General features: G+C 40.2%; 4 protein-coding genes and 2 pseudogenes across 17 annotated transcripts; 2 read left to right on the plus strand and 4 right to left on the minus strand.

Moving 5' to 3' along the window:
- Positions 1-11,566: 11,566 nt before the first annotated feature.
- COX7B (cytochrome c oxidase subunit 7B) lies at positions 11,567-17,225 on the minus strand. The gene is made up of 3 exons (XM_080652497.1): positions 17,084-17,225; positions 14,194-14,318; positions 11,567-11,768 (listed from the first exon to the last, which is right to left on the minus strand). The coding sequence occupies exons 1-3, from the start codon at positions 17,121-17,123 to the stop codon at positions 11,694-11,696; spliced, it is 240 nt and encodes a 79-aa protein (XP_080508623.1). The 5' UTR covers positions 17,124-17,225; the 3' UTR covers positions 11,567-11,693.
- Positions 17,226-30,922: 13,697 nt separating this feature from the next.
- Positions 30,923-91,248, plus strand: MAGT1 (magnesium transporter 1). The gene is made up of 10 exons (XM_080652820.1): positions 30,923-31,177; positions 62,460-62,629; positions 66,307-66,424; positions 73,494-73,634; positions 74,133-74,273; positions 74,782-74,871; positions 75,486-75,549; positions 80,665-80,739; positions 88,949-89,039; positions 90,690-91,248. The coding sequence occupies exons 1-10, from the start codon at positions 30,980-30,982 to the stop codon at positions 90,703-90,705; spliced, it is 1,104 nt and encodes a 367-aa protein (XP_080508946.1). The 5' UTR covers positions 30,923-30,979; the 3' UTR covers positions 90,706-91,248.
- A 37,688-nt stretch (positions 91,249-128,936) lies between these two features.
- On the plus strand, positions 128,937-478,802 carry ATRX (ATRX chromatin remodeler). Of its 12 annotated transcripts, none has more exons than XM_080653256.1 (36): positions 128,937-129,205; positions 192,394-192,506; positions 215,001-215,056; positions 217,019-217,071; positions 218,722-218,846; positions 221,793-221,906; positions 225,956-226,065; positions 231,951-232,018; positions 232,525-233,576; positions 233,667-235,598; positions 241,737-241,809; positions 278,494-278,627; positions 279,073-279,249; positions 294,128-294,221; positions 315,786-315,888; positions 317,238-317,450; positions 326,081-326,222; positions 327,165-327,274; positions 328,331-328,477; positions 328,632-328,809; positions 347,271-347,408; positions 349,736-349,911; positions 351,495-351,612; positions 376,573-376,703; positions 377,210-377,298; positions 377,423-377,595; positions 386,374-386,527; positions 390,114-390,220; positions 403,917-404,025; positions 433,491-433,668; positions 435,127-435,321; positions 473,753-473,902; positions 474,737-474,862; positions 475,562-475,657; positions 476,585-476,713; positions 477,648-478,802. In XM_080653256.1, exons 1-36 carry the CDS (start codon positions 129,186-129,188, stop codon positions 477,924-477,926), a joined length of 7,362 nt encoding a protein of 2,453 aa, XP_080509382.1. In that variant the 5' UTR covers positions 128,937-129,185; the 3' UTR covers positions 477,927-478,802. The 12 variants fall into 12 exon arrangements, with proteins under 12 accessions (XP_080509382.1, XP_080509377.1, XP_080509387.1 ...); XM_080653258.1 differs by adding an exon at positions 188,617-188,785 and having other exon boundaries at positions 128,969-129,205; positions 232,525-235,598; XM_080653257.1 differs by having other exon boundaries at positions 128,969-129,205; positions 225,959-226,065.
- On the minus strand, positions 182,193-183,253 carry LOC308239428 (Krueppel-like factor 17; annotated as a pseudogene). The gene has a single exon. The product of its transcript is annotated as a Krueppel-like factor 17 (transcript).
- LOC308240365 (pancreatic progenitor cell differentiation and proliferation factor-like) lies at positions 216,445-216,906 on the minus strand (annotated as a pseudogene). The gene has a single exon. The product of its transcript is annotated as a pancreatic progenitor cell differentiation and proliferation factor-like (transcript).
- A 26,156-nt stretch (positions 478,803-504,958) lies between the features above and the next one.
- FGF16 (fibroblast growth factor 16) lies at positions 504,959-513,888 on the minus strand. Its single transcript, XM_080653263.1, has 3 exons — positions 513,365-513,888; positions 507,391-507,494; positions 504,959-505,953 (listed from the first exon to the last, which is right to left on the minus strand). Exons 1-3 carry the CDS (start codon positions 513,636-513,638, stop codon positions 505,708-505,710), a joined length of 624 nt encoding a protein of 207 aa, XP_080509389.1. The 5' UTR covers positions 513,639-513,888; the 3' UTR covers positions 504,959-505,707.
- Positions 513,889-568,648: the final 54,760 nt, after the last annotated feature.

The following is a 568,648-nucleotide window of genomic DNA, read 5'->3' on the forward strand; positions in this document are numbered from 1 at the left end:
TTCCTTGTAGTGCACAAGCTTATTACAACTTTTTATGATTACAATATTAATTAAATGAGCTTTACAAACAGAAGGGAATGTTTTATGTTTTAAGGAAGTAATCAGGTTGTCTGGGGTGAACAGTTAGTAGGTACCCCCAAAATGCTTACAAAGTGGTAAAATAATCATGAGTGTGAAAATTCAACATCTATGCTTCTATAACTACCATAGTACCTAGTTCTAAATAATAATTTAAAGGAACAGAACACACCCCCTAAAATAATATTTTAGGGTGAAATTAAGAATGGGATTCATGGCGTTCACCCTAATTTAAAAAATACTTGATAGCCAAAACCGGTTTGGCTCGGTGGATGGAGCGTCAGCCTGCAGACTGAGGGGTCCCAGGTTCAATTCTGGTCAAGGGTACGTAACTTGGTTGCGGGCACATCCCCAGTGGGAGGTGTGCAGGAGGCAGCTGATCGATGTTTCTCTCTCATCGATGTTTCTGGCTCTCTATCCCTCTTCCTTCCTCTCTGTAAAAAATCAATAAAATATATTTTTAAAAAATACTTGATAGCTCTTCAATAACATTTAAAAATTGGCAATGCTTCTAGGCAGTTGTTGCTGGAGCCTGCCTGCCCTCTACACCCCATGGTGTATTATGTCCCTTCACCCCAATATATCTTACCACTACACTTTAAATTTTTTTAATAAATAAATAAAAATTGGCAATGATTCTAAAGTAAATCACCTAAATTCTTTAAACACACATATTTTGTGTTTTTTTGTTTGTTTTTCAAACAGTTAACATTCAATAATTTTCTTTTTTTAATATATTTTTATTAATTTCAGAGAGGAAGGGAGAGGGAGAGATCGAAACATCAACGATGAGAGAGAATCATTGATTGGCCACCTCCTGCACGCCCCCTACTGGGGACTAAGCCCACAACCCAGGCATGTGCCCTTGACCGGAATCGAACCCAGGACCCTTCAGTCCATAGGCTGACACTATATCTACTGAGCTAAACCAGCTAGGGCAATATTTTTCTATACCAACTTCAGATGTACAGCAAAGTGGTCAGAGAATTATGCACTTACAAAATGGTCCCCCACTACCCCAAGCACCCACCTAGTCCTATACCAGGGGTGGGCAAACTTTTTTTTTTTCAAATTTTTATTAAGGTATTATATGTGTGCATATCTTACCATTGCCCCCCCCCACCCCACTCCCATACCTGCCCTCACCCCCCAATGTTTTGCATCCGTTGGTTACTCTTATATGCATGCATACAAGTCCTTCAGTTGATCTCTTATTTCCCCCACCTCTCCCTAACCTTACCACTGTAATTAGACACTCTGTTTGATGCTTTACTGCATCTGTAACTATCTTTTGGTTCATCAGTTTATAATGTTTTTCATTATCCCTAAATGAGTGAGATCATGTGGTATTTTTCTTTCATTGACTGGCTTATTTCACTTAGCATAATGTTCTCTAATTCCATCCAGGTGTCTACAAATGGTAGTAATTCCTTCTTTTTTATGGCAGCATAGTATTCCATTGTGTAGATGTACCATAGTTTTCTGATCCAGTCATCTGCTGACGGGCACCTAGGCTGTTTCCAAATCTTAGCTATTGTAAATTGTGCTGCTATGAACATAGGGGTGCATATATCCTTTCTGATTGGTGTTTCTGGTTTCTTAGGATATATTCCTAGGAGTGGGATTACTGGGTCAAATGGGAGTTCCATTTTCAGTTTTTTGAGGAAACTCCATACTGTTCTCCACAGTGGCTGCACCAGTCTGCATTCCCACCAGCAGTGCACGAGGGTTCCTTTTTCTCTGCATCCTCGCCAACACTTGTCGTTTGTTGATTTGTTGATGATAGCCATTCTGACAGGTGTGAGATGGTATCGCATTGTCGTTTTGATTTGCATCTCTCGGATAATAAGTGACTTTGAGCATGTTTTCATGTGTCTCTTGGCCTTCCTTCTGTCTTCTTTCGAAAAGATTCTATTTAGGTCCGTTGCCCATTTTTTTATTGGATCATTTATCTTCCTTTTATTAAGTTGTATAAGCTGCCTGTAGATGTTGGAAATTAAACCTTTATCAGTGATACCATTTGCAAATATGTTCTCCCATACAGTGGGGTTTCTTGTTGTTTTGTTGATGGTTTCTTTTGCTGTGCAAAAGATTTTTATTTTGATGTAGTCCCATTTGTTTATTTTCTCTTTGGCTTCCATTGCCCTAGGGGCAGTATCACTGAAAAAGTTCTTTTGGCATATGTCTGAGATTTTGCTGCCTGTGGATTCCTCTAGTATTTTTATGGTTTCCCGTCTTATATTTAAGTCCTGTATCCATTTTGAGTTTATTTTTGTGTATGGTGTAAGTTGGTGATCTAGTTTCATTTTTTTGCATGTATCTGTCCAATTTTCCCAACACCATTTATTGAAGAGACTGTCTTGACTCCATTGTATGCTCATGCCTCCTTTGTCAAATATTAATTGCGCATGTTGGTTTGGGTCGATATCTGGATTCTCTATTCTATTCCATTGATCTATATGTCTGTTCTTGTGCCAGTACCAGGCTGTTTTGAGGACAGTGGCTTTGTAATACAGCTTGAAATCTGGTATTGAGATCCCTCCTACTTTATTCTTCTTTCTCAGGATTGCTGTGGCTATTCGGGGTCTTTTTTTATTCCAGATGAATTTTTGGAGAGTTCTTTCTAGGTCTGTGAAGTATGCCATTGGTATTTTAATGGGGAGTGCATTGAATCTATAGATTGCTTTGGGTAGTATGGACATTTTGATGATGTTGATTCTACCAATCCATGAACATGGTATGTTCTTCCATCTGTTTACATCTTCCTCTATCTCTTTTTTCAGTGTCCTGTAGTTTTCCGCATATAGGTCTTTTACCTTGGTTAGGTTTATTCCTAAGTATCTTAATTTTTTTGGTGCGATGGAAAATGGGATTGCTTTTTTAGTCTCTCTTTCTGTAAGTTCACTGTTGGTGTATAGAAATGCCATAGATTTCTTGGCGTTAATTTTGTAACCTGCTACCTTGCCGAATTCATTTATTAAGTCTGTTAGTTTTTTGATAGAGTCTTTCGGGTTTTTTATGTACAATATCATGTCATCTGCAAATAAGGACAGCTTTACTTCTTCTTTTCCAATTTGGATGCCTTTTATTTCTTCTTCTTGTCTAATTGCAATGGCTAATACTTCCAGTACTATGTCAAACAGGAGTGGTGAGAGTGGGCATCCCTGTCTTGTTCCTGTTCTTAGGGGAAATGGTTTTAGTTTTTGCCCATTGAGTATGATGTTAGCTGTGGGTTTATCATATATAGCTTTTATTATGTTGAGGTATGATCCTTCTATTCCCACCTTGTTCAGAGTTTTTATCAAGAAAGGGTGTTGGATTTTGTCAAATGCTTTTTCTGCATCAATTGATATGACTATGTGATTTTTATCTTTCAATTTGTTTATGTGATGTATCACATTTATTGATTTTCGGATATTGAACCATCCTTGCATTCCTGGGATAAACCCTACTTGGTCATGGTGTATGATCTTTCTGATGTACTGCTGGATCCGATTTGCTAGAATTTTGTTGAGGATTTTGGCATCTATGTTCATGAGGGATATTGGCCTGTAATTCTCTTTCATTGTGTTGTCTTTATCTGGTTTTGGTATTAGGGTGATGCTGGCTTCATAGAAGGAGCTTGGAAGTGTTCCTTCCTCTTGAATTTTTTGGAATAGTCTGAGGAGGATAGGTTTTAGTTCTTCCTTGAATGTTTGGTAAAACTCTCCTGTGAAGCCGTCTGGCCACGGGCTTTTGTATGCCGGAAGCTCTTTGATGACTGCTTCAATTTCTTCCATAGTTACTGGCATATTGAGCTGTTTAGATTCTTCCTGATTGAGTTTTGGAAGGTTATATTTTTCTAGGAATATGTCCATTTCCTCCAGGTTGTCCAGTTTGTTGGAATAGAGTTGTTTGTAGTATTTTTTAACAATCCTTTGTATTTCGGCGGGATCTATTGTTATTTCACCTCTTTCATTTCTGATTTTGTTTATTTGGGTCCTCTCTCTTTGCTTCTTGGTGAGCCTGGCTAGAGGTTCATCAATCTTGTTTATCCTTTCAAAGAACCAGCTCTTGGTTTTGTTGATCTTTTGTATTGTTTCTTTGGTCTCTATGTCGTTTATCTGTGCTCTGATCTTTATTATTTCCTTCCTTCTGCTTACACTGGGCTTTTCTTGTTGCTCTTTTTCTAACTCTTTGAGTTGTTGGGTTAGGTTATTTATTACCCCTGTTTCTTGTTTTTTGCAGTAGGCTTGTAGAGCTATGAACTTCCCTCTCAAGACTGCTTTCGCTGTGTCCCATAGATTTTGGATTGTAGTGTTTTCATTGTCATTTGTTGTCATGATGTTTTTTATTTCTTCTTTGATCTCTCTGGTAACCCAGTCATGGTTTAATAGCATGCTGTTTAGTCTCCATGTGTTTGATTTCTTTGGGTTGTTTTTATTGTAGTTGATTTCCAGTTTTATGCCACTGTGGTCTGAGAAGATGCTTGATATGATTTCTATCTTCTTGAATTTGAAGAGACTTTGCCTATGACCCAACATATGGTCTATCTTTGAAAATGACCCATGTGCACTTGAGAAGAATGTATATTCTGTGGCTTTGGGGTGAAATGTTCTGAAGATGTCAATTAATTCCATCTGGTCTAGTGAGTCATTTAGGATTGATGTTTCTTTGCTGATGTTTTGTTTAGAGGATTTGTCCAATGGTGATAGTGGGGTATTAAAGTCTCCTACTATGATTGTATTGCTGTCAATCTCTCCCTTGATATCCTCCAGGAGTTTTTTTATGTATTTGGGTGCTCCTGTATTGGGTGCATATATGTTTACCAGAGTTATTTCTTCTTGTTGGATTGCTCCCTTTAGTATTATGAAGTGGCCTTCCTTATCTCTTGTTATGTCCTTCAGTTTGAGATCTAATTTGTCAGATATAAGTATTGCTACTCCAGCTTTTTTTTCAGTTCCATTTGCCTGGAAAAACTTTTTCCATCCCTTCACCCTCAGTCTGTGTGCGTCTTTTTTTCTGAGGTGGGTTTCTTGTAGACAGCAGATATATGGGTCATGTTTTCTTATCCAATCCATTACCCTATGTCTTTTGATTGGGGCATTTAATCCGTTTACATTTAAAGTTATTATTGATAGGTACTTATTTGTCGCCATTCCTATTCTTTACACCTGTGTTCCTTCTTCGCTTACTATTTCTTTTTTTTTTTTTACAGCAGACCCTTTAGCATTTCTTGCATTGCTGGTTTGGTGGTAATAAATTCCCTTAGTCCTTTTTTGTCTGAGAAGCTCCTGATTTCACCTTCAATTTTGATTGAGAGCCTTGCTGGGTACAGTATTCTTGGATTCAGACCCTTCCTTTGCATGACTTTGTATATTTCATTCCATTCCCTTCTGGCCTGATGAGTTTCTGTTGAGAAATCAGTTGCTAGTCTGATGGGGGTTCCTTTGTATGTAACTTTCTGTCTCTCTCTGGCCGCTTTTAAGATTCTTACTTTGTCGTTGGTGTTTGCCAATTTAATTATAATGTGCCTTGGCGTCGGTCTTTTGGGGTTCATTTTGCTTGGGACTCTGTGAGCTTCTTGGATTTGTGTGGGTTTTTTCTTCTCTATATCAGGGAAATTTTCTGTCATTATTTCTTCAAATAGGTTTTCTATTCCTTGCTCAGCTTCCTTTCCTTCTGGAACCCCTATTATGCGGATGTTGTTTTGTTTCGTGTTGTCCCAAAGTTCCCTTAGGCTCTCCTCCTGCCTTTTAATTTTTTTTTCTAGAAGTTGCTCTACTTGGGTATTTTTTCCCATCTTGTCTTCTAGCTCACTGATGCGGTCCTCTGCTTCTTCTAGTCTACTCTTGATGCTTTCTATTGAGTTCTTTACAGCAGCGATGTCATTTTTCATTTCTTCTTGGTTCTTCTTCATTTCCTCTTGGTTCTTGCTCATATTGTCGAATTTGTCTTCCATTCTTTTCAGCCACCTTATGACCATTTCTCTGAATTCTTTTTCTGGAAGGTTGCTTGCTTCCATTTCGTTTACTTCCTTTTCTGGTGATGCCTGCTTTTCTTTCATATGCGGGCTGTGTCTTTGTCTCCCCATGCACTCTCTTCTCTGGGTGTCTGGTTATATAGTCCTCTCTCTCCTGCGTCGATTTAAAGGCACAAAATACAGCACTACCAGGTACAACACACAAGGCACTGAACAGAAATGTATTCACGATATTAATAACCTCCAATAAAGGTGACCACCAGAGAAAGGCAAATTAGGGGATAGTAGAGAAAGAAGAAGAGGAAAAAGAAAGAAAGAAGAAGAAGAAAAAAAAGGGGGTGTCAAAATGAAATTGGGAAAAGGGGAAAAAAAGTAAGAGAGACAAGAAAGAGACTAAGAGAGAAAGGGAAGCAGACTATATATATTGGGGATAAAACTCCAATAGAACAATCAGTAATCCCAGCAAATGCCAGCAACAAGTACCTGGGGATTAATACAAACTACAACACCAACTAATATTGAGTGAGGCAAGGGAAAACAGAAGCACTAAACAAACAAACAAATAAACAAAAGAAGAATAAGCAAAACAATCTCACAAAAAAGCATAAAAATTCGATATAATCTACATTCAAGCGAACAACAATAAAAGGGCAGAGAGAAAAACAATTTTTTGGATAGTTAAGACAGCGAAGAGAGAGGTGTGTATGGACTTGGAGCAGGGGATTGGAGATTAGATATATAAGTAGGGTGAAATTTTAAAAGGGGGTAAACAGAAAGAATAGGGAAAATCTAAAGCAGGAAAGGGGTAAGATAAACAGGACACTGAAAAGGGAAAAGTGAGGAAGAGAGTGATGGCATAAAGGTAGATTTGAGATAGAGTAAAATGATGCTAAAGGAAAGATAAAAATAGAATGTAGAACTTTAATCCCAAAACAAAATGAAGAGAAAATAAAATGACACTTAAAAAAAATAGCAGTAGTAATAATACGGATTGAAAATAAAAATGTAATAATTAAAAAGGTAAAATCAAGTGAGGAAAAAAATTAGTTTCTTGAGTAAAAGATGCAAAAAATGAAAATAAAAAAATAAAAAATAAAAATAAAATGTGGAGTAGTGAAGGTCATTCACTTCCTCTGTTGTTCTGTTTGGCACGCCTGTTTCTCAGTCCGGACAGTATTGCAGTTCCCTGCGTTCCACTGCTATTCAGTGATGTAAGCCAGTCCTGATTTTAAGCAGGCGGTGTGTCTTAATTCGTATTCCTTTATTTTTGATTACACAAGAGTCAATTTGTGATTCAGCCCCTGGGTGGCAGTGTTTCTGGATTGACTTCCGGGTTTATCTATGGCCTCTCTAGGGAGTGTTAGAGCCTTCTTTCCCTGTGGCACTCACTACCGGTTTGTGGGAGTGGGCTGCCTCAGAGCTGGCTCTCCGATGGTCACTCCCCGCTCCGATCCCCACGTTCCAGAAAAACAACTTTCCCCTGCAGTCTCCCAGGGTGTCCCCAACTGGGTGATCCTATGAATTGGGCTTAGTAATCAGAAGCAAGAATTTCAAGAGGAAAAAGCCCAAGTGTGCGCACTCCGTGGCTGCGCGTAAGTCTAGCACACCCCTGAAATTCTTAGGGTGTCCCTGCACTTCAGATCAAAATGGGTTGCTTTTTAGAGAGTCCTTCTGTTAGCAGCTCTGAGGACCCCCTTCCACATTCACAGATCACGCCAGCCCCAGCAGCCACCGATTTTTCTAGGCACAGACTTCCCTGGTCCTCCAGCTCCCGCAAAACGCGCGTTCCTCTCTCGCGCTGGGACCAGAGACCTCACCTTATCCTAGGCGAAATCTGACCTTTCCGTGGTGGAGTGTAGAGCTCCTCTGAACCCGTGTGTTTGCGCCAATTGGGGAGCGTTGTTCTGGGGCTCGCAGCTGTTCCGTGGGTGCCGCAGTTGTGGATTCTCTGGCTTCCGATAAGCTCCACTTTCCGGTTCCAGATGGCGGCGACTCCACGTCCAAGCCCGCAGCTCCGGGAGGGGACCCAGCCGCAGTGGGAGCTGCCAGGTCAGGGGAACCCCGTCTAGCAGTCTCCCACCTTCTTCTGGAGTTCAGCTGTCCCCCAACTTGCCAACAAACACTCCTAGTGCGACCCTCAGCTGTTCTTTCTTTCTGCTCCGGGACAAGGCTCGGAACACGTCTGTCTATTCCGCCGCCATTTTTCTCCCCCCTCGGTGGGCAAACTTTTTGACTCGAGGGCCACAATGGGTTCTTAAACTGGACCGGAGGGCCGGAACAAAAGCATGGATGGAGTGTTTGTGTGAACTAATATAAATTCAATGTAAAGGAGTGGAGGGGAGAGCAAGAGAACCGGATAGAACAGCCGGATCCGGCCTGCGGGCCATAGTTTGCCCAAGGCTGTCCTATACATAGGACATTAAGAGTAAAAACACTTTCAAAGTGCTTGACTAATTTCCCTTGTGATGAAGTATTTGCAACTTCAACGTCGCACACTCTTTTTTTTAATAAAATATATTTTTTATTGATTTCAGAGAGGAAGGGAGAGGGAGAGAGGATAGAAACATCAATGATGATAATCATTGATCGGCTGCCTCCTGCACGCCCCCTACTGGGGATCAAGCCCACAACTCCGGCATGTGCCCTTGACTGGAATAGAACCTGGGACCTTTCAGTCTGCAGGCTGACGCTCTATCCACCAAGCCAAACCAGCTAGGGCAGTGGTCGGCAGACTGTGGCTCACGAGCCACATGCGGCTCGCGAGCCGTGGTTTGCTGCTCTGTTGACTGAGTTAGCCGACCACTGGGATAGGGGCTTAATCACAAGGAACAACAGCCTGTAATTATTGGAATCGAGAGTCTAGGTCAGTGGTCGGCAAACTCATTAGTCAACAGAGCGGCAAACAGCAGCTCGCGAGCCGCATGTGGCTTGTGAGCCACAGTTTGCCGACCACTGAGCTAGGGCATCACACACTCTTTGAACTCGAGAGAAAGCAACATGTAACTGACCATGTTCGAAAATGGGTTCAGGTAGGAATATTCCTACTCTGTCTAGAGTTTGTCCTTGTGATTTATGACATGAATTTTAGCTCTTATTTTGCCAAATAAATCAAATTTACATATATCATTTAAAAGAGCATTCAGCCTAATATTAAAAATCCTGGCTAACAAGTCAGGTCTGTTTTCAACTTTTTGCTGGCTTCTTTCGGCTTCAGAGGTACGTTGTGCCAATAGTTGGTTTTCAGACATATTCTGTCCATGACACCGCTTTCTTTCAGCTTCAGAATGTCAACAGAAACAACCAAATTGACAATCGACAATGACAGATCAAAACACACACATGCAATTGGCACCAGCAAGGGCTCTATGTGTATTGCACATGCGCGAGTCAACGTTTATTTTTTTTAAATTGCCAGTGTGTGTCATATGTACCAGCCAGTCAGTCATATGGTCAGTCACTTAGCCTTTTACTTAGAGCCCCGGTGCGGAAATTTGTGCACTCGGCGGGGGTGGGGGGTGGGCACTCAGCCCAGCCTGTGCCCTCTCACAGTCTGGGAGCCCCACGATCAGTCGCCCCAAAGAGGTAAGCCCTGCCCACCCACCGGTTGGTGGCCTGGGCCTCCCTCTGCAGGGCAATCATGGGGCGATGGCCAGGCCCCTGACCAATTGCATAGCACCTGCCTTGGCTGACCTGGCACCAGTGGGTGTCATAGTGTGGTCATCCGGAAGGTAGTTCTGTTGTTCAGTTGATTTGCATATTACACTTTTATTATTATAGTATTTTTAAATTATTTTTTTAATTTTAGAGAGAAGGGAGAAAGAAACGTTGTTCCACTTATTTATGCATTCATTGGTTGGTTGTTGTATGTGACCTGATTGGGGATCAAACCCAATACCTTGGTGTATCAGGATGACACTCTAACCAACTGAGCTACCTCACCAAGGCCAGCAATAAAGATTTTTAAAATTAAGATATGTACAGCCCTAGCTGGTTTGGCTAACTGGATAGAGTACTGACCTGCAGACAGAAGGGTCCCAGGTTCCATTCTGGTCAAGGGCACATGCCCAGATTGCAGGCTCGATCCCTAATATGGGATATGCAGGAGGCAACCAATGATTCTCTCTCATCACTGATGTTTCTCTTCCTTTCCCTTCCTCTCTGAAATCAATAAAAATACACTTTTTTTTAAAAAGGTATGTACATTGGCCTGGCCAGCATGGCTCAGTGTTTAAGCATCAACCTATGTACCAGGAGGTCACAGTTTGATTCCTGTTCAGGGCACATGCCTGGGTTGCAGGCTCAATCCCCAAGTGTGGAGTGTGCAGGAAGCCAAACAATGATTCTCTCTCATCACTGATATTTCTGTCACTCTCTCCTTTCTTCTCTGAAATCAATAAACATATATTTAAAAAAAGATATGTACATTATTTTTTAGACATAATGCTATGGCACTTAATAGACTTCAGTACAGTGAAAACATGCCTTTTAAGTGCACTGGGAAACGAAAAAATTCATATTTTTCACTTTATTGTGGTAGCTTGGAACTGAACATGCAGCACCTCCAAGGTCTGCCTGTATTTCATATAAAAATATTTCAAATGTTTGGTTAAGTGTAAATCCTTATCTACATCAAGTAAATTTGGAGATTCCTAAAAGCCACTTATCTAATAATAGTATCAAATAAGTTAATTTTTTAAATCTCTAATTTAGCTAATATAATTTCAATTTTCTGAAATTCAATTTTCTACTTACTTGAGCTATATCAACAAACTACTTCCTGAGGCTTATTTTACAGCCTTTGATCAAGAAGCAATAAAGCACATGTTGTAAATACGTTTTCTTCAGTTAACAGGTTACATATAAAATCTAGTGTAATAATGAATTCAGGATCAAAACCCAAAAGTTGGTATAGTTACAGAAAGCCAACAGCAGAGGTCACTGATAGTAGATAAGTGAAAAACTGTACTTGACAGATCCTTTTTCAAATATCATAAACATCTCAGATAATTATGCTGAAAATCTAAAAATCTCATTAAGCAGGATAGAGGGGATCAATGGGAAAAAAGACAAATTTTAAAAAAGATCTAATTTAGGTAAATGTATCACAGGAACCAAGGAGTTAGCTAGTCTTCAGACCTCCTAGGAGTTCATTTGATAGACCATTCTTATCTTTGGTCCAGTGGCACCCTAAGTTCTCTTGGCAGAAGTGAAAAGGAATTAATAATGCAAATTCCAAATATAAATACAAATAGGAGGTAGAAAGTAGTAGGCATAACCAAGATGTGGACATCAAATTTTAGCTCAAAGATGACCTAAAATAATTCTGTGATCACTTATTCATCAACTATAATTTCGGCTTACTATAAAGTTGACTTCCAGGTGATAGCCAAGTTTTCCTTTTCACACTACCTCATATAAAAAAGCCATTTACGAAGTTGTATAGCATTTTTATTTTATTAACACAAAGGTTAAATAAATGAAAAGTGATCAAGCTTGCTTTCATTCACAAAAGAAACAAACCTACAATGAAGGTTTCAAATGTACTTTATTTCTCCAATCATGCCATATTTTAATGGGCACACAGTGCTTTCACTTGCCATCAATTATGAGTTGGTTTTGAAATAATTCATTATCACACCAACTGGGATGATTACTAATCTCTCCATTCCTTTGGGGTGACTCTGCCAACAGGGGACAGGTTCCATTCTATTCCAATTTGTGTTGCTGTCTGTAATTAAAAAAACGCTATCAGTTATACATGTTTAAACCAGAGCCTACTCTCCCTTAAGGACTATTTCTTAAAAGTGACAAAGGTATTCTGCTATGTAAGTGAAAAACAAATAGAAACTCATTGGGATATAGTGCCCTCCACGTAGTCACGTAGTGCCCTCCTCTAATTGCTGTACTAATTCTCTAGAGCAGTGGTCGGCAAACTGCGGCTCGCGAGCCACATCAGTTTGCTGCTCTGTTGACTAATGAGTTTGCCGACCACTGGGATAGGGGAACAACAACAGCCTGTAATTACTGGAATCGAGAGTGCTGTTCAATAGAACTTCCTGATATGAAGGAAATGTTCTGTATCAGCATCAGCCAATACAGTAACCACTAGCTGCATAGGACCACTTCTATAATATCCCTTCATAAAGGAGGACTTCACCTCCAAAGTGCCCCAATAACACATTTGTTCAACATCTGTTTCTTCTTCTAATTAAGTACACTCACATTTTAATAGTATATCCAATTTCGGGAAGATCAAAACAAGAATGAAAAAGGCCCCCATTAAAGTATCTTTGTTTATTAAGGCAAATAATTTTTATCAATCAATTTTTATTGATTTCAGAGAGGAAGGGAGAGGGAGAGAGAGATATAAACATCAATGATGAGAATCATTGATCGGCTGCCTCCTGCACGCCCCACACTGGGGATTGAGCCCTCAACCCGGGCATGTGCCCTTGACCAGAATCGGACCCAGGACCCTTCAGTCTACAGGCTGACACTCTATCCACTGAGCCAAATCAACTTATATAGCCAGGCTGGTGTGGCTGAGGTGGTTGAGTGTCATCCTATGCACCAAGAGGCCACCAGTTCCATTCCAGGTCAGAGCACATTGCCCAAGTTGTGGGCTCTATCCCCAGTAGGGGGTGTGCTGGAGGCAGCCAATCTCATCCATGTTGCTCTCTCTCTCTCTCTCTAAAAAAATCAATAAAAATATATTTTAAAAAAATAAAAGTAAGCCCTAGCCAGTTTGGCTCAGTGGATAAAGTGTCAGCCCACAGACTAAGGGCTCGTACCGGTTGCAGCTTGATCCCAGGTCCTGGTTGGGGCGTGTGCGGGAAGCAACCAGTCAATGTCTCTCTTTCACATCGTTTCTCTCCCTGTGTCTCTCCCCCTCCTTTCCACTCTAACAATCAATGGAAAAATATCCTCAGGTGAAGATTAACAAATAAAAAAGCAAAAAATAAAACAAACAATAAAATTAAATAAGATCAACTTATATATTAATTATAACTTCAAGACTCCTACTTTTAATCAGCAAGTTCAGTGACTAGTAAGTAGGTTGTTAAATGTATGATGTAAAAAAAATTAAAATATTGAAAGCAAGTAATTTTATATCTCATCCATCATAAATATTGTACTCAGTTCTGAGGGAAGAATTTTAGAAGAATAACTAATTCAGTAAAGGAAGGTGACCCAAGATGGTGAAAACCCTGGAAACCATATAACAAAAAAATAACAGAGAACTAAGGGTATTTAATCTGAAAGAGAAGATCCAGGACACATGATAGCAATTTTTCTAATATCTAATGGTTAATACATGGAAATAAGATCAGAATCCTTGTGTTGCAATGCAATGATTGGCAGAATATGCAGGAGGCAGATTTTAACTCAACATACAATCCTTTTAAAACAGCTATACAGTGCCTGGCTAGGGTGGCTCAATGGTTGAGCATCAATCTATGAAGAGATTATAGGTTCTATTCCCAGTCAGGGCACATGCCCAGGTTGCCAGCTCAATCCTCAGTAGGGAGTGTGCAGTAGGCAGGTAATTGATGTTTCTCTCTATCCCTCTCCCTTCCCCTTTCTTTAAAATCAATAAAAATATTTTAAAAAAATAAAACAGGTATACAACACAGAAAGGGCTGCCTTATGATCCAGTAAGCAACTTGTTACTGGAAATGTTAAGAACAGATGATGGCCTTGGCCTGTTTGGTTCAGTGGATAGAGTGTCAGCCCGTGGACTGAAGGGTCCCAGGTTTGATTCTGGCCAAGGGCACATATCTCGGTTGAAGGATCAATCTCTGGTCCTTGTCGGGGTTCCTGTGGGAGGCAACCGGTTGATGTGTCTTTCTCACATCAATGTTTCTCTCTCTCTGTCTCGTCCCCTCCTTTCCACTCTCTTTAAAAAAAATCAATGGGAAAAAAATCAATGGAAAAATATCTTCGGTTGAGAATTAACAAACATACAAAAAAGGAACAGGATGATGGGTGAATGCTAAATATTGAGAAATTCCTGTACTGGGTGGGTGTGATTACATTAGAAAATCTCTAAAGTCCCTCCTAACTAGAAATGTATTCTACTATATGAAAATATACATGAGCTAAATGTAAATGAAAAATATCTAAACCAGAAATTATCAATCAACAGTACTTACATATGTCCATGTAGCAACACAAAAAGTGGCTCCACTAGCTAAAATAGCATTGCCATATTTGTCATGGAAATCAGGTGTCCTTTTCTGGTGGATCTGCCTTGCCATTGTTTGCTGAATGCTTCGAACTTAAAGAAAAAATATACAGAAGCATATCTATGAATTATCAGGAAAAGAGAATGTATGTAATTGATACTGGCAAACAGGAAAGCCAAGGAAGTTAACTCTATAGTATTATGCAGTTCAATACAATGTTAAAACATATTGTAGCTAAAATTACCTTACTTTGAAAGGCATCAGAAATAAGATGAATTGACAGATGAATAGATAAATGACAAAACAAATATAGCAAAATGTTAATTGTAGAATCTATGTTGTGCATATGTGGATGTTTATCATACAATTGTTCCAACTTTTCTATATGTTTGAAAGTTTTCATAATAAAACGGGGGAGTGAAGGGAGGCAGGGTCTGGGCGGAGGTGGGCAAGGGAGGGGAAATGTAATAGTGTCAGTAATAAAAGCATAATAAAAAATTAAATTGATTGCTCAATTAAACAGTTGGGGAAAATACAAAGAACAGGTGATGTCAATAAGATTCTTTACACACTAGTATTTGTATCACAACTGAAACTTGGCTCATATTCATTAATTTGAATATTTATTACAAATTTTCACTCAAGTTTATTCCACAGTGCTCAACAATTTAACATCATAAAAGGGCAAATAAATTAAAAATGAGCTTCAAATTAAAGCACACTAAATGTTCATGACCTTAAAATTGCCCCCCAAAATTCCAAAAGCTAGTCTTGATTTTTGAAATAATTAGTAATGAATACATTACCATGCTAAAGGAAATGGGGTATATGAAAATGTGTAAGACACAGATCCTGTCCTCAGGTTTAAAGGAGGATATTAGGCATGTAGACACAAATCACTATAATACAAGGAAGTAGAATGTTAGTTAAGCACTATGAATAACAGGTAGGATTTAGTTATGTAGATGTGGGAAAGGGGAATCTGAAAAACAAGGCAGAGAGAAAAGCCCAGTGTACTAGAAAACTAGTTAATTTGGTTAAAGGACAAATGAGGTGCATAGACAAGCAATAGGGGGTAAAACTAAAAGGATTATGGAGGGTCACTGTTTGGGTTGAGGTAAAGGTTTTTGAGCAGAATTACCACATTAAAACTTCGCTTTTACTATTCTTTTAGTAGAACGAGTTTTCAAACAGCCTCTGAAGGCACTTTAGTAGGGCTTGGGAAAGAGCCAAGACTGGAAAATGCATATTCCCAGCTGTTGTTAAATTCCTCTCCAATCTAAGTGGTAGGTCCTTATTGTTTTAGAACCTCAAAAGGTACTTTTATGTACTAATGGAAAGCATATTAAAGAAATGGGAATCTCCCCTGACTGGTTTGGCTCAGTGGATAGAGCATCGGTCTGTGGACTGAAGGGTCCCAGGTTCGATTCCGGTCAAGGGCACGTACCTTGGTTGCGGGCACATCCCCAGTAGGAGGTGTGCAGGAGGCAGCTGATCGATGTCTCTCTCTCATCGATGTTTCTAACTTTCTATCCCCCTCTCTGTAAAAAATCAATAAAATATATTTTTTAAAAAAAAGAAAAGAAATGGGAATCTCGACCATTCACTAGCACTTTAGAATATAATTGTTTCTGTATGATACAATATGTTATTTCTGGATAGTTACTTGCCGATTTAATGGTTTCTTCTCTTAACTGCCTTAATGTCTTTTTCACCTTTAATCCGACTTGTATGAGCAAACTTACAAACATTTCATAATATATTCTGATCTAGAGTAAAAAGTGAGTTTGTGAATTCCACATTGGAAAAAACCGCAAAAAAGACATCCTTTTCCTGAGTTACAAGGCCCTACCAGCTCAAAGGGCAAAAAAATTAAATTATCAAACAATTCTGCAACACCTCAACATTCAAATCACCAAAGAGGATTTCTTTAAAGTTCTCCTCTGACAAGAAATGGTTTAGTTACCACCTATTAGTAATCTCATGTAATCCTCAAGAAATTTATGAGGTAGGTTTTGTTTACTAACCCCCTATTTTACAAAGAAGGAAAATAAGGTTCAGCTTTTTGCCCAAGGTGAAAGAGATCACAGGTGGGCATTTTAGATTACGAAAAAAGTCGGACAACTACTTTTTGGTTACTGTCAAAGCTGCTTGAGTGTGCAGGACACAGCCTAGTTATACCTCCAACAGCTCTATAAACGGAAAATAAAAACATGGCTAAAAAAAGCTAAATAATTGCTTAAGGTCACTTTCATTGTAAAAACAAAACAAAAAAACTACTCACTTTACACAAGGTCACCTTCAGTGCAAATCAATCATGGAAATGACTTTCCTCTCTCCAATCTAGTGCATTCTAAATACGTGATGCAGGTTTCAAATTTTCCCTGTACCCTCCTAACTTTTACATAAGAAATGATCTACAAATAACAAAAACCGCGGGGCTACCATTTAAATTGTCTCCCTGTGATGAAACCAGATGAAGACCTAGATTTACCGCTTCCTCCATTTTGGTTACAGGAACTGGAGAGGAGGCTCTTCTATTTGGGAGGAGGAGGGGTAAATGTGCCCCCAAAGCTAAAATTAACAAAATTACTTAAGGAACAAGAGGTGTCCACCAAACGTGTTCTTCCTTGAAATCATAAGTTACTACTGAATAATTAAAAAGCAGAGCTAGGCTTTAACCCCAGTAACAGAAACAATCGGTGATTAAGTTAATGCTAAGGATATCTTCCCAATTAGTTCGGAGACTAAGCACTTAGAAGGTCGGGAAGCAGGTGGAGGGAAAGGGCAGAAGCGACCACGAGGACAAATGGATAAAAGGCCCTTTGGAAATGATTTGATCACAATTTTTGCTCACCTGGGAAACGACTTAGCGCGTTTTTGGCCAACGGAAACATCGTGAAGCTGAAGACTACACTACAGCAACTGCAGCTGCGGGTTGTTGGAACTTTGAGTCAAGTACCCTTGCGAAGAAACCTGAAAAACAAAATGGCTTTCAGTAGGGCACGTTAATGAGATTTACTGAAATCTCGCGAGACCCGTGAAAACCTATAGAATTGTAACCTCTTCAAAACACGGAAAGATAAAGGCCTTTTGGGAAATGTAGTTTCACGCTTTATAAATGAATTATGTTACACCCCTCCCCCAACCTTGAAGCCAGGTTTAGGACCCTATAGAGGAATGCTAAAGCACTGATGTTACTGAGTCATCAAAGGCACCAGCTTCAGAGGCTTGAGCTTGTATCTTGCTCCACACTAGTTCTTTCAGTTCCCCCCAAACTTCCTTCACTTTGATTTTTTTGTCTCCTATTACTACATACTAAGTCATTTAACTTTTACTTTTGAAACAATTTCAAATTTAGAGAAAAGTTGCAAAAACGGTAAAAAGAATCCATAATTCGTGGATAAATATTTGATGAAGCAAACGTAACTTCATTGTAGAATCTTGGTGGGTGTTCAGCGTAAAATTCTTTCATTTTTTCTTCTTTGTTAATTCTCACCCGAGGATATTTTTTCCATTGCTTTTTAGAGAAAGTGGGAGGGAGGGAGGTAGATACATATTGGTTGCCTCCCGCATGCGTCCCAAACAGGACCCGTAATCCAACAAAAAACCCCTGGGTGCCCTGGCGGGTGCTCTAAACAATTAGCACACCGGCTAGAGCCACTTTTCCTTTATGTTTGGAAATTTTCATAGTAAAACATTGATGGGGAAGAATTCCTGTATACACATTACCAAGATACAAAACTTGTTAATATTTTGCCACGTGTTCTCTCTCGGCATTTTTATACATGAATACATATATATATACAGGGTGTCCCCAAAATGTATACTGTACACACTTGTATACTGTACACACTTTAACAGCTGATAGTTCAATTGATGTTTCTTTCTTTTCCGAATTAACCCATTTGAATTAATAATTATTCAAAGTGTGTATACATTTTGGGGGGCACCCTGTATAAATATATGTGTCTGTGTATATGTGTGTGTATTTGCTTTTTTTCTGAACAATTTGAGAATAACATGCATGCATGGCCTTTACCCTTTAATACATCAGGGTTCATTTTGTAAAAATAAGATATTCTCTTACATAACCACAGTATAGTTATCAAATTCAGAAACTGTCATAATTATACAATACTAGTATAGCTTGTATTCCAATTTTACCAGTTGTTCCAATATTTCCATCCAGAATTCAATCCAGGTCCTTGTATTGAATTTAGTTGTCATGTATCTTTAGTCTCCTTTTACTTTTTATTTTTTAAGCTTTATTTTTGGTTTTTATTTATTTAAATAATTTCTTTCAAGTACACCACAGTGATTAAATTGAACAGTTCCTCAGCCTTTCTTTGTCTTTCATGGCATTAATTTATTTCTCACTAAGTTTTATTCTTGCAGTTTTACATATGAAGTAAGTGTGGTAAAAAAAATCCTTCAATGACTTCTAAAAGACCAAGATCAGGTAATTCTAAGTGCAAGGATTGGTAACTGAACTTCTGATGCCTCACAGGTCTGTGCTCTGTCATATTTTTGAAGAGTACAAGACAGTTATTTTGTAAAAGTTCCCTCAAATTGTATGTCTTGATGTTTCCTCATAATTAGATTCAGTTTATGTATCTCTGGGAGGAATGCTACATAACAGATGTGTCTTCTTAGGGCATCTTAATAGGAAGCAAGTAATATTAGGTTGGTAATGCCAACTTTAATAATTTGGCTGAAGGAGTGGCCTTCAAGTTCCTACATTATAAAATTACTATTTTTTCCCATGTAATTAAAAGATAACATGAAGAATACATAGAAAATATGTAAATATCCTGTTCTTCATCAAACTTCCTTTTTTGTTTTTATTTAATTTTCTTTCTTTGTCAAACTTTCACCCACTAGTTTTTGTATCCATTGATGATTTTTGCCTAAATCGATTATTAGTTTGAAAATTGCATAAAAGGTTATTTTCTTTTTTTATATATGTTTTTATTTCAAAGAGGAAGGGAGAGAGAGATAGAAACATCAATGATGAGAATCATTGATTGGCTGCCTCCTGCACGCCCCCTACTGGGGATTGAGCCCTCAACCCGGGCATGTGCCCTTGACCGGAATCGAACCTGGAACCCTTGAGTCCAAAGGCCAACGCTCTATCCACTGAGACAAACTGGCTAAGGCAAAGGTTATTTTCTATTATTCTTTCTATATTTAATGGTGTATGTTCTACTGTAAAGATAAAATTTATCTTCTCTATTCATTATCAGATGGATTTATTAATCGAATAGGTTATAATCCATTCTGATTTATTTCAATGAACAATAATGCCAGATGTGATCAGTAGGATTCCCTTCCAGCTGGCTTGTATGTATGTCTTTTTCGATGTCTCCATAATTTTTTATTTTCTGACACAAGATGTTCGAGGCTCATCTTGTACTTTTCTTCCCTCAGCACTGGAATCAGCCATTTCTCTAAGGACCCTTAGTTTCTTTTAGGGATGGCATTTAGCAACCTAGATTTGGCACTAGGTGTGCTCATTGATATTAAAGTGTCATTAATTTCTAGTCCTTTTAGTGAATAGAGCTAGGAATATATCTTATGAATGATAAATTTATACTAATATGTACCTCCAATTTCAGTACAACCCCCAAAAGTTCTTTTTTACTTTTCCTCATTTCATATTTGTAGCTCCCTTCTTCCACAGTGAGAATCCTGGTTCTCAGCAACGTCAATGTTTTTACATACACTGAGTGGCCAGATTATTATGATCTCTGAATAGATAATAATCTGGCCACTCAATATATATATATATATATATATATATATATATATATATATACACACACACACACACACACACTAGAGGCCCAGTGCATGAATTTGTGCATGGGTGGGGGCCGGCCAGCCTGGCCAAGGGGAGGGGACATGGGCGGTTGGCCGGCCTGCCTGCTGGTCGAACTCCTGGTCGAGGGGACAATTTACATATTATCCTTTTATTATACAGGATATACACTGAGTGGCCAGATAATTATGTGTTCAGAGATCATGATAATCTGGCCACTCAGTGTATATTACACACAACATATTGTCAGAATAGCTCCACTCATGTCACTAAAAAATAAACCTACTTAGTAGAGTTCAAGATTTGCTTCTACTTTTTTTTTTCTTTAGAGTAATGAATGGTATATAATCAAAGTAGTGTGTTCATATTCAAATTAGTTTTTTTGTTTAATGTGGTTGTTTCTCATTTGAAATAATCAGGCTCCCCTTTTTTCTGTTTGTATTTGATTTAAGTTATTTTCCCATTCTTACTGATTAGATTTGTAAAATTTTAAATTTATTTATTTTTAAATGTTTTTATTGGTTGTTAGAAAGAGTAAGAGAGAGGGAAAAGGGGGAAGGAGGAGAGGGAGAGGGAGAAGGAGAGGGGGAGAGAGAGAGAGAGAGAGAGAGAGAGAGAGAGAGAGAGAGAGAGAGAGAGAGAAACACTGATGTGAGAGAAAAACATTAATTGGTTGCCCCCCCACCATAGGCACCCAAACCTTGGCATGTGCCCTAACCAGAATTGAACTGGTGTACCTTAGGTGCAGGGGATGACACTTAATCATCTGAGTTAGGGCTAAAACATTTTTTAATTGTACTAAAATATACATAACATTAAATTGACCACTTTAACCATTTTTAATTGTATAATCCAGTGGCATTAAGTATATTCACATTGTTGCAAACACCACCACCATCCATTTCCAGAACTTATTTTTATTACAAAACCAAATGATCTGGCTTTATATTTTGATTACTTAAAAATACTAACATTATTCCAAAAATCAAAACTATACAAACTGGTGTATTTTAAAGAAATGTCATTCCCTCTATTAAATATTCCAATTCACTTCCTCCACTTCCTATAGGTAACCAATATCATTAGTTTCTTGTTTAACCTTTCTTTGTTTCCTTTCTCATAAATGGGCAGATACATATGTATTTTCTTATTTCGTCTTGTATTTTAAACAAATGTAGCGTAATATGTATATTCCTTTGCACTTTGGGTTATTCATTTAACAATAGATCTTAAAAATCCATATCTACACAACTCTTCCTTATTCTTTTTTTTACAGCTTTGAAATATTTCATGGTATTTATGTACCAAGGTATACTCAATCAGTCTCCTATATTTGAACATTTAGGTAGTTTTCAGAATATTTTGGTAAATTGTGCTGCTATGAACATAGGGGTGCATATATCCTTTCTGATGGGTGTTTCTGGTTTCTTGGGATATATTCCTAGAAGTAAGATTACTGGGTCAAATAGGAGTTCCATTTTTAGTTTTTTGAGGAAACTTCTTACTGTTTAATCTCCAAAATTTACAGGGAATTCATACAACTTAACAAAAGGAAGATAAACAATCCAATCAAAAAATGGGCAAAGGACCTAAAGAGACACTTTTAAAATATATTTTTATTTATTTCAGAGAGGAAGGGAGAGAGAGATAGAAACTTCAGGATAAGAGAGAATCTTTGACTGGCTGCCTCCTGCATGCCCCCTACTGGGGATCAAGCCCACAACCTTGGCATGTGTCCTTGACTGGAATTGAACCTAGGACCATTCAGTTCGAAGGCCAATGCTCTATCCACTGAGCCAAACTGACTAGGGCTACAATACAGTATTAATAACTGTAGTCACGCTCTAACGTTTGGCTCAGTGGATAGAGCGTCGGCCTGTGGACTGAAGGGTCCCTGGTTTGATTCTGGTCAAGGGCATGTACCTTGGTTGCGGGCACATCCCTAGTAGGGGGTGTGCAGGAGGCAGCTGATCGGTGTTTCTCTCTCATCGATGTTTCTAACTCTCTATTCCTCTCCCTTCCTCTCTGTAAAAAATCAATAAAAAATATATTTAAAAAAATAAAATAAAATAAAATAAAATGACTGTAGTCACCATGTTGTTTATTAAAATCTCCAGAACTTATTCATCTGATAACTGAAACTTTATATCTTCTGACCAACATCGCCCCATTTCCCTCACCCTTCAGCCCCCCATAACCACCAAACTCTTGGTTTCTATAAACTTTAATTTTTAAGATTCCACATGTAAGTGACATCATGCAGTATTTGTCTTTCTGTACTTGGCTTACATCCCTTGGCATAATGTCTTCCAGGTCCATCCATTCTGTTGTAAATTATAGGATTTCCTCCTTTTAAAAGGCTGAGTAATATTTCATTGTATCTGACTATTTTAGTTAATTCTCTCTCTCTCTCTCTCTCTCTCTCTCTCTCTCTCTCTCTCTCTCTCTCTCTCTCTCTCTCTCTCTCTCTCCCTCTCTCTCCCTCTCTCTGGAATAGAGGGGAAAGAGCCTTTAAAACTTTAAGTTAGAATTTTCTGCCCTAACTGGTTTGGCTCAGTGGATAGAGCATTGGCCCTCAGACTGAAGGGTCCTGGGTTCGATTCTGATTAAGGGCATGTATCTTGATTGCAGGCTCATCTCTAGTGGGGGTCGTGCGGGAGGCAGCTGATCTATGTTTCTCATTGATATTTCTGACTCTCTATACCTCTCCCTTCATCTATGTAAAATCATTACAATATATTTTTTAAAAAAGAACTTCTTCTCTTCCCATTTCCTCTGTGTCCTTGTCCTCTTCTCTCTCCTGATCCTTTCCCTGGTTAAAGCACTGATCACGTGTCAGTCTGAGCCACTGGATCCTTCCATGCAGAGACAAGACACGCCTATTTGCTCTCTCATAGTCTGTAACGCACTCTGAACAGTTCCTTTATTCCAGGCAGTATGGGGTCCTCAACTTCTCTTGGTCTGTGCTCTGTCTGGTTTGTCCTTCCAGACACATTCCCATTTCTGAGAAGGGCACTTTTTAAAAATATATATTTTTTATTGATTTTAGAGAGGAAGGAAGAGGGAGGGAGCAATGAAAACATCCATGATGAAAGAGAAACAAGATTGGCTGCCTGTCCTAGCTGGTTTGGCTCAGTGGATAGAGCGTAGACCTGTGGACCGAAGGGTCCCAGGTTTGATTCCTGTCAAGGGCACATGCCGAGCCCTAACCTGTTTGGCTCAGTGGATAGAGTGTCGGCCTGTGGACTCAAGGGTCCCAGGTTCGATTCCGGTCAGGGGCATGTACCTTGGTTGCGGGCACATCCCCGGTGGGGGGTGTGCAGGAGGCAGCTGATCGATGTTTCTCTCTCATCGATGTTTCTAACTCTCTATCCCTCTCCCTTCCTCTCTGAGATCAATAAAAATATATTTTTTTAAAATATATTTCATTGATTTTTTTACAGATAGGAAGAGAGAGGGATAGAGAGCTAGAAACATCGATGAGAGAGAAACATCGATCAGCTGCCTCCTGCACACCCCCCACCGGGGATGTGCCCGCAACCAAGGTACATGCCCTTGACCAGACTCGAACCTGGGACCCTTCAGTCCGCAGGCTGACGCTCTATCCACCGAGCCAAACCGGTTTCGGCAATAAAATATATTTTTTAAAAAAAGGGCACATGCCAGGGTTGCGGGCTGGATCCCCAGTGGGGTGCATGCATGAGGCAGCCAATCAATGATTCTCTCTCATCATTAATGTTTCTATATTTCTCTCCCTCTCCCTTCCTCTCTGAAATCAATAAAAAATATATTAAGAACAAATGATTAGCTGCCTCCCGCATGCCCCACACTGGGGATTGAACCTGCAACCTGAGCATGTGCCCTGACTGGAAATCGAACCATAACCTCCTGGTTCATATGTTGACACTCAACCACTGAGCAACCCAGGCTGGGTGAGAAGGGCACTTTTTTGAAGGATAAGCCACAAGCTTCTTGAGGAAGTATCCAGCACATAATATACTGTGAGCAACTCAGTGCAGTGAGTTATTTGGTACTATAGCTGAGAGCTGTTCAAAGATGATTAAGAAGTAGTTTCTACCTTCAAGAAACTTGCAATCTGGTACTCAACCAAGTTATGGCATCCAATCACAGTCCTCCGTGCTAATGAATGCTCTTGGGACAATTCCAGCATCTCAGTATTCCAGGTGAGGATGAGAGTTCATATTTCCAGGTCAACAGGGTCATTGCCGTTACCTCTTCTTCACCTGATCAACTCTTACTCATGCTTTGAGTGAATGTCAACTTCTCAGAGAGGCTTTCCTTGACCCCTAGATCAGCATATTTCAAAGTCTGGCCTATGACCTACCTGTATTAGATTTACCTGGTTTATTGGTCAAAGTACAGATTTCTACTTGAACAGATCCTTGTGCACCCAGGTTCACAACACATAATAGACAAAAGGCAGAAGCAACCCAAGTGTCCATCAACAAATGAATGGAAAAACAAAAGTGCTATATGTATGCAATGGGATAGTGTTCAGCCTCATTGAGGAAGGGAATTATGGTACAGGCTACAACATGGGTAAACATCGTGCTTCTGGAGGGCGGATGGAGGAAATGGGAAATGATTACATGGAGTTTCAGATTGGGATGATGAAAAGTTCTGGAGATAGAGGGTACCAATTGTTGCACAACAACGTGACTGTATTAATGCCATTCAACCATACACTTTTAACATGTTAAATATTAAAGTAGTAAATATTTTTTATTATCTGTTAGAGGCCCAGTGCACGATATTCATGCACTTCGGGGGGGTGGGGTTCCCTCAGCCAGGCCTGCACCCTTTCTCAGTCCGGGAGCCCTCGGGGGATGTCTGACTCACGGCTTCAGTCAGACATCCTTAGTGCTGCCACAGAGGCCGGAGAGTGAACCCGGCTTCTGGCTGAGAGGTGCTCCTTCTGTGGGAGCCCACTGACCACCAGGGGGCAGCTCCTGCATTGAGCATCTGCCCCCTGGTGGTCAGGGCGCATCATAGCAACCGGTCATTCAGCCGTTCGGTTGATTTGCATATTACCCTTTTATTATATAGGATACTTTACCACAAAATAAAAACAAAACAAAAAGAATGGGGGCAGATTTCTGGCTTCCACTCTGGCCTATGAAATAAAAACTTTGAGAAGAAGAGACAGGGATGCAGTAGGAAACTGCAAGCTCTTCAGGCGACTCTGATATAAAAAATTAAGAATACTGATACAGACCACATGCAATACACCTTGTTTTATCCCTCTAGTCTACAGCAACCTACACTTTGCACTTTGTGATCAGCTTGTAATTTGGCCATAAGCTTCAGGAGGGCAGGAACTATGCTGTCTTGTTCAGTGCTGTGTGCCCAGCATCTAGTACAACACATGGCTTAGAGTGGCACTCAGTGTATATTGACTGAGTAATAAAGTAATTTGAACATGAGTCTTATATTCCTGGTTTGTAAACTTAGTATAATAATTATCTTGAGGGGTGACATGACGGTTTGAGATAACACTACCCGTAGAGAACCTCTTACCATGTCTGATGCATAGGAAGAGTTTGATCATCAGAAGCTGCATTATTATTATTATTATTATTATTATTATTGGTGTTGTTTTTAGGAAGAGGAATATTATAGTTATTCAGGATTTACATCAGTAGTTAAAGAAAAAAAAGAATATTTCAATTACAAATAGTGCTGAAATAAACAACTGTGCACATATATTTTTTTATTACTGGAGTAGATTCCTAGAAGTGTAATTGCTGGATCAAAAGGTAAATGTACCCCTGGTTGGTTTGGCTCAGTGGATAGAGCGTTGGCCCACGGGGACTGAAAGGTCTTGGGTTTAGTTAGGGTCAAGGGTGTGTGCCTCTGTTACAGGTTCAATTCCCGGCGCTGGTCTTTTGTCTCTTTCTCTCCCCCTCCCTTCCACTCTCTCTAAAAATCAATGAAAAAATATCCCCAGGTGAGGATTAAAAAAAAAAAGGTAAATGCAATTGCAATTTTTTTTAGATATTGCCAAATTACCTTTCATAGATGCAGCACTTTGCATTCCCACCAGCAATGTATGAGGGTGCCAGTTTCCCCACAGCCTTGATAAAAGCTTCTACTGAATTTTGCCAAGTGAGATAGTAAATGTCTTTGTATACTTTAAAAATTTACCTTACTTTTTATATGTTAAATTTACATGCAGTAAAACTTGCTCTGTTTTGGTGTACAGTTCTGCAAGTTTTGACAATGCATAGGAGTGTGTAACCACTCCAACGATTAAGTTTCAAATCACAAATATGTGTGGCCCCTCTTCCAACCTCCAGCACCTGATAACCACTGATCTGTTCTTTTCCTATGAGTTTGCTTTTTCCAGAACCTCATATAAATGGAATCATACTGATGTCTCATTGTATTTTTCTTATTTTGAACGTCTGTAAACATTTTTAATTTTTAAAATATCTCTCGATTACAACTCTTTTTAAAAATATATTTTTTTATTGATTTTGGAGAGGGAGAGATATAGAAACATCAATGATGAGAGAGAATCATTGATTGGCTGCTTCCTGCACGCCCCCTACTAGGGATCAAGCCCACAACCTGGGCATGTGCCCTTGACCAGAAACGAACCCGGGACCCTTCAGTCTGTAGGCTGATGTTCTACCCACTGAGCCAAACCAGCCAGGGCTTGATAGTATCTCTTCACTTCAGAACCAATGATTTTTTAAAAATATATTTTATTGATTTTTTACAGAGAGGAAGGGAGAGGGATAGAGAGTTAGAAACATCGATCAGCTGCCTCCTGCACACCCCCCACTGGGGACGTGCCCGCAACCAAGGTACATGCCCTTGACCGGAATCAAACCTGGGACCTTTCAGTCCGCAGGCTGACACTCTATCCACTGAGCCAAACCGGTTTCGGCAGAACCAGCGATTTTCTTTTCCATACTCACCTTCTTGACTCTTCAACATAATGACACTATTTTCCTCTGTATGCCTGAGTTTCCCAGCAGAACCTGAAAGAATAGTCTGATGATGTTCCACATTATCAAAATAAATCTAAATTACAGGCAGTTGATTTTATTGTGTTAGTGTTTTCCTCTTGAATATATTATTATTCCCTATTAAAATCATCCCAGTTTTACAACCCACTATGATAAACATACCTGGGCCAAATAAATGGAAACTTCTTCAGCTATGTAGGGTTTCTATTATGTTTTAGATAGGGGAGTTGGATGTTTAATGAAAGTTATGACACAAATAACTTTAAAAAGACAGAAGTGCTTCCTTACAACCTTAGTTTTGCACCCATCTGCCAAACAAAATAAATTTAAAAAGGCATTTTCTCTGTATAACCTAAAATTTAAGTCCCTATTGATGCCTCAAGTAATAAGTGAGATAAAAGAAAATTGAATTTATTTAAGGAAAGGGGATGGGAGATGGGATATCCAAAGGGAAGGACTGCACAGCACTGAGCCAAGGGGACATTGGGTAGATGATGGCAACACCCAGGAGCTGGAGTTTCTTCCTTATACACTGTTCCTGGTGGGAAACTTGCCTTCAGTGGGTCTGGAGGCTGAGCTGGTAGGCTTGGAATGTAGATGGAATGCAGATGTGCAATCAGGTGCCTTCAGGACAGTTTCTTTTTTTTAATTTCTTTATTGACTACGGTATTACATATGTGTCTTTATTCCCCCATTACCCCCCAGCCGCCCCCCCTCATGCCCTCACCCCCCTGTTGTCTGTGTCCATTGGTTAGGCTTCTATGCATGCATACAAGTCCTTTGGTTGATCTCTCCCCCTTACCCCCACCCTCCACTACCTTCCCTCTGAGGTTTAATGGTCTGATTGATGTTTCTCTGTCTCTGGATCTATTTTTGTTCATCACTTTATGTTGTTCATTATATTCCATAAATTAGTGAGATCATGTGATATTTATCTTTTTTTTAAATATATTTTATTGATTTTTCACAGAGAGGAAGGGAGAGGGACAGAGAGCCAGAAACATCGACGAGAGAGAAACATCGATCAGCTGCCTCCTGCACACCCCCCACCGGGGATGTGCCCGCAACCAAGGCACATGCCCCCGACCGGAATCGAATCCGGGACCCCCCAGTCCGCAGGCTGACGCTCCATCCACTGAGCCAAACCGGTCTCGGCGTGATATTTATCTTTCTCTGCCTGGTTTATTTCACTTAGCATAATGCTCTCCAGTTCCATCCATGCTATTGGAAATGGTAAGAACTCCTTCTTTTTTTACCACAGCATAGTATTCCATTGTGTAGATGTACCACAGTTTTTCAATCCACTCATCTGCTGATGGGCACTTAGGCTGTTTCCAAATCGTAGCTATTGTAAATTGTGCTGCTATGAACATAGGGGTGTATATGTCCTTTCTAATTGGTGTTTCTAGTTTATTGAGATATATTCCTAGAAGTGGGATCACTGGATCAAATGGGAGTTCCATTTTTAGTTTTTTGAGGAAACTCCATACTGTTCTCCACAGTGGCTGCACCAGTCTGCATTCCCACCAGCAGTGCACGAGGGTACCTTTTTCTCCGCATCCTCGCCAGCACTTGTCGTTTGTTGATTTGTTGATGATTGCCATTCTGACAGGTGTGAGGTGGTACCTCATTGTCGTTTTGATATGCATCTCTCGGATGATTAGTGACTTGGAGCAGGTTTTCATATGCCTCTTGGCCTTCCTTCTGTCTTCTTTCCAAAAGTATCTATTTAGGTTGTTGCCCATTTTTTGATTGGGTTGTTTATCTTCCTTTTGTTGAGTTGTATGAGTTCCCTGTAGGACAGTTTCTATTCCTTGTATGGTCTGGACTCTTGGTGTCCAGCGAGTTTTTCTTGGTCTTTTGTTCTCCTGTGGCAGGAAGCTTACAAATGGCCCTTTTCAATATTCAAAGTCATTTTAAATTTTTTTGTTTATTCATTACATTTTTAAAGTTAAAGTTCTTACTGTTAGGACTGTAGGGAAATACAATCCTTAAGGGCCATTTGTAAGCTTCCTGCCACAGGAGAACAAAAGACCAAGAAAAACTCGCTGGACACCAAGAGTCAGACCATACAAGGAATAGAAACAAGAAAATTTAATTGTACTGGACAAAAAGCTGTTCCTAAAGTAGTAACTAAAATTTGTATTGGTAGTTCATCTCATGGTAAAATTCCTGAGCATGCAAAGAACCTAAAGCAGTCATATTTTTTGTGCAAAAAAATTAAAATTTAAAGTTATCAAGACTGCATTATAAAATTTACAAAAGCCTCCATTAATCAAAAAAAGGGGGGGATAGTAGGGTAATATCATGTAAGGAAAAATATCCTATAAGTAAATTACATCTAGAAAATTTTTACTTTACAAAATTAATTTTCATTTGTAATGCTAACAGCAAGACACCCATGAAAAACACACATGGTGTCTAAATAAGACAAAGGAAAATCGTTTGGGCAAAAATAAAAAGGATCCCAAATCAATTATATAGAAAAGATTCCTTTATTAACTTTTAGTCGAGAATATGTTTTTATATTTTCAGAAAACAACTCCAAGACCATGTGGATTCCTGCAACAGAGAGGAATTGACAGGTCTGCTCCAACCACGAAGACAAGAGGAGAAACAGTCCGGAGATGGAAGACGCTGACGACGCCTTGCCACACTAGCAGTCAGCAGCTGTGTGTCTCAGCAGGTTGCCTAGGACCAAACCAGAGAGGGTCGGACCTGCATTGCCACCATGTGCCCACCATCCAGATATCGTTGCTGACATGTACACATAGGAACTGTATGACATTGAAACGGGGACTCAGAACTGTTGGACATTGAAATTGGGACTCAAACATTTTTTGTTATTATATGTTTATTTCTATTCTGCAGAGGCAAGATTTTTTAAAGGAAAGAAATGGGGGGGGGAATAGATACAGAGGCAAAGAAGCATTGAACAGACTGTCAAACTACAGCGGGAAGGCAGAGGAGGTTGGGGGGCTGTAAGAGATCAACCAAAGGACTTGTACGCATGCATATAAGCATAACCAACGGATAAAAGACACTGGAGGGGGGCAGGTAAAGGCATGTACTGGGGGGTAGGGGAGGCCGGGGGGAGGTCAATGGGAAAAAAAGGAGACATATGTACTACTATTTGTAATACTTTAAACAATAAAAAAAAATTTAAAAAAAGAACTAAAAAATAAATAAATAAATAAAATGACTTTGATGTCCGCTCTGTTCAGCACGTTCCTGGGACACAGAAGGTATTCAAAAAGCACTTACTTGTTTACTTTTAAAAATCTCCCTCAGTGATATTAAGTATATTTTTGCTTGCCTGCTTTTAATATATATATATGTATATATATGTATATGTATAATATATATATGTATTTAATATATATATATGTAAATTGATTTTAGAGAGGAAAGGAGAAAGAGATAGAAACATAAATGATGAGAATCATTGATCGACAGCCTCCTGAATGCCCTCCCCCCACTAGGTATCGAGTCCCAAACCTGGGTGTGTGCCCAGACCTGGAATAGAACCGTGACCTCTTGATTATAGCTTAACGCTGGGGCACTTTCCTTCTTTTTAAAATTATTATTCTGATTTGAAGTAATTTGGTGGTAGGATGAGGGACTAAGATCCTATCAATCATATGGCTAGGTCCAATTTTGCTACAATCTCATTTTATCAAGCTTAAGCCATCTTGGACTCTGAAAAGCCGCAAAGCCTCACAACTGCGCATGCGTGTTTGAAGAGCCGCGAAGTGCGTCTTTCCGTAAATGAAAGGGGCGAGGCTGCATCCTAGCGGGCCAATGAAAAACCTCCAGATTATCCTTTTTCTATTGGCTAACGGAAACCAATTAGAAGTGAACCGTCTTTAGCGGGCGTCTCACAGTAGAGCGCCGTGACGTAATGTGAGAGGTCGACAGCTAAGGCTGAGCTAGACCAATGAGGAGGGCCAAGGGGCTGGTTTGCTTGTTCTCACGCCCAACCAGCCGACCCAGCCAGAGGAAAGTTTCGCTTCTAGGAGGGAGAGGAGCAAACATGGCAGCGCGTTCGTGGCTTTGGTGTGTCTCTGCAACCATTGCAGTGGCGCTGCTGCTTGTATTTGGGGTTCCTTCAGCCTCTGCCCAAAGAAAGAAGGAGGTGAGGACGCTGTTTTCAGCAACACGGGTTTTTCCCAATGAGTGGGGCTTGAGAGGGTCTGTTCTCTCCTTCCTGACTCCTTTCCCCGCCGGTTCTGTCTTAGGTGCCTCCAATTCCGCGGTTTTGGGAGTTGGGGGGTTTGCGAGAGAAGAAACTAACTCCTTGTGTTCTGGGAATGTTGAGTCTGAGAGTGGGGTTGGGTATGTGATAGCCTGGCTTCTCTAGGCCTGTGCATGTACACAGTTACAAGTTTTCGGTACTTTTTTGAGTATGGGCCCTATCAGGTGGTGGGGGAAGTTCGACTTTAGGTCCAGCGGGTAGAATATCTGAGTCCTCTGCTGTCAGTAGATGTAAATCCCGTTATAGACGCTTAGGAGCATTTTATAGCATTTCCACTTCAGAAATGTAAGAAAAGGAAAAATAGGAATGTAAGACTTAAACTGAAGAGCAAAACTATGCCAGGTTTATCAAATTGTCCAAATAAATAATTCAAAGCAATTTACGGGAGTGAAAGCTGTTAAACCATTTTCTGTCATTTAACAAATATCAAGCGTGCCAGGCACTATTCTAGGAGCTTGGTATTCATAAGTGAACAAAACTAAGATCCCTCCTTGTGAGATTTACTGGTTTTAGAGAGTGGAGGAGATAACAATATTCTTTACTCACAATTAAGCAATCCAAACAGGAATTTTAATACTCTGTTGAAATACTAGAGACTTAGAGCCATGTGCTCTTAGAGCTTTACAATTACTAGCAATAGTTTATGTTCTCCAGTTTTACTTTTTATAGATGAGGAAAACCCGAGTCCTAAGCTTACGCAGTTAAATTGCAGAACAAGGCCTAAAATCCTAGATCTGGTCAGTCTTATGCTATTTCCTGTACATTTCTGTGCTTCCTCTAATGCACAATACCTGTGCATGCCCTTTTAAAATACCATTTAAACATCTCAGATGTTTGTCAACTTGAGCTGAATTTAAAAAGATCCTATCTTTGGTTTCTGAATATTTGAACTATTCCCTAAAAAAAGGGGGGGGGGGCAAGCTGGCAATTTAAAACGGTTGCTTATTAGCTTGGCAAAAAGTAAAGTAAAAAAATATACAATTTTTAAATGTATGGTGAAATGAGCAGGTTCATACACTGGAACTAGAAATTGATGTGTTTTTTTAGGAGGGATCCAAGCCATTTTTACATGTAAAACAAGATGTAGAGAGCAATACGTGCTTTTATATTCTGGATGACTTTTATGATAAAAATGCTATATATATATGTATAACGAAACTTTTGTAATACACATCCATCTGTTAATAGTGGTTCTTGTGGGATAGTTGGGATTGTTCATTAGGGAAACACACTTTTTACCTTATGTACTGTTACTGTCTGAATTTGTATAATGACCACTTTTTAAAAAATATATATTTTTAGCCCTGGCTGGTTTGGCTCAGTGGATGGAGCGTCGGCCTGCGGATTGAAGGGTCCCAGGTTCGATTCTGGTCAAGGGCATGTACTTTGGTTGTGGGCACATCCCCAGTGGGAGTGGTTGTGGGCACATCCCCAGTGGGAGGTGTGCGGGAGGCAGCTGGTCGATGTTTCTCTCTCATCGATGTTTCTAGCTCTCTATCCCTCTCTCTTCCTATCTGTAAAAAATAAATGAAATATATTTTAAAAATATATATTTTTATTGATCTCAGAGAGGAAGGGAGAGGGAGAGAGATAGAAACATCAATGATGAAAGAGAATCATTGATTGGCTGCCTTCTGCATGCTCCCCATGGGGATCGAGCCCACAACCCAGGCATGTGCCCTTGACTGGAATTGAACCCGGGACCTTTCAGTCTGCAGACCCACGCTCTATCCACTGAGCAAAACCAGCTAGGGCCACTTATTTTTTTTAAATCTGCAAATGAAGATTTTAAAAAGTTATTTAAAAATTAAAATAAAAACTAGTTAAGTTATATTTATTCATTTAATCTCTCACTGAACTAGAAGCAGAAGGGCCTAGTAGGAGATAAATTATTTTTAAAAGGAATAAACAATGAATTATATACTTTAAAATGGTTTAAATGGTGGATTTTATGTTATGTAAATTTTATCTCAAAATTTTTTTAAAAAGGAATCAGATTTTAACTCCCTTTCCATCATGCCCACTGTTCACACCCTTATTGATTACTCTCACAAATCTTGACTGGTCATTTTTGAATCTTTGAACCCATCCTTCATAGTGTTGCCAGAGATGCAAATGAAAATCTGAAAACCTTTTCACCTATTTTGCAAAGTATAAAAGGTTTTCTGTAGCCTGTACCTGGTCTGCTTCTTCCAGTCTCATCTCAGTCCCAGCTTCTCTTTGTGCTAGTCATACTGAATTACCTGCCTGCCTTGATCTTCTGTACTCTCTTGTGTCTATACTTGCTGGAATTCTGCTGGAGAATCTCCCTTCTCTCTCACCCCATCCCTGAGGTTTCCTACTCTTCAAGTCTTAGCTCAAACATTACTTTCTTCTTTAACTTTTTCCTGGTTCTTCCACATGAATTGAGAGCAATTCAGCATATTGTATTATAATTGTTTATATACCAGTCTTTCCCATTAGACTGTGAGCATCTTGAATACAGACACTTTTAAATTAGTATTCTTTCCCTAGCAGTGTCTTTCAGAAAGGTCCTCAGTAAACATCCAATTAATTCATTAACTGTGTGCATAGAATCACAAATCTGTTCTTTCACTTGCAGGTTTGTTTAGGTTTCAAATACTAAAGTTGGATTTTCTCATCAGTAAACAAGGGATTAATATAGGCTGGTAAATGTGTTTTAGTTTCTACCCCTTTTCTCTAACTGAGGATGTTTTAAGCTTTTAAAAAAGATTATGGTGATACTACTTAGAGACAGTTTAAAAATATAGATGTTCTGTAGTGGAACACTTAGGTTTTTTTTTGTCCATATTTGAAATTTTTATTAAAAAAAAAAATCCCAGGTCTATCTACCAGAGTAGATTTGGCTTTTAATAGAGGGTAATGTACGATCTTATAATCGAAATATTATTTTTTATTTTATTTTTATTTTGAGAGTAAATTTATTTATTCTTATTTTTTGTATGTTTTTATCGATTTGGGAGAGAGAGGAAGGGAGAGGGAGAGGGAGAGAGAAACACTGATCTGCTGACTCCTACACAACTCCTATTGGGAATTGAGCCTGAAACCCTGGCATGTGCCCCTACTGGGAATCAAACCTGCGCCCTCTCAGTGCATGGGACAACTCTAAACCAACTGAACCACACCGGCTAGGGTGAGGGTACATTTATTAAAGCTGGGGACAGTGAAATAAGGAAGGGCTTAGGATAAAAGAATTGACAGAAGAGAGACTAGGCAGGGCTGCTTTGGTTCTCTAGAGATGTTAGAGGAAAGAAATGATTAAGATGGGGCTGCTTTCGCTCGCTGGAAAGTCAGAGAAAAGGGGCCTTGGAGACAGGTTCAGGGGGTTAACCTGGGATGAGCTGCTACTGCCCATTGTTTCACTAGTAGAAAGTCTCATGGGGACCCTTTGAGTTTAGGAGATGCACACCTGAGAGGGAAGAAAGGTGTGGGCATGCTCCTGGGAGGGAGAGCTTGCCCAATTTTTCCTTTTTTAAAAGACGCCTCCCCTGTCAGTGTGGCTTTGTGGCATCAGCCCTTGAAGGAAGCATCAAGGGACGGTTCAGTGCCCCGCCCCTATCAGCGGCGAGGTTGGGAGTCAATCAGTAGATATGTCTCTCTCACATTGAGGTTTCCCTCTCCTTACCTTCCACTCTCTCTAAAAATCAATGGGAAAAAATATCCTCGGTGAGGATTAACAACAAAAAACAACAAAAAGAAGGCTCCCCTAAATGAATATAATTAAAAATCACTCAAGTTTCTCATGGTTGTGTGTTGTTAAATGTAATGCTACCCTACTTACCTGATTATTTACACCTGTAGCAATGTTTTCACTGGAATGTTGACTTATTTTGTACTAGGGGGCGGGTCCCTCAGCCTGGCCTGCACCCTCTCCAGTCTGGGACCCCTCGGGGGCAGTCGACTGCCGGTTTAGGCCCGATCCCTCTCACAATCTGGGACCGCTGGCTCCTAACCGCTCACCTGCCTGCCTGATCGCCCCCAACTGCCCCCCCCACCAGCCTGCTCGCCCCCAACTGCCCTCCCCTCCTGGCCTGATCGCCCCTAACCGCCTCTGCCCCGCTACCATGGCTTTGTTCGGAAGGACATCCCGAAGGTCTCCCGGTCTAATTAGCATATTACCCTTTTATTAGTATAGATTATTTATTCAATGCCTTCTACATGTCAGGCACTATGGTTTACATGCATTATCTATAAGCCTCACAATAACACTGCAGAGTATTAACCCTTTAAATTTATTTTTATTTTATTTATTTATTTATTAGTATGAACCCCTTTTGAAAGAAGAGGGAACTGATGCTGAGCAAAAGGAAGGTTTGGGGCTTGTTCAAAGAAGCACAGCTCTAGAGAATGAGCTGGGATTCATCCCTGGTCTGATTCCAAAGCCTTTGTTTTCCAGTGACTTGTTTTATTTTTATAGTGAATTATTCCCTGCCTGTGGTAGAAGGCAAGTTACTTGTCCTTGCATCTGGTGGTTTTTTTTTGGGGGGGGGGCAACATGATAACAAGGAAAAAGCATGGTATTTGATAAAATTGTCCATGTTTCTTGATATACTTCTGGGAATCTGTAATAAAGAAATAACATGAAATATGGAAAAGAGTTGAATGCACAAAGCATACTGAAGCATAATAAAAATGGTCATAGTGATGGTAGGGTATCAGATAGTTTGCCTCCCTTTTATCAGTTCTCCAAAAAATTTTGTAAAATTTTTTTTAATATATTTTATTGATATTTTACAGAGAGGAAGGGAGAGGGATAGAGAGCTAGAAACATCGATGAGAGAGAAACATCCATCAGCTGCCTCCTGCACACCTCCCACTGGGGACGTGCCCGCAACCAAGGCACACGCCCTTGACCTGAATCGAACCCGGGACCCTTCAGTCCGCAGGCCGACGCTCTATCCACTGAGCCAAACCGGTTTCGGCAAATTTTGTAAAATTTTAAAGAGCATGTGTGTTAATGCAACCGAAGTGATCTTAACAAGTTACTCTGTCTTATTTTCCTTATCAGTAGAATGGGAAAATGCCTATTTCTTTGAATATTGTGAAAATTAAATGAGATGAAGGCTATAAAGTGCCAAATGAAATACCTGGTATGTAGAAGACATTAGATGAATATTAGAAAATAAAATAAGAATGTGTTCCTCTGCTGTAGTAAAATGTTTTCTCAATTTATCTTTTTGTAGTGTTTTTATGAGGATTGTTCAGAAAATGGAATTACCTGCATATTTTGACAAGGCAGGCTTTATTGGAAAAAAACTTCTACTTTCTCTGACATCACCTTGAGAACTGACATGTGAACGTGTCACACGTGCAAAACTCCTGCAATTCTTTACAAAATACCTTATTACTAAGAACCAAATGCTCTCTAAGTGTTGCAAAACAAGTTGAGACACTTCCCCAATAGTAAAAAATCAATGAGGGGATAGTGGTATATTTTAGCCCTGTCCAGGAAATAAGTGAACTGATAATGGAGCAGATAGCATTTAAGGATTAAATCTGCACTCTTCTCTGCTTATTGTCTCCTTCAGTCATTACCTGCCAATTATTTTTCCAGATCTGTTCAGTCTCACTCATAAGGATCGAGTTGGAAAGTTATTGCTTAACCAGGAAATTTATTTTACTAGTGTCTAAAGACTAGTGGATGATTAGGAAAGCTAAAAATATGAAGAATTTTTAAACAAACCCTGATGGTCTAAAACACAAGTACAATCAAATCAGTTTGAGGGAAAAGGGTCGTACATTTCAGAAGAATTCAGACTGGTGGTGCTTAGCTTTATTACATCTGAAATTCCGAAGAAATCTTAATAGCAGGATTATATTTTAGCTTTAAATGATAATAGATTCCTATATGCTGTTTTTGATGAGTGATATTCAGTGACAAAAGGGGAATTTGTAGTTGTTAAGGCTTAATCTACCAATTTAGTTAAAATTATTATGCAAGCAGATAGAATAAAATTAAACATCTCACTGCCCTTTCTTAGCCCTCTTAATCTCTCTAGTCCTTAAAATTTCATCATACTTGATTATTACTAACAGGATTAGATATATTAATTGACTTCATGTTAATGGGATTGTTGTGTAGCCATACTAATTTAAATATTTCAAGAGAGCCCTGGCCGGTTTTCTCAGTGGTTAGAACCTTGGCCTTCAGATCGAAAAAGGGTCTCAGGTTCGATTCCCATCAAGGGCACATACCTCAGTTGCAGTTTGACCCCTGGCCCTGATTGGAGCACGTGTGGGAGGCAGCCAATCGATGTGTCTCTCACATCAATATCTCTCTCCCCCCCTCCTCCCTTCCAGTCCCTCTAAAAATCAATGGGGGGAAATATCCTACAGTGAGGATTAAAAAAATGTTTCAAGAGAAGAAAAAGACTAAGCTTACTTAACTTTGTTGGTATTATATTTTAATTATGAATATTATTGTTCTTTTTGTTTTATTTGAATAGTTGAAAATGTACTCCAAGTAATGTACTCCAAGAAGGGGGAAAATTGATTGTGAAAGTCTTTGCTAATAAATTTAATGTTTTCCTTTCTCAAGGTTACTTGAGCTTGTGTATTTCCCTAAATTTCTCTTTATCACTCATTATACTTCATATTATTTGTTCAAAGTCTGTGTTTTTTACTAAACTCTGTGATCCATAATGATATGGATTCCAAGGCCCAGCAAAATTCCTGGAATAGAGTATTTGGTTGATGAAGATTTAGGGAATAAACAAAGATATGAATAAATGAATGATTAGCTAATATATTATTGAGAAATTATAATTCATAGGAACTTCAAGTGCTGAGTGGAAAGAGAGACACCTATAAAGGGAATATAGAGTTCTGTTGCTGGTGGTGGATACTACTGTCACAACAGGCAAAAACTGAGTGTGAAATGTGTTTGCTTCAGACCCTCAGCTCATTCATCAATAAAAACAAAAACAAAAATGAGACCTAAAAAAAGAACTTGAGTTTAGCTAGAGGAGACCTGGTAGATGTTGGGGGTGATTAGTACAGAAAAAACTTTCCAAAGAACACCAAATGTAAAAGGACGGAAGCCACTAAAGAGAGGACCTAAGAGGAAGTTTGTTGATATGTAATATTAAGAAATATGGGGAAATGGTCAAGAAAAGGTCATAAAGTCATGCTGGGATCAGATCACATGAAGCCCCCACTCTACCACCTCTTACAACGTAGAATTGTAAGTTCCATGAAGAAAAGAGCCAGGCCTGTCTTGTTTGCTACTGTATTCCCATAACCTAGCATAGTCCCTGGAAAATTTCAAGAGCTCCATACACATCTGTCAAGAGAGAGAAATTGATTTTTTGTTGTTAATTCTCACCCGAGGATATTTTTCCATTGATTTTTAGAGTGGAGGGGAGGGGAGAAGGAGAGAGAGAGAGAGAGAGAGAGAGAGAGAGAAACATCTATATGAGAGAGACAGCGATTGGTTGCCTTCCACAGGAGCCTGCAACCGAGGTATGTGCCCTTTGACCGGAATCTCACTCGGGATGGGCCGACATTATATCTGCTGAGCCAAACCGGCTAGGGCGATAAATTGATTTTTAATGTTACTTAAACCAAACAACAAAACAACAATTTTCAGATTGAAATAATTAATTTGATATAGGTGTATTTATAGGCATAAACATATCTGCCCACAAAGACTGATACATTAATTTTTTGCTTTAATTTAATCTACTTCTTGTAAACATGCTTTTTATGTTGCTGTAATAACTCTTATATGGAATTAGTCTCATTTTTGGTAATATAAATATATTAAAAGTCTGATACATAAATATTCCTAGAGGCTATTTAAAGTATCCCTAGGCCCTCGCTGGTGTGGCTCAGTGGATAGACCGTCGGCCTGCGGACTCCAGGGTCCCGGGTTCGATTCTGGTCAAGGGCATGTACCTTGGTTTCAGGCACATCCCTAGTAGGGGGTGTGCAGGAGGCAGCTGATCGATGTTTCTCTCATCTATGTTTCTAGCTCTCTGTCCCTCTCCCTTCCTCTCTGTAAAAAAATCAATAAAATATATTTTAAAAAATAAAATAAAGTATCCCTAGATACATTTTCTTTATAAATTATTTAGTAAATGCTTTATTTCCAATCTCATCCAATTTCAAGGTGAAAATTTTTCTCCTGAATAATCCCCCTCTACATCACAAAGCTGTTAGTGTCATTTGATATTCCCTTTCATAAAACCAATGTATGTCCTCCCTCTTACTATTAAATTTGTTCATTTTGTATATAAATGTTTCATGCATATTTTTGAAACAATATATAGCATTATACTTATTTTCACAATGTTCTTATTTAAGGTTGTAGAAACATTTATACTATTATAGAATTATTATTATTTTTTTTCTTTTTTTTTTAATATATTTTATTGATTTTTCACAGAGAGGAAGGGAGAGGGATAGAGAGTTAGAAACATCGATCAGCTGCCTCCTGCACACCTCCCACTGGGGACGTGCCCGCAACCAAGGTACGTGCCCTTGACCGGAATCGAACCTGGGACCTTTCAGTCCGCAGGCCGACGCTCTATCCACTGAGCCAAACCGGTTTTGGCGATTATAGAATTATTAATAGCCTGTAGTAATTGCCAGAGTTTAAATGAATAGAAAAAATGTAAGCTCTTAACCTGTAAAAAAATTTAATGTTTTCCCATAGTAAGCCTATATTTTGTTTGAATAAATATATTCAATGCGAATTAAAACCTGGATGGATATATTTCCTTAAAGGTTTTTAAAACTTAGTGGAAGGAGTATTTGCAATAGGAGTTGTTTCCAAATCAATTCCTTTTTTTGAGTTACTAAGTAGTTCACTTGGTAAACCTCTTACTTTTCTGTACCATAGTCCTTGGAAAATGTGTTTCTTACTAATAACTTTTAAGTATTAAATAGTAAAAGAAGGAACTGAAGGGCATAGGTAACATTTTAGTCCTTTACTTTCGAAGGTTGTGATTTTGGAAGATAAAAGGAATATGTGGAGAGTGTATAATGGGACTTAGTGGAGAGGTTATAGGAAACAATTTTTCTTTTTTAATTAAATTTATTGGGGTAACTTTGGTTAATAACATATAATTTCCTGGTGTACAAGATTAAATGATCCAGTTATTCCTCTTCTGGGTATTTACCTGAAAAAATTTTTATTTCTGAGCCATAGCTTTTATTTACCAACAGTGGCCTCCTGACGATGGGTAAGAGGCATCATAAGGAACAGGGTTCTTCAGTACTAGAGATTTACTCCTATCAAGAAAGCTTTCAATATAAATGTGAAGAAAAGAGATGTTCCTTTATAAAACCATATATTAGAGAAGACAAAAGAGAACTAGTGAAAGAAGTGTCTAGGAAATATATAGGTGTTATATTTGAGTTATTTAGACTATATCACATTCTTCAACTGTTCCAGGAATATCAGGTAGTGATTTATTATTAAAAATGGTATATTTTTCCTGTTGTTCATTATTTGAATTGCTTAATATTTATTTAATTTCTCAGTGTTGCTCATAGAAATTTATGTAACATGTAGTCACTATTCATAAGAATTAAGAATGTAGAGCAGTAGCTCTCAAACTTCAGTGCATATAAAGACTTGGGGTACATGTTAAATTTCTGTATTATTGGAATCTACCCTAGACCCAATTAATCAAATTTATTGGAGGATGAAATCCAGAAGTCTGTACTTTTAACAGGCTACACTTTGAGAAACATGGGTGTAGAAAGTATATTATCCATTATGCTAAGGGCTTACTCAGAAGTTTTGGTTTACTTGATCATCAAATCTTTTGTAATGTGTTCCGAGCAGTACCGAAGAAAAGATTTTTTTGAATACATAAAACAATTAAAAACACTTAAATCGTACTGTGAAAGTTCTTTTCATTTTAGAACAGTTCTCAATAAGGGAGGGGGAAATTTTGCTCCCCAAGGATCATGTGGCAGTGTCTGGAGATATTTTTGGTGGTTGTAGCTGGGGGTAGGGGTACTACTGGCATCTAGTGGGTAGAGTTAGGGATGCTGCTCAACATCCTGCAATGTGCAGCACAGCTCCCCTCAACAAATAATTATCTGGCCTAAGATATTAGTAGTGCTGTTGTTGAGAATCCCTGGTTTAGAATGATTATGGACTGTTTGAATCCTAGCTCTGTGTCTTACTATAACTTTGGGCAATTTGGGCAAGTTACTTAACCTCTGTGATTCTGGTTACTCAAAAGTTAAATGACCATAAAAATAGTGTACTTCATAGTGTTGTTTTGAGGTTTGAATTAAATACTGTACTTTCTATAAGAAGAGGAGTTGCTGCCTGATACATACATACTAAGCATTGCAAATACAGCAAGTCCCTGGATAGCATCCTTTTGTTTCCTTATAATGTTGCTGCGATCCTTATTTATATCAATTAGCCTATGTTAAAATTGGTTTCTTCATACTTCATTTCACTTAAAGTCACAGTACCACTGGATGATGTTAAATAAGGACTTACTTTACTAGCTGCTATTTTCTCCAAAAAAATCAATTCAAGACAGACATTATTAATATATATTAAAATATTAATCATTGTGAATAAGGATTATTACTTAATTATTCTGTTCATGTGATTATGTGCTCATGTAATTTTTTAAAATATATTTTATTGATTTTTAACAGAGAGGAAGGTAGAGGGATAGAGAGTTAGAAACATCGATAAGAGAGAAACATCGATTCAGCTGCCTCCTGCACACTTCCTACTGGGGATGTGCCCGCAACCAAGGTACATGCCCTTGACAGGAATCGAACCTGGGACCTTTCAGTCCGCAGGCCAAAGCTCTATCCACTGAGCCAAACTGGCCAGGGCTGTGCTCATGTAATTTTGTGAAAGTTTAAAACTAGTTCTTCTTTTGTTGTGATCTATCTACAATTCATTTTAAAGTAAATGAATTCAGAAAGTAACCTAATGGTCCCTGTATTAAGCAGTCTTTTGAGGTGATAATCTCATTTTATAAGAGCTTTAAAGAGAATTTGTAATTCCTCTGAACTAATTTCTTTTATTGGATAAATTATTTGGAGATTGAATAGCCAGAAATCTGGTCTTTTCAGGCTGTTAATAAAGAGTTACAGGAATATTATAAATGATTTACATAGACCAAGTTGAAAAGTTTATTCAGGACTTTTGTTTAAGAAGACTCCACATATAAATATCTAATTCAAAGCACATATAGTTGTTTTGTTGTAATGATCATAAATCTATGTGATTGAATAGAGATAGACTATATAAAAAACTATTGTATTACTTGTTACTGCTTTTCACTTTTTGTCTAAAATAGCCACAAATAGAATCTGCAACCATGGTAAATAAAATAGGCAAATCATGTTTGAATTTGCTGGTATCTATCAAATTTAATTTGAAAATATAACAAAATTAATGACTGCTTTAAAAGCAGAGAATGCATATGATTTAATTTAATTTTGTTTATTTTTTCATGGATTTGTGAGTTATTCTTGCACAGGGGCCATGCTGATCTTCTCTGTATCGTGTCAATTTTAGAATATACGTGGCTGAAGTCAGAGTACAAAAATGCATATTTTAAAACTGTGAACCAGCAGTGAGACTCATTAAGGATGTATCAATTAATAAGAAATCATTTTGTTGGAAAAACTGAATACATTTAATCTATTCAGCTTTTATTTAAATAGAATATTCTCTACTCTTGACAATTATTGCTAACTGATTCTACTGTTAGCCCGGCCGGCATGGCTCAGTGGTTGAGTGTCAACCAGGGAAGCAGGAAGTCATGGTTTGATTCCTGGTCTGGGCACATGGCTGGGTTGCGGGCTGGATCCCCAGTGTGGGGTGTGCAGAAGGCAGCTGATCAGTGATTCTCTCTCATCATTGATACTTTTATCTCTCTCTCCCTCTCCCTTCCTCTCTGAAATCAATAAAAATATATTTTAAAAAGGGGGAAAGAAAGATGAACTAGCTTCTCCCCCTTAGCCCCCTACATTATCTACCTTCTATTCTAGTTCACTCTCTTCACTGCCATTAGCAATGACCTGTTTCCTTAGTATCATTCATTGTTCCATAAGTTTTGTTATTTGCCATACCAATCTTTTGAGAGTGTACGTATTTTTCTATGGGCTTAGAGTCCATATTCAGTTTTCCATGTGTGGCATATTCGTTTTCCGGCTCTTACTGGAAATATTTTACATCTGCTACAAAACTAATTTTTATGCCATCTATCTCTTTTCATTCATAAGGGTGCACTCAGGGTTTTGTTTTTTTTTCAGTATTGCCTGAATTTAGGCATGATTTAAAAGGATATCATGTGCCATGGCCTGTGTGGCTCACTTGTTTGGTCATCCTCCTATACACCGAAAGGTTGCTTATTCAATTTCTGGTCAGATCAGGGCACATGCCCAGATTGCAGCTCGATCACCAGTAGAGGGTGTGCTGGAGGCAGTCAATAGGTGTTTTGCTGTCACATCGATGTTTCTCTCTCTCTCTCTCTTTGTCTCTCTCTCTCTCTTCCTCCCTCTCTCTTTAAAAAATTAAATTGTGCATCTTTTACACATTTATTTTTTAAGTAATATTTAAGTATTATTTTATTTTAAATTAAAATAGTAAAAATGGTTGAAGACATACAAGAACATATAAAATTATTTAAGAAGATATACAAGGAGGTATAGAGCATATTAAGGTGAATATCCATGAATCTACCAGCCACTTTTCATAAGAGAGGAGCCTTCCGTATTTATCACACTAATTGCATCTTTCTTCCCTCAGCAGAGGTAGTATCTTGAATTCTGTGTTAATCTCTCTCTTGGATTTCTTCATAATTTACTATTGCTTTAACGACTCTTTTTTTTTTTAATAAATCTTTATTGTTCACATTATTATAGGTGTTCCTCTTTTTTTCCCCATAGCTCCCCTCCACCTGATTCCCCACCCCATCCCACCCCACGCCCTTATACCCTGCCACTGTCTTCATCCATAGTTGTAAGATTTTTGTCCAATCTCTTCCCGTATTCCTCACACCCCCTTCCCCCTGAGAATTGTCAGTCCACTCCCTTTCTATGTCCCTGATTCTATTATATTCACCAGTCCATTCTGTTCTTCAGATTTTTTATTCACTTGATTTTTAGATTCACTTGTTGGTAGGTATGTATTTGATGTCATTTTGTTGTTCATAATTTTTATCTTTACCTTTTTCTTCTTCTTCTTCTTCTTCTTCTTCTTCTTCTTCTTCTTCTTCTTCAAGAATACCCTTCAGCATTTCATGTAATCCTGGTTTGGTGGTGATGAACTCCTTTAGCTTTTTCTTGTCTGTGAAGCTCTTTATCTGACCTTCAACTCTGAATGATAGCTTTGCTGGGTAGAGTAATCTCGGTTGTAGGTTCTTGCTGTTCATCACTTTGAATATTTCTTGCCACTCCCTTCTGGCCTGCATAGTTTCTGCCGAGAAATCAGCTGACAGTCGTATGGGTACTCCCTTGTAGGTAACTAACCGTTTTTCTCTTGCTGCTTTCAAGATTCTCTCTTTGTCTTTTGCCCTTGGCATTTTAATTATGATGTGTCTTGGTGTGGTCCTCTTTGGATTCCTCTTGTATGGGGTTCTGTGCGCTTCCTGAACTTGTAAGTCTATTTCTTTCACCAGGTAGGGAAAGTTTTCTGTCATTATTTCTTCTAATAGGTTTTCAATATTTTGCTCTTTCTATTCTTCTGGCACCCCAAAAATTCGGATGTTGGTACGCTTAAAGTTGTCTCAGAGGCTCCTTACATTATCTTCATATTTTTGGATTCTTTTTTCTTTTTGTTTTTCTGGTTGGGTGTTTTTGTTTTCTCATATTTCAGATCTTTGGTTTGATTCTTGGGGTACGTTGATCTACAGTTGAGTTTCTGTATATTCTTTATTTTAGACAGTGTATGCTTAATTTCTGACTGGTCCTTTTCCATTTTTTTGGCATTCTCATTAAGGTCCTTGAAGGTCTCACTAAGCTCCTCAGAGGTCTCATCAAGTTTCTCAGAGGTTTTTAGAAGATTCTTGAGTAACCTTATAAATGTGGTTCTGAACTCTATGCCATCCAGTAGTTTGCTTTCCTCCATTTCTTTCTTTAGTGACATGTTTTTTTGTCTCTGCATTTTGCTGCTTCCCTGTGTTGATGGAGTGGCTTTGTGTGGTAGGTGACCTATAGGGGCCAGTAGCTCAGCCTCCCCAATCACCTGAGGTGGACGCTCTTGGTACACCCCTTTGTGGGCTGAGTGCAAAGTCTTGGTGTAGTTAAGCCTTGATTGCTGTTGGTACACTGGGAGGAATTGACCTCCAGGCCAATTGGCTGTGAGGACCCGCTGTGTCTATAATGGAAGAACTGCTGTGCTGGAGACACGCTTATGGTGCAGGACTTGTTTCAGTGGGGCTTTGGTGCTCACTGAGTCTGCCTCTTGAATGTGTCACTTATGGATGTGAGGAGTTGAAATCTGGTGTCTCACACTGACCACTAGGTACACTGGTTTCTGGATCTCCAATGGGGTGCAGGTCAGCTACTGTCTGAGGCCACCCAGCAGGCGCTACAGCAAGAACTACAGTTTTCTCCTCTTTGCTTGGGGTTTGGAGGTTTTGGAACTGTGTGATCCGGGCTGCAAGTTTGCTAGGTTAAGCTGCAATAAGGCAGGCCATTCATATGCTAAAGCGCTGCTTGGAGCTTGGGTGGGTTTGTAGATTGTGCGGGGCAGGGTCTCAGGGAGTCACTAGGCTAGGGTGTGGCAAACAGCGATGGCTGCCAGTTAGCCAGCTCTGGTTCTCCGACCGTGTCCCCGTGTACTGCGCCCCAGCACAGTAAACAATTATTTCTGCGCGCAGCCCTGCAAGCAAGCCACCCTCACTTTCCGACCCGATGGCAGACAGTCCAGCTTCTCCCCGCAGGAGTTTGGGTCCCCCGCATCTCCCCAGAAACTGGAGTTTGGAGTAATCGGGAGCCTGTCTCCCTTCGGGTTGAAAAAAGCAGCGCTCCCAGTCGCCCGTCGCCCGCCCGATTCGCGCGCCTACGTACCTCGGCTTTTCAGCGCTTGTGCACGTCTCAGTGCTCTTTTCTCTTTCCTTCTAGTTGTAGAACTTGCACTCAGCCAGCTTTCCCGTGGTTCTGGGTGATAGACGTTTTGTCTTTTAGTTGTAGTTTTAAAATTGTTGTGCGAGGCAGCAGTTTAGGTGTTTACCTATGCCGCCATCTTGGATCCTCTGTCGCTTTGACTACTCTTGAGCTATATAAATTGTATCAAACTGAAGGTATTCTGTAATTTACTTTAAAAAAATCTTTATTGTTGAAAGTATTACATATGTCCCCCTTTTTCTCTCATTGACCTCTTATACCCGCCCCCGTCCCCCACCCCAGGCTTCCACCACCCTATTGTCTGTGTCCATGGGTTATGCATGTATGTATACAAGTTTTTTGGTTGATCCCTTCAGCCCACCTCCACTTCCCTCTAAGAATCGTCAGTCTGTTGCATGCTTACATGTCTCTGGATCTATTTTGTTTGTCAGTTTATTTTGTTCATTAGATTACATATGTAAGTGAGATCATGATACTTGTCTTTCTTTGATTGGCTTATTTCGCTTAGCATAATATTTTCCAGGTCACTCCATGTTATCTCCAAGGATAAGGGATCCTTCTTTTTTACAGCTGCATATAGGATTCCACTCATCTACTTATGAGCACTTGGGCTGTTTCCAGATCTTAGCTATTGTAAATAATGCTGCTATGAACATACAAGTGTGTAGAGGGGGATCCCTTTTCCAGGTCCAGCACAGATAGAAGGCGATCCGGTTCCTGAGTAGGGGCGATGAGGGATTGAGAAAATGAAAGAAAGAGACAGACACAGATGTTATGCCCAGATTTCGTGATCCCCAAAGACCACCAGGGAGCCGAGTCCGATGCAAAAGCAAAGAGCCTTTAATCGAGCTAGCTCGAGCTCAGTCCCCCACACACACACCGGCGCAGTGGCGAGGTGGAGAGAGAGAGCCCCAGACACCAAACACGCTGATTTATAGGGGGCCTGGGAGAGGTAGGAGGGGTGAGGTAGTGTGACCTCTGCTGATTGGTCAGGGTCAGGTTGCACATGGGGGCAGGGCACGGCTTACTTTCCTCTTGCATTTCTATTGGCTAATTCAAAAGTGTGGGTTGGGCTCTTGGAGAGGTTCTAGGGCGGGAACCTGACTCCAGGAGGTGGAGGACATGGAACAAAAGGAACATGGAGTCGGTCTCTCCCCGCCCTTTCAACAGATACAGTAGGGAAAGCTGGGACTGGGTGGAACCACTGTCCTCTGATGGAGAGACAGGGACCCAGAGCCCATGCAGTATGTTTATTTTATACCCCCAAATACCAGGAAGTTTTACTAAAAGTCAAGACAAAGGAGATTATTTGCATTCTAGGGTGGGCCCAGGTCAATATTCATTCCTGGTGCTTGGCTGGATTTACATAATAAAACCCACTTCCAGGCACCTGGGCTGAAGGTCAGCTGACAACACCCTTGCCTTTTGGCAAATGGGTGTTTCCAGGATGCGGCTCTGCCAGACATCACTGGATTCAGCTGACAATTTAAAGAAATGCCCCTGTGCCTTCCCAGGCGCTCTCTACACAAGTGCATATATTCTTTCTGCTTGGTGTTATAGGCTTCTTAGGATATATTCCTAAAAGTGGAATCACTGGGTCAGATGGCAGTTATTTTATATATATATATATATGTATGTATATATATGTGTGTATATATATATACATATATATACACACAAACACACATATGTATGTGTATATATATATGTGGTTGTACATATATAAAAAATCAATATAAATTTTTTATTGATTTCACAGAGGAAGGGAGAGGGAGAGAAAGATAGAAACATCAATGATGAGAGAGAATCATTGATCAGCTGCCTCCTGCACACCCCACACTAGGGATCAAGCCCGCAACCTGGGTTTGTGCCCTGACCAGGAATCGAACCATGACCTTCTGGTTCATAGGTCGACTCTCAACATTTTTGAGGAAATGTACACTGTTTTTCATAGTGGCTGTACCAATCTGCATTCCCACCAGCAGTGCACTAGGGTTCCTTTTTCTCCACATCGTTGTTGTTTGTTGATTTATTGATGGTAGCCATTCTGGTAGGTATGAGGTTTTACCTCGTTTTAATTTGCATCTCTCTGATGATTAGTGACACTCAGCATTTCTTCATATGTCTCTTGGCCATTTGTATGTCCTCTTTGGAGAAATGTCTATTTAGGGCCTCTGCCCATTTCTTAATTGGATTGTTTGTCTTCCTTTTGTTGAGTTGTATGAGTCCTGTATATATTTTTAAAATTAGCCTCTTATCAGATATATCACTGGCAAATATGTTCTCTCATAGTATTGGTTCCCTTTTTTCCTTTTCTTTTCTTTTTTACGGCAGCTGCTCTGGGAGAGGCCTTGGGGGTTATACCACCAGGGACCATAGGAACCAGCAGTTTCGCTCCCATGTACTTACTTATCCTGGGAAATGAGAACATATGTCCATTCAAACATGTGCAGGGATGTTCATCATATCAAAATGTGGAAACTGCCCCTAAGCCCACCAGGGGTGGGTGGATAAACAAAGCCAGTGTGCCCACCCGGTAGGATATGTTTGGTAATAAAGAGGATGCCCCAGCATGGTGGGCTAAGAGAACATGCTGCCCCGTAAAAGAAGCCTGTCATCTCAACCACACATTGTACGAGTCCATTTAGTGAAATGTGCAGAGTAGGTAAATCCCGAGACACGGAGAGCAGACTTGTGGCTGCCTGGGCCTGGCAGGGAGGCATGGGGGGGGACAAACAGCGCCCACTGATGGTCACGAGGTCCACAGTTATGTCTGAAAAGCTGCACCACCAGACTAGACGTGATGTGGCACATGGGACCGAAAGTTCACAAGCCAGGGATGTGGCCTGGGTGGGTCCTCAGATGGGTCTTGACAGATCCTGCCACCTCTGGGATTTCACACCTGCTCACTCCTGCCCAGACGCACCCACGAGAACAGGGCAGCAGCACTTCCAGAGAATGGAAATAAACGTCCACAAAACAGCACTTTGTTTCTGTTCGCTTTCCTTTTACTAAATGCTGCCCGGGAGCTGATGCATTGTGTTCATGACCCTCCAGGGAACTAGAAGTCCCCATGTGAAAACTCTCACCTCCTCTTTTACCCCTTTGCCTTAAAATGTCTCTTTCTGTGCGCCTGCCCTTAACAAGGTCTCACTCATTTACATACTATTGAGATTTGAATCCAATTTTTACCTTCACGGGGAAGTTGAATTTTTAGCCTTAGATCTCCCCTTTTCATTTTGATATTGGTTTCTTTTGCTGTGCAGGAGCTTTTTATTTTGATGCAGTCCCATTCGTTTATTTTTTTCCTTGTTTCTCTTGCCCTAGGCATTGTATCAATGATAATTCTGTCACATAAGATGTCTGATATTTTGCTGCCTATGTTATCTTCTAGGATTGTTACTGTTTCATGACTTATATTTAAGTCTTTTCTCCGTTTTGAGTTTATTCTTGTGTATGGTGTAACTTGGTGGTCTGGTTTCATTTGTTTGCATGTACCTGTCCAATTATCCCAACACCATTTATTTATTTTTAAAAATATTTTTTATTGATTTCAGAAAGGAAGGGAGAGGGAGAGATATGTTAACATAAAAAGCATTCATACCTGTGAAGAATTTTGTGAGTTTATTTCAACCAAACTGTCCACATATTCCGGGAAGCGAAAACTCTCATCTGTATTTATACATTGCAATCAAAGGAAAGGGACGTAGGTGGGTTACACGAAATTCATTGGTGATCGATTAAGGAGGTGGGATAAAGCAAAGCGGCGGGGGAGGGGGGACGACTTCTGGGATAGGGTAAAAAGTGAAATGATGGACATGTGCTTCTTTTTAAAAATATATATTTTTTTATTGATTTTTTACAGAGAGGAAGGGAGAGGGATAGAGAGTTAGAAACATCAATGAGAGAGAAACATCGATCAGCTGCCTCCTGCACACCCCCTATTGGGGATGTGCCCACAACCAAGGTACATGCCCTTGACTGGAATTGAACCTGGGACCTTTTAGTCCGCAGGCCAAAGCTCTATCCACTGAGCCAAACCGGATAGGGCGACATGTGCTTCTTTTACATAATTCAGGCGTCCTCAAACTACGGCCCGCGGGCCACATGCGGCCCGCCGAGGACATTTATCCGGCCCGCCGGGTGCCGCTGCCTGTCCTGCTTAGCAGCCAACTCATCCCGGGCCCACAGTGCACATAGGAATTTGTTCATAGTTTGTTTTTTAAACTATAGTCCGGCCCTCCAACGGTCTGAGGGACAATGAACTGGCCCCCTGTTTAAAAAGTTTGAGGACCCCTGAATGGATACAGGACAGTTTAACATAATTAACAGTTGACAATTAACTTGATAACAGTAACAATGAGGGAATGTCCTGGTGCCATTTGTTGTGCCCTGAGGGGTGGTGGGGGGGAGGAAGTTATAAATTACCCAGACATCTCACAGGTATGTTATCTTAGAGGCAAAAAGGCAAATGGGCTCAGTAAAGATCTAAGTTGATCTTTGTCAGGGAAAATACCGGCCTAGGAAATGACTACCCACCATAACCTGATCGTAGTTAAATATTTAATTTTCAGACCATCTTTTGTGGTTATTATAGGTCTCTGAGTTTGCAAGACTGCCACGCAGGCCTCCCCTGCATGTGGGGAGAGGGAGAGAGAGATAGAAACATCAATAATGAGAGAGATTCATTGATCAGCTGCCTCCTGCATGCCCCCTGCTGGGGATTGAGCCCACAACCTGGGCATGTGCCCTTGACCAGAATCTACTGATGCTCTATGCACTGAACCAAACCAGCTAGGGCCCAACACCATTTATAGAAGAGACTGTCTTTACTCTATTGTATGCTTTTGTCTCCTTTGTCAAATATTAATTAAGCAGGAATGCCTTGGGTCGATTTCGGGGTTCTCTGTTCTGTTCCATTGATCATGGCTGTTCTTGTGCCAAGCAGTTTTGATTACAGTAGCTTTATTTACTTTTTTAAAATTATTTTTTATTGCTTTCAGAGAGAGGAAGAAAGAAGCAGAGAGAGACAGACAGACAGACATATCAGTGATGAGAGAATCATTGATTGGCTGCATTCTGCACACACAGCCCTATACTGGGGATTGAGCCCAAAACCCAGGCATGTGCCCTGAGTGGGAATTGAACCATTGTGACCTCCTGGTTCATGGGTTGACACTCAACCACTCAGCTACACCGGCTAGGCACAGTGCCTTTGCAGTATAACTTGATATCTGGTACTGTGATCCCTCCAATTTTGTTCTTCTTTCCCAAGATTGCTGCAGCTATTCAGGGTCTTTTTTTTTTTTTTAATATATTTTATTGATTTTTTACAGAGAGGAAGGAAGAGGGATAGATAGTCAGAAACATCGATGAGAGAGAAACATCGATCAGCTGCCTCTTGCACACCTCCTACTGGGGATGTGCCCGCAACCAAGTTACATGCCCCTGACCGGAATCGAACCCGGGACCTTTCAGTCCGCAGGCTGACGCTCTATCCACTGAGCCAAACCGGTTTTGGCATCAGGGTCTTTTTTGAAGTATTTGTTTTAGATCTGTGAAATAATGCTGTTGGTATTTTATTTTTTAAATATATTTTTATTGATTTTAGAGAGGAAGGGAGAGGGAGAGAGAGAGAAACATCAATGATGAGAGAGAATCATTGACCAGCTGCCTCCTGCCCCCCCCCCCGGGGGGGAGTGTCAAGCCCACAACCCAGGCATTTGCCCTGACCGGAAATCAAACCATGACTTCCTGGTTCATAGGTTGACGCTCAACCACTGAGCCACGCCAGCCAGGCCCATTGGTATTTTATAGGAATTGCATTGAATCTCTGTATTGCTCTGGGTAGTATGGCTATTTTAATGATGTTCATTCTACCAATCCATGAACACTGTATATTTTTCCACTTGTTTATATCTTCTACTAGAGGCCCGGTGCACAAAATTCGTGCACTGGGGGGCAAGGTCCCTCAGCCCAGCCTGCCCCCTCTCACAGACTGGGAGCCCTCAGGGGATGTCCTACTGACGGCTTAGGCCCGCTCCCGGTGGGGAACGAGTCTAAGCCACAGTCTGGCCTCCCTCTGCGGGAGGTGACCGGGCTGATCAAGGGAAGGCGCCAGCCCCATCACCCCGCTGCTGCTGCCACTGCCGCAGCCACCAAGGTGTTTTCATCAACACGGACTCCAGTTCCTTCACCACGAAAAAATGACAACTTTCTTTAGGCATTTTCAAGATGTGTGTTTCATGGGATATGACATTTCTTTCTTTATTTTTATCCTCACCTGAGAATATGTTTACATTGATTTTTAGAGAACTTGGAAGAGAGAGAGAAAAACAGAGAGAAACATCAATGTGAGAGGGACACTTCGATTGGTTGCCTTCTGCATGAGCCCTGGCCAGGGAGGAGCCTGCAACCTAGGTACATGCCTTTGATCAGAATTGAACCTGGACCTTGTGGTTGGCAGGCTCAGGCTCTATCCACTGAGCAAAACTGGCTAGGGCAGGATATAACATTCCTTAGCCCCTCCAGCAGCAGACCTTAGTTTTTTCCTCTAGGAGTGTAGTGGAAAAATCCTAGATCACCTTCTTGGATTCTTATTACCCAAGTTACCAAGAACACTGTGAGTGGCAGTGTACAGGGAGCTTAGCCAATGAGCGGTCAGAAAAGGTGTTTCCTCTGCAGCTCATGTGCAGAGGACCCCCTGCGTTGTGTCTGCTGGGCTGAGGGTGTTCTGTCTACTGGGCTTCTGGCCGCTGGGCTGGGGACAGGCCCGGAGCCACGCGGCAGTTGCTGGGGGCACACCCCCAGCCCAGCAGCCCCGTGTTCTGTCCACTGGGCTTCTGTCTGCTGGGCTGGGAGCATGCCCCGAGCCACACGGCGGCCGATGGGGGCACGCCCCCAGCCCAGCAGCCCCGCATTGTGTCCGCTGGGCTGGAGGCATGCCCCGAGCTGCACGGTGGCGATTTGGAGCAAACCCCCAGCCCAGCAGCCCCACGTTGTGTCCACTGGGCGGCGACGGCTTGGAGCATGCCCCCAGCCCAGCAGCCCCACATTATATCCTCGGCCAGGGCGCAGGGCACAGGAAGCTAAGGGCGCCACCATCTTTGTTGTGGAGTGACAGTTAAATTGCATATTATCCTTTTTCTCAAAATTCTGTAGTTTTCTTAGTACAGGTCTTTTACCTCCTTGGTTAAGTTTATTCCTAAGTATTTTAATTTAATTTAATTTTATTATTATTTTTTAATTTAATCTTTATTGTTCAGATTATTACAATTGTTCCTCTTTTTCCCCCCATAGCTCCCCTCCACCCAGTTCCCACCCCACCCTCAGCCCTTAGCCCCCCCCGCACTGTCCTCATCCATAGGTGTACGATTTTTGTCCAGTCTCTTCCCGCACCCCCCACACCCCTTTCCCCCCGAGAATTGTCAGTCTACTCCCTTTCTATGTCCCTGATTCTATTATATTCACCAGTTTATTCTGTTCATCAGATTTTTTTATTCACTTGATTTTTAGATTCACTTGTTGATAGATATATATTTGTTGTTCATAATCTTTATCTTTACCTTTTTCTTCTTCTTCCTCTTCTTAAAGAATACCTTTCAGCATTTCATATAATACTGGTTTGGCTGTGATGAACTCCTTTAGCTTTTTCTTGTCTGAAGCTCTTTATCTGACCTTCCATTCTGAATAATAGCTTTGCTGGGTAGAGTAATCTTGGTTGTAGGTTCTTGCTATTCATCACTTTGAATATTTCTTGCCACTCCTGTCTGGCCTGCATAGTTTCTGTTGAGAAATCAGCTGACAACAGTATGGGTGCTCCCTTGTAGGTAACGAACTGTTTTTCTCTTGATGCTTTTAATATTCTCTCTTTGTCTTTTGCTCTTGGCATTTTAATTATGATGTGTCTTGGTGTGGTGCTCTTTGGATTCCTTTTGTTTGGGGTTCTCTGCGCTTCCTGGACTTGTAAGTTTATTTCTTTCACCAGGTGGGGGAAGTTTTCTGTCATTATTTCTTCAAATAGGTTTTCAGTATCTTGCTCTCTCTCTTCTTCTGGCACCCCCATAATTCTGATGTTGGTACGCTTGAAGTTGTCCCAGAGGCTCCTTACACTATCTTCATATTTTTGGATTCTTTTTCCTTTTTGCTTTTCCGGTTGAATGTTTTTTGCTTCTTTGTAATTCAAATCTTTGACTTGATTCTTGCGATACTCTAGTCTGCTGTTGGATCTCTGTAAAATATTTTTTATTTCAGTCAGTGTATGCTTAATTTCTAGTTGGTCCTTTTTCATATCCTCGAGGGTCTCGCTAAATTTATCGGCCTTTTCTAGAAAATTCTTGAAAAGCCTTATAACCGTGGTTTTGAACTCTATTTCCAATCGTTTGCTTTCCTCTATTTCTTTCATATGTGATCTGTTTCTTTGTCTCCGCATTTTGGCTGCTTCCCTGAGTTGATAGAGTAGCTTTATGTGCTAGGTGTCCTATAGGGCCCAGTGGCTCAGCCTCCCCAGTTACCTGAGGTGGACACGCTTGTAATGCCCCCAGCCCAGCTGTGGCTCTGGGCTGTGTGCACAGTCTTGTTGTAGTTAAGCCTTGATTGTTGTTGGTATCACTGGGAGGACTGACCTCCAGGCCAATTGGCTCTGAGGATCAGCTGTGTCTATGCTGGAAGAACTTCTGTGCTGGAGACACCCTTATGAGATAAGACCTGCAAAAGCCTCTATGCTCAGCTTGGATGGGGCGGAGTCTCAGGGCGGAGCAGACAGCATTGGTTTTCCGTCAGCCCTGCCCTAATAGGCCTCTGTGTCTCAGTGTCCCGTGGTAATCGCTGCAAGCACCTCTGAGAGAAAGCTGCCCTCGAGTTCTGCCGGCTGCCAGACAGTCAAGTTTCTCCCCGAATGAGTCTGGGTCCCCAGAGTCTTGCCTGGAACTGGAGTTCAGTGCAGTCGGGAGCTTTCGACTCCCTCCCGTTTGAGAAAGCCAACCGCATACTCAGTTGCCCGCCCTCTCCGCGTGCGCACCTCGGTACCTCTGCCTTCCGCTGTTCCTCTGAGTCTCACTGTGCTTTTCTCTTTCCTGACAGTCCAGTTTCACCCTGTATGAGTCTGGGTCCCCAGAGTCTCGCCCAGAACTGGAGTTCTGCGCAGTTGGGAGCTTTTGTCTCCCTCCCGCTTGAGAAAGCCAGCCGTGCGCTCAGTTGCCAGTCCTCTCCGTGCGCGCGTCTCAGTACCTCTGCCTCCGGCAGCTCCTCTGAGTCTCAGTATGGTTTTCTCTTCTAGTTGTAGAATTTCTACTCAGCCAGCCTTCCTGTGGTTCTGGATGATGTCCGTTTTGTCTTTAGTTGTATTTTTGAAATTGTTCGAGGCAGCAGTTTAGGTGTTTATCTTGGTTTCTGTCTCTCAGTATTTTAATTTTTTGTTGCAGTGGTGAATGGGATTGTGTTTTGAGTTTTTCTTTCTGAGAGTTCATTGATGTATAAAAATTCCATCAATTTCTGGTGTTAATTTTGTATCCTGCTACATTGTGAAATTTATTTATTAAATCCAGTAGTTTTTTGGAGCCTTTAGGGTTTTGTATGTATAATATCATGTCATCTGTGAATAGTGACAGTTTTTCTTCCTCCTTTCCAATTTGGATGCCTTTTATGTTTTCTTCTTGTCTGATCACTATGGCTCGGATTTCCAGTACTATGCTGAATAAAAGTGGTGAAAGTGGACATCCCTGTCTTATTCCTGTTCCTAGAGGAAATGCTTTTAGTTTTTGCCCATTGAGTATGATGTTGTCTTTTGGTTTTTCATATATAGCCTTTATCATGTTGAGGTATGATCCCAGTATTCCCACTTTGCTGAGAGTTTTTATCAAAAAAAGATGTTGAATTTTGTTGAATGCTTTTCCTGCGTCTATTGATATGATCATGTGAGTTTTGTTTTTCAATTTGTTTATGTGATGTGTCACTTTATTGATTTGCGAATATTGTATCAGTATGGACAAAATAGACACATTGCTAGAAAATAAATACAATCTTCCAAAATTGAACCAGGAAGAATCAGAAAACCTGAATAGGCCAATAACAACTGATGGAATTGAAACAGTGATCAAAAATTGCCAGCAAACAAAAGCCCTGGCCTGGATGGCTTGGTGTAGTTTTACCAAATATTCAAAGAAGAACTAACATTTATCCCCCTCAAACTATTCTAAATTATGCATTTTTAGAATCCATATTACTATTCCCTTTCTGATATGAAAAATTTTCCATTTCTCTTGGTTGGTGTGACTCAGTGGTTGAGGGTCGCCCCATGAACCAGGAGGTCATGGATCGATACCCTGTCAGGGCACATGCCCAGGTTGTGGGCTCAATCCCCAGGGGGTGGCGTGGAAAAGCAGCCAGTCAATGATACTCTCTCATTATTGATGTTTCTATCTATCTCTCCCTCTCTCTTCCTCTCTGAAATCAATTAAAAAAACAGACTTAATTTTTTTTCAATTTCTGTGTTTGTGCACAATCATTTTTTCTTCCTTATATAGTAACGTAATACGCAAGTGAACCTATTCCCAGCTGCTTTCTGTCAAATAGAAATTCATTGCATACTTGTTGAGTGCCTACTATATGGCAAAGTACCATGTGTATCTGCTCTCTAGTAGCTAATAGTTTAGGGAAGGAAACAGATGTCAAATATGCCTTAGAATGGGAAGTACTAGAATACAGTTAAAAAGTGTTAAATGTCTAGCAGGTCTGGAGGGGTGGTGTGAATATGCTTGTGAACATAGTCCTTGGCCACTTAGGAAACCATTTAGGGTCACTCATGATCCACTAGACATGCTTTCTTTGAAAATTTTGTTGAGGTGGCTAAAACCACAGAAGCTATTCTTTTTTTTTTTTTTTAATATATTTTATTGATACTTTACAGAGAGGAAGGAAGAGGGATAGAGAGCTAGAAACATCGATGAGAGAGAAACATCGATCAGCTGCCTCCTGCACACCTCCCACTGGGGATGTGCCCGCAACTAAGGTACATGCCCTTGACCGGAATCGAACCCGGGACCCTTCAGTCCACAGGCCGACGCTCTATCCACTGAGCCAAACCGGTTTTGGCCACAGAAGCTATTCTTATTGGTTCTAGGGATTATTTTTCTTGGCCCAAGTCTGAGGCAACTCATTTGCATTATTGACAACTATCTTCCAAACAATGCTATTTTTCTAGTTGATTCATGATCCACTTCCAAAGTGAAAAGGCACATCCTAACAACTGTTCTCTGATGATTGAGGTTCATGGGAGGGGTCTGTTTTTAAAGTTTGAGTACCAGTGCCCTGGCCAAATTTCAATGTAAGTAATGGGAAATGTAACTGATCAAATGCTTCTGAATAATGAACTACTTCATGATGTACCAGCCCTTTATAAACATACTAGTGGCTCGGTGCACAAATTCATGCATATTGAAAGGAAATTAATTAGAAGAAATATTTTAATATTGCTATTCACCCTTTCTTTATAATAGAAGTGTCAACCAAATTCGCGATCGACAATGACAGATGGAAACACACACGTGTGATTTGTGCCAATGAGAGCTTTATATGTATTGTGCATGCGCGATTCAACTTAGCCTTTTATAGATATAGAACAAACTTGCTTAATTAGACCTGCTTTCTGATTTAGCTGAACTTTTTCCAGCCCAGTGAAGCACCCCAACTTCTCTTTCAGGTAATTGTCAGCAACACAGCAGTAAATATCAACACAAAGCAGATTATTATTGTAGATCTGCAGGGAGAACAAAGGGTACATTATTTAACTACAGCAGCGGTGTTTGACTATATTCTGTGCAGTGAGAAAACCTGAAGTGATTTTCAATGTCCACCACATATTCTTTTCAGTCGGGTCAAGTTTCTAAGCTTTCTAAATCTCCATGTTCCAGCGAATGAAAAGAAAATAGGATTCTGCCCTAACCAGTTTGGCTCAGTGGACAGAGCGTTGGCCTGCAGACTCAAGGGTCCCAGGTTCGATTCTGGTCAAGGGCATGTACCTTGGTTGCGGACACATCCCCAGTACGAGGTGTGCAGGAGGCAGCTGATTGATGTTTCTCTCTCATCAATGTTTCTAACTCTCTATCCCTCTCCCTTCCTCTCTGTAAAAAAAATAAATAAAATATATTTTTTTTAAAAAAGAAAGAAAATAGGATTCTACCGAGTCTCCTATATACCGACTCCAGGACTTCTGTGAGGATCAAATGAGATGAAGCATGGGAAAACGCCTCACAGACATTTGGTTGCAGTGTAAAATGTTTCCACCTGGCTATGAAGCAAGTCGTGTTCCTGGGCTGAAAAAACTGCAAGGACGCTAGTCTCTAGGGAGAGGAACCCAGGCATTGCTATGTGATGTCATTACCTGGATGGACACTTAGCATATTAGCCTTTTATATATATAGATCCCTTTCAAGAAGAACAAAACGATTAATTAGTATTAAGTCTGCATTGAGATACTTGTCATCTGTACTTTTTATTTTATCTTTTCCTGTCTTACTATTCTTGCAAAGTTTGCATATAAGGGTAGAGATGAGGGGAAGGATAAATATGATTGCAGGAATTCAACTGAAATTCTTGTTAACTAACTGTACTTGTCTTCCATTACCTCATGATGATTGGCTATTAAAAAGAAACAAAAAAAATGCAGCTCTTTTTGTGTGTGTAGACGTAAATTTTCATCTATCTGGGATAAATGTTCAGGAATGCTGGATTGTATAGTTAGTGCATGGTTAGTTGCTTAATTTTTTAAAAAGTATTTTTTATTGATTTCAGAGAGGAAGGGAGAGGGGAGAGAGATAAAGAAACATCAGTGATGAGAGAGAATCATTGATCAACTTCCTCCTGCAAGCCCCACATTGTGGATTGAGCCCACAACCCGGGCATGGGTTGCAACGAGGAATCGAGCCGTGACCTCCTGGTTCATAGGTCAAGGCTCAACCATTGAATCATGCTGGCTGGAGAGTTGCTTAATTTTTTAAAAATATATTTTTATTGACTTCAGAGAGGAAGGGAGAGAGAGAGAGATAGAAACATCAATGATGAGAGAAAATCATTGATTGGCTGCCTCCTGCACGCTCCACACTGGGGATGGACCCCACAACCCAGGCATGTTCCCTTGACTGGAATCAATCCCGGGACCCTTCAGTCCGCAAGCCAATGCTCTATCCACTGAGCCAAACCGGCTAAGGCCAGTTGCATATTTTTTTTAAAAAAAACTGCCAAACTGTTTTCCAGCGTGGCTGTGCCATAGTACATTCCCACCAGCAATGTATGAGATCCAGTTTCTCTACATCGTCGCCAGCCGTTAGTATTTATTTTCACTATACTTTTACTAGGTGTATCGGTTAATAATGGCGGATTTTGTAATCAAAGAAAACAAGATAATTTCAAGAGAAACATCAAAAGTGCTTTATTCAAAGTAATGTACATCGGTAGCTACCCATTCCCATCTTTCAGGTAATTTGTGGATACCGTCCCAATAGAACTTGTATTGTTTTGAGGCAAACCATTCAGAGACCCAATTTTCCACTTCTTCATATGTTTTGAAGTGCTGCTCAGAAAGTGCGTGTGCCATCTATTAGAACAAGTGGTCATCTGAAGGAGCAAGGTCTGGTGAATATGGTGAGTGGGTTAATACTTCCCAGGCAAGATCTTTTAACGTGTCTTTAACTGGTTTTGAAGTGTGTGATGGTGCATTATCATGAAGCAAAATTACTTTGCCGTGTCTTCTGGCACATTCTGGTCGTTTCACGATCAAAGCGTGGTTCAAATTGATTATTTGTTGTCGGTAGCAATCAGTATTAATGGTTTCACCTGGTCTTAGAAGCTCGTAATACACCACACCTTCCTGATCCCCCCAAATGCAGAGCATTGTCTTCTTTCCGAAGCGATTTGGCCTTGTAGTCGATGTTGATGGTTGACCTGGATTTTGTGCATTTGGGATTCTCAAAATAAATCCACTTTTTTTAAAAAAAAATATATTTTATTGATTTGTTACAGAGAGGAAGGGAGAGGGATAGAGAGTTAGAAACATCAATGAGAGAGAACATTGATCAGCTGCCTCCTGCACACCCCCCAGTAGGGATGTGCCCGCAACCAAGGTATATGCCCTTGACTGGAATCGAACCCGGGACCCTTGAGTCCGCAGACCGACGCTCCATCCACTGAGCCAAACCGGTCAGGGCATAAATCCACTTTTCATCGCATCACAATTCGATGCAAAAAAAGACTTTGAAGCTGCTGAAACAACATTTTACTGATGACTTTTCAGTTTTCCATTTGTCTTTCGTTCAGTTGATGTGGCACCCATTTTCCTTCCTTTATAGTCTTTCCCATTGCTTCTAAATGATCAGAAATTGTTTGCTGAACAACGTTTACTCTTTCTGCAAGTTGTTTTTGAGTTTGACATGCATCTTCATCCAATAATGCTTGTAATTGTTGGTCTTCAAACTTTTTCGGTTGACCTGGACGTTCTTTGTCTTTCACATTGAAATCATCACTTTTAAAGCGTTTAAACCAGCGTTCACAAGTATCTTGAGATGGAGCATGTTCACCATAAGCTTCCCAAAGTATACGATAACTTTTTCTTCATAATAAAGTATTGAATTAAAACTTCCCACAAATGCTCTTTTTTTTGGCACAAAATTTGACATTTTTAAGCATAAAAGTTTCTATGATGTTAACACCTTTAGCAAATTTGACATATGAAGTTTTGAAGCTTGCTGTCAATACAACAAAATAGCATACATATCAAATTGCATATATATCAACATATGTGTAACTCCACCTATTGAAAAAAATCTGCATTATTAACTGGTACACCTAGTAGTTACAGGTGTGTAGTACTATTTCATTGTGCTCTTAATTTGTATATCTGAAATGGTTAACAATGTTGGACATCTTGGCATGTGTTTATTTCCTGTCTGTGGATCATCTTCAAGGAAATGTCTTAGTTTTTGCTCGTTTTCTAATTGGATTGTGTGTTTTTCACTTTTGAATTTTGATAGTTTTAAAAAATATATTCTAGCTACTAATCTTTGTGACATATGGTATGAAAATATTTTCTTTCACTCTGTAGCTTGTCTTTTCACCCTCTTCACAGGGTCTTTCACAGAGCAAAAGTTTTTCTGTTAATGGTATCCAGTTTATCAATTTTTTTTTTCTTTTTATGAATTGTGTTTTGGTGTCAGCTCTAAGAATTTTGCTGAGCCCTTGATCCTAAGCATTTTCTCCTAAAATTTTTATAGTTTAAATTTTTACATTTAACTATGTGATCCATTTTGAATTAATTTTTGTGTAAGATATGAAGTTTATTTCAAGATTCATATTTTTGGCTATGGATGTCCAGTTGCTCCAGAACCATTTGTGAAAAGGCTCCTTCTTCCTCTACTGCAGGGGTGGGGAACCTTTTCTTCTGCCAAGGGCCATTTGGATACTTATAACATCATTCACTTAATATGATTCACTTAATATTAATTTATGTTACTATGAAGAAAGCTCCTAGATTTATTGAATTTCCAGACCCACCTGCAATTGCCTTGGCAGGGCCAGACCAAATGACTTAGTGTGCTGGACATTTCCCACCTCTGCTCTACTGAGTTGCTTTTGCACTTTTTTGAAAACTTAGTTGGCTACACTTGTGTAAGTCTATTTCTGGGTTCTGTTGCATTGATCTGTGTGTCTATCCTTTCATCACCGCCACCCGGCCTTACTTATTATAGCTATATAATTGGTTTAACTCCATATTCTTTGAAATCTTTGGCAGATGAAAGGGTTTATGATTTTACGTTATTTTATTTATTAGTAAGTAAGTCATATCAAAAGTATAGTATTTCATTAAATCTCATCATAAAATAATCTAATTTTAAGAATAATTATCATCGTTAGGCCCAACTCCTAAATTTTACTTTTATGTCTCTCAAATTTTCTATTGAACTCTACTTGTTAGTCTTAGGGTTAAGTTGCCTAGATAAAAGGAACTTTATATGACAAGTTTATTTTTTTAATCTTTTTTTTACATGACAAGTTTAGAACAGCATGCTCCCTTTGTCTTTTTTAGATGGTGTTATCTGAAAAGGTTAGTCAACTGATGGAATGGACCAATAAAAGACCTGTAATAAGAATGAATGGAGACAAGTTCCGTCGCCTTGTTAAAGCCCCACCAAGAAACTACTCCGTTATTGTCATGTTCACTGCTCTCCAACTTCATAGACAATGTGTCGTGTGCAAGTATGAACCTTCAACTACACTTTAAAATTAAATACCTTATAAGATTTTAACCATTTTTCAATTCCATAGAACTAAATTAGTTTAGTGGGTACATTATGTGTATATCTTATTTAAGATATTTATACTAACACACAATACTACTGCTCTTTTATAGTCACTTCTTGGTTGTCCATATTAGTAGAGGGAACAAAGAGTATGAATAAAGTATTGGAGCCATCAGGAATAAATCTAACAATTATCTTCTAAATTGGTGTCAACTTATATAAATGTATGCCAATAGCATTGATGTAGTGTTTTATTATTTGTGTTTTCAACTTCATACTCTTGTTTTATCACAGCAGCCCCAGAAGGTAGTAAAGCAAATATTTTCTCAGTTTGGGAGAAACAAGTTCTAAAATTTTAACTGGTCTGCCCAAAGCTAGAGAGATTTATTAATACAATAATAGTGGCTACATCCAAGTTTGGAATTACAAGAGAACTTTTTTAGAAAATAAAGATGCATGATTTATGGTAGAGATGTTTCTTTTTTTCTAGATTATTTTGTAGTGATTGTAGGTCAATTTCACTTAAACTTTCATCAAATAATGGTTTATTGATTTATTTTACTGTTTCTGAATGATCTTAGGAATAAAGATATTTCTTTAAACAGAAGTGCTACGAATAATGAAAAATAGTGGATTTTTAGCTTTTTGTGGTATTTTTTAACTTATATTTTAAAATCAGTATGTGTGATCTGGGAATTTACTTTAAATGAAATGACAAAGCAGCCCTGTGAAGAACTTATTTAGTAAAAACCTTGGAGGCTTTCCAAATTCTGACAGCCTGGGCTCATGTGAAGGAATAATCAGCCTCCTTTCACAATACTGTGTTATGCTACCCTAACCCTTGCTAACTCTTATTAAAGGATTTTTTTCCTTGGAGGTAGGAGATAGTCAAGGTACTTGGTACCAAAGTGCTTGTTTTATGGGGTATATGGTGAATATAAATTAAAAGTAAACAGAAGAAAGAAAAAGAGTAGTAGGTATTAATCATGAATAAATTTAAAATCTAGAGTTACCCTTCAGTCAATTCACTTACTGGCAATCAACAGTGTACAAAAATGTCAGGGAACAAACACAGACTCCTTCATAATTTTGTATTAAATGCAAATTAATGAAATTCTTATTAACCTAAGTTTTTATTTGTATCTTACTTTCTCTAAGACCAAATTTAAAATTAGCTCACATTTTCCTAATATCTTTCAAAAAATAAAATTAAGCAATAGCAGTATGTATTATACTATACTAGAGGCCCAATGCACAAAATTCCTGCAAGCTGCTCAGCCCTTGCAGCCCCGGCTTCACCTGGAAGATCGTCCAGAAGGTCGTTGGGCTGTCCAGTCTAATTAGCATATTATGCTTTTATTATTATAGACTAGGGGCCCAGTGTACAAATTCGTGCACCTTGAAAGGAACTGTGGGTCACAAGGCTGCGGTGGGCACACGGACGGGTCTCAGCCCATTCTCCGTACCCCTGCCCAGCCCCTCCCACCACAGCCCCCAGTCCCCTGTCTGCCAGCAGCGCCACTCCCACACGCTGACAGCGCCAGCCCCGCTTACACCTGCTGACAGTGCGGAGCAATCGGGACTTGCTATGGGAGCATTTGGGACTTGCTGTGGGTGTAAGTGGGGGCAGCGCCAGCAGCGGGTGCAAGCAGCGGCTCTGGTGTTGACAGTGGGTGCCAGCGGGGCTGGAGCTGGCAGCAGGTGCAAGCACCAGGCAGGACTGCGGTGCGTGGGAGCAAAGAATTTTCAGTAACCACCAGAGGCTCGCCCCAATGACAGCAACCGGTGCCCCACCTTGCTCTAGCGCCCCTGCTCACCTGCTCCACCATCCCTCCACGGCCAACACCCGCCATGTTCCGCGCGCGCCTCTGGTGGTCAGCGCACTTCATAGTGACTGGTTTTTTGGTTGTTCTGCTGTTCGGTCTATTTGCATATTAGGGTTTTATATATATAGATATTTGGTGCTATTAGGATGAGAAGTATAAGAGAGATACCCTACCCTCATCATCTGGTTAGGGCAGTGGTCGGCAAACTGCGGCTCACGAGGCACCCCGCGGTTTGCCGCTCTGTTGACTAATGAGTTTGCCGACCACTGGGTTAGGGAAATGAGTTCCACACATGAAAATTTTACTGGCAATATAAGAAAATTTAGGATAAGTACTCTATGAATTGTGTACATAGTAAGTACTGTAAAATTCAGGAAGGACATATAACAGGAGTAGTTAGGGCTGGCCTAATGGAGAAGATAGGACTTGTATTAGGGCTAGACAGATGGATCAGATTTAGATAGAGGTAGAAGCAATGCCATGTGCAAGGGTAAACAGATAAGAATAAATAAAAAGCTGCAGTTAAGATATCTTGTTTGAGATTGGTAGAAAGGCAACTTAAAAGCTAGATGCATTATTTGGACCTAGATGATTAAGAACATTGAATAACCAGTGAAAGAGCTTGGAGACTGTGTTCTGAAGGTAATAGAAAAGCAACAGTTTCCAAGGAATTTCTTGGAGGAGAAGAAACTAGATATTAAGGATTTGATGTTGATAATAGCAATGAAAATAAATGGGAAGGGGTTGAGAAAATCACAAATGAAGAATTGTCAGATCTCAGAAACTGAAAACATATGGGCAATAAGGGAAAAGTCAATCCTGGAGTCCACTAGTGTTAATAAATGGGGTCCCTCCCTTTCTCTAAAAAAAAAAAGAAAGAAAAAAAAATTCAAACATGAATTGAGTTTCAGTTAATCTCAATTCCCTAGTTTCTTCTTATTTTTCACCCTAATAGTTCATCTGACTATAGTTTTATTTACTAAGTAGCATTTTGTACTTTCGATTTTTAAAACGGATTAAGCCTATATAATAAAAGGCTAATATGCAAATTGTCCCCTTGACCTGGAATTCTACCAGGGGGCGGGGCTGGCTAGCCAACCTCCCACATCCCCTCCCCTTGGCTGGCCCAGCCCCATCAGCCCTAATTGGGGCGGGCCGTTCGGACCCCACCAGTGCACAAATTCGTGTACTGGGCCTCTAGTATTATCATATACTTTACCTAGGAAAATACTTCAGTCTTGTATTTGAACTCTTAGAAGTAAATTGTTGTAGTCCGGCCAGTGTGGCTCAGTGGTTGAGCGTCAACCCATGAACCAGGAGATCATGGTTCAATTCCTGGTCAGGGCACATGCCCAGGTTGTGGGCTCAATCCCCAGTAGGGGCCGTGCAGGAGGCAGCTGATCAATGATTCTCTCTCATCATTGATGTTTCTATCTCTTTCTCCCTCTCCCTTACTCTCTCTGAAATCAATAAAAACATTTTTTTAAAAATTGTGGTAGAGACAATTAGGTGGATTTTCCAGTGACTACTGAAGGGCTTTAAGATAAGAAATAGGCACAAAGTATGAAGTATAGACAGGTAATTACTACTTTCTATTGAAATCTCCAACAGTTGGGGTAAGACTTCTCTTATGCCAAAACAATGACAGACTTTGTCAGCGTTTGTCCTAACCCCATCAGCAGAAACTGACTTGCCCCCCACCATTGGAAAATTACTGTTGAGTCTTTGGATCTGTTTTACTTCTAATAAACTAGATTGCTTTTAAAAATGTTTTATGTTTTATCTTCACAAATCTGATTACATCCAGGCAAGCAGATGAAGAATTCCAGATCCTGGCAAACTCCTGGCGATACTCCAGTGCATTTACAAACAGGATATTTTTTGCTATGGTGGATTTTGATGAAGGCTCTGATGTATTTCAGATGGTAAGATCTTTGGTTTATTCTATTAAGTAGGAATAGGCGCCCTGACTGGTTTGGTTCAGTGGCTAGAGCGTCGGCCTGCGGACTGAGAGGTCCCAGGTTCGATTCCGGTCAAGGGCATGTACCTTGGTTGCAGGCATATCCCCAGTGAGGGGTGTGCAGGAGGCAGCTGGTCGGTGTTTCTCTCTCATCGATGTTTCTAACTCTCTATCCCTCTCCCTTCCTCTCTGCAAAAAATCAATAAAATATATATATTTTTTAAAAAAGTAGGAATAGGCAAACTATGGATAAAGTGAAATACATCTTTTTCAATGGCCACAAGAAGTTAAATATGACTTGTTTTATGTAAGATCTAGAGTACTTAGTAAAATAAAAACTGAACTTGAGCTAGCCATGAAATGTAATAGTCAGTGCTTAACCTAATAGAATATGGAAATTGGGTTGTAATTAAGTAATAGACACACACACACAATTGTGGTAAATATACATAATAAAAATTACCATTTTAAACATTTTTAGTTGACAATTTATCAAGTAACTTTTTATAATAGTACCTACCTTGTAGGTTCTTTTTTTTTTTTTTACATATTTTATTGATTTTTTATAGAGAGGAAGGGAGAAGGATAGAGAGCTAGAAACATCGATGAGAGAGAAACATCGATCAGCTGCCTCCTGCACACCTCCCACTGGGGATGTGCCCACAACCAAGGTACATGCCCTTGACTGGAATCGAACCCGGGACCCTTCAGTCCGCAGGCCGACGCTCTATCCACTGAGCCAAACCGGTTTCGGCTATCAAGTAACTTTTTAAATCAGCATTAATCCATCATTATACCATCATTGTAATGAAGTTTTTAGTAGAGTTAGGTACTGTACTTGTCTTTACGCCCTGCTTCTTTCTTGTCTTAGTGGAAAAGCTCCTTGTTCAAAGCTTCACCCCTTTCATGTGCCCTGGATCCCATATGTATGAGCTCTGTCAATCATGACCTCTCTCACCTATATTTTTTTAATTGATTTCAGAGAGGAAGGGTGACGGGGAGAGAGATAGAAACATCAGTGATGAGAGAGAATCATTGATCAGCTTCCTCCTGCAAGCCTCACACTGGGGATTGAGCCAGCAACCCGGGCACGGGCTACAACTAGGAATCGAACCGTGACCTCCTGGTTCATAGGTCGATGCTCAACCACTGATCTACACCATTCAGGCTCACCTGTATTTTTAAAAAAATGAAGTGTATTTACCCAGCTGGTGTGGCTTAGTGGTTGAGCAGAAAGCAGCTGATCAATGATTCTCTCTCATCATTGATGTTTCTATCTCGCCCTCTCCCTTCCTCTTTGAAATCAATAAACATTTTAAAAAATGAAGTTTATTTTTTAAAATATATTTTTATTGATTTCAGAGAGGAAGGAAGAGGGAGAGATAGAAACATCAATGTTGAGTGAATCATTGATCAGCTGCCTCCCGCAAGCCCCCCACTGGGGATCGAGCCCACAACCCGACATGTGCTTTTCACCAGAATCGAACCTGGGACTTTTCAGTTTGCAGGCCAATGCTCTATCCACTGAGCCAAACCAGCTAGGGCTGAAGTCTATTTTTTTAAGGAGCAACTTAAGGTTCACTACAGAATTGAGGGGTAAATACAGAGATTTCCTATATACCCCCTACCTCAAACATGGATAGCTTTCCCCACTATCAACATTCCCACCAGAGTAGTACATTTTTTACAGTTGATGAGCCTACATTGACACATCATAAACACCCAAAAGTACACAGTTTACAGTACGTTTAACTCTTGGTATTGTATAGTCTACTGGTTTGGACAAATGTATAATGACAGTTGTCCATCAATATGGTATCATAAAGAGTATTTTTATTGTCCTAAAAATCATCCATACCTTGCCAGTCCATCCCTCCCTTCTAACTGTTGGTAACCATTGATATTTTACTGTTGTTATAGTTTCGCCTTTTCCAGAATGCCATATAGTTAGAATCATACAGTATGTAGACTTTTCTGATTGCCTTCTTTCACTTAGTAATATGTATTTAAAGTACCTCCATGTCTTTTTATGGCTTGATAGCTCATTTCTTTTTTTTTAAATATATTTTATTGATTTTTTTACAGAGAGGAAGGGAGAGGGAGAGAGAGTTAGAAACATCAATGAGAGAGAAATATCGATCAGCTGCCTCCTGCACACCCCCTACTGGGGATGTGCCTGCAACCAAGGTACATGCCCTTGACCGGAATCGAACCTGGGACCCTTGAGTCCACAGGCCGACGCTCTATCCACTGAGCCAAACCGGTTAGGGCTAGCTCATTTCTTTTTATTGATGAATAATATTCCATTGTCCAGATATACCAGAGTTTGTTTATTCATTCACTCACTAAAGGTCATCTTGGTTGCTTCCAAGTTTTGGAAGACTGCCAAACTATCTTCAGTGTGGCTGTACCATTTTGCATTCCCAGCAGCAATGAATGAGAGTTCCCATTACTCCACATCCTCATCAACATTTGGTGGTGACATGTTCTGCATTTTGGCCATGCTAGTGGGTGTGTAGTGGTATCTCACTGTTTTAATTTGCATTTCTTTGGTGATATATTATGTGGGACATCTTTTCAAATGATTATTTGCCATTTGTATATTTTCTTTGGTGACATGTCCCTTAAGATCTTGGGCCCATTTTTTAAAAAAATTATCTTAATTGTTTAAAGTGTTACAGATATCCTCTCCTCGTCCAATTGACTCCCTCCCTCTGTACCCGGCCCCCCTCAGGCTATTACTGCTTTATTGTCTGTGTCTATTGGTTATGCGATTGGACCCATTTTTTAATTGGTTTGTTTTCTTATTGTAGTGTTTTAAGAGTTCTTTGTATATTTTATTTTATTATATAAATTTTTTAAATGTTTTTATTGATTTTTTTAGAGAGAGAGGAAGGAAGAGGGCTAGAGACATAGAAACATTGATGAGAGAGAGAATCATTGATCGGCTGTCTCCTACATGCCTCCTACTGAGAATCGAGCCCACAACCTGGGCATGTGCCCTGACTGGAAATTGAACTGTGACCTCCTGGTTCATGGGTTGATGCTCATCCAACTGAGCCACACTGGCTGGGCTGCTTTCAGTTCTTTAGATATATAACCAGAAGTGGAATTCCTAGATCAGATGGCATTTCTGTTCATAATTTTTAATTTTTATTATTTTTAAATATATATTTTTATTGATTTCAGAGAGGAAGGGAGAGAGAGAGAGAGAGAGAGAGAGAGAGAGAGAGAGAGAGAGAGAGAAAGAGAAACATCAATGATGAGAGAGAATCATTGCATACTATTTAACATAGTGGCTGCACCATTTTGTATTCCAGCAGTACACAGGGGTTCCAGATTGTCTATATCCTTACCAACACTTACTTTCTGGTTTTTATTTTTGTTTTTTGTAATAGTAGCCATCCTAATGGTGTGAGGTAATAGTCATTGTGGTTTTGATTTGTATTTCCCTAAGGATTAGTGAGATAGAGCATCTTTTCATGTACTTATTGGCCATTTGTATATCTTTTCTGGAGAAATGTCTATTCAGATCCTTTACCTAGTTTTTAGTCAGGTTGTTTTTTTGTTGAATTATAGGAGTTCTTTATATATATTGGATACTAACCCCTTATCAAATATATGATTTGCAGATATTTTCTACCATTTCATAGATTGCCCTTTCATTCTTTTTTTAAAATATATTTTTATTGATTTCAGAGAGGAAGGGAGAGGGAGAGAGAGACAAAAACATCAATGATGAGAATCACCAATTGGCTGCCTCCTGCATGCCCCCCACTGGGGATTGAGCCCACAACCCAGGCATGCGCCCTTGACCAGAATCAAACCTGGGACCCTTCAGTCCATAGGCCAACGCTCTATCCACTGAGCCAAACCAGCCAGGTTTGATTGTGTCTTCAGCCTACAGGATAGTTTTAAGGTGCTTATTTTAGTATAAAGATGTTACATTAGTAATCATGGAAATACAAGCTACAATAATAGTGATATACAATATTTACACATTAGATCAACTTTTGGCAAAAATGTGGGGAAACAGGTAATTTCCTACATTAATGGGTAGAAATATAAATTGGTACAGTTATTTTGGAAGGCAAATTGGCTCTATCCATTTTAACTTAAAATGTCCCTGCCCTTTGATCCAGCAGTTCCATTTCTATAGAAACACTGTCACAGGTATACCAAGTATACAGGGAGATAAATACATGGCTGTTCATTGCAACATTATTTTTTAATAGAAAAAAACTCTTAATGTCCAACAATAACACAATTAATAAAATATGAGTGAAGCTTATATATATATATATATATATATATATATATATATATATACTAGAAGCCTGGTGCACGAAATTCGTGCAGTGTGTGTGTGTGTGTGTGTGTGTGTGTGTGTGTGTGTGTGTGTGTGTGTGTCCCTCAGCCCAGCCTGGACCCTCTCCAATCCCAGGGGCAGTTGCACATCCTTAGCGCTGCTGCCACCCCAGCTGTGCTCGCCAGCTGTGAACCATGAGCCCGGCTCCTGTGTTGAGCATCTGCCCCCTTGTGGTCAGTGCGCATTGTAGCGATGGGTCGTTCCACCATTCTGTTGATTTGCATATTACCCTTTTATTTTATATATTTTATATATTTTATTTTATCATGGATAGATCTATCAAACACGGATAAGTAAAAAAAAGCAAATTGGCCCAGCCGGTGTGGCTCAGTAGCCCAGTGGTTGACTATTGACCTATGAACCAGGAGGTCATGGTTCAATTCCCAGCCAGGGCACATGCCTGGGTTGCAGGCTCGATCCCCAGTAGGGAGCGTGCAGGAGGCAGCCGATCAATGATTCTCACTCATTATTGATGTTTCTATCTTTCCTCCTTTCCTGTCTGAAATAAATAAAACTATATTAATAAAATAAAACAAACAAAGCAATATTACATGTTTTCTGTTGGTACTTACATATGTATATGGATAAATTCAGAAAAGTCTAGAAATGGTAATAGTGGTGCAGGAATGGACTGGGGTTGGTCCTTACAACCCTATGATTTTTTAAAACTCCTGGTTCATAGGTCGATGCTCAACCACTGAGCCACACCGCCTAGGCAAGTATGCAGTCTCCATTTTTTGTCCTTGGTTATTAGGGTTTTCCAGCTAGTCTTCAGTTGACTTTTCAGGATAGTTTTTCTGTATTTTAGTTGTATTTCCAATTTGGTCCTGGGAGAGTGTCAGTGTAGCTTCCACTTACTCTGTCACCATTTTTAATCCTTCTAGACATATTTTTAAAGAAATCCAAAGGTGGGCCCTAACTGGTTTGGCTCAGTGGATAGAGCGTCAGCCTGCGGACTGAAGGGTCCCAGGTTCGATTCTGGTCAAGGGCATGTACCTTGGTTTCGGGCACATCCCAAGTGGGGGGCGTGCAGGAGGCAGCTGATCGATGTTTCTCTCTCATCGATGTTTCTCACTCTCTATCCCTCTCCCTTCCTCTCTGTAAAAAATCAATAAAATATATATTTAAAAAAAGAAAAAAAAAAAAGAAATCCAAAGGTGGTATAGCTAAACAAATATTGAAGAGTTTGGCTTAAAATTTGGGCAGCAGTTTGGTGGAGTGAACACTGTCCTTAGCTTTGCAGGCTGAGAAATTGAATTTTAACAGTGTAGTCAGAATTTAGCTAACTCTGGAGACTTTGTGCACACTCACCAAATCATAAAAATCCATGCCAGGCCAGTGTGGTTCAGTGGTTGAGCGTCAACCCTTGAACCAAGAGGTCATGGTTCAATTCCTGGTTAGAGCACATTCCCCGGGGGGTGATGCAGGAGGCAGCCAATCAATGATTTTCATCATTGATGTTTCTATTCTTCTCTCACTTCCTCCCCCAGAAATCAATAAAAACATTTTTTTACAAGTCCATAGGCGTTGGTAGCCAAAAAGCTAATCTATTAATTCCCTGTCTTATACTGCCAGGGAGTCCAAAGTAATCATACCCACTAATTAGTATACCCTCTCCACTATGGATAAGTCTAAACAATTATGTTTAGAATGGTTTTATTGTAAGTATAGAATCAAAGCAAGGAAGTTGGGTTATTATATTGGCTGATATCTTTTAATTATAATTGTTTTATACTAGCTAATCTTCATTTTAGAGTTACCTGCTGAGTGAACCTGAATGTTTGCATCTGATGGTCCAGCATCTTTTCCCTGGACTTAGTCAGACTTTCTGTTTTTCACAAGTACAGTTAGGTCAGGAAAGATAGAATGCAGATAAGTCAGTCATGGTTTCTTTATTTTAGCAATTCCAGTGTTGTCTTCTTAAACATATCATGGTTTCATCATAGAGTATTGAGAACTGTGGTGCTTATCAGTAAACATTTATGAACCTTTTAGAATTAACTATTTCTGCTTATGGCTGCCATTTTGTATTGGTTTTCATTGCAATCTTAGAGCCCTATCTTACAGTTTCTTTCTAATTGAGAATGTACTCTATTTGGATCTTACCTCAGCTACATAAGACAGTTTTAGTTCTAATAAATGTATTCTTTTTTAAAATATATTTTATTGAATTTTTACAGAGAGGAAGGGAGAGGGATACAGAGTTAGAAACATCAATCAGGTGCCTCCTGCACACCCCCCCACCGGCGATGTGCCTGCAACCAAGGTACATGCCCTTGACCGGAATCGAACCTGGGACCTTTGAGTCTCCAGGCCGACGCTCTATGCACTGAGCCAAACCAGTTAGGACAAATGTATTCTTTTTTGCATAATCTCAGAACAGATTAAAATGTTGGCGGTATGGGCGATTTTCCATTCTGAAGGAGTAAAATGTAGGTTTCTTAGCTAGGAGTTTCTATTTGGTCAGCAGTGTGCTAATTATGGTTACAGGCAGCGTTTGATTTGAATCCTGGCTCCGCCATTTACCATTTTCCTCAGGCAAGTCACTTAACCTACTTAAACCTGGGCTTCCCCATCTTTATAAAATGCCTAATTTTCAAGATAATATTTGCTGTTACTTCTTTTCCTTGATAACTTATATTTTCATGGACTTCTTTTTATTTAGCTAAACATGAATTCAGCTCCAACTTTTATCAACTTTCCTGCAAAAGGGAAACCCAAAAGAGGTGATACGTATGAGTTGCAGGTGCGTGGTTTTTCAGCTGAGCAGATTGCCCGGTGGATTGCTGACAGAACTGATGTCACTGTAAGTTTCCCTACTTTGTAGAAAGTTACTTTGCCATTATCCACTTGGAATCTTACTGGGAATATCCTAATTGGTCTAGTCCCCATATCACTGAGGTGGTAATAAGTAGTTTGGCAGTCCCTTCATAAGTAGCATTTAACAGAATCATCATGATGAAAGAGTGAAATTAAAAAACATCCTTTGTTATTGAATTCAGAATGGAAACCACTCTTTTGACATTATTAAGTCCGTGGACTATCTAGTTGTACTTGGCAAATACTTATTAATGAAAAGTATTATGTTGTAGTTAAACAGACTATTGTACTTACTCCAGCCCATTTTAAGATACATTGTAGAGCCAAGCATGTAGACTCTCATGATTAGGATGAAAATAAAAAAATGTAATTTTCCCTGAAAGTAAACACACTGATTTGATTGCTTCCATTTCAAATTATGTTGACCTATGTAATTAGTGAATCAATTTCATAATTTAAAACGTTTTTCTCTCCTTTCCATTAGATTAGAGTAATAAGACCTCCAAATTATGCTGGTCCCCTTATGTTGGGATTGCTTTTAGCTGTTATTGGTGGACTTGTGTATCTCCGAAGAAGCAATATGGAATTTCTCTTTAATAAAACTGGATGGGCTTTTGCAGCTTTGGTGAGTGAATTTTAGAAGAAAATTGCATGAATAAAACTAATATTGTATTGGTAGGTAGCATTTTGTTTATTTCTTACTGTGGAAAGGATTTTATATATTTTTATTTTATTCCTTAAAATCAGTTTTTCTCCTCCATTATATCATTAGGATGGCCAGAGCTTGGAGAGTACCAATTTTTTTGTTCAACCTAAATGATAGACTGTCACCTCTAGAAAATCTGCAGTTTTTTTTAAAAAAATATTCTTTTAAAGGACTTTTCAATATTCAATTTTAAAACTTGTATCAGCTTATTTATAATTTTTAAATGGTGTTTTCCTTTTGAAGTAAATATTATTTATTCTTGTGATCCTTGTGAAATATAAGCCTTAATTAAGAAATAATTTATCTGAAAAAATGTGTTCTTCATGTATTACTTAAGCAGATGTGCTTTTCATATGCTTATCAATTTAATCAAGGTGGGAACAACTGCACCATGTTAAAAAGTATGTCATTATTTTTTGTTTCCTAGTGTTTTGTGCTTGCTATGACATCTGGTCAAATGTGGAATCATATAAGAGGACCACCATATGCTCATAAGAATCCCCACACAGGACATGTGGTAAGGAAAGTCCAGGATTTCTTTTTATTGTATACCAAAGTTAACCTTAATAATGATTAGCCTGTGAGACCAGTGTCAGCATATGAGAGAACTAGATTTAGTTCTGGATTTTCAATCTTTCTGTTTACGAGCTTCAGTTGCTAAAAAGAAGATGCAGTGCTCTTAAAAGTTCCTTATGCTATTTGGTGTGTCCTTTTGAATAATCTAGCTAAGAATGAAAGTCAACCTTCAGCTAAATACAATATTTGATCAAGTACTTGAGCCTCTACTGTTTCTAGGCACTGTGCTATATATTATTAGATATAGTGATAAACAAGAAAAATATGATCCCTATCATCATGGACCTTACATTATGTACCTCACGATTTTATATACGGAAATACTAGTTTTCTCGTGATTCTTTTGTTGAAAAGATAGTATAAGTACAATGAAAAGATAAAAATTTTAAATAACACAGAAATAGCTTTTATTTATGATGAATGCCACAGACCTAATGCTTACATACATAAGGTGAATCAATTTCATAGAGTTTGAAAATAGCCCATTTTAGGATTAGGATACCAATATTTAATGGATATTTAAAGACTTAATTTTGTCTCTTTTTTTCCTCCCAGAATTATATCCATGGAAGCAGTCAAGCCCAGTTTGTAGCTGAAACACATATTGTTCTTCTATTCAGTATCCTCTTTATAATAAGTCCTTGGTGCTGTGTTTTTGTCTTTTTTCTCACATTATAGTATTCTCTCTACAGTTTGGTTGAGGCTACTCTCTTATTAATGCAAGTCATAATATCTTTGTAGTCATATTACTATATCATCTATCTTTAGCCTAATCAACTGAAGACCACCAGGGACAAACATGCACTCTGATAAAGCCAGGTTTATTGGCCCTTGCTATAAGATAGATTGCATGTCAGGGGAACCAAGGGACATCTTACCTTAGGAAAGATAGGGTTCTAGGATTTGGGCAAGGGGTGGGGCTTAGGTGAAATGTAGATGAAACAATGTCTTGATAAGCTCAAAGCAATACCTGGCTAAGTGTAAAGGGGGTCAGCCTCAGGTTGGGACTGTGAAGTAGACAGGGTTCTGTTTCCTGGAAACTACTACTATCTCTCTCCCTTCCTCTCTGTAAAAAGTCAATAAAATATATTTTTAAAAAAAGAAAAAGAAAAAAGTCAAAACCCCTGGAAATACCACCTTTAATAAATGTTCATGTATAGGGGTGGGCAAAAGTAGGTTTATAGTTGTTCATAATAAATACAATAATTAATAAATAATAATATAAGAATAAACTGTGTTGCACATACAACTGTAAACCTACTTTTGCCTATCCCTTGTAAATCTTTCCCCATTTTATTATGTCAGTGTTTTTTTTTTAATATATTTTTATTGATTTCGGAGAGGAAGGAGAGGGAGAGAGAGAATCATTGATCGGCTGCCTCCTGCACACGCCCCACTGGGGATTGAACCCACAACCTGGGCATGTGCCCTTGGCTGGAATCAAACCCAGGACCCTTCAGTCCGTAGGCCAATGCTCAATCCACTGAGCCAAACTGGTTAGGGCTATGTCAGTGATTTAATAGAGATATTTTAAGGAAAACATTCTGGAAAAAAACATTTAAGTCTTTTTTTTTTTTTTTTTTTTTGAAGAACATTTGGGGAAATTATATTTTCTTAAAATAATATTATATAATATGGAAAATAAATTTACCTGCTTAAAATTCAGTCTGTAGTCAGAAGACTTCATCTATTCAGCCGTGGAATGGTGAGCTGAAAAGTATAATATGTAATAAGGCCCAATGATGAGAAAGAAGATTGAAAAAAATATATTGCCTTAACTTCATGTTTTTTTCTCCAATTCTAAAATTTATTTATTTTTATTCAATTTATTTAAACTGAAAAACAAACAACAAACAGTTTACCCATTTCTCCCACTTTCTACCCCTTGCCTTGGGCAACCACCAACCTGTTCTCTATATCCAAAAGCTTGGTTGGATATAGAGATAGAGATAGAGATATATATAGAGAGATTCCACAATCAGAGATCATATAGTATTTGTTTTTATCTTCTTTATTTTAAATTATTTCAAAATTTATGTTGAAAATGTTCATTTATGATTTGGTAGATTAACCAGTTATTATACCATGGAAAACTTTCAGTATCTGGAAATGGCCTTAAATAATTATATTTTAAAATTGAATAGTGGAGCAGAATGGCAGTTAAAATTGTAACATGTGTTAATTGATTTTCAGTTTGTTGGTTTTTTAGCTTTGTCCTAAAATATAAAATATAATCATGTAAGTTTAAGAAACTGAAATTTTCTTACTTTTCCCTTCTGCCTAAAGGTTAAACAGTTTAAGATCTCACATACATTTGAAACATATTGTAAGCCTGTTAGAATATAGAATTTCTCATAAATTTGGTTAATAGTATGCAAAATGAGGATTTTTTTTTTCAGGGTGAAATTTTTTTCTCTACTTTGTTTTTGCTTTGTTGGTAGTTATTGGGAAGATGCTATCTTCTGAGTGATTATTTGCTAAATGCTGTGAATGCATGATTTGTCTAAGGAGCTTGTAGTACTGGGACAAGTAGATGTACACCTTAAGTACTGTGTGCTAGGTATAATGGTGAGATAATTAATAAAGCTATTTAATTTTGTTAGATGTAGGGAACTTTGTATTATACTTACTCCCCCCCCTTTTTTAAAATATATTTTATTGATTTTTTACAGAGAGGAAGAGAGAGGGATAGAGAGTTAGAAACATCGATGAGAGAGAAACATCGATCAGCTGCCTCCTGCACACCTCCTACTGGGGATGTGCCCGCAACCAAGGTATATGCCCTTGACTGGAATCGAACCTGGGACCTTTTAATCCTCAGGCCGACGCTCTATCCACTGAACCAAACCGGTCAGGGCCCTCCTTTTTTTACTGTACACAAAGCCTAAAGGCTCAAAACTCAAAGTTTGATAAGAATTTTTTAAAATGTTGATAAGAATTAATATAATGAGACTATTCTAAGTAGTAATGATTTGGGAAAATATCCACCTACTCATCATCCTATCTAATAAAAGGGTAATATGCAAATTAACCATGACTTCATCACAAAGATGGTGGCGCCCATGGCCACAAGATGACGGCACCCAGTCTCCTCAGTCCTGCCGGAGTCTCCCAGTCCTCAGGGGGCGGCTGCTGAGAGCAGGCAGCGTGAGCAGCCTTGCAGAATGCTTGCTTTGTAACCGATCTGCCCCCGCCCCTGGGGAGGGCCTCTGGGCAGCAGGCGCAGAGCAGCCAGGGCCTCTGGGGAACAGGGTGGCCGGCTTGCATGGAGAGGAAACGGCGGGCCTGCCTCCCACTGAAGCAGTGCCGCTCCGGGCAGCGCGCTGCAGTTCCCGCCAGCTCCCGCAGAAGCAGCGGGTGGCCTACTGTGCGCGATATCGCACGATGGGCTACTAGTTTTTAATATTCTACAATTTGTTGCATGATTAATAAAGCAAATTGTATAATGATTTGCCTGCTCTACTGAGCAAGTTTTAAAATTATATTTTAAACTTTTAAATTTGAAGTATTGTATTCATGCAGAAAAGTTTACAATTCATAAGTGTACAGTTTCACAAATTTTCATGAAGTGAACACAATTGTGTAACCAGCACCCAGATGAAGAAATAAAATTTTACTCACATCCCAGAGTACCCTTCCATCTCATCACCCCTCCTGATCATTCCCTTTCTGCCCAAAGTTAACTACTATTCTGATTGTTAACACCATGAATTAGTTTTACCCAATTTTTTAACTTTACATAAATAGACTCATACATTGAATATATTTAAATTAAATAAAGTAGAAGCTGTACTAAGACATAAACAAGGTCTATAACTATAGGTTGTTCTGAACTCAGAAATGACTTTTTAAAATTGTCTTTATTGCTTATGATATTAATCATAATTATAGTTATACTTGAAAAAAACAATAAGGTAGCAATATGGAATTTTTTCACCTGTAATCTAAAACACTATTATTAAACTATGTATTTATTTTTTGCATATCTTCTTGCATTCTTTGCTCATATTCTTTGTATTTTTACAATGAGGGGTGGGAGGGAGGGGTTCTTTTTTTATAGTTAGAGACATACTTTAGCCCAGCCAGTGTTGCTCGGTGGTTGAGCATTGATTGACCCATGCAGCAAGAGGTCACTGGTTCTATTCCCGCTCTGGGTACATGCCCAGGTTTCAGGTTCAATCCCTGGTAGGAGGCATGCAGGAGGCAGCCAATCAATGTTCTCCTTCATAGATGTTCTCTCTCATTGATGATTCTGTCTACCCCTTCCCCTTCTCCTGCCTCTAAAAAAAATCTATGAAAACATTTTTTTTAAAAAAGACATACTTTAACTGTAGTTTGGTTTCTTAATGCATTATAAGCCTTTTCTATATCATTGTATGGCCTTCATAGTTACAAAAGTGCATGGGAATCACAGAGAAATAAGAAAATAAGGCAAGGCCCTAACCTTTTCAAATACAAAAGTGTCAACCATTAATTAAAGTACCCTGTAACCAAAGCCTATAGAAATGATCAATCTTTATACATACCAGGATGTAAAGAACCTCAAGAAGAAAAAAATAATCTCTGGAGAAGAAGACTTAGCCAAGCAACTAAAAATGTGATGAATTCATTCCTAACAAGAGGCTATGGAAGAGAAAGCGCAAGATGTAATGAGGGATGAATAGACAAATATGAGAGCCAGTTATTAATTTAGGCCTTATCTGAACACTTTTATTTCCCTTTCTGCTTTAAGTATACCCACATGCGGAGCATACAGTGTGCATGCATGTATGCATAATTAATTTGAGTATTTTTACTTGCTGTTTGTATTAACCAAACTGCAGGATGTATCTCTGTTTTCTATTAGAATACATTATATTAGTTTTAAATTCAATTTTGTTTATTTTAGCATTCAACCATGCCATATGTTACCTATTTGCTGGAAATGCCTATTTTGTATTTATGTAGCTTCTATTAAGCGGACTAAACGTGAAGCCATGGTATGTAGGATTTTCTTTTTTTATTAAAAGAGGACAAAATTAGTAATTTGTACTTTAAAGGCTAATTGTTGCAATTCTGGAGAATTTTTGAGAAGTTCTTTTTCAAATAAAAATTAGTTGCTATTCTCTAAATTGTGTGTATTTTAAATGTGTTCTTTGGAGGGTGGTTGAAATATTACTAAAATGTCTATTTGATATTTTATTTATTTTTAAATATTTTTATTGATTTCAGAAAGGAAGGGAAAGGGAGAGAGAGAGAAAAAAAACATCAATGTTGAGAGAGAATCATTGATCAGCTGCTTCCTGCACACCCCACACTGGGGATTGAGCCTGCAACCCAGGCATATGCCCTGACTGGAAATCAAACCATGACTTCCTGGTTCATAGGTTGATGCTCAGCCACTGAGCCATGCCAGCTGGGTAATATTTTAAAATGTGTATGAGGTTGAAGCAAAAGTTGGAAGACTGTCCAGGAATGTTATATCAAAGTAAAATTTCAGGAAAACTCACAGTTCATCTATGAGTTACAGTGTACATTTGTTTAAAATACCAATTTTTATTTTTAAGAATAAAGTAATAGTTCAACCTAAATGCTTTTATTATATCTTCATAGTAAATATTTATGCTGTGTAGACACAAGGTTAGTTATTTACAGTATTACATAATTAAATGTAGATTTATATATTTATTATAATTTACTTTAAAGTGGTATGCCTTTTGTGTCTATGTGAATTGCTCCTTAAACAGTTTTTAAGATGGTGGGGTTACCTTAGGGATGGTACTTTTATGTGAAGCTGCTACATCTGACATGGATATTGGAAAGCGAAAGAGTAAGTCATATCATATGCCAATCTGCCTTTAATCCAGGAAAAAAGCATGTCCTCTAATCACTTTCCCTCTTGTTTATAAGCATGTTATTTTACTTCTTTACTATTTTAAAAGTAATTATAGAAAATGTGGGGTGAAATCGGAGTATGAAACATTTAGGCGGAGAGTTATCCATTATTCCACCAATAAAAACAAGTAATTTTAATGTTGTAATATAGTTCTATACATTTGTAAAACATCTTTTAAATTGTAGAATCAAATTTTGAGTCTTGTGCTCCCTGTTTTTAACTGGAGTTAAATAATTCACTAGTAAATACTTTCCTCTACATAATTTTAAATTTATACTCTATACTGTAATTTACTTAACCATTCTGATTTTTTGCTTACATTTAGTTTTTTTCTTTCATTATTATAAAGTCTTCTTTAGTGGGTATCATGGTATATTAAGCTTTATCCTCATTTCATATTAATATCTTAAGGTAGGTGGAGAAAGGGGTTCTAATATATGTGACAAGAGAAGATTTAACTTTGGGTGGTGAGCACATAGTGCAATATACAGATCTTGTAACATAGAAACCCACACTTGAAACCTATATGTTCAAGTTGTCCAATTTCACCCCAAAATAAAAATTAAAAAAAACACCACAATAGCTTAAGGTAGATTCCTAGAAGTAGAATGACTGTGGTTCTGTGTATGAGTAGTTTCAGTTCGCTTGATGTTTTAAACTGATGATGCCAACTTCTTTTCCCAAATGTTACAATAATTTAGATTCCTACTAGTGGTATTTAGGAATGCTTCTTTCACTGCAACTTTATCAGCATTAGGTAACCTCCTTAACAAAGCATGTGTACATGTGTGTTTATTGTCTAATCCGATAAGGGGGAGGTGTTGTTATATTGTACTTCATTGGTTATTAGTGAAATTGAATATTTTCCTAAATGCTTATTAGCTATTTGTGCTTTTCTTTCTGTAAAACATCTTTTTGTGTTTTTTTGTTGTTGTTGTTGTTTTAAATATATTTTATTGATATTTTACAGAGAGGAAGGGAGAGGGATAGAGAGCCAGAAATATCGATGAGAGAGAAACATCGATCAGCCGCCTCCCGCACACCTCCCACCGGGGATGTGCCCGCAACCAAGGCACATGCCCCTGACCGGAATCGAACCCGGGACACTTCAGTCCGCAGGCCGACACTCCATCCACTGAGCCAAACCGGTTTCGGCTGGAAAACATCTTTTTGTCTTTTGCCATTTATCTATTAGAGTCTTAGTCCTTTTCCTGTTGGTTTGCATGGACTTTTTACATATTAAAATATTCACACATTGGTATTTGTTGCAAAGAAATGCTAACAATATAGTTTTATTTTACTTGCATGAAATCAGTTTAAGTGCGAGTTTTCCTTTTATGGTTAATAGTTAAATGTCATCAAAATTAACTTAGCTAAATTTACTTACTTTTTCTTCTAAAAAAATGATGACGACATTGGATTTCAAATTTGAAAGATACTTATTTTGCTACATTAAAGTGAATTTTTACATATTAGGAAAATATAACTAATGTATCAATTTTTTATTCAGTTAATATACATCTTAAATTGCTTGACTTTTTAAAAATTGCCTATTTCAGTATTCATTACTGGAAAAAAGTCATCTTGGTGCTACACTGCTGGCATTAATTTAAGTTGTAAAACATTTTGGAGACATTAAAATAATCACAATTTGATCTATTTCTAAGATTCTTTTTTTAAATTTCTTTATTGATTAAGATATTACATATGTGTCCTTATTTCCCCATTACCCCCCACCTCCCATTCATGACCCCACCCCCCTATTGTCTGTGTCCATTGATTAGGCTTATATGCATGCATATAAGTCCTTTGGTTGATCTCTCCCCCTTACCCCCACCCTCCCCTACCTTCCCTGAGGTTTGACATTCTGATTGATGTTTCTCTGTCTCTGGATCTATTTTTGTTCATCACTTTATGTTGTTCATTATATTCCACAAATGAGTGAGATCATGTGATATTTATCTTTCTCTGCCTGGCTTATTTCACTGAGCATAATGCTCTCCATCTCCATCCATGTTGTTGCAAATGGTAAGAACTCCTTTTTGACCGCAACATAGTATTCCATTGTGTAGATGTACCACAGTTCTTTAATCCACTCATCTGCTGGTGGGCACTTAGGTTGTTTCCAAATCTTAGCTATGGTGAATTGTGCTGCTATGAACATAGGGGTGCATATATCCTTTCTGATTCGTGTTTCTAGTTTCTTGGGATATATTCCTAGAAGTGGGGTCACTGGGTCAAATGGGAGTTCCATTTTTAGTTTTTTGAGGAAACTCCATACTGTTCTCCACAGTGGCTGCACCAGTCTGCATTCCCACCAGCAGTGCACGAGGGTTCCTTTTTCTCCACATCCTTGCCAGCACTTGTCATTTGTTGATTTGTTGATAATAGCCATTCTGACAGGTGTGAGATGGTACCACATTGTTGTTTTGATTTGCATCTCTCTAATGATTAGTGACTTTGGGCAGGTTTTCATATGTCCCTTGGCCTTCCTTCTGTCTTCTTTCAAAAAGTGTCTATTTAGATCAGTTGCCCATTTTTTGATTGGGTTGTTTATCTTCTTTTTGTTAAGCTGCATGAGTTCCCTGTAAATGTTGGAGATTAAACCCTTATTGTTGATATCATTGGCAAATATGTTCTCCCATGCAGTGGGCTTTCTTGTTGTTTATTGATGGTCTCCTTTGCTGTGCAAAAGCTTTTAATTTTGATGTATTCCCATTTGTTTATTATCTATTTAGTTTCCATTGCCCTAGGAGCAGTATCAGTGAAGAAATTGCTTCGGTATATGTCAGATTTTTCTGGCTGTGGATTCCTCTAGTATTTTTATGGTTTCTCATCGTATGTTTAAGTCCTTGATGCATTTTGAGTTTATTTTTGTGTATGGTGTAAGTTGGTGGTCTAGTTTCATTTTTTTGCATGTATCTGTCCAATTTTCCCAACACCATTTATTGAAGAGACTCTCTTGACTCCATTGTATGTTCATGCCTCCTTTGTCAAATATTAATTGAGCATAGTGATTTATTGAGCATACTGATTAATTGAGCATGGGTCAATTTCTGGGTTCTCTATTCTATTCCATTGATCTATATGTCTGTTCTTGTGCTAGTACCAGGCAGTTTTGAGAACAGTGGCTTTGTAATACAGCTTGAAATCTGGTACTGAGATACCTCCTACTTCATTCTTCTTTCTCAGGATTGCTGTGGCTATTCGGGGTCTTTTTTTTATTCCAGATGAATTTTTGAAAAGTTCTTTCTAGGTCTGTGAAATATGCCGTTGGTATTTTAATGGGGAGTGCATTGAATCTATAGATTGCTTTGGGTAGTATGGACATTTTAATGATGTTGATTCTCCCAATCCATGAACATGGTATATTCTTCCATCTGTTTACATCTTCCTCTATCTCTTTTGTCAGTGTCCTGTAGTTTTCCGTGTATAGGTCTTTTACCTCCTTAGTTAAGTTTATTCCTAGGTATCTTAATTTTTTTTGGTGCGATGGTAAATGGGATTGCTTTTTTTAGTCTCTCTTTCTGTAAGTTCACTATTGGTATATAGAAATGCCATAGATTTCTTGGCATTAATTTTGTATCATTCAACATTGCCGAATTCATTTATTAACTCTATTAGTTTATTGATGGAGTTTTTAGGGTTTTTTTATATACAATATCATGTCATCTGCAAATGAGGACAGCTTTACTTCTTCTTTTCCAATTTGGATGCTTTTTATTTCTTCTTCTTGTCTAATTGCAATGGCTAATATTTCCCAGTACTATGTTGAACAGGAGTGGTGAGAGTGTGCATCCCTGTCTTGTTCCTGTTCTTAGGGGAAATGGTTTTAGTTTTTGCCCATTGAGTATGATGTTAGCTGTGGGTTTATCATATATAGCTTTTATTATGTTGAGGTATGATCCCTCTATTCCCACCTTGTTGAGAGTTTTTATCAAGAAAGGGTGTTGGATTTTGTGAAATGCTTTTTCTGCATCAATTGATATGACTATGTGGTTTTTATCTCTCAATTTGTTTATGTGATGTATCACGTTTATTGATTTGCGGATATTGTACCATCCTTGCATTCCTGGGATAAATCCTACTTGGTCATGGTGTATGATCTTTCTGATATACTGCTGGATCCGATTTGCTAAAATTTTGTTGAGGATTTTGGCATCTGTGTTCATGAGGGATATTGGCCTGTAATTCTCTTTCATTGTGTTGTCTTTATCTGGTTTTGGTATTAGGGTGATGCTGGCTTCATAGAATGAGCTTGGTAGTGTTCTTTCCTCTTGAATTTTTTGGAATAGTCTGAGGAGGATAGGTTTTAGTTCTTCCTTGAATGTTTGCTAAAACTCCCCTGTGAAGCTGTCGGGCCACAGCCTTTTGTTTGCTGGAAACTTTTTGATGACTGCTTCAATTTCTTCCATAGTTATTGGCCTATTGAGATGTTTAGATTCTTCCTGATTGAGTTTTGGAAGGTTATATTTTTCTAGGAATATGTCCATTTCCTTCAGGTTGTCCAGTTTGTTGGAATAGAGTTGTTCATAGTATTTTTTAACAATCCTTTGTATTTCTGTGGGGTCTGTTGTTATTTCACCTCTTTCATTTCTGATTTTGTTTATTTGGGTCCTCTCTCTTTGCTTCTTGGTGAGCCTGGCTAGAGATTCATTAATCTTATTTATCCTTTCACAGAACCAGCTCTTGGTTTTGTTGATCTTTTGTATTGTTTTGTTGGTCTCTATGTCGTTTATCTCTGCTCTTATCTTTATTATTTCCTTCCTTCTGCTTACACTGGGCTTTTCTTATTGCTCTCTTTCTAACTCTTTGAGTTGTAGGTTTAGGTAATTTATTACCATTGTTTCTTGTTTTTTACAGTAGGCTTGAAGAGCTATGAACTTCCCTCTCAAGACTGCTTTCCCTGTGTCCCATAGATTTTGGATTGTTGTGTTTTCATTGTCATTTGTTGCCATGATGTTTTTTATTTCTTCCTTGATCTCTCGGGTAACCCAGTCATTGTTTAATAGCATGCTGTTTAGTCTCCATGTGTTTGAATTTTTTGGATTGTTTTTATTGTAGTTGATTTCCAGTTTTATGCCACTGTGATCTGAGAAGATGCTTGATATGATTTCTATCTTCTTGAATTTGAGGAGACTTTGCCTATGACCCAACATATGGTCTATCTTTGAAAATGACCCATGTGCACTTGAGAAGAATGTATATTCTGTAGCTTTGGGGTGAAATGTTCTGAAGATGTCAATTAATTCCATGTTGTCTAGTGAGTCATTTAAGATTGATGTTTCTTTGCTGATATTTTGTTTAGAGGATTTGTCCAGTGGTGATAGTGGGGTATTAAAATCTCCTCCTATGATTGTATTGCTGTCAGTCTCTCCTTTGATATCCTCCAGGAGTTTTTTTATGTATTTGGGTGCTCCTGTATTTGGTGCGTATATGTTTACTAGAGTTATTTCTTCTTGTTGGATTGCTCCCTTTGGTATAATGAAGTGGCCTTCCTTATCTCTTGTTATGTCCTTCACTTTGAGATCTAATTTGTCAGATATAAGTATTGCTACCCCAGCTTTTTTTTTCAGTTCCATTTGCCTGAAAAACCGTTTTCCATCCCTTCACCCTCAGTCTGTGTGCGTCTTTTTTTCTGAGGTGGGTTTCTTGTAGACAGCAGATATATGGGTCATGTTTTCTTATCCAATCCATTACCCTATGTCTTTTGATTGGGGCATTTAATCCATTTACATTTAAAGTTATTATTGATAGGTACTTATTTGTCACCATTTTTATTCTTTACCCCTGTGTTCCTTCTTTGCTTCCTATTTCTTTTTTTTTTTACAGCAGACCCTTTAGCATTTCTTGCATTGCTGGTTTGGTGGTAATAAATTCCCTTAGTCTTTTTTGTCTGTGAAGCTCCTGATTTCATCTTCAATTTTGATGGATAACCTTGCTGGGTACAGTATTCTTGGATTCAGACCCTTCCTTTGCATGACTTTGTATATTTCATTCCATTCCCTTCTGGCCTGATGAGTTTCTGTTGAGAAATCAGTCGCTAGTCTGATGGGGGTTCCTTTGTAGGTAACTTTCTGTCTCTCTCTGGCCGCTTTTAAGATTCTTACTTTGTCGTTGGTGTTTGCCAATTTAATTATAATGTGCCTTGGCGTCGGTCTTTTGGGATTCATTTTGCTTGGGACTCTGTGAGCTTCTTGGATTTGTGTGGGTTTTTTCTTCCCTATATCAGGGAAGTTTTCTGTCATTATTTCTTCAAACAAGTTTTCTATTCCTTGCTCAGTTTCCTCTCCTTCTGGCCACCCTATTATGTGGATGTTGTTTTTTTGTGTGTGTGTTGTCCCAAAGTTCCCTTAGGCTCTCCTCCTGCTTTTTAATTTTTTTTTCTAGAAGCTGCTCTACTTGGGTATTTTTTCTTACCTTGCCTTCTATCTCACTGATGCGGTCCTCTGCTTCTTCTAGTCTACTCTTGATGCTTTCTATTGAGTTCTTTACAGCAGCGATGTCATTTTTCATTTCTTCTTGGTTCTTCTTCATTTCCTCTTGGTTCTTACTCATTTTGTTAAATTTGTCTTCCATTCTTTTCGGCCACCTTATGACCATTTCTCTGAATTCTTTCTCTGACAGGTTGCTTGCCTCCATTTTGTTTACTTCCTTTTCTGGTGATGCCTGCTTTTCCTTCATATGTGGGCTGTTTCTTTGTCTCCCCATGCACTCTCTTCTCTGGGTGTCTGGTTATGTAGTTCTCTCTCTCCTTATCCCAGGTGAAATCTGACCCCTCTGTGGTGGAGTGTAGAGCTCCTCTGAATCTGCGTGTTTGTGCCAATTGGGGACCGGTGTTCTGGGGTTCGCAGCTTTTCGGTGGGTGCCGCAGTTGTAGATTTTCAGGCTTCCAATAACATCTACTTCCCCCTTCAAGATGGCGCGGTCTCTGCGTCCAAGCCTGTGGCTCCAGGAGGGAACCCAGCAGCAGTGGGGTCTGCCCAGTCAGGGGGGCCCTGTCCAGCAGTCCCCCACCTTCTCCTGGAGTATAGCTGTCCCTTAACTCACCAACAGACACTCCCCATGCAACCCTCAGCTGTTCTTTCTATCTCTTCCAGTACAAGGCTCAGGACACGTCTGTCTATTCCACCGCCATTTTTTTCTCTCCTACTTCTAAGATTCTCACCTAATGAAATAATCACAAATAATAATAAAAATTTCATTAGCACTTACTGTGTACCAGGAACGGCCCTACATACTTTTAGATATGTTCTGTGAAAAAAGTAGAATACAACGTATAGGGTGATACTATATATTTATAGGGTATCCCAAAAAATGTATACACACTTTGAAAATGTAATAGAATCAGCTGTTATATGTATTTTACATATGTTTAACTTTTACATTTAACCCCTAATCATATTGTGGAAATTAAAAAGGGAATAAGAATTGTTCTAATATAAGAAAACTAAAATTCGTTTTTAGTATGCTGTAGCACACATGCTTTCCCACATCCCTACCTTTATGCTTCGTAGCCCGTCTTAGTCCAGGGACTCAAAGAGTCTCAATCATACTTGAGCATTGTGGGATCAGTATCTGGAGTTAAAGTCATTAACTGCTATGCTAAATCAGAGCATATGAGATTAATGCAAAGAGCTATGAATTTAGGAATCAGGGTTTTCCCCCCTCATTTAAATGAGGCATCCATGTTGAATGAGTTCCTTATGCAGGCAGTGTAGTTACTTATGCATGGGTACTTTCAAGTGAGATTGTTACAATGTGATCAGATGTCTTTAAGTCAGTATTTATCAATAAACCCATATTTAAGGGTTTAAAAGGAGTTTAATAAGTAATTTTCTTATTAATAATAAAACTGTTTTTAACACTAAATTCTTGATTATCATGGCATTAAAGGTATTCATTAATTCATACAATTAAATTGCACAATTACGTAAATGAAGCTACTCTAGTATACTGTAATGGAACAAATTAAAGGGGAAGGCAGAATCCTGAAGAGAAAAGAATGGGGATGGAAAGTTGATTTTTACCAATAAGTTATAGCTCTTGTTTTTTCACTCTTGAAAGTGTAGACTAAAATGTATGCCCTGGTTCGTCATTACACTTAACATGCTCATTTTACTCTGCTTTTGTTTTTCTACAGTAATGTGTGTGGCTGGTATTGGACTCGTTGTATTATTCTTCAGTTGGTTGCTCTCTATTTTCAGATCTAAATATCATGGATATCCATATAGGTATGATTTATATAGTGATTACCTATATTTACAAACATCAGAGCTTATGTTGCTTTATAATACTTTTTTTTTTTTTGCTTCTAGCTTGTAAAGCAAAGAGATAGGCTTTAATTTAATTTAGGTATATATCACATAAAATTAGTTTAATTATATAATGGACAATGGTATTTGATTTCTCAGGAGCATCTTTCAGGGTTATTCTAACATCACCTAATTTAATCTAGAAATCTATAAAACAAAATAATTAGAACATTTTATACTATATCTGCCTACACAATTTCTTGTGTGCATGCAATACTACCTCTTGAGGGGGAAATTAATACTATTTTTTAAATCTTTACCCAAGGATATTTTTTAGAGAGAGTGGAAGGGTGGGAGGAGGAGGAGGAGGAGAGAGAGAAAGAGACACATCAATTGGTTGCCTCCCACATGCCAGGGCAAGGGGATAATTATTTTTAAATATTTTTGAAGACTTTTTACCTCTACTTTTCAAGGCTCTTTATGCCATAAACAGAACATTTGATGAAAATTCAGTTTGTAGACAGTGTACAAAAGAGTGTGTAAGGACATCTTGAAATGTTCATAGAGATCTCTCAGGCTCAGGAAGGAAATTACTTTCTTGGTTATAAGTTCTCAATTTTACTCTGTTAATAGCCAAGAGAAATGTACCTACATAATTGGGGTTGTTGTAATTTAGTTTAGTTTTATAACCTGAGTGCCAGTTACTATAATTCCTAGTCTTTTAATACAACATTTTCCTATTGTATAAATGATTATGAACACTAAAGGTAAAGTATATCCAATGATATTTTTAAACCTAAATTCAATCTTTATATTTTAACACAACTTTTTAGTATATAATTTTGAACAACTCCCTAGTTGATTCATTATATTGTGACATTCTTAGATGCCTTTTAATCAGTGAACAACATAAATTAATCTTGCATTTTTTCTTGCAAACTTATTTAAGATTAAAACCTACTAGGTCTTTGTCCCTGAGAAACCAGTCAAAGGCAAATAAAGTTATTGAGTGTGTGAGTGAAAAAAAAAATAAAAAAACCTACTAGGTCTTTGATTCTTGACTTATAACCTACCAACTTTATACTTTCATTGTTCTGTGTAAGTATATTTTAAAATAATTTCTCTTCTGTAGAATACTAACTGGGATACAAAGGTAATTTTGCTGGGACTTCTGTTACTTATTTGATCTTTATGATTAATTCAATAATTAATTGGTGTTTATCTTCAGGAGATATTTTAAAAAATATTTTTATTGATTTCAGAGAGGGAGAGAGAGATAGAAACATCAATGATGAGAGAGAATCACCAGTCGGCTGCCTTCTGCACACCCCACACTGGGGTTCACACGCCCCACACTGGAGATCGAGCTGTGACCTTCGGTTCATGGGTCAACGCTCAACCACTGAGCCACGCCAGCTGGGCTCTTCAGGAGATGTTTTAACTTGAAGTTATATCTATTACATTTTCTCCTAAGACTACCTCAGTATGTCAGGGTTTCTCACTTTTTGTTATCGATACTCAAAGTTTATTATACATACACCCAAACATTCTTTGCTATGTTAAAATCAAGCTATTTAAAGCCTACTTTTCTTTCAGAGACTAATAGATTGGTATATATTTTTGTTTCAGCTTTCTGATGAGCTAAAAAGGATCCCAGAGATATATAGACACTGGAGTAATGGAAATTGAAAAATGGAAAAGGTGTGTGTATGAAAAGAAGAATGCAATTTGTGTATTTTGTATTACCTCTTTTTTTTTGAAGTTATTTAGTTAATCATTTAACCAAAGAAGATGTGTAGTGCCTTAACAGCAATTTCCTATCATAATCATGAAGTATTTGGATACAATTTACCTCTTTAGCTTCCCTTCCCAGTGAACTTTATGGAACCTTTAATTTGGTAGTACTAAGAATTTCATGAAAATTTCAAAACTACGACTCCATCTTAATTTAGAATAAGGTTCAAAAATGCTTTAGTGCCGAAACCGGTTTGGCTCAGTGGATAGAGCGTCGGCCTGCGGACTGAGGGGTCCCGGGTTCGATTCCGGTCAAGGGCATGTACCTTGGTTGCGGGCACGTCCCCAGTGGGGGGTGTGCAGGAGGCAGCTGATCGATGTTTCTCTCTCGTCGATGTTTCTAGCTCTCTATCCCTCTCCCTTCCTCTCTGTAAAATATCAATAAAATATATTTAAAAAAAAAAAAAAAAAAAAAAAAAAATGCTTTAGTTAACTTTTGGCCAAATGATTTTATCTAATCCAAAGGTGGTAGTGGGGGGTTGGTTCTGACCAGGTGTTCCTGCATATGCCTGTTATAGATAACTGCATCAGGAACCCAGTGTTAGCTTTTCCATTTTTGCATGGATGTGTATACTTTTGCACATCTTTCCTTTCGGGCAGAAAAGTCATATGTGCTATGTGATCTTCTGAAAACTGAATACCATTCTTCAGAGTACATGACTAGCTTTTAGAAAAAAAAGTACTAGTCAGTCCTCCTCCATCTTTCCTATTGAAATACAGTGCTAACTGTCTTTGCTTCCTGGTGGCTGTAGATGTTAAAAAAGTATGTCTAAATACAGGATTATGATTTCTGCATAAGTATGGAAGTAACTACCTTGTATTTGGAAAGATTTCAGGTTCATTCTGTCTCCCTAGTTTTATTTAAGGTAGCCCACTCTATAATAAAAATGTAGCTTAGTGCTAAAAATCAATGTAACTTAAAAATGGTCTAAAATGTTTGCAAATTTGAGATTGTCACTTATTTCATATGTACCTAAGAGAAAAAAAAATAAACTTATCTGGTTAAATTGATTACTGTATTACAGTTACAAAATATTTTAACAATCCTTGTGTTTAGGAAAAGAACTCCCCTAGGTTAGGAAAAGAAGGTTATGAAATAATTGTTATTGCCTGTGAATAGAAAGTAAATGTTTTCTTGAAAGCTTTTTTTTTTTTTGCTATTATTGTAGCCTTTATTCTCCACTTTAAGTGGAGAAACAAAGTAAACATTTTTAAAAGGGTTTTTTTGAATTTTGTCTTTTTTTTGTCAGTGGAAATAACCATATGTGCTAAAGAAATTTCTGTGAAGAATGAAAGTTGATTGTTATCATTAGATCTAGCTATAATATTCCCATAGTTATGAACAGTATACTGAAATGACATTATGGAAATATGAGAATTATGATTGAGAAAACATTTTAAAGAAACTTGAGAAGTATTGAATCAAAATAATACTGTGACTGTCTTCTACTATTTACTATCTAATAAGCCTTTCATGTGATCTAGAAGTCTTATATAATAGAGGTTTGCAGAAAGAGATGGATATAATTGTCTAAGAAGAAATGTTTTATGTAGGGTCTTTTTGTGTTTTTTATTAGATTTGGTGGGTGAAGGGATATAGTCAACCTTTTACTCTTTAATGGAGCCACTTTTTGTTAGTTACTCCCCTATAAATTTTGTAATTCTGGATACCTTATCTGCTTTTCTTGTACTTGTCTCAGGCCAAATAAATTCATGCTGTGATTCCTATGAGACTTGTATTAAGATGCCCTGATTTGTATAGACCAGGAAAATACTACTGCCATGTAATCTGTATAGCTCCAGATACTTTGCCATGAGCATTGAAATAGTGACAGTTTTGTTGCATATGTTTTATCTCCCTTAAGAGCACATTCTTTTTCTGTAAGGAGAAAAGTTGCATTCTGGCTAAAATCTGTAGAAAGCAGGCTTACTACACTTAGAATAGTGTTAACTTTGTGAAAAATTTGAAATTAGCTTTCTTCTGAAGTGCCTTAGACTCTTTACTTTTCTAGTAATGGTTTAAATATTATTTGTTATACATTTTAAAAATACTATTCAAAATGACACATTGTAGTGGCAAAGATAACCAAATGTCTGGCTGTTTGCTTTTTGACCATATCAATAAACTTTTACAATCTAAATTCTGAGTTTTTTTATTAACATCGAAAGAGGGGTGAATTTAAAACTGTAAACTACTAGTATTGTAATATTATGATATTCCATTTTGAAAATATAATTAACTTTCTTATTGTCCTAATGACAGTGAATTTGATGGCTGAAGGAAATTCTAGGTTGAGTTGCATTCTTCCAGGATTCCATATGTTATCCTTCATTAGTGTTGTCATCCATTAGATTAGTCAAAACAGCCAAGATAAGTAGATGAATAGCTGTTTTCAATGGTTGATCTAGCTTTTGTCCCAGTCAGTGAACACTGTAACTAGTTAATTCCCTTTTAGTACTAAATAATTGATTTGAAACAGTTACCCAGACAGATTATCAAGTTATATGGTACTGGACAACAGTACATTTGCAAACATGGAGTAGAAACACTGGACAGGAAGTAAACAGACCTGGCTTTTAAATAACTTTTAGTCTTTACTCTGTTTCTGTCTAGCTATGTGACCATAGGCAAATCACTTGAACCTCCCTGGACCTATTTATTTTAATGTGAGTGCAGTGGACTAAATCACTCCAGTGTTCCTTCTAACACTGATGTTCTGTGATGCAAAATATTAAAGATGTATTTAAATTTTGAATAGATATCATTGGTGATTTTCAGGTTTGGTGTTAAATTAAATCAATTGAAATGTAGGATGTTTTATAGTCAGATTTATGAGGAAGCTGAAATGCTTGTTGAGGCCATTACTACTATAAATTGTTTAATAATATGCATTGAAATATGTTTTAGAAAGGATGCACTTGAAACCAATATATTAATACCACATCTTGATTTAAATTTGTTCTGACAAATTGTAAGCAAGGATAAAATTAAGAGGGAAAAAAGGGGGGAGAACATCTGTAATACTCTCAGTAATAAAGATAATTTTTTTAAATGATAAGTTCAAAAACTATAGTAGTATACTATTACTATTACATATTTTATTTTATTTTATTTTTATTGATTTTTTACAGAGAGGAAGAGAGAGGGATAGAGAGTTAGAAACATCGATGAGAGAGAAACATCGATCAGCTGCCTCCTGCACACCCCCTACTAGGGATGTGCCCGCAACCAAGGTACATGCCCTTAACCGGAATCGAACCCAGGACCCTTCAGTCCGCAGGCCGATGCTCCATCCACTGAGCCAAACCAGTTTCGGCTACTATTACATATTTTAATGTTATAGAAAGTTAAAACCAAAGGGACCTTCATACTATTTAATCAGCCCCTTCATTTTGACTGCTAAAGAAAACCTGCCCTAGAGAGGGGAAACAATTTACTGAAAGTTATTCCAAGGAATGCCTACAGGTTTCACATTTACTGCAAATTCCCTATGGATTAGGTTTCACTTAGAAATATAAATTATTCCCTAAAGACGTGGAAACCATAGTTAGTTTACCTTGATTGCTTCCTCACATCTAGTTTTCTGGGAGAAGGGTCCTAATGAGAGAAGCATTACCCAACAGGGACTGATGGAGGCTTCAGAAGGGAGGAGTTTCTAGTGTGACTCTCTTTAAACTGTGAAAGTGAAATTTAATTGGGGACACCAAAAGGCTTTTATTCAGAAGGGAGGTAGGAACAGTAGCCTAGAGATTACTCTTCAGAATTTTGTGTCTTGTACATCCCTTTCACTCTGTGTTCTCAACTTTTCCTGGGTGTAATTATGGGGGAAAATACCAATGACTGTCATAAGAGAAATGCAAATCAAATCCACAATGAGATACCACCTCACAACACTAGGATAACTACTATAAAAAACCCCACACACAACAGGAAATAAGTGTTGGCAAGGATGTAGAGAAATTGGTAACCTTGTATACAGTTGGGTAGTAGGAATCTGAAATGGTGCACCACTACAGAAAACAGTATGGAGGTTCCTCAAATTAAAAATAGAAGTACCATATGATACAGCAATTCCCACTTCTGGGTACATATCCAAAAGAATTAGAAGCAGAACCTCAAAGAGATACTTGAACACCTATATCTATAGCAGCATTATTCCCACTAGTCAAAAAATAGAAGCAATCAAGTGTTCATAGATGGGTGAATAGAAAAACAAAATGTGGTATATACATACAATAATACTATTCAGACTTGAAAAGGAAGGAAAGTCTGACACATAACACAGATAAACCTTTTTCGGACATTATGCTAAGTGAAATAAGGCAGTCATAAAAGACAAATACTGGCCTGGCCAGTGTCGCTCAGTGGTTGAGTGTCGACCTATGAACCAGGATGTCACGGTTCATTCCCCATCAGGACGCATGCCCAGGTTTCAGGCTCAATCCCTAGTAGGGAGCCTGTAGGAGGCAGCCAATTGATGATTCTCTCCCATCGTTGATGTTTCTATCTCTATCTCTCCCTTCTCTGAAATCAAGCCTATATAATAAAAGGGTAATATGCAAATTGACCCTAACGGTGGAACAACCAGTTGCTATGATGTGCACTGACCACCAGGGGGCAGACGCTCAATGCAGAAGCTGCCCCCTGCTGGTCAGTGCGCTCCCACAGGGGGAGCTCCGCTCAGCTACAAGCCGGGCTGACAGCTGCAAGTGTAGCAGTGCTGGCTCCCGGGCTGCCAGAGGGATGTCTGACTGCCAACTTAGGCCCAATCACCTGGGGAGCAGGCCTAAGCCATCAGTTGGACATCCCCCAAAGGGTCCCAGATTGCGAGAGGGTGCAGGCCAGGCTGAGGGGACCTACCCCACCCCCCACCCCTGAGTGCACAAATTTTCATGCACTGGGCCTCTAGAAAAAAAGAAAAAAAAGTTTGGATTAAAAAAAATAAATACGCCAAAACCGGTTTGGCTCAGTGGATGGAGCGTCGACCTGTGGACTGGGGGGTCCCGGGTTCGATTCCGGTCAAGGGCATGTGCCTTGGTTGCGGGCACATCCCCAGTGGGGGGTGTGCGGGGGACGGCTGATCGGTGTTTCTCTCTCATTGATGTTTCTGGCTCTCTATCCCTCTCCCTTCCTCTCTGTGAAATATCAATAAAATATATTTAAAAAATAAAATAAAATAAATAAATAAATACAAGGGAAAAGATGGAACTATAGAGAATCGGAGTTTTTATATACTATTGAAGTTAAGTTGGCATTATGTCACACTAGATTGTTATAAGATATTGTAGTTTTCAGGACAACTAAGAACATAATGTAAAAATATACAGAAAAGGAAATGAGAAGGGGAGAAAAATGATACTCCCAAAATCAAGTAAACGCAAAAATGAGCAGTAATGGAGGAAATGAAGAACAAAGTATGTGTGACATATAGAAAACAACAAAGTAGCAGTAGTCCTTCCTTGTCACTACTTAAATCTGAATGGATTGAACTATCTAATTAAAGGCATAGAAGCCCTAACCGGTTTGGCTCAGTGGATAGAGCGTCAGCCTGCGGACTCAAGGGTCCCAGGTTCAATTCCTGTCAAGGGCATGTACCTTGGTTGTGAGCACATACCCAGTAGGGAGTGTGCAGGAGGTGGCTGATTGATGTTTCTCTCTCATCGATGTTTCTAACTCTCTATCCCTTCCCTTCCTCTCTGTAAAAAATAAATAAAATATATTTTAAAAAAATAAAAATAAAAGGCATAGAATGGTAATATGGATTTTTTAAAAACCCCACAACCCAACTATAGGCTGTCTATGAGACTCACTTCAGATGCAAAGACACAAATAGGTAAAAAAATGAAAGGATAGAAAATGATGTTCCATGTAAATAGTAACCAAAGGGAGCTGGGGTAGCTATACTGATATCAGATAAAATAGACTTAAAGTCAAAAATTGTTATGAGACAAAAGAAATGACATTATGTATTGATAAAAGGGTCAGTCTATCAAGATAATATAATGATAGACAGACATGAACCTAACAATATTGCCCTAAATATATGAAGCAAATACTAATAGAATTGAAGGGAGAAATAGATACTTCTACATTAATAGATGGTGACTTCAATACTCCACTTACAATAATGGATAGAACAACCAGAAGAAGTTCATTAAGCAAATAGAGGGCTTGAACAACACTATAACTCAACTAGAGTGACAGGCTTACACAGAACAATCTGCCCAACAAGAGCAGAATTCACATTTTTTTTTGACATGGAATATTCTCCAGATTTGACCATATATTAGGCCATAAGACAAAATTTTTAAAAGATTGAAATAACATGAAGTATATTCTTTAACTTCAAAGGACCAAAACCAGAAATCAGTAACAGAAGGAAATTTGGAAAATTCATAAATATGTGGAAATTGGTGTATTTTTAAATTGATTTTAGAGAGAGGAAGGGAGAGAGAGAGACACCATCGGTTGCCTCACACATCACCCCAACCTGGGATCAAACCCAAAACCTGGGGATGTGCCCTGGCTGGGAATCGAACTCACCACATTTTGGTATACAGGACGACACTCCAACCAACTGAGCCACACTATACAGGCAAACAGTATATTTTCTTTTTTTTCCTCTTGAAATACAGAATATTATTTAGAAACTTTAAAGTAGAAAAACAGCCCTGCCAAGAAAGGCAAGGTAGAAAATGGGTTCCCAATAAAATTGAATTTTAGGGCAACAAAAATTTAAAAGGCCACAAAATAGAAATAGCACCACTGTTATTTGAACAATGCCTAGTTACTTGCATTTTTGGCATTGTTAATCAATGAATCTGTTTTTGTTTTTTTCTCTGAATTCCACACACACAGAGCATGCACAACATGACACTTTATCATAAAATACCTGCTTTCTACACACATTTTTAGATAAACTACCAGCAGAAAAAAATCAATACAATTGCATCAGGGGCTGATCAAGCTCAGTAGTGGGTGACATACATTTTACAGATTCTGCCAAACAAAGGAACTGAATAAGATGTGAACAAAGCAAATGAGGGGATTTTAAGGGGTGAAATATTTTAAATATTAATAATTAGTTCAGACATGGTACTGTATTTTCTCCAAAGGAAAATTAATATTTAGTATCACACTAATGAAATTTATCTCTAAAGAGATTAGTGCATTGGCAAAGTATTCTGATAACAGTGGAGGGCTGTGGATAGCAGGTAGCAAAAACACCTGGCCTTGCAAAACCCAAGATAGTGATGGCCTTCACTGATCACTCCCTTTGTTAGAGGCCCAAAAAGAACTTGCCATGATCACCTGCCTGTTGAACTTGCACTCTAAGCTGCAAACTTTAAGGAGCCAAAGAGAAGTCTTCCGTGGGCAAGGGAAACGGAGAAACATGTTAACTGTAAACTTCAAAGACAGTATATGGTACAAAACCCACATTCAAAACCCCAGAGAGGTGAGCAAATCCCCCAAAGTAATTGCTAGATTTAAAAACTGAACACACCTCGGAGATTAAAATGGTGGAGGAGTAAGTGGATGCTGCACAGACAAGCTCACAGGAACAAACTGATATCACAACTAAAATACAGGAAAACTTCCTGAATAATCAATAAGAGACTCGCTGGAGAGAAACCTGATGCCTGATACCCAAGGACCGAAAGTGGAGATTGCATAGAGACTGGTAGGAGGGATGGAGGCACAAAAGGGCTGGCTTGGCTCCCACAGACAGCAACTGAAGTTCTGAAGAGATACCTCAGCTGTGGGGGGGTGCCTCTGAGAACTCTGAGGTCTAATCCCCAAGCTGAGCCCCCTAGCAGAGAGCACAAGAATTGAGAAGGGTACCCACATAACATCTGGCTGTGAAAAGCAGCAGAGTTGCTGTCTGCCAGGGAGAGATGACTAGAAATTTAGGCACCCTTTTTAAAATATATATTTTATTGATTTTTACAGAGAGGAAGGGAAAGGGATAGAAACATCGAGAGAGAAACATGCATCAGCTGCCTCCTGCATGCCCCCTACTGGGGATCGAGCCTGAAACCAAGGTTCATGCCCTTGACCAGAATCGAACCCAGGACCCTTCAGTCCATAGGCCAACGCTCTATCCACTGAGCCAAACCAGTTAGGGCCAGGCACCCTTTAAAGGGCCAATGCACAAAATTCCCTGTGGAGCCACCACCTTGTGCTCTGACAGAGGGATGGCAGAGTGGACTGCAGCTGTGTGAGGAGAAGCCAGGATTCAGAGCTCTGGGGTTAGAGCTCAGAACGCAGACACCCCAGTTTCCTGTGCTGAGTCAGTCCCTCACACAGCGGAGGACATCTTTCCCACACAGACATTTACTATACAGACGGTCTTGCCTGGGGGGAAGACAGTTGACCCACCCTATTAGAAAACACCTTGCCCTATCATGTGGGATTCCAGAGGCCACTTAAGAGACTAAAAATAAAAATTAGCCTCCAGGCAGAAGCAACTGCCTTATCCTGTAGAAAAACAAAAAACAAAAAACTCTCCCCACACCTGAGGACACTTGCCTGAAGGCAATGCAAGTCCTAATCCTATCAGTCTGGAGGCTTTGAGTCTTTACCTGATCTAGTTAATCAGAAACAGCATTTAACACTGTCCTGCACTAAAGATTGAGAAGCATAGCATATATACCTAATACATAGTCACAAACCCAGACAGGCAGCCAATATAAGGAGAGAAAAAAAACCCAAATGAAAGAACCAGAGAATTCTCCAGAAGAAAAGATAAATGAAGCAGAGATAAGAAATTTATCTGAAACAGAGTTCAGAGTAATGATGGTAAAGATGATCAATAGCATGAAAAAGATATAGTAACTATGAAAAAAAGAACAGTCTGAGATAAAGAATGACATAACATAAATAAAAAACACATTGAAAGGAATATACAGCAGATTAGAGGAAGCTAAGGATCAAATGGTAAATTAGAAGACAGGGCTGAAAAAAATCAGAGAACCAAAAAGAAAAAAACAATTAAATAACAGGACAACAGCTTAAGGGAGCTGTGGGACAACATGAAACATAACAATATTAGAATAGCAGATGTGCCAGAAGAGGCAGAAAGGGAGAAAGTGATACAGAACATGTTTGAAGAAATAATGGCAGAAAACTTACCTAACCTGGTAAAGGAAAAAGTCACACAAGTTCAGGAGGCACAGAGAACCCCAAGCAAGGAGAACACAAATGGGCCCATGCCCAGACACATCATAATTAAAATGTCAAAAAGTAAAGACAAAGAGAGGAACTTAAAGGCAAAAAGGGAAAAGCAAACTATTACCTAAAAAGGAGCTTCCATAAGGCTTACACCTGATTTCTCAGTAGATCCTCTACAGGCCAGAAAGGTTTGGCATGAAATACTCAACATAATGGAAAGCAAGGATCTGAAACCAGTATTACTCTATCTAGCAAGGCTATCATTCAAAATAGACAGTCAAATAAAGAGATTCCCAGACCAAAAAAAAAAAAAAAAAAAGGCTAAAGGAATACATCACCACCAAGCCAGCATCACAAGAAATGCTAAAAGGACTGCTGTAATGACAAGAAGGAACAAAGAGAGATACCTAGGCATACAAAATTAAAACAGCAATAAATAAGTACCTATCAATAATAACCCTAAATATAAATGGATTCAATGCTCCAAATAAAAGGCACAGGGTAGCTGAATGGATACAAAAACATGACCCAACTGTATGCTGTTTATAAGAGACCCACTTCAGAACAAAAGACACACACAGGATGAGAGTGAAGGGATGGAAAAAATTTTTCCATGCAAATGGAAAAGAAAAAAAAAGCTGGAGTAGCAATACTCATATCCGATAAAATAGACTTCAAAATGAAAGCCATCACAAGAGACAACAAAGGTCACTACATAATACTAAAGGGATCAATACAACCAGAGGATATAACACTGGTAAACATATATGCACCCAATATAGGAGCACCTAAATATATAAAAAAACTTCTAGAGTATTTTAACAACAATACAGTAATAGTAGGGGACTTTAACACCTCTCTGACTTGACTTCACTATAGATCTTCCAGACAAAAACTTAACAAGGAAAGAGTGACTCTAAAGGACACACTGGATCAAATGGATTTAATTGACATTTATAGAATATCTCACCCCAAAGCAGTAGAATATACATTCTTCTCAAGTGCAGATGGATAATTCAGAACGAGAGACCACATGTTAGAACACAAAAGAAGTCTCTACAAGTTCAAGAAGATAGAAATCTATCAAGCATCTTCTCAGAACATAGTGGAATGAAATTAGAAATCAACTCAGTAAAATCACTAAAAAACTTTTAAGCATATGAAGGCTAAATAGCATGTTATTAAACAATGAATGGGTTACCAAAGAGATCAAGAAAGAAATCAAAAACTTCCTGGAAACAAATGAAAATGAACACACATCAAACCAAAATCTCTGGGACACAGCAGAAGCAGTCTTAAGAGGAAAGTTCATAGCACTACAGGCCTACCTTAAAAAACAAGAAAAGTCAACAATAAACTACTTAATGCTACAACTTAAATAACTAGAAAGAGAACAAGAAAAGCCCAGAGTAAGCAGAAGGAAGGAAATAATAAAGATTAGAGCAGAAATAGATAACAGAGGCTAAAAAAAAAAATACAAAAGAAACAAACCGAGAGCTGGTTCTTTGGAAGGATAAACAAGAATAATGAACCATTAGCCAGACTCATCAAGAAACAAAGAGAGAGGAGCCAAATAAATAAAATCAGAAATGAAAGCAGAGAAGTAACCATTGACACCACAGAAATACAAAGAATCATAAGGAAATACTATGGACAACTATATGCCAATAAGCTGGACAATGTGGATGAAATGGACAAATTCCTAGAAAAATACAATTTCTGAAAACTGAATCAAGAAGAATCAGAAAACCTGAATAGGCCAATAACAACTGATTAAATAGAAGCAGTAATCAAAAAACTCCCAGCAAACAAAAGCTCGGGTCCAGACAGCTTCACAGGGGAATTTTACTAAACATTCAAAGAAGAACTAACACCACCACTCCTCAAACTATTACAAAAAAATCCAAGAGGAAGGAACACTTCCAAGCTCTTTTTATGAGGCCAGCATTACTCTAATTCCAAAACCAGAAAAAGACAGTACAAAGAAAGAGAATTACAGGCCATTATCCCTAATGAACATAGATACTAAAATACCCAACATATATTAGCAAATCAGATTCAGCAATATGTTAAAAAGATCATACTCCATGACCAAGTGGGATTTATTCCAGGGATGCAAGGCTGGTAAAATATTTGCAAATCAATAAACGTGACACATCACATAAACAAATTGAAAGACAAAAATCACATGATCATATCAATAGATGCAGAAAAAGGATTTGAAAAAAACCAACACCCATTTTTAAAAGACATTTTTTTATTGATTTCAGAGAGGAAGGGAGAGGGGGAGGGAGATAGAAACATCAATAATGAGAGAGAATCATTGATTGGCTGCCTCCTGCACTCTCCCTATTGGGGATTGAGCACAGGAGCCGGATATGTGCCCTTGACCAGAATCAAACCTGGGACCCTTTAGTCTGCAGGCCTATGCTCTATCCACTGAGCCAAACCAGCCAGGGCCCAACACCCATTTTTTTTTAATAAAAACTCTCAGCAAAGTGGGAATAGAGGGAGCATATCTCAACATGATAAAGGCCATACATGACAAACCTACAGCCAACATCATACTCAATGGGCAATAACGAAAACCATTTCTCCTAAGAACAGGAATAAGAGGGATGTTTGCTTTCACCACTCTTATTCAACATACTACTGGAAGTCCTAGCCACAGCGATAAGACAAGAAGAAATAAAAGACATCCAACTTGGAAAGGAGGAAGTAAAACTTGCATTATTCACAGATGACATGATATTGTACATAGAAAACCCTAAAGACTCCACCAAAAACTACTGGCCTTACTAAATAAATTTGGCAATGTAGCAGGATATAAAATCAACACCCAAAAATCAATGGCTTTTTTATGCACCAATAATGAATTCTCAGAAAGAAACTAAACAAACAACCCCATTTACCATTGCAACAAAAAATTAAGATAAGTAGGAATAAACTTGACCAAGGAGGTAAAAGACCTGTACTCAGAAAACTGCAGGATGTTGAAAAAAGACACAGAAGAAGATATAAACAAGTGAGAGAATATTCTGTGATCATGGATTGGTAGAATCAACATCATTAAAATGTCCCTACTACCCAAGACAATCTATATATTCAATGCAATCCCTATTAAAATACCAACGGCATGTTTCACAGAGCTAGAACAAATACTCCAAAAATTTATATGGAACCAAAAAAGACCCCGAGCCCTAACCGGTTTGGCTCAGTGGGTAGAGTGTCGGCCTGCGGACTGAAGGGTCCAAGGTTCGATTCCGGTCAAGGGCATGTACCTTGGTTGCAGGCACATCCCCAGTAGGGGGTGTGCAGGAGGCAGCTCATTGATGTTTCTCTCTCATCAATGTTTCTAACTTTCTCTCCCTCTCCCTTCCTCTCTGTAAAATATCAATAAAATATATTAAAAAAAAAAAAGACCCCGAATAGCTGCACCAATCTTGAGAAAGAAAAACAAAGTTGGAGGAATCACAATACTAGATATCAAGTTACACTACAAAGCCACTGTAATCAAAACAGCCTGGTAAAGGATTGATATTCAAAATATGTAAGAAACTCATACAACTTAACAAAGAGAAGACAAACAATCCAATTAAAACTTGGGCAAAGGACCTAAATAGACACTTCTCAAAAGTGGACATATAGATGGCCAAGAGACATGAAAAAATTCTCAAAGTCACTGATCATCAGAGAGATTCAAATTAAAACGACAATGAGTTATCACTTCACACCTGTCAGAATAGCTACCATCAACAAATGACAAGTGCTGGTGATGATGTGGAGAAAAGGGGACCCTAGTATACTGCTGGTGGGAATGCAGACTGGTGCAGCCATTATGGAAAACAGTATGGAGTTTCCTTAAAAAATTAAAGATGGAACTGCCATTTGACCCAGTGACCCCTCTTTTAGGAATATATCCTAAGAAAACCGAAACACCAGTCAGAAAGAAAGCATGCACAATTTACAATGGCTCAGATTTGGAAACAACCCAAGTGCCCATCAATAGATGAGTGGGTAAAAAAGAAGCAGTAATAAAGAAGAATCTCTTACCCTTTAAGACAGTATGGTGGGACCCGGAGAGTACCATGCTAAGTGAAATATGTCAGTAAGAGTAAGACAAGTATCACATGATCTCACTCATATATGGAATCTAATAAACAAAATAAACTGATGAACAGAGTGAATCCAAAGACATGGAAGCATGGAACAGAGTGTGAAATCTTGGAGGAAAGTAGGGGAGGGTGGGTGGGTGGGAGGTAATAAACCAAAAACCTTGTATACATATCTGCATAATCCATGGTTGTAGACAGTGGAGTTGTGAAGGCCTGGGGCAGGGGGTGAGTGTGGGCTGGAGGGGGACAGTGTGGGGGGAAAGGACACCTGTAATACTTTCAACAATAAAGATTTTTTTTAAAAAAATATTTTGGCCCTGACCAGTTTGGCTCAGTGGATAGAGCGTCAGCCTGCGGACTGAAGGGTCCCGGGTTCAATTCCAGTCAGGGGCATGTACCTTGGTTGCAGGTATATCCCCAGTAGTGGGTGTGCAGGAGGCAGCTGATCAGTGTTTCTCTCTCATCGATGTTTCTAACTCTCTATCCCTCTCCCTTCCTCTCTGTAAAACATCAATAAAAATTTTTTTAAAAATTAAAAAAATATATTTTGGATTATGTTGAGATACACATAGTAGCATAACCTTAATTATTAATGAAGTAAAAAACCTCTTAGCTTATCTTTGCAGTAAAGACAGGGGAAAAAATAAAAAATAAAAAAAAATAAATAAGGGAGAAACCAAGATGGCGGCATAGGTAAACACCTGAACTGCTGCCTCGCACAACAATTTCAAAACTACAACTAAAAGACAGAACGGACATCATCCAGAACCACAGGAAGGCTGGCTGAGTGGAAATTCTACAACTAGAAGGAAAGAGAAAAGCACACTGAGACTCAAAGGAGGTGTGGAACTAAAGGCAGAGGTACGGGGGCATGCGCGCTGAGAGGGGTGGCAACGGAGTACGCGGCTAACTTTTTCAAGCTGGAGGGAGACAAAAGTTCCCAAATGCTCTGAACTCCAGCTCCAGGCGAGACTCTGGGGACCCAGACTCATACGGGGAGAAACAGGACTGTCTGGCATTGGGTGGAACTCGAGGGCAGCTTTCTCTCAGAGTTATTTGCAGCAATTACCAAGGGACACTGAGAACCTGGGCCTCTTAGGGCAGGGCTGACAGGAAGCCATTGCTGTTTGCTCCGCCCTGAGACCCAGGCCCACCCAAGTGTGCGCAGAGGCTTTTGCATATGAATGGCCTGGTCCTTTGAAAGCTAAACTTACCTAACAAACTGCAGCTAAGTCAGTGAGACCCAGAACATCCAAAAGAAGGCCGAAGGCCCCACAGCAGCTGGCATTGCTTCACAACTAGGACTCATCTGGGCACCTCCACAACCCAAACAAAGAAGAGGAATCTGCAGATCTTTCCATAGCTCCTGCTGGGTGGCTTCAGGCAGAGGCTAAATTAGCACCTCCTTGGAGATCCAAGAGCCAGTGTACCCAGGGGTCAGAGTGGGACCATCCAGATTACAACTCCTCAGATCCATAAGGAACACACTCAGGGGGCAGTCTCAGTGAGCACCAAAGACCCACTGAAGCAAGTCTTGTCTCATAAGGGTGTCTCCAGCACAGAAGTTCTCCCACAGTACACACAGCTGATCCTCACAGCCAATCGGCCTGGAGGTCAATTCCTCCCAGTGATACCAACAACAATCAAGGCTTAACTACAACAAGACTGTGCACACAGCCCACAAAGGGGTGCACAAAGAGTGTCCACCTCAGGTAACTGGGGAGGGTGAGCCACTGAGCCCTATAGGACACCTAACACACAAAGCCACTCTATCAACTCAGGGAAGCAGCCAAAATGTGGAGACAAACAGATCACAAATGAAAGAAATGGAGGAAAGCGAACGACTGGATATAGAGTTCAAAACCACAGTTATAAGGTTTTTCAAGAATTTTCTAGAAAAGGCCGATAAATTTAGCGAGACCCTCGAGGATATGAAAAAGGACCAACTAGAAATTAAGCACACACTGACTGAAATAAAGAATAATATACAGAGATCCAACAGCAGACTAGAGGATCGCAAGAATCAAGTCAAAGATTTGAAATACAAAGAAGCAAAAAACACCCAACTGGAAAAGCAAAAAGAAAAAAGAATCCAAAAATATGAAGATAGTGTAAGGAGCCTCTGGGACAACCTCAAGCGTACCAACATCCGAATTACGGGGGTGCTAGAAGTAGAGAGAGAGCAAGATACTGAAAACCTATTTGAAGAAATAATGACAGAAAACTTCCCCCACCTGGTGAAAGAAATAGATTTACAAGTCCAGGAAGTGCACAGAACCCCACACAAAAGAAATCCAAAGAGCACCAAACCAAGCCACATCATAATTAAAATGCCAAGTGCAAAAGACAAAGAGAATATTAAAAGCAGCAAGAGAAAAACAGTTAGTTACCTACAAGGGAGTACCCATATGACTGTCAGCTGATTTCTCAACAGAAACTATGCAGGCCAGACGGGAGTGGCAAGAAATATTCAAAGTGATGAATAGCAAGAACCTGCAACCAAGATTACTCTATCCAGCAAAGCTATCATTCAGAATTGAAGGTCAGATAAAGAGCTTCACAGACAAGAAAAAGCTAAAGGAGTTCATCACAGCCAAACCAGTATTATATGAAATGCTGAAAGGTATTCTTTAAGAAGAGGAAGAAGAAGAAAAAGGTAAAGATAAAAATTATGAACAACAAATACATGTCTATCATAAGTGAATCTAAAAATCAAGTGAATAAAAAATCTGATGAACAGAATAAACTGGTGAATATAATAGAATCATGGACATAGAAAGGGAGTGGACTGACAATTCTCAGGGGGGAAAGGGGTGTGGGGGTGCGGGAAGAGACTGGATAAAAATCTTACACCTATGGATGAGGACAGTGGCGGGGGTAAGGGCAGAGGGTGGGTGGAAACCAGGGGGACGGGAGCTATGGGGGGAAAAAAGAGGAACAATTGTAATAATCTGAACAATAAATATTTATTTAAATAAATAAATTAATAAAATAAACCACAGACCCAGTGCTCAGGGTCTACATTTGGTTTAAAAAAATATGCTCACTCAAAGATATGCTTTCATTGATATCAAGAGAGAGGGGAGCAGGAGAGAGAGAGAGAGAGAGAGAGAGAGAGAAACTTTGATATGAGAGAAAACATTGACTGGTTGCCTCTCCTACATTCCCTGTCCAAGAATTGAATCCAAAACATAGGTATGTTCCCCTACCAGGAATCAAAACTGCAACCTTTTGGTGAATGGGACCATGCTCCAACCAATTGAGTTACCCCACTAGGGATATATTCATTTTTTAAAATTCCTTTTTAATGGAGTTTGGGAAACAGTTTTAGGTTTACAGAAAAATTGAGCTTAGAGTACTGAGCATTCTCGTATGTCCGCTTACCTACTGCACCACCCCGAGTTCCTCATTTATTAATTACTTACATTAGTGTGGCACATTTGTGACAATTAATGCATCTACATTGACAAATGTATAAATGACATGTATCCACCATTATAGTACCAATCAGAATAGTTTCACTGCTATAAAGATCCTCTGTGCTCTGCCTATTCATCCCTCCCTCTCCCAACCCCCCGGCAACCACTGACCATTTACTGTCTTCATAGTTTGCCTTTTACCGAATAATATATAGTTTGGAATCAGACAGTGTGTAGCTTTTTTTCAGATTGACTTCATTCACTTGTTAATATGCATTTAAGTTTCCTCTGGTCTTTTCATGCCTTGATATCTAATTTCTTATTTTTTCTTTTTTTGTTTTGTTTATTTTTTAAAATAAATCTTTATTGTTCAGATTATTACAGGTGTTCCTCTTTTTTCCCCCCCATAGCTCCCCTCCACCTGATTCCCCACCCCACCCCATGCCCTTAGACCCCGCCACTGTCTTCATCCATAGGTGTAAGATTTTGTCCAATCTCTTCCTGCACCCCTCACACCCCTTTCCCTCTGAGAATTGTTAGTCCACTCCCTTTCTATGTCCCTGATTCTATTATATTCACCAGTCCATTCTGTTCTTCAGATTTTTTATTCACTTGATTTTTAGATTCACTTGTTGGTAGGTATGTATTTGATGTCATTTTGTTCATAATTTTTATCTTTACCTTTTTCTTCTTCTTCCTCTTCTTAAAGAATACCCTTCAGCATTTCATGTAATCCTGGTTTGGTGGTGATGAACTCCTTTAGCTTTTTCTTGTCTGTGAAGCTCTTTATCTGACCTTCAACTCTGAATGATAGCTTTGCTGGGTAGAGTAATCTTGGTTGTAGGTTCTTCCTGTTCATCACTTTGAATATTTCTTGCCACTCACTTCTGGCCTGCATAGTTTCGGCCGAGAAATCAGCTGACAGTCATATGGGTACTCCCTTGTAGGTAACTAACCGTTTTTCTCTCGCTTCTTTCAAGATTCTCTCCTTGTCTTTTGCCCTTGGCATTTTAATTATGACGTGTCTTGGTGTGGTCCTCTTTGGATTCATCTTGTATGGGGTTCTGTGCGCTTCCTGGACTTGTAAGTCTATTTCTTTCACCAGGTACGGAAAGTTTTCTGTCATTATTTCTTCTAATAGGTTGTCAATATTTTGCTCTCTCTCTTCTGGTACCCCAAAAATTCGGATGTTGGTATGCTTAAAGTTGTCCCAGAGGCTCCTTACACTATCTTCATATTTTTGCATTCTTTTTCCTTTTTGTTTTTCTGGTTGGGTGTTTTTTGTTTCCTCATATTTCAGATCTTTGGTTTGATTCTTGGGGTACATTGATCTACAGTTGAGTTTCTGTATATTCTTTATTTTCGATAGTGTATGCTTAATTTCTGACTGGTCCTTTTCCATTTTTTTGGCATTCTCATTAAGATCCTTAAAGGTCTCACTAAGTTCCTCAGAGGTTTTTAGAAGATTCTTGAGTAACCTTATAAATGTGGTTCTGAACTCTATGCCATCCAGTAGTTTGCTTTCCTCCATTTCTTTCTTTAGTGACATGTTTCTTTGTCTCGGCATTTTGGCTGCTTCCCTGTGTTGATGGAGTGGCTTTGTGTGGTAGGTGACCTATAGGGGCCAGTAGCTCAGCCTCCCCAATCACCTGAGGTGGACGCTCTTGGTACACCCCTTTGTGGGCTGAGTGAAAAGTCTTGGTGTAGTTAAGCCTTGATTGCTGTTGGTACACTGGGAGGAATTGACCTCCAGGCCAATTGGCTGTGAAGACCCACTGTGTCTATAATGGAAGAACTGCTGTGCTGGAGACACGCTTATGGTGCAGGACTTGTTTCAGTGGGGCTTTGGTGCTCACTGAGTCTGCCTCTTGAATGTGTCACTTATGGATGTGAGGAGTTGAAATCTGGTGTCTCACACTGACCACTAGGTACACTGGCTTCTGGATCTCCAATGGGGTGCAGGTCAGCTACTGTCTGAGGCCACCCAGCAGGAGCTACAGTGAGAACTACAGTTTTCTCCTCTTTGTTTGGGGTTTGGAGGTTTTGGAGGTGTGCAAGTTTGCTAGGTTAAGCTGTGACAGGGCAGGCCATTCATATGCTAAAGCCTCTGCTTGGAGCTTGGGTGGGTTTGTAGGTTGTGCGGGGCGGGGTCTCAGGGCGTCACTAGGCTAGGGCATGGCAAACAGAGATGGCTGCCAGTCTCCGACTGCGTCCCAGAGTCCTGCACCCTATCACAGTAAACTATTATTCCTGCGTGCACCTCTGCAAGCAAGCCACTCTCACTTTCCGACCCCATGGCAGACTGTCCAGCTTCTCACTGTAGGAGTTTGGGTCCCCCGCGTCTCCCCAGAAACTGGATTTCAGAGTAATCGGGGGCTTGTCTCCCTTGAGTTGAAAAAAGCAATGCCTGCCGCCAGCCTGGATCGCGCGCCTCCGTACCTCAGCTTTTCAGCACTTGTGCACGTCTCAATGCTCTTTACTCTTTCCTTCTAGTTGTAGAACTTCCACTCAGCCAGCTTTCCGGTGGTTCTGGGTGATAGACGTTTTGTCTTTTAGTTGTAGTTTTGAAATTGTTGTGTGAGGCAGCAGTTTAGGTGTTTACCTATGCCTCCATCTTGGATCCTCAAGCTCTAATTTCTTATAGGGCTTTATAACATTCCATTGTCTGTATGTACCACAGTTTATTTATCCATTCACCTACTAAAGGACATCCTAGTTATTTCCAGGTTTTGGCAATTATGAATAAAGTTGGAATAAACATCTGTGTGCAGGTTTTTGTGTGAATGTAAGTTTTCAATTCATTAATGCATTCACTCATTCATTCCTGCAATTGCAGGATCATATGGTAAAAATACGTTAGCTTTCTAAGAAACCTTGAAAAGTGGCTGTACAATTTTGTACTCACTCCTACCAGCAACGAATGCAAGTTCCTATTGCCTCATATACTCATCAGCATTTGGTGTTGGCAGTGTCTTGGATTTTAGACATTTTAATAGGTGTGCAGTGATATGTAATTGTTCTTTTAATTTGCATTTCTCAAATGGCCTATGATATTGAGCATTTTTCATAAGTTTATTGGCCATCAGTATATCTTCTTTGATGAGGAGTCTGTTCATTTTTTTTTTGCCCATTTTTAAATTGGGTTTTGTTTTCTTTTAATATATTTTATTTCTTTTTTACAGAGAGGAAGGGAGTGGGAGAGAGAGTTAGAAACATTGATGAGAGAGAAACATTGATCAGCTGCCTCCTGCACACCTCCCACTGGGGATGTGCCTGCAAACAAGGTACATGCCCTTGACCAGAATCGAACCTGTGACCCTTGAGTCCGCAGGCCGACGCTCTATCCACTGAGCCAAACCAGTTAGGGCGGGTTTTGTTTTCTTTGTTTGTTTTGTTTTTTTTTTAATAAATCTTTATTGTTCAGATTATTACAGGTGTTCCTATTTTTTGCCCCCATAGCTCCCCTCCACCTGATTCCCCACCCCACCCCATGCCCTTACCCCCCGCCACTGTCTTCATCCATAGGTGTAAGCTTTTTGTCCAATCTCTTCCCTCACCTCTCACACCCCCTCCCCACTGAGAATTGTCAGTCCACTCCCTTTCTATGTCCCTGATTCTATTATATTCACCAGTCCATTCTGTTCTTCAGATTTTTTATTCACTTGATTTTTAGATTCACTTGTTGATAGGTATGTATTTGATGTCATTTTGTTCATAATTTTTATCTTTACCTTTTTCTTCTTCTTCCTCTTCTTAAAGAATACCCTTCAGCATTTCATGTAATCCTGATTTGGTGGTGATGAACTCCTTTAGCTTTTTCTTGTCTGTGAAGCTCTTTATCTGACCTTCAACTCTGAATGATAGCTTTGCTGGGTAGAGTAATCTTGGTTGTAGGTTCTTGCTGTTCATCACTTTGAATATTTCTTGCCACTCCCTTCTGGCCTGCATAGTTTCTGCCGACAAATCAGCTGACAGTCATATGGGTACTCCCTTGTAGGTAACTAACCGTTTTTCTCTTGCTGCTTTCAAGATTCTCTCTTTGTCTTTTGCCCTTGGCATTTTAATTATGATGTGTCTTGGTGTGGTCCTCTTTGGATTCCTCTTGTATGGGGTTCTGTGTGCTTCCTGAACTTGTAAGTCTATTTCTTTCACCAGGTACGGAAAGTTTTCTGTCATTATTTCTTCTAATAGGTTTTCAAAATTTTGCTCTCTCTCTTCTTCTGGCACCCCAAAAATTCAGATGTTGGTACGCTTAAAGTTGTCCCAGAGGCTCCTTACACTATCTTCATATTTTTGGATTATTTTTTCTTTTTGTTTTTCTGGTTGGGCGTTTTTTGTTTCCTCATATTTCAGATCTTTGGTTTGATTCTTGGGGTACGTTGATCTACAGTTGAGTTTCTGTATATTTTTTATTTCAGACAGTGTATGCTTAATTTCTGACTGGTCCTTTTCCATTTTTTTGGCATTCTCATTAAGATCCTTAAAGGTCTCACTAAGTTCCTCAGAGGTTTTTAGAAGATTCTTGAGTAACCTTATAAATGTGGTTCTGAACTCTATGTCGTCCAGTAGTTTGCTTTCCTCCATTTCTTTCATTCGTGACATGTTTCTTTGTCTCCTCATTTTGTTGCTTCCTTGGGCTGATGGAGTGGCTTTGTGTGGTAGGTGACCTATAGGGCCAGTAGCTCAGTCTCCCCAATCACCTGAGGTGGACGCTCTTGGTACACCCCTTTGTGGGCTGAGTGCAAAGTCTTGGTGTGGTTAAGCCTTGATTGCTGTTGGTACACTGGGAGGAATTGACCTCCAGGCCAATTGGCTGTGAGGACCCGCTGTGTCTATAATGGAAGAACTGCTGCCCTGGAGACACGCTTATGGTGCAGGACTTGTTTCAGTGGGGCTTTGGTGGTCACTGAGTCAGCCTCTTGAATGTGTCACGGATGTGAGGAGTTGAAATCTGGTGTCTCACACTGACCACTAGGTACACTGGCTTCTGGATCTCCAATGGGGTGCAGGTCAGCTACTGTCTGAGGCTACCCAGCAGGCGCTACAGCGAGAACTACAGTTTTCTCCTCTTTGCTTGGGGTTTGGAGGTTTTGGAGCTGTCTAACCCGGGCTGCAAGATTGCTAGGTTAAGCTGTGATAAGGCAGGTCATTCATATGCTAAAGCCGCTGCTTGGAGCTTGGGTGGGTTCATAGATTGTGCAGGGCGGGGTCTCAGGGCGTGACTAGGCTAGGGCGTGGCAAACAGTGATGGCTGCCAGTAAGCCAGCTCTGTGTCTCTCCAACCGTGTCCCCGTGTCCCGCGCCCAGCGCCCCAGCACAATAAACAATTATTCCTGCGTGCAGCCCTGCAAGCAAGCCTCCCTCACTTTCCAACCCCACGGCAGACAGTCCAGCTTCTCCCCGTAGGAGTTTGGGTCCCCCACGTCTCCCCAGAAACTGGAGTTCGGAGTAATCGGGACCTTATCTCCCTTGGGTTGAAAACAGCAGCACTCCCAGTCACCCCTCGCCAGCCCGATTCGCGTGACTCCGTACCTCAGCTTTTCAGCACTTGTGCACCCCTCAATGCTGTTTGCTCTTTCCTTCTAGTTGTAGAACTTCCACTCAGCCAGCTTTCCCGTGGTTCTGGGTGATAGATGTTTTGTCTTTTAGTTGTAGTTTTGAAATTGTTGTGCGAGGCAGCAGTTTAGGTGTTTACCTACGCCGCCATCTTGGATCCTACATGGGTTTTGTTTTCTTATTGTTGAGCTGGAGGAGTTGTGTATATTGGATACCAGTCCTTTATCAGATATGTTTTGCAAAGACTTTCTCCCAGTCTATGGTTTATGTTTTCATTCTCTCAACAGTGTCTTTTGCAGAGTAGACATTTTAATTATAACATCCCAGTTATCAAGGTGTTTTTTTTTTTAATGGATCATGCTTTTTGTATTGTATCTAAGAAGTCATTGCCAAATATATGATCACTTAGATTTTTCTCCTTTTTTTTTATCTTATAGGAGTTTTTATAACATTGTGTTTTCAATTTAGATCTATGATCCATTTTGAGTTCATTTTTTAAAATATATTTTATTGATTTTTTACAGAGAGGAAAGGAGAAGGAGAGAGAGTTAGCAACATCGATGAGAGAGAAACATCAATCAGCTGCCTCCTGCACACCCCCTACTGGGGATGTGCCTTCAACCAAGGTACATGCCCTTGACCGGAATTGAACCTGGGACCCTTGAGTCCGAAGGCCAATGCTCTATCCACTGAGCCAAACCGATTAGGGCTTGAGTTAATTTTTATGAACGGTATTAAGGACTGTGTTTAGATTTATTTTCTTTGTATGTGAATATCTAGCTCTTCTAGCACCATTTATTAAAAAGAGTATCCTTTTCCCAGTGAATTGTCATTGATCTTTTGTCAGAGATCAGCTGACTCCATTTCTGAGTTTTCATTCAGTTCCATTGATCTATTTGTCTATTCTTTCACCAATATGACACTATTTTAATTTTAAAATTACATTCATTTTTTGAATAGGAAATACACCACATGGTACAAAATATAAAAGGTACAAAGACTATCATATATAATAAAACGGTAATATGCAAATTGACCAAACAGCAGAATCACCAGTCACTATGACATGCCCTGACCACCAGGGGACAGATGCTCAATGCAGGAGCTGGCCCCTGGTGGTCAGTGCACTCCCACAGGGGGAGTGCTGCTCAGCCTCAAGCCCGGGTGACAGCTGGTGAGTGCTGCAGTGGTGGCGGAAGCCTCTCCTGCCTCCATGGCAGTGCTAAGGATGTCGGACTGACGCTTAGCCAGGGGTGGGCAAACTTTTTGACTCGAGGGCCACAATGGGATCTTAAACTGGACCGGAGGGCCGGAACAAAAGCATGGATGGAGTGTTTGTGTGAACTAATATAAATTCAAAGTAAAGGAGCAGAGGGGAGAGCAAGAGAACCGGATAGAACAGCCGGATCCGGCCCACGGGCCGTAGTTTGCCCATGGCTGGCTTAGGCCCACTCCCTATGGGGTCCTGGACTACTAAAGGGTGCAGGCTGGGCTGAGGGACCCCCCACTCCCAAGTGCACGAATGTCCTGCACCGGGCCTCTAATTTGTTATATTGAAGTGTCCTCCTGCCTTGTTGTTCCAGCTAACAGTTTACTTCCTCTCCCTCCCCTTCCCCCTCCTCCTCCTCCTCATCTTCCTCCTCTCTCTCTCTTTCTCTCTCTCCCAGCACAAATAGTAAAATATTTTTCACAGTGTTGTACAAGTTGATTTTTCCCATTTAATAATACTAGGAAAATATCTCATATCTCTACATCTAGACCTGCCTTTAAAAAGGTTTTTACTGTAGCAAAACATATATTTACTGTTCAACAGTGTTGAGTATATTTACATTGTTGTGCAACAGATCTCTAGAATTGTTTAATCTTACAAAACTGAAACTCTATACCCATTAAACACTAATGCCCCTCTCCACTCACTCTCTTTCTATTCCTTGTCAACCACCTTCTTACTTTCTGTCTTTATGATTTTGACTACTTTAGATACTTCATATGAGTGGAATAATATAATACTTGCCCTTTTGTGACTGGCTTATTTTGCTTAATAGCCTCAAGGTTCATCTTTGTTGTAGCATATGAAAGTATTTCCTTCTTTTTAAAGACTGCATAATATTCCATTATATATGTAGATCATATTTTCTTTATTCATGTATCTGTTGATAGAATTGGGGTTGCTTCCATCTCTTGGCTATTGTAAATAATACTATAATGGACATCAGTGTAAAAATACATATTTGGCTGAAACCAGTTTGGCTCAGTGGATAGAGCGTCGGCCTGCGGACTGAAAGGTCCCAGGTTCGATTCCGGTCAAGGGCATGTACCTTGGTTGCGGGCACATGCCCTGTGGGAGGTGTGCAGGAGGCAGCTGGTCGATGTTTCTCTCTCATCGATGTTTCTAACTCTCTATCCCTCTCCCTTCCTCTCTGTAAAAAATCAATAAAATATATTAAAAAAATACATATTTGAGACCCTGCTTTTAATTGTTTTTGTTATATACCCAGAATTGGAATCATCGGATCATAAAGTAATTCTACTTTGAACTTTTTGAGGAACCGCCATATTATTTTCCATAAGAGCTGAATCATTTAGTATTCTCACCAATGGTGCACAAGAGTTCCCTTTACTCCACACCCTGGCCAACACTTTTTATCTCTTGTCTTTTTTTTATTTTTATTCACAGATAGTAATGTTTTATTGCCTATTACATTTTTTTCATAAATTAGAGTATAGAGATTGGGAGAAACCAAGATGGCAGCATAGGTAAACACATAAACTGCTGCCTTGCACAACAATATTAAAACTACAACTAAAAGATAAAACGGACACTATCCAGAACCACAGGAAAGGTGGCTGAGAGGAAATTCTACAACTAGAAGGAGAGAGGAAAGCAAATTGAGACTCAGAGGAGCTGCAAAAGGCTGAGGTACAGAGACGTGCGTGCACGGAGAGGATGGGCAGCTGAGTGCATGGGCGGCTGAGTGCGCAGCTGGCTTTCTAAAGCGGGAGGGAGACAGAAGCTCCCAAATGCACTGAACTCCAGTCCTGGGAGAGACTCTGAGAACCCACTCATTCAGGGGGAATCTGGACTCTCAGGAAAAGAGAAAGCACACTGAGACTCAGGGGAGCTACGGAAGGCAGAGGTCCGGAGGTCCGTGCGCGCAGAGAGGACTTACTGCTGAGTGCACGGGAGGCTGAGTGCACGGCTGGTTTTCTGAAGCGGGAGGGAGACGGAAGCTCCCGACTACGCTGAACTCCAGTTCCAGGCGAGTTTCTGGGAATCCAGACTCATTCGGGGAGAAACTGGACTGTCTGGCAGCGGGCGAAACTCGAGGGCGGCTTTCTCTCAGAGGTGCTTGCAGCAATTACCGAGGGACACTGAGACCCAGGGGCCTCATAGGGCAGGGCTGACGGGAAGCCAAGGCTGCCTGCTCCACCCTGAGACTCCACCCCATCCAAGCTGAGCACAAGGCTTTTGCAATTTTGCAAGTCTTGTCTCATAAGGGTGTCTCCAGCACAGTTCTCCCAGCATAGACACTGCTGATCCTCACAGCCAATTGGCCTGGAGGTCAATTCCTCCCAGTGATACCAACAACAATCAAGGCTTAACTACAACAAGACTGTGCACACAGCCCACAAAGGGGTGCACAAAGAGTGTCCACCTCAGGTAACTGGGGAGGGTGAGCCACTGGACCATATAGGACACCTACCACACAAAGCTACTCTACCAACTCAGGGAAGCAGCCAAAATGCGGAGACAAAGAAACAGATCACAAATGAAAGAAATGGAGGAAAGCAAACGACTGGATATAGAGTTCAAAACCATGGTTATAAGGTTTTTCAAGAATTTTCTAGAAAAGGCCAATAAATTTAGCAAGACCCTCGAGGACATGAAAAAGGACCAACTAGAAATTAAACATACACTGACTGAAATAAGAAATATTATACAGAGACCTAACAGCAGACTAGAGGACCGCAAGAATGAAGTCAAAGATTTGAAATACAATGAAACAAAAAACACTCAACTGGAAAAGCAAAAAGAAAAAAGAATCCAAAAATTTGAAGATAGAGTAAGGAGCCTCTGGGACAACCTCAAGTGTACCAACATCCGAATTATGGGGGCGCCAGAAGAAGAGAGAGAGCAAGATACTGAAAACCTATTTGAAGAAATAATGACAGAAAACTTCCCCCACCTGGTGAAAGAAATAGACTTAGAAGTCCAGGAAGTGCAGAGAACCCCAAACAAAAGGAATCCAAAGAGGACCACACCAAGACACATCATAATTAAAATGCCAAGAGCAAAAGACAAAGAGAGAATATTAAAAGCAGCAAGAGAAAAACAGTTAATTACCTACAAGGGAGCACCCATATGATTGGCAAGAAATATTCAAAGTGATGAATAGCAAGAACCTACAACCAAGATTACTCTACCCAGCAAAGCTATCATTCAGAATTGAAGGTCAGATAAAGAGCTTCACAGACAAGAAAAAGCTAAACCAGTATTATATGAAATGCTGAGAGGTATTTTTTAAGAAGAGGAAGAAGAAGAAAAAGGTAAAGGTAAAAATTATGAACAACAAATACATATCTATCAACAATTGAATCTAAAAATCAAATGAATAAAAAATCTGATGAACAGAATAAACTGGTGAATATAATAGAATCAGGGACATAGAACTGGAGTGGACTGACAATTCTCGGTGTGAAAGTAGTGGGGTGCGTGTGGGGAGAGACTGGACAAAAATCGTACACCTATGGATGAGGACAGTTGGGGGAGGTAAGGACAGTGGGTGTGGTGGGAACCTGGTGGAGGGGAGCTATGGGGGGAAAAAGAGGAACAATTGTAATAATCTGAACAATAAATTTTTATTAGAAAAAATTTTTTTTTCATAAATTAGAACAAGTTACTTTTGTGACCTGTATACAAGATATGAATATATTAAACTTTGTATAACTATCCATTAAAAATAATAAAATAAAATAAAATAAAATAAAATAGTGGTGTTCTTACAGTTATTTGTAATCCTAAATCTTTAAAATTTCAAAATATCTAACAATAGAGAAAAAGTTAATTAAAAAAATAGTACTTTGTAACAGAATATCATACTTATATTAAATTTTTAGTAACATGAAATAATTTGTTATGTGGGACAAGGAAAGCATGATTTAAAACTAATGTATGTACAATATAACCACAACTTTCAAAACAACGGAAACAAAGAGAAAAAACACATCAAAACTTCGCCAGTAGTCATACCCAACAAAAATTTGTTTAAAAATATTTTTTGAACAAATACATTCACCTAAAATGGTTTTTCAGTTAAGTATAAAGGACCACAAGAACATTAAAGGCACAATGATAAAAGGATCTAGTCAAGTCAACTAGACTTCATATTCTAATTTCAAGAAATCCTTACTTGTACCCTGCTAATGTTTTATTTTTAAAAAATTTATGTTTTTTTTTATTGATTTCAGAGAGGAAATGAAAGGAAGAGAGAGAAAGAAACATCAATGTTGAGAGAGAATCATTGATCAGCTGCTTCCTGCACACCCCACACTGGTGATTGAGCCCACAACCCAGGCATGTATCCTGACAGGGAATCAACCTCTTGGTTCATAGGTCAACGCTCAACCTATGAGCCACGCTGACCAGGCCTTTGCTAATGTTTTAGAAGTAGAGGGAATTTTGTTCCTGAATAATTCGTGACAGAGAGAATATTAATTAAACAATAAGTTATAAAAAACTGGCTGAGCCCTAACCGGTTTGGCTCAGTGGATAGAGCGTCGGCCTGCGGACTGAAAGGTCCCGGGTTCGATTCCGGTCAAGGGCATGTACCTGGGTTGCGGGCACGTCCCCAGTAGGGGGTGTGCAGGAGGCAGCTGATCGATGTTTCTCTCTCATCAATGTTTCTAGCTCTCTATCACTCTCCCTTCCTCTCTGTAAAAAATCAATAAAAAAACATATTTAAAAATAAATAAATAAAAAACTGGCTGAATCCTGGCTGGTTTGGCTCAGTGGATAGAGTGTCAGCCTATGAACTGAGGGTCCCGAGTTAGATTTTGGTCAAGGACACATGCCAGGGTTGTGGGCTCAATCCCCAGTGGGGGGCATGAAGGAGGCAGCTGATCAGTGATTCTCTCACATCATCCATGTTTCTATCTCTCTCGCCTTCTCCCTTCCTCTCTGAAATCAATTTTTTAAAACTGGCTGAAGTATAGCTCTTATATATTAGACAAAGAAATAGAAATTAGAAATAGAAGGAGATAGGTTGTAATAAAGTCTCACATAAGCCCCGCTGGTGTTGCTCAATGGTTAAGCATCCTATCCTGTTTCTATCCCTCTCTTCCTCTCCCTTCCTCTCTGAAATTAATTAAAAACATATTTTAAAAAGTCTCACATAAGAAATGTTGACAGTGATTGCACTTAAAGCATAGCTCACTTTGGGGAACAATGCTGTTCAATGAACCCACAGGGAGAAATGCCATCACCTCAAGTGATCATACGTGAACCATGAAACTAAGAAAAAGTACAGCTTTGTGCTAAAATCACAGCATAAAACCATTGTAAACAAGAGCCATAATAATTTTTTAAAATACGTTTTTATTGATTTCAGAGAGGAATGGAGACAGTGAGATAGAAACATCAGTGATGAAAGCGAATCATTGATTGGCTGCCTCCTGCACCCCCTCCTACTGGGGATTGAGCCTGCAACCAGGCATGTGCCCTTGACTTGAATCAAAACCGGGACCTTTCAGTCCACAGGCCCACACTCTATCCACTGAGCCAAACCAGCTAGGGCCATAATAATCTATATATATGAAAGCCTAAGCGACCATTATGACTGGTCAACCAAACAACCGGTTGACCGGTCGGTATGACGCACACTGACCACCATGGGGCAGATGCTCAACACAAGAGCTGCCCCCTGGTGGTCAGTGCGCTCCCACTGCCAACCTCCCATGGCCAGCCAACCTCCCATGGTTCCTCCCCACAGCCGGTCCCAAATGGCCTCGATCAGGACTGGGTGAGATGGCCCCACTTGCCGGCCAGGCCAAGAGATCCCACCCATGCACGAATTCATCCACCGGGCCTCTAGTTTTTTAATGATACGAGTTAATTATCATACCAGTTACTACATCTACTCATCATATACTTTGTATACCCAAAAATTTCAAACGGTAACCTGAGAGATTTCAGAAATGAAAATTGCAAAAATAACAATACAGGCAGTCCTCAGGTTACGTGGTTTCGTGGTTACGTCGCTATCTCCCATTTATTTATATATATAAAAAAAGTTCCATCTTTTTTTAAATTTAATTTTATTGTTTAAAGTATTACATATAGTAGTACAGATATCTCTCCTTTTTTTCCCATTGACCTTCCCCCAGCCTCCCCTACCCCCTGTCCCATGCCCTCATCCCACCCCCCCGCCAGTGTCTTGTGTCCATTGGTTGTGCTTATATGCATGCATACAAGTCCTTAGGTTGATCTCTTTCCCCCCCTCCCCAACACTCCCCAGCCTTCCCGCTGTAATTTGACAGTCTGTTCGATGCTTTACTGCCTCTGCATCTATCTTTTTGTTCATCAGGTCACTCATTTATGGAAAATAAGCAAAATTCCATCATTTTGATGTGTGTACACATGTACTTTATGTTTTTTATTATTTATTTACCACAGGTAAAGGTCAGAAAAGGTCAGAAATTTTTATCTTTCTTTTAATTTTTTTTTACTGTTTCACTTCATTACTGCTGTGTATGTGCTCCATGTGAGTGACATAGGTGCTTATGTAGGTGGGTTCCGATTTATGGTGAAAATCACGTTACATTGCGACATAGGAACAGATCTCCAATGAAACCCGAGGACCTATTGTACTCACAGCCCCCCAGAAGGATTTCTTTCATACAACACCCAGCAGTGCCTTTTATGCTTCTGATTAATCAGTATTTGCTGCTTGTGGAGGGATTATCTGGATATATGATTTGTGAGTAAAATCTATAGGCATTCTGTATCAGGCATGTACATGATTTCTGTTATACATGGTAAAGAATTAACTAATGGAAAGCGCAAAGCTAGGTCTCATAACTTTATTTCTAGCAGTGATGGAGTCTCAAAGAACTATGCAAGCAATGCATTTCAAATTCCCATGAAGGTATTTCAAAACATAGTGTATCTCTTGACTTTTTGATAATAGCCATTCTAATAGGCATGAGTTAACATATCATTGTGCTCTTGATTGGAATTTCTCTTATGATAAGTGGTGGTGAACATCTCATATGCTTGTTAGCCATTTGTATATGTTCTTTGGAGAACTGTCTATTCAAGTCCTATGCCCATTTTCAAATAAAGTTATTTGTTTTTTTGTTTGAGTTGTAGAAGTTCCTTATATATTCTGGATATAAACCCTTACCAGATATATGATTTGCAAATATCTTTCCCATTTTGTAGGTTGCGCTTTCACTGTTGATAGTTTCCTTTATGTGCAGAAGTTTTAAAGTTTGATATAGTCCCATTTGCCTATTTTACTTTTGTTGCCTGTGCTTTTGGTGTCACATCCAAGACACTATTGCCAAATCCAATGTCCTGAAGCTTCCCCCCTATGCTTTCTTCTAGAAATTTTATAGGTTTAGTTCTTTAATCCATTTTAAGATAACTTTTATATGTGGTATAAGTTAATGGTCCAAATTCACTCTTTTGCCTGTGGCTATCCAGTTTTCTCAGCACAATAATCGAAGAGACTGTCCTTTTCCCATTGTGTAGTCTTTGGCACCTTGCTGAAAATCATGTCAACTGAAGTTCATCATCATCAGTTAGATGCCAACAGGAATCCCTAATTTGGGGTGTGGTGAATGAGGAAATTTTATTCAGTGAAAGCAGCTCAATTGTGAAAAAGCTCTGTTCTGGAATAGCAAGGCTCTGAGACAACTCAGTTGTGAAACAGGAGAGCCAAAATGGAGTGGTTTGGGGTGAGGCGACTCAGGGGCAAAGCCCCTCCAGTGGTGCAGCTCCAGTCTTGTAGTTCTGGTGTCACAATTTCAGCCTATGTTGTAGATGCAGCTGGGGAAGCACATCTTCTATGGAAACAGAAGAAGACAGAGGTGAAGCTGGCTTATATAAAGACAAGTTCCTGCCCCCTAGACCCTGATTGGTCCATTCTCATGTAAATGAGGACTCCAAATCCTCACAGTCTGATAAAAAAAAAAAAAAAAAGCACTGTCCTAATTTATTGGAATAGAGCTGCTCTGATTGGTTGCTAAAGGTGCAAATGATGATATAGCTGTGAACCTCCAATTGGCTGTTGCAGCCCATTGGTTGGTTTATGAGCCTAAGACCTCCTTTATAAAAGTTGGAATCCCAGGCAGAAACACAGTATAGGAGGCAGGCAACTCGGTACAGTTTTTCAAGTGTAGCAAGCATATGGGGCCCCTGTTTAGCAATAGCTGCGACTCTGTTTAAAAAATTGAGCTCCATTATCAGAAGTTCTCAATAGGCACTTTCATTCTTCGATTTGACAGCTATATATGCAAGTGTTTATTTCTGGGCTTTCTTTTGCATTCTATTGATCTGCATACCACACTGTCTTGATTACTATTACTTTGTAGTATGTGTGTGTTTTTACTAGTTGTACTCTTTATTAGGGGGTGTAGTTGTTGGGTTTGATGGAGTGGTTGAGTTGATACCATTCCCCCAGGAACTAGCTTTTTAGGACATTTCACTATGGACATTCCCTTTGCTGAAGACCACTTTTCACTTGCAGTGACCACATTCCATTCTCTTCCCTCAGGGTATGCATAGAGAAGTCTCAGCCCAGAAAAATCCCACCAAAAGTCCTTTAAAAGCTGCTGACTGCCCTCACTGGGTGCTGGAGCCATCCAGGCTCAGCCACCTGGTGTGCAGATGATTGAATAGATTCTTCCTCCCCGCCCCCCGAATAGATTCTTAATCCCTCCCCACTTTGGCCTTGTGCGTTCCTCCTTTGGCGACCTAACAGTAGTATGTTTTGAAATCAGAAAATGTGTGTCTCCAACTTTAGTCTTCTTTTTCAATGTTGTGTTGGCTTGGAAATGGACAGGAACCATATGATTTTACTCATATGTGGAATATAAAACAAAAAGTAACAAAGGAGCTTTAAAAAAACCCAAACAGCCCTAGCCAGTTTGGCTCAGTGAATAGAGCATCGGCCTGTGGACTGAAGGGTCCTGGGTTCGATTCTGGGCAAGGCCACATGCCCAGGTTGCAGGCTCGGTCCCCAGTAGGGGGTGTGCAGGAGGCAGCCGATCAATGATTCTCATCATTGATGTTTCTATCTCTCTCTCCCTCTCCCTTCCTCTCTGAAATCAATAAAAACATATTTTAAAAAAAACAAAACAAAACACCAAACAAACTCATAGACACATATAACAGAGTGGTGGCTTCCAGAAAGGAAAAGAGGTAGGGGGACAGTGAAGTGGTCAAAAGGGGTCAAAATATGGTAATGAAAGGAGACTAGACTTTGTGGGTGACACAGATGTTGAATTACAATCTTGTACACACAAAAATTATATAATGTTATTAACCAATGTTACCCCTATAAATTTAATTTTAAAGAAGCAGAACCACCATTTCCCCCCCCCTCCAAAAAAAACCAAAAAACAGCAAAGATTATGTTGGCTATTCAGGATCCCTTGAGCTTCCATGTGAATTTTAAGATTTTCTATTTTTGCAAAGAATACCATTGGGATTTCATTGAATCTGGAGGTCCCTATGGATAGTATGACATTTTATTTATTTATAACTCTTTATTGTTGAAAGCATTACATATGTCCCCTTTTTTTCCCCATTTACCCCCTCCAGCCCGACCCCGACCTTCAGCCCCAGGCCTTCAGCACCCTATTGTCTGTGTCCTTGGATTCTACATACCGTATATGCATACAAGATCTTTGGTTGATTACCTCCCACCCACCCATGCTCCCCCACCTTCCCTCTGAGATTCCACACTGTTTCATGCTTCCTGTCTCTGGATCTACTGTTCATTAGTTTATTTTGTTACTTAGTTTCCACATATGAGTGCAACCATGTGATACTTGTCTTTCTCTGACTGACTTATTTCACTTAGCATGATACTCTCCAGGTCCTTCCAGGCTGTCTCAAAGGGTAAGAGATCCTTCTTTTTTACTGCTGCATAGTATTCCATGGTATAAATGTACCACACCTTTTTATCCACTTATCTACTGATGGGCACATGGGCTGTTTCCAGATCTTAGCTATTGTAAATTGTGCTGCTATGAACATAGGGGTGCATATATTCTGATTGGTGCTTTGGGTTTCTTAGGATATATTCCTAAAAGTGAGATCACTGGGTCAAATGGCAGTTCCATATTTAATTTTTTGTGAAAACTCCATACTATTTTCCATAATGATTGCACCAGTCTGAATTTCCAGCCGTTCCTCCCTGGTGGACAGGAACTCTGCTACTTTTCACAGCCAGATGTTATGTAGGTACCCTTCTCAGTTCTGGTGTTCTCTGCTGGGGGGTGCAGCTTGGGGATTAGACCCCAGAGTTATCAGTGGCTACCTCCCACAGCTGAGATATCTATCTCTCCAGAACTTCAGTTGCTGTCTGTGGGTGGCTGCCCAGCCCGTTCTCACCTCCGCCCCTCCTACACAGTCTGCATACCGTCTCCACTTTCAGTCCTTGGGTGTTAGGGTTCTCTCCAGCGATTCTTCCGTTGATTATTAAAGAAGTTTTTTTTTGGAATTTTAGTTGTAATTCCAGTTTGTTCCTGGGAGCGTGTCTGTGCAGCATCCACTTACTCTGCTGCCATTTTAAATCTTGGATAGTATGACATTTTAACAACATTAAATCTTCTATTCCATGAGAATGGAATATCTTTCCATTCATTTGCATTTTCTTTCATTTCTTTTAGCAATGTTTTATAGATTTCAGTGTGCAAGTCTTTCACCTTTTTGGTTAAGTTTATTCCCAAGTATTTCACCCTTTTTGATGCTACAGTAAAGGGGACTGTTTTATTTTTTATTTTATATCATCTACAAAGTAAAAGTTTTTTCCTTAACTTAAAAATTGAACCACTGTAGACAGTGATCACTTTAACAAACTTGATTTATATATAAAAGTCCATTAGTATGATGGTAAGAATTTATTGAACCTTTGTCAAATTTAGTAAAGGAGCTTAGGATTGTTTTCTTAATTTCCTTTTTGGACTGGTCATTGTTAGTGCATAGAAATGGGATTTTTAAAAATAATATATTTTTTATTGTTGATAGTATTACAGATATCTCCCATTTCCCATCTCTTCACCCCCTGCCCCTATCCACCCCCCAGGTCTTCACTACCCTATTGCCTGTGTCCATGGGCTATGCATGTAAGTTCTTTGGTTTATCTCTTCTCATCCCCCAACCCCATGTTCAGTTTTACCTAAATGAAAAATATACAAAACAAATATAGGAAAGTAAATCCTTAGTTGCTTTCCTCTTTTCTCTAAATCTATAAAATGCCCACAGAACACTTCTCATTTTAGTTGGAAATCTTTTAAATAAAAATAAAAATAATACTAATATAATTTTTTTTGGAGTCGATTTCAGCTAAGCATCTCTTCAACAGTTTAGCTGACTGGCTCCCTACCTGGTCTAACTTTCTGAATAAGACTAAAACTAAAACACTCAGTTCACTGGAGAATAACTTTACTAATAACTGGCTTAGGAAGAAATAGCTCTCACATTTTTCTTTTATCTGGGAAGATAATTCTAGAAAACCATCATTGTAGAAAATACATTACTAAATCTGTCAGAGGTTCTCTTATAAACACTGTAAAATCCTATATAATAAAAGGGTAATATGCAAATCAACCAAATGGCAGAACAACCAGTCACTATGACATGCACTGACCACCAGGGGGCAGATGCTCAATGCAGGAGCTGCCCCATGGTGGTCAGTGTGCTCCCACAGGGGGAGTGTCGCTCAGCCAGAAGCCGGGCTCATGGCTGGCCAGCGCAGTGGCGGTGGTGGGAGCCTCTACTGCCTCTGTGGCAGCACTAAGGAGCAGCGAGTTGAGCAGTAAAGAGCAGCGGGCAGGCGGGTGGTAAGGAGCAAGGGGTCCCAGACTGCAAGATGGATGTCCGACTTCTGGTCAGCCAAGCAGCGCTCCCACTGTGGTAGCACACTGACCATAGGGGCAGCTCCTGCGTTGAGCGTCTGCCCCCTGGTGGTCAGTGCACATCATAGCAACTGGTCAACTGGTTGTTCTGCAGATTGGTCACTGGGCTTTTATTATATAGGATGAAATGTCCAGAAGAAACAAATCCACAAAGACTAGTGGTTACCAGGGACTGGAGAGAGGGAAATGGAGAGTGATTGCTAATGTATTTGGTTTCTTTTTGGAGTGATGAAAATCACTGTAATCAGATAGTGGTGATGGTTGCACAATTTTGTGAACATACTAAAAACGACTGAATTGTACGCTTTGAAAGGATGAAATTTATGTGAATTATTTCTCAAAAATAAAATTTTAAAGAGGAAGAGGCTTAATGAGAGGTTTGGCATGAAAATAAATTGCTGTAAGGGCCTGATAAAGGCATGGAATTTATGTCAAGGCAAAGACAAAGAGAGGGGAAAAAAGCATAGAAAAAAAAAAAAGACCTAGGGGTCAATAGGGGGAAGAGAAGGGGACATCTATAATACTTTCAACAATAAAGATAAATTTAAAAAATACCCAATAATTACATCCTTAGAGTCTAACAAAAGGTTTTAATTATATTTCTTATATTGTAGGACAAATCATTTTTGCCCTTTAAATACTAAAAAAAAATTGCATGCAGCCATTCTTAGTTCTTAGTCTATGAACTGTGCCACAGTCTCACCTGCAATAGAAATGGGGAGTTTTGAAAAAAAATTATATAAAAAAAGCTATATGGTATTTTTTGTATGTATATAATAATTTATTTAACCAGTCCCCAGTTGAGGAACATCTATGTCACTTTGATGTGAAAATGCTTCAGTGAATAGTCTTTCGGACATCTTAGTTTTCACATGTAGAGGGTATCTGTTGGATAAATTCCTATTAATTAAATTTCTGGATTAAGAATTTATACATTTAAACATTTCATAGATGTTTCCATAGCATTGTGATTTGGACATAAAACAGAACTTGTGATGGTGTTTATTTAAAAATTATGAGAGGATCTAGTTTTCATCCAACTTGTTCTCTTAAAGGTAATTTACCTTCTCTTTCTTCCAAAGCAAGTAAGCAAATTCACAAATTACACACTTATGGTCAAGAATCCTATTAGGTTTGATAGAAAGAAAGGGTTCTAAGTTGATTTCTGTGTCAATTTGATAAAAATGGTGAAAGAGATGTGTAACATTGATTTTTTTCTAAAATATAGCTGAATGAAACTAATTGAGAAGCACCTATTGAAAGTGATAAAACTATATCAGTAAAACTTTGTTAGTCATCCTTTAAAAGCATAGAAATACTCTTTCTTATAATAAACAAATATAGTGAGTTATTGTGTATTTTTAAAATTATATGATTAAAATTTTGTTATTCTCTATTTGTGTGATGTCATTTAAAACTCTTTAGTGTTTCTTTGTCACGAAGATATATTTTAAAAGTTGTGTGCTGTCTGTAACGAAGTGGTTCTCCTTTCAAGTTAATTAGTTAATTGCATTTACTAGGGAGGAAAATAAAACTTCTGTAACTTGTATATTTAAGTGATGGTTAATGTATGGACCACAAGAAGAATATCAGTATACCGGATACAGAAAGCTGGTTTCTACAGTTGGCAATGGTACCTAAATATTTGAAAGATGACTTGAAATGTGTACAAGCTTCTTTTGATTAAAAAGTTGCCTGAGTCTATCAGATTATCAAAGTATTCCATTAAAAAAAGGCTCATCACTTGCTATTCCAATAGAAAGCAGCAACCCTGTAGCTTAAACACAACAGGAGTTCTTGCAGATTTAAAAGAACTACAAATAGAATTAACTAAAACATGTATTGCAGAATAATTTTGGATTAAAAAATTGAAACTATTAAATTTTAGAGAACTGATTTGTGACTTGCAGAGATTACCAATGGACCATTCAATTATAGAACATGAAAGCAGAGATCATCCGCCATACCTCTGTAATGAGGAAACAGATCTAAATTGCTTCATTTGTGAGCTACACATCACATCAGACTGGGTAAATGGTGTGTGTGTGTTTTCCAAGCAGCAGTGTAGAGTTTATTCAATATTGAAAGCATTATATGCAGATTTCAAGTTGGTCTTATGTCATATATACTGTATATGACATGCTGAATATTATACATAAAACATCCAGAAAAGGAAAGCACTTCATGATAACCTGGAATATTGGAAAGAACATTTAGCATCTAAGCATAGATTAGTGTTTAAGAGTGTGGTGTCTGGCCTGAATATCGGCTTCACTACTGTGGGATTTTGTGTCTTGGTTTCCTCATCTGGAAAATGTAGGTAATAATAGTGTGTACTAGTGTACCTCAAAGGGTATGAGGATTACATGCAATAGTCCTGATAAAGATTAGTATAGTGCTGGGCATACAGTAAACTCTCAATAAACATAAGTTGTTATTATTTTGCCAATATGTCAAGAAAAGAGGATGTATCAAAAAGCATTTTCGGAATAAAGTCAAAATAGTCACTAGCACTTTCAGGTCAATGGGACTAAATTGGTGCGAAACTCTACGAAAAGGTGGAGAGGATCAAATGACTAAGACCGCCTTAGCAACAGGCCCCCAAAAAATGTGAATTTCCGTAGCCAATCAGAATCGGAACTGCGGAGGAGGTAGCCAATGGAGGACGGAAAGAAGAAGAGGGAGGACCCGCCAATTCTCCTGCCTAAGCCTCGGCCCAACAAAATGGCGGCGGCGGCGGCGTCGCTTTGTTTCCGCGGATTCTGCAGTGGTGGCAGTAGTAGCGGCCTTTGAGCTGTGGGAAGGATCCAGCACCAGCTATAGTGACGATTGAGTCCAGTGCATTTCTGTCGTAGCCGGGCGCCAGGAAGCGCGGAGCGACGCCCTACGGTAGCAGAAGCCCACAAGGCTTTGAAGCGAAAACATGACTGCTGAGCCCATGAGGTAAAACACAATCCGGTCTCACGGGTCCTAACGATCTTGGCCTACGCGCATTCTGAGTCTGGGAAAGCTTTGGCTTGGTGGCTCAAACCTGTCTGTTGCTTAGCCGAAAGAGGCATCGTTTTCTCTTTAGGTGAGAAGGGTATCGGGGTTTGGCGGTAGGTTCCAGCTCCGGGTGGGGGTGGCGGTAGTGTTGGCGTGGTTGGGGGGGGAGGGGGGAGCGGCCTGGCATGTTGGGCGCATGCTTTAACGTTCCCTAACTGGTGAAGCTTCGTCGGCCTCCTCTTGTTTATTTGATGCCTATGCATTGAGACCGCTGAAGTCGGAGGCAGTTGTTGCTATCCCCGTCATTCTTTTTAATCTTTGGGCCTAGAAACTGCGTTGGGGAAGAAGTTGGTGGGAGGGTAGGAAGAGGGGGGTGGGAGGGTGGGAAGAAGGTGGGGTGAGAGGGTGGGAAGAGGGGGAGGGGCGTGCGTGCTTGAGGATGTGAGATCCTGGGACGACTTAGTGGCCTTAAGACTGCTGGAGACCGGAAGTAACAAGGCCTTGCAGATTTTTTTTTTTTTGCAGCCCTTGGGGACAAGTCCCTTTCTGGGGGTGAATGGATGGATCTTGCCAAGTATTTACATCCCTTTTCTACTTCAGATCCTGAAGGGTATCCTTGGACTTACCTCTAGGCAAGGGGAAGGTAACATGAGGTTTTGCTTCCAAAGGGCATACTTTTTTGTGGAGTCCAGCTTTTATGGTTGGTAAGGCAGATCTCAAATGTTTTCCCACTTTCTGAGCAAATTTCGAGCAAAAATAATTAGACCCTATTTTTGTTTCTTTATTTATTCCATGAGGGACGGGGAGCAGGTAAACATGGATTGATGGGAAGTAAGATTTATTGCAAGGGAAGCTATGCCTAGCAGGCTGCCTCTTACCAATCAAGCACGTTTATTAGATTGAGGCTTTTTTTCCCTTTGTGCTTCTGATTTGCCTCTTGATAGATAAAAATATGGGTTAATATGAAATGTATACCACTTTTACATAGGTGGCTGGCTTGCTTCTCAGGCAGTTTGACATTTGACATTTCATCCCTTGTGAATTAGTAATTCTTTTTACCCGAGAAGTATTTTTTTTAAACTCAACTTTCCCTTTTCTTAATATCTTTTTACTGATTTCAGAGAGGAAGGGAGAGGGAGAGGGAGAGAGATAGAAACATCAATAATGAGTGATCGAAGGCTGCCTCCTGCATGCCTACCACTGGGGATCTAGCCCACAACTCAGGCTTGTGCCCTGACCGGTGGGAATCCAACGGTGACCTCGTGATTCATAGGTCGATGCTCAACCACTGAGCCACACCGGCCAGCCAACTGAGATGTATTCTTGGCGCCTAGTGGCAAACTAAAGGAAATAACAGGGAGCATGGATCAGAATTGCATTCGTAGTTGGTGAAATGTGCTTTTGAGTAACCACTAGGATGTTATGTGTTTATAGGGCTCTTTAGTATGTAGATTTTGAGAATGAGCCTGTGATACTTATGCCTATTTTTCTGCATTAACCACCAGTAGATAGATGATTTCCTTCCCTTGAGAAAAAAAATACACTTTAGTTCTTAGATTATAGATCCCTAGTTGTGAAAATATTGTGGCTTTGGTTTCTGGATTTGTGCTTATTGGCTCAAGGATACTAAACCTTTATATATGGGGTATTGGACACATAGAGGTACATACCCAGTACAACTTGTTGGTTGGTTATTAACAGGTGCTCATGTTCATCACGAAGGGTGTACTTTACTGTATCTCACAAAGTTGGCATTTAAAACTGTAGGGTTTTCTGAATTTGGATTTCTCCTTTTCTTTAGAGTGAACAAATTAACCATGTATACACTTTCTGAATAGAATTACTCATTTTATGCCAGGGTTGATTCTCCTTACGGTTCTTGAATTTTTGTAGATCCTGGTGGTAAGAGTAAGAACTATACCTTTACCTGTATAATCTTTAATTTTTAATTTTATTTTGTTATTATTTTTTTTTGTTAATCCTCACCTGAGGATATTTTTTCCCATTGATTTTTAGAGAGTGTGGAAGGGAGGAGGAGAGACAAGAGAGAGAGAGAAACTTCATTTTTTTAATAGATTTTTTTCATTATTGATTAAGGTATTACATATGTGTCCTTATCCCCCATTGCCCCCCCACCCCCCTGCTCATGCCCTCACCCCCCTAGTGTCTTTGTTCATTGGTTATGCTTATATGCATGCATACAAGTCCTTTGGTTGATCTCTCCCCCTTACCTACCCTACCTTCCCTCTGAGGTTTGAGCATCTGATGGATGCTTCTCTGTCTCTGGATCTGTTTTTGTTCATCAGTTTATGTTGTTCATTATAATCCACAAATGAGTGAGATCATGTGATATATATCTTTCTCTGACTGGCTTATTTCGCTTAGCATAATGCTCTCCAACTCCATCCATGCTGTTGCAAATGGTAGGAGATCCTTCCTTTTTACAGCAGCTTAGTAACTTCAGTGTGAGAGAGAGACATTGATTGGTTGCCTCCCCATGTGCCCCAACTAGGGCAGGGATGGAGCCTGCAACTGAGGTACATGCCCTTGACTGGAATTGAGCCAGTGACCCTTCAGTCCTGGGCTGATGCTCTTACCACTGATCCAAACCAGCTAAGGCTACCTGTATAATCTTGATTAATTATTGAAACAATCCTATGGGGTAGGTACTTGGTATTTCTCATTTTGCAGATGAGGAGGAAACTGAGGCATAAGTTCTTTGAGATCAAAGAACTTGACCAAAGTTAATACAGCTTGTAATTGGTGATGCTGGAATTGAACCCAGGCTTGACTCCAGAGCTTATGTTCTTAACCATAAGGCATTAATGATTCTTTGAGCTGCCAGATCCAATATGATTATGACCACTTTAATTTAGCCCAAGTATTGGAAGAAATTTATGTTAGCTACTATTGTGGTCATTTGTTGCAACTTTGAGTTTTAGCTGTTAACAATATTTTGCCTCCAAGTCCAGATGAGATAGTGGGATAATGGAAACAATTCCAGGAGAGTCTTTAAGTTATGTGAAAAAGCCTTGTAAAGAACCACATATATACTAATAAATGTAGAGAATTACTTTCTCAGGCTGAAGTGTCATTCATCACAAGCCATAATCAGTTGAAGGATAATCTGACAGGTAATGCTTGAGTGAGTTGAACCCACAATACCAAATCACTCTTGATTCTCTTCTAATGTGAGACATAATATGAGCAATTAATGCATTACCATTAGTTTTGTTACACAGTAGTTCCAGATTTTTTCTTTGTCAGATCTTCTCTTGAGCACTTGATTAGGTCTCATTTTTACTTGTGTTTACATAAAAAAGAAATTTTCTAGGATAGTGTGGTGAAAAAATAGCGAGAAGGCAAGAGGGAAGAAAATAAATTGATGACCTGACAAAATCATACATTGAAAAGTCAGTTATTTAAAAGTGATCCTGTTTATATGAATATCAGTCATTCTTAAATTTTACTGCCTTTTTGGGGGGTAGGGAGAAGAGTAGTGATGAGAAGTTTCTTTATTCATTGCATGCATATCTTTTTTGCCTTAAAACTTATATGGTTAGGATACAAGTGTTTTGTTGCTAATATAATCCGTCATAATATCATGTACACATATTTGTTCAAACACTTATTGGTAAAGAAAAACATTTTCCTGGGAAGTTTGTTAATAATTATTGTGGCTCAGGACATACTCTATTTGGAAGAATACTATATCCAGTTGTATTAGATTTATGCTCTTTTATGATTGGAGATACTTCTGAAAATACCTATATTAATTCTAGCCAATTGTGATTTTTTCCCTGGGAAAAGATTCTGTGAATTTTGCCCTGTAGCCACTATTTCTTTTCTTTTTTTATGTGACGTTTTAAATTTAGGCCTTATGATAACCCTTTGAGGTAGTAATTCTTTTTTTATTGATTTATAGAGAGAGAGGGAGGGAGAGAGAGATAGAAACATCAATGAGAAACATCAATGAACTGCTTCCTGAACGCCCCCCACTGGGGATCAATTCCTGTAACCTGGGCATGTGCCCTGACCAAGAATCAAACCTGCAACTTCTTGGTGCATGGGACGATGCCCAACCTAATGAGCCACAGTGGCCTGGCTGAGGTAGTAATTCTTTTTTTTTTTTTTTTTTCAAAATTTTGCCATCCAATTTCTTTTTTTTTTTTAATATATTTTATTGATTTTTTTACAGAGAGGAAGGAAGAGGGATAGATAGTCAGAAACATCGATGAGAGAGAAACATCGATCAGCTGCCTCTTGCACACCTCCTACTGGGGATGTGCCCGCAACCAAGTTACATGCCCTTGACCGGAATCGAACCCGGGACCTTTCAGTCCGCAGGCCGACGCTCTATCCACTGAGCCAAACCGGTTTTGGCAAGGTAGTAATTCTTTATCTCTACGATACAGATGAGGAAACAGAGACTTAGGGAGGTTAAATAATACACTCCAGGGCTCCCAGTGAATGAGGAACAGACTGAGTTTGGACCCCATGTCTCTGTGACTCCAGGTTTCTGCTTGGCACTGATGGCTGTGTGGCTTCACTTGATTTCATAGCACCCTTTGTCCAGTTTGGGAGCTAATGATGTGCAGGTATTTGAGTTGACATTGGAGAGAACTTTTGCTGATGCGATTGGCCCAGAATCTGTTGGATGTGCACCATTATTTTCTGATACTATCTCTGAGACTTTGTCTCTCAGTTTTGGCTTGAAGTAGCCATTCTTGTTATCTGTAGTTCAGCTTTCATGTTAACTATTCCATTCAGTATTTGTTTAAATATTTGTATGGCAGTGGTGTGTGTGTGTGTGTATATATATATATATATTTTTTTTTTTCTATGCTCCATTTTTTGGGGAATGCTTTATTCGTTGATTAAATACATGAGTATCAACTAGGGGTCAGGCACTGTGCAAAGGTTGAGAAGGTGGAACCTTCTGTGAGTCTCCTGCCAGCCTCCTCTCAACCCCTCTCCCTCCACCACCTGCCTCAGTGCAATACTCCCATCCCTAATGTGGTCTGGGAAAGGAAGGGGGCCAATCAGAGTTAGGAGGGTTAATTATTTGCATTTAAAAAGGCACTTCCCTGGTGTGGAAGATTCACTTAGTTTTTTTTTCCACTAACTGCAGCTCAGCCCTAGCCAGCTACTAAAGAAGTTTATGTCCTGGAATAGTAGATGTTTTTTAAGATCACCGCCTTGCCTGCTTTTAGGTTGAGTGGTTTTTAAGCTGAGAGTTCCTTAAGGTAAATAATCATCAAAGGGAACTAAGGTGGATTTCGCTCTTCACAAAATTCATGCCTCCTTAATTAAGGCATTCTTCATTTAGCCAGGGAGTTAGTAAGTAAATAAGCAGACACAAAGCAGTGCTAAAATGGAGGTATATTGGTTGTGCTAGGGATCAGAAATGAAGGAAAGCCTAATTTGGAGGCTATCTAGGAAAAGTTTTGCAGAGGAGATGGTATCTGTATTGGGTCTTGAAGATGAGGTAGCAGTGAAGGGTTGGCTATGAAAAAGGGCAGTCCAGTCAGAGGGATTTAATATGGCTAATGATTAGTCTTATTTTCCACATAGCAGAGGAAATAAGCCATATACACAAATAGTTTTGCAGCAGGATATAAAATGATAAATGTTGCATTGGGTAAAAACTAAGTTGCTGTGGGAGTTCGGGGTAGAAAGACATTTCTGAAAGGGTCCATGGAAAGTTTTATATAGAGAGAGCGCATTTGAATCTGGCCCTTGGAGGGTGGGTATAGTTTTGACAGAGAAGACTGGACTGGGGGAGGATTCCATAGGTGAGGTATAGCACCTTGAGTAAAGGAATGTTGTATATATGAGTGTTTTCTATTTGGGAAAAGGCTAACTTAGAATTTTTAACTCAACTCGTGGACAAATATTGTATGACCATTGTGCAATTAGCATGGTTTTCTTTTATCTAGCTTTATTGAAATGTGATTGACATCTAATGTTGTGTAGTTTAAGGTGTACAATGTGATGATTTGATATATGTATATATTTAAAAATGACTACCACAATAAGATTAGTTAACACATAATTACCTTTTTTTGCTCCTATGGTGAGAATATTTTAAGATCTACTTTATAGCAACTTTCAAGGGTATTTTATGGTATTAACTATAGTCACCATGCTGTACATTAGATATCCAGAACTTATTTATGTTATATTGCAGTTTCTGGGTTAACTTTTTTTTTTTAATCCTCACCTGAGGATATTTTTTCCATTGCTTTTTTTTTTTTAGAGAGAGTGGAAGGGAGTCAGGAGGGGGGCAGAGAGAGAGAGAGAGAGAGAGAGAAACATCCATGTAAAAGAGCCACATCTATTGGTTGCTTCCTGCATGCTCTGACTGGGGCCAAGGATCGAGCTTGCAACCGAGGTATGTGCCCTCTACCGAGAATTGAACCCGCAACCCTGTGGTCCTCAGGCCGATGCTCTAACCACTAAGCAACTGGCCAGGGCTCTGGGCTAACTTTTGTGGCTTGATGATCTTGTAAAAGCCACATGTACCTTGTGAGTGAGCCTGATAATTCTAGTTCAGCACTGTCAAAAGTATTACCTACTTTTCTTAAAGATTGTATAGAATTTAATGCACAGATCTTAAATGACTATGATTGTTTTAAATCTATCCTTAGTTGTCTTTATTTTTGTCATCTGAAGTGGTCTGTTGACTTTTGTGTGACATTTGATGTATAAAATCCAAAGTCAAAACCAATTTATTTTCAAGTAATACTGGATTTGCTATTTTGCTTATTTGAGTTATGCTAGTTACTTTTTTATTTATTTGATAGCATTTCAAACTTAGTTCTGATATAATGCTTGTTTTGAAAATGTGAATTTGTTCCAACAAGGGAGCAATTTGAACATAAAATTTTCATTTGTTTATGAAATATTTTGTCTGCAAGGTTGGGGTCAGCAAACTATGGCCACCAACCAGTGGCCTATTTTTGTAAATAAAGTTCTATTGGAACACATCCAAGCCCATTTGTTTGCATTGTTTGTGACTGCTTTTGTACTACAATCTCAGAGTTGAATAGTTGCAACAGAGACGTAATGGCTCACAAAGCCTAAAATATTTATTATCTGACCATTTATAGAGTTTGCAGGAAACTGCACCAAGCTTAACTGAGCTGCATTAAAATATTTGCATATACATGCACACACCTCAGACATCTACCAGCTATCTCAGCTCATCCCTTATGTTACGGGTTTTACCCATCCACATCTGTTACAATTTTCCATCCGATTTCATATAGCCCTCCTTCCATCACTTCACAGTAATTCATAAGCTGCAACCCTTCAGATGCCTACTTCCACAAGCAAACTGAAGGTCTTTTTCAAGGTAAAGTGCCATGTTTATTGCTCTATTTGTGTATTTCTTAATCACTTAACCATTTGTACACCATAAGCATCTATAGACGCAAGTGGTGTACCTTTTTTAATTAAATTCAAAATATCGTGGCAGTTAACTGGTTAATATAGGTAAAGTGTGTAAAGTTATGCTACCATTTTTATTAGGTTTTTCTTTTTAAAAAGTACATCACAGATGATATATTTTTTTTCTTCTTTTTTTAAAAATATATTTTATTGATTTTCTTACAGAGAGGAAAGGAGAGGGATAGAGAGTTAGAAACATTGATGAGAGAGAAACAATCGATCAGCTGCCTCCTGCACACTCCCCACTGGGTATGTGCCCGCAACCAAGGTACATGCCCTTGACAGGAATCGAACCTGGGACCCTTGAAGTCCGCAGGCCGACGCTCTATCCACTGAGCCAAACCAGTTAGGGCTGATGATATTTTTTAAGAAAAAATTCTTTTTTAATCCTCACCTGAGGATATGTTTATTGATTTTAGAGAGAGGAAGGGAGGGGGAGGGAGGGAGGGAGGGGGAGAGAGACAGAGAGAGAGAGAGAGAGAGAGAGAGAGAGAAAGAGAAAGAGAAACATTGATTAGTTGCCTCTCATAGGTGCTCCAACCAGGACCAAACTTGTAACCTATGTATACGCACTGACTGGTGATTGAATCCGCAGCCTTTCAGGTAGGAGACGAGACGATGCTCTAAAACAACTGAACCGCAGCGGCCAGGGCTATGTTTTTTTTTATTTTTTATTCTTCACCCAAGGATATGTTTTTATTGATTTTTACAGAGAGAGGAAGTGGGGGAGAGACACCAGAGGGAGAGAGAGAGAAAGAGAAAGAGTGAAACATTGATGTGAGAGGGAAACATTAATCCGTTGCCTCCTGTACTTGCCCCCACTGGTAATCTAACCCGAAATTTTTTGGTGAAAGGGAGGGCACGCCAATCAGCTGAACCACCTGGCCAGGGCTGGGGGATTTTTGATTATCTACTAAAGAGGTTGAATTAGTTACAAACTTTAAAAAAAGTAGTTTTAGTTACTTTTACCATTGTTCTTTTTATTTTATAATATAGCTCCAAGTTACACTTGTAATATCCTTTCACTTCAGGCTGGTGGACTCCCTTTAGCATTTATTGTAGGGCAGGTATACTAGCAGCAAATTCCCTCAGCTTTTGTTTTTTTGGCACATTTCTTCCTTATCCAAGGATACATTTGCTACATGTAGAATTGTTGGTTAACAGTTTTTCCCCTCTAGCACTTTAAATATGTTATGTCTCTGGTCTCGAAGGTGTTCAGCTGTTAATTTAAGGAGGACCCTTTGTACTTGTTACTTCTTTTGGTTTCAAAATTTTCTTTGGCTTTTGACAGTGTTCAGCTGTTAATTTAAGGAGGGCCCTTTGTACTGGCTACTTCTGTTGGTTTCAAAAATTTCTTTGGCTTTTGACAGTTTACTTATATTTTGATTAAGTGTGGATCTCTATCCTACTGAGAGTTTGTTGAGTTTCTTAGATATGAAGAATTGTGTATTTTATGATATTTTGGAAGTTTTAGGTTACAGTTTCTTCAAATATTTTTTCTGTTTCTTTTTCTCTATCCTTTGCAACTGTCATTATGTGTGTGTGGGTATGCTTGATGCTGTCTATCCTGATGCTCTATTCATTTTTCTTCATTATTTTTTCTTTCTGCTTATACTGGTTAATCTCATTGGGCCTATCTTGAGTTCACTGATTATTTCTTCCTGTTCAGATTTTCTGTTGAACCTCTTTAGTGAATTTTAAATTTCTGTTATTGTACTTTCCTATTCCAAAATTTTATTTAATTTCTTTTTATAATTTCTTTACCTGGATAGTCTTACCTTGTTAAGACATCCTGGTTTCCTTTAATTCTTTGTCCATGATTTCCTTATCACTTTTAGTGTATTTAAGACAGTTGATTTAAAAGTCTTATCTCCTAATTCCAATGTCTGGGCTTTTTTGTGGACAGTTCTCTTAATTTCCTTTTTTTTCTAGTGAATGGGCCATACTCTGTTGTTTCTTTGCATGCGTGTAACTTTTTTTGAAATGGATATTTTAAATATAGTCATATGCTGCATAATGGCGTTTTGGATAGATGGACTGCATATATGATGGCAGTCCCATAAGACCAGCCCCCAAGGAAAGTGACAGTGAATGTTTAGCAGAAGCTTTTTTTTTTTTTTAAAAAAAATATATTTTATTGATTTTTTACAGAGAGGAAGGGAGAGGGATAGAGAGTTAGAAACATCGATGAGAGAGACATCGATCAGCTGCCTCCTGCACACCTCCCACTGGGGATGTGCCCGCAACCAAGGCACGTGCCCCTGACCGGAATCGAACCTGGGACCTTTCAGTCCGCAGGCCGACGCTCTATCCACTGAGCCAAACCGGTTTTGGCTAGCAGAAGCTTTTTAAATTTTTTTTTTTAAAATTGATTTCAGAGAGGAAGGGAGAGGGAGAGAGAGATGACAGAGAGAATCATTGATCAGCTGCCTCCTGCACGCCCCCTACTGGGGATTGAGCCTGCAACCCAAGCATGTGCCCTTGACTGGAATCGAACCTGGGATTCTTCAGTCCGCAGGCTGACGTTCTATCCACTGAGCCAAACCAGCTAGGGCTTAGCAGAAGCTTTTGCAGACCTCAGTAAGCTGCTTAAAAAGTTTGAAAACATGGACCCCCCCCAACAATGAAAGGTTTCCATTATAGTGAGGCATGTTCATAGTGCATTATCTGCTTATAAGCAAATCTTCGATGAAAAAAAGAAACAAACCAAGCAAAACTACCATGGACATATTTCTGAATAAAGTGATACCACCTTGGGAAGAGCCTCAGGCAGTTCCATCATTAAGTATTCCAGAAGAAGGCATTATTATCACAGGAGATATAGGAGATGATAGCTTCATGCATGTTATTCACTTTGAAGGCCTTCCAGTGGGACAAGATGTGGAGGTGAAACATGGTGATAGTCATCATATTCATCATCATGATCTTGTGTAGGTCTATACTAATTGTGTGTGTGTTTGTGTGTGTGTGTGTTTGTGTTTTCTTTTTGTTTGTTTTTTAATCTTCAACCCAGGATATTTTTTCCATTGATTGGAAGGGAAGGAAGTGAGGGAGATACAGAGAAACATCGATGTGTGTAGAGACACACCGATTGGTTGCCTCTCACACTTGCCCCAACCAGGGCCGGGGAACGAACCTACAACCCAGATATGTGCCCTTGACTGGGAATCGAACCCATGACCCTTTGGTGTGTGGGCCAACGTTCTAACCAAATAGCCACACTGGCCAGGCTTGTAGCTTGGTTTTTGACAAAAACTACATTGCAATAAAAAAGGAAGAACTTTTTACCATTTGCAACAGCATGGACCTGGAGAGTATTATGCTGAGTGAAATAAGCCAGTCAGAGAAAGATAAGTACCACATGATCTCACTCATATGTGGAATATAATGAACCAAATAAACTGATGATCAAAAATAGACCCAGAGACATAGAAGCATGAACAGACTGTTGAACCTCAGAGGGAAGGCAGGGCAGGGTGGGTGGGAAGAGATCGAGCAATGAACTTGTATGCATATATACATAACCTGTGAACACAGACAGTGAGGTGGTGAGGGCCTTTGGTGGTGGTGGGGGACATGGGAGTGGGCTGGAGGTGGTGGTTAATAGGGAGAAAAAGGAGGATTTATGTAATACTTTTCAACAATCAAGATAAAAAAAAAACAACAAAAAAGAAAAAATGTTTTTGTACAGCTCTAAAATTGGTTTGTGTTTTAAGCTAAGTGTTATTACAAAAGTCAAAAAGTTAAAAGTTCATAAAGTAAAAAAAATATAGTAAGTTACGGTTATCTTGTTGAAGGAAGAATTTATTTTTATAAATTGAGTGTAGCCTAAATGTACAATGTTTATAAAGGTTACAGTAGTGTGCAGTAATATCCTAGCCCTTCACATTTACTCACCACTTGCTCAATGACTAACTCAGAGCTACTTCCATTACTGCAAGCTCCATTCATGGTAGGTGCCCTATACAGGTAACCATTTTTAATCTTTTATACTATACTAGAGGCCCAGTGCACAAAATTTGTGCATGGGGGTGGGGGTGTCTCTCAGCCCGGCCTGCAACGACGCTGGCGTCCCGCACTGTGGCCTCTGGCCAGAGGCCCCTCCCTCCCTCCGCATGGCCAGGGTGCAGGACGCTGGGCTCGTGTCGCCCCCAGAGGCCCCTCCCTCCCTCTGCGTGGCTGGGATGCAGGACGCTGGGCTTGCGTCACTGGGGCAACGCCACCAGCATCCTGCCCCGGCGGCTATGGGCACCGCCAGCTTTGTGACGGAGTGATGGTTAATTTGCATATTACCTTTTTTTAAAAAAAATATTGCTTTTTTACAGAGAGGAAGGGAGAGGGAGAGAGAGTTAGAAACATCGATGAGAGAGAAACCTCGATCAGTTGCCTCCTGCACACCTCCTACTGGGGATGTGCCCACAACAAAGGTACATGCCCTTGACCGGAATCAAACCTGGGACCTTTCAGTCCACTGGCTGACGCTCTATCCACTGAGCAAAACCAGTTAGGCTGCATATTACCCTTTTATTCGATAGGATTTTACTGTACCTTTTCTATGTTTAGATGTGTTTAGATATACAAATTACCATTGTCTTACCATTGCCTATAGCAGTGGTCGGCAAACTCAGTCAACAGAGCCAAATATCAACAGTACAACGATTGAAATTTCTTTTGAGAGCCAAATTTTTAAAAAAATATATATTTTATTGATTTTTCAAAGAATGGAAGGGAGAGGGATAGAGAGTTAGAAACATTGATGAGAGAGAAACATTGATCAGCTGCCTCCTGCACACCCCCTACTGAGGATGTGCCCGCAACCGAAGTACATGCCCTTGACCAGAATTGAACCTGGGACCCTTTAGTCCGCAGGCCGACGCTCTATCCACTGAGCCAAACTGGTCAGGGCAAGAGAGCCAAATTTTTAAAACTTAAACTATATAGGTAGGTACATTGTTATTAACTTAATTAGGGTACTCCTTCAATCGCACTGTGCGTGCACACCCGCACGTGGTATTTTGTGGAAGAGCCATACTCAAGGGGCCAAAGAGCCACATGTGGCTTGCGAGCCGCAGTTTGCCGACCACTGGCCTATAGTATTCAGTACAGAAACATGCTGTATAGGTTTGTAGCCCTGGAGTAATAGGCTATACCAGTGGTCGGCAAATTGCGGCCGCGGTTTGCTGCTCTGTTGACTAATGAGTTTGCCGACCACTGTCATATACTACCCTTTACCTCTTTGCACACAATATGCCACAATTGCCTAATCCTCACAGCTTCCAACTACACGGTAACATTTAGTCTAGTCCAGTGGTCGGCAAACTCATTAGTCAACAGAGCGGCAAACCGCGGCTTGCGAGCTGGGTTGGCTCATGAGCCACGGTTTGCTGACCACTGGGCTATACCATATAGCCTAGGTGTGTAGTAGATTCTACCATCTAAGTTTGCTAAGTGTACTCTGACTTTTTGCACAATGACAAAATCACCTAATGATGTATTTCTCAGCACATATTCCAGTTGTTAAGTGAGGCATGACTGTATTTAATGTAGTAACCCTGGGAAATTTTATTCCTCCTCCCCAGGGTTTGTTGTTGCTGTTTGTTTTGGGTTGTAATTTTTGTTTAATGAACTTTCTAACCTATTTTCATAAAAACTATATTCTTTGTCATGTATAGACACTGAAGTGCTTGTTTGGTAGTTTATTGGTATGTTATGGTTTGACAGAACTTTCCTTAAATGCCTAGAAGCAATTGTAACAAAACAACACTCAATTTTTGCAGATTGTCTCAGTTTGGGGTACTTACCAGTGCTTAGCCAGGTCATTTACAACTCTTCCCTAGCCTTCACTTCCTGATTGAGTGGAGGGTAAAGGTCAGCCAGAGGTGAAAGCTTATGGCTTTCTCATGTCTTTTCTGAGCATGTGTCCAGCCCTGGGCATATGGGTGGCTTTCCCCGTGGTCGGCAAACTGCGGCTCGCGAGCCACATGCGGCTCTTTGGCCCCTTGAGTGTGGCTCTTCCACAAAATACCACGGCCTGGGTGAGTCTATTTTGAAGAAGTGGCGTTAGAAGAAGTTTAAGTTTAAAAAATTTGGCTCTCAAAAGAAATTTCAATCGTTGTACTGTTGATATTTGGCTCTGTTTACTAATGAGTTTGCCGACCACTGCGCTAGGCCATGCAGGAGCTTTTTAGAGACATTATTTCCTCATGATTTCTTTCTGCAGCTTCTTCCTGTGCTTTTACGTTTGTGTAGTGCCTGACCCACTTATTATCCCTTGTCCCAGATAGCTGTGGATAGTAATATTTGCTTTTTAATGTTTTTGACAAACCCTCCACTCATCTCAGGAACTTGCTCTTCCTGAGAAAGTTCTCAGTTGGGTGAAAGAAAGGAAGACCCCTGACAGAATTCATCAGATAATGATTGAACAGGTCAAAACACACAACGACAATTCTTTAAGAATAAGGTCCATAGCCTTAGCCTGTTTGGCTCTGTGGATAGGGCGTCGGCCTGCTGGGGAAAAAGGGTCCTGGGTTCAATTCTGGTCAAGGGCACGTACTTGGTTGCAAGCTCCCCCCTCCTTGTCTCGGGCCCTGGTCGGGGGGGCGTGCAGGAGGCAACCAGTCGATGTGTTTCTCTCACATCAATGTTTCTCTGTCTTTCCCTCTCTCTTCCACTCTCTCTAAAAAATCAATGGAAAAATATCCTCCGGAATGGATTAACAAAACAAAACAAAACAAAACGAATAAGGTCCATATTACTTCCTTTGGCATCTGCAAGTTGTGCCAGGAATGGGGGCCACTGTCTTCGTGGCTGCTACCTAAGCCAGGGAGTGGGGCATGGTAGGTGCATAAGTTTAAACATTACAGTGCTCTCATATCAAAGTTCAGCAGCTTTTTCTCTTAAGTGTTCCCCTGATAGTTGTAAGTTTTGATTAGATTTTAGAGTTTCAAAAAGTTGATTCTGACCATTTTTTATCAGCGTAATTGTTGCCTTAATGTAGGGACGCAGTTTTGGAGTTACCTGCTTCACCATTGTGTATGATGTCATTCCTGGTGTGTTTGTTTTAATCCCCATGCCAGTGCCACATTTTTCTAATAACTATATCTTTTTATGAAGTCTTCATATCTGCTAGGGCATGAATGCTCATGTTGTTCTTTGTACTGGCTTGGCTATTCTTTATCCTGTACTGTTCCATATTATATATTCCTTTTTATGTTCCTAAATTCTTTGATAAATGTTTTATTCTATTTTGATAAACCTTTAAAGGGCTAATGTGAGCCAAGCATTGATTTAGTTCAAAGTTTCTTAACTTTGCATTACATAGACATTTTGGTCCAGATAATTTTTTTGTTGTTGGAGGCTGTCTGTTTATGCATTGTATCACAGGCTTCTACACAATAGGTAGGTAGGTACCAGTAGCAACCTTCCCTCAGTTGTGACAACCAAAAATGTTTAAGTACATTATTAGATGGTCCCTGTGGGTGATGGGAGTGTGGGGGTGGTACAGTTCTTCCATTTGAGAACTATTAATCTATATTATAGGGATTCACATATTATTAATACTGAGGAAGTGGAGGAGTAAATGGCTGAAATGCCTTGTGGTGGGGTCAAGTACAGTTAGAGAGATACGAGCCAAGAAATATGGAAGAACAGCAAAAAATTGCCTTGGAGAACTGGTGGCAAGTATTCTCTAAAAGAGAGAGATGGTGCTTTTGAGTTGGGTCTTAACCAAGTGGGTAGAGTTGATTAGGAGGGGAATGTTCTAGATGGTGGAAAGGGGAAGTCTAGATACTTGGTAAAATGGGGCCCTTATGTGTTTTGAAAATACCAAGACATTAAGTGTGATTTGAGAGGATATGAGGAGTTGAAAAAAGGAAGATAGTTGAAGTCAGATTTGAAAAGGCTATTTATGATATGCTAAGATGTTTAATTTTTTTTGCCTTTTAATTATAGAAAACTAAGAAATATTTTAAAAGTCTTTAGAGTGATATGATCAACTTTTTCTAAAGAACAATAATGATATAGTAAAATGGTAAAAAAACACGAACATTCAATTCAAGAAGATAAATCTAGATTATAAAGTAGGAAAATAAAGAAGGGGGATGGAGATTTATAGGAAACTAAAACTAGATCTCAGAGATTACTCTGACATCATTCTGTAGACTTTTTTCATCTATATTTGTCAAAGTTCTTATATATTATCAACACTAATAATGATTCTTGATATTTCAAAGCAGGAGTGAAGTGGCAAATGTACAGTTTTTAATTTTTTTCAAGCTAAATTATCAAAGATATATTTTAAACTGGCATCTGCTTTCTTGGATTGGACATGTAGTCAGATTAACTGAAACTGGACTCAATAGTTCTGTGTCCTGAAAAAAAGGTATTTGAATAAGAGTTTAAATGCTACGGATTTTTTGTAATTTTAATTTTGATATTCATATTTATAGAAGAGTTACAGGACTTATAAAAAAAAAAACTACTCACGCCCTAGCCGATTTGGCTCAGTGGATAGAGCGTCGGCCTGCGGACTGAAAGGTCCCAGGTTCGATTCTGGTCAAGGGCATGTACCTTGGTTGTGGGCACATCCCCAGTGGGAGGTGTGCAGGAGGCAGCTGATTGATGTTTCTCTCTCATCGATGTTTCTAACTCTCTATCCCTCTCCCTTCCTCTCTGTAAAAAAACAATAAAATATATTTAAAAAAACAAAAAACTACTCACCTTTTATCCAGAGTCACCATTGTTAATATTTTGTCCCCAATACTTTATCATTTCCATTTTTTCTTGTTATACTCATTTTTGTTCCTGAACCATCTGAGAGTAAGTTGTAGACATCATGCTCCCTTTCCCATAAAAGCTCCATCTATTTTCAAAGGACAAAGTTATTCTTTTACACAATTACAGGGTAATTATCAAATAAAAATTTTAATATATACAATACTCTTATCTAATCCAAAATCCATATTCAAATTTTCCAATTGCCCTAATAATGCCCTTTGATTTGGAAGTTCTGTGTCTCATTGTCTTTCCTGACCTTGATATCTTTGAAGAGAGCCAGTCAATTATTTTTTGAATGTCCTTTGTGTGATGTCTCCTTATGATTAGATTAAGGTTATGGATTTTTGGCAGGAATAAAACAAGTGATGGTGCATTCTTTTTTTTTAATTAAAAGTTTATTGTTGAAAGTATTACATATGTCCCCTTAAACCCCTATTGACCCCTTTTAGCCTGTCCCCTTCCTCCACCCCAGGCCTTCACCACACTATTGTCTGTGTTCATGGGTTATGCATATATGCATACAGGTTCTTTGGTTGATGTCTTCCCACCAACCACCCTTTCTTTCCCAACTTCCTTCTGAAATTTCCACAGTTTGTTTCATGCTTCTATGTCTCTGCTTCTATTTTGTTAATTAGTTTATTTTGTTCATTAGATTCCACATATGAGTGAGATCATGTGATACTTGTCTTTCTCTGACTGGCTTATTTTGCTTAGCATAATAATTTACAGGTCCCTCCATGCAGTCTCAAAGGGTAAGAGATCCTTCTTTTTACTGCTGTATAGTATTCCATGGTGTAAATGTACCACAGCTGTTTTATCCACTCATCTATTGATGGGCACTTGGGCTGTTTCCATTCTTAGCTATTATAAATTGCACTGCTGTGAACATAGTGGTGCATACATACTTTCTGATTTGTGTTTCGGGTTTCTTAGGATATATTCCTAGAAGTGGGATCACTGGGTCAAATGGCAGTTCCATATTTAATTTTTTGAGGAAACCCCATACTGTTTTCCATAGTGGCTGCACCAGTCTGCATTCCCACCAGCAGTGTACGAGGGTTCCCTTTTATCCACATCCTCGCCAGCATTTGTCATTTGTATATATGTTGATTGTAGCCATTCTGACAGGTGTGAGGTGATACCTCCTTGCCAATTTAATTTGCATCTCTCTGATGATCCTTGAGCACTTATGTTTCATATGTCTCTTGGCCATCTATATGTCTGCTTTAGAAAAGTGTCTATTTAGGTCCTTTGCCCATTTGTTAATTGTGGTGTTTGTCTTCCTTTTGTTAAGTTGTATGAGTTCCTTATATATTTTGGATATTAACCGCTTAATTTATGTATCATTGGAAAATACTAGTATGTTCTCCCATACAGTGGGCACCCTTTTCAATTTGTTGATGGTTTCTTTTGCTGTGCAGAAGCTTTTTATTTTGATGTAGTCCCATTTGTTTATTTTCTCCTTAGTTTCCTTTACCTTAGGAGATGGATCCACAAACATATTGCTATGAGAGATGTCTGAAATTTTGCTGCCTACGGTTTCTTCTAGGATTTTTATGGTTTCACAACTCACATTTAGGTCTCTTATCCATTTTGAGTTTATTCTTGTGAATGGTCTAGTTTCATTTTTTTTTGCATGTATCTGTCCAATTTTCCCAATACCACTTATCGAAGTTACTGTCTTGACTCCACTGTACTTGCCTCCTTTGTCAGATATTAATTGAGCGTAATGGCTTGGGTCGATTTCTGGGGTCTGTGTTCTGCTCCATTGATCTATATCACTGTTCTTGTGCTAGTACCGGGCTGCTTTGATTATAATGGCTTTGTAGTAAAACTTGATATCTGGTATTGTGATCCCTCTAACTTTATTCTCTTTTTCAAGATTGCTGCAGCTATTTGGGGTCTAATTTGGTTCCATATACTTTTTTGGATTAATTGTTTTAGATCTGTGAAATATGCCATTGGTATTTTAATAGGGATTGTATTGATTCTGAAGATTTCTTTGGGTAGAATAGACATTTTAATGATGTTGATTCTACCAATCCATGAACATGATGTATTCTTCCACTTATTTTTTTTTAAGTATATTTTATTGATATTTCACAGAGAGGAAGGGAGAGGGATAGAGAGCTAGAAACATCGATGAGAGAGAAACATCGATCAGCTGCCTCCTGCACACCTCCCACTGGGGATGTGCCCGCAACCAAGGTACATGCCCTTGACCGGAATCGAACCCGGGACCTTTCAGTCCGCAGGCCGACGCTCTATCCACTGAGCCAAACTGGTTTCGGCTATTCTTCCACTTATTTATATCTTTCTCTATCTCTTTTTTCAACATCCTGTAGTTTTCCAAGTAGAAGTCTTTTACCTCCTTGGTTAAGTTTATTCCTAAGTTATCTTAATTTTTTTTGTTATAATGGTAAATGGGATTGTTTGTTCACTTTCTCTTTCTTAGAATTCATTATTGGTGTATAAAAATGCATTTGACTTCTGGGTGTTAATTTTATATTCTGCTAATTTGCCAAATTCCTTTATTAACTCTAGTAGTTTTTTTGGTGGAGTCTTTAGGGTTTTCTATGTACAATATGTCATCTGTGAATAATGAGTTTTACTTCCTCCTTTCCAATTTGGATGCCTTTTATTCTTTCTTTTTTATCTGATCGCTGTGGCTAGAACTTCCAGTACTATCCTATATAATAAGAGAGGAATATGCTAATTATCCGTTATGCCCTGAGGCGTAACAACCAACCCCGTAAGGACCACATCACGGATCTGTAGGAGAGTGGGGCCGAGAGCTACAGGAGGGGGCAGGGCAGCAAGAAGTGGGAGGCGGAGAGCTACAGGAGGGGGCAGGGCAGCAAGCTATGAGGGGGGGTGGGGGGAGCTACAGGAGGGCGGCAGCAATCTTCTGGCGCATGGATTTGTGCGCAGGGCTACTAGTCTTATATAATAAAGAGCTAATATACAAATGGTCATCATGCCCTCATGCTGTCATGCCCTAATACTGTCATGCCCTAATGGCTCAGACACTCAACACTGGGGAGAGAGGAATGGGGAACAGCCAGGCACAAATGAGCTTGCGAGAGAGAAATGGGTACCAGCCAGGCTGCGGCCCGGGAGAGGGACAAGCCGCCCGCCCCACGGTCCTAGGCGCCAGCAGCTGCGCCTGCGCTTGCAGCCTGAGAGAGGGACAGTCCGCGCCCCATGGTCCCCGTGGTCCCAGGCACCAGCCACTACATCAGTACCTGCAGCCCCAGGAGAGAGACAAGCCACCTGCCCTGCGGTCCCGGGGGCCTGCGACTGTGGCCTAGGTGAAGCCGCCCACCCACAGTCCCTTGTGGCTGTGGCCGGCCTGGGTCCTGGGTGCCTGTGGCTGGCCAGAGGGAGGGAAGCCTGGGTCCCGGGTGCCTGTGACTGGATGGACGAGGGAATCCTGGGTCCCAGGTGTGGGGCGAGGCAGAGGCAGTTAGGGACAATCAGGCAGGCAGGCAGAGGTGGTTAGGGGCCATCAGGCAGGCAGAGGTGGTTAGGGATGATCAGGCAGGCAGGCAGAGGGGTTAGGGGCGTTCAGGTAGGTAGGCTGGCGAGCGGTTAGGAGCCAGCGGTCCCAGATTGCGAGAGGCAGTCAGACATCCCCCGAGGGGTCCCAGATTGGAGAGGGTGCAGGCCGGGCTGAGGGACCCCCCCCTCACCTCTGTGAACGAATTTCGTGCACCAGGCCTCTAGTGTTGAATAAGAGTGGAGGAAGCAGACATCCCTATCTTGTACCTGTTCTTAGGGGGAAATGGTTTTAGTTTTTGCTCATTGAGTAAGATGTTGCCTGTAGGTTTGTCATATATGGCCTTTATTATGTTGAGGTATGATTCCTCTATTCCCACTTACTGTGAGTTTTTATCACAAATGGGTGTTGGATTTTGTTGAATGCCTTTCCTGCAGCTATTGATATAATCATGTGATTTTTGTCTTTCAATTTGCTTATGTGTTGTATCACATTTATTGATTTGCGAATATTGTATCAGCCTTGCATCCCTGGAATAAATCCCAGTTGGTCATGGTGTATGATCTTTTTAATATATTGCTGAATCTGATTTGCTAATATTTCGTTGAGGATTTTAGCATCTATGTTCATCAGGGATATTGGCCTATAGTTCTCTTTCTTTGTAGTTTCTTTATCTGGTTTTGGAATTAGGATAATGCTGGCCTTGTAAAAAGAGGTTGGAAGTGTTTCTTCCTCTTATATTTTTTGGAATAGTTTGAGGAGTATAGGTGTTAGATGTTCTTTGAATGTTTGGTAAAATTCCTCTGTGAAGCCGTCCAGACTAGGGCTTTTGTTTGCTGGGAATTTTTTTTTTTTTATATTTTATTGATATTTCACAGAGAGGAAGGGAGAGAGGGATAGAGAGCTAGAAACATCGATGAGAGAGAAACATCGATCAGCTGCCTCCTGCACACCTCCCACTGGGGATGTGCCCGCAACCAAGGTACATGCCCTTGACCGGAATCGAACCCGGGACCCTTCAGTCCGCAGGCCGACGCTCTATCCACTGAGCCAAACCAGTTTCGGCTGTTTGCTGGGAATTTTTTGATTACTACTTCTATTTCATCAGTTATTGACCTATTCAGGTTTTCTGATTCTTCCTGATCCAGTTTTGGAAGATTTTAATTTTTTAGGATTTTGTCCATTTTATCCACATCGTCCAGCTTGTTGGCATATAGTTGTTCATAGACTCCTTTGTATTTCTGTGGTGTCAATTGTTACCTCACCGCTTTCATTTCTTATTTTATTTTTTGGGGTCCTCTGTCTCTGTGTCTTGATGAATCTGGCTAAAGATTCATCAATCTTGTTTATTTTTTCAACGAACCTGCTTTTGGTTTCATTGATTCTTTTTTTGTACTTTTTTTTTTTAGCCTCTATGTTATTTATTTCTGTTCTAACCTTTATTATTTCCTTCCTTCTATGTACTTTGGGCTTTTCTTGTTTTTCTAATTCTTCTAAGGTGTAGGATTAAATAGTTTATTAACTTTTCTTGTGTGTGTGTGTGTGTGTGTGTGTGTGTGTGTGTGTGTTTGTGTTTTAAGTAGGCCTGTAGTGCTATGAACTTCCCTTTTTTGCTGTGTCCCAGAGATTTTGGGTTTTCGGGTGTTCACTTTCATTTTTTGCAGGTTTTTGTTTTTTTTCTTGATCTCATTGGTAACCCATTCATTGTTTAATAACATGCTATTTAGAGTCCATGTTTGTGAATTTTTTTGAGTGTGTTTACTGTAATTGATTTCTAATTTTGTTCCATTGTGATCTAGGGAGATGCTTTATATGATTTCAGTCTTCTTGCTCTTGTAGAGACTTGTTTTGTGTCCTAAAATGTGGTCTATTTTTGAGAATGACCCAGATGCACTCGAGAAGAATGTATATTCTGCAGCTTTGCAGTGAATTGTTCTATAAAGTAGAATTAAGTCCTTCTCAGTGGTCGGCAAAATGTGGCTCACGAGCCACATGCAGCTCGCGAGCCGCGGTTTGCTGCTCTGTTGACTAATGAGTTTGCCGACCACTGGTCCATCTGATTCAGTGTGTCATTCAGTGTGTCATTCCTTTTAAATTTTTTGTCTGAAAGATCTATCCAGTGATGTCAGTGGGGTGTTAAAGTCCCCTATTATGACTATATTGCTGTCTATCTCTCCCTTAAAGTCCTCTAGAAGTTTTTTTATATATTTAGTTGCTCCTATATTGGGTGCATAAATGTTTACCAGGGTTATATCCTCTTGTTGGCTTGATCCAGTTAGTACTGTGTTTCCCCGAAAATAAGACAGTGTCTTATATTAATTTTTGCCCCCAAAGACACGCTAGGTCTTATTTTCAGGGGATGTCTTATTTTTCCATGAAGAAGAATACGGTACACATTTATTGTTAAATGAAAATAAAGGAAATTTATTACCTGTATACAGTACGGTAGTACGGTAGTTGTCAACACAAACCAGACAAACTGTGAATCCTACAGTATCAAGAATTTACTCATTTATTCAATGACAATCATGTCATCATCTTCTGGAACATCATCATAACAATCCAATTCCTGAATTTCCTGGTGAATTTCTTGTGACTCCATTTCTTTCAGAATCAGTGGACCAAATCTCTCATGTTTAGCAATAGCACTGTCTTTAAATGAGTACTTCTTGTCAAGGTAGCCTGCTCGCAGTGCATTTGCAATGCAACTGTCAGTGATGTTCTCCCATGAATTCTTCACCCAAGTCACAACTTCTTGCAGTTTAGGTTTCACAAAGTTTCCACGCTGATTTCTCTCCATTCTATTTTCAATGTAGTCATTAATTTCCATGCGCAAATTGTCTTTGAATGGCTTTTTTATTGCAATATCAAGAGTCTGGAGATAGGCCGTCATTCCTGCGGGAATCATTATCTGATCAATTTTCTTTCGTGAAGAAATGTCTTCATGTCTTTAGCGTGGTGAGTGCTGGCTGCAGCCCAGACTAGCAGACCTCTTTGGCTCCCTCGCATAACAAGCGGCAGCATTAAATCAACCCACTTCCTTATAACTGCTTGTGTGGCCCAGGCTTTTTCAGTTTCAAGAATAAAAACGCCCAAAACACGTTCAATCTTTTCCTTCTTGCCCTTAGAAATGATTAAAGGTGGGATTTTAGTGCCATGCAGACGAATTGCCAAAATACAGGAAACACGTGCACTTTTGTAATCAGTGGAGGTAATGTACGCCAAGGAGGCACCCCGCTGTTCAATTGTTGTTTGAGATGATTGGCCCATAAACACTGCAGTTTCATCCATAGCAATCATGTTGGAAAGATTGTATTTAGAGAAGTCAGCATCATCAATAAAGGACTTGAATGCAAGTGCTTGCTTAATAACTTGAGTATCTTCCAACCTAAACAATGTTGTAGATCTTTTTAAAGACAGTTCACTTCGCTGAAGGAAATTATCCAGCCAGTGTTGTGATGCTTTGAAGTCTTCGGGGGCTATGTCAAACTGTGGTGCCATTGCAAGGGCAAATTCTTGAATCTGAGCCGTATTCACAACCAAAGCCTTTGCTCTCCTGTCAACAACCCATTCACAGATCAGGTCTTCCAGCTCGGAAAATGATGGTCGCCGACCTGATCCACACTTGTGCTTTTTAGCATTTCCCTTGTCCACTTGTTCAATGAGGTTACCATACTCTGCTCGCCATTTTCGGACCAATCGGATACTCAACATCTTCTCTTTGCAGAAAGCAGTAAGATTTTGGCCCCAAGAGTCTTCCACGATTCCTTTCTTGTACTCCACGGAGTAGCTTTTTCTTTTTGCGCTCATTTCTAGGGGTAAAAAAAAAGGAATTGGGGTATCAAGGTGGGGGGAGGGGGATTACTCAAAATGACACAGGGGGGATGAGAGGGGAGAATCAAAATGGCACAGGAGAATCAGAGGGGGGATTACCATTTTAGTAACCCCTTTTGATCCTCCTGTGTCAGTTTGATTGTCCCCTCTGATCCTCCTGTGTCATTTTGATTGTCCCCTCTGATCCTCCTGTGTCATTTTGATTGCCCCCTCTGATCCTCCTGTGTAATTTTAAGTGATCCCCCTCCCCCCACCCCTGTGCCACTGAACACCTTCACCAGACATCCCCCCTACCCCTTTATCAGACATTTACCCCCTGGGGCCTGCCTGGGGACTGTCACTGGGCTTGCTGGGGCCTGGATCTGGGCTGGAGCAGGGTCTGCCACTGACTGAGAACCTTCAGTCATCATGAAGGCGGCTGCGAGCATCAGGTAGTGTCACCAGAGACCGACCAGCACTCACCACCTTTGCCACGTCCTGTCCGCTCTAATCCTCCTGTTCTTCTACACGCATCTGCGAAAGTCTCCTCCTCTCTCCCGCCCCGCGCTCACCGCTCACTCCGACCTCTGCTCTGCCTCCACACAGCAGTGACGTCAGGACTCCGCGTAACGTCACTGGTTGCTAGACGCCAGTCAGGGCGGCACTAGCCATCAGTTTACGGTAAATTAATTTTCATTCTGAGACAGAGCCTGGGGCCTTATTTTCGGGGGATGCCTTATATTTCACTCAAGGAAACCTGTGAGTAGGTCTTATTTTCGGGGAAACATGGTATTATGTAGTGAACTTTGTTGTCTCTTGTGATAACTTCCATTTTGAAGTCTATTTTTTCAGATATGAGTATTGCTACCCCTGCTTTTTTTCATTTCCATTTGCATGGAAAATATTCCATCCCTTCACTCTTATCCTGTGTGAGTCTTTTGTTCTGAGATTGATCTCTTGTAGACAGTGTAGAATTAGGTCATGTTTTTTTATCCATTCAGTTACCGTGTGTCTTTTGATTGGAACATTTAAACCATTTACATTTAAGGTTATTATTGATAGGTACTTACTTATTGCTATTTTAATTCTTTATGCCTATGTTTCTCTATTTCTTCTTTACAGCAGTCCCTTTAGTATTTTTTACACTGCTTGTTTGTGGTGATAAACTCCTTTAGCCTTCTTTTTGTCTGGGAATCTTTTTTTTTTTCAAATATTTTATTGATTTTTTTACAGAGCGAAGGGAGAGGGATATAGAGTTAGAAACATTGATGAGAGAGAAACATCGATCAGCTGCCTTCTGCACACCCCCTACTGGGGATGTGCCTGCAATCAAGGTACATGCCCTTGACCAGAATCGAACCTGGGACCCTTCAGTCTGCAGGCTGAGGCTCTATCCACTGAGCCAAACCGGCTAGGGCTGGGAATCTTTTTTTTTTTTTTTCAGTCTGCATTCTTTTTTTTTTTAAATAAATCTTTATTCAGATTATTACAATTATTTCTCCTTTTTCTCCCCATATCTCCCCTCCACCCATTTCCCACCCCACCTTCTGCCCTTACCTCCCCCCCACTGTCCTCATCCATAGGTGTATGATTTTTGTCCATTCTCTTCATGAACCCCCCATACCCCTTTCCCCCTGAGAAGAATTATCAGACCATTCCCTTTCTATGCCCCTGATTATATTATATTCACCAGATTATTCTGTTCCTCAGGTTTTTAATTCACTTGATTTTTAGGTTCACTTGTTGATAGATATGTATTTGTTGTTCATAATTTTTATCTTTACTTTTTTCTTCTTCCTCTTCTTTAAGAATACCTTTCAGCATTTCATATAATACTGGTTTGGTGGTGATGAACTCCTTTAGCTTTTTCTTGTCTGTGAAACTCTTTATCTGCCCTTCAATTCTGAATGATAGCTTTGCTGGGTAGAGTAATCTTGGTTGTAGGTTCTTGCTATTCATCACATTGAAAATTTCTTGCCACTCCCGTCTGGCCTGCATAGTTTCTGTTGAAAAGTCAGCTGACAGTCGTATGGGTGCTCCCTTGTAGGTAACTAACTGTTTTTCTGTTGCTGCTTTTAATATTCTCTCTTTGTCTTTTGCTCTTTGCATTTTAATTATGATGTGTCTTGGTGTGGTCTTCTTTGGATTCCTTTTGTTTGGGGTTCTGTGGGCTTCCTGGACTTGTAAGTCTATTTCTTTCACCAGGTGGGGGAAGTTTTTTGTCATTATTTCTTCAAATAGGTTTTCAGTATCTTGCTCTCTCTCTTCTTCTGGCACTCCCATAATTCTGATTTTGGTACGCTTGAAGTTGTCCCAGAGTCTTCTTACATTATCTTCAACTTTTTGGATTTTTTTTTTTGCTTTTTGCTTTTTCGGTTGAGTGTTTTGTGCTTCTTTGTAATTCAATTCTTTGACTTGATTTTTGTGTTCCTCTTGTCTGTTTTTGGGTCTCTGTATAATATTTTTTATTTCAGTCAGTGTATGTTTAATTTCTAGTTGGTCCTTTTTCATATCTTCGAGGGTCTCGTTATATTTATCGGCCTTTTCAAGGATATTCTTAAAAAGCCTTATAACCGTGGTTTTGAATTCTATATCCAGTCGTTTGTTTTCCTCCATTTCTTTCGTTTGTGATCTGATTCTTTGACGCCGCATTTTCACTGCTTCCCTGAGTTGGTAAGGTAGATTTGTGTGCTAGGTTTCCAATATGGCCCAGTGGGTCGGCCTCCCCAGTTAACCTGAGGTGGACACTCTTGGTGCACCCCTTTGTGGACTGTGTGTACAGCCTTGTTGTAATTAAGTCTTGATTGTTGTTGGTATCACTGGGAAGAATTGACCTCCAGGCCAGTTGGCTGTGAGGATCAGCTGTGTCTATGCTGGGAGAAGTTCGGTGCTGGAGACAGCCTTATAGGATTAGACTTGCCAAATTGCAATAGCCTCTGTGCTCAGCTTGGATGGGGTGGAGCCTCAGTCTTGGCTTCCCGTCAGCCTTGCCCTTGCGCGCATGTGCGTGCCTTCAGACCTCTGCCTTCCCGGCTCCCGAGTCTCCGCCCGAGAGTCCAGACTCCCCCCACAAGAGCGTGGGTCCCCAGGGGCTCGCCTGGAACTGGGGTTTACTGCGGTCAGAACTGGGACTCAGTGCATTCAGGAGCCTCTGACTCCCTTCCACTAGGGAAAGCCTGTGGCAACCTCCGCAGCCTTTGTGCGCACTGGTGCGTGTGCACTTTCAGTCCTCCGCCTTCCCCGGCTCCCGAGTCTCCGCCCGAGAGTCCAGACTCCCCCCACAAGAGCATGGGTCCCCAGGGGTTCGCCTGGAACTGGGGTTCACTGCAGTCAGAACTGGGGCTCAGTGCATTCAGGAGCCTCTGACTCCCTTCCACTAGGGAAAGCCTGTGGCAACCTCCGCAGCCTTTGTGCGCACTGGCGCGCGTGCACTTTCAGTCCTCCGCCTTCCCCGGCTCCCAGTCTCTGCCCGAGAGTCCAGACTCCCCCCACAAGAGCGTGGGTCCCCAGGGGCTCGCCTGGAACTGGGGTTCACTGCAGTCAGAACTGGGGCTCAGTGCATTCAGGAGCCTTTGACTCCCTTCCACTAGGGAAAGCCTGTGGCAACCTCCGCAGCCTTTGTGCGCACTGGCGCGCGTGCACTTTCAGTCCTCCGCCTTCCCTGGCTCCCAGTCTCCGCCCGAGAGTCCAGACTTACCCTGTAAGAGCGTGGGTCCCCAGGGGCTCGCCTGGAACTGGGGTTCAGTGCAGTCAGAACTGGGGTTCAGTGCGTTCGGGGGCTTCCTTCCCCCTTCCGCCAGAGAAAGTCAGCCAGGCTCTCAGCCACCCTTCTTCTCTGCGCGCACAAAGACCCTTTGCCGTACCTCCAATTCTCTGTGAGCTTTTCCTTTCCTTCTAGTTGTAGAATTTTCGCTCAGCCAGCTTTCCTGTGGTTCTGGATGGTGTCCGTTCTGTCTTTTAGTTGTAGTTTTGAAATTGTTGTGCCAGGCAGCAGTTTAGGTGTTTACCTATGCCGCCATCTTGGTTTCTCCTCTGGGAATCTTTTTTTAAAAATAAATATATTTTTATTGATTTCGGAGAAGAAAGGAGAGGGAGAGAGGGAGAGAGATAGAAACATCAATGATGAGAGAGAATCATTGATCGGTTGCCTCCTGCACACCCTCTACTGGGGATCAAGCCTGCAACCTGGACATGTGCCCTTGACCGGAATTGAATCGGGACCCTTCAGTCCGCAGGCCGACGCTCTAGCCCAGGGGTGGGCAAACTTTTTGACTTGAGGGCCACGATGGGTTCTTAAATAGGACCGGAGGGCCGGAACAAAAGCATGGATGGAGAGTTTTTGTGAACTAATATAAATTCAAAGTAAAGGAGCGGAGGGGAGAGCAAGAGAACCCTCCACTCTTTCGGCTCCGCGGGCCGGATAGAACAGCCAAACGGGCCGGATCCGGCCCGCGGGCCGTAGTTTGCCCATGGCTGCTCTAGCCACTGAGCCAAACCACCTAGGTCTAGGAAACTATTTCATTATCTATTTTGAATGATAGCCTTGCTGGATATAGTAATCTTGGTTTCAGATCCTTGCTTATTATTCCCTTGAATATCTCCTTGCATTCCCTTCTGTCCTGTAGAGTTTCTGATGAGAAATCAGCTGACAGCCATATGGGAGCTCCTTTTTAGGTAAAAAATTGCTTTTCTCTTACTGCCTTTAAGATTGTCTCTCTGTCTTTAATTTGTGACATTTTAATTATGATGTGTCTGGGTGTGGGCCTGTTTGGGTTCTTCTTGCTTGGAACTCTGTGCCTTCTGAGGTTGTGTGACTTTTTCCTTGACCAGGTTAGGGAAGTTTTCTGCCATTATTACTTCAAACATTTTCTCTATTCCTTGCTTACTTTCTTCCCCTTCTGGGCCATTTGTTATGCGAATACTGTTACGTTTCATGTTTTCCCACAGCTCCCTTAATTGTTTTTTCTTTTTGGTTCTTTTTTTTTTAATCCTAACTCGAGGATATTTTTCTGTTGATTTGTAGAGAGAGTGCAAGAGAGCAGGTAAGACAGAGAGAAATATTGATGTGATTGAAACACATTGATTGGTTGCCTCCTATATGCACCCTGACCAGGGCCCAGGCCAGGGAGGACCCTCTAACTCAGGTACATGCTGTTGGCCGGAATCGAACCTGGGACACTTTGGTCCACAGGCAAACTCTATCCACTGAGACAAACTGGCTAGGGCTCTTTTTGGTTCTCTGAGTGATTTCTTTCTGCCTTGTCTTCTAATTCTTTGACCTGTTCCTCAGCTTCTCCTAATCTGCTGTGTATTCCTTCCACAGTGTTCTTTATTCGTGCTATGTCATTGTTCATAGTTACTATATCTTTTTTTCAATATGTATTTATTTATTATTTAAAATTTTATCTTAATAAATATTTACATGTATCTGTCTGCTGCATTCTTTCTCTGAGTAAGTAATACCACAAGTGAAGACATTGCTAAGAACTATTCTACTCAGAGCATAAACTGTTGCTAGGTTTACACTGAAGGGGATTTTAGTTTTACTTCCCTTTTTTTTCATTTCAATAAATCTTTATTGTTCAGATTATTACAATTGTTCCTCTTCTTTCCCCCCATAGCTCCCGTCGACCCGGTTCCCACCCCACCCTCTGCCCTTACCCCCCCACCCAACTGTCCTCATCCATAGGTGTACGATTTTTGTCCAGTCTCTTCTAGCATTCCCACAGCCCTTTCCCCCTGAGTATTGTCAGTCCACTTCCTTTCTTTGCCCCTGATTCTATTATATTCACCAGTTTATTCTGTTCATCAGATTTTTTATTCACTTGATTTTTAGATTCACTTGTTGATAGATATGTATTTGTTGTTCATAATTTTTACCCTTACATTTTTCTTCTTCTTCTTCTTCTTCTTCTTAAAGAATACCTTTTAGCATTTCATATAATACTGGTTTGGCCGTGATGAACTCCTTTAGCTTTTTCTTTTTTTTTTTTTTTTTTTAATAGGGGGCACCTGGATATGAACCAGAGACCTCTTTTTTTTTTAATTTTTTATTGATATTTCACAGAAAGGAAGGGAGAGGGATAGAGAGCTAGAAACATCGATGAGAGAGAAACATTGATTAGCTGCCTCCTGCACACCTCCCACTGAGGATGTGCCTGCAACCAAGGTACATGCCCTTGTCCGGAATCGAACCCGGGACCTTTCAGTCCGCAGGCCGACGCTCTATCCACTGAGCCAAACCGGTTTCGGCAGCTTTTTCTTATCTGTGAAGCTCTTTATCTGCCCTTCAATTCTAAATGATAGCTTTGCTGGGTAGAGTAATCTTGGTTGTAGGTTCTTGCTATTCATCACTTTGAATATTTCTTGCCACTCCCATCTAGCCTGCATAGTTTCTGTTGAGAAATCAGCTGACAGTCATATGGGTGCTCCCTTGTAGGTAACTAACTGTTTTTCTCTTGCTGCTTTTAATATTCTCTGTCTTTTGTTCTTGGCATTTTAATTATGATGTGTCTTGGTGTGGTCCTTTTTGGATTCCTTTTGTTTGGGGTTCTCTGCGCTTTCTGGACTTGTAAGTTTTTCTTTCACTACGTGGGGGAAGTTTTCTGTCATTATTTCTTCAAATAGATTTTCAGCATCTTGCTCTCTCTCTTCTTCCAGCACCCCCATAATTCGGATGTTGGTACACTTGAAGTTGTCCCAGAGGCTCCTTACCCTATCTTCATATTTTTGGATTCTTTTTTCTTTTTGCTTTTCTGGTTGGGTGTTTTTTGCTTCTTTGTATTTCAAATCTCTGACTTGATTCCTGTGATCCTCTAGTCTGCTGTTGGATCTCTGTATATTATTCTTTATTTCAGTCAGTGTGTGCTAATTTCTAGTTGGTCCTTTTTCATATCCTCGAGGCTCTCGCTAAATTTATTGGCCTTTTCTAGAAAATTCTTGAAAAACCTTATAACCGTGGTTTTGAACTCTATATCCAGTCATTTGCTTTCCTCCATTTCTTTCATTTGTGATCTTTCTTTGTCTCCACATTTTGGCTGCTTCCCTGAGTTGATAGAGTGGCTTTGTGTGCTAGGTGTCTTATAGGGCCCAGTGGCTCAGCCTCCCCAGTTACCTGAGGTGGACACTCTTTGTGCACCCCTTTGTGGGCTGTGTGCACAGTCTTGTTGTAGTTAAGCCTTGATTGTTGTTGGTATCACTGGGAGGAATTGATCTCCAGGCCAGTTTGCTGTGAGGATCAGCTGCGTTTATACTGGGAGAACTGTGCTGGAAACACCCTTATGAGACAAGACTTGCTTCAGTGTGTCTTTGGTGCTCACTGAGTTTGCCCCCTGAGTGTGTCCCTTATGGATCTGAGGAGTTGTAATCTGGATGGTCCTACTCTGACCCCAGGGTACACTGGCTCTTGGATCTCCAAGGAGGTGCTAATTTAGCCTCTGCCTGAGGCCACCCAGCAGGAGCTATGGAGAGATGTGCAGATTCCTCTTCTTTGTTTGGGTTGTGGAGGTGTCCAGATGAGTCCTAGATGTGAAGCAATGCCAGCTGCTGTGGGGCCTTCGGCCTTCTTTTGGATGTTCTGGGTCTCACTGACTTAGCTGCAGTTTGTTAGGTAAGTTTAGCTTTCAAAGGACCAGGCCATTTATATGCAAAAGCCTCTGCGCACACTTGGGTGGGCCTGGGTCTCAGGGCGGAGCAAACAGCAATGGCTTCCTGTCAGCCCTGCCCTAAGAGGCCCAGGTTCTCAGTGTCCCTTGGTAATTGCTGCAAATAACTCTGAGAGAAAGCTGCCCTCGAGTTCCACCCAATGCCAGACAGTCCTGTTTCTCCCCGTATGAGTCTGGGTCCCCAGAGTCTCGCCTGGAGCTGGAGTTCAGAGCATTTGGGAACTTTTGTCTCCCTCCAGCTTGAAAAAGTTAGCCGCGTACTCCGTTGCCACCCCTCTCAGCGCGCACACCCCCGTACCTCTGCCTTTAGTTCCACACCTCCTTTGAGTCTCAGTGTGCTTTTCTCTTTCCTTCTAGTTGTAGAATTTCCACTCAGCCAGCCTTCCTGTGGTTCTGGATGATGTCTGTTTTGTCTTTTAGTTGTAGTTTTGAAGTGGTTGTGTGAGGCAGCAGTTCTGGTGTTTACTTATGCTGCCATCTTGGTTTCTCTATAGTTACTATATGTTTTCTCATGCTTTTGAGCATCTTTGCCATCATTATTCTGAAGTCTATGTTTGATAAATTTCTTATCTCTATTTCATTTCGCTCTTCCTCTGGAGAATTCTTTTGTTCTTTCTTTTTTGGGCTAGTTTTTTTGTTTCCCCATTTTGGCTGCCTGTTTTTGTTTATGTCTGTGTACTAGTGCAGTACAGTGTCAGATCTTCTTTGTGACAGGCCCCGAGTACCATTTGGAGCTATCAGTAATCCACAGCTGTGGCTCCCTCTGCTGGGGCTGGGTGCCTTTGTAAAGGACCAAGATATGCACCAGGTCTGCTTTCCCTAGCCCAGGGCCCAGAAAGTGATCAGGCAAAGACTCAAAATCTCCAGAGATCCTCCTCTGCCTGAAATCTGATTGTTATCAGCCTTGATTAATCTCAGACTATCCACCACAGGGTGGTGGGAGAGGTGTTCTACAGGTAGACTGCCTGATTAGCAAACTCCTGAGGGAGAAAGATCTCCTGTACAGCCCTGTGAGGCAATGACTCAGCACAGGAACCAGGGTGCCTGCCCTCTGAGCTCCAGCCCCAAAGCCTCCAACCCTGGACTCTGCTCACACAGCTGCAGTCCACTCTTCCTTCCCTCTGTTGGAGCCCCAGGTGAGTGGCTGCATTGAAATTTTGTGTGTTGGCCCTTTAAAAGGGTGCCTGCATTTCCAGCCATCTGTCCCTGGCAGACAGTAACCCTGATGCTTTTCACAGCTACATGTTCAGTGGGCACCTTTTTCAGTTCTGGTGCTCTGGGCTGCGGGAGCCCAGCTTGGGTATTAGACCCCAGAGTTCTCAGTGGGACCCCTCTCCCCCATAGCTGAGATATCCCTCCTGGACTTCACCTTCTGTCTGTGGGAGCCTGGCCACCCCTATCATATCTCCACACTCCCTACCAGTCTCTTTGTGGTCTCCACTTTCCATCCTTGGTTATCAAGGTTCTCTCAAGCTAGTCCTCATTTGATTTTTCAGGGTGGTTCTTCTGTACTTTAGTTGTATTTCCAGTTTGGTCCTGGGAGAGTGTCAGTAAAACTTACACTTACTTTACCGCCACTCAGGAGATGTTTTTAAAATTGAGCTTTTGGCTCCTGGCTGGTCCCATCCTGCTCCCATCCTGCTCCCACCAACACTCACTCTTTTCCTGGTCTCTGGCTGAAATGCAGGACGGGCCAGATCCAGTGAAAAAGCACTGGGGAGGTGAGGGAGTGGGTGAAACCCCGCAGGGCCCCCCACTCCCAGCTATGAAGCCCCAGTGACTCTGGAGTCCACAGAAACACAAGGCTCGGTGTACGTGATGGTGCATTCTTTGCAGGAGACACATGATGTCAGTTGGTTCCATTACTAGCGATAATTTTGATTACTTGGTTAAAGTGGTATCCACCAGATTTTTCTAGGTGAGGTTAATTTTTCTGATTTTAACCAATAAATAGTTTGTGGGAAGATCCTTTGAGATCTTGTAAATAATCTTGTTCCTCAAACTTTCATTTACTGGGTTTAGCATTCATTTATTACTATGATTTTTTTTAAAAAAATTGGTGATTGTCTAATTTCATTTTTTTCAGCATTTATTAGTTGACATTTACTATGATGTGTTCAAAGAAAAAAATTTAAAAAAATTACATTATCTTGGAGAAATGATGTAAAAGAGTAATTGGTCTCAAATTTGAAAATTGCTATAATGAAACAAATGAGAGTGAGAAACTATCTATACTAATAAAAGAGCAATATGGTAATTAGACCGGGAGACCTTCTGGAGACCTTCTGGATGTCCTTCAGGACAAAGCCTGGGTCTTGGCCGGCCTGCAAACTGCCTCCAAATGGCCCTTAGCCCCTCGCCCAGGCTGGCCACTCCCCCCATTGGGGACCCCCACTCTGATGGGGGTGTGGCCATCCTGCAAACGGCCCTCATCCCCTTGCCCAGGCCCAACCCACCCCCAGCCGGGACCCTCACCCTGATGGAGGTGTGGCCAGCCTACAAATGGCCATCAGCCCCTCACCCATGCTGATGGTGGCGTGGCCGGCCTGCAAACCGCCCCAGGCCCCTCACCCCGGCTGGCCCCGCCCCCCAAAGGGACCCCCACCCTGATCCGGGACCCCCTTCAGGGCAGCCCAGCCAACCCCAACCCATGCACCAGGCCTCTATCTATACTAATAAAAGATTAATATGCTAATGAGACCGGGAGACCTTCCGGAGACCTTCTGGACAAAGCCACAGTGGCGGGGCCGAGGCAGAGGTGGTTAGGGGTGATCAGGCTGGCAGGGGAGGGCAGTTGCGTGCAAGCAGGCCGGCTGGGGGGCATTTGGGGTGAGCAGGCCGGCAGGGGAGGCAGTTGGGGGCAATAAGGCTGACGGGGGGGTAGTTGGGGGCAATCAGTCCGGCAGGGGTGGGCAGTTAGGGTTGATCAGGCCAGAAGGGGGGCAGTTGGGGTTGATCAGGTCGGCAGGCAGAGTGGTTAGGGGTGATCAGGCAGGCAGGCAGGTGAGTGGTTAGGAGCCACTGGTCCTGGATTGTGAGAGTGATGTCCGACTGCTGGCAGTCGGACATCCCCCGAGGGGTCCCACATTGGAGAGGGTACAGGCCGGTCTGAGAGACACCCTCCCCCACCGTGCACGAATTTCGTGCACCGGGCCACTAGTAAAATATAATAGAAAATAATAAACTATGGTTAGGCCTATGGAAATTGTGTTAAAGCCTGCCAATCCCAGATTTGTTGTGTTAGTTATAATCTAAGAACAGTTTGCAGAGCCCTGTTTGGGTTGCTCAGTTGTTTGGAGCATCATTTTGTACATTAGTAGATTGCTGGTTTGATTTCTGGTCAAGGCACATACCTAGTTTGTGGGTTTGATCCCCAGTTGGGACGTGTACGGGAGGCAACCGATCAATGTTTTTCTCTCACATTGATGTTTCTCTCTCAAATCAATAAAGACATCTTTCAGTGAGGATAAAAGAAAACAGAACAGTTTGCAGAAAAACATTCTATGTGTGACCATTTGCTGCTTTTCCCATTTTTTTCTCCTTTGGTTCCCCACCTATCTCTTTCTTTGGTGTAAAAATTATGCATTGTGATGGAGGTTTGTAGGGGCAAGAAAAATAGCCCCAAACTCTAACTCTTCAATGCATTTTTATTTACCATGCAGTCATTAAAAACGATGTAGATACATTAAAATAGAAAGGACTCTCCAGCCCTGGGAGGTTTGGCTCAGTGGTTGGAACATTGGCCCATGGACCAAAAGGTCGTGGATTTGATTCCGGGTCAATGGCATGTACTTAGGTTGCAGGTTCCATCCCTATCCCAGGTTGGGCCATGTATGGGAGGCAACAAATTGTTGAGTCTTTATCACATTGATGTTTCTCTCTCTGTCTCTCCTCCCTCCCTTCCACTCTCTCCAAAAAAATCTCTCAGGTGAGGATTACAAAAAACACACAAAAAACAACCCTCCAAACTTTAAGGCAGGATTTCTTAACAGGATCACTATTGACATTTTAGGTAAGATAATTGTTTGTTGTGGGTGTACTCTGGTGTGCATTGTAAGATGTGTAGCAATATCCTTCACCCTTTACCCATTAGATACCATTCGCAATTCTTACAACCAAAATTGTCTCCAGACATTGTCACGTACCCTGGGGGCAAAATTGTCCCCATTGAGAACTGCTACTTTACAGGAGTAGCTTCTCCTCCCCCATGGTTCTTTTCATTCCTTGGACATGTATGTATATAATATTCACATAGTTATTAGTAGTCTTGATTAAATTTGGGAATAATTTTTTTCACTTAAAATGTAGTTTTCATAGTTATTTTACCCTGGATATATTTATTATGGTAAAAAGTGTGTAGCATATATGTTACCATTTTAAGTATTTTTTTCAATTATAGTTTACTAGAGGCCCAGTGCACGAAATTCGTGCACGGCAGGGGGGTCCCCTCAGCCCAGCCTGCACCACCCTCTCCTGTCGGGGACCCTTCGGGGGATGTCCGACTGATGGCTTAGGCCTGACCATCAGACATCCCTCTCACAATCTGGACGGCTGGCTCCTAATCGCTCACTTGCCTGCCTGCCTGGTCGCCCCTAAGTGCCCCCACCGCTAGCCTGATTGCCCCTCACTGCCCCTGCTGCCGGCCTGGCCGCCCCTAACTGCCCCCCTCCCCCACCAGCCTGGTCCCCACAACTGCCCTCCTCTGCTGGCCTTGTTGGCCTAACTGCCCCCCCACTGACCTAGTCACCCCTCACTGCCCCCCTGCCAGCCTAATCGCCCCCAACTGCCCCCCTGCTGGCCTGGTCGCCCCCAACTGCACCTTCCTTACTGGCCTGGTTGCCCCTAACTGTTCCCCCCCTACCCGGCCGGCCTGGTTGCCTCTTACTGCCCCCCCTGCCTACCTGGTTGCCCCAACTGCCCCCCCCCCACCAGCCTGGTCACCCCCAACAGCCCCCCTGCTGGCCTGGTCGCCCCACACAGCCTGCTTGTTCTGTCGTTTGGTCGTTCCTCACTAACCCCCCTGCCGGCCTGGTTGCCCATGCAGCCTGCTTGTTCAGTCGTTTGGTCATCCCTCAGGCCGGCCCTGGGCGGCTGGGGGGCTGAGGGGACTGGGGGACTCTGGAGGCAGGTGCGCGGAGTGGCTGGACCCGCCTCGGTGTGGGCCCGGCTGTGCCGCGTGCCTGCTGCCCTGGTGGGGCTGAGTGGACTGGGTGCTGCCATCTTGTGGCTGTGGGCGCCGCCATCTTTGAGGCCGTGGCAGTCAATTAGCATATTCCCTCCTTATTGGCTGTGGGTGCTGCCATCTTTGAGGGTGGAGAAGTCAATTAGCATATTCCCTCTTTATTAAATAGGATAGGCAGTATTATTCTGTATTAGTTTCAGGTGTACAGCATAGTGGTTAGACAATCATATGCTGTACAAAGTGGTCTCCCTGATATTTCAAGTATGCACCTGGGGCTATACATAGTTATTAGTACAATATTATTTACTATATTGCCTATGTTGTAATTTACATCCCTGTGACTATTCTGTAACTACAAATTTGTACTCAATCTCTTCAAATTTTTCACCCAACCCCCTCTCCTCTCTGGAAACCATCAATCTACTCTCTGTATCTATGTATCTGTTTGTTCTTTAGATTCCACATATAAGTGAAATCATAAGTTATTTGCATAATACCCGTTAGGTCCATCCATGCTGTCACAAAAGGTAAGATTTCATTCTTTTTTTATGGCTGAGTAGTATTCCATTGTGTATATTGTATCACATATTTTTTATCAACTTGCTTATTGATAAGCAGTTGGGTTGCTTCCATATATTGACTATTGTAAATAATGCTGCAATGAACATGGGGGTACATATATCCTTTTTAAAAAATAAATTTTTATTGATTTTAGAGAGAGAGGAAGGGAGAGGGATATTGAGATAGAAACATGAATGAGAGAGAAACATCAGTCGGCTGCCTCCTGCATGCCCACCACTGGGGATCTAGTTCTGCATACCCTGACCAGGAATCGAACTGGCAACCTCTTGAGGTTCATGGGTTGATGTTCAACCACTGAGCAACACTGGCTGGGCATATTCTTTTCATTTAGTGTTTTGGGTTTCTTCAGGTATATACTCAGTAGTGGAATTGATGGGTTATAAGGCAATTCCATTTTTAATTTTTGAGGAACCTCCACACTTTTCCATGGTGGTTGCACCAACAGTGCTCGAGTTCCCTTTTTTCCACATCCTTGCCAACACTTGTATGTCAATTTATTTATTTACTAGAGGCCCGATGCACGAAATTTGTGCAAAGGCCTAGGCCCCCGCTGCCATGGCGGCTGCCTTGGGCCTCGCCGCTGCGGCGGCTACCTCTGCTTCGGCCCCTGCCCACTGCAGCGGCTGCAGGCCTCTGCCTTGGCCCCATCTGGAAGGTCGCCAGGAAGGACGTCCAGTCTAATTAGCATAGTATGCTTTTTTATTATTATAGATGAGAGGCATTCTGATATGTGTGAAGTGGTTCATTTGAATTATTTTAAAAAATCCTGACACAAGGATGATATTCTTTGCATTAATTTTTTTTTTAGAGAGAGTGAAAAGGGGGGAGGGGGAAGGGAGAGAAGGAGAGGGGAAGAGAGAGAGAGAGAGAGAGAGAGAGAGAGAGAGACATTAATGCAAGAGAGACACATCTACTGATTGCTTCCCGCATGTTCCGTGACCAGGGCCAGGGATCGAACCTGCAATGGAGGTACATGCCCTTGACAGGGAATCGAACCCAAGACCCTTTGGTCCGAGGGCTAAAGCTGTAACCAATGAGCAAAACCGGCTAGTGCCATTTTAACCATTTAAAAAAATATTTTTTTATTGATTTCAGAGAGGAAGGGAAAGGGAGAGAGAGATAGAAACATCAATGGTGAGAGAGAATCATTGATCGGCTGCCTCTTGCATGCCCCCTACTGGGGATTGAGCTGGTAACCTGGGCATGTGCCCTTGATTGGAGTCGAACCTGGGACCCTTCAGTCTGCAGGCCGACGCTCTATCCACTGAACCAAACCAGCTAGGGCTTAACCATTTTTTAAGTGTATAATTCAGTGGCATTAACGACATTCACAGTGTTGTATAACTATCATTACAATCTATTTGCAGAACTTTTTCATCATCCCAAAGAGAAACTGTATCCATTAAACAGGAATTCCCATTTCTTTCTTACCCCTTTCCCTTCTAACTTCTATTTTGTTTTGTTTCTTTCATAGTTATTTTTACTTCACTTAGATGTACTATAATTTCCTCAACTATTTTTTTTACTGATTAAAGTTCTGATTTTGTTTTTATAATGTGACACAACTTCATGCTTATGTTTTTTAAAATGTATTTTTTAAGTTTATATTCCTAAGAGAGTGATTAGTGAATTAAAGGTTATGAATGTTTATGGTTGTTCAATCATTTGTCAGTTACTTTATTTTTTTAATGTGCTTATTTTATTTTAGAGAAGTAGGAAGAGGAAGAGAGAGAGAGAGAGAGAGAGAGAGAGAGAGAACATCAGTGTGAGAAACATTGATTGGTTGCCTCCTGACCTGGGACCGAACCTGTAACCCGGGCATGTGTCCTGACCAGGAATTGAACTGGTGACCTTTCAGTGTACAGGACAATGCTCAACCACCAGTTGGGCTTACATAATATATGAGCATACCCATTTCACTGTTCATTTATTGGGGATTATTGCTATTCCAGGTGTTGTGTGTAAAATTGTAACTTGCTATAAAGAGGGTAACGGCAATTTTACACCTTTTACTAATTGCATATTTTATGAAAATTGTTTCTAATTTTTTGTCAAATTAGTATAAAGACAATATTTTTAATTGTGTTTGATATTTTAATAGTATACATATGTGAATTTTTCATCATATTTGCTGGAGGGTTTTTTCCAGATTTATTTTCCTTTTTATTTAAATTATTATGGTCTTGAAACTTCATTGTCACTTGATTTGCTTAGGATTTTCAACATAAAAGAAAGGTTATAGTGGGCAGAGATGGGGAATAGCATTCAATGGAAAACAGAACTAGTTTTTATCAGAAGTAAAAGGACCATAAATGTTCTTATAACATGTTCATAGACATGTGTAAGAATATAATGTTTATACTCTTGCTTTATCTTTAACAATTTTAATAGATTTTTCTAACTTTTTTATCGTTGATATTATATTTAAATTTGCTATTGCTTTCTCTAAAACCCAGCTCTGAAAGTTTTTATGTAATTATGCTTTCAGAAGTAAGAATTTCATGGTTTTGAGTATTATTAAATGGTATAAATATTATTTTACCTTTTAAGAAATTGCTGGGACCATATCTATATAGCTACATTTATTTTAATTCCTATTTCTTGTTTACTGTATTTCTGATTTCCAAGAAAATTGCCTGAGAATGGAGTATTTCCTGTATGTGGATACTATTCATATTTAATGATATCCTTTTAAGGAAACATGGGTATAGTTTATGTTCCTGAGTTTTGAGTAGTGTGACCTAGTTGTGATCCAATTTTAAGAGTGAGGACAAAACATGCTCTTCTCTTAATAAGTTTGCTTTATTAAAGTTATAAAAATTATTTGTGTAATGATAGTTAATAAATTTTATTTGTTGCATGCACTTTTCTAAAAATTAGGAAATGAGAGGGGGAAGAAGTTTGTCCTTACTCTTGGGCCAGATCTCTGAGGATTGTTGAGTCTCTCGCTTTTGACATATGAGAAATTAAAAAAAATAAAGAGTGGAATGATGGGCACAGAAGATTTATTATAGTATATACAGTAAACCCTCGATTTTGCAGACCTCGATTTAATGTACTTCAGATTTAATGGATAAAATTTCTAGTCTGTATGTCATATGTGAAAATTAACACCGTGTTAATTTTAAAATGCTTTTAACTAAGATTTACTTATAATTAAGTTAACATGTTAAAATTCACTGTTGTTTTTTAAAAATATATTTTTATTGTTTTCAGAGATGAAGGGAGAGGGACAGAGAGAGATAGAAACATTAATAATGCCCTAACTGGTTTGGCTCAGTGGATAGAGCGTAGGCCTGCGGACTGAAAGGTCCCAGGTTCGATTCTGGTCAAGGGCATGTACCTTGGTGGCAGGCACATCCCCAGTAGGAGGTGTGTAGGAGGCAGCTGATCGATGTTTCTCTCTCATCGATATTTCTAGCTCTCTTTCCCTCTCCCTTCCTTTCTGTAAAAGATCAAGAAACATCAATGATGAGAGAGATTCTTTGATCGGCTGCCTCCTGCATGCCCCATGCTGAGGTTTGAGCCTGCAACTCTGGCATGTGCCTCTCGATGCTCAACCACTGAGCCTTGCTGGTCGGACCCACTGTTATTTTTAACAAATTTTAGCAAAAGAGGCCATATGTTGGGGAAAAAAACACACTGTAGTAATTTCCCTGACATAAATATTACATATCTACTATAATCTATATATTATTTATTATTTTTAAAAAATATTTTTTTATTTATTTCAGAGAGGAAGGGAGAGGGAGAGAGAGAAAGAGAAACATCAATGATGAGAGAGAATCATTGTGCCCTTGACTGGAGTTGAACCCTGGACCCTTCAGTCCGCAGGTCAATGCTCTATCCACTGAGCCAAACCAGCTAGGGCTATAGTCCATATATTTAAATCCAAGAGGTGAATGATTAGCACGTCATCACATCAAATTGGCACAGTAATTGGTTCTTTTGTCACGTGGCTTGACTTTCTGCAGTTTATTTTTAAATAATAGTTTATTAAGTTTTGGAGAGAGAAAGAGTGGGAGAGAGGGAAGAGAGAGAGAGAAATATCAGTATTGATCAGCTGCCTCCTGCATGTCCCAACTGGGGATTGAGTGAGCCCATAACCCGGGATTGACCAGGAATTGAACCAGCAACCTTTCAGTGCCGGGGATGATGCCCAACCAACTGAGCCACACCAGTTAAGGCATCTGCAGCAGTTTTAAGGCATGCTGACTGATGTTCTGACATGCGCTAAGCCACGTCCTAGCTGTGTGCATTTGTTTGCTCTCAGTGACTGGTGAATGCATGTATTCACTAGACCTATTTAGTATAAATTTAAAATTACTGTGATACATATAGAAAACATTTCTGTGGAATTAAACTTTTCATACACACTTAATTTTAATTACACAAATGTGTCTACATAAGTAAAAACAGGTTAATGTTAATGTTTTAACATATGAATTTAGAAAACCTACTCTATTATATAATGAAAATGAGCTTTTGGCTTTAATGGACACCCCTTTCCTGAATTAGTTCGTTATATCGAGGTTTTACTGTATTTCCCATTCAGTGATGATTGCTTGCTTGGTCCACTTAACAGTTAAAATAGTTCGTGAGGGAATGAAAAAAACTTCGAAACTTTGGGCAATATAAAATAAGTCAAGTTATTTTCAGGTCATGGAACATAGAATGAAATATTGAAGAAGCACTGGACTAAGACCATGCTTTTGTAACTTTTAGTTCTGGGTCTTCTAATAATTGTGTGACCATAGGACTCATTTTTTCCTTTTTATCTAGTCCACTCCCACATTTTAATGCGCTTTTAGCTCTAAAATTCTATCCTTATGACCGGGTAGGTTATATAACAGTCTTGTGACATACTTAGATAAAAAGAGTAAGGCAATAGCATTTCAGAAATACAATTTGGGGTTGGATCTCCTTAAAGAGATAGACTCTTCCTTTAGTCCAAGTATGGTGTCAATTAAAATGGAGGAATGTTTGGACCTATACATTGCAGAGGTAAAGGGAACTGCTAATTGGGTATTATTTCTAGGAGTGGACATGCACCTGATTTACTCTTAAAATCAAATATTAGGTTGGATTGATCTCTTTCAGAAGCAAATTTAATAGCTGGAATGTATCTATAACAGTCACCTAATAAAGTTCTCTGATTTTACAAGTGAGAAAACTGAAGTTAAAATTTGCTTATGGCCAAAACCGGTTTGGCTCAGTGGAAAGAGCGTCGGCCTGCGGACTGAAGGGTCCCGGGTTTGATTCCGGTCAAGGGCATGTACCTTGGTTGCGGGCACATCTCCAGTTGCAGGTGTGCAGGAGGCAGCTGATTGATGTTTCTCTCTCATCGTTGTTTCTAGCTCTCTATCCCTCTCTCTTCCTCTCTGTAAAATATCAATAAAATATATTAAAAAAAATTTGCTTATGGTCAGAGATCTAATTAGTAATTAGAACTAGAACCAAGATTATTTTACTTCACCCTGTTTAGGGCTCTTGGTATAGTATTATGTTTTTTAATGGTCTTTTAGGATTTTTTCTATGTATTTCATAATTTAGTAACAAAGTATTTTTCTATATAGTGTGTCAGAACTCTTGTTTGAGAACATAAAGTACATTTGTTATGTCTTACAGTGATTTTTACATTTTTCTATCACTGCCACAGTCTCAAGGAAGTAGTTCTATTGTGACACTGGATTATTTAGAACCTTTTTATTTTTAAATACATATTTTTATTGATTTCAGAGAGGAAGGGAGGGGGAGAAAGATAGAAACATCAATGATGAGAGAGAATCATCGATTGGCTGCCTCCTGCACGCTCCCTACTGAGGATCGAACCCGCAACCTGGTCATGTGCCCTTGACCGGAATCGAACCTGGAACCCTTTAGTCCGCAGGCTGACACTCTATCCACTGAGCCAAACCAACTAGGGCTAGAATCTTATTTTTTTTAAAAATTTTATTGATTTCAGAAAGGACGGGAGAGGGAGAGAGATATAGAAACATCAATGATGAGATCATTGATAGGCTGTCTCCTTCACGCCCCACACTGGGGATTAAGCCTGTCACCTGGGCATGTGCTCTGACCAGGAATCAAACCATGACCTCCTGGTTCATAGGTCAATGCTCAACCACTGAACCATGCCAGCCGGGCTAGGGTCTTCTTGATACTTATATTCCTGTTCATTTGCTTAAGAGTTGTTTCCTTACTATTTAAATTAAGGTGAGGTAATTATTTACTGAAATCACTACAGTATAGCTCAGAGAGGCTAAGGGAGCTTTCCAAGAGTATATAATCAGTGAGATAGTTGTTTTTGATAAAAAAGGTGTGTTTTTTCCCTAATCTCAAAGTAGTTTGTATGTGCTCCCTGTTGCAATGTGCAATTTTTACTTTGGATTTGCATAGTCCATAATTTTGACCTGTTTTAAATTCAATAGCCAGTTTGACAATATGACCGTTAGATGTCAGATTGTGTAGATTACATTTGCTAGGAAGAGTAGTAGTCTTGATGCCTGCTATAGTAGGAGTGTGTCATATGTTTTTATATATTACTGCAACTTGGATCTCCATTTATCACCTATGATTTTATTATGGTGAGCAATGTGGAATAAGCGAAAAGTTGGTTACAGAACAGTTAACCTTCTCTCATATTCTTTGATTAGAGTGGGCAAAGCCCAGCAGCTTGGATCAGATTTATGGAACTCATGTCAAGTCCTGGTAACTCTTAATATTTTTCTAGATGCAGACTATAATAGTAGATCAAGGAACATGGAGGTACCCAGCAGATTTAGAACTGACTGTCCATAAACACAAGGATTAGTACCTTTCTAGGAGATTATGGTTTACGGATCAGCCAGGATTAGTTATATTTTTAATATAAAACATTTAAACAGTTTATTTTATTTGCAAAGTAGCAAACATCTAAGTATAGAAATAAGATACAGACTTTTAATCATTCAGCTTATTCAACAAATACTTATGAAATGGCTGTTCCACTAGTTACTGGGGGATAATACAGTGGTGAAGTAGATATTATTCTGTGTCCCTTGGGAACTGTTTCTTTATAGTGTCAAATATATTTGCGGAATTTAAAAAAATGTTTTTATTGATTTCAGAGAGAGGAAGGGAGAGGAAGAGAGAGAAATATTGATGAGAGAAGCATTGATTGGCTGCCTCCTGCACGCCGCCTACTGGAGATCGAGCCCACAACCCCAACATATGCCCTGACTGCAACCTCAACCTCTGAACCTCCGAGTGCATGGGGTAATTAATGCTAGCCAGGCTATTTGTGGAATTTTTTTGTAGTCAATTAGAATATGTTTAATTATAACCATGGTTGAATTGGTGTAAATTCAGGACATAGGACTCAATTGTTTAAAGATCCCATCTAGTCCTGGCTGGTTGTTCAGTGGTTAGAGCATCAGCCCGTGGACTGAAGGGTCATGGGTTCGATTCCTGGTCAAGGGCATGTATCTGGGTTGCAGGTTTGATCCCTGACCCTTTCAGGGCCCATTTGGGAAGCAACCAGTTGATGTTTCACATGGATGTTTCTCTCTCCTCCCCTCCTCTGTCCCTTCCACTCTCTCTCTAAAGATCAATGGGAAAAATATCCTTGGGTGAGGATTAAAAAAAAGAAGAAGAAGAAAGGCTCCACGCAGTTCAAATATTGCAAACGTATTTCCAGAATTCTTAAAAATATGTTTCTCTATTCTTTACTAACTATATTAAAAGCAAACCTTTACTTTTTAAGTACATTGTAATTAAGATCTGGCTAAGGTATGATTTGGGAGTTATCGGCTGGATTTATAGATCTTGGCTTTACAATTTATTTGCATTGTGACTTTGTGCAAGTTATCTAACCTGTATTGTACCTGAATTTGCACATCTGTAAAATGGGGATAATTATAGTACCTATGTTACAGGGTAGTTCTGAGGATTAAATGAGGTAATGCACATTAAGCACCTAGAACAGTGCTTGTCATATGTTAGATATTTAATAAATGTTAGATATGTTTTTTATTTTTATCAGTTTGTGTATATGTTGCTGGTGATTGAGTCTTCTGTAGGAAAACCCAATGAGGGCTAAGGGCAAGGGACACTTAAATGAGTGACTTGGATGTGTTTATGAAATGAATTCACAAATAAGCATTAATCCATGTTTAATTGAATTTAACCAGAAGGGTGTAAGTTTAAACTCTAGATTTTTTTTTTTACGTTAAGTGCTTATTTATAACACATTTGAGTGCTTACAGGTCATTATTCTAGGATATAGAACACTGAACTAGGTATTAAAATAATACTCTGTATATCTAACTTTTTTTATTCTGGAAAATTACAACATATTCAGAAAGAAGAAAATAGAACACTGCAAGTACATATCACCAAGCTTCAACAATTACCATCTTGTAATTAGTAGAATTTCATATATATTCACCCAAGTCTCCCTCACTGAATTATTTTAAAACAAATTACAGACATATTATCATATTGAAGATTTAAAAATAAAGTTAGCCCTAGCCAGTTTGGCTCAGTGGAGAGTGTTGGCCTGCGGACTGAAGGGTCCCGGGTTCCATTCTGGTCAAGGGCACATGCCCGGGTTGCAGGCTTGACCCGCAGTAGTAGGGGGCATGCAGGAGGCAGCCAATTGATGGTTATTTCTCATCATTGTTGTTTTTATCTCTCTCTCCCTCTCCCTTCCTGTCTGAAATCAATAAAAATATATTAAAATAAATAAATAAACTTACTATACTATGGGGAGTTGGCCTAAAATGAACTACACTATATTTGTAAAAATACAAGTTGTCTTATTTCCTTTGTTGCCAGTACAAAAAACAGGTTGCCCTCTTGATTTAATATATATATATACACACACACACACACACACACACACACACACACACACATATTTTTTTATTTATTTCAGAGAGGAAGGGAGAGGGAGAGATAGAAACATCAATGATGAGAGAGAATCATTGGCCGACTGCCTCCTGCATGCCCCACACTGGGGATTGAACCCATGACCCGGGCATGTACTCTGACTGGGAACTGAACCTGGGACCCTTCAATCCTCAGGTTGACGCTCTATCCACTGCGCCACGCTGGCTGGGCTTGATTTCTTTTAAGTGATAGTGTTTTTAGGGTATGGCGTTTATTATATTTTGTAGTTTAGAAGCTACTTAACACTCTATTCTGAAAATTTTCGAACTTACTACCAAAGTTGAAAGGATTTTACATATTCTCACCACCTATTCTACCTTTAACATTTTACTATGCCTATTTTATCACATATTTAGCCATCTGTCCAATTCTCCATCCGTGCAGCAATCCATCCTATTGTGTTTTTAAAAGAAATATATATTGATTTGATTTCAGAAAGAGAGGAAGGGGGAGAGAGAGAGATGAGAGAGAGAGAGAGAGAGAGAGAGAGAGAGAGAGAGAGAGAGAGAGAGAGAGAAAGAGAAAGAACATCAATCATTTGTTTTCTGTATATACCCCTACCAAGGATTGTACAACTGAGCCATTCCTGCTGGGCTAAATGAATATACTAGTAAAATAAGTGTTAACTTATTTGTTCTCAGTTAAACTTTTATAATAGTTAGTGCACATAGTAGCCTTTAGTTGCTGTACTTGTGGTCTGAATAAATAAAAATTCGTTTTAAAATGTAACAGTCATTCTAAGTATATCCTTTTAGTAGGCAGCTGCAATTCTTGCAACAAATGCATACAGGTTTTTAGGTGCTCTTAGCTTGAAAAAAAAGCTTATGTCATCTTTATCAGATGAATACTGTGCTGCCATTAAAATTTATGTTTTAGCTCTGACCAGTGAGGCTCAGTTGGTGAGTGTCATCCCATGTGCCAAAGATCACTGGTTTGATTCCTGGTCAGGGCATATGCCCAGGTTTGGGGTTCAGTCCCCAGTCAGGGTGCGTATGGGAGGCAACCAATTGATGTTTCTCTCTCACATCTAGTTTCTGTCTCCCTCTCCCTTCTGCTCTCTCTTAAAAAAGCAATAAAAACATTTAAAAATTGTTTTAGAAGAATATTTAATGGTGCAGGAAAATATTTACAGTATATTTTAATTAATGGAGGAAAAAGGTTACAAAGCAATAAAGTAACAGTTCAGTTTTGTTAAAACCAAACGCGTGTTAACATTTCCCCATGATTGCCTCTGGATGGTGGGATTTCAGGTTGACACTATTTTGTACTTCTCACTTGTCTTTATATTCCACTTTCTATAGTGTAGTTTTTTTTTTTGTTTTCTGTTTTTTAAAAAAATATATATTGTTTTTTTACAGAGAGGAAGGGAGAGGGATAGAGATCGATCAGCTGCCTCCTGCACACTCCCCACTGGGGATGTGCCCGCAACCAAGGTACATGCCCTTGACCGGAATCGAACCTGGGACCCTTCAGTCCGCAGGCCGACGCTCTATCCACTGAGCCAAACTGGTCAGGGCTAGTGGCGTTTCTTTAAAAATATATTTTTATTGTTTTCAGAGAGGAAGGGAGAGGGAGTGAGAGATAGAAACACCAATGAGGAGAGAATCATTGATCCGCTGCCTCCTAGGGCTTAGGAATTTATTTAAAAACTAGTGGCCTAATGCACGGATTTATGCACATCGAAAGGAAATTAATTAGAAGGTGGTTGGCGGGGTGGGACTGGGCGAGATGGGCTGGACACACCCTGGAGCCAACCTCCTGCGGTCCCTCCACTGCATCTGCGGAGTGAGCAGGGGTCCCTCCACCTGGCCTGCAGGGATTGGGCTGAAACCGGCTCTCCAAAATCCCCCAAGGGGTCCCGGAATACAAGAGGGCACTCGGCAAATTTGCTGTCGTACAGGGTGTGGAACACAAACGCAAGTGTGCAGTAAACCAGATTCCGGGCTGACAGTACCCCAGCAACAATATAACCCACAGCCGAAGGTGGAATCGCATGGCCTCGCGAGGAATCGGGCTCCCTCTTCTCTTGTTTTGGGGTGTGTCATCCGAGAACCACTGCTGCCACAGCTCGGCAGCTCCTGCGTTGACAGTCTGCCCCCTAGTGGTCAGTGCACATCATAATGACCAGTGCACATCATAACCACTAGGAGGGACACTTAGCATATTAGCCTTTTATATATATAGATGATTTGTTTTTCTTATTGTTGCTGCTGCATTCAATGTGAGAGAGACACATTGATTCGTTGCCTCCATCATGCCCGACTGGGACCGGGGTCAAGCCTGCAACTGAGGTATGTGCCCTTGACTGGAATCGAACCTAGGACCCCTCAGTACAAGGGCCGACACTTTATCCACTGAGTCAAACTGTCTAGGGCAATATTTAGTTGTTTTTGATGCTATTATAAATGGTATTGTTTTTTTTGTTGTTGTTAATCCTCACCCGAGGATATTTTTCCATTGATCTTTTAGAGAGTGGAATAGAGAGGGAAAGACAGAGAGAAACATCAGTGTGAGAGAAAATACATCGATTGATTGCCTCCTGCACGCGCCCCAACCAGGGCCCGGGCTGGGGAGGAGCCTGCAACCAAGGTATGTGCCCTTGACCTGAATTGAACCTGGGACCCTGTGGTCCGCAGACCAACGCTCTGTTCACTGAGCCAAACCGGCTAGGGCTGGAATTGTTTTCTTTATTTTTGGATTGTTCATTGTTAATATATAGAAATGCAGTTGATTTTTACATGTTGATGTTGTTTCCATCAACTTTATTGAATTTGTTTATTAACTAAAATTTTTTGTGTGATATTGTTAAGGTTTTTTATCTTTGTTCATTATAAAATGCCATTTTAAACAATCAGGAAATGAACAAAAATTTAAATTAATTACCATTGTTTTTTATAAAAACATTTTTGACAATATATTCATGATTATATAGCCATATTTCAGAGACTTGTGTGGTTCATTGTTATGTCATAAAGGTAGCAGCTCATCTATGGCAGCAGGTAGATGCATGCGTGAAAATGAGAAGTAGTTTTGTAAGATGTTACCATATGGAAAATGGGGTAACTGATATACAGGCTAATTCAACTGCGTGTGAATCTGCAATTATCTCAAGATGAAAAGTTTAATTTGAAAAAAGACTAGTTCCTCTGCGCATATAATTCTCCAAAATAATAGTGCAAAAAAGGTGTAACACTAATAATTTTTGGAACTCCATAGTTCCTCATGGAAAATATATAAATCAGTAAAACATTCAAGGGAGAGAACATGGCCCATAGTTAAAAACATTGACTTCAGGGCTCAAAACTTGTCTGAAATTTAGTCATTTATTATATGGTTAGCTTGCTTATGTTAAGAATTTAGATTTTGGGGGGTTCCATTTGTCAGATAGGCAGATCAGATCTCACATCTGCATCGAAACCATGTTTTAATTGTGTGGCTGTGAGCATGATCGCTGAATATGTTCTTCAATGGAGATTTTTAACCACTCTTTAAAGGGCCATTTTAAGGTCTTTTACCTAGCACCTATAGTTAAGTAATATGTAGTGCTGGTTGAGTCAGCTTCACATTTTGGTAGAGGGACGAAGAGAGTGACAACCATGTCTGGATTAAAAAGAATAACTTCTAACAGTTCACAGTTGTGAAACTCATCACTTAATATGTGCAGTTTTGCCTTAGGAAAAGATTCTTCAATTTACAAAACGATTAATAAGTTCTGCCTTTTATACAGTTGGTTTGGTGTGTTTAAAATACCATTTTCACAATAAGACAAACAATTCTAAGGACCATGTCTAATGTGTGAGTCTAGGAATGAGGTAGATTTAAAATACATATATATATATATATATATATATATATATATATATATATATATATATAGATTTCAGAGAGGAAGGGAGAGGGATAGAGAGATAGAAACATCAATGATGAGAGAGAATCATTGATCGGCTGCTTCCTGCATGCCTGCTACTGGGGATCAAGCCCGAGACCCAGGCATGTGCCTTTGCCAGAATTGAACCCGGAACCCTTCAGTCCGCAGGCTGATGCTCTATTCACTGAGCCAAACTGGCTAGGGCATGAGGTAGATTTTTACCTGAAATCAGAGCTTTTATATGAAATGAGTATTTCCAATCTAAGTAGTCATCTTGGGAGGCCACAGTGATAGCAATGATAATGTCATTCCTGAGGACATTTTTTTCTCCCCGCATTAAACTAATCACTATATTGTTTAAGAATAGGTACATATATGGTAAAAACGACAAATAAAAGCAAAGGTGAGATTAACCAATATTCAGGATAGATGTTACCTCTATGGAGGATGGGGGGATTTGATCGGAGGGGAGCTCAAAGGCTTCAGATGTATTAATTAGTATCTAGTTTTTCTCAAATGACATAAAAGGGTAGATAAGTTTTATTATTATTCTTTAAATTGCATACATGGGAAATAATACTTTTTGCATTGTATAACAAATCATAAAAGTAGAAAATAAATTAACAAAGTTCGTCCATTCTTCTGTGCTACTTATAACTCAAGCCAAAAACCTGGGAGTCATCCTTGATCATGTCCTCAACCAAATCCCATTAATTATCACTCCTAAATCTTTCTAATCTTCCACTTCCACTAGTCCAAGCCTCCTTCAACTGTCACCTGGAGCTCTGAAACCCTCTCCTCTCTTAAGGCAGTCAAAGAAACCATTTTTTAAATGTGATTATCATTTTAGTTTGAATCCAGTCTTGCCCACCTGCTAACAGAAGCAACAGATAAGTAAATTGCCCAAGACCACGCAGCCAGGAAATGGCAGGATTCAAAATCTACTAGTCTTACTCAAGAACCCGCTGTCTTTCCTACCCTTGTATTGAATAAGTTAATACTGGGAAAGGCTTAGCCAAACCTCGCATACATAGTGTAATCACTGGTTAAAGGATAGTTTGATTTCTTCTCCTATCACCCCCTCACCATTGAAGGGACTTAGTGCCCAGGTGGGAATAAAAGAGATTTTTGGTGCTGGAAAGCTGAGTCCTTGGGGCCAGTAATTGGGTATGAGCACCTCCTTGTCCCTATTTTAAAAGAAAATCATATCCACTCCCCTTGCTTGGAATTTGGATGGAGGACCTAGAGGCCTGGCTCAGGTACACTGGGGCCACTAGAACAGACCAAGGTGCATGCAGTACAGAGTTAGGGTCGGGGTGAGAGGGCAGGCATAGCTAAGGCTCTGGGACATCCCCAGCTGCTCAGAATAAGTTTGAACCTGCAGAGGTTCAGCTCTTCACCTTCGCAGCACTTTCAGAATTGTTGTCCATTATTTTTCTGCCCTATAGCAGGCACCATCATGTTCTGAATTCTTAGTGTCTAGCACCAAGCATGACCAAGGGTAAAAATCCAGGAAATGGGAAGTGTGGCTAAGCCCCATGAGCTCCTTGAGAATTCTTTTCTTCCCTGACACACTGTTTCCATGCCATCCACCATGAATCCCCACAGCTGTGATGCTTTCTGAATTATGGGATTCAAAGTATTTGCTGAGCCTGGCCAGTGTGGCTCAGTTGGCTGAGCATGGTCCTATGCACCGAAAAGCTGCTGGTTTGATTCCCAGTCAGGGCATGTACCCAAGGTTGTGGGATCAATCCTTTGTCAGGGTGCATATGCCTTTCTGACATTCCCGTTTAGGTGCTCCTCTTCTCCATGGTCACTGCACCTAGGTGGACCTCTGTCACTAGATCAAATGGTTCCTGGACTGCAGGAACCAGTCCTGATTCATCTCACTGTGGTATCACCTGGCAGTACTTGGCGTTAGACTAGGCACAGGCAGCATCTGTAGAAGGCATCATATTTTAGTGAAGAGATGTACCTCTGGAGTAGACAGATCCTGGTTGGGATCCCAACTCTGCCACTTGAAAGTTCACTGGAGAGCTTGGGTGTAAATTCCTTTCTATTAGTTTGCTGATCAAATGGCTGGCTGAGAAGCTCAGAAATGAGGTTTTGAACTACCTGTTTGAGTTGTCAGGATAGCCATTATGCCCTCAATTCAAGGGGAGAGGGAAGAACGGGCCTTTTAATACTTGGTATCTGGTACCTGAGTTCTGTAAGGAGGAGGCAAAGTTACAGTGGGGTTTTGTCCTTCTCCGCCCCAGTCTAATATCCTCCACCCCCAAAGTCACCTAGAAAACAGAGCTTAAAATAAGAACGAAGTACCAATATTTTATTTGGATGGTGTAAACTCAAGGCACTGAGAGTGAGAAAAGAAAAACAAGGCAGGGGAGAATGGAAGGTAATGCAGGGTGATAGCAGATGGGGCCCTGCTTCATGACAAGCCTTGAAGCACAGCAGGTGTGTTCACTGGCTACTTGGGAGATCTCCCCATTGGCTGTACTGTTTGGAGAAACAGTGCCTTGCAGCAATTCAGAGAAGGGAGGGAAGAACAGGGAATTTATCTGCCTGGGTCTCTCCGAACTCCCATTAGTTAAATGTTACCCAAGAGGATTAACTCCCCCAGGTTTCTGTGTTACTAGTGGCTACTTGAGATGCCAGATCCCAGGCCCTGTGGTGGGCCATTCCATCCAAGTCTGGGAGTGGTAGGAGGAGATAGAAACTCTGGGCATGTGGCTGGTGAATTCTGGGCAGAATCTGATTGAATACATAAGATGTGTCCCAAACAGTCTAATAGTGTTTTTCTCACTAGAAAACCTTTCCCAAGGTCACATGGCTAACAAGTGGTAAAATCAGGATTTGAACATAGCCTGGCTTTGGAAACTATGGAAGACCAAGATAAGGAACTTGGATTTTTTGTAGCAGGTAAAGGACAGTCACTGAAGGGTTTCAAGTTGGGAAGTGACATGAAAAGCTTTTTAATAAAGATCCCAATCTCTACGTTGCTTCATCTTTCCATGTAGCTAAACTCAGCAAAAGTAGGTGGACCCAAAGAGGTAAGGACATCCAAGATAGTTTTTGAAGAGTCCCTGACAAGGTCCAACTCGTATGGGCTTCATTCAACACTACCTCATAATCTTTTTCTGTCTGCATCTAAGTCTATAACTACTAAAGAGACTAGCTGGTCAGAGGCAGGCAGGATCTGGGTGGAGAAGCCAAAATGAGGTTATCCGTTCATTGTTGGCCTGTGGATTGGGGGATCCTGGCACCCGAAGATGAGTCCTTTTGTGTTGCCTGAGATGGTTAGATCTCATGAATTCTCGGCTGCACTGATCATATATATGTATCTGGTATCTGGTATTTATCCATATATCTCGTCCAAGCTCATCAGGATGGAAGAAAGACCACGTACAACCTTCCCACTCATATTTATAGGGCCTCTCACCTGTGTGTGTGCGTTGGTGACTCAGGAGGTGGGAGAGCTTAGTGTAAGCTTTTCCACAGTTCTCATACTGGCAGCAGTAAGGACTTTGAACTGGGGCTCTTCTCCTGGGAGCCCTTTCTAGGGCCCTACACTTCTGCTCTGCTCTTTGTGGAGCAGGTACGGGCCGCTCTGGTAGTAAGGTGTCTTTCTAGGATGCTAGCTGGCTAACAGAGTACTGGGATTCTAAAGTCAGCAATGATAGGGACTCATCTGGGGGCATTCCACAGTTGTGGGGATTTCTAAGGGACAACATCTGAGCCAAAGAAAGGAGTCATGCCTGGCACCCAGCAGAAGGCAGGGTTGGAGGCAATAATATTTTAGATGTTAAAGAGTCTATTAGAAGGTACTATAGGGTGGCCAGAATAATGCATTGTTGGTGTCCTCATGTGGGACACTATGACTGGTGGCCCATGGTGGGCATCTTTAGATTCCCATTGAAGGTCATGGCCACTACTGGAATATTGGGCTTTCCTAAGGACATCATCTGGGGCCCCTTGAAAATCATCATTACTGGTTGAGAGGGAGACATTCCCTTGACAATAAATCATTTGGGAAGGAGGGAGAGTCACTTGGGGCTAATAGTTCACACCAGGCTCAGGCAGCAACACACTGTGGCCCCATTTCATTTGCATTCTGCCCGGGCGCCTGAGCAGAAACCAAGGGGATCCTCTCCAGCTGTGGACACTGAAGGATATGTTCGATGCCTGATGAGCTATGGTTCCAAGAGGTGTGCACTCCTCTGCTTCCAGGAGATGGAGACATGTCCAAGATTTATATTGACTTCTCAGTATTCTCTGCTATCTGGTGCTGAGCTGCCTGCCACTGGTTCAGCACCTCATCCTCTTGCTCCATCTCAATCTGGGATCTGTTGCACCTTGGGACTGTGTGCCAGTCCAGACCACATCACAGCAGAGCTGAGTCCTGCTGCCTTGGCGTCTGGTGTCACGTACCTTCACGTCACAGTTGCACTGGGGGTGCAGGGCCAAGGGCTGCACCCCACTGCACCCACTGACCCATCTAGCAGCCGCTGCCGTACCCCACCCAGCCACCTGCGTAGACACTGAAGGGCCATGACCTCAGACCTTCACTGCTTCTGAGGACATTTTGAGAACTCTATTTTTGTAACCAATTTAGAAGTAATACAAGAAAATTTTCAGGAATACTTCAGATTTTGGCAAAAACTGATTTACCCTACTTAATAATCTTGCATTATTCACCATATTTGACTCTAAATGACATTTGGCTATTTTCAGAAATCACACCCATCCTCAGATTTCTCAAATGAATGAGCACAATTTTTTAAGTACTTATCAGAATTTTTTTCACCTTTGGACTCCTACCTAGACTCCTAATCCTATCTAATAAAAGAGTAATATGCAAATTGACCATCACTCCAACACACAAGATGACTGCCCCCATGTGGTCAAAGATGGCTACCCCCATGTGGACACAAATGGCCGCAACAAGATGGCCAGCAGGGGAGGGCAGTTGGGAGGGACCAGGCCTGCAAGGGAGGGCAGTTGGGGGCGATCAAACCTGCAGGGGAGGGCAGTTAGGGGTGACCAGGCCTGCAAGGGAGGGAAGTTGGGGGCGACCGGGCCTGCAGGGAAGGGCAGTTGGGGGTGACCAGGCCTGCAGGGGAGGGCAGTTACGGGCAATCAGGCTGGCAGGGGAGCAGTTAGGCAGCAATCAGTCTGGCAGGGGAGTGGTTAGGGCAGGGGTGGGCAAACTTTTTGACTCGAGGGCCACAATGGGTTCTTAAACTGGACCGGAGGGCCGGAACAAAAGCATGGATGGAGTGTTTGTGTGAACTAATATAAATTCAAAGTAAAGGAGCGGAGGGGAGAGCAAGAGAACCGGATAGAACAGCTGGATCCGGCCCGCGGGCCGTAGTTTGCCCACGGCTGGGTTAGGGGGTGATCAGGCTGGCAGGCAGAAGTGGTTAGGGGCAATCAGGAAGGCAGGAAGGCGAGCAGTTGGGAGGCAGCAGTCCTAGATTGTGAGAGCGATGTCTGACTGCCCATTTAGGCCTGATCCTACCAGGATTGGGCTCTAAATGGGCAGTCGGACATCCCTTGAGGGGTCCCAGATTGGAGAGGGTGCAGGCTGGGCTGAGGGACACCCCCTCCCCCTGTGCATGAATTTCATGCACTGGGCCTCTAGTATACACTAATAAAAGAGAAACATGCAAATTGACCATACCTCTGCTATGCCCACAAGCCACGACCACCAGCCAATCAGGAGCGAGTATGCAAATTAACCCAACCAAGATGGCTGCAGCCATGGAGCAAGCAGGAGGCTTGGGTTTCCCTGGCAATGGAGGAAGCCAAGCTTTCCTCCTGCTGTGGCCGGCCCTGGACTCCACTCAAGGCTACAAAGTTTCAATTATAGAAGATAAATAAATCCCAACAAAAATGGCTGTGGCCACAGAGTGAGCAGGAGGCTTGAGTTTCCCTGGCAATGGAAGAAGCCAAACTTCCTGGCCTGCCCTGGCCTCTACTCAAGGCTACAAAGTGTCAATTATAGAAGATAAACAAACCCCAGATCCCAGGGCCTCCGCTTGGGTCGCCAGGGGGCGTGGTCAGCCTGCAAACCACCACAGGCCCCTCACCCAGGCCACCCTACACCACAAGGGAACCCCCACCCTGATCCGGGAAACCCTTCAGGGCAAACCATCTGGCCCCCACCCGTGTACCAGGCCTCTAACCTATCTAATAAAAGAGTAATATGCAAATTGACCATCACTCCAACACACAAGATGGCTGCCCCCATGTGGACAAAGATCCTGCCCCCATGTGGACACAAGATGGCCACCACAAGATGGCCAGCAGGGGAGGGCAGTTGGGAGGGACCAGGCCTGCAAGGGAGGGCAGTTTGGGGTTACCAGGCCAGCAGAGAAGGGCGGTTAGTGGTGACCAGGCAGACAGAGGATGGAAGTTGGGGGTGACTGGGCCTGCGGGGAAGGGCAGTTGGGGCGGGGACCAGGCCTGTAGAGGAGGGCAGTTGGGGGGGACCAGGCCTGCAGGGGAGTGCAGTTAGGGGTGACCAGGCCTGCAGGGGAGGGCAGTTAGGGGCAATCAGGCTGGCAGGGGAGTGGATAGGGGGTGATCAGGGTGGCAGGCAGAAGCGGTTAGGGGCAATCAGGAAGGCAGGCAGGCGAGCAGTTGGGAGCCAGCAGTCCTGGATTGTGGGAGGGATCCCAGATTGGAGAGAGTGCAGGCTGGGCTGAGGGACACACACACCCCCGTGCAGGAATTTCATGCACCGGGCCTCTAGTTTATAATATAATACTGGGTACAAACATATTTATGCCTAAAAATGCTGTCCTTCAGTGAGGAAGGACATTCTACTGATTGTATTGTTTTTATTTTTGTGTGTGGTGGTACTAATAATGGCCTGCACTGATTTATTCATAGTCCTGACCTTGGCAAGCTACAGCATGAGTTAATGTGATAACTAAGCTGGTTTTGTGGTTGGATTGCTGTGAGTTCTAGGAATGAGTGGACAGTCATCATTTTGCTGATTTTTTTTTTTTTTTTTGTTAAACCTTACCCCAGGATATTTTTTTCCATTGATTTTTTTAGAGACAGTAGAAGGGAGGGGGAGAGACAGAGTGAAACATTCATTGGTTGCCTTTAGCACTGGCCGACCAGGGACAGGATTGAGCCTGCAACCAAGGTAGTGCCCTTGACCGGAATTGATCTCTAGACCTTTAAGTCTGGAGGCTGATGCTCTAACCATCGAGCCAAACCTGCTAGGGCTAATTTAGCTGATTTGCTATACTCTTTTCATTTCTATTGAACAACTTTTTGCTGTTTGGTAATTTTGATAGGACAAGATCTGGAATGACATTCATGCTTATTTTAGAATTTTGGTTATAAGGAATTCTGTGTTGTGGGTTGATATGTTACATCTGGTTTCATTTTCTAATTTAAGATTAAGGACACCAAGTGACTCGATAATTGTATTTGTTGTACATCTCTTTTCCAAAGGAAGATTATAGCAAAAAAGTAGAACTCCTGCCCTTTTGGCAACTTTATTCTAGAGGCAAATTTGTTTCAAAATTTTGTGGAACAACTCTCTTCACCAAAACAAAACTACCAAAATCCACACAGGGTCTCCAGTTGCAGTATGTCTGTTATCTCATTTCTTTTTCTTTCCTTAAATACCTTGTTTTTTTTTTTTTCTGACCGAAAACAGGAAAAGGGTGCAAACTAACCACTGGCCTTGGGGCCTAGCTCCCTGCTTAAATACAGGTGGTGCCTGGCCCTGGAAGGCCTGATAACTGTAACTTGATTCACAGTGTTTTAATATGCCATTCTGTTGATTAATGTGAGGTTGGAATGCTTTTTCTCCAGATTTTTGTTGTTGTTACCCAGTTGTATTCCCCTTTTAAAAAATCTTGTTTCCTTTTTTATCTACTAGGAATTTAGTATTTTTTAAAAATAAATTTTAAACTTTTATTATTTATTATTATTATTTTTTGTTTTGTTAATCCTCCACCTGAGGATATTTTTCCATTGATTTTTAGAGAACAGTGGAAGGGACAGGGAGAGACAGAGAGAGAAAACCTTAGATGTGAGAGAGTCATATCAATTGGTTGCCTCTTGCTTGTGCCCTGACCTGGTGCCAGGAATCGAGTCTGCAACCCAAGTACATGCCCTTCATTAGAATCAAACCTGGGACCTTTCAGTCTTCGGGCCGACACTCTATCCATTGAGCCAAACTGGCTAGGGGGAATTTAGTATTTTTTTCGTAAATATGTTTATCTCTATTTTCAAGTTAGTTTGCCTTTTTTTTAAAAAAAAAATATATTTTTAAATATATATTTTATTGATTTTTTTACAGAGAGGAAGGGAGAGGGAGAGAGAGTTAGAAACATTGATGAGAGAGAAACATCCATGAGCTGCCTCCTGTGCACCCCCTTCTGGGGATGTGCCCGCAACCAAGGTACATGCCCTTGACTGGGATTGAACCTGGGACCCCTCAGTCCGCAGGCCGACGCTCTATCCACTGAGCCAAACCGGTTAGGGCTTAAAATATATTTTTCTTGATTTCAGAGAGGAAGGGAGAGGGAGAGAGAGATAGAAACATCAATGATGAGAGAATCATTGATTGGCTGCCTCCTGCACACCCCCCATTGGGGATCGAGCCTGCAACTGGGACATGTGCCCTGACCAGGAATCGAACCATGACTTCCTAGTTCATAGGTCAACGCTCAACCACTGAGCCACACTGGCTGGGCTAGTTTGTCTTTAAGTTTTGGTTTTGTGTATATATATATATATATATATATATATATATATATATATATATATATATTGGTTATATTTTTTGAAGGTACTGCACATGTTTTATTGTTATAAAATAACAAAGCATGGTTCAAATTGATTACTTGTTGTCAGTAGCAATCAGTATTAACGGTTTCACCTGCTTTTAGAAGCTCATAATACACCACACCTTCCTGATCCCACCAAACGCAGAGCATTGTCTTCTTTCCAAAGCAATTTGGCCTTGCAGTCAAATATATGTAAGCGTAAATAGATACATATATTTTTGAATTTCTTTTTCTTTTTCTGCCTTTTTTATTGATTTTTGTAGAGACAGAAGAAGGGAGAGGGATAGAGAGAGACATCAATCAGCTGCCTCCTACTGGGGATCGAGCCAGTATTTTGGGCATGTGCCCTGATTGGGAATCGAACCGCTGACCTCTTGGTTCCTGGGTTGACGCTCAACCACTGAGCCACACAGACTGGGATTTTTTGCCCTTTTTATTGAGATAAAATTAACATAAAACCATTTTAGTGTACAATTTAGTGTTGTTTTTTTGTAAATTCACAATATTGTACAACTGCTACCACTTTCTAATTCTAGAACATTTTCATTGCCCCCAAAAGATAACCCATATTTCCCAATTTCCCTCTTTCTCCATACCTTGTCAGCCACTGATCTACTTTCTGTCTCTATGGATTTGCCTATTTTGGACATTTCATATATGTACTAGGTGTACCGGTTAATAATGGCAGATTTTGTAATCAAAGAAAACAATGATTTCAAGAGAAACATCAAAAGTGCTTTATTCAAAGTAATGTCCATCACTACTTACACATTTCCCCCATCTTTAGGTAATTTGTGGATACCGTCCCAATAGAACTTTTATTGTTTTGAGGCAAACCGTTCAGAGACCCAATTTTCCACTCCTTCTTACGTTTTGAAGTGCTGCTCAGAAAGTGCGTGTGCCATCGATTGGAACAAGTGGTATTCTGAAGGAGCAAGGTCTGGTGAATATGGCAGGTGGGTTAATACTTCCCAGGCAAGATCTTTTAACATGTCTTTAACTGGTTTTGAAGTGTGTAATGGTGCGTTATCATGAAGCAAAATTACTTTGCCGTGTCTTCTGGCACATTCTGGTCGTTTCACAATCAAAGCATGCTTCAAATTGATTATTTGTTGTCAGTAGCAATCAGTATTAACGGTTTCACCTGGTTTTAGAAGCTCATAATACACCACACCTTCCTGATCCCACCAAACTTAGAACATTGTCTTCTTTCCAAAGCAATTTGGCCTTGCAGTCAATGTTGATGGTTGACCTGGATCAACCCATGATTTTGTGCATTTGGGATTCTAGAAATAAATCCACTTTTCATCGCCAGTCACAATTCATTGCAAAAAAAGACTTTCTTTCATGCTGTTGAAGCAACAATTTTACTGATGACTTTTCAGTTTTTCTTTTTTTTTTTGACTTTTCAGTTTTTCATTTGTCTTTCGTTCAGTTGATGTGGCACCCATTTTCCTTCCTTTATAGTCTTTCCCATTGCTTGTAAATGATCAGAAATTGTTTGCTGAGCAACGTTTACTCTTTCTGCAAGTTGTTTTTGAGTTTGACACGCATCTTCATCCAATAATGGTTGTAATTGTTGGTCTTCAAACTTTTTCGGTTGACCTGGACGTTCTTTGTCTTTCACATCAAAATCATCACTTTTAAAGCGTTTAAACCAGCGTTCATAAGTATCTTGAGATAGAGCATGTTCACCATAAGCTTCCCGAAGTATTCAGCAGCACTTTTCTTCAAAATAAAGCAATGAATTAAGACTTCCCACAAATTCTCTCTTTTTGGCACGAAATTCGACATTTTTAAGCGTAAAAATATCTATGATGATAACACCTTCAGCAAATTTGACATATGAAGTTTTGAAGCTGTTGTCAGTACAACAAAATAGTATACCTATTAAATTGCATATATATTAACATATGTGTCACTCCATCTATAGAAAAAAATCTGCATTATTAACCGGTACACCTAGTAAATGGAAACGTCCAATATGGGGCATTTTGTGTCTGCCTTTTTTAGCATAATGCTTCCAAGAGTAAGCCACGTGGAGTATTTCATTTTTTATTGGGTTATAATATTCTATTGTGTCTTCATCAGTTTATGGACATTTGGGTACTTTCTACTTCTTGGATATTATGACTACTGCTGCTGTGTACAATTTTTTTGGGGTGGGCATATATTTTCATTTTCTTGGGTATATGTCTAGGAGTGAAATTCTGGGTTATTTGGTAACTCGATGTGTAATTTTTTGAGTTCCTATTAAACTGTTTTTCACAGTGATTATACCATTTTACATGAGCGTAAAATAGTATCTCTTGGTTTTCATATGCATTTTCCTAATCTATAATAATAAAAGCGTAATATGATAATTAGACCAGATGTCCTTCCAGACGATGTTCTGGATGAAGCTAGGGCTGCATTTGAACCCTGGATCCCGGGTACCAGAGGGAAGCTGGTGACGGCAGCCGGGGGAAGGAAGGCCTACTCTTGCATGAATTTTGTGCATCGGGCCTCTAGTAACTAATAATCTTGAGCATTTATGTGCTTGCTATCAATTTGTATATCTTTGGAGTAAATTTAACCTAAGCCCTTTGCCTATTTTTAAATTGGTTTCTCTTTTTATTATTTAATTATAAGAATACTTTGTATTATTATAACTTGAAAAGGATATATCTTATTATAAAGGGGTATTAATACCTTTTCAGATATATTTGAAAAGTTTTCTCTAGTTCTATGGGTTGCCTTTTCACTTTCTTGATTGTAACTTTTGATACAAATAAGTTTTGAATTTGGATGAAGTAAATTTTATCTATTTTTCTTCTTGCTTTTAAGTTTAGGAAATCTTTTATTAGAAACTAGAGGCCCGGTGCATGAAATTCGTGTATTGGTAGGTTCCCTAGCCTGGCTGGCAATCAGGGCCAATCCAGGTCTTCCGGCTTCCAGCCTGGGCCTTCCTTTGTTCTACGCCACACCCTGGTGGTCAGCGCACGTCATAACAAGCGATCGAACGCCTGGTCTCCCGGTTGAACTCCCAAGGGGAGACTTTGCATATTAGCCTTTTATATATAGAGATTATATAGGTAGGGTATATGTTTATTTTTTGCATTTGAAATGTTTAACTTTTTATGTCCCTTTTGAGTTACCTGTTATATAACTTAACAGGATATGCTATAACTAGGGGCCCAGTGCACGAATTCGTGCACCTTGAAAGGGCTGCGAGCCTGCGGTGGACACAGGGGCGGGTGTCGGCCCATCCTCTGCGCCCCTGCCTGGCCCCTTCCTCCATGGCCCCTGGTCCCCTGACTCCTGGCAGTCCCGCTCTTGCCGCCACCACTGCTCCCACACGCTGATGGCGTGGAGCAGGGGTCCTAAAACTACGGCCCGCGGGCCACATGCGGCTTGCCGAGGACATTTATCCGGCCGGCCGGGTGCTGCTGCCTGTCCTGCTTAGCAGCCGACTCGTCCCGGGCCCGCTAAAGCAGTGCGCATAGGAATTTGTTCATAGTTTTTTTTTTAAAGTATAGTCCGACCCTCCAACGGTCTGAGGGACAGTGAACTGGCCCCCTGTTTAAAAAGTTTGAGGACCCCTGGCGTGGAGCATTGGGGCCAGCGCCAGCATTGGGTGTGAGCGGGGCTGGTACTGTCATCAGGTGCGACCAGCGGCTGCTACCCCAATCGCCCCTCAGATTCAAGGGGAAGTGGAGAAGCCCTCAGGGGCGATTAGGGTCGGCAGCTGCCACTCACACCTGCTGTCAATGCCAAGTGATCGAGATCGGCGCTGGGCGCCAGCTGCAGGTGTGAGTGGGGATGGTGCCAGCAGCAGGTGCGAATGCAGGGCGGTACTGTGTTGTGCGGGAGCAAAGAATTTTCAGTAACTACCAGAGGCTTGCCCCAATGCCAGCGACCGGTGCCCTGCCTTGGTCTGGCACCCCCGCTCACCTGCTCCACCATACTACCGTGGCTGACGCCCACCATATTCCATGCTATGCTCTCTGCTGCTGATGTCTGCCATGTTCCACGTGCACCCCCTGGTGGTCAGCGCACATCATAGCGACCAGTTGTTCGGTTGTTCAGTTGTTCCGCCGTTTGGTCTATTTGCATATTAGGGTTTTATATATATAGATAATTTAGTTACATAAATATTTCCCTGGGAATCTCTGAGCTCTTCTGAGTCCTGAGCTCTTATTTGTCAATCATTTATTCAATGTTTCTGTGCCAAGCAGCAGATAGAGTAATAATAAAAAAAAGACTAATGAAGCCTTTGAGAGAGTAAGTGCTCAGGAAATATATTTGATAAATTACTGAATCATTACTTTAAATCATATAAAGCAAAATATCATAATATCAGCATTTTACATAAATAACATTTTGATCCTAGGTAACTGTACAGTAGGTTGCGTTACTCATTTTTATATCCCTAGAGGAATAAAATTTATTTCCTTTACGTTTTAGTTTGAATACGCATTCTTCAGACCACTTACCCTATATAGTTTCATTTTGTTAGAACTTTACTTTTAATTAAATTCACGATAGGCTAATTAAGGAAATTCTTTAAATTTTGTTTTGATAGTGAAAGCAAGTTGAATACTTTGGTGCAGAAACTTCATGATTTTCTGGCACAATCATCAGAAGAATCTGAAGAAACAAGTTCTCCTCCAAGATCTATGATGAGTCAAAGTACAGGTAAATTGAAAAAGAATGTGCAATATCTTCTAGACTACATTCCATTTATTGTTTTATGGTGGGGTAGCTATTAAAGGATTTAATAGCCTCTATGTATCTAGTATTTAGCTAATATATTGGAGATGTTAACTTAGATAAGTGAAAATATAAGGTTTTATAGTTCTAGGTGCTTAGAGAACGATGTACTTCTGGTTTTATGTGTAATGGAAATGTCTTATTTAGGGGTTGATGAATGTTGACTGTGAAAAATAGGTAATATTAGAAGAGGTAGGAATAGTACAGAAATATATAATTCTAGCAGTTATTCATGTATTATGAGTTAAAATTTTAAAACTAATTAAGTTAAATTTAATTAAAGTAAATTAATTCTACTTCTGAGTATATTTTGTACATATTTCTTTTTGTTTGTGTGTATTCACCTGAGTAGTCAGTGCATATGTTTTTCTTTTTGGGTAAACCTCACCCAAGGATATTTTTCCCATTGATTTTTGGAGAGAGTGAAGGGGGACAGAGAGAGAAACATCACATATGGACTGGTTGTCACCCACATGCCCCTGACCCAGGGGCCAGGGATTGAGCCTGCAACCGAGGTTTGTGCTTTTGACCTGGAATCGAACCTGAGACCCTTTATTCCGTGGGCTGATGCTCTAACCACTGAACGAACAACAGTCCAGGGCAGTGCATGTGTTTTTTTAAATTAAAAAGCACTTTAACATCTCCTCTCTCACCCCCTTTCACTTTGTTTTTTTCTTATGGAGAACATCTGATCTTTCAATTTTTTTTGTTAAGCCTCACTCGTGGATATTTTTTCCATTGATTTTTTTACAGAGAGTGGAAGAGAGGGAAGCTGGGGGCGCAGCGGGGGAGAAAGAGAATTATCAAAATGAGAGAGACACATCAACTGATTGCCTCCCACATGTGCCTTGATCGGAGCTGGGGTTTGAACCTGCAACCCAGGTACATGCCCTTGACCCATGAATTGAACCCACAACCCTTTGTTGCATGGGTTGATGCTCCAACCACTGAGTCACACTGGCCAGGGCGAACATCTAATCTTTTAAAAAAAATGTTACTGATTTTTTAGAGAGAGAGGAAGGGGAAGAGAGAGAGAGAGAGAGAGATGGAAACATCGATGAGTGAGGAAGATCATCGAATGGCTGCTTCCTGCACACCCTATACTGGGGATCAATGAGCCACAGCCATGTGCCTTGACTGGGAATTAAACTAGTGACATTTTTGTTCCTGGGTCGATGCTTAACCATTGGGCAACAGTGGCCAGGCCTGATCTTTAAAAAAAATTTTTTTTAAAATTTATTGGGGTGACATTGGTTAATAATATTATATAGGTTTCAAATGTACAGTTCTCTGATACATCATCTGTATATTACATTGTGTGCCCACCACCCAAAGTCACCATATATTTAACTTCATTTACTCTTTACTACTCCTTTACCTCCCATTCTGTCTGATAACCACCATACTGTTATCTGTGTCTATGAATTTTTGTTTGTTTGTCTTGTTTGTTCATTTGTTGCTTTCAGTTTTATATCCCACATATGAGTGAAATCTTACTGATCTTGCCTTTATCTGTTTGACTACTTTGCTTAGCATGATATTTTTATTTTGCTTAGCATGATATCCATTCACGTTGTCACAGATGACAGTATTTCATCTTTCCTTATGGCTCAGTAGTATTCCATTGTCTATATTTACTATATCATCTTTATCCAATCGTCTATGGAGGGACACTCTGGTTGTTTCCATGTCTTGGCCACCATGCATAAGGCTGCAGTAAATATATGGCATACATATATTTTTGCCAAGAAATGTTTTGAAATTTTTCTGGAAGATACCCAGATGAGGATTTGCCTGGTCATATGGTAACTTCACTCTTAATTTCTTGAGAAACTGCCATACTGCTTTCCATAGTGGCTGTACCATTTTATATTCCCACCTGCGGTGAAAGAGGGTTTCTTTTTCTCCTCAACTTCTCAAATACGAGTTATTACTTGTTGTGTTGATAGTAATCGTTCTAACAAATGTAAAGTGGTATTTCATTGTCATTTTGATTGGCATTTCCCTAATAGCTAGTGAAGTTGAGCAAAGTCTCTTCAGTAAACGGTGCTGGGAAAATTGGAAAGCCACATGGAAAAGAATGAACTAGACTACCGATTGTCCCCATACACAAAAATTAACTCAAAAATTAAGGATTGAAACAATAAATTACATAGAAGAAAACATAGGTACTGAGCTTATAGACATTGATCTTAGATAGGATTTTGTGAATTTGACCCCAAAGGCAAGGAAAGTAAAAAGCAAGAATGGGACTATATCAAACTAAAAAGCTTCTGCACATCAACAAAAAAAATAGGCCACCAACCAAATGGGAAGTGACATTTGCAAACAAGAGCTCTGACAAGGGGTTAATACCCAAAATATATAAAGAAATCATACGACTTCAGAACAAAAAAAATCAAACAATGACCTGTACACTTCTCCCAAGAAGGCATACAAATGGCAAACAGATATATGAATAGATGCTTAAATTCCTTTTTAAAAGTATCCTGTATCTTGTGATTACCATCATTTGTTTTGAGGATTTCAAGGATAGCTACATTTTGAGAGCTGAATGTAAACACATACACACGTGTGTTTGCACACACAAACATGATATGTACAAAAGGTAAAAGACAGGTGGATCACAGTGAGAAGTATAATAATATGTATAATTAGAGTTCCCAATAGAGAGGAGATAGAATGTGTCAGAAACTGAATGTGAAGAGATAATTGGCTGAACATTTTCTAAAAGTAATGAAAAACATCAAGCCATAGATGCATGAAACTGAATCCCAAGGAGAATAGATATAAAGAAAGCTACATCTATGCATGTCATAATTGAACTCCTAAAGAACAAAAACCAAGAGAAAAATCTTAAAAGCAGTCAGAGGAAAAGTCATTGATCTCAAAGAAACAGCAATAACACTGATAGTTCATTTGGCAACAGGAACAACAGAAAACTAGATGACAAGGAAATGACTTCTTTCAAGTGCCACATGAAAATAATTGCCAGCATAGAACTTTATTTTCAGTGAAAATGTTTTTCAAATGTGAAGGTTGGCCCTGGCTAGTGTGTCTCAGTTGGTTGGAGCATCGTCCTGTACACGAAAGTTCATGGGTTTGATTCCTGGTCAGGGCACATATTCAGGTTTTGGGTTTGATCTCTGGTACGTAAGGGAGGCAACTGATCAATGTTTCTCTCACATCTCTCCAAAATCAATAAAAACATATCCTCAGGTGAGGTTTAAAAAAAAGAAGTGAAGGTGACAAAAAAAAAAAAAAAAGAACCTGATGTCAGCAGAACTACAACAGAGGAAATACTAAAGAATTTTCTTAAATCAGAAAGAAAATATTTTGAAATGCCAATACCAAAATACAGGAAGTAATGAATAACAATGGGAAGGGTAAATAGGTGGTTAAAACTAATAAACAAGTACTGTTACTTAACCTTCAGTTTCTATTCTTCATTCACAAATTGCCGCAACAATGCTTTTATAGATAAGCCCTCCCACCCCAAGTCCATGATCTAGTTGAAGATTACACATTACATATAGTTGTCTTGTCTTTTTAATCTTTTAAAATCTGAAACAATTTATCTGTCAGTTGGAAGTATGAAATTTGATGATTCTCCCCTCAATGTGTATTTGTCTGATTAGTTATAATTAGATTTGGGTTATTTATTTTTGGTAAGATTACTGCATAAATGGTATTATGTTCTTGTCAGTTCATCATTTCATAAGGCACATAATTTTCCTCTTTATTGGTGATGTTAACTTCAGTTTCTTGATTATGGTTATTTTACTATATTAATCCACTATAAAGTTTTGATTTATTTCTTTGTGATTAATAAGTCATTTGTTGAAGATTAGTTTGAAACTACTTAGGTATTATTTTCATCATAAAAATATTTTTTCACAGAAATAAATACATACATACAGAGAACAGACTGATGGTTACCAGAGGAGAGGGCAGTGGGGGATGGGTTAAAAAGGTGAAGAGATTAAGAAGTACAAATTGGTACTTACAAAATAGTTACGGGGATTTAAAATACAGCATAGGGAATATAGTCAATAATATTGTGATAACTATGTATGGTGCTAGGTTGGTACTGGAAATATCAGAGGGGATACTTTGTAAAGTATATAATTTTTTAACCACTATGCTGTACACCTGAAACTAATCCTATCTAATAAAGAGGGAATATGATAATTGACCCTCACACTGTTGCAAAGATGGCGGCGCCCACAGCCAATAAGGAGGGAATATGCTATAATATACTTTCCCGCTCTCGAAGGTGGTGGCGCCAACAGCCAATAAGAAGGGAATATGCTATAAATTACTTCCCCACCTTCAAAGATGGAGGTGCCCACAGCCAATAAGGAGGTAATATGCTTATTGATTGCCACGCCCTCAAAGATGGTGGCACCCATAGCCACAAGATGGTGGCGCCCAGTCCCCTCAGCCCCGCCGGGGCGGCAGGCACGCGGCAAGGCCTGGCGTCTGCCTCCGGAGTCCCTCAGGCCCTCGGCACCCCCAGCCGCCCAGGGCCGGCCCAAGGCACAGGCAACACTCAGATGGCGGCTGCCCAGTCTCCCAGGGCTGGCCTGAGGCGCAGGCAAGCCTCAGATGGCAGCTGCCCAGCTGCCCAGGGTTGCCCGAGGCTCAGGTAACCAGGAATGGCTGAGGCTTGCGTTGCCGGCAGTGGCAGCAGCAGAGGTGTGATAGTGGCATCGCCTTCCCCTAATCGCCTGGTCGCCTGCTGCCCCTGAGGGCTCCCGGACTGTGAGAGGGGGCAGGCTGGGCTGAGCGACACCCCCTCCAGTGCATGAATTTTCATGCACCGGGCCTCTAGTATAAAATAATATTGAATGTAAGCTGTAATGGCAATAAAACATATTTTCTATTGCAAATTATTACAAACTTTGCAGCTAAAAACAACCCAAATGTATTATCTTACTGTAGATAAATATTCTGTATATCAGGAGTCTAGTGGACTTTGCTAAGCTCTATTTAGGGTATCACAAGGCCAAAGTCAAAGTGTCAGTAAGACTACATTCTGTTTTGAAGGCTCTGTGGAAAACTCAATTTTCGTGCTCATTCAGGTTGTTGGCAGAATTCAGTTTCTTGTGGTTTTACGTTTGAGGTCCACATTTCTTGCTTCTTCTGCCCACTTTTACCATCACCTAGAGAAATTTTTCTACTTTTAAAGACTCACATGATTAGATTAGGTTCCGTTTCCTCACACCTCTAGTATCCTCCTATTTAAAAATTTTATTTTAAATATATATTTTTATTGATTTCAGAGAGGGAGAGAAATATCAATGATGAGAGAGAATCATTGATTGGATGCTTCCTGTACACTCCCTATTGGGAATTGAGCCTGCAACCCAGGCATGTGCCCTTGACTTGAATCGAACCTGGGACCCTTCAGTCTGCAGGCCAACACTTTCTACTGAGCCAAACTGGCTAGGGCTAAGCTCTCATTTTTAAAGTCAACTGTTCCATTTTACATAGCAAAATCACGGGGGTCATATTTCCTCATATTCACAGGTTCTAGGGATAAGCGTGTTTGAAATCATGGGCCCATTCCTTTAAATTCCGCCTACTGCACTATCCATTCTTGATTCCTGCCAGAATGGTATATTACAATGATGGGTTCAAAATGGTGATCTAATCTATCATTCATTCTGTGTTTTAGTTGATACATTACTCCTAGAGGCCCGATGCATGAAATTTGTGCAAGAGTATCCTTCCTTACCCTGGCTGCCGGCACCAGCTTCCCTCTGGCACCTGGGACCCGGGCTTCCCTTGCAGCCCCAGCTTCGTCCGAAAGGTCATCCAGAAGGACGTCCGGTCTAATTAGCATATTACGCTTTTATTATTATAGATAAGTAAGGGGTTTTCCCCCTTTTAATATTCTCTTCCTATCATTATTTCAAGGCTCAGATTTACCAGTATTGGTTAGTGGGTATCCCTTTTGTATGACTCCTGCTGACCTTTTCACAAATCTTCATCAGCCTTGAGTACTTTCTTTCTTACTTTCTGCACTCACAAGATGTTCAGTGTTTACTTTGCAATGTCCTTTCCCCAGCTCTGGAATTGATTATTTCTCCAATGACTTCCAATTCCTTTTAGTTAGATACTAGGGCAGCCGTGGGCAAACTACGGCCCACGGGCCGGATCCGGCTGTTCTATCCGGTTCTCTTGCTCTCCCCTCCGCTCCTTTACTTTGAATTTATATTAGTTCACACAAACACTCCATCCATGCTTTTGTTCCGGCCCTCCGGTTCAGTTTAAGAACCCATTGTGGCCCTCGAGTCAAAAAGTTTGCCCACCCCTGTACTAGGGGCCCAGTGTATTAATTCGTGCACCTTGAAAGGAACTATGGGACTTGAGGCTGTGGTAGGCACAGGGGTGGGTCTCGGCACATCCTGCATGCCCCCGCCTGGTCCCTCCAGCCGCGGCCCCCCTCCCACTGCTGCTGCTCCCACACGCTGATGGCACTGGCTCCGCTTACACTCGCTTACAGCCTGGAACAATTGGGGCTGGTGCCAGCCGCGGGTGCAAGTGGGGGTGGGGCCGGCGCTGTGAGTGGTGGCTGCTGCCCTGAGTGGCCCTCAGGAGCAGGGGGAGGTGGAGAATCCCTCAGGGGCGATTGGGGCCGGCAGCCGCTGCTCACATCCACTGATGGTGCCGAGTGATTGGGACCGGTGCTGGGCACCGGCAGCGGGTGTGAATGGGGCCAGTGCTGGCAGTGGGTGTGAGCGGGGCTGATGTTGGTAGCAGGTGCAAGTGCCAGGCCGGGCTGCTGCGTGAAGAAGCAAAGAATTTTCAATAACCACCAGAGGTTCGCCCCAATGCCAGCGACTGGCACCCCACCTTGGTCTGGCGCCACTGCTCACCTGCTCCACCATCCTGCCATGGCCAACGCCTGCCATGTTCCACACACCCCCCTGGTGGTCAGCACTCATCATAGCGACCGGTTGGTTGTTCCGGTTGTTTGGTTATTCCAGTTGTTCCGCCGTTCAGTCTATTTGCATATTAGCCTTTTATTATATAGGACTAGAGGCCCGGTGCACGAAATTCATGCACGGGGGGCAGTCCCCTCAGCCCAGCCTGCACCCTCTCCAATCCTAGACCCTTTGGGGGATGTCCAACTGCCGGTTTTGGCTGAATCCTGGGGATCGGGCCTAAACCAGCAGTCGGACATCCCTCTCACAATCCGGGACCGCTGGCTCCTAACTGCTCACCTGCCTGCCTGCCTGATCACCCCTAACTGCCCCCCTGCCGACCTGGTCACCCCCAACTCCCCACCCCCGCTTGCCTGGTTGCCTCTAACTGCCCCCCCCTCACCGGACTGGTCACCCCTTACTGTCCCCCCTGCCAGCCTGGTTGCATCCGTAGTCTGCTGTTCAGTCATGTTGTTGTCCCTCAGTAACCACCCTGCCAGCCTTGTTGCCCCACGCAGCCTGCTGGTCAATACTGTTACTGTGATGGCATCCTGGACAATTTGCATATTCCTGTATTGTTAGTACTTAGAAATCAAGATCTTGGTGTGTGATGTGCTCATTGCCATTAAATATCTCTGCTTTCAGGATCTTTCACAGAGAAAGCTAATACATGTGTTATGTTTTTATGAGTTGATATTGATAGTTTTAATTCTAATTTGATATCATAGTTTAGTCTTCTTCTTTTCATATTTTTACTTTTTTCTCTAATAGAAAGAAGCCTGGCTTCTGTATATCTCATTTGCTCAGTCCTCATTCCTCGTTGTACCCACTTAGTTTCAAATTTGCTAAGCATACCATCACAATAAGAAACCTAATGGATTAAATATTTGTTTAAAGTTATTTTTATCTTTAGAATGAAGTTACGGTGTCAGAGTTCTGGGTTTAGTAGTTAGTTGGTGAGTTCTGCTTCTGGTAGTGGCAGATTAGCTTTGTATGGACAAACAGATATCTCCCACAGGTAAACTCTTGCCAAAATACCAAAAACAGTGATATGAAGGAACTAGACAGTTTCCCAAAAAGCAGACGCAAGCTGGAGGGGAGTCAGTGCATGGAAAAAGGATATACCAATGGCTGAATTCCCAGTTGTTAAGGCTTTCTTCCTTGGGCAAGATGTCAGTTAACTCTGTTGTTAGCATTTAAGACTTGAACAGAAACCTGCATTTTTATTGGATGTGTTATCAAGAAATTTAAGACACCATAACATCTTTAGAGGGAGATCCCATCTAGAAGAGAACTACAGATTGGGACCTCCAAAATCTGGAAAAATTCTAAGCATATCTCTAGTTGAATTTGTTGAGTAGTCCATATTGCAGACAGCCTCGTTAGGGCTAAAAGAAGAGAATGAAGTGCCCAGCCAGTGTGTTTCAGTGGTTTAGTGTCAACCTGTGAACTGGGAAGTTGCGGTTTGATTCCAGGTCAGGACACATGCCCAGTTGCAGGCTTGATCCCCAATGAGGGGCGTGCAGGAGGCAGCCGATCAATGATTCTCTCTTATCATTAGTGTTACTCTCTCCCTTTCTCTTCCTCTCTGAAATCAATAAAAAAAAATATTTTTAAAAAAAGAATAAAGTTTTTAGTTGCTTCCACTACAGGGTAGACCGTTTGGGGTTTGAGTTCAGCTAAATTAACTATCTGCTATTAACAAGCATATGAACTCTTTGGAGTAACATAATGACATGCAGTATTTTCACTATCTTTTTAAATGTCCATAATCCAATCTGAAATACTAGGTAAGTGAAGAACTATGATCCATGGTCAAAGGGAAAGGCAATCAACAGAGACCAACTGATAGGTGACTTAAATGTTGAGCTTAGCAAACAAGAATTAATATTTATGATGAATGGACAAATAAGAAATCTCAGCAAAGATAGAAATTGTAAAAAATAAAACTATTTGAAAATTCTAGAAATGAAAAATATAATTTCTAAATAAATTATAGTTTGTATTTAACAGGTTAGAGGTAGCAGTGTCAGTGGAATTGGTGCAATCTGAGAATAGAAAACATTAAAAAATAAGAAGAGCCCTGACCAGTTTGGCTCAGTAGATAGAGCGTCAGCCTGCGGACTGAAGGGTCCCAGGTTTGATTCCGGTCAAGAGCATGTACCTTGGTTGCAGCCAAATACCCAGTGGGGAGTGTGCAGGAGGCAGCTGATCGATGTCTCTCTCTCATCGATGTTTCTTGCTCTCTATTCCTCTCCTTTCCTCCCTGTAAAAAATCAGTAAAATATATTAGAAAAAAAATAGGAAGAGGTCTTGGCTGGTGTGGCTCAGTTGGTTGTGCATTGTCCTATGCACTGAAAGGTTGCAGGTTTGATTCCTGGTCAGAGCACATGCCCTGGTTTCAGGCTAGATCCCCAGTAGGGGGCATGCAGGAGGCAGCCAATCCATGTTTCACTTTCACATTGATGTTTCTCTCCCTTCCTTTTTCTCCCTAAAAATCAATAAATAAAAAATTAAAAAAATTAAAAAGTGTACAGAATACTTGCTCCTTAAATGCTGTCCCCAATAAAACTATTGCCCCTAACCACTTCTGCCTGGCAGCCTGATCACCCCCTAACCACTCCCCTGACAGCCTGATTGATGCCTAACTGTTCCCCTGCCAGCCTGTTTGCCCCTACCTGCCCTCCCCTGCAGGCCTGGTCACGCCTAACTGCCCTCCCCTGCAGGCTGGTCCCCCCAACTGCTCTCCCCTGCAGGTCTGGGTCACCCCCAACTGCCCTTCCCTACAGACCTGGTCACCAGTAACTGCCCTCCCCTGCAGGCCTGGTCTCCCCTAACTGCTCTTCCCTGCAGGCCTGGGTCCCTCCCAATGGCCTTTCCCTGCAGGCATGATCGCCCCCAACTGCCCACCCTTGCAGGCTTGGTCCCTCCCATCTGCCCTCCCCTGCTGGCCTGATCGCCCACAACTGCCCTCCCTTGCAGGCCTGGTCCCTCCCAACTGCCCTCCCCTGCTGGCCATCTTGTGGTGGCCATCTTGTGTCCACATGCGGGCAGGATCTTTGACCACAAGGGGGCAGCCATCTTGTGTGTTGGAGTGATGGTCAATCTGCATATTACTCTTTTATTAGATAGGATAGAGGTCTGGTGCTCAGGCGGGGGCCAGCTGGTTTGCCCTGAAGGGTGTCCTGGATCAGGGTGGGGGTTCCCTTGGGGCATGAGGCGGCCTGGGAGAGGGGCCTGTGGTGGTTTGCAGGCCGGCCATGCCCCCTGGCGACCCAAGCGGAGGCCCTGGTATCTGGGGTTTATTTACCTTCTACAATTGAAACTTTGTAGCCTGGAGCGGAGCCAAGCCTTCGCCCTTGTTCCGTGGCGGCAGCCATTTTTGGGGGGATTTATGTATCTTCTATAATTGAAACTTTGTAGCCTTAAGCGAGGCCTGGGCCGGCCAGGGTGTGCGGAAAGCTTGGCTTCCTCCATCACCAGGGGCAACCCTAGCCTCTTGCTCTTTCCAGCTCCGTGGCTGCCACCATTTCTGTTTGGATTTATGTATCTTCTATCATTGAAACTTTGTAGCCTTGAGTGGAGGCCTAGTTCGGCAAGGGCAGGCGGAAAGCTTGGCTTCCTCCATTGCCGGGGAAGCCGAAGCCTCTCTCCTGCTCTCTGTGGCTGTAGCCATCTTGGTTGGGTTTATTTGCATATTTGTTCCTGATTGGCTTGTGGGTGTGGCTTGTAGGTGTAGAGGAGTGATGGTTAATTTGCATATTACTCTTTTATTATATAGGACTAGAGGCCCGGTGCACAAAATTTGTGCATGGGGGAGGGAGGTGTCCCTCAGCCCAGCCTGCAACCTCTCCAATCTGGGACCCCTCGAGGGATGTCTGACTGCCCATTTAGGCCCGATCCCACTGGGCCTAAATGGGCAGTCGGACATCCCTCTCACAATCTCGGACTGCTAGCTCCCAACTGCTCGCCTGCCTGCTTTCCTGATTGCCCCTAACCACTTCTGCCTGCCAGCCTGATCACCCCCTATCCACTCCCCTGCCAGCCCTATTGATGCCTAACTGCTCCCCTTCCCGCCTGTTTTCCCCTAACTGCCCTCCCCTGAAGGTCTGGTCGCCCACAACTGCCCTCCCTTGCAGGCCTGGTCCCTCCCAACTGCCCTTCCCTGCTGGCCATCTTGTGGTGGCCATCTTGTGTCCACATGGGGGCAGGATCTTTGACCACATGGGGGCAGCCATCTTGTGTGTTGGAGTGATGGTCAACCTGCATATTACTCTTTTATTAGATAGGATAGAGGCCTGGTGCATGGGTAGGGGCCAGCTGGTTTGCCCTGAAGGGTGTCCCGGATCAGGGTGGGGGTTCCCTTGGGGCGTGAGGCGGCCTGGGCGAGGGTCCTGTGTTGGTTTGCAGGCCGGCCACACCCCCTGGCGACCCAAGCGGAGGCACTGGTATCTTGGGTTTATTTATCTTTAATAATTGAAACTTTGTAGCCTGGAGCGGAGCCAAGCCTTCTGCTTGCTCGGTGGGCAGCAGCCATTTCTATTGGAATTTATGTATCTTCTATAATTGAAACTTTGTAGCCTTAAGCGAGGCCTGGGCCGGCCAGGGTGTGCGGAAAGCTTGGCTTCCTCCATCACCAGGGGCAACCCTAGCCTCCTGCTCTTTCCAGCTCCGTGGCTGCTGCCATTTCTGCTTGGGTTTATGTATCTTCTATCATTGAAACTTTGTAGCCTTGAGTGGAGGCATAGGCCGGCAAGGGCAGGTGGAAAGTTTGGCTTCCTCCATTGCCAGGGAAACCCAAGCCTCCCTCCTGCTCTCTGTGGCCATAGACATCTTGGTTGGGTTTATTTGCATATTTGCTCCTGATTGGCTGTTGGGCGTGGCTTGTGTGTGTTGCCGAGTGATGGTTGATTTGCATATTACTCTTTTATTAGATAGGATTACACAAGAGTCAATTTGTGATTCAGCCCCTTGGTGGCAGTGTTTCTGGATTGACTTCTGGATCTCTTTGGCCTCTCTAGCCTGTATTTAGATCCTTCTTTCCCTGTGGCACTCAATACAGGTTTGTGGAAGTGGGCTGCCTCAGGGCTGGCTCTCCGATGGTCACTCCCTGCTCCGATCACCAGGTTCCAGAAAAACAACTTTCCCCTGCAGTCTCCCAGGGTGTCCCCAACTGGGTGATCCTATGTATTGGGCTTAGTAATCAGAAGCAAGAATTTCAAGAGGAAAAAGCCCAACTGTGCGAACTAGGGGGCTGCGCGTAACTCTAAGCAACCGGCACACCTTGAAATTCTTAGGCTGTCCCTGCAGGTCAGATCAAAATGGGTTGCTTTTTAGAGAGGCCTTCTGTTAGCAGCTCTGAGGATCCCCTTCCACATTCACGGATCACACCAGCCCCAACAGCCATGGATTTTTCTAGGCACAGACTTCCCTGGTCCTCCAGCTCCCGCAAAACGCGCGTTCCTCTCTCCCGCCGGGACCAGAGACCTCACCTTATCCCAGGCGAAATCTGACCTTTCCATGGTGGAGTGTAGAGCTCCTCTGAATCCGTGTGTTTGCGCCAATTGGGGACCGGTGTTCTGGGGCTTTCAGCTGTTCGGTGGGTGCTGTCTTGTGGATTTTCAGGCTTTCGATAAGCTCCACTTTCTTTTATTTTTATTTTTTATTTTTTTTATTAAGGTATTATATGTGTACATATCTTACCATTGGCCCCCCCCACCCCACTCTCATACATGCCTTCACCCGATAAGCTCCACTTTCCCTTTCAAGATGGCGCAGTCTCCGCATCCGAGCCCGTAGCTCTGGGAGGGGACCCAGCCTCAGTGGGGGCTGCCAGGTCAGGGGAACCTCGTCTAGCAGTCCCCCACCTTCTCCTGGAGTTTATCTGTCCCTTAACTTTCCAACAAACACTCCTCGTGCGACCCTTAGCTGTTCTTTCTTTCTGCTCCAGGACAAGGCTCGGAACACGTCTGTCTATTCCGCCTCCTCAGTTTGTTTTTTTAAAAATATTGATTTTGAGAGGGAGAGAGACTAGGAGAGAGAGAGAGAAAGAGAGAGAGAGAGAGAGAGAGAGAGAGAGAGAGAGAGAGAGAGAGAGAGAGAGAGAGAGAAACATGTGTGAAAGAGAAACACTCATTGGTTGCCTCCTATATGCATGCCAACTGGTGATCCAACCTGCAGCCTAGGTATGTTCCCTTACCTGAAATGGAACTGGCAACCTTTTTATGTATGGGACAACACTCCTACCAACTGAACCACCCAACCAGGGCCAGTTTTATTTCATTTTATTTTTATTAGTAGACTTTGTATCCTGTAAACTTGCTCTACAGCAGCGGTTCTCACCTTGTGGGTCACGACCCACAGGCTGAGAACCACTAGCAGGGTCGTCTAAGTCCATCGGAAAACACAGATATTTACATTACGATTCATAACAGTAGCAAAATTACAGTTATGAAGTAGCAACAAAAATAATTTTATGGTTGGGGGTCACCACAACATGAGGAACTGTATTAAAGGGTCACGGCACTAGAAAGGTTGAGAACCACTGAATTCTATACAGTTTAAACCCATATTGTTCAAGGGTCAACTATTACTTTACTTCTTTTCAATCTTGATGCATTTTATTTCTTTCTGTTTCCTTCATGCTCTGGCTAGAATCTCCATTACAGTCTTGAATAGAAGTGGCAAGAGTAGATATTCTTGTCTTTTTCCTGATCTTAGAGGGGAAAAGAAAACATTCAGTCTTTTACCATGAAGTATGATACCTATGGATATTTTGTAAATAGTTGAGGAAATTCCTTTTTTGTTTAGCGTTTTAAAAAATAGATTTTAAGCCCTGCCAGAGTGTCTCAGTGGTTAGAGCATTGGCCTGTGTGTGCACTGAAGGGTTGTGGGTTCGATATTCGGTCAAGGGCATGTACCTGGGTTGTAGGGGTCGCTTCCCGCAACCTGCCGATGTGTCTCCCTCAAATCGATGTTTCTCTTTCAACCTCCCCCCTCTCTCTCTCTTTCTCTCTCTCACTCTCCCTCCCCTCTCTCATCTTCCCTCCCCTCCATTCTTTGAAAAGCAATGGAAAAAATATCCCTCTGGTGAGGATTGACCCACCCCCCCAATTTTATATTTTAGAGTAGTTTTGGTTTAAGTTCACTGAAAAATTAAGTGTAAAGTACAGAGATCCCCTATATATTCCTCTCTACATGAGCACAGCATCCCCAAGTGTAATCATCCTGTACCAAAGCCATATATTCGTTATAATAGATGAACCTACATTGACAAGTCATTATCATCCCAAACTCATAGTTTGCATTAGATTTTCCTCTTGATGTTTTACATTCTAAGGATTGTTCACATATATTTTAATGACATTTATCTACCATTATAGTATCACTAGAGGCCCGATGCACGAAAATTCGTGTAAGAGTAGGCCTTTCTTCCCCCGGCTGCTGGCACTGGCTTCCCTCTAACACCTGGGTCCCAGGCTTCCCTCCTCCGGCCACCGGCAGGCACCTGGTACCCTCACTGCTTCCCTTGCGCCGCTGCAGGCACCCAGGACCTGGGCTGGCTTCCCTCAGGCCCCGGCTTCATTAGGCAGAACGTCCGAAAGAGGTCCGGTCTAATTAGCATATTACCCTTTTATTATACTAGAGGCCAGGTGCACATATTCGTGCACAGGTGGGGTCCCTTGGCCTGGCTGGTGATAAGGGCCAATTGGGGCCATCTCGCCCAGTCCCATTTAGGGTGATCGGGGCCGGCCTGGTGGGAACAGGGGGATCGTGGGACGTTGGCTGGCTGGCTGGTTGGCTGACAGCAGGAGGTTGGGTGTGGGAGCGTACTGACCATCAGGGGGCAGCTCCTGTGTTGAGCGTCTACCCCCTGGTGGTCAGTGCGTGTCATAGCAACCAGTCGACTGGTTGTTTGGTCATTTGGTCGCTTAGGCTTTTATATATATAGATAGTATCATACTGGTTAGTTTCGCTGCATTATGCCTCTGTTGGTCTATCTAGCCTTTCTTTCCACCCCCCACCCCCCAACCCCTAGCAAACACTGATCTTTTTACTGTTTTCATAGTTTTGCCTTTTCCAGAATGTCATATAGTTAGAATGATACACTATGTGGCCTTTTCAGATTATCTTCTTTCAGTTAATAATAATGCATTCAGTGTTTCTCCATCTCTTTTCTTGGCTTTATAGCTTATTTCTTTTTAATGCTAAATAATAATTTTACTGTCTGGATGTACCATAGTTAGTTTATCTATTCACATTCTAAAGAATATCATGGTTGCTTCCAAGTTTTGGCAATTATGGATAAAGCTGCTTATAAAGATGTTAATATAAATAAAGATATTTATAAGAATTTGAGTGTAGGTTTTGGAGTGCACATAGTTTTTAACTTATTTGGGTAAATATTGGGGAGTGTGATTGCTGGATCATATAGTAAGAGTATGGTTAATATGGAAGAAACTGCTAAAATCTCTTCCAAAGGGGCAGTAGTATTTTGCATTCCCATAAGCAATGATGATAGTTCTTTTGCTCTACATCCTCACCAGCATTTGTTATTGTTAGTGTTCTGCATTTTGTACATTCTTTTTTGTTGTTGTTGGTAATCCTCATCCAAGGATATTTTTTCCATTGGTTTTTTTTTTTTAGAGAGAGTGGAAGGTAGGGGGAGAGACACAGAGAGAGACAGCTGTGTGAAAGAGACACTTTGATTAGTTGCCTCTTGCACATGCCCTGACCAGGACTGGGGATCGAGCCTACAACCCAGGTATTTGCCCTTGACGGGGATTGAACCGGGATCCTTCAGTCCGTGGGCTGATGTTCTGTCCACTGAGCCAAACCGGACAGGGCTGTACATTGTAAGAGGTGTGTAGTGTTATCTTGTTTTAATTTCCAATTCCCTAATGATACATGATGTGAAGCATCTTTAATTTCCAATTCCCTGATGTGAAGCATATTTGCCATTTTTATATCTTTGGTAAGATGTCTTCAAATCTTTTGCCTATGTTTAATCATGTGTATTTTATTGTTGCGTTGTGAGAATTCTTTGTATATTTTAGATGATAGTCTTTTTACAATATATTTTACTAGGGGACCGGTGCACGAAGATTTGTGCACGGAGCGGGGGTGTCCCTCAGCCCGACCTGCACCCTCTCCAATCTGGGAGCCCTCAGGGGAGCCCTCTCCAATCTGGGAGTTTCTGTCTGTATTTGCAATCCTACGAGTGAATTGTCTGAGACCCCAACCCAGTTTGGTTTGTTGCTCACCGAATAATAGAGGCATCTTTTTTTCTTTGCTTCATTGGTGGAGATTTCCTGGGAGTTTTAGGATATCTTCCCTTTAATTTTTCCTAGATACTCTGATTTTACTTATGTCTCTCACCTTTGCTTCCTCTCCATCCCCCACCGCAACAGTAACTTGCTCCAGGCTCACTTTGCTCTAGTGTCTAGGTCACAGGGGTGGGCAAAGTTTTTGACTCGAGGGCCACAATGGGTTCTTAAACTGGACCGGAGGGCCCGAACAAAAGCATGGATGGAGTGTTTGTGTGAACTAATATAAATTAAAAGTAAAGGAGCAGATAGGAGAGCAAGAGACCTGGATAGAACAGCCGGATCCGGCCCGCGGGCTGTAGTTTGCCCACGGCTGGTATAGGAGATCCATCTGCCACCAGAACTATGATTCCCAGCATTCCTGGTGCTCCCTGCGCTCTGGGCTTCTGCTTCCGGTCCTGGGGCTGCCATCAGAACTACTACTCCCAGAATTCCTGGTGCCCCCCGGGCTCTGGGTTTTCCCTTCCTGCTCTGTCTCCGTCCCACGGCCTCCCACTCTGCCAAGTCCTCCAAACCACCAGCTCTCCCTCTCTGCTCTCCGTCTGGCAGCTTGGGGAGCCAAGTTCCCCAAGCCGCTCTACTCTCCGCTGGCTCTCCCGCCACCCGGCACCTGTGTATGCAAATTAACCCACCATCTTTGTTGGGTTAATTTGCATACTCACTCCTGATTGGCTGGTGAGCGTAGCAGAGGTATGGTCAATTTACATGTTTCTCTTTTATTACATAGGATTGCTTTCAAAGAGGAAGGGAGAGGGAGAGAGAGATAGAAACATCAATGATGAGAGAGGACCATTGATTGGCTGCCTCCTGCATGCCCCCCACTGGGGATCGAGCCTGCAACCTGGGCATGTGCCCTTGACCGGAATCAATCCTGGGACCCTTCAGTCTGCAGGCTGACGGTCTATCCACTGAGCCAAACTGGCCAGGGCTAGATGATAGTCTTTTATCAGATACATCTTTTGCAAATATTTTCTCCCAGTCTGTGGGAGAGAGACTTGTTTTTTATTTTCTTGAAGTTTGCTACTATTTTGTTGGACTTTTGCATCTATATTCATAAGTTATATTGGTCTGTAGATTTCTAAGTGATATTGGTCTGTAGGGTTCTCTTTTTGTGGTATTTTTTGTATGATACTGATCTCATAAAATGAGTTGGGAAATGTTCCTTCCTTTTTTTTTTTTATATTTTATTGATATTTCACAGAGTGGAAGAGAGAGCGATAGAGAGCTAGAAACATCGATGAGAGAGAAACATCGATCAGCTGCCTCCTTCACACCTCCCACTGGGGATGTGCTCGCAGCCAAGGTACATGCCCTTGACCGGAATCGAACCCGGGACCTTTCAGTCCGCAGGCCGACGCTCTATCCACTGAGCCAAACCGGTTTCGGCTGTTCCTTCCTTTTTTATTGGGAGAGTTTATGAAGAATTTGTATTAATTCTGTTTTGTTTTGGATTTTTATGTTTTTAATCCTCACCCAAGGATATTTTTCCACTGATTTTTAGAGAGAGGGAAAGACAGAGAGAAATATCAATGTGAGAGAAACACATTGATTGGTTGCCTCCTGCATGAGTCCTGACCAAGGTCTGGGCTGGGGAGGAACCTGCAACCAAGGTATGTGCTCTTAACTGGAATTGAATCCAGTAACCTTTGGTCTGGTCTATCCACTGAGTCAAACCGGCTAGGACTGGATTTTTTTTTACTGTTTTGGTATAATTCTGAGTGAAGTTATATGGATCTTTTCTTTTCTTTATGGGTAGATTTTTTTTTAAATTTCTAATTCAGACTTCATTTATAGGTCTATTCACAATGTGTGTTTGTTTTTAATTCATTTTTATTGATTTTAGAGAGGAAGGGAGAAGGAGAGAGAGACAGAAACATCAAAGATGAGTGATAATCATCAATCTGCTGCCTCCTGCACATCCCCCTCTGGGACCAAGCCTGCAACCCTGGGCATGTGCCCTGACCTGGATTCGAACTGTGACCTCCTGGTTCCTAAGTTGATGTTCAACCTCTGAGCCGCACCAGCCAGGCCACAATGTCTGTTTTTTCCCCATTATAAATTATAATTTATTCTCATGCCCATCTTTGGGATATAGATTGTTTATAATTTAAATTAATTTCAAATTAAGGCTTTTAGATCAGACAATTTAACTTTTTTTGGCCTATTTTTTTCATTGTTAAATATATTTTTTATTGTTGATAGTATTACAGATATCTCCCATGGCTGCCCCCTGCCTCCCCCACAGGTCTTCACTACCCTATTGCCTGTATCTATGTGCTATGCATATCCATAATAATAAAAGTGTAATATGCTAATTAGACCAGACACCTGGATGTCCTTTCAGATGACCTTCCGGATGAAGCCATGGCGGCGGGGGCCAAGGCAGAGGCAAGCACCATGGCAGGCAGGGGCCGAGGCAGAGGCTGATAGGGGCGATTAGGCAGGCAGGTGAGCAGTTAGGGGCAATCAGTCAGGCAGGCAAGCGGTTAGGAGCCAGATGTCCCGGATTGCAAGAGGGTGCAGGCTGGGCTGAGGGACCTCCCACAACCCCCTGTGCATGAATTTTGTGCATCGGGCCTCTAGTAAGTATATAAGTTCTTTGGCTTATCTCTTCTCGTTCCCCCAACCCCACATCGAGGTATGTCAGTCTGTTCCATTCCTCCATGCTTTGGGTCTTATTTTGTTGGTCAATTAATTTTGTTCATTAGCTTCCATAAGTAAAGTGAGATCATGTGATAGTTGTCTTTTTCAGTTAGGCTTATGTCATTTAGCATAATATTTTCCATGCCCATCCATGCTGTCCCAAAGGGAAATAGAGCCCTCTTTTACAGCGGCATAGTATTCTATAGTGTAAATGACCCACAGTTTTATTTAAAAAATATTTTATTGTTCAAATTATTACATGTCTCCCTTTTCCCACATTGACCTCTCCCAGCCCATCCTGTCCCCCAGCACAAGCCCTCACCCCCTATTGTCTGTGTCTATTGATTATGCTTATATGCATGCATACAAGTCCTTTGGTTGATCTCTTACCCTTCCTCCCCTGTCTTCCCTCTGAGGTTTGACTGTCTGTTTGATGTTTCTATGTCTCTGGATCTATTTTTGTTCATCAATTTATGTTGTTCATTATATTCCACAAATGAGTGAGATCATGTGATACTTATCTTTCTCTGACTGGCTTATTTTGCTTAGCATAATGCTCTCCAGGTTCATCCATGCTGTTGCAAATGGTAAGAGTTCTTTCTTTTTTACAGCAGTGTAGTATTCCATTGTGTAGATGTTCCACGTCCTTTAATCCACTCATCTGCTGATGGGTACTTAGGCTGTTTCCAAATCTTAGCTATTGCTAATTGTGCTGCTATGAACATAGGGGTCTATATATTCTTTCTGATTGATGTTTTAGAATTCTTAGGATATATTCCCATAAGTGGGATTGCTGGATCAAACAGCAGTTCAATTTCTAATGTTTTGAGGAAACTCCATACTGTTTTCCACAATGGCTGTACCAGTCTTCATTCCCACCAGCAGCGTACTAGGGTTCCTTTTTCTCCACATCCTTGCCAGCACTTGTTATTTGTTGATGATAGCCATTCTGACAGATGTGATATGGTACCTCATTGTCATCCAAAAATATTTTAAAAAATGAATCAGATTTTAACTCCCTTTCCATCATGCCCACTGTTTACACCCTTATCAATCACTCTCTCAAATCTTGACTGGTTATCCTTGAACCCATCCTTCATAGTGTTGCCAGAGATGCAAATGAAATCTGAGAAATTTTCACCTATTTTGCAAAGTATAAAAGGACTTCTGTAGCCTGTACCTGGTCTGCTTCTTCCAGTGTTATGTCAGTCCCAGCTTCTTCTTGAATTCCCTGCCTTCCTTGATCTTCTGTACTCTCTTGTGTCTATACTTGCTGGAATTCTGCTGGAGAATCTCCCTTCTCTCACCCCATCCCCTCACCTGAGTATTACTACTCTTCAAGTCTTAGCTCAAACATTACTTTCTTCCTTAACTAAGTTTTTCCTCATTCTTCCATGTGAATTGAGATCAGTTCAACACATCTATATTAATAAAAGGGTAATATGATAATTATATCGGGAGACCTTCTAGGAGTCCTGGATGTCCTTCTGGACAAAGCCATGGTGGTGGGGCCGAGGCAGAGGTGGTTAGGGGCGACCAGTCTGGCAGGGGCGGGCAGTTAGGGGTAATCAGGCCGGAACGGGGGGGCAGTTGGGGTTGATCAGGCCAGCAGGCAGAGTGGTTTGGGGCGATCAGGGAAGCAGGCAGGTGAGTGGTCAGGAGCCTGCGGTCCCAGATTGAGAGAGGGATGTCTGACTGCCGGTTTAGGCCCTCCCTGCCAGCAGTTGGACATCCCCCAAGGGGTCCCAGATTGGAGAGGGTGCAGGGCAGGCTGAGGGACACTCCCCCGTACACGAATTTCTTGCACTGGGCCACTAGTTGTATTATAATTATTTAGATACCAGTCTTTCCCATTAGACTGTGAGCATCTTGATTACAGATACTTTTAAGTTAATTTTTCCCCTAGCATTCAGCAGTGTCTTTTAGAAGGGTCCTCAGTAAACATCCACTTACTCTGTAGCCATTTTTAACCTACCACAATGTCTATTCTTGAGTCAGTTTCATTAGTTTGTGTGTGTTTAAGAATTTGTCCATTTTATTTAGGTTATCTAATTTTTTGGTGTACAATTGTTCAAGATATTTCAATATACTCCCCCTTTTAAAATATATATTCTTCTCAATTTCTGAGAGGAAGGGAGAGGGAGAGAGAGAGAAACATCAACGATGAGAGAAAAATCATTGATTGGCTGCCTCTTGCACACCCCCCCCCCCCACTGGGGATTGAGCCGCAACCCGGGCATATACCTTGGATGGGAATTGAACCAGTGACTTCTTGGTTCCTGGGTCAATGCTCAACTGCTGAACCACATCTGTCTGGGCAATCTCCCCTTTTAAAATAGTTAGTAACATCCCGTCTTTAATTTTTGATTCTAGTATTTGAGTTTTGTCTCTTTTTCTTGACTAATCTAGTTTACACTTTGTCAATTTTGTTCATCTTTTCAAAGCATTACAGTGTGGGTCTCCTTATATCTTCTATGGATTCAACCAAACATGGATTGAACATTTTTGGAAAAAAATTATGTTTTTGGTGACGTGTACTATGTAGTTGGCTTGTGATTGTTGTGTCCATGCTGAATATGTATAGTTTTTTTTTTCTTGTCATTACTCCATAAACAATACAGTATAACAAATATTTATGTGGCTGTTATATTATTTGAGGCATTGGAAGTAATCCACAGATGATTTAAAGTATATGGCAGGATGGGTGTAGGTTAAATGCAAGTACTTCAGCATTTTATTTAAGGGACTTGAGCCCTCCAGGATTTCATATCTGCAGAGGGACAGATACTGAGGGACCACATCAAGTATCACTGATTTTTCTCTATTGCTTTTTTATGCCCAGTTTCATTAATTTCCTCTCTAATCTTTATTTCCTTCTCTGTGTTTTCTTTAGGTTAGTTTGCTGTTATTTTACTGTATCTTTTTTACAATTTATTTATATATTTATTTATTTAATTAATTTATTTTTGTTTGTTTATTAATCCATACCCGAGGATATTTTTCCATTGATTTTTTTTTTAAGGGAGAGTGGAAGAGAGGGAAAGACAGAGAGAAACATTAATGTGAGAGAAACACATCGATTGGTTGCCTCCTGCATGAGTTCCGACCAGGGCCTGGGCCAGGGAGGAGCCTGCAACCAAGGTACGTGTCCTTGACCGGAATCATTCCTGGGATCCTTTGGTCCACAGGTCGATGCTCTAGCCACTGAGCAAAACTGGCTAGGGCAGAGACATACAATTTATTAATAGTATGATTTTATTTTTAGTAGGAGATGAAGCTTAAAATTTCTTTTAAGAGATTAAACCTTAGACAATTATAATAGGGAATGGTTTGCTACCAGACTACTCTTTTTTGAAATTTAAGAGTGATTTTAGTCAGACAACTCTTCTAGGAATAAATTAATGAATACTGTCATGCTTCATAGATTAAAAAATGTGTTCATGGAGTCGTAGGTTTTGCTGTTCTGTTTGATAATGGATTGAAGAGATAAATAATGTTTTTATTTCTTCTCTTTTAAGATAAAATCATTGGTACTGGAAATAACTCTGATATGGTGGAAAACAGCAAGGAGGAGGTAAGAATAATTTGAAACATTTAAAATAATTGCTAATAACAACTAGAGTAATGTCTTAGATTGCTTCTATTTAATTCATGCATGTGTTAAATTCACTGTTATACCCAAGTATTATTATGCTACTTCATTTTGGGTAGTTGTTCGTTTTTAGAAGATATTTATTGATTTTGATATTATTGTGGTTCAGCAGTATACCAAAAGTCAGACAACTGAAGGCTTGCTAACAGATAGATATTTGAACATTATTATATTGTAACAGTGGTGCTGAAGGTGGTTGTTACAGGCAAAACATGATTCTGAGATTTCTCAAAACTGGATAGTCCGGGTATCTTGAGCATTATCATAGGAACCTATCCTGGGATCCTTCACATGATCCTTCACCAGGCCTACACTATGATTTTGGTATTCTTTTTACCTAATGTAAAATATTTAATCCAGTAAAATATATTTATTATACTGGCAAAGTAAGAGTAAATTTAGTGTCTTAAATCAAATTGTAGAAGGTATTTTGTGCCATAATTAGGGTAGAGAAAATGACACATTTTTATATCCTTAAAACTCCCTACCTCTGTTGGGATCTGATTATTTCTAGATCTTTTTTTTGTCTTTGTTGACTTGGGCTAAGAACTTGATACAGAAGTGTAACCTCTCCCTCCCCCTAATTTTTTTTTTCTTTTAAATTTTTTTTAATTGTTTGAAGTATTACAAATAGTACTAAATTTTTCTTAAATATATTTTTATTCATTTCAGAGAGGAAGGGAGAGAGAGAGAGAGATAGAAACATCAGTGATGAATCATTGATAGGCTGCCTCCTGTATGGCCCCTTCTGGGGATTAAGCCCGAAACCCTGGCATGTGTCCTGACCAGGAATCGAACCATGACCTCCTGGTTAATCCATTGAGCCATACCCTTCTGGGCTCACCCCCTAAAATTTAACATTAACAATTTAATAAAAACTCAGAAAATTATTTTAAAACTAGGAAACCTGGGAGTCAATGAGAATTAGATTTTAAGTTCCTTTTAGAAAAATATTTTACATATATATACATGTATGTATCATTATATCACTGTATCAGAGGTCTTGTCATAGGTTACTAGTTAATTTTTTTTTTTTTTGCTGTCTGCTTCTCATTTATTTTCCACTTGGTGCAAGGCACATGGTTATGGGGTGTTAGGCAGGCTTGCGTGTGGCTTGGGTAGTAAAGAGTGGGGCTCTACTCAACTTCCTTTTTGGTGTTTTGCTGTTTTGCTATAAAAGAACCCAACTGCGTATGCTTGTTGCAGCCGGCCTAGTCTACAAGAGGTGGGGTGAGGGAAGGGGATGGGGGGGGGCGGGGCGGGGAGGGGCTCAAAGAGCCTTGCGCCTCTGGAAGTCTGGTGGCAGCCACTCAGGATGGTGGCCCAGCGTTGGCTTTGCCAGGCTGGCCGCCAGGCTGCTTCCTTGTGGCTTCCCGAGCCAGGTCACAGGTGATCACGCTGCTGGCGGCCTGGGGAGATTCCGAGTGCTCTGGGGACTCCAACACTGTGGCCATGAATGGGAGAGTGGACTTCCCAAAAAAGAAGCTTGCCCACCAGTGACCTGGGTCGGCTTTGGAGAGACCCGGGTGGTGGGGGATGGCTTCCCCAGGGTACTCAGCACTTCCACAGGAGTTGTTACTGGGAGTGGAACCCAGGCGGCGCCGTTAGTAGTCGTGGGTGGCCACGAGTGAGCCGCTGGAGGGGATGGCTGCCATGCTCTTGCTTGTGGACTGGTGGAAACCTCGGCGGCGACCCCTCGCTGATCTCGGCGCGCGATCATGGTGGCGGGAACGGGGGCGCTAGGCCAGGGAGCCCATTTGCAGAGGAGACGATGGGAGGCCACACCACGACCGAGATGCACACGCTAATACACGGTTACTAGTTAATTTTAGGGGTGTTTCTTTCAAAGTCTTAATCACCTCTGTATTTATTTTTCACATTTAGGGAGCTAGCTCTTCAGGAAAATCCAAATCGTCAGGATCATCACGATCAAAGAGGTTGGTTGATGTTGCAGGGAAAAAAGTTAATTTATTTTTCAGATTGTATTTTTTTCTAAGAATAACTTTTTTCTAAACTTACTTGAAGTACTCTTGTTTTAAGTAAACTATTTTATACAAACATACATATTCAAATGCTCAGTATAGTATAATGAATCTTTTATTTATCACTTGGCTTCAATAATTATTAATTCATTCTGACTTTGAATTCTTATTGAATTTTCTGGGGAGGATTTATTAGGTGCTAGTGGCCTTTACAATATGTATATCACTTCTTTTAGATCATATATGTGCTTTGAAAAAGGAGGAAAAGGGAAATGAAATACTGAATGCCTCATGAGGCAGTATGTTTTTTTTAGGGTTATGTGAAATTGTCTAAGATTGGGAGTGGTAGCCATTATAGTTATGAGGAATTTATAAGGAGATCAAAGAATGGTAAAAAATACTTATCTGTGTAAAATTGCCAGTGAATTGTACATAATGACTGAAACTACTTCCAAGCATACTATAATGCATACTACACTATGTAGCATAATTCTTCTTTTAAAATATATTTTTATTGATTTCAGAGAGGAAGGGAGAGAGAGATAAAGATAGAAACATCAGTGATGAGAGAGAATCATTGTTTGGTTGCCTCCTGCATGTCCCACACTGGGGATCGAGCCCAGAACCTGGGCATGTGCCCTGACTGGGAATTGAACCGTGACCTCCTGGTTCATAGGTCGATGCTCAACCACTGAGCAACACTGGCTGGGCTGTGTAGTATAGTTCTTTTTTTAAAAAAAATATATTTTATTGATTTTTTACAGAGAGGAAGGGAGAGGGATAGAGAGTTAGAAACATCGATGAGAGAGAAACATCGATCAGCTGCCTCCTGCACACCCCCTGCTGGGGATGTGCCCGCAACCAAGGTACATGCCCTTGACCGGAATCGAACCTGGGACCCTTCAGTCCGCAGGCCGATGCTCTATCCACTGAGCCAAACCAGTTAGGGCAGTATAGTTCTTATTAGGAGTTTTCAATTTACTTTATTGGACTTTTGTTGTTTCTGATCAGTGGGACTGTCTCTCTTTTTTAAAACTGTCCTGCTCTGAAGCATTTGGGATAATTTTAAAATTTTATTTATAGATTTTGAGAGAGAGAGAGAGAGAGAGAGAGAGAGAGAGAGAGAGAGAGAGAGAAAGAAAGAGAAGAAAGAGAGGAAGAGATAGAAACATTGATTCATTGCTTCATTGATTCATGCATTCATTGGTTGATTCTTGTATGTACCCTTACCGGTGATTGAACCTGCAACCAGAGCCCGGGTATCTGGACGATGCTCTAACCAGCTGACCTACCTGGCCAGGATGGGAATATCTCTTAATAAACACAGCTTGATTGTTATTAACTTATTCTCTAAAGTAATGATTCTTAACCAGGAGTTTCCTTCACAATCCCTTGGTAGCTTATTTGAATGCACATGTCTTGGTCCTACCTACTGAGTTGTAATCTTCACTAATATGGAATAGAGATGTATGCTTCCCTAGGTGATTTTGATATGTTTTCCTGTGTAAGAGCCACTGCTCAATCTAAACCTGTTATTTATATTCTTTGGGTGTTATTCCAATTGTCAGAAGTGTCCATAATTCTATGGATGTAATTCTTTCATAGGAAACCTTCAATTGTAACAAAATATGTAGAATCTGATGATGAAAAACCTTTGGATGAGACTGTAAATGAAGATGCTTCTAATGACAATTCAGAAAATGATATTACTATGCAAAGCTTGCCAAAAGGTAATGTGTATTATTTTTTCATATGAATTTAAGTTGAAATGTATTTTAATAAGTTATTATTATAAAATTGGAACTTGATTTTTGTTAATTGTGTGTAAAGGACCAATCTGGCATTTTAATAGTGATGGAAATGATAATGTGTTATTGAGGTTATTAATTTAGAATATTCAGTCAGCTTTGAAAAGAACAACACTTATTTTCTCTTTCGAATGGGTTCTAGAAAAGGGATTTTAGTTTTCATTATACATGATTGTGGAAGTTGGTTTAACATTTTAATATATTAAGTTTTGGTTCAGTAAATTTTAATGTGCTTGCTTTGTAGAAAAACATAATGAATATTCTGAAAACTTTTTAACAAAAACATTTAAAATTGAGTTTTACTGTACTCTTAAATTTCCTAAGAGTTAAAGCTAAAGTTAACTATTAAAGATAGATTTAGGTGTATTTTTTGTAATTATCCCTTTAAAAAGCCTTGTCAATATATTTCTCAACTGTTGCAGTTCTAACCTTTAAGCATAGTTAATTAAATTGCGACAAAAAAGCCAAATGAAAATCTTGAGTTTTTCATAGTCCAAGTCTGAGAGCAGAATGATTTCCTCATGAGAGAATGACAAGGGTCTTGGTAATTTCACGGTGTTTCAGAGTTAAAAGTTTGGATTATTTTTCTTTATTAAATAGTTTATGGCTCTTAGCAGATTTTTCAAATTTATTTTGACAGCATTGTTCAGTAAATTTTCTTCTTTGTACTTATGTTTTTATGACATGTTTTTTGACTACAGAAATTTTAAAAAATGGTGGGTAGGAGGATAAGACATTGCTTGACTAAGACCAATTAGAAGTTACTGTAGCTGAGGAATGAAGTGAGGAAAAATGAGTAAATGAGAGAAAGAAGAAAGATAGAAGGAAAATAGATGGGCCTACCATTTACATGGTTTTTGCAAATAATCTATGATAATATTATATAATGGTTTTGCTAGCCAAGGACAGAAACTGCTAACATGGGAGTCTGAGTCCTATAGGCAGTGATTCACTTTGGCTTGCTTCATTGTCAGTGGTTGTCACTGGGAGTCTTTATGATGGCTACTGGGTGAGCTAAGAACTAGGAATTCAAATATTTCTTTTAATGATGTTGTGGAAGAAAGTTAGTATGAGATGTTACTAACTTGCCCTAAGCATAGTACTTTCCCACTAAACCAGAAATAAACTCATTCTATGAGGTTAAATTTGGGTGATTTATAATTATTGTTAATAATTATATATTGAGTGTGTATAGATACCAGATTCTTTTTTTTTTTAAATATATTTTATTGATTTTTTACAGAGAGGAAGGGAGAGGGATAGAGAGTTAGAAACATCGATGAGAGAGAAACATCGATCAGCTGCCTCTTGCACACCCCCTACTGGGGACATGCCCGCAACCAAGGTACATGCCCTTGACCGGAATCGAACCTGGGACCTTTCAGTCCGCAAGCCGACGCTCTATCCACTGAGCCAAACCGGTTTCGGCGATACCAGATTCTTAAAAAATTAACTCATTTAATCCTCAAAACAGTGCTGTAAGGTAGATACTGTTTCTACTTGTAGAGACGAAGGAACAAATTCAGAATTCAAGGAACTTTTTCAGTTTTAAATTGAGAAGCTAAAATTTGAACCCAGGTCTGTCTGAATCCAAAGCTGAATCCACTCTGCTGCTTTGCTTCCATTTAGAGGAGAAACTTCAGAAAGAATCCTAATATTTTTTGTTAGCTATAAATCTTTAGCTTTTTTCAAGTGCTGGGGCGTCTCTGAGAGTATATATGTGAAATGGTTGTGGTTGATTAAATTTTTTTGGAGATTATGTAAATTTACCCGTTTGTAGAAACTCAGTCCTTTGTGCCTTCCCCTTTTCTCAGAAATTCATTTAACTAGATTGCTCTTCCTTGCAAAAATCTGCTTGCTGAATAACATGGACACATGAGTCAGGGGAACCTCCCCTGACTATCAGGTTTTACTTTCTTAATTGTTGCCATAATGCACAATTACTAAGCTCAGCAATGTAGATAAATGTGAGACCTGGACCCTTTTTCTATATCCCTGCTTTATTTTTTCTTAAGAGATTAAAATGAAAAATTAAATGAACAACCTCTGTCTTAAATTCACATGCTTTATAGCTAAGAAAGTACAGTCTTTCTAAAATATTTCCATAGGAACTAACAATTGATGTCATTCTACAGTTTATTGTTAGAGTACTTGAGCTTAAGTATCTTAAAGAAACCTTTTGTATGAAACTCTTTAAGGACTTTGTAGGGAACTGAAACTTTGACATACTAGTTGGGAAAGGCCTCAGAATAGGTACAGCAATAATAGCAGAATTAACTTCTCATATTGCCCCCCCTTATTCTCATCCAAAGCAATATAAACATCTCTTAATAATCTTTTTCTCAGTTTGTAAGTTGTATAAATTTCTAATCACTGTGTTGTATAACTGAAAATAACACAATATTTAATGTCAACTATAATTGAGAAATAAAAAGAAACCTCAAACATCTTTTTTTTAAGTTTACAATTTGGATTATGAGAAGAATAGGATATCTTTTTACAATTTCCCATCTGGTCATTTTATAAACTCTTTATGGAACTTAGCATGGATGTTCATATAGGCACTATAAAAATCAGAACTGGGCTGAGATTTTCTGCTTTATTCACACATTTATGTTATAATTAGTTTATAATACCTCCCTCTCCCATTTTTATGAGCAATATTCCAAAAAGTAATCTGATTGTTGACACCTGGCCCTTTTACTATTTCTCTGTTTTATTTTCTCTTAAGAGGTCCTTATACAAGTATTGAAAGCTTGAAAGAAACAAAACTATGTACCAGCAATGTTGGCTTTATCTGAACTGAAGTCTTGTACTTCATGTGCACATTTAATATGTGTAATGGTTTTTTAAATGAAATCATTCTAGGTACAGTGATTGTACAACCAGAGCCAGTGCTGAATGAAGACAAAGATGATTTTAAAGGGCCTGAATTTAGAAGCAGAAGTAAAATGAAAACTGAAAATCTCAAAAAACGCGGAGGTAAATACAAATGAAAATGAAAACATGAATTTAAAATTGCTGTTTATGACCATATTGGAAAATCTGATGTGCTTACTAAAAATACCTCCACTTTTCTGCCCATTGTTTATTAAAAGCACTACTTAAAAATAACTTCTGTTTCTCTCTGAGCTCTGAAGCAGAAAAGGTTAATACCATTTATCAAAACACCTTTGCCTTCAGTGGCTATTAAGTTATCTCAAGAAGACTAGCATTTCCTTCTTGCACATGTTAGTTCTGTATTGCCTATATGTCAGAATACTATGTGTTCCCTCACCCCAAAATAATTTTAGATTTGGACAAAATCTTGCCTCCTTCATGTAACTTTATACATATCTAAAACATTGTTTCACAGAATGATGAACATTTGCATTAGTATTACCTGGGGTGCTTTTTAAAAATTCAAGTCCCTTGACTCCATTCCAAACAAATTAGAATTTCTGGGGATGATGTCAGAAATTTGCCCCAGTTTCTTATGTACATTAAAGTTGGAGATCTATTGATCTAAGGATAGCAATGCAGGTTGAGTAGAAAAGATAAGGGAGCTAGAGTTAGTAACCTTCCCTACATTTCCCTGAACGTCATCTCTTCCTTTGTCTGTCTACTCTCACTTATATACACAATTATATTGGCTTATCATATGTAGAAAGTTAGCATAAGTAGAATTCATTTAGAAATTCATGATAATGGAGTATGTATCCCATTGTTTGTGATTTTTAAATAGTGTCTATATGTATTTTTGGGGCATATTAACAGAGCCGGAATCCATGACTATAAAAGGAATCAATCTCTGTAAGATAGAACATGACACTAAATTTCTGAGTAGAAGTGTAATGGAAGTGTGTCTGCTTAATATTCTGTTCATTGTGAAATTATAGCATGGTTCTTATATTGTTGAGATTTTTTGTAGATTTTTATTTCAGTGCTATATGATTATCTTGATAGGACTAGTAAAACATATCTGTATTTATAAAATACCTATGATCAGTTTTCAGGTTAAATAATTTATTTTTTTGTGAAAGGAAATCAAGGGAATGTTTAGTTTTTTGTCCACAATGGGGTGTTCTATCTCTTTCAAATATAAGGAAGATTTATTGAGAATCTAGTTTATAGAAGGGTAATTACTGTTGCATCAACAAAGCTCACCAAAACTAAATAGTATTTTAAAAACAAGAGAAACGCCAAGTAGAAAATGATAGTAAGGACCAGTAGCATGAGTTTATTTTTTTCTGATCATAGATCCTCTAGAGAGGACACATAATTAAGTGTACTACATTGTGTTAAAATTAATACCTAAATGGGATCTTCTGGGAAGGAACTCTGGAGCAGCCAGTGTTTGAAAATGTGGATAAGTAGATTAAAATAGAACCAAAGTTTTTGGGGAGGGTGTTCCTAGCGCTACTTTGATATGCTGCTGGTATTTGGTCTGAGCTGATAAGTTTCTGGAGCATTTTATTGAGTGTTCTGTGTAAGAATGTTTACATTGTGCTTAAGGAAATACCTATATTTATAGCCATATAGTAGCACTTAAATCTTTCATGTTAGTTTTTGTCTTAATGATTTGGTATATCTTTAAGCTGTCAGAAATCACACCGGAAATATAACTATGTTCACTTATATATACTTGCATGAGTAAACTAGTGATCTGAGGTACTGAGTTGCTAGTTAATATTCAGACTTCCAAGGAAAGTTAGTTCAAAATTTGAAGACTAACTTAGGAAACTGTCAAGAATGTAAACTATATATAAAATATTCTTATATTGATTTGAAATAAAATTAAACACAAAGATATAGCTATGTTGACTATTTTAGGAGCCACTGTTGTTTAAGTACCATAGTCTCTTTTGACATCCTTTCCCTGGTTTAACTGTTTGAAAATATACTGCATACCTGATTTTCTATTTTTCTCAATAATTTTTTTTCCTCTTTAAAACTATTAAAATATATTGAGTTCAAAAACAACAATGCCTCCTTTTTATGTACTTACTGTATTATAATCATTAAGATATTTTATATCTAAAAATAAAAATTTAAAGCATATAGAAACAAGTACATAAAGCAAAGGAACATTTCAGTATTTTACAATATTTGCTTAAATGGAATATTGGTTCAGTCTTACTCTCATCAATTTCCCTTTCCTACCACCCTGAAGGTAATGATTATCTTGAAGTTTGTATGTGTGTGTGTGCATGCGTGTATGTGTGTGTGTGTGAGATTTCCAAGCATGTTTTTTATTTTTTCTGTACATATATTCATAAAAAAGCATTTATTTTTCTTTTAAACATATACAAAATAGTATGTTGTATATATCCTTTTGCAACATTTTCCATTCAACATTGTTTTCGAAATGTACCCATGTCAGTAAGTGTATATCTAGTTGTTTTATTTTTTACTGCTTCGTAGAATTCTGTTGTATGAGTAAACCACTGTCTATTTCCCAAATGTGAAGTTATTTCCAGTTTTTTTTTTCAAATTTTTCTAATTTCCTAATTAGTACTGCAGTGACTATCTTCTGTATGATTCCTTGTGCACATGTGGGAGAAATCCTTCAATGTATCACCTAGTTTTATTTAATTCTTGAGTGATATATGTGCAAAAAGCACTTAGAAGATGCTTAATAAATATTATCTAACATTGGGTGAACATTCAAACTCTAGCTTTTATTCATCTTGTTAGTTTATGTGAATGCAATTATTTTAAATGAAAAAGCACACTGTATATTTATGTTAAAACATACAAAATATATGAATACTAAAGATCAAACACTAATGCAGGACAATATGATTTAAAATATAATATTAGCAGCTTATGTAGTAAGTCAAATTTTCTATATTTTCTGGAAAGTATGGTGGTACCCTTATATATTGGATAAACTTTTGTAACCTCTGCAAAATAGAAATATTTGTGATAATGTTTGGGCCCGTAAGTGATTTGGACCTTAAAAGTAAGAAAACAAAATAAGAAATCAATAGGTGAAAAATGTTAGGTTGTTTTATCTTTTATTTAGGGATAGACAGAGTTTGTATTTTTTATTTTAGTTGTCTCGCTTTTATTTGTGAATGCAGGCATTTTCATTGTTGTTTTTTTTGAATCATAATCTACCTCCTTACTTTGATCAAGATCTTGGTTGCACATCAGAATCATCGGTAAAACTTTAAAAAATTTTTTAGGAGATTTCCATTTAGTAGTTTAGGGGTGGGGTTGACTATCTGTTTTTAAAAAGATTCACCGGATGATTCTAATGTTCAGCTCATATTTTGAAGCACTGTCTTAAGCAGCACTAGGGATGAGAGTGAGGCAGTAGAGGTTTCCTCTTATGATTTGTTCCTTAGGTTACCTTCAATCTGTTTTTCTGAAAATGCCCAATGGGGCTGTCCCTTCCTTCCTTCAACCATTGTGAGGTTTTGCTGCCAAGATAGGTGTACCTACAAGTCTTATTTGGAAATAGTCAGTGCAGCTATGGAGTAGACAGTGGAATAAACACAAAAATAAGGCAGCTTAATGGGAATTTTAGATAAAATTGAAGTAAATCTTGGGAACAAATTGGTAATATAATATTATCAGGTTTTCATATACTATTGAAAATAACTGTGTAGACAATTCCATTTTGAGAATAAAACCTATATCGCATACCTAACTTTAGTATAGGGTTGAAAAAGAATCTGTTCTATATATATATCATTTGGTTCTTCATTCTTCAAGATCTGAATTTATTTGCAAAATGAAAAAGAGTTCTTCACCCCTATTTTTAGAACTTCTTTTATGGAGTCTTGTTATATTGAGTTGTTGTGAGAAATAGGGTTTGCATTTGTAAAGGGAAACAAGTTAGAATTTGTATATCTGAGATTTGCTAAGATTGTCATATTTTTATTAAGTTAATAAAATTATTAACCTTTATGTGTCCAAATGTCATTTTCCCAAGGATTATGATATATTTAATTTCCAATACGAAAGTTGCAAAATTATGAACAATGTAAATATCTTTTTGTATGTGTGTATATGTGTTAATAACAGCCACTCATTTCTCCTAGAAGATGGGCTTCATGGGATTGTGAGCTGCACAGCTTGTGGACAACAGGTCAATCATTTTCAAAAGGATTCCATTTATAGACATCCTTCCCTCCAAGTACTTATTTGTAAGGTATGTAATGATCTATTGATAATTCATTCCACAAATAATTGAATGCATACCATGTGTCAGACTTGGTGCACAGCGTTAGAACTTTGGTTCACAGTGTTGAAGAAGAGGGCTAATATTGTAGTGGGGAAGACTGCCCAATTAGTGCCATGATATGGGAGATATTGGGAACACACAGGAAGCCTGTGTAATTTGGAGTTGGGTAAGGGGGGCTTTATAATGAAGACAATATAAAATAGAATATGAAATATAAATAGGAATTAGCCTGGTGAAGTTGATTTGGTTCAGCTTATTCCAGGCAGAGGCAAAATGGTGTTCAAAGGCTGGTAAGTAAGGGAGAGTGTGGTGTGTTACAAAATCTGAAGAGTGTATTTATATGCACACGCATGTTTTATAACCTTTTTTTCATGGATAAACATTAGTTTCCTTTAAATTTAAAAAAATGCACACTTTTATATAGTTGAGATCAGACTGAATATGCAAGTTTATATCTATTACATTATAAACATTTTCTCTTTTATTGAATTTATTGGGGTTATATTGCTTAATAAAATTATCTAGGTTTCAAGTGTACAATTTTATAATATACTAGAAGCCCGGTGCATGAAATTCATGCATGGGTAGGGTCCCTAGGCCTGGCCTGCGATCAGGGCCTATCAGGGCCTCTGGCTGCCAGCCGGGGCCTTCCTTCCTGCTACCAGCCAGGGCGTCCCTTCCCCAGCTGCTGGCTGCCGGCTGCTGGCTGGGGCCTTCCTTCGTTCTGCGCCGACCCCTGGTTGTCAGCACATGTCATAGTGAGCGATCCGTCTCCCAGTTGAACTCCCATGGGGACAATTTGCATATTAGGCTTTTATATATATATCATCTGTAAACTGTATTGTGTGTTCACCACCCAAAGTGAAGTCTCCTGCCATCATCATTTATCCCCCCTTTTCCCCTCTTCTACTTGCCCCCTCACCCCTCTTTCCCTCTGGTGATCACCCTATGGTTGGTTGTCTATGTCTATGAGGTTTGTTTTTTGCTTAATCTCTTCACTTATTTCACACAGCCCTCCTCCTCTCCCCTACCTTCTGAAAGCTGTCAGTCTGTTCTCTGTATCTGTGAGTCTGTTTTTATTTTGTTTGTTTATTTTGTTCATTAGATTCCACATATAAGTGAGATCAGATGGTATTTGTCTTTCTCTGACTGGCTTATTTCACTTAGCATAATATCCTCTAGGTCAGCCTTGGGCAAACTGCAGCCCGCGGGCCGGATCTGGCTGTTCTATCTGGTTCTCTTGCTCTCCCCTCCGCTCCTTTACTTTGAATTTATATTAGTTCACACAAACACTCCATGCATGCTTTTGTTCCGGCCCTCCGGTCCAGTTTAAGAACCCATTGTGGCCCTCGAGTCAAAAAGTTTGCCCACCCCTGCTCTAGGTCCATCCATGCTGTTGTAAAGGGTAAGATTTCTTTCCATTTTACAGCTGAGTGATATTCCATTATGTAAATGTACCACAGCTTTTTTCCCTGCTGATGGACAATTAAGCTGCTTCCAAATTTTGGCTATTGTAAATAATGCTGCAATGAACATTCTTTCAAATCAGTGTTTTGGTTTCTTTAGATATATTTCCAGAAGTGGAATTGCTAGGTCTTAAGACAGTTCCATTTATAATTTTTTGAGGAAACCATACTGTTTTCCACAGTGGCTGCACCAGTCTACATTCCTGCCAACAGTGCACAAGGGTTCTCTTTTCTCCACATCCTCACCAACACTTGTTGTTTGTTGATTTATTGACAACTAGAGGCCTGATGCACAAAATTCATGTAAGAGTAGGCCTTCCTTCCCTCAGCTGCCGGCGCCAGCTTCCCTCCAACACCTGGGACCCAGGCTTCCCTCTGGCCACTGGCAGGCACCTGGGACTTGGGCTTCCCTCCAGCTGCCGGCACCCAGGACCTGGGCTTCTCTCGCAGCGGGAGGCCCCGCCCACCTGCTGCAGCCCGCTGGTTGGTAGCCTGGGCCTCCCTTTGTGGGGCGATCATGGCGTGAAGGCCGGGCCCCTGACCAATGGCATCGCACCCGCCTTGGCTGGCCTGGTGCCAGTGGGTATCATAGCGTGGTCCCGGATGGTTGTTCTGCTGTTCAGCCATTTGATCGATTTGCTTATTATGCTTTTATTATATAGGATAGCCATTCTGACAGGTGTGAGGTGATATCTCATTGTGGTTTTACTTTCTATTTCTCTAATGAGTACTGACATTGCCCATCTTTTCATTTGTCTATTGGCAATCTGTATGTCCTCTTTAGAGAAGTGTTTATTTAGGTCTTTTGCCCATTTTTAAAATGGGATTATTTGTTTTGTGGTGTTGAGTTGAGTTCTTTATAAATTTTGAATATTAGCCCCTTATCAGATGTATCATTGGCAAATATGTACTTCCATTCAGTGGGTTGTCTTTTTTTCTTAAATTCTTTATTGTTGAAAGTATAATATATGTCTTCTTTTTCCCCATTGACTTCTCCAAGCCCGCCCCCGCCCCCACCCCCCAGCACAGGCCTTCACCCTCCTATTGTCTATGTCCATTGGTTATGCTTATATGCATGTATACAAGTCCTTTGGTTGATCTCTTACCCTCCCTTCCCCATCCCCTGTCTTCCCTCTGAGGTTTGATGGTCTGTTCGATGTTTCTGTGTCTCTGGATCTATTTTTGTTCATCAGTTTATGGTGTTCATTATATTCCACAAATGAGTGAGATCATGTGATACTTATCTTTCTCTGAATGGCTTATTTCACTTAGCATAATGCTCTCCAGGTTCATCCATTCTATTGCAAATGGTAAGGCTTCTTTCTTTTTTACAGCAGTGTAATATTCCATTGTGTAATGTGCCACAGTTTTATAATCTACTCATCTGCTGATGGGCACTTATGGTTTCCAAATCTAAGCTATTGTAAACTATGCTGCTATGAACATAGAGGTGCATATATCCTTTCTGATTGGTGTTTCTGGTTTCTTAGGATATATTCCTAGAAATGGGATTACTGGGTCAAATGGGAGTTCCATTTTTAATTTTTTGAAGAAACTCCATACTGTTTTCCACAATGGCCGCACCAGTCGGCAATCCCTCCAGCAGTGTATGAGGGTTCCTTTTTCTCTGCATCCTCGTCAGCACTCGTCATTTGTTGATGATAACCATTCTGACGGGTGTGAGGCGGTACCTCATTGTTGTTTTGATTTTCATCTCTCAGATGATTCGTGACTTTGAGCATTTTTTCATATGCCTCTTGGCCTTCTGTATGTCCACTTTTGAGAAATGTTTATTTAGGTCCTTTTCCCATTTTTTGATTGGATTGTTTATCTTCCTTTTGTTAAGTTGTATGAGTTCCCTATAAATTTTGGAGATAAAATCATTATCAGATGTAACATTAGCAAATATGTTATCCTATGCAGTGGACTCTTTTGTTCATGATTTTTTTTTTTTGCTGTGCAGAAGCTTTTTATTTTTATGTAGTTCCATTTGTTTATTTTCTCCTTAGTTTCCATTCTTTTTAGTTTTTTTGATTGTTTCCTGTGTTGTGCAAAAACTTTTTAGTTTGATGTAATCTGTGGGTGCTGGATCAGCCTGTTCCACGCCTCTGCACTTCCTACCAGTCTCAGTGTGCTTTATACTTTACTTCTTTAGTTGTAGGACTTTCATTCAGCCAGCTTTCTGGCGTTTCTGGATGATGGTTGTTGTGTATTTTAGTTGTAGTTTTGATGTGGTTGTGGGAGGCAGCAAGTACAGGCATTTGCCTATACATCTTTTTTTAAAGATACATTTTTATTGATTTCAGAGAGAGAGAGAGAAACATTCAGTGATGAGAGAGAATCATTGATTGGCTGCCTCTTGCCTGTCCCACACTTGGGATCAAGCCCGCAACCTGGGCATGTGCCTGGACCAGGAATTCAACTGTGACCTCCTCATTCATAGGTCGATGTTCAACTACTGAGCCATGCCATGACAGCTATGCACGACATCTTTTTTATCCATTCTATTAATTCTAGAAATCAAATCGCAAATCAGAACGGCAAACTGCAACTTTAATGAGATACCACCTCACATGTGTTAGAATGGCTATTATAAAAATGACTAATAATAAGTTTTGGAGAGGCTATAGAGAAAAAGGAAATCTCATTCACTGCTGGTGGGAATGTAAACTAGTACGGCCACTATGGAAAACAGTATGGAGGTTCCTCAGAGTTAAGAATTTAGTTACCATATGACTCAGCAACTCTTCTGGGAATCTACAGGAAAAATTTTACTTTTTTTCACAGAGATTTATGGACCCCTATGTTCATTGCAGCTTTAGCATTATTCATGGTGACCAAGGCCTGGAAACAACCAAAGTGTCTCTCAACTTCTAGTACATTTTTTTTCTCTTTGTCCACGCTGTATGTCTGTTATCCTATATAATAAAAGCCTAATATGCAAATTGACTGAACAGTGGAACGACTGGCGGAATGACTGATTGCTATGACGCGCACTGACCATCAGGGGGCAGATGCTCAATGCAGGAGCTGCCCCTATCCCACAGGCCCCAAGCCAACCAAGGCGGGTGCCAGTGGGGGCCCCCCTGATTGCCTCGCCGGTCTCCGCACAGAGGGAAGCAACTGACAGTGGTGGCAGGGGGCGGTGTCTGCGAGTGGGTGACGCCAGGCTGGCCAAGGCAGGTGCCAGCGGGGGACCCCACCGATTGCCCTGCCAGTCGCCCCACAGGTAGGCCCTGATCGCCAGCCAGGCCTAGGGACCCTACCTGTGCACGAATTTCATGCACCGGGCCTGTAGTATTTATATAATTTGGCTCTTTTATCCAGAGTATTGCCAGAGTGGAGAGAAGACTCTGAAGAAAGACTCAGGCACATATCTCTGTTGCAGTGTTTCATTGTTATTGCTGGTGCTTTAACAGGGCATTCTTGTTTAAACAAGTCAACTAAGGGACAATGAAATCAGATCATCTATTGCACTACTATTCCAGTTAAGAGGAGGAAGCAAGGCACTTTTATGACAGGCAGGCCTACTGAAGCCAACTTTACACATTATAAATTCCTTTGGCCGTACTTGTGCTTTTCTTCTATTACCTGAGCTCCGGAGTAGGGTTCCACTTACCATTTCAACCAACTTCCCTGGATTGCCAAATGTTAAGGAATAAAGGAACAAATGCCCTAAGCAACTGGGGCAGGGGATGTTACCACCCATTTATAGCTAAGAAAAACAGCAGCCTTTTCTCAGTGGTCTGTGCTGGTGCCTTTATGGATTAGAACAAACTGATCCAGCAGGAAGAAAGCCCCCTGCTTAGCCTTTATATCTAATACATTTTTATGTAGATCTTAAGTAGCTAGTCATAAGAGATCAGAAATTTGCTTTAGTAAAATATTTTATAAACATTTATAGAAGGGATAGTGTGCTTGATTACATGGGAATCTATTTGAAGGAATTCTTTTCTTTTTTTTTAAAATATATTTTATTGATATTTTACAGAGAGGAAGGGAGAGGGATAGAGAGCTAGAAACATCGATGAGAGAGAAACATCGATCAGCCGCCTCCTGCACACCTCCCACTGGGGATGTGCCCGCAACCAAGGTACATGCCCTTGACCGGAATCGAACCCGGGACCCTTCAGTCCGCAGGCCGACGCTCTATCCACTGAGCCAAACCGGTTTCGGCGGAATTATTTTCTTGAGATATTCCTATGTCTGGAAAATAGTATGTCTGGAAAGTACTGGTGTTGAGTAGTTCAGTGTTTTTTTTCCTTTGATTGTCTAAAATAAACACACACATATTCCCTTTACTTATTAATGACTTAAAAATAAAGTTTTTTTCCCTTTATGGATGTTACCAATTTTGAATAAATTTTTCTCTCTTTTTTTTAATAGAATTGCTTTAAATATTACATGAGTGATGATATTAGCCGTGACTCAGATGGAATGGATGAACAATGTAGGTAGGTAATATATCAAGATTAACTGAAATTTGGTGTTGTTTACTCTTTTGGAAGGGGGAATTCTTACATAATCTGTTATTAGATCCATTTTTTGTATTATTTTTATTGATGTGTTTAATGGACGATTGTTCTATTCCAGAAAGCCTTAGGTTTTTGGCTGTTTTTAGTTTCTAATAAACAATTGCTTTACTACTAAAATTACTGTCAGGAAAATTTAAATGGTTTTATTTATTTTTATTTTTAAAATATATTTTTATTGATTTCAGATAGAGAGGGAGAGGGGGAGAGAGACAGAAACTTCAATGCTGAGAGATAATCACTGAACAGCTGCCTCCCGCATGCCCCCCATCGGGGATTAAGCCTCACCGGGAATCGAGTGGTGACCTCCTTTCTGGTTCACAGGTCATCACTCAACCACTGAACCACACCAGCCGGGCTTAAATTGTTTTAATAATGTAAAATGGGTTTCATTTGGGAGTAATATTTTAATTTTTAAATAATTTCAGATGGTGTGCAGAAGGTGGAAACCTGATTTGTTGTGATTTTTGCCATAATGCCTTCTGTAAGAAATGCATTCTGCGTAACCTTGGCCGAAAAGAGCTGTCTACCATAATGGATGAAAACAACCAATGGTATTGCTACATTTGTCACCCGGAGCCTTTGTTGGACTTGGTTACTGCATGTAACAGCGTATTTGAAAATTTAGAACAGTTATTGCAACAAAATAAGAAGAAGATAAAAGTTGACAATGAAAAGAATAATAAAGTATGTGACCATACATCCAGATTTTCTCCAAAGAAAAATAGTTCAAATTGTAATGGACAAGAAAAGAAATTAGGTGATTCATGTTCTGGTTCTGTAACCTATTCTTATTCAGCACTAATTGTGCCCAAAGAGATGATTAAGAAGGCAAAAAAATTGATTGAGACCACAGCCAACATGAACTCTAGTTACGTTAAGTTTTTGAAGCAGGCAACAGATAATTCAGAAATTGATTCTGCTACAAAGTTACGTCAGCTTAAGGCTTTTAAATCTGTGTTGGCTGATATCAGGAAAGCTCATCTTGCATTAGAAGAAGATTTGAATTCAGAGATTCGAGGTTTGGATGCTGTAAACAAAGAGAAAAGTACCAAAGAGCATAAAGTTATAGATGCTAAGTGTGAAATAAAAGTACGAAAAGGAGAAAAATCCTGTGCTTTGGAAAGGAAGGATATTTCAAAATCAGAAGCCAAACTGTCAAGAAAGCAAGTAGACAGTGAGCACATGGATCAGAGTATTCCAGTAATGGAACAAAGAGCAAATAAAAGTACTAGTGGTGAACATGAGAAATCTGATAAAAAAGAAGAACCTCAGTATGAACCTGCTAACACATCTGAAGACTTAGACATGGATATTGTATCTGTTCCTTCCTCAGTTCCAGAAGACATCTTTGAAAATCTTGAGACTGCTATGGAAGTTCAGAGTTCAGCTGATAAGCAGGGAGATGGCAACAGTGGTACTGAGCAAGAACTAGAGAGTTCTTCTGTAAAATTAAATATTACTTCAAAAGACAACAGAGGTGGTATTAAATCAAAAAATACAGCTAAAGTAACAAAAGAATTATATGTTAAACTTACCCCTGTTTCCCTTTCTAATTCCCCAATTAAAGGTGCTGATTGTCAGGAGGTTCTACAAGATAAAGATGGCTATAAAAGTTCTGGTCTGAGCCCGAAGTCAGAGAACTGTGGATTCGGACAGGAAAAAAATGATGATGCACTTTTGCTTGAATGTGAAGTTTTATTACCTTCAGAAGAATCTGATCTTCGAAGATCCCCACGTGTAAAGACTACACCCTTGAGGCGACAGCCAGAAACCAACCCTGCGATTTCTAATTCAGATGAAGAAATTAATGAAACAGTTAAGAATAAACAAAAACTGTCAGGTCCAATGAGAAAAAAAGATACGGAGAATTCTTCTGATAGTGTTATAGATAATCCTAAAAGTAATAAATTGCCTAAATTTAGGCAGCCAGAGATTATGGATCAAAATTCAGATTCTGATGAAATGCTAGCAATCCTCAAAGAGGTATCCAGAGTGAATCACAGTTCTTCTTCAGATACTGACATTAATGACACTCATATAAATCATGAGAAGACTTTGTATGATTTAAAGTCTCAAATAGGGAAAGATGATAAAGGAAAAAGAAAACGAAAAAGTTCTACTTCTGGCTCAGATTTTGATATTAAAAAAGGCAAATCTGCTAAAAGGTCTATAATTTCTAAAAAGAAACGAGAAAACCAGTCTGAATCTTCTAATTATGACTCAGAATTAGAAAAAGAGATAAAGAGCATGAGTAAAATCGGGGCTGCTAGAACATCCAAAAACAGAGTTTCAAATAAAAAAGATTATGATTCTTCGGAAGATGAAAAACACAGTAAAAAAGAAATGAATAATCAAGGGCAGCAAAGTTTGAAGGCTGCACAAGAAGGATCATCTGATGATGCTGAAAGGAAACAAGAGAGAGAGATTTTTTCTTCAGCAGAAGGCACAATTGATAATGACAAAACTATCTTGGAATTAAGAGGTAGACTCTCTAAGAAGAAGAAGCCAGGTGTTTCCTCTGATAAGCCTTCTTCTGGGAAAGAGGAGAGTTGTAGTTCTCCAGAGGACAAAAAGGTTGCTGAAACTAAAGCAAAGTGTAAGCTTCTGAAAACTAAAACCTGTAAGAAAGTACAGGGTAGCTTATCAGATATTGCTCAGAAGTTCTCAAAGAAAGAGCACAGTGATGACTCTTCTGAAGATGATAAAAAGGTGAGCAAAAAGGGGACTGAAGAAAAAGAAAAGAAAACTACAGACTTGAAGAAAAAAGTAATTAAGATGGAACAACAGTATGAATCATCATCTGATGGCACTGAGATATTACCTGAGGGAGAAGAAATTTGTCATTTTCCTGAAGGCATTAAACAAAATAAGAATGACACAACTGATGGGGAAAGGAAAAGTAAAAAAATAAAAGGTAAAACTTCTAAAAAGAAGAATGAACTATCTGTTAGTGCTGAGAAGTTAATAGGGAAAAGAGATAGTTGTGGTTCTTCAGAAGAAAAAAGGAGTAGGAATGCAGGATTCAGAAGAGAAAAGAAAAGGTGCAATTTGTCTGAAAAGAGTTCAAGGAAGAGACAAGATTTTTCATCATCTGATACTGAGAAATATTCCATGAAAGAAGGTCATGATTCTTCTGATAAGAGATTAAAAAGAATAGAATTGAGGGAAAGACGAAATTTAAATTCAAAGAGAAATCCCAAGGAAGTACGAAGTGGCTCATCATCTTCAGATGCTGAGGAAAGTTCTGAAGATAATAAAAAGTTGAAGAAGCAAAGAACTTCCACTAAAAAGAAGACAAGCAATGTCAAGGAGAAAATGAGAAACTCCCTCAGAACAAGCAATAAAAGGAAGCAAGCTGAAATTATTTCCTCATCTTCTTCTGATATAGGAGATGATGCTCAGAATTCTGTAGCCGAGGGCAGCAGTGATGAGCAGAAAATTATGCCTGTGACCGAAAATTTAGTCCTGTCTTCACATACTGGATTTTGTCAATCTTCAGGTATGCAAAGATAAATTTAAAAATGTGTAATTTGTACTTATTCCCTCTTGAAAAACTATGTTATTTAACTTTTCCTGAAGCCAATCAAATGCAAAGTTACTGTTCAGGAAAATATAATTTAAAAATTCTTTACAGATTTACTAGAAAGCCTTTCTCCATTTATTTTTATGCCATCATTGGAAGGTATTTTATTTATTTTTAAAAAATATATCTTTATTGATTTCAGAGAGGAAGGGAGAGGGAAAGAGAGATAGAAACATCAACGATGAGAATCACTGATCGGCTGCCTCCTGCACGTCCCTTAATGGGGATCAAGCCTGCAACCCAGGCATGTGCCCTTGACTGGGATTGAACCTGGGACCCTTCAGTCCGCAGGCTGACGCTCTATCCACTGAGCCAAACAAACTAGGGCTGGAAGGTATTTTAAACATTGTGTTATGTATCAGGTATAACAAGTTTTTTTGGCAAATAACAAAAATTTTTTATCAGTGCTTAATGATTTTTCTCTGAAGAAATTAGCAGTAGTTTATTAAGGAAAATCAGACTGGCACCAGTAGTTCAGTAGGTATTTATTATGATTGATAACTGTCTTACCGTGCATAGGACTTTTTTAATTAGCCAGAGTAACTTTGTGTCCCATGAAATTTTCAGAAAAAATTAAATTTACTTCATTGGAACTCTTTGCAGATGCTCATCAGTTATTTTCTAATGACATGAACAGATGTTTCTGTCTTTAATACTAAGGAGCTAAAGGAAGAAAGAAATCCAAAAAGTAGATGGATTTCTCTACCCTGATGAGATAGTGCACTAGGACTATTAGGGTTTGGGTCAACTGGTCAATGATACTTCAACCCCCCCCCCCCCCCGAATAATACTTAGAAAAATAATTTTTATTATTTGTTTTTTTGTTTTCTTTTTTTCCCCATCACCATTTAAGCCCCCTATACTCTTGCACTTCAGCCCCTCCCAAAGTAGATTTTACTTAAAACTGTGTTCCCAACATAGGCTCAATGTCTAAAGTTTCCTTTCATTCTTTATGCTAGGATTTTCCATTTATCCCATTTGGATTTTAGTGGAATTTACTTGAATCTTCTTGTTTTATAATAAAACTTTAAATTCCTTTTATGGAGTGCTTATTTAATGAGTTGATTTGAAAACCAAGTGTGATGTGCACGGTATTCTCAGTTTAATGCTCTGCTGTATTACATGCTTAGATGGAACTCTGCCTGTATGGCTGTTGTAACTACAGGTCCACACTTTTTGAAATTCTTTTGGCCTAATGTGTTTCAGAATTTTCAACTGTTTATGTTTCATAAAGGTAATATATAGTAATTGCCATATATAGGGTGTCCCAAAAATGTATACACACTTTGAATAATTATAAATGCAGTGTTTATTAAAATATATTTCATTTTTAAAATTGAGCTATCAGCTGTTAAAAGTGTGTATACATTTTTTGGGGACACGCTATATAATAGCTCCATTAGGGCCTGAGGCAACACATTATCAAACACATTAGTATTTCTGCAGCAAAGCTTAAGAACACTAATACTTAGAAGAATAAACAGTTCAAATTAGGTTTTGCTGCCAAATGAACTTTGGCACTACCTTATATATAGTAGTTTTTGAGTTTTGAGAGCTTTTTGGATTTCAGAATTATATATAAGAGATTGTGGATTTGCATTCAAAACACAACTTCAGAATGAAGCATTATTTACAATAGCCAAGATTTGGAAGCAGCCCAAGTGCCCATCAGTAGAGAGTGGATAAAAAATCTGTGGTACATTTACAAAATGGAATGCTCTCAGCTGTAAAAAAGAAGGAAATCTTACTCTTTGTGACAGCATGGATTGACTAGAGAGTATTTGGCAAAGTGAAATAAGCCAGTCAGAGAAGACAAGTACCATATGATTTCACATATATTTGGAATCTAATAAATAAATTAAACTAACAAGAAAATAGAAACAGATTCATAGATACAGAAAACAGACTGAGAGCTTTTAGAGAGAAGGGATTTGGGGGGCTGGGTGAAAAGGTGAAGGGATTAAGCAAAACAAACAAAAAACTTGTAGACACAGGCAACAGTATGGTGATTATCAAAGGGAAAGGGGGGTCGGGCACAGGTAGAAGAGGATAAAAGGGGGATACATGGTGATGGCAGGAGACTTCACTTTGGGTGGTGAGCATACAATACAATATACAGACTATGTATTGTAGAATTGTACCCCTGAAACCTATATAATTTTATTAACTAATGTCACCTTAATAAATTCAATCAAAATTGGAAACAAAATACAATATCATAGTTACTTTGTCAAATCAATGTTTTTGTTATCAGGTTACTTAAGGAAACTTATTAATGATTAGAGTATAAGAAGAATAAATTGTAGTTACATGGAGTATTCTCATTAGCAAATTCTAGGCTATTGAACTAATCTTAAACTTTGAAAAACTGGTTTTCATGGTTAAACCGCTTCCCTAGTGAAATCAATATGTTTGATTTCAAATATTGATTTTCATTTCCCCAAATCTAATTAGATATGACACATATGAAGACATCTATGATATATCTTTCATGTTTGGAACTGTTAATACCTAGTGTAATATGCAATATGTGTTCATCAGATCTTAAGAAGAGGTGGCAACATATGGCAAATACTCAGAGGGGGCATTGCCCAATAATTTCTTAACCCAGCCGTAGTCTAGATCATTGTGTTCTGTTTGGACTTATATAGCTTTATTCTGAAGGACCAGTGTCCTGATGGGGAGGTGAATCCTTTCTCATTTTATATCCAGAGAAGCCTTAAGAATTCAGAACTTCAGCAGATGCCAGTCTCTCAACTATTTGGTGTCATAAGCCTTGTTCAGATTTTGTTTACCCTGTATATTTCTTCGAACTGATTACTTTAGATGAAAAAAAAGAAGGTAAATTTGCTAGGGAGTTAACACATCTAAAAAATGGACTTTGTCAAAGAAATACTTAAACAGAAAAGAATCTGAAGGGTATTTAATACCAGCACTATGTAAAAAGTGCTGTTTTTCAAGATAAGTTTGGATATAAGCCAATGATAAAAGTGGCATTCTTTAAGAATTTGCTTGAATGCATACATAAGCAAGCTATATTTATTTGTTCCCCTACTATGTCCAAGTTAATTTAGTTGAAAAATTTTATGAGCTCTTAAAAAGCCTCACCTGCTCTCATGGATTTAGAGGATTCTAATTTATTCAGCAAAGTTGGTTATCCTATTACATGGTACAACATTTTGTTAGAAATTGGGGCTTGTAGAGGGGAGTAGAATTATTTCTTTGTAAACTGAACTGTACTTTATACACTTTAATTTGCTGTAAATCAGTGTTACTGATTACTGTTTTCATTTATGAAGGCAAGAATCTGTATACAGATACACCATATATTTCATACTGAGGATATGAATAGCATGTATTATCTCCCAGCATATCTGTACTGCCTTTTAGAAACTCAGATTCTTTTTATAGAAATAAAGATTCATTATAAAAAGAAAAAAGAAATTGGGGCTTGGGAATGGTGTAAGCAACCAAGATTAAGTACACGGTGCTAGGAGATTGCAGTCTAATGAGCAAGATAGACATAGATAAATCATTAAAAAAATACCAGAAAAAAGATATAAAAGTGAAATGGGGCTGTGTGATAAAAGCAAGTGAGCTACTTAATCTGTTGGAGGTAAACAAATAGCATTTAAACACTAGTTTAAAGAATGGATCAAATTTATAGTAAAGAAGAATGACAGTAATATTTACTAGTGATATTTCATTTGAAGACTAGAGGCCTGGTGCACAAAATTTGTGCATGGGAGCGGGGCGGTCCCTCAGCCTGGCCTGCACCCTCTCCAATCCGGGACCCCTCGGGGGATGTCTGACTGCCTTTCGCAATCCTGGACCGCTGGCTCCTAACTGCTCACCTGCCTGCCTGCCTGATCACCTCTCACCCCTCTGCCTCACTGCCTGATCACCCCTAACCACCTTGGCATGCCTGCCTGATTGCCCCTAACTGCTACTCTACTGGCCTGATCACACCCAACTGCTCCCCTGCTGTCCTGATCGCCCCTAACCGCCTCTGCCTTGCTGTGCACCTGGGACCCAGGATTCCCTCCTCCGGCTGGCCGAAGGCACCCAGGACCCAGGCCGCAGCCACAGGTGCCCAGGACCGTGGGGCGGGTGGCTTGTCCCTCCTCCAGGCCGTAGGCGCAGGCATAGCCGTTGGCGCCCGGAACCGCAGGGCAGGTGGCTTGTCCCTCTCCCAGGCGGCAGCCTAGCTGGTCCCCATTCCTCTGTTGTGAGCTCACTTGTGCTTTGCTGTTCCCCATTCCTCTCTCACGAGCTCATTTGTGCCTGGCTGGTCCCCATACCTCTCTCCCAGGTGTTGAGTGTCTGAGCCATTATGGCATGATGACATGAGGGCGTGACAACCATTTGCATATTAGCTCTTTATTATATAGGATTGGTCTGCTTGAATGAGGTATTCTGAGTTTGCTAGAATATTTTGAGATTTATTTTTGCTTTTCTGTATTTAATTTTTCCTTTCTGTATTTCTGTCCTGAACATGTAGCTGTCTGCATTCTTTATGGATTTTTTTCTCTCCAAAATTTTTTTCAAATATTTTATTATGAAAAAAATTTAATAAGAAAAGTTTCTTTTGTTAATATTGTACTGTATTTGCATATGTAAGGAGTACTGTTTTTCAAGATATCTATTCTTCTATCCATCAATGTAACTAACTTTTGTTTGCCTTTTTAACTGTTTATTTTGAAATAATTATAAATTCACAGGAATTTGCAACCAAAAAAATGTACAGGGAGATTTTGGATATCCTACCGTTCTCCTACTGGTAACATCTTGCATGACTGTAGTACAATGTCAAAAACAGGAAATGAAAGATTTATTCAGATTTACCAGTTTTACATGCATTTATTCTTTTGTGTATGTATGTATGTATGTATACATATATGTATAAATACAGTTCTATGAGATTATATCATGTGTAGCTTTGTAAATCACAACCAAGATATTGAACTGTCCGGTTACCACAAGTTTTCCTTGTTCTACACCTTATGCACAGCTTCCTTCTTTATCCCCTCCCTATTAACTCCTACCAACTTATTAACCTGATTTTTATGTTTGTTATTTTGAGAATGAATCATGAAGTATGTAACCTTTTGAGATTGGCTTTCTTTCACTCAGTGTAATGCTCTTGAGATTTTGGATGCATTTCAAAAGAAATAATAAACATCAGCATACATCTTCCTAATTACATCAGCATATATAGTATTAATGAGAGTTTAATATTTAAGTTTGTTTTTTAAAAAAATATATTTTTATTTATTTCAGAGAGGAAGGGTGAGGGAGAGATAGAAACATCATTGATCGGCTGCTTCCTGCACGCCCCCTACTGGGCATTGAGCCCGCAACCCAGGCATGTGCCCTTGACCAGAATCGAACCCGGGACCTTTGAGTCCGCAGGCCGATGCTCTATCCACTGAGTCAAACCAGCTAGGGCTAAGTTTGTTTTTGAGGCACAGTTTACATATAATGAAATGCCAAATGTTAATGTCTTTAGAGTTTTAATCAAAGGAAAGAAGAGTAGCTTTTTATAAGGACGTAAGTTATACTGTACTTGAATGTATCTGTATAATTCTACTCATTAATATTATACAAATTCAAGTATATTTGAAATTATTTGGTACCACCAAAATATTGATAGCAATTATGCTATTCTTTAGTAATACAGAAAAAAAATATACATCTGTTAGCTTTAAACTTAAAATGGATCACTATGAAACTTATTTAGTAAGAAACTTATGCTAATGTGATGGTAAATGATAAAAGATTTGCTACCTGAAGGATGAGCAGTAAAACCCTTGTGCTCTGGAAAGGAACTTTGAAATACATAAGATCCAACTTATTTATCATTTTACTACTGGCACTTTTTAAATTATCCATGTGCTTTTCTTATAAATTCTTTAAATCATGTTTCGGACCCCACAGTACAGTTTAGAACCACCTAGTTGTTATTAAAGTTTTAGGCTTTCTGTTTTATTTTACATGGTTTTACTTATGTAGATAACTTAAAACTAATTTTAAGTATGCTTTTTTTCCTTCAAGGAGATGAAGACTTATCTAAATCAGTGCCTGTCACAGTGGATGATGATGACGATGACAATGATCCTGAGAATAGGTATGGTTCTATCTGTAAGGACTTTAAAAAGATTATAACACACCCTAGGAGTGGGCACAAACAGCAACAATGGAACCTCAAGCTGGTTGTAAAAACCAGGAGTGCATTAGAAAGACTGCTCACAGTCTTTCCTCAAGTTTGAAAGAAAGGCCAGAAAATAGGCTAAAACTTAGAAACTTTAAGAGAAAGTAAATATAAATATTGACACACCTAGCATAGGGTATGTTATAAATACGTATAGCACTGTCAATTTTGTATTTTTATGTAAACTAATTTTTGAGAATATTTTAATTTTTATAGATTATTTTATTGATGAAATTATCTCAAATTGGTGACAACTCCTTAATATTTGATTTTTAAAAAATCCTCAACTGAGGGTATTTTTTCCATTGATTTTTAAAAAGAGTAGAAAGGAGGGATGGAGGGAGAGAGGGACAGGGAGAGAGAGGGGGGGGAGAGAGAGAGAGAGAGAGAGAGAGAGAGAGAGAGAGAGAGAGAGAGAAACATCAATGTGAAAGAGACTCATTGATTGGTTGCCTCCTGCGCACGCCCTTACGAGGAGCCTGGGATCCAACCTGCAACCCAACCCAGGTACCTTGATCTGGAATCGAACTCTTGACCCCTTGGTGTGCAGGCACCACTGAGCCACCCTGGTCAGGGTTGAGTATTGTTTTTAATTGCTATCCATTATAGTAGTCCTATTTATTAAAATCTGTTCAAAGTAAAAAAAAGGACATTACTCAGATATTTAAGATTAAGAAATTGCTTTCAAAATTAGTATTAATTTACAAAGTGTCCAGACTGATACAGATTTCAACTATTTTTCAAATAAAATAGAAATAGACATTAATTTTAATAAGACTTAAACAATAAGTGTAAATGTGAACAGTATAGCCTGTACAGATATTATTAACTAAGGGATGGCTGGGAGAAGAGAAACATACAAAGGCATGCTCATATTCCAGCAATGGAGAATAAAGAAAATATTAAAGAATATAACCATAATGTTTTTACATGGCTTTTAAACCTTTCCCTGCTCTACAGTATACCCCACATTCATAATCTTCAGCCAAGTGTGGTGAAATGGATGGAATTTTGAAGTAATAGAAATAAGAATATCTGACTTATAATTTTTATAACAACTGTCTCTGTAATCTTGGTCAAGTGACTTAAGTACTCTTTGCCAAAATTTTCTGATCTCTAAAATGAAAGTGTTGGATGAAGTTTTCTCTGATTAATTCTAAGTCCCTAAAATCTGATAGACTTGATGGGTTTTATTAAAGAACACTATATTAATCATCCATTTATTCCTAATAGTAAGCTCTAATGTTAAGAAAACATGAAAATATATATGTAATTTTTGTGTCATAACTTTCTAAGGATAGCTGTTATTCTAGCTCTGTTTTATATCTTGCTGCTGCTGATAGGTTTTTCTGTTTCAAAGATCAGCATTCTCCTAATTAGCAGGAAAACATTTTTATTAGGGTAAATGAACAGTTTTATTTTGCACTTTGAATAGAGTTTAATCATGTATACAAAGACAGATGCTGCTTTGCTACTTATTATTTTTTTGTTAATCCTCAACTGAGGATATTTTTCCAATGATTTTTAGGGATAGTAGAAGAGAGAGGAAAAGACAGAGAGAAACATCGATGTGAGAGAAACATATCAATTGGTTGCCTCCTGCACATGCCCTGGCCAGGGCCCGGGCCATGGAGGAGCCTGCAACCAAGATATGTGTCCTTGACTGCAATCGAACCTGGGACCTTTTGGTCCGTAGGCAGACACTCTTATCCACTGAGTCAAACCAGCTAGGGCTATTTTTTATTATATATTCAATTTTTTATGGGATAGGTGTGGGGTCCAGAATGGGATGGTAAGGACATATATTTTATTCATCAGGGATTTATGTAGTACATGATCACAGAGAGATTATGAAAGCATTTAAAAATGTATTTTAAAATTCTTTAATTCCTTTTCACTTATTTATGCTATTTGTTTTCCTATAAAACATGAGGCATCAAATATTATTGAAAGGCTAAGAATGTTTAAAACATGCTATATTATAATTTTAATGTGAGTGATGAACCTTAATTTCATATCTAATCACCAATTGAGAGTATCATTAAGGTATGATAATTTTTTATTTGTGTTAGAGCTTGTCAAAATATAAACATCATTTTCATCTTTTAAGTACTTTATTACATCTGTCTGTAACTGGCAAGTATTTTGTTGAAGATGTATATAATTCCATCTTATGTTTGTAGTTAAGAAATACAACCCTTTTGAGTATTTTGAGAATTCAGTTTTATCTTGAGCATGTTTTTCATTATACTCAATTTAATATACACATACCCAGTGATTTTCCAACAGTGTGCTGTGGCATGTTGGTGTTCTGCAAGAATTTTTAAAACATGCAATATCTGACTAAGTCAGGAGTATTGACCTCTTTTCCCTTTGATTGTCAAATAAAAAAAATGACACCAGCCAACACAACAATAGCCTTCCAGTGTAAATGAATCAGAATCATACCTATTTTTTGTCAGATATGCAAAAAATATAACATACTTTTGAGTGTTGCAGAAATTTAGTAATTATAATAAGTTTCTTAAAAATATTTTTATTGCCGAAACCGGTTTGGCTCAGTGGATAGAGCGTCGGCCTGCGGACTGAAGGGTCCCAGGTTCGATTCCGGTCAAGGGCATGTACCTTGGTTGCGGGCACATCCCCAGTGGGAGGTGTGCAGGAGGCAGCTGATCGATGTTTCTCTCTCATCGATGTTTCTAGCTCTCTATCCCTCTCTTCCTCTCTGTAAAATATCAATAAAATATTTAAAAAAAATATTTTTATTGATTTCAGAGAGGAAGGGAGAGATATAAACATCAATGATGAGAGAATCATTGGTTGGCTGCCTCCTGCATGTCCCACACTGGGGATTGAGCTTGCAACCTGGGCATGTGCCCTGACCAGGAATTGAACGGTGACCTCCTGTTTCATAGGTTGATGCTCAACCACTGAGCCATGCAGGCCGGGCAGAAATTTAGTAATCAGATGTGTGCCATGAGATGAAAAGGTTGAAAATCACTGATATATACCATTAATAACTTGTGTCATATATCAAAGAGGTATGAATTACTCATGGATTGTCTAATGATGGGGATACAAATACCTTTTTGAACTATTTTAGTTTAGGTGGTGTGGTTGAGCGTATTTGAATATGAATTAAGCAGCTTTTAGAAATTTGTAGATCATGATTAAGTATTAGAATTTATTTTTACCAATTTTACATTTTGGAATCAGGATGTATTTTGGTAGATAGCATGTTGTACTGTGTGTAAATTTGTACACTGTTGTATAATTGTGTATAAATTATGTATACATTTTATGATTGCTTTTTAGCAGTATTGTAATACATTTTCAGCGTTGATGTTATGGAGAATTAAGTACTGTATTAAGGCAAATGCTTAACTAATTGAATGCAATAAATTTCTATAAAACCTTTTTCTTTAAAAAAATTCTTTTAAATTGATTTCAGAGAGGAAGGGAAACAGAGAGAGAGCTAGAAACATCAATGATAAGAGAGAGTCATTGATCAGCTGCCTTCTGCATGCCCCACATTGGGGATTGAGCCCACAACGCGGGCATGTGCCCTGACCTGGAATCAAACTGTGATCTACTGGTTCATAGGTTAATGCTCAACCATTGAGCCCTGCTGGCCAGGCTGTAAAACTTTTTCCTTGTTCAAGCTTTTGATTTTAATTATAATGCATCTTTTTATGACACTTGAAAGAATTTGCTGGAATTGAGATAATGCAGGCTAGTTTATAGCCAAAGATATTTTGATATTTCTGAAATTGAGGAAGTACTTTATAATTCCCAAAACATTTATTTTATATAACATATACTTATATATAACTTATATACTTATATATTTGTGTGAAAGTTTTTTTTTTTTTTAAAATATATTTTATTGATATTTTACAGAGAGAGGAAGGGAGAGGGATAGAGAGTTAGAAACATCGATGAGAGAGAAACATCGATCAGCTGCCTCCTGCACACCTCCCGCTGGGGATGTGCCCGCAACCAAGGTACATGCCCTTGACCGGAATCGAACCCGGGACCCTTCAGTCCGCAGGCCGACGCCCTATCCACTGAGCCAAACCGGTTTCGGCATTGTGTGAAAGTTTTACAACAGATTTCACTCTTAGTTATCTTCTCTATTTTAAAGCAGTGATAGCTTTTGAGGTCAATATAAAAGACTTAGCCGTGCCCTGAATATGTTAGTGGGTATGAATAAATAAGTTTCTATTTAGCCTACAATTAGGTGGCATCATTCAGATTTGATAGCTCTAACTTGTAAATTATTTCTGCATAATTGCATATATTTAATAAATGATGAAAAATATTATAGATTGGCAGTTTAACTTTCATTACTTTTTATATGTATATATATATATATATTTAAATATATTTTATTGATTTTTTTTTACAGAGAGGAATGGAGAGGGATAGAGAGTTAGAAACATCGATGAGAGAGAAACGTTAATCAGCTGCCCCCTGCTCACCCCCTACTGGGGATGTGCCCACAACCAAGGTACATGCCATTGACCAGAACCGAACATGGGACCCTTCAGTCTGCAGGCTGACTCTCTATCCACTGAGCCAAACTGGTCAGGGCTCATTACTTTTTTGGTAGAGCCTTTAAAAATATATAAGTAGTAGACTACCTTTATCTTTTGAATTTTCTATAACTGAGAATTTACTTTATATTTCATAGATTAAGCTTTATGTACTTTTTGAAAGGGAGTATAATAATACCAGTTTGTCAGATTATTTAACTTATACATGTAATGTTACAGTCAGTTATTTGAATGTACCATATTCTTTTTTATTTTTAAATTTTTATTGATTTCAGAGAAGAAGGGATTGGGAGAGAGATAGAAACATCAATGATGAGAATCATTGAGTGGCTGCCTCCTACATGTCCCCTACTGGGGATCGAGCCCACAACCCAGGCATGTGCTCTGACCAGGAATTGAACTTGACCTCCTGCTTCATAGGTTGACCTTCATCCACTGAGTCACACTGGGTGGGTAAATGTACAATTATTTTAATGTTGTCTTCTGAATCCCTTTTAATCGTGTTTTAAATTGGTTCTTTCATTGAAAAGACATTTATTCACATAATTTTTTATTATTGTTACAGTTCTACAGTTAGTTTGGCATTGAAAATGCATTATGATTCCTTAATGTTTTAAATTTTAATAGAAATATTTTGACCAAAAAAATCTTAAGAATGTTCTATATTTTACTGACAGTTAGTCCCAGCGATAAGATGGTATTGTGTTCATGTTTAACATTGTTAGTGTTGTGGATCATTAAACCAAGCTTTGTCTTTAGAGTTTGCATACTAAAACGATCATTGAAGAATCCATTCCTCCTGTAAAAAGAATTATTTTTGGAATATTCTTAATGTGTATTTTTACATGGTGTGAAGCATATTTAAAACTGAGCTTTTAGGAGAAAAATCATATTGCTAGGTATTTTTCTAAATTAGCATTCTTTTTTTTTAACCTGAAGTTTGATTAAAAGCTGAGATTTTTATATGGATACTAGAGGCCTGTCGCACGAAATTCGTGCACGGAGGGGGGGGGGAATTGTCCCTCAGCCCAGCCTGCACCCTCTCCAATCTGGGACCCCTTGAGGGATGTCCAACTGCCCGTTTAGGCCCGATCCCGATAGGCCTAAACGGGCAGTCGGACATCCCTCTCAAAATCAAGGACTGCTGGCTCCCAACTGCTCGCCTGCCTGCCTTCCTGATTGCCCCTAACTGCTTCTGCCTGCCTGCCCAATCACCCCCTAACCACTCCCCTGCCAGCCTGATTGATGCCTAACTGCTCCCCTGCCAGCCCAATTGCCTCTAACTGCCCTCCCCTGCAGGCCTGGTCACCCCTAACTTCCCTCCCCTGCAGGCTTGATTGCCCCCAACTACCCTCCCTGCAGGCCTGGTCCCCCCCAACTGCCCTCCCCTGCTGGCCTGATCGCCCACAACTGCCCTCCCTTGCAGGCCTGGTCCCTCCCAACTGCCCTCCCCTGCTGGCCATCTTGTGGTGGCCATCTTGTGTCCACATGGGGGCAGCCATCTTTGACCACATCGGGGCAGCCATCTTGTGTGTTGGAGTGATGGTCAATTTGCATATTACTCTTTTATTAGATAGGATTCTCCCCTGCTACACACATACATATATTTACTTTATAATTGAAAAATGTTTAATTGGGTATAGTAACACTCTATAGTTTTTCTCATAATTTCTCTTTCAGTGTGGTTGGATTATTTATTTATTTATTTATTTGTTAATCCTCACCCGAGGATATTTTTCCATTGATTTTTAGAGTGAAAGGGAGGGGTAGAGACAGAGAAAGAGAAACATCAATATGAGAGAGACACATCTATTAGTTGCCTTCCGCATGTGCTTTGACCAGGGCCAGGGATGAAGCCTGCAACCGAGATACAGGCCGTTGACTTGAATCAAGTGCAGAAACCTTTAGTCTATAGGCCGACACCCTGTGATACATGAGATGATACCCAACCAACTGAACCACACCAGCCAGGGCTCTTTAAATTTTTATAAAAAAATGAAAAATAATCCTCACCTAAGAGTATGTTTTTATATTAATTAATTAATTAATTAATTAATATTTTTTAAAATTTGGAGGGAGGGAGGGAGTGGGGGAGGGATGGAGAGAGGGGAGAGCAAGATAAAGACATCAGTGCTAGTTTTTGATGGATTGCCTCCCAACCCGCTACGACTGTGTATCAAACCCACAACCTAGGTATGTGCCCTTACCAGGAGTTGAACCTGCAACCTTTTTTGTTGTATGTGATGATGCTCCAACCAGGGGAACCACCCAACCAGGGCATCTTAGTCATTTTTTATAGAAGTGTTCATATCAAGATATTAAGTTTGACTCACAGAGTTTAAAAAAATGTTAATGCAGATTTTTAAGATGAGGAAATCCATAGTAATTTTATGAAATTTTGATTTTTATTACTGAAAACCTTTTTTTTTTGAGGACCAAAGGTTATTTATTGCTAACCCCGGAGTTAGCAGCATCCCTGATGCCCACCTTTCTTTTTCCTCCTAAAGTTAGATATATTGTAGGCTTATCTCTTCTTTTTTTTTTTTTTATGATGAAAAACATAACATTTTCATCTTTTTTTTTCCATTATAGTTCATATTCAATATTATTCTGTATTAGTTTCAGGTGCACAACATAGTGGTTAGACAATCATATACATTATAGAGTGGTCCTCCTAATATTTTAAATACCCCGTCTGGCCCATACATAGCTATTACAATATTGTTTTTTCCCCTCTATTGACCTCTTTCTGGCTACACCCATCCCCCAGCACATGCCCTCACCCCCTAGTGACTGTGTCCATTGGTAATGCTTATATGCATGCATATAAGTCCTTTGGTTGATCTCTTACCCCACTCCCCATTCCTATGCCTTCCCTCTGAGGTTTGACAGTTCCATGCTTCTCTGTCTCTGGATCTGTTTTTGTTCATCGATTTATGTTCACTATATTCCACAAATAAGTGAGATCTTGCGGTATTTATCTTTCTCCGATTGGCTTATTTCGCTTAGCATAATGCTCTCTGGACTCATCCATGCTGTTGCAAATGGTATGAGTTTCTTCTTTTTTACAGCACAATATTCCATTGTGTAGATGTACCACCGTTTTTTAATCCATTTGTCTGCTAATGGGCACTTAGGCTGTTTCCAAATCTTAGTTATTGGAAATTGTGCTCTATGAACGTAGGGGTGCATTTATCCTTTCTGATTGGTGTTTCTGATTTCTTGGAATATATTCCTAGAAGTGGAATCACTGAGTCAAATTGGAGTTCCATTTTTAGTTTTTAGTTTTGAGGAAACTCCATACTGTTCTCCACAGTGGCTGCACCAGTAGCATTCTCACCAATCAGCATTCCCACCAGCAGTGCATGAGGGTTCCTTTTTCTCCACATCCTTGCCAGCACTTGTCATTTGTTGATTATAGTTCTGACAGGTGTGAGATGGTACCTCATTGTTGTTTTGATTTGCATTTATCGGATGATTAGTGACTTTGAGCATGTTTTCATATGTCTCTTGGCTTTCCATATGTCCTCTTTTGGAAAGTGTCTATTTAGGTCCTTTGCCCATTTTTTGATAGGGCTGTTTATCTTTCTTTTGTTAAGTTGTATGAGTTCCCTGTAAATTTTCGAGATTATATCCTTATTAGAGATAATATGGGCAAATATGTTCTCCCATGCAGTGGGTTTTTTTGTTGTTTTGTTGATGGTTTCTTTTGCTGTGCAGAAGATTTTTATTTTGATGTAGTCCTATTTGTTTATTTTCTCCTTAATTTCTATTGCCGTAGCAGCTGTATCGGTAAAGATACTGCTATGATAAATGTCTGATATTTCGCTTCCTGTGGTTTGCTCTAAGTTTTTTATGGTTCCCCATCTTACATTTAAGTCCTTTATCCATTTTGAGTTTATTTTTGTGTATGGTGTAAGTTCGTGGTCTAGTTTTATTTTTTTGCATGTATTTGTCCAATTTTGCCAACACTATTTATTGAAGAGACTGTCTTGACTCCACTGTATGCTCTTGTCTTCTTTGTCAAATATTAATTGAACATAGTGGTTTGGGTCAATATCTGGATTCTCTATTCTATTCCAGTGGTCTATATGTCTGTTCTTGTGCCAGTACCAGGCAGTGTTGAGAACAGTGGCTTTGTAATACAGCTTGAAATCTGGTATTGAGATCCCACCTACTTTGTTCTTCTTTCTCAGGATTGCTGTGGCTATTTGGGGTCTTTTTTTATTCCAGATGAACTTTTGGAGAGTTTGTTCTAGTCTGTGAAATATGCCGCTGGTAGTTTAATGGGGAGTGCATTGAATCTATAGAGTGCTTTGGGTAGTATGGACATTTTAATGATGTTGATTCTACCAATCCATGAACATGGTATGCTCTTCCATCTATTTATGTCTTCCTCTATTTCTTTTTTCAATGTCCTGTAGTTTTCTGAGTAGAGGTCTTTTACCTCCTTAGTTAAGTTTATTCCTAGGTATCTTAATTTTTTTTGGTGCGATGGTAAATGGGATTGTTTTCTTAGTCTCACTTTCTGTAAGTTCACCGTTGGTGTATAGAAATGCCATAGATTTCTTGGCATTAATTTTGTTTCCCGCTACATTGCCAAATTTATTTATTTATTTATTTTTAATTTTTATTTTTTAAATAAATCTTTAGTGTTCAGATTATTACAATTGTTCCTCTTTTACCCCCCACCCCATAGCACCCCTCCACTCGGTTCCCGCCCCTCTGCCCTTACCCCCCCCCCCCACTGTCCTCATCCATAGGTGTACGATTTTTGTCCAGCCTTGTCCCGCACCCCCCACACCCCTTTTGCCCCCGAGAATTGTCAGTCCACTCCCTTTTTATGCCCCTGATTCTGTTATATTCACCAGTTTATTCTGTTCATCAGATTTTATATTCACTTGATTTTTAGATTCACTTGTTGATAGATATGTATTTGTTGTTCATAATGTTTATCTTTACCTTTTTCTTCTTCCTCTTCTTAAAGAATACCTTTCAGCATTTCATATAATACTGGTTTGGCGGTGATGAACTCCTTTAGCTTTTTCTTATCTGTGAAGCTCTTTATCTGACCTTCAATTCTGAATGATAGCTTTGCTGGGTAGAGTAATCTTGGTTGTAGGTTCTTGCTATTCATCACTTTGAATATTTCTTGCCACTCCCATCTGGCGTGCAAAGTTTCTGTTGAGAAATCAGCTGACAGTCATATGGGTACTCCCTTGTAGGTAACTAACTGTTTTTCTCTTGCTGCTTTTAATATTCTCTCTTTGTATTTTGCTCTTGGCATTTTAATTATGATGTGTCTTGGTGTGGTCCTCTTTGGATTCCTTTCGTTTGGGGTTCTCTGCACTTCCTGGACTTGTAAGTCTATTTCTTTCACCAGCTGGGGGAAGTTTTCTGTCATTATTTCTTCAAATAGGTTTTCAGTATCTTGCTCTCTCTCTTCTTCTGGCACCCCCATAATTCGGACATTGGTACATTTGAAGTTGTCCCAGGGGCTCCTTACACTATCTTCATGTTTTTGGATTCTTTTTTTTTTTTTTTTGCTTTTCTGGTTGGGTGCTTTTTGCTTCTTTGTATTTCAAATCTTTGATTTGATTCTTGTGATCCTCTAGTCTGCTGTTGGATCTCTGTACATTATTTTTTATTTCAGTCAGTGTATGCTTAATTTCTAGTTGGTCCTTTTTCATATCCTCGAGGGTCTTGCTAAATTTATCGGTGTTTTCAAGAAAATTCTTTTTTTTTTAACTTCTTTTTTTTTTAAATAAATCTTTATTCAGATTATTACAATTATTTCTCCTTTTTCCCCCCATAGCTCCCCTCCACCCATTTCCCACCCCACCTTCTGCCCTTACCTCCCCCCCACTGTCCTCATCCATAGGTGTATGATTTTTGTCCATTCTCTTCATCAACCCCCCATACCCCTTTCCCCCTGAGAATTATCAGTCCACTCCCTTTCTATGCCCCTGATTCTATTATATTCACCAGATTATTCTGTTCCTCAGGTTTTTAATTCACTTGATTTTTAGGTTCGCTTGTTGATAGATATGTATTTGTTGTTCATAATTTTTCTCTTTACTTTTTTCTTCTTCCTCTTCTTTAAGAATACCTTTCAGCATTTCATATAATACTGGTTTGGTGGTGATGAACTCCTTCAGCTTTTTCTTATCTGTGAAGCTCTTTATCTGTCCTTCAATTCTGAATGATAGCTTTGCTGGGTAGAGTAATCTTGGTTGTAGGTTCTTGCTATTCATCACATTGAAAATTTCTTGCCACTCCCGTCTGGCCTGCATAGTTTCTGTTGAGAAGTCAGCTGACAGTCGTATGGGTGCTCCCTTGTAGGTAATTAACTGTTTTTCTCTTGCTGCTTTTAATATTCTCTCTTTGTCTTTTGCTCTTGGCATTTTAATTATGATGTGTCTTGGTGTGGTCCTCTTTGGATTCCTTTTGTTTGGGGTTCTGTGGGCTTCCTGGACTTGTAAGTCTATTTCTTTCACCAGGTGGGGGAAGTTTTCGGTCATTATTTCTTCAAATAGGTTTTCAGTATCTTGCTCTCTCTCTTCTTCTGGCACCCCCATAATTCTGATGTTGGTACGCTTGAAGTTGTCCCAGAGTCTTCTTACATTATCTTCAACTTTTTGGATTTTTTTTTTTGCTTTTTGCTTTTTCGGTTGAGTGTTTTTTGCTTCTTTGTATTTCAATTCTTTGACTTGATTCTTGGGTTCCTCTATTCTGTTTCTGGGTCTCTGTATAATATTTTTTATTTCAGTCAGTGTATGTTTAATTTCTAGTTGGTCCTTTTTCATATCTTCGAGGGTCTCGTTATATTTATCGGCCTTTTCTAGGATATTCTTAAAAAGTCTTATAACCGTGGTTTTGAATTCTATATCCAGTCGTTTGTTTTCCTCCATTTCTTTCGTTTCTGATCTGATTTTTTGACGCCGCATTTTCACTGCTTCCCTGAGTTGGTAAGGTAGATATTTGTGCTAGGTTTCCAATATGGCCTAGTGGGTCTGCTTCCCCACTTAACCTGAGTTGGACACTCTTGGTGCACCCCTTTGTGGACTGTGTGTACAGCCTTGTTGTAATTAAGTCTTTATTGTTGTTGGTATCACTGGGAAGAATTGACCTCCGGGCCAGTTGGCTGTAAGGATCAGCTGTGTCTATGCTGGGAGAAGTTCGGTGCTGGAGACAGCCTTATAGGATTAGACTTGCCAAATTGCAATAGCCTCTGTTCTCAGCTTGGATGGGGTGGAGTCTCAGTTTTGGCTTCCTGTCAGCCTTGCCCTTGTGCGCATGTGCGCTTTCAGTCCTCTGCCTTCCTCAGCTCGAGTCTCCGCCTGAGAGTCCAGACTCCCCCCACAAGAGCGTGGGTCCCCAGGGGCTCGCCTGGAACTGGGGTTCAGTGCAGTCAGAACTGGGGCTCAGTGCCGTCAGGAGCCTCTGACTCCCTTCCACTAGGGAAAGCCTGTGGCAACTTCCGCAGCCTTTGTGCGCACTGGCAAGCGCGCGTGCGCGCTTTCAGTCCTCCACCTTCCCCGGCTCCCGAGTCTCCGCCCGAGTCCAGACTCCCCCCACAAGAGCGTGGGTCCCCAGGGGCTTGCCTGGAACTGGGGTTCACTGCAGTCAGAACTGGGACTCAGTGCAGTTAGGATCCCTCTGACTCCCTTCCACTAGGGAAAGCCTGTGGCAACCTCCGCAGCCTTTGTGCGCACTGGCCCGCGTGCGCCTTCAGACTTCTGCCTTTCCCAGCTCGAGTCTCCGCCCGAGAGTCCAGACTCCCCCCGTAAGAGCGTGGGTCCCCAGGGGTTCGCCTGGAACTGGAGTTCAGTGCTGTCAGAACTGGGGTTCAGTGCGGTCGGAGGCTTCCTTCCCCCTTCCGCCAGAGAAAGTCAGCCAGGCTCTCAGCCGCCCTTCCTCTCTGCGCGCACAAAGCCCCTTTGCCGTACCTCCAATTCTCTGTGAGCTTTCCTCTTTCCTTCTAGTTGTAGAATTTTCACTCAGCCACCTTTCCTGTGGTTCTGGATGGTGTCCGTTCTGTCTTTTAGTTGTAGTTTTGAAATTGTTGTGCAAGGCAGCAGTTTAGGTGTTTACCTATGCCGCCATCTTGGTTTCTCCTCAAAGAAAATTCTTGAAAAACCTTATAACCGTGGTTTTGAACTCTATATCCAGTCATTTGCTTTCCTCCATTTTTTTCATTTGTGACCTGTTTCTTTGTCTCCACATTTTGGCTGCTTCCCTGAGTTGATAGAGTGGCTTTGTGTGCTAGGTGTCCTATAGGGCCCAGTGGCTCAGCCTCCCCAATTACCTGAGGTGGACACTTTTGGTGTACCCCTTTGTGGGCTATGTGCACAATCTTCTTGTATTTAAGCCTTGATTGCTGGTATCACTGGGAGGAATTGACCTCTAGGCCAATTGGCTGTGAGGATCACCTGTTTCTATGATGGGAGAACGTCTGTGCTGGAGACACCTTTATGAGGCACGACTTGTTTCAGTGGGGCTTTGTTGCTCACTGAGTCTGCCCCTGAGTGTGTCCCTTATGGATCTGAGGAGTTGTAATCTGGATGGTGCCACTCTGACTCCTGGGTACACTGGGTCTTGGATCTCCAAGGAGGTGCTAATTTAGCCTCTGCCTGAGGCCACCCAGCAGGAGCTACAGAGAGATCTGCAGATTCCTCTTCTTTGTTTGGGTTTTGGAGGTGCCCAGATGAGGCCCAGCTGTGAAGCAATGCAAGCTGCTGCGGAGTCTTGGTCCTTCTTTTGGATGTTCTGGGTCTCACTGACTCAGCTGCAGTTTGTTAGTTAAGTTTAAAATTCAAAGAACCAGGCGATTCATATGCAAAAGCTTCTTTGCTCAGCCTCCATGGGGCTGAGTTTCAGGGTGGAGCAGTGAGCTATGGCTTCGTGGGGCGGGATCTCAGGGCGGAGCAAACAGCAATGGCTTCCTGTCAGCCCTGCCCTAAGAGGTCCCTGGGTCTCAGTGTCCCATGGTAATCGCTGCAAGCACCTCTGAGACAAATCCGCCCTTGAGTTTCGCCCGCTGCCATACAGTCCAGTTTCTCCCCGTATGATTCTGTGACCCCAGAGTCTCTCCCGGAACTGGAGTTCAAAGCAGTTGGGAGCTTTTGTCTCCCTCCCGATTGAGAGAGCCGGCCGCATACTTAGTTGCCAGTGCCTCCGTACTTCTGCCTTCCCCAGCTCCTGTAAGTCTCAGTGTGCTTTTCTTTTTCTTTCTAGTTGTGAAATTTCCACTCAGCCAGCCTTCCTGTGGTTCTGGATGATGTCTGTTTTGTCTTTAGTTGTAGTTTTGAAATTGTTGTGCGAGGCAGCAGTTTAGGTGTCTACCTATGCCGCCATCTTGGTTTCTCTCCACCCAAATTCATTTATTACGTCTAATAATTTTTTGATGGAGTCTTTAGGGTTTTCTATGTGCAGTATCATGTCATCTGCAAATAATGACAATTTTACTTCTTCTTTTCCAATTTGGATGCCCTTTATTTCTTATTCTTGTCTAATTGCTGTGGCTAGCACTTCCAGTACTATGTTGATCAGGAGTGGTGAAAGTGGGCATCCCGATCTTGTTTCTTTTCTTCGTGGAAATGGTTTTAGTTTTTTATTTTATTTATTATTTTAAAATATATTTTATTGATTTTTTTACCGAGAGGAAGGGAGAGGGATAGAGAGTTAGAAACATCGATGAGAGAGAAACATCGATCAGTTACCTCCTGCACACCCCCTGTTGGGGATGTGCCCGCAACCAAGGTACATGCCCCTGACTGAATTCGAAATTGGGACCCCTCAGTCCGCAGGCTGACGTTCTATCCACTGAGCCAAACCAGCCATGGCTAAATGGCTTTTGTTTTTGCCCATTGAGTCTGATGTTGGCTGTAGGTTTGTCATATTAGGCATTTATTATGTTGAGGTATGATCCCTCTATTCCCACTTTACTGAGCGTTTTTTTCCAGAAAAGGTTGTTGGATTTTGTCTAATGCCTTTTCTGCATCAATTGATGTGATTATGTGATTTTTGTCTCTCACTTTGTTTATGTGATGTGTCACATTTACTGATTTGCGGATATTGTACCACCAGCCTTGCATTCCTGGAATACATCCACTTGGTCATGGTGTATGATCTTTCTAATGTAATGCTGGATCGAGTTGGCTAGAATTATGTTGAGGATTTTAGCATCTATATTCATCAGGGATATTGGCCTGTAATTCTCTTTCTTTGTGGTATCTTTATCTGGTTTTGAGAATAGGGTAATGCTGGCTTCATAGAATGAGCTTGGAAGTGTGCCTTCCTCTTGAATTTTTTTTGAATAGTCTGAGAAGGATTGGTTTTAGTTCTTCTTTGAATGTTTAGTAAAACTCCCCTGTGAAGTCATCTGGTCCAGGGCTTTTGTTTGCTGGAAGCTTTTTGATTACTGTTACAATTTCATCAGTAGTTATTGGCCTATTCAGTTTTTTGAATCTTCCTGATTTAGTTTTGGAAGCTTTATTTCCTAGGAATTGTGTCCATTTTGTCGAGGTTGTTGAGTTTGTTGGAGTAGAGTTGTTCATAGCATTGTTTTTTATAATCCTTTGTATATCTGTGGGGTCAGTTGTTACATCCCTTCTTTCATTTCTGATTTTGTTTATTTGGGCTCTCTCTCTTTCTTGGTGCGCCTGGCTAGAGGTTCATCAATCTTGTTTATCCTTTCAAAGAACCAGCTCTTGGTTTTGTTGATCTTATGTATTTTTTTTTTTTTTGGTCTCTATGTTATTTATTTCTGCTCTGACCTTTATTATCTCCTTCCTTCTGGTTACTGTGGGCTTTTCTTGGTGCTCTCTTTCTAGTTCTTTAAGTTGCAAGGTTAGATAATTTATTACCATTTTTCCTTGCTTTCTGAGCTAGGCCTGTAGAGCTATGAACTTCCCTCTCAGGACTGCTTTCATTGTGTCCCATAGATTTTGGATTGTTGTGTTTTCATTGTCATTTGTTTCCAGGATTGTTTTAATTTCTTGTTTGATCTCTTTGGTAACCTAATAATTGTTTAAAAGCATGCTATTTAGCCTCCCCTCCAAGTTTTATTTTTTTTCATTGTTTTTATTGTAGTTGATTTCTAGTTTTATGCAATTGTGATCCGAGAAGATGCTTGTTATGATTTCTATCTTTATGAATTTGAAGAGACTTTGTCTGTGTTCTAATATGTGGTCTATCTTTGAAAATTTTCCGTGTGCACTGGAGAAGAATGTATATTCTGTAGCTTTTGGGTGAAATGTTTTGAAGATGTCAATTAAGTCGATCTGATCTAGTGAGTCATTTAGGATTGATGTTTCTTTGCTGATTTTTTGTTTAGAGGATTTGTCCAATGGTGCTAGTGGGGTATTAAAGTCCCCTACTATGATTGTAATGCTATCGATCTCTCCCTTGATATCTTCCAGAAGTTGTTTTATGTATTTGGGTGCTCCTGTATTGGGTGCATATACGTTTACCAGAGTGATATCCTCTTTTTGAATTGCTCCTTTTAGTATTATGAAGTGGCCTTCCTTATCTCTTGTTATGGCCTTCAGTTTGAGGTCTATTTTGTCAGATATAAGTATTGCAGCCCCAGCTTTTTTCTCATTTCCATTTCCCTGAAAAATTTTTTTCCATCCCTTCACTAGCAGTCTTTGTGAATCCTCTGTTCTGAGGTGCGTCTCTTGCAGACAGCACGTATGTGGGTCATGTTTTCCTATCCATTCAGCTACCCTATGTCTTTTGATTGGAGCATTTATTCCATTTATGTTTAATGTTATTATTGATATGTACTTTTTTGTTATCATTTTTATTCTTAATGTTTGTGTTCCTTCTTCACTTCCTATTTCTTTTTTTTTACAGCAGTCCCTTTAGCATTTCTTGTCTTGCTGGCTTGGTGGTAATAAACTCTCTTAGTCCTTTTTGCATTCCTTAGTCCCTTGGTTTGCATCCCTTTGTATATTTCATTCCATTCTCTTCTGGTCTGGTGTGTTTCTGTTGAGAAATCCGTTGATATTCTAATCGGAGATCCCTTGTAGCTAACTTTCTGTCTCTCTCTGGTAGCCTTTAAGATTCTTACTTTGTTGTTGATATTTGCCAATTTAATTATGTTGTGTCTTGGTGTTGGTCTTTTTGGGTTCATATTGTTTGGGACTCTATGTGCTACTTGAACTTGCGTGGTTTTTTTCTTGCCATTTTCAGCAACGTTTTCTGTCATTATTTCTTCAAACAGGCTTTCTATTACTTGCTCAGTTTCCTCTCCTTCTTGCACCCCTATTTGGATTTTTTTTCGTTTTGCATTGTCCTAAAGCTCCCTTAGGCTCTCATCTTGCTTTTTAAGTTTTCTTTCCACTTGTTGTTGTGTTTGTGTGTTTTTTCCTACCTTGTCTTCTAATTTGCTGATGTGCTCCTCAGCGTCTTCTAGTCTACTGTTTTAGCCTTCCATTGTGTTCTTTATTGCAGCTTTGTCAATCTTCATTTCCTCTTGGATCATTTTCTTTCTTTTTTTAAAATATAGTTTATTGATTTTTTACAGAGAGGAAGGGAGAGGGATAGAGAGTTAGAAACATTGATGAGAAAGAAACATCGATCAGCTGCCTCCTGCACGCCCCCTACTGGGGATATGCCCGCAACCAAGGTATATGCCCTTGACTGGTATCGAACCTGGGACCTTTCAGTCCTCAGGCTGATGCTCTATCCAATGAGCCAAACTGGTTAGGGCTCGGATCATTTTCATGGTGGTCACTTTCTCATTCAAGTCCTTATAATTGTCATTGAATTGTGTGTATTTGTCATCCAGGTGTTTGAGCATTGTTATAAGCATTACTCTGAATTTTTTCTCTGACATGTTACTTGTCTCCATTTTATTTAATTCCCTTTCTAGTTATTCCTCCTTTTCTTTTATTTGGGGATTGTTTTTTTGTCTCCCCAATTTTTTCTGTAACATTTTAATTATTTCTATTTCTAAGATCCAACTGCTTCACTACCCAGGTTCTTTTGGGGGTGGTACTAGAGGTCCGATCTCTCAGGTCTCCTGGGCTTGGTGATCTAGTGGAGCTCCCTACTTGAGCTATTTTGGTTCTCATGATGTAGTTGGATCTTGAATGTTAGTTTCTTATTTGTGGATGAATTCTCTTCTCGGATTGGCAATGTGACTCTCCCCCAGCTTTTTTGTGCACGCTGTTTTGGATGTGATTGTGGTTCCGGCTCTTATGGCAAAGGATGTTTGAGGTCTCACTGCTATGTTATCACTGTGGGTTCCCAGAATCTACAGTTTGGGAGGAAGGAGTCTTGGGGCTTGAGGCTCAGGTACTGTGACTTTGGCCAGTGTGGTGTGACTCCTGCTGGATTAGTGTCGCTGTGCAACTCACTGCGAGGGGCACTGAGCCCATGACAGGGGGGTCGGATGTCTCCTAGTCTTTGGTTGAGGCAGTGGGACTCTGGCCAAAGTCATTTCTCTCTCTGAATCACGAGGGAGTTCAGGATCCAGTGGATGGGGATGTGGGAATCTCAGGGTCTGTGGCTGAAATAATGTGACCTTGTCCAGGGAGGCAAGTCCTCAGTAATTCACTGAGCTGTCCAGAGGTAGGCAGCCGGGAGAGGGATGTCGTGGACCCTACAGAGGGAGCCGTGCTTCCCTGGTTGGAGAGGCACATGCCCAGTGGCAGCACACAGAGGGGCCCAGGAGCCGTCTGCTGGGGGTGTGATATCGTGAGGCCCACACACTGGATCAGAGCAATTGTGGTGTACCACCGGCCCCGTGGAGGGAAAAGTCCCAGTTTCTGCTTGGGTGGATGTGCTCCCTTGGTTGGATATGCATGCCCAATGGCTGCTTACAGAGGCGCCCAGGCCCCATTGCTGGGGCAGTGGGCTCAGGAGTCCCTTGTGCCAGAGCAGCACTACTGCGGGGATTGGATACCAGCGGCTGGGTTTGTGCCTTGTGGCAGTTCTGAGAAGCACTTGGGGGCTACTTGCCAGGGAAGTGGGCTCATGGGGCTTGTACACTGAATCTGTGCAACTGCAGTGACTGGAGGTCAGCAGCTGAGGAGTGGGAAGTCCGAGTTTTTGTTGCAAGGCCTTGAGCTCTTGGTTGGATACAAGTGCGCCTAGTGGCAGCTCACAGAGGCACCCAGGAGTTGCCTGCTGGGACAGTGTCCTCAGGGGGCTTGTGTGTTGATACCATGCAATGCGGTGTCTGATGTCTGTGGGTAGGCAGCCGGGAAGGGGGAAGTCCAAATTTCTACTGTCGGGGCTGTGCGCCCTTATTTAGATATGAGCATGCTGAGCTGGGGCTCAACGAGGCACCAAGGAGCTGCCTATCTATAGGGGCAGCGGGCTCAGTAGGCCTCTGTGCTGGAAAGGTGCAGCTGCGGTATCCAGAGGTCAGCAGCCAGGTTGGGGGATGTCCCAATTTTTGCTGCCTTGTGCCCTTGGTTGAAATCGTGTGTGCCCAGCGTTGGATCCCAGAGGCACCCAGGAGCCATCTGTCAGGGTAGTGGGGCTCAGGAGGCCTGTGCTTTGGAAAGGTGTGACTATGGTGCCCTGAGGTTGGCAGCTGTGGGGTGGGAAGACTCATTTTTTGTTGCCGAGGCCTTGTGCCCTCGGAAAACCGTTTTTGCTGCTCTGCCCTTGGTTGAATTTGCGTGAGCCCAGTGGTGACTCCCAGGGGTACCCCGGGGCCGATTGCCCTGGCGGTGCACTCAGAGAGGCCCTTGTGCTGAAGCCGTGTGACTGAGGTGTCTCTGGGCTGGCAGCCGGGTGTGTGGAAAGTCTGTATTTCTACTGCCAGGGGCCTTATGCCCTTGGTTGGGTTTGCGCGTGCCAAGTGGCGGTGTGATCAGGCACCCAGAGGAGCCCTGGCGCTGAATCCATGTGACCGAGGTGGCTGCAGGGAGGTATCCAGAAAGGGGGAATCCAGAATTTCTACTGCTGGGGCAGTGGGCCCTTGTTTGGGTAAGAGTGAGCCCTGCAGCGGCACTCACTAGCAGCCTATGGAGTGGTAGGCTCAGGCAGCCTGTGCGCTTGAGAAGCGCGACTATGGTGCTGGAGAAGTGCAACTGTGGTGTTAGGTGTTAAGCCGCTGGGGAGGGGGAGTTTGCACTTACTGCTGCGGAAGCGTGCACCCTTGGAGGTAGAGGTCCCATGGTCTGTGGGTTTGCGGGTCTGCGGGTGGGGCAGCAGGATTTTGGCTGGAGTGGCTGCTGGGTCGCAGGCAGTGTCCAAGGCCTTTCTGGGTGGTGCTGCTGATGAGTTACTAGAACAGGCCACTCTCCCCTTCAAGATGGCGTGGGCTCCGTGCCCGAGTCCCGCAGCCTAGGGAGCGCCCGCAGCGGTGGTAATTTCTCCCTGTCCAAGAGAGCCTGATCTGCCAGCCCCTGCTGCTCCTGCCAGATTTAACTGTCCCTCACACACACACCACACACATCCACACACTCTCCTTTCACCCCCTCACTCACTCACACCCTCTCCCTCACCTCTGCTGCCATCTTCCTCCATTCTCCTCCTGCTTTCTAATTTTTTTCTCCAATAACTGTTCAGATTGTGTGTGTTTCGCTGCCCTGTTTTCTAATTCACTAATTTGGTCCTCCACTTCTTCTAGTCTACTGTTGAAACCTTCCATCATGTTTCTTATTGTAGCTATATCATTTTTGATATTCTCCTGATTCTTACATAAGTTGTTGGTTTTCTCATTCATCTGGTTTATGAACTGCATGACCAGTACTCTGAATTCTTTTTCTGACATATTGCATGCCTCCATTTCATTTAGTTTCTTTTTTTTTTTTTTTTGGGTGGTGGGGGGAGGGGAGCAGGTGGAGACAATCACCCCCTTTCTTTCCTTTGGTGGTGGTTTCATTGTCTCCCCATTCTTGCTAACACCGGTCACAGGCTTGCTGGATGGATGCATAGGGCCTGGCCCAACACCTTGGTCTTCTCGGGCAGGGAAAGCAGTCAGAAGTTTGCCTTCAGCCGAAACTGGTTTGGCTCAGTGGATAGAGCGTCAGCCTGCGGACTGAGAGGTCCCGGGTTCGATTCCGGTCAAGGGCACGTACCTTGGTTGCGGGCACATCCCCAGTGGGAGGTGTGCAGGAGGCAGCTGATCGATGTTTCTCTCTCATCGATGTTTCTAACTCTCTATCCCTTTCCTTTCCTCTCTGTAAAAAATCAATAAAATAAAAAAAAAAAATAAGTTTGCCTTCAGGAAGCACAGGGCCGAGCCAGGGCTGCTGTTTTGGCTGACAGGGAGTACAGTCCCAGGTTTGCTGGTGGAACACGCTGGATCTGGGTCCCATGCCACGGGCTTGGTGGGCAGGGAATGCAGACAGGGGCTTAACTGTGGGACGTGCATGGCGGGGCTGACTTTATTGTCTTGGTTGGCAGGGAGCACAGTTCCAGGCTTGTTGGCGGCAGGATGTGCTGGGTCAGGGTCCACACTGCGGGCCTGGCAGGTGTGAAATGCAGACAGAGGCTTGCCTGTGGGATGTGCAGTGCAGGAGCCGACTCCGTGATCTTGGAGGCAAGGAACTCAGTCAGAAACTAGCCTGTGGGAACATGGCCGGGGCGACGCTGCAGTCTTGGTGGGCAGGGAACTCAGTCAGAAGCTTGCGTGCAAGATGGCGAGGTTGGGGCGATGCTGTGGGTTTGGCAGGGAGGGGGTGCAGTCCCAGGCTTGCTGTGATATGCTAGATCTTTGGCTCACTCCGCAGTTTCGGAGGCAGGGCTCAAAACATTTATTAAAACAAAGCTTCAAACTCTGCTAGGAGGATATTTGTTCATCATCCAAAAATTATCCAATATTCTTTGGTTGTAGTCATTTGAATAGTTTTGCATATCAACCTTTTAAATATATTTTATTTTAGCACTACATAGACACTTGTTTTATTACCATGAATTACATGTATTTAAACCTATAATCTTATTCAGAATTCTCTGTTTTAAGTAATTATTCTGTTATATTGTGCACAAATGAAAAAACAATTAAAAAAGTTGTAACTTTTGTGTATGGATACACAGTATTGTGGCCTTCTAAAATGCATTTTTTATTTAATAGTTTTCTTTAAACCTGTTTTTAGAGCCTCTTAGAAGATAAAACAGTAGCTTAGAGAATAAATCTGAGATGTCCTCTCAGTGCGTTTTAGAGATGGAGCATCCTGAATAATGATGTTTAGAACACCTTTTAAAAGAAATCTTTAAAAATAAAGCTTGAATTAGTTTATTTCTAAATACATGTATTAGCATTCAGTGAAATACAGATATCTTTAAGAATGTGACTATAGTGTATTTGTCAAAGCACTTATTAGAAAAGAAGCAGTGAATGAGTAGATAATATAGCACTGGAATAGTAAAATTAGTAAAAAATTAGGACTCAAGATATTAGGTGCTACTCCTGGCTTTGCCACAAACTAGTTTTGTTTCTTTGGCCAAGATTCCCCTCTTTTAGCATGTTTCCTTACTTGTAAAATGACAAAAATTAGACACTCGGACCCCTTCTAGGTCTAGCATTTTGTGTTGCTTTTCTAATGGCCATTTCTCTAAAGCTCCCTGGTCCTGGAGATCCATCTCTTGATCATTCCTTTTTAATTAACAACAATTTGAATTGCCAATCTACCTACCAGCAAGAGGCAGTTTGCTTTCTTTTCCTATTTGAGTGCTTAAATAAGAGACATTACTCATTTCCTTTGTAGATAGGATCAGAATTACTAAAAAGGCTTTCTTTGCTTTCTCTCTATTTATATTTGCTTGTTTGTCTTTGCATTGTTGGGGTCATTCCTTATTTTTGCTTTCTTTTATTAGATGAAAGTGTAAAGTATAATAAGGCATTATTTTGATATTCATTATGAGATTTAGCGTGCTTAGTTTTGGAATTTTAATATTTATTTTCTCATCCACCAGTTCCCTTCATTGTTTGTGGGTTTTTACCCTCCCACATTGTTTTCCTTTTCCCCCTCTCCATTCCCTCCCTTTCAGGAAAATGGAGGATTGGTTCCATTACTCCCAGCTTGGCCTAGGTTTTCTGTCACAAGAGTGGCATAGCCTGTGCCTCTAGTGCTTCTGATAAAGTCATGACTGCTTTGAATGTTCCACCTGCCCCAAGATAAAATATTGAGCATTGATATTTCTGTGCATGGATGATTTTCTCAGAAATGTCCTGGAAAGCCTCAAGAAAGAAAGCTTTAGAGCAAACTGAATCTATTATGGATAATTACTATACATCCGGCACATGCATACCAGCATGGGTCCAGTCAAGGCCTCCAAAGTGATGCTTTGCCATCCTCAGCTGGTTCTCAAGTGATAATGTGCTTGAAGTTTCTGTGGCCTGTGACTCAAGAGTTAAGGTGGTGGAGGTTCCCTTAAAGCATCTCACAGCAGGCTTTGTAGATGGGACACATCTTACGTCAACATGTTTGCTGAGGTTGAATGTCAGGATCTACCCTTGCATCTTTCTAATTAACTTTTAATTTTGAGGTGTAGGTTATATGATAGTCTAGGTTTATGATATAAAAGGTCTTTGACGTAGTGGACTTTAGCCATGAGTCAATTTATGTAAATTGATTTAGCTTTGTTATCCTTTTTACTGCTTAATGTATATGGCTATACATGAGTTTCTCTTTTGGTCAAAAGGTGTTAGACAGCACAAAAGAAAAAGGTGTTAGACGGCAAATCTAAAACATCTTAGTGAGGTAAATCTTACGGAGTCTCCATTACTCTGTGTATAACTTTCAATTTAGGGAAAGGTGACCATTCTCTGAAGTTAGTAATTGTTTTCTGCTTCTAAAGTGGCTGTGTTGTTCCGTGTATTATGGTCTTACTGAAGGTTGTTGATAAATTGTGTAATTCATCAGTGTGTGGATTTAATTCTATTTCCCATGATTTATTATATAATTTATTAGTTGATATAGAATTTTATCTTGTTATCCCATGCATATCACATTTCTTTTTTTTTTTCTAGAGGCACAAAATGCTACTTTAATGTACAGTGACAACTTCAGCTTAAATCTAGAAATTGGATAGGAGTACCTGCTTGCTGAAGATGAGTTGCCCAACTTAAGGGTTAATTATTCTTATTCTGAGTTTAAAGGGGAAAACACAAATCATCCCCACTATACCTTGACCTTTCTCAATGACCTTGACATTGCAAAAAGTCACCAAAATATAAACTTCAACATAACAAAGCCCTAACTCCCCTAGCAATTTGGAAGTTAACTTCCTCCTGTTTGGGTGAAATTATTGGCTAGACATTGTTTTACCAGAGCTGTCTGTTGTTTTTTTTTTTAAATAAATCTTTATTCAGATTATTACAATTATTTCTCCTTTTTCCCCCCATAGCTCCCCTCCACCCATTTCCCACCCCACCTTCTGCCCTTACCTCCCCCCCACTGTCCTCATCCATAGGTGTATGATTTTTGTCCATTCTCTTCATGAACCCCCCATACCCCTTTCCCCCTGAGAATTATCAGTCCACTCCCTTTCTATGCCCCTGATTCTATTATATTCACCAGATTATTCTGTTCCTCAGGTTTTTAATTCACTTGATTTTTAGGTTTGCTTGTTGATAGATATGTATTTGTTGTTCATAATTTTTCTCTTTACTTTTTTCTTCTTCCTCTTCTTTAAGAATACCTTTCAGCATTTCATATAATACTGGTTTGGTGGTGATGAACTCCTTCAGCTTTTTCTTATCTGTGAAGCTCTTTATCTGTCCTTCAGTTCTGAATGATAGCTTTGCTGGGTAGAGTAATCTTGGTTGTAGGTTCTTGCTATTCATCACATTGAAAATTTCTTGCCACTCCTGTCTGGCCTGCATAGTTTCTGTTGAGAAGTCAGCTGACAGTCGTATGGGTGCTCCCTTGTAGGTAATTAACTGTTTTTCTCTTGCTGCTTTTAATATTCTCTCTTTGTCTTTTGCTCTTGGCATTTTAATTATGATGTGTCTTGGTGTGGTCCTCTTTGGATTCCTTTTGTTTGGGGTTCTGTGGGCTTCCTGGACTTGTAAGTCTATTTCTTTCACCAGGTGGGGGAAGTTTTCGGTCATTATTTCTTCAAATAGGTTTTCAGTATCTTGCTCTCTCTCTTCTTCTGGCACCCCCATAATTCTGATGTTGGTATGCTTGAAGTTGTCCCAGAGTCTTCTTACATTATCTTCAACTTTTTGGATTTTTTTTTTTTGCTTTTTGCTTTTTCGGTTGAGTGCTTTTTGCTTCTTTGTATTTCAATTCTTTGACTTGATTCTTGGGTTCCTCTATTCTGTTTCTGGGTCTCTGTATAATATTTTTTATTTCAGTCAGTGTATGTTTAATTTCTAGTTGGTCCTTTTTCATATCTTCGAGGGTCTCGTTATATTTATCGGCCTTTTCTAGGGTATTCTTAAAAAGCCTTATAACCGTGGTTTTGAATTCTATATCCAGTCGTTTGTTTTCCTCCATTTCTTTTGTTTGTGATCTGATTCTTTGACGCCGCATTTTCACTGCTTCCCTGAGTTGGTAAGGTAGATATTTGTGCTAGGTTTCCAATGTGGCCCAGTGGGTCTGCCTCCCCAGTTAACCTGAGGTGGACACTCTTGGTGCACCCCTTTGTGGACTGTGTGTACAGCCTTGTTGTAATTAAGTCTTTATTGTTGTTGTTATCACTGGGAAGAATTGACCTCCGGGCCAGTTGGCTGTAAGGATCAGCTGTGTCTATGCTGGGAGAAGTTCGGTGCTGGAGACAGCCTTATAGGATTAGACTTGCCAAATTGCAATAGCCTCTGTTCTCAGCTTGGATGGGGTGGAGTCTCATTCTTGGCTTCCTGTCAGCCTTGCCCTTGCGCGCATGTGCGCTTTCAGTACTCCACCTTCCCCAGCTCGAGTCTCCGCCTGAGAGTCCAGACTCCCCCCACAAGAGCGTGGGTCCCCAGGGGCTCGCCTGGAACTGGGGTTCACTGCAGTCAGAACTGGGGCTCAGTGCCGTCAGGAGCCTCTGACTCCCTTCCACTAGGGAAAGCCTGTGGCAACCTCCGCAGCCTTTGTGCGCACTGGCACGCGCACACGCTTTCAGTCCTCCGCCTTCCCCGGCTCCCGAGTCTCCGCCCGAGAGTCCAGACTCCCCCCACAAGAGCGTGGGTCCCCAGGGGCTCGCCTGGAACTGGGGTTCACTGCAGTCAGAACTGGGGCTCAGTGCAGTCAGGATCCTCTGACTCCCTTCCACTAGGGAAAGCCTGTGGCAACTTCCGCAGCCTTTGTGCGCACTGGCAAGCGCGCGCTTTCAGTCCTCCGCCTTCCCTGGCTCCCGAGTCTCCGCCCGAGAGTCCAGACTCCCCCCACAAGAGCGTGGGTCCCCAGGGGCTCGCCTGGAACTGGGGTTCACTGCAGTCAGAACTGGGGCTCAGTGCAGTCAGGATCCTCTGACTCCCTTCCACTAGGGAAAGCCTGTGGCAACCTCCGCAGCCTTTGTGCGCACTGGCCCGCGCGCGCCTTCAGACTTCTGCCTTTCCCAGCTCGAGTCTCCGCCCGAGAGTCCAGACTCACCCCGTAAGAGCGTGGGTCCCCAGGGGCTCGCCCGGAACTGGGGTTCAGTGCAGTCAGAACTGGGGTTCAGTGCGGTTGGAGGCTTCCTTCCCCCTTCCGCCAGAGAAAGTCAGCCAGGCTCTCAGCCGCCCTTCCTCTCTGCGCGCACAAAGCCCCTTTGCCGTACCTCCAATTCTCTGTGAGCTTTCCTCTTTCCTTCTAGTTGTAGAATTTTCACTCAGCCAGCTTTCCTGTGGTTCTGGATGGTGTCCGTTCTCTCTTTTAGTTGTAGTTTTGAAATTGTTGTGCGAGGCAGCAGTTTAGGTGTTTACCCATGCCGCCATCCTGGTTTCTCTCCTCACATTTCTTAGTTGATGACAATTGAGTAGTTGAGTATGAATTAGGTAGGTTTATATATTTTGATCTCCAATTTAGTCATATTCTTAGGAGTCCAGAGTTTGAAAGAAGAAAAATTATGTGGTTTTTACAATTAACAACCAGGACTTTATAGGTTATATGGCACTTAAGACTTTTTTAAAGCTTGTAAATACAAACTAAAATCAGGTAACTCAACTAACCTATAGGGTAACTAAATTAATAGCTATATTTTTCTTGGCCATTATTGCACCACCTAAATAGTGATAGAATATCTTGTAACTGCAAGTGAACCATGCTTCTTTATTTGTAATTTTGTATCTAATACTTCAGACTGCACAAGCCCATGCTTATGCACGTTTATTATCCCAAATCTGGTTTTACCCAAATAGGCTTGAGAAAGATTTTCCTTGTGTATGGGAAAGGACAATGTGGTGGTTATTAAAGGTGATTTTAAAATTTTCTGAGAGAGATGCTTATGAAATTTAAATGAACCATCCTTTATTTTGAAACTCTTTCCTAATTTGTGTAGGGTGTGCTGAAATATTTATTTATTTATTTATCTATCTATTTATTTATTTATTTATTTATTTATTTGTAAATGACCAAAGGAACTCTTGGTCATTTTTGGAAGTTTTTATTCATGACTTTTGTTGATTAATTGTAACATTTTTTTAAATTTTATTTTATTTTATTTTTTTTTTCAAATTTTTTATTAAGGTATTATATGTGTACATATCTTACCATTGCCGCCCCCCACCCCACTCCCATACCTGCCCTCACCCCCCAATGTTTTACATCCGTTGGTTACTCTTATATGCATGCATACAAGTCCTTCAGTTGATCTCTTATTTTCCCCACCTCTCCCTAACCTTACCGCTGTAATTAGACACTCTGTTTGATGCTTTACTGCCTCTGTAACTATCTTTTGGTTCATCAGTTTATAATGTTTTTCATTATCCCTAAATGAGTGAGATCATGTGGTATTTTTCTTTCATTGACTGGCTTATTTCACTTAGCATAATGTTCTCTAATTCCATCCAGGTGTCTACTAATGGTAGTAATTCCTTCTTTTTTATGGCAGCATAGTATTCCATTGTGTAGATGTACCATAGTTTTCTGATCCAGTCATCTGCTGACGGGCACCTAGGCTGTTTCCAAATCTTAGCTATTGTAAATTGTGCTGCTATGAACATAGGGGTGCATATATCCTTTCTGATTGGTGTTTCTGGTTTCTTAGGATATATTCCTAGGAGTGGGATTACTGGGTCAAATGGGAGTTCCATTTTCAGTTTTTTGAGGAAACTCCATACTGTTCTCCACAGTGGCTGCACCAGTCTGCATTCCCACCAGCAGTGCACGAGGGTTCCTTTTTCTCCGCATCCTCGCCAACAATTGTCGTTTGTTGATTTGTTGATGATAGCCATTCTGACAGGTGTGAGATGGTATCGCATTGTCGTTTTGATTTGCATCTCTCGGATAATAAGTGACTTTGAGCATGTTTTCATGTGTCTCTTGGCCTTCCTTCTGTCTTCTTTCGAAAAGATTCTATTTAGGTCCGTTGCCCATTTTTTTATTGGATCATTTATCTTCCTTTTATTAAGTTGTATAAGCTGCCTGTAGATGTTGGAAATTAAACCTTTATCAGTGATACCATTTGCAAATATGTTCTCCCATACAGTGGGGTTTCTTGTTGTTTTGTTGATGGTTTCTTTTGCTGTGCAAAAGCTTTTTATTTTGATGTAGTCCCATTTGTTTATTTTCTCTTTGGCTTCCATTGCCCTAGGGGCAGTATCACTGAAAAAGTTCTTTTGGCATATGTCTGAGATTTTGCTGCCTGAGGATTCCTCTAGTATTTTTATGGTTTCCCGTCTTATATTTAAGTCCTGTATCCATTTTGAGTTTATTTTTGTGTATGGTGTAAGTTGGTGATCTAGTTTCATTTTTTTGCATGTATCTGTCCAATTTTCCCAACACCATTTATTGAAGAGACTGTCTTGACTCCATTGTATGCTCATGCCTCCTTTGTCAAATATTAATTGCGCATATTGGTTTGGGTCGATATCTGGATTCTCTATTCTATTCCATTGATCTATATGTCTGTTCTTGTGCCAGTACCAGGCTGTTTTGAGAACAGTGGCTTTGTAATACAGCTTGAAATCTGGTATTGAGATCCCTCCTACTTTATTCTTCTTTCTCAGGATTGCTGTGGCTATTCGGGGTCTTTTTTTATTCCAGATGAATTTTTGGAGAGTTCTTTCTAGGTCTGTGAAATATGCCGTTGGTATTTTAATGGGGAGTGCATTGAATCTATAGATTGCTTTGGGTAGTATGGACATTTTGATGATGTTGATTCTACCAATCCATGAACATGGTATGTTCTTCCATCTGTTTACATCTTCCTCTATCTCTTTTTTCAGTGTCCTGTAGTTTTCCGCATATAGGTCTTTTACCTCCTTGGTTAGGTTTATTCCTAAGTATCTTAATTTTTTTGGTGCGATGGAAAATGGGATTGCTTTTTTAGTCTTTCTTTCTGTAAGTTCACTGTTGGTGTATAGAAATGCCATAGATTTCTTGGCGTTAATTTTGTATCCTGCTACCTTGCCGAATTCATTTATTAAGTCTGTTAGTTTTTTGATAGAGTCTTTCTGGTTTTTTATGTACAATATCATGTCATCTGCAAATAAGGACAGCTTTACTTCTTCTTTTCCAATTTGGATGCCTTTTATTTCTTCTTCTTGTCTAATTGCAATAGCTAATACTTCCAGTACTATGTCAAACAGGAGTGGTGAGAGTGGGCATCCTTGTCTTGTTCCTGTTCTTAGGGGAAATGGTTTTAGTTTTTGCCCATTGAGTATGATGTTAGCTGTGGGTTTACCATATATAGCTTTTATTATGTTGAGGTATGATCCTTCTATTCCCACCTTGTTGAGAGTTTTTATCAAGAAAGGGTGTTGGATTTTGTCAAATGCTTTTTCTGCATCAATTGATATGACTATGTGATTTTTATCTTTCAATTTGTTTATGTGATGTATCACATTTATTGATTTTCGGATATTGAACCAACCTTGCATTCCTGGGATAAACCCTACTTGGTCATGGTGTATGATCTTTCTGATGTACTGCTGGATCCGATTTGCTAGAATTTTGTTGAGGATTTTGGCATCTACATTCATGAGGGATATTGGCCTGTAATTCTCTTTCATTGTGTTGTCTTTATCTGGTTTTGGTATTAGGGTGATGCTGGATTCATAGAAGGAGCTTGGAAGTGTTCCTTCCTCTTGAATTTTTTGGAATAGTCTGAGGAGGATAGGTTTTAGTTCTTCCTTGAATGTTTGGTAAAACTCTCCTGTGAAGCCGTCTGGCCCCGGGCTTTTGTTTGCCGGAAGCTCTTTGATGACTGCTTCAATTTCTTCCATAGTTACTGGCATATTGAGCTGTTTAGATTCTTCCTGATTGAGTTTTGGAAGGTTATATTTTTCTAGGAATATGTCCATTTCCTCCAGGTTGTCCAGTTTGTTGGAATAGAGTTGTTCGTAGTATTTTTTAACAATCCTTTGTATTTCGGCGGGATCTGTTGTTATTTCACCTCTTTCATTTCTGATTTTGTTTATTTGGGTCCTCTCTCTTTGCTTCTTGGTGAGCCTGGCTAGAGGTTCATCAATCTTGTTTATCCTTTCAAAGAACCAGCTCTTGGTTTTGTTGATCTTTTGTATTGTTTCTTTGGTCTCTATGTCGTTTATCTGTGCTCTGATCTTTATTATTTCCTTCCTTCTGCTTACACTGGGCTTTTCTTGTTGCTCTTTTTCTAACTCTTTGAGTTGTTGGGTTAGGTAATTTATTACCCCTGTTTCTTGTTTTTTGCAGTAGGTTTGTAGAGCTATGAACTTCCCTCTCAAGACTGCTTTCGCTGTGTCCCATAGATTTTGGATTGTAGTGTTTTCATTGTCATTTGTTGTCATGATGTTTTTTATTTCTTCTTTGATCTCTCTGGTAACCCAGTCATGGTTTAATAGCATGCTGTTTAGTCTCCATGTGTTTGATTTCTTTGGGTTGTTTTTATTGTAGTTGATTTCCAGTTTTATGCCACTGTGGTCTGAGAAGATGCTTGATATGATTTCTATCTTCTTGAATTTGAAGAGACTTTGCCTATGTCCCAACATATGGTCTATCTTTGAAAATGACCCATGTGCACTTGAGAAGAATGTATATTCTGTGGCTTTGGGGTGAAATGTTCTGAAGATGTCAATTAATTCCATCTGGTCTAGTGAGTCATTTAGGATTGATGTTTCTTTGCTGATTTTTTCTTTAGAGGATTTGTCCAATGGTGATAGCGGGGTATTAAAGTCTCCTACTATGATTGTATTGCTGTCAATCTCTCCCTTGATATCCTCCAGGAGTTTTTTTTATGTATTTGGGTGCTCCTGTATTGGGTGCATATATGTTTACCAGAGTTATTTCTTCTTGTTGGATTGCTCCCTTTAATATTATGAAGTGGCCTTCCTTATCTCTTGTTATGTCCTTCAGTTTGAGATCTAATTTGTCAGATATAAGTATTGCTACCCCAGCTTTTTTTTCAGTTCCATTTGCCTGGAAAACCTTTTTCCATCCCTTCACCCTCAGTCTGTGTGCGTCTTTTTTTCTGAGGTGGGTTTCTTGTAGACAGCAGATATATGGGTCATGTTTTCTTATCCAATCCATTACCCTATGTCTTTTGATTGGGGCATTTAATCCGTTTACATTTAAAGTTATTATTGATAGGTACTTATTTGTCGCCATTCCTATTCTTTACACCTGTGTTCCTTCTTCACTTCATATTTCTTTCTTTTTTTTTTTTTTTACAGCAGACCCTTTAGCATTTTTTGCATTGCTGGTTTGGTGGTAATAAATTCCCTTAGTCCCGTTTTGTCTGTGAAGCTCCTGATTTCACCTTCAATTTTGATTGACAGCCTTGCTGGGTACAGTATTCTTGGATTCAGACCCTTCCTTTGCATGACTTTGTATATTTCATTCCATTCCCTTCTGGCCTGATGAGTTTCTGTTGAGAAATCAGTTGCTAGTCTGATGGGGGTTCCTTTGTATGTAACTTTCTGTCTCTCTCTGGCCGCTTTTAAGATTCTTACTTTGTCGTTGGTGTTTGCCAATTTAATTATAATGTGCCTTGGCGTCGGTCTTTTGGGGTTCATTTTGCTTGGGACTCTGTGAGCTTCTTGGATTTGTGTGGGTTTTTTCTTCTCTATATCAGGGAAATTTTCTGTCATTTCTTCAAATAGGTTTTCTATTCCTTGCTCAGCTTCCTTTCCTTCTGGAACCCCTATTATGCGGATGTTGTTTTGTTTCGTGTTGTCCCAAAGTTCCCTTAGGCTCTCCTCCTGCCTTTTAATTTTTTTTTTCTAGAAGTTGCTCTACTTGGGTATTTTTTCCCATCTTGTCTTCTAGCTCACTGATGCGGTCCTCTGCTTCTTCTAGTCTACTCTTGATGCTTTCTATTGAGTTCTTTACAGCAGCGATGTCATTTTTCATTTCTTCTTGGTTCTTCTTCATTTCCTCTTGGTTCTTGCTCATATTGTCGAATTTGTCTTCCATTCTTTTCAGCCACCTTATGACCATTTCTCTGAATTCTTTTTCTGGAAGGTTGCTTGCTTCCATTTCATTTACTTCCTTTTCTGGTGATGCCTGCTTTTCTTTCATATGCGGGCTGTGTCTTTGTCTCCCCATGGTCTCTCTTCTCTGGGTGTCTGGTTATGTAGTTCTCTCTCTCCTGCGTCGATTTAAAGGCACAAAATACAGCACTACCAGGTACAACACACAAGGCACTGAACAGAAATGTATTCACGATATTAACAACCTCCAATAAAGGTGACCACCAGAGAAAGGCAAATCAGGGGATAGTAGAGAAAGAAGAAGAGGAAAAAGAAAGAAAGAAGAAGAAAAAAAAAAGGTGGTGTCAAAATGAAATTGGGAAAAGGGAAAAAAAGAAGAAAAAAAAGTAAGAGAGACAAGAAAGAGACTAAGAGAGAAAGGGAAACAGACTATATATATTGGGGATAAAACTCCAATAGAACAATCACTTATCCCAGCAAATGCCAGCAACAAGTACCTGGGGATTAATACAAACTACAACACCAACTAATATTGAGTGAGGCAAGGGAAAACAGAAGCACTAAACAAACAAAAAAATAAACAAAAGAAGAATAAGCAAAACAATCTCACAAAAAAGCATAAAAATTCGATATAATCTACATTCAAACGAACAACAACAAAAGGACAGAGAGAAGAACAATTTTTTGGATAGTTAAGACAGCGAAGAGAGAGGTGTGTATGGACTTGGAGCAGGGGATTGGAGATTAGATATATAAGTAGGGTGAAATTTTAAAAGGGGGTAAACAGAAAGAATAGGGAAAATCTAAAGCAGGAAAGGGGTAAGATAAACAGGACACTGAAAAGGGAAAAGTGAGGAAGAGAGTGATGGCATAAAGGTAGATTTGAGATAGAGTAAAATGATGCTAAAGGAAAGATAAAAATAGAATGTAGAACATTAATCCCAAAACAAAATGAAGAGAAAATAAAATGACACTTAAAAAAAAAAGATAAAATAGCAGTAGTAATAATACGGATTGAAAATAAAAATGTAATAATTAAAAAGGTAAAATCAAGTGAGGAAAAAAATTAGTTTCTTGAGTAAAAGATGCAAAAAATGAAAATAAAAAAATAAAAAATAAAAATAAAATGTGGAGTAGTGAAGGTCATTCACTTCCTCTGTTGTTCTGTTTGGCACGCCTGTTTCTCAGTCCGGACAGTATTGCAGTTCCCTGCGTTCCACTGCTCTTCAGTGATGTAAGCCAGTCCTGATTTTAAGCAGGCGGTGTGTCTTAATTCGTATTCCTTTATTTTTGATTACACAAGAGTCAATTTGTGATTCAGCCCCTGGGTGGCAGTGTTTCTGGATTGACTTCCGGGTTTATCTATGGCCTCTCTAGGGAGTGTTAGAGCCTTCTTTCCCTGTGGCAGTCACTAACGGTTTGTGGGAGTGGGCTGCCTCAGAGCTGGCTCTCGGATGGTCACTCCCCGCTCCGATCCCCAGGTTCCAGAAAAACAACTTTCCCCTGCAGTCTCCCAGGGTGTCCCCAACTGGGTGAACCTATGAATTGGGCTTAGTAATCAGAAGCAAGAATTTCAAGAGGAAAAAGCCCATGTGTGCGCACTCCGTGGCTGCGTGTAAGTCTAGCACACCCCTGAAATTCTTAGGGTGTCCCTGCACGTCAGATCAAAATGGGTTGCTTTTTAGAGAGCCCTTCTGTTAGCAGCTCTGAGGACCCCCTTCCACATTCACAGATCACGCCAGCCCCAGCAGCCACCGATTTTTCTAGGCACAGACTTCCCTGGTCCTCCAGCTCCCGCAAAACGCGCGTTCCTCTCTCGCGCTGGGACCAGAGACCTCACCTTATCCTAGGCGAAATCTGACCTTTCCGTGGTGGAGTGTAGAGCTCCTCTGAACCCGTGTGTTTGCGCCAATTGGGGAGCGTTGTTCTGGCGCTCGCAGCTGTTCCGTGGGTGCCGCAGTTGTGGATTCTCAGGCTTCCGATAAGCTCCACTTTCCGGTTCCAGATGGCGCAGACTCCGCGTCCAAGCCCGCAGCTCCGGGAGGGGACCCAGCCGCAGTGGGAGCTGCCAGGTCAGGGGAACCCCGTCTAGCAGTCTCCCACCTTCTTCTGGAGTTCAGCTGTCCCCCAACTTGCCAACAAACACTCCTAGTGCGACCCTCAGCTGTTCTCTCTTTCTGCTCCGGGACAAGGCTCGGAACACGTCTGTCTATTCCGCCGCCATTTTTCTCCTGTTTCAGGTGTTTCTTTTTGTTTTTTAAAAAAAAATGCTTTTGTTGCTCTCAGAGAGAGGGAGAGGGAGACAGTGATAGAAACATTAATGATGAGAGAGAATCATTGATTGGCTGCCTCCTGCATGCCCCCTACTGGGAATCAAGCCCGAAACTGGGGTATGTGCCCTGACTGTGAATAAAACCATGACTTCCTGGTTCATGGGTGCACACTCAATCACTGAGCAACACTGGCTGGACAATACTTTGTTATTTTATAAAATGATGAAAGTAAATGATATTTGGGTTTAAATATTTTTTCCTGGGAAAATGAAAAGTTGGCAGTGCTATATTAGTCCCCATTTTAAAGTTTATTGTTTGCAATCCAAGTCAGCAAACCATGGATCTAGAAGGTTAAGAGTTACATTTTATAACTCAACTCCTGTATGATTTAAATGGGAATGATCTAATCTCTTTAGTAAAGTGCAAATCAGGTCAGAAAATCTCAGAAATGCAAAGTCATTATGTCTGGTTTCTTTTAGCACATGGTAACTCTCTGTGTTGTCTTAATATTTTTGATTCCTCTGTTAAGGAAGGGGGCACCAAAAGGCATATAATAAGCATTTGAGTAAGTAATTGCCTATTTTGCTTCACTCTGTTTAGGTGTCTTTGCTATATGTCTTTTAATATAAATAGTAATTCTCCATTTTTTGGGTTTTGTTTATTCTCACCTGAGGATCTTTTTTCCATTAATTTTTTTTAGTGAGAGTGGAAGGGAGGGGGAGGGAAACACAGAGAGAAACATCAATGTGAGAGAGATACATAGACTGGTTGCCTCCCACATTCCCCCCCTCCCCTCCCCCCGCCCCGACCAGGGCCGGGGATCAAGCCTCCAACCAAGATACCTGCCCTTAACCAGGAATTGAACCTGTGACCCTTCATTTTGTGGACTGACATTCTTAACCACTGAGTAGAACTGGCATGGGTGCAATTCTACCTTTGATATAACATTAAGATATTAACATTCATTAGCATCTCCTACCATTAAATGAATTGATTGAAAAGTGAGTGCATGTTAAGAAATATAAAAAAGAATTTGAAATCCAAGAATCACAAAAGTTCTACGATTCCAGCTGCAAGTTTTTGAATGAGCTAGAGCATTGGATAGCAGAGTAGAACTTTATTCTATAAGATGTCATGGAAAACAGAATCATGCCACCTTCCTTTTGAACCTTTCTATAGGTATTCCTTTGCTACTGTGATTTATGAATTTATTTTGAAAGGACATCTAAGTGCAAAACAGCTCATCTTGCACAAAAGCTGCATGATTAGTGTAACCATGGAAATTTATTAGGAATATATTTTATTTTAACACAAGGTGGTGTTAAAGAAGTACTTTTTTATGTTTTTAGCATTAGAGTTTCCATTAGCATGTTGTTCTTCTTTAAATGTTTTTATTGATTTTGGAGAGAGGAAGGGAGAGGGAGAGATAGATAGAAACATCAATGATGAGAGAATCATTGATAGGCTGACTCCTGCACACACCCCTCTGGAGATTGAGCCCACAACTCAGGCTTGTGCCCTGACTGGGAATCAAACCATGACCTCCTGGTTCATAGGTCAAAGCCCAACCACTGTGCTACGCTGGCTGGGCTAGTAAGTTCTTCGAGTATCTTGAGAAATTTTGGTATGAGTACAGCTATAGCACTGTCTATTTTTTTTGAAGATGAAAACTCAGCTATGATAATTTGTGTTCTTTTACCATGTGTGTAATTAATAGCACTGATGTCCCTTCTCTGCCTTAGCTCGAGTATTATTAGGGCTTTCTGATTGCTTCAATACTTAATAGTTAGTGTGTGCTTTCATTTGGTTAACAATTTATGAAGTAAAGGGTCAAAAATATTATTGCTCAGTTTGAGGCACTGTTTTATATTGAAGTAATTTATTACAGATTGATTTTCTAAGAATATGTTTTGCTATGGAATAAATCATCTCATGTTGAGTTTTGTCTTGGAATGCCATTTGTCTGAATAAGTGAATTCACTATGTGGGCATGTCTGATATGGTAGTTACTGGTTGATGACAGCAGAGGATTGGAAGGTTATCAAGTATGAAGTTGAAATTGGTTAAAATAGTAGAAATGTCCATCAGACTTTTCAATATATTGCAGAATTACATAGCATTGGGAAAATGTAAGTTCTAAGAGCATTTTCAAAAGTTTTGGTTGTTAACTTAGGTTAAAACAATGTTTTGATGATTTTTTTATTCATTATATAAAATATATTAACACATTTGTCTCTTTTGAAAGAGGTAATTCATTGTTTTTAATTTGTTACACTTCACCACCAATATAGTTTTTTATTGTCTTTTTACTCTCAAGAATTGCCAAGAAGATGCTTTTAGAAGAAATTAAAGCCAATCTTTCCTCTGAGGAGGATGGATCTTCAGATGATGAACCAGAAGAAGGGAAAAAAAGAACTGGAAAACATAATGAAGTAAATCCAGGAGATGAGGGTGAGCTCCCCAAATTAATGTATATGATATCATAATTTAATTGTTAGACCAGTTCAGTCTTTGAAGACTATCTGACCATGCATGACATTCCTTAATACATGCATTTAAAGTTTATTAAAATGTTTAATACTTTACTACCTTTATTCCTTTGAGTATATGATAATAATTGTGCATGTTTTCTCAGTTACTGATAATAAACAGATGATTTTAAAAGAAGGTAATTTTCATCTTTAAAAAATATACAAATATTTCATCAATATTTAATAATAGTAATAGATCAGGTCTGATGTATGAGATTGCCTGGTCTCACCAATGATACCCAGGTAAATATACAACTCTGAGCTTTTCTTTAAATCATGATCATTGTCAGCAAACAAAATAATTTTACAAAACATTTTAAAGGAAAAAAGGCTGAAGGTTTTACTGATTTATTTTCTCCATTTAGAAGGAAAAAATCAAGTCAATTCTGAATCAGATTCAGATTCTGAAGAATCTAAGAAGCCAAGATATAGACATAGGCTTTTGAGGCACAAACTGACTGTGAGTGATGGAGACTCTGGAGAAGAAAAAAAGATGAAGCCTAAAGAGCACAAAGAAGCCAAAGGCAGAAATAGAAGGAAGGGTAAGACATTTTAATTTTGAATGTAAGTAACATACTGGTTTTACAACATAATCTATACTAATAATAGCCTAGGGCTGTCATGACTGTTCGAACAGTGGGCCCTGAGTGGCTGGGGTGTGGCAGCAGGAGTGATCTGTGGGCCCCGGGCCGCTGGGGCGTGGCAGTGAGAATGACCACTCCACTTCTCGGTCCCTTTCCTAGCCAGCAGCTCCCATCCCCCAATGGTGAATGGGGAGCCAGGGGTGGGTGGTAAGGGACATGGGCCATGCCAGGCCAAGGCCCCATCCCCCATCACCCCACACACAGAGGGCGACCCTCAGTAGGGGTGGGCTGGGGAGCAGGTGGGAATGGCGGACCTCTCGGATCTCTCTGTCCCTCCCCCTGGATATCAGGCTCCAATCCCTGATGGTGAATGGGGAACTGGGGGAACTTGGGGTGGGTGGCAGGGCATGTGATGGCGCCAGGCCAAGGCCCCCCCCCCCGCCCCCTCCGCATCACACCACACACAGAGGTCGACCAGCGCCAAGGGCAAGGCCGGTGAGGGGGCAGGGTGGCCGACCTCTTGGCCCTCCCCCTGGTCCACAGGCTCTGATTGCCTATGGCATACCAGTTTCCATTAGTGGGAAGAAGATACAATAGAACAGCCTGGAAATGGCAAGTCTTTTTCTTTATTGATTCTTTATCGCTGGGCTCTAGAGAAACGATGGCCAGGTCCCCTGTTAGGTCCCTTGGAGCCCCATCTCTCCTCCTCTGTCTGCTCAGCCCTGCTGATCATCGGGTGTCCCAGAACAAGAGGGAGAGAAAAGCTGGACTTAGCAATGCCACCTACCCGAGGGTTGGGGGTAGCAGAGGGACATGGTGACTTTGGAGTCACACAGACTCTGCCAGTTAGACCTGTGTAACCTCTCTGAGCCTTGGTTTCTTCATCTATAAAATGGGTATGATAATAGTACCAGCCTCAGTGGAATGTTACTGGGTGTGCATAAGATTATGCACGTCAGGCTCTCAGCCTGGTGCTTGACAGGTACTAAGCCTCACTGTTGTCACTGTGATTATCTGCCCCCTGCCCTCACTGGGCTTACGAACCCCAGTGTTTAACTAGCAATGTAGGCAGGTGTGGAAATTGCCTGCTCTGTGTCCTGGGGGCGTGGGGCCCCTGGGAGAACTCGGATTCCAGATTCTGGATTCCCGGGCAAGATGGCTCTGCAATATGAAACCCCTGAGGGTCAGGAGTCCAGCCGGGTCCTAGCATGTGCTCCCTGGGTCTCCGGGGCAATACCCACTGCCTTCCCTCTCTTCCCAGCACTGTCCTGTCCTGCTTCAGTTGTCACTCACACCAGGAATCTCTGTGTCATCTGTGTGCACATCTGTTCCCCAACAGCTCCCACTCCGTGTGCCTCCCAGCTCTGCCCTGCACTTGGGCAAATCACTTAATCACTCCATGCCTTTGTTTTCTCATCTGAAAGCTGGGAATAATAGTGCCAGCCTCCTGGGGTTGTTGATCAAATCAGGTCACCAGGTGAAGCACTTAGAAGAGTGCTGGGGCCTGTTTTAAGTGGCCATTCAGTGTCAGCTCTTCTGTTATTACTGTTGAAAGGCGAGTCTCCTAGAAGTAGGGGTTCTACGAGGTGCTACTGTCCTGTGAAAACCCTAAATGAGAATCTTCAACACTCTTTCAGAAAGTATGAGCTCATTAGCAAAATAAACCACTTCTGAAGGACCTTTTGACTCCTATAAGCATTAACAACAAAGAGTAAAAAGCCTGAGGCCTGGGCCTGGATTTCTGTCCTGTATACCAATAGGTTGCTGGTTAGGTTCCCTGTCAGGGCACATGCCCCGATTGTGGGCTCAATGTTTCTCTCTTTCTTCTCTCTCTCTCTCAAATGAGTGAAAACATACTTTAAAAAAAAGTTAGAGGTGAAGCCATTATGGTCCCATGGCTGCAAACTAGAAGAAAATATAACTCAACAAGAATAAGAGACTCTTAAAAAAAGAAATTATAACAATAAAAATAACATAGAATTCCAATGAGGAAGAAAACAGGCATCTAAAGCAGGCGTCCTCAAACTACGGCCCGCGGGCCACATGCGGCCCGCCGGGTGCCGCTGCCTGTCCTGCTTAGCAGCCGACTCGTCCCAGGCCCGCAGTGCGCATAGGAATTTGTTCATAGTTTTTTTTTTAACTATAGTCCGGCCCTCCAACGGTCTGAGGGACAGTGAACTGGCCTCCTGTTTAAAAAGTTTGAGGACCCCTGATCTAAAGGAATCCATGTGGCTACAGGGGAAATTGCTAATGAGCCTAGATTTTAAAAGTCAAACTGGGAAAAATGTATTTGCAGCAAAAAGCTCACATAAATCCTATATAATAAAAGCCTAATATGCAAATCAACCAAACTGCGGAAGGACCGGTGGAACGACTGGTCGCTATGACGTGCACTGACCACTAAGGGGCAGATGCTCAACACAGGGTCTGTCTAGTGTTCAGTGTGCTCCCACAGGGGGAGGGCCACTCAGCCAGGAGCCGGGCTCACATATGGCTAGCGCAGCAGCGGTGGCAGGAGCCTTTCCTGCCTCTGTGGCAGTGCTAAGGAGCAGTGAGCCAAGAGGTAAGGAACAGCTAGTGGTAAGGAGCGAGGGGTCCTGGACTGTGAGAGGGATCCTGGACTGCAAGGGCACAGGCCGGGCTGAGGGACCCTCCCCCACCCCCCACCCCCCCAGTGCATGAATTTCATGAACGGGGCCTCTAGTCTATATATATAAAAAGCCAGCGATAGGAACGCTGTAATGACCAGAACGACCGGTCACTATCACGCCCACTGTGGCCAGTAAACTGGCCCGATTGGGGGTGGGGCCAGTTGGCCAACCTCCTGTGGCCCCTCCCCCTGGCCAGCTCTGCTCCCAATCAGCCTCTCTTACCCCGATCAAGGGCAGGGTGTCTGGCTAACCTGTTCCTCATGGCCCCTCCCCACGGCCGGCTCCACCCCCGATTGCCCCCCCATCCCAATAGGGGGCGGGGCCGGCCGACCAACCTCATGCAGTCCCTCTACTTGGCTGGCCCCGCCCCGATGGGCCCCCACCATCACGATCAACCTGGAGCTCCTCCCCCAAGCCGGCCCCACCCCCGATCACCCCCTTACTTTAATAGGGGGTGAAGCTGGCCAGCCAACCTCCTTCAGGCCTTCCCCCACGCCCGGCCCCACCCCAGATTGACCCCCCCCACCCTGATTAGAGGCGGAGCCGGCCAGCCAACTGCCTGTGGGCCCTCCCCCTGGCCAGCCCTGCCCCTGATCGGCCCCCCGGACCCCTTCGGCTCATGGCCAACCCCCTACCCCCCAGCTGGCCCCGATGGCCCCCCCACACACACCAATTGGGTGGGTTCCTCCGGCCAATCTCCCGTATACCCCCCATGCCCCTGTCAGCCAGCCCAGCCCTGATTGGGCTCCAATCAGGGTGGGCCCACTGGACCCCACCCATGCACGAATTCGTGCACTGGGCCTCTAGTCCTATATAATAAAAACCCAATGACCAAGCAGGAATGACCAAAATGACCCCTTGACCAGTTGCTATGACGTGCACTGACCACCGGGGGGAGACGCTTAATGCAGGAGCTGCCCCCTGGTGGTCAGTGCGCTCCCACAGCAGAAGATGCTGCTCAGGGGGTGGGTCCACAGCTGCTTGGCTGGCCAGGAAGAGCGGCACTCCCACAGCTGGCCGATCCCCGCAGGCCATGCCCCCCACCAGTGCATGAATCTCGTGCACCAGACCTCTAGTTATAATAATGAAATTTAAGGATATCTGCTCCCACAATTGACCACCTACATTAAGTAAATATCAGCACATTGGCAACAATTATTCCCTTATATGAGAGTGAAATAAAGAATGTAAAGTGGGAAAGTAACCCAGAAACTTGAGAGATGACACAAAAAAAAATCATTTTAACCTTTAGTACTCATACATTTACATTAAAAAGTATGTCAACAAATAAAAATAGTTAAAGGTTATGTAGAAAATACAGGATTGCCTATAACTGCAGGAAGGAATAAGGTTTTCCTAAGAAAAGATAAAAGATGTAATTAGGCCAAAACCGGTTTGGCTCAGTGGATAGAGCGTCAGCCTGCGGACTGAAAGGTCCCAGGTTCGATTCCGGTCAAGGGCATGTAACTTGGTTGCGGGCACATCCCCAGTAGGAGGTGTGCAAGAGGCAGCTGATCGATGTTTCTCTCTCATCGATGTTTCTGACTATCTATCCCTCTTCCTTCCTCTCTGTAAAAAATCAATAAAATATATTAAAAAAAAAGATGTAATTAGTTTGCATAGATTTATGCCTGCTTATATGCAAAATTGTGAAATCAGATTAAATTTTCATTACATTAAAAATCTGAATCCTTCTGCAATGAGTGCTTACATGTTTTCAGTATCATAGTAAAAATCGAGGATATAAAAATGAATTTTGAGGTCATTGTTTTGTATGGTGGTTTTCAACCTGTTTATTCATAAAGATTGCTTGAGGGATTTTAAAATATACCTATGACAGAATTCCATCCCAAGCCAATTATAGTATAATAGGTGGTGGTGGGATGTAGCTGTCCATGTTTTTTTTAATTGAATTATTTTTAGAGAGAGAAGAAGGGAGAGGAAGAGAGAGAAACATTTGCATGAGAACGAAATATCAATTGGTTGCCTCCTGCATGCCCCCTATTGGGGCATTGAGCCTGCAAACTGGGCATGTTCCTTGACTGGGAATTATACTGGCATTCCTCTGGTGCATGAGATGATGCCCAACCAAGGGAGCCACACAGGCTAGGGCTCCATATGTTTTAAAAGTATCTCTGATATGATTCTAATAAATAGCCAGGTTTGGCAGTCATTGGTTTAGTAAGAATTGTTGATACTACTGTGTTTCCCAAAAATAAGGCAGTGTCTTATATTAATTTTTGCCCCCAAAGACACGCTAGGTCTTATTTTCAGGGGATGTCTTATTTTCCCATGAAGAAGAATACGGTACACATTTATTGTTAAATGAAAATAAAGGAAATTTATTACCTGTATACGGTACGGTAGTATGATAGTTGTCAACACAAACCAGACAAACTGTGAATCCTACAGTATCAAGAATTTACTCATTTATTCAATGACAATCATGTCATCATCTTCTGGAACATCATCATAACAATCCAATTCCTGAATTTCCTGGTGAATTTCTTGTGACTCCATTTCTTTCAGAATCAGTGGACCAAATCTCTCATGTTTAGCAATAGCACTGTCTTTAAATGAGTACTTCTTGTCAAGGTAGCCTGCTTGCAGTGCATTTGCAATGCAACTGTCAGTGATGTTCTCCGATGAATTCTTCACCCAAGTCACAACTTCTTGCAGTTTAGGTTTCACAAAGTTTCCACGCTGATTTCTCTCCATTCTATTTTCAATGTAGTCATTAATTTCCATGCGCAAATTGTCTTTGAATGGCTTGTTTATTGCAATATCAAGAGTCTGGAGATAGGCCATCATTCCTGTGGGAATCATTATCTGATCTATTTTTCTTTTTTTTTAAATATATTTTATTGATTTTTTACAGAGAGGAAGAGAGAGGGATAGAGAGTTAGAAACATCGATGAGAGAGAAACATCGATCAGCTGCCTCCTGCACACCCCCTACTGGGGATGTGTCCGCAACCAAGGTACGTGCCCTTGACCGGAATCGAACCTGGGACCCTTGAGTCCGAAGGCCGACGCTCTATCCACTGAGCCAAACCGGTTTTGGCTGATCTATTTTTCTTTCATGAAGAAATGTCTTCATGTCTTTAGCGCGGTGAGTGCTGGCTGCATCCCAGACTAGCAGACCTCTTTGGCTCCCTCGCATAACAAGCGGCAGCATTAAATCGACCCACTTCCTTATAACTGCTTGTGTGGCCCAGGCTTTTTCAGTTTCAAGAATAAAAACGCCCAAAACACGTTCAATCTTTTCCTTCTTGCCCTTAGAAATGATTAAAGGTGGGATTTTAGTGCCATACAGACGAATTGCCAAAATACAGGAAACACGTGCACTTTCGTAAGCAGTGGAGGGAATGTATGCTAAGGAGGCACCCCGCTGTTCAATTGTTGTTTGAGATGATTGGCCCATAAACACTGCAGTTTCATCCATAGCAATCATGTTGGAAAGATTGTATTTAGAGAAGTCAGCATCATCAATAAAGCACTTGAATGCAAGTGCTCGCTTAATAACTTGAGTATCTTCCAACCTAAACAATGTTGTAGATCTTCTTAACGACAGTTCACTTCGCTGAAGGAAATTATCCAGCCAGTGTTGTGATGCTTTGAAGTCTTCGGGGGCTATGTCAAACTGTGGTGCCATTGCAAGGGCAAATTCTTGAATCTGAGCCGTATTCACAACCAAAGCCTTTGCTCTCCTGTCAACAACCCATTCACAGATCAGGTCTTCCAGCTCGGAAAATAATGGTCGCCGACCTGATCCACACTTGCGCTTTTTAGCATTTCCCTTGTCCACTTGTTCAATGAGGTTACCATACTCTGCTCGTCATTTTCGGACCAATCGGATACTCAACATCTTCTCTTTGCAGAGAGCAGTAAGATTTTGGCCCCAAGAGTCTTCCACGATTCCTTTCTTGTACTCCACGGAGTAGCTTTTTCTTTTTGCGCTCATTTCTAGGGGTAAAAAAAAAAAGGAATTGGGGTATCAAGGTGGGGGGAGGGGGATCACTCAAAATGACACAGGGGGGATCAGAGTGGGGAATCAAAATGGCACAGGAGAATCAGAGGGGGGATTACCATTTTAGTAACCCCTTTTGATCCTCCTGTGTCATTTTGATTGTCCCCTCTGATCCTCCTGTGTCATTTTGATTGTCACTGGTTGCTAGACGCCAGTCGGGGCGGCCCTAGCGACCAGTTTACAGTAAATTAATTTTCATTCTGAGACAGAGCCTGGGGGCCTTATTTTCGGGGGATGCCTTATATTTCACCCAGAAGGAAACCTGTAAGTAGGTCTTATTTACGGAGGATGCTTTATTTTCGGGGAAACACGGTAATATTATAAGAAATTATAATACCATGGTAATGTCTTGTACAACAGAAGTATAGTGTGTCACAAAAGAGGATTTTTTTAGCTTCTTGGTGGGGGGTTAGGGGTATCCCCAGAGAAGACTTCTTAAATATGAGGAGGTTCACCTAAAACATCAAGTTGTACATGGGGAACAAGTAGATGTATTATGAAGATTTCTAATGTAAGCAGGGAAGAAATTTTAAAAGCCTCTGCAAAATGTTTGGTTAATGATGGAGGGGAAGATGCAATTAATATGCTAGAGTTGGACTATAGGAGGAAAAGGAACTATAGGAGATGACTCTGGGCCAATAAGACAGAAAGCCGATGCTGGAGATTCTTGTAAGCATGTTCCTCTCATACTGGAGTACTTGGCAGTGGACCCATGGATACATGAGGCTGTAGAGCAGGGGTGGGGAGCCTTTTTTCTGCTGAGAGCCATTTGGATATTTATAACATCATTCATGTGCCTACAGAATTATCAACTTAATAATTAGCCTGCTATATTTGGTCAAATATTTAATTAACTCACCCCTAATGCTTTGGCAGGACCAGACCAAATGATATCACAGGCCTTCTAGGGCCCTCAGGCCGGACATTCCCCACTCCTGCTATAGAATGAAATGTGATACCTCTCATTGGTGTGTTCATTTTACTTGAGAGTTGGGGGAGAGGATTCTTATATTAAGTAATCACATGTATATTGAGCAACTAAATGTTAAATTTGCCTAAGAATTTTGGCCAACAAAAAGTTCAAAGAAAGTGTTTTGCTTCTTAGGAGCAGACTGTGAATCTACTTAACTCCTTATAGGGTAGATTATTCTTCTTTGTCACTAGAAATAGGAAAGCATTTGTGGAAGTGGCTGAGAAGTCCAGTAGGCTCTTTAGGCTGGAGCGCCATTGAAAGGTTTATTTTTTTTAATATTTTTATTTTAAAAAGTATATAATTATAAATAAAACTATGAACATTCATGTACAGAAGAAAAGTATATAATTTTTTTTAATTTTTAAAATCATAGCTGTATTGATATAATTCACAGACAGTACAATGTACCTGTTTACAATTTAATTATTTTAGTATATCTGAAGAGGAATTCTATCACTTAAAATTTTTATTTGAGGCATACTGTAAATAGAGAGAACTGTGCATTTCATAATTTGACAACTTGATGAACACATGTGTAACTTAGATAAAGGCACAGGACGTTCATTACTGGTACACAAGTATCACAACCCCAGCACAAGTCACTAAACGATGTAGTAAGAGCAGGTTAGTTGCCTGTTATTCTTTGAGACTGAAGCCTTGGAATCTGTTTGGGGGTTATTGTAGTTGATGCCAAGTACAGATGTTGGAGTAGGATTGACTTGAGTTATATAGGAGGCTGAATTGTTAGGCCTTACTAGCTGATATTAAAGATAAAAGTTTAGGATGACTTTCAGGTTTTTGGAGTTGTAGTAGTACATTTTTAAAACCACAGAATACTTGAGATTGCCTAGTGCAGTGGTTGGCAAACCGTGGCTTGCGAGCCACATGCAGCTCACGAGCTGCGGTTTGCTGCTCTGTTGACTAATGAGTTTGCCAACCACTGTCATATACTACCCTTTACCTCTTTGCACACAATATGCCACAATTGCCTAATCCTCACAGCTTCCAACTACACGGTAACATTTAGTCTAGTCCAGTGGTCGGCAAACCCATTAGTCAACAGAGCGGCAAACCGCGGCTCGCGAGCTGCATGTGGCTCGCGAGCCGCGGTTTGCCGACCACTGGCCTAGTGGAACGGTAATGTTGAGCAAATGGAGGGCTAAGGAAAAAAATCTTGGAATGCTGAACATTTAAAAGTCTATTGAGCAATAGTTACCCATTAAAGAAGAGGAAGTCCCCCTCTATATACACATACTTGATACTAGTATGTCATGGTCATTTCCATGTTAATAAGTAAATAACAGTACATCATTTTGTGAATGTTTATGTCATAAATTTCTTTTCAGCATGACTACAGACTTGTCTTTCAGATTCCATAAAAGTAATTGAACAATTTAGCAGTTACATAAAGAGAAATACTGATTTTGCATCAAAGGCTCAGTTTAGGATAGAGTACATTAGTGGGCACAATTATATTCAAAACGCTTTATTAAAACCCAGGTTTTCTGTGGCCTATGTTTTCACTGCCTTCTTCTGTGGGTAACTTATTAGCCTAGTGGTTTTTGTGTAGGAGGGAGTAAGTTAAAATACCATCATTTATCTTTTTAAATGTAGTGACTGATACTATATTTAAAATGGAATGATTTTCCAAGATTTGCGTACTCTTGTATCCTTATATTGTGTAAAAACTTGAATTGGGTGATGGGAAGAAATTAAAAGAGAATAGCTTACTTAATCAAGTTCAACATGCGAACTTTAATTTTCACCTAAATTTGAAAAAAGTTCTAGAAGTTATTTTGGTGATAATTTAAAAATATACTTAATGCCTTTATATTAGATGATATTAAATTGATGTTATTTTTCTCAAGTGTTATAGTGATATTTAGTTATGTTGGACAGTATCCTTATGCTTAATGGTTAAGTGTCATTATATCTGCCCTAATTTCAAATGGTTCAGTTTGTATGGACAGAGAGATAAAGCAAATGTGGTAAACTGTTAACAATAAGTGAATTTAGAAGAAGGGATGCAGGTGTCTATTCAACAATTCTCTAACATTTTTGGTAGGTTTGAATATTTCAAAATAAAATGATTGGTGAGAACATAATCCTAGGCTTAAAATGATACTTAATCACAAAATGGTGCTTGCATACATGTGGACACATGTTCTTTCATAATTCACAGTTGCTTAGCAGGTCTTTTTAATTTTTAATTTTTATTTTGCAAACATTTACTGTTGAAAGTATTACAGATGTCCCTCTTTTTGTCCCCATTCACCCCCTCCATCCGGCACCTGTCCCCCCAGGCCTTCACCACACTACTGTCTGTGTTCATGGGTTATGCATATATGCACACAAGGTCTTTGGTTAATTTCTCCCCACCCCTCACCTCCGCCTTCCCTCTGAAATATGTCAATCTGTTGTTCCATGCTTCTATGTCTCTGGATCTATTTTATTCATTGGTTTATTTTGTTCATTGGATTCCACATATGAGTGAGATCATATGATACTTGTCTTTCTCTGACTGGCTTATTTCACTTAGCATAACACTCTCCAGGTCCCTCTGTGCTCTCTCAAAGGGTAAGAGATCCCTCTTTTGTATAGCTACATAGTATTCCATTGTGTAAATGCACCACAACTTTTTTATCCACTCACTTATTGATGGGCACTTGGTCTGGTTCAAGAGCTTAGCTATTGTAAATAGTGCTGCTATCAAGTTTTGATTTGTCCCCAGTCTGTCTGCTATTGTTTTCTTTTCAGAGTCCTTATGTCATTTTTTTCTTTTTCTTTTTCTTTTTTTGATTGATACATTGTTTTTAACTGAACTCCATAGTTTACATAAGAATTCACATTTTGGGGTCTGTATTCTCTGGGTTTTGACAAATGTATAATGACATATGTGCACCATTAATAATCATACAGAACAATTTGACTGCCCTAAGATGCCCTGTGTTCCACCTGTTCATCCCTCCCCCAGCCCTGGCAACCACCGAGATTTTTGCTTTTCTGAAAAAAATTGTTTTTAATCTTTATTGTTGAAAGTATTGCATATGTGCGCCCCCGCCCATTGACCCCTTCTAACCCACCTCCATCTCTTGCCCCAGGCCTTCACCATCCTATTGTCTGTGTCCATGGATTATGCATATATGTATACAAGTTCCTTGGTTGATCTCTTTTCCCCCCAATCCACCCCTTTCTTCCCTCTGAGATTCCACAGTCTGTTGCATGCTTCTATGTATCTGGACCTATTTTGTTCATCAGTTTATTTTGTTCATTAGATTCCACATATGAGTGAGATCATGTGATACTTGTCTTTCTCTGCATGGCTTATTTCACTTAGCATAAAACTTTCCAGGTCCCTCCATGCTGTTTCTGAGGGTAAGAGATCCTTCTGTTTTACTGCTGCATAGTATTCCATGGTATAAATGCACCACATCTTTTTTATCCACTCACTTATTGATGGGCACTTGGGCTGTATCCAGATCTTAGCTATTGTAAATTGTGCTGCTATGAACATAGAGGTGCATACATCCTTTCTGAATGGTGTTTTAGGTTTCTTAGCATATATTCCTATAAATGGGATCACTGGGTCAAGTGGCAGTTCCATATTTAATTTTTTGAGGAAACTCCATACTGTTTTCCATAATGGCTGCACCAGTCTTCATTCCCACCAGCAGTGTACTAGGGTTCCCTTTTCTCCACTTCCTCACCAGCACTTATCATTTGGTGATTTGTTGATGGTAGCCATTCTGACAAGTATGAGGTGATACCTCATTGTCATTTTAATTTGCATATGTCTGATGATCAGTGACTTTGAGCATTTTTTTTATGTCTCTTAGTCATCTGTATGTCCTCTTTGGAGAAGTTTCTATTTAGGTCCGTTGCCAATTTGTTAATTGGATTGTTTGTCTTCCTTTTGTTAAATTGTATGGGTTCCTTATATATTTTGGATATTGGTCCTTTATCAGATATATTATTGGCAAATGTGTTCTCCCATACAGTGGGCTTCCTTTTCATTTTGTTGGTTTCTTTTGCTGTGCAGAAGCTTTTTATTTTGATGTAGTCCCTTTTGTTTATTTTCTCCTTAGTTTCCATTGTCCTAGGACAGCGATAGGCCAACTCATTAGTCAACAGAGCGGCAAACCACATGTGGCTCGGGAGCCACGGTTTGCCGACCATTGTCCTAGGAGATGTATCGGTAAACATACTGCTATAAGAGATGTCTGAGATTTTGCCACCTATGGTTTCTTCTAGGATTTTTTGGTTTCATAACTTACTTTTAAGTCTTTCATGCATTTTGAGTTTACTCTTGTGTATGGTGTACATTGGTGGTCCAGTTTTATTATTTTGTATGTATCTGTCCAATTTTCCCCACACTATTTATTGAAGAGACTGTCTTGACTCCCTTGTATGCTCTTGCCTTCTTTGTCAAATATTAATTGTTCGTAATAGCTTGGCTTGATTTCTAGAGCCTGTGTTCTGGTCCATTGATCTATATATCTGTTCTTGTGTCAGTAGCAGGCTGTTTTAATTACAGTGGCTGTGTAGTATGACTTGATATCTGGTATTGTAATCCCTCCATTTTTGTTCTTCTCTCTCAAGATTGCTGTGGCTTTTTGGGGTCTAAATGGTTCCATATAAATTTTGGGAGCATTTGTTTTAGATCTGTGAAATATGCCATTGGTAATTTAAAAGGGATTGCATTGAATCTATACATTGCTTTGGGTAATATGGACATTTTAATGATATTAATTCTACCAATCCGTGAACATGGTATATTCTTCCATTTGTTTATATCTTCCTCTATCTCCTTTTTTCAACATTCTGTAGTTTACTGAGTACAAGTCTTTTACCTATTGGTTAAGTTTATTTCTAAGCATATTACTATTTTTTTGTTGCAATGGTAAGTGGGATTGTTCGTTTCATTTTTCTTTCTGAGAGTCATTATTGTTATGTATAATTGCCGTCAATTTCTGGATGTTAGTTTTGTACCCTACTATGCCAAACTCATTTGTTAAATATAGTATTTTTTTGGTGTAGTCTTTAGGTTTTTCTGTATACAATATCATGTCATCTGTTAATAATGAGAGTTTCACTTTCTTCTTTCCAATTGGATGCCTTTTATATCTTTTCCTTGTCTGATTGCTGTGGCTAGGACTTCCAGTACTATGCGAAATAATATTGGTGAAAGTAGACATCATGTCTTGTTCCTCTTCTTAGGGTAAATGGTATTAGTTTTTGCGCATTGAATATGATGCTGGCTGTAGGTTTGTCATAGATGATCTTCATTATGTTCAGTTATGATCCCTGTATTCCCACTTGCTGTGTGTTTTTATAAAAAATAGATGTTGGATTTTATTGAATGATTTTTTTGCATCTATTGGTATGATCATGTGATTTTTTTTCTTTCAGTTTGTTTAGATGATTTGCGAATATTGTACCAGCCTTGTATCCCTGGAATAAATCCCACTTAGTTATGGTGTATGATCTTTTTAATATATTGATGGATCCGATTTGCTAATATTTTGTTGAGGATTTTAGCAGTTTCCCAGCCCTGGTTCCTGGATTAGATCAGGCAAAGCCTCAAAGCTTCCTGAGATCTGTGTGTGCTGGCATTCTGATTTTTATCATCTTTGACTATCCTCAGGCTATGTACCACAGGGTGGGGGGAGAGGTCTTCCAAAAGGGTGGGGCAACTGAATTCCCCTCAGGCACATTCCACCTGGATAACAAAGTTCTGACCTGGTGGGGGAATGATTCAGCACAGGAAAACAAGGTGGCTGCCCTCTGAGGTCCAACCTCAGAGCCACCAATTCTGGCTTCTGCTCACACAACTCCAGTCCGCTCTGTCCTCCTTCTGCCAGAGCCCAAGGTGAGTGGCTGCACAGTAAATTTTGCGCATGGGCCCTTTAAGAGGGTGCCTGCCTTTATAGTTGTTTCTTGCTGGCAGATAGCAACTCTGCTGCTTTTGACAGCAGGATGTGGGCACCTTTTCTCTATTTTCATACACTGGGCTGGGGAGCCCATCTTGGGTTTTGAGTCCCCAGAGTTCTCAGTGAGAACCCCCCCACAGCTGAGATATCCCTTTAGAACAGTGGTTTTCAACCTTCTTAATGCCGCGACCCTTTAATACAGTTCCTCATGTTGTGGTGACCCCCAACCATAAAATTATTTTCGTTGCTACTTTATAAGTGCAATTTTGCTACTGTTATGAATCGTAATGTAAATATCTGTGTTTTCCGATGGTCTTAGGCTCTACAGCAGCGGTTCTCAACCTGTGGGTCGTGACCCACAGGTTGAAAACCGCTAGCAGGGTTGCCTAAGACCATCGGAAAACACAGATATTTACATTACGATTCATAACAGTAGCAAAATTGCACTTATAAAGTAGCAACGAAAATAATTTTATGGTTGGGGGTCACCACAACATGAGGAACTGTATTAAAGGGTCGCGGCATTAGAAAGGTTGAGAACCACTGCTCTAGAACCTCACCTACTGTCTGTGGAGCCTGGCTAACCCTTTTAGTGCCTCTATACTTCCTACCAGTCTCTATGTGGTCTCCACTTTCTGTCTTTGATTATAAGTATTCTCTCTAGCTAGTCTTTAGTTGAATTTTCAGGGTGGTTCTTCTATATTTTAGTTGTGTTTCCAATTTAGTCCTGGGAGAGTGTCAGTGTAGCTTCCACTTATTCCACTACCATTTTGGAATGTCATCATCAAATACATTTTTTTTTTCCTTTTGTCATTTCTTTATGTATTCTGCCCATAATTTTTTGTTCTCATAAGTGACAGAGATTCTGTACTCCACCATGGCCAGCCTACTATGCTTGTTTTGAATAATCAGAATTATTTTGAATTATTTTATTTTACTTTATTTTCTTTTGATAATTATTGATATATTTTATTGACAGGCAAATTCTTATTTTTAAAATTCATATACAGTTAATACTTATATTTCTATGTAGAACCATAGTTTTATAATTATAGTTGGAATAGCTTTGAATTATTTTTATAAATACCATTTGAATTATTACCTGATCTAATGTTTATGATATAGCGTCATTAATGTACATATTATAGATATTCTCACAGCGGTCTAAGTTTAATGTGAAGTTATTGACAAATTAAGTGAATTATATTTGCATTGGGAAGTATTTAGAAACTTTATATATTTTTTTGTTCAAGTGAGCAGTGAAGATTCGGAAGATTCGGATTTTCAGGAATCAGGAGTTAGTGAAGAAGTTAGTGAATCTGAAGATGAACAACGGCCCAGAACAAGGTAAATATTAAATTTTATATATAAAATCATCTATCTATATATATATATAAAAGGCTAATATGCTAAGTGTGTGACCGTTTGACCATTCAACTGGTAGCTATGATGTGCACTTACCACCAGGGGGCAGACGCTAAATGCACATGCATGGAAACATAGAACAGACTGATGAATCTCAGAGGGAAGGGGGAGGGGGATGGTGGAAAGAGATTAACCAAAGATCTTATATGCATACTAGTGGCCTGGTGCATGAAAATTCATGCACTGGAGGTGGGGCGTTTCTCAGCCCGGCCTGCCCCCTCTCACAGTCTGGGAGCCCTCAGGGGCGGGAGGTGACCTGGCGATCAGGGGGAGGCAAAGCCTCATCATACCTCTGCTGCTGCCACTGCCAGCAGCGCGTCAGCCCACTCTGGTTACCTGAGCCTCGGGCAGCCCTGGGCACCTGGGTAGCCACCTTCCAAGGCTTGTCTGCGTCTTGGGCCGGCCCTGGGTGGCTGGGCAGCCACCAACCGAGGCTTGTCTGTGCCTCGGGCCCGCCCTAGGCGGTTCGGCAGCTGCCATTTGAGGCTTGCCTGCGCCTCGGCTGGCCCTGGGTGGCTGGACAGCTGCCATCCAAGGCTTTCCTGCACCTGGGGGGCTGAGGGGACTGGGGGACTCTGGAAGTAGGCGTGTGGCAAGGCCGGGCCGACCTGGGGGCCTGCTGCCCCAGCAGGGCTGAGGGGTCTGGGCGCTGCCATCTTATGGCTGTGGGCGCTGCCATCTTTGAGGGCGGGGAAGTCAATTAGCATATTCCCTCACTTGCTGTGGGCACCACCATCTTTGAGGGCGGGGCAGCCAATTAGCACATTCCCTCCTTACTGGTGGGGGGCGCCACCATCTTTGCGACAGTGTGAGAGTCAATTAGTATATTCCCTCCTTATTAGATAGGACTAGAGGCCCGGTGCATGGATTTGTGTACCGGTGGGGTCCCTTGGCCTGGCCAGTGGGGATTGGGCCGATTCTGTGCACTGGTCCTCTTGACATCCCCAGAGGTGTACCGAATTGTGAGAGGGCAGTATCTCTCTATATATAATAGGTAACATATTAGCCTAATATGTTAATTGTCCCTCTGACCATTCACCCAGTTGGTATGACGTGCACTGACCACCAGAGGGCAGATGCACCGACTGGTAGGTTAGTTTGCTGCTGGGGTCTGTCTGATCAGGACTGGGCTTAATGGGCCAGACATGCCCTGGAGCCCTTCTGGGGTTTCTCCCTGTCTGGCCAACCTCCTGCAGTCTCTCCCTGGCCCGCCTGCCCCATTAGGACTGGGCAAGACGGGTTGGACATGCCCTGGAGCCCTCTCGCGGTCCCTTCTGGCCCTGATCGTGCACTGTTGGGGTCCCTCAGCCTGGCCTGTGCCCTCTCGCAATCTGGGACCCCTCAGGGGATGTTTGAGAGCTGGTTTCGGCCTGATCCCCGCAGGCCAGGCTGAGGGACCCCACTGGTGCAAAAATCTGTGTACCAGGCCTCTAGTATATATGTAATTTAAAATTTTTAGGAATTAATCTTAGTAAATATGTTTATGTTATTTGTAGAAATTTTGCTCTTAGTAGTTAACTAAATATTTAATATTTTGATTTCTACCTAATTGTTAAAATTATTAATTTTTTTTGGTATTTTTTATTGTAAATAATATTACAGATGTCTTTCTTTTTTCTCTTTTTGCCCACCTTAACTCAACTCCAATTTATTAAAAAGAGTGTATATATACATATGTGTAGTTGAATTATGTGTGCTAAACAAAGTGAACTGTCAATGTGCAAAACACTCTTGACTGTAATTTTTCGTTGTTGTGGTAGGGAGTTATAGTAGGAGAGACTGTAGACAAACTACCTCAATCCATCTCCAGGCTTTACTACTTTCTTTTTGTATGAGTAACTTGTGCCTTAGTTCCATCATCTGTAAAATGGGAGATTGTGATAGTGCTTTCCTTGATTATTGTGTGCATTCATTTAAAAGGCTTATAATAGTGCTTACTTGGGCAAACAGTGCTCCATGAATAGTAATTATTTTTTTAACTAGTGGTACTAGTATTATAGTAATTAAGATGTGTGTTGTTCTCTAAATTCACAAAGCTACTGATCTAGATTATTAGTTATTTAAAATTTTGCTTTGTAGCATAGTATTTTAGAATAATATTAACAAATCTAAGAATTCTTTATTTCAGAATAATATGATCTATACTAATAAAAGGGTAATACGCTAATTAGATGGGGAGACTTTCCGGGAGACCTTCTAGACGTCCTTCTGTACAAAGCCATGGTGGCGGGGCCGAGGCATAGGCAGTTAGGGGCAATCAGGCCAGGAGGGGAAGGCAGTTGGGGGTGATCAGGCTGGTGGGGGGCGGGCAGTTGGGGGTGAGCAGGCCGGCAGGCAGGTGAGCAGTTAGGAGCCAGCGGTCCTGGATTGCTAGAGGGATATCCCACAGGGATCGGGCCTAAACCGGCAGTCGGACATCCCCCGAGGGGTCCCAGATTTGAGAGGGTGCAGGCTGGGCTGAGGGACCTCCCCCCATGCATGAATTTTGTGCACCGGGCCACTAGTTCTTCGATAACTTATTGAATGGGCAATCTGTTTGTGCTGGTGTGAGTGTGTATATTTACGTTGACATAGGTGTCAACACATCTAAATTTTAAAACGTGAGATTTTTCTTTTAGATTTTTGCGTACAGTGTTGTGCCTGCAGTGTAGCAATTTAACGTGTTTTAGAGAGATATAACGTAATAGCAGGATGCAATGATAATTTTTTAAAACTGAGATAGTATTCACCATAACAAAAAATTAATAATTTTCAAGTATAGAATATAGTAGGTTTTTATTGTTAACTTTATTATTGTAGACAGAATGACAGATGTCCCCCATTCTCCCTCCCCTTTATTATTGTATGTTTCCATGGCATATGCATATATACACATATGTTCTTTGATTATTCTCTTCCCATATCCCCCAACCCTTTTCCTTCTAAGATCTCTCAGCTTTCTTCTTGCATCCATTCTTCTGGACCCATTTTGTTAGTTTATTTTGTTAATTAGATTCCACATATAAGTGAGATGATGTGATATTTGTATTTGGCTTATTTCACTTAGCATAATTATCTCCAGGTCCATCCATGCTGCCGCAAAGCGTAAGATACCCATCTTTTTTACTGCTGCATAGTATTCCATTGTCTAAAAGTGCCACAGCTTTTTTATTCACTCAACTACTGATGGATACTTTGTTTCCAGATCTTAGGTATTGTAAATTACGTTGCTATGAACATATGGGTGTATATATTTCTTTCTGATTGGTGTTTTGGAATTCTTAGGACATATTCCAAGAAGTTGGATCTCTAGGTCAAACTGCAGTTCCATTTATAATTTTTTGAGGAAACTTCGTACTGTTTTCCATAATGGCTACACCAATTGTATTCACATCAACAGTGTACTAGGGTTCCCTTTTCTCCACATCCTCCCCAACACTTGTTGTTTGTTGATTTATTGATGGTAGCCATTCTGACAGGTATGAAGTAATTCCTCATAGTTTTATTTTTTTAAAGTACATCTTTATTGTTCAGATTATTACAGATGTTCCTCTTTTTCCCCCACATAGTTACCCTCCACCTAATTCCCCCCCATCCCATGCCCTTACCCCCTGCCACTGTCCTCATCCATAGGTGTAAGATTTTTGTCCAATCTCTTCCCGCACTCCTCATGCGCCCTTCCCCCCAAGAATTGTCAGTCCACTCCCTTTCTATGCCCCTGATTCTATTATATTCACCAGTTTATTCTGTTCACCAGATTTTTTATTGACTTGGTTTTTAGATTCACTTGTTGGTAGATATGTATTTGTTGTCACTTTGTTGTTCATAATTTTTATCTTTACCTTTTTCTTCTTCTTCCTCTTCTTAAAGAATAACCTTCAACATTTCATATAATCCTGGTTTGGTGGTGATGAACTCCTTTAGCTTATTCTTTGTCTGTGAAGCTCTTTATCTGACCTTCATTTCTAAATGATAGCTTTGCTGGGTAGAGTAATCTTGGTTGTAGGTTCTGGCTGTTCATCACTTTGAATATTTCTTGCCACTCCCTTCTGACCTGCATAGTTTCTGTTGACAAATCAGCTGACAGTCGTATGGGTACTCCCTTGTAGGTGACTGTTTTTCTCTTGCTGCTTTCAAGATTCTCTCTTTGTCTTTTGCCCTGGGCATTTTAATTATGATGTGTCTTGGTGTGGTCCTCTTTGGATTCCTTTTGTTTCGGGTTCTCTGTGCTTCCTCGACTTGCAAGTCTATTTCTTTCACCAGGCAGGGAAAGTTTTCTGTCATTATTTCTTCTAATAGGTTTCAATATTTTGCTCTCTCTCTTCTTCTGGCACCCCCATAATTCGGACATTGGTACGCTTGAAGTTGTCCCAGAGGCTCCTTACACTATCTTCATATTTTTTGTATTCTTTTTTCTTTTTGTTTTTCTGGTTGGGTGTTTTTTTGCTTCCTCATATTTCAAATCTTTGGTTTGATTCTTGGGATCCTCTAGTCTACTGTTGGATTTCTGTATATTATTCTTTATTTCAGACAGTGTATGCTTAATTTCTGACTGGTCCTTTTCCATTTTTTTTTGGCATTCTCATTAAGATCCTTGAAGGTCTCACTAAGTTCCTCGGAGGTCTCACTAAGTTTCTCAGAGGTTTTTAGAAGATTCTTGAGTAACCTTATAACTGTGGTTTTGAACTCTATACCCAGTAGTTCGCTGTCTTCCATTTCTTTCATTTGTGACATGTTTCTTTGTCTCGTCATTTTGGCTGCTTCCCTGTGTTGATGGAGTGGCTTTGTGTGGTAGTGACCTATAGGGCCCAGTGTCTCAGCCTCCCCAATCACCTGAGGTGGACACTCTTGGTGCATCCCTTTGTGGGCTGGGTGCACAGTCTTGTTGTAGTTAAGCCTTGATTGCTGTTGGTTCACTGGGAGGAATTGAGGTCCAGGCCAATTGGCTGTGAGGACCCGCTGTGTCTATAATGGAAGAACTGCTGTGCTGGAGACACCCTTATGGGGCAGGACTTGCTTCAGTGGGGCTTTGGTGCTCACCGAGTCTTCCTCTTCAGAGTGTCACTTAATGGATGTGAGAAGTTGAAATCTGGTGTTATCTCACACTGACCACTATGTAAATTGGCTCCTGGATCTCCAAGGAGGTGCAAGTTAGCTACTGTCTGAGGCCACCCAGCAGGAGCTACAGCGAGATCTGCAGATTTCTCCTCTTTGTTTGGGGTTTGGAAGTTTTGGAGCTCTCTGATCCAGCTGCAGTTTGTTAGGTTAAGCTGTGAAAGGGCAGGCCATTCATATGCAAAAGCCGATGCACACAGCTTGGGTGGGTTTGTAACTTGGGTGGGGCGGGGTCTCAGGGAATCACCCAGGTGTAGCAAACAGCGATGTCTGCCAGTGAGCCGTCTCTGCGTCTCTGCATCCCCGTGTCCCGTGCCCCATGCCCCAGCACAGTAAACGATTCCTGCAAGCCCCTTGGTGAGAAAGCCACCCTCACTTTCCGACCCGATGCCAGACAGTCCAGTTTCTCCCCGTAGGACTTTGGGTCCCCAGAGTCTCGCTGGAAACTGGAGTTCAGAGCAGTCGGGAGCTTGTATCTCCCTTCCGATTTTAAAAAACAGTGAACCCAGTTGCCAGCCCGATTTGCGCGCCTTTGTACCTCTGCTCTTCCACGTCTCTGCACCTCCTACCCAGTCTCAGTGCGCTTTTTTCTTTCCTTCTAGTTGTAGAATTTCTACTCAGCCAGCTTTCCCATGGTTCTGGGTGATAGTCGTTTTGTCTTGTAGTTGTAGTTTTGGTGTGGTTGTGAGAGGCAGCACGTATAGGTGTATACCTTATGCTGCCATCTTGGTTTCTCCCCTCATCAATAGTTTTAATATGCATTTCTCTGTTGATTAGTGACATTGAGCAATTTTTATATGTCCATTGGCCATCTGTATGTCCTTTTTGGAGCAGTGTCTATTCAGGTCCTTTGCCCATTTTTAAAATTGTATTGTTTGTCTTCCTGGTGTTGAGGTATATGAGTTCTTTAATTAATCCCTTATTAGATGTATGATTGGCAAATATGTTCTCCTATACAGTGGCTTTCCTTTTCATTTTATTGATGCTTTCTTTTGCTGTGCAGAAGCTTTATAATTTGATGTAGTCCCATTTGTTTCTTTTTTTATTTTTTTATTGTTTAAAATATTACAAATAGTAGTATATACCTCTCCTTTTTTCCCCATTGACCTCCCCCCGGCCTCCCCCACCCCCTGGCACATGCCCTCACCCCCCTAGTGTCTATGTCCATTGGTTATGCCTATATGCATGCATACAAGTCCTTTGGTTGATCTTTCCCCGCCCCAACCCTCTCCTGCTTTCCTGCTGAAGTTTGACAGTCTATTTGATGCTTCTTTGTCTCTGTATCTATTTTTGCTCATCAGTTTATCATGTTCATTATATTCCACAAAGGAGTGAGATCTTGTGAAATTTATCTTTCTCTGACTGGCTTATTTCACTTAGCATAATGCTCTCCAGTTCCACCCTAGCTGTTGCAAATGGTAAGAATTCCTTCTTTTTTACAGCAGCTTAGTATTCCATTGTGTAGATGTACCAAGTTTTCTAATACACTCATGTACTGATGGTCACTTAGGCTGTTTCCAAATCTTAGCTATTGTAAATTGTGCATTTGTTTCTTTTTTCCTTTCTTTCTCCTGTCCTAGGAGATGCATCGGAAAAAATACTGCTACGTGAAGTATCTAGAATTTACTACTTATGTTTTCATCTCAGATTTTTATGGTTTCGTGACTTACATTTAAGTCTTTTATTCATTTTGAGTTTATTCTTGTGTATGGTGTAAGTTGGTAGTATAGTTTCATTTTTTTGCATGTACCTGTCCAATTTTGCCAGCACCATTTATCGAAAATACTATCTTTAATAGTATGCTCTTTTCTCCTTTATCAAATATTAATTGACCATAGTGGCTTAGGTTGATTTCTGGGGTCTCTGTTCTGTTTCATTGATCTATTTGCCTGTTCTTGTTCCAGAAATAGGCTGTTTTGATTACAATGGCTTTGTAGTGTAGTTTTATATCTAGTATTTTTTTCTGTCATTCTTTCTTTTTTTTTTCAAATTTTTATTAAGGTATTATATGTGTACATATCTTACCATTGGGGCCCCCCCCCCACCCCACTCCCATACCTGCCCTCACCCCCCAATGTTTTGCATCCGTTGGTTACTCTTATATGCATGCATACAAGTCCTTCAGTTGATCTCTTATTTCCCCCACCTCTCCCTAACCTTACCGCTGTAATTAGACACTCTGTTTGATGCTTTACTGCCTCTGTAACTATCTTTTTGTTCATCAGTTTATAATGTTTTTCATTATCCCCAAATGAGTGAGATCATGTGGTATTTTTCTTTCATTGACTGGCTTATTTCACTTAGCATAATGTTCTCTAATTCCATCCAGGTGTCTACAAATGGTACTAATTCCTTCTTTTTTATGGCAGCATAGTATTCCATTGTGTAGATGTACCATAGTTTTCTGATCCAGTCATCTGCTGACGGGCACCTAGGCTGTTTCCAAATCTTAGCTATTGTAAATTGTGCTGCTATGAACATAGGGGTGCATATATCCTTTCTGATTGGTGTTTCTGGTTTCTTTTTTTGTTTTTTTTTTAAAATATATTTTATTGATTTTTTACAGAGAGGAAGGAAGAAGGATAGATAGTCAGAAACATCGATGAGAGAGAAACATCGATCAGCTGCCTCCTGCACACCTCCCACCGGGGATGTGCCCGCAACCAAGTCACATGCCCTTGACCGGAATCGAACCCGGGACCCCTCAGTCCACAGGCAGACGCTCTATCCACTGAGCCAAACCGGTTTTGGCGGTGTTTCTGGTTTCTTAGGATATATTCCTAGGAGTGGGATTACTGGGTCAAATGGGAGTTCCATTTTCAGTTTTTTGAGGAAACTCCATACTGTTCTCCACAGTGGCTGCACCAGTCTGCATTCCCACCAGCAGTGCACGAGGGTTCCTTTTTCTCCGCATCCTCACCAACACTTGTCGTTTGTTGATTTGTTGATGATAGCCATTCTGACAGGTGTGAGATGGTATCGCATTGTCGTTTTGATTTGCATCTCTCGGATAATAAGCATGTTTATTGTGTCTCTTGGCCTTCCTTCTGTCTTCTTTCGAAAAGATTCTATTTAGGTCCGTTGCCCATTTTTTTATTGGATCATTTATCTTCCTTTTATTAAGTTGTATAAGCTGCCTGTAGATGTTGGAAATTAAACCTTTATCAGTGATACCATTTGCAAATATGTTCTCCCATACAGTGGGGTTTCTTGTTGTTTTGTTGATGGTTTCTTTTGCTGTGCAAAAGCTTTTTATTTTGATGTAGTCCCATTTGTTTATTTTCTCTTTGGCTTCCATTGCCCTAGGGGCAGTATCACTGAAAAAGTTCTTTTGGCATATGTCTGAGATTTTGCTGCCTGTGGATTCCTCTAGTATTTTTATGGTTTCCCGTCTTATATTTAAGTCCTGTATCCATTTTGAGTTTATTTTTGTGTATGGTGTAAGTTGGTGATCTAGTTTCATTTTTTTGCATGTATCTGTCCAATTTTCCCAACACCATTTATTGAAGAGACTGTCTTGACTCCATTGTATGCTCATGCCTCCTTTGTCAAATATTAATTGCGCATATTGGTTTGGGTCGATATCTGGATTCTCTATTCTATTCCATTGATCTATATGTCTGTTCTTGTGCCAGTACCAGGCTGTTTTGAGGACAGTGGCTTTGTAATATAGCTTGAAATCTGGTATTGAGATCCCTCCTACTTTATTCTTCTTTCTCAGGATTGCTGTGGCTATTCGGGGTCTTTTTTTATTCCAGATGAATTTTTGGAGAGTTCTTTCTAGGTCTGTGAAATATGCTGTTGGTATTTTAATGGGGAGTGCATTGAATCTATAGATTGCTTTGGGTAGTATGGACATTTTGATGATGTTGATTCTACCAATCCATGAACATGGTATGTTCTTCCATCTGTTTACATCTTCCTCTATCTCTTTTTTCAGTGTCCTGTAGTTTTCCGCATATAGGTCTTTTACCTCCTTGGTTAGGTTTATTCCCAAGTATCTTAATTTTTTTGGTGCGATGGAAAATGGGATTGCTTTTTTAGTCTCTCTTTCTGTAAGTTCACTGTTGGTGTATAGAAATGCCATAGATTTCTTGGCGTTAATTTTGTATCCTGCTACCTTGCCGAATTCATTTATTAAGTCTGTTAGTTTTTTGATAGAGTCTTTCTGGTTTTTTATGTACAATATCATGTCATCTGCAAATAAGGACAGCTTTACTTCTTCTTTTCCAATTTGGATGCCTTTTATTTCTTCTTCTTGTCTAATTGCAATAGCTAATACTTCCAGTACTATGTCAAACAGGAGTGGTGAGAGTGGGCATCCTTGTCTTGTTCCTGTTCTTAGGGGAAATGGTTTTAGTTTTTGCCCATTGAGTATGATGTTAGCTGTGGGTTTATCATATATAGCTTTTATTATGTTGAGGTATGATCCTTCTATTCCCATCTTGTTGAGAGTTTTTATCAAGAAAGGGTGTTGGATTTTGTCAAATGCTTTTTCTGCATCAATTGATATGACTATGTGATTTTTATCTTTCAATTTGTTTATGTGATGTATCACATTTATTGATTTTCGGATATTGAACCATCCTTGCATTCCTGGGATAAACCCTACTTGGTCATGGTGTATGATCTTTCTGATGTACTGCTGGATCCGATTTGCTAGAATTTTGTTGAGGATTTTGGCATCTACATTCATGAGGGATATTGGCCTGTAATTCTCTTTCATTGTGTTGTCTTTATCTGGTTTTGGTATTAGGGTGATGCTGGATTCATAGAAGGAGCTTGGAAGTGTTCCTTCCTCTTGAATTTTTTGGAATAGTCTGAGGAGGATAGGTTTTAGTTCTTCCTTGAATGTTTGGTAAAACTCTCCTGTGAAGCCGTCTGGCCCCGGGCTTTTGTTTGCCGGAAGCTCTTTGATGACTGCTTCAATTTCTTCCATAGTTACTGGCATATTGAGCTGTTTAGATTCTTCCTGATTGAGTTTTGGAAGGTTATATTTTTCTAGGAATATGTCCATTTCCTCCAGGTTGTCCAGTTTGTTGGAATAGAGTTGTTCGTAGTATTTTTTAACAATCCTTTGTATTTCGGTGGGATCTGTTGTTATTTCACCTCTTTCATTTCTGATTTTGTTTATTTGGGTCCTCTCTCTTTGCTTCTTGGTGAGCCTGGCTAGAGGTTCATCAATCTTGTTTATCCTTTCAAAGAACCAGCTCTTGTGTTGTTGATCTTTTGTATTGTTTCTTTGGTCTCTATGTCGTTTATCTGTGCTCTGATCTTTATTATTTCCTTCCTTCTGCTTACACTGGCTTTTTCTTGTTGCTCTTTTTCTAACTCTTTGAGTTGTTGGGTTAGGTAATTTATTACCCCTGTTTCTTGTTTTTTGCAGTAGGCTTGTAGAGCTATGAACTTCCCTCTCAAGACTGCTTTCGCTGTGTCCCATAGATTTTGGATTGTAGTGTTTTCATTGTCATTTGTTGTCATGATGTTTTTTATTTCTTCTTTGATCTCTCTGGTAACCCAGTCATGGTTTAATAGCATGCTGTTTAGTCTCCATGTGTTTGATTTCTTTGGGTTGTTTTTATTGTAGTTGATTTCCAGTTTTATGCCACTGTGGTCTGAGAAGATGCTTGATATGATTTCTATCTTCTTGAATTTGAAGAGACTTTGCCTATGTCCCAACATATGGTCTATCTTTGAAAATGACCCATGTGCACTTGAGAAGAATGTATATTCTGTGGCTTTGGGGTGAAATGTTCTGAAGATGTCAATTAATTCCATCTGGTCTAGTGAGTCATTTAGGATTGATGTTTCTTTGCTGATTTTTTCTTTAGAGGATTTGTCCAATGGTGATAGTGGGGTATTAAAGTCTCCTACTATGATTGTATTGCTGTCAATCTCTCCCTTGATATCCTCCAGGAGTTTTTTTATGTATTTGGGTGCTCCTGTATTGGGTGCATATATGTTTACCAGAGTTATTTCTTCTTGTTGGATTGCTCCCTTTAGTATTATGAAGTGGCCTTCCTTATCTCTTGTTATGTCCGTCAGTTTGAGATCTAATTTGTCAGATATAAGTATTGCTACCCCAGCTTTTTTTTCAGTTCCATTTGCCTGGAAAACCTTTTTCCATCCCTTCACCCTCAGTCTGTGTGCGTCTTTTTTTCTGAGGTCGTTTTCTTGTAGACAGCAGATATATGGGTCATGTTTTCTTATCCAATCCATTACCCTATGTCTTTTGATTGGGGCATTTAATCCGTTTACATTTAAAGTTATTATTGATAGGTACTTATTTGTCGCCATTCCTATTCTTTACACCTGTGTTCCTTCTTCGCTTCCTATTTCTTTTTTTTTTACAGCAGACCCTTTAGCATTTCTTGCATTGCTGGTTTGGTGGTAATAAATTCCCTTAGTCCTTTTTTGTGTGTGAAGCTCCTGATTTCACCTTCAATTTTGATTGACAGCCTTGCTGGGTACAATATTCTTGGATTCAGACCCTTCCTTTGCATGACTTTGTATATTTCATTCCATTCCCTTCTGGCCTGATGAGTTTCTGTTGAGAAATCAGTTGCTAGTCTGATGGGGGTTCCTTTGTATGTAACTTTCTGTCTCTCTCTGGCCGCTTTTAAGATTCTTACTTTGTCGTTGGTGTTTGCCAATTTAATTGTAATGTGCCTTGGCGTCGGTCTTTTGGGGTTCATTTTGCTTAGGACTCTGTGAGCTTCTTGGATTTGTGTGGGTTTTTTCTTCTTTATATCAGGGAAATTTTCTGTCATTATTTCTTCAAATAGGTTTTCTATTCCTTGCTCAGCTTCCTTTCCTTCTGGAACCCCTATTATGCGGATGTTGTTTTGTTTCGTGTTGTCCCAAAGTTCCCTTAGGCTCTCCTCCTGCCTTTTAATTTTTTTTTCTAGAAGTTGCTCTACTTGGGTATTTTTTCCCATCTTGTCTTCTAGCTCACTGATGCGGTCCTCTGCTTCTTCTAGTCTACTCTTGATGCTTTCTATTGAGTTCTTTACAGCAGCGATGTCATTTTTCATTTCTTCTTGGTTCTTCTTCATTTCCTCTTGGTTCTTGCTCATATTGTCGAATTTGTCTTCCATTCTTTTCAGCCACCTTATGACCATTTCTCTGAATTGTTTTTCTGGAAGGTTGCTTGCTTCCATTTCGTTTACTTCCTTTTCTGGTGATGCCTGCTTTTCTTTCATATGTGGGCTGTGTCTTTGTCTCCCCATGGTCTCTGTTCTCTGGTTGTCTGGTTATGTAGTTCTCTCTCTCCTGCGTCGATTTAAAGGCACAAAATACAGCACTACCAGGTACAACACACAAGGCACTGAACAGAAATGTATTCACGATATTAATAACCTCCAATAAAAGTGACCACCAGAGAAAGGCAAATTAGGGGATAGTAGAGAAAGAAGAAGAGGAATAAGAAAGAAAGAAGAAGAAGAAAAAAAGGGGGGTGTCAAAATGAAATTGGGAAAAGGGAAAAAAAGAAGAAAAAAAGTAAGAGAGACAAGAAAGAGACTAAGAGAGAAAGGGAAACAGACTATATATATTGGGGATAAAACTCCAATAGAACAATCACTTATCCCAGCAAATGCCAGCAACAAGGACCTGGGGATTAATACAAACTACAACACCAACTAATATTGAGTGAGGCAAGGGAAAACAGAAGCCCTAAACAAACAAAAAAATAAACAAAAGAAGAATAAGCAAAACAATCTCACAAAAAAGCATAAAAATTCGATATAATCTACATTCAAGCGCACAACAACAAAAGGACAGAGAGAAAAACAATTTTTTGGATAGTTAAGACAGCGAAGAGAGAGGTGTGTATGGACTTGGAGCAGGGGATTGGAGATTAGATATATAAGTAGGGTGAAATTTTAAAAGGGGGTAAACAGAAAGAATAGGGAAAATCTAAAGCAGGAAAGGGGTAAGATAAACAGGACACTGAAAAGGGAAAAGTGAGGAAGAGAGTGATGGCATAAAGGTAGATTTGAGATAGAGTAAAATGATGCTAAAGGAAAGATAAAAATAGAATGTAGAACATTAATCCCAAAACAAAATGAAGAGAAAATAAAATGACACTTAAAAAAAAAAAAGATAAAATAGCAGTAGTAATAATACGGATTGAAAATAAAAATGTAATAATTAAAAAGGTAAAATCAAGTGAGGAAAAAAATTAGTTTCTTGAGTAAAAGATGCAAAAAATGAAAATAAAAAAATAAAAAATAAAAATAAAATGTGGAGTAGTGAAGGTCATTCACTTCCTCTGTTGTTCTGTTTGGCACGCCTGTTTCTCAGTCCGGACAGTATTGCAGTTCCCTGCGTTCCACTGCTCCTCAGTGATGTAAGCCAATCCTGATTTTAAGCAGGCGGTGTGTCTTAATTCGTATTCCTTTATTTTTGATTACACAAGAGTCAATTTGTGATTCAGCCCCTGGGTGGCAGTGTTTCTGGATTGACTTCCGGGTTTATCTATGGCCTCTCTAGGGAGTGTTAGAGCCTTCTTTCCCTGTGGCACTCACTACCGGTTTGTGGGAGTGGGCTGCCTCAGAGCTGGCTCTTGGATGGTCACTCCCCGCTCCGATCCCCAGGTTCCAGAAAAACAACTTTCCCCTGCAGTCTCCCAGGGTGTCCCCAACTGGGTGAACCTATGAATTGGGCTTAGTAATCAGAAGCAAGAATTTCAAGAGGAAAAAGCCCAAGTGTGCGCACTCCGTGGCTGCGCATAAGTCTAGCACACCCCTGAAATTCTTAGGGTGTCCCTGCACTTCAGATCAAAATGGGTTGCTTTTTAGAGAGCACTTCTGTTAGCAGCTCTGAGGACCCCCTTCCACATTCACAGATCACGCCAGCCCCAGCAGCCACCGATTTTTCTAGGCACAGACTTCCCTGGTCCTCCAGCTCCCGCAAAACGCGTGTTCCTTTCTCGCGCTGGGACCAGAGACCTCACCTTATCCTAGGCGAAATCTGACCTTTCCGTGGTGGAGTGTAGAGCTCCTCTGAACCCGTGTGTTTGCGCCAATTGGGGAGCGTTGTTCTGGGGCTCGCAGCTGTTCCGTGGGTGCCGCAGTTGTGGATTCTCAGGCTTCCGATAAGCTCCACTTTCTGGTTCCAGATGGCTGCGACTCCGCGTCCAAGCCCGCAGCTCCGGGAGGGGACCCAGCCGCAGTGGGAGCTGCCAGGTCAGGGGAACCCCGTCTAGCAGTCTCCCACCTTCTTCTGGAGTTCAGCTGTCCCCCAACTTGCCAACAAACACTCCTAGTGCGACCCTCAGCTGTTCTCTCTTTCTGCTCCGGGACAAGGCTCGGAACACGTCTGTCTATTCCGCCGCCATTTTTCTCCCCAAACCCTGTCATTATTTCTTCAAACAGGTTCTCTATCCCTTGCTCACTTTCTTGTCCTTCTGGCCCCCCATTTCATGTGGATGTTGTTTAATATTCACATATTTGTTTTTTTCTCCACCTTTTTTCCTTATTGGTAGTTGATTTCCAGTTTTATATTGTGGTCAGAAAATATCCTCAACATATGGTGTATCCTTAAGACTATTCCATGTGCTCTAGAGAAGAATATATATTCTGTTGTTTTGGGATAGAAAGTTCTGTAAATATCAATTATGTTTATTTGGTTTAATGTGTTATTTAAGGAAATTATTTTTTTATTGACTTTCTGTTGTCTATATTGGGTGCATATAGTATATTTATGTTATAGTATATTTATGTTTTTCTTTTTTAATCCTCACCCGAGGATATTTTTTCCATTGATTTATTTTTATTTTTTATTATTATTATTTTTAGAGAGAATGGAAGGGAGGGCGTGGAGAGAAAGAGAAAGAAACAGCAATGTGAGAGAGACACATAGATTGGTTGCCTCTCGCTTAAGCTTGGGCTGGGGCCGGGGATCGAACCTGCGACTCAGGTACATGCCCTTGACCCATATCAAACTTGTGACATTTTCGTGCACGGGCCAGCACTCTAACCACTGCTCTACACTGGCTAGAGCTCTGTTATTTCTTCTTGATGAATTTTCTGTTTATGAATGATAAAATGTCCATATTTGTCTTTTGTTACCTTTTTGTCTGTTATCAGTACCCCTACTCCCGCTTTTCTCTAGATACCATTTTCTTAAAGTGTTATTTTCTACCTTACTTTTGAGCCAGTGTTTGTCTTTGGACCTGAGATGAGATCACTCTAGGCAGCATATAGTTGGGTCTTGTTTTTAAATCCATTCTGCTACAGTGTGCCTTTTTTGGGTGAGTTCAGTCCTTTTACATTTTGGAATATTATTGGTGTATTAGAACTTTCTGTATCCATTTTATCTTTTGTTTTCTTATTTCTCTGTATCTCCATTGTTAATTTCCCCTTGTACTTATTTGTATTTTAGTTTGGTTGTAGTGTATGATTTTTGTCCCTCCATTTTTCTCTCTTTTTTTTAAAAAAAATTGTTTTGTTAATCCTCACCCAAGGATACCCTTTCCATTGATTTTTTTTTTTTAAGAGAGAATGCAAGGGAGGGGGAGAGACAGAGAGAGATAAACATTGATTGTTTGCCTCTCGCACATGCCTCAACTCATGGCCAGGGATCGAGCCTGCAAGTGAGGTATGTGAACTTGACCAGAATTGAACCTGAGACCCTTCAGTCCTCAAACTGAGGCTCTAACCACTGGGAAAAACTTGCTATGGCCATTTTTCTTTTTTTATAGTTACAGGTCTCAATTCTTAGTTTCTGTTTTGTGGTTACCATTAGGTTTATATAAAAACCTTTTATATATACAGTAGTCTTTTTTCTTCTAATTCCATCTCATCTCCATTTGCCTATGAAAGTTCAGTCTTTTTTATCCTCTACTTTTATGTTTTTGTTCTCACAAATTGTCCCATTTTATGTTGTGTGTTCATTTCCAAATAGAAAAAACCTTTATGTTATATTAAAGCGTTTAATACCCTATTCTGAAAGAGTTGCAATATTTTTCTTCTGTCTATATGTCATCTTACAGTTTTGTATTGTCTTTTTATTTCCAGTAAAACTGCTCCTTTCAATATTCCTTATAATGCTTATCCTGTGGTGGTAAATTCCCTTAGCTTTTGTTTGTCTGGAGAAGTCTTTTTTAAAAAAATATATTTTTATTGATTTCAGAGGAAAGGGGAGAGGGAGAGAGAGATAGAAACATCAATGATGAGAGAGAATCATTAATCGGCTGTCTCCTGCATGCCCCGCACCAGGGATTGAGCCCTGATCAGAATTGAACTATGACCTCCTGGTTCATAGATTGATGTTCAACCACTGAGCCATGCTGGCCAGGCTGGAGACGTTTTTATTTCTCCTTCATATCTAAAGGAAAACTTTTCTAGATACATTATTTTTTGGCTGTTGATTTCTCTCCTTTAGTATTTTCAATATTTGGTTTAATGTCTCCTATTTTGTAAGGTTTCTTCTGAGAAATCGATGATAATCTAATGGGATTTTCTTAATACATGGCAGTCTTTTTCCCCTGCTGATCTTGGAAAATCTTTCATAGTCATTAACTTTGGAGAGTTTTAATACATGGAATGCATTGTTTCTTGGAGAAAGTGGGGTTTTTTTTTGTTTGTTTGCTTGTTTTTGCACTGAGATAATTAGTTGTTCTGTTAATCCCTTGCATTTGAGAATTTAGCTCTTTCTATAAGTTTGAGAATTCTCCATCAATTATTTATTTAAATAGGCCTTTTGGTCCCTTCTCCTTCTCTTCTCTTTCTGCTATATCCATTATTTTTATAATGCTATTTCTAATAGAGTCATATAGTTTTCTTAGAGTTGATTTATTTTTTGTTAACTTAATTCTATTCCACCTGAGTCATTTTTAAATGTCTAACTTTAAGATCACTCATTCTTTCTTCCATATGGTTTGAGCTCTCTAATTCATTCTTCATCTTTTTATTGATTTCTTCAGTTCCAGAATTTCTGTTTGATTTCTTTTCATAGTTTCAATCTCTGAAGTACTCCTTTTGTTCATTAATTTTATTCTTGTGCTCATTGAACTGCATTTCTGTTTTCCTATATCTTGTTCAGTTTATTCAGAACCACAACCTTGAATTTTCTGTCACTTAAAACAGTCTTCCATGTCTTTTAGTTTGTTTTCTGGAGACTTTTAATTAATTTCTGAACAACCTTGTTAACTTGGTTATTCATAATATTTGATGGGTTTTTTTCACTGCCTTGTTATTTGAGATTTTAAAATCTTTTTTTAGATACGTTTTTTTTTCTTTTTTATTTTAATAAATCTTTATTCAGATTATTACAATTGTTTCTCCTTTTTCCCCCCATAGCTCCCCTCCACCCAGTTCCCACCCCACCTTCTGCCCTTACCTCCCCCCCCACTGTCCTCATCCATAGGTGTATGATTTTTGTCCAGTCTCTTCCTGAACCCCCCATACCCCTTTCCCCCTGAGAATGATCAGTCCACTCCCTTTCTATGCCCCTGATTCTATTATATTCACCAGATTATTCTGTTCCTCAGGTTTTTAATTCACTTGGTTTTTAGGTTCACTTGTTGATAGATATATATTTGTTGTTCATAATTTTTCTCTTTACTTTTTTCTTCTTCCTCTTCTTTAAGAATACCTTTCAGCATTTCATATAATACTGGTTTGGTGGTGATGAACTCCTTCAGCTTTTTCTTATCTGTGAAGCTCTTTATCTGCCCTTCAATTCTGAATGATAGCTTTGCTGCGTAGAGTAATCTTGGTTGTAGGTTCTTGCTATTCATCACATTGAAAATTTCTTGCCACTCCCGTCTGGCCTGCATAGTTTCTGTTGAGAAGTCAGCTGACAGTCGTATGGGTGCTCCCTTGTAGGTAACTAACTGTTTTTCTGTTGCTGCTTTTAATATTCTCTCTTTGTCTTTTGCTCTTGGCATTTTAATTATGATGTGTCTTGGTGTGGTCCTCTTTTGATTCCTTTTGTTTGGGGTTCTGTGCGCTTTCTGGACTTGTAAGTCTATTTCTTTCACCAGGTGTGGGAAGTTTTCTGTCATTATTTCTTCAAATAGGTTTTCAGTATCTTGCTCTCTCTCTTCTTCTGGCACCCCCATAATTCTGATGTTGGTTCGCTTGAAGTTGTCCCAGAGTCTTCTTACATTATCTTCAACTTTTTGGATTTTTTTTTTTTGCTTTTTGCTTTTTCGGTTGAGTGTTTTTTGCTTCTTTGAAATTCAATTCTTTGACTTGATTTTTGTGTTCCTCTAGTCTGTTTTTGGTCTCTGTATAATATTTTTTATTTCAGTCAGTGTATGTTTAATTTCTAGTTGGTCCTTTTTCATATCTTCGAGGGTCTCGTTATATTTATCGGCCTTTTCTAGGATATTCTTGTAAAGCCTTATAACCATGGTTTTGAATTCTATATCCAGTCATTTGTTTTCCTCCATTTCTTTCGTTTGTGATCTGATTCTTTGACGCCGCATTTTCACTGCTTCCCTGAGTTGGTAAGGTAGATTTGTGTGCTAGGTTTCCAATATGGCCCCGTGGGCCTGCCTCCCCAATTAACCTGAGGTGGACACTCTTGGTGCACCCCTTTGTGGACTGTGTGTACAGCCTTGTTGTAATTAAGTCTTGATTGTTGTTGGTATCACTGGGAAGAATTGACCTCCAGGCCAGTTGGCTGTAAGGATCAGCTGTGTCTATTCTGGGAGAAGTTCGGTGCTGGAGACAGCCTTATAGGATTAGACTTGCCAAATTGCAATAGCCTCTGTGCTCAGCTTAGATGGGGTGGAGTCTCAGGGCGGAGCAGACAGTCTTGGCTTCCCGTCTGCCTTGCCCTTGCACGCACGTGCGCGCCTTCAGACCTCTGCCTCCCCGGCTCCCGAGTCTCCGCCCGAGAGTCCAGACTCCCCCCACAAGAGCATGGGTCCCCAGGGGCTCGCCTGGAACTGGGGTTCACTGCAGTCAGAACTGGGGCTCAGTGCAGTCAGGAGCCTCTGACTCCCTTCCACTAGGGAAAGCCTGTGGCAACCTCCGCAGCCTTTGTGCGCACTGGCACGCGCGCGCCTTCAGACTTCTGCCTTCCCCAGCTCCCGAGTCTCCGCCCGAGAGTCCAGACTCCCCCCACAAGAGCGTGGGTCCCCAGGGGCTCGCCCAGAACTGGGGTTCAGTGCGGTCGGGGTCTTCCTTCCCCCTTCCGCCAGAGAAAGTCAGCCAGGCTCTCAGCCGCCCTTCCTCTCCGCGCGCACAAAGACCCTTTGCCGTACCTCCAATTCTCTGTGAGGTTTTCTCTTTCCTTCTAGTTGTAGAATTTTCACTCAGCCAGCTTTCCTGTGGTTCTGGATGGTGTCCATTCTGTCTTCTAGTTGTAGTTTTGAAATTGTTGTGCGAGGCAGCAGTTTAGGTGCTTGCCTATGCCGCCATCTTGTTTTCTCCGTTTGTTTTTTTTTTTTAACAATTTAGCAGATTCATAAGTAGAGGTCTTTCTTTTGTTTATTAGTGGATGCTTTCATAGTGCAAATTTTTATTTCATCTGCACTATTGGGACTTGTGGATCTCAGTAGGGCAGTGTCTCCTCAGGAATGGAAAATGCTGTAATGTTGAGCATCTTTTCATGTGCTTTTATGGTCTCTGAGTTAGATGAGATATATTTATGTCCCTTGGGTGTCTCTCAGTCCCGAAAGGTGCAAGGAAGTTCCACATTTTTGTTTCTTCCTGCAGAATTATCTGGGAGTTGGGCAGCTTCCTTCAGACTTTGTTGAGGTGATCAGGGAAGAGGGGGTAGGGCAAGTGTGAGTAGAAATGATATGAAATTTCCTACCATTTTAATTGTGACTCTTGGTTAAATGTTTATTTGTTTGCTGCAGTTTTTTAACTGGTTTCTGAGTTCTCACAAAGTTAATTTTTAACATATATTGTTGCTTATTCTTTGTGTGGGAGAACAGCAGCCTGGAGTTTTCTAGTCCACCATCTTGCTGAGGTCACCTGGTATTTCATTACTAATGCTGTTGAGTAATTTCTAATGTGCTTACTGGTGATTTGCATATCTTATCTGGAGAAACATTTATAAAAATTCTTCTCCCAATTTTTAATTAACCATCTTTTTATATAGTCTGGGTATAAGACCCATACCCAGGCGTATGATTTGCCAATATTTTCTCCCATTCTGTGGGTTATCTTTTTACTTTCTTAAGAGTATCCATTTATGCACAAAAGTTTTTAATTTTTATGAAGTCCAGTTTATCAGTTATTTTGGTTGCTTGTGCTTTTGATGTCACATCTAAGAATCCATTGCCTAATTTAAGGTCACAAAGATTTATGTTGGTGTTTTATTTTATTTTTTTCGTATGGTGGTGTTTTTTTTTTCCACAAGTTTTGTAGTTTTAGTTCTTACATCTAGAATTGTGATCCTTTCTTTATAATATCTTGGAAATTTTATTTAAATAATCTAGTTTTGTATGTTTAGATGGTTCTCAAATTTTCTATTATAAATACTGTTGTAAAAATATTTGCGTACTCACACAGATATTTAGAAATATTTTTATTTAACACTTGTAATAACACACCTACACACAGACACATATTTACACACACATATTTTTGTATATATTCACACATTTGTCTGATTATTTCCTCAGAGTATATTTCTAAAAGTGTCATTGTTGGGTCAAAGTTGTACAATTTTAAGACTTGTCATACATATTTTAAACTTCTTATAGAGCCAATATTTCTACTCCCAACAGAATGTGTAAGTGGCCATTTCCTAAATCTTCAAGAATTAAAACAATGAACAGTTTTTTAGCTATAATGTATATCTTGGGGAACTTGGATTCACTTTGAGTTCATTTTTGTAAATGATACAAGATTGATTGTAGACATAGAGTTGTCTCAGCACAGTTATTTGAAAAGACTATCTTTCCCTATTGAATTGTCTTGATACCATTGTGGAAAATCTGTTGACCATAAATGTAAAGTTTTGTTTCTCGACATTCATTTCTCTTCCATTGATCTGTATGTCTATCCTTGATGCCAGGAATATATTGTTTGGATTAATGTAACTTTGTGTACCAATTTCTAAGCTGAGAGAACTTTTCTCATCAAAAGTTGTTCCTTTTTAAAAAATTAAATGAGGTGATAAAAATTAGCATCCAACTCTCATAATCAGCTTTTGTTTAGAATGTTTTTATGTATATATTGGCCCTTCACCCATCTTATTACTTATATGCTAAATCTCTTCTCAGAATAACTTAAAATACTGGTCTTTGGTAGAATTGAGAGTTATTCTTCTCGAACCTAGTGAAGTTATTTTGCTTTTTGTTTTCTCTATCATTTTCCAGAATGTACGTACACAAAGGTGAAGCAGTTCTAAAATATTAGGTAATTCATTTAAGGAAATTCATCATGAAGTATTTTATTTTGCATTTTAAATGTTCTTTAGGTCTGCAAAGAAAGCAGAGTTGGAAGAAAATCAGCGGAGTTATAAACAAAAAAAGAAAAGGCGACGCATTAAGGTTCAAGAAGATTCATCCAGTGAAAACAAGGTAATAATTATATTTACTATGTGCTTTAATTGTAACTGGTACACTAGACCATGAAAGTATGTTATTACCTCTTCAGCATTTCATTCATTTGTCAAATTCTATTGGTTAATTTCCTTTTTATACTTTTTGTGGAAGGATTGACTTATTGAATGTATAAATATGCAGAGTTATTAATTGTGACATCATTTGTTTTGTTTCTTAACTAAATATAATTGAAATTTTAAGCTGTTCTAATTTCATTATTTTACATTCCTGAGGCTGTAGAATTGATGTGTTCTATTTTCTGAAGACATATTTTAGTCTGCATAATATTTCATATGTAAATTATTTTTCTAGCAATGAAGTTTGCCAATTTGAGTTTCTTGTATATAAACAAAATTAGGTAAAGTACAATTCTCTGTAATATGTTTTATTAAGTCAACACTATTCTTTTTAGGGAGGGTTCATTGTTTTAAATGAACCTTTTAGACCATTTCTAAGTATACAATTCAGTGGCCTTAATTACATTCAGAATTGGAAAACTCTGTACCCATTAAGCAGTAACTCCCCTTTTCTGAATAACCCCAGCCCCTCATAACCTCTATTTTAATTTCTATGTCTATGAATTTGCCTATTTTGGGGTACTTCATTTAAGTGTAGTCATAATATTTCTCGTTTTGTGTCTGGCTTATAGTCATTGACATAATGTTTTCAAGGTTCATCCATGTTGTAGCATGTGTCATAATTTCCTTTCTTTTTAAGGCTGGATAATATTCCATTGTATGTATTTAACACATTGTTTTTATTCGTTTATCTGTTGATGGACATTTGGATTGTCTCCATCTCTGGTCATTGTGAAGAATGCGCTAATTACGTGGGTGTGCAAATATCTGTTTGAGTCCATGATTTTGATTCTTTTGATTATAATCTGAGAAGTGGAATGCCCAGATCATGTATTAATTCTATGTTTATCTTATTGAGGAACTGTCACACTGTTTTTCTAATGCACCAGGCTTTCAATTTTTCTGTATCCTCACAATTGTTATTTTCTGTCTTTTTTAAAATTTTAAATAGTTATACTAATAGTATTTCATTTGTGGTTTTGATTTAAGTTTCCCTAATGCAAATAATGTTGACTATCTATTTATGTCCTTAATGAACATTTCTATATCTTCCTCAGAGAACAGTCTATGCCAGTTCCTTGCCCCCTTTTTAGGGTTGTTTGTGTTTTAATACTCTTCTTTATTGCAAAGAATAATTCTCAGGGTTTTCAGTCTGTTTTCTTCTACCTTTTCTTGCTATATTATTTATTTTCATATGAAATGGATAAGTTCGCTACTTTATTACCTCTGATCATTTAATTACCATAGAGTAATTCTGAAGGAGATAAAGAAGATGATGAAGAGGAAGAAGAAGAAGATGAAAATGATGATTCCAAGTCACCTGGAAAAGGCAGAAAGAAAATTAGAAAGATTCTAAAAGATGATAAACTAAGAACAGAAACACAAAATGCTCTTAAAGAAGAGGAAGAGAGGCGGAAACGTATTGCTGAGAGGGAGCGGGAGCGAGAGAAATTAAGAGAGGTAAATCAATTTTTATTTATGATTTCTTTTTAACATGTGACTTATAGATGGATTCATAGATATATTTTAGTATTACAACAATAGAATGTTGTAATCAACCACAGGTTTAAAGTGATAGTTGGTTTTATTCTATTAGCCACTTAAAAATCTTTAATGCTTTACTAATATAATTAGGTACATGGAAAGAGTTAAGATAATTATACGATGACCAACATGATTGTGTTTTATCTGGGGTAGAAAAATGATTAAACAACCTTTTTATGTAAAACTAGAGGCCCGGTGCACGAAATTCGTACACGGGGGGGGGGGGGGGGAGGTGTCCCTCAGCCCAGCCTGCACCATCTCCAATCTGGGACCCCTCGAGGGATGTCCAACTGCCCGTTTAAGCCCGATCCTGGTGGGATCAGGCCTAAACGGGCAGTCGGACATCCCTCTCACAATCCAGGACTGCTGGCTCCCAACTGCTCGCCTGCCTGCCTTCCTTATTGCCCCTAACCGCTTCTGCCTGCCAGCCTGATCACCCCCTAACCACTCCCCTGCCAGCCTATCTGCCCCTAACTGCCCTCCCCTGCAGGCCTGTCACCCCTAACTGCCCTCCCCTGCAGACCTGGTCCCCCCCAACTGCTCTCCCCTTCAGGCCTGGGTCCATCCCAACTGCCTTTCCCTGCAGGCTTGGTCGCCCCCAACTTCCCTCCTCCGCTGGCTTGGTCACCCCTACCTGCCCTCCCCTGCAGGCCTGGTCCCTCCCAACTGCCTCCCTTGCAGGCCTGGTCCCTCCCAACTGCCCTCCCCTGCTGGCCTGGTCCCTCCCAACTGCCCTCCTTTGTAGGCTTGGTCCCTCCCAACTGCCCTCCCTTGCTGGCCATCTTGTGGTGGCCATCTTGTGTCCACATGGGGGCAGGATCTTTGACCACATGGGGGCAGCCATCTTGTGTGTTGGAATGATGGTCAATCTGCATATTACTCTTTTATTAGATAGGATAGAGGCCTGGTGCATGGGTGGGGGCCAGCTGGTTTGCCCTGAAGGGTGTCCCAGATCAGGGTGGGGGTTCCCTTGGGGCATGGGGCAGCCTGGGCGAGGGGCCTGTGGTGGTTTGCAGGCTGGCCACGCCCCCTGGTGACCCAAGCGGAGGTCCTGGTATCTGGGGTTTATTTATCTTCTACAACTGAAACTTTGTAGCCTGGAGCAGAGCCAAGCCTTCTGCTTGCTCTGTGGCGGCAGCCATTTCTGTTGGGACGTATGTATCTTCTATAATTGAAACTTTGTAGCCTTAAGCAGAGGCCTGGGCCAGCCAGGGTTTGCGGAAACCTTGGCTTCCTCCATCACCGGGGGCAACCCTAGCCTCCTGCTCTTTCCACCTCCGAGGCTGCCGCCATTTCTCTTGAGCTATATTTATCTTCTATCATTGAAACTTTGTAGCCTTGAGTGGAGGCCTAGGGTGGCAAGGGCAGACAGAAAGCTTGGCTTCCTCTATCGCCGGGGAAACCAAAGCCTCTCTCCTGCTCTCTGTGGCCGTAGCCATCTTGGTTGGGTTTATTTGCATATTAGCTCCTGATTGGCTGGTGGGCGTGGCTTGTGGGTCTAGCGGAGTGATGGTTAATTTGCATATTGCTCTTTTATTAGATAGGATGTTCTAGCAGATGTACAAATGGAAGGACTAGCTTTATAAATTTCTTTGTACCCATTACCCAGCTTCAAGTTATCAACATTGTTTCATCTATTGTCACTTTCAGATTATTTTGTTGAAATCTCAGAAATCATATTCTGTCTGTATGTAATTCAGAATATATTGTGGAAAGATAAAGACCTTTTAAACATTACTATAGTATCATTATTATACTAAACCATTAACAATAATTCCATAATATCAAATATCTAGTTATTCAAAATTTCTTCATTTTCCTCAAAAACATAGTAATGGTTTCTGAATATAGTTGTTGTGTACCAGAATCCCAAGAAGGTCTCACTCACTACATATTATGATGCATTTGGATGCTATGTTTCTTATGTGTACTTTAACCTGAAGTTTCCTTATGGTGCATTTGTTTAAGAAACCAGATTATTTGTACGGAGTTTCCTATATTCTGAGTTTTGCTGGTCACATCCCTGTTTTGTATTTTCATTGGCTACTGTATGTCCTATTTACTATTAGTTGGAAATACATGCCTGACCAGATATAAAGTCAGTTCTTTTTTTGATAGAAATGCTCATAGGTGGTAATATATACTTCTTCTTGGATTTCATTTAGAGGTACTTTAAATCTAGTTGTCACTTTTTGTGATATTAATTTTATTTAAAATTTTGAAATAACAATTTGGTAAATAGACATTAAAATCCTACATTATAATTTTCTATTTTTGATTCCTGTCAGTATACATTACGTGTGTTTCACATAACCACATCACTATATGTGCATATGCTGTATTTTTCTCTCCCTTTAAATTTTTTTTGCTTTTTATTGAATTATAGGGGTGACACTGGTTAATAAATTTATACAGATTTCAGGTACACAATTGTACAACATATCTACTATATTGTGTATTCACCACTCCATTTCCTCTCCCTTTATTTCAGGCAGTTTAAATGTATATTATCATATTCCATTTATTTTTAATTGGATTATGTTTATTTTCTAATTAAATTTTTATATTTATTAAATTGAATATACTGGGGTGGGCAAAAGTATGTTTATAGTTGTAATACAAATAAATAATACAATAAATAATAACACAAGAATAAACTGTGTTTCATGTACTCACAACTGTAAACCTGCTTTTGCTAACCCCTTTATATGCATTGTTAAAAATCATATATTATTGCCAGCGGGCATGGCTCAGTGGTTGAGTGTTGACCTATGAACCAGGAGGTCACCGTCAATTCCTGGTCAGGGCACATGTCCGGGTTGTGGTCTGGATCCTCAGTGTGGGGTGTGCATGAGGCAGCTGATCAATGCTTCTCTCTCATCATTGATTTTTCTATCTTGCTCTCCCTCTCCCTTACTCTCTGCAATCAATACAAATATATTTTTAAAAAAATCATATCTAATAAAAGAGTAATATGCAAATTGACCATCACTCCAACACACAAGATGGCTGTCCCCATGTGGTCAAAGATGGCTGCCCCCATGTGGATACAAGATGGACACCACAAGATGGCCAGCAGGGGAGGGCAGTTGGGAGGGACCAGGCCTGCAAGGGAGGGCAGTTGTGGGCGATCAGGCTAGCAGGGGAGGGCAGTTGGGGGCGATCAGGCCAGCAGGGGAGGGCAGTTGGGGGGGGGGGACCAGGCCTGTAAGGGAGGGCAGTTGGGGGCGATCAAGCCTGCAGAGTAGGTTAGTTAGGGGTGACCAGGTCAGCAGAGGAGGAAAGTTGGGGGCTATCGGGCCTGCAGGAAAGGGCAGTTGGCGGGGACCAAGACCTGCAGGGGAGAGCAGTTAGGGGTGACCAGGCCTGCAGGGGAGGGCAGTTAGGGGTGACCAGGCCTGCAGGGGAGGGCAGTTAGGGGCAATCAGGCTGGCAGGGGAGCTGTTAGGCATCAATCAGGCTGGTAGGGGAGTGGTTAGAAGGCGATCAGGCTGGCAGGAAGAAGCGGTTAGGGGTAATCAGGAAGGCAGGCAGGCGAGCAGTTGGGAGCCAGCAGTCCTGGATTGTGAGAGGGATGTCCGACTGCCCGTTTAGGCCCAATTCTAGCAGTTGGACATCCCTCGAGAGGTCCCAGATTGGAGAGGGTGCAGGCTGGGCTGAGGGACACGAATTTCGTGCACTGGGCCTCTAGTATTACTATATGGCTACATTGGAATAAAAAATAATTTTCTATTCTACCTGGATTCTCCACTCAGTAGAAACAACTGTCAATTCTTTTAGCTGTTCTTTGCTTTTACCTATATGTTTCTGCTTATTATGCTTATGCTATTTCTTAATTTCTGATTGCATTATTAGGAAGTTGTAGATTTAGCTCTCATTTACTACCTACCAAAGTTAGTTTCCTTTTCCCATTTTCTCAGTATGGTTATATCACAGTTCTGGTTAAATCATAAGTCAGTGTTCACATGAGTATAACCATGTAAATATTTATAGCATGGCTATGTAGTGCATATTTCTTGTGTGTCTCATATACACATGTCTACATAAACATAGTGTGTAATGATTATGTTCTTTTTGTTTATACTTTTTGTTTACATTTCTTAGAGTTAATGTTTTGGGGTCTTTTTCTATATACTTAGGATGAATTCATTTTCCATCTTTCCAGTAAAGCTCTGTATGTGTTGCTAGTTGTGAATGTTTTAAATTCCAAAAGTCTCACCCCAGCTTCTTCTCTGGGCCTTAGGTGGTCAGTTTTGTATCTCTACCTATAATGTCTTATCTCTGCTTTCTATGGGTTTATAGTTGGCTTGTATTTTATTTATTTATTATTGATTTCAAAGAGTAAGGGCCAGGGGAGAGAGATTCATTGATATGAAATATCGATTTGTTGCCTCCCATATGTGCTCCATCCGGGGATTAAATCCACAGTGTGGGTATGTGCCCGGACTGGAATCAAACTCACCATCTTTTGCTACATGGATAATACTCCAACCAACACTGGCCATGGCACCTTTTTTTTTTTTAATAGTGCATTCTGGTTTTCCCACCGGAGTTTCAAGTTAGGTGAAGCAGTAACAAGTGTTTTATGTCACCCCTTCAGTTATCTCCCAGACAGGTTAGAACAGATATCTTTATGATATAAAAGGCTAAGCTACTGGCCCACCAGGGTAGCTATGACATGCAATGACCACCAGGGAGCAGATGCTCTGACCGGTAGCTATGACACACACTGACCACCAGGGGGCAGATGCTCAACACAGGAGGTGCTGAACTGTGGTGACTTGGCAGCTGTGGTTCTTGGGTGACGCACCCAGAACCAGAGGAGCGAGCACAATTCCAGGGTGCGTCACCTGAGAACTGCCCTCTTGCAATCCGAGACCTCTCAGGGGTAGTTAGAGAGCTGGTTTCAGCTGGATCCCCACAGGCCAGGCCGAGGGACCCCACCTGTGTACGAATCCGTGCACTGGGCCTCTAGTACACAATAACTTGTAAATAAGGTCTACTGTTGCTCCCTTGTTTGAGGGAGAGAACTGGCAACCAAGCTGCAGCTGTTTGAAGTATAAGACCAGGAAGTAATGGGGTAAGAGCAAGTAAAAATGATATAAAACTTTCCTACCATTTTGAAGATGGCTTTTTCTTGACTGGTTATTTTCTTGGTTGCTATAAACCTTTGACTGTTTTGTAGAACACTGACAAAGTTGCTTCAGGCAGTTTCTGATCATTTTTTCCTCAACATTTCTGTATGGAAATGGGAGCTTAGAGCTTCCCCGTTCATCATTTTGTTGACATCTACCCTTTCCCCTCATTTTTTGGAAGGTATTATCTGTGGTTATATAATGCTAAGTTGATAATTTTTTTTCTTTTATCTGTTTAAAGATGGTATTTCTTTATGACATGTTGTTTATAGTCTTCCTTATTTTTGCCCCTACGTTTGTAATGTGTCTTTTTGTTTAGACTAGTGGCCCGGTGCACTAAATTCTTGCACATTAAAAGAGGATTAATTAGAGGAAATAATTTAATATTGCTATTTGCCCTTTCTCTATAATAGAAGTGTCAGAGATGAAAGAAAATTAGTAAAATGTATATGAAAACCTTCCTCCTGTCAGAGTCTGGGGTGCACCACGGGACCCAGACTCAAGTCCCCACCCACCCACATGCGCTTCAAAATCGCGTGAGACCCAGACCCGGCCGCGCCTCTTGCCCCCATTGGGCTAGATCCAGACCCAGTCAATCCCACCCTTGTCAAGCCCCGCCAGGCAGGGGGCGTAGCCTCAGGTCCCCTGGCCCGGTGTCAGGATGGGGGGGGCGTGTCCTGAGGTCCCCCAGCCCAGACCAGGCCCGGGGGCGTGCCTTGAGGTCCCCTGTCAAGCCCAGCCAGGCAGGGGGTTGCAGCCTCAGGTCCCCTGGCCCAGTGCTGGAGCGGGGGGCACAGCCTGAGGTCCCCTGTCAAGCCCTGCCGGGCGGGGGGCATGGCCTCAGGTCCCCTGGCCTGGAGCTGGGGCGGAGGGCACAGCCTGAGGTCCCCCAGCTTGACACCAGGGCGGGGAGTGCTGTCTGAGGTCCCCTGTCAAGCCCCATGGGGGTGGGGAAGGGCGTAGCCTCAGGTCCCTGCTGATTGCTCGTTAAGGCTCCTTCTGGGAACTTGGCCTCAGCTGTGGGTGCAGCCATCTTTGTGATGGAGTGATGGTCAATTAGCATATTCCCTCTTTATTAGATAGGAAGATTGTTTTAATGACTTTAAAAAGATTTTGTTTATCACTGGCTTTCAGGAATTGATTATTATAGTTTTCTTAGTTTTTATCCTTCTTGGTGTTCCTTTACCTTGTTGGATCTGTGGGTTTATGGTTTCCATTACATTTTTTGAAGTTTTTAAATTGATTTTTAGAAAGAGAGGGAAGGGGAGAAAGAGAGAGAAAGAAACATCAATGTGAGAGTGAGACATCAATTGGTTCCCTCCTGCCTGCCCTCTACAGGAAATTGAGCCTGCATCCCAGGCATGTGCCTTGACCGAGAGTCAAACTGGCAACCCTTTGGTGCATGGGGCAGCGCCTAAACAACTGAGCCACACTGGCCAGGGGTTTCATTAAATTGTTTGAAAATTTTGACCATTATTTCTTTTTTCTTTTTAAAAAAAATACATTTTTATTGATCTTAGAGAGGAAGGGAGAGGGATAGAGAGATAGAAACATCAATGATGAGAGAGAATCATTGATCGGCTGCCTCCTGCACACCCCCCACTGGGGGATTGAGCCCACAACCTAGGCATGTGCCCTTGGCCAGAATCGAACCCGGGACCCTTCAGTCCACAGGCCGCCGCTCTTATCCACTGAGCCAAACCATCTAGGGCAACCATTATTTCTTTAAATAAGTTTTTCTATTATTTTCCTTTGTGGGACTCTATTTACATATATATTAGGCTGTTGGAAATTGTCCCATTGGTTTCTTCAACACACCCCCTATTGTATTTCACTTTAGATAGTTCCTTTTTTTTTTTTGAAATATATTTTATTGATTTTTTACAGAGAGGAAGGGAGAGGGATAGAGAGTTAGAAACATCAATGAGAGAGAAACATCGATCAGCTGCCTCCTGCACACCTCCTACTGGGGATGTGCCTGCAACCAAGGTACATGCCCTTGACCGGAATCGAACCTGGAACCTCTCAGTCCGCAGGCCGATGCTCTATCCACTGAGCCAAACCAGTTAGGGTGATAGTTTCTTTTTTTAATCCTTACCTGAGGGTATGTTTTTTATTGATTTTGGAGAGAGAGAAACATCGATATGTGAGAGAAGCATTAATCTGTTGCCTCCTGTAAGCTCCGCCACCGGGGATCAAACCCCACAACCTAGTTATGTGATCTGACTGGAAATCAAAATCACAGCCTTTTGGTGTATGAGACAATACTCCAACTAGCTGAGCCTTCCAGCCAGGTCTGAGGATAATTTCTTTTGCTTTGGCTTCAAATTCATTGATATTTTCTTTTGTACTATTGTGGTGTTATTCTCATTCAGTGACTCTTTCATATTAGATACTTATTTTTTGTCTCTAGGAATTCCACTTCGTTATTTTTATATCTTTTATTTCTCTTCTGTGTTCATGTTTTCCTTTCAGCATTGGAACAGAATTTACAGCTGTTTTACTATGCTTGTCTGCCAATTTCAACGTCTCTATCCCTTCTTGTTCCATTTTTGTTAAATGATTTTTCTCCCGGTTATTCATATTTTACTCTTTCTTGACATATCTAATAATGTTTCATTAAAAAATAGACATTGTAATTTGGATGTTGTTGAGTGTCTGTAGTCTTCTATTAGAGGGTGCTTGGCATTTTTCTTTACAGGCATTTAAGTCACTTTAAGTTCAGTTTAATTATTTTGATACATATACATATATATATATATATATTTAAAAGCTTTGTTAGTTGTTTTAAATATCCTTTATGTATGGTTTTGCCCCATTGCTAATGTGTGGCCCTTCTCTGTTCTCTATTGAATGCCCTCAGTTATACATGAAGACTCTCTACTCTGCTGTGTCTGTAATTGCATGCTTTCTAGACCTCTGATCATTGGCAACTGTTTAACTCATAGCTCATGAATCACTCTTTGTCTGGCTTTGTGCAGTTTTACCCCTCATATACATTTTAATATTCAGTTAAAATTCACAGTGACTCTCATCTTGATTTCTGGAGGTCTTTTTGTGTAGCTCTTTTCTCTCTATAGTTCTCTGTAATTTCTGTAGTTTTCTTGACCTTTGTTTCCTCAACTCAGCACAACTCTAGTACTCAGCTTATGACATGTATTGAGATATCCAGGGTGAGAAACGATGAGCTTAATCACAGACATTACCACAGTGCTTCTAAGTCTTATGGAGTTTTTTTACTTTGGAAAACATGTAAATCTGTGATCTGTCTTGGTCTTCTTAAGCCAAAATATTGGATGTGTGGTTTCAAAGTAGATGTTTATATTTTGAAAAATTTCCTTTAGTAAGAGTAATACTCTACCCTTGTTTGCAAGATTTCTTTGAGCTTAACTATAGTTCCCTTTCTTGTAGGTGATAGAAATAGAAGATGCTTCTCCTACCAAGTGTCCAATAACAACCAAGTTGGTTTTAGATGAAGATGAAGAAACTAAAGAACCGTTAGTACAGGTTCATAGAAATATGGTTATCAAATTGAAACCTCATCAAGTAGATGGTAAGAAACTGTTAGATGATTAAAGCATTTTAAATTAAGTTTTACCAATATTTGGTGTCTTCTGTGTGCCTCATATTCTACTAAACACTGGAGGTACATTGGTGAGCAAAACAAGCATGATCCAGGCTCTTAAGGAGCATATAAGCAAATGAGGAAGAACAAAATTGAATGATTACAATGATAGTGAGTGTTAACAAAAGTGGAAGTAAGTGCCACTTACAAATGGATATATATGGCAAGTGTATCTCACCTGGTCTGCAGTGGTTGACTATGGTCAGCAGCATGGTGGTGGGGAGTTAGTTAGCTAAAAACTTTGTCAGGCAATGCTATTTCAACATTTTGAGGTACATTTGTTATAATTTTTCTATATTGGTATTAGAAAGTTAACAAATTATCTCTATCCTCTGCTTTTTTAGAGTGGAATCAGTAAATCAGTTTTGAGTGTGTATATACTAGTAAATGAATTCATAAGGAAGTTCTACAGTTGCTACTCTTGGGTAGCCAGTCCCCTTTCTTGTTCATGCTTTACTAATGAGTGAAGGGAGAAATGATAAATTATCTCCTGTTATTTTATTGATTTACTCAATAAACCTGAAAGTATATTTGATAGAAATCTGTTTCTTCTTTGGTTAAAGTTTCTATTTTAGATTATTTGTATGTTTCTTTGGACCATCCCAGGGAATGGTGGTCTGTATAGGTTAGATAAGGTGAATGAAGGAAAGTAACCTTATTGTGTGCTTGTTTTCACTGTCTTTTTTTTCTAGTTAATTGGGGGAGGTTTGCATCGGGGGGAATCCTCATTTACATTTAAGATATTCTTTATTTGTTTTAAAAATTCTATTTCCTAGATGTTTTGTTATTGTTAATGTTTTTGATATGTTTATGAAGGATGATTTTTAACTTGGGCCTTTAAATTGAACTTAATGAAGCTGTTATTTTCAGGTGTTCAGTTTATGTGGGATTGCTGCTGTGAGTCTGTTCAAAAAACAAAGAAATCTCCAGGTTCAGGATGTATTCTAGCCCACTGCATGGGCCTTGGTAAGACTTTACAGGTATGAACATGAAGGTATTCTGTTCTTGTGCATTTATGATTTTAAGAATATAGGATTGTTATGTTTCAGACAGTTATAGGGGTGGAGATAAAGCAGTAAATAAGAATAGTAAGATCCCTCCCCCTAGAAGCTTATATTCTGGTGGTAGAGAGAGGTTTTATTCAAAATAAGAATGTATATTTTCAGATAACAAGTGTTAAGGGAAAATAAGGAGGAAAGCATCTTTTAGGAGGTGATATTTGAGCACAGATCCTAGTGAAGAGAAGGAATGGCATTATAGGCACAGCCAGTAAAAACTGCTGAGATTCTGAGGTAGGAATGAACTTTCTTTAAAACTTTTTAACAGTCTGTCATAGTAATGAGAACCTAAAATATTTTTCACTATTAAGGTACTACATTTCTGAATGTTAGGAATTGTAGCAGAGCTGGGAAATTATTGAATGTATGTATTTTAAACCATAAGATAATTATTATAGATTCAGAACACTTAAAAATAGAAAAGTACTCCATAACACAGGTGTCTATTAGATGCAGTGGTATTTTCTGAAAGGTTGTAGGGATGTTCTGTGGAGGCCAAGAACTTACTAGTAGTAACTGTTTTGGTGTGGTCACTTCTTATATTCATACTAGTGGCCCAAGGCACAAAATTCGTGCAAGAGTAGGTCTTTGCAGTCCCTGCTGCTTCAGCCAGCCCTCGCAGCCCTGACTTTGTCTGGAAGGTCGTTTGGATGGTCGTTCCACTCTTTGGCCGTTAGGTCGATTTGCATATTATGCTTTTATTATTATAGATTATTATTACTGGTTAAAGAATCGTGGAGCTGTATAATTATACATTATCTAGTTGAAACCCCCCTCTTTACCCCCCCCCCTTTCCCCCCCCCTTTTTTTTTTTTACATAGGATATCTCTTCCCCTTTACTTTGCCTGGTTTGGAAGTTGTGAGCTTTGGTTAGCTGCTTTATTTAAAGCAGAAAGAAACAAACTGAAACAACTATTGAATTGTAAGATTGCTTGATTTAACTTCTTGCAGATATTGATATCATTTGTTTTCTTGTAGGTAGTAAGTTTTCTTCATACAGTTCTTTTGTGTGAGAAATTGGATTTCAGTACAGCTTTAGTGGTTTGTCCTCTTAATACTGCTTTGAATTGGATGAATGAATTTGAGAAGTGGCAAGAGGGATTAAAAGATGATGAGAAGCTTGAGGTATCATTTTAATGTTTTTATTATTAAAATAGCAGCATGAAATTAATATAGTAAAAATACTTTTTATTACCAGTGACATATATTTCAGTGGGGTTATTTAGCATTTGTACATTACTAATATCTACTTTTAAAAATCTTTATTTTCCCACAAAAGGTCTCTGAATTAGCAACTGTGAAACGTCCTCAGGAGAGAAGCTACATGCTTCAGAGATGGCAAGAAGATGGTGGTGTTATGATCATAGGCTATGAGATGTACAGAAATCTTGCTCAAGGAAGGAATGTGAAGAGTAGGAAACTTAAAGAAATATTTAACAAAGCTTTGGTTGATCCAGGTAAGTTATTAACAGGCACTGTGATAGAGAAGCAAGTTGAATAAAAAACGTACATTAAGTTTTAATTAACAAATACTAATTGAACAGCTGCTAAGTAGCTAGTTTTGTTTCATTTATACTTCAGGTTTTTGCCTTTTTGTTTCTTGGTATAATTTCATGAAGAGGAAATCACCCTTACTTTTGCCAACTGTTCAGAATATACGTCCTTAGAATAGAAGTGTTTGTGGTTTTTAGGAGAGACCTTGTAAACAATTAAAAATGTCACGTGCCTGTGCCACAATTGCAGATGTTTCCAACTGTCTGAATATTATATGATAACAGAGCTTTCTCCATACTCTGAAAACAGTCCTTAAGTTTCCATCCCAACATTATGTCAGAATTGCTGCATGTTTTTTTTTTCTTTTAAAGAGTCATCACTATGGAAGGTTAACATTTGCAATACTGTTGATCCTTATGACAGTAATCCTCATGACCTAAGATCCAAATATTTGACTCTTTTTTGCCATTTGGAGAAGCAGCAAGTTGTAATATCCATAAAACATTTGTATCTATGATTGTTCCATTCAATCTTTATATTGTCATATTTCTTTACTTTAACACACTATTGAGGCCTTAGATGTTTGATGAGAAAGTCTAATTTTCACTCCAAAATATAACAGTATTCTTTAGAATCCATGGCTTTTCCTCCTTTTTATTTACTTAAGAAATTAAAGATCCTAACATGAAGTGCAACATTTGTTATTCTATGTAAATTATTATTTTTTCAAAATATATTTTTATTCATTTCAGAGAGGATCAGAGAGGGAGAGAGAGAGAGAAACATCAATGATGAGAGAGAATCATTGATCAGCTGTCTCTGGCACGCCCCACACTGAGGATAGAGCCCACAACCTGGGCATGTGCCCTGACCGGGAATTGAACTGTGACCTCCTGGTTCATAGATCGATGCTTAACCACTTAGCCACTATGGCTGGGCAATTATTTTTATTTTGGAATAATTTTTTGTTTATAAAAAGTTGAAATTAAAGTAAGGAAAGCTTCCATATATCCTGCACCTAGAACCCCCACTAATACCTTACATTGCTATGGCAATTTTGTCAAAACTAAGAAATTGATACATTGTTGGCATATTGTTAACTAAACTCCAAACTATATTTGAATTTCACCAGTTTTTCTATTAATGCCCACATTCTGTTCCAGGATTCGATTACATTGCATTTAGTTGTCATGTCTTCACAATCTCCTCTGGTTTGTGACAGTTTTTCAGTCTTTCTTTTTTGTTCATTATGTTGTCAATCTTGAGGTGCTCTGTTCAGGTATCCTGTAAAATGTTTACTAATCTATACTTATTGTTTTTCTTGTGATTAGACTAGAGTTTTAGGTTTTTGAAATAATATACATATACCAGAGGTAAAGTACCCTTCTAGTTACATTATGTCAGGGGTATATGAGATCCACATGTCATCATGGTGATGTGAACTTTCATCACTTGATTAACGTAGTATTGGCAAGGTTACTATATAGTTACTGTTTTTACCTGTTTTTATTTTTTGGAAGCTAGTCAGTAAGTGTAGCCCACCTAAGTAGGGGGATGGCAAAAATTAAGCTCCATCTCCTGTAGGAGGAAGTATTTACACATAAAACTTAGAAATTTTCTTTAGGAAAGATTTGCTTCTTCTTACCCATTTATCTAACCAGTCATTGACTTCTATTACTATAGACTTATCATCAATTATTAATTTATATGGTAAAATATAGACTCATATAATGTTTATTTTTGTTTAAATTGGTCCAATTTGATCATTGGGAGCTCTTTCAAGTTGGTTCCTGTATCCCTTTTTTTTTTTTTTAAACATTCTTCTTAAGTAATTTTATTTTTATTTATTTTTTTAATCTTTATTCAGATTATTACAGTTGTTCCTCTTTTACCCCCCCATAACTCCCCTACACGCGGTTCCCACCCCACCCTCGGCCCTTACCTCCCCCCACTGTCCTCATCCATAGGTGTATGATTTTTGTCCACTCTCTTCCCATACCCCGTTCCCCCAGAGAATTGTCAGTCCACTCCCTTTCTATGCCCCTGATTCTATTATATTCACCAGTTTATTCTGTTCATCAGATTTTTTATTCACTTGGTTTTTAGATTCACTTCTTGATAGATATGTATTTGTTTTTCATAATTTTTATCTTTACCTGTTTCTTCTTCTTCCTCTTCTTAAAGAATACCTTTCAGCATTTCATATAATACTGGTTTTGCAGTGATGAACTCCTTTAGCTTTTTCTTATCTGTGAAGCTCTTTATCTGCCCTTCAATTCTGAATGATAGCTTTGCTGGGTAGAGTAATCTTAGTTGTAGGTTCTTGCTATTCATCACTTTGAATATTTCCTGCCACTCCCATCTGGCCTGCATAGTTTCTGTTGAGAAAGCTGACAATCGTATGGGTACTCCCTTATAGGTAACTAACTGTTTTTCTCTTGCTGCTTTTAATATTCTCTCTTTGTCTTTTGCTCTTGGCATTTTAATTATGATGTGTCTTGGTGTGGTCCTCTTTGGATTCCTTTCGTTTGGGGTTCTCTGCGCTTCCTGGACTTGTAAGTCTATTTCTTTCACCAGGTGGGGGAAGTTTTCTGTCATTTCTTCAAATAGGTTTTCAGAATCTTGCTCTCTCTCTTTTCTGGCACCCCCATAATTCGGATGTTGGTACACTTGAAGTCCCAGAGGCTCCTTACACTATCTTCATATTTTTGGATTCTTTTTTCTTTTTGCTTTTCTGGTTTGGTGTTTTTTGCTTCTTTGTATTTCAAATCTTTGACTTGATTCTTGTGATCCTCTCGGCTGCTACTGGATCTCTGTATATTATTTTTTATTTCAGTCAGTGTATGCTTAATTATTGTTGGTCCTTTTTCATATCCAAGAGGGTCTCGCTAAATTTATCGGCCTTTTCTAGAAAATTCTTGAAAAACCTTATAACCATGGTTTTGAACTCTATATCCAGTTGTTTGCTTTCCTCCATTTCTTTCATTTGTGATCTGTTTCTTTGTCTCCACATTTTGGCTGCTTCCCTGAGTTGATAGAGTGGCTTTGTGTGCTAGGTGTCCTATAGGGCCCAGTGGCTCAGCCTCCCCAGTTACCTGAGGTGGACACTCTTGGTGCACCCCTTTGTGGGCTGGGTGCACAATCTTGTTGTAGGTAAGCCTTGATTGTTGTTGGTATCACTGGGAGGAATTGATCTCCAGGCCAATTGGCTGTGAGGATCAGCTGTGTCTACGATGGGAGAACTTCTGTGCTGGACACACCCTTATGAGGCAAGACTTGCTTCAGTGGGGCTTTGGTGCTCACTGAGTCTGCCCCCTGAATGTGTCCCTTATGGATCTGAGGAGTTGTAATCTGGATGGTCCCACTCTGACCCCTGGTACACTGACTGGCTCTTGGATCTCCAAGGAGGTGCTAATTTAGCCGCTGCCTGTGCCACCCAGCAGGAGCTACAGAGAGATCTGCAGATTCCTCTTCTTTGTTTGGGTTTTGGAGGTTCCCAGATGAGGCCCTGCTGTGAAGCAATGAAAGCTGCTGTGGGGCCTTGGGCCTTCTTTTGGATGTTCTGGGTCTCTTCGACTCAGCTGCAGTTTTTTAGGTAAGTATAGATTTCAAAGGACCAGGTCATTCATATGCAAAGGCCTCTGTGCACAGCTTGGATGAGGCCGAGTCTCAGGCGGAGCCAACAGCAATGGCTTCCCGTCAGCCCTGTCCTAAGGGGCCCTGGTGTCTCAGTGTTCCTTTGTAATCGCTGCAAGCACCTTTGAGAGAAAGCTGCCCTCGAGTTCCGCCTGATGCCAGACAGTCCAGTTTCTCCCCTTATGAGTCTGGGTCCACAGAGTCGCCCGGAACTGGAGTTTAGAGTAGTCGAGAGCTTATGTCTCCCTGCGGATTGAAAAAGCCAGCCACGTACTCAGTTGCCAGCCCTTTCCACACGCGCGCCTCCATACCTCTGCACTTTACTTCCGCAGCTCCTCTGAGTCTCGTTGCGCTTTTCTCTTTCCTTCTAGTTGTAGAATTTCCATTTAGCCAGCCTTCCTGTGGTTCTGGATGATGTCCGTTTTGTCTTTTAATTGTAGTTTTGAAGTTGTTGTGTGAGGCGGCAAGTTCAGGTGTTTACCTATGCCGCCATCTTGGTTTCTCTCCTGTATCCCTTTGATATTTCATACTTTTGGTGTGTTTTTTTAAGCACTTTATTATTTTCTGGTACTGTAAGATGCTCTTGGGTCATGTTTTATTTTCCCTGCTCTGGTATCATCCATTTCAACAAGGAGCCATGGTTCCCTTTATTGGAAAACTAGAGAGAGTCCTGGCGCATGAAATTTGTGCACTGGGGAGTGGGGAGGGGGGTCCCTCAGCCCGGCTTGCACCCTCTTACAGCCTGGGACCCCTCAAGGAGATGTCTGCCTGCTGGACATCCCTCTCGCAGTCCGGGGCCCCCTTGTTCCTTACCGCCTGCCTGCTTGCTGCTCCTTACTGCTCGTCTCCCTACTCCTTAGTCCTGCCGCAGAGGCAGGAGAGGCTCCCTCTACTGCCGCTGCTCTTGCCAGCCGTGAGCCTGGCTTCTGGCTGAGCAGTGGGAGCACACTGACCACCAGGGGGCAGCTCTTGCATTGAGCGCCTGCCCCCTGGTGGTCAGAGCATGTTATAGCAACCCTTTGTACTGCTGTTTGGTCAATTTGCATATTAGGCTTTTATTATATAGGATGCTTCAAAGAACAAGGAGTACAAATATCTCTGATATAATGATTTTGTTTCTTTTGGATATATACCCAAAAGTGGAATTGCTGGATCATATGGTAGTCCTATTTTTAAATTTTTGAGGAACCTCAATATTCTTTTCCATAGAGGCTATACCAATTTACATTTTTACCAGAAGTAAACAAAAGTACCCTTCTTTCCAAACTAGTTATCTCATAATTGCCATTCTAACATCTAAGGTGATTTGTCATTGTGGCTTTGATTTCCATTTTTTCTAATGATTAGTGATGTTGAGGACATTTTTGTGTACCTTGTGGACATTCATATGTCTTTTTTTGTAAAAATGTCTATTCAGATGTTTTGCCTATTGTGTAATCAGATTGTTTTTCTTTCCAGCATGTATTTATTTATTTTATTGTTAATCCTCAACTGAAGAAATTTTTTCCATTGATTTTTAGAGAGATTGGATAGGGAGGGAGGGTTGGAGGAAAGGGGGGGAGAGAGAGAGAGAGAGAGAGAGATCAATTTATTGCCTTCCACATGTTACCCAACTGGGGATGGGTATTAAAACTGCAGCCCAAGAAAAATGCTCTTTATTTTAAAATTTTTTTTTATTGTTTAAAGTATTACATATATCTCCTCCCCCCCCCCCAACCTTCCCCCAGCCTCCCCTACCCCCTGTTGCATGCCCTCATCCCACCGCCCCAGTGTCTTGTATCCATTGGCCATGTTTATATGCATGCATACAAGTCCTTTGGTTGATCTATTTCCCTCCCTCCCCAACACTCCCCAGCCTTCCCACTGTAATTTGACAGTCTCTTTGGTGCTTTACTGCCTCTGTATCTATCTTTTTATTCATCAGGTTATAATGTTCTTTATTTTCCATAAATGAGTGAGATCATGTGGTATTTTTCTTTCATTGCTTGGCTTATTTCACTTAACATAATGCTCTCCAGGTCTAACCATGCTGCTGCAAATGGTAAGAATTCCTTTTTTATAGCAGCGTAGTATTCCATTGTGTAGATGTACCATAGTTTTCTAATCCATTCATCTGCTGATGGGCATGTAGGCTGTTTCCAAATCTTAGCTATGGTGAATTGTGCTGCTGTCAACATAGGGGTGCATATATCCTTTCTGATTGGTGTTTCTAGTTTCTTGGGACAAAATCCTAGATGTGGGATCACTGGGTCAAATGGGAGCTCCATTTTTAATTTTTTGAGGAAACCCCATACTGTTCTCCACAGTGGCTGCACCAGTTCGCATTCCCACCAGCAGTGCACGAGGGTTCCTTTTTCTCCGCATACACGCCAGCACTTGTCGTTTTTTGATTTGTTGATGATAGTCATTCTGACAGCTGTGAGATGGTACTGCATTGTCAGTTTGATTTGTATCTCTCAGATAATTAGTGACTTTGAGTATGTTTTCATGTGTCTCTTGGCCTTCCTTCTGTCTTCTTTAGAAAAGATTCTATTTAGGTCCGTTGCCCATTTTTTTATTGGATCATTTATCTTCCTTTTATTAAGTTGTATAAGTTCCCTGTAGATGTTGGAGATTAAACTTTTATCAGTAATACTTTTGCAAATATGTTCTCCCATACAGTGGGGTTTCTTGTTGTTTTGTTGATGGTTTCTTTTACTGTGCAAAAGCTTTTTATTTTGATGTAGTCCCATTTGTTTATTTTCTCTTTAGCTTCCATTGCCCTATGAGCGGTATCGGTGAAGAAATTGCTTCGGCATAATTCTGAGATTTCTCTGTCTGTGGATTCCTCTAGTATTTTTATGGTTTCCCGTCTTATGTTTAAGTCCTGTATCCGTTTTGAGTTTATTTTTGTGCATGGTGGTAAGTTGGTGATCTAGTTTCATTTTTTTGCATGTATCTGTCCAATTTTCCCAACACCATTTATTGAAGAGATTGTCTTGATTCCATTGTGTGTTCATGCCTCCTTCGTCAGATATTAATTGAGCATAGTGGTTTGGGTCGATATGTGGATTCTCTATTCTATTCCATTGGTCTATGTCTGTTCTTGTGCCAGTACCAGGCTGTTTTGATAATAGTGGCTTTGTAATGCAGCTTGAAATCTGGTATTGAGATCCCACCTACTTTGTTCTTTCTCAGGATTGCTGTAGCTATTCGGGGTCTTTTTTTATTCCAGATGAATTTTTTGAGAGTTCTTACTAGGTCTGTGAAATATGCCATTGGTAATTTAATGGGGAGTGCATTGAACCTATAGATTGCTTTGGGTAGTATGGACATTTTAATGATGTTGATTCTCCCAATACATGAACACGGTATATTCTTCCATCTGTTTACGTCTTCCTCTATCTATTTTTTCAGTGTCCTGTAGTTTTCCGCGTATAGGTCTTTTACCTCCTTAGTTCAGTTTATTCCTCGTTATCTTAATTTTTTTGGTGTGATGGTAAATGGGATTGCATTTTTAGTCTCTCTTTCTGTAAGTTCATTATTGGTATATAGAAATCCCATAGATTCCTTGGTGTTAATTTTGTATCCTGCTACAATTCTGAATTCATTTATTAAGTCTATTAGTTTTTTGACTGAGTCTTTTGGGTTTTTTATGTATAGTATCATGTCATCTGCAAATAAGGACAGCTTTGCTTCTTCTTTTTCAATTTGGATGCCTTTTATTTCTTCTTGTCTGATTGCAATGGCTAATACTTCCAGTACTATGTCGAACAAGAGTGGTGAGAGTGGGCATCCCTGTCTTGTTCCTGTTCTTTAAGGGAAATGGTTTTAGTTTTTTCCCATTGAGTATGATGTTAGCTGTGGGTTTATCATATATGGCTTTTATTATGTTGAGGTATGATCCTTCTATTCCCACCTTGTTGAGAGTTTTTATCAAGAAAGGGTGTTGGATTTTGTCAAATGCTTTTTCTGCATCAATTGATATGACTATGTGATTTTTATCTCTCAATTTGTTTATGTGATGTATCACGTTTATTGATTTGGGTATATTGTACCATCCTTGCATCCCTAGGATAATTCCTACTTGGTCATGGTGTATGATCTTTCTGATATAGTGCTGGATCCCATTTGCTAGAATTTTGTTCAGGATTTTGGCTTCTTTGTTCATGAGGGATATTGGCCTGTAATTCTCGTTCATTGTGTTGTCTTTATCTGGTTTTGGTATTAGGGTGATGCTGGCTTCATAGAAGGAGCTTGGAAGTGTTGCTTCCTCTTGAATTTTTTGGAATAGTCTGAGGAGGATAGGTTTTAGTTCTTCCTTGAATGTTTGGTAAAACTCCCCTGTGAAGCTGTCTGGCCCCGGGCTTTTGTTTGCTGGAAGCTTTTTGATGACTGCTAAAATTTTTTCCATAGTCATTGGCCTATTGAGATGTTTAGATTCTTCCTGATTGAGTTTTGGAAGGTTATATTTTTCTAGGAATATGTCAGTTTCCTCCAGGTTGTCCAATTTGTTGCAATAGAGATGTTCATAGTATTTTTTAACGATGCTTTGTATTTCTATGGGGTCTGTTATTTCTTTTTCATTTCTGATTTTGTTTATTTGGGTTCTCTCTCTTTGCTTCTTGGTGTGCCTGGCTAGGGGTTCATCAATCTTGTTTATCCTTTCAAAGAACCAGCTCTTGGTTTTGTTTATCTTTTTTATTGTTTTTTTTTTTTTTTTTTTTTGGTCTCAATGTCGTTTATCTCCGCTATGATCTTTATTATTTCCTTCCTTCTGCTTACCTTGGGCTTTTCTTGTTGCTCTGGTTCTAACTCTTTGAGTTGTAGGGTTAGGTAATTTATTACCATTGTTTCTTGTTTTATTCAGTAGGCTTGTAGAGCTATGAACTTCCCTTTCAAGACTGATTTCGCTGTGTCCCATAGATTTTGGATTGTTGTGTTTTCATTGTCATTTGTTGCCATGATGTTTTTTATTTCTTCCTTGATCTGTCTGATAACCCAGTCATTGTTTAATAGCATGCTGTTTAGTCTTCATGTGTTTAATTTTTTTTGGATTTTTTTTATTGTAGTTGATTTCCAGTTTAATGCCACTGTGATCTGTGAACATTCTTGATATGATTTCTGTCTTCTTGAATTTGAAGAGACTTTGTCTGTGACCCAACATACGGTCTATCTTAGAAATTACCCATGTGCACTTGAGAAGAATGTATATTTTTTGGCTTTGGGGTGAAATGTTCTGAAGATGTCAATTAATTCCATCTGGTCTAGTGAGTCATTTAAGATTGATGTTTCTTTGCTGATTTTTTGTTTAAAAGATTTGTCCAATGGTGCTAGTGGGGTATTAAAGTCTCTTACTATGATTGTATTACTGTCAGTCTCTCCCTTGATATCCTCCAGGAGTTTTTTATGTATTTGGGTGCTCCTGTATTGGGTGCGTATATGTTTACCAGAGTTATTTCTTCTTGTTGGATTGCTTCCTTTAGTATTATGAAGTGGCCTTCCTTATCTCTTTTTATGTCCTTCACTTTGAGATCTAATTTGTCAGATATAAATATTGCTACCCCAGCTTTTTTTTCATTTTCATTCACTTGAAAAACCTTTTTCCATCCCTTCACCCTCTGTCTGTGTGCGTCTTTTTTTCTGAGGTGGTTTCTTGTAGACAGCTGATATATGGGTCGTGTTTTCTTATCCAATCCGTTACCCTATGTCTTTTGATTGGGGCATTTAATCCATTTACATTTAAAGTTGTTATTGATAGATACTTATTTGTCGCCATTTTTATTCTTTACCCCTGTGTTCCTTCTTCGCTTCCTATTTCTTTTTTTTACCGCAGACCCTTTAGCATTTCTTGCATTGCTGGTTTGGTTGTAATAAATTCCCTTAATCCTTTTTTGTCTGTGAAGCTCCTGATTTCACCTTCAATTTTGATTGATAGCCTTGCTGGGTACAGTATTCTTGGATTCAGACCCTTTCTTTGCATGACTGTATATTTCATTCCATTCCCTTCTGGTGTGATGAGTTTCTGTTGAGAAATCAGTCGCTAATCTGATGGGGGTTCATTTCTAGGTAACTTTCTGTCTCTCTCTGGCCACTTTTACGATTATTACTTTGTTGTTGGTGTTTGCCAATTTAATTGAATGTGCCTTGGCGTCGGTCTTTTTGGGTTCATTTTGCTTTGGACTCTGTGAGCTTCTTGGATTTGTGTGGGTTTTTTCTTCCCTATATCAGGGAAGTTTTCTGTCATTATTTATTCAAAGAGGTTTTCTATTCCTTGCTCAGTTTCCTCTCCTCTGTCACCCCTATTATGCGGATGTTGTTTTGTTTCGTATTGTCCCAAAGTTCCCTTAGGCTCTCCTCCTGCTTTTTAAATTTTTTTTTTCTAGAAGCTGCTCCACTTGGGTATTTTTTCCTACCTTGTCTCCTAGCTCACTGATGTTGTCCTCTGCTTCTTCTAGTCTACTCTTGATGCTTTCTATTGAGTTCTTTACAGCAGCGATGTCATTTTTCATTTCTTCTTGGTTCTTCTTCATTTCCTCTTGGTTCTTGCTCATATTGTCGAATTTGTCTTCCATTCTTTTCAGCCACCTTATGACCCTTTCTCTGAATTCTTTTTCTGGAAGGTTGCTTGCCTCCATTTCGTTTACTTCCTTTCCTGGTGGTGTCTGCTTTTCTTTCATATGCGGACTGTTTCTTTGTCTCCCCATTGTCTCTCTTCTCCGGGTATCTGGTTATGTAGTTCTCTCTCTCCTGCGTTGATTTAGAGGCACAAAATACAGCACTACCAGGTACAACACACAAGGCACTGAACAGAAATGTATTCACCATATTAATAACCCCAAATAAAGGTGCCCACAGGAGACAGGCAAATTAGAGAATAGGAGAGAAAGGAGAAAAAAAAGAAAGGAGTGTAAAAAGGAAATTGGTAAAAGGAAAAAAAAAGTGAGAAAGAAAAGAAAGAGAATAAGAAAGAGGAGGGGAACAAACTATATATGTGGGGAGAAAATTCCAATGGAACCCCCACTAATCCCAACAAATACCAGCAACAAGTACCTGTAGATGAATACAAACTGCAAACAGCAATCAATATCAAGCGAGGCGAGGGAAAACAAAAGGAAAAATTATAAACAAAAACAAAGAATCAAACAAAAAAGAATAAGCAAAACCATCTTACAGAGAAGCATAAAAAATTGATATAATCAATAATCAAGTAAACAACAACAAAAGGACAGAGAGAAAAACAATTTTTTGGATAGTGAAGAAAGAGAATTGAGAGTTGTGTATGGACTTGGATTAGGGGATTGGAAATTAGATGTATAAGTAGGGTGAAGTTTTAACGGGGGGTAAAAATAATAGGAAAAATCTAAAGCAGGAAAAGGGTAAGAGAAACAGGACAACAAAAGGGGAAAAGTTAGGAAGAGAGTTATGCCATAAAGGTAAAGTTGAGATAGAGTAAAATGATGCTAAAGGAAAGATGAAAATAGAATGTAGTACACTAATTACTAAGTAAAATAAAGAGAAAATAAAATGACACGTTTTTTTTTAAAAAAAAGGTGAAATATTAGTAGTAATAATACCGATTGAAAATAAATGTAATAATTAAAAATGTAAAATCAAATGAGGAAAATGTAAAAAAATAGTTTCTTAAGTAAAAGATGAAAAAAATAAAAAATAAAAATGTGCAGTAGTGAAGGTCATTCACTTCCTCTACTGTTCTGTTTGGCACGCCTGTTTCCTAGTCAGGACAGTATTGCAGTTCCCTGCGTTCCACTGCTCCTCAGTGTTGTAAGCCACTCCTGATTTTTAAGCAGGCAGTGTGTCTTAATTTCTTGTATTCCTTTATTTGTGTTTACACTATAGTCAATTTGTGATTCAATCTCTGGGTGGCAGTGCTTCTGGATTGACCTCCGGGTCTATAGGTCTTCTCTATCCAATGCTTAGATCCTGCTTTCCCTGTGGCACTCAATACTGGTTTGGTGGAGTGGGTTGCCTCAGAGCTGGTTCTCTGATGGTTATTCCCTGCTCTGATCCCCAGGTTTCAGAAAAACAACTTTCCCCTGCTGTCTCTTAGGATATCCCCAACTGGGTGATCCTATGTATTGGGCTTAGTAATCAGAAGCAATGGTTTAATGAGGAAAAATAAAAAAAAAATTAAAAAGAGCCAGCGTAAGTGTGTGAACTCCGGGGCTGCTCACAAGTCTGTGCATTCTTTTTTCCCCCTTGGGTCTCAGTAGTCGTCACACTTTTAAAATTTTTAGGCTGTCCTTTTGCGTCAGATCAAAATGGGTTGCTTTTTAGAGTTCCCTCCTCTTAGCAGCTCTGGGGACCCCCTTGCACATTCACGGATCATGCCAGCCCAAACAGGCACGGATTTTTCTAGGCGCTGACTTCACCCGGTCCTCCAGCTCCTGCCGTGCGCATGTTTCTATCTCCTGACAGGACCAGAGAACTCACATTATCCTAGGCGAAATCTGACCTTTCTGTGGTGGAGTGTAGAGCTCCTCTGAATCTGCGTGTTTGCGCTAATTGGGGACCAATGTTCTGGGGTTTGCAGCTGTTCGGTGGGTGCCATAGTTGTAGATTTTCAGGCTTCTGATAACATCCACTTTCCCCTTTAAGATGGCGCGGTCTCCGCGTCTGAGCCGTTCGCTCCGGGAGGTAACCCAGCAGCAGTGGGGGCTGATCGGTCAGGGGAGCCCCTTCCAGCAGTCCCCCACCGTCTCCTGGAGTGTAGCTGTCCCTCAACTCACCAACAAATACTCCCTGTGCGACCCTAAGCTGTTCTTTCTATCTGCTCGGGGACAAGGCTCGGGATACGTCTGTCTATTTCGCCGCCATTTTTTCGATCCCAAGTACATGCTCTTGACCCTTTCGTGTCCAGCTGATGCTCTAATCACTGATCCACACAGGCCAGTGATGGCATGTATTTTATATTGCGACGTTTGGAGGTTCCTAACATCATGCTCAGGTTCAATAATTTACTAGGACTCACAGGATTCACATAAAGATGTTATACTCATGGTTATGGCTATTACAGTAAAATTTTACAATTAAAATCAGCAACGAGAAAAGGCATATAGGGAAAGGCCCAGGGGAGTTCCAAGACTGATCTACAGTTCTCCCAATATGTATGGAATATTGCCAAACGATCATGCTCATCTGAGACTTGATGTCTAGAGTCTGGGTTCAATCACATAGGCATGGTTGACCACCAATGTGGGTCACTTTAGCCCCTCAAGTATTGAGAAGATGCCACATCACCTAAAGGTGCCATATTTGCCCCATGTTTCATAAATCATAGTGTTCGCATAGACTACTTGATGTAGCCCAAGCCATTCAACCAACAAAGAAATTCTTATCAGGTATGAAATTGTAAGAGTTAAGAGGTTACCTCCCAGAAGCTATAGGCAAAGACCAAACTTTTCTTAGGGCAGGGTTAATTCTTTACTTCACTACATATATAGTGTGTCTCAAAAATGTACACACTTTGAATAATTATAAAGTAAGTGTTTATTAATTACTAGAGGCCAGGTGCACAAAATTCGTGCACGGGATGGGGGGGGGGATGTCCCTCAGCCCAGCCTGCACCCTCTTCAATCTGGGACCCCTAGAGGGCTGTCCGACTGCCCATTTAGGATTGGGTCTAAACAGGCAGTCGGACATCCCTCTCACAATCCAGGATTGCTGGCTCCCAACTGATCGCCTGCCTGCCTTCCTGATTGCCCTAACCGCTTCTTCTTGCCAGCCTGATCACCCCCTAACCACTCCCCTGCCAGCCTGATTGATGCCTAACTGCTCCCTGCCAGCCTGTTTGCCCCTAACTGCCCTCCCCTGCATGCCTGGTCACCCCTAACTGCCCTCCCCTGCAGGCCTGGTCACCCCTAACTGCCCTCCCCTCCAGGCCTGCCCCCCCCAACTGCTCTCCCCTGCAGGCCTGGGTTCCTCCCAACTGCCTTTCCCTGCAGGCCTGGTTGCTCCCAACTTCCCACCTCTGCCGGCTTGGTCACCCCTAACTGCCCTCCTGGGCAGGCTTGATTGCCCCCAACTGCCCTCCCTTGCAGGCCTGGTCCCTCCCAACTGCCCTCCCCTGCTGGCCTGATCGCCCACAACTGCCCTCCCCTGCAGGCCTGGTCCCTCCCAACTGCCCTCCCCTGCTGGCCTGATCGCCCACAACTTCCCTCCTCTGCCAGCTTGGTCACCCCTAACTGCCCTCCCCTGCAGGCTTGATTGCCCCCAACTGCCCTCCCTTGCAGGCCTGGTCCCTCCCAACTGCCCTCCCCTGCTGGCCTGATCGCCCACAACTTCCCTCCTCTGCCAGCTTGGTCACCCCTAACTGCCCTCCCCTGCAGGCTTGATCACCCCCAACTGCCCTCCCTTGCAGGCCTGGTCCCTCCCAACTGCCCTCCCCTGCTGGCCATCTTGTGGTGGCCATCTTGTGTCCACATGGGGGCAGGTCTTTGACCACATGGGGCAGCCATCTTGTGTGTTGGAGTGATGGTCAATCTGCATATTACTCTTTTATTAGATAAGATAGAGGCCTGGTGCATGGGTAGGGGCCAGCTGATTTGCCCTGAAGTGTGTCCTGGATCAGGGTGGGGGTTCCCTTGGGGCGTGGGGCAGCCTGGGCAAGGGGCCTGTGGTGGTTTCCAAGCCGGCCACGCCCCCTGGCGACCCAAGTGGAGGCCCTAGTATCTGTGGTTTATTTATCTTTTACAATTGAAACTTTGCAGCCTGGAGCAGAGCCAAGCCTTCTGCTTGCTCTGTGGAGGCAGACATTTTTTTGGGGATTTATGTATCTTCTATAATTGAAACTTTGTAGCCTTAAGCAGAGGCCTGGGCCGGCCAGGGTGTGCGGAAAGCTTGGCTTCCTCCATCACCGGGGGCAACCCTAGCCTCCTGCTCTTTCCAGCTCCGTGGCTGCCGCCATTTCTGTTTGGATTTATGTATCTTCTATCATTGAAACTTTGTAGCCTTGAGTGGAGGCCTAGGCCGGCAAGGGCAGGCGGAAAGCTTGGCTTCCTCCATTGCCGGGCAAACCCAAGCCTCCCTCCTGCTCTCTGTGGCCGTAGGCATCTTGGTTGGGTTTATTTGCATATTCGCTCCTGATTGGCCAGTGGGCGTGGCTTGTGGGTGTAGCAGAGTGATGGTTAATTTGCATATTACTCTTTCATTACATAGGATCAGTTCATTTTCAAAATTTAAAAGAATCTACAGAAATGAATTAATTTTCTTTGTCATTGCCTATTTTCAAACTGACAACTGTTCTGGTCCAGGCATTGCTGATAACATTTAGCAACAGAATCACAAATATCAGGAATAACTTCTTTAGGTATTTGTGCACCCTCAATTTGTCAACTGTTGCTGGTTTTGTACCATAAACTTTATCTTTTTTGTATCCCCTTAAAAAAGTACATTGGATAAATTTTCTTTGTTCAAAGTTTAGTCTGGCTGAAAAGGAAGAAACCTCAATAGAACTTTTAGCTGTTAAAGTGTGTATACATTTTTGTGAACCCCTGTATATGTAGATAAAATCACGCTTTTTGAGTTGGTTATTTAAATAACAAATGGGATTATAATATAGATTCTGCAAGTTGCTCCTTTTTATTTAGTAATATATTTGACATACCTTTCAAGGTGGTTAGTATATAGAGATCTACATCATTAATTTTATTTATGCAACATTCATTATAGTTTTATTAACCCCCTTTGACAAGCTTTTAGATTGTTTTCAATTTTCTACCATAACAAACGATGCTTCAGAGACTATATATTTTTGAGTTCCTGTGGAAGTATATCTTTAGGATAAATTCCTAGATAGTGAAATATGGGTTAAAGAGTACACACATTTTACATTTTAACATATTTAGATTAATTTAGATTCCCACAAAGAGTGAGAGTACCTGTTTCACCACACTCTCATGAACACTGAATATTATTAGGTGGAGGAAATTATTTAAATCACTTTTGTAAAAGGCATTTTTTTCTCTTGAAAAATTTTTAACATTCAAAATAAACAATATGTAGTCTTTTAATACAAAGCTAGCTAAAGATTTTAGCTGTTATAATAAAGTATATTAACAATTTAAAAATGCATTTTTACTATTTGTGTAACCCCATCTGAATAATAAATACCAATTATATCATTTAATCAATCATATTGAAGCAGTTACTTTAAAAATCCTGTAGAAGATGAATTTTGTCTAATGTCTAATAGATGGGTCTGAATTGGACAACTGCTGTTACTGAAAACTAGAGGCCCGGTGCACGAAATTCATGCATTTGTGGGATTCCCTCAGCCCGGCCTGTGCCCTCTCGCAGTCCGGGAGCCCTTGGGGTATGTCCAACTGATGGCTTAGACACAGCAGTTGATAATCCTTAGCACTGCCTCTAAGCCCACCAGGCATGAGCCCGGCTTCTGGCTGAGTGGTGGGAGCGCACTGACCACCAGGGGGCAGCTCCTGTGCTGCGCTTCTGCCCCCTGGTGGTCAGTGCACGTCATCGCTACTGGTCTTTTCGCTGTTCGGTTGATTTTCATATCAGCCTTTTATTATATAGGATTGGTATTTAAGTGATATTAGTGAAAATTAATGAACAAGCAAATTTTGTATTTGGGGTACTTTAGAAAAAATACATATGTTATTTTAGTAAAGTAAGTGTATATATTTCTTTCAAAATAGTCACTCAGCTGTGTGATCTTTTATAGCTTAGAAAGCATTCTCTCCACCCCTCATAACAATCTAACAATCATTTTAGCTGTTTTTATCAGTTAAATTTTCCTCCCAACAATGAGTGTTGTTTGGCATAAGTTAAATGGGAAATACTTCATGACCTATTGTGATTTATATATTATTTCTTAAAATGTAACTTTTGAAAATTTGTATACACACACATACACACACACACACACACACATATAAAGAGGTAATATGCTAATTTGTCAGTTATGGTGTCCGAGTCACGACCAGGCAGGAGCTGATGGGCGGGGACATGGTTGGTGACTTCTGCCCCCAGCGCAGGCATGTACAGGCCTGCCCAGTGCTAACTACACACTGCCTCGGAAGCAGAGGCTGCTCCCGACTGGTGGGCGGGAACGGGGGCAGCCAGCCAAGCCCGAGTCCAGCTTTGGCGGGGCCAGCGGGAGCCCGAGGCCAGCCCAGCCCCCACAGGTTCCGGGCCAGACAGTGGCTCAGCGGCAGGTGGTGTCTCCATGCACGGCGCCTAGGGGTAGCTGCGAGGGGCGCGGGGCCTCACCGCAGGCTGCTGCGCCGCAGCTGCTGCTCAGCGGGAGCCCGGTGGCCTGGAGCCGGAGTGGGCATCCACAGACTGCTGTGCACCCCGCCCCGGCACCACGCCTACCTTCAAGGCAGTCTGCGGACCCTGCCCCGCGCTTCAGGCAAGGGGAGGAGGCTAATGGCTGCTGGTGCCCTATGCCACACAGCCTGCACTGCTGCAGGGACCAGAGTGTTGTGGGTAAGCTGCTCCCGCTCCTGTTGGTGGAACAGGGATGAGGGCGCTGGGTACAGGGAGCGAACCTCAGCCAGGATCCTCCTGGTGCGGGGAAGGGGCCTAGCCTGGGCCCGGTGGGGAGCTTAGGAAGTCTGGCTGAGCAGGCGCCGGTTCATACCAACTGTTATTCTGCCATCTTCCTCCAGTTCTCCAAGCAAACCCACCTGCCCATGGGAAGGGGCTCTGGGCGACCTCCCCGAGCGCAGACTGTGGGCCCGTAGAGTAGAGGAAGAGTGTCTGGCGGGGCCTGGGCGGGAACCAGTGCAGAACTATCAGGGCAGAGCTGCTTTGGTGTCTCAGTGAACTTTGCAACCGACCCAAGTAGGAAACGGAGCAGGGAGAGGCAGGAGCTGTGGATTCCCAGCCCTTTAGTCACTTGAAAACAGCCCCGCTTGGAATGTGAGGCGGCTGTACGTTCAGCTGAGAAGTGAGGGGACTGAACCCCACCGTCGCTGGGCTCTAGTCAGTCCCAGGCCTGAGCATCCACCACGAGAAGGAAAAAACGGAGGTAGGGGCCCGGAGGAAGGGAGGACAATTGAAGGAAACGTGTCTAGACTTTCCCCAGCCCTCTCCCTCTTTCCACTGCCTACAAAAGCCCCAGGCCCAGCCACAGTTCTGTCTCTGCCTTTTAGTCCCCTGTTCTCCAACCACAGAGGAAAGAAATAAGGAAGGAGTCCGTGCTGCCTCCAGAAAGTATCTATATACCTGATTGGCCGGTCACCTCCTGCAGAGGGAGGCCAGACTGTGGCTTAGGCCACTGGGAGTGGGCCTAAGCCATCAGTAGGACATCATGTGAGGGCTCCCGGACTGTGACTGGTGGTAGGGGGTGGGGGTGGGCAGGCCGGGCTGAGGGAACCCCGCCCCCGTGCATGAATTTTCTTGCACCCGGCCTCTAGTATATATATAAATTTCTGTTAGTCTCAGGTAATCTTTTTATCTTGATACACTAGTTCTGAAATTCCTATTTAGATACTGTTTTTCACTTGTAAAAAATATTTGTTTTTTCAAATACTTCAAATCTATTGGTGGGATCTTTTCACCCTTGTGATTATTTTTATTGTTGCCTATTTTTGAGTAACATTATAGTAGTACTTCAATACTCTGTTATTAAGATATAATTAACACTAGTTTATGCCACATGAACCCAATCCAACAGCAGATAATATATAACTATTCTTGTAAGAATGATGTTTATCTTCCTACATGAGCAGGGCTGTAAACAAATTAACTTTATTTACTTAAATTGATTACACTTTATTTGTTATATATTAATTAAATATTGTTTTTCTTTACATTTTTGTAGGCCCTGACTTTGTTGTTTGTGATGAAGGCCATATTCTAAAAAATGAAGCATCTGCTGTTTCAAAAGCTATGAATTCTATACGATCAAGGAGGAGGATTATTTTAACAGGAACACCACTTCAAAATAATCTAATTGAGTGTGAGTTAATATCTGCAGTTATGCTATAGACTATTAGCTTTGCCGCTTTGCCATTCACCTTCTGTTTTTCTAGTATATTCTCTGACCATGAACTCTATAGATCCATCTTAGTCTACTGTGAGAGAATACCTTACATTTCAAATGTAATGCTTTATAAATATGAATGGTAAACCACAGTTAAGTGGTATGCCATTGTGAGTCTTTAAGTATAAATAGAGAACTTGAAATATATAAACAGTATCAGAAGTTTTAATGATTCCTTTAAAACAAGCATGTCAAACTCAAAGGCTAACATGGGCCAAATAAGGTTTATGTGGGCTGCAAAAAAAAAAAAAAAGCTTTAGTAATTTTCATAGTAACGTAGGTTTATTTCGATAGAGACATGCTGAATACAAAGGGCTGAAATAAGTGAATAATTGTTAACATAAAATAATAGAACATTTTAATAAAAAATTAATTTTTTTCCTTGAACATTAACTTACGAGACACTGAATAACTGCATAAATTAATAAGCGTAACGCTTTTCTTGTTCTTCGAAAGCGAAATATTTCCTGTTGCACGCACCAAACAAGTCAGTCCAAGACTTAATAACGTGGCAGTTGGCTCCTAAAATATTCGCTGCTAGCATTAGTGGAGAGAAATGGTGCGCCTGTGCATAAGGCGCATAAGGGAAATGAATGCAACACGATTATAGTAATCAGTCATTAGCGAATGTTGTAGTTTGTTATTAATAATTATGTATAACAGGATATTGTAAAAATTAAGTTACAGAATTTTTATTAAAATGTTTCTTACATACTGTTACCTTGGCTGGGCTGCAAAAATATTTGTGGGCTGCATGCGGCCCACGGGCTGAGAGTTTGACATGCTTGTTTTAAAAGCACAAATGCATTTGTGACTATTCAGGAGATACTGTAACAAAATATATCCAGTTTTGGGTGAGGTCCTGATAGGAAATTGAAAAGAAATGTGAGGTATGAAAATTTTAGGAAGGTGGAGATGGGCAAGGAGAGCTGTGTTGAATCCATGTCAGCATAGAGTGTGGGGGGGGGAGGATAGATGTGAATACAGGAAAATGACTTGTGAATTTTCCTTATTTTAATTTGTGTAGTGACACTAAAAAGGGAACACGAGTTTGTTATTTAGCAAGTAACAAATTGAAATTTCTTATTATAATCCACTATAGTAGCATTTTGTTATTTTTATGTTGTTTTCATTCATTTAGTGTATTTATTAGAGGCCTGATGCACGAAATTTGTGCAAGGGGCTTGGCCCTCGCATCCTGCTGTCTGGTTTAATTAGCATATTACGCTTTTATTATTATAGATAGTAATTTAACTGTTTTTTATTATTTTTAATACTGGTTATTTCACTTTATTTTTATGTGTTCTTGTTTCCCCCTTTTCTGTTACCATACTTACACAAATTCTGTTTCTCATTGTGGTCCGATTTGTATGGGGTAACTGATAATTCTGTTAAGGGCTTCTAGAACTAAAGCAGTAATATAAAATTTTATATAGTAGCTTATTACCTGATTTTATTATTTTGATTCAGTATCTATGTTTTTTAAAAATATATTTGTATTGATTTCAGAGAGAGAGATAGAAACATCAATGATGAGAGAGAATCATTGATTGGCTGCCTCCTGCATGCCCCACATTAGAGATTGAGTCAGCAACCCGGGCATGTATCCTGACCGGATATCGAACTGTGACCTCCTGGTTCATAGATCGATGCTTGACCACTGAGCCACGCTGGCCGGTCTCTATGTGTTGTTGTTTTTTCCTAATATACTCTTGTTGATCATAAAATCTTGGTTAAAATTAATAGAATACTTGTTTTATACTCACATATATTATAAAGAATACTGAGTTATAATAAAAGAGACTGTGTAATGGGGAAAGAAGGGGTAGGTGGCGGGGGGGAGAAAGAGCAAGAGAGCGACATTGATGTGAGGGAGACACATTGATTGGTTGTCTCCTGACCTATCCCAAACAGGGTTGGGGATCAAACCTGCAACCCAGGTACTTGCCCTTGACTGGAAATTGAACTCACAACTCTTTGGTGCATGAACCAACACTCTAACCATTGAATAACACTGGCCAGGGCTGGTTTTTATTTGAATTTCTCTTCTGATTTAGGAAATCTAGTTCTAGATCAGACTTATAACCAATGTTTAATCTATCTTCAGTTTGGTGTTCTTTCTTTGTAGATTAATTCTAATGCTTCCATGGCATGCATATTTTGATATAAGCATCTTATCTGAAAATTTTTCTGAGACCTTTTTGCCATTATTGTTGTTAATAAACTAATGTCTTCTCTTTTAGATCATTGCATGGTTAACTTTATCAAGGAAAATTTGCTTGGCTCCATTAAGGAGTTCAGAAATCGATTTATAAATCCAATCCAAAATGGTCAGTGTGCAGATTCTACCATGGTAGATGTCAGAGTGATGAAAAAACGTGCTCACATTCTCTATGAGATGTTAGCTGGATGTGTTCAGGTACAAATACATTCCATAGTAATAAAATATTATTACTTCATTATATTGCAACCCCAGAATGTTTTCTGAATTTAAATTTCATTTTCTGTTCCCCCCTCCCTTTTTCAATATATAGTTTATAGTTAAACCTCCTTGCATTGTCTCTAAAAGTGTATGCAACATTGACTTTTTAAAAAGTTCCACTATTGATTTGCCTAGTGCAGTGGTCGGCAAACTGCGGCTCGCGAGCCCCATGCAGCTTGCGAGCCGCGGTTTGCCGCTCTGTCGACTAATGAGTTTGCCGACCACTGGCCTAGTGTACATCTTCATATTTGAATATGTAAATGTTTAGATTCTTTATGCTTGAGATAGGGACTATGTAAAAAGAACACAGCTATTATGATTAAGAAATTTCTGTGCTCATTCTAAATCCATAGTATTCTAAACCTCAATTATTTGAAAGGGTTGTAGGAAAGGCATTTATGATTTGCAAGAAATGCCATTTTAAATGTAATCCTAAAAGAACAGTTTTATTATTGTCAAGTACAAACAAAAACCTGAATGGTCTAGTATTATTATTTATATATACATTTTCAATGAACCTATATTAATGAATAGGTAACTCTGTAGAGACTGAGCCAGCAGTTAATAGATCTCAAGATCTGCACTTTTTCTTTCAATACTAGATACTAATGGTAGCCACATAGATGTAACAAATGAGGCAGGCCATCCTTATGCCTGGGTATACTTATATGATGGTATGCTACCATCATATAAGGCAAAGTTATCCTGTTCAGGTTGGCCACAGGTAATAATAGCAAGTACTCTCTTTCTGTGTTGATGTTACTACCTAGATAGTGTTTTGTTTTTTTCTGGATTAGGTAGTCATCTGTATCTTGCATATTAGTGTTTTTTCTTTCCTATTCCAATAATTGGTTTCAAGAATGCTTATATGTGGCTTGATTTCTCAATTAGGCAAAGATTGCCCCTTGCTTTATGTGTTATTCTCTGGCATTTTGCACATCTTACACAAAACAACTCAGAGTTCATCAGACTTTGATTCATCAATTTTACTATATGATTAAAGCAAGTCTTTTTGCTAGCACTACCTATTACATCCCCTACCCTCCTTTTTTCTCTTCTTTTATATATATACTAGAGGCCCGTTGCACGAAATTTGTGCAAGGGGCTTGGCCCTCGCAGCCCTGGCTTCGTCCGAAAGGTCGTCTGGACGGTTGTTCAGCCATCCGGTCTAATTAGCATATTACACTTTTATTATTATAGATATATAGAGAGAGAGGAGACCATTTGAAAACCTAAATTGCTCACTTGGTAATATGACCACTTACATTTAAAACCTGTGTTACAGTATCTTTTTACCAGTGCATCATATTCTGTAGTCATATGAAATATATTGACTTCACTCATATGGGAATCATTGTGTGATTTAAGTGGGTAAATCTGTTTCAGAAGATGTTTTCTTATATGTTTGGTATCTATTTGTGTGTGTGTATCTTTTAGTTGCAAGCAGTGATAATTCTTAGAGCAGTTAATTCCTGTCATATATTTAGGTTAACTAATTTTCTTTCTCTTGTTAATTACAGAGGAAAGATTATACAGCATTAACAAAGTTCTTGCCTCCAAAACATGAATATGTGTTAGCTGTAAGAATGACTCCTATTCAGTGCAAGCTCTATCAGTACTACTTAGATCACTTAACAGGTAACAAACACTATTGTTTTATTGTTTTTATCTTCCCTTTAAATACATTCTTTTCTGTAGAATTCTGTCTTGCTAATTTTACTGTCAGTTGTTCTTTTTCAATTTTGCAATTGAATAAAATTGGTATGATTATTTTCTAAAGGTACAAAATAAATTAAAAAAACACTAAACTTGTCAAAATAAAATCAATTTAGAATAAACAGCTGAAAAAATATACACAGCATATATGACTAATACCTTTAATTTGTATAAAGCTTTTATTTCAGAAAATTTATAAATGTGAATAAATTCATAAAAGAAAATACATATAATTCCAGTATATTATTAAAAAACATTCAACCACATTAATAAGCATATAAATAAAATCCATGAAATCTTTTCTTAGTTATCACATAGACAAAGGTTGAAGGAAAGGAAGTGGCAAAATACAAAGCAGAGCATATGTTATGATCCCAATGTTATAAAAAAAATACATACAAATGCCTAAAATATACCAAAATGTTAACAAAGATTGTTTTCTGGGTGATTTCATTATGATGAAATTTTGGTTTATTCCTTATTCTTTTCTTTGGGCTTTTCAAAATACCATGAGTAGGTATCATTTTGTCATCAATAAACTTGTGTATGTGTGTGTCTGTGGCTGTGTGCCCAAGGTTGTCACTGTTCACAGAACAAAACCTAGTCTCTGTGCTGGAGTGGGATTTTTTATTGGTCACTTTATTCTGATACCTTACCCCAAGTGATGTGTCAGATTTATTCAGGGGATACAGTTTAGTAGGTTCCCTTCAGCCATTGTGGATAAAATAATTTATTAAAAAATAATGGAAGGTGGAAGGGTGTGCACACATATTAAAATGATACTTTATATTATATTAATAGTTAATGTGATTCTGTTTGTAACAGCAGTGCATTTTACAGAGTAAAATAATGCTGATAGTCTATAAGAATTGTTCTGCTTTGGGGAAAATAGGATTTGAATGTTAGTATTTTATAGAACTGCTTTTTTGCTATATTTTAAAAACAGAGTTTTCTTGTTGACTTTTGGAAGAAAATAACTTCTAATAAAGCACACGTTTGTTTTCCTTTGTATATCAATCAGAAGCTATAAGATTTATTATACCATACTGTTTTAAATGATAATAGTTGTAGATATAATCAAGTAACCAAATATAGACATCCTAAAGAGAGAGTTACCTTGTAGTTTAAGAAAGGGAGATGTTCAGATCTCTCTTTCACTAATCTCTGAGTGATAAAGGGTGCTAAATTTGGCCATTTAATTTAATATTTTTTCCATTTAAAATTTTGGTTTAGGGAAAGTGCTAGCCACAGTGTTTTCAAATATTAGAGAATCAGTTGTCTTTAATAGCCAGTAGCAAAATGTTAATAGCTTATATATAGATGTTAAAATGTACTATTTTGAAAGCAATGCAATATTGAAGAATTTAAGTGGCCTGATTTCTTGTGATTTTAATTTATAGAAGTAAATATTTAAATCACTAATTGCCAAATCTTCAAAACTCTGAATAGTATGATTGTTAAATAACAATTTGGTTCCATGAATCTTTCAGTTATGAAAAGGCCTGGGGTTTCCCCCATACTAAATATGACATTTTATTTTCTTAAAGTATAATAACTTGAGTTAATAGTCCCTCTTGAGAAAACTTCCATGAAAGGCCAAATGAGTTATATTCTCACTACAAACCATTATTACATTATTTCTCCTGAAATGTCACCCACCTGTTTCACTTACATTTCTGTTATATATTCTAAAAATTATTTTGATTTTCTAGTTGACTCTTTTTAGACTCTACTTAATTTTAAGAAGTTCACTTAAATTTTGCTTTTAATACTAGCAATAGTTTGATGTTAATTTTAGTTGTGATAATTTGTAATATTTGCAGAATTAATGTCATAGGAGACTGACTTTTAATTAATTTCAAGGAAATTAAAATCTACACACTATTGTAAAGCATACAAGTATGGATCATGTGAAACTACAATTCAGACAATGGGACAAGATATTTACAAATCATGTATTGGATAAGGGATTAATATCCAGACTATATAAAGAGCCTCCTACAACTCATCAACAAAAATCCCAAACAACGCAATTAAAAAATGTTATTTTTCTAAATAAGATATACAATAGTTATTTTTCTAAAGAAGGTATACAAATGGCTGAGAAGCACATGAAATGATGCTATATATAACATCATTAGTTATTAGAGAAATGCAAATCAAAACCACGAGATACATTTCACACCTGATAGGATGACTACTATAAGAAGAATAAGAAAAAGAAAAATATCAAGTATTGGAATGGATGTGGAGAAATTAGAACCTGGTGCATTGCTGGTGGGAATGTAAAATGGTGCAGCTGCTGTGTAAAAAGCAGCATGGCAGTTCCTCATAGTAAAACATAGATTCACCATATGATCCAGCAATTCCACTTCTAGGTATATACCCAAAATAATTGAACAAAGTGTGATGTGGTGTGTGTGTGTGTGTGTACATATGCACAATGGAATATAATTTAGTCTTAAAAAGTAAGCGAATTCTGACAGGTTACAGCATGAATGAATCCTGAAGACATCATGCTTAGTAGTGAAATATGCTAAATGCAAAAGGACAAATACTATATAATTCCACTTAGAGATACCTGGAGTAGTCAGATTTATAGAGACAGAAGGTAGACTGGTGATTACCAGGGGCTGGGAGAGGAGAGAATGCATAATTATTTTGTTTTCCTTTTTTAAAAAAAATTTGTTTTTTATTGATTTCAGAGAGGAAGGGAGAGGGAGAGGGAGAGGGAGAGAGAAACATCAATAATGAGAATCATTGATCAGCTGCCTCCTTCACGTGCCCCCCGACCCCCCTCACTGGGGATCGAGCCTGCAACCCGGGCATGTGCCCTGACCGGGAATCGAACCATGACCTCCTGGTTCATAGGTTGATGCTCAACCACTGAGCCATGCCAGCTGGTCTACATAGTTACTTTGAATGGGTACAGAGTTTTTCTTTCTATTTAGGATGATGAAAAATCTTAGAATTAGAGAATGGCGATGGTTGCACAACATTGTAATTATATTAGTGGCACTGAATTGTACTCTTATAAATGGAGAGCAATAACATGCTTTTGTCTCTAAAAAATTCATGGGTCCAAGTGCTACCCTTGAGAGATTGATTCAGTGGACATGGAGTATAGCTCAAGCATCTGTATTTTTGTATGCCCTGCAGGTGATTTTGGTGTACTCTCAGCTTGAGAACCACTGCTGTAAATGATGCTCAACCTCACTGGCCATCAGGGAAATGTAAATCAAAACCATGATGGGATACTGCTTCATTACTCACTAGGATGGCTATAATATTAAAAATAGAAAATAATAAGTGTAGAGATATTGAAACCCTATGTGTTGCTGGTTTGAAATGTCAAATAGTATAACTGATGTGGAACACAATTTGGCAGTTCCTTGAAAAGTTAAGTATAGAGTTATCATATGATCCAGTAATTACACTTGTGGCTATATACCCAATAGTAATGAAAACATGCTTCCACACAAAAATTTGTACACGAGTGTTCATAGCAGCAGCATTCATTATAGTCAAGACCTAGAAATAACCCATATGTTCATTAAGATGGATAAACTAAGGTAGTATATGCACGTAATAGAACATTGTTTGGCAATCAAAAGGAACAAATTGCTGATACATGCTACAATATGGATCAACCTAGAAAACATACATTAAGTTAAAGAAGCTGGTCAGAAATGACATAAGTTGTATCATTTCACATGTATGAAATATCCAGAGTGGACAAATAGTTTGAGTAGGATAGGTGTTAATTCACCTGTGAAGCCATCTGGTGCAGGACTTTTGTTTGCTGGGAGTTTTTTTTTTATTACCACTTCAATTTCATTAGTTGCAATTGGTCTATTCAGGTTTTCTGATTCTTCCTCATTTAGTTTTAGAAAATTGTATGTTTGTAGGAATTTGTCCATTTCACCCAGGTTGTCCAACTTGTTGGCATATAGTTATTCATAGTAATTTCTTACAATCCTTTGTATGTCTGTGATATCAGTTGTTACTTGTATTTCATATCTGATTTTATTTATTTGGTTCCTTTTTCTTTGTTTTTTGATGAGTCTGGCTAATGGTTCATCAATCTAGTTTAGCTTTTCAAAGAACCAGGTCTTGGTTTCATTGATCTTTTGTATTGTTTTTTAGTCTTTATGTAATTTATTTCCTCTCTAATCTTTATTATTTCCTTCCATCTACTTACTCTGGGCTTTGTTTGTTCTTTTTCTAGTTCTTTTCGGTATGGGGTTAGATTGTTTATTTGAGACTAGAGGCCTGGTGCATGAAATTCATGCATGGGGGGTTGTCCCTCAGCCCGGCCTGCACCCTCTAGCAGTCCAGGAGCCCTCGGGGGATGTCCGAATGCCGGCTTAGGCCCGCTCTCCCCAGGGAGCAGGCCTCAGCTGACAGTCAGACATCCTTAGCGCTGCCACAGAGGCAGGAGAGGCTCCTACCACCACCACTGTGCTTGCCAGCCGTGAGCTGAGCCCAGCTTCTGGCTGAGTGGCACTCCCCCTATAGGAGCACACTGACCACCAGGGGGCAGCTCCTGCATTGAGTGTCTGCCCCCTGGTGATCAGTGCACGTCATAGCGACCGGTGTTCCACTATTCAGTTGATTTGCATATTAGCCTTTTATTATATAGGATTTTTCTTGTTTCTTGAGGTAGGCCTGTCATGCTATGAACTCCCCTTTCAGGACTGCTTTCCCTATGTCCCATAGATTTTGGTTTGTTGTGTGTTCATGTTCATTTATTTCCAGGTAATTTTTTTTCTTCCTAGATCTTACGGAAATCCATTCGTTGTTTAATAACATGCTATTTAGCCTCCATGTGTTTGAATGATTTTGAGTTTGTTGTATTTAATTTCTAGTTTCATGCTATTGTGACCCAAGAATATGCTTGATATGATTTCAATCTTCTTGAATTTGTTAAGACTTATTTTGTGTCGTAACATGTGGTCTATGAGAATGTTCCATGTGCATTTGAGAGTAATGTATATTCTGCTTCTTTGAGATGAAATATTCTCCAAATATCCATTAAGTGTGTCCTATCTAGTGTATCATTTAAGGTCACTGTTACCTTGTTGATATTTTATGTGAAACATCTATTCACTGATGATTGTGGTGTGTTAAAATCTCCTATTTTGAATGTATTGCTATCGATCTCTCCATTAAAGTCCACCAAGATTTTCTTTATATATTTAGTGGCTTCTATGTTTACAAGGGTTATATCCCCTTGTTTTATCAATATCTTTAGTTTTTTTTGTGACCTTGATGTGGATGTTTTTATGTTTCATATTGTCCCAAAGTTCACTTAAATTATCCTCATTCTTTTTTAATCTTTATTTTCACTGTATATCAGAAATGCAGTTTTATTTATTGTTTTATTTATTTACTAGAGGCCTGGTGAATGAAATTCGTGCACGGGGGTGGGGTTTCCCTCAGCCCAGCCTGCACCCTCTCCAGTCTGGGACCCCTTGGGAGATGTCGGACATCCCTGTCACAATCCTGGACTGCTGGCTCCTAATCGCTTACCTGCCTGCCTGGTTGCCCCTAACTGCCCCCCCCCATGCTGGTCTGATCACCCCTCACTGCCTCTGTGTGCCTACCTGATCGCCCCTTACTGTCTCCCCCCTTGCTGGCCTGGTCGCCCCCAGTTGTTCCCCCTGCCAACCTGGTCACCCCCAACTGCTCCCCCCTGCCAGCCTGGTTGCCCCCAACTACCCCCCTCCCCTGCACCTCTGGCCTAGTCGCCTCTCACTGCCCCCCCTCCCCCGCCACCCGGGTCATCCCTAACTGCACCCCCACATGCTGGCGTGGTTGCCCCTGACTGCCCTCCCCTCCCCCCACTGGCCTGGTCACCTCTTACTGCCCCCCTCTACTGACCTGGTTGCCCCCAACTGACCCCCCCTGCTGGCCTGGTCACTCCTAATGGCTCCCCCGCCGGCCTGGTCGCCCCACGCAGTCTGCTTGTTCAGTCGTTTGGTTGTCCCTCACTAACCCCCCCTGCCAGCCTGGTCGAAGGCAGCCATCTTGTGAGGGTGTGATGGCCAATTTGCATATTACCTTTTTATTATTTAGGATTTTCAGTGCATATCAGAAATGCAGTCTTTTTAATGTTTTATTTATTTTTATTATTTTTTAGATTTAAATTCTTTATTGTTTAAAATATTACATGTCTCCTTTTTCCCCCATTGACCTCTCCTCAGCCGCTCCCACCTCCCCCGCCCCCCCCTCCCCAGCACATGCCCTCACCTCCCTGCTGTATGTGTCCATTGGTTATGCTTATATGCATGCATACAAGTCTTTTGGTTGATCTCTTACCCCTCCCCCCTGCCTTCCCTCTGAGGTTTGACAGTCTGTTCAATGCTTCAATGTCTCTGGATCTATTTTTGTTCATCAGTTTATGATGTTCATTATATTACACAAATAAATGAGATCATGTGATATTTATCTTTCTCCGACTGGCTTATTTTGCTTAGCATAATGCTCTCTATGTCCGTCCATGCTGTTGTGAATGTAAGAGTTCTTTTCTTTTTTAAAATTTTATTTATTTTTTAATATATTTTTATTGATTTCGGGGGGGGGGAAGAGAGAGAGAGAGAGGGAGAGAGAGAAACATCAATGATGAGAGGGAATCATTGATTGACTGCCTACTGTACGCCCCCTACTGGGGATTGAGCCCACAACCCGGACATGTGCCCTTGGTGGGAATCAAACCCGGGACCCTTCAGAACGCAGGCTGACGCTCTATCCACCGAGCTAAACCAGCTAGGGCAAGTTCTATTTTTACAGTAGCGTAGTATTCCATTGTGTAGATGTACCACAGGTTTTTAATCCATTCATCTGCTGATGGGCACTTAGGCTGTTTCCAAATCTTAGCTATTGTAAATTGTGCTGCTATGAACATAGGGGTGCATATATCCTTTCTGATTGGTGTTTCTATATTCTTGGGATATATTCCTAGAAATGGGATTACTGGGTCAAATGGGAGTTCCATTTTTAATTTTTTGTGGAAGCTTTCCACAGTTTCCACAGGGTTCCTTTTTTCTGGGTTTTCTGTTCCGTTCCATTGCTCCATATGTCTGTTCTTATGCCAGTACCAGGCAGTTTTTAGAACGGTAGTTTTGTAATATAGCTTGATATCTGATATTGTTATCCCGCCAACATTGTTCTTCTTTCTCAGGATTGCGGCGGCTATTCGGGGTCTTTTTTTATTCCATGTAAATGACGAGGGTTCCTGTCATTATTTGCAGATGACATGATATTTTACATAGAGAACCCTAAAGTCTCCATAAAAAACAAACAAACGACTAGATTTAATAAATGAATTCGTTAATGTAAGCTGGATACAAAATTAACACCCAGAAATCTATGGCTTTTTTACACATCAATAATGAACTTGCAAAAAGAGAAATTAAAAAAAAAAACACACCATTTACTATTGCAACAAAAAATTAAGATACCTAGGAATAAACTTAACTAAGGAGGTAAAAGACCTGTACTTGGAAAACTACAAGACGTTGAAAAAAGAGACATTCTTTTTTCTTTTTACTGCTCTAATTGGGTGTTTTTATTTCTACCTTGTCTACCAAATAGCTGATTCAGTCCTCTGCCTCATCCAACCTACTTTTTATTCCTTCCATTGTATTCTTAATGTCTTTAATTCCTACAGGTTCTTCTTCAGGGCTTATAAGTCATTTTTCATGCTGTTGTTCTTCTTACTAAGTTCCTTGAGCATCCATATAAATTGCTTTGAATGCCATGTCTGATAAATTGCTTGCCTCCATTTTATTTAGCTCTTTTCCTGGAGTTTCCTCCGGTTCTTTCATATGGGACCTGTTTCTTTGTCTCCCCATTTTGGCTTTCTGTGTTTTTTTTTTTTTTCTATGTATTAGATAGAACTGCTGTGGCTCTCATTCTTCGTTATAGGTTCTTATATAGTAGGTGTCCTGTGGGATCCAGTGGTGCACTCTCCTTGATTTCCTGAGATGGGTGCTTTAGGAATGTTTCTTGTGTGGTTATTTGGGCTCTCCTGTTGTAATTGGGTCTTGATTGCTTTTGCCCCATTCATGGGTGGGATCAGCCCTGTGGCTGGCTGACTTTGAGGCTTGTACCTGATGATGGCATGAAAATTGCTGTGCATTTCTAATCTAGAGCGGTCTTTTTGGGCTTAGTGGCACAATCTTCCAGATAATCTGTGCTCTGTGCTCCAGGAAAGCTTTTTGTGGGTTATGTGCACCCCCTATTGTAGTTGCATCTTGAATGCGGTTAACCCTACAGGCTGGGTAACTATAAGGGTAAACCTTGATCACTGTGTATGTGACATTGTGCACGGCTGTCCCCCTGAGGTTGGGTTGTTCCAAGCAGGGTCTGGTGCCTGCTGGAATCCCCCTTTTGGTATCCAGCTTGTGTGGTTGGTTGGGTTGAGCTTTGGTGTGGTCTGAAGCCCACCACTGTGTATGTTGGTTCTGGGTCCACTAAGTGTAATTCAGGCACAGGTTGCTTTCAGTAGGTTCATGTAACCCATCTTGGGCTGCCTGTTTGTGGCTACCATGGTGTTCATTTTTTGTGTCTATATCTACTGGACCTGAGTGTGCATTTGAGTGGCCATTCTATCTTAGAGCTAGGGGCAGTTCTGTAAAAAGACTGAGGCTCTCTGACATTAGCCTCCAGCTGTGGGCTACTCTGCCACTTGCTGAGGCCATTTGGTTTTCCTCCAGAGCCTTCCAAAGAGAGATTGCAGGATGAGCCCAGTCTCACCAAGAATGGCCTAATGGGTTCCATACTTGGGGGATCATGCAATGAGGCACTCAATGAGGAGAAAGCACCACCATTTCAAAGCTTAACCTCTTAGTTTCTGCTCGAGCCTCCAAGTATATTTCCACCTGGAGGGGCTCATTTACAAGTTCAGATTGGGTACAACCAGCTGTTCCCTCTGCAGGAGCAGCCTCAGCTTCTCTGGGCTTAGGGGATAGATAAAAAGACTTTTCACTTGAGGATGATGTTGGCCCAGCTCACAAGAGGGGGCTAAGCACTTTATTCCAGTCCCAGACAATAGCGCCCCCCAAGGGACTCACACTTTGAATGTCCCTACTCTGAGGCGCTCTACCTTCCCTTCATGGAACTTCACCCGTTTGGGCCTATCTGGGACTTTGCAGGGCTGATCCAAACAGTCTCCCTTTGGGCATGGTTTCCACAACCTGTAGGATGGGCATAGGCACTTCTCCTTCCTCGTGTAGCATGGGCTGAACTCACAAGCGAGCCTGGATTTGCCTCCCCACAATACAGCTCCGCTGTCCAGTAGTTGCCCATCTGGTTCCCAGACAGAAGCCTTCCCATGAGACACAGTCTGAAAATCCCAGTTGTGTACGGCTCCCTGCCCCCCCCCCCACACACACACACTGCCAAACCAAGGAGGATGGACAGAAAGTCAGCCTTGTGTGGCACTTCCATTTTCCCATGTGGCTGGTCTCACCAATGCAGGGCTGAAATTGTCTGCCCTGCTTGGGCTGTGAACCCAGCAGGATGGGGCTAAAAGTTCGGCTGGGCCATGCTGCCAAACCCAGCAGTACAGGGTCAATTTTTGCAGCCCTGTGCAGCTCCCCTGTGCCATCAAACCCACCAGGAAGGGACAGGTTGAGTGAATGAACAGCTCAATAGGTGGATATAGGGTTGCCCACTGTGCAGTGGAGGTTGGGGAGATTGTTCCTTTTTCCCAAGCCACAGTTTAGTCACTGTCTATGTCTCTGCTAAGGGCCTCGCTAGAAATCACTGCTGGTATAGCCCGCAGAACTCTCTCAAAGATCCTATTACAGCAGCATGGACTCTCCAGCAGTCACAGTCCAGAGTGAGCTCCCCAGGCTGGTACTGTAACTTTAGGAGTGCTCTTTCTCTGGGAGGGTGCAGTTCAAGTCTTCTAGGCAGACCAAATTTCCACTGACTCCCACTGCTAGATGCCATGCATCCTCTTTCCATCTCAGTTGTTTTGAGCTGGGGATCCCCCTGTGGGGTTGAGACCTCAGGCTCCTAGGGAGCAGGAGTTCTGCACCTATGGTCTTCCTCCAGCTTCTCATATGCCACCGTAACTATGTGAGGTGTTTCTCCCTTTATTCTTCTTTGCACTTCTTATCAGTCTCTATGTAGCTTCTTCTGTGCTCCTTGGTTAAAATATTTCAGGTCAGCTAGTCTTCAGTTGTTTTTTTAGGTTGATTGTTCTGTAATGTAGCTGTACATCTGGTTTGGGGTTGGGTGTAAGTGGCCGCAGCTCCTAGCTTGTCTGTGGCTGTCTTGGAACTTCTCTGCAGTAGATTTTTGAACATTGATTTTCTATCCTCAATTTTACTGTACTTATTCTTTCTAATAGTTTTTTGGTGTCTTTAGAATTTTCTATATAAAGAATTACATTGTCTTCACAAAGGGACAGTTTTACTTCTTTATTCCCAACTTGGATGCTGATTTTTTTCTTTCTCTTGCCTGTTGAATAAGAGTAGTGGGAGTAGACATTTGTGTCTTTTTCCTGATCTTAGAAGAAAGGTTTTGAGTGTTTCACCATTGAATATGATATTGGCTAAGGATTTGTCATATGTGGTTTTATTATGATGAGGTACTTTTCTTCTATACCCATTTTATTGAGTGTTTTAATTATAAGTGGATGTTGTATGATGTCGTGTTTTTTTAGCATCTATTGAGATGATATTATTTTTTAAAATATGTTTTTAATTGATTCTTAGATAGGGAGGAAGGGAGAGGGAGAAGGGTGAGAGAGATAGAAACATTGATGAGAGAAAAACATTAATTGGCTGCCACTTGCCTGCCCCCTACTGGGGATCAAGCCAATAACCTGGGCTTGTGCCCTAGCTGGAAATTGAACTGGCAACTTCTTGGTGCATGGGTCAACCCTCAACCAACTGAGTGACACTGGCTGGATCGAAAACATCCTGAACATTTCAATTGAAAATGGGCTGAGAACCTGAATAGACACTTCTTTCAAGAAGACATACAAATTCCAACAGATATGTGGAAAGATGCTCAACTTCGCTTGCTGTAAGGGAAATGCAAATCAAAACTACAATGAGATATGACCTAACACCTGTAAGAATGGCCATTATCAACAAGACAAGTAATATAAAATGTTGGAGATTGTATGGAGACAAAGGAATCCTCATTCACTTCTGGTGGGAATGTAAACTGATATAGCCACTAGGGAAAACAGTATTTGGTTACCACATGACAAAGTCACTCCTCTTCTGGATATACACCCCCAAAAATTCAACACATTTATTCATAAAGATATATGTACCTATGTGTTCATTGCAGCATTATCCATGCTGGCCAAGATGTGGAAACAAGTAAAGTGTTCTTCAATATAAGATTGAATTGAGAATGTGTGATACATATACACTATGGAATACTATGTGCCATAAGAAAAGTTGAAATACTACCATCTGTGGCAATATAGATGGATCATGAGACTATAATTTCACTCATGGGATGTAAAACTGAAAACAATAAATGAACAAGCAAGACAAATAAAAACTCATAGACACAGATAACAGTATGGTGGTTACCAGAGAGAAAGGGGGGTGAGGGAGAAGTTATAAAGGGGTCAAATATATGGTGATGTAAGGAGATTTGACTTCGGGTGCTAAATAGAATGAAATATACAGATGATGTATTATAGATTTATACACTTGAAGCCTATATAATTTTATTAATCAATGTCATCCCCAAATTGTGGCGGAGTAAGTAGAAGTTACACTGACACTACCCAAGGACCAAACTGGAATTACAACTAAAACACAGAAAAATTATCCTGTATAATCCACTGAAGACTATCTGGAGAGAAACCTGATAACCAAGGATGGAAAGTGGAGACTGCATAGAGACTGGTAGGAAATGCAGATGTAAAAGAGGGCTGGCTGGGCTCCCACAGGCAGCAGCTAAAGTTCTGGAGGGATATCTCAGGTGTGGAGGTTTCTCACTGAGAACGTTGGGGTCTAAACCCCAAGCAGTGCTCCCCATCCCAGAGCACCAGGACTGAAAAAGGTGCCCACATAACTTCTGGCTGTGAAAAGCAGCGGGGTTACTGTCTGCCAGGGAGAGACAGCTGGAAATGCAGGCACCTTCTTAAAGGGCCAAAACACAAAATTTCATGTGTAGCCAATCACCTTGGGCTCCAGCAGAGGGAGGGCAGAGTGGAATAGAGCTGTGTGAGGACACTCCATCATTGGGGGTCAGGGCAGGGGGACCCGGCTTTGGGCTTAAGAGCTTGGAAGTCAGTTGACAGGTTTCCTATGCTAAGTCATTCCCCCATACTACAGAGAATATCTTTCACAGCCATCCAGGTGGGGGGGAGGGGTGAAGGAAGCAATTGCCCCACTCTTTTGGAAAACCTCTCACCCCACCCAGTGGAGTCTATGCCTTGCTGTGGTCTATAGCCTGAGACAATTTAAGAATAAGAATAACAGAGAAACCAAGATGGCAGCATAGGTAAGCACCTAAACTGCTGCCTCGCACAACAATTTCAAAACTACAACTAAAAGACAGAACGGACACCATCCAGAACCACAGGAAAGCTGGCTGAGTGAAAATTCTACAACTAGAAGGAAAGAGAAAAGCTCACAGAGAATTGGAGGTACGGCAAAGGGGCTTTGTGCGCGCAGAGAGGAAGGGCGGCTGAGAGCCTGGCTGACTTTCTCTGGCGAAAGGGAGTCAGAGGCTCCTGACTGCACTGGGCCCCCGACCGCACTGAAACTCAGTTCTGACTGCACTGAACCCCAGTTCCAGGTGAGCCCCTGGGGACCCACACTCTTGTGGGGGGAATCTGGACTCTCGGGCGGAGACTCAGGAGCCGGGGAAGGCAGAGGTCTGAAGATGCACACGTGCCAGTGCGCACAAAGGAAGCGGAGGTTGCCACAGGCTTTCCCTAGTGGAAGGGAGTCAGAGGCTCCTGACTGCACTGAGCCCCAGTTCTTACTGCACTGAACCCCAGTTCCAGGCGAGCCCCTGGGGACCCACACTCTTGTGGGGGGAGTCTCGACTCTCGGGCGGAGACTCAGGAGCCGGGAAGGCAGAGGTCTGAAGATGCGCATGTGCCAGTGCGCACAAAGGAAGCGGAGGTTGCCACAGGCTTTCCCTAGTGGAAGGGAGTCGGAGGCTCCTGACTGCACTGGGCCCCAGTTCTGACTGCACTGAACCCCAGTTCCAGGCGAGCCCCTGGGGACCCACGCTCTTGTGGGGGGAGTCTGGACTCTCGGGCGGAGACTCGGGAGCTGGGGAAGGCAGAGGTCTACGAGTGCACGCAAGGGCAAGGCTGACGGGAAGCCAAGACTCTCTGCTCCGCCCTGAGACTCCACCCCATCCAAGCTGAGCACAGAGGCTATTGCAGTTTGGCAAGTCTAATCCTATAAGGCTGTCTCCAGCACCGAACTTCTCCCAGCATAGACACAGCTGATCCTTACAGCCAACTGGCCTGGAGGTCAATTCCTCCCAGTGATACCAACAACAATCAAGACTTCATTACAACAAGGCTGTACACACAGTCCACAAAGCGGTACCAGGAGTGTCCACCTCAGGTTAACTGGGGAGACCGAACCACTGGGCCATATAGGAAACCTAGCACACAAATTTACCCTACCAACTCAGGGAAGCAGTGAAAATGCGGCATCAAAGAAACAGATCATAAACGAAAGAAATGGAGGAAAACAAACGACTGGATATAGAATTCAAAACCACGATTATAAGGCTTTTCAAGAATATCCTAGAAAAGGCTGATAAATATAACGAGACCCTCGAAGATATGAAAAAGGACCAACTAGAAATTAAACATACACTGACTGAAATAAAAAATATTATACAGAGACCCAGAAACAGAATAGAGGAACACAAGAATCAAGTCAAAGAACTGAAATACAAAGCAGCAAAAAACACTCAACCGAAAAAGCAAAAAGCAAAAAAAAAAAAAAAAAAAAAAAAAAAAAAAAAAAAATCCAAAAAGTTGAAGATAGTGTAAGAAGACTCTGGTACAACTTCAAGCGTACCAACATCAGAATTATGGGGGTGCCAGAAGAAGAGAGAGAGCAAGATACTGAAAACCTATTTGAAGAAATAATGACTGAAAGTTTCCCCCACCTGGTGAAAGAAATAGACTTACAAGTCCAGGAAGCCCACAGAACCCCAAACAAAAGGAACCCAAAGAGGACCACACCAAGACACATCATAATTAAAATGCCAAGAGCAAAAGACAAAGAGAGAATATTAAAAGCAGCAAGAGAAAAACAGTTAATTACCTACAAGGGAGCACCCATACGACTGTCAGCTGATTTCTCAACAGAAACTATGCAGGCCAGACGGGAGTGGCAAGAAATTTTCAATGTGATGAATAGCAAGAACCTACAACCAAGATTACTCTACCCAGCAAAGCTATCATTCAGAATGGAAGGTCAGATAAAGAGCTTCACAGAGAAGAAAAAGCTAAAGGAGTTCATCACCACCTAACCAGTATTATATGAAATGCTGAAAGGTATTCTTAAAGAAGAGGAAGAAGAAAAAAGTAAAGAGAAAAATTATGAACAACAAATACATATCTATCAACAAGTGAACCTAAAAATCAAGTAAATTAAAAACCTGAGGAAAAGAATAATCTGGTGAATATAATAGAATCAGGGGCATAGAAAGGGAGTGGACTGATAATTCTCAGGGGGAAAGGGGTATGGGGGTTCAGGAAGAGACTGGACAAAAATCATACACCTATGGATGAGGACAGTGGGGGGGGGGAGCTAAGGGCAGAAGGTGGGGTGGGAACCGGGTGGAGGGGAGCTATGGGGGGAAAAAGGAGAAACAATTGTAATAATCTGAATAAAGATTTATTTAAAAAAGAAAAAGAAAAAGAAAAAAAGAATAAGAATAACAACCAGCCTGCAGGCAGAGGTGGATCTCTGGAGGCTTTGCATCTTTGCTGGATCTTCTTTGCCCGGGGCTAGGAAAAGCACACCTGTGTAAATACCTTGGTCCTTTCTGAAGGCATCAGCACCAACAGAGGGAACCAAAAGCTGTGAATTGCTGATAGCTTCAAACGGTACTCAGGGTCAGTCAAAAACAGCGTCTGACACTGTCCTGCACCAGATACTGGGAGTCATAGCAGATCTACCTAATATATAGACATAAACCCAAACAGGTGGCCAAAATGGGGAGACAAAAACAAGCCACACATGAAAGAATAAGATAATTCTCCAGAAGAAGAGATAAATATAATGGAGATAAGAAATCAATCAGATATAGAGTTTAGAATAATGATTATACGGATGCTCAACAGCATGAGAAATTATATAGAAATGATGAAAAATGACCTGTCAGAAATGAAGAATGATATAGCTGTAATAAAGAATACATTGGAAGGAATACATAGGAGATTAGGGGAAGCCAAGGGTCGAATCAGTGAATTAGAAGAGAGGGTAGAAAAAAATCAGAGAAACTGAAAATAAAAAACAATTAAAAAGCAGGACAGGTTAAGGGAACTGTTGCACAACATGAAACGTAACAATATGCACATCATAGGAGTACTAGAAGGGGAAGAAAGTGAGGAAGGGATAGAGAATCTGTTTGAAGTAATAATGGCAAAATAACTTCCCTAACCCGGTGAAGGAAAAAGTCATACAAGTTCATGAGGCACAGATTGTACCAAGCAAGAAGAACCCAAACAGGCCCACACCCAGACATGTCATAAATATAATGCCAAAAATTAGAGACAGAGAATCTGAAAGGGAACAAGAAAAAAACAATTTGTTTTCTGCAAAGGAGCTCCCAAAAGTCTGTTATCTCATGTTTCATCAGAAACTCTACAGCGAGAAGGGAATGGCATGAAGTATTCAAGGTAATGAAACCAAGGATATGAAAACAAACTTTAACCAGCAAGGCTGTCATTCAAAATAGATTGTGAACTAAAGAGCTTCCCAGACAAGAAAACTACAAGTACTGCTATAATAATAGTAAGAAATATGTAGAGATAAACATAGGCATAAAGAATTAAAATGGCAATAAGTACCTATCAGAAACAACCTTAAATGTATATGGATTAAATGCTCCAATCAAGAGACATAGGGTAGCTGAATGGATACAAAAATATGACCCAAATATAGGATGTCTACAAGAGACCCACCTCAGAACAAAACACTCACACAGGATGAACGTGAAGGGATGGAAAAAAATTTTCCCATCAAATGGAAATAGAAATCTGTGGTAGCAATACTCATATCTGACAAAGGAGACATCAAAATGAAGGCCATAACAAGAGACAGTAAAGGTCACACTACATAATACTAAAGGGATAGATCTAAGATATAACCCTGGTAAACATATATGCACCCAATATAGGAGCACCAAAATATGTAGTACAAATTCTGGAGGACTTTAAGGGAGAGATCTACAGCAATACAGTCATATTAGGAGACTTTAACACCACTGATTTTATTGCATAGATCTTCCAGACGAAAAATAAACAAGGAAACAGTGACTCTAACTAAATGACACACTGGATCAGATGGATTTAATTGACATTTACAGAACATTGCACCCCAAGGATGCAGAATATACATTCTTATCAAATACATATGGGTTATACTCAAAGATAGACTGTGTCCACATGTTAGGAAACAAAACAAGTATCTAAAAGTTCAAGAATTTTGAAATGATATCAGGCAGAGAACAAAGATAGTGGCATAGGTAACTGCTTGTACTCGCTGCCTGCCACAACCACATCAAAATTACAACTAAAATACAGAACATCCATCATCCATAATGGCCTGAAAGCTGGCTGAATGGAAGTCCTACAACTAGAGAAGTAAATAAGAAAGCACATTGAAACTGTTAGGAGGGGCAGAGCTACGAAACGGGCTGGATTGAAACCCAAGTGTACCATTTTTTTAATTGGTAAAGAGACTGTCTCTGTGTAGCCCCCCGAGAGGAGCAAGGGGTCCCAGCCTCACATTAGACCCCCCCAGTCCAGGCTCCCAGAGCTGGGAAAAGTAGACCCTGTAACTATGGGCTGTAAAAACCACCGGGGATTGGGGCTCAGTGACATGGAGGCTGCTGGAGACCGAGCTGATCCTCTTAAAGGCCTGGCATACAAACTGAACTTACAAGGTCCTTCTTCTGATCTCCAGTGCCAGGGTGAGGCTCTGGGGAACACAGACACATACGAAGAGGAACTGGAATTCCTGGCACTGGGGCAGGAACTCGGCGGTGGCTATCTCCCAGTCAAATGTGCTCACAGGCGTCATTGTTCCTATGCTGGGACCTCACCTGTGTCAGGGATGACTGACAGCCATTTCTGTTTGCTCCTCTCTGGTGATTCCCTGAGACCCCGCCCCATCCAATTTGTAGCTCCATCTAATCTATGTGCAGCGGCTTCTGCATATGGATGGCCTGTCATTGCTCAGACTTCAGATCTTGCTAAACTCTCTCAAACAAGCTACAGCGAGGTCAGGGAGCCCCAAACCTATCAATAAAAGGCCCAAGACCTGGCACCACCAGCACCAGCCTGCCTTATTCACAGTGTGGCCTCACCTGGGCACTTTCAAATTGAATACATACAGGACAAATCTGCAGATCTCTCTGTAGCTCCCTGGAGACCCAAGAGCCGGTGCACCCAATGGTCAGTGTCATATCATATGAAATTACAACTCTACACATCATAAGCTACATACTCACAGCGCAGACTCCGTGAGGTCCAAAGCCCCACTGAAGCAAGTCCTGCTCCATAGAGGTGTCCTGCACAGCAGCGCTCCCACAGTAGTGGCAGCTGGTCCCCACAGCGAATTGGCCTGGAGGTTAATTCCTCCTAGGGGCACCAACACCATTCAAGTTTCAACTACAACAAGACTGTGCACAGAGCCCACAAAGGGGCACACCTAGAGTGCCCAGCTCAGGTGACTGGGGAGGCTAAGCCACTGGGTTCTATAGGACAGCTACTACACAAGGCCAGTCTACCAACTCAAGGAGACATAGCAGCTCTACCCAATACATATAAACAAACACAGGGATGTAGCCAAAATGAGGAGACGAAGAAACATGTCACAAATGAAAGAAATGGAAGAAAGCAAACTACTGGATATAGAATTCAAAACTACAGTTATAAGGTTACTCAAGAATCTTCTTGTGACCTCCAAGGACTGAGTGAGACTTTCAAGGATCTTAGTAAGAATGCCAAAAAAATATTGAAAAGGACCAGTCAGAAGTTAAGCAAACACTGACTGACAAAGACTAATATACAGGGATTGAACAGTAGAGTAGAGGATTTTGGGAATCAAATCAACCATTTAAAATATGAGGAAGCAAAAAACACCCAGCCAGAAGAGTAAAAAGGAAAAAGAACCCAAAAATATGAAGACAGTGTAAGGAGCCTCTGTGACAACTTCAAGTGTACCAATATTTGCATTATGGGGGTGCCAGAAGAAGAGAGAGAGCAAGATATTAAAAACCTATTTGAAGAAATAATGACAACAACCCACAATCTCTTGGACACAGCAAAAGCATTCCTGAGAGGGAAGGTCATAACACTACAGGCCTGCCTCAGAAAATAAGAAAAGTTAATAATAAACTATCTAACTCTACAATGTAAAGTAATAGAAATAGAATAACAAGAAAAGCCCCAAGTAAGTAAAAGGAAGTAAATAGTAAACATTACAGTGGAAATAAATGACATAGAGACTAAAAAAACAATGCAAAAAAATCAATGAAACCAAGAGCTGGTTCTTTGAAAAGATAAACAAGATGGGAGAGGACCCAAATCAGTAAAATCAGAAGTGAAATTGGTGAAGTAACAACTGACCCCAAAGAAATACAAAGGACTGTAAGAAAATACTATGAACAAACTCTATGTTAACAAGTTGGACAACATGGGTAAGATGGACAAATTTGTAGAAAAATACAATCTTCTAAAAATAAAAAATAATCAGAAAACCTGAATAGGCCAATAACAACTGAAATTGAAGCAGTTATTAGAAAAACAACAACCCAGCAAACAAAAGCTGTGGTCTGGATGGCTTCTCCAGGGGAGTATTACCAAACATTCAAAGAAGAACTAATACCTATCCTAAAACCTTTCCTAAAAACCCAAGAGCAAGGAACACTTCCAAGCTCTTTTTATGAGGCCAGCATTATCCTAATTCCAAAACCAGGTAAAGACACTACAAAGAAAGAGAATTATAGATCAATATCCTTGATGGACATAGATGCTAAAATCCTCAACAAAATATTAGTAAATTGGATCCAGCAATATATTACAACGGTCATACACCATGATTGAGTGGGAATTATTCCAGCACTGAAAGGTTCATACAATATTCACAAATCAATAAACATGATACATCACATAAACAGATTGAAAGACAAAAAGCACATGATCATATCAAAAGATGCAGAAAAAGCATTAAACAAGATCCAGCACCCCTTTTTGATTAAAACTCTGCAAAATGGGAATAGAGTAATCAGATCTCAACATAATAAAAAGCCCATTGTATGGGAGAGCATATTTGGCAGTGATACATCTGATAAAGTGTTAATATCCAAAATATATAAGAATCTCATACAACTTAATAAGAGAAAGACAATCCAATTGAAAAATGGGCAAAGTACCTAAATGGGCAAAGTGGTCATACAGGTGGACGAGAGACATATGAAAAAAATGTTCAAAGTCAGAGAAATGCAAATAAAAATGACAATTGGTTATTACCTCACATCTTTTAGAATGGCTACCATTAAGAAATCTACAAATGACAAGTGCTGGTGAGGATATGGAGAAAAGGGAACCCTAGTACACTGCTGGTGGGAGTGCAGACTGGTGCAGCCATTATGAAAAACAATATGAAAGTTCTTAAAAAAATCAAATATGGAACTGCCATTTGACCCAGTGATCCCACTTCTAGAAATATATCCTAGAAATCCCCAAATACCTACCTATCAGATAGAATATACTAGGTGTACTGGTTAATAATGGCAGATTTTGTAATCAAAGAAAACACGATAATTTCAAGAGAAACATAAAAAGTGCTTTATTCAACGTAATGTCCATCGCTAGCTACACATTTCACCCATATTTCAGGTAATTTGTGGATACCGTCCCAATAGAACTTTTCTTGTTTTGAGGCAAACCAGTCAGAGACCCAATTTTCCACTTCTTTGTACCTTTTAAAGTGCTGCTCAGAAAGTGCGTGTGCCATTGATCGGAACAAGGGATAATCTGAAGGAGCAATGTCTGGTGAATACAGCGGGTGGGTTAATACTTCCCAGGCAAGAGCTTTTAACATGTCTTTAACTGGTTTTGAAGTGTGTGATGGTGCATTATCACGAAGCAAAATTACTTTGCCGAGTCTTCTGGAATATTCTGGTCATTTCACGATCAAAGTGTGGTTCAAATTGATTACTTGTTGTTGGTAGCGATCAGTATTAGTGGTTTCACCTGGTTTTAGAAGCTCATAATACACCACACCTTCCTGATCCCACCAAACACAGAGTCTTCTTTCCGAAGCGATTTGGCCTTGCAGTCAATGTTGATGGTTCACCTGGATCAACCCATGACTTTGTGCATTTGGGATTCTCAAAATAAATCCACTTTTCATCGCCAGTCACAATTCGATGCAAAACAGACTTTCTTTTGTGCCGTTGAAGCAACATTTTACTGATGAATTTTCAGTTTTCTATTTGTCTTTTGTTCAGTTGATGTGGCACCCATTTTCCTTCCTTTATAGTCTTTCCCATTGCTTGCAAATGATCAGAAATTGTTTGTTGAGCAATATTTAATCTTTCTGCAAGTTGTTTTTGAGTTTGACACACATCATCTAATAATGCTTGTGATGGTTGGTCTTCAAACTTTTTCGGTTGACCTGGATGTTCTTTGTCTTTCACATCAAAATCATCACTTTTAAAGCATTTAAACCAGCGTTCACAAGTATCTTGACATGGAGCATGTTCACCATAAGCTTCCCAAAGTATTCAGCAGCACTTTTCTTCAAAATAAAGTAATGATTTAAAACTTCCCGCAAATGCTTTCTTTGGCACAAAGTTTGACATTTTTAAGCATAAAAATACATACGATGTTACCACCTTCAGCAAATTTGACATATGAAGTTTTGAAGCTTGTTGTCAGTACAACAAAATAGCATACATATCAAATCACATATACACCGAGTGTCCAGATTATTATGATCTCTGAACGCATAATAATGTGGCCACTCAGTGTATATCCTGTATAATAAAAGGCTAATATGCCAATTGTCCCCTCGACCAGCATGCAGGCCGGCCAACCGCCATGTCCCCTCCCCCTGGCCAGGCTGGCCGGACCCCACCCATGCACGAATTCATGCACTGGGCCTCTAATATATATATATATATATATATATATATATATATATATATATATATATACTGAGTGGCCAGATTATTATGCATTCAGAGATCATCATAATCTGGCCACTCAGTGTATATCAACATATGTGTAAGTTTATCTATTGAAAAAAGTCTGCATTATTAACTGGTACACCTAGTATGTATCCCTATGTTCATAGCAGGGCAATTTACAATAACTAAAATCTAGAATCAGTCCAAGTGCCCATTAGCAGATGAATGGATAAAAAAAGGTATACATTTACTCCATGGAGTACTATGCAGCAGTAAAAAAGAAGGACCTCTTACCTTTTGAGACAGCATGGAGGGACCTGTGGAGTAGTATGCTAATTGAAATAAGCCAGAGAAAGACAAGTGTCACATGATTGCACTTGTATGTGGAATCTAATGAACAAAATAAACTGTTGAATAAATCCAGAGACATAGGAGCATAGAACACACCATGGAATCTAAGAGGGAAGATGGGGTGGGTCAGAAGAGATTAACTTAAGAATTGGAATGAATATATGCATAAGCCATGGACACAGACTACTAGTACAGTATAATGAATTCCTGGGGCAGGGTCAGGAGCGGGCTGGAGGGGGTCAATGCGGAGAAAAAGGAGACATGTGTGATACTTTCAACAGTAAAAATTTTAAAAAGTCAATGTCATCCCAGTAAACTGAGTTAAAATATTTTTTTAAATTTTTAAATAAATGATTGCTTTCTGTTAGGGGTCTTGTGATTTCATGTAAATTTTATATTTTCTTCTAGTTCTGGAAACAATATCATTGGAATTAGGTAGTGATTGCATTGAGTCATTAGATTGCTTTGGGTGTTATGTACATTTTAATATTGATGTTTCCAATACATGAACACTGTATTTCCTTCCCTTTCTTTGTGTCCTCTTTATTTTTTCAATGTCTTAGAGTTTTCAGCGTATATGTTTTTCACCTCACTGAATAAATTTATTCCAAGTTTATTCTTTTTGATACAATTGCATATGACATCCTTTACTTAATATCTCTTTCTGATTATTGGCTGTTAGTGTGCAGACATGTGAGAGATTTCTGTGTGTTTTCCTTGGCGAATTGATGTATGACAAATGAGAGATTATACAATGGGGAAATGATAGTCTCTGTAAAAGCATAGTTGGGAAAACTGGACCAGATCCATGCCAAAAAATGAAACTGGGCAAATTATACCATATACAAAAATAAAGTCAAAGTTAATTAAAGTCTTAAATGTAACACCCGAACCCATAAAACTCCTAGAAGAAAACATAGGCAGAGTTCTCTGAAGTTTGTCTTAGCAATCAGTATTTTTTTTCTGTATGTCTCCTTGGGGAAGGTCAACAAAAGCAAAAACAAACAAATGGCTCTACATCAAACTAAAAAGCTTCTACAGGGAGAAGGAAGCTATCAGCAAAACGCAGAGACAGCCTAGTGAATGGGAAAAGAGATTTACCATTGATATATTGGGAGAAGGTCTTAATATTCAAAATATATAAAGAACTCATGCATCTCAACTTAAAAAACAAAGAGTTCTATTTAAAAATAGGCAGAGGAGCCCTAGCCAGTTTGGCTCAGTGGATTAAGTGTTGGCCTGCTGACTGAAAGATCCTGAGTTCGATTCCGGTCAAGGGCATGCACCTTGGTTGCGGCCTTGATCCCTGGCCTTGATTGGGGATCATGTGGGATGCAACCAATTGATGTGTCTCACATCGATGTTTCTGTCTGTTTCTTCCCCTCACTTCCACTTTCTCTAAGAATCAATGGAAAAAAATCCTCTGGTGAGGATTAAAAAAATAAAAAGGGCAGAGGACATGGATAGACATTTCTCCTAAGAGGCAATTTAGTTGCCAGCAGACATATGAAAAGATAAGAAAACTAAGCATCAGAGAAATGCAAATAAAAACCAGTTATCCCCTCAGACCTGTAAAAATATATCTTATCAAAAAGTCAACAAACAGCAAGTGCTGTAAGGATATGGAGAAAAGGGAACACTTGTGCACTTTTGGTGGCATTGTTTTTATAAAATATATATTTTATTGATTTAGAGAGGAAGAGAGAGGGAGAGAGAGATACAAACATCAATGATAAGAAAAAAATCATTGATTGGCTGCCTTCTGCACACCCCACTCTGGTGATCAAGCCCGCCAACCGCATGTACCCTGACTGTGACCTCCTAGTTCATAGTTAGACACTCAACCACTGAGCCATGCTGGCCAGGCAGTGGCATTGTTAATTGGTACAGAAACTATGGAAAACAGTATGCAGGGTCCTCAAAATTTAAAAATACAACTACCATATGACCCAGCAATTCCACTTTCTGGTATTTCTTTTAAGAAAACAAAATTACTAATTTGAAAAGATACATGCACCCCTGTATTCATTGCAGCATTGTTTACAATAGCCATGATATGGAAACAACATAGGTGTGGAATCAATAGATGAACTGAGAAAGAAGATATTTACACACACACATTCATACATACCTACCATAGGAAATTACTTAGCAATAAAAAAATGAAATCTTGCCATTTGTGATAGCATGGATGGACCTAGAGGGTATTATGCTAAGTAAAAGAAGTTGGACAGAGAAGGATGGATACCATATGATTTTACTTATGTGGAATCTTAAAAAAAAACTAAACAAGTGAACAAAACAGAAATGGACTGATATATTCAGTGAACAAACTGATGGTCGCCAGATGGTAGTTGGTTGGGGAGATTCATGAAAAAGGTTTAGGGATTAAGATCTAGAAATTGCCAGTTATAAAAACTGTCACAGGTATGTAAATACATCATAGGAAATATAGCCAATAATATTGTAATAATTGTGTATGTTGTCAGATGGGTACTAGACTTACCAGGGTGATCACTTAGTAAGTTATGTAAATGTTTAATAACTATGTTGTATACCTGAAACTAATATTATTGTATGTTTACTGTAATTGAAAAATAAAATTATTATTAAAAAATAAAAATAAAAACAAGAGTTTGTAATCTAGAGTCCAGTGGATAGAATTTAGGGGTATATGAACCTGAATAAGAAAAATTCCTTTTTAATTTTCACTACCCTCCAACAAGAGTGTAGCATTTTTCCAGTTTCAAAGGTATGCAGCAAACCACAGTAGTAGTATTGATAACTGACTTTGTTATCAATATAAATCAGATATATTTCTGTATATCAATGATATCTCAAAATATTTTACCTTTATTAATACTTCAACTTTTCATGTAATTGTCAGACTTGCTGCTATATTTTTTATTTAATGCATTAATAAATTACACATAATATGATATCACTTTTTTTCAGTATTTTGATAATTTCTATATAATGGATTTCTTTTTCAATCCTATTTATTTTATGTAATTGAAAACATTGTAAGCACTGCCAAAGGAGTTCATTGAACAGATCAAGTTAAAACCTCTATTTTAGAAACACGTAGGTTGAAATAGATCTTATTATCTTAATATTGACTATTTTTCTTTTGATCAGGTGTAGGTAATAGCAGTGAAGGTGGAAGAGGAAAAGCAGGTGCAAAACTTTTCCAAGATTTTCAGATGTTAAGTAGAATCTGGACTCATCCTTGGTGTTTACAGCTGGACTACATTAGCAAAGAAAATAAGGTAAATCAAGTAACCTAAGATTTATTAAAAGGTATCTGTTAGAAACAGAATAACTTTAGAAAAAAGGTTGATGTATATACACTTACTGTATATTTGAATTTTCTTTTGATTTGTGGTATAATAATTCATGTATTTTATTTCCAGTTAATTTCTGTTTGAATGCATTATGATTATAATATGAATATTAAATGTTAATCTTAACATTTCTCATAACCATAGCAAAGTGATCAAAAGTAAGAAATTAACATTGAGTATTATTAACTGAACAATAGAATTCAATTGGATTTTCTTAGTTTTTGTACTTTTTCTTTTTTATGATCAATCTAAGACCTCACATTGCATTTAGTACTCATATCTGTCATGTCTCCTTTATTTTTCTAATTCATGATAGTTCCTTTGTTCTTATCTCATGACAATTGACTTATTCTTAAGAAATAAAGGAACATCATTATAATTTCCAATATAAGTTGAAATAAACTATTAAAACATTCATCTTTTTTCTCTAGGGATATTTTGATGAAGACAGCATGGATGAATTTATAGCTTCAGATTCTGATGAAACCTCCATGAGTTTAAGCTCCGATGATTATGCAAAGTAAATTGAATACTTTTGTGCCTCATGTTGACACATTAAAACTCCCTATTTACTGATTGTTCTCATAATTGACACTTATATGTTTACTATACTTTTCTATTAGTTTGAATTTGTTCTTTTTCAGAAAGAAGAAAACAAAAGGGAAAAAGGGGAAAAAAGATAGTAGCTCAAGTGGAAGTGGCAGTGACAATGATGTTGAAGTCATTAAAGTGTGGAATTCAAGATCTCGAGGAGGTGGTGAAGGAAATGTGGATGAAACAGGAAACAATCCCTCGGTTTCTATAAAGACGGAAGAAAGTAAGTCTAATGAATGTTGCCTTTATCATGGAACATTGTTTAGAAATATGTCATTATCATGTCAGTACTTTTTTTCAATTATTAATCATCCTCTCTTGTTGGCCAGAGGCATATCTTTTCTCAATTGGTAAGCATGTAGAATAATCATGGAACACAGAATAATAAAAAATATCTGATAACTTTTTAAATAAAAGCAAGCCTTTTGCTCTCTCTGGTATTTCATAGGAAAGAAAAAGTAATGTTTATTTAAATGTATAAATGTAAACTCTATATTACTTTTACTCCATATGTTAGCTTACTTCTTGAGCAGCCTTGCAATGTTATTTATATCTTTATTTTTATAAATGATTGGTAGAAGTTGAATTCTGACCTAGATACATTCAATCTCAAAACCACCATGGTAATTTCTCTTAACTATATATAAATAACTGGAAGAATTTCAAGGAATCAAGTATCATTGTAATTGATTTTATATAGTGAAATTATTTTTAATGGTTTAGTCTTTTTCCTTTATAAATCTTAAAAAAAATTATAATTGTTGTCTACTTTAGGTTTCCTCTGTGTCATGTACAGTTTGTGTCACCTCTTTTGCTTTTTTTTCTCTTGTGCATGAGTATACAGACAGTGAAGGTTTTGACTGAACTCCCAAAGGCTTGAGTTGTCTTTACCTGTTATCTACATTTAAAGAATTAGTATTGAGGCTCCATATTCTCCTGGTACAGCCTGACTGGGTGTCTGCTCTAGAGCTGGGACCAAATATCTGAATATTTGAAATATCAAATATCTAAAGACAGAAAAGTGTAAATAGCTCTAAATAGTTGGCATTTGGAAGTCATGGAACAAAGCTGTTGATTATGAACAGAAGAGAGATATAGGTGCTAACTAGGTGAATGATCCTGTACTCAAACAAGCTTGGCTGGTCTCAGGCCTGCAGTTGAACTAATTGGCAATACCTTGATAAACATTTCTCTTTTCAATAATTCCTCCTTCGAATAGACAGATGGCAGCCTAACCACAGACTCTGTCTTCTGTAAGAAATCAAGGAAATAGTAAAAATTAAACTACAAAATTTTCCTCCTTGTTTTTTTTCTCTCTTGTTATTCCATAAAGGCAGTTTGTTATCAGCGTTCAACTTCCAATTACATTTAGAGAATATTTTTTCTGAGAATACTAAAGGAATGTTTATAGTTTAATTTAAGGTAACGGGAAGCTCCTGTTATCTCTTCCTTTGCTCTCCCAATCTGCCTTTTCACTTAAAATTACCCACAGTCTCTCATCTCACAATTATAAATGAATAGCTTAGAGTTTATGTGTTCATGGGAATTTTCTTAAAATTTACTTGTTAAAATGTTTCTCATAACTTAAAGTTAAGAGATCAGAGAGAGTAAGACTTCCCAGTATGTTTCATTCTTTGCTGTAAATGGGTTACATAGAAGTATGCTGAGGTATTGATTCCTTCATCATGTGGATGGTGGGGTCTGAGGCAGCTGAGTTATATCCAGAAATGAGTAGATTCTTCCATTTTTCCTGGTGTACTATGTGACTATGATTGCTCTTCATTTTTGCCATAATGTAAAAAGGTTGGAAAGAACTGGGGCAAAATATAGGTGGCTATATGTTGTAAACTTAAAAGCAGACAGGGAAGGCACTGGGTTCCAAATGACAAACTGACTACTTGTCTAGGGTCTTTGTATAATTTTAGCTGTGTGCATTCAAATACATGTCATTCATATATGGATGTATTTTAAATTTTTTGCATCTGTGTACACATATAGTTTATCAGAAACATTTTTCAGAACAAATAGATGATAAAAATTTATTTTTGTTCTGTAGATCTAAATTAACTCCATAAGGCTGAGTAGATCATAGTATATGAACATATATAGCTGGTATTATAACTTTTTAAAAACTTAATTCTGCCCTAACCGGTTTGGCTCAGTGGATAGAGCATTAGCCTCTCTCATCAATGTTTCTAACCCTCTTTCCCTCTCCCTTCCTCTCTGTAAAAAATTAATAAAATATATATTTTTTAAAAAATTTGCTTCCTTACAGAAAATATAAAAAAACACTAAGTAGGAAGTATTATAGGGCAAAAATGTTGCACCTGGAATTTGAAGTGGATATTAAGTAAGTATATAGCTATAATTGAACTATGATATGATTCTCACTGCATATTTCATTTTCATTTTATTTTTTAATATGTATTTTTATTGATTTCAGAAAGGAAGGGAGAGGGAGATATAAACATCAATGATGAGAGAGAATCATTGATTGGCTGCCTCTAGCATGCCCCTTACTGGGGACCAAACCTGCAACCTGGGCATGTGCCCTTGGCCAGATTCGAACCCAGGACGCTTGAGTCCACAGGCCAAAACTCTATCAACTGAGCCAAACTGGCTAGGGCATATTTCATTTTTACTTCAAAGAGTTGCTATTTAATTCTTTTACAGAAGATTCCTGAATTTTCTGAGAAGCAGAATCTTGAATAAGTCATTTAAGTTTACCTTACAGCATCACTAATTCTGTGTTTTAATACTGTTTTAGAAGGACAGTTTTATGGTGTGAAATTTGCTGTGTAACTAAAATATTCACTTTATTAATTATCTTGGTATTTTTAGAGTACATTTTAAAATGTATATAATTTATTGTATGGATATCAACTTTTGTGATAGGATCCTTGTATGTGATGTAGGACCATATTATTACCACTATTATATGATACTAGAGGCCTGGTGCACAAATTTGGTGCACCAGTGGGGTCCCTTGGCCTGGCCTGTGGGATAGGGCCAAAACTGGCTCTCCGACAGCCCCCAAGGGGTCCCAGATTGTGAGAGGGTGCAGGCCAGGTGGAGGGACCCCACCAGTGCATGATCATGGATGGGCAGGGATATGGGAGGTTGGTCAGCTAGGGAGGGACCATGGGAGAGCTCCAGGGCATGCCTGGCCCATATCGCTCAGTCCCAATTGGCCAGACCCCAGCAGCAAGCTCACCTACTGGTCGGAGCATCTTCCTCCTGGTGGTCAGTGCACGTCATAGCGACTGGTCGAACAGGTCAACTCTCTGCCCCCTGGTGGTCAGTGCACATTATAGCAAGCGGTTGAGCAGCCTTAGCATACCAGTGAACAAAATGCATTCATGGAGCTTACCATTCTACTAGTACTACTATTTTATTTTATTTTATTTTATTTTTTTAAATAAAACTTTATTGTTCAGATTATTACAATTGTTTCTCCTTTTTCCCCCCATAGCTCCCCTCCACCCGGTTCCCACCCCACCCTCTGCCCTTACCTCCCCCAACATTGTCCTCATCCATAGGTGTACGATTTTTGTCCAGTCTCTTCTTGCACCCCCCATACCCCTTTCCCCCTGAGACTTATCAGTCCACTCCCTTTCTATGCCCCTGATTCTATTATATTCACCAGTTTATTCTGTTCCTCAGATTTTTAATTCACTTGGTTTTTAGGTTCACTTGTTGATAGATATGTATTTGTTGTTCATAATTTTTCTCTTTACTTTTTTCTTCTTCCTCTTCTTAAAGAATACCTTTCAGCATTTCATATAATACTGGTTTGGTGGTGATGAACTCCTTTAGCTTTTTCTTATCTGTGAAGCTCTTTATCTGACCTTCCATTCTGAATAATAGCTTTGCTGGGTAGAGTAGTCTTGGTTGTAGGTTCTTGCTGTTCATCACTTTGAATATTTCTTGCCACTCCCATCTGGCCTGCATAGTTTCTGTTGAGAAATTAGCTGACAATCGTATGGGTGCTCCCTTGTAGGTAATTAACTGTTTTTCTATTGCTGCTTTTAATATTCTCTCTTTGTCTTTTGCTCTTGGCATTTTAATTATGATGTGTTTTGGTGTGGTCCTCTTTTGATTCCTTTTGTTTGGGGTTCTGTGGGCTTCCTGGACTTGTAAGTCTATTTCTTTCACCAGGTGGGGGAAGTTTTCTGTCATTATTTCTTCCAATAGGTTTTCAGTATCTTACTCTCTGTCTTCTTCTGGCACCCCCATAATTCTGATGTTGGTACGCTTAAAGTTGTCCCAGAGGCTTCTTACACTATCTTCAACTTTTTGGATTCTTTTTTCTTTTTTTTGCTTTTCCGGTTGAGTGTTTTTTGCTTCTTTGTATTTCAAATCTTTGACTTGATTCTTGCGTTCCTCTAGTCTGCTGTTGGGTCTCTGTATAATATTTTTTATTTCAGTCAGTGTATGCTTAATTTCTAGTTGGTCCTTTTTCATATCTTCGAGGGTCTCGTTATATTTATCGGCCTTTTCTGGGATATTCTTGAAGAGCCTTATAACCGTGGTTTTGAATTCTATATCCAGTCATTTGTTTTCCTCCATTTCTTTCGTTTGTGATCTGTTTTTTCGTCTCCCTATTTTTCACTGCTTTGTTGAGTTGGTAGAGTAGCTTTGTGTGCTAGGTTTCCTATATGGCCCAGTGGTTCGGTCTCCCCAGTTAACCTGAGGTGGACACTCTTGGTGCACCCCTTTGTGGACTGTGTGTACAGCCTTGTTGTAGTTAAGTCTTGATTGTTGTTGGTATCACTGGGAGGAATTGACCTCCAGGCCAGTTGGCTGTGAGGATCAGCTGTGTCTACACTGGGAGATTTTCGGTGCTGGAGACAGCCTTATAGGATTAGCCTTGCCAGATTGCAAAACCCTCTGTGCTCAGCTTGGAAGGGGTGGAGTCTCAGGGCGGAGCAGACAGTCTTGGCTTCCCGTCAACCCTGCCCTTGTGCGAGTCTCCAGACCTCCGCCCTCCGCGGTTCCCGAGTTTCCGCCCTACAGTCCAGACTTCCCCGGTAAGATCATGGGTCCCCAGGGGCTTGCCCGGAACTGCAGTTCAGTGCAGTCGGAACTGGGGTTCAGTGCAGTCAGGAGCCCCCGACTCCCTTCTGCCAGGGACAGCCTGTGGTAACCTCTGCAGTCAGTCCCTGTGCACACTCGCGCCTCCAGACCCCTGCCGCCGCGGCTCCCCTGAGTCTCTGAGTTTCCGAGTCCCCGGGTGCCTTTCTTTCTACCTGACAGTCCAAACTCCCCCTGTATGAGCGTGGGTCCACAGGGTTTCGCCCAGAACTGAGGTTCAATGTAGTCGGAACTGGGGTTCAGTGCAGTCGGGGGCTTCTTTTCCCCTCCCACCAGAGAAAGCCAGCCAGGCACTCCGTTGCCCTTCCTCTCTGCGCGTGCGTGTCTCCGTACCTCAGCTCTTTGCCTCTCCTTCTCCGTGAGATTTCCTCTTTCCTTCTAGTTGTAGAATTTCCACTCAGCCAGCTTTCCTGTGGTTCTGGATGGTGTCCGTTCTGTCTTTTAGTTGTAGTTTTGAAATTGTTGTGCGGGGCAGCAGTTTAGGTGCTTACCTATGCCGCCATCTTGGTTTCTCTCTAGTACTACTATTTTAATGATATGCTACTTTTTTTTTAAAACTACAGTGTATCTTGCTGTAAATATGTTAGTTAAATATATATTTAGAATGCCTCAAGAAATTAGGGGTACTGTTTTCTGTACCCCTACAGCATGGTAATTACCAGAGGAAAAGAGGGGTAGGGAGAGGTAGAAGAGGGTAAAGGAAGGATAAATGGAGATGGAAGGAGACTTGACTGTGGTTGGTAAATACACATTATAATATACAGATGATGTATTACAGAATTGTACACCTGAAACCTATATAATTTTATTAACCAATGTCATCTCAATAAATTCAGTTTAAAAATAAATAAATAAAATAGAATATATGCACTCCTATGTTCATTGCAGTGTTATTTACAATGGACAAGATTTGGAAGCAGCCCAGTGCCTATTAGTAGATGAGTGGATAAAAAAGCTGTGGTACATTTACACAATGGAATACCACTCAGCCATTAAAAAGAAGGAAATCTTACCTTTTGGGACAGCATGGATGGACCTTGAGATACTATGCTAAGTGAAATACAGAGAAAGGAAAACATTATACAATTTCACTTATAAGTGGAATCTAATAAACAAAATAAACTAAAAAAATAGAAATAGACTCAGAGATACAGAGATCACACTGACAGCTGTTGCGGGTGGGGGTGATGATTGAAGAAAGGTGAAGGGATGAAGCAAAAAAAAAATAAATAAATAACCAAAAGTCATAGACAGAGAACAGAAAAAAAAAAAGAAATTAGATGTAAAGGTGTTTGTATTTTCTTTGGGCCTTACCTTGTAAACATTTTATAATACTCATAGTGTATATTTAGGAATGGCTTTGATTAATTAATTAAGTCACTGTTACTTGTTATTTATATATACACAGCACAAAGCTCTTACAAATTCTAGACTGCCAGAAAGAAAATAGGTGTTCAGAATAAACCACATTGTTTGTACAAACAATCTAAGCAAAGTGAACCCCTCTTATCAGGGAAAGTTTTATATCAGTACAGGAAACTATTTACCATTGAAGTTCCCAGACAGTAGCCACAGGCCAACCTTACAAGGAGGCTTTTCTTATATGAAATTTTAGTTTACTCTTGAAGGATAGTAAAGCATAAACAAGAAGTTTACCAGGCAAAGAGGGGAAGAAAGTAATACATTTAAGGATAGGTATGGAATCTTGCAAATATGTGAAATGTTTAGGTAGTAGTTCATTGTGGTTTTAGTGTAAATGCATAATCAGCCTGTTAAACGTAATGAAAATCACTAGGACATAGACACAAAAAGAGGGAGCTGATAAGTAGTAAGTTCAATAAGGTGTGTTATAAGGATATACTAGTCTTGATATTAGCAATTTTGGTTTTTATCTATTCAGAGATAGGATACTAGGCCTTGAACCATTTATAAGGTGGAGAGTTCTTAGAATCCAGATTAATTCTGAATTTCTTTAAAGAGTACATATTCCATGGAGGAATAGGATAGGAAAAAATATTACCCTTTATTCAAGGGAAAAGACAAGAAAGCTTATGTGTTTCACCATGGGCTCTGGGTTGGGAAAAATTGTTTCCTTGGATTCATAATCACAGGCTTTCCCTCACATAATTTATGGTTTGAATTTACATTACTTATATAGTCTAAAAATCTCAAGCTGACATAATAGCCTCAAAAGTAATTCTGGGTTGGTAATCCCCTGGAGCACCTGGCAGAATCAGATGGCGAATCACTATGGAGATGAATGACTTCAACCTGTGCTGCCAAGATTCTCCCATATTACAGCTACACTGAAAGTGAAATCACAATAAAGAATATAGGATATGAGAGGAAACAATTAACTGTAGGTAAAGATTGCAACAAAATAAGTTATCAGTCAACCTGATGAAAGTTAACACACGAAACAAACAGCATGATTCGATTCTCAAGAACCTGAGATAATAGAACTATTTTATAAAGACTATAAAATAAGTATGCTTATAGTGATAATTAAAAAATTATAAGCATAATTTTATGCTGGCAGACAACATTCTGGAAAAATATAACACCATTGAACGTTCATTGCAGTTATTTCATAGGTTTTGCAACTTTAATGGTTTGGGTTTTTTGTTTTAATCCTCACCTGAGGATATTTTCCCATTGACTTAGAGAGAGTGGAAGAGAGAGGGAAAGAGAGAGAGAAATATTTTTGTGAGAGAACCACATCGATTGGTTGCCTCCTACACAAGCCCTGACCAGGGCCTGGGCCAGGGAGGAGCCTGCAACCGAAGTATGTGCCCTTGACCAGAATCGAATCTGGGACCCTTTGGTCCACAGGCTGATGCTCTATCCACTGAACCAAACCGCCTAGGGTGGTTTTGTGACTTTAAGCAAAATGATACATAATGAAACCAATTTTACCCTAGGCAAATAGATGTAAATAAGCATTAAGTTCTTGTAGTATCTTGTCAATATTAAAACAAAACATTATTCAAGGACCTGCTATAGTTTAAAAACATAATAGTGTACAGTTTAGGGATACAGATATAGTGAAAATATTAAACATGCACAGAAATAATAAACATAAACTTTAAGGTTTTAGTTACCTCTCCAAAAGGAGGGAGGAAAAGAAGAATGTGATTGGCTAGGGTCACATATTAGACTTCAGGTGCATCAGAAGCAGATTTAACAAGTGTTACAATTGGATAAAAGTGGGATGTGGGAACATGGCTGTTTATTCTGCATACATTTTTGGATATGTAAAATATTTTATAGCAGAAATATATAAAAATGTAAAATATTTCACATTAAAAAGCAGTTCGGCAAAAACAGGTTAAACCTCATTCCTCGTTTTGCATTGAATTGTTTATGTTTAGAACTTTAATAGATTATTTTGTGTAACTTTCTTCTTACAACTTTTATAGTCAAAGTTAGTGTGCAAATAACAAAGTTAATATGATATGAGGATTCTGGGATGAATATTTGCTAGAATTCTAGTAGCACAGTGAAATGTTTCTTGTCCCTGAGCTCAAGATCTTCTCTGTCTTGATCTCCGAGTCAGTCAGTCTCCCTCTCTGCTTCGTTTCTCTTTCTGTCTCTCTTTGGTCATTTTTCTTTCCCAGTCTGTTTCTTGGGATGTGTTTTGGGGTTATTATCTCTCTGGGCTTGGGGGCCTCTGTCTCTTAGAGTTTCTGTCTACCCGAGTGCTCTCTCCTGTGGTGGTCTTTTTTCTCTCTCTGGGCATGAGTGTGTCAGTTGCTTCCCTCTCCCGAATTCCTATGTTGCTTTCTCAAGCTTTCTCTGGGTTGGTCTATATCTGTTTTCTTGGTCTCTTTCTTAATCCCTCTCTTGGGATCTTTTAGTTTTTTTCCCTTATTTGCCTACTTATTTGTGTTTCATTTATTTTATTTAGGTAAAGCTACTTCCTCTTCTAATCCAAGCAGCCCAGCTCCAGACTGGTACAAAGATTTTGTTACAGATGCTGATGCTGAGATTTTAGAGCATTCTGGCAAAATGGTACTTCTCTTTGAAATTCTTCGAATGGCAGAGGAAATTGGGGATAAAGTGTAAGTTCTTTCCTATTCTTTATATAAATGAACTTTTTGATAACCTTTCTATTGTTTTAACAGCTTATTTGAAGAAATGTGTTTTCTTCCTTTCTAAAAATGTCATTTACTTTGGTTACTGTAGTGATAGACAAGTCCCAGTATCTTCCTTCTAAGCCACTAGTTCTAAGTGCATATTCTGGTTATTTCTTTGGTGCTGTTTTTCCCTTCTGGTTATTGCTTCTAAAATTTATTTCATTGAGCCAAGCCTCTAGTTGATATCTATATGTTATCATCTTCAAAACCATTTTCCAATCCATACAATGTGGCTTTTACCGTCACTTTACTGAGCTTTTTCCCACCTAAAGTCACTTAGTGACATTTTAATCCCCATATCTAGTAGACACTTCTCAGACTTTATTTCACCTCTTTGATGATTCTCTTTATCATTTCTCCTTTGTTTTTTGTTCCTGTTTGTTTTACTTATAGCATTTGTGCCCTCATTTCCTTCCCTGCATCCTGTCCCCAGTTTCACCCTTAAAATTACTATTTAAAAAATGGACTCTTATAGTTTTGAACCAGGCTTATTGTTTAGGCTGTTATAAGGTCCCCACATTTTATCGTAAAATATTTAAAAATTATATCTGTGATGTTTTTAATAACAATTAACATAGGGCTAAAAATAAGTCATCTTTGGCATTAGTCAAAGATGACTCCCAGACTTCCATCCTAAGTGGTTGGTGGATTATAATGTTATTTACTAAAATGGACAATATTAGGGTAGAACTTAATTCACTAGTGATAGTAAAGAGTTTTGCTCTAGCTATATTATGTTTGAGTGGCCTATTAGATATCCAGGAGAGATGTCAAGTAGAAAGTGGATATTAGAGTTCAGAGTTTCTGAAAGGTAAGGAGAGATTATTGCTCTAGACATGCTCATGATTTTTTCTACTATCAACTTCTGTAGATTAAAATTAATTTTTATTTGAGTACCATATAAGAATTTTAGGAATGTACACGTGATTTTTGTGGTATCTTAATTTCCTCATCAATGCAAGAATCTCTTCTACCATGTTTATCATAGATATTCTCCTACTTTTTCCTGTGATAGAATATTTACCATCTCATAACGCTACCTATAGTTGAATACTTCACATTGTTAGAAAATGTATCCTTATCTTTTTTAAAAATATATATATTTTTTATTTCAGAGAGGAAGGGAGAGGGAGAGAGAAAGAGAGAGAGAGAAACATAAATGACAAGAGAGAATCATTGATTGGCTGCCTCCTGCACATCCCCTACTGGGGATCGAGTCTGCAACCCAGGCATGTGCCCTTGTTTGGAATCGAACCCGGGACTCTTTAGTCCACAGGCCGATGCTCTGTCCACTCAGCCAAACTGGCTAGGGCTGTATCCTTATCTTTATACGCTATTCCTATAGCTGTTTCCCCTCTGGTCTAAAACAAAATATATCTTCTGCTTTTTTTACACTGTTGTTAATGATAATTTTTAGTTATAAACTCAACTTATAGATGTCATCAGTGTTGAGACTATAAAACTATGCATTTCCAGAATTGTGATTACCACTATTCTTTATCTGTCCAACATTTCATTATGGAAGTTTTAAAACATAATTAAAAGTGGAAAGAACTTTATAGTGCATACCCATATATCTGTCACCTAGAATTGGTACTATATTCTATAGTTACTGTATTTTCTTTATTACATATCTGTTTACCTATCCATCCCTCCATTGATCTTATTTTCCCAATGCCTTTTAAAGTAGGTTACAGACATCACTACTATTTCAATTGTCTTATCTTCAAATAGTGGTAGTTTTATCACTCTTGTGAATTTTATAGTTTTTCCTCTCACTTCATTGATCATTTTTTGTGTGGTATAATTTCAGTCCTGACCACATGGTTTTTAGTACCCATCTCAAAATATGGTTGCAGTAAACAAAACACTCAGCTTAGTTTTTATTAACACAGAGTTTTAGCCCTGGCTGGTTTGGGTCAGTGATTATAGCGTCGGCCCACGGACCAAAGGGTCTTGGGTTCAACTCCTGGTCAAGGGTACATACCTCAGTTGTAGCTTTGATTCCCGGCCCTGCTCTGGGCTCCTGTGGAAGGCAGCCAATCAGTGTGTCTCTCACGTTAGTGTTTCTTTTTCTCTCCCTCCCTTTCACTCTCTAAAAATCAATGGAAAAAGTATCCTCAGGTGAGGATTAAAAACAAAACAAAAACAAAAGCACACACACACACACACACACACAAACCCCACAGAGTTTTAGTGAAGCTGGTTCTTGTTTATTCTGGACCTTATACATATATTCATGCAGTCCTGTAGAGAGGTTTTCCAACTTTGGGGGAGGAAGACATTTTACTCTAGCCTTGCAGTTTCTTTTAGCTGGTCTAATAATCAGCATGAGACAGATTAAGAAAAAAGAACCAAGTTTACTTACATATTGCATGTATGGGAACCCCAACATATATGACAGAATAAGAGATTCCACATACAAGAGAGGTTCACAGACAGAAAATTAATATGAGGTATCTATGATATCCTGAGCTAAAGTAGGGTAAAATGTCCTGATGTTGCAGAAGGAGGAGGATAATTTTCAAGATAAGAGCAAGTGTTTAGTAAATATGTTTGCCCTTCCTATCAATAGGTCATAAAGAGTTATTTCTGGTAAAAGTTTCTCTTGTGCCTTCAGCGTCTCAATTACCTTTAGCTCAAAATAGTCCACATTCCAAAGTAGCATATATTGGAGAGGCCTGTTCTGAACCCCTTTACAACCTCTAAATAACTGTTGATTCATGTTGAAACCTATGTTCAGTGAAGACATTAAAAAAACAACTGCTGTTAAATCAGATTCCCCTATTTTCTATTTGTGCAGTTGACTTTTGACCCCAATACAGGCTGGGGCAAAAGTAAGTTTACAGTTTTTCTTATGGAAAATAATACAATAGTTAATAAATAATACAGATCAAAGGACTTTTATGCATGCATATAAGCCTAACCAATGGACACAGACACCAGGGGGGTGAGGGCATGAGTGTGGCGGTGGGAGGGCAATCGGGGGATAAGGACACATATGTAATACCTTAATCAATAAAAAAAAATACAAGAATAAACTCTGATTAGCATACTCACAACTGTAAACCTACTTTTGCCCTATCCTGTGGAAACTTGATATTTCCACAGGATGAGAAAGAAATGAATTTTAGTGATTTTAGCCAGTGATATGTTGACAAATGTTTAACAGCTAATTCTCCAAATGAATGAATGAAAAAATCCTGTATAATAAAGAGGTAATATGCAAATTGATCGCCACTCCCTTGCACAAATGGCACCCCCATGTGGTCACACGATGGCGGCCACAAGATGGCCAGTATGGGAGGGCAGTTGTGGGCAATCAGGCCAGCAGGGGAGGGCAGTTAGGGGCGACCAGGCCAGTAGGGGAGGGCAGTTGGGGGCGACCAGGCTGGCAGGAGAGGGCAGTTGGGGGGGGACCAGGCCTGCAGGGGAGGGCAGAAGTAATATCTTTACTATATGAATCTTTTAATCTAAGAACACTCATTTGTTTTGTTTTGTTTTTTTTTAGACTTGTTTTCAGCCAGTCTCTTATATCTCTGGACTTGATTGAAGATTTTCTTGAATTGGCTAGTAGGGAGAAAACAGAAGATAAAGATAAACCTCTTATTTATAAAGGTGAGTTACAAACATTTCTACATCATTAGTTTTAAAAACATTCATTTATATATCTTGTATAAACTTTTTAACAGTAAAAGAAAAAATAGCCAGACCCACAACCCTAATATGTCCATGTTTTTCTCTACTTTATTCTTAACCTTATGGATATTATTGAGGTCTTCATTTTTGTAATTTTAACATCACTTATTAAAAATGTTTTTAAACAGCTTTATTGAGGTATAATTCACATAATGTGCAGTTGAACCATTTAAAATGTACAATTCAATGGGCATAGTATATGTACAGAGTTGTGCAACAATCAACACAGTCAATTTTTGAAAATTTTAATCACCACCAAAGAAACCCTATACCTTTTAACTATGACTGTCCTATCTCACCCTTCTACCACTTCCATCCCTAGGCAATCACTAATCTATTTTCTATTTTTGTAGATTGATCTATTCTGGACCTATCATATAAATGGATTCATATAATATGTGGTTTTTCATGAATGGCTTCTTTCACATAGCATCTTTACAAGGTTCATTCATGTTATAGCATATGACAGTACTTCATTTTTATGGTCTAATAAAATTTCATTGTATGGATAAAACCCACATTTGATTATCCATTCATTCATTCATTCATAGATACTTAGGCTGTTTTCACCTTTTGGCTGTTATGAATAATGCTGCTATGAATAGTTGTGTACAAGTTTTTATGTATTTAAACATCTGTTTTCAATTCTTTAGGATATATTCTTAGGAATGGAATTATTGGATTATACAATAATTCTGTGTTTAATCTATTGAGGAACCAGCAAACTGTTTTCCACACTGACTGCAATTTCACATTCCCACAAGAAGTGTACAAGGGTTCTAATTTCTCCACATCTTTGCCAACACTTGCTTTCCTTTTTTTTTTACTTAAAAATATTATTATTATTATTATTATTATTATTATGATGATGATGATCCTAGTGGCTATGAAATGGTATATCACTGTGATTTTTTATATTTTTTAAATTTGTTTCTGTTAATCCTTATTACTCAGGGAATTTTTAAAAAATCGTTATTATTGAAAGTATTACATATGTCCCCCTTTTCTCCCATTGACCCCTTATACCCATACCAGGCCTCCACCACCCTATTGATGTGCTCATGGGTTATGCATATATGGGTTGATATCTACCCATCCACCCAACCTTCCCTTCCCTATGAGATTTGACAGTCTATTCTATGCTTCTGTGTCTCTGGATCTATTTTTTTCAACAGTTTATTTTGTTCATTAGATTCCACATATGAGTGCAATCATGTGACACTTGTCTTTCTCTGACTGGCTTATTTCACTTAGCATAATACTATTCAGGTCCTTCCATGCTGTCTCAAAGAGTAAGAGATCCTTCTTTTTTACTGCTGCATAGCATTCCATGGTATAAATATACAGCTTTTTTTCTTAATATTTAAATTTCAATTTTTATTACTTTTACACAAAATAAATTGTGTCAACAATAATTCTAATTGTGACTTGAAAATATATAGTTTGTACCTTCTATACAAATTCTGTACAATAGGCTGTATAGTATTCACAATGGACATTTTATCCATTTGGATTTTTAAAATTCTTTATTGTTTAAAGTATTTCATATGTCTCCTTTTTTCCCCATAGGCCCCCCCACCCTCCAGCCCATGCCCCACCAGTGTCTGTGTCCATTTGTTATGCTTATATGCATGCATACAAATCCTTTGGTTGATGTCTTACCCCCCACCTCCACCCTCCCCTGCCTTCCCTCTGAGGATTGACGGACTGTTCAATGCTTCTGTGTCTCTGGATCTATTTTTGTTCCTCAGTTTATGTTGTTGGTTATATTCCACATACGCGTGAGATCATGTGATAATTATCTTTCTCTGACTGGCTTATTTTGCTCAGCATAATGCTCTCCAGGTCCATCCATGCTGTTGCAAATGGTAAGAGTCCCTACTTTTTTACAGCAGCGTAGTGTTCCATTGTGTAGATGTACCATAGTTTTTTAATCCACTCATCTGCTGATGGGCACTTAGATTGTTTCCAAATTTTGGCTATTGTAAATTGTGCTGCTTGCTATGAATATAGGGGTGCAAACATTCCTTCTGATTGGTGTTTTGGGGTTCTTAGGATATATTACTGGAAGTGGGATCACTGGGTCAAAAGGCAGTTCCATATTTAATTTTTTGAGGAAACTCCATGGTGTTTTCCATAAAGGCTGCACCAATCTGTATTCCTACCAGCAGTGTACTAGAGTTCCCTTTTGTCCACATCCTTGCCAGCACTTGTCATTTGTAGATTTGTTGATGGTAGCCATTGTGACAAGTGTGAGGTGATATCTCATTATCGTTTTAATTTGCATCGCTCTGATGATCATTGACATTAAACATTTTTTCATATGTCTCTTGGCCATCTGTCCTCTTTGGAGAAGTGTTTGTTTAGGTCCTTTGCCCATTTTTTAATTGGATTATTTGTCTTCCTTTTGTTAAGTTGTATGAGTTCTTTATTTATTTTGGATATTAACTCTTTATCAGATATATCATTGCCAAATATGTTCTCCCATACAGTGGGCTTCCTTTTCATTTTGTTCATGGTTTCTTTTGCTGTGCAGAAGCTTTGTAATTTGGTGTAGTCCCATTTGTTTATTTTCTCCTTTGTTTCTCTTGCCTTAGGAGATGTATCTATAAACATATTGCTACAAGAGATGTATGAGATTTTGCTGCATATGGTTTCTTCTAGGATTTTTTTGGGGGGCTCCCATCTTAAATTTAAGTCTTTTATCCATTTTTGAGTTTATTCTTGTGTATGGTGTAAGTTGGTGATCTAGTTTCATTTTTTTGCATGTGTCTGTCCAATTTTCCCACACCATTTATTGAAGAGACTGTCTTGGCTCCATTGTTTGCTTTTGGCTCCTTTTTCAAATACTAATTGAGTGGCATGGCTTGGATTGATTTCTGGGTTCTCTGTTCTGTTCCATTGATCTGTGTGCCTGTTCTTGTGCCAGTACCAGGCTGTTTTGATTATAGTGGCTGTGTAGTATAACTTCATATCTGGTATTGTGATTCCTCCATCTATGTTTTTCTTTCTCAAGATTGCTGCAGCTATTCGGGGTCTTTTGGGTTCCATATACATTTTTGGAGTGTTTCTTGTAGAACTAATGAAATATGCCATTGGTAATTTAATAGGGATTGCATTAAATATATAGATTGCTTTGGGTAGTATGGACTTTTTAATTATGTTAATTCTACCAATCCATGAACTCAATATATTCTCCTACTTTTTTATATCTTCCTCTATCTCTTTTCTCAACGTCCTATAGTTTTCTGAGTAGAAGTCTTTTACCTCCTTGGTTAAGTTTATTCCTCATTATCTTTTTTTTTTTTGCAATGGTAAATGGGTTATTTTTTTAATTTCTCTTTCTGAGAATTCATTTTTGATGTATAAAAATGCTGTTGATTTCTGGGTGTTAATTTTGTATCTTGCAATCTTGCCTAATTCATTTATTAAGTCTAGTAGTTTCCTGGTGGAGTCTTTAGGGTTTTCTATGTACAATATTATGTTCTCTGCGAATAATGACAGTTTTACTTCCTCCTTTCCAATATGGATGCCTTATATTTCTTCTTCTTGTCTGATATCTGTAGCTAGGCCTTCTAATGCTATGTTGAATAAGCGTGGTGAAAGTGGACATACTTATCTTGTTCCTGTTCTTAGGGGGAATGGTTTTAGTTTTTGCCCATTGAGTATGATGTTGGCTGTAGGTTTGTTATATATGGCCTTCATTATGTTGAGGTATGATCCCTCTAGTCCAGCCTTGGGCAAACTACGGCCCGCGGGCTGGATCCGCCTGTTCTATCCGGTTCTCTTGCTCTCCCCTCCGCTCCTTTACTTTGAATTTATATTAGTTCACACAAACACTCCATCCATGCTTTTGTTCCGGCCCTCCGGTCCAGTTTAAGAACCCATTGTGGCCCTCGAGTCAAAAAGTTTGCCCACCCCTGCTCTAGTCCCACTTTGCTGAGAGTTTTTGTCAAAAATGGGTGTTGGATTTTGTCGAATGCTTTTTCTGTACCTTTTGATATGATCATGTGATTTTTGTCTTTCAATTTGTTTATGTGATGTATCACATATATTGATTTGTGAATATTGTACCAGACTTGCATCCCTGGAATAAATTCCACTTGATCATGGTGTATGATCATTTTAATGTATTACTCTATCCGGTTTGCTCATATTTTTTTGACGATTTTTATATCTGTGTTCATCAGGGATATTGTCTTTGGTATTTTTGGTAACAGGATAGTTCTGGCTTCCTGAAATGAACTTGGGAGTCTTCCTTCCTCTTGTATTTTTTGGAATAGTTTGAGAATGATAGATGTTAAATCTCCTTTGATTATTTGGTAAAATTCACCTATGAAGCCATTTGGTCTAGGACTTGAGTTTGTTGGGATTTTTTTTAACTCATTTGATTTTATCAGTAGTTAGCTAACTGTTCATATTTTCTCTTCTGGATTCATTTTTGGAAGATTGTATGTTTCTAGAATTTATCCATTTATTCCATTTTGGCCAGTTTGTTTGCATATAATTATTCATAGTATTTTCTTATTCTTTGTATTTTTGTGGTATCAGTTGTCACTTTTCATTTCCGATGCTTTTGTTTCATTAAACTTTTGTAATATTATTATTATTTTTATGTTAATCCTCACCTTAGGATATTTTTTTTCCATTTGTTTTTTATTTAAATCTTTTTCTTAAATATATATTTATTATTGATTTCAGAGAGTAAAGGAGTGGGAAAGATAGAAGCATCAATGATAAGAATAATTGGTTAGCTGTCTCCTGCACGCCCCACACTGGGGATTAAGCCCTCAACCTGGGCATGTGCCCTGAATGGGAATCGAACTGTGACCTCCTGGTTCATAGGTTGCTGCTCAACCACTTACCCATGCCAGCTGGGCTTTTTAAAAAACTTTTTTAGAGAGAGTTGAAGGGAGGGGGAGAGACATATAGAGAGAAAAACATCAATGTGAGAGAGACACATTGATTGGTTGCCTCCTGCATGTGCCTCAACCGGGTCCGGGAATTGAGCTTGCAACCGAGGTACATTCCCTTAACCCAAATCAAGCCTGTGACCCTTCAGTCTGTGCACTGGCAGTCTAACCACTGAGCCAAACCAGCTAAGGCTTATATTGGTTTTTTTTTAGACTCTGTTTTATTTATTTCCCCTGTGATGTTTATTATTTTCTTCCAACTATTCATTTTGGGTTTTTCTGTTGTTCCTTTTTTAGTTTTTCTAAGTGTAAGGTTTTTTTGTTTATTTTTGAGATTGTTTTATTGTTTTTTGAGGCAGATATTAATTTCCCTCTTAGGACTGCTTTTGCTGTGTCCCATAGGTTGGGGCCATTGTCTTTTCATTTGCATTTGTGACAAGGTGACTCTTGATTTCTCCCCTGCTCTTATTGTTAGCTTATTCATTGTTTACTAGCATGTTATTTACCCTCCAAGTGTTTGTGTTTGTTTGTTTTTCAGTTTTCTTCTTGTACTCGATTTTAGTATGATACTACTGTGATTGGAGAAGATGTTTGATAGTATTTAAGTCTTCTTAAATTACTGTAACTTGTTTTGTAGCCTCATATATGCTCTATCTTAGGAAATGTTCCATGTGCACGAGAAAAGAATCTATTTTGCTGCTTTGGTGTGAAATACTCTGAAATCATCAATTAAATCTATCTGGTCTATGTCATTTAAGGCAGCTGTTTCCTCAATTTCTGTCTGGATGATCTATTTATTGATGTGGTGCTTGTATGTTAGATGTGCAAATGTTTATCAGGGTTATATCATCTTGTTGCTTTGATCTCTTTAATATTATGTATATCCTTATTTGTCTCTTATTATACCCTTTAACATCTATTTTTATGCTGTAATATTGCTATCCCTGCTTTTTAAAATTCCATTTGCACAAAATCTTTTTTCATCCCTTCACTTTCCGTCTGTTTGTGCCTTTCATTCTGAGGTGGGTCTCTTGTAGACAGCATATATATGGGTCTTGTTTTGTTTAAATCCATTCAGATACCCTATGTCTTTTGTTTGGAGCATTTAGACCATTTACATTTAAAATGATTATTGGTAGATATGTATTTTTGCCATTTTCTTTTATTTAGAGATTTTTATTTTAAAATACTTTTATTAATTTCAGAGAGGAAGGGTGAGGGCAAGAGAGCTAGAAATATCAATGATGAGAGAGAATCATTAATCAGCTGCCTCCTGCACGCCCCTCACTGGGGATCAACCTTGCAACCTGGGCATATACCCTGCCTGGATATCGAATTGTAACCTCCGGGTTCATAGGTTGAAGCTCAACCACTGAACCACTGGCCCATTTTTTTATAATTGTGTTCATGTTTTTCTTTCGTGTTAGAGAAGTTTCTTTAACATTTTTTGTAATACTGGTTTGGTGCTAATGAACTTTTGTTTTTTTCTTGTCTTGGAACTTCTTTATTCTCCTTTAATCCTATATAATAAAAGTCTAATATGCAAATTGACTGATCAGCGGAACGACCGGTCACTATGATTTGCACTGACCACCAGGGGGCAGAATTTCAACACAGGAGCTGCCCCTTGGTGGTCAGTGCACTCCCACAGGGGGAGCGCCGCTCAACCAGAAGCTGGGCTCATGGCTGGCAAGCACAGCAGAGGTGGCAGGAGCCTCTCCAGCCTCCACTGCAGGTGGGTGGTAAGGAGCAAGGGGTCCTGGACTGCAAGAGGGATGTCTGACTGCCAGCTTAGGCCCGATCTCTGGCAGTTGGACATCCCCTGAGGGGTCCCAGACTGCAAGGGGGTGCAGGCCGGGCTGAGGGACCCCCACTCCCTCCAGTGCACGAATGTTGTGCATCAGGCCTCTAGTTTTAAATAATAACTTTGCTAGAAAGAGTATTCTTGATTGTAGGTCCTTGCTTTTTGTCACTTTGAATATTTTATACCAGTTCCTTCTGTCCTGCAAAGTTTCTGTTGAGAAACTAGTTGACAGACTTATGGGAGCTACCTTGTAGGTAAGTCAATCAGTAAGTAAGTAAGTAAGTAAGTAAGTAAATATATCCTATATAATAAAGAGGTAATATGCAAATTGACCATCACTCCAACACACAAGATGGCTGCCCCCATGTGGTCAAAGATCCTGCCCCCATGTGGACACAAGATGGCCACCACAAGATGGCCAGCAGGGGAGGGCAGTTGGGAGGGACCAGGCCTCCAGGGGAGGGCAGTTAGGGGGGACCAGGCCTGCAGGGGAGGGGAGTTGGGGGTGACGGGGCTGGCAGGGGAGGGCAGTTAGGGGCAACTGGGCCAGCAAGGGAGGGCAGTTAGGGGTGACTGGGCCAGCAGGGGAGGGCAGTTGGGGGCAACCAGGCCTGCAGGGGAGGACAGTTAGGGGGGACCAGGCCGGCAGGGGAGGAGAGTTAGGGGTGACCAGGCTAGCAGGGGAGGACAGTTACGGGTGACCAGGCCAGCAGGGGAGGGCAATTAGGGGCAAACAGGCTGGCTGGGGAGTGGTTAGAGGGTGATCAGGCTGGCAGGCAGAAGCGGTTAGGGGCAATCAGGCAGGCAGGCAGGCGAGCAGTTGGGAGCCAGCAGTCCTGGATTGTGAGAGGGATGTCCGACTGCCCTCAAGGGATCCCGATTGGAGAGGGTGAAGGCTGGGCTGAGGGACACCCCCCACCCCCTCATAATCCAGGACTGCTGGCTCCCAACTGCTTGCCTGCCTGCCTGTCTGATTGCCCCTAACCCAGCCGTGGGCAAACTACGGCCCGCGGGCTGGATCTGGCTGTTCTATCCGGTTCTCTTGCTTTCCCCTCCGCTCCTTTACTTTGAATTTATATTAGTTCACACAAACACTCCATCCACGCTTTTGTTCCGGCCCTCCGGTCCAGTTTAAGAACCCATTGTGGCCCTCGAGTCAAAAAGTTTGCCCACCCCTGCCCTCACCGCTTCTGCCTTGCATGATCACCCCCTAACCACTCTGCAGCTTGATCGATGCCTAACTGCTCCCTTGCCGCCCCTCCCCTGCTGGCTTGGTCCCACCCAACTGTCCTCCCCTGCAGGCCTCGTTGCCCACAACTGCCCTCCTCTGCCAGCCCATTCACCCCTAACTGCCCTCCCCTGCAGGCCTGATCACCCCCAACTGCCCTCCCTTGCAGGCCTGGTCCCTCCCAACTTCCCTGCCCTACTGGACTGATCACCCACAACTTCCCTTCCCTGCTGGACATCTTGTGGCAGCCATCTGTGTCCACATGGGGGCGTCCATCTTGTGCGTTGGAGTGATGGTCAATTTGCATATTACCTATTTATTATATAGGATATCACACACACACATATTGTTGCTTTATGATTCTGTGTTTGTCTTTAACCTTTGCCATTTTAATTGTGATGTGTCTTGGGATGGGCTTTTTGAGGTTTTTCTTGTTTGGTACTCCCTATGCTTTCTGGACTTACATGTCTTTTTCATCCTCCAGGTCAGGGAAATTTTTAGGAGTTATTTTTTTAAATGCATTCTCAATCTTTTGCTCCTTCCTTTCTGCTTCTGGTACACCTGTGATGCGAATGTTGTTATGTTTAATGTTGTCCCAGAGGTCCCTTAAACTTCTTCACATATGTAACACCTTAATCAATAAAGAAATTAAAAAATAAAATAAAATAAAATAAAAATCAATGGGGAAAATATCCTCTGGTGAAAATTTACAAAAATAAAAATAACAAAATAAACTAAAAAAAAAAAAAACTTTTTCTTTTTGTTTTTTCCAGTAGGGTGGTTTTTGGTAACTTGTCTTCACATTGCTGAATTGATTCTCTGCTTCATGTAATCCACTGTTGATTCCATAAAATGTATTCTTTATGTTTGACCATTTCTTTTTAATGGTTTATATCTTCTATCTCTTTGTATAAGTTCTCATTGAATTCATCTATTCTTTTTCTAAGTTTATTGAGTATTATGACCAGTGTTTTGAACTCTGTATCTGATAGATTGCTTGCTTCTTTTTCATTTAGTTATTTCCTCCTGTTATTTTGCCCTGTTCTTTCATTTGGGACATCTTTCTCTGTGTCCCCATTTTGGCTAACTCCCTGTGTTTCTTTCTATGTATTAGGTAGATCTGCTATGTCTCCAGGTCTTGGCAAGGTGACTCTATGTAATGGATGTTTTGTGAGGCCCAGTGTTGCTATCTCCGTTGTCACTTGAGCCAGATGCTCCAAGGGTATTCCTTGTGTGGATTTTATGTGCCTTCCTATTGTTATCAAGCCTTAATTGCTTGTTGGCAGGTCTGTATCTGGGATTGATCCTCATGCTGACTGGCAGTGAGGACTGGCTTTGACTACAGTGGATGAGCTATTGTGTGGGGGCTGACTCCATGGAGGGGTAGTTGCTTTATTGGTCCTGTGGTGCTCTGGTGCTTGCCGAGTTGGCCATTTGGTTGTGTCATTATTGTAGGCAATGGGTGGTGCTCTGGTGTTGTCTAAAGTCAGTTACCAGGTATGTTAGTTCTGGTGCCTCTTGGGATGGGCTCTGGTGCAGGCCAAGTTTATCTGTTGCCTGTGCCTGGCCTTAGGCCACATGGTGGCAACTACAAAGTCATCTGTGGTTGTTAGCTGCCTGTGCTGTGTTGGAGGTGCCTGGAAGAGGCTTTGCTGTGAAACTAAGATAGTTGTCACTATTCCTGGCTTGGGGCTACTTACCAAGAGGTACAGGGTTTTCCAAGGCCCTCCCATTGCTTGCTTTGGGTCTATAGATTTTTGATAGATTTTAGGAAAGTCTGCAGCATAGGTGGAAGCCAGCTGCTTGTGTTAATAGCTACTGAAAGAGGTTCTGGCATGTGGGCTAGTTTGGTGCGAGTGATGTCACAGGGAGTTATGACACCACTTTCATTTGGGACATCTTTCTCTGTGTCCCCATTTTGGCTAACTCCCTGTGTTTCTTTCTATGTATTAGGTAGATCTGCTGTGTCTCCAAGTCTTGGCAGGGTGACTCTATGTAATGGATGTTTTGTGAGGCCCAGTATTGCTATCTCCCTTGTCACTTGAGCCAGTTGAGGTGGAGCGAGCAGTGTTAGATTAATGGAGACTAAGATTTGGCACCAGCCTTTGCCTGCAGACTGCGTGAGGGGAAGAATCAAGAAAGGAACAATGGCCCTGACCGGTTTGGCTCAGTGGATAGAGCGTCGGCCTGCGGACTGAAGGGTCCCGGGTTCGATTCCGGTCAGGGGCATGTGCCTGGGTTGCGGGCACATCCCCGGTGGGGGGCGTGCGGGAGGCGGCTGCTCGATGTCTCTCTCTCATCGATGTTTCTAACTCTGTCCCTCTCTCTTCCTCTCTGTAGAAAATCAATAAAATATATTAAAAAAAAAAAAAAAAAAGAAAGGAACAATGGTGCCTGCCAGCACTTCTGTTCAGGGGAAAGCTTCCCCTCCAGAAAATTTAGTTCCTTTCTGAATGTCCCCGGTGCTGTTTTGCCTGCTGTCACTTCACTGGAGCTTAGAGCGAGTTTTTGTGAGTCTCTGTGTGGGCCCTTTAGGAGGACACCTGGGCCTGCAGCAGCCCTCTGTCTCAATTGGATGGAATTCTCATTGATTTTCAGGCAGACATTGTGGAGACTCCTCTTTCTGGCACTGGCACTCTGAGCTGGAGTGCTTAGTGTGGGGCTGGCACCTTGTTTCTCAGGTATACTAGCCCTCCTGATGTAACTGGCACGTGTGGGTGTGGGTCCAGCCCACTTTGCCTCTCTGCCCCCTCCTACCAGTAAGGATGTGGCTTCTTCTTTATGTCCTTAGTTATAGGAATTTTGTTTAGCTAGACTGGAGATACTTTTAAAAGGTAGTTTTCTGTAATTTAGTTGTAATTTTGATATTGTTGTGGGAGAAAACAAGCACAGTGTTTTCCTACTCTGCCATCTTGACTGGAACTATAAGTATGTTTTTCTATTATAATTGTGTATTAGTTTTGTTAGTTAGGTTTTATGTTCTGACAGTGCTGCATTATCTTAAAGGGTATGTTACAAAAAAAGTTATATCAATTTACTCTACAATCATGAAAAAGTAGCAAAATGCCCATATTACTGTATACCTGTAGTACTGTAACTACATTTTCTTCATCTTTCATGGGTAAGAACAGTTGTTTTGTTTAATTTAAAATTTGTTTAATTTATATTGTTTATTTTGATAAGGTTGAATATTTTCCCATATGCTTACTAGTTCATATCTAATTTTATAAATTATCTTCAGCAAATACTTGTTTTTATATTTTTTATTGATTTCAGAGAGGAAGGGAGAGGGGGGGAGGGATAGAAACATCAATGATGAGAGAGACTCATTGAACAGCTGCCTCCTGCACGCCCCCTCCCCATTAGAGATCGAACCCACAACCTGAGTATGTGCCCTGACCGGGAATTGAACCAGAACCATGACCTCTTGATTCATAGGTCATCACTCAACCATTGAGCCATACCAACCAGGCCAGCAAATATTTGTTTTAACTATCAATTAGTTCAGTTTATCTTTTGAGTATCTGCAACTACTGCTGCTGCTGCTGATACTGCTATTATTACTACTACTATGACTATTAGTACTGTGTTTTGGGTACTGAACTAGGTTCAAGGTGTATTACAGAAAATCATGTTATAGAGAGGGATAAGACACATATATGTGCCATAATAGAGATAGATATAATTAGCTATGGAATCTTGGGTGATTATATTAAGTAACCAATAAGTTTAATTACTATGTGACAGGCACTGTTTGAAGAGGTCTTTTTTATATTAATTCATTTAATAAGCAGTAATACTCTGGATAGATACACTTGTTGTCCCCCATTTTAAAAGATAAAGAAACTGAGGCACAATAAGTTTAATTACTTTGCCTTAAGTGAAAATGCTAGTAAATGATGAAACTGTGATTTAAACTCAGGACATCTGACTCCAAAGTGTATATTTTTTATTACTAACCTATACTGACTATATCACAGTTTTTATTTGTTGGATTCACAAAAGTGATGGTAAAAGTTGTTTCCTTGTGTTATTATGGAAAGGTGAGTATCTTGAAATACTTATTAAAATATACACTGAGTGGCCAGATTATTATGATCTCTGAACACATAATAATCTGGCCACTCAGGGGGAGGGGACATGGGCTGTTGGCCGGCCTGCCTGCTGGTTGAACTCCTGGTCGAGGGGACAATTTGCATATTAGCCTTTTATTATATAGGATATACACTGAGTGGCCAGATTATTATGCGTTCAGAGATCATAATAATCTGGCCACTCAGTTTATATGCTGTTCAGTTATGATTAGCATATTTACTTTAATAATTATCCTGTTGAAGTGAACAGTTAGTGCAAATGTGACTCCCGTCTCTTACATTGCTATCCAACTCAAATTCTTTTTTTTTTTTAGATGTGTATGCCTTTTTTTTTTTTTCAGTTGAAAGATAAAGCCCTGGCCGGTTTGACTCAGTGGATAGAGCATTGGCCTGCGGACCAAAGGGTCCCAGGTTCAATTCCCCAAAGGGTCCTGGGTGCGATTTCCCAAAGGGTCCTGGGTTCAATTCCAGTCAAGGGCACATACCTCTGTAGCAGGCTCCTCCCCGGCTTGGTCCCTGGTCAGGGTGCATGCAGGAGGCACCCATCGATGTGTTTTTTTTCACATCGATATTTCTTTCTGTCTTTCTCTTTCTCTTCTGTCTCTAAAAATCAATGGAAAAATATCCTAGGATGAGGATGAAAAAAAAAAAGATACAAACTTAAATAAACAAATTGACTTCCTTAGCCATTACTGAATTTTTATTAAGGAAATTCTAGGTTGTCAATATAGGTGAAGATATGAGAAAAAAAAACAAAAAAGATATAGGTAAGTAATAAACATGTCAATATATAAATCATCATTTTGCCAACTTGTTTTTATGTTAAAACTCTAGGATACGATGTCAGTTTTTCTTGAAGGTGAAATAGTGTTATGTTGAAAGTTAAAGAATTGGAATAGAAATTATGTTTGAGAAAATATTAACATGTCATAAGCATTTAATCCCTTGGTAATTTAGTATCATTGTAAGTACTGGGTAAAATTTCACCTCACTGTACAAAAGGCAATGTGTCTGATCACTGTTTAACTTACAAAGTTGCAATCATTACACACATACACACACACACAACAGTTGTCGTAAAATAGGAACATATGCCAATATTTGTTTCTAGGCAATAGAATAATTTTGGCACATAATAGGCATTCAGTAAATATTTGTTCAGTGAATGAGTAATTGTATTATATGTCTCTGTTTTTTATCTTATCAGTATCAACTTGTTAATAAGAAGGGAAAACCTGGATGTTTACAGATTTAATAAAAACAAGCTTCATGGGCATAATGCAGCTTAACATGTTCTTTTGACAGTTTTAAAGGATTCTACTCAAGTCAATGTGTTAAGAAATTCACATGTAGATGCTATACTTTTTAAAGTATCTTTGTTATTCAGTATCTCGTAGAAGGAAATACGTGGTAAATTTATTTGTAATACAGTGAATTACCCCTTGATTAAAAATGTGTTTTGCTATGCAAATAGAGTACAGATAACCAGCTTTTAAACATTCAGCAAGGAAGAAAATCTGTTATTACTAGAAGAACGGTATATATCAAATATCTTTCTTTCTTGTTAAATTTTCAGGTGAAGGGAAGTGGCTCCGAAACATTGATTATTACCGTTTAGATGGTTCTACTACTGCACAATCAAGGAAAAAATGGGCTGAAGAATTTAATGATGAAACTAATGTGAGGTAGAAAAACTTTTCTGTTTGTGTAGAGTTATTAAAAATCATTTAAATCTATATACAGTAAAATTTATTCTTTTTAGTGTATACTTCTACAATTTTTGACAATTGTAAGATATAGTCAAGATGTAAAATGGTCTCATCAATCCCTCAAGAAATTCATTCATGGAGTCATGCAATTTGTAGCCTTTTGAATATCACTTCTTTCACAAAGCACATGCATTTGAGATTCATCCATATTGTTATATGTGTCCATAGTTTGTTACTTTTTATTATGTAATATTTCATTGTATGGATGTATCATAATTTATTTGTACTTGAGAGACATTTAAGTTGTTTCTAGGTTTTGGAATTAAAATTGAAGTTGCTCTAAGTCAGTGGTTCTCAACCTTTCTAATGCCGCGACCCTTTAATACAGTTCCTCATGTTGTGGTGACCCCAACCATAAAATTATTTTCGTTGCTACTTCATAAGTGTAATTTTGCTACTGTTATGAATCGTAATGTAAATATCTGTGTCGCGACCCACAGGTTGAGAACCGCTAGCAGGGTCGCCTAAGACCATCGGAAAACACAGATATTTACATTACGATTCATAACAGTAGCAAAATTACACTTATGAAGTAGCAACGAAAATAATTTTATGGTTGGGGTCACCACAACATGAGGAACTGTATTAAAGGGTTGCGGCATTAGAAAAGTTGAGAACCACTGCTAAAGTATTCATGTATAAGTTTTTGTGTGATCCATAGATAATTACCCAATGCAATAAAAATCCAGGAGTGTAGTATGGTAAGTTTATTTTTAGCTTTGTAAGAAACAGGCAGTTTTCAAAGTAGTTGTCCAATTTTTTCATTTTTACCAGCAATATAAGAGTGTTCCAGGTAATCTGCATCCTTATTAACACTTGGTATTACCGTCTTTTTAAGAAAATTATTTTATCCACTCTAATGGGTATATAATGATACCTAATGTTATTTTAATTTCCCTGATGATAATTGATGTTGGGCATCTTTTCATGTGTTTATTAGCCATTTTTTATCATCTTTGGTTACAAACATGTTATAGGATTTTCCTCCATTTCTTTCCTTTGTGATCTCTTTCTTTGTCGCCGCATTTTCATTGCTTCCCTGAGTTGGTAGGGTAGCTTTGTGTGCTAGGTTTCCTATATGGCCCAGTGGTTCGGCCTCCCCAGTTAACCTGAGGTGGATACTCTTGGTGCACCCCTTTGTGGACTGTGTGTACAGCTTTGTTGTAGTTAAAGTCTTGATTGTTGTTGGTATCACTGGGAGGAATTGACCTCCAGGCCAGTTGGCTGTGAGGATCAGCTGTGTCTACTCTGGGAGAAGTTCGGTGCTGGAGACAGCCTTATAGGATTAGACTTGCCAAATTGCAAAAGCCTCTGTGCTCAGCTTGGATGGGGTGGAGTCTCAGGGCGGAGCAGACAGTCTTGGCTTCCTGTCAGCCTTGCCCTTGTGCGTGCGCGCCTCCAGACCTCTGCCTTCCCCGGCTCCCGAGTCTCCGACCGAGAGTCCAGGTTCCCCCCACAAGAGCGTGGGTCCCTAGGGGCTCGCCTGGAACTGGGGTTCAGTGCAGTCAGAACTGGGGCTCAGTGCAGTCAGGAGCTTCTGACTCCCTTCCACTAGGGGAAAGCCTGTGGCAACCTCCACAGACTTTGTGCGCACTGGCGCGCGCGCCTCCAGACCCCTGCCCGCCGGGGCTCCCCCGGGTCTCCGAGTCTCTGGGTGCCTTTCTCTCTACCTGACAGTCCAGACTTCCCCTGTATGAGCCTGGGTCCACGGGGTTTCGCCCGGAACTGGGGATCAGTGCAGTCGGAACTGGGGTTCAGTGCAGTCGGGGGCTTCCTTCCCCATCCTGCCAGAGAAAGTCAGCCAGGCTCTCAGCCGCCCTTCCTCTCTGCGCGCACAAAGACCCTTTGCCGTACCTCCAATTCTCTGTGAGCTTTTCTCTTTCCTTCTAGTTGTAGAATTTTCACTCAGCTAGCTTTCCTGTGGTTCTGGATGGTGTCCGTTCTATCTTTTAGTTGTAGTTTTGAAATTGTTTGAGGCAGCAGTTTAGGTGCTTACCTCTGCCGCCATCTTGGTTTCTCCATGTTATAGAATTTTAAAGTTAATGAAGTATTCCTGATCTTTCTATTTATTATAGAAGTTTGAGTCATGACTCTTGAGCAATGTGGGAGTTAGGATCACCGACCCCTCTCTCACATTTGAAAATGCACATATAACTTTTGATTCTCCCAAAACTTAGCTACTAATAGCCTACTGTTGGTTGGAAGTGTTGCTGATAACACAAAAAGTCAACTGACACATATTTTGTATATAATATGTATTATATATTGTATTCTTATAATAAAGTAAGCTGGAGGAAAGAAAATGCTATTAAGAAAATCTTAAGGAAGCAAAAATACATGTAAAAAATTCACATATAAGTGGACCCACACAGTTCAAACCCATGTTTTTCAGGGATTGGCTGGACTTTAAGACCCTGTAGGTATAGTGTGTGCTGTATATGTGTTGTTGGTGTTGCTTCTAACTTAGCAATTCACAGAATTGAACTTCATTTGGAAGAAAAAAATATATACACATACATATAAATATATGTATACACACACACACACACACACACACACACACACGTGTGAAAGCATGGCCTTTATGAAAAAGACGAAGAAATGGAGTTAGTTTAATGACAATGTGGCTGAGGAATGCCTTCATAAATGTGTTAAAGTATGAAAGATATTATATTGTTTATGTAAAACTTATGTTACTTCTATCAGAGTACTAAACTATACCTAGGGGTAAGGCTAGAGAAATTATAGTTGTGCCATAGGAAGGTATTTAAAATGTATAGAGTCTGGGAGAGCTTACAGAGGGATGGCTTGATACAGTAAAGTTTTAAAGCATATGTTTAAATACCTTTAAAGTATATAAATACACATATTTTGTTGACCATGTTTTTAAAAATTATTATTTGTGTGAAGAAGTAATTTTATTAACTGAGTAACCCTAATCTAATTTGTCAAACTTGCCCTAACCAGTTTGGCTCAGTGGATAGAGTGTCAGACTGCAGACTGAAGAGCCCCCAGGTTTGATTCCGGTCAAGGGCATGTACCTCCGTTGGATTGCAGGCTCCTCCCCAGCCCTGGCCCTGGTCAGGGTGCATGCAGGAGGCAACCAATCAATGTGTTTCTCTCACATCGATATTTCTCTCTGTCTTCCCCTTTCTCTTCCACTCTCTCTCAAAATCAATGGAAAGATATCATTGGGTGAGGATTAAAAAATAATAGTAGTAATTTTTCAAACTTAATCTAAACCTTTGACTTGCTCGGTTTCCCAAATTTATAAATATGACAGTAGCATATAATTTCTGTTATAACATTTCATATTTTATGATGAGTAGGAAACAAATGTGGATGCTGAGCTATCGGCTTGGCTTACTTACTAGCAAATTAACCCCCACTCCCAACATATACCAAGAAGTGTCTCTGATTCAAATTAATTTTATATACATACTAGGGGCCCAGTGCACAAATTCGTGCACCTTGAAAGGAACTGTGGGCTGTGAGGCTGCTGTAGGCACAGGTGCGGGTCTCAGCACATCCTCCGCGCCCCCGCCTGGCCCCTCCCGCCGTGGCCCCCTGTCTGCTGGAAGCCTGCTCCACCTGCCGCCGCTCCCACGCACTAATGCACTAATGGTGTCGGCCCCACTCGCACCTGCTGAAGGCTCAGAGCAATTGGGGCCAGTGCCAGCAGTGGGTGTGAGTGGGATTGGCGGTGTCAGCAGATGTGAGCAGCAGCTGCTGCCCCGATTGCCTCTCATGAGCAGGGGGAAGTGGAGAAGCCCTGAGGAGCGATCAGGTCTGGCAGCTGCTGCTCACATCCTCTGATGGAGCCAAGCGATCGGGACTGATGCTGGGCATCGGCAGTGGGTGCAAGTGGCAGCTCCAGCACCAGCAGCGATGCAAGCGGGGCTGTCGCTGGCAGCAGGTGCAAGAGGTGTCTGCTGGCCCTGATCTGCCCTCAGGAACAGGGGGAGGTGGACAAGCCCTGAGGGGGGATTGGGGCCAGCAGCCACCACTTGCACTTGCTGATGGCACCAAGCGATTGGGGCTGGGGCTGGTGCCGGGCACCAGCAGTGGGTGTGAGCGGCGGCTCAGGTGCCAGCAGTGGGTGCAAGTGGGGCCTGTGCCGGTAGCAGGTGCAAGTGCCGGGCAGGACCACGGTGCAAGGGAGCAAAGAATTTTCAGTAACCATGAGAGGCTCGTCCCAATGACAGTGACCGGTGCCCCACCTTGGTCTGGCGCACTCACTCACTGGCTCCACCATCCCGCTGGGGGTGACGCCCGCCATGTTCCGTGCACGCCCCCTGGTAGTCAGCACACCTCATAGCGAACAATTGTTTGGTTGTTCTGCCATTCGGTCTATTTGCATATTAGCCTTTTATTATATAGGATATATACATATCATAGCTTTGAGGGGTTACTCTTAAGTAGCTAAACTTGTCTGTATTTATCTATACCAGGTGTACTGGTTAATAATGTTGATTTTTTTTCAATAGATGGAGCTACACATACATTGATATATATGCGATTTGATATATATGCTATTTTCTTGTATTGACAGCATGCTTCAAAACTTCATATGTCAAATTTTCTTTTTTATAATATTTTTTATTGTTTAAAGTATTACATATATTAGTACATATATCTCCTTTTTTTCCCCATTGACCTTCCCCCAGACTTCCCCTACCCCTGTCGCATGCCCTCATCCCCCCACCTAGTGTCTTGTGTCCATTGGTGTGCTTATATGCATGCATACAAGTCCTTTGGTTGATCTATTTTCCTCCATCCCCAACACTCCCCAGCCTTCCCAGTCTGTTCAGTGCTTTACTGCCTCTGTATCTACTTATTCATCAGGTTGTAATATTCTTTATTTTCCGTAAATGAGTGAGATCATGTGGTATTTTTCTTTCATTGCCTGGCTTATTTCACTTAACATAATGCTCTCCATCTCCATCCATGCTGCTACAAATGGTAAGAATTCCTTCTTTTTTATAGCAGCGTAGTATTCCATTGTGTAGCTATACCATAGTTTTCTAATCCACTCATCTGCTGATGAGCATTTAGGCTGTTTCGAAATCTTAGCTATGGTGAATTGTGCTGGTATGAACATAGGGGTGCATATATCCTTTCTGATTAGTGTTTCTAGCTTCTTGGGATATATTCCTAGAAGTGGGATTAGTGGGTCAAATGGGAGTTCCCTTTTTAGTTTTTTGAGGAAACTCCATACTGTTCGCCACAGTGGCTGCACCAGTCTGCATTCCCACCAGCAGTGCACGAGGGTTCCTTTTTCTGCGCATCCTCGCCAGCACTTGTCCTTTGTTGATTTGTTGATGGTTGCCATTCTGACAGGTGTGAGATGGTACCGCATTGTCATTTTGATTTGCATCTCTCAGATAATTAGTGACTTTGAGCATGTATTCATATGTCTCTTGGCCTTCTTTCTATCTTCTTTCAAAAAGATTCTATTTAGGTCCGTGGCCCATTTTTTCATTATATCATTTATCTTCCTTTTATTAAGTTGTATAAGTACCCTGTAGATGTTGGAGATTAAACCTTTATCAGTAATAACATTTGAAAATATGTTCTCCCATGTAGTGGTCTTTCTTGTTTTTTTCTTGATGGTTTCTTTTGCTGTGAAAAAGCTTTTTATTTTGATGTAGTCCCATTTGTTTATTTTCTCTTTGGCTTCCATTGCCCTAGGGGCAGTATAAGTGAAGAAGTTCTTTCAGCATATGTCTGAGATTTTGCTGCCTGTGGATTCCTCTAATATTTTTATGGTTTCCCATCTTATGTTTAAGTCCTGTATCCATTTTGAGTTTATTTTTGTGTATGGTTAAGTTGGTGGTCTAGTTTCATTTTTTTGCATGTATCTGTCCAATTTTCCCAACACCATTTATTGAAGAGACTGCCTTGACTCCATTGTATGTTCATGCCTCCTTTGTCACATATTAATTGGGCATAGTGGTTTGGGTCAATATCTGGATTCTCTATTCTATTCCATTGGTCTATATCTCTGTTCTTGTGCCAATACCAGGCAGTTTTGAGAACAGTGGCTTTGTAATACAGCTTGAAATCTGGTATTGAGATCCCACCTACTTTGTTCCTCTTTCTCAGGATTGCTGTGGCTATTTGGGGTCTTTTTTTATTCCAGATGCATTTTTGGAGAGTTCTTTCTAGGTCTGTGAAATAGGCCATTAGTATTTTAATGGGGAGTGCATTGAATCTATAGATTGCTTTGGATAGTATGGACATTTTAATGATGTTGATTCTACCAATCCATGAACATGGTATGTTCTTCCATCTTTTTATGTATTCCTCTATCTCTTTTTTCAGTGTCCTGTAGTTTTCTGCGTATAGGTCTTTTACCTCCTTAGTTAAGTTTATTCCTAGGTATCTTAATTTTTTTGGTGCAATGATAAATGGGATTGCTTTTTTAGTCTCTTTTTCTGTAAGTTCACTATTGGTGTATAGAAATGCCATAGATTTCTTGGCCTTAATTTTGTATCCTGCTACATTGCTGAATTCATTTATTAAGTCTAATAGTTTTTTGATGGAGTCTATCGGGTTTTTAATGTACAGTATCATGTCATCTGCAAATAAGGATAGCTTTACTTCTTCTGTTCCAATTTGAATGCCTTTTATTTCTTGTCTAATTGCAATGGCTAATACTTCCAGTATTATGTCGAACAGGAGTGGTGAGAGTGGGCATCCCTCTCTTTTTCCTGTTCTTAGGGGAAATGGTTTTATTTTTTGCCCATTGAGTATGATGTTAGTAGTGGGTTTATCATATATGGCTTTTATTATGTTTAGGTATGATCCTTCTATTCCAGCCGTGGGCAAACTACGGCCCGCGGGCTGGATTCGGCCCGTTCAGCTGTTCTATCCAGCCCGCGGAGCCGAAAGAGCGGAGGGTTCTCTTGCTCTCCCCTTCGCTCCTTTACTTTGAATTTATATTAGTTCACACAAACACTCCATCCATGCTTTTGTTCCGGCCCTCCGGTCCAGTTTAAGAACCCATTGTGGCCCTCCAGTCAAAAAGTTTGCCCACCCCTGTTCTATTCCCACCTTGTTGAGAGTTTTTATCAAGAAAGGGTGTTGGATTTTGTCAAATGCTTTTTCTGCATCAATTAATATGACTATGTGATTTTTATCTCTCAATTTGTTTATGTGATGTATCACACTTATTGATTTGTGGATATTGTACCATCCTTGCATCCATGGGATAAATCCTACTTGGTCATCTTTCTGATGTAGTGCTGGATCTGATTTGCTATAATTTTGTTGAGGATTTTGGCATCTATGTTCATGAGGGATATTGGCCTGTAGTTCTCTTTCATTGTGTTGTCTTTATCTGGTTTTGGTATTAGGGTGATGCTGGCTTCATAGAAGGAGCTTGGAAGTGTTCTTTCTTCCTGAATTTTTTGGAATAGTCTGAGGGGGATATGCTTTATTTCTTCCTTGAATGTTTGTTAAAACTCCCCTGTGAAGCTGTCTGGTCCCAGGCATTTGTTTGATGGAAGCTTTTTGATGACTGCTTCAATTTCTTCCATAGTTATTGACCTATTGAGATGTTTATATTCTTCCTGATTGAGTTTTGGAAGGTTATATTTTTCTAGGATATATCAATTTCCTCCTGGTTATCCGGTTTGTTGGAATAGAGTTGTTCATAGTATTTTTTAACAATCCTTAGTATTTCTGTGGGGTCTGTTGTTATTTCACCTCTTTCATTTCTGATTTTGTTTATTTGGGTCCTCTCTCTTTGCTTCTTGGTGAGCCTGGCTAGAGGTTCATCAATCTTGTTTATCCTTTCAAAGAACAAGCTCTAGGCTTTGTTGATCTTTTGTATTGTTTTTTTGGTCTCTATGTCGTTTATCTGTGCTCTGATCTTTATTATTTCCTTCCTTCTGCTTACACTGGGCTTTTCTTGCTCTCTTTCTAACTCTTTGAGTTGTACCGTTAGGTAATTTATTACCATTGTTTCTTGTTTTTTTGCAGTAGGCTTGTAGAGCTATGAACTTCCCTCTCAAGACTGCTTTCGCTGTGTCCCATAGATTTTGGATTGTTGTGTTTTCATTGTCATTTGTTGCCATGATGTTTTTTATTTCTTCCTTGATCTCTCTGGTAACCCAGTCATTATTTAATAGCATGCTATTTAGTCTCCATGTGTTTGATTTTTTTGGATTGTTTTTATTGTAGTTGATTTCCAGTTTTATGCCACTGTTATCTGAGAAGATGCTTGATATGATTTCTATCTTCTTGAATTTGAAGAGACTTTGCCTATGACCGAACATACGGTCTATCTTAGAAAATGACCCATGTGCACTTGAGAAGAATGTATATTCTGTGGCTTTGGGGTGAAATGTTCTGAAGATGTCAATTAATTCCATCTGGTCTAGTGAGTCATGTAAGATTGATGTTTCTTTGCTTATTTTTTGTTTAGAGGATTTGTCCAATGGTGATAGTGGGGTATTAAAGTCTCTTACTATGATTGTATTGCTGTCAATCTCTCCCTTGATATCATCCAGGAGTTTTTTTTAACGTATTTAGGTGGTCCTATATTGGGTGCATATATGTTTACCAGAGTTATTTCTTCTTGTTGGATTGGTCCCATTAATATAATGAAGTGGCCTTCCTTATCACTTGTTATGTCCTTCACTTTGAGATCTAATTTGTCAGATATAAGTATTGCTACCCCAGCTTTTTTTTCATTTCCATTCACCTGAAAAACCTTTTTCCATCCCTTCACCCTCAGTCTGTGGGCGTGTTTTTTTCTGAGGTGGGTTTCTTGTAGACAGCAGATATATGGGTCGTGTTTTCTTATCCAATCCGTTACCCTATGTCTTTTGATTGGGGCATTTAATCCATTTACATTTAAAGTTATTATTGATAGGTACTTATTTGTCGCCATTTTTATTCTTTACTCCTGTGTTCTTTCTTTGCTTCCTATTTTTTTGTTTTGTTTTACAGCATACCCTTTATCATTTCTTGCATTGCTGGTTTGGTGGTAATAAATTCCCTTAGTCCTTTTTTGTCTGTGAAGCTCCTGATTTCACCTTCAATTTTGATTGATAGCATTGCTGGGTACAGTATTCTTGGATTCAGACCCTTCTTTGCATGACTTTGTATATTTCATTCCATTCCCTTCTAGCCTGATGACTTTCTGTTGAGAAATCAGTCGCTAGCCTGATGTGGGTTCCTTTGTAGGTAACTTTCTGTCTCTCTCTGGCCGCTTTTAAAATTCTTACTTTGTCATTGGTGTTTGCCAATTTAATTATAATGTGCCTTTGCGTTGGTCTTTTGGGGTTCATTTTGCTTGGGACTCTGTGAGCCTCTTGGATTTGTGTGGGTTTTTTCTTCCCTACCTCAGGGAAGTTTTCTGTCATTATTTCTTCAAACAGGTTTTCTATTCCTTGCTCAGCTTCCTTTCCTTCTGGAACCCCTATTATGCGGACGTTGTTTTGTTTCGTGTTGTCCCAAAGTTCCCTTATGCTCTCCTCCTGCTTTTTAATTTTTTTTTTCTAGAAGCTGCTCTACTTGGGTATTTCTTCCTATCTTGTCTTCTTTATCACTGATATGGTCCTCTGCTTCTTCTAGTCTACTCTTGATGCTTTCTCTTGAGTTCTTTACAGCAGCGATGTCATTTTTCATTTCTTCTTGGTTCTTCTTCATTTCCTCTTGGTTCTTACTCATATTGTCGAATTTGTCTTCCATTCTTTTCAGCCACCTTATGACCATTTCCCTGAATTCTTTCTCTGACAGGTTGCTTGCCTCCATTTCGTTTACTTCCTTTTGTGGTGATCCCTTCTTTTCTTTCATATGTGGACTATTTCTTTGTCTCCTCATGGTCTCTCTTTTCTGGATGTCTGGTTATGTAGTTCTCTCTCTCCTGTGTTGATTTAAAGGCACAAAATACAACACAACCAGGTACAACACACAAGGCACTGAACAGAAATGTATTCATGATATTAATAACCCCAAATAAAGGTCACCACCAGAGAAAGGCAAATTAGAGGATAGAAGGGAAAGAAAAAGAGAAAGCAAAAAAAAAAAAAAAAAAGAAAGGAGTGCACAAATGAAATTGGGAAAAGGAAAAAAAATTAAGAGAGAAAATAAAGAGAATAAGAAAGATGAGGGGAACAAACTATATATGTGGGGAGAAAACTCCAATAGAACCCCCACTAATCCCAACAAATGCCAGCAACAAGTACCTGGAGATAAATACAAACCTACAAACAACAACTAATATCAAGCGACGCGAGGGAAAACAGAAGCAGGAAACAAACAAACAAAAAAAGAATAAGCAAACAATCTCACAAACAAGCATAAAAAATTAATATAATCAACAGTCAAGCAAACAACAACAAATTGACAGAGAGAAAAACAATTTTGGATAGTGAAGACAGAGAAGAGAGAGGTGTGTTTGAACTCGGAGCAGAGGATTGGAAATTAGATATATAAATAGGGTGAAATTTTAATGGGTTAAAAAAAAAATAGGGAAAATCTAAAGCAGGAAAACAGTAAGAGAAACAGGACAATAAAAGGGTAAAAGTTAGGAAGATAGTGATGGCATAAAGGTAAAGTTGAGATAGAGTAAAATGATGCTAAAGGAAAGATGAAAATAGAATGTAGAACACTAATCCCAAGGTAAAATAAAGAGAAAATAAAATGACACTTTTTAAAAATAGGGTAAAATAGTAGTAATAATAATACTGATTGAAAATAAATGTAATAATTAAAAAGGTAAAATCAAATGAGGAAAAAAGAAAAAAAATTAGTCTCTTAAGCAAAAGATGAAGAAATAAAAAAATAAAAATAAAAATGTGCAGCAGTGAAGGTCATTCACTTCCTCTACTCTTCTGTTTGGCACGCCTGTTTCCTAGTCAGGTCACTATTGCAGTTCCCTGCGTTCCACTGCTCCTCAGTGTTGTAAGCCAGTCCTGATTTTTAAGCAGGCAGTGTATCTTAATTTCTTGTATTCCTTTATTTGTGTTTACACAAGAGTCAATTTGTGATTCAACCCCTGGGTGGCAGTGTTTCTGGATTGACCTCCGGGTCTATTGGTCCTCTCTAGCTAGTGTTTAGATCCTCCGTTCCCTGTGGCACTCAATACCGGTTTGGTGGAGTGGGCTGCCCTAGAGCTGGTTCTCTGATGGTCATTCCCCACTCTGATCTCCAAGTCCCAGAAAAACAACTTTCCTCTGCAGTCTCTTAGGGTGTCCCCAGTTTGGTGATCCTATGTATTGGGCTTAGTAATCAGAAGCAAGGATTAAAAGAGGAAAAAGAAAAAAGAAAAAAAAAGAGTCAGAGTAAGTTTTCGAACTCTGGGGCTGCGTGTAAGTCTGTGCAGTCTTTTTTCCCCCATTTGGGTCTAAGTAGCCAGCACACTTTTAACATTTTTAGACTGTCCTTTTGCGCCCAGATCAAAATGGGTTGCTTTTTAGAGTTCCCTTCTGTTAGCAGCTCTGAGGACCCCCTTGCACATTCACGGATCATGCCAGCCCAACAGCCATGGGTTTTTCTAGGTGCAGACTTCCCCAGGTCCTCCAGCTTCCGCAGTGCGCGCGTTTCTCTCTCCTGCCGGTACCAGAGACCTCACCTTATCCAGGCAAAATCTGACCTTTCCATGGTGGAGTATAGAGCTCCTCTGAATTAGTGTGTTTGCGCAATTGGGGACTGGTATTCTGGGGTTTGCAGCTGTTCGGTGGGTGCTGTAGTTGTAGGTTTTCAGGCTTCCGATAACATCTACTTTCCCCTTCAAGATGGCGCGGTCCCATATGTCAAATTTTTTCGAGGTGTTAACATCATAGATATTTTTACACTTAACAATTGCAAATTTTGTTCCAAAAAAAGAGCATTTGCGGGAAGTTTTAATTCTTTATTTTGAAGAAAAGTGCTGCTGAATACTTTGGGAAGCTTATGGTGAACATGCTCCATGTCAAGATACTTGTGAACGCTGGCTTAAATGCTTTAAAAGTGATGATTTCGATGTGAAAGACAAAGAACATCCAGGTCAACTGAAAAAGTTTGAAGACCAACCATTACAAGCATTATTGGGTGAAGATGCTTGTCAAATTCAAAAACAACTTGCAGGAAGATTAAACGTTGCTCAGCAAACAATTTCCGATCATTTAGAAGCAATGGGAAAGACTTTAAAGGAAGGAAAATAGGTGCCACATCAACTGAACAAAAGACAAATGGAAAACTGAAAAGTCATCAGTAAAATGTTGCTTCAGCACCAAAGCAAGTCTTTTTTGCATAAAATTGTGACTGGCAATGAAAAGTGGATTTATTTTGAGAATCCCAGATGCACAGCATCATGGGTTGATCCAGGACAACCAACAACATCGATTGCAAGGCCAAATCGCTTGGGAAAGAAGACAATGTTTTGCATTTGGTAGGATCAGGAATGTGTGGTGCATTATGAGCTTCTAAAACCAGGTGAAACCGTTAATACTGATCGCTACCGACAAGTAATCAATTTGAATCACACTTTGATCGTGAAACGACCAGAATGTGCCAGAAGACACGGCAAAGCAATTTTGTTTCATGATAATTCACCATTACACACTTCAAAACCAGTTAAAGGCATGTTAAAAGATCTTGCCTGGGAAGTATTAACCCACCTGCCATATTCACCAGACATTGCTCCTTCAGATTATCCCTTGTTCCGATCGATGGCACACGCACTTTCTGAGCAGCACTTTAAAAGGTACCAAGAAGTAGAAAATTGGGTCTCTGACTGGTTTGCCTCAAAACAGGAAAAGTCCTATTGGAATCCACAAATTACCTGAAAGATGGGGAAATGTGTAGCTAGAAATGGACATTACTTTGAGTAAAGTTTGATGTTTCTCTTGAAATTATCATGTTTTCTTTGTTTACAAAATCTGCCATTATTATCTGGTACACCTGGTAAGTGTTATAGATTATGACTGTCTGCTGTCTATGTATGTTCTATTTTCTCATGACTCAGTAATTTTCAGAAAATATAATATATAGTATTTGTTTATGGTACACCAGTTGGCAAAACACAGTAAGATGAACTTTAAAATAATGACCATTTTTAATGTAGTTTTCAACAGTCTCAGGGTCCTTATTTAACTTGATACTGATTTTTTAATTTCATATTTAGAAATAATTATAGAATCACAGGAACTTAAAAAGATTGTATAGAGAGTTCCTATGAACCCTTCACCTAATTTTCCCTAATAGTTACATCTTACATACCTGAATGTATCAATGTATGTGTATGTTTATGTATTTGTAGCACATATTTAGCGATTCCTATAACCACTTCTGCAATCAGGGTACCGAAATATTACATCACCACTAATTTGTTCTCCATCTTTATAATTTTGTCAAATTGAGACTGTTCTATAAATGATATCATCCTGTACGTGATTTTTGGAGATTGTTTTTCACTCGTCATAATGCCCTTTAGTTCTGTCCAAGTTATGTATATCAATAGTTTCATTCCTTTTTATTACAGAGTAGTATTCCCTGGTAGGGATGTACCAGTTTGTTTAATACAAATTGTACATCTATTGGAGGGCATTTTTAGTTCCTTTCAGGTTTGGCTATTACAAACAAAGCTGCTCTGAACATTATGTACAGGTTTTGTGCGGACCTAAGGCTTCATTTCGCTAGGATAAATGCCCAGGAGTGAAATTGTTAGGTTGCATCATAAGTGACTATTTCGTTTTTCTCAGAAGTTGCCAATCTGTTTTCCAGAGTGGCAGTACCATTTTATATTCCCACCAGTAAAGTATGAAAGATCTAGTTTCTCTGCATTCTTACCAGCATTTCATGTAATCACTGTTTTTCGTTTTAGCTGTTCTGATAGGTGTGTAGTATATAGTATCTCATCATGGTCTTAATTTGCATTTCCCTGATGACTGGTTATATTGAACTATCTTCTCATGTGTTTATTTGCCTTCTGTATATCATCTTTGGTGAAATGTTCCTTCATGTCTTTTGCCCATTTTCCAATTTGATTTCTTGGTTTTTTATTGTTGAGTTGTGAAAATTCTTTATATAATTCTAGGGGTCCAGTGCACGAATTTGTGCACCTTGAAAGGAACTGTGGGCCCCGAGGCTGCAGTGGGGTGGGCACAGGGGGCAGTCTCAGCCCATTCTCCGTGCCCCTGCCTGGCCCTTTCCGCCACCGCACCTGGTCCTCTGTCTCCTGGCAGCCCTGCTCCCACCGCTGCCGCTGCTCCCATGTGCTGATGGCGCCAGCCCCACCTGCACCTAGTGACAGCGTGGAGCAGTTGGGGCTGGCTCCAGCAGTGGATGTGAACAGGGCCGGTGCCATCAGTGGGTGCGTGAGGCAGCTGCCAGTCCCGATTGTCCCTCAGGAGCAGGGCGAGGTGGAGAAGCCCTTAGGGATAATTGGGGCTGGTAGCCACCGCTCACACCCACTGACAGGTCTGGTGCGGACACTGGCAGTGGGTGCGGGCGGCGGCTCCGGTACTGGCAGCAGGCGCGAGCGGGGCCGGTGCCAGCAGCAGGTGCAAGCGCCAGGTGGTACCGTGGTGCATGAGAGCAAAGAATTTTCAGTAACCACCAGAGGCTCGCCCCTATGACAGAGACTAGTGCCCCGCCTTGGTCTGGCACCCTTGCTCACCTGCTCCACCATCCCGCTGTAGCCACTGCCCGCCATGTTCTGTGCGCACCCCCTGGTGTTCAGTGCAAGTCATAGCAACCAGTTGTTCGGTTGTTTGGGTGTTCGGTCATAGATGAGTCATTGTTAGATATGTGGTTTGCAAATATTTTCTGCCAGTGTGTGCTTTGTCTTTTCATGCTCTCACAAGGTCTTTCACAGAGCAAACATTTTTAATTTTGATGGAGTCTAGTTTGTCAGTGTTTTTGTTTTTTTAGCATGCTTTTTGGTGTCAAGGCTAAGAACTCTGACCAAAGCCCTAGGTCCTGAAGATTTTGAGTTATCTTGTAAAAATTTTATAATTTTACATTTTATATTTAAGTTTGAGTGCATTTGCATTAATTTTTTATAAGATGTGAGATTTAGCTTGAGTTCATTTTTCTCTGTTTTTCCTCTTTTTTTTTGACTGTGGATATCCAATTGCTCTATGACCATTTTTTTGAAAAAGTTTTCTTTCCTCCACCAAATTGCCTTTTTTTTAATCCTCACCCGATGATATTTTTCCATTGATTTTTAGAGAGAGTGAAAGAGAGAGGGAAAGACAGAAAGAAATATTGATGTAAGAGAAATACATCGATTGGTTGTCTCCTGCATGTGCCCAACCAGGGCCTGGGCCAGGGCCAGGGAGGAGCCTGCAACCTAGGTACATGCCCTTGACCAGAATCGAACCTGGGACCCTTCAAGTTTGCACACTGACTCTCTATCCACTGAGCCAAATTGACTAGGGCAGTTTTATTTCTTTATATCTGGTCTGTTTGCTGTTTGTTTTCTTTTCTAGCCTTATTGTGCTGGGTAGACTTCAGTAGTATGTTGAATAGCAGTGATGAGAGTAGAGATCTTTGCCTTCTACTTGATCTTAAGAGAAGAATATTCAGTGTTGATTAACTAGAATGTTAGCTCTAGATTTATTGTAGACTAGAGGCTTGATGCATGAAATTCATGCACTGTGGGTGGGGTCCCTCAGCCCGGCCTGCACCCTCTCGCAGTCCAGGACCCTTTAGGGGACATCCCTTTCGCAGTCCAGGACCCCTTGCTCCTTACCGCCCTCCTGCTCGCTGCTCCTTACCGCTCGGCTCACTGCTCCTTAGCGCTGCTGTGGAAGAGGGAGAGAGAGGCTCCCCTGCTGCGCTCACCAACCATGAACTGGGCTTCTGGCTGAGCAGTGCATCCCCTGTGGGAGTGCACTAACCACCAGGGGGCAGCTCCTGCATTGAGCATCTGCCCCCTGATGGTCATTGCGCATCATAGTGACTGGTTGTTCCGCCGAAATGGTCGCTTAGGCTTTTATTGTATAGATACTCTTTATCAAGCTGAGGAAGTTACCTCTATTCCCCTTTATTCCTAATTTGCTGAGAGATTTTATTATGAATAGGTGCTTAATTTTGTCAGCTCACTTTTGTCTCATTTAATATCATCTATTTTTTTTCTTTGGCTTGTAATCACAGTATACTACATAGATTGATTTTTAAATATTAAACCAGCCTTAGATTCCTGGAATAAACCCCACATACTTAGGGTGAATAGTTCTTTTTATATAATACTGGGCTGTATCTGCTAATGCTTTGTTGAAAGATATTTCTAAGATACTGGTTTGTATTCAGTTGTTTTTATACAGGCTTTGCCTGCTTTTAATATCAGCATAGTATTGGCCTCATACTGTTTTCTGAAGGAGGAGATGTCTAGAATTTGTGTTAATTAATCTTAAATTTTTGGTAGAACTTGCCAGTGAGATTAGAGATTTATTTTTTGGGTATTTCTAAATTACTAATTCGATTTCCTTAATAATTATAGGAACATTCAAATTACCTATTTCATATTGAATGAGTTGTGGTAGTTTATGCTTTTTGAATAATTAGTTCATTTCACCTAAATTACAGATTTATGTATAGAATTATCCACAGCATTCCCTTTTTGTCCTTTTGATGTTTGCAGGGTCTATAATAATAAGGCTATTTCATTCATGGTATTGGTAATTTGTGTATTTTCTTTTGTTAATCTTGCTAGAGGTTTGTCAGTTTTTAGATCTTTTCAAAGAAGCAGCTTTTGTTTTATTGATTTTTCTCTTTTCAGTTTCATCTCGCTTTGACATTATTTTCTACTCTCTTGAGGAGGAATCTTAGCTTACTAATTTTTAAAAATACATCTTTATTGTTGAAAGTATTTCAGATGTCTCCTCTCCCCCCTCCCCCATTAACTCCTTCCTCCCCACTCCTGTCCATGCCCCAGGCCATCACCACACTATTGTCTGTGTCCATGGGTTATGCCTATATGCATATAATTTCTTTGGTTAATCTCTTCTCTACCCCTTAGCCCCTGCCTTCCCTCTGAGATTCGTCAATTTGTTGCATGCTTCCATGACTGCAGTTCTGTTTTGCTTATCAGTTTAGTTTGTTCATTAGATTCCACATATAAGTGAGATCATGTGATACTTATCTTACTCTGACTGACTTATTTCACTTAGCATAATACTCTCCAGATTCTTCCATGCTGTTCCAAAGGATAAGAGATCCTACTTTTTTATAGTTCCATTGTGTAACTGTGCCACTGTGTTTTTTTTATCCATTCATATGCTCTTGGGCACTTGGACTATTTCCAGAATTTAGTTGTTGTAAATAACACTGCAATGAATATAGGGGTGCATATATTCTTTCTGATTAGTATTTTAGGTTTCTTAGGATATATTCCTAGAAGTGGGATTACTAGGTCAAATTCAGTTCTATTTTTAATTTTTTAAAAATTTTATTCCTGAAAGTATTACAAACGTCGTCCCCTCCATTGCCCCCCTCCAGCCCACTCCTGACCCCCAGGCCTTCCCCATACTGTTGTTTTTCCATGGGTATGCATATATGCATATAAGTTCTTTGTTTAATCTCTTCCCATCCCCTAGACCAGCCGTGGGCAAACTAAGGCCCGCGGGCCGGATCCGGCCCCGGCTGTTCTATCCGGCCCGCGGAGCCGAAAGAGCGGAGGGTTCTCTTGCTCTCCCCTCTGCTCCTTTACTTTGAATTTATATTAGTTCACACAAACACTCCACCCATGCTTTTGTTCCGGCCCTCCGGTCCAGTTTAAGAACCCATTGTGGCCCTCGAGTCAAAAAGTTTGCCCACCCCTGCCCTAGACCCATTCTGACATACGTCAGTCTGTTTCATGTTTCAATGTCTCTGGATCTGTTTTGTTCATCAGTTTATTTTCTCCACTGGATTCCACATTTACTAGTAAGTGAGATCATGTGATACTTGTCTTTCTCAGACTGGCTTATTCACTTAGCATAATACTCTCCACATCCCTCCATGGTGTCTCAAAGGCTAAGTGATCCTTCTTTTTTACAGCCACATAGTATTACATTGTCTGAATGTACCACAGCATATTAATCCACTCAGGCTTCTTAGGGTGTATATTCCTAGCTGTGGGATCACTGGGTCAAATGGCAGTTCTATTTTTAATTTTTTTAGGGAACACCACACTGTTTTCCATAGTGGTTATACCAGTCTGCATTCCCACAAGCAGTGTACTAGGGTTCCCTTTTCTCCACATCCTCACCAGTGCTTGTTGTTTGTTGATTTATTGATGGCAGCCATTCTGACAGGTGTGAGGTGGTACCTCATTATCATTTTAATTTGCATCTCTCTGATGATTAGTGACATTGAGCATTTTTTCATATGTCTCTTGTCCATTTGTATGTCCTTTTTGGAGAATTGTCTATTTGGAGAATTCTCTACCCATTTTTGGTTGGATTGTTTGTCTTCCTTTTGTTCAGTTTATTTTGGAAATTAATCCCTTTATCAGATGTATCATGGCAAATATGTTCCCCCATATAGTGGGACCCCTTTTCATTTTGTTGATGCTTTCTTTTGCTGTGCAGAAGCTTTTTAGTTTGATGTAGTCCCATTGGTTTACTTTTCCTTTGTTTCTCTTGCCTTAGGCAATGTATCAGTGAAAATTCTGCTACATGAGATGTCTGATACTTTGCTACCTATGTTGTCTTCTAGGATTTTTATGGTTTAACAAATTATATTTATTTATTTTATCCATTTTGAATTTATTCTTGTGTATGGTGTAAGTTGGTGGTCTATTTTATTTTTTTTGCATGTACCTGTCAAATATTCCTAGCACCATTTATTGAAGAGACTGTCTTTACTCTATTCTATGCTCTTGCCTCCTTAATCAATTATTAATTGAGTGGAATGGCTTGGGTAGATTTCTGGGTTCTCTGTACTGTTCCATTGATCTATATGTCTGTTCTTGTGCCTATACTAGGCTGTTCTTTTTTTATTAATTTCTTTATTGATTAAGGTATCACATATTTGTCCTCCTCCCCCCATTCCCATCCCAAACCCCTCCCCACGCATGCCCCCACCCCCCTGTTGTCCATGACCACTGGTTAGGCTTATATGCATGCATACAAGTCCTTTGGTTGATCTCTCCCCCTTACCCCCACCCTCCCCTACCTTCCCTCTGAGCTTTGACAGTCTGATCGATGATTCCCTGTCTCCGGGTCTGTTTTTGTTCATCAGTTTATGTTGTTAATTATTACCCCTAGATGAGTGAGATCATGTGATACTAGAAATACACTTACAAGAACCGAAAATGAGACAAGCAATAATGGTTATGCTGAGAGGCAAATGAATCAGTCTGTAGTGAGTTTCTTTCTGGGCCAACAGTTCTTTTGAGTCCCAATTTCAATGTCAAACAGTTCCTTATGTGTACATGTCAGCAATGATATTTCAGTTCTGGATGGTGGACAAATGATGGTAACGCAGGTCCGACCCTCTCTGGTTTGGTCCTGGGCAACCTGCAGCGACGCACAGCTGCTGACTGCTAGTATGGCAAGGCGTCGTCAGCGTCTTCCATTTCTGGACTGTTTCTCTTCTGTCTTCATGGCTGGAGCAGTTCTGTCAATTCCTCTCTGTTGCAGGAATCCACATGGTCTTGGAGTTGTTTTCTGAAAAAATACAAACATATTCTCAACCAAAAGTTAATAAAGGAATCTTTTCTATAAATTTGACTTGGGATCTTTTTTCATTTTTTGCCCAAACGATTTTCCTTTGGCTTGTTTTGACAACATGTGTGTTTTTCATGGTTGTCTTGCTATTAGCATTACAAATGAAAGTTAATTTTCTAAAGTAAAAATTTTCTAGATGTAATTTACTTACAGGATATTTTTCCTTACATGATATTCTTCTACTATCCCCCCTTTTTTGATTTAAATATTTGGAGGCTTTTGGAAATTTTATAATATAGTCTTGATAGCTTTTAAATTTTAATTTTTTGCACTAAAATATGACTGCTTTAGGTTCATTACATGTTACGCAATTTTACCATGAGATGAACTACCAATAAAAATTTTAGTTAACACTTTAGGAACAGCTTTTTGTCCAGTACCATTAATTTTTCTAGAATATTTGCTTATTTCACTTAGCCAATTTAAATTAGTCTGAGAACTTGACTACTATTTTACTGTCAAATTTAATACTCTAACAACAATCTTACTTTACCCTGTAAATATTAGTGGAAAGGATTCTTTGCCTTCTTGAGTAGGCCCTGAGCATTCCTGGTGCTAGGCTGGATTTAGATATCAAAAACCCACTTGCCCACACCATGGGTACAAGACAATCAAACATGTCTTGTTGCAGTGAGAGGGCAGCTGCTGTCGGCCAAGTCTCTGTCTGTTACCTGGGTCCCGATTTGAGCTGGGCATGGGAAGCGAAGCAGCCATGGAGGCAGGAGACCTCCCTCAGAAGGGGTGAGGGTTCAGGCCCCTGCAAAGTTGTGAGGGGTGAGGGTCTGTGCCCCACCTCTGTTGACCCCCAAGTTCTCTCCTGATGGCCCCTCTGCGACTGTGCCTGTCTTAGGTTGTTCCTTCCCTGAGGAATCTTACCCGTCTCTGGCTAACCAGCCATCCTCCAGGGCCAAGCAGGGTGATGTGAGGTTCAGTTCTGTCTCCTTGGTAGCCTATGCCTCCGTGGCCTCCACGCCCAGCACCTTCCTTGGGATCCCCTCGCCTGCTGGCGGGGCCCAGGCACTAATCACATATCTTGGGGAACCCAGGTTTCTTCTCCAGGGAGGGCCCAGCTCACCCCACTGGGCGAGAGACAGATCCATGGTACCAGCCACCACGAGGCTTCAACCTCAGCATGAACAGAAAGCACAGGCAACAGCTGTGGGCAATTGGATTGTGAGAAGAGGGGCCAATATAGAATGCTCAGGTGCCTTCCCAGGGGGCCCTCTACACAGTGGAAGGGATTAAATCCTTTCATGTCCTTTTTAAATTGCTGCCAGACATTCAAAGAATTAGTTTGTAAGTTTGTTTGGGATAATTGTACATTATGCTGTTGTAATTCTAAAATATCAAGAGGTGTGTTACCTTTGTCTCCAAGCACCAAAAAGATGATTTTTTATTGATTTCCAAGGGTGCGAGGTACTATTATAGGTAATGGGGGTAATACAAATCTGGGAAAAATTATAATGACATTGTAGAATAATATCATGTAAGCATATTCTTTGCTCTAGGCCAGTGGTCGGCAAACTCATTAGTCAACAGAGCCAAATATCAATAGTACAACAATTGAAATTTCTTTTGAGAGCCGAAAACCGACTTCTGCGCATGGGCCACAAAGATTCAATCGCACTATACGTGCGCGCCCGCACGTGGTATTTTGTGGAAGAGCCACACTCAAGGGGCCAAATTGTCGCATGTGGCTCGCGAGCCGCAGTTTGCCGACCACTGCTCTAGGCCAGGGCAATTCCATTTCAAACTGGTTGTCAATTTCTCTTTGTATACACAAGGTCTTAGTTACATTTTCTGCACCTCTCCCAGGAGCAAGTAGTGATAGTCCCTTCCTTTGGTGTCCACACAAGCCAGAAACCTCTCTTTAATTTTACACACAAAGGAGCAGTGGTTTGATTTTGTGTCATACAAAAGGGAAGCTGGGTGGCGACCCCTGTGTAATTATACTTCCTTGCCCCACCCATGGTCCTCCTGGATGACCAAGGTGTTTGGTATTATGGGTGACTACATTAGACGGGGGATCAGCCCACGTAAGGGCTCTTACCCATGAAGGGTCAGGAACATAAGTCCAAAATACTTCCCCATTTTCCTCAGGTAATATTACCATACAGCTGATGACTGCTAGCATGACAACAAAGACGTTCTTGTTCTCAGGTGTTCTTGGAGTTCTGGTTACCTCACAATTTCTTTTCTATTTTTTTAATTTTTATTTTTTAATTATTTTTATTATTTTTTTACATATGTGTCCTTATTCCCTCATTACCTCCCACCCCCAACTCATGCCCCACCCCCTTGTTGTCTGTGTCCATTGATTAGGCTCATATGCATGCACACAAGTCCCTTGGTTGATCTCTCCCCCTTACTCCCACCAACCCCCTCCTTCCCTGAGGTTTGAGGTTCTGATTGACGTTTCTCAGTCTCTGGATCTGTTCTTGTTCTTCAGTCTATGCCGTTCATTATATTCCACAAATGAGTGAGATCATGTGATACTTATCTTTCTCTGCCTGGCTTATTTCACTTAGCATAATGCTCTCCATCTCCATCCATGTTGTTGCAAATGGTAGGAACTCCTTTTTTACCGCAGCGTAGTATTCCATTGTGTAGATGTATCACAGTTTTTTAATCCACTCATCTGCTAATGGGCACTTAGTCTGTTTCCAAATCTTAGTTATGGTGAATTGTGCTGCTATATACATAGGGGTGCATATATCCTTTCTGATTCGTGTTTCTAGTTTCTTGGGATATATTCCTAGAAGTTGGATCACTGGGTCAAATGCGAGTATCATTTTTAGTTTTTTGAGGAAACTCCATACTGTTCTCCATAGTGGCTGCACCAGTCTGCATTCCCACCAGCAGTACAAAAGAGTTCCTTTTTCTCCGCATCCTCGCCAACACTTGTCGTTTGTTGATTTGTTGATGATAGCCATTCTGACAGGTGTAAGATGGTACCGCATTGTTGTTTTGATTTGCATCTCTCTGATGATTAGTGACTTTGAGCATGTTTTCATATGTCTCTTGGCCTTGCTTCTGTCTTCTTTCGAAAAATGTCTATTTAGATCAGTTGCCCATTTTTTGATTGGATTGTTTATCTTCTTTTTGTTAAGTTGTATGAGTTCTCTGTAAATGTTGGAGATTAAACCCTTATCGGTGATAACATTGGCAAACATGATCTCCCATGCAGTGAGCTTTCTTGTTGTTTTATTGATGGTTTCCTTTGCTGTGCAAAAGCTTTTTATTTAGATGTAGTCCCATTTGTTTATTTTCTCTTTAGCTTCCATTGCCCTAGGAGCAGTATCAGTGAAGAATTTCCTTCGGCATCTGTATGAGATTTTGCTGCCTTTGGATTCCTCTAGTATTTTTATGGGTTCCTGTCTTATGTTTAAGTCCTTGATCCATTCTGAGTTTATTTTTGTGTATGGTGTAACTTGATGGTCTAGTTTCATTTTTTTGCATGTATCTGTCCAATTATCCCAACACCATTTGTTGAAGAGACTGTCTTGACTCCATTGTATGTTCGTGCCTCCTTTGTCAAATATTAATTGGGCATAGTGGTTTGGGTCGATTTCTGGATTCTCTATTCTATTCCATTGATCTACATGTCTGTTCTTGTGCCAGTACCAGGCTGTTTTGAGAACAGTGTCTTTGTAATACAGCTTGAATTCTGGTATTGAGAACCCTCCTACGTTTTTCTTCTTTCTCAGGATTGCTGTGGCTATTCGGGGTCTTTTTTTTATTCCAGATGAATTTTTGGAGAGTTCTTTCTAGGTCTGTGAAATATGCCGTTGGTATTTTAATGGGAAGTGCATTGAATTTATAGATTGCTTTGGGTACTATGGACATTTTGATGATGTTGATTCTACTGATCCATGAACATGGTATGTTCTTCCATCTGTTTATGTCTTCCTCTATCTCTTTTTTCAGTGTTGTGTAGTTTTCCGCGTATAAGTCTTTTACCTCCTTAGGTAAGTCTATTCCTAGGTATCTTAATTTTTTTGGTGCGATGGTAAATGGGATTGCTTTTTTAGTCTCTCTTTCTGTAAGTTCACTATTGGTGTATAGAAATGCCATAGATTTCTTAGCGTTAATTTTGTATCCTGCTACATTGCCGAATTCATTTATTAAGTCCAATAATTTTTTGATTGAGTCTTTAGGGTTTTCTATGTACAGTATCATGTCATCTGTGAATAAAGACAGTTTTACTTCTTTTCAAATTTGGATGCCTTTTATTTCTTCTTTTCTGATCGCAATGGTTAGTACTTCCAGCACTCGGTTGAACAGGAGTGGTGAGAGTGGGCATCCCTGTCTTGTTCCTTTTCTTAGGGGAAATGGTTTTAGTTTTTGCCCATTGAGTATGATGTTGGCTGTAGGTTTATCATATATGGCTGTTATTATGTTGAGGTATGATCCTTCCATTCCCACCTTGCTGAGAGTTTTTATCAAAAAAGGGTGTTGGATTTTGTCAAATGCTTTTTCTGCATCAATTGATATGACTATATGATTTTTATCTCTTTATTTGTTTATGTGATGTATCACGTTTATTGATTTGCGAATATTGTACCATCCTTGCATCTCTGGGATAAATCCTACTTGGTCATGGTGTATGATCTTCCTGATGTACTGCTGGATTCGATTTGCTAGAATTTTGTTGAGGATTTTGGCATCTATGTTCATGAGGGATATTGGCCTTTAATTTTCTTTGTGTTATCTTTATCTGGTTTGGTATGAGGGTGATGCTGGCTTCATAGAAGGAGCTTGGAAGTGCTCCTTCCTCTTGAATTTTCTGGAATAGTCTGAGGAGGATAGGTTTTAGTTCTTCCTTGAATGTTTGGTAAAACTCCCCTGTGAAGCTGTCTGGCCAAGGGCTTTTGTTTGCTGGAAACATTTTGATGACTGCTACAATTTCTTTCATACTTACCAGCCTATTGAGATTTTTAGAATCTTCCTGAGTAAGTTTTGAAAGGTTGTATTTTTTTAGGAATGTGTCCATTTCCTCCAGGTTGTCTAGTTTGGGGATTTTTGTTGAGGATTTTGGCATCTATGTTCATGAGGTATATTGGCCTTTAATTTTCTTTGTGTTATCTTTCTCTGGTTTGGTGTTATCTTTATCTGGATTAGGTAGGCCTGTAGAGCTATAAACTTCCTCTCAGGACTGCTTTCATTGTGTCCCATAGGATTTGCAATGTTGTGCTTTTATTTTCATTGGTGTCCAGGATGTTTTTAATTTCTTCTTTGATCTCATTGATCACCCAATCATTGTTTAGTAGCATGCTATTCAGCTTCCAAGTGTTTGAATTTTTTGGAATGTTTTAATTGTAGTTTATTTCTAATATTATGCCATTGTGGTCTGAGAAAATGCTTGATATGATTTCAATCTTTTTGAATTTGGGGAGACTTTGTTTGTGACCCAATATCTGGTCTATTTTTGAAAATTTCCCATGTGCACTTGAGAAGAACGTATATTCCGTGGCTTTTGGGAGAAATGCTCTCAAAATCTAAAGCAGGAGAGGTGTGTATGAACTTGGAGCAGGGGATTGGAAATTAGATATATAATTAGGGTGAAATTTTAACAGGGGGTAAAAAGAAAGAATAGGGAAAATCTAAAGCAGGAGAAACAGGACCACAAAAGGGGAAATGTTAGGAAGAGTGTGATGGTATAAAGGTAGAGTTGAGATAGAGTAGAATGATGCTAAAGGAAAGATAAATAGAATGTAGAACACTAATCTCAAAGTCAAATAAAGAGAAAATAAAATGACACTTTTTTTTTAAAAAAAGGTAAAATAGTAGTAGTAATAATACTGATTGAAAATAAAAATGTAGTAATTAAAACGGTAAAATCAAGTGAGGAAAAAAGAAAAAAATCAGTTTCTTAAGTAACAGATTTTAAAAAGTTTAAAAATAAAAAAATTAAAAAATAAAAATAAAATGTGCAGAAGTGAAGGTCATTCACTTCCTCTATTGTTCTGTTTGGCACGCCTGTTTCGCACTCAGGACAGTATTGTAGATCCCTGTGTTCCACTCCTCCTCAATTTTGTAAACCAGTCCTGATTTTTAAGCAGGCGGTGTGTCTTACTTTTTGTATTCCTTTATTTGTGATTACACAAGAGTCAATTTGTGATTCAGCCCCTAGGTGGCAGTGTTTCTGGATTGACCTCCGGGTCTATAGGTCCTCTCTAGCCAGTGCTTAGATCCTCCTTTCCCTGTGGCACTCAATACCGGTTTGTGGGAGTGGGCTGCCCCACAGCTGGTTCTCTGATGGTCACTCCCTGCTTCGATCCCCAGGTCCCAGAAAAACAACTTTCCCCTGCAGTCTCCTAGGGTGTTTCCAACTGGGTTATCCCATGCACTGCGCTCAGCAATCAGAAGAAATGATTTAAAGAGGAGAAAGCGCAAGTGTGCGAATTCTGGGCCTGCCCGCAAGTCTGCACAGTCCTTCCTTCCCCCTGCCATGTCCAAGCAGCTGGCACACTTTTAAAATTTTTAGGCTGTCCTTCTGCATCAGATCAAAATGGGTTGCTTTTGAGAGATCCCCTGTGTTAGCAACTCTGAGGACCCCCTTCCACATTCACATATCACACCAGCCCCAACAGCCATGGATTTTTCTAGGCACAGACTTCCCCCGGTCCTCCAGCTCCCACAGTGTGTGTGTTTCTCTGTCCTGCCAGGACCAGAGACCTCACCTTATCCCAGGCGAAATCTGACCCCTCCGTGGTGGAGTGTAGAGCACCTCTGAATCTGTGTGTTTGTGCCAATTTGGGACCGGTGCTCTGGGGTTTGCAGCTGTTCAGTGGCTGCCGTAGTTGTAGATTTTCAGGCTTCTGATAACATCTACTTTCCCCTTCAAGATGGCACGGTCTCTGCATCTGAGCCTGTGGCTCCGGGAGGGAACCCAGCAGCAGTGGGGGCGTCCAGCAGTCCCCTACCTTCTCCTGGAGCATAGCTGTCCCTTAACTCACCAACAGACACTACCCGTGCAACCCTCAGCTGTTCTTTCTATCTGCTCCGGGACATGGCTTTGGACACATCTGTGTATTTTGCCGCCATTCCCCCCCCCCCCCCCGAGGGTTTCCTTTTTTCTACAACCTCTCTAACACTTGTTATTGCTAATCTTGTTGATAATGGCCACTCTAGCAGGTGTGAGGTGGTTTCTCATTGTAGTTTAGATTTGCAATTTCCTAATTGCCAGTGAGGTTGAACATCTTCTCATATATTGTTGGCTGTTGTATGTCTTTTTGGGAGAGTTGTATTTTCAGGTCCTCTGCCCACTTTTTGATTGGGTTGTTTGTTTGGTATTGAGTTTTATGAGTTCTTTATGTATTTTAGAAATTAAACCTTTACCAGACCTACTGTTTGTAAATATCATCTCCCATCTGGTTGGCTGCCTCCTTGTTCTGTTGTCAGTTTCTGTTGCTGTGCAGCAGCCTTTTGGTTTGATATTGCCCCATTCATTTATTTTTGCCTTTACTTCCCTTGCCTTTGGGGTCAACTTCATAAAATGTTCTGTATGACCAAAGTCCATAAGTTTGGTAACTATGCTTTCTTCTATGTAACTTATTGGTTCAGGTCTTATATTTAGGTCTTTGATCTATTTTGAATTAATTTTTATAAATGGGGTTAAACTGTAATCCCACTTGTATGCTTTTAAAATAAAATATGTAATTGATCACATGTATACCTTATAAATAAGTACATCTATGGTTGTAAATTAGACTACAATTGTTTATATGTCTGGTGTCTTGTAGTTGGTGGTCTTCTATAGTGCATTGACCAGATATTTTTTCATCTTTTCTATTCCCAGTCTAGCTTAGTGTTTGGGTTGCATAACGGTGTGATAAGCATGCTTATTAAACCCATGCAACTCTTCATTAGTGGATTCCTACCAAGGAGCTTTGAAGTTTTCTACAAAGTTTCCTGTGGGGTGTGTGTGTGTTTAACCTACATAGTTTATACTTTTCTATGTGCTTGATCCTTTTGCTGGTGTGGAATAGATGTAAATAAGTGGAGTAATTTGGGGGCAGCATTTGCCCTTAAACCATATATATGTCCATTAATTAAAGAAAACACAATTTGTTTTCTGTAATGATTATGTATTATTACAGAAGTATAAAGAAAATAATTATTGTAATCCTAGTGACCAGGGATAACCACTGTTAATATTGTATGTATGTTTTGTCTTTTACTATATTTTTATTGGTTTTAGAGAGGAACAGAGAGGGAGAGAGAGATAGAAATATCAATGATGAGAGAGAATCATTGATTGGATGCCTCCTACATGCCCCCTACTGGAGATTGAGCCCAGTACCTGGGCATGTGTCCTGACCGGGAATTGAACCATGACCGCCTGGTTTATAGGTCGATGCTCAACTACTGAGCCATGCTGGTCAGGCTGTATGTTTTGTTTTTAATGGATTTTCTGTTATACGTAAGGTTCTATATCCTGTTTTTATCACATACTATAATGTCACAGATTTTTAATGGAAATTTAAACCATTGAAGAGTCAGAATATAATTTATTCCTCTGTATTATAGATATTTTTTTGTTTTCGACCTTATGGTCTTATAAGACTTGGTGTATAAAGGCATTTTATGGAGATGGTTGAACGTTTATTATATTCCAGGGGTTTTCTCACTCTAAATTGCCAAAAGTAAACAAATTATATAGTCATTCAATAGAATATTTTGCAGCTACCAAGCATGATGTTTACCAATAAATTTGAAGGAATGCTTATAGTTCCTTAAGCAACCCCTTTCTACCCATGACTTCTATTCCTTGCAGGTAACCAATATCAACTATTGGCAATTCTTCTGGTATTTACTTACATATGTCCTTTCTACAATCTAATGTGGGAATTTAACCTCCCCCCCCCCCACACACACACATTTTTCCTCATTTATTTTCTTAGTTTATATTTTTCATAGTATTTACCTTAATTAATTTGGAGTGTTTCCTTTTTGTGAGTATGTAAATATTCACACTGAAGCTATTTGAAATATTGTGATTACTTTTCCTTTTTTGTATACCTGTTTATTTTTTGTTGAATAGTTTATTTTTACCACTTCCTCAGTTTCTTTTTTTATTTTTATTTTATCCACTTCCTCATTTTCTATGAACCTATCACTCATTCCCAAATTCTCCTACAGAAATATAAATTCTTGTGTTCTGACACAGCAGTTTATCTATCAGTTTATTTTTTTTTTCCTTGAATGCATTCTTCTGACATTCTCTGTCTTCTTGGTCCTATTTTAGCTTCCTCAGTATCTTGCATCTATCTAATTTCTCTCCATACCTTCATTATGCTGTACTGTAATTGCATATCAGGTACCCCTACTACATTCAGTTCATGGGGCACTTTACTTCATTTAGATGTACTTAATGCTAATAAGAGTACTGAACATAATATGGACTGTTGAGTTATACTTAAATTTTCCACATTTACTCAGAAATCTGTAAATATCTTGAATACATTATTAATATGTGATTTCCATATTTACCTTTATTCCTAATTCAGACTATTTCATTTTTCAGCATTAAGATTCTTCCTGGGCATATAAAGCTTCAATCTGATTCTTTAGACATGTCTTGTTTTTTTTTCAGTAAGTGAGAAATGAATTCTCTGAACTCTTGATTGTTCAGAAAACTGCTTTAGGATTAAAAACTCATAGTGTAATTAAAATATCTGTGAAACACGCATTATTAAAGAATTCATTCTGTATTTTCATTTCCAGAGGACGATTATTTATTATTTCCACCAAAGCAGGATCTCTTGGCATTAACCTGGTAGCTGCTAATCGAGTGATTATATTTGATGCTTCTTGGAATCCATCATATGATATCCAGAGTATATTCAGAGTTTATCGCTTTGGACAAACTAAACCTGTATATGTATATAGGTTCTTAGCTCAGGTAAGTTTATAATTTATATTCTTATTCTTTTTTTCTTATTGTATTGTTGGGTGAAACAATATTTTTGGAATGCAGAACATATATGTATTAGAGAGGCAAACAAAGTTGAAAACATCATTCCTATACATAAAGCAGCAGCAGTCAGTTTTGGCATATCATGATTTTCTGTTTTGTTGTTCTTCCATATCTTGACATCTATAATGTCAGCTTTCTCAGACTGAGATGGATTTGCATGGGTAAACATATTTAGCTTTTTTTTAAATTTTAACATAATTACAGATATCCCCTTTTTCTCCCCCCCCCCCCTTTTTTTCCCTTTACCCACCTCCCGGGCTTTACTCCCCGCCCCCCTCCCCCTGGGGAAGGGGGACCTTTACCACACTGTTGTGTCCTTGGGCTATGCATATATGTTCTTTTCTAATCCCTTCACCTTCTTTCATCCAGTCGCTCCCCACCTCTCTCCCCATAGCATTTTCTGGCTAGTTCAGGAAAGTTAAACATTTATAGTTATTTTACTTAGCATACATAGAAAACCCAATAACTAAATCTAAATTGCTAAAAGAAACAAAGGTCAAATGATCATTGTTTTTAGTGGCCACCAGAGTCTCTTAATTTGAGGAATGTGGATAAATAAGAAGACAAAGTTAACTTTTGATAATAGCAAAGAATATATAATAGTAAAGTAATTACCTTTAAATAAAAACTAAGGTATTAACAGATACTGAATTTGAAGAAAAACAGTAAAATCAAAGAGGTAGATGCAGTTCAGAGTAATACAGGTTTATAGAATCAAGTTGCTCTTTTAACTGGTGCATCTGCTAAAAATCTGGGTTTCTCAACCTGAGACTGGTTTTTATTGGTAGGTCCTTGCTCATTTGATGATCTTCTTTAGTACATGGTATAATTGGTAAATTACATTGTAAACTGCTTCCTATTATTTAAATTAAGAACTCCTTTTTGTTCTAGTTTAGAATGCTAAATATGTAATAGATACGACATTTTAGCTGCATTAATTTTCTGTCCTGAAATTATAGAAAGTAAGACTTGATATAAAGTCATTTTATAGTGATTACTGAGAGCTTAATATAGTCCATTGAAAAGTTATTAAGCTGCCCTCTTGCAATCTTACTTCAACACCCCCTAAATTCTTATTTTATGTATTCATTTATTTCTGTTTACCTTGACTGCTCTCCTACTTCTGCCAACTTCAGAAATATATAAAGCAACATATGAATCATATTAATAAGATAATAGAGAATGATTTTTGTCAAGGTAAACTATATTGAACAAATGAAATCTCTCATGAATTAAGTAGTACTGCTAATAAAATTTGCTTTATGGCAGATATTGCTATGACATTTTGCCATTTCATATTAACCAATAACTATATTTCCACTTGATTAAATTTTGTGTTTACATAATTTACTTATTTATATAATGTTCCTTCTTTTTACAAAGGGAACCATGGAAGATAAGATTTATGATCGGCAAGTAACTAAGCAGTCATTGTCCTTTAGAGTTGTTGATCAGCAGCAGGTCGAGCGTCATTTTACCATGAATGAGCTTACTGAACTTTATACCTTTGAGCCAGACTTATTAGATGACCCTAATTCAGAAAAAAAGAAGAAAAGGGATACTCCCATGCTGCCAAAGGTAAGCATCTTTAAATTAGTAGCTCAAAAAAATTCCAACATGGACTAAGGAAATTTTACTACTATAAATCTGACTATGGCTATATTTCAGAATTTTTCAAAGAGCATAAAATTGTGTTTATTTTTCAAATATATATTTTTATTGACTTCAGAGAGGAAGGGAGAGGGAGAGAGAGATAGAAACATCAGTGATGGGAAAGAATCAATTGTCTGCCTCCTACATACCCCACACTGGGGATCGAGCCCACAACCCGGGCATGTGCCCTGAATGGAAATCGAACCATGACCTCCTGGGTTATAAGTTGACGCCCAACCACTGAGCCATGCTGGTTGGGCCATAAAATTGTGTTTAAATGAAAGGGTGTGTGGTTAGTTCTCCACATAACAGTACATAAAGATAGTGTAATCTGAAATATATATTTTATGCCAAATAAAAAGTTCAGCCCTGCAGGAAAAGGTTTCTGGGTAGAAACCTTAAAAGAAATTCAGGGGCGGGCAAAGAAGGTTTATAGTTGTTCGTATGGAAAAATACAAATAAATAAATAATAATACAAGAATAAACTCTGTGCTTTGTGTACTCACAACTGTAAACCTACTTTTGCCCACTCCTTGTAGTATGGTTCTCTTTTAATAATCTCCAGTAGAGGGCGTACATAATTTTAAAATGTATACGAAAATTAACTATCTCTTCCTTAACATTCTTTACTGTCGTATAGCAATTAAGAATCAGCAATTAAAGGGTCTCTTACTTGATAGCTTTCATTGTCATAAAGTAAGTAAGACTTGGAAAAGGACCTTAAATGTAATCTAGTCAAGCCCTCTCATTTTATAAGTAGGGAAACTTAGGGTCAGAGACATTCAGTGATTTGTCAACAGTTTTCAGCTAATAAGCAGCTGAGCCAGGACTAGTATCTACATGTCATTTGGTCCATTGTCCTTAGATAAGAAAACATTTTTTAATATTAACATAGAAATGTAATATGACAGTAGATAACATTTTGACCCTTTGAACATAAGAGAAAATCATATGTTCTCTGATCTAAATAAGGAATTTATATATTTAAACCTATTCTAGTTATCTAAAAAGCCATTCTGGGCATAATTGTTGGGGGATGCTATTCCTGTTGTTTTGGTTTCAAGTTCAAGCACTTAAGGTTCCATATGCTGTTAAGAGAATTGGGAAAACAGCTACCATGTTACGGTGACACTCTACCAAAGTCACTTTAGTCATTTGTAAAAAAATTCAAAAGTATTTTAGTTACTCATATGGTTAGACACATTTAATGAAAGAAAACGTTAATAGGAATAATTACTAATTCTAATATGAATCATTTATTTTTCCAATTAATTTTTTAAGAAACTGCTGTTACTTTAAAAAATATATATTTTTTATTGATTTCAGAGAGGAAGGGAGAAGGAAAGAGAGATAGAAACATCAACGATGAGACAGAATCATTGATCAGCTGCCTCCTGCTCGCCCCCCTACTGGGGATTGAGCTGGCAACCGGGAATCGAACCAAAACTACCTGGTTCATAGGTTGATGCTCAACCAATGAACCACACCAGCTGGGCAATTTTTTAAAAAATATTTTAATTGAATTTTTAGGTTAATAAAATTATACAGGTTTCATGTATACAATTCTTCATCTGTATATTGTATTTTATCCAATTATTTTTTTAAAAATCCTCACCCAAGGATATTTTTTCCATTGATTTTCAGAGAGTGGAAGGGAGGGGAGAAGGGAAGAGAGAGAGAGAGAAAAAAAAACACATCGATGTGGGAGAGACTCAGCCATTGGTTGCCTCCCGCATGCACCCCAACTGGGGCTGGGATTTAACCTGTAGCCCAGGTACATGCTCTTGTTCTGGAATCGAACCTGTGAACCTTGGGTGTGCAGGCTGGTATTGTAACCACTGAGCAACGCTGGCCTGGGCTCTCCAATTAATTGTTAATGTATATGTCAATTAAAGTAACATGAACATTAAGTGTTTAGAAATTTTTAAAATCCTTTGTCTATGTAAGCAAATATTTTTGTTTTTCTAATCATTGAACTTTTTTTCCATTTAAAGTTCACTGTTAGAGCATTTAGGAAAGAGTTTTTGTTATAGCATCTATCAAATTCACATGAGGATTTTAATCTATAAAATTTTATATTACATTTAAAATACTTTTTAAAAAATAATCATTTCAGTTTTCATACCATGAAATATTGATAATGATTTGGCTTTCTTTCTTTCTTTTTTAAATATTTTTATTGATTTCAGAGAGGAAGGGAGACGGGGAGAGAGAGAGAGAGAGAGAGAGAGAAACATCCATGATGAGAGAGAATCATGGGTCGGCTACCTACTGCATTCCCCCTACTGGGGATCGAGCCCACAACCTGGGCATGTGCCCTTGACCAGAATTGAACCCAGGACCCTTCAGTCCACAGGCCGACACATTATTCACTGAGCCAAACCAGCTAGGGCTTGGCTTTCTTTCTTAATTAAGAGGATCGATGCATGAAATTCGTGCAAGGGGCCCGGCCCTCGCAGCCTGCCCCCAGCTGCCTTGGCCCTCACAGGCCTCCTCCCCCCCCCCACCTCAGCTGCCCTGGCCCTCGCAGCCTTGTGGACCTGCCCACTGGTCGTTCCGGATTGTTCTGCCATCTGGTCTAATTAGCATATTAGCTCTTTATTATATAGGATATAAATGCCTAAGTGACCATTTTATCAGTAGCTATGACATGCACTGACCACCAGGAGGCAGACACTCAACGCAGGAGCTGCCCCCTGGTGGTCAGTGCGCTCCCACAGTGGGAGCGCTGCTCAGCTGACCAATGGGCGCCAGATGCCGGGCTTATGGCTGGCGAGCACAGCTGCATCTCCCGTGGACATTCCCTCCCCCCCCCCCCCCCACGCCCCTTCCCCATCCGGACTGGGACTGGGATTGGGATTGGGATTGGGATTGGGATAGGCATCGGGACTGACTGGGCGTGAGCCTGTGGCCACTTCTCAGTCATGGGCGCACCAGTATCACCCTAGGACAGGCGCACGGAGATGCAGTGGCGTGGCAGCGAGCCTACTGAGTGGTGGTGGCGGCAGGTGCAGTGGGGCTGGGATGAGCGGGAGCGGCACGGCGCCGACCCGGGCTTGGGCTCCTCCCTGGCTGCCCACCACTTTGTGCACTACTACATCCCTTGGGGGGGATATAGGACTGCCGGTTTCGGCTGATCACCGCAGGCCAGGCCAAGGGACCCCACCGGTGCATGGATGCACCAGGCCTCTAGTAGTAGTATTGAATGTGAGTAGGATTCTTGAATAGTCTTTAGAAATTTTTCTGTAGGCAAATAATTTTGTTCATAACTTTAAAACACACAAGCACAAATGGAACCATACCATAATACTCTTATGCAGCTTGCTCTTTTCACCCAGATGTTTCTTGAACAACTTTCCATATTCTATGTAATAAAAAGTGTAGTATGCAAATTGTCCCCTTGACTGGGAATTCGTCTGGGAATTCAACCAGGGGTCGGGGCCAGCTGGGGGAAGGGAGGGAGGCCCTGGCCAGTGGTGGCGGCAGCAGATGGCTGGGGGAAGGTAAGGAGGCTCCACCCAGCAGCTGGTAGCCACTAGAGACCCTACCAGTGTACAAATTTCGTGCACTGGGCCTCTAGTTAATACATATACCTGTACCTTTTGTTGTTGTTAATCCTCACCTGAGGATATTTTTCCATTGATTTTTAGGGAGAGTGGAAGGAAGGGGGAGAGAAAGAGAGAGAGAAACTTCAGTCTGAGAGACACATCCATTGGTTTAAAAGCACATTGGTTTAAAAGCCTCCTGCACATGCCTCAACCAGGGCTGGGGACCGAGCCTGCAACCAAGATACATGCCCTCGATTGGAATCAAACCTGGGGCCCTTCAGTCGGCAGGCTGATGCTCTATCCACTGAGCCAAACTGGTTAGGGCTACCTCTACCTTTTAAAAACAACTGCATAGTGTTTATTTTCCTTGTTTTGTTTAACTCTTGTATCTCCAACACCTTTCCTATCAGTTACTTAATTGCACATATGTTTATGTTTATAATTTTAAGGATAGTGAAATCTGTTTTCAATTTGAGAAAGATCATATATTCAACTAGCATATCTCCTAAAATTTTACTTAACTTTAAACTTCAACTTTTATGAAAAATAGCCTGTAGTTAGTAATATTTCTGATAGGAAGCAAACATTCCAATTTGAAAAGAGGTGATTGACTTGAACTTATTTGTTAAATGGTTCTGATTGTGTGAAATCTGTTTAATTCGATAAACATTTATTGATTATTTGCTGACTTTGGAGGTGTACTGTGAGAGTACACTAATAAGAACAAGAAATTGTGTATGCTTTACACTTGATTTTAGCCAAAAGGCTGAGAAGTGATATGTTGTCTATGCTTTAAAGAAGATTTAAAAAATCAGCAGGGAAAGAAATGCTATTTAATCATTATAGGATGTCTGGAAATAAATTGTCAGTGTTATAACTTGGCATTCTGAGTCATAAAATATGTCATGCTTTTTCATTTATAGACGTTACTGTATTTTGATTTTGGTGCTGTTACCTTTGCTCAAGATTAAAAGGAAAAGGATTATTAAATGCTACATTAGCACAAAGTGTTTCAACTCTCCCAAAGGTTTTTCCAAAAGGAAAATAATAGTTAACTTATGGATTTCTTACTGGGTTTCTTACTCTTTTGTTCCAATTATCTTCCTTAATCCAATAGCAATTGCAAAACTGATAGTGCTGTTTTCATTTTTGAGGTGAGGAAATTAAGGCTTGGAGAGGTTATGTAACTTAACTAAGTTTATAAACTTAATTAGTGGTGAAGCTGGCCTTCAAACCAAATCTGCCTAACTTGAAAGCATGCACTCTTTATCATATTTTATTACCCCTAAATGGAGATTAGAAAGTTAATTCCAAGTACAAGAAATAAGGCAGAGGACCTGGGATTCCTAGAATTGAGTGGCATGTAGAATGCATTTTGTTTTAAATAAAGCTGGATTTTAAAATATAGAATAATTTCACAGAAAATACCATTGTGTGATATAACTGTTAAGATTGTATAATATAACCAGTTTAGCTCATGGCTTGTAAATTACTCAAACTTATAGAAAGCTATAAAGTTTACAAAGGTCTTTCTTATACATATTTAGTATCTGAAGAAACTGAAAGTTAGATAGTTTGTGATTACCCAAGGGTATATGGCCAATACATGTTAGAGCTAGAATTTAACCCAGTAGTTTTCAAATTGTATTCCAAGGTGCCCCCAGATCTGCAGAGGTGGTCCGGAGCTACCATATGGCTCAGTGAATATGGAAAGGCCAGATAGGTAGCACTTTCAATCAGTTTTATTTGCTCCTTTTATCTCTTTTATATATTGGGTTGCAACGTAAAATTTAATTTAAAGAGAGGCTGTTACTGCTTTTTAAAAATATATATTTTTATTGATTTTAGAGAGGAAGGGAGAGGGAGATAGAAAATCAATGATGAGGGAGAATCATTGATTGGTTGGGAGTTTGATCTCTGGCCTGGTTGGGGCCTGTGCAGGAGGCAACCAATGTGTCTCTTTCACATCAATGTCTCTCTCTCTCTCTCTCTCTCTCTCTCTCTCTCTCTCTCTCTCTCTCTCCTCCCTCCTTCCCTTCCATTCTCTCTAAAAATCAATGGAAAAAATATCCTCGAGTAAGGATTAACAACAAAAATCAAAGAATTAAGGTACTGAATGTTTTTGCCCTAGTACAGGACCCCCCACTCCTCCCCTTATTCATGCTTTTGCTTTACGCAATTTCAGTTACCTGCGGTCAACCATGGTCTGAAAATATTAAATTTCCCCCTAACAACATATTATGAAGGCTGATGATCCAGGATAACCCAAAGCAGATAATTCTCCTTCTGATATATCACCAGAAGGTCATTAGTAGCCTAACACTACATCACAATGCCTAAGTCATTCACCTCATTTTATTTCATCAGGTAGGCACTATATCATCTCACATTATTACAAGAAGAAGGGTAAGTACAATACAATATTTTGAGAGACCAGCCACATTCACATACTTGTTCTATTTTATGATTAGTTATCATTGTTACTCTCTTACTATGCTTAGGTTATAAATTAAACTTTATCAAAGGCATGCATGTATAGGAAAAACATAGTATATATTGGATTCGGTACTATCCACTGGGAGTCTTGAAACATTTCCCCAGTGGATAAGGGTGGACTACTATATATGGTTAAAAAACAGAGGATGGAGCATTCAGATACAGTTTTAATAGAAAAAGTCAGACTATTGGCCTATAAAAGGATGGTTAGTATATAATTATGTTAGGAAAGAATGAGGCGTAAAACAGCTTGGGCAAAAGGAAAGGTAAGTTATTTATATACCAGAAACAAGGTCTGATGAATAAATTGGCCAGATGAAGAGTTGAAATAGGATGGGTAAAGTGGGGCAAGCTTATGGAGAACCATGGAAAGTAAATGAAGGTATTTGAATTTAAAATAGTATTCATTATAAGTTTATGAATGGTGCTGTTGTATATGAATGTAGGCTTTTGAAAAATTAGTTGGGCAGTAAAATGCAAGATGAGGACAAATGATAGGGTAATGATTATGGAGTAAGTCAGAAATTTCAAGAAAATAATTGATATAACTCAATAACTGATAATAGGTTTTAGCTTTTAATCTGTAGGCAGTAAATAATTTAAATAATGAAGCTTAGTTTTTCATTCATTGATTAAAAACTTTTCAGGTATCTGTGATGTGCCATTATTATAAGTATACATTGATAATTAAGACTAGGTTCCTGGTCCTAAGGAGCCTATAGTCTAATGAGTGTACTCTAAGCAAATAAATATAAAAATAAAAATTATGGCTTCTATAATAGATATCAGTACAGGCACCAAGGAAGGAATATTTGGTTCTTTCTTGGAAAAGTTTGGGATGGGGAACTGACTGATGTTGAAAATTGAAGTGGGTAGCTGTTTGCATTGCTATGAGGGTAAAAGGTGAAGGCCCTTCAAGAACAGAAGCAAAGAAAAAAATCATGCATAAAATAGTATGGTGAATTTTAGGAGTCTCAAGTAGTTAAACATAAATAATAGAGTGTAAAGAAGTAGTGGTAGAATAATGGTGGGTGTGAGAAGAGAGGAGAACAAAGACTGACCATAGAAGTTAAAGAGTTTGTACATTGTGTTATGTTTGGGATCTATTTAATGATTTTTAAGCACAGGACCAACATCAAATTTTCATTTTAGGAAAGTCACTTTCCGTGTTAGTGTGCAGAATAGATTGGAGTAAATAAAATGGATGTTAAGATACTTGTTTGTATGCTATTAAAATTATCCAGAGGAGAGGGGTATGCAGTCTTGAAGTAAGGTGGTAGCAGTGGGATAAGAGAAATACCAGGCCCAATGTAGGTACTCTAAAAGGGGGGAGGTAAGGGGGACTCCTGCAATAATGTCAACATGAAAATTATTTTAAATAAAAAATATTGACTTTGTTTCCTAAGTTTATATTTAGAATATTATATAACTCTGTCCACTACTATTTGATTTGTATTTCCTTTAACAAGAATTTGAAAATTGGTCCTCTCTGAAAATGGGTACAAATAGGTGTTTTTGATGTTCTTAGTGAGGAATTTCTTGGTATTTCAGCCTGGTCTTAAAGACATTTCAAAGTTGGGTCCTATTATTATGGTACAATTGCAAACACCTTTTTATATATAATTTTTAAGATGAAAGACTGCTAAAAATGATACATTTTCATTTCCCCCTCAAATTGTTATTTATCTAAAAAAAAAATGATTAAATTGCATGCCCTTTTGATTTTTTTTCCTGTTTTCCTATGATAGTTCTAAAGGTGTTTATTTTCAACTTACTTGATATGCAGTTATATCTTTATGCCTTATCACTTCCTCTTTAAGTCATTATTATATAACTCCTCTTCCTGTATTTCTGTTCTTGTTTACTTTCTTCTACTTCTCCACTTTTCAGTTATTTAATATCTCAGGCCCAATTTATTAACTTGTCTTTTTACTTTTGCAGCTATTTAAAGGCAAGAATGCTATTCTTTGCTCCTTTTCTTTCATCCATAGTGAATTATACAATGTTAGCACTTTTATATGGCCTGTTTCAAAATTCTACTCACCTTTACAGTGATATTTAATGACTTTTTATTGTTTCTTAATGATCATTGAAAGTGGTGTTAGAATTAGACTTACTTTTGTAAGCAATAAAATTGAAATGAAGTGATTTGTCTGTCACAGCAGGTGTGTGAAAGGTAGGGAACTGGAGCTTTAATTTGGGTCCTCAGTTGTATATACTGAATCAGCTATGTTAGCTCTGTTCACCATTCCATCCCATAAATGATATTTTGTTAAATCCTTGCATTGTTTTTTTGCTATTGTTGGTACTGCTGCTTTTGTGACCCTATTTTTTAATATACTGATTTTAGGATCTACCAAGTCATGCCTATCAATAGTCTGTGCACATCTTTAGTTGTTCAGGGTAATAATATTCCTCTCTGTTTTGAAACTACATCATGATTTACTAGTAAACTTATGAATAGTTTTAACACAAATTTCTAGTGATAGAGATTTGTTGAGTAATTCTTAACTGTTATTAAAATATCAAGATAATATCTAACATCTGGTAATGTTTACATAAGTTATGTTAGGGCAGGTACCTTTTCTGTTAATAAATTTAGGAATTACACAGATATCAGAGAAGAACATTTTGGTCAAGGTCATGTTTCATAATATGCTTAAATGGGAATATAGCCTAAGCTCTGTACCCTTTATTAAGAAAATGAAAGTCAGTAAAACTGGCATAGAAATTTTTTTGCTCTTCTTTTTTCTAGCACTATACTACGTGTGTCTTTTTAAATGTGGGCTGTGTATTGGTAATTACAGGGAGAACAAATGAAGATTTAAAGTACCCAAAGTGAGGTTTTAGGTTTTTCTTCCTCCACCCTGATGTTGTGTACAATTTTCTCCCTTTGTCTTTAGTCCTTTATTCAATTTTAAAACCTCAAAGCATAGTTTAGTGAACAGAGATATTATTGTACAGTTTTATAAGCCAGCAGATGGTAATATAAAGCTTAACCTTATTCAAACTTAACATTAGAGAGAAATTTACTTCATTGAAATAATTTGATGTGAAGTGTAAAATAGCTAATCAACCTATTTCAGGAATTTGCATACATTTACTTTTGACAATAAAGGTTCAAAAGGACCCATTTAATTGTAGGACAAGTAACCTATAGCATATTAACCACACGGTGGCATATGACCCCAATTTTTATTGAAATGTACCTCTAAGGAGCCATGCAAGTATATATGAGGTTTAATGTCATTGCCTCCTACTTCTCTGCATCTTAAAACAAGTTTATATATTTGTATTCCCTGACATAAAAATAATCATCTGAATAAGAACAGATCACCAGAAATAATTTATTTAATTATAAAAAATTTCCTATTCAGTGTTTGCTGGGGTGGTTGATGCCAAGTAAAAAGAGCAAATGGTTTAAGTCCTATCCCTTTCCCAAGTAACTTACCAACCACCATCTTTAGGGTGTAATTTTAGCAAGACACATAAGCTTTCCAAGGTTCATTTCCCTCAATAAGATAGGAAGATAGTAGGACCTACCTCACAAAGGAGATAATCCATGTAAAGTACACTGCCTAGCACATGCTATTTTGTTTCCATAATTATTATTAATACTAGAGGCCCAATGCATGAAATTTGTGCAAGAGCAGGCCTTCGCAGCCCCGGCTGCCTCGGCCCTTGCAGTCCCGGCTTCATCTGGAAGGTCATCCAGAAGGTCGTTTGTACAGTCGTTCCACTGTTTGGCCATTCGGGCGATTTGCATATTATGCTTTTATTATTATAGATTGCTATTCTACTCAGTTAATTTCCCTGAAATCAGTATAGACTTAAATGTCACAGGAGTCATATGAGGTCCTGATCCTTAGGAGAAGATTAAGCTTAGCATCACAGATTAGTAGAAGATTAAAAGTCATTTAGGGGCTGACCAGAGGCAGTAATTTCACCTAGGTTGCATAAGAGACAGGTGTTTGAAGCTTGAAATCCCCTAGAAATAAATTATAATCAAGAAGGAATATAATGTTCAAATAACACATATTGATAATCACTTCAAATGATGTCACTATACATTTGTTTATGAAACTTTGCCCTTTCTAATATTCAAGGATTTTTCCTTTAAATAATAATATGATTTTAGAAGAATTGTCTACCTTATAGCCAGTTGATACCTCTGTAGTAATTTTTTTAAATGAAGGGGTGCTTCTAATGTCCCTCCACAAACTGCAAAATAAAGACTTGTTAATGGACTAACCATAATTTTATTTGAAGTGCTGCTCCAGCCCTGGCCACATAGCTCAGTTGATTAGAGTGTGGTCCTTACTCAAAGATTACAGGTATGCTCCTGGGTCAGTGCACATACAAGAATCAACCAATGAATGCATAAGTAAAAGGAACATCAAATCAATGTTTCCCTCCCTTTCTCCCTTCCTCCCTCCTCCTCCCTCCTTTTCTCTAAAAAATAAAATGAAAATTAAAGTACTGCTCTGTATCTTATTTGATTGTATCACCTTATAACACAAAGAAAAACTTAAGGAGCCAAAGTCAAGAAATCTTTTAGGGAAATAGTTGTTGACCAATATTTGTTGATACTATATGACTATACCCATGGTGCCAGTGGTACCCCAAAATAATCAGACTCCCTAACCCTGGCAAACTTCTACAGATCACTGCAAATGGTAACATCCAACATATAAGAGACCTCCTACTTGGCAGAGTTGGGGGTGGAATGCAAATTTTCATTAGGGAGGATTTGGGGTAGACTTCAGGAAATCTCTCTTTTTTTACTTTTTTAATGAATGTAATGGTTAATAAGTTATATAGGTTTCAGATATACAATTCTATAATACATCATCTGTATATTGTGTGTTCACCACACCAAGTCAAATGTTTTTCCATTACCATATATCCCCCTATACCCTTTTATACCTCTCACCACCCCCTTTCCCTCTGGTAATCACCGTAGTGTTATCTGTGTCTATGAGTTAGTTGTTTTTTTAATTTGTGTTTTGTGGTTTTTTTTGCTTAATCCTTTTAACTTTTTTCACCCAGCTCTGCAACCTCCATCCCCTCTGAGAGCTGTCAGTCTGTTCTCTATCTATTTGTCTCTTTTGATTTTGTTTGTTAGTTTATTTTGTTCATTAGGGTCCACATATGAGTGAAATCTTATGCTACTTGTCTTTTGTCTGACTGGCTATTTTCACTTAGCATAAAGCTCTCTAGATTCACCCATGCTGTTGTAAAAAGATTTTCTTTTTTACAGCTGAGTAATATTTCATTGTGTAAATGTACCACACCTTTTTTATCCACTCATCTACTGATGGGCACTTGGGCTGTTTCCAGATCTTGGCTATTGTAAGCAATGCTGCAATGAACACAGGGGTGTATATATTATTTTTCTTTTTGATTGATGTTTCAGGATTTTTAGCATATATTCCCAAAATTGGTAATACTGGGTCAAAAAGCAGTTTCATTTTTAATTTTTGGAGGAAACTGCATACTGTTTTCCACAGTGGTTACACCAATCTTCATTCCCACCTACAGTGCATGAGGGTTTCCTTTGTTCCACATCCTCACCAGCACTGGTTTTTTGTTGATTTGTTGATAATAGTCATTCTGACAGGTTGAAAGTAATATCTCATGGTTTTAATTTGCTTTTCTCTGATGATTAGTAATGTTGACTATCATATATCTACTAGAGGCCTGGTGCATGAAAATTCATGCACTGGAGGTGGGGGAGTCCCTCAGCCCGGTCTGCTCCCTCTCACAGTCCGGGAGCCCTCAGAGGCGGGAGGCGACCCGGCGATCAGGGGAAGGCGATGCCCCATCACACCTCTGCTGCTGCCACTGCTGGCAGCGCAAGCCTCGGCCGTTCCTGGTTACCTGAGCCTCAGGAGGCCCTGGATGGTTGGGCAGCTGCCATCTGAGGCTTGCCTGCGCCTCAGGCCAGCCCTGGGCAGCTGGGGACTGAGGGGACTGGGGAACTCCGGAGGCAGGCGCGCGGTGCGGCTGGGCCTTGCAGCGCCTGCTGCCCTGGTGGGGCTGAGGGGCCTGGGCGCTGCCATCTTGTGGCTATGGGCACCACCATCTTTGAAGTTGTGGCAGTCAATTAGCATATTCCCTTCTTATTGGCTGTGGGCACCACCATCTTTGAGGGTGGGGCAGTAATTAGCATATTCCCTCCTTATTGGCTGTGGGCGCCGCCATCTTTGCAATGGTGTGAGGGTCAATTAGCATATTCCCTCTTTATTAGATAGGATTGGAGAACTGTCTATTGCCAATTTTTAAATTGGATTGTTGTTTTTTGGTGTTGAGTTTTATAAATTCTTTCTAAATTTTGGATATTAATCCCATATTTGATGTATCATTGGAAAATATGTTCCCCTGTTCAATGAGTTTTGTTTTCATTTTGTTGATGATTTCTTTTGCTGTATAAAACCTTTTTACTTGGATATAGTCCCATTTGTTTATTTTTTCATTTGTTTCCCTTGCCTGAGGCATTATATCAGAAAAAGTATTGCTATGAGAACTGTCCAAGGTTTTACTGCCTATGTTTTCAATGGATTAAACATTTGAATCTGTAATCCATTTTGAGTTCATTCTTGTGTATGGTATAAGAAGATGTTCTAGATTCATTTTTGGACACATAGTCAATTTTTCCAACGCCATTTATTGAATAGACTGTATTTGTCTCATTGTATGATTTTGCCTCTTTGTCAAATATTAATTTACCATAAAGATGAGGATTTATCTTTGGGGCTCTCTGTTCTGTTCCATTGATCTATATGTCTGTTTCTATGCCACTACCATGCTGTTTTGATTACTATAGCCTTATAGTATAGTTTGGTATCAGGTAGCATGATTCCTCCAACTTTATTCTTTTTTCTTAAGACTGCTATGGCTATTTGGGGTCTTTTGTGATTCCATACAAATTTGTGGAATATTTGTTCTTATTCTGTGAAATATGCCATTGATGTCTTGATAGTAGTGGCGTTGAATCCATAGATTGTTTTGGGTAGTATGGATATTTTAATGATGTTAATTCTACCAATCCATGAATACAGTATATGCTTCCACTTACTTGTATCTTCTTCAATTTCTTTTGTCATTGTCTTACAATTTTCCAAGTACGGGTCTTTTAACATCCTTGGTTAAATTTATTCCTAGGTATTTTATATTTTGATGTAATTATAAATGGGATTGTTTTCTTAGTTTCCCTTTCTGATAGTTTGTTATTGGTTTATAAAAATGCAACTGATTTCTGGATATTTACTTTTGTATCCTAATGCTTTACTGAATTCATTAATCAGGTTTTTTTTTTGGTGGAATCTTTAGTATTCTCTGTATACAGTATCATGTCATCTCCAAATAATGACAGTTTTATTTTTTTCCGTTCCAATTTGGATGCCTTTTATTTCTTCTTCTTGTCTCATTGCTGTGCCTATAGTATTATCTACATATATAAAAGGCTAATATATTAAGTGTCCTTCCCTCCATCCAGGTAATGACATCATGTAGCAATGTCCAGCTTCCTCTCCCTAGTGACTAGCCTCCTTGCAGTTTCTTCAGCCCAGGAACATGACTTGCTTTATAGCCAGGTGGAAAAACTTTACACTGTAACCAAATGTCTGTAAAGCATTTTCCTATGCCTCATCTCATTTGATCATCACAGAAGTCCTGGAGTAGGTAGATAGGAGACTCGGTGGAATCCAATTTTCTTTTCATTAGCCGGAAAAAAATGAGGCATGCAACATGACAGAAAAAGAATTCAGAGTAATGGTGGTACAGTTCATAAACCAGATGGATGAGAAAGTCAACAACCTATGCAAAAATCAGGAAGAAAACAAAAGTGATAAAGCTACAATCAAAAATGTCATGGAAGGTTTCAATAGTAGACTAGAAGAAGCAGAGGACCGAATTAGTGAGTTAGAAGATCAGGTACAGAAACAAGCCCAATCTGAACAGCAACTGGAGAAAAAAATTAAAAAGCAGGAGGAGACCCTAAGGGAGATTTGGAACAACACAAAACGAAGTAACATATGTATAATAGGGGTGCCAGAAGGAAAAGAAGAGCAGCAAGGTTTAGAGCAGCCGTGGGCAAACTACGGCCCACGGGCCGGATCCGGCTGTTCTATCCGGTTCTCTTGCTCTCCCCTCCGCTCCTTTACTTTGAATTTATATTAGTTCACACAAACACTCCATCCATGCTTTTGTTCTGGCCCTCCGGTCCAGTTTAAGAACCCATTGTGGCCCTCGAGTCAAAAAGTTTGCCCACCCCTAGTTTAGAGAATCTATTTGAAGAAATAATGACAGGAAAATTCCCTGATATGGGGAAGAAAGAAGTTACACAAGTACAGAGAGTCCCAAGCAAAATGAATCCCAAAAGACCCAGACCAAGACACGTCATAATTATAATGGCAAATGTTAACAACAAAGAGAGAATCTTAAAGGCTGCAAGAGAGAGACAGAGAGTTACTTAAAAAGGATCCCCCATCAGATTATCAAATTATTTCTCAACAAAAACACATCAAGCTAGAAGGGAATGGAATGAAGTATACAAAGTGATGCAAAGCAAAGGTCTGAAGCTAAGAATACTCTATCCAGCAAGACTATCAATCAGAATTGAAGGGGAAATCAGGAGCTTCGCAGACAAAAAAAAAAAAGGCTAAGGAAGTTTATCACTACCAAGCCAGCAATGCAAGAAATGCTAAAGGGAATGCTGTAAAAAGAAGAAATAGAAAGGGAGGAAGGAACATAGGCATGAAGTACAGAAATGGCTACAAACAAGTACCTATCAATAATAACATTAAGCATAAATGGATTAAATGCTCCAATCAAAAGACGTCGAGTGAGTGAATGGATAAGGAAACATGACCCATATATATGGTGTCTACAGGAGACTCACCTCAGAACAAGGGACTCACACAGACTGAAAGTGAAGGGATGGAAAAATATCTATCAGGCAAATGGAAATAAAAAAAAGGGGGGGTAGCAATACTTATATCTGACAAAATAGACCTCCAAGTGAAGACCATAACAAGACACAAGGAAGGCCACTTCATAATTCTAAAGGGATCAATTAAACAAGAGGATATAACTCTGGTAAATATTTATGTGCCCAATGCAGGAGCACCCAAAAATAAAAAATAAAAACTTCTGGAAGATATCAGGGAAGAGATTAACAGCAACAAAATCATAGTAGGAAACTTTAATACCCCATTAACATTACTGAATAAATGCTCTGGACAAAAAATTAGCAAAGAAACTTCAATCCTAAATGATTCACTAGATCAGATGGACTTAATCGACATCTTCAGAACATTCAACCCCAAAACTATAGAATATACATTCTTCTCAAGTGCACATGGGACATTTTCAAAGATAGACCATATATTGGGACACAGGCAAAGTCTCTCCAAATTCAAGAGGATTGAAATCATGTCAAGCATCTTCTCAGATCACAATGGCATAAAATTAGAAATCAACTACAGTAAAAATCACAAAAATTCAAACACTTTGAGGCTGAATAGCATACTATTAAACAATGAGTGGGTTACCAAAGAGATCAAAGAAGAAATAAAAAAAAAAAAAAACTATGGTGACTGTTTTAAGTAGATCCTCTACACCTCTTTGAAAATTCATTATTGGTGTATAAAAATGTCATCAATTTTGGGGAGTTGATTTTGTATCCTGTTACATTGCCAAATTCCTTTATTAACTCTAGTAGTTTTTTGGTGGAGTCTCTTTTTTCTCTTTTTTATTTCCTTTATTGTTTAAAATATTACATATAGTACATATATCTCCTTTTTTATTCCCCATTGACCTTCCCCCCGCTTCCCCCATCCCCATTGCATGCCCTCATCCTACCGCCCCAGTATGTTGTGTCCATTGGCCGTGCTTATATGCATGCATACAAGTCCTTTGGTTGATCTCTTTCCCCCCTCCCCAACACTCCCCAACCTTCCTGCTGTAATTTGACAGTCTCTTCAATGCTTTACTGCCTCTGTATCTATCGTTTTATTCATCAGGTTATAATGTTCATTATATTCCATAAATGAGTGAGATCATGTGGTATTTTTCTTTCATTTCCTGGCTTATTTCACTTAACATAATGCTCTCCATCTCCACCCATGCTGCTGCAAATGGTAAGAATTCCTTCTTTTTTATAGCAGCGTAGTATTCCATTGTGTAGATGTACCATAGTTTTCTAATCCACTCATCTGCTGATGGGCATTTAGGCTGTTTCGAAATTTAGCTATGGTGAATTGTGCTGCTATGAACATAGGGTTGCATATATCCTTTCTGATTGGTGTTTCTAGTTTCTTGGGATATATTCCTAGAAGTGGGATTACTGGGTGAAATGGGAGTTCCATTTTTAGTTTTTTAAGGAAACTCCATACAGTTCTCCACAGTGGCTGCACCAGTCTGCATTCCCACCAGCAGTGCACGAGGGTTCCTTTTTCTGCGCATCCTCGCCAGCACTTGTCCTTTGTTGATTTCTTGATGATTGCAATTCTGACAGGTGTGAGATGGTACCCCATTGTCGTTTTGATTTGCATCTCTCAGATAATTAGTGACTTTGAGCGTGTTTTCATGTGTCTTTTGGCCTTTCTTCTGTCTTCTTTTGAAAAGATTCTATTTAGGTCCGTTGCCCATTTTTTTATTGGATCATTTATCTTCCTTTTATTAAGTTGTATAAGTTCCCTGTAGATGTTGGAGATTAAACCTTTATCAGTAATAACATTTGCAAATATGTTCTCCCATACAGTGGGGTTTCTTGTTGTTTTGTTGATGGTTTCTTTTGCTGTGGAAAAGCTTTTTATTTTGGTGTAGTCCCATTTGTTTATTTTCTCTTTGGCTTCCATTGCCCTAGGAGCCGTATCGGTGAAGAAATTGCTTCGGCATATGTCTGAGATTTCTCTGCCTGTAGATTCCTCTAGTATTTTTATGGTTTCCCGTCTTATGTTTAAGTCCTTTATCCATTTTGAGTTTATTTTTGTGTATGGTGTAAGTTGGTGATCTAGTTTCATTTTTTTGCATGTATCTGTCCAATTTTCCAAACACAATTTATTGAAGAGACTGTCTTGACTCCATTGTATGTTCATGCCTCCTTTGTCAAATATTAATTGAGCATAGCTGTTTGGGTCGCTATCTGGGTTCTCTATTCTATTCCATTGAACTATATGTCTGTTCTTGTGCCAGTACCAGGCAGTTTTGAGAACAGTGGCAGATATAAGTATTGCTAGCCCAGCTTTTTTTTCATTTCCATCAACTGAAAAACGTTTTTCCGTCCTTTCACCCTTTGTCTGTGTGCGTGTTTCTTTCTGAGGTGGGTTTCTTGTAGACAGCAGATATATGGGTCGTGTTTTCTTATCCAATCTGTTACCCTATGTCTTTTGATTGGGGCATTTAATCCATTTACATTTAACGTTATTATTGATAGGTACTTGTTTGTTGCCATTTTTATTCTTTACCCCTGTGTTCCTTCTTCACTTCCTATTTTTTTTTTTTTTACAGCAGACCCTTTAGCATTTCTTGCATTGCTGGTTTGGTGGTAATAAACTCCCCTAGTCCTTTTTTGTCTGTGAAGCTCCTGATTTCACCTTCAATTTTGATTGATAGCCTTGCTGCGTACAGTATTCTTGGATTCAGACCCTTCCTTTGCATGACTTTGTATATTTCATTCCATTCCCTTCTGGCCTGATGTGTTTTTGTTGAGAAATTGGTCGCTAATCTGATGGGCGATCCTTTGTAGGTAACTTTCTGTCTCTCTCTGGCCGCTTTTAGGAGTCTTACTTTGTCGTTGGTGTTTGCCAATCCTATATTATAAAAGAGTAATATGCAAATTAACCATCACTCCGCTTCACCCACACACCACGCCCAAAAGCCACGCCCACCAGCCAGTCAGGAGCTAATATGCAAATAAACCCAACCAAGATGGCTACGGCCACAGACAGTAGGAGGGAGGCTTGGGTTTCCCCGGCGATGGAGGAAGCCAAGCTTTCCACCTGCCTTTGCCGGCCTAGGCCTCCACACAAGGCTACAATGTTTCAATGATAGAAGATACATAAAACCAAACAGAAATGGCGGTAGCCATGGAGCTGGAAAGTGCAGGAGGCTAGGATTGACCCCATTGATGGAGGAAGCCAAGCTTCTGCACACCCTGGCCGGCCCAGGCCTCCACTTAAGGCTACAAAGTTTCAATTATAGAAGATACATAAATCCAAAAAAAAATGGCTGCCGCTTTGGAGCAAGCAGAAGGCTTGGCTCCGCTCCAGGCTACAAAGTTTCAATTGTAGAAGGTAAATAAACCCCAGATACCAGGGCCTCTGCTTGGGTCACCAGGGGGCATGGTGGTCTGCAAACCACCACAGGCCCCTCGCCCAGGCTGCCTCACACCCCAAGAGAACCCCCACCCTTATCCAGGACACCCTTCAAGGCAAACCAGCTGGCCCCCACCTGTGCACCAGGCTTCTATCCTATCTAATAAAAGAGTAATATGCAGATTGACCATCACTCCAACACACAAGATGGCGGCCCCCATGTTGTCAAAGATCCTGCCCCCATGTGGACACAAGATGGCTACCACAAGATGGCCTGCAAGGGAGGGCTGTTGTGGGTGATCAGGCCAGCAGCGGAGGGCAGTTGGGAGGGACCAGGCCTGCAAGGGAGGGCAGTTGGGGGCGATCAAGCCTGCAGGGGAGGGCAGTTAGGGGTGACCAGGCCTGCAGGGGAGGGCAGTTAGGGGAAAACAGGCTGGCATGGGAGCTGTTAGGCATCAATTAGGCTGGCAGGGAAGTGGTTAGGGGGTGATCAGGCTGGCAGGCAGAAGCGGTTAGGAGCAATCAGGAAGGCAGGCAGGCAAGCAGTTGGGTGCCAGCAGTCCTGGATTGTGAGAGGGATGTCCGACTGCCCGATTATCCACCGTGATCGGGCTTAAACGGGCAGTCGGACATCCCTCAAGGGGTCCCAGATTGGAGAGGGTGCAGGCTGGGCTGAGGGACACCCCCCTCCCCTGTGCACTAATTTCGTGCACTGGGCCTCTAGTTTAATTATAATGTGCCTTGGCGTTGGTCTTTTGGCGTTCATTTTGCTTGGGACTCTGTGAGCTTCTTGGATTTGTGTGGGTTTTTTCTTCCCTCTATCAGGGAAGTTTTCTGTCATTATTTCTTCAAACAGGTTTTCTATTCCTTGCTCAGTTTCCTCTCCTTCTGGGACCCCTCTTATGCGGACGTTGTTTTGTTTCGTGTTGTGCCAAAGTTCCTTTAGGCTCTCCTCCTGCTTTTTAATTTTTTTTTCTAGAAGCTGCTCTACTTGGCTATTTTTTCCTACCTTGTCTTCTAGCTCACTGATGGGGTCCTGTGCTTCTTCTAGTCTACTCTTGATGCTTTCTATTGAGTCCTTTACAGCAGCGATGCCATTTTTCATTTCTCCTTGGTTCTTCTTCATTTCCTCTTGGTTCTTACACATATTGTCGTATTGTCTTCCATTCTTTTCAGCCCCCTTATGACCATTTCTCTGAATTTTTTCTCTGACAGGTTGCTTGCCTCCATTTCGTTTACTTTTCTGGTGATGCCTGCTTTTCTTTCATATGCAGGCTGTTTCTTTGTCTCCCCATGATCTCGCTTCTCAGTGTGTCTGGTTATGTAGTTCTCTCTCTCCTTTCCATGGTTCAGTGTAGAGCTCCTCTGAATCCGCGTGCATGCATCACTTGGGGACCGGTGTGGTGTTCTCAGGTTCGCAGCTGTTCGTTGTAGATTCCCCGGGCTTTTCAGGCTTCTGATAACATCCACTTTCCTCTTCAAGATGGCATGGTCTCCGCGTCCGAGCTGGTCTCTCCGGGAGGGAACCCAGCAGCAGTGGGGGCTGCCCAGTCAGGAGAGCCCCATCCAGCAGTCCCCCACAGTCTCCTGGAGTATAGCTGTCCCTCAACTCACCAACAAACACTCCCTGTGCAACCACACACTTTCCCTTTCTTTTCTCAATCACACACTATCTTGCAGTATTCCTTCCCATCAGCAGCCATCTTCTGCATCTCTATATTTGGTGGAGTCTTTAGGGTTTTCTATGTACAATATCAAGTCATCTGCGAATAGTGATAGTTTTACTTCCTCATCCTTTCCAATTTGGATGCCTTTTATTTCTTCTCTAATTGCTGTGGCTAGGTTTTCCGGTACTAAGTTGAATAAAAGTGGTGAAGGAGGACAACCCTGTCTTGTTCTTGTTCTTAGGGAAATGGTTTTAGTTTTTGCCCATTGAACATGGTATTGGCTGTAGGTTTTTTATTTATGCCTGTTATGTTGAGGTATGATTCCTCTCTTCCCACTTTGCTGAGAGTTTTTATCAGAAGTGGGTGTTCGACTTTGTCAAATGCTTTTCTGCATCTATTGATAAGATCATATGCTTTTTTTTCTTTCAATTTGTTTATGTGATGTATCACATTTTTTGGATTTGCCAATATTGTACCAGCTTTGCATCCCTGGAATAAATCCTCCTTGGTCATGGTGTATGAGCTTTTTTAAAATTTTATTTATTTTTAGATAGAGTAGAAAGGAGAGGCGTATTTTTAAATATAGATTGGCTGCCTCCTGCATTCCCCATACCAGGGATGGAGTTCGCAACCCAGGCATGTTCCCTGACCAGGAATTGAACTGGCAACCTTGCAGTGCCCAGGACGATGCCCAACCAACTGAGCCACACCAGCCAGGGCATATTATCTTTTTAATATATTGCTGGATCTAATTTGCTGATATTTTATTGAGTGTTTTAGCATCTGTGTTCACCAGGGCTATTGGCCTGTAATTTTCTTTCTTTGTAGTATCTTTATCTTGTTTAGGAATTAGGATAATGTTGGCCTTGTGGAAAGAGGTTGGAAATGTTCCTTCCTCTTGGATTTTTTTGAATAATTTGAAAAGGATAAGTGTTATTTCTTGTTTGAATATTTGGTAAAATTCCCCTGTGAAACCATCTGGACCAGGGCTTTTATTTGCTGGGAGTTTTTTGAGTACTGCTTTAATTTCATCAGTTATTATTGGCCTATTCAGGTTTTCTGATTGTTCCTGATTCAGTATTGAAAGGTAGTATTTTTCTAAGAATTTGTCCAGTTCATCCACATTGTCCAGCTTGTTGGTATCTAGTTGTTCACAGTATTTTTTTACAGTCCTTTGGGTTTTTGTGGTGTCAGTTTTTATTTCACCTCTTTCATTTCTGATTTTATTTATTTGAGTCCTCTCTCCTTGTTTCTTGATGAGTCTGGCTAATGGTTTTTCAGTCTTGTGTATTTTTTCAAAGAACCAGCTCTTTGTTTCATTGATCTTTTGTATTGTTTTATTATTCCCTATGTCATTTATTTCTGCTCTGATCTTTATTTTTTCCTTACTTCTGCTTACTTTGGACTTTTCTTGTTCTCTTTCTAGTTCTTTAAGTTTATAGGGTTAAATAGGTTATTAGAAATATTTTTTTCTTGAGGTAGGCCTGTAGTGCTATTAACTTCCCTCTCAGGATTGCTTTTGCTTTGTCCCATAAATTTTGGGCTATGGTGTGTTCATTTTCATTTGTTTACAGGAATTTTTTGATTTTTTTCTTTATCTCGCTGGTAGTCCGTTCATTGTTTATTAACATGCTATTTAGCCTCCATGGTTTTGAATTATTTTTACTGTAGTTAATTTCTAGTTTTTTGCCATTGTGCTGCAAGTAGATGCTTGATATGATTTCAGTGTTGTTTAACTTGTAGATACTTGTTTTGTGTCCCAATATTTAGTCTTGAGAATTTCCCATGTGCACTTGAGAGGCAGGTATATTCTGCAGCTTTGGGGTGAAATGTTCTGTAAATGTCTATTAAATCCATTTGACCTAGTGTGTCATTTGGGGTCACTGTTTCCCTTAATTTTTTTCTAGAAGATCTATGCAGTAATGTCAGTGGGGTGTTAAAGTCTCCTACTTTGATTGTATTGCTGTCCATTTCTCCTTTTAGGTCCTCCAGAAGTTTTTTTTTTTTTAAATATATTTGGTTGCTCCTTTGTTGGGTTCTTATATGTTTACAAGGGTTATATTTTCTTGTTTTATTGATCTATTTAGTATTATGAAGTGTTTTCATTGTCTCTTGTGATGGCCTTCATTTTGAAGTCTGCTTTTTTTAGATATGAGTACTGCTACCCCAGTTTTTTCATTTTCATTTGCATGGAAAATTTTTCCCATCCCTTCATTTTCATCTTGTGTGAGTCATTTGTTCTAGGTGGGTCTCTTGTAGACAGTATATTATAGTGTATGGGTCATGTTTTTTAATCCATTCAGCTACCCTATTTCTTTCTATTGCAGCATTTAAGTCATTTACATTTAAGGTTATTATTGATAGGTACTTAACTGTTGCCATTTTTGTTCTTTATGCCTGTATCCCTACCTCTCTTTCTCTTTCTTCTTGCACCAGTCTCTTTAGCATTTCTTACAGTGATGGTTTGAAGGTAATAAACTCCTTCAGCTATTTTGGTGTGCAAAGCTTCTAATTTAATCTTCATTTTTTAATGATAGCCTTGCTGGATAGAATACTCTTGTGTTCAGTCCCTTATTTTTCATTATTTTGTATACTTCATGCCACTCCCTTTTGGCCTGAAGTGTTTCTATTGAGAAATCAGCTGACAGTCTTATGGGAGCTCCCTTGTAGGTAACTTTCTTTCTCTCTCTTGCAGCCTTTAATATTCTTTCTTTGTCTTTAATGTTTTCCATTTTAATTATGATGTGTTTTGGTATGGCTTTTATTGGGTTCATCTTGATTTGGACTTTCTTTGTTTTCTAGACTTGTGTCACTTTTTTCTTTACCAGGTCAGGCAAGTTTTCTGTCATTATTTCTTCAAACAAGTTCTCTATTCATTTCTCAGATTCTTTTCTGCTATTTTATGTATATTGTTATGTTGCATGTTTTCCCAAAGCTTTCTTTAACTCTCCTCCTGATTTTTAATTTTTTCCCCATTGCTGCTCTGAATGGGTGTTTTGTTCTCTCTAGATTATAAACTTTCTACTAGCATATGAAAGCAGTGATTGTGTCAGTGTATCCTCATCACTGTATCCCCAGCACCTGGAATAATACCTAACCCTAACACATATTCAATTAAAATATAATATGTAAACAAGTGAATTTTTGACCTAAAAATGCAATCTGACTGTTATAATCCAATGATTGACATGCCTTTAAAATAGCATTTTTCCTTGGGTGTAGTCGTGGACTAATCTGCAGCTTGTTAAAAATGCAGATTCCTGGTTTCATTCAAGATCTACTGAATTAATTTCTGGGGTTGGGTCCTAGGAATCTGTATGTTTAACAAGGCTCACCATTGTTGTGAGTACAAGGTATGTTGTTACATGATTTGCCTTTATAGTCATTATCAGCTAACCTATGAATTAAGAATAATAATGAAAAGTAGCTAACATTGAGTGATTTTTATGCCAGATAGTGTATTACATCACTTAATCCTTACAGCCACCTTACAAAGCCAGTGCAGTTTATTTGTATTTTATAGAGGACTAGTGACCCAGTGCATGGATTCGTGCACATTGAAAGGAAATTAATTAGAAGGTGGCTGGCAGGGCGGGACTGGGCGAGATGGGCCGGACACACCCTAGAGCCAACCTCCTGCAATCCCTCCCCGGCATCTGCAGAGTGAGCAGGGTCCCTCCGGCAGGTAGGGTTCCTCAGCCTGGCCTGCGGGGATCAGGCTGAAACCAGCTTTCTGACATCCCCCGACGGGTCCCAGAGTGTGAGAGGGCACTCTGCAAAGTTGCTGTTGTACAAGGTGTGGAACGCAAATGCAAGTGTGCAATAAACCAGATTTGGGGCTTACAGTGCCCCAGCAACAACAGAACCCACATCTGAAGGTGGAATCACGTGGCCCCGTGAGGAATTGGGCTCCTGCCTCTCTTATTTTGGGGTGCATCACCCAAGAACCGCCACTGCCAAGTCACTGCAGCTTGGCAGCTCTTGCGTTGAGCATCTGTCCCCTGGTGGTCAGTGCGCATCAGAGCAACCAGTTAGACAGTCGGACACTTAGCATATTAGCCTTTTATATATATATAGATGACATTATAGCATATACAAGTAGTGGCACCTGCATTAGATCTTAGTGTCATGACTCTAGAGCCCATACTCTTTAACTACTACACTATTGTGCTGACATTGATATGCTATATGATTAAACTTATGGAAGAAGTAAATTGCACTCTCTTTTGATATGATTTCACACTTTATTTCCAACTGTTTTCTCATTGAAATATAATTGACATATGAATATAATATAATGATTCAATGTATGTATATATTATGAAATGATCACCACAATAAGTCTAGTTAACATCCATCACCACATTACAATTTTCTTGAGATGAGTTTAGCTTTTTAAAATTATGTATGTAAGTGAGATCATTATGGTATTTGTTTTTCTCAGTCTGACTTACTTCTCTTAGCATAATGCCCTCCAAGTCTATCCATGTTGTTGGCTGAATAATATTTTTGTGTGTGTGTGTGTGTGTGTGTATAATTTTCTTTATCCATTCATCCAATGGATATTCCCATGTCTTCACTATTGTAAATAATGTGGTAATGAATATGAGGGTGGAGATATCTTTTTTCTTTTTAATTATATTTATTGGGATGACATTGGTCAACATGAACATATAGGTTTCAGGTATGGGTTTCTATGTTATAAGATCTGTATATTGCACCATGTGCCCACCACCCAAAGTCAAATCTTCTGTCACCTTATATTAGGACCCCCCCTTTCCCCCTACCCCCTTCCATCTGGCAATCACCACACTGCTGTTTGTGTTCACAAGTTTCAGTTTTATATCCCACATATTAGTGAAGTCATATAGTTCTTAGCTTTTTCTGACTGACTTATTTCACTTAGCATAATGCCCTCCAAGTCCATCCATGTTGCAAATGGCACTATTTCATCCTTTCTTATGGCTGAGTAGTATTCCATTGTGTATATGTATCACATTTTTATCCAGTCCTCTATTGCAAGATACTTTGGTTGTTTCCATGTCTTGGCCACCGTGAATAATGCTGGAATGCAGATATCTTTTCAAGTTAGTGTTTTCATTTCTTTTGAATAAATACCCGGAAGTGGAATAGCTAGGTCATATGATGTATCCTTAAATTTTTTGAGGAACCTCCATACTGTTTTTCATAGTGGCTGAACTAAATATACATTCCCATTAACAGTACACAAGGGTTCCCTTTTCTTCACATCCTCACACATACTTCTTAATACTGTGGGTTTATGGAAAGGCAGTTTTGGTGTTATCAAGGTATATAATATTGGAGAATATAGATTTCATCCTTTAGTTACTGTAATATCTTAGGGTGGCATAGCTGATCCTAGTTTTCCTTAGTAATCTTTGATGCTGAACTTTTGATCCCCAGCCCTGTGTCAGTATAACATAATGATTAAAAGCAGGAGCCTTCGGGCAAGACCACCTGGGTTTGAATCTTGACCTTACTCAAGTTATTTTACTTCTCTGTGTCTCAGTTTCTTGATTTGTAATTGTGAAAAAATGATGTCTTATTCTTGAAAAATCTCATCCTCTTTATTTAAATCTCCTTTTGAGACTGTTATTACTAAACTAGTGGCCCAGTGCATGAAATTCATGCATGGGAGGGTGGGGGTGTCCCTCAGCCCGGGGGGCCCTCTCCAATCTGGGACCCTTGGGAGATGTATGACTGCCGGTTTAGGCCCGATCCCTCTCACAATCCGGGACTGCTGGCTCCTAACTGCTCACCTGCCTGCCTGCCTGATTGCCCCTAACCACTCTGCCTGCCGGCCTGCTCACCCCCAACTGCCTCCCCTTCTGGCCTGATAACCTCTAACTGCCCCCCGCCTTGCTGTCCTGATCACCCCCAACTGCCCCCACTGGCCAGCCTGGTTGCCCCCAACTGCTCCCCCCCATGCTGGCCTGCTCACCCCCAACTGCAACCCCCTGCCAGCCTGCTTGCCCCTAACTGCCCCGCCCCTGCCAGCCTGCTCACCCCCAACTGCCCTCCCCACCAGCCTGCTTGCCCCCAATTGCCCCCCCTCCCCACCGGCCTGATCGCCCCTACCTGCCATCCCATGCTGGCCTGATCGCCCCTAACCACCTCTGCCTTGGCCCCGCCACCATGGCTTTGTCCAGAAGGACTTCCGGAAGGTCTCCTGGTCTAATTAGCATATTACCCTTTTATTAGTATAGATGCTTGCCCTTCTGTTGTTTTAGCTTTCATATCTTTTTTCTTTTGCATTTCCTATCTCTTTACCCTTTCCTATTATCTTCTGAAAGAGTGCGTTAGTGTGATCTTCTAGCTCATTAAGTTATTCTTCACCTGTACCTCTACTGTTTATACTGTCCATTAAGTTATTTTACTTCAGTGATTATATTTATCCCTAATATTTCATTTTGACTCTTTTTAGATAATTCTTGTTTTGATTTCATATTGATAATATCTTCCTTTGTTTCCTTAATTATACTTTTGTCATGCTTAATTTGAATTTTTGGTACTTCATCTTTTTCAATAACTTGGCTTTAGATTACACATGGTGCCAGTTTATTGTACCCCAGGAATGTTGTGTGTTTGTATGTGTGTGTGTGTGTATGTGTGTGTCTATGAGTTCTTAGAATTCATGTTTCCTTTTCCCATCTGTAATTTCTGTATTTGGATTGTGGGGGAGGGAGCCAGGAGCCCATGCTGATTCATTGTCAATGAAATCTCATCAGTAATAGGAGATAATAATCTGCTTCATAGATTTATTATGAAAATTAAATGAGATATTCCATGTGAATGCAGAATTTCAAATTAATTTTAATTAATGAAAATGTAAATAGCTACATGTAGCTACTGGCTGTTGTATTAGACAGTACAGGTCTAGAGCCTCTGTGAATTTAAATCCTAGTTCTAACACTTACTAGTCCTATGTCATTGAGCAAGTTATGTCTCTAAATCTCGGTCTCCTGGTCTATCAAAAGAGCCTAATAATTATCTACTTCACAGGATTACTGGAATATTAAATATTGTGCATGAAGTGCTTAGCACAGTGCCTGGTTTACCAATGACCTTTGCTTTGCTAAATCAAATGGTCAATTTTTAGACCTGACCCTATACATTTACCAGTATATCTGACAGAATTAATTCACTTGCTTGAGCACATAGTTTCTTCTGTTGTTCAGCTAACTGGGAGAACTCTACTGGTGTTATTTACCACTTTCACTTATTTCTAGCACCTTTTTCCAAAGTTCTAAAGCAGACTTTCACTTTAAAAAACAACCAATGTATTCCCATACAGAGAGAGAGGTTTTATACCTTAACTAAATTTTTCTAATTAAAAATTCAGGAATTATCTGATATCAGAATTGTCCTAGAAAATTTTAGACATATGGCCATTATAGTTATAGGAGGAACAGTAGGTTATTACCTGTCCTGTGCATGTATATTTGTTAAACAATTTTAGCTGATGCTTAAAGGATAACTCTCATTACCTAACATGAAAGTATGATTAGCCTAAGCAATTTACATATGCGAGAGTCAAGTGAATTTGTTGCTCTATTTTACCAGAGACTGAGGCACAGAGAGCAAGGGATTTGTTAGTAAATTTTGTTATGTTTATGTAAAGGTAAAGTACCTTGTTTGACTTATTTTCCTTCTCTTTTTGAATTCTAACTTTGCTTCTTAATAGTTGGGTGATCTCCCAGAACCAATTCCCTTACTTCAAAGGGACAAAACCATCTGTAACTAATAAAGTTATTGTAATAACTAAATGAGAAAATGTATTTAAAGGAACATAGCACAATTATTCAATATGTATTACTTCTTTTCCCTCATACGTTGTCTTATCCTGTTTTTAAAAAAACATATATTTATCTCTTTTTTTACATCCTCTATAAAACATTCCTACCAGAAATATTTGCCATGAATCTAATTAAACCTTCAGATTTAATTTCCAGTTTACAGAATATATAAGAGACTAGAGGCCTGGTGCATGGGTGGGGTGCCTCAGCGTGGCCGGTGATTGGGGCTGAGAGGGGGGAGGGACCACGGGAGTTTGGCCGGCCGTGGGAGGTTGGCTGTGGGAGGACACTGACCACCAGGGAGCAGCTCCTGCAGTGAGTGTCTGCCCCCTAGTGGTCAGTGCACGTCATAGCGACCAGTCGACTGGTCATTCATTTGGTCATTTAGGCTTTTATATATGTAGACAGGATTTCAAACACACCATCAGGAAATAAACCCAGAATGAAGGAAAGGGAGGTGACTGTACTAAATTAAAAGAAATGTAACAAAGGGACACCATCCAAATGCAGTGTGTGTGTACCTTGAGTGGAATTTGATTTGAAAAAAGCACCTTATTTGAACAAAGCACCTATCAAAGGCATTTTGCAGACAACTGGTAAAATCTGAATATGGGTGTGGTATTAGATGATGCTAGGGAATTAAGTTATTAATTTTATGGTATAGTAGTTATATAAGAAATGTCTATAGTTCAGAGATTTATACTAAAGTATTAACAAGTGAAATATAATCTTATAATATAAAATACTTTGTAAAAATAAAGAAGGCAGATGTGGCAAAATATTAACAATAAATCTAGGTGACAGGTATATGAGTATCCATTCTATTTTTCTGGTTTGAAAATTTTCACAGTACAAAAATTTTAATTATCTATTTTCTTTTTCTTTCTTTTTATTTTTGTGATAAGAGAGACAGACAACACTAGTCTATGTGGCAGATTTCCAGGACAGGCCAAAGACTTTTTACCCCTAGTTAGCTCTATATTTTAACATATCACAACAGTTTTCTAAAACTGGCATCAGAATCCAAGTCACCTATCTATAGATTTTTCTAAAGCTGAATTGAATGCATAATTGCATGTTAACATGTGGAATATCTAATTTAATTTTTACATGGAAAATGCCTTATTAGGCCCATTTTATATACCAGAAGACTGAGATTCAGAGATAACTTGCTCAAGGACATAGAGCTAGTGTTAGAACTAGGATTTAAGACCCAGTAATACTCTAAATCTGAACTCTCTAATTCAAGAGCCATTGGCTACATGTGGCTATTTACATTTAAATTAATTATAAATTGAAATAAAAATTTAGTTCTTTAGTCACCCTAGTCACATTTTCAAGTGCTCAGTAGCCTACATGTGGCTAGTAGCTTCCATATTGGGCAGTACAGACACAGAACATTTCCATCATTACCCAGAGTTGTAGATACCAATACTCTAGAGCCTGTGATTTTAAAAAAATTATTGATTTTAGAGATAAAGGAAGATAGAAGCATCAATTTGTTGTTCTACTTATTTATGCATTCATTGGTTGATTCTTGTATGTGTCCTGACTGGAAACTGAACCTGCAATCTTGTGTTACTGAGCCAACACTCTAACCAACTGAGCTACCTGGTAAGAACTAGAGCCTGTGATCTTAACCATCACACATAAAACTTCCCAATTTGCACAGTTATAAATATACTAGAGGCCCGGTGCACGAAATTCACCGGGCCTCTAGTATATGCATTGTGGGGAGGGTGTCCCTCAGCCCGGCCTGCAACCTCTCCAATCTGGGACCCCTTGGGGGATGTCCGACTGCTGGTTTAGGGGCATTAACTCCAGCCATTAGGAAAATTACACAGAATATCCTTGACATACAAATAGTGTGGTTTTATGAGTTGTTTTAATAATAATGGCCATTCCTTTAAATAATATCTGCTTACATACAATACAGCTGGTACTGTGTGAATTCAGAATGTTAATATCACAAAATCATAGAAGGTTGTAGTGGAAATAACCTTGAATTGTCTAGTCCAAACTTATAAATATTGGAATTCCCTTTTCAAAGATTTTTAATGCTTTTTGTCCTAAGAACTAGCTTAACCAACTTTTGAGGCAACCCATTTTCTGTGAAAGGACTGGGGGACTCCAGCGGGGCTGACGTGACTGGGCACTGCCATCTTGTGGCTTTGGGCACTGCCATCTTTTGTGACGGTGTGACAGTCAATTTGCATAGGATTTTTTTTTTTAACTAAATCCTGCCATTAAAATTTCCTCTGAAATTCAGAAGGCTGACACAGATCTACTTTTTTACTAAATCAGTAATTCTAGCAAAATTATATTGGTGTTTATATTTTAAGCAATATCATCATAAAATTGTAGAGAGAAATCTGGGAAGAAAGGCTGTCTGTATGTCCTTTTACTTTTTCCATTTTCATGTTCAGAAGGACATAATTAACACATTGGAATGATCAGTGATCCTGAATTAATATAGACACCTAGGTACCACAATATTTGTATATTAATATTCTACAGTATGTTACTCAGTTGGTTAGATTGGCTAATGCAAACATGTCTTGTAACATTTCTAGGAGTAAGAACAGTGGAAAATTGAAGCTGTGATACTTTTAGGGGAATTAAGTAAGAGAATGCCTTACTTGTGTCTCTTCATTTGCTGATGTTTCCAGGAGCAAGCTTTTTACATGAAATTTAATATTGTGGACTCCTAAAGGAATATAAATTGTAAAAGAGATTTGGTTAATGCACAAATCACTAGATGACCTTATTTATGTGGGGTTTTTTTTAGCACTTTACCTTTTATCTTTTTTTTTTTAATCCTCACCTGAGGATATTTTTCCATTGAATTTTAGAGAGAGTGGAAGGGAAGGGGAGAGACAGAGAGAAAGAAACATTGGATGTGTCTCTCTCACATTGACTGGCTGCCTCCTGCAAGTGCTCAACCAGGGCTGGGGATGGAGCCTGCAACGAGGTACAAGCCCTTGACTAGAATTGGACCTGGGACCCTTCAGTCCATGGGCTCGATGATCTATCTACTGAGCCAAACCTTTTATCTTTTAATGTTTTCTTTCTGTAAGATGTAATTTGGACTGCCAAATAAGTAGCTGCTTTAATTCCTATTTTGTGTTTCTTCTATTTTCTTTTTATAGCACACTTGTAGTTGTGTTAAAGGATGTAACCGTGTTCATAAAGTATAGAGGTAATATGAACTCCAGATTAGATAGCCTGAGAATTAAGTTTCAGTTCAGGCTCTACTTGAAAAACTATAACCTCTAAAAAGTCACTACAGTCATTTAAAATCTAGACTGACACTCTACAGTGACTGGCATGTGTTGTAAAATGGATAATTCATTTTTAAAAGTTAAATGCTCAATATAGTTCTTTAAATATTAAATTGAATAGAAAACATTCTTATCAAAGGAGACTCTGACTTTTACCTTTCACCAAAGTCAGTCCTGCCCTTTCCCTGAAAGTGACAAGTTTTATAGTTGTCACTGTCTTATTCATATCTACAATTTTGGAATTTGGATATATTTATAAATGCCATTTGGCAAAGGTTATGTGCGCTTGACCTGAAAATCTGATTTAAGGTAGTATGTGAACTTCATTCAATAGCTATCTAGTTATCAAATATTCAAATATGTTGCAATTCTTTTCCAGTGCAGTTTGGGAACTAATGGCCTTTAAATTTGAAAGTAGAAATTTTTTCCACCAGGAATATTGGTGTTTTTTTTGTTTTTTTTTTTTTTACTAAGAATCTAGACTTACTTATCTATAATAATAAAAGCGTAATATACTAATTAGACCAGACAGCCAAACGACCTTCTGGACGTCATTCCAGACATCCTTCTGGACGGAGCTGCGGCGGCAGGGGCAGAGGCGGCTGCTGCAGCAGGCAGGTGCCGAGGCAGAGGTGGTTAGGGGTGATCACGCAGGCACGCAGAGTAGTTAAGGGTGATCAGGTAGGCAGGAAGGCCAGAGGGGTTAGGGGCGATCAGGCAGGCAGGCAAGTGTTTAGGGGCAATCAGGCAGGCAGGGCAGAGGGGTTAGGAGCAATCAGGCAGGCAGGCAGGTGAGCGGTTAGGAACCAGCAGTCCCAGATTGCAAGAGGGATGTCTGACTGCCGGTTTAGGCCCGATCCCGCAGAGCAGTCGGACATCCCCCGAGGGGTCCCAGATTGTGAGAGGGTGCAGGATGGGCTGAGGGACTCCCCCTTCCCCCCCCCCATTCACAAATTTTGTGCACCAGGCCCCTAGTTTAGATAATAAAAGGAATTTTTCATACCTTTTTTAATGGGTCCTATGGCACTTAAGTATTCTAGTGACGTTTTATTTCCAGATATTATAGAACTCAAATTCAAAGTGATGGCAAGCAAAATATTTTGAAACATGGTGAACCCCTACCCCCTTCCCCAGGCAAACCCTTGATTGTTTTTTAAAAATTTTATTTTCAAGGTTGAATTTCAGAATTAATTAGATAGGAATTTTTGTCAGCCTGCCAAATACTTTAAACTTCTAAATAAATTAACTTTAACTTTTAATTTATCATTAACTTTGTTTTATTAATTGAACTAGTCATTTTTAAAGCTTAAACTAATTTAGGTTGTTAGGTGGAATATAGCCCATGCTTTTCCCAGTTTGTAAGCCTTCTCACTTATTTAAGGAAAAATAAAGTTTAGACAAAGAAAAGTAAAGGTACACATTTGGATGTAATTTAAACCTCATTTTGATGACTGTTGGCCTAGTGATTATAGATTCTGTCCCAGTATTGTTTTCAATAATAGTGTTACTATAGCAACTAATATAAATGCATGCTTCAAGGGGAAAAAACAAAAAAAACCTCTCCACTGATTGTATTGTATATTGGGATGAAATTTTTCTTTATTAACTTTTGTAACTCACTCTAGACTTTGCAAAACTTTTTCCCAAAGAAATATTTGGAAGATCCTGTTACAAATACTTTTTTGCCTTCTTAATCACATCATCTGTTTCTTGTATTGACAGTATGCTGCAATTAATTTAAAAGGGAAAAGATGTAGAAAGAGTTTGTTTCAGAAATCCTGTATTTTCTTTCTCTTATTTGTGCTTCACGCAGTACTCCGAAGGAAAGAAAACTTTCTGCTTTCCTGCTTCTGAACTATATAAATGAATTGTGTTCCTATAAAAGTCAGTTAATGTACATGTAATGTCTTTCCTTTGTTAAAATGAAGATTGTGGTAAACATACTTGTCTAAGTCCTTGAGAATTATTGGCATAATTATTGTACAAACTAGTGGTTGAAATACATTAAAGTGTATCCATTACCCTGCTTCATTGCAAATTTGGTAATTTAAAAAAGTGGCTTAAATGTTTTAATAAACTCTTAAGTAAGAGAAAAAAATTAGGTAGATGATAAAGTATATCTACATAATACCTTATTGTTAAATGTCTTTAATAATATTTAAAATGATGAAGGATGTATTTGAGGTATAATGATGTCCATGGAAAGATATGAAGGCAGAAAAGATTTCTAAACTGTAAAGTATAATTCCATTTTTATGTAAAAGTGTGTGCATTTGTGTGTAAGTGTAAATGTGTGGAGGAATATAGAACAAATGTTATCAGTAGTTATCTCTAGGTTTTATATTAGAATATGAGCATTGTTTTCATTAAAGTTTGTTTTTCTTTGAAAAGAAGTGAGTGTTGTAGCCAGTAGAAGCAATATGAATGGTTTTTTGATTTGATGTTTGAAGGGAAGTAATGTTTAGGAAAAGGATCCAACATTTTTTTTAAATACTTTTATTGATTTCAGAGAGGAAGGGAGAGGAAGAGAGAGAGAGAAACATCAGTGATGAGAGAGAATCATGGATCGGCTGCCTCCTGCACGTCCCACACTGGGGATCATGTGGGATCGAACCTGCAACCCGGGCATGTGCCCTGACTGGGAATCGAACCAGTGACCTCCTGATTCATAGGTTGATGCTCAACCACTGAGTCACGCCGGCCGGGCATGATCCAACATTTTTTAATGATCCAAATGAAGTCACATATACTTTTCCTCTCACTTATTGGCATTTTAGTTGACTATAAGTCAAAAGAAAGACAATGCATGGGCAGAAGCTGAATCTAAACTATAATCTGACCTTAATTAGGTAATCATGGTTGACTAGATAGGATAGATCTTAAATCTGGTATTGATGGGGAGATGATATTAAAAGGTTTTAGAAATGGGATTTCCTAAGGCAAATATCTCTTGAAGATGAATATGGTAAAATAGTCATGTCAGATTTAGGCTAAGCATGAGCTGGCCTTTCACAAGTTTGTGTGTGAGAATTGTATTTGTTTCAGTTTTTATATTTTCTTTAATTAAAAATTTAAAAGTACATATGCTTCTTTAAAAAAAAAACAAACTTCAAAAAGTACAAAAGTGTTAAAAGTAATTTTTTAGAAAAGACCTACTTAGGTTTCTACCTCACCCAGAATCCTCCAGGGAATTATCTTTTTTATCTCAGAGAACAGATCTGGGAAACAGATGAACTATGCCTCAACAAAACAGGCATTCTTTATAGTATGATAGAACTAGAGGCCCGGTGTTCGAATTCGTGCACCAGTGGGGTCCCTTGGCCTGGCCTGCAGGATCGGGCTGAAACCAGCTCTCCAACATGCCCAAGGGGTCCCGGATTGCGAGAGGGTGCAGGCCAGGCCGAGGGGCCCCACCAGTGCACGATCAGGGCCAGGGAGGGACATGGGAGGTTGGCCAGCTGGGGAGGGACCACAGGAGGTCTCCAGGGAGTGTCCAGCCTGTCTCACTCAATCCCAATCGGCCAGACCCCAGCAGCAAGCTAACCTACTGGTTGGATTGTCTGCCCCCTGGTGGCAGTGCACATCATAGCGAGTGGTTGAGCGGCCTTAGAATATCATTAGCATCTTACACTTTGATTGGTTAAACAGATGACCAGACACTTAGCATATTAGGCTTTTATTATATAAGACTAGAGGGCTGGTACATGAAATTCTTGCATGGGGGGGCGGGGTCCCTCAGCCTGACCTGCACCCTCTCCAATCTGGGACCCCTCAGACATCCCTCTCACAATCCAGGACCGCTGGCTCCTAACCGCTCACCTGCCTGCCTGCCTGATCGCCCCTAACTATTCTGCCTGCCTGCCTGATCACCCCTAACCACCTCTGCCTGCTGGACTGATCGCCCCTAACTGCTCCCCTGCTGGTCTGATCGCCCCTAACCGCTCCCCTGCCGACCTGATCGCCCCTAACTGCTCCCCTGCCTCCCGGCCTAATCCCTAGCTGCCTCTGCCTGCTGGCCTGATCGCCCTTAACTGCCCTCCCCTGCTGGCCTGACCACCCCTAACTGCCTCTGCCTCTGCCTCAGCCTCCGCCACCGAGGCTTTGTCTGGAAGGATGTCTGGATGGATGTCCGGAAGATGTTGGGTCTAATTAGCATATTACCCTTTTATTAGTATAGATCAGTGGTCAGCAAACTGCGGCTCGCAAGCCACATGCGGCTTGCGAGCTGCGGTTTGCCGCTCGGTTGACTAATGAGTTTGCCGACCACTGTCATATACTACCCTTTACCTCTTTGCACACAATATGCCACAGTTGCCTAATCCTCACTGCTTCCAACTACACGGTAACATTTAGTCTAGTCTAGTGGTCGGCAAACTCATTAGTCAACAGAGCGGCAAACCACAGCTCGCGAGCCGCAGTTTACTGACCACTGGTATAGATAATCACTGGATAGGAGTCAGGAAACTTAGCTTCTAGTCTCAGCTAGTCCTTATTTTAAAAGGGTATATATCAGTTATTTCTGCTATTCTCAGTCATTCTGTTATACATGTGAGCAAAGAGTATTTCATAGTTAACTTACAGTCATAGCTAGACTAAGTTATTATCCAGTGTTACAGAGAGAATCAGTAGCATAGCTGAAAATAAAGTCAGTTTCTAGCACACAGTTCTCTTGGTCTTTCCTTCAGGTTGCTTTCTTAGAGAAATGATTTTTTACTATGTTTAAGAACATCACATTGCCAAACAGAAGTAAAATTAGGGACTATTCTTAGAACATTTCTACCTTGTAATTTATTTGGTATTTTGTAGAACAGCTGATTTACTAATTGTATTTGGCAATGTTATCTGGTTTTATTATATACCTTTTTGTTGTTGTTGTTATGCTTGGGGAGTAAGCATGGGAGACACATGTCTAAAGAATCATTATTTTTTAAAAGAATTTAGTTCAGACTGGCCTATCTCTGTGCCTTCCTGGTTAGTAACTCTGAACTTTGGAGGTCTATCTAGTGATGATAAAGCCTGTTCTATATGGTATAGGCCATAGAAGTCAGCTTTGATGGCAGATTTCTACACTGGTATAGGATAGAAATGTTTAGTTAACATTTCAAAAGATCTAAACCTGTTAACATATATGTATCCCACCAGTAGATTTTCTTGAGCTCTCTCACTTATACTATCTTCTAATGTTTTCTATTTTCAATAAAAGAAATAGCACATGCACAGCAAAATCAATTATAAAGTCTAAATTAATAGCAGTATCCATTAAGAAAATCTGTTCATGAAATTATGAAGTAACTAGAGGCCCGATGCATGAAATTTGTGCACGGGGGTGTGTGTCCCTCAGCCCAGCCTGCACCCTCTCCAATCCAGGACTGCTGGCTCCCAACTGCTCGCCTGCCTGCCTTCCTGATTGCCCCTAACCGCTTCTGCCTGCCAGCCTGATCACCCCCTAACCACTCCCCTGCCAGCCTGATTGATGCCTAACTGCTCCCCTGCAGGCTTGATCGCCCCCAACTGCCCTGCCTTGCAGGCCTGGTCCCTCCCAACTGCCCTCCCTTGCTGGCCTGATCGCCCAGAACTGCCCTCCCTTGCAGGCCTGGTCCCTCCCAACTGCCCTCCCCTGCTGGCCATCTTGTGGTGGCCATCTTGTGTCCACATGGGGGCAGGATCTTTGACCACGTGGGGCAGCCATCTTGTGTGTTGGAGTGATGGTCAATTTGCATATTACTCTTTTATTAGAAAGGATTATTTCAGGTACTTATTGAGGTAGCAAGATAAAAAGTTGTTTACATGAGATTAAATGTCAGAATATTTGGAATTAATTTCAACATTTGCTGTTTTACAGAAAAAACTTAGGGCCTTATGATTTAAAATTTTCACCTTGAGTTATTTAACAGACATTTGATTTCCTACCATGTGTTGGACCCTATACTTTAGGTATGGTTAAAGATATGAACATAAAATTATTTACAACTGTGTGCTTTGTCTATGCTAAAATTTATGGGGACAATAAGGATTACTAGATACACATTAAATTTAATTTGCTATAAACTTCCCTATACCTTCCTTTGGCCAGTAATTATTTATGTTCCTTCACTAAATTCACAATTTAGAAAGTATGTTCTAAGGGAACTTGCTGTTAGAAGCTGTGGAAAATCATTTTGTGAAGTGAATTGATTTGCCTTTTATATATACAAGTTTTCATCTGTGATTTCTTAATAAACAACTTGTGAATATTAAATTGCTTTTATTAGTAAGTAACACATTCCCCTCTACCCAATCTCTCTTTGTGAGTGTCTCTCTCATAATCATAATTACACAGAGCACAAGTTTGGTGTTCTCACTGAATATATAAATGATCTCAATTTTTAAGCTTTTAATTTTTTTAACTTTAAAAGACTGACTTAAGAAACACTGTGACTTTGAGAAAAGGCACTATTATAATAAATTGATAAACAATGTATGTCAGTGTGTCCTTAACAGTGCAATTTATATTTTACTTTCCTACAATTGAAATATAAGGACTATATGTTCCAGTTAAACTGTTTTGTAGCTGTTTAATTTAGATTTGGTTTTTGTTAGCATTGTAGTTGATAGCTAAAGTGATTGTGAAAATAAAGTTGTTAAATAATGTATAAATAGGAGTAGCCATGATTTTTAACACAAGCACCCAATGTAATTTCTGATTTCCTAAGACTTGTGTTAGCATTTATTATGAACTTAGAACAAAGCACAAATACGTGTGAAAGATTTAGGAAAAAAGTGCCCTGACCAGTGTGGCCTAGTTGGTTGAGCATTGTCCCATGCACCAAGAGGTCACTGGTTCGATTCCCTGTCAAGGCACGTGACCAGGTTATTGGCTCAATCCCCAATAGCGGACATGCAGGAGGAAGCAGATAGATGATGTTTCTCTCTCTCATTGGTGTTTCTCTCTCTCCCTCTCCTTTCCTCTCTTTCTAAAAAAAAATAAATAAAAATTAAAAGTTGGAGAAAAACCCTTGAACTCTGAAAATTCGTCCATTAAAAAATTGACTCCCTAAAATATGCTATATAAATGTTAAATTCTTACATTAGAGGCTGGTGTTGCATGTTTAGCAACTGTTTTCTAGGTAATTTATCATATATATCAGAAATATGTATAACAGCCACGTTCTAGTTTCTAGTCTAACAGTACACCAAATATGATCCAGAGGGAGGAAATAATTCTGTTATTTCAACCCCTTTAAACAGGACACCATACTTGCAGAACTTCTTCAAATACATAAAGAACACATTGTAGGATATCATGAGCATGATTCTCTTTTGGACCACAAAGAAGAAGAAGAGTTGACTGAAGAAGAAAGAAAAGCAGCTTGGGCTGAGTATGAAGCAGAGAAGAAGGTAGATCATTTGAAATGCTTTTTGGTTTTTGTTTTGATGTTAGTAATTTGAAAGAGCATTGAGGAAGAAAAGATCACTTTTGTAATAGGTGAGTCTTCAGGAACTAAGTCCCAGATATCAGAGTCTGTTTACAGGCATTGGCTACCTTTGGTGGTAGAGTGGGAAGAGAGGAGAGAAGGAAATATTTTCCACTTAAAGAGTATTAACCCCATTTCTGCTTAGCACTTGCTGAATTGAGCGATTAGTGGAAAGGTATATATTTAGCATCACTTAACTCCAATCAACACCCTCACTGTAGTAACAGACATACAGGAGCTTAGAGTTTGGAGGTAGGAAAGAATAAACATTGTTTTAGAATGTGTGCTATGAAATCTAAATTTTGATTGAATGTGTATCAGAACACAAAAATATTTCATGATTAGACATTAATGTCATTCTCCAGTAGCAACTTCATTTAAATTAGTTCCACCAACCCACTTGAGCAAAAATGTGCCTGAGCATGGGAAACCTTATCCTAATACATGAATTCTTTTTAAACTCCTAACTCATTGTACCAAACTTCTTTAATGTTAATGTGATGTTAGGAGTCTCATCAGAATTATTAGTTGCTCCATTCTGTGGGAATTATCAGAAAAAGGGTACACCTTTAGGGGTTAAAGCTTTCTGTGTAATAAGATCTTGGTTTTGGATGAAAAGGGTGTTTTGTTTGTGTGTGGAAGAGTGTTAATAATTTCCTAAATCTGAGAATATTGATTCTTTTCTAAACCAGTAGGTGATGTAGAATTTCAAGTTTTAAATCACAGTGTGGATAAGCGCATAATTTTTTGTTTTTAGGGACTGACCATGCGTTTCAACATACCAACTGGGACCAATTTTCCCCCTGTCAGTTTCAACTCTCAAACTCCTTATATTCCTTTCAATTTGGGAGCCCTGTCAGCAATGAGTAATCAACAGCTGGAGGTAAGTTGTGAAATACAAAAGTAGTTTAACTTGAATTAAAAGCAATTTCAAGTGCCCTGTTGTTGAGGGTTCCCTATGCAGGAATATCACATTCTCCTAAAGATTACTTCTAAATAGACCAAGAAAATTTTATTTGTTGACCTTTTTGACCCAGCATAGTGTAGTAAAATGTGGTTTAGAGCACAAGGGAATCTGGCCCTGATTTAATGTAGTTTGAATTATTTTATTTAAGGAACAGTAGGGCAGATGACTGAGTAGGGAAATAGCACTTTTTCAGTTATAAAATATTTTGAATAAACAAATTACTTGTTTAATGTTTGAAAGTAGGATAAATGCACACATAGTTTTACACTCTAATGCCATGTAGATGCAACACTAAGTATATGATAATGCCCAGTATTATGAAATAATTGACTTAAAAGTAGAATCAATTATGAAGTAACTAAGAAAGATTAGATTTTATTATACCAATAATTTAATAACAATGGAATCTGTGGTTTCCTTTTTAAAATGTGCTTATGGAGTCATTTAAATTATTAAATTATTGGTTCAATAAAACCCAAACTTTTATCTTCCTAACAAGACCTTCACTGATGAGTTTTATTCCACTTTATTGATGCTGAAGTTTGCTGTTCTTTTCAATTCTATAAATTGGCAATTCTATACTTTAAAACTAACTTATTTCTTACATTCTTCTAGGACCTCATAAATCAAGGAAGAGAAAAAGTTGTGGAAGCAACAAACAGTATGGCAGCCGTGAGGATTCAGCCTCTTGAAGATATAATTTCAGCTGTAGTAAGTTAATTGGCAATTGTCTTACTCCAACTTGAAATTTGTGTTCTTTCCCCCACCATTTGTTTTAATTTTTAATTGTTTGTTTCACTATTTCTGTGGGGAAAAGAGCATAATTCTTATAACTTGATTTGCAATAGTAAAACACTAGTAAACTGATTAATAGTGACAAGGTATAATTTAGCAGTTTTACTTAGATGTTGGCACAGAAGAGAAGTGGCTGAAATCTAAAAATTAGGAAGTCAATCAATCATAGAAATGTATGCATTGTTTACATAAACATATTTTTATGACCAGCTTGCCAAATTAAATACAGTTTTATTGCAGAGGTAGCCAACCCTTGTACAACAGTGGAAAACTTAGTACCCTGCTTTTTAAAAAATGTATTGATGATAGTATTACAGATGACCCTCTTTTTCCCCTTTGTCCCCCACCACCCAGTTCTCACCTCACCCTAGGCCTTCACTACCAATTGTCTATGTTCATGGGCAAGCATATATGCATATAAGTTCTTTGGTTAATCTCTTCCCACTCCACCTTCCTCCCTTCCCTCTAAGATTCGTCAGTCTGTTCCTTGTTTCCATGTCTCTGGTTCTGTTTTATTCATCAGTTTATTGTGTTCATTAGATTCCACATATAAAGTTACATCATGTAACACTTGTCTTTCTCTGACTGGCTTATTCACTTAGCATAATAATCTCCAGGTCCCTCCATGCTCTTTCAAAGGGTAAGAGATCCTTCTTTTTTACAGCTGCATACTATTCCTTTTATGTACCAGGTTTTTTTGGCACTTAGCAATGTTGTTTTCTTTTAAGCAGAATAAAGGAAAGGAGAGAAAAAACTTGAAAGACCCCGAATATCTTCAAGTAGTTTAATTATTTTTTCCTCAGTTCTACTGCAACAGGAGTAAATAGAAACTTTTTCTTTTAGTGGAAGGAAAACATGAATCTCTCAGAGGCCCAAGTACAGGCATTAGCATTGAGTAGACAAGCCAGCCAGGAGCTTGATGTTAAACGAAGAGAAGCAATCTACAATGATGTATTGACAAAACAACAGATGGTAAGAATTTGGAGTATCTCTTGGTTATGTTTAATTTTCTTTAATTTATAATAAGGCGTTTGTGTGACGTCTATGTAATCCCTCATATGGACAGATGGACATGGTAATTTCTGGAAGAAATTTTGTCACAAAAACCTAGTAATGTCAAGAAAAGGCAATATCTTTTGTTACAAAGGAGCAATATCTTCCCAAATGAGTTCCCTTGAAGCTTATATATGCTGTCATCCATATAATTTTATTTTTTATATATCCTGGACATCTTAAAAGGAATTTTTATAGCATTATTTTATCATAACTAAAGTAAAATGTTGCTTTGTTTTTTTAAAAATAATATGGCAGATTCCAGGATCCTTGATCATCTTTCCTAGCAGTCCTTTGCTAGCCACCTACCTTGCCCTGGGAAATTTCAACTCTTGACACCAGAGAATCAATTTCTGTGGCATGAATTTTACTCAGAAAACACTGTAGACTTGTGTGGTTTTAAGTTCTGTTAGGAAATTTCAGACATTCCAGGTAGGAATTATTCCTACTGTGAGAACTTTTTCTCTTTGGTGTCTGTCACTAAAAATGTTTATTTATATGTCGTAATGTGAAATATTCAAAAGAATGACAAAGAAAGGAGACTTGACAAAAAGTGCTGTAACTAACACTTGAGACTAATCACAGTGCAAGACAGGTTACTATGGTAACTAACCTAAATGCTGCTTGCAATACAATAGTTAAGTCATTAGGAGAATTTAGCCCTAAATGGTGTTACTAACTGGTTTCTACAGTAATGGTCCTGTGAATGCCATCAAATTAGTAATGGTGATAACAATAATGTGTTTTCCTTTTGGTATGGTACCCCCTAACAAATTGATTTTAACCCAAAACTTGATACTTGCCTCTTTGAGACAGGTCATGCACTTGTAACAGCTCCCTTTTCTCTCTTTAGTTAATAAGCTGTGTTCAGCGAATACTTATGAACCGAAGGCTCCAGCAGCAGTACAATCAGCAGCAACAGCAACAAATGACTTATCAACAAGCAACACTAGGTCACCTCATGATGCCAAAGCCTCCAAATTTAATCATGAATCCTTCTAACTACCAGCAGATTGATATGAGAGGAATGTATCAGTCAATGGCTGGTGGTATGCAGCCACCACCATTACAGCGTGCACCACCCCCAATGAGAAGCAAAAATCCAGGACCTTCCCAAGGGAAATCAATGTGATTTTGCACTAAAAGCTTAAAGGATTGTTAAAATCATAGAAAGATCTTTTATTTTTTTAGGAATCAATGACTTAACAGAACTCAACTGTATAAATAGTTTGGTCCCCTTAAATGCCAATCTTCCATATTAGTTTAAAAATTTTTTAAAAATAGGGCATACCATTTCTTCCTGACATTTGTCAGTGATGTTGCCTAGAATCTTCTTACACACATTGAGTACAGAAGATATTTCAAATTGTTTTCAGTGAAAACAAGTTGTTCCATAACAGTAACACCTCCACAGATTTCCTCTCTAAATTTTTATGCCTGCTTTTAGCGACCATTAAATTGTCATGAAATTAATGAATTTAGGAAAGAATACAGATTTATATATTCATTCTTTACATATAAAAACACACAGCTGAGTTCTTAGAGTTGATTCCTCAAGTTATAAAATAATTTTGTACTTAATCAATTTCTTGATTAAAGTGATTGAAATGGTTTTAATCTTCTTTTGACTGAAATCTGAAACTGGGCTCTTGCTAGATCGTGTCTGTGACTGAAAATTAGAAACTAAGGGTTATCTTTGACACAGAATTGTGTGCAATATTCTTAAATACTACTGCTCTAAAACTTGGAGGAGTCTTGCAGTTATCTTAGTATTGTATAAACAGCCTTAAGTACAGCCTAAGAAGAGAATTCCTTTTTCTTCTTGAGTCTTTCTGCCATTTTTATTTTCAGTTATATGTACTGAAATAATTACTGGTAAAATTTCAGGGTTGCGGATTATCTTCCACACATGAATTTTCTCTCTCCTGGCACTGATATAAAGGACATCTCTTAACTGCTTGGTGCCAGTGCTAGTGCTTCATCCTATTGCTGGCAGTGGGATGTGGTATAACAAAATCAAGTTCTAGCATTTTAGGAGGTTAAGGATGACATTGTGGTTGTTAAGTTCACACCCTGTTTTATAAACAACATCAAAATGGCAGAACCATTGCTGACTTTAAGTTCACATGAGGAATGTGCTTTAACAATTCCCAGTACTGTCAGTGTTGTGAATTAATTCCTTTTAAAGATAAGGATCACTGGTTTCTATGTCTTCTTTTGTTTCATCATGTTCTTTTCCCCCAACTTCCCTGTTTTCTTAAATTACGTCTCAGTTTGATTTTTTTTAAGTTTAGGTCCGTGAGGCAATTTTCTGATCCAAATTAATTCATGTAATACCCCTTTGTGAAGTTTTACTAGAAAATCATTACATTGTTGTTTTTCTTTATCCAGACCTGTAAAAATAACCTATAAGTTTATTCATGTACAATTTGGTTGCTTGAGTTTCTTAAAAAGATTGTTAGACTATGGGAGTCAACTCAACATGACAAAAACATTTTTAAGATGATGATATAACAGGAAGTGGAAACAGCTAAGGAATTCTAGAAAGTTGAGTGGAAGATTGATTTGCTCCAGGTATCACTGGATTAGAATGAGTTTAACATTAGCTAAAACTCTTCTGAGATGTTTGGACAGTTAGGAGATTTCCATTTTTATCTTGAAAGAACTAGTGATAAAACATCCAAGAGCACTAGGTTTGTGATTATGAAACTTGTAAGGTTTGTTGGATCCATCCCCCCCCCCACCTCCCTTGATGAATTGTCACTAACAAATTCCATATATTTGGATATTATACCAGCCATATAATCAAATTTATTTAATTGATGGGGGGGAAGATGTGTGTTTACTTTAGGAAAAATGAAAAAGACAAGATTTATGAGGTAAATATTTGAAGACAGTATACTCTGGACAACTGTTATCAGTCGGTATTTCTACAAGTCCAGAATACTTTAAACCTGATTTATTAGACCTGGGAACTTTCAACATGGTCTGATTACCTGCTCAAAGACATAGATGTGAAAATTTTAAGCAACCTTCTAAACGGTTTTACCATGATGAAACTATGACTTAAAAATAATACATGGAAGGATTAATTAATTGGAAATAAGAGAGTTTGAAATAAAACTTGGACCACTTTGCATACACTATTCTCACTTAACATTTTAGCTACATAATATGTACTTTGAGTATAAAATCAAGCTTTAACAAATATTTAAAGACAAAAATCACATCAATAAGATACTAAAAGGCTCAGTTTTATATTTGTTTTAGATGTTTTAAATAGTTGCAATGGCTTAAAAAATGACGATTTAAAATGTTGCTTGTAATACAGTTTTGCCTGCTAAATTCTCCACATTTTGTAACCTGTTTTATTTCTTTGGGTGTAAAGCATTTTTGCTTAGTATTGTGATATTGTATATGTTTTGTCCCAGTTGTATAGTAATGTTTCAGTCATCATCCAGCTTTGGCTGCTGAAATCATACAGCTGTGAAGACTTGCCTTTGTTTCTGTTAGACTGCTTTTCAGTTCTGTATTGAGTACCTTAAGTACTGTAGAAAAGATGTCACTTCTTCCTTTGAGGCTGTTTTGTAATATATATAAGGACTGGAATTGTGTTTTTAAAGAAAAGCATTCAAGTATGACAGTAATACTATGTGTTTTCACCATTCAAAGTGCTGTTTAGTAGTTGAAACTTAAACTATTTAATGTCATTTAATAAAGTGACCAAAATGTGTTGTGCTCTTTATTGCATTTTCACAGCTTTGAAAATCTGTGCATATATTGTTTCATAGAAAATGTATAGCTTTTTATGCCATATTTAATGGTGGTTCTTTTGCACATTTAGTTATTTAATGTTGGGAGGTCAAGAAGTTTGGTTTTTAAATTTGTTATATATAAATTCTGTAAAAGGAGATCTTTAACCTCAAAAATAATTTACATACCAGGAAGCCTATGTGTGTGTGTGTTAGTTTTGGTTGTCTTTGTGTAATCCAGCACCACTTTCTGCTTCCCAAGAACTGCATCACTCATTTAAGTCAAGCAGGACTACCGATCTACATCTGTACGAAAGCTGCTTACCATCCTGAAGCCATAGGAGGTTGATGGAAAACCTTATTACCTGGCCTCCAAAGAAGCTGAATGTGTTGTAGTCTTCCCTAGCTATGCCTGTTCTTCCTTTAGCATCATAAAATCAGATACATATTTCTGTGCCCCAAACAAAACTTTAAAGACAATTACTTAGTAATCATTATTTCTTTTAAGGGTGGCATGTTGTGAAGCTTACAGATACTTTAGCAGGAAGAGAGGTCATCCTTTTACATCCATATTTCACTAAAATTTATGTTCAGATTATTACCCACCTTATTTCACCAGACTTATTCTCAAGTGACTTTTGACTATCTCCAAATAAGATCTGCCCTGAGAAAGGGAAATTCTTCTACCATTGATTTTTTTTTCAAAACTGTATTCTGTGCCAATCCCAAAGGAGTGACCAGGTTTTAGACATGGTTTTTGTCTGTGCAACATTTTATATATGCTGTTATATTGAGGTGAATAAAATTTTAAAATCCAAAATACATATTGTTTCTAAGCTCAATATCTGCCAGGTAACCAGATTCTGCCCATATCACTCACGTTGGATCTAATAACAGAATGGCCCCTCCCACCCTCATCTAAGAGTTTTACTCTCCAGAGTAATACTGTACAATGTAATATTGCCACCTCTTTTTGGAATAACCTTCCTGACACCATTGTGCCTACTTGGCTAACTAAGGGAATCCTCCTTCCTTCCCTCACTCTAGGTATCTGTCTTTCTGATAGTGACTGCTACACATGTTCACCAAGGATGACAGCATATGAATTGAGGCTTTTATTAAAGATAAAGTGTTAACTGAATGAAAAGGTGAGACAAATCCTAAAATACTGCAGACCCTCTAATACTTAGAACTAGCACATATTCTAAGCAATCTCTACCCAGCAGCACTTTTCCACATTCTACTCCAGACCATTCTGTCCTTGCTCCTCCCAGATAGAAACATGTAAGGAAGAGGGAAGCTCTATTCTCCCTAAGCTAATCATATCCGATGACTACAAATAGGCTTCTACCTACTAAGTAGACTCAGCCCCTCACATCAAATACAAGTTGGTTTTCAAGAAAGGTGAAGAGAGATGAATTATCAGATGCAAGAATGGGATTTGTTTCAGGTATATGAAGAGAAAGTGTAGTATTGAAAGAAGGAATACAGGTAGAGAAGGATCAGGAAAGAGACTAGATTGGAGTGGATTGATGGATAGCCTTGAAATAATGAGTAATTCGATACGGGGGATAACAAGGATTTGTGAGGCGGTTGATGTGTTCAAAGTAGCTGGTAAAGATTGTGATTTGGGCACGGGTAATTTGAATGGTTTAGAATGCAAAGTGAAGAAAGATTGGAGACAGGAAGATAATGAGTCCAGGCATTCAGTGACTGACTACAGATCATTTTAAGGACAGAAAGCAAAAAAAAATCATTAGAGGTTGTATAAGATTCTTAAGTTGTAAGAAAAACGTGTTATTTCCTTTTGCCTTTCCCCACGGAGTTCACTTTATTCAGGATTTTTTATTTTACACGGAATATTTTACCTACTCTTTATTACTCTCTCAAATCTAATGATAAATCCATTAGTGGCATTCCTGTTCCTTCTCAACATTTCATTACTCCTAATTACACTCACATATTTGCAGCAAGTGAGTTTGGTCCTTTTAAATAGGTTGAATGTAATTCTATTTCCTCCAGCTAATTCTTCAAAGGGCTAAATCCACACCTGTTACTTTTCCTTGAGACCCATCTATTCCAAGTGCTGGTATCTCTGTTGGTAATGTTATATTTATAAGCTTCCCTTGGTGTTTTCAAAATGCTTTACAGTCTTGTATTAACCTGTATACAACACCTGTGAGAAAAGTGAGGCGAATAATTACATTCTCCTCATGACAGTTAAGCTAAAGGACCAAAATAAAATCTATTGCACTTAGGAGACAGAAGACATTTTAGTTAACTTGAATTGTTGTTCATATCTTGTTTGGAAAATAGGACTATAATAATGCCTTAATTTCTTAAAGTCAAAATACTGGACCAGGTGATTTCCTGTGGTCCCTTTCAGCTCCAAGAGTTAGAGTTAACTGTGAGCAAAGCACAAAAGGCAGTGTGTTTGTCTAAGGTTACACACTAAGTTTGTGAGCAGAATTAGAAACCCTTCCCCTTTGGCTAACTTTCTCCCTCCACTAAGCTATACCTTTTTTCCCCTCTGTTTAGAAAATGAGAAGTCTGACAGGCATTTTAATGGCAAAGCAGATAAGTTGTAATTGGCTCTAATTACCACTTCCACAAGCTGTAACCTTTGTCTTTGCCCAGAGGCACTTCCAGATCTGGGTTTCTTAACTGCCTCTGGAACTCGGCTGAAAATGAAAAAACATGTTTAAGGATCTGACTCATTTTGGTTGCCTGATTGGGTTATATACATGACAAAACATTAAGGTAAATATAAATCACCTTTTGTAAAGTCAACTTTTAAGCAAATAATTGGTAACTTCCCATTCTATTGTTCATAACTTTAAAGTCCAAATTAGGCCAATATTTAAATTGTCTGGTCTGGATGAAGTTTATAGTGACTAGGAGTTTATATTGACTCAAGTAAAAAACATACAGCATACTTTTTGAGCTGTGGTTTTTATCAAGATTTAAATCCTGTGACAAAAACTATGAAAATTAATAGAAGAAAAAACTGAAATAGTAATTTTTTTTCTGTAGCTGCTTGTCCCCACATGCCAGTAGCAAAGCAGGTAGGAGCCTGTGTCTAGCTTCCTGAATACATTTCAATGAAAACAAACTCAAAGTTAAGAGAAAGGAAACGTGGTTAATATCTGAGGTCTTGTTGGTGCATTCCCAGCTCTTGGTAGGTTTTCAACAATACATGGTGGAGGTTGAGCTTCAAAGGTATTAATGATGCAGGCTTGTTTGAACCCTATCCTTAGCAAAGTAAATATTTTATTCTATTAGCAAGTTTTCCTGCCCCCTCTTCCCACATCTTGCACACACTACTGGATGAACTGCCTGACTGCAATTTTTTCCCACTTCTACAAATTATCTCCCCCCACCCCACCACGCACACCCCTTTACATTCTAACTAGAGGCCCGGTGCATGAAATTCATATGCAGGTACAGTCCCTAGGCCTGGCCTGCGATCAGGGCCATCTCCCCTGGCTGCCCACAGCCAGCCCCACCCCCCTCCACCACCCACCCTCAGTTCCCCCTTCACCATCGGGTGATCGGAGCCTGCCAGCTGTGGGGGAGGAACCAAGAGGCTGGCTGTTCCTCCTGCTTGCCAGCCCTACCCCCATAGCGGGTTGCCCTCTGTGTTGGGGCAACTGGTGAGGTGGGGGCCTTGGCCTGGTGCCACCTGTGTCCCTCACCACCCACCCCTGGTTCCCCAGTCGCCATTGGGCGATGGGAGCCTGCCAGCTGGGGAAAGGGACCAAGAGGTAGTCAGTGCACCTCATAGTGACTGGTCGAGCAGTCGTTCTGGTCCTTCCACTGTTAGGGTCAATTTGCATATTAACCTTTTATTATATAGGATAGAGGCCTGGTGCATGGGTGGGGGCTGGCTGGCCTGCCCTGTGGGGGCTGGCCGGCCTGCCCTGATGGGGACCTCAGACTGGGGTGGGGGTCCCCGCTGGAGCACAGGGCCAGCTGGGGTGAGGAGCCATGGGTGGTTTGCAGGACAGCCATGCCCCCAATCGGGGTTTGGGGGTCCCCACTGGGGGGTAGGGCCAGCCAGGGCAAGGGGTGGCAGTCGTTCTGGTCTCTGGTCATTCTGGTCGTTCCACCATTTTGGTCGCTGGGCTTTTATTATATAGGACACCTCAGTGTGAGAGGGGGCAGGAAGGGGGGTTAGAAGCATAGAATGCTACAAATGCTAGGGATCTTAGAGACCCTGTAGCCCAGCCCTCTTTACAATCGGGGGCTTGGGCGGGGGGGGAGGCCCAGAGCGGAAGAGATGCCCAAGGATATCCATGTCTTCTAGTTTCTATTCCACTCCATTAAGATGCCTCCTATTTCTCTTGTATTCCAATTCATTTTTCCAATCTGCCAGACCACATTAAGCAAAATTTCAGAATAATTGGTACTGAACTTAGCTTTAAAATGAAAAGTGTTTGTGGGAATTAGAGGAGTATGTGAACTAAAATGAAGGGGAAAGAAATTTCTGTGTGACAACTGTAAAATGGGAAGACCCCTGGCATATACCCTAAGACTTTAATTTAGTATCCAGGACATTAGCTTCAGGATTTTGTTTCAGAGGGATATTTGTTTAAAAGGTTCTTTCATCACATAGCACAGTTTAGACCAATAAGATCTAGAAGAAATGTTTCACTTTCTGGATCTCAGTGTCCTTCAGTGCCAAGCTTATGGTCATTCAGCCTTCCTCAAACAAGGCAGATTGATGTAACAAGTACTTCAAATATCATAATTTAGAAATGCTGCTGTAATCACAAGGAAACAAAGTTCTGTGTTAATATAGTGATCTCTGACAGGACAGGGGCAAATATTCTTGAGTTATAGAGATGTGCCACAAGAACCATGAATAGTTTATATATTTCCAAAGAACTAAGAAACAGCAAAATAATTTTAATGTGCTAGAATTTGGGGACCTGGTTCTATTGTGTAATCTTGGACAAGTTACTTCACCTCTCAGAATTTCTCTCATACCACAATATTTATCGAATGCCTATTATGTGTCAGGCAGTATGACTGCTCACTTTTATAATTCCTGTTTTACTGATGAGGAAATAGGTTTAAAAAAATTATTCACCTAGTGTCACATGACTAATTGAAAGAGGCAGGATTCAAAAGTATGTATCGAAATCCATGTTTTGCCACAAATTTACAACTCTTCCTAGAACCACAATTTAATCCAAGTCTTTTGCAAACCATTAGAGTACCTTGTTATTTTTTTTTTTCTTTTGCTTATCCGTTCTCACTTGTCTGCTTTAACTTTAAGCAGGGTCTGAAAGAAACAGAATACTGTACTCCCCTTTGATATTTTCAAGGCACTTCCTTCTGTCCCTCTTTTTTCCCCAAAAATTTTAACTGAAAAGCCACAGTAGATGGAGAATAAAAAAGGAAAGGATATCTATATATATAGAAAGCCGGCGACTGGAACACAGGAATGACTGGAATGACCAAAACGACCAGTCACTATTATGTCCACTGTGGCCCGCCAACTGGCCCGATCAGGGGCGGGGCCGGCCAGCCAACCTTCCTCAGCCCCTCCTCCCAGCTGCCCCCTCCCCCAATTGGCCCATGGCCCCTCCTCCTTGCTGGCTCTGATCCCAATCACACACCCCCCCCCCCCCGCCAATCAGGGGCTGGGCCAGCTGACCTCCTGCGGCACCCCACCCTGCCGGCTGGCCCAATCAGCCCTGATCGGGGCAGGCTGGCCGGACTCCACCCATGTATGAATTTGTGCACCAGGCCTCCCTCTAGTTACCTGATAAAATCCATTGACATATACAATAGTTTTACAGCACATTTAAGCATTCTAGGGTTTTATATCTTCACCTGCCTTTCATTTCTTAGTTGCCTTAAAAATTTGCCAATTACACGAATATAGGTTTCACCTCAAACTTATTCCTGATTTTGAGCACCAGGAAAAGCAAAACAACACCCCAATTTCTATGTTAATATGATGGCCTTAATTCAAAGTGATTTTCTTTAAAACACAATGGCCATCTAAATGGGAATAAAAAAAATAAATCCAAGTAGCAATATGTAATTACACATAATGGTTACTCATTATGTTAGATGTGTTTTTTAGAATGATATCTAGAATGCACTTACTCTGTGAGTCTCTTCAAAGATTAAACCAACTTAGATTGACACTATCAAAAGTAAGAGTACTGTATAAGGGGCACGCATTTACAACACTGCCAGCCTTAAAAGCAATAAAGCAAAGAAAATACATCAAAGAGCACAGGCACATCTTACAGAATTCCCACTGAACTGTCAATGGCTTCTATGCAATGTGCCTCTTTTCCATAACTGTATTAACAACTACCAGAAAAGGAAAGATGGTATTAAAATCAATAGTACTGAACTGAATTGTTTGAAGCCAGTGCACCACATGTGGGGAAAAGTGCATATAGTTCAGTAGTAATGTAGCACAGTGTGAAGATATTGTGCTTAGATGCAGATACTCCAGAACTAAAAGATCTACAAGGCAATTCAAGATATAAAACCACAGTACACTGTTAAATAACCTTGAAACATACATATATTGTAGTGTTCAAAGAAAAACATTCATTTGAACATCCATCCTCTGGTTAGTTTGGTCATAAAGATGTTTAATGTTTAAATGGGATGCTCTGGAATCCCGAGGAAGGCATAACTCAACCTGTTCCATTAAACATAATGGCATAATGAAAGATAAGACTTCTGGTCAGCAAGTTCTTGAAATTCCTAGTGTTCAAGAACATTTAGGGCAGTGGTCGGCAAACTGGGGCTCGTGAGCCACATGCAGCTCGCAAGCTGCGGTTTGCCGCTCTGTTGACTAATGAGTTTGCCGACCACTGGGATAGGGGCTTAATCACAAGGAACAACAACAGCCTGTAATTATTGGAATCGAGAGTCTAGGTCAGTGGTCAGCAAACTCATTAGTCAACAGAGCGGCAAACCGCGGCTCGCGAGCCGCATGTGGCTCTCAAGCCGCAGTTTGCTGACCACAGATAGGGAAATCTTCATCCTAGAATTGAAAGGACCTCTGATAGTCCCATGTTGCTCAAACTTTAATGTATGGGGAGCTTGCTAAGTTTTAGATTCAGATATAGTAGGTCTGAAGTGGGGCCCCATAATTTGCATTTCTAACAAGCTCTTGGGTGATGCTGATGCTGCTGGTCCAAAGGAGCAAGAGGATAGTGGATCTATGGCAGTCAGTATACTAGTAGGAGATCTGCATTCTGCACACTGGAATTGGAAGGCAGGAATTTCTAGAACCAGAGCCCCAGGGAAGGTATCTGAGCTTTCCTCCCCATTTAGGCAGATGGAGGGCCTTGGTCTTTCATGTGTTGGAGTTCCAAGAAGCAAGGGCTGGGGCAGAGTATAGTGGGTCTGGCCTTCCCTGGCAGGGGGTGTAGACTCAAGAAAAAACGAGGCAAGCATATGTATTAGGGTAATTAACCCTAGCTGCCAAAGAGACAAAGCCCAAAAACACAGAGGAAGTAGTTTCCTGGCCTCCCTGTTGCATGTGTGCACATATACCAAAACACAATTTGAAAACCATTATTAGGTAAGTAGAAAAAAGTCTGGAATGATATACACCAGAATGTTAAAGATGATAGAAAATGAAGATACAACTGTTTTTGTTTTCTTCTTTTTGCTTATCTTTATTTTCTGTTTTTTCTTTAGTCAAAAAATACTTGTATAATATTTTGAAAGCTACTTTTAAAAAGGCATATATACACTGAGAGGCCAGATTATTATGATCTCTGAACACATAACAATCTGGCCACTCAGTGTGTGTGTGTGTGTGTGTGTGTGTGTGTGTGTGTGTGTGTGTACTAGAGGCCCGGTGCACGAAATTCGTGCACGAACTCCTGGTCGAGGGGACGATTTGCATATTAGCCTTTTATTATATAGGATATACACTGAGTGGCCAGATTATTATGCGTTCAGAGATCATAATAATCTGCACTCAGTGTATACTTTTACAATAAGGAAAAAAAACTTGTCAAAGCTTGCCCATTAATATCCTGCATGTAACCCTAGCTGGTTTGGCTCAGTGGATAGAGCAATGGCCTGTGGATTGAAAGGTCCTGGGTTCTATTCCAATCAAGGGCTCCATTCCCAGTGGGGGGGCATGCAGGAGGCAGCCAATCAATGATTCTCTGTCATCATTGATGTTTCTATCTCTGTCTCCCTCTCCCTTCCTCTCTGAAATCAATAAAAACATATTTTAAAAAATATCCTGCATGAGATTTTTTGTTTAAATAATGATAATATATCTAACACTTATCAAGCACTTACTATATGCCAGTTATAGTCCTAAGTGTTCTACGAATATTATTTCATTTATTACTTGCAGCAATCCTGAAGTAGGTACTGTGATTTCCACCACCCCCCTTTTGTAATTGTGAAAGCAGGCACAAGAGAAATTAAGTGACTTATTTAATTTTAAGGTAAGTGGCGAAGTCAGAATTTGAATCCAGGCACTGATGGCTCCAGAGCCTGTGCTCTTAAACACTACTTTATATTACCTCCATGAGAGTGTGTACGTAGCATCTTTTTTAGGTCTCAAAGTCTCTCCTACCCAAAAAACAAATGCAAAGTGTCCTTTCTCTGCTTCTTCCTCAAACCATGGTCCTATCTTTTCCTTTCTCTTTTCTGCTAAATCTTTCAAAAGTGTGGTCTATAATTGCTGCCTTCACCCTCCTCTTCACTCATCAGGCCTGGCAATATGCCTTCTGCTCCAACTAATCCACAGAAGGTACTTTAAAAATATATATTTTTATTGATTTTAGAAAGAGAGGAAGAGAGAGAGAGAAACATTGATGTGAGAAATATCAATCAGTTGCCCTCCATATGTACCTCCGGCAGGGACCAAACCCACAACCTAGGTATGTGCCCTGACCAGGAATTAACCAGCAACCTTCTGGTGCATAGGATGATGCTTAATCAACTGAGACACTTGGGCTGGGCTCAGAAGATACTTTTTGACAGTAATCCATGATATCCTAATCACCAAAACTTTTTCTCAGAAAGAAAATTCCATAACTTTGTGGACTGGAACCACAACAAAGTCATGATCTTTAAACTCAGCTGCCTAGAAACCCTTCTAAGTGTTCTTAGTCAGCTGCCTACTACACTCCTCTCTATACTCAGGAGATGACCTTGCCTCCTAATTCATTGAGACATGACAAGAGCACCATCAAATCAGAACCTCTCAACCTCCTTTCCACCCAGTCCCCTGCACAAACTTACCTTTTCTTTCCCTTTCTCCTGTGTTTCAGTGTCAGTGTTTCCCTTTTGGCAATAGGTGAATTCCCCTACTTGTGCTATGGAGCCAACTTCCTCTCTCCTTAAAGATCTGGCTCTATCCATCATCCCCTCTCTCTCTCTTATATTTTCTTCTTTCAGATCTTTAAAAATTTTTTTATTGTTGACACTATTACAGATGTCCCTGCTTCCCTCCCCGCTTTGCCTACCTCCACCCAGCTTCCATCACCCCTTCCCCTGGTCTTCATCACACTGTTGTCTGTGTCTATGGGTTATGCATATATATTCTTTTAAAAAACAATATGTTTTTATTGATTTCAAATAGAGGAAGGGAGAGGGAGAGATAGAAACATCAATGATGACAGAGAATCATGGATTAGCTGCCTCCTGCATGTCGACCACTGGAGATTGGGCATGTACCATGACCTGGAATGAAACTGTGAACCCCTAGTTCATAGGTCAACACTCAACCACTGAGCCACACTGGACAGGCACATAGTATATGTTCTTTGGCTAATCCCTTCACCTTCTTTCATCCAGTATTCCCCTCCCCTCTGACAACTATCAGTCTGTTCCATGTATCCATGCCTCTGTTTCTATTTTGTTTGTCAGTTTATTTTGTTCATCAGACTCCATATATGAATGAGATCATGTGATACTTCTCTTTTTCTGACTGGCTTATTTCACTTAGCATAATACTCTTCAGGTCCTTCCATGTTATCTCAAAGGGCAAGAGATCCTTCTTTTTTACAGCTGCGTAGTATTTCATTGTGCAAATGTACCACAGCTTTTTCATCCACTCATCTACTGATAAACACTTGGGCTATTTCCAGATCTTGGCTATTGTAAATAACACTGATATGAACATATGGGTGCATATACTATTTCTGATTGGTCTTTCAGGCTTCTTAGGATATATTCCTAGAAGTGGGAACAGTTGATCAAATGGCAGTTCCATTTTTAATTTTTTGAGGAACCTCCATACTGTTTTCCACAATGGCTGCACCAGTCTGCATTCCCATCAGCAGTGTACTAGAGTTCCCTTTCCTCCACAATCTCTCCAGCACTTATTGTTTGTTGATTTATTGATGGTAGCCGTTCTGGCAGGTGTGAGGTGATACCTCATGGTAATTTTAATTTGCACCTCTCTGCTAATTAGTGAGAGCATTTTTTCATGTGTCTATTGGCCATCTGTATGTTTTCTTTGGAGAAGTGTGTATTGAGATCCTTTGCCCATTTTTTAATTGGATTGTTTTTCCTCCTGGTGTTGAGGTATATGAGTTCTTTGTATAGTTTGGAAATTAAACCCTTATCAGATATATCATTGGCGAATATGTTTTCCCATATAGTAGGTTCCCTTTTCATTTTGTTGATGGTTTCTTATGCTTTGCAGAAGCTTTTTAGTTTGATATAGTCCCATTTGTTAATTTTTTCCTTTGTTTCCCTTGCTCTAGAAGATTATCAGTGAAAATACTGCTATGTGAGATGTCTGAGATTTTATTGCCTATGTTTTCTTCTAGGATTTTTATGGTTTTGTAACTTACATTTAGGTCTTTTATCCATTTTGAGTTTATTCTTGTGTATGGTATAAGTTGGTGGTCTACATTCATTTTTTTCATATACCTGAAATTTTCCCAACACCATTTATTGAAGAGACTATCTTTACTGTATTGTATGCTCTTACCTCCTTTGTCAAATATTAATTGCCCATATTGGCATGAGTCAATTTCTGGGGTCTCTGTTCTGTTTCATTGGTCTATATACCTGTTCTTATGCCAGTACCATGCTGTTTTGATTACAGTGGCTTTGTAGTATAGTTTGATATCTGATATTGTGATCACTCCAACTTTGCTCTTCTTTCTCAAGATTGCTGTGGCTATTCAGGGTCTTTTCTGTTTCCATATAAATTTTTGGAATATTTGTTTTAGATCTGTGGAATATGCTATTGGTATTTTAATAGGGATTTCTTTGAATCTATAGATTGCTCTGGGTAGTATGGACATTATAATTATGTTAATTTTCCAATCCATGAACATGGTATTTGCTTCCAGTTTTTTGTGTCTTCCTCTATTTCCCTTTTCAATGTCCTATAGTTTTCTGACTACAAGTTTTTTACCTCCTTGGTTAAGTTTACTCTCAGGTATCTTATTTTTTTGTTGTTGCAATGGTAAATGGGATTGTTTAGTTTCTCTTTCTGAGGGCTCATTATTAGTGTATAAAAATGCCAGCAATCTCTGGATGTTACTTTTGTATCCTGGTACTTTGCCGAATTTGTTTATTAAATCTAGTAGTTTTTTTGGTGGAGTCTTTAAGTTTTTCTATGTGCAATATCATGTCATCTACAAATAATAAGAGTTTTAATTCCTCATTTCCAATTTGGATGCCTTTTATTTCTTCTTCTTGTCTGATCGCTGTGGCTAGAACTTCCAGTACTATGTTGAACAGGAGTGGTGAAAGTGGACATCCCTGTCATGTTCCTGTTCTTAGGGGGAATGCTTTTAATTTTTGCCCATTGAGTATGATGTTGGCTGTAGGTTTGTTATGTATGGCCTTTATTATGTTGATGTATGATCCCTCTATTTCCACTTTTCTGAGAGTTTTTATCAAAAATGAGTGCTTGATTTTGTCGTATGCTTTTTCTATACCTTTTGATATGATCATGTGATTTTTGGCTTTCAATTTGTTTATGTGTTGTATCACATTTATTGATTTGAAAATATTGTACCAACCTTGCATGCCTGGAATAACTCCCACTTGGTCATGGTGTATGATCTTTTTAATATATTGCTGGAACCAATGTTTGGTAAAACTTCCCTGTGAAGCTGTCCAGGCAAGGGCAAAGCCTCCCCTTTCTTTAAAAAAAAAGTTTTAATGTCTTAAATTTTATTAGAATGAGAGCCCCTCAATCCCTGATTCTTTTAAAAATACATATAAATTCAATTGCTTTATTCTTTGAAACATATTTTCTGTAACATAATCTTTTCTTTTCAAAATTGACCCAGTTTTATTTTTATCGGTAAGACTGATAGGCATCAAAATCAAAATAATAGAGTGCATTGTTACTCTAGGTTAGAATGCCCTTTTTAAATGGCACTTCTTGCAACCTTTTTTCAGAAGATAGGGTTGATGTTCTTGATTTAAAGACAGCATATTGGAACACTTTATGAGCAGGTGATAATTTGTGTCACAGCTAAAGATAAAATGATGGATGCAAATAATATAGGAATAAAGTTCAGTGAAGTATGGAGCTAATTTTGATTCTGCCACTAACTAGCTATGTACCCTTAAATATGTTACCTCCTTTGGTGTCAGTCTCCCCATTTTTAAAATAAGTTGAAGCAAAGAAAATGTCTTTTAAACAAATGGAAAGGTGATTAATCTCAGTTATAAAATACAAACAAAGCTAAAATAAACACACTTTTATCTATTCTCATTAACCAAGATAAACAATTATTTATTTTTTGACAAGGGTATGGAGAAATAGGTACCCTCGTAAAGTATTGGCAGTAGTATAAATTGGCACAACTTTGATGAAGGATAATTTAACACTATCATCAAAATTTAAAATGCTCATTCCATTTGTCCCAGGACATTTCACTTCTAGGAATTTATCTTACAGATATACTCACATGTCTCCACAAAAGTATTTGTACAAGGATATTCACTTGAATGTTGGTTGCAGTAGCAGAAGACTAGAAACAACCTAAATGCCTATTGATGGGGGACTGATTAAATACTGTATGGGCATCAAGACTATATAAATAATTATACATGTTTACTGTAGAAAAGCTAGAAAAATATAGAAGTTAAAGATAAAAACCTACTTATCAGAGACTAGCACTCAACATTTTGGCTCATTTACCTCAATCATTTTTTTTCCTTTTCATATGTATGGTATATTTACATATTTGAGTTCATAATGTAATACCATTCCATGTTCTGCTTTTCCCTTTAAATTATTCTGAGAGAATGTCTCTATGTCATTTAAAATATTGAACACTCATTTAAATTGGCTGCACAATAATTGATCATAGTGATGTACTATAACTTATAGGCATTCTACTGCTGAAAAGTTAGTATTTCTTCCTTCCTTCTTTCCTTCCTTCCTTCCTTCCTTCCTTCCTTCCTTCCTTCCTTCCTTCCTTCCTTCCTTCCTTTCTTCTTACTTTTTTCTTTCTTTCTTTCTTTCTTTCTTTCTTTCTTTCTTTTTTTTTTTGCTTTTATACATAATGTTGCTATAAGCATATTTTTTTAAGTCTTTGCATTATTAGAATTGGATTTACTGTATCAAGAAGCATAAACATTTTTAAAGTTCTTAATTTATATTATCATTACATCATCAGCATTCTTCCAATGGCAGTATATGATTGAGCCTAGTTTTCTGCACCATCATTGGTTGTATTATTATATATTTTTAAACTTTGTTAATTTTATTACAAAATATATTTCATTGTTTTGCACTTCATTAAAAACATTTGAGATTGAAGTATATTGCTTGTGGTTTGTTTGTTGTTTTTGTTTTTTTTACAAACTGTATAATTCAATTCTCTTATGAATTGAATTATCTATTTATGTTCTTTGCCTATTTCATTGGGGTTCAGTGTTGTTATATATTTGTCTGGGTCCTATATTCAGTATATTAAAGATAACATTTTAAATGTTGTAGCAAATATTTATCCAGGTTTTTCACCTTTTATTTTTTTTAAAAATTCTCACACAAGGATATTTTTCCCATTGATTTTCAGACAGAATGGAAGGGAGAAAGTTGGGGTGGGGGAGAGGAGAGAAACATCGATGTGAAAGAGACACATTGATTGGTTGCCTCCCACACTCGCCCTGACCAACCGGGGCTGGGGATCAAACCTGCAACCAAGGTACATGTCCTTGACAGGGAATTGAATCTGTGACCTTTCGGTCCATGGGCTGATGCTCTAACCACTGAGAAAACTCAGTTAGGACTACCTTTTAATTTTAATATTTTTAATATTTAAGAGTACAGAATTCTTCTCTGCCTCTGTATCTATATGTACTACTATTTGTAATATTTTAAACAATAAAATAAAATTTAAAAAAAGAGTACAAAATTCTTGATATTTTTCTTAATGGTTTCATCCTTCACTTGTATGTTTAGGAAGTTCTTCAAGAATGAGAGAAATTTGAACATGTTGAAAGGACAAGGCTGTGTGGACTTGGGATCAACTGTGCAAAAAAAAGACATAGCTTTCAGGGAGGGATGAACACTCTCTGAAAGAGGAAGAAAGGAAAAATGAGTCTCAAGCCTGCCTGAAATAAACTAAAGGAGACCTAAAAATCTGAAAAGACATACCATGTTCATGGACCAGAAGACTTAATATTTTTAAGATGGCAAATACTCCATAAATTGATCTATAGATTCAATGTAATTTCTATCAAAATCCCAGATGGTTTCTCTGTATAAATTGACAAACTGGCCCTAAAATTCATATGGAATTTCAAGGAACCCAGAATGGCTAAAACAGTCCTGAAAAACACACACACACAAAGTTGGATGATTCCCATATCCTGATTTCAAAACTTACTACAAATCTACAGTAATCATGACTGTGTTATAGTAGCATAAGGATAGACATAAAGATCAATAAATAGAATTGAGAATGCAGAAGTAAACCCACATATCAATGGTCAATTAATTATCACAGAAGTGCCAAGACTATTCAATGGGGAAACACCAGTCTTCAAAAAATGGCGCCGAGACATCTGGGCATACACATGCAAAATAATGAAGTTGGATTTCTAACTCACATCATATACTTGTGTCCATAATAAAGAAATCTCTTAACTCAGAAATACATATAACTCAATTTAAAAATGAACAAAGAATCTGAATAGAAATTTCTCCAAGGAAGATATATAAATGGCCAAGAAACACATGAAAAGATGCTCAACATCATTAGTTATCAGGAAAATTCAAATCAGAACTACAGTGAGATATCACTTCACACCCACCAGGATGGTTACAATAAAAAAGATGGAAAATAACAAGTGATAATGAGGATGTACAGAAATTGGAACCCTCATATATTTTTGGTAGGAATGTAAAATGGTATGGTCTCTTTGAAAAAGTGTTTGCCAATTTCTCAAATGGTTGACCACAGAAGTACCATATAACCCAGCAATTCTACTCCCAGGTTTATATGCAAGAGAAATGAAAACATGTGTTCACACAAAGACTTGTACACAAATGTTCATAGCAGCATTATTCATAATCGCCCCAAACTGGAAACAACCCAAATGCCCATCAACTGGTGAATGGATAAACAAAATATGATACAATCATATAATGGAATACTATTGAGTCATAAAAAGAAATGCAGTAATTACACATGTGACAGCATAGATGAACCGTCAAAACATTATGCTACATGAAAGAAGCTAATCACAAAAGAACACATGTTATATGATTCTATTTATATACTGTAAAATGTCCAGGACAGGAAAATCCATAGAGACAAAGTAGATTAAGGGTCACCAGAGACTGGGAAGAGGAGGGAATGGGGAGTTATAGTTTCAGATTTTTTGTTTGAGGTGATGAAAAAATTTTGGAAATAGTACCAATGGCTGTACAATATTTTGAATATAATTAATGCTCCTGAATTGTACACTTACAAATGGTTAAAATGGCAAGTTTTGTTATATATATTTTACCATGATAAAAATTTAAAAGGTATTTCTTTAAAAGAAAAAAAGCAAAAATAAACAGTACCAATAAATGATTGATAGGAAGCCACTACTAGATGACTTGGGTCTTAGTAAAACGTGAGGGAGTTTTCGTTGACAGAGACCAGAGAGTTCCTGATCCACAACAGGCTGAAACTGAGAGCTGAAATCAATGGAGATTTGTAACATCTTCATGGACTAATGCAATGTTTACCACCTATTCTCATGATAAAAATTTACTAGGAGACTTGCTAAATATACAGGTCAGTGAGTCTCAAAATGTCGTTTAAGAACTTGTGGGGTCCATGAATTCCTTTGTTTTCTGATTACAGATCTAGGAGAGGCCAGCTTTTTTTCCTATACCTCAACCAAAAGAATAGTAACAGATTGAATGCAGAAGCAAACACGTATAACAATCCAGCTGTTTTCTATTAAGGCAGATTTCAAAGATGTTTGGAAAAATGTAAAAGAATACCATTACTAAAATTTTGTCAATATAGTTATTTTTCATAAAAATGTGATTTATATTAATGGTAATGGGTTTATTATTTTAAACAAATTATTAGATAATAAAAATTCTGAATTTTAATTTCCAACATGGTAAAAACCAGTAGATATAATCTACATAAACAAAAGCTCTTTGAGGTCCTCAATAATTTTTAAGTGTATAAAGGTTCCTCAGGTCAAAAATTTTGAGAACCATTGAGATAAATAACCAAGCCTCTGAGGTGGAAATTCTTATTTAGGAAGTCCCAGTAGAGCTTATGAGTCTGTATTTTTAGAAAATTACCCCAGGTGCTTATCAGAGAGCTATGGTTAACAATGAGCCAATATAAAGTTGTTCAGATGTTAGACTTTTTTTTAGTACCTTCATAATAGTCTTTATAATTCTTTTGTTTTGCCTTTGTCTATTTCTTTTTGTTTATCTTTTAAAAAATTTATTGTTCACAGTATTACAGATGTCCCCCATTTTCCCCTCCTTTGCCCCCTCCACCCAGCTCCTGCACCATTCCAGGTCGTTCCCACATGGACTATACCTATATGCATATATGTTCTTTAGTTAACCTGTTCCCGTCCCCTCTTCCCCCGCCCGCTCTGAGATCTGTCATTTTGTTCCATGCATCTTTGTCTCTGGATATGATGGTAGGTATTTTTATGATGAGCTATGGTGAATGCCAGACAGAATCAAAACTAAATGAATAAAAGGGTTGTCAAGCAGAAAAGGGAAGGTCCATTTGAGGTTGATGAGACTGTATTTCTAGTGAGGCCATTTGATGACCCAATTTTCAAAACTTTATCTAGCAATGTTGACAATCCAGGAACATAAGCAGAGAAAGTGGGCACTGTTTATTTATTTATTTCTTTGTTAATCCTCACCAGAGGATATTTTTCCCATTGATATTTAGAGAGAGTGGTTTGGAGGGAGGGAGGAGGAGAGAGAGAAACATCGATGTGAGAGATAGTTTTCGATTGGTTGCTTCCCAACTAGCCCAGGGATCGAACCTGCAACCTAGGTACATGCCCTTGACTAGGAATCGAACTCATGACCCTTTGGTGCATGGTCTGGCGCTCTAACCACTTAGCAACACTGGCCAGGGTGAAAGTGGGCACTTTAAACTAGAGTTGGATGGGACTTTTGGTGGGGGCTCACTAAGTTATCCTGTACTAGATATATACATGACATTCAGATTGTATGTTGAGGAAGCAATGCCTTGGGTTTATACTGGAGGAGGGTTTTAGGACCTATTGTGTGTAGGTATAATAGCCTGGAGATACCTATAGGATATAGTGTTAGGTAAGGTTCAGATGTTGTGATGGGTTTGGAAACTTGAAACATTTACAACTGGTGGGACACAGGGAAGTCACAGACTGACAGGGCAAATGTGCATCTGTCGACAGGGGTTTACTAGGAGTCTAGTGTGTGGCATGTTAAAGAGGACTGGGATGGGTCCCAAAGGGTAGGACTATAAGGAAGAAAAATAAAAATGGAGGGTTCTAGATATGTGGCATCCAGGTGACACTATCGATGCTTGGTGGAGTTAATGGGAGCCTGGGCAAGGGAGGATCCTGGGATTCTAGGCTGCACTGCTAAAATATAACTAAAATGAAAATTGGGTGAGGGCTGAGAGATTCATTCCACGTACATTATAAGGTGGAGTTTCCCAGTTGGTGCTCTCATATATTCTTAGAAAGAGGCCATCATTTGAATGGCATGACTGTCTCATGTGCCACCTTGCTTTCTGGTACCTGTCCTTTGTAAATCCCAGAAGAATCATACATACAGAAGGGGGTATGGAGCGATGCATATGTTCATTCAGAGATATGCTTTCAAATTAATACTACAAATAATAAATAATGAACTAAAGGTAATAGCAATGGCTAACATTTATTGAGTGCTTACTATGCACCCAGTACTGTGTTAAGTACTTAACACTTTCCATACATTATCTCATTTAATCTTCACAGCAACAGCTCTTGAGGTAGGTAGTATGATCATCCTCACTTTATAGGTGAAGACACTGTGGCTTACTAAAATTCTGCCATACTACTTTCTTGTAGTTTTTTTAAAAAAATCCTCACCTGAGGATGTTTTTATTGATTTTTATAGAGACAGAAAGGGAGAGAGAAAGACAGATAGAGATAAACATTGATGTGAGAGAGAAACATTGATCGATTGCTCCTGTGTGCTCCTGACCGGGGATTGAATCTGCAATCTAGGTACATACCCTAACTGGGAACCAAACCCACAACCTTTTGGTGTACGAGATGACACTGCAACCAACTGAGCCACCTGGCCTGGGTGTAGTTTTTTAAAATCATGCCTAACTCCTTCCTGCCTTTGGACTTTTATGTATTCCTGTTCTCTGCCTGGAAAGCTATTTCTACCCCCAACTAAGCTAACTCCTACTCACCCTTCAGGGCTAACCCTAAGCATCACTTTTTCAGGAAGCCTTACCCTAACCTCCTTAATAGGTTATGTCTCCCTGATAAACACTCTCATAGCACCTTGTACTCTTTCTTTACAGCACTTACTGCAATATATAGGTTCACTTTTTATGTCTGTCTTTCTGACTACATCATGTCATGAGGAGAGTAACTAAGTCTATCTTATTCACAACTATATCTCTGCTTTGATGGCTTGAGATGAAATAGGTGCTCGATAAGTATTTGTTAGACCAATGAATGAATTAATGAAGTTGTTTAGGGTCAAAAAGTTAGAAAATAAAGGAATATGGATGTAAATACGGTTGGTCTGACTCCAGGACCTGAAGAACATGTTATCTCCATGTCTTTTGCTCCATTGCCAACAATAAAGAACAGCTATGATTTCATACCTTGTATGGGAATTGGAGGAGTGGAGACGATTAAGGGTCAAGGAGACAATTGGGTATCTGCAATTGCCACCAGAGCCCTGTTGTGCAGACCTATTAGAAAGGCCTTCCATTTTCAGTTGAGAATAGAGGGAGCTCTAATAGAGGAATGACAAACTAAATTATGTTCTGATCCTTCTACTGAGCAAGGGAGTTAGATGACTGACAGTGAACAGCTTTTTTTCCAGAGAGGCTTTTTCCTTTCTGGTCCCTTTCTCTCGAACCTCCCGCATTCCTCAATAGACCTCTTTTCATGAAGTGCTGGGGAAAGGCAATATCGCTCCAACTACTCCAGAGAGAAGGAAAAGGAATCCCAAGGGCCAGCCTTTTCATGAGGAGAAAAGCTAGGCCTGCTGCCCAACTAGAGCCCTGAGACTGATGGATTTCTGACCATTCAGCCAGGGATTTGGTGGCTGAGCACTGCAGTGCCGTAAAGGTAAGATAAACTCAGGTTCTTTTATTATTTCAAACCTTTGATTAAATTCCCTTTGGGAAGGAGTCTGCTTTGATGGCTTGATAAGCTTCTTGTGTCTGGGCCTGGTGGGTTCAGTCTCTGGTTGTTTTTTGAACATGAGCAACATTTGGCTATGGCAGTGGGAGTGAAAAGAGGTGTGTGTGGGGAGGGGGAGGAGAGTCTTGTTGCTATCAGGTCTGCTGATGGGAGTGGTATGGGGTTGAGCTTTGTTCAGAACCACTGAGTGGTGAAGCCATCACAGCTCCTCCCTCTCCTCACTCCCACCTCCCTGTTGCCAAACTTGAAGCTGTGTCTTAGAGTACAGAAATCAAAGGTTTCACGTATAAAATCTACCTCTTTGAAAAAAATCCCAAAGCTAAAGACTCTGTCAAGTTTTTCACATAGGATCACAGTGGCCACCATTTCTTATACCAGCACTTTGAGGCCATAGAAACTCCTAAGGTAGTTGTTCCTAACATTTGAGGGGACACATTGAGAACCAATGAAAGGAAAAATGTGCATACACATAAAATTCACATACAATTGTGGGAATTCAGGCCCAGGGGGCTTCCATGGACCTTTAAGGACCTCAAGAACCCCAAGTTTGGAACCTCTGGTTCATAATGTTTTTCCTGGCATAAACTAGCAGTTAGGTAGCACTCTTAGGTCTTATATTTTTTTCTTGGAACACTATTGGTGCTCAGAAGATAGCTGGGGGTCCCAAGGAGTAAATAGTTAATAAACTAATGCCACATTCTGCCATTTTAATGTAGTAGTCACCCTGTCCCCTCTCAATGATGCAATATCCTTGTTAAGAGGATGTCTAACCTCTGTGTAAACATGCCTAGTGACAGGGAACTCAATATCTTTCCCTAAACACACTCTAGTTTGTTATTGTGCCTACCTGAGAATACTCAGAACTTAACAGTTCAGACGAGTCAGTTATATAATGCATTCATTCTCTTTAGCTAAACATTTGTATCATGTACATATTTTCTAAAGATGTCTATGTCCATTCATTCACTTATTCTTTCAATCAACCATTCATGTATTCAACAAACATTTACTAAGCATTTGTTTTGTTCCAGGAACGCTCTAAACCAGGCGTCCTCAAACTACGGCCTGCGGGCCACATGCGGCCTGCCGAGGACATTTATCCGGCCCGCTGGGTGCCGCTGCCTGTCCTGCTTAGCAGCCGACTCGTCCCGGGCCCGCAGTGCGCATAGGAATTTGTTCATAGTTTTTTTTTTAACTATAGTCCGGTCCTCCAACGGTCTGAGGGACAGTGAACTGGCCCCCTGTTTAAAAAGTTTGAGGACCCCTGCAAACACTGGGAGGGGATGCAAAGATGAATAAGAAATTGTCTTTGTGCAAGTTTTCACCCAAAACCAGAGGTCTAGAGCTTACTGCTGTAAAATTCACTCTAGATTGGCACAAAATCCATTACTTTAGCACTTTGAGGATATGGTATCAATCAGCTATCGATTGATCTAGTGGTATATCTTATATTTCCATTCCCAGAATTTATCTTTCCCCTCTTTTTGAAATGAAAACAGTTGCCTATTGACATTTTCTGGTCATGTACCCCTTTCATGGCTATTTGTATAGTTCAATACCAAAGAGAGCCTCACCCACTCTTAATGAACTCCTCCTGCCTCCTTGGACCCTACACCATTTTTCTAGTCCTTTCCCTCTACTTCAACCCAGAGGAAAAAGGTATTGCCTGACTCTAGGATTGGGAGTCTTTCCCTTTTTCATTACAGTGCCATTTTCCTTGTAAATCCTGCCATGTAGTGCTTGTGGCCTTGTCAGGCCCATGTCAAGTGCCTCACTAGAGTAACACTGGCCCTACTCATAGGTCAGTGACAGCTTCCTATTAATTAAAATAGATCTCATTTATCTCACAAGACCTCAGAGGTTGTGGATTCAAGTACAGCATAGGAATTACAGTAAATAATACTATAAAATAAAAGCCCAATATCCTAAGTGTCTGGTTGTCCATTCAACCAATCAAAGCATAATATGCTAATGATATGCTAATGCCGCTCAACCGCTTGCTATGACATGCCCAGACCACCAGGGGACAGACAGTCGACTGGTTGACCAGTCACTGTGATGTGCACTGACCACCAGGGGGAAGACAGTTGACCAGTCGCTATGACGTGCACTAACCACTAGGGGGCAGATGCTCTGACAGGTAGGTTAGCTTGCTGCTGGGATTTGGCCTATCGGGACTGAGCAAGACAGGCTGGACATGCCCTGGAGCCTTCTCGAGGTCCCTCCCTCGCCGGCCAACCTCCTGTGTCCCTCCCCAGCCCCAATCATGCACCGGTGGGGTCCCTTGGCCTGGCCTGTGCCTTCTCGCAATCTGGGCTGAGAGACACCCCCCCACACACACCCAGTGCACAAATTTCATGCACTGAGCCTATAGTATTATAATAACTATGTATGGTGCCAGGTGGGTACTAGACTTATTGGGAGCATCAATTCATAAGTTATATAAATGTCTAATCAATGGGTTGTACACCTGAAACTAATATAATATTGTACATCAACTGTAATTAAAAAAGAAGATGTAGCTGTGTATCAAAAGTTCTAGGTACTGACTATAGATAATGTAGGTAAAATTTTGTTTTTAAAATGAAGTATGATGTACATAAAAAATACCACACAGCTGATTTTTATCCATTTCCCAGAGACCTCTAGAGGTGATGTCTCTTTCCTGTAATTCAACATGGGCATTACCATCAACCTTCTTGCCTCTCCAAATCCTGTTGGTTCTTCGTGGCAGGCATTACCCCTTTGCAACTTTCCCTACCCATCCTAGCCCTGCAAGATCTCAGCCTTGGTGAGTCCATTGGTGAGTATTCTATGATCACATATAGTATGCAACTTAACATTTTTTATTCTACAGTCTTACTTGCTATCTAATGTATATATTCTCATATGTGTGGCTGGTTTTCCTTTTGGGTACCTAGGTTTGGATGAGCTTTTATAGACTTTTTGGTTTTGATTTTGAAGTGTGCTGCTTCCTAAGCTATTTGTTCAGATGTACAATCAGTTGGAAAAATAGCAAATGCTAATCTGATGTGAATGAGGAACTCCAGGAGGAACTATCTTAAACCCCAAACCTTTTCCCACCAGCCCTTCATGGTCCCTGAGTATGCAATGAGACTTTGATTTCTTTGGTTGTTTCCTGACAGTATTCACTTTGAAAATGAAAATAACCATATGCGTCTACCTCAGTAAATATCAGTAAAGAGGCCAGGGATTTTAAACCAAGATATCTTAGGGGCTGATCTGGAGAAGAGGGAGCTCCAGAAATGCCACCTGCCCTTCAATTAGAGCCACTCTACTTTTGTTTTATGGACCGAAATTATCCACAAACTTTATTTATAAGCCATTCAGCTGCATAAGGAATTATTTTTGAAAACTATTCCTTTATGGCACTAGGTTTCAAACTTTATCGTGCACAAGAATCCTCTGGGAGGTTTGTTACCACACAAATTGCTGCCTCCCTGCCCCCAGATTTGGCAGGTATAGGGTAGGGCCTGATAATTTGCATTTCTAAGAAGTTCCCAGTTGCTGCTGGTGTTTAAGAGACCATATACTCTGAGAACTACTGCTTTAGGGAAATGTATTAACACTTCCCAGAATTCTCTAGGAAAAGCACTGGCAGGGGATGGGGGTTGAGGTTGGATAGGGAGTGGGAGAACACCTCTAGAAGGTAAGTTGACTGGTTCAAATAATCAGTTTCCATATATGTATAGTTTTGTTGTTGTTAATCCTCACCTGAGTATATTTTTCCATTGATTTTTTTTTCTTTTTTAGAGAGTGGAAGAGAGAGGGAAAGACAGAGAGAAACATCGATGTGAGAGAAACACATTGATTGGTTGCCTCCTGCAGGAGTCCTGAACAGGGCCTGGGCCAGGGAGGAGCCTGCAACCAAGGTATGTGCCCTTTACTGGAATTGAACCTGGGAACCTTTGGTCTGTAGGCCGACGCTCTATCCACTGAGCCAAACCAGCTAGGGCTCAGTTTCCCTATTGATTGTTTTTTTATTTTGAATCCCTTCATCTTCATATAGAAAATATAAAGCCACCAACGGGTTCTCCCTCTTGAGGACACACCTTCATCTTTCTCTTCCCATCTTTACCTTTGCCTTTCTCTCTCCTAAGCTCCAAAGGCCCTTCTTTTGCTTCTGTAACTTATATCTTGAGCCTATGCAGCCCAGTTAGTTCACTTCTACTACCTCTCTAACTTCATAAATAAATTTTTCTTATAAAAAATAAAGTAAGCAGCCACCAATTAGGGTTTCTGATCTGCATGCTTTGGGCCCTAACCAAATCCTAAAGGAGGGTTTTTCTATGCCTAAATCCTAATCACAAATGGGAGCTGCCATAAGAGATGTTGATTCAGGCCTTTCTGAAACTTTGTTCACCAATGTCATAGAATCAGAAAGGACTTCAGACAGGGCCCCTAGATAATACTAATATTGTGAATAATGGGTCATCAAGCCTAGGCAGTGTGATGCTGACATCAGGAAATTCTAAGAAGTTGTAGAAGAAAGAAGCTGACTCATCCTACTAAATGTACAAATCAATAGAATTAGACAGTGGTTACAATATAAAGACAATTTTATTGCCAATAAAAGCCTTTAATAACTAATTTATCCTGTTTCAGTAGGACCTTATTCTTTCTGATGAAAATCCAGTCATAGCATCTCTCATTAAAAATAAAATTATTTTGAAATAAATAAATATATAAAATAAATAGCATATACATTTCATAAATAGTTTGTCCTTATGCACAGTATCCATGCTTAAATTTTAATAGCATTTTTTGCAATCTTCCCCATTTCCCACTTCAATGGCAGGAAAACTGCATGTCAGGACAGATGAGAAATCTGCAGAGCCAAATCAAGGATGGCTTGCATCAGGGCTGTAGCCCTAAAGATTTTTCTGAATGAGACTTTTCTAAAGCTCTGTAGGTAGCATCTGTGGCAGATCTTTTGGTCTTTCATTTACCCATTGTCAAGGTATTTGGGTAGATTGTGGAGCGAGGTACCCTTGGCCCTTGGCAGGGGCCCCCAGTCTTTTTCGTACACCTCAGGGGAAAGTACATGAGTAAAGAAAAAAGTATATACAAGATTCCCTTTAGCCCACCCTTCCCCCCACATCCCTCCCCAAAATAACCCAACTTTGATATACACTTTGAACAACAAGGGAACAGTTGGGTTGAGTTGAACAGTAAGTGTTTCTTTGCTATCTAAGTTGATAGGAAAGAGGATTGAAAAGCTACGAGTATAGTGCTTGCAGAGACAACTGTGGCCCCAAAGTATATGGGTTACAGAGGTCACACTAGGGTCCGTTACCTATAGTGGAAGAGGTCTCTGGACATGGAGGGTAACTTAGAAGGATCTACAGGCCTGGGTAAAAAGTGAGTGAATTTCTGGTGTCGTTTAGTCCTGTATCCCTCCCGGGGTGAGCCGTCTTTATTCAGGGCCACATAATACTGTCTCTCCGAGTCCAAGTGTTTGTACAAGGTGGAGGCATAGGTGTTGTACCAGTTTTCTTCAAACTGTTCCCGGAAAACACATTCATGCGTGAGTTTCTTCTGTGAGGGTGAGAAAATAAAGCAGAGCCCATTATATGACTATTTTCCCCATCCCAGCTTGCTGGTAGAGAACCCTGAAAGAGCAATAGCACATTGATATTAGAAAATTTCAGTCCTATCTCTCATATTACTGAGGTATTTTCTTTCCAAATAGCAAAATAGTCCGATTTTTATCACCTTCATTCTCTTTCATGAGCTACACAAAAATGTTTTAGGTAAGACCTTTCCTGAAGGCAGGAGACTGGAGGAGAGAGCCTTACCTGGCTCTTTGAGCTGAAATTTTTTTAAAATTATTTTTATTGAATTTATTGGGATAACGTTGGCTAATAAAATTATATAGGTCTCAGGGGCACAATAGAGCCTAAGGATGTCTGGTATGGCTGCCCAATGCCCCACTGGCATCCCTGAGTTTTCTTCCTACTTAGGGCTAATGTTAAAATATATTGAGATTACAGTCAACCATGTCAACTGATAGGCAAAGGCCTTGGATCTATATTAAGTTCCACAGGAGGTGAGCTGTGATCTCTCTTGATGAAGGGCCCAAGGCCTGTCAGTTGGAAAGCTTACAAAAGATCTCTTCGAAAAGTTCCTCCAATCTGGCTACATTAAGCTAGCAGCTCCTGGGTCTCTTGCCTCTGTCCCTTCTCACATTTGATCCATAGTACTTGTTGGGGTTGCCGATACTGAGTGCTGGGGACAGGCCTATCGCTTAGGTGTCAGGGAAAAATGTGTTCTGATTTCAAGGGGTGCAGGCAGCCAGAAAGCATTCTATGTGACTCAAAAGCCAAAGCCACGAGTTGGGATTCCCTGAAAGGGTTAAGGTCAGCAAAGTCACTCACCAGTCCCCAGCTCTTGGCTAGCTTCCAGAATAGAGAACACACTGCAGCCAAACCAGTCCTAGCTGGAGACTTAGGGCTATCACCAGACCCTGGAACCCTCACTCTTCATTTATTTGTTTCATTTGGCCTTTGGGATTCAGCTGAAGCAATCTGGAAATCAGGGACTGTGTTGTTAATCTCAGAATTCTCAATCTGAAGGCCAGATTTTCCACTGCCTATTTTTGTGCCAGCTAGTCTGCTACCACTCTGGGCACCCATTAAAATTCCTATGTACACCTCAGGACAGCAAATGCCCCAAACCCATACCATCTACTAACAAACTAGCACAGCTTACTATTATCATCAGACTAGTTGGCCCTCTAATGGAAAAGGCAAAAGCAAGTATGCTACAGTAAAGTTTATGTTTTCATGGGGGCTGAATGAGTGGAAAAGTGTTATGGAGCAAGTTCCTGGGCAACCACACGTGACTAGAAAACACTAGTCTTTACAGTTGACAAAAGGGATTTCAAGTGCTAGATAAAAGTCTTTATAATTTTGCCTTACATTGTCCAAATACTGGTGGTAATAGCCTCTGATGAAAAGAAAATCTTAAACTTACCGATCCATATAGCTCTCCTCGTTCGTTCATTCCTAAGTATAGGCCAGAGTCCACTCCCCGAATGCTGATCAGCCCCACAGCCAGGCTGATAAACTCCAGGATGCCTAGAGCAAAAAAGGTGAATTCCATTTCCATTACTAACATCAAGCTAAGAGGAAGCTGTTCAGGTAACATGAGCTACCAGTCATTTATCCGCAACTGGAGGCCAGCCCTGGGTGCCTTTCATGAATGACCTGATAAAACCATCTTTTGCAGCAAGAATGGAACTACAGAGAAGACACTGAGTCTCTGTGAACCTCAAGTTTTCCATATATAAAATGGGGGAAACAATCTCTGCCTCTAGTCAACACTCTTAGGCATATTATGAGGAAGATACAGTGAGAAGGCTTTGGTTTAAAAAGCTCCTAATTATAAGGCACTATTACTGTTAAATACCAACATTTCAAGAAATGGGATTGCAGTCTTCCTAAACAGGAGAATATGGCCAGGTTTCTGTATCTCCCCAAAGTCATTTCTCTCCTCCCCAGAGAACAGAGCATTACCTCTGTCCTTTAGGCTGAACTTGTTTTGTACCCTCTTAGCTCCCATGTACTTAAAGCCACATGAGGCTGTCAACTGCCTGTAGCTGACTCTAACAAAGGCCACACAGGCCACTCACTAAGTTGTTTCTCCTGCCATAGGCAGGATGCAGAACTTGGCCTGGTAAGAGCTTTCTCCTGAAAAGTGCTCTCAGCCAATACAGTCACAGGCTGACAAGCCTGTCATTCTCCCCTTCTCTCTTGAGAATTTTAAGTTTATTCATGGCCAAGAGTTGGCAGGTGGTATTGGACTTAATACTGATTTGAGATGTTGCAAATTAAAGGGAAAAGGGAAGACATTCAGAAATGTCCCTCTAGCTGACAAGGATAGAGGTGAAGACTTGAAAACGTTTTCATTTACTGAGCAGCAGTAAGAGGAAAAAAGAAATCAACCACTAAGAGGGAAAAAGGACCAAGAACTGAAACGCTGGTGACACTGAACACTTTATACTTTTATCCTAAGATAGCACATCTATCAAATGGATGCAGATATAATGGGCAGCTAGATTCTTCTGTGATATTCCTGTCTCTAACCATGCTTTTCAATGTACAGAACAAAACTTGATACGACTCACAGAGGCAACCAAAGGTATGAAATGAGCTCATATCTGGCTGTCTTTCTTATTAAAAAATGCAATTTTAAGGGTAATAATATTCTATGTAATCTACATAGAAAGTGAGACTAATTCCTTAAAGATCACTTAAAAATGTAAGTGGTTAATTTTGAAATCATGTGCAAAACTCCAGTGGGAAGTCTGAAGAGCCCCAGTGACTTGGGCTGGTAGGTGGTGTTCAAGTGTGGCAGCTTTAGGGCACATGTTTCCATGGCCCATTTGAAGAATGTAAAGTTCTTTGGCTGCCATTGTATAAAAATTCTCCAAGTTTTATTCTCAGTCTGGTTGTTACTAACTCTTATAGTACAAAGAAAGGAGTTTTGGGAAAAGAGATTGATACAAGATGGTAGGAGGTAAAAGAGAAAATACCTGGTGCCAAGTAATGGTTAAGCAGATACTGATTTTATAGACCAAAACTTTTAGTTGTACTGCACAACATTCTGATTTGGGTTCTTCCCTGTTTAACATTTTAATAAATGACTTTAAGAGAAGGACTGCTTACCCTAGTTCCAGAAGACATACAGCTGAGAGGGTGACACAAACAAAATCCAAAGAGATTTCAAGAGAATGGAAAAATGGACTGACTCCAGCAAAATAAGCTTTAGTTGGAATAAAATGTAAAATCCTGCACTTTGGTCCCCAAACCAACTACCGAAGATGTTTTTTTTTGTGTTTGGGGTTTTGCTGGGCGAGGGTGAGCCTCAAGTGCAGACAGTTGAGTAAATCATACTCCTTTTTTTTTTTGTCCTATTATAATAATTGGCCTGTGCAAGGGCGTTTTCGTTATCTATTTCTTTCTTTTTATTTCCATACTCTGTTCCCATCCTCCTCCCCATTTTAGGCAACCATGTATATTTTCTTGAAAACATACTGTTCTTTTGTGTTTTCATGCATTTTTATCAAATGCAAGTCTGCCCATTTCTGGAATGGGGAGATGTGGCTTAGCAAAACATACACAACAATGGCTTAGGGGATTTGATTGAATAAGGTAAGCTCGGTATGGGTGATTCATGAGATTATTAAAAAGCTAATGTGGAACTAGTCATGTAAAAATTAAAAATTATTAAAAAGCTAATGTAAAACATAGGGGGGAAGGGAAAATAAAGCTAATGTGATTTAAGGCTGCACTGATAGAGGTCTAGTATCTGGCTTAAGGGAGAGGATTGCCCCATTCTGCTTTGTTTTTTAGTTCGACTGTGTTTAAAGAGGGCTACAGAAACACAGGAGTGTATTCAAAGGAGAACAGCCAGTGTGGCAAGGAAATGAGAAGCCAGGTCATGATTCAGTTCTGGGTGCTAAACTTTGAGGGATACCAACCTGTTGGAGCCTTCAGTTCTTTGATTTGCTTAGGCAGATTACTTCTGAGCCTCAAGTCTTAGTTCCCTCATTCTCTAAGTATCTCATGTCTCTAACCACCCCGAGCTCATTAAGTAGCAGAGGTCAGCTTGTGATCTCACCATCCAAGACCTGATGTGAGAACAAATCATGAAACCCAAGAGGTGTGGCCATTTGAGTCACCACAGTTTTTCTCCAATTCTCTGTTAACATGATGCCAAAGGACAGATCATACAGGAAGTCACTTGGGTTGTGTCCAGTAACAGGGATCTCCAACAGCTGGAATCGTCCCTGCCCAGCTGTCTTTGGGCATCATTTCCCTCTGCCAACTTTCCTATTAGCTGGATTTAAACTGTGGGAACCCAGTGGCACATGATGATGGAACAGATATTCCTAAACCTTCTCTGAATCCCAGCCAGCATGAAGGGAGAGAGAAAACAAGCCATTTTTACATTTTCCCAGCTACAGCTGGAGAGGGGTGTTAACAGTAAAGTGTTGAGGCAAAGTATTAAGTAGACAAAGTTTGTCCTCACTACTCTCACCCCCTTTAAAGCTCAGGACCTCTCTCTGCTCTGCCTCATCTTGACCTGTCCACCGCAAGCTCTGGCCTTTGCTTGACAATTTCTGGACTCTTGCCTTCTTACACCTTTTCCTCCATGGCCTCATTCAAAATGGATCATCCTGGGTCTCACTGCTCCAGAACTTAGCTAGATGACTGACGAAGGCACCATTTAATCTGGTTCCATAACTTGCCTGAGCTCCCTCAGCCATCCTTTCAGACCTTCATGGCCAAGACAGTGCTGCCTTGGCATCCTGCCAAATAAGAACCAGCTCACTCAAAACCCAAAGCAGCTGCAGGAGTCTGCTCCATCCCATGTGGTGGGAGGCCTCTCCTCCAGCCTGGCTCCCAAACCCTACTATGCCAATCCACAGGTGTCCCTCAAGAATGTCAGTATCTCTGTGAACCTCATGTTAATGCCACCAGCCAGGCAGAGGTTGTAATACTCCTGGCTACTGATGGCAGAATAGGGGGTGGTAAGGGGGGAGGATAGGCTGTGCCAACAGGTTATTATATGGAGTCGGGGCTGCTCTTGGGCTCAGCCTGACTTGTTCTGAACACATGGATTCCAGGGTAATCCTTGGGGGCCCTGCTCTCCAATTACAACAAATAGCTATTTACTTTACATGGCCTTTGGAGACTACCTCCTCCCCCCAAGCAGAAATCTATAATATTTTATATCTTAAGTCTGGCCTACTTTACCCTGCTGGAATGTTGACTGCTAAAGCACTTATGGAATGTTAAAGTTTCGATTTATTGAATACCCTGGCTGATTAACTCAAATGTGGAGGGAGGAGTTAGCAAACTCAAATGCCACCTCTTTCTTTGCCAAAAGCTAAACTGAGAAAGAGTAAATGTGTTAGAAAGTTGGCAGGGGAGGTTACAAAGAGACAGCTTTGACCAGTTATCATTTCATTTACAGGAAATACACAAAACTGCCAGGAAGCCAGGGAAGGAAGAAAGGGAAAAGGTGATGCAGAGGTGGTCTCAGGCAGTGTTTTTTAAAGACAAAACAAAAAATGAAGCAGTCAGTTAAGCAGCAGTGAAAACATCCCTTCTTCCTGCCAGTTTTATTTCCTTTGGTTTCTCCTTAAACTTAACACCCTTAGCAGGCCTGAGAGATGAAAAGAAATCAAGATGTGTCCTTAGGGAGGTAATTAAAGACCACTTATCCCAAGAGCCTATTATTGATTTATGTTGACCTTGTAGGTTATTGGGCTCAGCTTAGGCACAGAGTCAGACAAACACTTGTAGCTGCTGGGAGCCAAGCTCATAGTTTCTCAACCTCTGCTACCCCCAACCAACATTTCTCTATTATTTCATAATTTTTCTTTTATATTTCAGGAATGAGCTACTCCAATATTTCTAGGCCATTCTGGGAGTCTTTGGGGGGCTCTGAGGCCAGGGCGGGAGTCCCATTACTTCTGAAGAGAAACAAAAGGAGACTGCAAAGTCATAAGCAATGGAAGGAAAAGGAGCCAAGTTAGCACGCCTTCTCCCTCCACCCCACCTTATCACCCATTTGAGGACGTGCTGCAAGTTTATACAGACACCTGCACCCCTCCATTACCCCCACCCCACATGCAACCTACTGCACTCCAGCTCTGTGAGTGCATTTTTCCAAGATGACATAGACCTCATTAGGGTTCCTGCTTGCTCCCAGCAAGGAAGACCAGCCCTAGCCCTAAGTTGTTTGCTAGACTTGGCCTCTGTGCACCCCCCCACACACTTTTTACTGTGCACACCAGCAGCAGCTCCAGCAAGGAATGGGGAGTAGGAGGATGAGGAGGCTTGGAGGGAGTGAAGGAGGGTGGAAAAAAGAAAAGAACTTACTATGTCTGAACGTAGTCAAAATCTCTTATAGGCTTAGGGATAGGTTTCCTTGGGCCACTGGGTCCTTGGGAGGAAGTAGGGGCATTGGGGGAAAGAGGGCCCAAGGAAGGATAGCTGTCCCAGCACCTGAAAAATGGTTTAGTGGAGAGTAGGATATTGAAAATAAAAATGGCCAAATTACTGATGAGTGGACACATTTGTTTAGAAACCTAATGATCTCTGTCTCAGACCAAGGTTTATACTGTGTTCTATATGTGAGACAGGCAGCTGTGCCCTTTGAACAATTTGCAGAATGGTGGACAGAGAAAACCTTGGATAGAGGTGGATGTTTCCTGTCCTGGGCCCAGGAGACACCTGTTTCTGTTGCTGGGAGTGGGCCCAGGACTGTTTCCTCACTGAGGCAAGGAGTACAGAGGCAGCTCCAAGCAAAAGCTGCCCCAGGGCTTGTGCCCTTACACAGTGGACACTGGAAGGCTTTCCTAGTTTCTCCAATACCCAGCTCATGCCCTGCTGCCTGGATTGGCCCCCACCCCAGGCAGAGCAACCCAGAGGCAGGCAGGTGCTGGCCAAAAGCGACGTGGGTGTGGGCTACTCGCCTACCACATCCATGGCCCACGAAGGCTCCTGCTCCAGGCCATCGCCAGCGACAATCCTACCCTCGAGGCTCTGTCCCGCGCTGCAGCTGCTGTGATTCTGCTCCTACCCCTCTCCCAGCTCCACCTACTTCCAGTCGAAGTACAGCATCTAGGTGCCAGAACCATCCTCTCTCACTCAAGGGAGGAAGGGAGAGTGGAGTGGAGGAAGAAGAGGCCTCACCTCAAGGCGCCCGCGCCCCGGCCCCCTCCCGAGCGTCTCAGGGTGCCAGGCTCCCTGATGCCTTACGGCTCAAGTCCGCACCGTCGTGTCCCATCTGCCCCGCGTCCCTGGCGGCCTTCAGCCTTGACGGCACTGAGCTGGGGGCGGTCCGCGGGGCCCGGAGCCTGAGCTCAGAGCCGTCGGCTCCCCAGTGCACCGTCTGTACGCTCGCCTCCCGTCCCTCCCGGTCGTGTCCTCACCGAAGCGGCTGTGGTCGTGGCGGGTGCCGTGAACCGTGCCGTTGGGGAAAATCTCCAGGTGGAAGCCGGTGCGGCAGTACAGCTGGCGGCGCCGCAAGATCCCCTTCAGGTGGGCGAAGTCTGTGGGCGAACCGCGCTGCAGCTTCCCCTCGATCTGGCCCAGGCGCTCGTTCAGGAAACCAGGGGAGTCAGCTAAGGGCATGTTCCCCAGAGATGAGGAAAAACCGTGCAGATCCCAGTCCAAGGAAGCGAAGACCCCCCCCACCTCCGCCATGGCGGGGTGCGCGGGGCCGAGCCGGGGCGGAGGTGCGCGAACTGCCTCTCCCCGAAGCGGGCGTGGGCGATTCGCCGGCGCTCGCTCCCTAGCTCCTTGCTCTGCAGAGCTGCAGTCGACGTCTGTTCTCGTCCAAGGAACTTCTCAGCGGCGGGGAGCGTGGGGCAGCGCGCTCCTGACCTTGCTCTCAGTCAAAGTGCCGCTTTCCCTCCACATCCATCTCCTCAGGCCTCTCATAGCTGGCTTCGTCGAGCTATCGGATACAAACGGCACTTTATATACGTACCCACTCCCCTTACATTGACATATTGGATATTTAAATACAAGCCACACCTCACTGGCATCCCCTTGGAGATTGGTGTGTGGGGTTTTTTTTTTTTCCTTTCTCCTTCTCGTATCCATTTGGCTCTTTTTGGGAGCGGGGGGGGGGGGGTGGAGGGGGGAAGAGAACAAGCGAGCTTCACTCCCTCTTTTATTATGAAAAAATGGCAGGAAAAAGCTACACATTGCAGTGAGGCATAACTGCTTTTGGCAGGTTTTTCTGAAACTGCTGATGAAATAACGGAGCCCAATGCGTGGAGGCTGCTGGCGCCCACGACCACTCAGGCCTGTTGCGTGGAGGTCTGTCTGCTGCGCGGGGGCAATCCCCACCTCTCACGAGTCCTCTGGCTGCTAGCTTTGGGAAAGTGGCCTGAGACCGAGACCGGGCCTTCCCGGGTTCCTGAGGCCCTCTTGTTTCCCGGTTGCTCCGAGGCTGCAAAAGGGGTGCCTGGCCTGGGACAAGGGCCTCCCTGGTTTCTTTGTTCTGTTGCCCACCCCGCAACCTCACTCCCCACCTGTAGGTTGGATGGGGGCTGAGGAAGTGAAAAATCCGGAAGCGATGCAGTTGCAAAATTTGGGATTGGGGGTGCTGGCAGTTCCTGCAGGAACCAAGGCGCGGTCTTAAGGAGACTGGGAGGAGCGGGAAACCTCACGGAGGAAAGAAGACATTTTTTTTTAAGGGACATTACAGTTTAGGAGATGGAGGGGGGAATAAGAAATAGAAAGCTATCTTTTAGGGAAAAAAATGATTTCCACTGGCTTTGTGGGCGTGCTTTTACAGGGCTCTGGAGAGCAGGCTCGATGAGGGGCCATTGGAAACCTGGTCGGGGCTTCCCTCCACACCCCTTTTCTTGTTGGAAACAGGTGTTTCCTCGCTCTGTCCCATGCCCTGCTCAGAAATATTCTATCAGAAGAGCTGCATTTGGGGCGGGAACTGGCGGCAGTCAGGGCAAAGGGCAGCCTCAAGAAGAACTGAGAGCAGGTGCCAGGCCTTCCCCGTGACCCCCCCCCCCCACCGCCCTCCTGCCAGGCACCTGAACCCTGGGGCCCTTCTTAGGCCCCCGGTGCTCAGCGTCCTGCAGGCTCATTAAACTGCTTTGTTGCTTGCAGCTTGGACCCTGGCGGGCTCTGGTCGCCTTTTCCTGCTCTTACAGGAGAAACAACAGAGCAAGCATCCCCTGCCCCGCCTTTGCAGCGCCTCCTGCTTGAGAATCCGTGTCTCTTGGCGAGTTCGAACTCAGGATCTTCATTAGAGAAAACAGATTCAGCTCAGTTCAGTTAGTGCAATTTGAGGTCCTGGTGCTGGGCTCCCACTGCACCCCTTGCTCACTCTCTGGTACCATAAAAATTCTTGGTTTGGAACATTGTGTCTTAGTTCTAGTGTGTCCCCTTAGCTCAGCCAGAGCCTCCAGAGCCAAGCACAAGGTCTGGCACATATTAGGTGCCCAGAAATCATCTTCTGATGTGTTTGCTCCCAGTAGTAGGGCACAGATGCAAATAGTCTTCAAACAGAACTGCAACAGATGGCCTCTGTATTGGAGTATTTACGGATGAAATACTGGGATTTGCTTGAAAATAACCCAGAGTGAGAAGGCAAGAGTGGAGGTATAGATGTGACAATATTATTCATGTGTTACTAGTTGTTGAAGCCGGGTGATGGGTACATGGGTATTCATTATATATTTCTTCTACTCTCTCTCTAAACACACACACACACACACAACACACACATGCGCACGCTGCATTTTTCCACAATAACTTTTAAAATGGGACTGACATAAAACAACAAATAAACCATTCCTTCCTTCTTTATTCTTCCCTTCAAAGAGTGTGGATTTAGTGAGAAAGTGGGAGAGGAGGGACAGAGGTTAAGACAAGTATATAAATGACTAGAATACAAGGCAGTACATGGTATACAGTGCTGTGTGGACTCAGAAAGCAGAGAGAAGGCTGATCCCTGGGTTTAGGGATGGGTTCTGGACCAAGGTGGCCTTTGTAATGGATGGGCTGGATTTTGCCAATTCAGGTAGTCCACTTCCAGGAAGAGGAAAATGGTAACAAAGCAAGTGGAACAATTTTAGTGAATGTCAAATGAAATACTGTAGATAGAACTGCTTTGAGAAATATGTTACATAAAGGATTTAGATGTTTCTATGATGATATAAATGATGCATTGATAATGGTGAAAGGCCATTTCCTCAATAGTCAAGCCAGGGACCTTCTGCATTCTTTGCCCCTCAACATTCCCAAAGTCACCAACCACAGTTGCATATCTGGAGGTCTACCTGATCAAAGATTAGAGATACAAACATTTCATTGCCCTTCTGGGGCTCTTTTGAGATTAAGCTGACTGATGATTGTGTTTTAAATAACGTTTCCATGAAGTGTCCCAATAACAGAGCAATTCCATGGAAATTATTTAATTTTCACAACCTTGTGAAGTAGGAGGTGTCATTATCACTATTTTAGAGGCGAGCTTAAGTGACTAGCACAGAATCATCTATAATAATGAAAGCATAATATGCTAATTAGACCGGATGTCCTTCCAGAGTCCTTCTGGACGACCTTCTGGACATAGCCGGGGCTGTGAGGTAAGTCCGGGTCCTGGGTGCCAGAGGGAATTTCATGCATTGGGCCTCTAGTCTATATATATAAAAGACTAAGTGACTGTCTGTCCATCCAACCGTCACCCACCAGCCGGTACATATGATGTGTACTGGCAATTTAAAAATAGATGTTGAGTCTTGAAATGCATGATACATATAAAGCTCTTGGAATGGATATTATTGTAATCCCCCAAGAAATAATTTGTAACGAATCTATTATTGAGGCTAGCTACCTTTGGAAATAGTATATCTATAGATATTAAAAATATATCTAAACATGTGATTCTTTGTCCTAAAAATAAGCACATTCATAAATTAAATGAAGAAATTTTGGATATACTCGATGGAGATTTTCACACCTGTTTGAGTGATGATTCCATTGATTCAATAGATGATGCTGAAAAGGAAAATTTTCCCATCGAATTTCTTAATAGTATTACTCCTTCGGGAATGCCGTGTCATAAATTAAAATTGAAAGTAGGTGCAATCATCATGCTACTGAGAAATCTTAATAGTAAATGGGGTCTTTGTAATGGTACTAGATTTATTATCAAAAGATTGCAACCTAACATAATCAAAGCTGAAGTATTAACAGGATCTGCGGAAGGAGAGGTTGTTCTGATTCCAAGAATTGATTTGTCCCCATCTGACACTGGCCTCCCATTTAAATGAATTCAAAGACAGTTTCCCGTGATGCCAGCATTTGTGATGACTATTAATAAATCACAAGGACAAACACTAGACAGAGTAGAAATATTCCTACCTGAACCCGTTTTCGCACATGGTCAGTTATATGTTGCTTTCTCTCGAGTTTGAAGAGCGTGTGACATTAAAGTTAAAGTTGTACTAGTAAATACTTCATCACAAGGGAAATTAGTCAAGCACTCTGAAAGTGTTTTTACTCTTGATGTGGTATACAGGGAGATATTAGAATAGGTTTAATCAATTTATCAGTCATTGTTTTTATTTATGTTGTTTTTATATCATGTTTTTGTTGTTTTTTTATATAATGTTTTTGTTGTTTTTATATCATATATTTGTTGTTTTTATATCATGTCTTTGTTGTTATATCATGTTGTTATTGTTTATTTATTAATCAATTTATACATTATTTTCATATACATTTTACTAATTTTCTTTAATCTCTGACACCGTATATTATAGAGAAAGGGCAAATAGCAATATTAAAATACTTCTTCTAATTAATTTCCTTTCAATGTGCACAAATCCATGCACCAGGCTAGTAGTATCTATGTATATAAAAAGGCAGCTAGTGTAAAGGCCATAACAACCTAACAACTGGTCGCTATGACACCCACTGTGGCCAGCAAACCGGCCTGATCAAGGGGTGGGGCCAGCAGCCAACCTCGCAGCCCCTCCCCGCTGCCGGCCTGCCCCTAATCAGACTCTCCCACCCCAATCAAGTGCTGGGCCTGCTGGCCAAATGCTCCCTCCCTTCCCCACCCCACCTTCCCGCCAGCTGTGCCCTCATCAGCCGGTCCCACCACAATAAGCCTGCAGCCCCTCCCCTCTGCTGGCCTGCCCCTGATCACACCCCCACCCTAATAGGGGGTGGGGCTGGCCAGCCCCTCCTCCCAGCTGGCCATGCCCCCAATGGGCCCCCACCATCCTGATCCACCCGCAGCCCCTCCCCCCAGTGGGCCCCACACCTGATCGCCCCCCCACCCCAATAGGGGGTGGGGCTGGCTGGCCAATCTCCTGCAGCCCCTCCCCCAGCCTGGCCTCATCCCAGATCGGACCCCCCACCCCGATCAGGGGCAGGGCTGGCTGGCCAACCACCCATGGCCCCTCCCCCAGGCCACTGGCTCCCAATTGGCACCCCCACCCACCCCATTCTGGGCTGGGGCCAGCCTGCCCACTGCCCACAGCCCCTCCCCATGGCCGGCCCTGCCCCCAATTGGTTCCCCAATCCCAATTGGGGGCAGAGCCCACTGGCCAATCGCCCACAGCCCCTTCCCCCAGCTGGCCTGGCCCTTATTGGGGGCCCTGATTGGGCCCTGATCCAGGCAGGCTAGCTGGCCAACCTCCTGCCATCTCCTCCTCTTGACAGGCCCAGCCCCAATCCACCCTGATTGGGGCTGGACCGGCTGGACCCCACCCATGCACAAATTCGTGCATGGGGCCTCTAGTAGTTAATAAGAAGCAGAGTAATAATTTGATCTCAGATCCACTGGAGGCAAATTACTCTTGATTTATAGTCCTGGGATTGTGTAAAGTACAATATGTTTAGGATAGTGAGATTTCATAATACTTTGGTTTATCGAAAATCCTCAGCAGGACACAGCCTCAGGCCAAAGTTGTGCTGGATATATGGAATGAGAGAAAAATGTACAAAGAAGAAACAACCCTTGCTGGATTCAGGATGTTACTTGTAAAGTTTGGATAACTGTACAGCAAGCATGTCAAACTCGTGGCCCTCGGGCTGCATGCAGCCCACAATGAATATTTTTGCAGCCCAGCCAATATAACGGTATGTAAGAAACGTTTTAATAAAAATTTCATAACTTAATTTTTACAATATCCTGTTATACATAATTATTAATAGCAAACTATAACGTTCGCTAATGACTGATTACTATAATCATGTTGCATTCGTTTCCCTTACATGCCTTACATGCCAGCGCACCATTTCTCTCCACTAATACTAGCAGTGAGTATTTTTTTTAAATAAATCTTTATTCAGATTATTACAATTATTTCTCCTTTTTCCCCCCATAGCTCCCCTCCACCCATTTCCCACCCCACCTTCTGCCCTTACCTCCCCCCCACTGTCCTCATCCATAGGTGTATGATTTTTGTCCATTCTCTTCATGAACCCCCCATACCCCTTTCCCCCTGAGAATTATCAGTCCACTCCCTTTCTATGCCCCTGATTCTATTATATTCACCAGATTATTCTGTTCCTCAGGTTTTTAATTCACTTGATTTTTAGGTTCGCTTGTTGATAGATATGTATTTGTTGTTCATAATTTTTCTCTTTACTTTTTTCTTCTTCCTCTTCTTTAAGAATACCTTTCAGCATTTCATATAATACTGGTTTGGTGGTGATGAACTCCTTCAGCTTTTTCTTATCTGTGAAGCTCTTTATCTGCCCTTCAATTCTGAATGATAGCTTTGCTGGGTAGAGTAATCTTGGTTGTAGGTTCTTGCTATTCATCACATTGAAAATTTCTTGCCACTCCCGTCTGGCCTGCATAGTTTCTGTTGAGAAGTCAGCTGACAGTCGTATGGGTGCTCCCTTGTAGGTAATTAACTGTTTTTCTCTTGCTGCTTTTAATATTCTCTCTTTGTCTTTTGCTCTTGGCATTTTAATTATGATGTGTCTTGGTGTGGTCCTCTTTGGATTCCTTTTGTTTGGGGTTCTGTGGGCTTCCTGGACTTGTAAGTCTATTTCTTTCACCAGGTGGGGGAAGTTTTCGGTCATTATTTCTTCAAATAGGTTTTCAGTATCTTGCTCTCTCTCTTCTTCTGGCACCCCCATAATTCTGATGTTGGTATGCTTGAAGTTGTCCCAGAGTCTTCTTACATTATCTTCAACTTTTTGGATTTTTTTTTTTGCTTTTTGCTTTTTCGGTTGAGTGTTTTTTGCTTCTTTGTATTTCAATTCTTTGACTTGATTCTTGGGTTCCTCTATTCTGTTTCTGGGTCTCTGTATAATATTTTTTATTTCAGTCAGTGTATGTTTAATTTCTAGTTGGTCCTTTTTCGTATCTTCGAGGGTCTCGTTATATTTATCGGCCTTTTCTAGGATATTCTTAAAAAGTCTTATAACCGTGGTTTTGAATTCTATATCCAGTCGTTTGTTTTCCTCCATTTCTTTCGTTTGTGATCTGATTCTTTGACCCCGCATTTTCACTGATTCCCTGAGTTGGTAAGGTAGATATTTGTGCTAGGTTTCCAATATGGCCCAGTGGGTCTGCTTCCCCAGTTAACCTGAGGTGGACACTCTTGGTGCACCCCTTTGTGGACTGTGTGTACAGCCTTGTTGTAATTAAGTCTTTATTGTTGTTGGTATCACTGGGAAGAATTGACCTCCGGGCCAGTTGGCTGTAAGGATCAGCTGTGTCTATGCTGGGAGAAGTTCGGTGCTGGAGACAGCCTTATAGGATTAGACTTGCCAAATTGCAATAGCCTCTGTGCTCAGCTTGGATGGGGTGGAGTCTCAGTTTTGGCTTCCTGTCAGCCTTGCCCTTGCGCGCATGTGCGCTTTCAGTCCTCCGCCTTCCCCAGCTCGAGTCTCCGCCTGAGAGTCCAGACTCCCCCCACAAGAGCGTGGGTCCCCAGGGGCTCGCCTGGAACTGGGGTTCACTGCGGTCAGAACTGGGGCTCAGTGCCATCAGGAGCCTCTGACTCCCTTCCACTAGGGAAAGCCTGTGGCAACCTCCGCAGCCTTTGTGCGCACTGGCACGCGCACGCGCGCTTTCAGTCCTCCGCCTTCCCCAGCCCCCGAGTCTCCGCCCGAGAGTCCAGACTCCCCCACAAGAGCGTGGGTCCCCAGGGGCTCGCCTGGAACTGGGGTTCACTGCAGTCAGAACTGGGGCTCAGTGCAGTCAGAATCCTCTGACTCCCTTCCACTAGGGAAAGCCTGTGGCAACTTCCGCAGCCTTTGTGCACACTGGCGCGCGCGCGCGCGGGCACTTTCAGTCCTCCGCCTTCCCCGGCTCCCGAGTCTCCGCCCGAGAGTCCAGACTCCCCCTGTAAGAGCGTGGGTCCCCAGGGGTTCGCCCGGAACTGGGGTTCAGTGCTGTCAGAACTGGGGTTCAGTGCGGTCGGAAGCTTCCTTCCCCCTTCTGCCAGAGAAAGTCAGCCAGGCTCTCAGCCGCCCTTCCTCTCTGCGCGCACAAAGCCCCTTTGCCGTACCTCCAATTCTCTGTGAGCTTTCCTCTTTCCTTCTAGTTGTAGAATTTTCACTCAGCCAGCTTTCCTGTGGTTCTGGATGGTGTCTGTTCTGTCTTTTAGTTGTAGTTTTGAAATTGTTGTGCGAGGCAGCAGTTTAGGTGTTTACCTATGCCGCCATCTTGGTTTCTCCTCTTCTAGCAGTGAGTATTTTAGCAGCCGATTGCCACATCATTAGTCTTGTACTGATTTGTTTGGTGTGCACAACAGGAAATATTTCACTTTCAAAGAACAAGAAAATAAGTTTATTTACATTACGCTTTTTAATTTGTGCAGTTATTTGGTGTCTGGTAAGTTAATGTTCAAGAAAAAATACTAATTTTTATTAAAATGTTCTATTATTTTATGTTATTTTATTTCAGCCCTTTGTATTCAGCATGTCTCTATCAAAATAAACCTATGTTTTTATGAAAATTGAAGCTTTTGTTTTTTGCAGCCCACATAAACTTAAACCTTGTTTATTTGGCCCGTGCTAGCCTTTGAGTTTGACATGCTTGCTGTACAGCTTCACAATGGTATTGTGAAGATAAAATGAAATCACTGATGAAAAGTGCCCAGCATTCTCTCTGGCACATGGAAAATCTGAGATTCTGTCCTCCTTTCTCATAGGACTGATGTGAAAAATAAAACAACCTATGTGAAAAGGACATGGAAAAACAAAATTCTTTAAGAAATAGGACAGTTCTGACTCAGGCTATAAGTGACCAGAGGCTAGGGGTAACGTGTTGGGATTTGTTCCTTAAGGAAGGAGAGAGTGAGGCTTATTAGCTGGTACTTTCTCCCCTCCCACCCCCCATCCCATGCATATACCCAGGAGTGGGGAAAGTATGTCTGGAATTGTTGGTCTGTCCAGTTCTTCATTTTCCTGACAACTTAAAAATGTTTTTTCCTTCTTATTTTCCCTGAGAAGGGACAAAGGGAGTTGTACTGCTAGGCATATCCTGTGCGGAACACAATTAACAGACAACACTTGCTCCTGTTTACTGAGAACATATGTTGAATTAAGCATTGCTCTGGGTGCTTATCTCTCTAAGCCTTATCACAACTCTAAAAAATAGTTTTATCCCCATTTTACAGTCAAGGAAGCTAAGGCTCAAAGACATTCAATAACTAGTAGCAGTGGTAGGACTTCAACTCTGATCTTAAGTTAGGACCTGACCACAAACTACACTGCCTCAATCTATTTACTTCAAAAAGAACTTGTGTTGCTCCTTTGTTCTTCATTCCTGCCTTCCCTCTTCTCTTGCTTTCCTTGTGGACCACAGTATAATCTAATGGTTGCATACTTCATGTCTAGTGTCGGACTGTCTGGGTTCAAATCCCAGCTTGAAGTCATTCTAGCCTCAGTTTCCTCTTCTGTAGGATGCAGATGATGATGATAGTGATGATGATGATGATGATGATGATAGTCAGATAGTCATCACTTCCTAGGGTTGCTGTGAGGTTTAAATAAATAAAAAAATACACAGAATGTGTTGAACTTGTGCCTGGCACACATTAAGTGGTCACTGTTCTTAATATTATTTACATCCTGCCTGGCCCTAGTCATATTTCTTCTCCAAGTTTTTTCAAACTATAATTATTTTGTCCTAAGGGAGAAATGAAGTAGACAAGAACACTGTGCATAGCACCCCAAAACTATCAATTCCAATCCTATTACTCTTTCTGTGTGATTCTCTCTGGGCTTCAGAAGGCCTGTCTCAGAAACAGGGTGACTAAACTGTCACCTTTGTGTGGTCAAGCAGGTAGTGAGGGAAGGGAAGTCAGAGAAAAACAGGAAATCGCTCATTAGTATAATTCCATCTATTAAGCATTCTAAGTGCCAGGCACTACAGTAGTCCCCCTTTATCTGCAGGGGATATATTCTAAGACCCCAGTGGATGATGCCTGAAACCATGGATAGTACTGAACCCTATATATACTATGTTGTTTCCTATACATACATGCCTCTGATAAATTTTAATTTGTAAATTAGGCACAGTGAGAGATTAAAAATAATAACTAATAATAAAATAGAACAACAATAATAATATAAGTAAAATAAGGGTTACTTGAACACAAGCACTGCAATATTGCAACAGTTGATCTGATAACCCAACTGACTTCTCAGTGACTGATGGGTGGGCGGGGAGTGGATACACTGGACAAAGGGATGATTCAGGTCCCAGGCAGGACAGAGTGGGACAGGGTGAGATTTTATCATGCTATTCATAACAGCTTGCAATTTAAAACTTATGAACTGTTTATTTCTGAAATTTTCCATTTAATATTTTCGGACCACTGTTGATCACAGGTAAATAAAAGCAGAAAACAAAATCGTCGATAATGAGGAACTCTGTATCTAAGTGCCTTACATTTAAAACATGTCATACTACCATGAAGTAGATGATATTATTATTCTAGTTTTTAGCAGATGGCAAAATTGAGGGCTAGAGAGGTTAAGTAACTTGCTCAAGGTCAAACAGCTTGTATGTGGTTTGGCCCAAATTCAGACCTGAAGAGTGGCTCCAGAGACCATGCTGTTGGTCACTGTACTACTCCAAAAAGTGTTGGGCTCTTGTTCAAAAGAGAAAGTATTATGACACAATTCAATCCTCTTCTGGACAAGGATGACCCTGGTTAAAAGAGCAGTCCTCCTCCTGCCTTCCACATGATTTGTAGCTACAGATTGAGAAACCTACAAAAAGTAAGACTACCTCCTCATCTCCCCACCCCCAACTCTAGGGTGCAGAGAGAAAAGGAAACCTCTTTGGCTGGAATGAGCCCCCATCTTATCTGTCTGAGCTCCCATCTTACCTGTCTGGTCATTCTCCTCCAGTGACACTGAGCCACAAGTCTCCTTTGTCTCTGCTGTCATTCTTCTGTGGGCCTACCTGTAATGGGGGTGGGTAATGGACCATTTATTCTGGCTGTAACTTGCCATTAGTAGGCAGGTGATGACATCTTTGTGAAATGATCTGTTAGTTCTCTGAGGGGAACGGGACACCATGGAATGTGGCTCTAACCCTGGCAGGCGGGTCACTTCTCAACCCGGTGTGTGTGACTGTGAATGTGGGTATCAATGGTGGCTGTGTGTGTCCGGGGCTGGGTGTTGGGAAGAAGTGTGGGCAGAGACTATGATTGTATTGGTTTTCCCAACACAAATGCGTGCTTATGTTTGTGACAGTGTGCAGAAGAATTTGCATGTCTGTGTAACAGCAAGCGTTGTGGGTTTAAGTTGTGAATAAGTGCACATAAGTATGTGAATCTACAGGCAGCCCCTGCTAATTTGCACAGAGAATATACATGACATTTGTGAAACCAAATTCATTTAAATCCAAATTCACTCCCTTTTTAAAAAAACTGAGGGCCCAGTTTCTTTGGAGCCTTGCTGTGGTGACCATAGAGCATCTCTTTCTTACATAAATGAAGGGAAAAAGCAGGGTCTTAGCATCAACTCTTTGCTTCCTGGCTATGGCCTTTGATTAGCAGAACCTCCTCCCCGCTTTGCCTCTCTCTCCCTAATGCTATGGACTTCATCCTGTTTCTGTGAGGGGTTTGAATCTCATCATTTACATTCAGATCTCTGGGAAATGCAGCATTATTCACTGCATTAGAAACTATAGAAAGGGACTAAGGGTCTGGCCTGCTCTCAGATCTGCTGATGCCACAGGCTTCCCTAAGGATAGGTTGTGTAACCCTTGGCAAAGAAAAAACAATGCTGAATGTTAGGTACAATGGGTGGAACAGAGTTAGTAAAGATGTTTAGTTTTCAGTCAGGAATCACTTAAACAAGTCACTAGAAAAAAAATGTACATTTGATGGGGTGGATGGAGGTCCTAGATCTTGCTGAACTCACTGTGTGTGGCTTTGGCCAAATCATTTCTCCTCCTTGGGCCTCAGTTTTCCTAACTGTGAAAAGAGGGGACTGGACTAGATCAATCTTCTCAAACTTCTATTTATTTTCTTAATTGAAGTAACCCCAATGATAGAGGAGAGGGAAAATGAAATCCCCAGCAAAGGTAGAGGAGAGGGGTGGATGGCGGTAATTCAAAACAGCCTACTACATGGTCTAAAGTGTCTGAGGTCTCATGTTTTATCCTAAAAATGCATGCAAAATTTGCATTCTTCTCTATAATATAGCCATATTTGTTTTAATATAGAAATGTTTTAAATTTCTTATACTCAGGTAAAATTGACACTCTAAGAAAGCATGCCATGTTTATCCTGTGGCTTTGTGGACCCCCTTGGTGCACTGCCACGGACCCCCAAAAGTATGCATACCCCAGTTTAAAAGTTTGGGAGCAAATGATTAAGATTCCTTTCTGCTCTAACACTCTGTGTGGTTCAATGACTTGGGGATACCTGTGATGTCTTTGTTAGCTGCTCCCCAGGATGCTGGAGGTTTTCTTTTTTAATGCCTGCATATGAGCAGTCCATTTTCTAGCTAGTTATGCAAAAAGAAAAGAAAACCCTGATTTTGTTTCTATGACAAGCATCTTCCATGTGTCTTTGCTGAGCCCCAACTACAGGCTCAGGTTTATGCTACGTGTCCCAGGGAAGTCAAGAAGGAGTCTGATGGTACTATTGTGGAGTCTAAACTAACTTACATGGAGCAACAGGGGTTAAGAGATTGGTGAGTTAAATTGTGTGGTTGAGAAGCAGATGTGCTTCCTGGAGGAAGTGATAGGAGAGCAAGAAAGGGGTAAGAAGAATGAGCATGGTTCAGATATATGGATGGAGGGGGAGTGACATTCTAGCTGGGAGGAGGGCAGCAGTAAAGGTCTGGAGGCTGATAGGACTGTGTTCTGCTTAAGCCTAGGCTAGAGTCTTGCTCAGTGGCAGGAGGCACAGAAAGCTGAAATGGAGTCTTTCTCCTTCTGGACATGAATTATTAACTACTATCAGACTACTTTTTTTATAGGAAGTTATGACTAAGGCTGAGCCCCTCTCCTGCAGGGAGTAAGAAATCTCTGGAACAACAACAACAAAACAGCCATCAAAAAGGATTTGGGGAGTGAAGGATAGAAAGATATCTAAATGTTCTCATTTACTGTCATCCAATCTAATCAGTGATTAGATATTGGCTTATTCTGTAAATAATTAGACTTATGGTCTTCGGGTGCATGTTATTTCCTCTGGTTTTCTTTAACTTATTCATAAAAGTTTATTTCAAAGGAGCCTGGGTAGTAAGTACTTGCATAGCACATATTGTACAGGGTAGCTGAGTGCCAGGAAGCTCCAAGTCCCTGTCTGTATCACCTCAGAGCAGAGCGTGAGGGCCAGAGTGAAAGGACTTACCAAGGACCTGCTGGTGGCCAGAGATGGCAATGCCAGGACTGTTTCAGAGAAGAGCTTAAGAAGAGACACAACCGCCGAAACCGGTTTGGCTCAGTGGATAGAGCGTCGGCCTGTGGACTGAGGGGTCCCAGGTTCGATTCCGGTCAAGGGCACGTACCTTGGTTGCGGGCACATCCCCAGTAGGAGGTGTGCAGGAGGCAGCTGATCGATGTTTCTCTCTCATCGATGTTTCTAGCTCTCTATCCCTCTCCCTTCCTCTCTGTAAAATATCAATAAAATATATTAAAAAAAAAAAAAAAAGAGACACAACCCAGGGGAACAGAGTCGGTAGCAAGCGGAGGCTTCATCAGCAGGCCAAGAGAGGACTAGATTGTAAGTTGGCAGTCAGGACCAGGGAGCTAGGCAGCAGGCAGTCAAAGGTGATTTGGTAGCAGGCTTTAGAGAAAAATGCAAAATTTGCATGCATTTTTAGGATAAGTGAGTTGGTGTTAAGAAAGTGCAGTTGCAGGTGGCAGGGACACATTATGTTTGTCTGGTTAGAAATCTGGTCAAGGTAAAAATACTAATATGACTAACAGAAATAAAGAGGGATGGGAAAGAAAATAGAAAGAAATGATTAAGTGCTGATTTAATTAATTAATTAATTAAAATTCTTTATTATTGAAAGTATTACATATGTCCCCTTTTCCCACGTTGTCCTCTCCCAGCCGGCCCCCGGCCCCCAGCCCCAGCCTTCACCCCAACCCCATTGTCTGTATCCATTGATTATGCTTATATGCATACAAGTTCTTTGATTGATATCTTCCCTCCCAACTCCGCCTCCCCCCCGCTTCCCCTCTGAGCTTTGATGGTCTGTTCCATGCTTAGATATTGGCCTGTAATTCTCTTTCTTTATAGTATCTTTACTAGTATCTGGTTTTGGGATTAGGGTGATGCTGTCTTCATAGAAAGAGCTTGGAAGTGTTCCTTCCTCTTGAATTGTTTGGAATAGTCTGAGGAGGTTAGGTTTTAGTTCTTCTTTGAATGTTTGGTAAAACTCTCCTGTGTAGCCCTTCTGGACCACGGCTTTTGTTTGCTGGGTGTTTGTTGATTACTGCTTCAATTTCCTCAGGAGTTATGGGCCTTTTCTGATTCCTCTTTTTTTTTTAAAAAAAAAAATCTTTATTGTTTAAAATATTACCTATAGTGTTACATATGTCTCCTTTTCCCCCCATTGACCTCTCTCCGGCCACCCACCCCCCAGCACATGCCCTCAGCCTACTAGTGTCTGTGTCCATTGGTTATGCTTATATGCATGCATACAAGTCCTTTGGTTAATTTCTTACCCACCCCCTCCCCTGCCTTCCCTCTGAAATTTGACAGTCTGTCCCATGTTTCTCAGTCTCTGGATCTATTTTTGTTTATCACTTTATGTTGTTCATTATATTCCACAAATGAGTGAGATCATGTGATATTTATCTTTCTCTGACTGGCTTATTTCGCTTAGCATAATGTTCTCCAGGTCCATCCATGCTGTTGCAAATGGTAAGAGTTCTTTCTTTTTTACTGCAGTGTAGTAGTCCATTGTGTAGATGTGCCACATTTTTTTAATCCACTCATCTGCTGATGGTCACTTAGGATGTTTCCAAATCTTAGCTATTGTAAATTGTGCTGCTCTGAACACAGGGGTGCATATGTCCTTTCTAATTGGTGTTTCTGATTTCTTGGGATATATTTCTAGGAGTGCGATTACTGAGTCAAATGGGAGTTCCATTTTTAATTTTTTGAGGAAACTCCATACTGTTTTCCACAGTGGCTGCACGAATCCGAATTTCCACCAGCAGTGCACAAGGGTTCCCTTTTCTCCACATCCTTGCTGGCACTTGTCGTTTGTTGATTTGTTGATGATAGCCATTCTAACTGGTGTGAGGTGGTATCTCAGTGTTGTTTTGATTTGCATCTCTCAGATGGTTAGTGATCTTGAGCATTTTTCATATGTCTCTTGGCTTTCTGTATGTCCACTTTCGAGAAGTGTCTATTTAAGTCCTTTGCCCATTTTTGATTGGATAGTATATTTTCCTTTTAAGTTGTATGAGTTCCCTATAAATTTTGGAGATTAAAACCTTATCAGATTTCACATTGGCAAATATGTTCACCCATGCAGTGGGCTTTCTTGTTGTTTTGTTGATGGTTTCATTGCTGTGCAGAAGCTTTTTATTTTGATGTAGTCCCATTTGTTTATTTTCTCCTTAGTTTCCATTGCCCTAGGAGCTGAATCGGTAAAGATATTGCTACGACATATGTCTGCTATTTTGCTGCCTATGGATTCTTCTAAGATTTTTATGGTTTCCCATTTTACGTTTAAGTCCCTTACCCATTATGTGTCTATTTAAATGTGTGGTGTAAGTTGGTGGCCTAGTTGCATTTTTTTGCATGTATCTGTCCAATTTTCCAAACACCATTTATTGAAGAGACTGTCTTGACTCCATTTTATGTTCATGCCTCCTTTGTCAAATATTAATTGAGCATAGTGGTTTGGGTCAATATCTGGATTTTCTTCCCTTTCCTTCCCTTCCCTTCCCCTTTCTTTCTCTCTCTCTTTCTTTCTTTCTTTCTTTCTTTCTTTCTTTCTTTCTTTCTTCTTTTTTTTTTTTTTATGTAGGCCTGTTATGCTATGAACTTCCCTCTCAGGACTGCTTTCACTGTGTCCCATAGATTTTGGATTGATGTGTTTTCATTGACATTTGTTTCCAGGATGTTTTTTTTATCGATCTCTTTGGTAACCCAATCATTGTTTAATAACATGCTATTTAGCCTCCATGTGTTTGATTGTTTTTATTGTAGTTGATTTCTAATTTTTTGCCATTATTGTCTGAGAAGATGCTTGGTATGTTTTCAATGTTCTTGAATTTTAATAGACTAAGCCTGTGTCCTAATATGTGGTCTGTGAAAATGTTCCATGTGTACTTGAGAAGAATGTATATTCCATAGCTTTGGGGTGAAATGTTCTGAAAATGTCAATTAGTTTCATCTGATCTAGGGAGTCATTTAGGATTGCTATTTCTTTGTTGATTTTTTATCTAGAAAATTCATTTAGTGGCTTCACCTTTTAAATAGAGAGTGAGCATCGACCTGTGAACCAGGAGCTCATGGTTCGATTCCCAGTTGGGACACATGCCTGGGTTGCAGGCTTGATCTCCAGTGTGGGGTGTGCAGTCAATCAATGATTCTCTCTTATTATTGATATTTCTATCTCTGTCTTCCTCGCCCTCACTGGAATCAATAAAAATATATATTAAAGAAGAAGAAGAAAATTCATTTAGTAATGTCAATGGGGTATTAAGGTCCCCTACTATGATCGTATTGCTGTCGATCTTTCCCTTGATATCTTTCAGAAGTTTTTTTTTTATGTATTTGGGTGCTCTTGCATAATGTGCATATATGTATACCAGAGTTATATACTCTTGTTGTATCGATCCCTTTAGTGGCCTTCCTTATCTCTTGTTATGGACTTAACTTTGAGCACTATTTTGTCAGATAGAAGAATTGCTACTCCAGCCTTTATTTTTCATTTCCATTTGCCTCAAATTTTTTTTTTCATCTCTTCACTTTCAGTCTTTGAGAGCCCTTTGTTCTGAGGTAGGTCTCTTGTAGGCAGCATATATATGGGTCATGTTTTCTTATCCATTCAGCCACTTGATGTCTTTTGATTGGAGCATTTAATCTATTTGTGTTTAAGGTTATTATTGACAGGTACTTGCTCATTGCCATTTTTCTTCTTTTTTAATTTTCTTTATTGATTAAAGTATTACATATGTGTCCTTATTCCCCCATTACCACCCACCTCCCATTCATGCCTCCACCCCCCCCCATGTCTGTGTCCATTGATGAGGCTTATATGCACGCATATAAATCCTTTAGTTGATCTCTGCCCCTTACCCACACCCTCCCCTACCTTCCCTGAGGATTGATGTTCTGATTGATGTTTCTCTGTCTCTGGATCTATTTTTGTTCATCAGTTTATGTTGTTCATTATATTCCACAAATGAGTGAGATCATGTGATATTTATCTTTCTCTGCCTGGCTTATTTCACTTAGCATAATGCTCTCCATCTCCATCCATGTTGTTACAAATGGTAAGAACTCCTTCTTTTTTACCACAGCGTAGTATTCCATTGTGCAGATGTACAACAGTTTTTTAATCCACTCATCTGCTGATGGGCACTTAGGATGTTTCCAAATCTTAGCTATGGTGAATTGTGATGCTATGAACATAGGGGTGCATATATCCTTTCTGATTGGTGTTTCTAGTTTCTTGGGATATATTCCTAGAAGTGGGATCACTGGGTCAAATGGGAGTTCCATTTTTAGTTTTTTGAGGAAACTCCATACTGTTCTCCACAGTGGCTGCACCAGTCTGCATTCCCACCAGCAGTGCACAAGGGTTCCTTTTTCTCTGCATCCTCGCCAGCACTTGTCATTTGTTGATTTGTTGATAATAGCCATTCTGACAGGTGTGAGAGGTACCACATTGTTGTTTTGATTTGCATCTCTCTGATGATTAGTGACTTTGAGCAGGTTTCCATATGTCTCTTGGCCTTCCTTCTGTCTTCTTTTGAAAAGTGTCTATTTAGTTCCGTTGCCCATTTTTTGATTGGGTTGTTTATCTTACTTTTGTTAAGCTGCATGAGTTCCCTGTAAATGTTGGAGATTAAACCCATATCATTGATATCATTGGCAAATATGTTCTCCCATGCAGTGGGCTTTCTAGTTGTTTTATTGATGGTTTCCTTTGCTGTGCAAAAGCTTTTTATTTTGATGTAGTCCTATTTGTTTATTTCGCTTTAGCTTCCATTGCCCTAGGAGCAGTATCAGTGAAGAAATTGTTTTGGCATATGTCAGAGATTTTTCTGACTGTGGATTCCTCTAGTATTTTTATGGTTTCTCCTCGTATGTTTAAGTCCGTGATCCATTTTGAGTTTATTTTTGTGTATGGTGGTCTAGTTTCATTTTTTTGCATGTATCTGTCCAATTTTCCCAACACCATTTATTGAAGAGACTATCTTGACTCGATTTTATGTTCATGCCTCCTTTGTCAAATATTAATTGAGCATAGTGATTTAGGTTGATTTCTGGGTTCTCTATTCTATTCCATTGATCTATATGTCTGTTCTTGTGCCAGTACCAGGCAGTTTTGAGAACAGTGGCTTTGTAATACAGCTTGAAATCTGGTATTGAGATCCCATCTACTTTGTTTTTCTTTCTCAGGATTGCTATGGCTATTTGGGGTCTTTTTTTATTCCAGATGAATTTTTGGAGAGTTCTTTCTAGGTCTGTGAAATATGCCATTGGTATTTTAATGGGGAGTGCATTGAATCTATAGATTGCTTTCGGTAGTATGGATATTTTAATGATGTTGATTCTCCCAATCCATGAACATGGTATGTTCTTCCATCTGTTTACATCTTCCTCTACCTCTTTTTTCAGTGTCGTGTAGTTTTCTGCGTATAGGTCTTTTACCTCCTTAGTTAAGTTTATTCCCAGGTATCTTAATTTTTTTGGTGCGATGGTAAATGGGATTGCTTTTTTAGTCTCTCATTCTGTAAGTTCACTATTGGTGTATAGAAATGCCATAGATTTCTTGGCATTAATTTTGTATCCTGCTACATTGCCGAATTCATTTATTAAGTCTATTAGTTTTTTGACGGAGTCTTTCAGGTTTTTTATGTATAATATCATGTCATCTACAAATAAGGACAGCTTTATTTCTTCTTTTCAAATTTGGATGCTTTTTATTTCTTCTTGTCTAATTGCAATGGCTAATACTTCCAGTATTATGTGGAGCAGGAGTGGTGAGAGTGGGCATCCTGCCTTGTTCCTGTTCTTAGGGGAAATGGTTTTAGTGTTTGCCCATTGAGTATGATGTTAGCTGTGGGTTTATCATATATGGCTTTTATTATGTTGAGGTATGATCCTTCTATTCCCACCTTGTTGACGGTTTTTATCAAGAAAGGGTGTTGGATTTTTCAAATGCTTTTTCTGCATCAATTGATATGACTATATGATTTTTATCTCTCAATTTGTTTATGTGATGTATCACGTTTATTGATTTGTGGATATTGTACCATCCTTGCATCCCTGGGATAAATCTTACTTGGTCATGGTGTATGATCTTTCTGATGTAGTGCTGGATCCGATTTGCTAGTGTTTTGTTGAGGATTTTGGCTTCTTTGTTCATCAGGGATATTGGCCTGTAATTCTCATTCATTGTGTTGTCTTTATCGGGTTTTGGTATTAGGGTGATGCTGGCTTCATAGAAGGAGCTTGGAAGTGTTCCTTACTCTTGAATTTTTTAGAATAGTCTGGGGAGGATAGGTTTTAGTTCCTCCCTGAATGTTTGGTAAAACTCTCCTGTGAAGCCGTCTGGCCCCAGGCTTTTGTTTGCTGGAAACTTTTTGATGACTGCTTCAATTTCTTCCATAGTTATTGGCCTATTGAGATGTTTAGATTCTTCCTGATTGAGTTTTGGAAGGTTATATTTTTCTAGGAATATGTCCATTTCCTCCAGGTTGTTCAGTTTGTTGGAATAGAGTTGTTCATAGAATTTTTTTTAACAATCCTTTGTATTTTGGTCGGGTCTGTTTTTATTTCACCTCTTTCATTTCTGATTTTGTTTATTTGGCTCCTCTTTCTTTGCTTCTTGGTGAACCTGGCTAGAGGTTCATCAATCTTGTTTATCGTTTCAAAGAACCAGCTCTTGGTTTTGTTGATATTTGTATTGTTTTTTTGTTCTCAATGTTGTTTATCTCTGCTCTGGTCTTTATTATTTCCTTCTTTCTGCTTACACTGAGCTTTTCTTGTTGCTCTGGTTCTAACTCTTTGAGTTGTAGGGTTAGGTAATTTATTACCATTGTTTCTTGTTTTTTTTGCAGTAGGCTTGTAGAGCTATGAACTTCCCTCTCAAGACTGCTTTCGCTGTGTCCCATACATTTTGGATTATTGTGTTATCATTGTAATTTGTTGCCATGGTGTTTTTTATTTCTTCCTTGATCTCTCTGGTAACCCAGTCATTGTTTAATAGCATGCTGTTTAGTCTCCATGTGTTTGATTTTTTTGGATTGTTTTTATTGTAGTTGATTTCCAGTTTTATGCCACTGTGATCTAAGAAGATGCTTGATATGATTTCTATCTTCTTGAATTTGAAGAGACATTGCCTATGACCCAACATATGGTCTATCTTTGAGAATGACCCATGTGCACGTGAGAAGAATGTATTTTCTGTGGCTTTGGGGTAAAATATTCTGAAGATGTCAATTAATTCCATCTGGTCTAGTGAGTCATTTAGGATTGATGTTTCTTTGCTGATTTTTTGTTTAGAGGATTTGTCCAATGGTGATAGTGGGGTATTCAAGTCTCCTACTAAAATTGTATTGCTGTCAATGTCTCCTTTGATATCCTCCAGGGTTTTTTTTTTTTATGTATTTGTTTGCTCCTGTATTGGGTGCGTATATGTTTACCAGAGTTATTTCTTCTTGTTGGATTGCTCCCTTTGGGATAATGAAGTGGCCTTCCTTATCTCTTGTTATGTCCTTCACTTTGAGATGTAATTTGTCAGATATAAGTATTGCTACCCAAGCTTTTTTTTTTTTCATTTCAATTCGCCTGAAAAACCTTTTTCCATCCCTTCACCCTCAGTCTGTGTGCATCTTTTTTTATGAAGTGGGTTTCTCGTAGACAGTAGATATATGTGTCATGTTTTCTTATCCAATCCGTTACCCTATGTCTTTTGATTGGGGCATTTAATCCTTTTACTTTTAAAGTTATTATTGATAGGTACTTATTTGTTGCCATTTTTATTCTTTACCCCTGTGTTCCTTCTTCGCTTCCTATTCCTTTTTTTTCTTTTTACAGCAGACCCTTTAGCATTTCTTGCATTGCTGGTTTGGTGGTAATAAATTCCCTTAGTCTTTTTTGTCTGTGAAGCTCCTGATTTCACCTTCAATTTTGATTGATAGCCTTGCTGGGTACAGTATTCTTGGATTCAGACCCTTCCTTTGCATGACTTTGTATATTTCATTCCATTCCCTTCTGGCCTGATGATTTTCTGTTGAGATCAGTCGCTATTATGATGGGGGTTCCTTTGTAGGTAACTTTCTGTCTCTCTCTGGCCGCTTTTAAGAGTCTTATTTTGTCATTTGTGTTTGCCAATTTAATTATAATGTGCCTTGGCGTCAGTCTTTTTGGGTTCATTTTGCTTGGGACTCTGTGAGCTTCTTGGATTTGTGTGGGTTTTTTCTACCCTATATCAGGGAAGTTTTCTATCATTCTTTTTTCAAACAGGTTTTCTATTCCTTGCTCAGTTTCCTCTCATTCTGGAACCCCTGTTATGCAGATGTTGTTTTGTTTCGTGTTGTCCCAAAGTTCCCTTTGGCTCTCCTCCTTCTTATTAATTTTTTTTTCTAGAAGCTGCTCTACTTGGCAATTTTTTCTACCTTGTCTTCTAGCTCACTGATGCGGTCCTGTGCTTCTTCTAGTCTACTCTTGATGCTTTCTATTGAGTTCTTTACAGCAGCGATGTCATTTTTCATTTCTTCTTGGTTCTTCTTCATTTCCTTTTGGTTCTTACTCCTATTGTCGAATTTGTCTTCCATTCTTTTCATCCCCCTTATGACCATTTCTCTGAATTCTTTCTCTGACAGGTTGCTTGCCTCCATTTCGTTTACTTTCTTTTCTGTTGATGCCTGCTTTTCTTTCATATGTGGGTTGTTTCTTTGTCTCCCCATGGTCTCTCTTCTCTGGGGATCTGGTTATGTAGTTCTCTCTGTCCTGTGTTGATTTCAAGGCACAAAATACAACACAACCAGGTACAACACACAAGACACTGAACAGAAATGTATTCATGATATTAATAATCCCAAATAAAGGTGACCACCAGAGAAAGGCAAATTAGGGAATAGGAGAGAAAGAAGAAGAGAAAAAAAAAGGAAGAAAGGAGTGCACAAATGAAATTGGGAAAGGAAAGAAAAGTAAGAGAAAAAAAAGAGAATAAGAAAGAAAAGGGGAACGAACTATATATATGTATGGGGAGAAAACTCCAATATAATAGCCACTAATCCCAGCAAATGCCAACAACAAGTACCTGGAGATGAATACAAACTACAAAGAACAACTAATATCAAGGGAGGTGCAGGAAAACAGAAGCAAAAAAACAAACAAAAACAAAGCAAAATAAAAACCAAACAACAACAAAAAAAGAATAAGCAAACCAATCCCACAAACAAGCATAAAAAATCGATATAATCAACATTCAAGCAAACAACAACAAAAGGACAGAGAGAAAAACAATTTTTTGGATAGTGAAGACAGAGAAGAGAGAGGTGTGTAAGAACTCGGAGCTGGGGATTGGAAATTAGATATATAAGTAAGGTGAAATTTTAACAGGGGGTAAAAAGAAAGAATAGGGAAAATCTAAAGCAGGAGAAGGGTAAAAGAAACAGGACAACAAAAGGGGAAAAGTTAGGAGAGAGTAATGGTATAAAGGTAGAGTTGAGATAAAGTAGAATGATGCTAAAGGAAAGATGAAAATAGAATGTAGAACACTAATCTCAAAGTCAAATAAAGAGAAAATAAAATGACACTTATTTTTAAAAAAAGGTAAAATAGTAATAGTAATAACACTTATTGAAAATAAAAATGTAATAATTAAAAAGGTAAAATCAAGTGAGGAAAAAAGAAAAAAATTAGTTTCTTAAGTAAAAGATGAAAAAAAATAAAAATAAATAAATAAAATAAAATAACAATAAAATGTTCAGTAGTGAAGGTCATTCACTTCCTCTATTGTTCTGTTTGGCACACCTGTTTCCCAGTCAGGACAGTATTGCAGTTCCCTGCGTTCCACTGCTCCTCAGTGTTGTAAGCCAATCCTGATTTTTAAGCAGGCAGTGTGTCTTACTTTCTTGTATTTCTTTATTTGTGATTACACAAGAGTCAATTGGTGATTCAACCCCTAGGTGGTAGTGTTTCTGGATTGACCTCTGGGTCTATAGGTCCTCTCTAGCCTGTGTTTTGATCCTCCTTTCCCTGTGGCACTCAATACCGGTTTGTGGGAGTGGGCTGCCCCAGAGCTGGTTCTCCAACGGTCACTCCCCGCTCTGATCCCCCGGTTCCAGAAAAACAACTTTCCCCTGCAGTCTCCTAGGGTGTCCCCAACTGGGTGATCCCATGCACTGGGCTCAGCAATCAGAAGCAATGATTTAAAGAGGAGACAGCGCAAGTGTGCAAACTCCGTGGCTGCGCCCAAGTCTGCACAGTCCTTCCTTGCCCCCCACACGCCCCCCATGTCCAAGCAGCTGGCATACTTTTAAAATTTTTAGGCTGTCCTTCTGCATCCGATCAAAATGGGTTGCTTTTTAGAGATCCCCTCTTTTAGCAGCTCTGAGGACCCCCTTCCACATTCATGGATCACGCCAGCCCCAAAAGCCACGGATTTTTCTAGGTGCAGACTTCCCCCGGTCCTCCAGCTCCTGCAGTGCATGCGTTTCTCTGTTCTGCTGGGACCAGAGACCTCACCTTATCCCAGGCGAAATCTGACCTTTCCATGGTGGAGTGTAGAGCTCCTCTGAATCCGTGTGTTTGCGCCAATTGGGAACTGGTGCTCTGGGGTTTGCAGCTGTTCAGTGGCTGTAGCAGTTGTAGATTTTCAGGCTTCTAATAACATCCACTTTCCCCTTCAAGATGGCGTGGTCTCCGCGTCCGAGCTGGTGGCTCTGAGAAGGAACCCACCAGCAGTGGGGGCTGCCCGGTCAGGGGAGCCCCATCCAGCATTCCCCCACCTTCTCCTGGGGTATAGCTGTCCCTTAACTCACCAACAGACACTCCCCGTGTGACCCTTAGCTGTTCTTTCTATCTGCTCCTGGTCAAGGCTTGGGACACGTCTGTCTATTCCACCGCCATTTTTTTCCCCCATCAGCTCTGATTTTTTAAAAATGGCTCTGGGATCTGAGTTGTTTCTTATTTCCTCCTTTCAATGAATCAGCAGCCCCAATCTCCAATGCCCATGAGGAGTTCTGTTATATGGTCATAGGTTGTGGACTCTTTCTTGCAAAATGCTTGCATTTCAGCTGTTGGCCTTTTTTATGCTGACTCCCTTTGGTTTTTCTTTGTTCTTCCTATTTAGGGCAGGCAGCTTTCCTTCATATGATTCCCAACAGTGTTGAGGTGTGAAGAAAACCTTCCCACTGTGTCCTCACATGAGCTTTCCTCTGTGCATATGCACCCCTGGTATCTCTTCCTCTACTGATCCCATTTTTATTCTTTATTAGAGGCCTGGTGCATGGATTCGTGCACTGGTGGGGTCCCTCTGCCTGGCCCTTGGTGATCCGGCTGAAACCGGCTCTCCGACATCCCCCATGGGGTCCCAGATTGTGAGAGGGCAGTTCTCAGGTGATGCTCCTCAGAATCGGGCTCCCTCTTCTCTGGTTCCTGGTGTGTCACCCAAGAACCGCAGCTGCCAAGTCACCAGAACTCAGCAGCTCCTGCATTGAGCGTCTGCCCCTTGGTGGTGCGACGCTCAATGCTCAGTGCGTGTCATAGCTACCAGTCAGAACGTCTTCCCTGGGTGGTCATTGCACGTCATAGCTACTGGTTGGACGGTCAATGATCGGACAGTCACTTAGGCTTTTATGTATATAGATGCCTGTGATCCTTCTTCTCTTTCTATTTCTTCTTTCTACAATAGTCCTTTTAGCATTTCTTGCATTGCTGGCTTGGTGGTGATAAACTCCCTAAGCCTTTTTTTTTTTTGTCTGTGAAGCTTCTGATTTCACCTTCAATTTTGAATGACAGTCTTGTTGGATAGAGTATTCTTGGATTCAGTTCCTTGCTTTGCATAACTTTGCATACTTCATTCCATTCCCTTGTGGCCTGATGTGTTTCTGGTGAAAAATCATTTTATAATCTAATTGGAGATCCCTTGTAGGTAACTTTCTGTTTTTCCCTTGCAAACCTTAAGATTCTTTCTTTGTTGTTAGTGTTTACCATTGTAATTATGACATGTCTTGGTGTGGGTCTTTTGGGGTTCATCTTGTTTGGGACTCTCTGTGCTTGTGTGACCTTTTTCTTCCCCCAAACAGGGATGCTTTCTGTTATTATTTCTTCAAATAGGTTTTCTATTCCTGGCTCCTCTTCTTGTCCTTCTGGCATCTCATATTATGCATATATTGCTTTGTTTCATGTTGTCCCAAAGCTCCCTTATACTATCCTTCTTTTTAATTTTTTTTTTCAATTGCTGTTCAGCTTTGGTGTTTTTTTCTACCCTGTCTTCTAACTTGCTGATTCGGTCCTCAGCTTCTAGTCTACTGTTGAAACCTTCCATTGTGTTCTTTATTGCCACTATATCATTCTTCATTTCCTCTTGATTCTTACATATTTCCCATCCAGAAGGTTGAGAATCTTTATAACCATTACTCTGAATTTTTTGTCATATTGCTTGCCTCCATTTCATTTAGTCCCTTTTTCTGGCATCCTCCTTTTCTTCCCTGTGGAGATTATTTCTTTGTCTCCTCATTTCTTGCTGTCTTTATGGCCCTGGGCACCCTGCTTAAGATCCGAGAGGTTGAAGCCCTTAGCGGTCCCATGGTCTGGGACTCATTAGCCCTGGCTGTGTCTGCTTTAATTCTCACACCTTTATTGACTGCTCTGAGTTGTACCCCTTCTCCTGCTGATCTAGTCTCTCCTTTGTCTGCTTCAGATATTTGGGGTCAATGGGGGCATATGCACAGTTCTTCACCTAGGTGTGTGACTCCCTATGAGGGCTCAGCACTCTATGGCCTGCAATTTGCTGTGTGGCCCTGGTACCTGTGGTAGGGTGGTGCCCTCAGACCCTTTGGCAGTGTACATGCAGCATGGTCCTGTGACCCTTGGCTGGACACACCGGGTCATACCAGAAGCACAGTCTCTGGGCCTGGGGTGAGGAACACACTGAGTTGCTCTGGGGTGGCACTGGTAGCACTGACATGGGGCTGGGGTTGGGGCTGTTACCATGTGGCTCCCTATGGCAGCACTGACCTGGGGCTGGGGTTTGGGCTGTCACAGGGTGGCTACTGGTTGCTATGACAGCACCGCCTGGGGCAGGGGCTGGGGCAGTTGTGGGGCACTCTGTATCACTATGGCAGCCCTGTCAACAAGGAATCCTGGGACACTGGGTCCAGGTGCGGGGGCAAGAACTAGAGGTGTGAGAGATCTCTCTGGCATGCACTCACTGCAGATGTCTGGGAGCCCGTGCGAGGTATTGTGCCACTCACTGCCAGGGCATAGTGGTGGTCCTATGCCTTTTATGGCTGGCAAGCAGCTCCCTGAACGGGTCCAGGGTCATGTCTGAGGCCAGACTGAGTACTGGTATGGCTGCGCTCCTAGCCTCCATTGCTCCCCTCTACAAGATGGCGTGGGCTCCACACCAAAGTCATGCCTGGCCAGTGAGTGCCATGGTGGTAGCAGGGGCTCCCTATCTAGGAGAGACCAATATGTCAGTCCTCCAGACCCCTGTGAACTTTAACTGTTTCTCACTCACCCTCACACACAACACACATGTCCACAACACTCCTCTTTCACTCCTTTATTCATTCACATCCTCTCCCTCCCTTCCATCCTGCCAGCCACCATTTTGGGGTCCAGTGATGATTTTTTAAAACCACTTTGAGTCATGATTGACATGCAAAAAGCTGTACTTACTTAATACAACTTGTTATGCTTGGGGATAAGCATATACCCATGAAATCATCACCACAATCTATGCCATAAACATATTCATCACCTGCAAAAGTTTCTTCCCATTCTCTTCATTTTTTACTATTATTTTTGGTGGTTATACTTAACATATAATATGTACCCTCTTAGCAAAATGTTAAGTATATAATATAGTATTATTAACCACTAGAGGCCCGGTGCATGAAAATTCATGCATTGGAGGGGGAGTCCCTCAGCCCAGCCTGCCCCCTCTCACAGTCCGGGAGCCCTCAGGGGTGGAAGGCAACCTGGCAATCAGGGGAAGGTGACGCCCCCATCACACCTCTGCTGCTGCCACTGCTGGCAGCACAAGCCTTGGCCAGCCCTGGTTACCTGAGCCTCGGGTGGCTCTGGGCAGCTGGGCAGCCGCCATCTGAGGCTTGCCTGTGCCTTTGGCTGGCCCTGGGTGGCTGGGCAGCCAACATCTGAGGTTTACCTGCACCTTGGGCCGGACCTAGGCAGCTGGGAGGCTGAAGGGACTGGGGGACTCCAGAGGCAGGCCATGCGCCTGCCACCCCGGCAGGGCTGAGGGACTGGGTGCTGCCATCTTGTGGCTATGGGCGCCACCATCTTTGAGGGCACGGCAGTCAATTAGCATATTCCCTCCTTATTGGCTGTGGGCGCCGCCATCTTTATGATGGCGTGAGGGTCAATTAGTATATTCCTTCTTTTTTAGATAGGATAGGTACTGTCTGTACAGTAGATCTCCAGGACTTATACATCCAGTATAATTGAGTGCTGATTCTTTTTTTTTTTTAATCTTAAAAAAAATCCTGATATGAGGATATGTTTACTGATTTTAGAGAGAAAGGGAGGGATAGATAGATAGGTAGGTAGATAGATAGATAGATAGATAGAGAGAGAGAGAGAGAGAGGGGGTGGGGGGGGGAGGCATTGATGTGCCACAGAACCCGCAACCTAGGTGTGTGCCCTGATCAGTAATTGAACTTGCAACCTTTCAGTACATGGGAGGACACTCCTACCAGCTGAGACACACTGGCCAGGGCGAATGCTAATTTCTTAATCTTTCCTAAAATTGAAATATGTAAATTTTAAAATTCCAAAGGACTCAAATTGCCAGAGAGAACTCAGGTTGTGTAGGGATTGGAGGGATTGGAAAAGAAGTTCCTTGTCTTCTCAATGCTGGAAGAATTTGGATACCTAGGTAACTATTAGGGTCTCAGATAGGGAGTAAAACAGAAGCCCAATCACAGGAACTGGATTCAAGACAGGTACCCCTACATAAGGGAAGAGACAAAAGCCCAGTTACTGACACTGGAATTATGAGATCAGAACAGGGCCAGACACCACTTACGTGAGCCTCAGCTGGTGAGGTATGGATGGATATACCCTATATTTCCACCTGATTCAGGACAGAATGAATCCCAGAATCCAGTTTTCATAAATATGGAGGGAAAAAACCTATCAGTGTGGGTTAAGTGGCCTTAGAAGGGGCATGAAGCTGGACAGGTTATCAAAATACCACCAACACAAGCTCATGTAGCCATACTACTGTTCAAAATCTCTGCAGCAGTGTCAGAGGTGTATGTCTCTTTACTTTCCCCCTCCATGTCCTCCTCTCCAGTACCTCAAGAAAGGAGCACAAAATTGTCCTTTTAGGACATTGGCTTTACTGGTTCGATTGTCTGGACCTCCCCAAACCCAGGCCTTTCTTAATTAGCATCCCAGGCCTACAGTGGAAGATGAGGTCACACTGGTGTGAGATGACAGTATCATACATGACTTGGCTAGCCATAACAAAGTTGCTTTTAAAGATAAATTTCGTAATCTCATAGTTTACCCAAAAGGTTGTGTAATTCAAAGCAATGGCCATGAAGCTATTTGTAAAATTCTGACTTTCTCCTGAACCAACTGTGGATTAGGCTATGGCTTATGGTGGTGTGGGTGAAGGAAGAACTAAGAGCTGGGGGAGGCAAGCAAGGCCCAGATGGTTCAAGGGAGAGACCAACACTCATGGTTTCTCTTAATGTGACAGGGGTCTCCTTTTTTGCAGATATAAAAAGCTTTGTCTTTTCAAGTGCCTTGAAGAATTCCAAAGCAAAGGCTGGTTCACTTACTGACCCTGACCTGAAAAGAAACAGTAAGTGAAAGAGAGAATCCTAGCAGCAATTGCTCAGCCTCCCAAATGATAACTAGGGACAGCTGGCTGCTTGTGTGGGACAAGATGACTTGCCTTCCATTAAAGGTATGGGGCTGGGCTATCCAGAGGCTGACAGTCTGGAATTAGATACACACCATAACTGGTGGGTCTCAGGCTCTCTCTGAGTCCAAGAGTGAATTTGTGGAAGGTGTGAAATATCAGGTAAAGGTTTTATAAGCAGTGGAGTAGAAGATGTAGGGGTCCTCAAACTATGACCTGCGGGCCACATGCGGCCCACCGAGGACATTTATCTGGCCTGCCGGGTGCCGCTGCCTGTCCTGCTTAGCAGCCGACTTGTCCCGGGCCCGCAGTGAGCATAGGAATTTGTTCACAGTTTTTTTTTTAAACTATAGTCCGGCCCTCCAACGAAAGTTTGAGGACCCCTGAAATCTGACAGATCTGAGTTTGACTCCCAGCTCTATCATTGGCTATGTGACCTTAGGCAGGGCATTTAATCTTCTCCAATTCTGTCTTTTCCGCTGTAAATTGAAACAATAATTGAAACTACCGCTTATGTGCCCTAACCAGTTTTGCTCAGTGGCTAGAGCATCGGCCTGCAGACCAAAGGGTCCTGGGCTCGATTTTGGTGAAGGGCACCTACCTTGGTTGCAGGCTTATCCCGGGCCTGGGCCCTCGTCGGGGTGCATGCTGGAGGCAACCTAATCAATGTGGTTCTCTCACATCAACGTTTCTCGCTGTCTATCCCTCTCTCTTCCACTCTCTTTAAAAGATCAATGGAAAAATATCCTCGAGTGAGGATTAACAACAAAAACCACCACCACAACAACAAAAGAAACTACCTCTTAGGTAATTGTGAGACTAAAATGTGAATACACACACATATCTATATATCTATATCTATGTCTATATCTATACATTTATATCTATATATCTGTATCTGAAGGTCTCACAGTTCCATGGTGTTATGTATGCCAGGAACCCTCTGGTTTGACATTATTTGGTCTTCTGATTCTTTTCTATTTTCACGATTGCAAAGTTTTTGAGAGGTGAGTTAAAGTGACTTTGCAGATATGACTGTTTTGTGAATTCATGCTCCTTCCTTGTCCAACTTTCTACCTTTTCTCCACACATCTTTTCAATGGACAAGAGGCAGGATGGAGTAGAGCAGTGAGAGTCAGACAAATGGGGCTTGAACCCCAGCTGTGTTGCTTACAGGCCATAGAATCCTAGATGAGCCATGTTAACTTTTCTGAGTTTCACTTTCCTCAAAGGTTTTATTTTTTAAAGAATTAAACATTATGTGTGTAACATGCCTGGCACTTAGATATGCAGAGAAGTTTTTATTCTATCAATCATTATTCAGAGATTTTAGATTTTAAAAGAAGTGTGGGTTAGCTAAGGCTATGAAAGGCTTATTAATACTCCATGATTTCAAGGATTTGAAATGTAGATTTTTCAAGAAAATTCATCTTGAGAGATTATGCCATAGAAAATCCTTCCCAATGCAGACCCAGAACCACAAGTGTGCATCTCCTCACCTTACACCTTGGTTGCTCATATGACAAAGACTGCTGTTTGCTACTGAGTTCAGTATCTTCCCTTCTGAAATTTTGTGGCTCTTGGGATTTTTCAGAGCTTTATGGAGATCCTACCATTAGGGCTCCTTTTTTTTTGCATTTTTAAGGTACTATGGTGAACTGACCTAAACTATTAGGTTTTATGGGTGGTCACCAATATTTGGAGGGAGTTGAAGGGGTTAGCTACCTCCCCACAACCTCTCTGCCATTTTGGAATAAAAGCAAGTGTCAGACCAAATTTGCCACACATATAAACATTTATTAGCAAACATGCACAAATGTCATAAAACCTGTGCTAGAAGCTCAGTGATGTTTCAGATCTCTGTCCTTTTTGGTTCTTTTTGAACGAAAAGTTCACCTGAGGCAAATGTGATAATATTACAGCCATAAATGCAATTAATCATTTATTGGGGTCAGGGAATCAAGAATTATCTGGATATAGCAGGAGAACTCAGGACCCTTTAGGAATCAGGTCAAGAGCCCCATCCTTAAAAGTAGAGATGAGTAGATTTTTATACCCTGTTGGAGTTAAGATAATTTAGTCAGTCCATATATTTTGCATACAACTAATTTCACCAATAAGAACTCATTTTAATAACCATTGTTTAAGTTAAAATACCTGTTTTCTCCAATGAAAACTTATTTCTAACACTTATTTTGCTAATTAGTATAGCTTCTGGTATTAATAAGAAATAGTGACAACTAAAGCAGATAGCCATAGTAGCCATCTCTAGAGTCTGACTTTTGAGTGAGAGGTCTTGATAGGGCAACTATCTACACATAGAATGTAAAACTTATCACACAGAATATCACATTGTCTCTGCATTAATATTTTGAAGTAAATTACAGACATCATAACAGGTACTTCATTCTGATGGTCCTGGGATCAATAGAAGTCAAAGAAGCAGAAAGTCTTTAGGTTTTTCAATATGAGTGAAAGAAGAGAAATATGAAATCAGCACCACCAAGACTGCTGGAGTATACCATCCTCAAGATAAGCCCACTCTAAAAATGAAGTGAGAGCCTTTAGCTTTCCTGAGGCTCCTTGGCTTTTGTCATAGTTTCCTTCCTCCAAAGGCAACTATTGCTCATTATGTGGACAGTTTCTGCAATGTTAAGCACTTGATGGTTGGGCTCTGATAGGATTAACAATTTCTCACCTCTGAAGCTTCTCTCCTAGAGAGTGGGATCTGATCTGGGTGAAAACCCCAAATGCCAGATGTCTTGTGGTGACAACTGGTGATGGCTGTTTGCTCAAGAACAGAGCTATGCACTTTTCAACTGAAAGAGGGAGCCATGTGCTTAAGTGCAGTTTAAGACTTCAGGCATGTCTCTAAGGTGGGAAAAATTCTGGTGAAGCCCATGCCCTCTGCTTCTGCAGTTCCTTCACTGTGCTGCACTGCCATCTCCAGGGTCTCTCCTTTAGTGTTATCAAGCCACTTGCAGATCTCCTTAAATTAAAAGTGGGTGTAAGATAAAAAAAAAATGGAGCACCAGACTCACAACCACCTCTCCTGGACCACCACCTACTCTCCCCAGATTCCAAACGTCCACACTTTTTCCCACACCTCAGACATGGAGAGAGTGGAAGAGAGAGGGAAAGACATAGAGAAACATTGATGTGAGAGAAACACATCGATTGGTGCCTCCTGCACAAGCTCCAACCAGGGCCTGGGCCAGGGAGGAGCCTGCAACCAAGGAGAGAGAGAACTACATAACCAGACACCCAGAGAAGAGAGACCCTGGGGAGACAAAGAAACAGCTCGCATATGAAAAAAAAAGCAGGCATCACCAGAAAAGAAAGTAAACGAAATGGAGGCAAGCAACCTGTCAGAGAAAGAATTCAGAGAAATGGTCATAAGGGGGATGAAAAGAATGGAAGACAAATTCGACAATAGGAGTAAGAACCAAGAGGAAATGAAGAAGAACCAAGAAGAAATGAAAAATGACATCGCTACTGTAAAGAACTCAATAGAAAGCATCAAGAGTAGATTAGAAGAAGCACAGGACCGCATCAGTGAGCTAGAAGACAAGGTAGAAAAAATACCCAAGCAGAGCAGCTTCTAGAAAAAGAATTAAAAAGCAGGAGGAGAGCCTAAGGGAACTTTGGGACAACATGAAACAAAACAACATCTGCATAACAGGGGTTCCAGAATGAGAGGAAACTGAGCAAGGAATAGAAAACTTGTTTGAAGAAATAATGAGAGAAAACTTCCCTGATATAGGGAAGAAAAAACCCACACAAATCCAAGAAGCTCACAGAGTCCCAAGCAAAATGAACCCAAAAAGACTGATGCCAAGGCACATTATAATTAAATTAGCAAACACCAGCAACAAAGTAATAATCGTAAAAGTGGCCAGAGAGAGACAGAAAGTTACCTACAAAGGAACCCCCATCAGACTAGCAACTGATCTCTCAACAGAAACTCATCAGGCCAGAAGGGAATGGAATGAAATATACAAAGTTATGCAAAGAAAGGGTCTGAATCCAAGAATACTGTACCCAGCAAAGCTAACAATCAAAATTGAAGGTGAAATCAGGAGCTTCACAGACAAAAAGGACTAATGGAATTTATTACCACCAAACCAGCAATGCAAGAAATGCTAAAGGGTCTGCTGTTAAAAAAAAAAAAAAAAAAAAAAAAAAATTAAAAAAGAAATAGGAAGCAACGAAGGAACAAAGGGGTAAAGAATAAAAATGACGACAAATAAGTACCTATCAATAATAACTTAAATGTAAATGGATTAAATGCCCCAATCAAAAGACATAGGGTAACGGATTGGAAAAGAAAACATGACCCATATATCTGCTGTCTACAAGAAACCCACCTCAGAAAAAAATATGCACACAGGCTGAGGGTGAGGGATGGAAAAAATTTTTCAGGCAAATGGAAATGAAAAAAAGCTGGGGTAGCAACACTTATATCTGACAAATAAGATCTCAAAGTGGCCACTTCATTATACCAAAGGGAGCAATCCAACAAGAAGAAATAACTCTGGTAAACATATACGCACCCAATACAGGAGCAAACAAATACATAAAAAAAAAACCCTGGAGGATATCAAAGGAGAGATTGACAGCAATACAATCATAGTAGGAGACTTGAATACCCCACTATCACCATTGGACAAATCCTCTAAACAAAAAATCAGCAAAGAAACATCAATCCTAAATGACTCACTAGACCAGATGGAATTAATTGACATCTTCAGAATATTTCACCCCAAAGCCTCAGAATATACATTCTTCCCAAGTGCACATGGGTCATTTTCAAAGATAGGCCGTATGTTGGGTCGGAGGCAAAGTCTCTTCAAATTCAAGAAGATAGAAATTATATCAAGCATCTTCTCAGATCACAGTGGCATAAAACTGGAAATCAACTACAATAAAAACAATCCAAAAAAATCAAACACATGGAGACTAAACAGCATGCTATTAAACAATGACTGGGTTATCAGAGAGATCAAAGAAGAAATAAAAAACATGGCAACAAATGACAATGAAAACACAACAATCCAAAATCTATGTGACACAGCGAAAGCAGTCTTGGGAGGAGCCTGCAACCAAGACGGAAGTTCATAGCTCTACAAGCCTACTGCAAAAAACAAGAAACAATGGTAATAAATTACCTAACCCTACAACTCAAAGAGTTAGAAAAAGAGCAACAAGAAAAGCCCAATGTAAGCAGAAGGAAGGAAATAATAAAGTTCAGAGCAGAGATAAACGACATAGAGACCAACAAAACAATACAAAAGATCAACAAAACCAAGAGCTGGTTCTGTGAAAGGATAAACAAGATTGATGAACCTCTAGCCAGGCTCACCAAGAAGCAAAGAGAGAGGACCCAAATAAACAAGATCAGAAATGAAAGAGGTGAAATAACAACAGACCCCCCCGAAATACAAAGGATTGTTAAAAATACTATGAACAACTCTATTCCAACAAACTGGACAACCTCGAGGAAATGGACATATTCCTAGAAAAATATAACCTTCCAAAACTCAATCAGGAAGAATCTAAACATCTCAATAGGCCTATAACTATGAAAGAATTAAAGCAGTCATCAAAAAGCTTCCAGCAAACAAAAGCCCGGGGCCAGACAGCTTCACAGGGGAGTTTTACCAAACATTCAGGGAAGAACTAAAACCTATCCTCCCCAGACTATTCTAAAAAATTCAAGAGTAAGGAACACTTCCAAGCTCCTTCTATGAAGCCAGCATCACCCTAATACCAAAACCCGATAAAGACAACACAATGAGCCAAAACCGGTAAGGCTCAGTGGATAGAGCGTCAGCCTGCGGACTGAAGGGTCCCGGGTTTGATTCCAGTCAAGGGCATGTACCTTGGTTGTGGGCACATCTCCAGTGGGAGGTGTGCAGGAGGCAGCTGATCGATGTTTCTCTCTCATCGATATTTCTAGCTCTCTATCCCTCTCCCTTCCTCTCTGTAAAATATCAATAAAATATATATTTAAAAGAAAAGACAACACAATGAACGAGAATTACAGGCCAATATCCCTCGTGAACATAGATGCCAAAACCCTCAACAAAATTCTAGCAAATCGGATCGAGCAGTATATCAGAAAGATCATACACCATGATCAAGTAGGATTTATCCCAGGAATGCAAGGATGGTACAATATCCACAAATCAATAAACATGATACATCACATAAATTGAGAGATAAAAATCACAAAGTCATATCAATTGATGCAGAAAAAGCATTTGACAAAATCCAACACCCTTTCTTGATAAAAACTCTCAACAAGGTGGGAATAGAAGGATCATATCTCAACATAATAAAAGCCATATATGATAAACCCACAGCTAACATCATACTCAATGGGAAAAAACTAAAACCATTTCCCCTAAGAACAGGAACAATACGGGGATGCCCACACTCACCACTCCTGTTCCCCATAGTACTGGAAGTATTAGCCATTGCAATTAGACAAGAAGAAGAAAAAAAAGGCATCCAAATTGGAAAAGAAGAAGTAAAGCTGTCCTTATTTGCAGATGACTTGATATTGTACATAAAAAACCCGAAAGACTCCATCAAAAAACTAATAGACTTAATAAATGAATTTGGCAATGTGGCAGGATACAAGATTAATGCCAAGAAATCTATGGCATTTCTATACACCAATAGTGAACTTACAGAATGAGAGACTAAAAAAGCAATCCCATTTACCATCGCACCAAAAGAATTAAGATACCTAGGAATAAACTTAACTAAGGAGGTAAAAGACCTATACTCGGAAAACTACAGGACACTGAAAAAAGAGATAGAGGAAGACGTAAACTGATGGAAGAACATACTGTGTTCATGGATTGGGAGAATCAACATCATTATAACGTCCATTATACCTAAAGCAATCTATAGATTCAATGCACTCCCCATTAAAATACCAACGGCGTATTTCACAGACCTAGAAAGAACTCTCCAAAAATTCATCTGGAATAAAAAAAAGACCCCGAATAGCCACAGCAATCCTGAGAAAGAAGAACAAAGTAGATGGGATCTCAAAACCATATTTCAAGCTGTACTATAAAGCCACTGTTCTCAAAACAGCCTGGTACTGGCACAAGAACAGACATATAGACCAATGGAATAGAATCCAGATATCGACCCAAACCACTATGCTCAATTAATATTTGACAATGGAGGCATGAACATACAATGGAGTCAAGACCGTCTCTTCAATAAATGGTGTTGGGAAAATTGGACAGATACATGCAAAAAAAAAAATGAAACTAGACCACCAACTTACACCATACACAAAAACAAACTCAAAATGGATACAGGACTTAAACATAAGATGGGAAACCATAAAAATGCTAGAGGAATCCACAGGCAGCAAAATCTCAGACATATGCCGAAACAATTTCTTCACCGATACAGCTCCTAGGGCAATGGAAGCTAAAGAGAAAATAAACAAATGGGACTACATCAAAATAAAAAGCTTTTGCACAGCAAAAGAAACCATCAACAAAACAACAAGAAAGCCCACTGTATGGGAGAACATATTTTCAAATGTTATCACTGATAAAGGTTTAATCTCCAACATCTATAGGGAACTTATACAACTTAATAAAAGAAGATAAATGATGCAATAAAAAAAAATGGGCAACGGAACTTAATAGAATCTTTTTGAAAGAAGACAGAAGGAAGGCCAAGAGACATATGAAAACATGCTCAAAGTCACTAATTTTCCGAGAGATGCAAGTCAAAACGACAATTGGTACCATCTCACACCTGTCCAAATGGCAACCATCAACAAATCAACAAACGACAAGTGCTGGCGAGGATGTGGAGAAAAAGGGACCCTCGTGCAGTGCTGGTGGGAATGCAGACTGGTGCAGCCACTGTGGAAAACAGTATGGAGTTTCCTCAAAAAACTGAAAATGGAACTCCCATTTGACCCACTAATCCCACTTCTAGGAATATATCCCAAGAAGCTAGGAACACCAATCAGAAAGGATATATGCACCCCTATGTTCATAGCAGCACAATTCACCATAGCTAAGATTTGGAAACAGCCCAAATGCCCATCAGCAGATGAGTGGTTTAGAAAACTATGGTACATCTACACAATGGAATACTACGCTGCTATAAAAAAGAAGGAATTCTTACCATTTGCAGCAGCATGGATGGACCTGGAGAGCATTATGTTAAGTGAAATAAGCCAGGCAATGAAAGAAAAATACCACATGATCTCACTCATTGATGGAAAATAAAGAACATTATAACCTGATGAATAAAAAGATAGATACAGAGGCAGTAAAGCACCAAAGAGACTGTCAAATTACAGTGGGAAGGCTGGGGAGTGTTGGGGAGGGAGGGAAATAGATCAACCAAAGGACTTGTATGCATGCATATAAGCACACCAATGGACACAAGACACTCGGGTGGGATGAGGGCATGGGACAGGGGCTAGGGGAGACTGGGGAAGATCAATTGGGAAAAAAAAGGAGATATATGTACTAATATATGTAATAGTTTAAACAATAAAAAAATTAAGTGCTAAAGAAAAAGATAAAAAAATGAACTGTTGAAATACGAAACACATAGAATGAATTTCAAGGGCATTATGCTGAGTGAAAAATGTCAGTCCTCAAAGGTTGCATACTGTATGATTCCATTTATATAACATTCTTAAATGACAAAATTATAAATGTGGAGAAGAGATTTGTGGTTTCCAGCATTTAGGGAAGGGAGGAGTGAGGCAGGTGTGAGGGGTTAGGGCAACATGAGGGATCCACGTGGAGATGGAACCATTCAGCATCTTGACTGTGGTGGCGGATACTTGAATCTACACAGGTAATGAAATAGCATAGAATGAAACATGTGCATATGCAAATAAGTACCAGAGGTCCTTGAATAATGCATTTTCATTCAATGTAATTTTGTTGCAATGTTAACGAGATACCTTAGGAACTTAACTCTTGTTTATATCAATTAGGCAATGGTAATATTGGTTTTGTTATACATTGATTCGCTTAAAGTCATAGAACCTATTGATGAGATAAGTGAGAACTTAACCGTACAAGTAAAAGTGGGAAATCTGAACAAGATGGGTGAATTATATCAATATCAATGTCTTGATTGTAATATTGTACTATACTTTTGCAAGATATTACTGTTGGGGGAAACTGGGCAAAGTGTACAAGAGATCTCTGCATTATTTCTTACAAGTATATGTGGATGTACAATTTTCTCAAAACTTTTAATAACAAAATAGGTGATTGTGGCAATGGTTGCACAACACTGTGCATATACTTAAAACATTGAATTGTACACTTTAAATCGGTGAATTGTATGGTATGTGAAGTATATCTCAATAAAGCTTTTAAAAAATGGGTGCAAGGATCTTCAGAGAAGCTAAGAAATCCAAGGTGAATTCCAGGCCCAAAAAGGATGACTGCAATGATGGAATTTTCTTTTTTCCATGACACTGAATTTGGCAATGATTACTAGGATATGACACCAAAGACACAAGTAATAAAAGAAGAAACAAATTGATCTTCATGAAAATTTTAAATATTTGTGCATCAAAAGATACTGTCAATAGAGTTAGAAAAGCAACCCACAGATTGGAAGAAAATGTTTGCAGATTACATCTTATAAGGGAATAATATATAGAAAACTCCTAAAATTCAGTAATATAAAAACAAACAAACCAATTCAAAAATTTGACCCAGTGATCCCACTTCTAGGAATATATCCCAAGAAGCTAGAAACACCAATTAGAAAGGATATATGCACCCCTATGTTCATAGCAGCACAATTTACAATAGCTAAGATTTGGAAACGGCCTAGATGCCCGTCAGCAGATGACTGGATTAGAAAACCATGGTACATCTACACAATGGAATACTATGCTGCCATAAAAAGGAAGGAACTCCTACCATTTGCAACAGCACGGGTGGAGCTGGAGAGCATTATGCTAAGCGAAGTAAGTCAGTCAGAGAAAGATAAATATCACATGATCTCATTCATTTATGGAATATAATGAACAACATAAAATGATGAACAAAAACAGATCCAGAGACAGAGAATCATCAATCAGACCATCAAACCTCAGAGGGAAGGTAGAGGGGGGTGGGGGTAAGGGGGAGAGATCAACCAAAGGACTTGTATGCATGCATATAAGCATAACCAATGGACATAGACAGCAGGGTGTGAGGGTGAGGGCATGATTGGGGGGTGGGGGGCAATGGGGGGATAAGGACACATATGTAATACCTTAATCTATACTAATAATAGCCTAGGTGGCGTCATGCCCTCACGTTGTCACAAGATGGCCGTCACAAGATGGCTGCAAGCAGAGCGGAGGTGGGGTCCAGCGGCTGCTCTGCATGGTGAGGCCTGGGGGTCCCACGGCTCTGCGTGGCATGGAGGAGGCCAGTCCTGGTGTCTCTGCTGCCTCACGCGGAGGAGGCGGGTCCTGGTGGAGGAGGTGGGTCGTGGCAGGGGAGGGCAGTTGTGGGCGATCAGGCCAGCAGGGGAGCAGTTAGGCGTCAATCAGGCCGGTAGGGGAGTGGTTAGGGGGCTATCAGGCTGGCAGGCAGAAGCGGTTAGGGGCAATCAGGCAGGCAGCCAGGTGAGCGGTTAGGAGCCAGTGGTCCCAGCAGTCAGACATCCCTCGAGGTGTCCCAGATTGGAGAGGGTGTAGGCCGGGCTGAGGGACCCCCCCATGCACGAATTTCATGCACCAGGCCTCTAGTCAATAAAAAAAGAGAAAAAATGGGCAAAAGACTTGAATAGACATTTCTCCAGAGAATATATACAAATGGCCAATAAGAACATGAAAGATGCTCAAGATCACTAATCACTAGAGAACTGCAAATCAAAACCACAAGGAAAACCTGGCCGGTGTGGCTCAGTGGTTGAGTGTTGACCTATGAACCAGGAGGTATCAGTTCAATTCTGGGTCAGGGCACATGCCTGGGTTGTGGACTCGATCCCCATTAAGGGGCATGCAGGAGGCAGCCAATCAATGATTCTCTCTCATCACTGATGTTTCTTTTTTTAAAAAAAAAACACACTTTATCATTGAAAGTATTACATGTGTCCCCTTTTACCCTCATTGACTTCTAGCCATCCCCCATGTCCCGCCTCAGGTCTTCACCATCCTATTGTCTGTGTCCATGGGTTATGTATATATGCACACAAGTTCTTTGGTTGATCTCTTCCAACCCACCTACCCCCACCTTCCCTCTGAGATTCCGCAGTCTGTTCCATACTTCTTTGTCTCTGGATCTATTTTGTTCATCAATTTATTTTGTTCATTAGATTCCACATATGAGATAATGTGATACTTCTCTTTCTCTGACTGGCTTATTTGGCTTAGCATAATAATCTCCAGGTTCCTCCATGCTGTCTCAAAGGGTAAGAGATCCCTCTTTTTTACAGCTGCATAGTATTCCATGGTGTAAATGTACCACAGTTTTTTTATCCACTCATCTACTGATGGGCACTTGGGCTGTTTCCAGATCATAGCTATTGTAAATTGCACTGCTGTGAACACAGGAGTGCATATTTTCTTTCTGATTGGTGCTTCAGGTCTCTTAGGATATATTCCTAGAAGTGTGATCACTGAGTCAAATGGCAGTTCCATACTTATTTTTTTTTTGAGAAAAATCCATACTGTTTTTCATAATAGCTGCATCAGTCAACTAGCGTTCCCTTTTCTCCACATCCTTCCCAATACCTGTCACTGGTTGGTTTGTTGATGGTATCCATTCTGACAGGTGTGAGGTGACACCTCATTGTTGTTTTAATTTGCATATCTCTGATGATCAGTGACTGTGAGCATTTTTTCATGTGTCTTTTGGCCATCTCTATGTCCACTTTGTAGAAGTGACTATTTAGGTCTTTTGCCCATTTTTAAATTGGATTGTTTGTCTTCCTTCAGTTAAGTTGTATGAGTTCCTTACATATTTTGAATATTAACCCCTTATCAGATGTATCATTGCCAAACATATTCTCCCACACAGTGGGCTCCCTTTTCATTTTGTTGATGGTTTATTTTGCTGTGAAGAAGATTTTTATTTTGATGTAGTCCCATTTCTCCTTAGTTTCCTTTGCTGTGGGAGATGTATCCGTAAACATATTGTTATGAGAGATGTCTGAGATTTTGCTAACTATGGCTTCTTCTAGGATTTTTATGGCTTCACAACTTACATTTAAGTCTTTTATCCATTTTGAGTTTATTCTTGTGTATGGTGTAAGTTGGTGGTGTAGTTTCATTTTTTTTTCTCGTACTTTCCCAATCATCCCAACACCATTTATTGAAGAGACTGTCTTGACTCCATTGCATGTTCTTGCCTCCTTTGTCAAGTATTAATTGCTTGTAATGGCTTGGGTTGATTTCTGGGTTCTCTGTTCTGATCCATTGATCTATATGCCTGTTCTTGTGCCAGTCCCAGACTGTTTTGATTACAGTGGCTTTGCAATATAATTTGATGTCTATAATTGTGATCCTTCCAACTTCATTCTTCTTTTGCAAGATTGCTGCAGTTATTTGGGGCCTGTTTTGTTTCCCTATAAATTTTGAGAGTATTTGTTCTAGATTCGTGAAATATGCTATTGGTATTTTAATAGGTATTTCATTGAATCTGTAAATTGCTTTGTGTAGTATGGACATCGTAATAATGTTCATTCTTCTAATCCATGAACACGGTGTATGCTTCCATCTATTTGTATCTTTCTCTATCTCTTTTTTCAACCTCCTGTGGTTTTCTGAGTACAAGTCTTTTACCTCCTTGGTTAAGTTTATTCCTAAGTATCCTAATATTTTTTTATTGCAATGGTAAATGGGATTGTTTGTTTAGTTTCTCTTTCTGAGAATTAAATATTGGTGTATAAAGTGACATCAGTTTCTGGATGTTAATTTTTATCCTGCTACATTGCTGAATTTATTTATTAAATTAGTAGTTTTTTCGTGGAGTCTTTCAGGTTTTCTATGCACAATATCATGTCATCTGTGAATAATGAGAGTTTTCTTTCCTCTTTTCCAATTTGGATACCTTTTATTTCTTCTTCTTGTATGATTGCTGTGGCTAGGACTTCCAGTACTATGCTGAATAAGAGTAGTGAAATTGGACATCCCTGTCTTGTTCCTGTTCTTAGGGGGAATGATTTCAGTTCTTGCCCATTGAGTATAATGTTGGGTGTAGGTTTGTCATATATGCCTTTATTATGTTGAGATATAATCCCTCTATTCCCACTTTGCTGAGAGTTTTTATCTCTAGTGAAATACAATTTCATATGCTATTTGTGACTGGCCCTGAGTACCCTATTTGGAGCTATCAGCAATTTACAGCTTGACATTCCCTCTGATGGGGCTGGGTGCTTTTGGAAAGGAACAAGTTCTGTACCAGGGCCTGCTTTTCTTAGCCATGAGACCAAAAGGATATCAGGGAAAGACTCAAATCCTCCAGAGATCCTTCTCTGCCTATAGTCCAATTGACACAGTCTTGATTAGCCTCAGGCTATCAGCCACAGCATGGAGGGAGAGGTCTTCCAAGTGAGTGGGGCAACTGCCTTCCCCCAGGCAAAAATTTCCTTAAAAGCAAAGGTCTGCTGGAGAAAGTTGTACTCCGCAGTGTGAGGAAATGACTCAGCACAGGAAACATGGGTGGCTGCCCTCCGAGCTCCAATCCTAAGCCCCCAACCCTGGATTCTTCTCACACAACTGCAGTCCACTCTGCCCTCCCTCTGCCAGAGTCCAAGGTGATTGGCTGCACACGAAATTTTGTGCATTGGCCCTTTAAGAGGGTGCCAGCATTTCCAGCTGCTGCTCACTGGCAGACAGCAGCCCTGCTACTTTCATAGCCAGATGTTATGTGGACACATTTCCTAGTTCTGGTGCTCTGAGAGAGGGAGCTCAGCTTGGGGTGTTATATTGTAAATCAGAAGATGCCTTTATCAATAAGCCAAATTTATTTGGAGTCCTGTTTGATAGTGCTAGTGGGCCCAGAGGAAAATCTTGCTTCTCAAATTCTGGGGCCCAATATGGTGGAAGTCTCCCTTATTTATATGTTTTTCAGCTCTTTGTTTTCAAATTTGGAATGAGACTTCCAGACCTTCTGAGAAAAAGTCCTGTGTGCTGGAACTTCGGGAAAAAAAAAATGGTGGCAGAATAGACAGACATGTCCTGTGCCTTGTCCCTGAGCAGATAGAAAGAACAGCTGAGGGTGGCACGGAGAGTGTCTGTTGGTGAGATAAGGGACAGTGATACTCCAGAAGAAGGTGGGAGACTGCTGGAAGGGGCTCCCCTGACCAGGCAGCCCCCACTGCTGCTGGATTCCATCCTGAGGTCACCGGCTCAGATGAGAAGACCGTGCCATCTTGAAGGGGAAAGTGGATGTTATTGGAAGCCTGAAAATCTACAACTGTGGCACCCACCAAACAGCTGCGAACCCCAGAGCACCGGTCCCGAATTGGCACAAACACGCGGATTCAGAGGAGCTATACACTCTACCATGGAAAGGTCAGATTTCGTCTGGGATAAGGAGAGAGAGAACTACATAACCAGACACCTGGAGAAGAGAGACCCTGGGGAGACAAGAAACAGCCCGCATATGAAAGAAAAGCAGGCATCACCAGAAAAGAAAGTAAACGAAATGGAGGCAAGCAACCTGTCAGAGAAAGAATTCAGAGAAATGGTCATAAGGGGGATGAAAAGAATGGAAGACAAATTCGACAATAAGAGTAAGAACCAAGAAGAAATGAAGAAGAACCAAGAAGAAATGAAAAATGACATCGCTACTGTAAAGAACTCAATAGAAAGCATCAAGAGTAGACTAGAAGAAGCACAGGACCACATCAGTGAGCTAGAAGACAAGGTAGAAAAAAATACCCAAGCAGAGCAGCTTCTAGAAAAAGAATTAAAAAGCAGGAGGAGAGCCTAAGGGAACTTTGGGACAACATGAAACAAAACAACATCTGCATAACAGGGGTTCCAGAATGAGAGGAAACTGAGCAAGGAATAGAAAACTTGTTTGAAGAAATAATGAGAGAAAACTTCCCTGATATAGGGAAGAAAAAACCCACACAAATCCAAGAAGCTCACAGAGTCCCAAGCAAAATGAACCCAAAAAGACCGATGCCAAGACACATTATAATTAAATTGGCAAACACCAACGAAAAGTAAGACTCTTAAAAGCGGCCAGAGAGAGACAGAAAGTTACCTACAAAGGAACCACCATCAGACTAGTGACTGATTTCTCAACAGAAACACATCAGGCCAGAAGGGAATGGAATGAAATATACAAAGTCATGCAAAGGAAGGGTCTGAATCCAAGAATACTGTACCCAGCAAGGCTATCAATCAAAATTGAAGGTGAAATCAGGAGCTTCACAGACAAAAAAGGACTAAGGGAATTTATTACCACCAAACCAGCAATGCAAGAAATGCTAAAGGGTCTGCTGTAAAAAGAAAAAAAAAAGAAATAGGAAGTGAAGAAGGAACACAGGGGTAAAGAATAAAAATGATGACAAATAAGTACCTATCAATAATAACTTAAATGTAAATGGATTAAATGCCCCAATCAAAAGACATAGGATAACGGATTGGATAAGAAAACACGACCCATATATCTGCTGTCTAGAAGAAACCCACCTCAGAAAAAAACACGCACACAGACTGAGGGTGAAGGGATGGAAAAAGGTTTTTCAGGCAAATGGAAATGAAAAAAAGCTGGGGTAGCAATAATTATATCTGACAAATTACATCTCAAAGTGAAGGACATAACAGGAGATAAGGAAGGCAACTTCATTATACCAAAGGGAGCAATCCAACAAGAAGAAATAACTCTGGTAAACATATACACACCCAATACAGGAGCACCCAAATACATAAAAAAACTCCTGGAGAATATCAAAGGAGAGATTGACAGCAATACAATCATAGTAGGAGACTTGAATACCCCACTATCACCATTGGACAAATCCTCTAAACAAAAAATCAGCAAAGAAACATCAATCCTAAATGACTCACTAGACCAGATGGAATTAATTGACATCTTCAGAATATTTTACCCCAAAGCCACAGAATATACATTCTTCTCAAGTGCACATTGGTCATTTTCAAAGATAGACCATATGTTGGGTCACAGGCAAAGTCTCTTCAAATTCAAGAAGATAGAAATCATATCAAGCATCTTCTTAGATCACAGTGGCATAAAACTGGAAATCAACTACAATAAAAACAATCCTAAAAATCAAACATGGAGACTAAACAGCATGCTATTAAACAATGACTGGGTTACCAGAGCGATCAAGGAAGAAATATAAAACTTCATGGCAACAAATGACAATGAAAACACAACAATCCAAAATGTATGGGACACAGCGAAAGCAGTCTTGAGAGGAAAGTTCATAGCTCTACAAGCCTACTGCAAAAAACAAGAAACAATGGTAATAAATTACCTAACCCTACAACTCAAAGACTTAGAAAGAGAGCAAAAAGAAAAGCCCAGTGTAAGCAGAAGGAAGGAAATAATAAAGACCACAGCGGAGATAAACGACATTGAGAACAAAAAAACAATACAAAAAATCAACAAAACCAAGAGCTAGTTCTTTGAAAGGATATACAAGATTGATGAACCTCTAGCCAGGCTCACCAAGCAGCAAAGAGAGAGGACCCAAATAAACAAAATCAGAAATGAAAGAGGTGAAATAACAACAGACCCCACCGAAATACAAAGGATTGTTAAAAATACTATGAACAACTCTATTCCAACAAACTGGACAACCTCGAGGAAATGGACATATTCCTAGAAAAATATAACCTTCCAAAACTCAATCAGGAAGAATCTAAACATCTCAATAGGTCAATAACTATGGAAGAAATTGAAGCAGTCATCAAAAAGCTTCCAGCAACAGAAGCCTGGGGCCAAACGGCTTCACAGGGGAGTTTTACCAAACATTCAAGGAAGAACTAAAACCTATCCTCCTCAGACTATTCCAAAAAATTCAAGAGGAAGCAACACTTCCAAGCTCATTCTATGAAGCCAGCATCACCCTAATACCAAAACCAGATAAAGACAACACAATGAAAGAGAATTACAGGCCAATATCCCTCGTGAACATAGATGCCAAAATCCTCAACAAAATTCTAGCAAATCGGATCCAGCACTACATCAGAAAGATCATACACCATGACCAAGTAGGATTTATCCCAGGGATGCAAGGATGGTACAATATCCACAAATCAATAAACGTGATACATCACATAAACAAAATGAGAGACAAAAATCACAAAGTCATATCAATTGATGCAGAAAAAGCACTTGACAAAATTCAACACCCTTTCTTGATAAAAACTCTCAACAAGGTGAGAAAAGAAAGATCATACCTCAACATAATAAAAGCTATATATGATAAACCCACAGCTAACATCATACTAAATGGGCAAAAACTAAAACCATTTCCCCTAAGAGGAGGAAGAAGACAGGGATGCCCACTGTCACCACTCCTGTTTGACATAGTACTGGCAGTATTAGCCATTGCGATTAGGCAAGAAGAAGAAATAAAAGGCATCCAAATTGGAAAAGAAGAAGTAAAGCTGTCCTTATTTGTAGATGACATGATATTGTACATAAAAATGTGAAAGACTCCATCAAATATCTAATAGACTTAATAAATGAATTCAGCAATGTAGCAGGATACAAAATTAACACCAAGAAATCTATGGCATTTCTATACACTAATAATGAACTTACAGAAAGAGAGACTAAAAAAGCAATCCCATTTATCATTGCACCAAAACAATTAAGATACCTAGGAATAAACGTAACTATGGATGTAAAAGACCTATACGTGGAAACTACAGGACACTTAAAAAAGAGATAGAAGAAGATGTAAACAGATGGAAGAGCATACCATGTTCATGGATTGGGAGAATTAACATCATTAAAATATCCATACTACCCAAAGCAATGTATAGATTCAATGCACTCCCCATTAAAATACCAATGGCATATTTCACAGACCTAGAAAGAACTCTCCAAAAATTCATCCGGAACCAAAAAAGACCTCGAATTGCCACAGCAATCCTGAGAAAGAAGAAAAACGTAGGAGGGTTCTCAATACCAGAATTCAAGCTGTATTACAATACCACTGTTCTCAAAACTGCCTGGTACTGGCACAATAACAGACATATAGATCAATGGATTAGAATAGAGAACCCAGAAATCGACCCAAATCACTATGCTCAATTAATATTTGTTTGACAAAGGAGGCATGAACATACAATGGTGTCAAGACAGTCTCTTCAATAAATGGTGTTGGGAAAATTGGACAGATACATGCAAAAAAATGAAACTACACCACCAACTTAAACCATACACAAAAATAAACTCAAAATGGATATAGGACTTAAACATACGACAAGAAACCATAAAAATACTAGAGGAATCCACAGCCTGAAAATATCTCTGACATATGCCAAAGCAATTTCTTCACTGATACTGCTCCTAGGGCAATGGAAACTAAAGAGAAAATAAAAAAATGGGACTACATCAAAATAAAAAGCTTTTGCACAGCAAAGGAGAACATCAATAAAACAACAAGAAAGCCCACTGCATGGGAGAACATATTTGCCAATGATATCAACAATAAGGGTTTAATCTCCAACATTTACAGGGAACTCGTGAAGCTTAACAAAAAGAAGATAAAGAACCCAATCAAAAAATGGGCAACTGATCTAAATAGACACTTTTCAAAAGAAGACAGAAGGAAGGCCAAGAGACATATGAAAACCTGCTCAAAGTCACTAATCATTAGAGAGATGCAAATCAAAACAACAATGCGGTACCATCTCACACCTGTCAGAATGGCTATTATCAACAAATCAGCAAATGACAAGTGCTTGTGAGGATGCAGAGAAAAAGGAACCCTCGTGCACTGCTGGTGGGAATGCAGACTGGTGTAGCCACTGTGGAGAACAGTTTGGAGTTTCCTTAAAAAACTAAAAATGGAACTCCCATTTGACCCAGTGATCCCACTTCTAGGAATATATCCCAAGAATCTAGAAACACGAATCGGAAAGGATATATGTTCATCGCAGCACAATTCACCATAGCTAAGATTTGGAAACAGCCTAAGTGCCCATCAGCAGATGAGTGGATTAAAAAACTGAGGTACATCTACACAATGGAATACTACACTGTGGTAAAAAAGAAGGAGTTCTTAGCATTTGCAACAGCATGGATGGAGATGGAGAGCATTATGCTAAGTGACATAAGCCAGACAGAGAAAGATAAATATCACATGATCTCACTCATTTGTGGAATATAATGAACAACATAAACTGATGAACAAAAATAGATCCAGAGACAGAGAAACATCAATCAGAACGTCAAACCTCTGGGAAGGTAGGGGAGGGTGGGGGTAAGGCGGAGATCAACCAAAGGACTTATATGCATGTATATAAGCCTAATTAATGGACACAGACAACAGGGGTGTGGGGTCATGAATGGGAGGTGGGGTGTAATGGGGGAATAAGGACACATATGTAATACCTTAATCAATAAAGAAATTAAAAAAAAATTCTGTGTGCTGTGTGATACCATATCTCAAGGCCTGGCTTGGAGCCAGCACTGACAACTCTGTCTGGGGCATAGTTTATGGCCACTCTGGAATGGGGAGTAGTCTTATTTTTCCCTATTATTTAAGCAAGCAAGCATTTACAGAAGCCAGAATAGCATGGCTAAATTTTAAACAGCAGTTTTTACCCAAGATGGAAGTTACTATGCTTCAGGGGTTTAGACCCCAGAGTTCTCAGTGGGAATGCCTCACAGCTGAGATACCTCTCTGGAACTTCACCTTCTGTTTGTGGGAGCCCAGCCACCCCTTTCACACCTCTGCACTTCCTACCGATCTCATTAGGTCTCCATTTTCTGTCCTTGGTTGTCTAGGTTCTCTCCAGCTAGTCTTCAGTAAAATTTTCAGGGTGGTTTTTCTGTACTTTAGTTGTATTTACAGTTTGATACTGGGAAAGTGTCAGTGTAGCTTCCACTTACTCCACCACCATTTTGGAATCCCTGGAATTGTTATTTTATTCAAGAGGGCTACAAGCCCTTTCCTTCCCCAACCTTTCCTAGTTCCCCACCCTGAGCCCAACCTGAATAGGGTATGGAGGCACCTCAGCTACCTTAGCCCATTGGTGTCTGTGGTGAGCCAGAAGGAAGAATCAAGTACCTTGCATCCCTCTTGTCACAGCCCTTTCCTATCCCCAACTGTGTGGCTCAGTTAATTTGCCTGGGCTTTGGCTTTCTTCTTGGACTAAGGTCTACTTGGTTGTGGCCTTGATTCCCTACCTATCTCTTGCCATGTTCCTCTCATGGAGGCTGAATACTTTTTCCTATCATCCCCTGCCAGTGTCTGAACTCTAGCTATGAATGGACTCAATGCTATCATCTGTCTAATTGGGGGGATTATTGCCTGCTATGTAAATTCTCTGGCTGTGATGGCAGGGGGCTGCTGCTGCACCTGCCTGCTTTCTGGGAACCTGCATCCCATACTTAACCTAACCCAGAGACCCACATGCTTTTTAACAAGGGTGCATTGTTCTGTCCCACCGCTTTCTCCCTCTGGGCCAAGCCTAAGTGGTCAGGGTAGTGACTTCCAGCTTTCATCTCACCTGGGAGTAATGTCTTCATCCTCCCCACTGGTCCATATTGCATGCCTCACATCCAAATCTACTCAAGTGACACTCAAATAGTAATCCTGTTATCTTGCCCATAATACAAAGAGCATATCCAGAAACTATTGATACTAGTTCAACCTGGTGGCACTGGGTGGGATTCTGATGCTAAACCTAACACGGACAGCCCTGACTGGTTTGGCTCAGTGGATAGAGCGTCAGCCTGCGGACTGAAAGGTCCCAGGTTCGATTCCGGTCAAGGGCATGTACCTTGGTTGCGGGGACATCCCCAGTGGGAGGTGTGCAGGAGGCAGCTGATCGGTGTTTCTCTCTCATCGATGTTTCTAACTCTCTATTCCTCTCCCTTCCTCTCTGTAAAAAATAAATAAAATATAAAAAAATAAACGTAACACGGACAGAGGAGTGTAGAGTAGGTGGGGCTGCTTATCCCAGGCTTCCAAAGGCACCTGCCTTTCCAGGGGAAGTGTCTGAGAAGCGTTAGTCAAGAATCTACAATGATTTAGCAATAGCGGTTCAGAGAAAAGACTCATGTCTGTGGTAGCTCCTTTTTTAGTGGGAGCCTGATGCTCTGAATCTTGTCCCAAATATACCGCAACCACACCTTTGGGCTCCATCATTTTTAATATGTGGCTGGGGTTTACCTCAGTTGGGCTTAAGGAGTTATTTTAATGTTTTCTAAGAAAGGAAACTTAGCTGGGTTGTCTCCATCATAACTCATCACCCTCAAGCAAATGGTCAGGCTAAAAGGATGGTCCAGAGACAGCAAATAATGCCCTAAAGGAATAGCTTGGCAGGATTGGCCAACAAAACTTGTCAAGTTTCTCATTGCTTACCACGTTGCTCCATGTTTGACAATAGGAGCCAGTCAGTCTTGCTGTATTATTAAGAGGCCACAACCTTAAGACTTTGATTCACCATTTCCATCTCCATTCAACTGTTAATTCTGGTGTTAGCAGTATTTCTGCCTCCTCATAATTTGCTACTCTCATTTGTTGTGGTTACAAAAACAATAAATACACTTGTAAGGATTAATCTGAAGTAAAGTAAATTGGTGTGACCTTGGACAAGTCCCTGCCCTCTTTGGCTCTTAGCTTTCCTAATAATAAGTATAGTAAGTAGAAAGGGAAACCTTTGGAACCCACAGTCAAAAGTCATAGTAATTATAATACTTGGATTCTTCCTAGCACTTACTCCACCCCACTTCTTCCTACTTCTCCTCCTTCCAGAAAGCAGTTAGCTGAAAAGCCACACCCAGGAGTATGGTCTGAGTAGAGGGAATTAGTTATTTTTTCACTTCTTAGTATAAAAGATATAACCACAAGGACTCCCCAAGCAAGAAGAGGGAAGTGTTAGGGTTCTGGAAGTGTAGGAATTTTGTGAATAAAGGCAACAGTTATTCCTCCAACCTTGCCCAGGCCCTTCCACTAAAAGGTCCAGGATGAGGTGTTTGGATCACTATTAAACAGGGAGTTTGGCCTAGAAGCAGCCCATTTCCCAGGTGGTAGTTGGGAGTGGGAAAACTGTTGGTTCAAATAGGACATATTTGGCTATACAATATGGGGATTTGTGAGCCCAGTCCCTCTTCCCTTGTAACTTGGAACCTAGAATCAGGGTTGTGGGTCTGCTTTAGTTTATCTTACTGTGAAAGAAGCAAGAATGGGAGCTTCCATGAAGGCCTGCAGCTGCCTTCCAAGGAATTTCAGTGTATCTGGGAGCACAGAGGCTGAGTCATATTTTGGGAAGGACTGTGTTTTTATACCCGCAATACAGGGTGTTGTCATATATTAATCATTATTATGCTTAAAAACAAATAAACTCATCCCACAGTTATGACAAATCTGTGTCTTGGCTCTTTCCTGCCCCTGCATTGTCTTTCTTTTAGTGTCTGCCTCAGGGAACCAGAGTTTAACTCCATATTGCCAGAATAGGCAACTGCCTTTCTAATATCATTTTTAGGGAAGCATGTAAAATGCCCAACTGAAAAAAACAAAACAAAACAAACTTCTACATCTATTTGTTAAGACCTAGAATTCCACTCTAATAACATTTAAATACTCCTTCAATCTCATTAGTTACTTCAATATTAATATTAACGGGCTCTTACGATTATTTCCTGAAAGAAGGAGATTGGGTAAAAGGAGAGACCATGAGGGTCCTGAACATCAGGCCAGGGAAAGATTTTCCTCAAGGGAAGAGAAAGGCACAGGAAGAGGATGCTGGGATACTACAGATAAATAACCAACCTGACAGTTTTTTTTATGGACTATTTGTAGACACAGGTCATGGCTACTGCTGCAGGGATTCTGTGACTATGTGGAAAGCTAAGGGAGGCATATAAAGGAGATTCACTTAAGTTTAATTAGGCTTTTTCCCAGCATGGGCCTTAGGCCCTCACTTTAAAGCAATAGACTGGCCTTTAAAAAAAGGAGAGATGACTACCTGCTCATGCATTTGGGCCATTTTAGGCTGAGCCCCTGGGCATAGGGTAATTTCTGTGGATCAGGCCTTGGCTGCAGGGACTCTGGTTCTCACAGTGTTGAGAGAACTGAACCAGCTTGGGAACTGATGGGCATTTGAGGGAAGAAGAAGAGTGTGTGAGGACATGGGCTTAGTGAAAGATGTGAATGTTAGGACAAAGTGTGCCTTTATTTTTATTTTTTTCAAAGTGTGCCTTTAGATGTAGCCCACTCTGTCAGGCTAGGCCCCCAACCTGATTTTACCCAGTGACCCAAAATTACATTTTGCCTTTTTCCATACCCCACCCTGTCTTGAACAAATTAAAAACAGGTTCAATGTTGCTCTATGTGTCTTTCACATGGGTTTAGATGAAAGCTAAGCTAGGGTGAAGAGTCCCCAGTTATGGTTTCAACAACCATCTTTCCTGTCATATTCTCACCTGCTCTCCTATATCTACCCTCATTTGGGTTATAGCAAAAATGGCACCTCCTCAGAGGTTGGCCCTTACTCCCGTAGTTAGATAGCTCTTCCCACCACCAGCCATAATGTTAGTGGTGAAATGGCATCAGAAATTAACTGGCAGAATTGGACATTGGTTCAGCAACCTTGGTTCTTGAGTTTGGCTGGGAAAGAATTCAGAGCCAAGAACTGAAATTATAAGAGAAAGTTTATTTAGAAAGTCACAGAGTTAGAAAAGGTGAGCCAGCTGGGCTGTGGTTACAGAGGCAAAAGAAGGGTCCTTGGAACTTAGGAGAAAGGAAGCAAGGATATACATGCCTGGGGGAAGGACAGGGGGAAAGGTTCAGGTGTGCTGGGAAAAGAAGGGGTGGGGAAAGGCAGTGGAGAGAGAGAGAGAGAGAGAGAGAGAGAGAGAGAGAGAGAGAGAGAGAGAGAGAGCTGAATCTTTTGTTTTAAGGGGTTTTATCTGAAGGTCTCAGGGGATAATCAAGTAGAATAGTAGAATATTTATCAGAATATTCATCAGCTTTAGAGGTGTGCTGCTCAGGGTCATGTTCTCCAGTGATTGGTTGGTGCCAGGGCAGGGAGTCATTAGTCACTGTAGCTGGTCCTGAGGTCAGCCATGTTGTTGCCCTGCCTGGCCTTGTTGCTTTTCTGGGCCTGGAGCTGAAACACAACTGAGGCCTAGATGTTACCTCTAAGGCTTAATCCTTAAGAGAGTGGTCATGCAAGGGCTTGTATGGGGGTCATATGAGGCTATTCTATGGCCCCCTTTTTCCTCCTCTAAGGCAGGAAAGGTCAGGGCAAAGTCTGAACCCCATAATCAGTAACATGCTAGGAAAGGAAAGGCCACCCTGGGGGCAAGGCCCCACCTTAAATTGTCCATTGCTAGGCACCCAGGGCTTTATAGCCTGGTGACCTTCTGTACATGGCCTATTGTTCCTACTCTGCTCATGTCTGTCTAAGTGCCTACTATATCAATATCACTCTATTTATTGTCTTTGTAGCACCTATTGCTATCTCAAATCTCCATTGGGTTATTTGGTTGTTATTGTCCCTTCCCATCCCTCTGACCCAGGTATGTTCCATGAGAACAGGGGCTGACTATGTTTGGTTCCCCACTATATCCCCCAAATCTGGCAGAATTAGGTAGGCCTCTTCTCTGTCTCCTGAATACAGCTTTCATGTCCTCACTTTGTAACTGCTCAAAGTATTTCTCCTCCCTGGAATGTATCTCCCATGTCTATCCGATCTTGCTTGTCCTGCAATGCTGGACTCAAGTCCTACCTCCTCCAGAAATGCTTTCCTGATCACCTCAGCCCACAGAGAGCTTTCTCTTCTCTGACACTATAGCCTTTTTCTTTGCTATGCATTTTTCTAATTCTTTCTTTACTCTCTTATATTCTTTCCCATTTTTTTTCCCTTTGCATTGGCATTTCTTACATCTCCCAGTAAATGGTGTTAACGTAAAAAACCATTGAAACCTGTAAAGAATTTTGTGAGTTTATTTGAACCAAACTGTCGACATGTGCCGGGAAGCAGAATCTCAACGAATTGAGATAATGTTCCAGAGAATGGCGGGTTACATCAGTATTTATACATTGCAATAAAAGGAAAGGGAAGTAGGTGGGTTACATGAAATCCATTGGTGATAGATTAGGAGGTGGGAGAAAGCAAAGCAGGGGAAACCCCTGGGATTGGATAAAAAGTAAAATGATAGACACATACTTAGGTGGGTGCAGGAACAATTAACATAATAATGAAGAAATTTGTGGTATCTGTCCTGGAGCCCAGCACATTAGGTTGTGCCCCAAGGGGTCCAGAAAAAGGGAAGTTACAAGTTACCCAGACATTTCAAAGGGTATGTTATCATAGATGCAAAAAGACAGATAGGCTCAGTTCAGGTAAATGTTGACCTTGTCAGTGAGATACTGGCCTAGGAGGTGACTACCCACCATAACTGCTTTTAGTTAAAGTTTAATTTCAGACCATCCTTTGTGGTTACTTTAGGTCTCTGAGTCTGCAAGACCACCATGCAAGTCTTCCCTGAGCCTGTCAGGTTAGCATGTGGCCCCTTTCGTCCACAATGGTGTCCATAATACTTTACTGCTTTTGATTAGATTTAGCTCGTCAGTCTCACCTCAGAGTAAGAATGAGTTTGATTGTGTTCATTCAGTGATACAGATGATGCAGCAGGACACAAGGAATAGTCTCTTATCTTGTGTTCCAAGAACCACATTCAGGCCTTCTTTAAATGCAGTTTCCCAGATACTATCTCCACAGATTCAGAATATGTATTCTTGGGTGGGTCTCTGGAATCTACATTTGAAAG

Source organism: Plecotus auritus, assembly GCF_963455305.1.
Source record: "Plecotus auritus genome assembly, chromosome: X".
Lineage (NCBI taxonomy): Eukaryota > Metazoa > Chordata > Mammalia > Chiroptera > Vespertilionidae > Plecotus > Plecotus auritus.

Bases quoted from the DNA above. Each gene is read 5' to 3' on its own strand.
- COX7B (XM_080652497.1), bottom strand. From the start codon at position 17,123: ATGTTTCCGTTGGCCAAAAACGCGCTAAGTCGTTTCCCAG. The intron at 14,319-17,083 runs GTGAGCAAAAAT...TTTTTCTTTAAG, and splicing joins CGCGCTAAGTCGTTTCCCAG to TTCGAAGCATTCAGCAAACA. The intron at 11,769-14,193 runs GTAAGTACTGTT...TTTTAATTACAG, and splicing joins GTGTTGCTACATGGACATAT to ACAGCAACACAAATTGGAAT.
- MAGT1 (XM_080652820.1), top strand. From the start codon at position 30,980: ATGAGGAGGGCCAAGGGGCTGGTTTGCTTGTTCTCACGCCCAACCAGC. The intron at 66,425-73,493 runs GTAAGATCTTTG...CTTTTTATTTAG, and splicing joins GCTCTGATGTATTTCAGATG to CTAAACATGAATTCAGCTCC. The intron at 73,635-74,132 runs GTAAGTTTCCCT...CCTTTCCATTAG, and splicing joins CTGACAGAACTGATGTCACT to ATTAGAGTAATAAGACCTCC.
- ATRX (XM_080653251.1), top strand. From the start codon at position 129,186: ATGACTGCTGAGCCCATGAG. The intron at 226,066-231,950 runs GTATGTAATGAT...TTTTTTTAATAG, and splicing joins TCCAAGTACTTATTTGTAAG to AATTGCTTTAAATATTACAT. The intron at 376,704-377,209 runs GTAAATCAAGTA...TTTTTTCTCTAG, and splicing joins ACATTAGCAAAGAAAATAAG to GGATATTTTGATGAAGACAG.
- FGF16 (XM_080653263.1), bottom strand. From the start codon at position 513,638: ATGGCGGAGGTGGGGGGGGTCTTCGCTTCCTTGGACTGGGATCTGCAC. The intron at 507,495-513,364 runs GTGAGGACACGA...TTTTTGCTCTAG, and splicing joins CCACGACCACAGCCGCTTCG to GCATCCTGGAGTTTATCAGC. The intron at 505,954-507,390 runs GTAAGTTTAAGA...TCACCCTCACAG, and splicing joins GAGGAGAGCTATATGGATCG to AAGAAACTCACGCATGAATG.